Raw genomic sequence first — 576,716 nt, forward strand, 5'->3', positions numbered from 1 at the left:
ATTTTTGAATTGTATACTACTGGCTAAATCAGCGTGGTATTTTGGCTAAGCACTGGCCTTTTTATGTCGTATTCCTTATTTATTTACTTTTAAATTATTACCTTGTTATACATGCATTATTTTGTAACGGTGCAAATAATCTGTTTTTCTTTCTTTTCATATTAGAAACAGATTCAATGATATTGAGATTAATTTTGATAGGAATATCCACGCGTAGGCAAAAGGAATGGTGCCTGTTCCTGGGACGTACACGAGTAGCGGTGTAACTCCAACGACACCAAAAGAAAATTACCATAATTATGAAGCTTTAATAAAAGTACGCAGACGTCTCAATTTTGATATGTAAAAAGATTGAGATGATGAATTTAAAAAAAACTTTAAATTTAATCGGTGGCGGTTTCGATCTTCACCATTTTCCTAAGTTATCGCCTCCGGCGGAAAATAACAATATCGACGGTTGCTGGTGTCTCGAGCAACGAGCGATATATGTAAGATGATGAATATGAGAAAGATTGTACAGCTACCACCCATGGCCAATACTTTGCCTACTTGTCTAGTGTTGCAAGTTCCCAGAGAGGCAGCCAGGGAGTGGGAGTTATTCTCTCTGAAATAATGAATCAATGTGAAAGGATATGAACGTGTGAACCCCAGAATACTTTAGATCTGCCTCAAAATTGGCTTGACCAGATTATTTGTAGTCAGTGTTTACGCCCAGAGTTACAGAAGAATTCTGGGATAACTTGAGAGATATACAACTGTATACTGATTTTGTGATTGTTGATGAACGCTTGAGGACAAAAATTGAGGATACCAGGGTTTACGGGACACGAATGTCGGAAGCGATCACTTCCTCGTAGTTGCTCGCTTCGAGAAAAGGTAGGTAGTGCCCTTGCGCTTCGCTTGGCTCGCCTACGCCCAAGACATGTCAAAGCCCAGTGGGGTGACAGAAGAATACTGGGATAACTTGAGAGATATACAACTGTATATCTGAGTGCTGACGAATTCACTTGTGATTTTTCTGCTGATAATCCCTTTGCTAGAGCTCGGAAACAGTTAAGACTGAAATGACAGCGTAAATTGAACTATTATTATAATGATCAAGACGTTAAATTGTACTGGTAACTAAGAGGACTTTGTTAAAAAAAGACTCGACGCATATTCAATTTGTAGTTCGTTAAAATAGCTACCCATTTAAGGTTTTAAGTTTATCTTAATGTTGTAAATACAAGTTATAGAGCTGTTTTCCCTTAAGGGGATCATTTTGTACCACCTTCCCCTAATGATGTGGTTTCTTGGTTTCTTGGAATCAATTGTAGGGTTAATTAACGACATTAGTTATGTGTAGTATAAGTAGCGTCAAAGTTAAAATCATTTCCATAAGCTCTTTGATCGTGAGACAGAAAGCATCTAAAAATGGAAATCGCGTACTACCTCACTGTTGAGACGGAAGAAACTATTGAAGAAGTAGTAGAGATACAACATATGAAGGAAAATCCCAAAACGACGTCATGTGCAACAATGGCGCTTGCTGCTGAGGCTGCTAGTTGTGATCCCGGCAATATCATCATAGAGAAGCCAATACGGACGACGCCCAAAATACGCCACAAGAACGGAGTTACATTAAGGTGTGTAAGCGTATCAACTTGATGCGCCAGAAAATTAAAAGGACAGACAAACAAGAGAATTTGTTACAAACAATATAACAATGGGAAGTACGGTATGCGGAAGGGGTTATAATATATTTTATTTACCTTCCAAGTACGTTGGGACTAACTTCTAATAGTCCCACTGCACGAGTGGAGTCAGAGAATAGCGAAGAATTAATGGAAACCAGCGACAGTGAGCAGGACTGTGTCGATAACAACAACGAGTGCGACAGCAATGATAATGAAGATGTTGGTGACTCCGACGCCGAGACTGCGATAGTCGAAACACTAGATGAAGTAGAAGACTGCGAGAACATTGAACATGCCTCTGCCATGTACGCATGTGGATCTTCCACATGCGTACATGGCTGAGGCATACAGAAAGGAGTATGGTTGATTTTGTGATTGTTGATGAACGCTTGAGGACAAAAATTGAGGATACCAGGGTTTACGGGACACGAATGTCGGAAGCGATCACTTCCTCGTAGTTGCTACAACAGCAGGACTGGCGATGTACTGGAGACATCGGCCACGGATTGACTGAGAAAAGACATTTTTATTTATTTATTTAATATTTGAAGGACTAACAGCATTAACATTAAATAATTATAAAACGACTTATGTAACATGCAGCCAATTATAGGTCCCCACTTTTAAGCTATTGTATATAATCCAATTATTCCAATTTTCATCAATATTTAGTATGATGACCAAAGCAAAGTGAACTCAATGCAAATTGAGAGCAGCACTGAAGGAGTTGAAGTCATCCATGCAGCTGTACAACCAACTGCTGCAGGAACGAGACGATAGTGAAGTAGAAGTGACAAACATTATTAATAAAAACACAAAACTGAAAATTGAATTGTCTGAACTTCATGTGTCACACGGACCTACTGCAACATGATACATTAATAAAAAAGGTTACTACCTTCCAGCGGTGTACCGACACTCACGAACATGCTTTAACACACGTATCACAACTGGAACTAGACAATAGTAATACACAATACTAATTCAAAGAAACGATCTGACGACTGATAAGCTAATTATGTAGAACCTTTCTTCTCCATTTTCCATTGTTCATACTTAACCATGAGAAAATAAATACTGATGACTTCTTGGTATTCATTATAGGGTTAATTAACGACAGCAGTTGTGTAGTATAAGTAGCGTCAAAGTTAAATCCTTTTTCATAAGCTCTTTGATCGTGAGACAGAAAGCATCTAAAATGGAAGTTGCATACTATGTCACTGTCGAGACTGAAGCGACCATCGAAGAAGAAATGGAACATAATATGGAGGAGAGTCCCAATGCAGCGTCATGTGCAATAATGGCGCCTGTGGTTGAGGCTTCTAACTGCGATACCGGCAATGTCATCATAGAGAAGCCAATTCGGACGACACCCAAAATACGCCACAAGAACGGAGCGGGGTACATCAAGGCGTGTAGGCGCATCAATTTTGAGACGCCAGAAAATTAAAAGAACGGAGTGAAAACAAAATCAGTGGCAAATAATAAAACAATGGGAAGTACGGTATACAGAAGGGAAGATTATTATATTTACCTTCCAAGTACGTTGGGACTAACTTCTAATAGTCCCACTGCACGAGTGGAGTCAGAAAACAGCGAAGAATTAATGGAAACCAGCGACAGTGAGCAGGACTGTGACGATAACAACAACGAGTGCGACAGCAATGATAATGAAGATGTTGCTGACTCCGACGCCGAGACTGCGGTAGTCGAAACACTAGATGAAGTGGAAGACTGCGAGAACATACTACCCACGGTGATAACGCCGTTAAAAGCCTGAGGATTATTATTAATGTAATTCGTGTTCACATATAGCTTAGGTAAGTACACACTTACCTTGTGCTTTAGGTATATCTGTAATGAAGTTTATGTAATTGGTTCAAGAATTCAATCTAAGTTTATTCTAACAAATATAATTTCATTCCAGATTTAACTGCGACGCAATATGTGGGAATGGTGCCTGTTCCTGTGACGTAGAGCTGTGATACTCCACCAACGCCAAAAATACAATACGAGAATTATGCAGCTTTCGTCCAGCTACGTCTTAATTTTGATGTGAAAACAAGTTGAGATAACGTATTTAAAAAAAAATTGGAAAATTGAATAAATATTTTGGTTGAAGAAAATTGATTTGTTTCTTTTATACGTGAAAACGTCCATAAGTATTTTAACATATTTAGGCACTGCTATTAAATCTTCATCGTTACGGCAGCATAGCTCCATTGCGTGTGTCCAGACATTACACACATCCACAAACATACAATACAAAACATGCGTTTAGGTATTAATTTCTATTTTCACACATATTTATTTTACCAACAGTTTTTATTGGAACTTACAGAAAATAAAATATAAAAAATTGTCAAGAGTAAAATATCTGTCAATTAGGTCAGCTAGAGATTTGTATAAGGGTGAGAGATTCTTGATAAGGCATTTGATTTTAAAATGATTAATCAAGATCACTGTACAGAAAATTTAGCTGCAGCGAGCGAAGAGATGCCGTACCCGCAAAATTTCGTTGTGGAGCAACCCTATATTTAAGGAATTCGAATCATTCCAGACTTAGTAACTATGCCAAAAATAAATGGACGCAGTAATAAAATTTTAAGTCTGGCACTTAAGAATAAAGAAAATGAAGTTGCAAATTATAAAACTAAGTGGGTACCACATCCAGAAGTACCTCTTCGCCTAAGCTGATAATACCATTAAAAATAAAAAAAAAACTTGTTGTGACCAACACAAAATTTAGTCACAAGAAGATCCACATGCGTACATGGCAGAGGCATACAGAAAGGAATATGGTTGATTTTGTGATTGTTGATGCACGCTTGAGGACAAAAATTAAGAATACCAGGGTTTACCGGACCACGAATGCCGGAAACGATCACTTCCTTGTAGTTGCTACAACAGCAGGACTGGCGATGACTGGAGACATCGGCCACGGATTGACTGAGAAGAGACATTTTTTCATCAATATTTAGTATGATGACGAGAACAAAGTAAACTGAATGCAAATTGAGGGCAGCACTGAAGTTTCCAAGTACCTGAGTTGGAGTTATCCAAGTACCTGTGTAACTAACTGCTGCAGGAACGAGATGATAGTGAAGTACAAGTGACAAACATTATTAATAAAAACACCAAACTGAAAACTGAATTGACTGAACTTCATATTATGTATCACACGGACCTACTGCAACATGATACATTAATATATAGCCGTGCACCGACACTCACGAACATGCTTTAACACACGTATCACAACACAATGGAACTGGATAATACACAATACTAATTCAAAGAAATGATCGTATCCGACGACTGATAAGCTAATTATGTAGAACCTTTCTTCTCCATTTTCCATTGTTCGTACCTAACTATCAGGAAATAGGTAATGATGGTTTCTTGGAATCAATTGTAGGTTTAAATAACGACAGTGGTTATGTGTGCTATAAATAGCGCCAAAAGTAAATCCATTTTCATTAGCTCTTTGATCGTGAGACAGAAAGCATCTAAAAATGGAAGTTGCGTACTACGTTACTGTCGAGTCGGAAGAAACCATTGAAGAAGTAGTACATGTACAACTTATGGAGGAAAGTCCCAATGCGACGTCATGTATAACAACGGTGCCTGTTGCTGAGGCTTCCAGTCGTGATCCCAGCAATGTCATCATAGAGAAGCCAATTCGGACGACACCCAAAATACGCCACAAGAACGGAGCGGGGTACATCAAGGCGTGTAGGCGCATCAATTTTGAGACGCCAGAAAATTAAAAGAAAGCTTAGAGAACTAAATCAGTGGCAAATAAATGAACAATGAAAAGTACGGTAAATGGAAGGAAATATTATTATGTATTTACCTTCCAAGTGCATTGGGATTAAAAAGGTTGAACTGATAAATTTAAAAAAAACTTAAAATTGAATTGGTGGCGGTTTCGCGTAAACAAAAGCCCTTTTCAGGGCTACAATTATATGGCAGTTTCTGTTTAACAGATAGTCAAAAAACGTTAACCTAACCCCCTAATCCTAACACCACGTAAGATGTATTTTAGGACAACGTTCACATTTATACTATTTCTAAGACTGGAACATAAGCGTTAAGGCATCAGGCCCTTGACCCAACCATGTAACGTTAGCGTACTCAGGTGTTGATCGAGGCTTTTTGGCTATGAGACCATTGGCAGATACGACTATTATTATTATTTTCTTAAACATTTCATTCTTTTTTTCTCAACACTGTACAGCATCACAGTGGTAGAATTATTATGATTTTTGATTTGTATACTACTGGCTAAATCAGCGTGGTATTTTAGCTAAGCACTGGCCTTTTTATGTCGTATTCCTTATTTATTTACTTTTAAATTATTACCTTGTTATACATGCATTATTTTGTAACGGTGCAAATAAACTGTTTTTCTTTCTTTTCTAGGAATATCCACGCGTAGGCCTACAATTACCATGGCACGTATGAGAAAATACCAGCAGGAAAAAAGTCCCATTACAAATAACAAGTTTTCTTTTCGCTTTGATTTTTCCCTTTTCTTTATCAAACTCAAAACTCGAGCGGTGATTGGTTGTCTACATTTTTGTTATCTTCTTACTGATAAAACTCTGGTCTTGTTTACCACGCTAATAAAGCATTAACCCTCTATTGTTCGAGCAATATTTTCTATGTAATTGGTGAGTATTATCTTAACTATAACCTATTGTCACCACTACACGAACATCTAGTTTAGGTAGCATACTTATTATAATGGGCGACTAGATATAGATATCGTAAAACAGTTATACGGTTGTAGAATATCAATTTCAGTTGTCAAATATAAAGATCTCATAAATCTCTGTGAAAATGGAAGTATACCTAAGAGATGCCATGGCGAATATAGAAATCATCCATGTAGCTCTAAGATTCACGATACTTTAAATGAACCCGACAGAGAGCAGCAGTGCACCGACACTCATGAACATGCTTAAACACACGTATCACAATAATTGGAACTCGACAATAGTAATACACAATACTAATTCAAAGAAACGATCAACTGATAAGCAAGTATGTAGAACCTTTCTTCTCCATTTTCCATTGTTCATACCTAACTATCAGGAAATAGATAATGATGGTTTCTTGGGAGAAAGAGAGAGAAGAGAGGTTATGTGATATGTGTGCTTAAGTAGCGCCAAAAGTAAATCCATTTTCATTAGCTCTTTGATCGCGAGACCGAAAGCATCTCAAAATGGAAGTTGCGTATTATGTCACCGTCGAGACGGAAAACGTTGAAGAAGTGGAAGTAGAGGAAAGATGCCAAGGTACGTTTGTTTTCCAATTATTCATGTGATTTGTGTACACATATACCTTAGTAAGTACATACTTACCTTGTGCTTTATGTATATCTGTAATGGAGTTCATGTAATTTGCCCTTTCAAGCATTCGGTCCAAGTATATTCTAACAAATACTCTTTTATTCCAGATTTGAATGCGACGCCATATGTGGGAATGGTGCCTGTTCCTGGGACGTACACGAGTAGCGGTGTAACTCCAACGACACCAAAAGAAAAATACCATAATTTTTAAAAGTACGCAGACGTCTCAATTTTGATATGTAAAAAAGTAAAAATGATGGATTTAAAATAACACTTAAAATTGAATCGGTGGCGAATTCGCAAAAACAAAAGCCCTTTTCAGGGCTACAATTATGTGACAGTTTCTATTTAACAGATAGTCAAAAAACGTTAACCTAACCCCTAATCCTAACACCACGTAAGATGTATTTTAGGACAACTTTCACATTTATACTTTTTCTAAAATGGAAGATTAGCGTTAAGGCATCAGGTCTTTGACCCTACCATCTAACGTTAGCCTACTCAGGTGTTGATTGAGGCTTTTTGGCTATGAGACCATTGACAGATACGACTATTATTATTATTTTCTTTAACATTTCATTCTTTTTTTCTCAACACTGTGCAGCATCACTGTGGTAGAATTATTATAACTTTGATTTGTATACTACTGGCTAAATCAGCGTGGCATTTTAGCTGAGTACTGGCCTTTTTGTGCCGTATAAGGAATACGGCACAAACAACAATTTATTTACTTTCAAATTATTACCTTGTTTTGCATGCATTATTTTGTAACGGTGCAAATAAACTGTTTTTCTTTCTTTCTTGTCATATTAGAAACAGATTCAATGATATTGAGATTAATTTTGATAGGAATATCCACGCGTAGGCAAAAGGAATGGTGCCTGTTCCTGAGACGTACACGAGTAGCGGTGTAACTCCAACGACACCAAAAGAAAATTACCATAATTATGAAGCTTTAATAAAAGTACGCAGATGTCTCAATTTTCAAAGAGTTCTAGGGCAATTTGGAGATGAAAGAGTGAACAAGAATGGGGTATGTCACCTGGATACATGTGTCGAAAAGAAACTTGTTGTGACCAACACAACACTTAGTTACAAGAAGATCCACATGTGTACATGGCAGAGGCATACAGAAAGGAATATGATTGATTTCGTGATTGTTGATGAATGCTTGAAGATGGAAACACTAGATGAAGTAGAAAACTGCGAGAACATACTACCCGCGGTGATAACGCCGTTAAAAGCCTGAGGATTACCTCAAATCATCTAATACCTACATTTAATTTATTATAATAAAATTATGTTTTAAAACAATTTTTTTGTCGAAATAGAAAATATTGAAGAAGTACAAAATATGAAGGAAAGAAGCGAAGGTACGTTGGTTTTTATATTATCAATGTAATTAATTATGTTCACATATAGTTTAGGTAAGTACACACTTACCTTGTGCTTTAGGTATATCTGTAATGAAGTTTATGTAATTGGTTCAAGAATTCAATCTAAGTTTATTCTAACAAATATATTTTCATTTCAGATTTAGCTGCGACGCCATATGTGGGACATATATGGTGTCTGTTCCTGTGAAGTAGAGCTGTGATACTCCACCAACGCCAAAAATACAATACGAGAATTATGCAGCTTTCGTCCAGCTACATCTCAATTTTGATGTGAAAACAAGTTGAGATAATGTATTTAAAAAAAAATTGGAAAAATTTAATAAATATTTTGGTTGAAGAAAATTGATTTGTTTCTGTTACATTTCAAAACGTCCATAGGTATTTTAACACATTTAGACACTATTAAATCTTGATCCCTGATACGTTCGGTTACGGCAGCATAGCTCCATTGCGTGTGTGCGTGGTTTTAGGTATTAATTTTTATTTTCACACACATATTTATTTTACCAACAACGTTTAGTGGAACTTACAGAAAATAAAATATAGAAAATTCTCAAGAGTAAATCTGTCAATTAGGTCAGCTAGAGATTTGTGTAAGGTTGAGTGATTCTTAATAAGGCATTTAATTTTAAAATTAATCAAAATCACTGTACAGAAAATCTAGCTGCAGCGAGCGAAGAGATGCCGTACCCCCAAAATTTCGTTGTGGAGCAATCCTATATTTAAGGAAATTCTAATCATACCAGACTTAGTAACTATGCCAAAAATAAATGGACGCAGTAATAGAATTTTAGGTCTGGCACTTAATAATAGAGAAAATGAAGTTGCAAATTATGAAACTAAGTAGGTACCACATCCAGAAGTACCTCTTCACCTAAGCTGATAATACCATTACAAGATAATACTGAAGATCAGGCAGGGCCATCTAAGGGATACAGGCGATCTTCATCTTCTAGTTCTAATTCAAGTTCCTCTAGTACCAGTTCAAGTTCTTCATCGTCTAATGCGAATACTGTGTGAAACAAGGTACTCAGCAACGTGAAGTGGTTTCTTCTCAAGATGAGCACAGATTAACTGACACGGTGTTACTATCTTCCGAGTCAATTATTTGAAATTAATTTGAATTACCCTATGAAAGAATATACACATTTTACAAGATCGCGATCCTTTTTATTGTCTGGTGATTTTTCTCCAGACGACAATGATCCTGATTATCAGCGGCAATTGGGTAGAACTATTCCAGAGAGTTCCGACAGCGATTCGATTACTTCTAATCGTGAAGATAATACTGCTACTTCACAAAAGAAACGACGTTAAGGAGTTGTAAATTCTAAAAATAGGCGAGTCGTCCCGGCAAAACAGATAACGTGATTTTATAGCAAACAGTATGACAGTAGTTTAACCTGACTATCAATACAAACATATTAACGATCGAAATTCTAAAGACAATACTAGATAATAGATTTATACAGATAAAACAATACAAAGCACAGTGATAAGAAAACCCATTAGCTAATTAGGTAAGGACTTTCTTTTGCATTGTTATAGTTATAGGTAACAATTAATTCATACTCGAATAGATAATTAGGATTTCTGAGTATCATCTCATTACTTAATTAATGCAGTAATTAAGTGACGTATAAGTAGCGTCCCAATTTAATTTATTTTTCATAAACTCATTGTTCGTGAACAACTACGCATCAAAATGGAAGTTGCCTATTACGTTACGGTCGAGACGGAAAATATTGAAGAAGCCGGAGAACTACAGGTGACGGCTACAGTGGACGATTCTCCTGAATCCCCCGAAAGCTGTGATTCTGGTAGCACCAATGCTGGCGATGAGGAAGACATCAGAGGAGATAGTGGAAATTGTCCCGCAGAGAAGCCTATAACTGCGACACCAAAGAAGCGTGTGAAATATATCAGAGGGCGACGTATCAACTTCGATTTGCCCGAGGAACAAGATAACAAGCATTTAAATATGGAAGTGGCGTGCTACGTCACTGTCGAGACTGAAGAAAACATTGAAGAAGAAAATATGGAGGAGAGTCTCAATGCGACTGCATGTGCAACAATGGCGCCTGTTGCTGAGGCTTCCTGCGGTGATACTGGCAATGTCATCGTAGAGAAGCCAATTAGGACTACACCCAAAATACGCTACAAGAACGGTGCGGGTTTGATTAAAGTGTGTAGGCGTATCAATTTTGATATGCCAGACAATTAAAAGAACAGACGAAAAAAAGAATTCGTAATAAACAATGTAATAAAGGGAAGTAAGGTGTACAGAAGGGAATATTATAATATATTATATTTACCTTCCAAGTACGTTGGGACTAACATCTGGGTCCACTGCACGAGCGTGGTCTGAGAATAGCGAAGACTATAAATAAATGGAAACCAGCGACAGTGAGCAGGACTGTGTCGATAACAACAACGAGTGCGACAGCAATGATAATGAAGATGTTGCTGACTCCGACGCCGAGACTGTGGTAGTCGAAACACTAGATGAAGTAGAAGACTGCGAGAACATTCTACCCACCGTGATAACGACATACCGCCGTTGGAAGCCTGAGGATTACCTGAAATCATCTAATACCTACATAGTTGTAATCTTATTAATTTATTATAATAAAATTATGTTTTAAAACTATTCGTTTGTCTAATTTTGAAAATCTTCTTATTTGTGTTTCTTTTGCCTCACATATTTTGGTTTTGGTAAAACATATCTATAAACTATGCACATAGATAACACAATGGCTACTTAGTACTTACATGTAGGTAAACACATGTGCCAATAGTATCAAAATATGACCAAAATGGACGACCTTCAGTCTGAATAACAACATTAAATGAAATCTTTGCTTAAATACAAGACTGCAATGACTTTACTAACCAAAACACAGGCTAAAGATGGCAGCAAATTAAAAAAAAAACTGAAAACAGCTAGACAAACTTTAAAATAATTTAATTCCGGAACTTTAGTCGGAATAAATAACATTAAATGAAATCTTTGCTTAACCCTATACTTGGCAAGATTTTTTTTTTACAGACTGCAATGAGTTTACTTACCAAAACACAGGCTAAATATAACAGAATATACTTAGTAAAATTACTTGGTTGTGAGACCCACAGCACAAAATACCTACACAATACTATTTGAAACATTAGGAGATTAATGCATAGTTTTGCAATTTTTTCTCCCTTGAGCTAGGTGACGGTATGCATTACGCTGACTTCCTCGTAGTGATCCTCGGACAACGTCGTGTCTAACCACCGTGACGGAGTGGCAAACCGGCGGATACCGAGCGCTTTCATTCGTACGTCTTAAATTGCGGTTGCGTGCAAATTGTCTTCTTCGATGCCGAAGCCTTTGTGGGACGTCTCCAGGCGCTTCTTTACAAAACGCCTTCTCAGGGCGAACCCAACGACCCTTCTCAGGGCCGACCTGACCATGTTTCGTTGTCGGAAGCTAGCCAAGGCCAAATCGAGTTCCCACGAAGCATTCGTAGAGACTCAACGCCAATAAAGGGCGTCTCTAGCGCAAGCCAGACGGGGCGGATGGCCAAATAGACCTGAAAGGGTAAGTCGCCGCCAAGGAGCGCGCTACCAGCACCGCAAGGTCAAGGGTTGCAAGTTCCCAGAGAGGCAGCCAGGCAGTGGGAGTTATTCTATCGGAAAGAATGAATGAATGTCAAAGGGTATGAATGTGTAAGTCCCAGAATACTTCGGATCCGCCTTAAAATTGGCTCCATCAGATTATTTATAGTCAATGCTTACACCCCAGACATGTAAAAGCCAATTTGGTGAGGAAAGAATTCTGGGATAACTTACGGAGATATATATGAAAGAATAAGCATGCTTGAGGATTTTAATGCATGGGTTAGGGTGGTACGCAATGGAAAAGAAAATAAAATCCTAGGGCGATTTGGAGATGAAAGAGTCAACGAGAATGGGGCATGTCTCCTGGATACGTGTATCGAAATCGAAAAGAAACTTGTTGTGACCAACACAACATTTAGTCACAAGAAGATTCACATGCGAACATGGCAGAGGCATACAGAAAGGAGTATGGTTGATTTTGTGATTGTTGATGAACGCTTGAGGACAAAAATTTAAGATACCAGGGTTTACCCGACCACGAATGCCGGAAACGATCACTTCCTTGTAGTTGCTACAACAGCAGGACTGGCGATGACTGGAGACATCGGCCACGGATTGACTGAGAAGAGACAGTTTTTCATCAACTGAATTGGCTGAACTTCATATTATGTGTCACACGGACCTACTGCAACATGATACATTAATAAAAAAGGTTACTACCTTCCAGCCGTGTACCGACACTCGCGAACATGTTTTAACACACGTATCACAACACAATGGAACTGGATAAAACACAATACTAATTCAAAGAAATGATCGTATCCGACGACTGATAAGCTAATTATGTAGAACCTTTCTTCTCCATTTTCCATTGTTTATCCATTCATCCATTTATCCATTGTAATGATGGTTTCTTGGAATCAATTGTAGGGTTAAATAACGACAATGGTTTGTGTGCTATAAATAGCGCCAAAAGTAAATCCATTTTCATAAGCTCTTTGACCGTGAGACAGAAAGCATCTAAAAATGGAAGTAGCGTACTACGTGACTGTCGAGTCGGAAGAAACCATTGAAGAAGTAGTACATGTACAACTTATGGAGGAAAGTCCCAATGCGACGTCATGTGTAACAATGGCGCCTGTTGCTGAGGCTTCCTGCGGTGATACCGGCAATATCATTGTAGAGAAGCCAATTCGGCCGACACCAAAAATACGCCACAAGAACGGAGCGGGGTACATCAAGGCGTGTAGGCGCATCAATTTTGAGACGCCAGAAAATTAAAAGAAAGCTTAGAAAACTAAATCAGTGGCAAATAAGTGAACAATGGAAAGTACAGTAAATGGAAGGAAATATTATTATGTATTTACCTTCCAAGTGCATTGGGATTAAAAAGGTTGAAATGATAAATTTAAAAAAAAACTTAGAATTGAATCGGTGGCGGTTTCGCAAAAACAAAAGCCCTTTTCAGGGCTACAATTATATGACAGTTTCTATTTAACAGATAGTCAAAAAACGTTAACCTAACCCCCTAATCCTAACACCACGTAAGATGTATTTTAGGACAACTTTCACATTTATAAGACTGCAACATAAGCGTTGAGACATCAGGCCCTCGAAGCAACCATGTAACATTAGCCTACTCAGGTGTTGATCGAGGCTCTTTGGCTATGAGACCATTGGCAGATACGACTACTATAATTATTTTCTTAAACATTTTTTTTTCTCAACACTGTACAGCCTCAGTGTGGTAGAATTATTATGATTTTTGATTTGTATACTACTGGCTAAATCAGCGTGGCATTTTAGCTGAGTACTGGCCTTTTTGTGCCGTATAAGGAATACGGCACAAACAACAATTTATTTACTTTCAAATTATTACCTTGTTTTGCATGCATTATTTTGTAACGGTGCAAATAAACTGTTTTTCTTTCTTTCTTGTCATATTAGAAACAGATTCAATAATATTGAGATTAATTTTGATAGGAATATCCACGCGTAGGCAAAAGGAATGGTGCCTGTTCCTGGGACGTACACGAGTAGCGGTGTAACTCCAACGACACCAAAAGAAAATTACCATAATTATGAAGCTTTAATAAAAGTACGCAGACGTCTCAAATTTCAAAGAGTTCTAGGGCAATCTGGAGATGAAAGAGTGAACAAGAATGGGGTATGTCACCTGGATACATGTGTCGAAAAAGAACTTGTTGTGACCAACACAACACTTAGTCACAAGAAGATCCACATGTGTACTTGGCAGAGGCATACAGAAAGGAATATGATTGATTTCGTGATTGTTGATGAACGCTTGAGGACAAAAATTAAGAATACCAGTGTTTACTTCCTCGTAGTTGCTACAATAGCAGGACTGGCGATGACTGGAGACATCGGCAACTGATAAGAGTGCCTGGAACCGAGAGTGAAAGTTGAACGGTTGAGGGAAGAGAAGTCTCTTTATCCATATTCAGTATGATGACCAGAGCTAAGGAAACTCAATGCAAATTGAGAGCAGCACTGAAGGAGTTGAAGTCATCCAAGCACCTGTGTAACCAACTGCTGCAGGAACGAGACGATAGTGAAGTACAAGTGACAAACATTATTAATAAAAACACCAAACTGAAAATTGAATTGTCTGAACTTCATATGTGTCACACGGACCTACTGCAACATGATATATTAATAAAAAAGGTTACTACCTTCCAGCGGTGTACCGACACTCACGAACATGCTTTAACACACGTATCACAACACAATGGAACTGGATAATACACAATACTAATTCAAAGAAACGATCGGACGACTGATAAGCTAATTATGTAGAACCTTTCTTCTCCATTTTCCATTGTTCATACGTAACTGTTAGGAAACAGGTAATGATGAAATGTTTCTTGGAATCAGTTTGTACCTTTCTTCTCCATTTTCCATTGTTCATACGTAACTGTTAGGAAATGGTTTCTTGAAATCAATTGTAGGAGTAATTAACGACGCTAGTAGTGTGTAGTATAAGTAGCGTCAAAGTTAAATCCATTTCCATAAGCTCTTTGATCGTGAGACAGAAAGCATCTAAAATGGAAGTTGCATACTACGTCACTGTCGAGACAGACAACATTGAAGAAGAAGTAGCAGAACAAAATATGGAGGAAAGTCCCAAAGCGACGTCATGTGCAACAATGGCGCCTGTTGCTGAGGCTTCCTGCGGTGATACCGGCAATATCATCATAGAGAAGCCAATTCGGACGACACCCAAAACACGTCACAAAAACGGTGTGGGTTACATTAAGGTGTGTAGGCGCATCAACTTCGATATGCCAGAAAATTAAAAGAACGAACAGAAAAATCAGTGGCAAAAAATATAACATTGAAAAACATAGTTAACGGAAGGGTAAGATTATTATGAATTTACCTTCTAAGTACGTTGGGACCAACTTCTAAAGGTCCCACTACACGAGTGGAGTCAGAAAACAGCGAAGAATTAATGGAAACCAGCGACAGTAAGCAGGAATGTGACGATAACAACGAGTGCGACAGCGATGATAATGAAGATAATATTTCTTAAAATCATACATAACTGTCCATGGTTTGAATGACAATTTGTTAAACACGAGGACGAGAACTTTCACCACAAACAAAGAATCTTCTAAAAATGGAAGTTGCGTACTACGTCACTGTCGAGACGGAAAACACTGAAGAAGTGGAACAAAATATGGAGGAAAGATGCCAAGGTACGTTTATTTTCTAATTATTCATGTGATTTGTGTACACATATACCTTAGTAAGTACACACTTACATTTTGCTTACTTTCATATATTAGTCCTTGCAAGTATTCAGTCCAAGTATATTCTAACAAATACTCTTTTATTCCAGATTTGAATGCGACGCCATATGTGGGAATGGTGCCTGTTCCTGCGACGTATACGAGTAGCTGTGTAATGGTGCTCCCACACAGCGGTTATATAACGTTATACAACATTGTGTAACATTTATAACAGCATGTAACATACTCTACAACCACTGTTACAATTTGTTTAAACACAAATGTTATTGTTACACATTGTTGTATAACGTTATATAACCGCTGCGTGGAAGCGCCATAACTCCAACGACACCAAAAATACAATACGAGAAGTATGCAGCTTTTTTAAAAGTCCGCAGACGTCTCAACTTTGATTCAGAAAAATGTTGAGATGATTTCATAAAACTTGTGGAAAGTTTAATAAATATTTTAATTGAATAAAATTGATTTGTGTCTTTATACATACGTGAAAACGTCCATAGGTATTTTAAAAACACATTTAGACAACACAGAAAATAATTTAAACACATTAAAATAATTTAACACATTTTAGAATTTTGCAGAAGCCGCCCACACATCTTGTAACATTTTTTGTAGAGACAATAGCTGCCCTTTGACATCTCCAATTGCGTCCACGTCTTTTAGCATGAAAAGCTTGGGTTCCCACAGTGATTCTTACAAGCACGCCTTATAAAAGTTTCTTAGAAGAATAAATAACAAAAAAAAAATAAGAAGATATGCAAGAAAAACAATCGCAACTACAACAAGAAAACAACTAAATTAAATTCTTATAGAACAAATGCAACAGTTTCTTTAACCTTTTAAAGAAACTTTTGCAAAAGGAAAGGAAAATTTGTCAAAAAAATATTAGGTAAGGGATGAAAACCTAAAAAAAGAGGAGTGCAATAAATGAATCATCTTCAGAAGATGAAGACGATGCAGAATTTGCAACATTCAACGCTCGGTGATAACGACATACCGCCGTTGGAAGCCTGAGGATTACCTGAAATCATCCAATACCTACATAGTTGTAATCTTATTAATTTGTTATAATAAAATTATGTTTTAAAACTATTCGTTTGTCTATTTTGAAAATCTCCTTGTTTGTGTTTCTTTTGCCTCATACATTTTGGTTTTGGTAAAACATGTCTATACCTACACATGGCAATGACTACTTAGTACTTACATATAGGTAAACACATGTGCCAATAGTATCAAAATATGACCAAAATGGACGACCTTCAGTCTGAATAACAACATTAAATGAAATATTTGCTAAATACAAGACTACAATGTCTTAACTTACCAAAACGACCAAGCAGCACCAACTGGTGTTTAACCCTTCAATTGATTTAATAAAGATTAAAAAAAAATTAAACAATGAACACAAAACAATTGTATATGTATTAAAATAAATAAATAAAAAGGTATTGTAATATAACATTTTATATGTTTAAATTTTATATTTAATATAAATAAATATTATGTTTATTTTAATATATAAATATAAATAAAGAGATAAATAATAATATAACAAATACTATCTAAAACTAATAGACCTCTCATTTTTCTAAGTTAAAAGATCACAAAACTACCCACAATGTATAAAGTATAAAGTTCTACAGAGTTTATTTGACCACGACCAAGCAGCGCCAACTGTGCCACACCACAACTCAGAACTAATTATTAATCTCAAAACTCAATAAACTTAGCCCGCAGATACACAGTTTACATAGAAATCCTAGAGCAAACTCCTTTTTAAAAGGTTGGCAACGCACCTGTGGCTACTCTGGTGTTCCATAAAAAAATGATTAGATTTAATTATGCAGATAAGCAAGTTGGAAGCAAACTTTAATTTGCAGGCCACGCTGATTGACAAGCATGCAATATGGAAAATACAAAAAGCTAATATGCAAAACACACTGAAAGTCATAAGTTATTATAACAGCATGTTCATCTTTCTACATCTTCAGGGTGTTTTCCACCAGAGAGACATGCTACGTTGCTGTGGATGCATTTGGCTTCCACCAATCATATTCATTGGTACACATAACATAGCACTGGTGGAAACAGACTAAGCTAAGCGATGATTTTTAATTGGTAAGATTCATGCTATGGAAGCCTTCCCTACTGTTCATATGTTGCTTCAGCTGCGCATCGTCCTTGCACAGCTACATAGCTTAACATCAATGGAAATGGTCACATTATTTCAGCTTAGTTATTACATCTTTGTAGCATAGCTACCTAGCACATCTCCGGTGGAAATCCACCCTCAATCTAGCAAGGAAGCTAATCTCGGTTAAATTAGTGTCACTGATTCACTTTGGAAGATTTTACTCATCTCATCAAGCATCAAGCTGCTTTCAGGAAGGCTCATCAACATAGGTTACGCTTTTGTTGAAACTTGATATCATGATAGGCTTATATGGCAGCCAATATAAATTTATTTCTGAAGAAAAACAAAATTCTTCTCTGATGCTGTATCCCATAGCGGTGAGTCAATAATGTGAAGAAGACAAAATCAACAATCTGAAACAAAGTGACAATGAAACAAAAAGGATATAGGTATTAATCATGAATGTTTTTTTTTAATGTTGGTGGCATAAGAATAAAGATTTCACAGCAAAGAAAAAAGAAAAAAGCTCGCATTTGCTACATTTACACAAGTCTTTACTTTTTATGATGTTTTCCCATCTATATTCTCTTCATTTCACTTTAAGTCTTCACAATTTATTCCCCTTATATTGTCAACATACCCACTATTTAATGAAACACATTAACTATTGCCAACTATACGAGAAACTTTCAAGAAACAACGAAACATGACGAAACTTTAGAGTTGGCAAGTATTTTAGGGAGCCTAAGAATATTCACTGAACACTTCTATAGTTAGTTTTTTTTTTATTGTTTATTTAACTAGCTATTTACTTACACATGAAGATTAAATTCTAAATACATACATCCTTTACTCTTTCTTCAGCATGCGTCAGACACTTTATCTTTACTTCGTTTTTTGTAATTTAAATCTCATTTGATTTGATATTAAACTTCAAAACTTATATTTAAAATAAAATAGAATAGAAGTAAAGTAATTTAACTAATTCGAAAGTTACAACGGTAGACAACCAATAAAGTTGCTGACAAAATTGACAAGTTGACAATGACAAATGCAATGTTACCAACGCTCATCAAAATTAATCCCAAAGTTTTTTAAGCACACCTAAAATCTCATAATATTTTATAATCGACTTAAAAATAAGAAGTTTTAGTTTGACCTGACGTTTGACCCCGATGATTGTGCGCAATTGGCAGAACCAATTTTATGCGCTTTTTGGGTAAGTATTTGTCACACTTAGGAACAGGTACACTTAGGTTTTACAATATGTACTGACTTCCATTGTTAACCGGTCCGATAGTTATTCGCGCTTGGCACTCCGATACTTTCTCGATAGTTTTCGTGCTTAGCACTCGAAATAAAGTTTGAAGTCATTTGTTTTAAACGCAGTTTATTGAATACCTATTGATTTACATTATTTTATAGATTATGTTGTGATGGCGCGAAGATTATAAGCGCTCGCTTAAATGAGGGTGTGGGTTCTAATCTTAGAAAGTACCTTTTACTTTGTAAGATTATTTAGACAGAAATGTATGAAACCTGGGTTAAATAATTATTTAACCCAGGTTTCACTCACTCAAACTTATAATGTAATTACATTATAATGTAATGTACTTATAATGTAATTACATTATAAGTTTGAAATCGCCAACACGTATGTATTGAGCAAAAGGTGGTGATCAAACTTACAAATCTTCTTCGTGGGAGAAGAAGCCACTTTATAGGGTGTTCATGTGTTTGAAAATTACAATAAAGAATTAAAACATTATAAAAATGGAGATTTACTTTTCCAAAAAGTTTTTTTTTTTACTTGGTATTTATCCATTTTAAGTATTTGTTTGAAGAAAATCCTAAAGACTACAGATGGACACAGTGTTTGTAATAATCCGAAGTCACGTGGGAATTTGCTGACTTTGATTGGATTGATTGAGAATTGATACATCGTCGCTCTTTTTATAGGTAATTCCAAAAAGCTGGTCAGTGGTCACACTCAAATCAGACGATATAACAAAACTATCAAAAAGTTAGATTGTCAGTTGTCACAAAATTTTTTGGCGGGTATCTCATTCATATGTTGATTGTTGTTGTTTTCAACTGAATAAACCGACATCATGAATCTGTGTTGTGGGATTGAACCAGACCACTGTGATGGGATTAGAAAATTTAAATTAGAAGACGATTTCATATTTTCTATGGGTCGCACCTTAAACGGTAAGCCGATAATTTTATTTAAGTAACTTTTTAAAAGTACCCTCCGTGTTGCTCAATGCCTTTAGAATTCTCTCGTCGTGTGCCGAAACGCAGATCTACGTGACACACAATGTATTTTCTATTGTGTATAATATATTTAAGCAGTTAAGCAAACTATTTTATAAAGTGGGTTGCTTATGCGACATTCATAATGAGTTATGAGGCCCAAGAGATTAAAATCCTCAACCCATTACTAAATTTGTAAATGCTTATTGAGTTATTGTACAATATAAAAAGTGCAAATTGTTTGTGTTTGGAACTTTGAGGCATAGATAAAGGAACAGGCTCATAGGTAATAAATGATATAATTGAATTGTAAAATTATATTTTCAATTGTAGGTAAGTACTACAACTTTTAAGTCTATTCTAATGTTACATTTTTGTTTCAGGTAACTAAAAGCAACTTGATATACCTTGCTGGAATGTAGCCTATGCCAATTTAGAGAATAAACAAGCAAGAAGTGAAGAGACTTGTATAGTATTTAAAAAAGTGTGTGTTTACTGTGGATGCTCCCTTCAAAGCAAAAAAGCTAATCCTCATAAAGTTAATAATTACACTGCACATGACCACAGAATACAAGAAGTTATAAAATAATGGATATCACCTCACAGGTTAGTATAATTAAAATTATTATGAAAAAATATGATTAGTATGTAAAATTATAATACCAATTACTATTATAAGATAGGCTTTAGGTGGTGTTGCAGAAGGGCTGGCTGTAACATCATTAGGTCTCCTTTAAAGGGAGTTTTTGAGTGCAGCAAAGATTAGATTTTGACGAAGCAAAGATATGTAACTACTGGTTGGTGCGAATCCAGAACACAATCTCAAAATAATGTGTATATATTATGTATATGTATACTTACTACATATATAATTGATATATAATTGAATAATTAATAAGTACATAGTATTATAAACATATATAATTTGAAATACCTACAGCTAAACAAATACATATACTACATAAATATTACAATACAATTTGGAAAACTTTGTCAAACTAATCATCTCATGTAGCTGAGCTGATGATGGAAGGTATAACTCTTCAAAAGTAAGGAGTTACTTGAAGAGGTATTGATAGTAAATTATGCTTTTGTTTGAAAAGAGGAGCATTTGCCATTAAGTTTCATGGTCTCAAGTCAGGATCTGATGGTGGAATAGCTATAACCGATAGAAATCCTCATAAAACAATGGCATGTATCTCGTGATTTCTATAATCATTAGTTTATGTATAGTTTACGCCATTCCTTATCGGTAAACAATGTGAACATAATTTTTACCAGTTAAATAGATAACAATGAAGAAAGTCGGCGTTAGTTAAACACACAATAAAACATGTTTTAAAATTATATTGACTATCGATTGAAAATAAAACAAAATAATAAATGAGCCTTTATTACTGAAGTTACAACTTTACGTTTCATTTACTATTATTATGCATCGGTACTTTAATGTCCAGCTTGATCTTCGACATTGGCTTCATCGAAAGATTTCCACTTTTCTCTATCCCTCGCAATTCTCATATGTTCTGGTCCAGCAGTTCTCCTTAGGTCATCTTCCCAACGCTTTGGTTGTCGCCCTTTGCTCCTTTTTCCATCTGTGGCAATATCATTCTGATATTGTTTTCGATGATTTCATATTTTTCTGTTTAATCATTTGCTGGCCCTGCCACATGTTCGCCAACTTAATGTACTTAATATGATATTGAGTAAACATTCCATTAGATAGTATGTGTAATTGTGTATCTATCTACTTATCAAGACCCCATGAAATGTGTAAAAATTAAAAATGGAAATCCAATACAGGTGGCGACGAACGCATTCCTGGCGATGGGTGCAAGCGTTACGTGCGCACGTGTGTGGCCTACGTGACCTACCGCGTGTGTGGCGACAAAGCTCTCGAACTCCGGTCTCCTTCGAAAGCCGTCGACAGGTCGAAATACTTTTACTTAATGTTGTTAATTTTCAAAGATATTACAAAAGACACAAACTAGCGGCGACGGTAGCCGAAATTTTAAAAGTTCTACGTCTGAATCGGAATGGATGTCAGAAATATCAGAGAAACCGTTCGATACTTGGTTGAAGTTGTATTTTTATTCGTGTTAACTATTCTCTTCTGAAACACCTCTTACGTGGTGTGGGGTTACGTTTTTTTGACGATCCGTTAAATAGAAACTGTCATATAAATTGACGAATCATATTGTAGCCCTGAAAAGGGCTTTTTGTTTTGAGTGATCGATGCGATCAGACTCGAAGAACCGGTCACTGGGAGAGGCGTACGTTGTGGAGTACAAGTCTTCCCACATCACCATCATAGTATGACGATGAATCGGCAGGCTCCCAATGTATGGGCGAATATGTGGAAGGACTGTCCTCCCAATCGTCCACCTCGTCCAGTGCCTCGACTATCACGGTCTCGGCATCGGAGTCAACGGCATCATCGTCGTCGTGGTCGTCGTCGTCTTCATCGACATCGCTGCCGCAGACTTCAGAGTCAGAGTCCTGCTCGGTGTCGCTGGTCTCCATATGTTCGGAGTCTTCGCTGTGGTCGGACTCCGCGCGCACAACGGGACCGTTGTACGTCAATCCCAACGTAGTTAGGAAGTAAGCGAAAAACTCTTCCCTTGTGTAGTTCATGTTGATCACACGAGTTCTGGAGAGATAATGAGAAAAATTTTTTTAGCGGGCCGCTTTTATACCGATTCCGCCATCACAATAAACGGGGGACGGAGGGGGCGGGGGGGCGCTACCTTATCGGTAAACAATGTGAACATAATTTTTACCAGTTAAATAGATAACAATGAAGAAAGTCGGCGTTAGTTAAACACACAATAAAACATGTTTTAAAATTATATTGACTATCGATTGAAAATAAAACAAAATAATAAATGAGCCTTTATTACTGAAGTTACAACTTTACGTTTCATTTACTATTATTATGCATCGGTACTTTAATGTCCAGCTTGATCTTCGACATTGGCTTCATCGAAAGATTTCCACTTTTCTCTATCCCTCGCAATTCTCATATGTTCTGGTCCAGCAGTTCTCCTTAGGTCATCTTCCCAACGCTTTGGTTGTCGCCCTTTGCTCCTTTTTCCATCTGTGGCAATATCATTCTGATATTGTTTTCGATGATTTCATATTTTTCTGTTTAATCATTTGCTGGCCCTGCCACATGTTCGCCAACTTAATGTACTTAATATGATATTGAGTAAACATTCCATTAGATAGTATGTGTAATTGTGTATCTATCTACTTATCAAGACCCCATGAAATGTGTAAAAATTAAAAATGGAAATCCAATACAGGTGGCGACGAACGCATTCCTGGCGATGGGTGCAAGCGTTACGTGCGCACGTGTGTGGCCTACGTGACCTACCGCGTGTGTGGCGACAAAGCTCTCGAACTCCGGTCTCCTTCGAAAGCCGTCGACAGGTCGAAATACTTTTACTTAATGTTGTTAATTTTCAAAGATATTACAAAAGACACAAACTAGCGGCGACGGTAGCCGAAATTTTAAAAGTTCTACGTCTGAATCGGAATGGATGTCAGAAATATCAGAGAAACCGTTCGATACTTGGTTGAAGTTGTATTTTTATTCGTGTTAACTATTCTCTTCTGAAACACCTCTTACGTGGTGTGGGGTTACGTTTTTTTGACGATCCGTTAAATAGAAACTGTCATATAAATTGACGAATCATATTGTAGCCCTGAAAAGGGCTTTTTGTTTTGAGTGATCGATGCGATCAGACTCGAAGAACCGGTCACTGGGAGAGGCGTACGTTGTGGAGTACAAGTCTTCCCACATCACCATCATAGTATGACGATGAATCGGCAGGCTCCCAATGTATGGGCGAATATGTGGAAGGACTGTCCTCCCAATCGTCCACCTCGTCCAGTGCCTCGACTATCACGGTCTCGGCATCGGAGTCAACGGCATCATCGTCGTCGTGGTCGTCGTCGTCTTCATCGACATCGCTGCCGCAGACTTCAGAGTCAGAGTCCTGCTCGGTGTCGCTGGTCTCCATATGTTCGGAGTCTTCGCTGTGGTCGGACTCCGCGCGCACAACGGGACCGTTGTACGTCAATCCCAACGTAGTTAGGAAGTAAGCGAAAAACTCTTCCCTTGTGTAGTTCATGTTGATCACACGAGTTCTGGAGAGATAATGAGAAAAATTTTTTTAGCGGGCCGCTTTTATACCGATTCCGCCATCACAATAAACGGGGGACGGAGGGGGCGCTACCTTATCGGTAAACAATGTGAACATAATTTTTACCAGTTAAATAGATAACAATGAAGAAAGTCGGCTCTAGTTAAACACACAATAAAACATGTTTTAAAATTATATTGACTATCGATTGAAATTAAAACAAAATAATAAATGAGCCTTTATTACTGAAGTTACAACTTTACGTTTCATTTACTATTATTATGCATCGGTACTTTAATGTCCAGCTTGATCTTCGACATTGGCTTCATCGAAAGATTTCCACTTTTCTCTATCCCTCGCAATTCTCATATGTTCTGGTCCAGCAGTTCTCCTTAGGTCATCTTCCCAACGCTTTGGTTGTCGCCCTTTGCTCCTTTTTCCATCTGTGGCAATATCATTCTGATATTGTTTTCGATGATTTCATATTTTTCTGTTTAATCATTTGCTGGCCCTGCCACATGTTCGCCAACTTAATGTACTTAATATGATATTGAGTAAACATTCCATTAGATAGTATGTGTAATTGTGTATCTATCTACTTATCAAGACCCCATGAAATGTGTAAAAATTAAAAATGGAAATCCAATACAGGTGGCGACGAACGCATTCCTGGCGATGGGTGCAAGCGTTACGTGCGCACGTGTGTGGCCTACGTGACCTACCGCGTGTGTGGCGACAAAGCTCTCGAACTCCGGTCTCCTTCGAAAGCCGTCGACAGGTCGAAATACTTTTACTTAATGTTGTTAATTTTCAAAGATATTACAAAAGACACAAACTAGCGGCGACGGTAGCCGAAATTTTAAAAGTTCTACGTCTGAATCGGAATGGATGTCAGAAATATCAGAGAAACCGTTCGATACTTGGTTGAAGTTGTATTTTTATTCGTGTTAATCATTCTCTTCTGAAACACCTCTTACGTGGTGTGGGGTTACGTTTTTTTGACGATCCGTTAAATAGAAACTGTCATATAAATTGACGAATCATATTGTAGCCCTGAAAAGGGCTTTTTGTTTTGAGTGATCGATGCGATCAGGCTCGAAGAACCAGTCACTGGGAGAGGCGTACGTTGTGGAGTACAAGTCTTCCCACATCACCATCATAGTATGACGATGAATCGGCAGGCTCCCAATGTATGGGCGAATATGTGGAAGGACTGTCCTCCCAATCGTCCACCTCGTCCAGTGCCTCGACTATCACGGTCTCGGCATCGGAGTCAACGGCATCATCGTCGTCGTGGTCGTCGTCGTCTTCATCGACATCGCTGCCGCAGACTTCAGAGTCAGAGTCCTGCTCGGTGTCGCTGGTCTCCATATGTTCGGAGTCTTCGCTGTGGTCGGACTCCGCGCGCACAACGGGACCGTTGTACGTCAATCCCAACGTAGTTAGGAAGTAAGCGAAAAACTCTTCCCTTGTGTAGTTCATGTTGATCACACGAGTTCTGGAGAGATAATGAGAAAAATTTTTTTAGCGGGCCGCTTTTATACCGATTCCGCCATCACAATAAACGGGGGACGGAGGGGGCGGGGGGGCGCTACCTTATCGGTAAACAATGTGAACATAATTTTTACCAGTTAAATAGAACAATGAAGAAAGTCGGCTCTAGTTAAACACACAATAAAACAACATGTTTTAAAATTATATTGACTATCGATTGAAATTAAAACAAAATAATAAATGAGCCTTTATTACTGAAGTTACAACTTTACGTTTCATTTACTATTATTATGCATCGGTACTTTAATGTCCAGCTTGATCTTCGACATTGGCTTCATCGAAAGATTTCCACTTTTCTCTATCCCTCGCAATTCTCATATGTTCTGGTCCAGCAGTTCTCCTTAGGTCATCTTCCCAACGCTTTGGTTGTCGCCCTTTGCTCCTTTTTCCATCTGTGGCAATATCATTCTGATATTGTTTTCGATGATTTCATATTTTTCTGTTTAATCATTTGCTGGCCCTGCCACATGTTCGCCAACTTAATGTACTTAATATGATATTGAGTAAACATTCCATTAGATAGTATGTGTAATTGTGTATCTATCTACTTATCAAGACCCCATGAAATGTGTAAAAATTAAAAATGGAAATCCAATACAGGTGGCGACGAACGCATTCCTGGCGATGGGTGCAAGCGTTACGTGCGCACGTGTGTGGCCTACGTGACCTACCGCGTGTGTGGCGACAAAGCTCTCGAACTCCGGTCTCCTTCGAAAGCCGTCGACAGGTCGAAATACTTTTACTTAATGTTGTTAATTTTCAAAGATATTACAAAAGACACAAACTAGCGGCGACGGTAGCCGAAATTTTAAAAGTTCTACGTCTGAATCGGAATGGAGGTCAGAAATATCAGAGAAACCGTTCGATACTTGGTTGAAGTTGTATTTTTATTCGTGTTAATCATTCTCTTCTGAAACACCTCTTACGTGGTGTGGGGTTACGTTTTTTTGACGATCCGTTAAATAGAAACTGTCATATAAATTGACGAATCATATTGTAGCCCTGAAAAGGGCTTTTTGTTTTGAGTGATCGATGCGATCAGGCTCGAAGAACCAGTCACTGGGAGAGGCGTACGTTGTGGAGTACAAGTCTTCCCACATCACCATCATAGTATGACGATGAATCGGCAGGCTCCCAATGTATGGGCGAATATGTGGAAGGACTGTCCTCCCAATCGTCCACCTCGTCCAGTGCCTCGACTATCACGGTCTCGGCATCGGAGTCAACGGCATCATCGTCGTCGTGGTCGTCGTCGTCTTCATCGACATCGCTGCCGCAGACTTCAGAGTCAGAGTCCTGCTCGGTGTCGCTGGTCTCCATATGTTCGGAGTCTTCGCTGTGGTCGGACTCGGCGCGCACAACGGGACCGTTGTACGTCAATCCCAACGTAGTTAGGAAGTAAGCGAAAAACTCTTCCCTTGTGTAGTTCATGTTGATCACACGAGTTCTGGAGAGATAATGAGAAAAATTTTTTTAGCGGGCCGCTTTTATACCGATTCCGCCATCACAATAAACGGGGGACGGAGGGGGCGGGGGGGCGCTACCTTATCGGTAAACAATGTGAACATAATTTTTACCAGTTAAATAGATAACAATGAAGAAAGTCGGCTCTAGTTAAACACACAATAAAACAACATGTTTTAAAATTATATTGACTATCGATTGAAATTAAAACAAAATAATAAATGAGCCTTTATTACTGAAGTTACAACTTTACGTTTCATTTACTATTATTATGCATCGGTACTTTAATGTCCAGCTTGATCTTCGACATTGGCTTCATCGAAAGATTTCCACTTTTCTCTATCCCTCGCAATTCTCATATGTTCTGGTCCAGCAGTTCTCCTTAGGTCATCTTCCCAACGCTTTGGTTGTCGCCCTTTGCTCCTTTTTCCATCTGTGGCAATATCATTCTGATATTGTTTTCGATGATTTCATATTTTTCTGTTTAATCATTTGCTGGCCCTGCCACATGTTCGCCAACTTAATGTACTTAATATGATATTGAGTAAACATTCCATTAGATAGTATGTGTAATTGTGTATCTATCTACTTATCAAGACCCCATGAAATGTGTAAAAATTAAAAATGGAAATCCAATACAGGTGGCGACGAACGCATTCCTGGCGATGGGTGCAAGCGTTACGTGCGCACGTGTGTGGCCTACGTGACCTACCGCGTGTGTGGCGACAAAGCTCTCGAACTCCGGTCTCCTTCGAAAGCCGTCGACAGGTCGAAATACTTTTACTTAATGTTGTTCATTTTCAAAGATATTACAAAAGACACAAACTAGCGGCGACGGTAGCCGAAATTTTAAAAGTTCTACGTCTGAATCGGAATGGATGTCAGAAATATCAGAGAAACCGTTCGATACTTGGTTGAAGTTGTATTTTTATTCGTGTTAACTATTCTCTTCTGAAACACCTCTTACGTGGTGTGGGGTTACGTTTTTTTGACGATCCGTTAAATAGAAACTGTCATATAAATTGACGAATCATATTGTAGCCCTGAAAAGGGCTTTTTGTTTTGAGTGATCGATGCGATCAGGCTCGAAGAACCAGTCACTGGGAGAAGCGTACGTTGTGGAGTACAAGTCTTCCCACATCACCATCATAGTATGACGATGAATCGGCAGGCTCCCAATGTATGGGCGAATATGTGGAAGGACTGTCCTCCCAATCGTCCACCTCGTCCAGTGCCTCGACTATCACGGTCTCGGCATCGGAGTCAACGGCATCATCGTCGTCGTGGTCGTCTTCATCGACATCGCACACACATCAATGCAAATTGAGAGCAGCACTAAAGGAGTTTGACCGCCAAAAGTAAATCCATTTTCATTAGCTCATTGATCCTGAGACAGAAAGCATCTAAAAATGGAAGTTGCGTATTATGTCACCGTCGAGACGGAAAACGTTGAAGAAGTGGAAGTAGAGGAAAGATGCCAAGGTACGTTTGTTTTCCAATTATTCATGTGATTTGTGTACACATATACCTTAGTAAGTACACACCTACCTTGTGCTTTATGTATATCTGTAATGGAGTTCATGTAATTTGCCCTTTCAAGCATTCGGTCCAAGTATATTCTAACAAATTCTCTTTTATTCCAGATCCGCATGCGACGCCATATATGGGAATGGTGCTTGTTCCTGGGACGTGTAGCGGTGTAACTCCAACAACACCAAAAGAAAATTATCATCATTATGAAGCTCTTTTAAAAGTACGCAGACGTCTCAATTTTGATACGTAAAAAACTTAAAATTGAATAAATATCTTTTTATTATAAATAAAATGGTTTTATTTATTTTTTATACGTAAACACGTACTAAGGTATTTTAACATATTATATATACACTATTATGTCTTTATTTGATTTGAAAATACCCATTCCCAGATCATTTGATAAATTCCATTTAAAGGTTGTCTGGAAGAAATTGCCGTGAGAGATAAGACCGCCCGTTGTACTCTAATTACTATTACAATGTAAATGTGTTTTATGTAATACAATACTTATCATAATACCTGCAGTTACACAGTATTTTTTGGAAGATGAATGTAACATATCTCACTGTGATTAATTCAAATTTTATCAATAGTTTTAAGTAATATAATAGTTTTGCATACATAAAATATATTAAACTACGTATGCACTAGAGGCAGACAGTGATATTGACAAGATAACATCCAAACAATCGAAAAGTTCCTGCGAGCTGTCAACGGTCAACGGACGGAGCAAATATTTCATTAAAATCACAAAACAAGGGAGTATCACCTAGATAATTCTTGTGATATCATTACACAACAATAAAAACACCGTAATAATTCGTAAAATCATACACGACTATTCTCAGCTTGCATGACAATTTGATTGGAGTCCAGAAGAACTGCGTTCAGCATCAGGCCCTCGACCCAACCATCTAACGTTAGTCTACTCAGGTGTTGATCGAGGCTTTTTGGCTATGAGACCATTGGCAGATACGACTACTATTATTATTTTCTTAAATATTTCATTGTTTTTTTTCTCAACACTGTACAGCACCACTGTGGTAGAATTATTATGATTTTTGAATTGTATACTACTGGCTAAATCAGCGTGGTATTTTAACTGAGCACTGACCCTTGTGCCGTGTTCCTTATTTATTTAGTGTTAAATATCTATAAAAAAATGCATGCATTATTTTGTAACGGTGCAAATAATCTGCTTTTGCTTTCTTTCTTTTCATATTAAAAACGGATTCAATGATGTTGAGATTATTTTTGATAGATGCATTGAGCATACGACATATTTTATGGGAAAATACTAGCAGGATAAATGTCCCATTAAAAAAATAACACAAAATGAAAAAGTAACACAAATGTGTTATTTTTTTTCTCTTTAATTTTTCTCCTTATCATTGTCAAACTCAAAACTCAGGCGGTGATTGGTTGTCTACATTTTTGTTATCTACTTACTGATAACACTCTGGTCTTATATACCACGCTAACAAAGCATTAACCCTCTATTGTCCGAACAATACTTGCTTTATATTTTTTATGTAAATGTAAATGGTGAGTATTAACTTAACTATATGACCTATTATCAAGATTATACTAACATCTAGTTTAGGTAGCATACTTATTATAATGGGCGACCTCATTGCTTTAGCACCACCCTAAGAACTTTTGACAGCCAGTTTGTGTGACATCCACTAGCTAAGAAGATACGAACAATGCGAATATGCTACGTATGTTGCCCAGGTTTCCAATGGGTAAAATAATCTTTAATTGAATCTATACCGGCTATGGGATATTGATAAACTATACAATGTAATAGGGGTGCGACTTCTAACCCGTTAAGGCTGATTATTACATCTAATTTTATCGACAAAAAAGAATAATATGGGGGGATGAACCCCTAAAAATTATGGCTATTTTAGTATTTTTTTACTTTATGCGATTTCAAAGGTTGTGTGCGTCGTAGAAACAATAAAAAAACGACAAACGGTAGCTAATAAATAACCTTGGCTAACTTATTCATTACTTTTTTCATATGTTTGATAATGTTTTGGTGAGAAAAAAAAACATTTCTGAATTATTTTTACCGAAAAAATTACTATTTTTCAATATTTTCAATTGGGGGTTCAACGCCCCATATTATTTTTTTGTCAATAAAATTAGATGTTGTACTCAGTCTTAACGTTAAAGCCAGGTTAAATTATTGAATAAGTTAATATCTATCTATCCCAGAATTCTTCCCTCACCCCAATTGGCTTTTACATGTCAACATTTCGTTTTATTAAATAGTTATATTATAAATGTGAAAGTTGTCCTAAAACCACCGTGTATCATAATCACCAAAACCACGTGGTACTTGGATAAAGGGGTTAGGTTAACGTTTTTTGACTATCTGTTAAATAGAAACTGTCATATAATTGTAGCCCTGAAAAGGGCTTTTGTTCTGAAATATCGATGCGGTCAGGCTCAATTCGACCACAAAATTCATCATTTCAACCTTTTTACGTATCAAAATTGAGACGTCTGCGTACTTTTAAAAGAGCTGCGTAATGTTGATAATTTTCTTTTGGTGTCGGTGGAGTTACACCGCTACACGTCCCAGGAACAAGCACCATTCCCATATATGGCGTCGCATGCGGATCTGGAATAAAAGAGAATTTGTTAGAATATACTTGGACCGAATGCTTGAAAGGGCAAATTACATGAACTCCATTACAAATATACATAAAGCACAAAGTAAGTGTGTACTTACTAAGGTATATGTGTACACAAATCACATGAATAATTGGAAAACAAACGTACCTTGGCATCTTTCCTCTACTTCCACTTCTTCAACGTTTTCCGTCTCGACGGTGACATAATACGCAACTTCCATTTTTAGGTGCTTTCGGTCTCGCGATCAAAGAGCTAATGAAAATGGATTTACTTTTGCCGCTATTCGCTGGGTGCGAAGTATGAGGTGGGGGAAACACGAAACGATCGCAGCGCGCGGCACGGCCAAAAAAGGAACTATCGGTGGCGGACGCTGTCACTTTTTGCTAGCGAGATTTAATTTTTAGTAAACAAAGATGAGTCACGAAGCTTGCTGCGTAGTTTATTACAAAAACAATGGCAGAAATAGTGAAAAAATATTCCTAAAACTAATTGTTTTCCTTTCAATGTTGTTTGTGGTTGGAAAATGATGTCGTGTGTGATTGGTCGGAATCCAGTTTTTATGATTAATTTAGCCATGTTTAACTGAAAATACGTAAAAGAATGGATTATTGAGAGCACAAGCACTCATAAATAATCGTCTGCTATTTATATGAAATGCATTATTCTATGAAATTTGCTTATTTCTTTACTTACTGATATTGTTTTCGATGATTTCATATTTTTCTGTTTAATCATTTGCTCGCCCCGCCTTTGACTTTCCGTTAGTTTGTTAGGGCTTTCGCTGCCCTGGCGTGGGACCATATATCGTCGAGGCCATATATCCAGCATTGCTTTCTCGTGGGCTGTTACGTTGCCACATGTTCGCCAACTTAATGTACTTAATATGATATTGAGTAAACATTCCATTAGATAGTATGTGTAATTGTGTATCTATCTACTTATCAAGACCCCATGAAATGTGTAAAAATTAAAAATGGAAATCCAATACAGGTGGCGACGAACGCATTCCTGGCGATGGGTGCAAGCGTTACGTGCGCACGTGTGTGGCCTACGTGACCTACCGCGTGTGTGGCGACAAAGCTCTCGAACTCCGGTCTCCTTCGAAAGCCGTCGACAGGTCGAAATACTTTTACTTAATGTTGTTAATTTTCAAAGATATTACAAAAGACACAAACTAGCGGCGACGGTAGCCGAAATTTTAAAAGTTCTACGTCTGAATCGGAATGGAGGTCAGAAATATCAGAGAAACCGTTCGATACTTGGTTGAAGTTGTATTTTTATTCGTGTTAATCATTCTCTTCTGAAACACCTCTTACGTGGTGTGGGGTTACGTTTTTTTGACGATCCGTTAAATAGAAACTGTCATATAAATTGACGAATCATATTGTAGCCCTGAAAAGGGCTTTTTGTTTTGAGTGATCGATGCGATCAGGCTCGAAGAACCAGTCACTGGGAGAGGCGTACGTTGTGGAGTACAAGTCTTCCCACATCACCATCATAGTATGACGATGAATCGGCAGGCTCCCAATGTATGGGCGAATATGTGGAAGGACTGTCCTCCCAATCGTCCACCTCGTCCAGTGCCTCGACTATCACGGTCTCGGCATCGGAGTCAACGGCATCATCGTCGTCGTGGTCGTCGTCGTCTTCATCGACATCGCTGCCGCAGACTTCAGAGTCAGAGTCCTGCTCGGTGTCGCTGGTCTCCATATGTTCGGAGTCTTCGCTGTGGTCGGACTCCGCGCGCACAACGGGACCGTTGTACGTCAATCCCAACGTAGTTAGGAAGTAAGCGAAAAACTCTTCCCTTGTGTAGTTCATGTTGATCACACGAGTTCTGGAGAGATAATGAGAAAAATTTTTTTAGCGGGCCGCTTTTATACCGATTCCGCCATCACAATAAACGGGGGACGGAGGGGGGGGGGGCGCTACCTTATCGGTAAACAATGTGAACATAATTTTTACCAGTTAAATAGATAACAATGAAGAAAGTCGGCGTTAGTTAAACACACAATAAAACATGTTTTAAAATTATATTGACTATCGATTGAAAATAAAACAAAATAATAAATGAGCCTTTATTACTGAAGTTACAACTTTACGTTTCATTTACTATTATTATGCATCGGTACTTTAATGTCCAGCTTGATCTCCGACATTGGCTTCATCGAAAGATTTCCACTTTTCTCTATCCCTCGCAATTCTCATATGTTCTGGTCCAGCAGTTCTCCTTAGGTCATCTTCCCAACGCTTTGGTTGTCGCCCTTTGCTCCTTTTTCCATCTGTGGCAATATCATTCTGATATTGTTTTTAATGATTTCATATTTTTCTGTTTAATAATTTGCTGGCCCTGACATTTTTCTTGCTAGTATTTTCCCCTAGAATATGTCGTATGGTCAATGCATCGAATTTCCTATCCTAAATAATCTCAGCATCACTGAATCCGTTTCTAATATGAAAATAAATATAGCAAAAACAGTTATTTGCACCGTTACAAAATAATGCATGCAAAACAAGGTAATTATTTAGTGTAAATAAATAAGGAATAAAGAAGCACACAAAATCCAGTGCTCAGCTAAAATGCCACGCTGATTTAGCCAGTAGTATACAATTCAAAAATCACAATAATTCTACCACACTGAGGCTGTACAGTGTTGAGAAAAAAATAATGAAATGTTTAAGAAAATAATAATAATAGTCGTATCTGCCAATGGTCTCATAGCCAAAAAGCCTCGATCAACACCTGAGTAGGCTAACGTTAGATGGTTGGGTCAAGGGCCTGATGCCTTAACGCTAATGTTCCAGTCTTAGAAATAGTATAAATGTGAAAGTTGTCCTAAAATACATCTTACGTGGTTTTAGGATAAAGGGGTTAGGTTAACGTTTTTTGACTATCTGTTAAATAGAAACTGTCACATAATTGTAGCCCTGAAAAGGGCTTTTGTTTTTGCGAAATCGCCACCGATTCAATTTTAAGTTTTTTTTAAATTCATCATTTCAACCTTTTTACGTATCAAAATTGAGACGTCTGCGTACTTTTAAAAGAGCTTGATAATGATGATAATTTTCTTTTGGTGTCGGTGGAGTTACACCGCTACACGTCCCAGGAACAAGCACCATTCCCATATATGGCGTCGCATGCGGATCTGGAATAAAAGAGAATTTGTTAGAATATACTTGGACCGAATGCTTGAAAGGGCAAATTACATGAACTCCATTACAAATATACATAAAGCACTAGGTAAGTGTGTACATACTAAGGTATATGTGTACACAAATCACATGAATAATTGGAAAACAAACGTACCTTGGCATCTTTCCTCTACTTCCACTTCTTCAACGTTTTCCGTCTCGACGGTGACATAATACGCAACTTCCATTTTTAGGTGCTTTCGGTCTCGCGATCAAAGAGCTAATGAAAATGGATTTACTTTTGGCGCTACTTATAGCACACATAACGGCCAAAAAAGGAACTATCGGTGGCGGACTCTCTCTCTCTCTCTAGCGAGATTTTTTTTAGTCTCTCTCTCTCTCTCTCTCTCTCTCTCTCTCTCTCTCTCTTTTTGTCTCTCTCTCTCTCTGAAGAAACCATCTTTATCTATTTCTGGACAGTTAAGTATGAACAATGGAAAATGGAGAACAAAGGTTCTACATAATTGATTATCAGTCGTCTGAGTTGATCGTTTCTTAGAATTAGTATTGTCTATTACTATTGTCGAGTTTCAGTTGTGATACGTGTGTTAAAGCATGTTCGTGAGTGTCGGTGCACCGCTGGAAGGTAGTATTAACCTTTTTTATTAATGTATCATGTTGCAGTAGGTCCGTGTGACACATATGAAGTTCAGACAATTCAATTTTCAGTTTTGTGTTTTTATTAATAATGTTTGTCACTTGTACTTCACTATCGTCTCGTTCCTGCAGCAGTTGGTTACACAGGTGCTTGGATGACTTCAACTCCTTCAGTGCTGCTCTCAATTTGCATTGAGTTTCCTTAGCTCTGGTCATCATACTGAATATGAATAAAGAGACTTCTCTTCCCTCAACCGTTCAACTTTCACTCTCGGTTCCAGGCACTCTTATCAGTAGCCGATGTCTCCAGTCATCGCCAGTCCTGCTATTGTAGCAACTACGAGGAGGTGATCGCTTCCGACATTCGTGGTCCGGTATACCCTGGTATTCTTAATTTTTGTCTTCAAGCGTTCATCAACAATCACAAAATCAATCATATTCCTTTCTGTATGCCTCTGCCAAGTACACATGTGGATCTTTTTGTGACTAAATGTTGTGTTGGTCACAACAAGTTTCTTTCCGACACATGTATCCAGAATGAGTTAAATCTCCATCCATAGGAGACCTACCCCATTCTCGTTCACTCTTTTAATCTCGAAATTGCCCTAGAACTCTTTCGCACCCATCGCGTAATTATTCTTCCATTGAGAATATACCTCAAGTTATCCCAGATTTCTTCCCTCACCCCAATGGGCTTTTTCAATGTATATATTTCTAATATTCATCATCTTACCTATCTAGCATCTTATCTTCTACGCTTCCAAAAAAACGGCTATCTCCAGCCCGCTTTCTGCCTACGCACGGGGAAACAAATTCTTTGTTTGTGCTGTAATAGTACTTTGTATGCGGTGAACGTTCCTCGTAAATACGAAGAACTTGCGAAATGTTTTATTAAATTTTAAATCCACGTCAATTTACTTCATAGATTAATTCTTACAGTCACGACTAATGTGCTGTCTACACTTCTAATCAAACAAAATCCGAAACCATTGGAGGTATAAGTGCATTACTCGGAAAGCCATTTATTAAAAAAAAAAAAAAACTAGAAAATAGACAATTAAATGTAGCGATCTAAATCATTAGCTTGACCGGACCGTGTGGCCATGGCAGACTTAAGAGCCGATCTGCTCACCTTAACGTTAATCTTCTAATCTTAGTAATGTATATCTGTCGTTGCCGTCTGAGTTGTCCTAATTAATACCTCTTACCTGGTATTAGGATAAAGGGGTTAGGATAACGTTTTTTGACTATCTGTTAAATAGAAACTGTCATATAATTGTAGCCCTGAAAAGGGCTTTTGAGACAAAGGTCCACAAAGACCACAAGAACAAGTTTCAATTAATCTAACATAATGTTATTAAATCTTATGAATTTACTTTTAGGAATAATTTTGATCTTATTTTACTTTTAAGCATCTTTCTTCTGACTTTTCAAAAAAATATTCTTCTCTCTTTTTAAAATCATTTATGTACATATCTTCTTTGTCGCTATTGTCCTCATCATTCTCTCCGTCGGGTTCATTTCAAGTATCTTGAATCTTAGAGTTAAATGGAAGATTTCTATATTCGCCATTGAATCTCCTAGGAATAGTTCCATTTTCACAAAGATTTATGAGATCTTTATATTTGACAACTGAAATTGATATTTTGCAATCGTATAACTATTTTACGATATCCATATCTAGTCGCCCATTATAATAAGTATGCTACTTAAACTAAATGTTAGTATAATCGTGATAATAGGTCATACAGTTAAGTTAATACTCACCATTTACATAAAAAATATAAAGCAAGTATTGTTCGGACAATAGAGGGTTAATGCTATGTTAGCGTGGGATATAAGACCACAGTGTTATCAGTAAGTAGATAACAAAAATGTAGGCAACCAATCACCGCTCGAGTTTTGAGTTTGACAATGATTAGGAAAAAAATTAAAGAGAAAAGAAAAATAACACATTTTGTGTTATTTTTTTAATGGGACATGTTTTATCCTGCTAGTATTTTCCCATAGAATATGTCGTATGCTCAATGCATCGATTTTCCTATCCTAAATAATCTCAGCATCATTGAATCCGTTTCTAATATGAAAAGAAATATAGCAAAAACAGTTTATTTGCACCGTTACAAAATAATGCATGCAAAACAAGGTAATTATTTAGTGTAAATAAATAAGGAATAAAGAAGCACACAAAGGCCAGTACTCAGCTAAAATACCACGCTGATTCAGCCAGTAGTATACAACTCAAAAATCACAATAACTCTACCACAGTGAGGCTGTACAATGTTGAGAAAAAGGAATGAAATGTTTAAGAAAATAATAATAATAGTCGTATCTGCCAATGGTCTCATAGCCAAAAAGCCTCGATCAACACCTGAGTAGGCTAACGTTAGATAGTTGGGTCAAGGGCCTGATGCCTTAAAATTAATTAGAAATATTATAAATGTGAAAGTTGTCCTAAAATACATCCTACGTGGTGTTAGGATAAAGGGGTTAGGTTAACGTTTTTTGACTATTTGTTAAATAGAAACTGTTATATAATTGTAGCCCTGAAAAGGGCTTTTGTTCTGAAATATCGATGCGGTCAGGCTCAGTTCAACCACGCAGCGTTGCTCGAGACACCAGGAACCGTCGATATTTCAGTAGCTCTGAAATTCATGATACTTAAATTAACCCGACGAAGAGAATGAAGACAATAGCGACTAAGAAGATAATAAGTATTTTTTTTTGTATAGATGATTGATTACATACATACATGTATTTTTTATAACACAGAAAGAATATTTTTGAAATCAAGTCTGAAGGAAGATGCTTAAAAGTAAAATAAGCGCAAACTAATTTCTGAAAGACTGCCATAAAGTACTAATAAATTGAGTTCTTAAAAGTAAATTATATTAAAAATAAAATATTTTTTTATAAACAATTAAAACAATGGTATCGCTAGACATAAAAACAATTGAAACTTTGCCCTGAGTTCCCACGGTAGTTCACTGCCATTGAACCTGTCTCGCTCGGTATAACGGGAACCTCCCCCCACTCCAACGATTGTCTTTATCTAAGTCGGCAAGTCAGGATTCAGATATCTGTAGTCAGTGTTTGACTCGACGTTGACACGAACAGTCGTCCTTCAGTGATCGGTCATTCTCGTGTGTACGAAATAATCTACTTCATCCAAATATCAAGATGGTCAACCAAATTTCAATGGGTCGCGGTGCTGGGCGTAAATTCAATACGTCTAAGATACCTGGTGGTGGCCGTGGCAAAGCTGATAGTGGAGTCGTGAGGACCATTCTACGAGGAAAACAACGTGGAGTTATTTCTAAATCAGCAAGATTAGCCGCTAAGAAGGAGACGCATATATATGCTGTGCCTTCAGAATGTGTCGCAACCATTCCTACTAAACTATTGGTCTCAAATTTAGACATTCGAGTCTCATGTTTCGACATTCAGGAGCTGTTCTCGGAATTTGGCACTATTATGGGAATAAAGTTGAATGATGACACTACTCTAAGGTCCACAAGAACCGCTGAAATAACTTTTGAAAGGCATGCCGATGCATTGAAGGCTTATGACGAATATAATGGGAGAACATTAGATGAGAGACCAATGGAAATAAGTTTTGAGAATCCCAACATTCAAACCGAAGAAACAAATGATGAAAACGAATGTGGCGGCGGCGAACCAGCTGGGGAAGATATATCAATAGTAGATGTTACCAAATTGCATATCTTAAATTTGGATAACAAAGTCACCGATTCTGACATAAAAGAGTTATTTTCAGAATTTAACAGTTTCATAAGTGCAGCGGTTAATTACGATGAAACTGGAAGATCCTTAGGCACTGCAGAAGTTGTTTACCAAATGAAAGCAGATGCATTAAAAGCATACGACGAGTATCACGGTAGGACATTGGACGGAAGAACGATGTTCATTGAAATTAGTGAAATGACCAATTTTGATCTTGGGAAAAGCCGCGGTTACAATGGTGGCGGTTTCGATCTTCACAAGTTATATACAGTTCACATATCGACGGTTGCTGGTGTCTTGAGCAACGCTACGTGGTCGAACTGAGCCTGACCGCATCGATATTTCAGAACAAAAGCCCTTTTCAGGGCTACAATTATATAACAGTTTCTATTTAACAAATAGTCAAAAAACGTTAACCTAACCCCTTTATCCTAACATTACGTAAGATATATTTTAGGACAACTTTCACATTTATACTATTTCTAAGACTGGAACATTAGCGTTAAGGCATCAGGCCCTTGGCCCTACCATCTAACGTTAGCCTACTCAGGTGTTGATCGAGGCTTTTTGGCTATGAGACCATTGGCAGATACGACTATTATTATTATTTTCTTAAACATTTCATTCTTTTTTTCTCAACACTGTACAGCCTCAGTGTGGTAGAATTATTGTGATTTTTGAATTGTATACTACTGGCTGAATCAGCGTGGTATTTTAGCTGAGCACTGGCCTTTGTGTGCTTTTTTATTCCTTATTTATTTACACTAAATAATTACCTTGTTTTGCATGCATTATTTTGTAACGGTGCAAATAAACTGTTTTTGCTATATTTCTTTTCATATTAGGATAAAACATGTCCCATTAAAAAAATAACACAAAATGTGTTATTTTTCTTTTCTCTTTAATTTTTCTCCTTATCATTGTCAAACTCAAAACTCAGGCGGTGATTGGTTGTCTGCATTTTTGTTATCTACTTACTGATAACACTCTGGTCTTATATCCCACGCTAACAAAGCATTAACCCTCTATTGTTCGAGCAATACTTGTTTTATATTTTCTATGTAAGTGATGAGTATTATCTTAACTATGACCTATTGTCACCATTACACAAACATCTAGTTTAGGTAGCATACTTATTATAATGGGCGACCTCATTGCTTTAGCACCACCTTAAGAACTATTGACAGCCAGTTTGTGTGACATCCACTTGCTAAGAAGATACGAACAATGCGAATATGCTACGTTTGTTGCCCAGGTTGCCAATGGGTAAAATAATCTTTAATTGAATATATACCAGCTATGGGATATTGATAACAATGTGATAGGGGTGAGACTTCTAACCCGTTAAGGCTGAGTACTACATCTAATTTTATCGACAAAAAAATATATGGGGGGTTGAACCCCTAAAAGTTATGGCTATTTTATTATTTTTTTACTTTATGCTGTATCAAAGGTTGTATGCGTCGTAGAAACAAAAAAAAAACGACAAACGGTAGCTAATAAATAACCTTGGCTAACTTATTCATTACTTTTTTCATATGTTTGATAATGTTTTGGTGAGAAAAAAAACATTTCTGAATTATTTTTACCGAAAAAATTACTATTTTTCAATATTTTCAATTGGGGGTTCAACGCCCCATATTATTTTTTTGTCAATAAAATTAGATGTAGTACTCAGCCTTAACGTTAAAGCCAGGTTAAATTATTTTATAAGTTAATATCTTATGCCAGTAATGTGACTCTTTTGTATTGAAATATCCAAGACAATATTAGCAGGATAAACGATGTTCCTAAAACATACTGCTCTTGAAATTTCTAATTTCGGTGTCCTAACATATCGCGTAATTATTCTTCCATTGAGAATATATCTCAAGTTATCCCAGAATTCTTCCCTCACCCCAATTGGCTTTTACATGTCAACATTTCGTTTTATTAAATAGTAATATTATAAATGTGAAAGTTGTCCTAAAACCACCGTGTATCATAACCACCAAACCACGTGGTATTTGGATAAAGGGGTTAGGTTAACGTTTTTTGACTATCTGTTAAATAGAAACTGTCATATAATTGTAGCCCTGAAAAGGGCTTTTGTTCTGAAATATCGATGTGGTCAGGCTCAGTTCGACCACAAAATTCATCATTTCAACCTTTTTACGTATCAAAATTGAGACGTCTGCGTACTTTTAAAAGAGCTTCATAATGATGATAATTTTCTTTTGGTGTCGGTGGAGTTACGCTACACGTCCCAGGAACAGGCACCATTCCCATATATGGCGTCGCATGCGGATCTGGAATAAAAGAGAATTTGTTAGAATGTAACTACTTGGACCGAATACTTGAAAGGGCAAATTACATGAACTCCATCACAAATATACATAAAGCACTAGGTAAGTGTGTACTTACTAAGGTATATGTGTACACAAATCACATGAATAATTGGAAAACAAACGTACCTTGGCATGTTTCCTCTACTTCCACTTCTTCAACGTTTTCCGTCTCGACGGTGACATAATACGCAACTTCCATTTTGAGATGCTTTCGGTCTCGCGATCAAAGAGCTAATGAAAATGGATTTACTTTTGGCGCTACTTAACACACATAACTCTCTCTCTCTCTCTCTCTCTCTCTTTTTGTCTCTCTCTCTCTCAAGAAACCATCATTATCTATATCCAGATAGTTAAGTATGAACAATGGAAAATGGAGAACAAAGGTTCTACATAATTGATTATCAGTCGTCTGAGTTGATCGTTTCTTAGAATTAGTATTGTCTATTACTATTGTCGAGTTTCAGTTGTGATACGTGTGTTAAAGCATGTTCATGAGTGTCGGTACACCGCTGGAAGGTAGTAACCTTTTTTATTAATGTATCATGTTGCAGTAGGTCCGTGTGACACATATGAAGTTCAGACAATTCAATTTTCAGTTTTGTGTTTTTATTAATAATGTTTGTCACTTGTACTTCACTATCGTCTCGTTCCTGCAGCAGTTGGTTACACAGGTGCTTGGATGACTTCAACTCTGCTGAAGTGCTGCTCTCAATTTGCCTTAGCTCTGGTCATCATACTGAATATGGATAAAGAGACTTCTCTTCTCTCAACCGTTCAACTTTCACTCTCGGTTCCAGGCACTCTTATCAGTAGCCGATGTCTCCAGTCATCGCCAGTCCTGCTATTGTAGCAACTACGAGGAAGTGATCGCTTCCGACATTCGTGGTCCGGTAAACCCTGGTATTCTTAATTTTTGTCCTCAAGCGTTCATCAACAATCACGAAATCAATCATATTCCTTTCTGTATGCCTCTGCCATGTACACATGTGGATCTTCTTGTAACTAAGTGTTGTGTTGGTCACAACAAGTTTCTTTTCGACACATTATATCCAGTAGACCTACCCCATTCTCGTTCACTCTTTCTCGAAATTGCCCTAGAACTCTTTCGTACCCATCGCGTAATTATTCTTCCATTGAGAATATATCTCAAGTTATCCCAGAATTCTTCCCTCACCCTAATGGGCTTTTACATGTCTATATTTCTCATATTCATCATCTTACCTATCTAGCATCTTATCTTCTACGCTTCCACACACATTCAGTGTGCCAAAACGGCTATCCCCAGCCCGCTTTCTGCCTACACACGGGGAGACAAATTTCTTTGTTTGTACTGGAATATTACTTTGTATGCGGTGAACGTTTCTCGTAAATACGAGGAACGTCCGAAATGTTTTATTAAATTTTAAATACGCGTCAATTTACTTCATAGATTAATTCTTACTATCACTACTAATGTGCTGTCTACACTTCTGATCAAACAAAGCCCGGAACCATTGGAGGTATGAGTGACATTACTCGGAAACCTATTTATTAAAAAAAAACTATGAAATAGACAATTAAATGTAGCGATCTAAATCATTAGCTTGACCGGACCGTGTGGCCGCGGCAGACTGAGAGCCGAGCCGATCCGCTCACCTTAACGTTAATCTTCTAATTTTAGTAATGTATATCTGTCGTTGCCGTCTGAGTTGTCCTAATTAATACCTCTTACGTGGTATTAGGATAAAGGGGTTAGGACAACGATTTTTGACTATCTGTTAAATAGAAACTGTTATATAGTTATAACAGTTTCTTGTAATATAGCCCTGAAAAGGGCTTTTGAGACAAAGGTCCACAAGGACCACAAGAACAAGTTTCAATTGGTTTTACGTTTTGTGCCCGTGAATATTGTCCTTTACTACCGCAGACGAAAACCTTTAAAAATTGGTCTTCCCTTTATAGAGCAAAAATATTGTATACATGTACCACTGTCGTAATTGTTTATTAAACACTAATATTTAAAAGTAAAAATCTAACGAAATGTTATTAAATCTTATGAATTTACTTTTAGGAACTCAATTTATTAGTACTTTGACAGTCTTTTAGGAATAAGTCTGACCTTATTTTACTTTTAAGTATCTTCCTTCAGACTTTACTTGTATTTATACAAAACATATTCTTCTTTTTTAAAATTATTTATGTCTGTACATGTCTTCGCCGTCGAATGGCACAATACTTCCGTCTAGGAATGATGCCATCGGCACCATTGCTGATCCGTCGTTCGTAGTCATCGTGAGGCGACTCTCGTAGCTCTCGTCGTCGTAGATACGTCTTACGTCGTTTAAATTTCGCTTACGTCTTGTAGTTGCCGAAATGTCGTCTTATCGTCGTTTTATCACCGTCTCAACCCAGCATATCCCGGACGAGCCCCCCAAATTGTGGGAATAAGGCTGCAGAAGAGAACGCGTGATAATTTTAAGAAATCTTTATTAGTTCAACCAAAACGTCTTATATAAAAATCGTCTTAACAACTCTCTATCTGACACAAACACCGGTTGCTAGGTAAACTTTTCACGTTCTAAATATAAATAATTAAATACTCTAAAACGTTCTAAAACGTTCCTATACCTACATATATGTATGTATCTTCTTAGTCGTTATTGTCCTCATCCTCTCCGTCGGGTTCATTTAAAGTATCCTGAATCTTAGAGCTACATGGAAGATTTCTATATTCGCCATGGAATGTCTTAGGTATAGTTCCATTTTCACAAAGATTTATGAGATCTTTATATTTGACAACTGGTATTGATATTCTGCAATCGTATAACTGATTTATTTTACTATGGGCAACTGCCCATTGTAATAAGTATGCTACCTAAACTAAATGTTAGTATAATCGTGATAATAGGTCATAGTTAAGTTAATACTCACCATTTACATAAAAAAATATAAAGCAAGTATTGATCGAACAATAGAGGGTTAATGCTTTGATTGCGTGGTATATAAGACCAGAGTGTTATCAGTAAGTAGATAACAAAAATGTAGACAGCCAATCACCGCTCGAGTTTTGAGTTTGACAATGATTAGGAAAAAAATTAAAGAGAAAAGAAAAATAACACATTTTGTGTAATTTTTTTCATTTTGTGTTATTTTTTTAATGGGACATTTTTCTTGCTAGTATTTTCCCCTAGAATATGTCGTATGCTCAATGCATCGATTTTCCTATCCTAAATAATCTCAGCATCATTGAATCCGTTTCTAATATGAAAAGAAATATAGCAAAAACAGTTTATTTGCACCGTTACAAAATAATGCATGCAAAACAAGGTAATTATTTAAGTGTGGGAGAGCCATGCTTCGGCACGAATGGGCCGGCTCGACCGGAGTAATACGGCCTCACAGAAAACCGACGTGAAACAACGCTTGCGTTGTGTTTCGTTGTGTGAGTGAGGTTACCGGAGGTCCATTCCCCCTTCCCAATCTTCCCCATCCCCATTCCCGAACAACAACCCTTAAATTCCTAACTCCCAAAAAGCCGGTAACGCACTTGTAAAGCCTCTGGTGTTTCAAGTGTCCATGGGCGGCGGCGATTGCTTACCATCAGGTAATACGTCTGCTCGATTACCGGCAAGTCCCATAAATAAAAAAAATATAAGGGAAGCACACAAAGGCCAGTGCTCAGCTAAAATGCCACGCTGATTTAGCCAGTAGTATACAATTCAAAAATCACACTAATTCTACCACACTGAGGCTGTACAGTGTTGAGAAAAAAATAATGAAATGTTTAAGAAAATAATAATAATAGTCGTGTCTGCCAATGGTCTCATAGCCAAAAAGCCTCGATCAACACCTGAGTAGGCTAACGTTAGATGGTTGGGTCAAGGGCCTGATGCCTTAACGCTAATGTTCCAGTCTTAGAAATAGTATAAATGTGAAAGTTGTCCTAAAATACATCTTACGTGGTGATAAAGGGGTTAGGTTAACGTTTTTGACTATTTGTTAAATAGAAACTGTTATATAATTGTAGCCCTGAAAAGGGCTTTTGTTCTGAAATATCGATGCGGTCAGGCTCAGTTCGACCACGCAGCGTTGCTCGAGACACCAGCAACCGTCGATATTTCAGTAGCTCTGAAATTCATGATACTTAATGAACTTTCCATGTAGCTCTGAAATTCATGATACTTAAATTAACCCGACGAAGAGAATGAAGACAATAGTGACTAAGAAGATAATAAGTATTTTTTTTTTTTGTATAGATGATTGATTACATACATACATGTATTTTTTATAAGACAGAAATAATATTTTTGAAATCAAGTCTGAAGGAAGATGCTTAAAAGTAAAATAAACGCAAACTAATTTCTAAAAGACTGCCATAAAGTACTAATAAATTGAGTTCTTAAAAGTAAATAATATTAAAAATTAAATATTTTTCTATAAACAATCAAAACAATGGTATCGATAGACATAAAAACAATTGAAACTTTGCCCTGAGTTCCCATGGTAGTTCACCGCCATTGAACCTGTCTCGCTCGGTATAACGGGAACCTCCCCCACTCCAACGATTGTCTTTATCTAAGTCGGCAGTAGCGGCAGGATTCAGATATCTGTAGTCAGTGTTGACTCGACGTTGACACGAACAGTCGTCCTTCAGTGATCGGTCCTTCTCGTGTGTACGAAATAATCTACTTCATCCAAATATCAAGATGGTCAACCAAATTTCAATGGGTCGCGGTGCTGGGCGTAGATTCAATACGTCTAAGATACCTGGTGGTGGCTGTGGCAAAGCTGATAGTGGAGTCGTGAGGACCATTCTACGAGGAAAACAACGTGGAGGTATTTCTAAATCAGCAAGATTAGCCGCTAAAAACGAGACGCATATAAATGCTGTGCCTTCAGAATATGTCGCAACCATTCCTACTAAACTATTGGTCTCAAATTTAGACATTCGAGTCTCATGTTTCGACATTCAGGAGCTGTTTTCAGAATTTGGCACTATTATGGGAATAAAGTTGAATGATGACACTACTCAAAGGTCCACAAGAACCGCTGAAATAACTTTTGAAAGGCATGCCGATGCATTGAAGGCTTATGACGAATATAATGGGAGAACATTAGATGAGAGACCAATGGAAATAAGTTTTGAGAATCCCAACATTCAGACCGAAGAAACAAATGATGAAAACGAATGTGGCGGCGGCGAACCAGCTGGGGAAGATATATCAATAGTAGATGTGTGCAAATTGCATATCTTAAATTTGGATAACAAAGTCACCGATTCTGACATAAAAGAGTTATTTTCAGAATTTAACAGTTTCATAAGTGCAGCGGTTAATTACGATGAAACTGGAAGATCCTTAGGCACTGCAGAAGTTGTTTACCAAATGAAAGCAGAGGCATTAAAAGCTTACGACGAGTATCACGGTAGGACATTGGACGGAAGAACGATGTTCATTGAAATTAGTGAAATGACCAATTTTGATCTTGGGAAAAGCCGCGGTTACAATGGTGGCGGTTTCGATCTTCACAAGTTATATACAGTTATCGCCTCGGGCGAAAAATAAAAATTTCGACGGTTGCTGGTGTCTCGAGCAACGCTGCGTGGTCGAACTGAGCCTGACTGTATCGATATTTCAGAACAAAAGCCCTTTTCAGGGCTACAATTATATAACAGTTTCTATTTAACAGATAGTCAAAAAACATTAACCTAACCCCTTTATCCTAACACCACGTAAGATGTATTTTAGGACAACTTTCACATTTATACTATTTCTAAGATGTAACATTAGCGTTCAGGCATCAGGCCCTTGACCCAACCATCTAACGTTAGCCTACTCAGGTGTTGATCGAGGCTTTTTAGCTTTCTCTCTCACGATCTCTTTCAAGGCTGCAAGCCTCTTAGCTGGATCTCCACCCTGGGACTTGGAAGCATTTAAAGCCCTCGCATCGCTATACAGGTGGCGCGGGGAGCTGGCTGCCCGGGGCGAGCGATATCCACCTCGAGTTCTTGAGGCACGAAGGACTGAATTCCGTCGTGACACAATGACGGAGTGGAAAATACGACTTGCGCAACCTAGTGCAGGGCACGCCATTATAGCGGCTGTAAGTCCCGTTATTGAGGCGTGGATCGGCAGAGGGCATGGTGTCCTAACCTTCCGGATAACGCAGGTACTTTCCGGACATGGCTGCTTTGGAAAGTACTTGTGTCGCATAGGCCGGGAGCAGACATCGGTGTGTCATCACTGCGATGGTGGTTTAGAGAATACGGCGCGGCATACACTCGAAGAATGTTCTGCAAGGGCAAAGCCGCGCCGTGAACTCATCGCAGTACTTGGTGGGACAGACCTCTCACTGTCGACTGTTGTACAAGCTATGGTCGACAGTGAGAGTGCATGGGACGGAGTCGCTTCCTTCTGTGAACAAGTCATGTTGACAAAGGAAGCGGCTGAAAGGGAGAGGGAGTTAACATCTTTTCCCTCCCGCCGTAGACGCGCCGATCGTCAGCGCCGTGAGGCGGCAGCCGATCTACGACCTCCATAGGAAAGGCCTGCGGGCGACTGACTGGGGGAGTCAGACGTCCGCTGTATAGGCGAGAGTAGGTGTTAGCGTAGTGTTCCACGCGCGCTACTCGAGGAAGGGAAGCAGCCCCCCAGGGCTACTAACGTGGCGGGACCTGCCGCAAAAGTAGCGGTAGGTCGAAGCCTGCCGGGTGCGGTGAATCCGCGAGGGCAGCCCGGATCACGGCCACAGGCAGTGGAGGAACACCGCGGTGGTTTTAGCCGGTAAGAGTCCAACACGCCCCCCGTCGTCCCCACGACGGCGACGTCGGAAGTCCAAGAGGATTTCCATCGCGTTACAAAAAAAAAAAAAAAAAAAAGGCTTTTTAGCTATCAGACTATTGGCAGATACTTTTACTATTATTTTATTAAACATTTAATTATTTTTTTCTCAACACTGTACAGCCTCAGTGTGGTAGAATTATTGTGATTTTTGAATTGTATACTACTGGCTGAATCAGCGTGGTATTTTAGCTGAGCACTGGCCTTTGTGTGCTTCTTTATTCCTTATTTATTTACACTAAATAATTACCTTGTTTTGCATGCATTATTTTGTAACGGTGCAAATAAACTGCTTTTGCTTTATTTTTTTGTCATATTAGAAACGGATTCAATGATCCTGAGATTATTTAGGATAGGAAAATCGATGCATTGAGCATACAACATATTCTAGGGGAAAATACTAGCAAGAACAATGTCCCATTAAAAAAATAACACAAAATGAAAAAAATAACACAAAATGTGTTATTTTTCTTTTCTCTTTAATTTTTTTCCTAATCATTGTCAAACTCAAAACTCGAGCGGTGATTGGCTGTCTACATTTTTGTTATCTACTTACTGATAACACTCTGGTCTTATATACCACGCTAACAAAGCATTAATCCTCTATTGTCCGAACAATACTTGCTTTATATTTTTTACTACTTCCGCGCGGTTTCACCCGCACTGCTCGGTTCCTATTGATCGTGGCGTGATGATTTATAGCCTATAACCTTCCTTGATAAATGCGCTATCGAACACTAAAAGAATTATTCAGTATCCTGAATCTTACGTAGCTCGTAAGATTCAGGATACTTTCCTTTTTCCTATTTCCTTAGATGGAAGATTTCTATATTCGCCATGGAATCTCTTAGGTATAGTTCCATTTTCACAATGATTTATGAGATCTTTATATTTGACAACTGAAATTGATATTCTGCAATCGTATAACTGATTTATTTTACTATGTGCAACTGCCCATTATAATAAATATGCTACCTAAACTAAATGTTAGTATAATCTTGATAATAGGTCATATAGTTAAGTTAATACTCACCATTTACATCTATACATATAATAAAATCGTAGAAAAGTGCTGTCTGTACATTGAAAATAAAAATAAAAAAAATAGCAGGGGTTATTGTTATGTCGATGTCGAACCCAAAAATGTAATTAACTTTTTTTTGTCTGTTTGTCTGTTTGTCTGTTTGTCTGTTCGTCTGTGCGCGCTAATCTCAGAAACGGCTGATCCGAGTTGGATGCGGTTTTCACGAATATATTGTGGGATGCTTAAATTTACATTTAGTGTTTGTTTCATGTCAATCGGTTCATAAATAAAAAAGTTATGTCAAATTAAAGAATCACGTCGAACATTCTATGCTTATACCATTAATCTCCGCAACTATTTGACGGATTTGGTTGAAATTTGGTACAGATATAGTTTAGAACCTTAGAAAGGACATAGATATATTATTATTTCAAAAATCAAAAAATAAAAATAAGAAATAATAAATTATTTATAAATAATTCTATGTCGATCGTTACACGACTTCGGTTCATGTTATTGTTTTAATTTATCGAAAAAAAGTAAATAAATAGTAAAAAGGTATGAAAAAAATAATATCAATATAATAAAACATTTAGTACAAAGAAAATGCTCTAACGGAGTATAGATAATTCTATGTCGATCGTTACACGACTTCGGTTCATGTTATTGTTTTAAGGAAAAAAAAGTAAATAAATAGTAAAAAGGTATGAAAAAAATAATATCAATATAATAAAACATTTAGTACAAAGAAAATGCTCTAACGGAGTATAAATAATTCTATGTCGATCGTTACACGACTTCGGTTCATGTTATTGTTTTAATTCATCGAAAAAAAGTAAATAAATAGTAAAAAGGTATGAAAAAAATAATATCAATATAATTAAACTTTTAGTACAAAGAAAATGCCCGAACGGAGTATAAATAAATAATCCAAGTTGTCTTTATCCTCGATAGATGGCGTTGGGATCGAAATAGATCGCGCTATGGTTTCGTTACATTCATTTGGTTGGGTATCGGCCGAGCGCTTCGGTACTATCGTAGAAAAAGTGTATTATCAGTCGTATGATTATTTATTTGTCTGTAGTGGTCCTGCTGTTTCGTATATTCTACTATAGGTCAATTCTGTACATTGAAAATATTGAAAGAATAAATAGCAGGGGGTGTTACTGGATCGATACCAAAACCAAATATGTGATTAATTTTTTTTTGTCTGTCTGTCTGTATGTTCAGGCATCACGTGAAAATTAACTAACGATTCGAAAAGTAACGGTTCGATTTCGATGAAACTTGGTATAATTATACCATACATTTTATCCTGGAAAAATACGTAGAAAAAAAAACTTTATTTTTCAGTTTTATTCTACAGAACGCGAGCTCAACAGCAGTAGCTCAATAGAGGGATCTCCTTAATTATTATGGGCCTCGCCGTATTTGGGTCTAATAAATATTTATAAGATATTGTCAAAGTTACTCAAAATGGAGAAATAAAACTACCACGCGAAGACCGACATCCACGCGGACGGAGTCGCGGGCGGAAGCTAGTAAAAAATATAAAGCAAGTATTGTTCGGACAATAGAGGGTTAATGCTTTGTTAGCGTGGTATATAAGACCAGAGTGTAATCAGTAAGTAGATAACAAAAATGTAGGCAGCCAATCACCGCTCGAGTTTTGAGTTTGACAATGATTAGGAAAAAAAATAAAGAGAAAAGAAAAATAAAGAGAAAAGAAAAATAACACATTTTGTGTAATTTTTTTCATTTTGTGTTATTTTTTAATGGGACATTTTTCTTGCTAGTATCTTCCCCTAGAATATGTCGTATGCTCAATGCATCGATTTTCCTATCCTAAATAATCTCAGCATCATTGAATCCGTTTCTAATATGAAAAGAAATATAGCAAAAACAGTTTATTTGCACCGTTACAAAATAATGCATGCAAAACAAGGTAATTATTTTGTGTAAATAAATAAGGAATAAAGAAGCACACAAAGGCCAGTGCTCAGCTAAAATACCACGCTGATTCAGCCAGTAGTATACAATTCAAAAATCACAATAATTCTACCACATTGAGGCTGTACAGAGTTGAGAAAAAAAGAATGAAATGTTTAAGAAAATAATAATAATAGTCGTATCTGCCAATGGTCTCATAGCCAAAAAGCCTCGATCAACACCTGAGTAGGCTAACGTTAGATAGTTGGGTCAAGGGCCTGATGCCTTAACGCTAATGTTCCAGTCTTAGAAATAGTATAAATGTGAAAGTTGTCCTAAAATATATCTTACGTAATGTTAGGATAAAGGGGTTAGGTTAACGTTTTTTGACTACATATTTGTTAAATAGAAACTGTTATATTATAATTGTACCCCTGAAAAGGGCTTTTGTTCTGAAATATCGATGCGGTCAGACTTCTAACCCGTTAAGGCTGAGTACTACATATAATTGTATCGACAAAAAAGAATAATATGGGGGGTTGAACCCCTAAAAATTATGGCTACTTTAGTATTTTTTTACTTTATGCGATATCAAAGGTTTTATGCGTCGTAGAAAAAAACAACGACAAACGGTAGCTAATAACCTTGGCTAACTAATTCATTACTTTTTTTATATGTTTGATAATGTATTGGTGAGAAAAAAAAAACATTTCTGAATTAATTTTACCAAAAAATTTACTGTTTTTCAATTGGGGGTTCAACGCCCCATATTATTTTTTTTGTCGATAAAATTAGATGTAGTACTCAGCCTTAACGGGTTAGAAGTCCAACCCCTATCACATTGTATAAACTATACGAAATTATTTTATAAGTTAATATCTTATGCCAGTAATGTGACTCTTTTGTATTGAAATATCCAAGACAAAATTAGCAGGATAAACGATGTTTCTAAAACATACTGCTCTTGTAATTCTTAACTTCGGTGTCCTAACACATCGCGTAATTATTCTTCCATTGAGAATATATCTCAAGTTATCCCAGAATTCTTCCCTCACCCCAATGGGCTTTTACATGTCAAAATTTCGTTTTATTAAATAGTAATATTATAAATGTGAAAGTTGTCCTAAAACCACCGTGTATCATAACCACCAAACCACGTGGTATTTGGATAAAGGGGTTAGGTTAACGTTTTTTGACTATCTGTTAAATAGAAACTGTCATATAATTGTAGCCCTGAAAAGGGCTTTTGTTTTTGCGAAATCGCCACCGATTCAATTTTAAGTTTTTTTGAAATTCATCATTTCAACCTTTTTACGTATCAAAATTGAGACGTCTGCGTACTTTTAAAAGAGCTGCGTAATGATGATAATTTTCTTTTGGTGTCGGTGGAGTTACACCGCTACACGTCCCAGGAACAAGCACCATTCCCATATATGGCGTCGCATGCGGATCTGGAATAAAAGAGAATTTGTTAGAATATACTTGGACCGAATGCTTGAAAGGGCAAATTACATGAACTCCATTACAAATATACATAAAGCACAAAGTAAGTGTGTACTTACTAAGGTATATGTGTACACAAATCACATGAATAATTGGAAAACAAACGTACCTTGGTATCTTTCCTCTACTTCCACTTCTTCAACGTTTTCCGTCTCGACGGTGACATAATACGCAACTTCCATTTTGAGATGCTTTCGGTCTCGCGATCAAAGAGCTAATGAAAATGGATTTTTTGGTGCTACTTATAGCACACATAACCTCTCTCTCTCTCTCTCTTTCTGTCTCTCTCTCTCTCTCTCTCTTTTTGTCTCTCTCTCTCTCAAGAAACCATCATTATCTATATCCAGATAGTTAGGTATGAACAATGGAAAATGGAGAACAAAGGTTCTACATAATCGCTTATCAGTCGTCTGAGTTGATCGTTTCTTTGAATTAGTATTGTGTATTACTATTGTCGAGTTCCAGTTGTGATACGTGTGTTTAAGCATGTTCGTGAGTGTCGGTACACCGCAGGAAGGAGTAACCTTTTTTATTAATGTATCATGTTGCAGTAGGTCCGTGTGACACATATGAAGTTCAGACAATTCAGTTTTCAGTTTTGTGTTTTTATTAATAATGTTTGTCACTTGTACTTCACTATCGTCTCGTTCCTGCAGCAGTTGGTTACACAGGTGCTTGGATGACTTCAACTCCTTCAGTGCTGCTCTCAATTTGCATTGAGTTTCCTTAGCTCTGGTCATCATACTGAATATGGATATAGAGAGTTCTCTTCTCTCAACCGTTCATTTTTCACTCTCGGTTCCAGGCACTCTTATCAGTAGCCGATGTCTCCAGTACATCGCCAGTCCTGCTGTTGTAGCAACTACGAGGAAGTAAACACTGGCCAGTCAGCTAATCACTGATCTGGATGAATTTTCTGTGTCTGAAGCCAATACCTGTAATGTAGAAGATTGTAAACTTCTTCTTCCTTCTGGGGAAAATACGCTTACGCTACTAACTCAAAATATTCGCAGTATTAATCGCAACATGGATGGCTTTGAAGTTCTATTAGAAAGTCTTGACATTAACTGTGATGTTATTGTCCTAACAGAATGTTGGCTATCTTCTCAGACAGCCAATCTACCTTCTCTCGACGGCTACTGCACTCACAAAACAAATTCAAACATGAATCAGAATGATGGTGTAGTGGTGTACATCAAAAACAACTTAAAAGTTCTAGTGGAAGAGCCCAGAGTTCAAAATAGTAACTGTTTAGTAATTAAAATTATTCCGGATACTGTAATTATGGCCATTTATAGGCCACCGTCTCAAAACATTGACAGCTTTTTGGACTCACTTGATGTAAACTTAAAACATTTATCTGCTTTTAAGAACATTATATTAATGGGTGACATAAATATTAATATTGCTTCTGAGAGAGCAGATACACATGTACATAACTACCTAAATATTTGTTCATTTCATGGTCTTTTACCAACCCATTATTATCCCACGCACCAGTCTGGGTCATGTTTGGATCATTTCATCATAAAAACCCGACATCCGAACAAAACATTAGTCACCAATTCATCGCTTACGGACCATCAAGCTATTTTGCTAACAATACAAAAATCCTCACCTAGAAAAAACTGCATGCGTAGCTTTTTAAAAATTGATATGACTAATCTTGCACGTGCCATTCGCGACATCGACTTTGACCCTGTTTACGATACTAATGACGCAAATATTTCATTACAGTATTTTATAAATGCGCTACAACATGCGATAAACAAAAATACAATTACCAAAATAACGTCTAGAAGGTATAAATCGATCAAACCGTGGATCACTCCAGGTCTCGTTCGTTGTATACGGCATAGGGACAAACTACACCAAAAGTCAAAACTTGCACCTGATAATGAAATACTTTCTATTTCATATAAAAGGTATAGAAACTTTTGTAACAACCTTTTAAAAAAAGTTAAATATCAACACGAGAAGAATGAGTTACAGAAGGCAGGAAAAAACAGTAAACTCGTTTGGAAATTTATTAAAACAAATACTTTTCGATCGAAAAATCCTGAACCCCCACTCGAATTACTGTCTTCAGAAATAAACCCATTAGTAGCCGCAAATAAAGTAAATAGTTTTTTTGCTAACATTGGCAAAACCTTAGCTGAAAAATCCTTGAACCATAGTACTTATCCCCACCAACCATTGTCGGCTGTAAATACCCCTACGAAAACATCAAAATCTTTTGTTTTATTAAACACTGACGTCAATGAAATTTTAAGGATAATTACAGGGTTAAAGGACGATTGCGCTGTTGGGTGGGATGGCATTCCTAATAACATACTGAAAAGGTTTAAACACCTTCTTGCTCCTCCATTGACCCATATTTTTCAGTCATGTTTGTCTAAAGGAATCTTTCCCAAACCGCTTAAAAAAGCAGTAGTTACGCCAGTTTTCAAAGCGGGAGATAAAAACTGTGTTAACAACTATAGACCCATTTCAGTATTAACAGGTCTCTCAAAAATTTTAGAAAAAATTATAAATAGTAGATTAATAGATTATCTTGAAATTAACAATTTGCTTTCAAATAACCAATTTGGGTTTAGACCAAAAAGATCGACTAACCAAGCAGTTCACAGACTGTCCGAATACATTAGTACTAACCTTGACAAGGGTATGCATACCATTGGGATTTTCCTGGACCTCGCTAAAGCGTTTGACACAATTTCTTGTTCTATGTTACTACACAAGCTTGAAAAACTTGGAATAAGAGGCGAACAACTTCAGTTGTTCACCGATTATCTTAGAGATCGTCAACAATGCGTTAAAATAGGTCAGTACACAAGTTCTGAGATGGAAAATAGTGGTTTCGGAATACCTCAAGGAAGTATTTTGGGACCTACATTGTTTTTAATTTACATTAATGATTTATGTAGTTTGGTCCTTCGTAATGGGCTAATATTATCATATGCGGATGACACAGCCCTATTGTTTTCCGCTGAATCTCAAAGTGAAACATATGAATATGCCCAAAACGGTTTTAATGTTGTGTCAAATTGGCTTCATCAAAATCTTCTAACATTAAATATAGATAAAACTAAATATATTTCATTCTCAATTAGAAACATTAATCCACCGCTTACTAACCAAGATATATTTGCACATAATTGCAATTCTGCTAATATTGCTTGTACTTGTCCCACTTTAGTTAAAGCTGACCACATAAAATATCTAGGTGTTACGATTGACACGAATCTAAATTTCCGTAAACACATCGAGTTACTATGCAAAAGAGTGCGTAAATTAATGTACATTTTTAAGAACCTACGCCACATAGCCGACTATAAGTTAATTAAACAGGTTTATTTGGCTCTGTGTCAGTCTGTTCTCACCTATTGTATTACATCATGGGGTGGAACTGCAAAGTCTATCTTGCTTCCTCTGGAACGCGCTCAAAGAGCAATTCTAAAGGTTGCTACCTTCCGCCCTTTTAGGTTTCCCACACACCAACTATACACTGCATGTAAAATACTAACAGTGCGCCAACTATTTATATTGCAAACCATACTTTATCAGCACTCTGAGCTTCCTTTCGACCCAGTATCCCAAACCAGGAGGAGGAAAGATTTGGTTTGCTTTGAACCACAGACAAGACATGCATTTGCACATAGATTTTACGTATTTTTAGGACCATTTTTGTACAACAAGGTCAACAAGATACTAAATATATATAGTGTAAATTATTATAAATGTAGTACATTGTTATCAGAGTATCTACTAAATCTTGATTACACAGACACAGAAAAACTATTGGAAGTTTTAGTATGAATGTAAGATTAGTTTGTAAGTTGTTATTCTATTTCTGTACACATGCACCTAAATTGATAGTCTTGTAAGTGATGACCCGAAACACAGGTTTTTATAAACCTAGCTCGGGCAAGTCGCTAATTATACATAAGTCTAGGTTAAAAAGTAAATTTTCCTATAGTTCCTAAATATTGGTAAGTTACTTATTAAGTTATTCCTAGTGCACTAGCATAATTATTGATTAATACTTATTTGTGGCTGTTTCATGTAAATTATTTTGTGAAATAATGAAATAAAGGATTATTTATTTATTTATTTATTTACTGGTATTCTTAATTTCTGTCCTCAAGCGTTCATAAACAATCACGAAATCAATCATATTCCTTTCTGTATGCCTCTGCCAAGTACACATGTGGATCTTCTTGTGACTAAGTGTTGTGTTGGTCACAACAAGTTTCTTTTCGACACATTATATCCAGGAGATATACCCCATTTTCGTTCTTTCATCTCTAAATTGCCCTAGAACTCTTTCGTACCTATCGCGTAATTATTCTTCCATTGAGAATATATCTCAGGTTATCCCAGAATTCTTCCCTCATCCCAATGGCCTTTTACATGTCTATATTTCTCATATTTATCATCTTACATATCTAGCATGTTATCTTCTACGCTTCCACACACATTCATTGTACCAAAACGGCTATCCCCAGCCCGCTTTCTGCCTACGCACGGGGAGACAGATTTCTTTGTTTGTGCTGGAATATTACTTTGTATGCGGTGAACGTTTCTCGTAAATACGAGGAACGTCCGAAATGTTTTATTAAATTTTAAATCCGCGTCAATTTACTTCATAGATTAATAATTCTTACTGTCACTACTAATGTGCTGTCTACACTTCTAACCAAACAAAACCCGAAACCATTGGAGGTATAAGTGCACTACTCGGAAAGCCATTTATAAAAAAAAAATTGACAATTAGATATAGCGATCTAAATCATTAGCTTGACCGGACCGTGTGGGCGCGGCAGAACTGAGAGCCGCGTGTGATTTTTCACAGATCCGCAAAAATTGGTCTTCCCCTTATAGAGCAAAAATATTGTATACATGTACCACTGTCGTAATTGTTTATTATACACTAATATTTAAGTAAAAATCTAACAAAATGTTATTAAATCTTATGAATTTACTTTAAGGAACTCAATTTATTTCTAATTTATGACAGTCTTTTAGGATTAATGTTGACGTTATTTTACTTTTAAGCATCTTCCTAAATTTATTTATGTATGTATCTTCTTTGTCGCTATTGTCCTCATCCTCTCCGTCGGATTCATTTAAAGTATCCTGAATCTTAGAGCTACATGGAAGATTTCTATATTCGCCATGGAATGTCTTAGGTATAGTTCCATTTTCACAAAGATTTATGAGATCTTTATATTTGACAACTGGAATTGATATTCTGCAATCGTATAACTGATTTATTTTACTATGTGCAACTGCCCATTATAATAAGTATGCTACCTAAACTAAATGTTAGTATAATCGTGATAATAGGTCATACTTAAGTTAATACTCAACATTTACATAAAAAATATAAAGCAAGTATTGTTCGGACAATAGAGGGTTAATGCTTTGTTAGCGTGGTATATAAGACCAGAGTGTAATCAGTAAGTAGATAACAAAAATGTAGACAACCAATCACCGCTCGAGTTTTGAGTTTGACAATGATTAGGAAAAAAATTAAAGAGAAAAAAAAATACCACATTTTGTGTATTTTTTTTCATTTTGTGTTATTTTTTTAATGGGACATTTTTCTTGCTAGTATTTTCCCCTAGAATATGTCGTATGCTCAATGCATCGATTTTCCTATCCTAAATAATCTCAGCATCATTGAATCCGTTTCTAATATGAAAAGAAATATAGCAAAAACAGTTTATTTGCACCGTTACAAAATAATGCATGCAAAACAAGGTAATTATTTTGTGTAAATAAATAAGGAATAAAGAAGCACACAAAGGCCAGTGCTCAGCTAAAATACCACGCTGATTCAGCCAGTAGTATACAATTCAAAAATCACAATAATTCTACCACACTGAGGCTGTACAGTGTTGAGAAAAAAAGAATGAAATGTTTAAGAAAATAATTATAATCGTCGTATCTGCCAATGGTCTCATAGCCAAAGAGCCTCGATCAACACCTGAGTAGGCTAACGTTAGATGGTTGGGTCAAGGGCCTGATGCCTTAACGCTAATGTTCCAGTCTTAGAAATATTATAAATGTGAAAGTTGTCCTAAAATACATCTTACGTGGTGTTAGGATAAAGGGGTTAGGTTAACGTTTTTTGACTATTTGTTAAATAGAAACTGTTATATAATTGTAGCCCTGAAAAGGGCTTTTGTTCTGAAATATCGATGCGGTCAGGCTCAATTCGACCAGCCAGCGTTGCTCGAGACACCAGCAACCCTCGATATTGTTATTTTCCGACGAAGGGTATAATTTTACAAAAATGGTGAAGATCGAAACCACCACCATTATTATCGCAGCTATTGCCAAGATCAAAATTGGTCGTCTCAGTAATTACAATGAACATCGTTCTTCCGTCCAATGCCCTACCGTGGTACTCGTCGTATGCTTTTAATGCATCTGCTTTGCTTTGGTAAGCAATTACTGCAGTGCCCAAGGATCTTCCACTTTCATCATAATGAACTACTGCACTTATAAAACTGTCAAATTCTGAAAACAGCTCTTTCAGGTCAGAATCGGTGACTTTGTTATCCAAATTTAAGATATACAATTTGGTAACATCTACTGTTTGTATATCTTTTCCACCTGGTTCGCCGCCACAACATTTATGTTCATCACTTGTTACGTCGTTTTGGAAGTTGGGATTCTCAAAATTTACTTCCATTGGTCTCTCACCTAATGATCTCCCATTATATTGGTTATAAGCGTTCAATGCATCGGCAAACCTTTCAAAACTTATTTCAGCGGTTCTTGTGGACCTTTGAGTAGTGTCATAATTCATCTTAATTGCCTTAATAGTGCCAAATTCGGAAAACAGTTCCAGAATGTCGAAACCTGAGGCTCTTGCATCTAAATTCGAGATCAATAGTTTAGTATGACCGGCTGCGACACATTCTGATAGCAGCGCATTTACATGCTTTTTGATAAGTCCATTGCGTCTTGGAATTCTTGCTGGTTTACAAATATCTCCACGTTGTTTTCCTCGTAGAATGGTCCTCACAACTCCACTATCAGCTTTGCCACAGCCACCACCAGGTATCTTAGACGTATTGAATTTACGCCCAGCACCGCGACCCATTGAAATTTGGTTGACCATCTTGATATTTGGATGAAGTAGATTATTTCGTACACACGAGAATGACCGATCACTGAAGGACGACTGTTCGTGTCAACGTCGAGTCAAACACTGACTACAGATATCTGAATCCTGCCGCTACTGCCGACTTAGATAAAGACAATCGTTGGAGTGGGGGGAGGTTCCCGTTATACCGAGCGAGACAGGTTCAATGGCGGTGAACTACCGTGGGAACTCAGGGCAAAGTTTCAATTGTTTTTATGTCTATCGATACCATTGTTTTAATTGTTTATTAAAAAATATTTAATTTTTAATATTATTTACTTTTAAGAACTCAATTTATTAGTACTTTATGGCAGTCTTTTAGAAATTAGTTTACTTTTAAGTATCTTCCTTCAGACTTTATTTCAAAAATATTATTTCTGTCTTATAAAAATATATAATACATGTATGTATGTAATCAATCATCTATACAAAAAAAAATACTTATTATCTTCTTAGTCGCTATTGACTTCATTCTCTTCGTCGGGTTAATTTAAAGTATCGTGAATTTCAGAGCTTCATGGAATCTCTTAGGTTTAGTTCCATTTTCACAATGATTTATGAGATCCTTATATTTGACAACTGTATAACAGTTTTGATATCCATATCTACCATTGATATTCTGCAGTCGTATAACAGTTTTTCTCTTTCCCTTTCCTTTCTCTGAAGTCTTTTCCTGTAAACTCATAGTGGTGTCTGCCGTATAAAACTTGATAAATATTAGATCGTTTTATATTATTTAATATAAAGGTCCCATCTCAGAAATCTCAATATCGAATGTTTTTGTTTGACATAGCCAATTGACTAAAGTTTAATAACTCAGAATAGTCCAATACAATAACATTATAAGGTCTAATAACATTATTAGGTTTTGCGAGCTGACTCAAAATACAAAGTCCATCACAAAGGTAAGCCTTTGTGATGGACTCCATACAATAAATGTTTGCACTTCCCTTTCGATAACTGCTTGAACAGTATCGACAGGCATGTATGGAGACATAATTATTTTGATGTATTCTAAATCTTTCGTATGTAGCTTTCTTATCTATATAATGTGCCTTCAGTTGTTGTCTTTCTTTTACCTTGTCACTCATTCCATCTTTATTATTTTCTGGATTTTATTCTTTGTTTTATTTTTCTTCCTTAGTCATTAGATAGATAGTTTTGGATAGGTTCCTTAGTCAATATATGAATATAATTTCGAAACATTTTTATCGGTCCAGGCTTTTACCTGTTTTGTTTTTTTTATTGCTCAAGTGTTTAACTAAGACTGACTTAATTTAATGTTATCTATTAATAAAACTACTAATTATAAAATACCCTCGGTGTAGTGATCGTGGATTTGGTAAAAAAATATTCGGTTTTAATTTTTCCTTCGTATCACTGGAGAACTCGTCAATATGGACAGCGCAAGGGAAGAGTTTTTCACTTACTTCCTGACTACATTGTGATTAACGTACAACGGTCCCATTGTACGAGCGGAGTCCGAGAAGCTTGAAGACGATGTGCAAGATGCTGTTGGCTCCGATGCCCAGACCGTGATAGTCCAGACACTAGACAAGGTAGAGGATTGTGAGAACAGTCCTTCCACATATTCGCCCATACATTGAACCTCAATTCATCATCCAAATATTATAATACTCACCTCTTACATTGAAAATATTAAACGAGTATTGCACGAACAATAGAGGGTTAATGCTTTGTTAGCGTGGGATATAAGACCTGTGTGTTATCAGTAAGTAGATAACAAAAATGTAGACAACCAATCACCGCTCGGCTTTGATTTTGACAATGATAAGGAAAAATAGTCAAAGACAAAAGAAAAATGTGTTATTTTTTAATGGGACAACCACGAAAACTCTGAAGATCCACGAGACACTGTGCTCCGAATAAAACGTGTCTTGTCGATCTTTCTTGTTATTTATCTGAATTCCATTGCTCTCGCATCTAAACTTCTTCTTTTAATATAAAATTATGCGTTATATGCCTTTAATGCATCGGCATTTCTTTCAAAGATTATTTCAGCAGTTCTTGTGGACCTTTGTGTTCACTCCTACAATAGTGCCAAATTCTGAAAAGTTGGGATTTGTTGCTGGTATCATAACCGGTCCAATGCCTCCACCATAGTAGCTGCCTTCACTTGTTTTTTTATATATGTACACTTCTAATTGTACCATTGGCTGAGAACAGCTCTTGTTTACCTAATCCGGAAAAGTGGTCTTCCACATTTTCCAAAAATATAATTATATCAAGAACATTGTATATCGGACGATGTTCAATGGATTTGATATATCACCACGGGGTGTTCCTCGTATGCTCCCCATAACTCAATTATTTGTTTTACATAATAATGACCGATCACCGATAGACGACAGTTCGTGGTTCTGGCAATAAATTAAATACTCAGGAAGTAAGGAGTGCACTCTATGAAAGTACAGGTAAGTATGGCATCGCCGATTAGAGCGAGACGAAAATACTCGTTCGTGATTGGTGGTTATCCTTTTTACATTTGTGTTAGGCCACCCGCTACTTGTGATACCGTAGAGCAGTACGTAAGCGACGCAGGCGCATTACTACGGACGCTTGTACTGTACCAGTAATTCAAGATATCAATATGGATATTGTTTCCGACGATTATATTATTGATATGCTTGTACTGGCGTACGAGTACCTCATAGCGGAGTCAGACGATGAGGACGATGAAGAAGTTGCGCCAGCGGCGGCGCCGGCGGGATGACGGATTTCTCCGTCAGATACTCCCGGTAGCCTCAGCCTCGAAGTTTTTCGAGATGCTACATATGTTGGATATGACGGTGGGCAGTTTGGCTTCAGGGCCGGACTATCAACCGACCAGTAAATAGCGAGAACATCACATCGATTTCTCAAAAAAGGCCCTTTTCAGGGCCACCTAAACATTTTAGACAGTTTCTTTTTAACAGATCGTCAAAAAACGTAACCCTCTAACTTTAACACCACGAAAGAGGTGTTTAGGAAGAAAATGGTAATAAAAATAGAATACGCTACGATTTCACCAACACAAAATATCTAATATGATGTATGAGTAAACATTCCATTAGATAGTATATGTCGAATTGTGTATCTACTTATCAAAACTTAAAAAATATGGAAATCCAACCAAGGAGACGACGTGCGCGTTCCTGATGACGGGTTTAAGCGTTACGTGATCTACGTCACCGTGGGTGCGTGGCCTATATGACCTACCGCACGTACGCAACACTACGTTGTGGATGCGACGGTGGCTACAAGTCAGTCAACATATAAATTTCTAGTTTTATTAATGTTAATATTATTACTTTATTTCCCATATATACAGTTAACACTTACATTTATAACAACTAAGCAGTCGAGAGTTTTATTAACATAATCCTTCGAGGCTTTTAAGAATTCAAAATTTTTAACGTTTCTTTCGAAGCTAGGAAGGGGTACCTCAAGGACGTCTAAAGTCGACAATAGAGGGATATAATCATTGGTATCGTTCCAATTTATCCTTCATATTTCCTTTGTTTGCCATATATTTCAAATTTAGCTCATATTTGTTTTAAGTGCTAAATGAAATTAATCTTGCACTCATTTGCTTATTTTAAAACTTGCTAGTAACTTATATTTTGTCCTTATCTTTCCCATGCATTCCATGGTATGTCGTATGCTTATGCATCGATTTTCCTATCAAAAATAATCTTAGCATCATTGAATTTCTTCTAATTTTTTTTTTTTAAGTAATAAAAGATACTAGAAAGTAGCCATTAAAATATAGTGATCCAAATAGTTAACTTGACCGGACGGTGTGGCCGCGGTGGCGACTGAGACCCCTCAGCGGCCACGTCGTCCGATCTGTGAAAAAGGCGCACAAAGCCTAGTGCGCCTTCGATCCGATCGCTTTAACGTTCATCTTCTATCCTTAGTAATACATATTATAAATGGAAAAAAAATGTTAATCTTAGGTATAGGGGAGTTAGGGTTACGTTTTTTGACTATCCGTTAAATAGAAACTGTCATATAATTGTAGTCCTGAAAAGGACTTTTTGTTCTGAGAAATTGGTGCAATCAGTGTTGAATAGGCGGAAGGAATGTAACCACCTATGATTGCCTTCAAAGCTGCCAACTATTCCACCAACGTCGACTGCGCCACGTAACTTGAGAAGTTTGGTGAACATCGTAGCCGCCGCATTGATAGCCTCCGCTTTCACCAACACCGAAGTTGGGAATTTCAGGGGCAGTATATGTTAGGAACATCGTCTTTCCTGCCAATGTTTTCCCGTGGAATGCGTCGTATGCTTTTAACGCATCGATTTGCCTATCAAAAATAACTTCGGCCGTACACGTGGATCTTCCACTATCATCATAAATTATCCCTGAACTAACAAAACTGTCGAATATGGAGAACAGTTCTTGCACGTTAGAATCGGAGACTTGGACATTCAGATTTGTCACGGTTAATTTGGTGGTACTGGTTGATCTTTCTGTCATAGCCGGTTCACTGCCTCCACAGTAGTAGCTGCCTTCACTTGTTTCTTTTATAGTTGCAAGTTGTATATGCATGGTTCTTCCATCTAATGCTTTTCCATTATATTCACTACATGCTTTTAATGCGTCGGCTTCTCTTTCATACACTACCTCAGCAGTTCCTGTGGATCTACCGTTACTGTAACACATAACTACACTTGTGGTTTTGCCAAATGCTGAGAACAGCTCTTGGATATCTAATCCGGATATGTGATCGTCCAGATTTGATATCAAAATTTTAGCAGGGCCGGATGACGGGGCAATTTTGTGATCTTGTCCATTCAGTTTCGATGGATTTGATATGTCCTCACAGGGTCTTCCTTGTGGCATGCTCTCCATAACTCCATCGTTTGTTTCTTCACAGCTATCACTAGGCACTGTAGACGAATTGAATTTACATCCTACACCGGCACCCACTTCTATTTGGTTGACCATCTTGGTATCTTGTAATATTGTATTTGTTCGCACAACAATGACTGACCAGTGAGAGACGACTGTTCGAGTCAACGTCAAGTCAAATACTAACTACTGGACACCGGAGTCTTGGCTTGCTGACTTTGAAGAAGATAAATGTTGGAGTGGGGATTTTCTCGGTATTCCGATAACACTGGAACGAGTCGGGTTCAGTGGTTACGAATTAGGTACCGTGGGATTTTAATTGGTTACTTAAAATAAACAAGGTATGAAAGTTCGCGGAACCAAACAATGGCGGTAGGCCTTTGTCTATATTTTTGTTATCTAGTTACTGATAACGATCTGGTTTTATATCCCACGTGTCGCTAACAAGGCGTTGCTTCCATCTAGCTGCTTTTGCACTCTGGAAAGGTCTATGTTGTGCAGAAAGTTGATATAATGATGTTGAAATTAAAACGACCATAACTATCATTAGATGGTTTGCGGTAATCCTCAGGCATCCATCGCTGGAATAATGTTATCACCGGCATAGGCGCATTAATTAAAATTGAAATAAATTACTTAATCATGTTATTAATTAGGGTAAATTAATTTAAATTATAAGAAATGAGTTAATCACATCGTTATAAATTTCCTTTGTATCTATTATTACAACTGCACCACTAATCACCGTCCCTAATGATTCTTTATTTGGCATATAAAAAGGGTTCTGATTTTTTTACTTATAACCTCTTAAGTCGTCACCATGGAAATAGCACGGGAAGATTATTACATTTACTTCTTAAGTACGGTGGGAATAACTTATAATGGACCTACTGGCAGACAGGAAGCAGAGAACAGTGAAGAATTAATAGAATTAATGGATACCAGTGACATCGAGGAGGATGGCGACGAGAACATGAGTGAAAACGACAGCAATGACGATGAGGATAAAGAAAATTATAACGATGATGTCATGGAAGAAGATACAGACTCCGATGACGAGACGATAATAATCGATACATTAGATGACGAAGAGGACCGTGAAAACAATCGCCCTGCTGATTCGCCCTTGACCGTGATGATGCCGTCCCGCCATTGGCAGCCTGGAGATTACCTGAAACCATCTAATAGGCAGTTCTGATTTTGTGTAATAAAATTGTTTTTAAAATCTTCTTTATATACATATTTTATTTGCTTCAGACATCTTAGTCTTGGTTAAAAATGTTCTGTAAAACGACTACTTAGTACATTACCTATGTGTACCTCATAGCGGAGTCCGATGATGAGGACGGCGAAGACGTTGCGCCAGCGGCGGCGCCGGCGGGATGACGGATTTCTCCGTAAGATACTCCCGGTAACCTCGGCTTCGAAGATTTTCGAGATGCTACATATGTTGCATATGACGGTGGGCAGTTTGGCTTCAGGGCCAGACACCTAACCATAACCACCCAGCGATTAGCGAGAACATCACATCGATTTCTTAAAAAAGGCCCTTTTCGGGGCCACAAAAACATTCTAAACAGTTTCTATTTAACGAATCGTCAAAAAAAACGTCAATCCGTACAACAGTAATCCCCTAACTTTAACACCACGAAAGAGGTGTTTTGGAATAAAATAGTAATAAAAATAGAATACGCTACGATTTCACCAACACAAAATATCTAATATGATGTCGAATTATGTATCTACTTATGAAAACTCAAAAAAATATGGAAATCCAACCAAGGAGACGACGTGCGCGTTCCTGACGACGGGTTTAAGCGTTACGTGATCTACGTCACCGTGGGTGCGTGGCCTATATGACCTACCGCACGTACGCAACACTACGTTTTGGGTGCGACGGTGGCTACAAGTCAGTCAACGTGTCAAATTATTTTTTATTAATGTTAATATTATTTACTTTATTTACCATATATACAGTTAACGCTTACATTTATAACAACTAAGCTGTCGAGAGTTTTATTAACATAATCCTTCGAGGCTTTTAAGAATTCAAAAATATGTTTAATGTTTCGGCCGACCGTCTACGAACATTGGACTTTGGTTCACGTCATTTTTGCAAGCTAAGGACCAACCCACGGGATAACCATCCGGAGCTGCGGACTACCTAGCGGGTTTACCAGGGCTCTGGCTGGAAAAGCAAGGAATGGTTTTTAGTCAGTAAGAGTCTGACACTCCCTCTCGCCTCGCCCAAGGCGGAGAAGTCATTGGATGATTTTCCCCCCTCAAAAAAAAAAAAAAAGGACCTACCATAAGGACGACTGAAGTCGACAATGGAGGAATAAAATGATTAACTGTTCTCTTAATCTTGCACTCATTTGCTTATTTTAAAACTTGCTAGTAACTTACAGTGTATTAACCGTAATCAGCGCGTAAGTTCGTTACAAATACCAAAATTAAATAATATATTTTGTGCTTATCTTTCCCATGCATTCCATAGGTAGGTATGTCGTTTGCTTAAGCTTACGCCAATCACCGCTCGAGTTTTGAGTTTGATAAAGATAAGGGAAAAATCAAAAGGAAATGTGTTATTTGGGACCTGCTGGTATTTGCCCATACATTCCATGGTAATTGTAGGCATACGCATGGATATTCCTATCAAAAATAATCTCAATATCATTGAATCTGTTTCTAATATGAAAAGAAAGAAAGAAAAACAGTTTATTTGCACTGTTACAAAATAATGCATGCAAAACAGGGTATCATTTGAAAGTATTTACTTTCAAAATAAGGAATACGGCACAAAAAGGCCAGTACTCAGCTAAAATGCCACACTGATTTAGCCAGTAGTATACGAATAAAAAATCATAATAATTCTACCACAGTGAAGCTGTACAGTGTTGAGAAAAAAAATGAAATGTTTAAGAAAATAATTATAATAGTCGTATCTGCCAATGGTCTCATAGCCAAAGAGCCTCGATCAACACCTGAGTAGGCTAACGTTAGATGGTAGGGCCAAGGGCCTGATGCCTTAAAGCTAATGTTCCAGTCTTAGAAATAGTATAAATGTGAACGTTGTCCTAAAATACATCTTACGTGGTGTTAGGATTAAGGGGTTAGGTTAACGTTTTTGACTATCTGTTAAATAGAAACTGTTATATATTTGTAGCCCTGAAAAGGGCTTTTGTTCTGAAATATCGATGCGGTCAGGCTCAATTCGACCAGCCAGCGTTGCTCGAGACACCAGCAACCGTCGATATTGTTATTTTCCGACGAAGGGTATAATTTTACAAAAATGGTGAAGATCGAAACCACCACCATTATTATCGCAGCTATTGCCAAGATCAAAATTGGTCGTCTCAGTAATTGCAATGAACATCGTTCTTCCGTCCAATGCCCTACCGTGGTACTCGTCGTATGCTTTTAATGCATCTGCTTTGCTTTGGTAAGCAATTACTGCAGTGCCCAAGGATCTTCCACTTTCATCATAATGAACTACTGCACTTATAAAACTGTCAAATTCTGAAAACAGCTCTTTCAGGTCAGAATCGGTGATTTTATTATCCAAATTTAAGATATACAATTTGGTAACATCTACTGTTTGTATATCTTTTCCAGCTGGTTCGCCGCCACAACAGTTATGTTCATCACTTGTTACGTCGTTTTGGAAGTTGGGATTCTCAAAACTTACTTCCATTGGTCTCTCATCGAATGATCTCCCATTATATTCGTTATAAGCATTCAATGCATCGGCATACCTTTCAAAACTTATTTCAGCAGTTCTTGTGGACCTTTGAGTAGTGTCATAATTCATCTTAATTGCCTTAATAGTGCCAAATTCGGAAAACAGTTCCAGAATGTCGAAACCTGAGGCTCTTGCATCTAAATTCGAGATCAATAGTTTAGTATGACCGGCTGCGACACATTCTGATAGCAAAGCATTTACATGCTTTTTGATAAGTCCATTGCGTCTTGGGATTCTTGCTGATTTACAAATATCTCCACGTTGTTTTCCTCGTAGAATGGTCCTCACGACTCCACTATCAGCTTTGCCACGGCCACCACCAGGTATCTTAGACGTATTGAATTTACGCCCAGCACCGCGACCCATTGAAATTTGGTTGACCATCTTGGTATTTGGATGAAGTAGATTATTTCGTACACACGAGAATGACCGATCACTGAAGGACGACTGTTCGTGTCAACGTCGAGTCAAACACTGACTACAGATATCTGAATCCTGCCGCTACTGCCGACTTAGATAAAGACAATCGTTGGAGTGGGGGGAGGTTCCCGTTATACCGAGCGAGACAGGTTCAATGGCGGTGAACTACCGTGGGAACTCAGGGCAAAGTTTCAATTGTTTTTATGTCTATCGATACCATTGTTTTAATTGTTTATTAAAAAATATTTAATTTTTAATATAATTTACTTTTAAGAACTCAATTTATTACTTTATGGCAGTCTTTTAGAAATTAGTTTGCGCTTATTTTACTGACTTCAGACTTTATTTCAAAAATATTATTTCTGTCTTATAAAAAATACATGTATGTATGTAATCAATCATCTATACAAAAAAAATACTTATTATCTTCTTAGTCGCTATTGTCTTCATTCTCTTCGTCGGGTTAATTTAAAGTATCATGAATTTCAGAGCTACATGGAAAGTCTCTATATTCGCCATGGAATCTCTTAGGTTTAGTTCCATTTTCACAAAGATTTATGAGATCTTTATATTTGACAACTGAAATTGATATTCTGCAGTCGTATAACAGTTTTAAGATATCCATATCTGCCACGGTTTCGTTGTTAGTTTCTTCTTAATTTTTTTTATCGGTAGTTATTTCCCTTTCCTTTTCCTTTCTCTGAGGTCTCTTCCTGTAAACTCATAGTGTATGTTGTTTCCGTAGAAAACTTGATAAATTTTGATCGTTTTATATTTTTTAATATAAAAGTCGCATCTCAGATATCTCAATATCGAATGTTTTTGTTTGACATAGCCAATTGACTAAAGTTTAATAACTCAGAATTTGTGATGGACTACATACAATAAATGTTTGCACTTCCCTTTCGATAACTGCGTGAACAGTATCGACAGGCATGTATGGAAACCTTATATTTTGATGTATTTTAAATCTTTCGTATGTAGCTTTCTTTTCTATATCATGTGCCTTCAGTTGTTGTCTTTCTTTTACCTTGTCACTCATTCCATCTTTATTATTTTCTGGATTTTATTCTTTGTTTTATTTTTCTTCCTTAGTCATTAGATAGATAGTTTTGGATAGGTTCCTTAGTCAATATATGAATATAATTTTCCTGTTTAGTTTTTTCATTGCTAAGACTGACTTAATTTAATGTTATCTATTAAATGGTAAAATGCATGTTCACATTGTTTACTGACACAAAATACCCCCGGTGTTGTGATTGTGGATTTGGTAAAAAAATTAATCGGTTTTAATTTTTCCTTCGTATCACTGGAGAACTCGTCAACATGGACAGCGCAAGGGAAGAGTATTTTATTTACTTCCTGACTACATTGTGATTAACGTACAACGGTCCCATTGTACGAGCAGAGTCCGAGAAGCTTGAAGACGATGTGCAAGATGCTGTTGGCTCCGATGCCCAGACCGTGATAGTCCAGACACTAGACAAGGTAGAGGATTGTGAGAACAGTCCTTCCACATATTCGCCCATACATTGAACCTCAATTCATCATCCAAATATTATAATACTCACCTCTTACATAGAAAATATTAAACGAGTATTGCACGAACAATAGAGGGTTAATGCTTTGTTAGCGTGGGATATAAGACCTGTGTGTTATCAGTAAGTAGATAACAAAAATGTAGACAACCAATCACCGCTCGGCTTTGAGTTTGACAATGATAAGGAAAAATAGTCAAAGACAAAAGAAAAATGTGTTATTTTTTAATGGGACAACCACGAAAACACTGGAACTCTGAAGATCGCTGTGCTCCGAATAAAACGTGTCTTGTCGATCTTTCTTGTTATTTATCTGAATTCCACTAGATGTCTAACAAAAGACATGTAATTTGGTAATACCTATTGATATATCTTTCCCAGCTCGTCCGCCGCCGCCACAGTTGTTTTCATCCCTTGTTTCTTCGTTTTGAAAGTAGGGATTCTCAAAACTTATTTCCATTGCTCTCTCATCTAAACTTCTCCTATTATATGCGTTATATGCCTTAAATGCATCGGCATTTCTTTCAAAGATTATTTCAGCAGTTCTTGTGGACCTTTGTGTTCACTCTTAAGAACATTGTACATCGGACGATGTTCCATGGATTTGATATATCCCCACGGGGTGTTCCTCGTATGCTCCCCATAACTCAATTATTTGTTTTACATAATAATGACCGATCACTGATAGACGACAGTTCGTGCACTCTATTTTCATACAGTACAGGTAAGTATGGTATCGCCGATGGTAACAAAAATGTAGACAGCCAATCGCTCGGCTTTGAGTTTGACAATGATGAGGATAAATAATCAAAGAGAAAAAAATGCGTTATTTTGTTAATGGGACAAGCCTGCTGCATCTCTTGTATGTTAAGTTCTACAATACAGCCATGAAGACACTGAAGATTGCTGTGCGCCGAATAAAACGTGTCTTAAGTTTGGCGTAATATATTGTTAAAAGTTCCTATAGAATATTACAAAAAGATATCAAAATGTTAGTAGGATCGGATGACATGGCAATTTTCTGATCTCGTCCATTGATGTTCAATGGATTTGATATATCCCCACAGGTGTTCCTCGTATGCTTCCCATAACTTGAGTTATGGGAAGCATACGATTATTTGTTTTATATAACAGTGGCCGATCACCGATACTCAGGAAGTAAGTAGTGCACTCTATGAAAGTAAGTAGTGTACAGGTAAGTATGGCGTCGCCGATTAGAGCGAGACGGAAATACTCGATCGTGATTGGTGGTTATCCTTTTTACATTTGTGTTAGGCCACCCGCTACTTGTGATACCGTAGAGCAGTACCTAAGCGACGCAGGCGCATTACTACGGACGATTGTACTGTACCAGTAATTCAAGATATCAATATGGATATTGTTTCCGACGATTATATTATTGATATGCTTGTACTGGCGTACGAGTACCTCATAGCGGAGTCAGACGATGAGGACGACGAAGAAGTTGCGCCAGCGGCGGCGCCGGCGGGGTGATGGATTTCTCCGTAAGATACTCCTGTTAACCTCAGCCTCGAAGTTTTTCGAGATGCTACATATGTTTCATATGACGGTGGGCAGTTTGGCTTCAGGGCCGGACTATCAACCGACCAGTAAATAGCGAGAACATCACATCGATTTCTCAAAAAAGGCCCTTTTCAGGGCCACCTAAACATTTTAGACAGTTTCTTTTTAACAGATCGTCAAAAAACGTAATCCCCTTAACTTTAACACCACGAAATATGTATTTTGGAAGAGAATTGTAATAAAAATAGAATACGCTACGATTTCACCAACACAAAATTTCTAATATGATGTATGAGTAAACATTCCGTTAGATAGTATATGTCGAATTGTGTATCTACTTATCAAAACTTTAAAAAATATGGAAATCCAACCAAGGAAACGACGTGCGCGTTCCTGATGACGGGTTTAAGCGTTACGTGATCTACGTCACCGTGGGTGCGTGGCCTATATGACCTACCGCACGTACGCAACACTACGTTGTGGGTGCGACGGTGGCTACAAGTCAGTCAACGTGTCAATTTCTATTTTTATTAATGTTAATATTATTACTTTATTTACCATATATACATATATGGCACTTACATTTATTACAACTAAGCTGTCGAGAGTTTTATTAACATAATCCTTCGAGGCTTTTAAGAATTCAAAATTTTTAACGTTTCTTTCGAAGCTAGGAAGGGGTACCTCAAGGACGTCTAAAGTCGACAATAGAGGGCTATAATCATTGGTATTGTTCCAATTTATCCTTCATATTTCCTTTGTTTGCCGTATATTTCAAATTTAGCTTATATTTGTTTTAAGTGCTAAATGAAATGAATCTTGCTCTCATTTGCTTATTTTAAAACTTCCTAGTAACTTATATTTTGTGCTTATCTTTCCCATGCATTCCATGGTATGTCGTATGCTTATGCATCGATTTTCCTATCAAAAATAAACTCAGCATCATTGAATTTGTTTCTAATATAGATTTTTAATACGAGTTGTATTATAAACACGTTTCAATTTACTTCAAAAATTTATTCTTACTGTGACTACTATTTTGCTGTCTATATCTCTAACTAAACGAAGGCAGGAGCCATTTGTGGTATGAGTGACTAATACTCGCGAACCTATTTTTGTAATAAAAGATATTAAGATATAGCGATCCAAATCATTAACTTGACCGGACGGTGTGGCCGCGGCGACGACTGAGACCCCTCAGCGGCCACGTCGTCCGATCTGTGAAAAAGGCGCACAAAGCCTAGTGCGCCTTTTTCACAGATCCGATCGCTTTAACGTTCATCTTCTGTCCTTAGTAATACATATTATAAATGTGAAAATCGTTCTAAAATACTTCTTAGGTAGGTTTAGGGTTAGGGGAGTTAGGGTTACGTTTTTGAACTATCCATTAAATAGAAACTGTCAAATAATTGTAGCCCTGAAAAGGGCTTTTTGTTTGCAAAAATTGATGCAATCAGGGTCGAATAGGTGGAAGGAATGTAACCACCTATGATTGCCTTCAAAGCTGCCAACTATTCCACCAACGTCGACTGCGCCACGTAACTTGAGAAGTTTGGTGAACATCGTAGCCGCCGCATTGATAGCCTCCGCTTTCACCAACACCAAAGTTGGGAATTTCCGGGGCGGTATATGTTAGGAACATCGTCTTTCCTCCCAATGTTTTCCCGTGAAATGCGTCGTATGCTTTTAACGCATCGATTTGCCTATCAAAAATAACTTCGGCCGTACACGTGGATCTTCCACTCTCATCATAGATTATCCCTGCACTAACAAAACTGTCGAATATGGAGAACAGTTCTTGCACGTTAGAATCGGAGACTTGAACATTCAAATTTGTCACGGTTAATTTGGTGGTACTGGTTGATCCTTCTGTCATAGCCGGTTCACTGCCTCCACGGTAGTAGCTGCCTTCACTTGTTTCTTTTATAGTTGCAAGTTGTATATGCATTGATCTTCCATCTAATACTTTTCCATTATATTCGTCGCATGCTTTTAATGCATCGGCTTCTCTTTCATACACTACCTCAGCAGTTCCTATGGATCTACCATTACTGTAACACATAACTACACTTGTGGTTTTGCCAAATGCTGAGAACAGCTCTTGGATATCTAATCCGGATATGTGATCGTCCAAATTTGATATCAAAATTTTAGCAGGGCCGGATGACGGGGCAATTTTGTGATCTTGTCCATTCAGTTTCGATGGATTTGATATGTCCTCACAGGGTCTTCTTTGTAGCATGCTCTCCATAACTCCATCGTTTGTTTCTTCACAGCTACCACTAGGCACTCTAGACGAATTGAATTTACATTCTGCGCCAGCACCCATTTCTATTTGGTTGACCATCTTGGTATCTTGAAATATTGTATTTGTTCGCACAACAATGACTGACCAGTGAGAGACGACTGTTCGAGTCAACGTCAAGTCAAATACTAACTACTGGACACCGGAGACTTGGCTTGCTGACTTTGAAGAAGATAAATGTTGGAGTGGGGATTTTCTCGGTATTCCGATAACACGAACGAATCAGGTACAATGGTTACGCATTACCGTGGGATTTTAATTGGTTACTTAAAATAAACAGGATTTGAAAGTTCGCGGACCCGAACAATGGCGTACTTAGGCCTTTGTCTATATTTTTGTTATCTAGTTACTGATAACGGTTTGGTCTTAAATCCCACGTATCACTAATAAGGCTTTGGTTTTATCTAGCCATACTTGCAGTCACAGGGAAGATCTATGTTGTGTAGTTGATATAATGATGATGAAATTAAAACGACCATAACTATCATTAGATGGTTTGCTTTTGATGGATGGTTTGGTACTCCTAAGGCATCCATTCCTGGAATAACGTTATCACTGGCATAGGCGCATTAATTAAAATTATAATTAAGTACTTAATCATGTTATAAATTAGAGTAAATTAATTTAAATTAAAAGAAATGAGTTAATCACATCGTAATAAATTTCCTTTGTATGTATTATTGCAACTGCACCACTAATCACCGTCCCTAATGATTCTTGATTTGGCATATAAAAAGGGTTCTGTTTTTTTCTACTTATAACCTCTTAAGTCGTCACCATGGAAATAGCACGGGAAGATTATTATATTTACTTCTTAAGTACGGTTGGAATAACTTATAATGGACCTACTGGCAGACAGGAAGCAGAGAACAGTGAAGAATTAATAGAATTAATGGATACCAGTGACATAGAGGAGGATGGCGACGAGAACATGAGTGAAAACGACAGCAATGACGATGAGGATAAAGACAATTATAATGATGATGCCATGGAAGAAGATACCGACACCGATGACGAGACGATAATAATCGATACATTAGATGACGACGAGGACCGTGAAAACAATCGCCCTGCTGATTCGCCCATGCCCGTGATGATGCCGTACCGCCATTGGCAGCCTGGAGATTACCTGAAACCATCTAATAGGCAGTTCTGATTTTGATTAATAAAATTATTTTTAAAATACTCTTTTCTATAATTTCGAAAATCTTCTTTATATATTTTATTTGCTTCAGACATCTTAGTCTTGGTTAAAAATGTTCTGTAAAACGACTACTTAGTACATTACCTATCTGTACCTCATTGCGGAGTCCGATGATGAGGACGACGAAGACGTTGCGCCAGCGGCGGCGCCGGCGGGATAACGGATTTCTCCGTAAGATACTCCAGTTAACCTCGGCCTCGAAGTTTTTCGAGATGCTACATATGTTGCGTATGACGGTGGGCAGTTTGGCTTCAGGGCCAGACACCTAACCATAACCACCGAGCGATTAGCGAGAACATCATATCGATTTCTCAAAAAAGGCCCTTTTCGGGGCCACAAAAACGTTCTAAACAGTTTCTATTTAACGAATCGTCAAAAAGACGTTATCCCCTAACTTTAACACCACGAAAGAGGTGTTTTGGAATAAAATAGTAATAAAAATAGAATACGCTACGATTTCACCTACACAAAATATCTAATATGATGTCGAATTATGTATCTACTTATGAAAACTTTAAAAAATATGGAAATCCAACCAAAGAGACGACGAGAGTTTTATTAACATAATCTTTCGAGGCTTTTAAGAATTCAAAAATATGTTTAATGTTTCGGCCGACCGTCTACGAACATTGGACTTTGGTTCACGTCATTTTTGCAAGCTAAGGACCAACCTAAGCTACCATAAGGACGTCTGAAGTCGACAATGGAGGAATAAAATGATTAGGATTGTTCCAATTAATCCTTCATATTTCCTTTCTTTGCTATATATTCCAAATTTAGCTTATATTTGTTTTAAGTGCCAAATGAATTTAATCTTGCACTCATTTGCTTATTTTAAAACTTGCTAGTAACTTACAGTGTATTAACCGTAGTCAGCGCGTAAGTTCGTTACAAATACCAAAATTAAATCATATATTTTGTGCTTATCTTTCCCATGCATTGTATGTAGGTATGTCGTATGCTTAAGCATACGCCAATCACCACTCGAGTTTTAAGTTTGATAAAGATAAGGGAAAAATCAAAACGAAAAGGAAATGTGTTATTTGGGACCTGCTGGTATTTGCCCATACATTCCATGGTAATCGTAGGCCTACGCATATTCCTATCAAAATTAATCTTAATATCATTGAATCTGTTTCTAATATGAAAAGAAAGAAAGAAAAACAGTTTATTTGCACTGTTACAAAATAATGCATGCAAAACCGGGTATAATTTGAAAGTAAATAAATAAGGAATACGGCTCAAAAAGGCCTGTTCTCAAAGATAAGGTGTTTAGTGTAAATAAATAAGGAATAAAGAAGCACACAAAGGCCAGTGCTCAGCTAAAATACCACGCTGTTTCAGCCAGTAGTATACAATTCAAAAATCACAATAATTCTACCACACTGAGGCTGTACAGTGTTGAGAAAAAAAGAATGAAATGTTTAAGAAAATAATAATAATAGTCGTATCTGCCAATGGTCTCATAGCCAAAAAGCCTCGATCAACACCTGAGTAGGCTAACGTTACATGGTTGGGTCAAGGGCCTGATGCCTTAACGCTAATGTTGCAGTCTGAGAAATATTATAAATGTGAAAGTTGTCCTAAAATACATCTTACGTGGTGTTAGGATAAAGGGGTTAGGTTAACGTTTTTTGACTATTTGTTAAATAGAAACTGTTATATAATTGTAGCCCTGAAAAGGGCTTTTGTTCCGAAATATCGATCAATAGTCAGGCTCAGTTCGACCACGCAGCGTTGCTCGAGACACCAGCAACCGTCGATATTGTTATTTTTCGCCGGAGGCGATAACTGTAGATAACTTGTGAAGATCGAAACCGCCACCATTGTAACCGCGGCTTTTTCCAAGATCAAAATTGGTCATTTCACTAATTTCAATGAACATCGTTCTTCCGTCCAATGTCCTCATGTGGTACTCGTCGTATGCTTTTAATGCATCTGCTTTCATTTGGTAAACAACTTCTGCAGTGCCTAAGGATCTTCCAGTTTCATCGTAATTAACCGCTGCACTTATGAAACTGTTAAATTCTGAAAATAACTCTTTTATGTCAGAATCGGTGACTTTGTTATCCAAATTTAAGATATGCAATTTGGTAACATCTACTATTGATATATCTTCCCCAGCTGGTTCGCCGCCGCCACATTCGTTTTCATCATTTGTTTCTTCGGTTTGAATGTTGGGATTTTCAAAACTTATTTCCATTGGTCTCTCATCTAATGTTCTCCCATTATATTCGTCATAAGCCTTCAATGCATCGGCATGCCTTTCAAAAGTTACTTCAGCGGTTCTTGTGGACCTTTGAGTAGTGTCATCATTCAACTTTATTCCCATAATAGTGCCAAATTCTGAGAACAGCTCCTGAATGTCGAAACCTGAGACTCGAATGTCTAAATTTGAGACCAATAGTTTAGTAGGAATGGTTGCGACACATTCTGTAGGCACAGCATTTATATGCGTCTCCTTCTTAGCGGCTAATCTTGCTGATTTAGAAATAACTCCACGTTGTTTTCCTCGTAGAATGGTCCTCACAACTCCACTATCAGCTTTGCCACAGCCACCACCAGGTATCTTAGACGTATTGAATTTACGCCCAGCACCGCGACCCATTGAAATTTGGTTGACCATCTTGATATTTGGATGAAGTAGATTATTTCGTACACACGAGAATGACCGATCACTGAAGGACGACTGTTCGTGTCAACGTCGAGTCAAACACTGACTACAGATATCTGAATCCTGCCGCTACTGCCGACTTAGATAAAGACAATCGTTGGAGTGGGGGGAGGTTCCCGTCATACCGAGCGAGACAGGTTCAATGGCGGTGAACTACCGTGGGAACTCAGGGCAAAGTTTCAATTGTTTTTATGTCTATCGATACCATTGTTTTAATTGTTTATTAAAAAATATTTAATTTTTAATATAATTTACTTTTAAGAACTCAATTTATTAGTACTTTATGGCAGTGTTTTAGAAATTAGTTTTCGCTTATTTTACTTTTAAGCATCTTCCTTCAGACTTTATTTCAAAAATATTCTTTCTGTCTTATAAAAAATACATGCATGTATGTAATCAATCATCTATACAAAAAAAAAACTTATTATCTTCTTAGTCGCTATTGTCTTCATTCTCTTCGTCGAGTTAATTTAAAGTATCGTGAATTTCAGAGCTACATGGAAGGTCTCTATATTCGCCGTGGAATCTCTTAGGTATAGTTCCATTTTCACAAAGTTTTATGAGATCTTTATATTTGACAACTGAAATTGATATTCTGCAGTCGTATAACAGTTTTATGATATCCATATCTACCACGGTTTCGTTGTTAGTTTCTTCTTAATTTTTTTATCGGTAATTATTTCCCTTTCCTATTCTTTTCCCTGGGGTACATATTACTTTCCTGTAAACTTTACTTTCCTTGATAAATATTAGATCGTTTTATGTTTTTTTAAATAAAGATACAAAAAGATATCAAAATTGTAGTAGAATCGGATGACATGGTAATTTGGTGATCTCGTCCATTCGCCGATTAGAGCGAGACGGAAATACTCGATCGTTATTGGTGGTTATCCTTTGAACATTTGTGTGTGCCACCTGCTACTTGTGATACCGTAGAGCAGTACCTAAGCCACGCAGGCGCATTACTACGGACGATTGTACTGTACCAGTAATTCAAGCTATCAATATGGATATTGTTTCCGACGATTATATTATTGATATGCTTGTACTGGCGTACGAGTACCTCATAGCGGAGTCAGACGATGAGGACGATGAAGAAGTTGCGCCAGCGGCAGCGCCGGCGGGATGACGGATTTCTCCGAAAGATACTCCCGGTAGCCTCAGCCTCGAAGTTTTTCGAGATGCTACATATGTTGCATATGACGCTGGGCAGTTTGGCTTCAGAGCCGGACTTTCAACCGACCAGTAAATAGCGAGAACATCACATCGATTTCTCAAAAAAGGCCCTTTTCAGGGCCACAAAAACATTTTAGACAGTTTCTATTTAACGGATCGTCAAAAAACGTAATCCCCTAACTTTAACACCACGAAATAGGTATTTTGGAATAAAATGGTAATAAAATAGAATACGCTACGATTTCACCAACACAAAATATCTAATATGATGTATGAGTAAACATTCCATTAGATAGTATATGTCGAATTGTGTATCTACTTATCAAAACTTTAAAAAATATGGAAATCCAACCAAGGAGACGACGTGCGCGTTCCTGATGACGGGTTTAAGCGTTACGTGATCTACGTCACCGTGGGTGCGTGGCCTATATGACCTACCGCACGTACGCAAGACTACGTTTTGGGTGCGACGGTGGGTACAAGTCAGTCAACGTGTCAAATTCTATTTTTATTAATGTTAATATTATTACTTTATTTACCATATATACAGTTAACGCTTACATTTATAACAACTAAGCTGTCGAGAGTTTTATTAACATAATCCTTCGAGGCTTTTAAGAATTCAAAATTTTTAACGTTTCTTTCGAAGCTAGGAAGGGGTACCTCAAGGACGTCTAAAGTCGACAATAGAGGGATATAATCATTGGTATCGTTCCAATTTATCCTTCATATTTCCTTTGTTTGCCATATATTTCAAATTTAGCTCATATTTGTTTTAAGTGCTAAATGAAATTAATCTTGCACTCATTTGCTTATTTTAAAACTTCCTAGTAACTTATATTTTGTGCTTATCTTTCCCATGCATTCCATGGTATGTCGTATGCTTATGCATCGATTTTCCTATCAAAAATAATCTCAGCATCATGGAATTTCTTCTAATCTATTTTTTTTAAGTAATAAAAGAAACTAGAAAGTAGCCATTAAAATATAGTGATCCAAATAGTTAACTTGACCGGACGGTGTGGCCGCGGTGGCGACTGAGACCCCTCAGCGGCCACGTCGTCCGATCTGTGAAAAAGGCGCACAAAGCCTAGTGCGCCTTTTTTCAGATCCGATCGCTTTAACGTTCATCTTCTATCCTTAGTAATACATATTATAAATGGAAAAAATGTTAATCTTAGGTATAGGGGAGTTAGGGTTACGTTTTTTGACTATCCGTTAAATAGAAACTGTCATATAATTGTAGTCCTGAAAAGGACTTTTTGTTCTGAGAAATTGATGCAATCACAGTTGAATAGGCGGAAAGAATGTAACCACCTATGATTGCCTTCAAAGCTGCCAACTATTCCACCAACGTCGACTGCGCCACGTAACTTGAGAAGTTTGGTGAACATCGTAGCCGCCGCATTGATAGCCTCCGCTTTCACCAACACCGAAGTTGGGAATTTCAGGGGCAGTATATGTTAGGAACATCGTCTTTCCTCCCAATGTTTTCCCGTGAAATGCGTCGTATGCTTTTAACGCATCGATTTGCCTATCAAAAATAACTTCGGCCGTACACGTGGATCTTCCACTCTCATCATAGATTATCCCTGCACTAACAAAACTGTCGAATATGGAGAACAGTTCTTGCACGTTGGAATCGGAGACTTGAACATTCAAATTTGTCACGGTTAATTTGGTGGTACTGGTTGATACTTCTGTCATAGCCGGTTCACTGCCTCCACAGTAGTAGCTGCCTTCACTTGTTTCTTTTATAGTTGCAAGTTGTATATGCATGGTTCTTCCATCTAATACTTTTCCATTATATTCGTCGCATGCTTTTAATGCGTCGGCTTCTCTTTCATACACTACCTCAGCAGTTCCTATGGATCTACCATTACTGTAACACATAACTACACTTGTGGTTTTGCCAAATGCTGAGAATAGCTCTTGGATATCTAATCCCGATATGTGATCGTCCAGATTTGATATCAAAATTTTAGCAGGGCCGGATGACGGGGCAATTTTCTGATCTTGTCCATTCAGTTTCGATGGATTGGATATGTCCTCACAGGGTCTTTCTTGTAGCATGCTCTCCATAACTCCATCGTTTGTTTCTTCACAGCTACCACTAGGCACTCTAGACGAATTGAATTTACATCCTGCGCCGGCACCCATTTCTATTTGGTTGACCATCTTGATATCTTGAAATATTGTATTTGTTCGCACAACAATAACTGACCAGTGAGAGACGACTGTTCGAGTCAACGTCAAGTCAAATACTAACTACTGGACACCGGGGTCTTGGCTTGCTGACTTTGAAGAAGATAAATGTTGGAGTGGGGATTTTCTCGGTATTCCGATAACACTGGAACGAGTCGGGTTCAGTGGTTATGCATTACCGTGGGATTTTAATTGGTTACTTACAGTAAACAAGGTTTGAAAGTTCGCGGAACGAAACAATGGCGTACTTAGGCCTTTGTCTATATTTTTGTTATCTAGTTACTGATAACGATCCGGTCTTATATCCCACGTGTCGGTAACAAGGCGTTGCTTCTATCTTATTTTATGTTATTCATAATATAATGATGATGAAATTAAAACGACCATTACTATCATTAGATGGTTTGCGGTAATCTTCAGGCATCCATCGCTGGAATAATGTTATTACCGGCATAGGCGCATTAATTAAAATTGAAATAAATTACTTAATCATGTTATTAATTAGGCTAAATTAAAAGAAATGAGTTAATCACATCGTTATAAATTTCCTTTATATCTATTATTACAACTGCACCACTAATCACCGTCCCTAATGATTCTTTATTTGACATATAAAAAGGGATCTGATTTTTCTTTACTTATAACCTCTTAAGTCGTCACCATGGAAATAGCACGGGAAGATTATTACATTTACTTCTTAAGTACAGTGGGAATAACTTATAATGGACCTACTGGCAGACAGGAGACGGAGGACAGTGAAGAATTAATAGAATTAATGGAAACCAGTGACATCGAGGAGGATTGCGACGAGAGTATGAGTGAAAACGACAGCAATGATGATGAGGATAAAGAAAATTATAATGATGATGCAATGGAAGAAGATACCGACACCGATGACGAGACGATAATAATCGATACATTAGATGACGACGAGGACCGTGAAAACAATCGCCCTGCTGATTCGCCCATGCCCGTGATGATGCCGTACCGCCATTGGCAGCCTGGAGATTACCTGAAACCATCTAATAGGCAGTTCTGATTTTGAGTAATAAAATTGTTTTTAAAATACTCTTTTCTATAATTTCTAAAATCTTCTTTATATATTTTATTTGCTTCAGACATCTTAGTCTTGGTTAAAAATGTTCTGTAAAACGACTACTTAGTACATTACCTATCTGTACCTCATAGCGGAGTCCGATGATGAGGACGGCGAAGACGTTGCGCCAGCGGCGGCGCCGGCGGGATGACGGATTTCTCCGTAAGATACTCCTGTTAACCTCGGCCTCGAAGTTTTTCGAGATGCTACATATGTTGCATATGACGGTGGGCAGTTTGGCTTCAGGGCCACACACCTAACCATAACCACTCAGCAATTAGCGAGAACATCATATCGATTTCTCAAAAAAGGCCCTTTTCGGGGCCACAAAAACATTCTAAACAGTTTCTTTTCAACGAATCGTCAAAAAAACGTAATCCCCTAATTTTAACACCACGAAAGAGGTGTTTTGGAATAAAATAGTAATAAAAATAGAATACGCTACGATTTCACCAACACAAAATATCTAATATGATGTCGAATTATGTTTCTACTTATGAAAACTCAAAAAATATGAAATCCAACCAAGGAGACGACGTGCGCGTTCCTGACAACGGGTTTAAGCGTTACGTGATCTACGTCACCGTGGGTGCGTGGCCTATATGACCTACCGCACGTACGCAAGACTACGTTTTGGGTGCGACGGTGGCTACAAGTCAGTCAACGTGTCAAATTCTTTTTTATTAAAGTTTATGTTATTCGGCCGACCGTCTACAAACATTGGACTTTGGTTCACGTCATTTTTGCAAGCTGAGGACCAACCTAAACTACCATAAGGACGTCTGAAGTCGACAAAGGAGGAATAAAATGATTAGGATTGTTCCAATTTATCCTTCATATTTCCTTTCTTTGCTATATATTCCAAATTTAGCTTATATTTGTTTTAAGTGCTAAATGAATTTAATCTTGCACTCATTTGCTTATTTTAAAACTTGCTAGTAACTTACAGTGTATTAACCGTAGTCAGCGCGTAAGTTCGTTACAAATACCAAAATTAAATAATATATTTTGTGCTTATCTTTCCAATGCATTCCATAGGTAGGTATGTCGTATGCTTAAGCACATGCCAATCATCGCTCGAGTTTTGAGTTTGATAAAGATAAGGGAAAAATCAAAACGTAAAGGAAATGTGTTATTTGGGACCTGCTGGTATTTGCCCATACATTCCATGGTAATCGTAGGCCTAGGCATGGATATTCCTATCAAAATTAATCTCAATATCATTGAATCTGTTTCTAATATGAAAAGAAAGAAAGAAAAACAGTTTATTTGCGCTGTTACAAAATAATGCATGCAAAACCGGGTATAATTTGAAAGTAAATAAATAAAGAATACGGCACAAAAAGGCCAGTACTCAGCTAAAATGCCACGCTGATTTAGCCAGTAGTATACAATTCAAAAATCATAATAATTCTACCACAGTGAAGCTGTACAGTGTTGAGAAAAAAAAATGAAATGTTTAAGAAAATAATTATAATAGTCGTATCTGCCAATGGTCTCATAGCCAAAGAGCCTCGATCAACACCTGAGTAGGCTAACGTTAGATGGTAGGGCCAAGGGCCTGATGCCTTAAAGCTAATGTTCCAGTCTTAGAAATATTATAAATGTGAATGTTGTCCTAAAATACATCTTACGTGGTGTTAGGATTAAGGGGTTAGGTTAACGTTTTTGACTATCTGTTAAATAGAAACTGTTATATATTTGTAGCCCTGAAAAGGGCTTTTGTTCTGAAATATCGATGCGGTCAGGCTCAATTCGACCAGCCAGCGTTGCTCGAGACACCAGCAACCGTCGATATTGTTATTTTCCGACGAAGGGTATAATTTTACAAAAATGGTGAAGATCGAAACCACCACCATTATTATCGCAGCTATTGCCAAGATCAAAATTGGTCGTCTCAGTAATTGCAATGAACATCGTTCTTCCGTCCAATGCCCTACCGTGGTACTCGTCGTATGCTTTTAATGCATCTGCTCTGCTTTGGTAAGCAATTACTGCAGTGCCCAAGGATCTTCCACTTTCATCATAATGAACTACTGCACTTATAAAACTGTCAAATTCTGAAAACAGCTCTTTCAGGTCAGAATCGGTGATTTTATTATCCAAATTTAAGATATACAATTTGGTAACATCTACTGTTTGTATATATTTTCCAGCTGGTTCGCCGCCACTACAGTTATGTTCATCACTTGTTACGTCGTTTTGGAAGTTGGGATTCTCAAAACTTACTTCCATTGGTCTCTCATCTAATGATCTCCCACTATATTCGTTATAAGCATTCAATGCATCGGCATACCTTTCAAAACTTATTTCAGCGGTTCTTGTGGACCTTTGAGTAGTGTCATAATTCATCTTAATTGCCTTAATAGTGCCAAATTCGGAAAACAGTTCCAGAATGTCGAAACCTGAGGCTCTTGCATCTAAATTCGAGATCAATAGTTTAGTATGACCGGCTGCGACACATTCTGATAGCAAAGCATTTACATGCTTTTTGATAAGTCCATTGCGTCTTGGAATTCTTGCTGGTTTACAAATATCTCCACGTTGTTTTCCTCGTAGAATGGTCCTCACAACTCCACTATCAGCTTTGCCACAGCCACCACCAGGTATCTTAGACGTATTGAATTTACGCCCAGCACCGCGACCCATTGAAATTTGGTTGACCATCTTGATATTTGGATGAAGTAGATTATTTCGTACACACGAGAATGACCGATCACTGAAGGACGACTGTTCGTGTCAACGTCGAGTCAAACACTGACTACAGATATCTGAATCCTGCCGCTACTGCCGACTTAGATAAAGACAATCGTTGGAGTGGGGGGAGGTTCCCGTTATACCGAGCGAGACAGGTTCAATGGCGGTGAACTACCGTGGGAACTCAGGGCAAAGTTTCAATTGTTTTTATGTCTATCGATACCATTGTTTTAATTGTTTATTAAAAAATATTTAATTTTTAATATTATTTACTTTTAAGAACTCAATTTATTAGTACTTTATGGCAGTCTTTTAGAAATTAGTTTACTTTTAAGCATCTTCCTTCAGACTTTATTTCAAAAATATTATTTCTGTCTTATAAAAAATACATGTATGTATGTAATCAATCATCTATACAAAAAAAAAATACTTATTATCTTCTTAGTAAGAAAGATAAGTATCGTGAATTTCAGAGCTACATGGAAGGTCTCTATATTCGCCATGGCATCTCTTAGGTTTAGTTCCATTTTCACAATGATTTATGAGACTTTGACAACTGAAATTGATATTCTGCAGTCGTATAACAGTTTTACGATATCCATGTCTACCACGGTTTCGTTGTTAGTTTCTTCTTAATTTTTTTTATCGGTAGTTATTTCCCTTTCCCTTTTCTTTCTCTGAGGTCTTTTCCTGTAAACTCATAGTGGTGTCTGCCGTATAAAATCGTTTTATATTATTTAATATAAAGGTCCCATCTCAGAAATCTCAATATCGAATGTTTTTGTTTGACATAGCCAATTGACTAAAGTTTAATAACTCAGAATAGTCCAATACAATAACATTATAAGGTCTAATAACATTATTAGGTGTTTGCGAGCTGACTCAAAATACGTAAGCCTTTGTGATGGACTCCATACAATAAATTTTTACACTTCCCTTTCGATAACTGCGTGAACAGTATCGACAGGCATGTATGGAGACATAATTATTTTGATGTATTCTAAATCTTTCGTATGTAGCTTTCTTATCTATATAATGTGCCTTCAGTTGTTGTCTTTCTTTTACCTTGTCACTCATTCCATCTTTATTATTTTCTGGATTTTATTCTTTGTTTTATTTTTCTTCCTTAGTCATTAGATAGATAGTTTTGGATAGGTTCCTTAGTCAATATATGAATATAATTTTGAAAATTTTTTTATCGGTCCAGGCTTTTAACTGTTTTGTTTTTTTATTGCTCAAGTGTTTAACTAAGACTGACTTAATTTAATGTTATCTATTAATAAAACTACTAATTATAAAATACCCTCGGTGTAGTGATTGTGGATTTGGTAAAAAAAATATTCGGTTTTAATTTTTCCTTCGTATCACTGGAGAACTCGTCAACATGGACAGCGCAAGGGAAGAGTTTTTCGCTTACTTCCTGACTACATTGTGATTAACGTACAACGGTCCCATTGTACGAGCGGAGTCCGAGCAGCGTGAAGACGATGTTCAAGATGCTGTTGGCTCCGATGCCCAGACCGTGATAGTCCAGACACTAGACAAGGTAGAGGATTGTGAGAACAGTCCTTCCACATATTCGCCCATACATTGAACCTCAATTCATCATCCAAATATTATAATACTCACCTCTTACATAGAAAATATTAAACGAGTATTGCACGAACAATAGAGGGTTAATGCTTTGTTAGCGTGGGATATAAGACCTGTGTGTTATCAGTAAGTAGATAACAAAAATGTAGACAACCAATCACCGCTCGGCTTTGATTTTGACAATGATAAGGAAAAATAGTCAAAGACAAAAGAAAAATGTGTTATTTTTTAATGGGACAACCACGAAAACTCTGAAGATCCACGAGACACTGTGCTCCGAATAAAACGTGTCTTGTCGATCTTTCTTGTTATTTATCTGAATTCCATTGCTCTCGCATCTAAACTTCTTCTTTTAATATAAAATTATGCGTTATATGCCTTTAATGCATCGGCATTTCTTTCAAAGATTATTTCAGCAGTTCTTGTGGACCTTTGTGTTCACTCCTACAATAGTGCCAAATTCTGAAAAGTTGGGATTTGTTGCTGGTATCATAACCGGTCCAATGCCTCCACCGTAGTAGCTGCCTTCACTTGTTTTTTTATATATGTACACTTCTAATTGTACCATTGGCTGAGAACAGCTCTTGTTTACCTAATCCGGAAAAGTGGTCTTCCAGATTTTGCCAAAAATATAATTATATCAAGAACATTGTATATCGGACGATGTTCAATGGATTTGATATATCACCACGGGGTGTTCCTCGTATGCTCCCCATAACTCAATTATTTGTTTTACATAATAATGACCGATCACCGATAGACGACAGTTCGTGGTTCTGGCAATAAATTAAATACTCAGGAAGTAAGGAGTGCACTCTATGAAAGTACAGGTAAGTATGGCATCGCCGATTAGAGCGAGACGAAAATACTCGTTCGTGATTGGTGGTTATCCTTTTTACATTTGTGTTAGGCCACCCGCTACTTGTGATACCGTAGAGCAGTACGTAAGCGACGCAGGCGCATTACTACGGACGCTTGTACTGTACCAGTAATTCAAGATATCAATATGGATATTGTTTCCGACGATTATATTATTGATATGCTTGTACTGGCGTACGAGTACCTCATAGCGGAGTCAGACGATGAGGACGACGAAGAAGTTGCGCCAGCGGCGGCGCCGGCGGGATGACGGATTTCTCCGAAAGATACTCCCGGTAGCCTCAGCCTCGAAGTTTTTCGAGATGCTACATATGTTGCATATGACGCTGGGCAGTTTGGCTTCAGAGCCGGACTTTCAACCGACCAGTAAATAGCGAGAACATCACATCGATTTCTCAAAAAAGGCCCTTTTCAGGGCCACAAAAACATTTTAGACAGTTTCTATTTAACGGATCGTCAAAAAACGTAATCCCCTAACTTTAACACCACGAAATAGGTATTTTGGAAGAGAATGGTAATAAAAATAGAATACGCTACGATTTCACCAACACAAAATATCTAATATGATGTATGAGTAAACATTCCATTAGATAGTATATGTCGAATTGTGTATCTACTTATCAAAACTTAAAAAATATGGAAATCCAACCAAGGAGACGACGTGCGCGTTCCTGATGACGGGTTTAAGCGTTACGTGATCTACGTCACCGTGGGTGCGTGGCCTATATGACCTACCGCACGTACGCAAGACTACGTTTTAGGTGCGACTATTTTTATTAATGTTAATATTATTACTTTATTTACCATATATACAGTTAACGCTTACATTTATAACAACTAAGCTGTCGAGAGTTTTATTAACATAATCCTTCGAGGCTTTTAAGAATTCAAAATTTTTAACGTTTCTTTCGAAGCTAGGAACGTCCTTGAGGGGTACCTCAAGGACGTCTAAAGTCGACAATAGAGGGATATAATCATTGGTATCGTTCCAATTTATCCTTCATATTTCCTTTGTTTGCCATATATTTCAAATTTAGCTCATATTTGTTTTAAGTGCTAAATGAAATTAATCTTGCACTCATTTGCTTATTTTAAAACTTACTAGTAACTTATATTTTGTCCTTATCTTTCCCATGCATTCCATGGTATGTCGTATGCTTATGCATCGATTTTCCTATCAAAATTAATCTCAGCATCATTGAATTTCTTCTAATCTATTTTTTTTAAGTAATAAAAGATACTAGAAAGTATCTATTAAAATATAGTGATCCAAATAGTTAACTTGACCGGACGGTGTGGCCGCGGTGGCGACTGAGACCCCTCAGCGGCCACGTCGTCCGATCTGTGAAAAAGGCGCACAAAGCCTAGTGCGCCTTCGATCCGATCGCTTTAAGGTTCATCTTATATCCTTAGTATTAAATATTATAAATGGAAAAAATGTTAATCTTAGGTATAGGGGAGTTAGGGTTACGTTTTTTGACTATCCGTTAAATAGAAACTGTCATATAATTGTAGTCCTGAAAAGGACTTTTTGTTCTGAGAAATTGGTGCAATCAGTGTTGAATAGGCGGAAGGAATGTAACCACCTATGATTGCCTTCAAAGCTGCCAACTATTCCACCAACGTCGACTGCGCCACGTAACTTTAGAAGTTTGGTGAACATCGTAGCCGCCGCATTGATAGCCTCCGCTTTCACCAACACCGAAGTTGGGAATTTCAGGAGCAGTATATGTTAGGAACATCGTCTTTCCTGCCAATGTTTTCCCGTGGAATGCGTCGTATGCTTTTAACGCATCGATTTGCCTATCAAAAATAACTTCGGCAGTACACGTGGATCTTCCACTCTCATCATAAATTATCCCTGAACTAACAAAACTGTCGAATATGGAGAACAGTTCTTGCACGTTAGAATCGGAGACTTGACCATTCAGATTTGTCACGGTTAATTTGGTGGTACTGGTTGATCTTTCTGTCATAGCCGGTTCACTGCCTCCACAGTAGTGGCTGCCTTCACTTGTTTCTTTTATAGTTGCAAGTTGTATATGCATGGTTCTTCCATCTAATGCTTTTCCATTATATTCACTACATGCTTTTAATGCGTCGGCTACTCTTACATACACTACCTCAGCAGTTCCTGTGGATCTACCGTTACTGTAACACATAACTACACTTGTGGTTTTGCCAAATGCTGAGAACAGCTCTTGGATATCTAATCCGGATATGTGATCGTCCAGATTTGATATCAAAATTTTAGCAGGGCCGGATGACGGGGCAATTTTGTGATCTTGTCCATTCAGTTTCGATGGATTTGATATGTCCTCACAGGGTCTTCCTTGTGGCATGCTCTCCATAACTCCATCGTTGGTTTCTTCACAGCTACCACTAGGCACTCTAGACGAATTGAATTTACATCCTGCGCCGGCACCCATTTCTATTTGGTTGACCATCTTGATATCTTGCAATATTTTATTTGTTCGCACAACTATGATTGACCAGTGAGAGACGACTGTTCGAGTCAACGTCAAGTCAAATACTAACGGTATTCCGATAACACTGGAACGAGTCGGGTTCAGTGGTTATGAATTACCGTGGGATTTTATTGGTTACTTAAAATAAACAGGATTTGAAAGTTCACGGAACCGAACAATGGCGTACTTAGGCCTTTGTCTACGTTTTTGTTATCTAGTTACTGATAACGGTTTGGTCTTAAATCCCACGTATCGCTAATAAGGCTTTGGTTTTAACTAGCCATACTTGCAGTCACAGGGAAGATCTATGTTGTGTAGTAAAGTTGATATAATGATGATGAAATTAAAACGACCATAACTATCATTAGATGGCTTGCGGTAATCCTCAGGCATCCATCGCTGGAATAATGTTATCACTGGCATAGGCGCATTAATTAAAGTCAAAGTCAAAGTCAAAGCATTTATTTCAATTAATCCTAAATTAGGCACTTTTGAAACGTCAAATTGAATCGTCCGTTAGTCTGTCTATCAGTGAAGCTAGGCGCTCGTTCCAAAGTGTTGCTTCGAATGGAGAAGAACGAGCAAGAAGCTCCATCGTCACTCTTTTTAAAAAATGTTTTTTACAATATCTCTGATACATTATTTGATCATTTATGTATATATATGTAGGAACAATGTAACGACAATACGACGTCAAAACTATGGGACAATAAAACCAATATAATTATAATTAAGTACTTAATCATGTTATAAATTAGAGTAAATTAATTAGGCTAAATTAAAAGAAATGAGTTAATCACATCGTTATAAATTTCCTTTGTATGTATTATTACAACTGCACCACTAATCACCGACCTTAATGATTCTTTATTTGGCATATAAAAAGGATTCTGATTTAATTTTTTACTTATAACCTCTTAAGTCGTCACCATGGAAATAGCACGGGAAGATTATTATATTTACTTCTTAAGTACGGTTGGAATAACTTATAATGGACCTACTGGCAGACAGGAAGCAGAGAACAGTGAAGAATTAATGGAAACCAGTGACATCGAGGAGGATTGCGACGAGAGTATGAGTGAAAACGACAGCAATGACGATGAGGATAAAGAAAATTATAATGATGATGCAATGGAAGAAGATACCGACACCGATGACGAGACGATAATAATCGATGACGAAGATGACGAAGAGGACCGTGAAAACAATCGCCCTGCTGATTCGCCCATGCCCGTGATGATGCCGTACCGCCATTGGCAGCCCGGAGATTACCTTAAACCGTCTAATAGACAGTTCTGATTGTTATTAATAAAATTGTTTTTAAAATACTCTTTTCTATAATTTCTAAAATCTCCTTGTTTATATTTTGTTTGCTTCAGACATCTTAGTCTTGGTTAAAAATGTTCTGTAAAACGACTACTTAGTACATTACCTATCTGTACCTCATAGCAGAGTCCGATGATGAGGACGGCGAAGACGTTGCGCCAGCGGCGGCGTCGGCGGGATGACGGATTTCTCCGTAAGATACTCCTGTTAACCTCGGCCGCGAAGTTTTTCGAGATGCTACATATGTTGCGTATGACGGTGGGCAGTTTGGCTTCAGGGCCAGACACGAAACCATAACCACCCAGCGATTAGCGAGAATATCACATCGATTTTCAAAAAAGGCCCTTATCAGGGCCACAAAAACATTTTTAGACAGTTTTATTTAACAGATCGTCAAAAAACGTAACCCCCTAACTTTCACACTACGAAAGAGGTGTTTTGGAATAAAATGGTAATAAAAATAGAATACGCTACGATTTCACCAACATAATATATCTAATATGATGTCGAATTATGTATCTACTTATCAAAATTTAAAAAAATATGAAAATACAACCAAAAAGACGACGTGCGCGTTCCTGATGACGGGTTTAAGCGTTACGTGATCTACGTCACCGTGGGTGCGTGGCCTATATGACCTACCGCACGTACGCAACACTACGTTTTGGGTGCGACGGTGGCTACAAGGCTAATATTATTACTTTATTTACTATATATACCGTTAACGCTTACATTTGTAACAAATAAGCTGTCGAGAGTTTAATGAACACAATCCTTAGAGGCTTTTAAGAATTAAAAATGTTTAATGTTTTATTGAATTCGTTTCTAATATCGACTTTTATTTCGAGTTGTTTTATAAACACGTGTCAATTTACTTCAAAGGTAATCCTTACTGTGACTACTATTTTACTGTCTAAACTGCTAACCGAAGAAAGGCCGGTACCATTTAAGGTACGAGTGACTATTACTCGCAAACCTATTATTTTAACAAAAGAAACTGGAAATAGAAAATAAACTAGATATAGCAATCCAAATCGTTAACTTGACCGGACGGCGTGACCGCAGCTGAGAGCAAAGTGCGCCTTTTTCACTGGTCGGATCGCCTTAACGTTCATCTTTTAATCTTAGTAATACATATTATAAATGGGAAATTTGTTCTAATATACTTCTTACGTAATCTTAGGTATAGGGGAGTTAGGGTTACGTTTTTGGACTATCCATTAAATAGAAACTGTCAAATAATTGTAGCCCTGAAAAGGGCTTTTTGTTTGCAAAAATTGATGCAATCAGGGTCGAATAGGTGGAAGGAATGTAACCACCTATGATTGCCTTCAAAGCTGCCAACTATTCCACCAACGTCGACTGCGCCACGTAACTTGAGAAGTTTGGTGAACATCGTAGCCGCCGCATTGATAGCCTCCGCTTTCACCAACACCGAAGTTGGGAATATCAGGAGCAGTATATGTTAGGAACATCGTCTTTCCTGCCAATGTTTTCCCGTGAAATGCGTCGTATGCTTTTAACGCATCGATTTGCCTATCAAAAATAACTTCGGCTGTACACGTGGATCTTCCACTCTCATCATAGATTATCCCTGCACTAACAAAACTGTCGAATATGGAGAACAGTTCTTGCACGTTAGAATCGGAGACTTGAACATTCAAATTTGTCACGGTTAATTTGGTGGTACTGGTTGATCCTTCTGTCATAGCCGGTTCACTGCCTCCACGGTAGTAGCTGCCTTCACTTGTTTCTTTTATAGTTGCAAGTTGTATATGCATGGTTCTTCCATCTAATACTTTTCCATTATATTCGTCGCATGCTTTTAATGCATCGGCTTCTCTTTCATACACTACCTCAGCAGTTCCTGTGGATCTACCATTACTGTAACACATAACTACACTTGTGGTTTTGCCAAATGCTGAGAACAGCTCTTGGATATCTAATCCGGATATGTGATCGTCCAGATTTGATATCAAAATTTTAGCAGGGCCGGATGACGGGGCAATTTTCTGATCTTGTCCATTCAGTTTCGATGGATTTGATATGTCCTCACAGGGTCTTCCTTGTAGCATGCTCTCCATAACTCCATCGTTTGTTTCTTCACAGCTATCACAAGGCACTCTAGACGAATTGAATTTACATCCTACACCGGCACCCATTTCTATTTGGTTGACCATCTTGATATCTTGAAATATTATATTTGTTCGCACAACAATGACTGACCAGTGAGAGACGAGTGTTCGAGTCAACGTCAAATCAAATACTAACTACTGGACACCGGAGTCTTGGCTTGCTGACTTTGAAGAAGATAAATGTTGGAGTGGGGATTTTCTCGGTATTCCGATAACACTGGAACGAGTCGGGTCGTGGTTACGAATTAGGTACCGTGGGATTTTAATTGGTTACTTAAAATAAACAAGGTATGAAAGTTCGCGGAACGAAACAATGGCAGTAGGCCTTTGTCTATATTTTTGTTATCTCGTTACTGATAACGATCCGGTCTTATATCCCACGTGTCGGTAACAAGGCGTTGCTTCCATCTAGCTGCTCTTGGAGTCACTGGGAAGGTATATGTTATTCATAATATACAGCCTTGGCCAAAAGTATTGAGCACCTTACAAATTTCGCTCGATCACGGTAAGTATGGCAGAAAACTAAATCTACTGTTGAAGTATTTGTTTGTCGGCTATCTACAAAGATTTAAAAACAATGATTTATGCCGTAGCTAGGAATAAAACACCTAGGTGTAATAAAATGTGATTTTTGCAATGTTTGTATTTATTTATCAGTTCGCTACCATCGCTCGTTTTGACAACATCCCGTGATCCAGGTGCGTTTTTGGTATTTTATCTCAAAGTTATAAGTATTATCGTTGTAATATGCCAAAACAAAACAAACTTTCTTCAGAAAAACGAGTGGAGGTACAGCTTCTGCATGAGCAAGGGAAATCACAAGTAGAGATTTCCAAAACTGTGAAATGTTCGCGCCGATCCTTGCAATTTGTTATTCAGCGATTCTATGCTATCTGATCACATCAAAATATACCAAAAACAGGGCGCAAACGCATCACCACAGACCGTCAGGATCATCAGTTACCGAGAGAGTCGTTAAAAAATAGGAAAAAATTATCTTCAGAGCTCGCTGCTGAGTTGTCAGAACAAAATAAGGTATCAATTTCTGCTCGAACTACTTGTAGAAGACTTTAGGAAGCTGATCCAAAAGGTTGTGACGCTAGGAAGAAACCATGGCTCCCGACAAAAACAAAAAAAAACTCGGTATAAATGGGCCTTACAACATCGAACTTTCACCAATTCAGAGTGGTCAAATTTTGTGTGGTCAGACGAATCTAACTTAGAGGTAAGTAACTATATTTAATGCCCTAATAAAATAATATAAAATGGTTTAAAATCCAAACGCATAGATGAAGTTCTTTTGTTTTCTGGAACTCAATATTTGTCTCTTTATAGCAGATTTTTGGTACCCCTGTTGTGACCTTTGTACGTCGCCGGGTGGGCGAAGATTTTAATCCAGAGTGTGTGGTACCAACCGTAAAACATGGTGGCGGTAGCATAATGGTCTGGGGTTGCATGACCGATTCTGGAGTTGGCGAATTGTTCGTGTGAAAGGGCCGCATGGACTCTTCTAAGTACATAAATTTACTAGAAACTGCGTTCCTGCCTTCATTCACGAAACTTTTCGGCAACAGGAACATGGATATTGGTAAATTCCAGCAGGATAACGCATATTGCCACAAATCTGCCCGCACTATGGCATGATTCCGGGAAAATAACGTAGAGCTTCTTGACTGGCCTGCCTAGTCGCCAGATCTAAACCCCATAGAATATTTATGGGTTTTAGTAAAGCGCAGAGGTAGGCGCCACACAATTAACAACAGAGAAGATTTGAAACGCCACCTATGCCTAGAATAGAACGCGATTACTGCTAAAAACTGTAAAAATCTTGTTTACCATAAGTTTTTTGGTATCTTGTATACCAAAAAAAAAATTCTGCCGTAATTAAGGCAAAGGGTGGACTTACAAAATATTCATTTTGAATTAGTAAATAGTAAAATAAACATATAAAAAACATTTTGTTTTGTTTCTATTTGATATTTCGCATAAAACTCAAAGATTTCATGGGTGCTCAATACTTTTGGCCAAGGCTGTAATGATGATGAAATTAAAACGACCATAACTATCATTAGATGGTTAGCGGTACTCCTCAGGCATCCATTGAATAACGTTATCACTGGCATAGGCGCATTAATTAAAATTATAATTAATTACTTAATCATATTATAAATTAGGATAAATTAATTTAAATTAAAAGAAATTAGTAAATCACATCGTTATAAATTTCCTTTGCATCTATTATTACAACTGCACCACTAATCACCGCCGTCCCTAATGATTCTTTATTTGGCATATAAAAAGGATTCTGTTTTTTGTACTTATAACCTCTTAAGTCGTCACCATGGAAATAGCACGGGAAGATTATTACATTTACTTCTTAAGTACAGTGGGAGTAACTTATAATGGACCTACTGGCAGACAGGAGACGGAGAACAGTGAAGAATTAATGGAAACCAGTGACATCGAGGAGGATGGCGACGAGAACATGAGTGAAAACGACAGCAATGACGATGAGGATAAAGAAAATTATAATGATGATGTCATGGAAGAAGATACCGACACCGATGACGAGACGATAATAATCGATGACGAAGATGACGACGAGGACCGTGAAAACAATCGCCCTGCTGATTCGCCCATGCCCGTGATGATGCCGTACCGCCATTGGCAGCCTGGAGATTACCTGAAACCATCTAATAGACAGTTCTGATTTTGATTAATAAAATTGTTTTTAAAATACTCTTTTCTATAATTTCTAAAATCTTCTTTATATATTTTATTTGCTTCAGACATCTAAGTCTTGTTTAAAAATGTTCGAAGACGTTGCGCCAGCGGCGGCGCCGGCGGGATGACGGATTTCTCCGTAAGATACTCCTGTTAACCTCGGCCGCGAAGTTTTTTGAGATGCTACATATGTTGCATATGACGGTGGGCAGTTTGGACACAGCGATTAGCGAGAACTTCATATCGATTTCTCAAAAAAGGGGCCACAAAAACATTCTAAACAGTTTCTATTTAACGAATCGTCAAAAAAAAAACGTAATCCCCTAACTTGAACACCACGAAAGATGAGAAGAGGTGTTTTGGAATAAAATGGTAATAAAAATAGAATACGCTACGATTTCACCAACACAAAATATCTAATATGATGTCGAATTATGTATCTACTTATGAAAACTCAAAAAAATATGGAAATCCAACCAAGGAGACGACGTGCGCGTTCCTGACGACGGGTTTAAGCGTTACGTGATCTACGTCACCGTGGGTGCGTGGCCTATATGACCTATCGCACGTACGCAAGACTACGTTTTGGGTGCGACGGTGGCTACAAGTCAGTCAACGTGTCAAATTTTTTTTTTAATGTTGATATTATAACTTTATTTCCCATATATACAGTTAACGCTTACATTTATAACAACTAAGCTGTCGAGAGTGTTATTAACATAATCCTTCGAGACTTTTAAGAATTCAAAAATATGTTTAATGTTTCGGCCGACCGTCTACGAACATTGGACTTTGGTTCACGTCATTTTTGCAAGCTAAGGACCAACCTAAGCTACCGTAAGGACGTCTGAAGTCGACAATGGAGGAATAAAATGATTAGGACTGTTCCAATTTATCCTTCATATTTCCTTTCTTAGCTATATATTCCAAATTTAGCTTATATTTGTTTTAAGTGCCAAATTAATTTAATCTTGCACTCATTTGCTTATTTTAAAACTTGCTAGTAACTTAGAGTGTATTAACCGTAGTCAGCGCGTAAGTTCGTTACAAATACCAAAATTAAATCATATATTTTGTGCTTATCTTTCCCATGCATTCCATAGGTAGGTATGTCGTATGCTTAAGCATACGCCAATCACCGCTCGAGTTTTGAGTTTGATAAAGATAAGGGAAAAATCAAAACGAAAAGGAAATGTGTTATTTGGGACCTGCTGGTATTTGCCCATACATTCCATGGTAATCGTAGGCCTACGCATGGATATTCCTATCAAAACTAATCTCAATATCATTGAATCTGTTTCTAATATGAAAAGAAAGAAAGAAAAACAGTTTATTTGCACTGTTACAAAATAATACATGCAAAACCGGGTATAATTTGAAAGTAAATAAATAAGGAATACGGCACAAAGTACTCAGCTAAAATGCCACGCTGATTTAGCCACTAGTATACAAATCAAAAATCATAATAATTCTACCACAGTGAAGCTGTACAGTGTTTTATTTTACTATGTGCAACTGCCCATTATAATAAGTATGCTACCTAAGCTAAATGTTAGTATAATCGTGTTAATAGGTCATATAGTTAAGTTAATACTCACCATTTACATTTACATAAAAAATATAAAGCAAGTATTGCTCGAACAATAGAGGGTTAATGCTTTGTTAACGTGGTATATAAGACCAGAGTGTTATCAGTAAGTAGATAACAAAAATGTAGGCAGCCAATCACCGCTCGAGTTTTGAGTTTGACAATGATTAGGAAAAAAAATTAAGAGAAAAGAAAAATAACACATTTTGTGTAATTTTTTTCATTTTGTGTTATTTTTTAATGGGACATTTTTCTTGCTAGTATTTTCCCCTAGAATATGTCGTATGCTCAATGCATCGATTTTCCTATCCTAAATAATCTCAGCATCATTGAATCCGTTTCTAATATGAAAAGAAATATAGCAAAAACAGGTTATTTGCACCGTTACAAAATAATGCATGCAAAACAAGGTAAGGTGTTTAGTGTAAATAAATAAGGAATAAAGAAGCACACAAAGGCCAGTGCTCAGCTAAAATACCACTCTGATTCAGCCAGTAGTATACAATTCAAAAATCACAATAATTCTACCACACTGAGGCTGTACAGTGTTGAGAAAAAAAGAATGAAATGTTTAAGAAAATAATAATAATAGTCGTATCTGCCAATGGTCTCATAGCCAAAGAGCCTCGATCAACACCTGAGTAGGCTAACGATACATGGTTGGGTCAAGGGCCTGATGCCTTAAAGCTAATGTTCCAGTCTTAGAAATAGTATAAATGTGAAAGTTGTCCTAAAATACATCTTACGTGGTGTTAGGATTAAGGGGTTAGGTTAACGTTTTTGACTATCTGTTAAATAGAAACTGTTATATAATTGTAGCCCTGAAAAGGGCTTTTGTTCTGAAATATCGATGCGGTCAGGCTCAGTTCGACCAGCCAGCGTTGCTCGAGACACCAGCAACCGTCGATATTGTTATTTTCCGACGAAGGGTATAATTTTACAAAAATGGTGAAGATCGAAACCACCACCATTATTATCGCAGCTATTGCCAAGATCAAAATTGGTCGTCTCAGTAATTGCAATGAACATCGTTCTTCCGTCCAATGCCCTACCGTGGTACTCGTCGTATGCTTTTAATGCATCTGCTCTGCTTTGGTAAGCAATTACTGCAGTGCCCAAGGATCTTCCACTTTCATCATAATGAACTACTGCACTTATAAAACTGTCAAATTCTGAAAACAGCTCTTTCAGGTCAGAATCGGTGATTTTATTATCCAAATTTAAGATATACAATTTGGTAACATCTACTGTTTGTATATCTTTTCCAGCTTCATCACTGGTTACGTCGTTTTGGAAGTTGGGATCCGCAAATCTTACTTCCATTGGTCTCTCATCTGATGATCTCCCATTACATTCGTTATAAGCATTCAATGCATCGGCATACCTTTCAAAACTTATTTCAGCGGTTCTTGTGGACCTTTGAGTAGTGTCATAATTCATTTTAATTGCCTTAATAGTGCCAAATTCGGAAAACAGTTCCAGAATGTCGAAACCTGAGGCTCTTGCATCTAAATTCGAGATCAATAGTTTAGTATGACCGGCTGCGACACACTCTGATAGCAAAGCATTTACATGCTTTTTGATAAGTCCATTGCGTCTTGGGATTCTTTCTGATTTACAAATATCTCCACGTTGTTTTCCTCGTAGAATGGTCCTCACAACTCCACTATCAGCTTTGCCACAGCCACCACCAGGTATCTTAGACGTATTGAATTTACGCCCAGCACCGCGACCCATTGAAATTTGGTTGACCATCTTGATGAAGTAGATTATTTCGTACACACGAGAATGACCGATCACTGAAGGACGACTGTTCGTGTCAACGTCGAGTCTAACACTGACTACAGATATCTGAATCCTGCCGCTACTGCCGACTTAGATAAAGACAATCGTTGGAGTGGGGGGAGGTTCCCGTTATACCGAGCGAGACAGGTTCAATGGCGGTGAACTACCGTGGGAACTCAGGGCAAAGTTTCAATTGTTTTTATGTCTAGCGATACCATTGTTTTAATTGTTTATTAAAAAATATTTAATTTTTAATATAATTTACTTTTAAGAACTCAATTTATTAGTACTTTATGGCAGTCTTTTAGAAATTAGTTTGCGCTTATTTTACTTTTAAGCATCTTCCTTCAGACTTCATTTCAAAAATATTCTTTCTGTCTTATAAAAAATACATGTATGTATGTAATCAATCATCTATACAAAAAAATACTTATTATCTTCTTAGTCGTTATTGTCTTCATTCTCTACGTCGGGTTAATTTAAAGTATCGTGAATTTCAGAGCTACATGGAAGGTCTCTATATTTGCCATGGAATCTCTTAGGTATAGTTCCATTTTCACAAAGATTTATGAGATCTTTATATTTGACAACTGAAATTGATATTCTGCAGTCGTATAATAGTTTTAAGATATCCATATCTGCCACGGTTGCGTTGTTAGTTTCTTCTTAATTTTTTTATCGGTAGTTATTTCCCTTTCCTTTCTCTGTGGTCTCTTCCTGTAAACTCATAGTGTATGTTTTTTCCGTAAAATACTTGATAAATTTTGATCGTTTTATGTTTTTTAATATAAAAGTCGCATCTCAGATATCGCGAACTTGCATAATTTTTGATCTTATCGGAGTGAACACATTTGTAGCCAATTGAATAAAGTTCAAGAACTATAGAATAGTCCACTACAATAACTTTTTAAGGTCTTAGGTTTTTGCGAGCTGATTCAAAATATGTAAGCCATTGTGATGGACTCCATACAATAACTTTTTGCTCATCCCTTTCGATAACCGATGAACTGTATCGACAGGCATGTATGGAGACCTTATATTTTGATGTATTCTAAATCTTTCGTATGTAGCTTTCTTTTCTGTATCATGTATGTACCTTAATTTGTACTGTTAAAATGCATACATTGCTTACTGATACAAACTAGCCCCCGGTGTTGTGATGTTGGATTTGGTAAAAAATTGATCGGGTTTTATTTTTCCTCATTATCTCTGGAGAACTCGTTTGGTCCATATGGACAGCGCAAGGGAAGAGTATTTTATTTACTTCCTAACTACATTGTGATTAACGTACAACGGTCCCATTGTACGAGCAGAGTCCGAGAAGCTTGAAGACGATGTGCAAGATGCTGTTGGCTCCGATGCCCAGACCGTGATAGTCCAGACACTAGACAAGGTAGAGGATTGTGAGAACAGTCCTTCCACATATTCGCCCATACATTGAACCTCAATTCATCATCCAAATATTATAATACTCACCTCTTACATTGAAAATATTAAACGAGTATTGCACGAACAATAGAGGGTTAATGCTTTGTTAGCGTGGGATATAAGACCTGTGTGTTATCAGTAAGTAGATAACAAAAATGTAGACAACCACTCACCGCTCGGCTTTGATTTTGACAATGATAAGGAAAAATAGTCAAAGACAAAAGAAAAATGTGTTATTTTTTAATGGGACAACCATGAAAACACTGGAACTCTGAAGATCGCTGTGCTCCGAATAAAACGTGTCTTGTCGATCTTTCTTGTTATTTATCTGAATTCCATTGCTCTCGCATCTAAACTTCTTCTATTATATGCGATATATGCCTTTAATGCATCGGCATTTCTTTCAAAGATTATTTCAGCAGTTCTTGTGGATCCTTGTGTTCACTCCTACAATAGTGCCAAATTCTGAAAAGTTGGGATTTGTTGCTGGTATCATAACCGGTCCAATGCCTCCACCATAGTAGCTGCCTTCACTTGTTTTTTTATATATGTACACTTCTAATTGTACCATTGGCTGAGAACAGCTCTTGTTTACCTAATCCGGAAAAGTGGTCTTCCAGATTTTGCCAAAAATATAATTATATCAAGAACATTGTATATCGGACGATGTTCAATGGATTTGATATATCACCACGGGGTGTTCCTCGTATGCTCCCCATAACTCAATTATTTGTTTTACATAATAATGACCGATCACCGATACACGACAGTTCGACGACGGGGCCGTCTCTACGTCCCCGACTGGGGGCGTGAGGACGCGCGATCCAGGCCGAGGCCTGTTTCGGCGGTTTCATGTCGCTGCCCGCGACTGCGGGCGAGGGGTTGGAGTAGTCGGGCCCCTCGCGGGGCCCGATGCGATGTCAAGTCAGTGTAGTCGCGCCGCTAGCGGCCGCGCTCAAGCCGGGCTGGCCCGGCGAGCAGCAGGCGGGTAGCGGCGCGTGGTCAAGTCCGGTGGTGGAGCCTCTACCGCCCCGCCCTAGCTAGGGCGGGCGGGAGGCTCATGTGGCTGCGTCAGGTGGGTCGGTCGGGGCGACCAGGTCTCGCGGCAGACCGTATCCGTCGGGGGGGCGCCGATGGTATGGCGCCAGCGCCCGAAGGTGGTCGTGCTGCGATTTGCTGGCGCGCTCGAACATATTAGTGCTCAGGCGCTGCACGAAGTCGTCGACGCTCTCTACGCCGAGGTCTCTCGAAATGGTCGCGTTCCGTACGAAGCGCGGGGCCTTGACTATGGTGCGCAGCGTGAGAGACTGCTGCGCACGGAGGCGTTTCTTGTTGGATTCGGACACGAGCGCGTACCAGGCCGGGGCGGCGTAGGTAAGCCGTGTCCGAATGTAGGCCTTGTAGATGCCGAGCTTCGCACGGAGCGGCAGCGACGAGTCGAGGACCGGGCGCAGGAGGTGACGGGCGGCGCGCGCCTGAGCAACAGCCTGCTGCACGTGGGGCGTCATGGACAGGGAGCGGTCGATGGTCACGCCGAGGTATTTAACTCTCGGCGCCCACCGTATTGGCTCACCCATCAGAGTCATAGGTTCCGGCTTCATGATCCCCACGGCGAGTGCTTGGGTCTTGGCCACGTTGACGGCCAACCTCCACTTCTCCAGCCAATCAGGGAGTGCATCTAGGGCGCGCTGTAGTTTGACTACTGCGTGCCGGGCGTTCAGCGACGTCGTGTAGAGCGCCGCGTCGTCCGCGTAGAGGGCGAGCTTGGCGCCGTCCACGACGGGGATGTCGTCCGTGTACACGCAGTAGCACACGGGTGAGATGCAGCTTCCCTGGGGCACGCCGGCTTGGATGCCGCGCTCAGTCGACAGAACGCCTTCCACTGCCACTTGGAAGGTTCTGCCGTGCAGGAAGGTGGCCACGATCTTAACTAGTCGACGAGGAGTAGTAGATGTGGCCAGCTTGCTGAGCAGGCCGGCGTGCCAGACGCGGTCGAACGCCTTCTCCATGTCGAGGAATACTGCAGCGGCCCGCTCGCGCTTGTTACGCGCGGCGGCCAGGTCGTGCAGTACCCTCGCGACTTGCTGGGTCGTGGAGTGTTCGGCCCTAAAGCCGAACTGTTCGCCGCGTGGCTGGAGGTGTGGGCGCAGGTGCAACAGCAGCAGCTTCTCGAAGAGCTTCGAGACGGTGTCCAGGAGCGTGATGGGGCGATAGCTCCCCGGCAGCAGCGTGTTCTTCCCCTGTTTGGGCAGCATGATAACTCTGCCGAGCTTCCACTTAGCCGGGAAGTGTCCGGTGCGGAGGATCCCGTTGAACAGCCGCGTCAGCGTCGCGATTCCTCGCGGCGGCAGGCGGCGGAGGGCCTCATTGGGGATGCCGTCCGGACCGGGTGCCTTGCGTAGTGGGGCTCGGAGAGCCATACGCCGCACCAGGCCAGGGGAGAACACGATGGGGTCCTCATCGGGGAGGATCGGCTGCTCCAGGTACCGTTCGACCTGTTCTTCGATGGCTGCCGTGTGTTGCACGTTGCGGGCTGGGTTCGGCTGGAACGAAGCCTCTAGGGAGTCGGCGAAGAGCTCCGCGCGGTCCTCGGCACGGTAACGGGGGTTCCGTCGCCGGCCAGTAGGGGCCTAATCGGAGCCGGCTTCCTGCGAGGCTGCGGCACAATCGGTGTATGCCCGACCAATCGTCTGTCGCTCGCTCGATGGCGCGTTGCCACGACTCGCCCGCGTGGTTTGCCACAGCGGACGAGATCTTCGCAGCCAGAGCGTTGAGCGAACTCTTCATGGTCGGGCAGCGGGTCCTTTGCCACGACCTGCGAAGTCTCCTCTTCCTCTCGATCATGGCGAGTATGGAGGCCGGGAGTGGTGTCGGCCTCCTAGGCGTCGCGGTGCTCGCCGTCTGGGCCTCGTCGAGTGCGGCCTGTGTGGCCGCGGCGAAGTCGTCGGCGAGGCGGTCCACGTCCGCGGGCGTGTCGACGCGGTAGGACGGCGAGTTCCGCGCCATGTGCGCGGCGAAGGTGCGCCAGTCCCGCCGTGGGCGAGGAGGAAGAGGTCGCAGGTGCTGCGGGATGTCCTCGAGAGTCAGACACACCGGTTGGTGGTCTGACAGGAGATGGTCGTCCAGGACGTCACAGTTGACCGTCGCGGTGATGCCGCGCATGACGGCCAGGTCTATGACGTCGGGTAGCTGCAGCACACGACAGTTCGTTGTTCTGGCAATAAATTAAATACTCAGGAAGTAAGGAGTGTACTCTATGAAAGTACAGGTAAGTATGGCATCGCGGATTAGAGCGAGACGAAAATACTCGTTCGTGATTGGTGGTTATCCTTTTTACATTTGTGTTAGGCCACCCGCTACTTGTGATAACGTAGAGCAGTACGTAAGCGACGCAGGCGCATTACTACGGACGATTGTACTGTACCAGTAATTCAAGATATCAATATGGATATTGTTTCCGACGATTATATTATTGATATGCTTGTACTGGCGTACGAGTACCTCATAGCGGAGTCAGACGATGAGGACGACGAAGAAGTTGCGCCAGCGGCGGCGCCGGCGGGATGACGGATTTCTCCGAAAGATATTCCCGGTAACCTCGGCTTCGAAGATTTTCGAGATGCTACATATGTTGCATATGACGGTGGGCAGTTTGGCTTCAGGGCCAGACATCTAACCATAACCACCCAGTGAATAGCAAAACATCACATCGATTTCTCAAAAAAGGCCCTTTTCAGGGCCACAAAAACATTTTAGACAGTTTCTATTTAACAGATCGTCAAAAAACGTAATCCCCTAACTTTAACACCACGAAATAGGTGTTTTGGAATAAAATGGTAATAAAAATAGAATACGCCACGATTTCACCAACACAAAATATCTAATTTGATGTCGAATTGTGTATCTACTTATGAACACTCAAAAAAATATGGAAATCCAACCAAGGAGACGACGTGCGCGTTCCTGATGACGGGTTTAAGCGTTACGTGATCTACGTCACCGTGGGTGCGTGGCCTATATGACCTACCGCACGTACGCAACACTACGTTTTGGGTGCGACGGTGGCTACAAGTCAGTCAACGTGTCAAATTATTTTTACAGTACCATATATACAGTTAACGCTTACATTTATAACAACTAAGCTGTCGAGAGTTTTATTAACATAATCCTTCGAGGCTTTTAAGAATTCAAAAATATGTTTAATGTTTCGGCCGACCGTCTACGAACATTGGACTTTGGTTTACGTCATTTTTGCAAGCTAAGGACCAACCCACGGGATAACCATCCGGAGCTGCGGACTACCTAGCGGGTTTACCGGGGCTCCGGCTCGAAAAGCAGGAGAAGGAACGGTTTTTAGTCAGTAAGAGTCTGACACTCCCTCTCGCCTCGCCCAAGGCGGGAGAAGTCATTGGATGATTTTCCTCCCTCAAAAAAAAAAGGACCTACAATAAGGACGACTGAAGTCGACAATGGAGGAATAAAATGATTAGGACTGTTCCAATTTATCCTTCATATTTCCTTTCTTTGCTATATATTCCAAATTTAGCTTATATTTGTTTTAAGTGCTAAATGAATTTAATCTTGCACTCATTTGCTTATTTTAAAACTTGCTAGTAACTTACAGTGTATTAACCGTAGTCAGCGCGTTAGTTCGTTACAAATACCAAAATTAAATAATATATTTTGTGCTTATCTTTCCCATGCATTCCATAGGTAGGTATGTCGTTTGCTTAAGCTTACGCCAATCACCGCTCGAGTTTTGAGTTTGATAAAGATAAGGGAAAAATCAAAACGAAAAGGAAATGTGTTATTTGGGACCTGCTGTTATTTGCCCATACATTCCACGGTAATCGTAGGCCTACGCATGGATATTCCTATCTAAATTAATCTCAATATCATTGAATCTGTTTCTAATATGAAAAGAAAGAAAGAAAAACAGTTTATTTGCACTGTTACAAAATAATGCATGCAAAACCGGGTATCATTTAAAAGTATTTACTTTCAAAATAAGGAATACGGCACAAAAAGGCCAGTACTTAGCTAAAATACCACGCTGATTTAGCCAGTAGTATACGAATAAAAAATCACAATAATTCTACCACAGTGAAGCTGTACAGTGTTGAGTAAAAAAAAATGAAATGTTTAAGACAATAATTATAATAGTCGTATCTGCCAATGGTCGCATAGCCAAAGAGCCTCGATCAACACCTGAGTGGGCTAACGTTAGATGGTAGGGCCAAGGGCCTGATGCCTTAAAGCTAATGTTCCAGTCTTAGAAATAAAAATGTGAACGTTGTCCTAAAATACATCTTACGTGGTGTTAGGATTAAGGGGTTAGGTTAACGTTTTTGACTATCTGTTAAATAGAAACTGTTATATATTTGTAGCCCTGAAAAGGGCTTTTGTTCTGAAATATCGATGCGGTCAGGCTCAATTCGACCAGCCAGTGTTGCTCGAGACACCAGCAACCGTCGATATTGTTATTTTCCGACGAAGGGTATAATTTTACAAAAATGGTGAAGATCGAAACCACCACCATTATTATCGCAGCTATTGCCAAGATCAAAATTGGTCGTCTCAGTAATTGCAATGAACATCGTTCTTCCGTCCAATGCCCTACCGTGGTACTCGTCGTATGCTTTTAATGCATCTGCTCTGCTTTGGTAAGCAATTACTGCAGTGCCCAAGGATCTTCCACTTTCATCATAATGAACTACTGCACTTATAAAACTGTCAAATTCTGAAAACAGCTCTTTCAGGTCAGAATCGGTGATTTTATTATCCAAATTTAAGATATACAATTTGGTAACATCTACTGTTTGTATATCTTTTCCAGCTTCATCACTGGTTACGTCGTTTTGGAAGTTGGGATCCGCAAATCTTACTTCCATTGGTCTCTCATCTAATGATCTCCCACTATATTCGTTATAAGCATTCAATGCATCGGCATACCTTTCAAAACTTATTTCAGCGGTTCTTGTGGACCTTTGAGTAGTGTCATAATTCATTTTAATTGCCTTAATAGTGCCAAATTCGGAAAACAGTTCCAGAATGTCGAAACCTGAGGCTCTTGCATCTAAATTCGAGATCAATAGTTTAGTATGACCGGCTGCGACACATTCTGATAGCAAAGCATTTACATGCTTTTTGATAAGTCCATTGCGTCTTGGGATTCTTGCTGATTTACAAATATCTCCACGTTGTTTTCCTCGTAGAATGGTCCTCACGACTCCACTATCAGCTTTGCCACGGCCACCACCAGGTATCTTAGACGTATTGAATTTACGCCCAGCACCGCGACCCATTGAAATTTGGTTGACCATCTTGGTATTTGGATGAAGTAGATTATTCCGTACACACGAGAATGACCGATCACTGAAGGACGACTGTTCGTGTCAACGTCGAGTCAAACACTGACTACAGATATCTGAATCCTGACTTGCCGACTTAGATAAAGACAATCGTTGGAGTGGGGGGAGGTTCCCGTTATACCGAGCGAGACAGGTTCAATGGCGGTGAACTACCGTGGGAACTCAGGGCAAAGTTTCAATTGTTTTTATGTCTATCGATACCATTGTTTTAATTGTTTATTAAAAAATATTTAATTTTTAATATAATTTACTTTTAAGAACTCAATTTATTACTTTATGGCAGTCTTTTAGAAATTAGTTTGCGCTTATTTTACTGACTTCAGACTTTATTTCAAAAATATTATTTCTGTCTTATAAAAAATACATGTATGTATGTAATCAATCATCTATACAAAAAAAAATACTTATTATCTTCTTAGTCGCTATTGTCTTCATTCTCTTCGTCGGGTTAATTTAAAGTATCGTGAATTTCAGAGCTTCATGGAATCTCTTAGGTTTAGTTCCATTTTCACAATGATTTATGAGATCCTTATATTTGACAACTGAAATTGATATTCTGCAGTCGTATAACAGTTTTAAGATATCCATATCTACCACGGTTTCGTTGTTAGTTTCTTCTTAATTTTTTTTATCGGTAGTTATTTCTCTTTCCCTTTCCTTTCTCTGAGGTCTTTTCCTGTAAACTCATAGTGGTGTCTGCCGTATAAAATCGTTTTATATTATTTAATATAAAGGTCCCATCTCAGAAATCTCAATATCGAATGTTTTTGTTTGACATAGCCAATTGACTAAAGTTTAATAACTCAGAATAGTCCAATACAATAACATTATAAGGTCTAATAACATTATTAGGTATTTGCGAGCTGACTCAAAATACGTAAGCCTTTGTGATGGACTCCATACAATAAATTTTTACACTTCCCTTTCGATAACTGCGTGAACAGTATCGACAGGCATGTATGGAGACATCATTATTTTGATGTATTCTAAATCTTTCGTATGTAGCTTTCTTATCTATATAATGTGCCTTCAGTTGTTGTCTTTCTTTTACCTTGTCACTCATTCCATCTTTACTATTTTCTGGATTTTATTCTTTGTTTTATTTTTCTTCCTTAGTCATTAGATAGATAGTTTTGGATAGGTTCCTTAGTCAATATATGAATATAATAAAAATTTTTATCGGTCCAGGCTTTTAACTGTTTTGTTTTTTTATTGCTCAAGTGTTTAACTAAGACTGACTTAATTTAATGTTATCTATTAATAAAACTACTAATTATAAAATACCCTCGGTGTAGTGATCGTGGATTTGGTAAAAAAATATTCGGTTTTAATTTTTCCTTCGTATCACTGGAGAACTCGTCAATATGGACAGCGCAAGGGAAGAGTTTTTCACTTACTTCCTGACTACATTGTGATTAACGTACGGTCCCATTGTACGAGCGGAGTCCGAGAAGCTTGAAGACGATGTTCAAGATGCTGTTGGCTCCGATGCCCAGACCGTGATAGTCCAGACACTAGACAAGGTAGAGGATTGTGAGAACAGTCCTTCCACATATTCGCCCATACATTGAACCTCAATTCATCATCCAAATATTATAATACTCACCTCTTACATTGAAAATATTAAACGAGTATTGCACGAACAATAGAGGGTTAATGCTTTGTTAGCGTGGGATATAAGACCTGTGTGTTATCAGTAAGTAGATAACAAAAATGTAGACAACCAATCACCGCTCGGCTTTGAGTTTGACAATGATAAGGAAAAATAGTCAAGGACAAAAGAAAAATGTGTTATTTTTTAATGGGACAACCACGAAAACTCTGAAGATCCACGAGACACTGTGCTCCGAATAAAACGTGTCTTGTCGATCTTTCTTGTTATTTATCTGAATTCCATTGCTCTCGCATCTAAACTTCTTCTTTTAATATAAAATTATGCGTTATATGCCTTTAATGCATCGGCATTTCTTTCAAAGATTATTTCAGCAGTTCTTGTGGACCTTTGTGTTCACTCCTACAATAGTGCCAAATTCTGAAAAGTTGGGATTTGTTGCTGGTATCATAACCGGTCCAATGCCTCCACCATAGTAGCTGCCTTCACTTGTTTTTTTATATATGTACACTTCTAATTGTACCATTGGCTGAGAACAGCTCTTGTTTACCTAATCCGGAAAAGTGGTCTTCCAGATTTTGCCAAAAATATAATTATATCAAGAACATTGTATATCGGACGATGTTCAATGGATTTGATATATCACCACGGGGTGTTCCTCGTATGCTCCCCATAACTCAATTATTTGTTTTACATAATAATGACCGATCACCGATAGACGACAGTTCGTGGTTCTGGCAATAAATTAAATACTCAGGAAGTAAGGAGTGCACTCTATGAAAGTACAGGTAAGTATGGCATCGCCGATTAGAGCGAGACGAAAATACTCGTTCGTGATTGGTGGTTATCCTTTTTACATTTGTGTTAGGCCACCCGCTACTTGTGATACCGTAGAGCAGTACGTAAGCGACGCAGGCGCATTACTACGGACGATTGTACTGTACCAGTAATTCAAGATATCAATATGGATATTGTTTCCGACGATTATATTATTGATATGCTTGTACTGGCGTACGAGTACCTCATAGCGGAGTCAGACGATGAGGACGATGAAGAAGTTGCGCCAGCGGCGGCGCCGGCGGGATGACGGATTTCTCCGTAAGATACTCCCGGTAACCTCGGCCTCGAAGATTTTCGAGATGCTACATATGTTGCATATGACGGTGGGCAGTTTGGCTTCAGGGCCAGACACCTAACCATAAAACCATAACCACCCAGTGAATAGCAAAACATCACATCGATTTCTCAAAACAGGCCCTTTTCAGGGCCACAAAAACATTTTAGACAGTTTCTATTTAACAGATCGTCAAAAAACGTAACTCCTTAACTTTAACACCACGAAATAGGTGTTTTGGAAGAGAATTGTAATAAAAATAGAATACGCTACGATTTCACCAACACAAAATTTCTAATATGATGTATGAGTAAACATTCACTACTTACTACGTACTTATCAAAACTTTAAAAAATATGGAAATCCAACCAAGGAGACGACGTGCGCGTTCCTGATGACGGGTTTAAGCGTTACGTGATCTACGTCACCGTGGGTGCGTGGCCTATATGACCTACCGCACGTACGCAAAACTACGTTTTGGGTGCGACGGTGGCTACAAGTCAGTCAACGTGTCAATTTCTATTTTTATTAATGTTAATATTATTACTTTATTTACCATATACAACGTGTAACAAAATACCCATATACATCAAGAAGCCCTGATGAATACAGGTTGCATAGAATCTCTACACAAAGTATCAGTTTAAAATACGTTTAAAAAAAATTAGTCGGTACCAAATACTTGGTATCGCATAGTTCTTGATTTCAAATCATATAAACGTTTCACAACACTACAGGGATCACTCGCTAATATTACGAAATATTTTTTCTGTCAACCTGATCGCCTATTACCTGTCTACCTAATTTCGAATCGTGGTACCATGAAAACATGAGTTTAAAAACCCTTCCTGTATCGTTTGTCATATTATCTAGAAACCGTGTAATTGATATGTATACCCCCTTTTTGTTACACGTTGTATACAGTTAACGCTTACATTAGTAACAACTAAGCTGTCGAGAGTTTTATTAACATAATCCTTCGAGGCTTTTAAGAATTCAAAATGTTTAACGTCTACGTACATTGGAGTTGGGTGCATGTCATTTTTGCAAGCTAAGAAGAGGACGTCTGAAGTCATATTATATTCTTTGCCATATATTCCAAATTTAGTTTATATTTGTTTTGAGTGTTAAATGAAATTAATCTTGCACTCATTTACTTATTTTAAAACTTCCTAGTAACTTATATTTTGTGCTTATCTTTCCCATGCATTCCATGGTATGTCGTATGCTTATGCATCGATTTTCCTATCAAAAATAAAATTTGTTTCTAATATAGATTTTTAATACGAGTTGTATTATATACACGTTTCAATTTACTTCAAAAATTAATTCTTACTGTGACTACTATTTTGCTGTCTATATCTCTAACTAAACGAAGGCAGGAGCCATTTGTGGTATGAGTGACTAATACTCGCGAACCTATTTTTTTAATAAAAGGTACTAAAAAGTAGCTATAAAGATATAGCGATCCAAATCATTAACTTGACCGGACGGTGTGGCCGCGGCGGCGACTGAGACCCCTCAGCGGCCACGTCGTCCGATCTGTGAAAAAGGTGCACAAAGCCTAGTGCGCCTTCGATCCGATCGCTTTAAGGTTCATCTTATATCCTTAGTATTAAATATTATAAATGGAAAAAATGTTAATCTTAGGTATAGGGGAGTTAGGGTTACGTTTTTTGACTATCCGTTAAATAGAAACTGTCATATAATTGTAGTCCTGAAAAGGACTTTTTGTTCTGAGAAATTGGTGCAATCAGTGTTGAATAGGCGGAAGGAATGTAACCACCTATGATTGCCTTCAAAGCTGCCAACTATTCCACCAACGTCGACTGCGCCACGTAACTTGAGAAGTTTGGTGAACATCGTAGCCGCCGCATTGATGGCCTCCGCTTTCACCAACACCGAAGTTGGGAATTTCAGGAGCAGTATATGTTAGGAACATCGTCTTTCCTGCCAATGTTTTCCCGTGGAATGCGTCGTATGCTTTTAACGCATCGATTTGCCTATCAAAAATAACTTCGGCCGTACACGTGGATCTTCCACTATCATCATAAATTATCCCTGCACTAACAAAACTGTCGAATATGGAGAACAGTTCTTGCACGTTAGAATCGGAGACTTGAACATTCAAATTTGTCACGGTTAATTTGGTGGTACTGGTTGATCTTTCTGTCATAGCCGGTTCACTGCCTCCACAGTAGTAGCTGCCTTCACTTGTTTCTTTTATAGTTGCAAGTTGTATATGCATAGTTCTTCCATCTAATGCTTTTCCATTATATTCACTACATGCTTTTAATGCGTCGGCTTCTCTTTCATACACTACCTCAGCAGTTCCTGTGGATCTACCGTTACTGTAACACATAACTACACTTGTGGTTTTGCCAAATGCTGAGAACAGCTCTTGGATATCTAATCCGGATATGTGATCGTCCAGATTTGATATCAAAATTTTAGCAGGGCCGGATGACGGGGCAATTTTGTGATCTTGTCCATTCAGTTTCGATGGATTTGATATGTCCTCACAGGGTCTTCCTTGTAGCATGCTCTCCATAACTCCATCGTTTGTTTCTTCACAGCTACCACTAGGCACTCTAGACGAATTGAATTTACATCCTGCGCCGGCACCCATTTCTATTTGGTTGACCATCTTGGTATCTTGTAATATTGTATTTGTTCGCACAACAATGACTGACCAGTGAGAGACGACTGTTCGAGTCAACGTCAAGTCAAATACTAACTACTGGACACCGGAGTCTTGGCTTGCTGACTTTGAAGAAGATAAATGTTGGAGTGGGGATTTTCTCGGTATTCCGATAACACTGGAACGAGTCGGGTTCAGTGGTTATGAATTACCGTGGGATTTTAATTGGTTACTTAAAATAAACAGGGTTTGAAAGTTCGCGGAACCAAACAATGGCGTACTTAGGCCTTTGTCTACATTTTTATCTAGTTACTGATAACGATCTGGTTTTATATCCCTCGTGTCGCTAACAAGGCGTTGCTTCCATCTAGCTGCTCTTGCACTCTGGAAAGGTCTATGTTGTGCAGTAAAGTTGATATAATGATGTTGAAATTAAAACGACCATAACTATCATTAGATGGTTTGCGGTAATCCTCAGGCATCCATCGCTGGAATAATGTTATCACCGGCATAGGCGCATTAATTAAAATTGAAATAAATTACTTAATCATGTTATTAATTAGGCTAAATTAAAAGAAATGAGTTAATCACATCGTTATAAATTTCCTTTGTATCTATTATTACAACTGCACCACTAATCACCGTCCCTAATGATTCTTTATTTGGCATATAAAAAGGGTTTTGATTTTTTTGTACTTATAACCTCTTAAGTCGTCACCATGGAAATAGCACGGGAAGATTATTACATTTACTTCTTAAGTACGGTGGGAATAACTTATAATGGACCTACCGGCAGAGAGGAAGGAGAGAACAGTGAAGAATTAATGGATACCAGTGACATCGAGGAGGATGGCGACGAGAACATGAGTGAAAACGACAGCAATGACGATGAGGATAAAGAAAATTATAACGATGATGACATGGAAGAAGATACCGACTCCGATGACGAGACGATAATAATCGATGACGAAGATGACGAAGAGGACCGTGAAAACAATCGCCCTGCTGATTCGCCCATGCCCGTGATGATGCCGTACCGCCATTGGCAGCCTGGAGATTACCTGAAACCATCTAATAGGCAGTTCTGATTTTGAGTAATAAAATTGTTTTTAAAATACTCTTTTCTATAATTTCTAAAATCTTCTTTATATATTTTATTTGCTTCAGACATCTTAGTCTTGGTTAAAAATGTTCTGTAAAACGACTACTTAGTACATTACCTATCTGTACCTCATAGCGGAGTCCGATGATGAGGACGGCGAAGACGTTGCGCCAGCGGCGGCGCCGGCGGGATGACGGATTTCTCCGTAAGATACTCCTGTTAACCTCGGCCTCGAAGTTTTTCGAGATGCTACATATGTTGCGTATGACGGTGGGCAGTTTGGCTTCAGGGCCAGACACCTAACCATAACCACCCAGCGATTAGCGAGAACATCACATCGATTTCTTAAAAAAGGCCCTTTTCGGGGCCACAAAAACATTCTAAACAGTTTCTATTTAACGAATCGTCAAAAAAAAAACGTCAATCCGTACAACCCCTAACTTTAACACCACGAAAGAGGTGTTTTGGAATAAAATGGTAATAAAAATAGAATACGCTACGATTTCACCAACACAATTTTTTAAATGTTGATATTATAACTTTATTTCCCATATATACAGTTAACGCTTTATATAGCACACTATTTATAACAACTAAGCTGTCGAGAGTTTTATTAACATAATCCTTCGAGGCTTTTAAGAATTCAAAAATATGTTTAATGTTTCGGCCGACCGTCTACGAACATTGGACTTTGGTTCACGTCATTTTTGCAAGCTAAGGACCAACCTAAGCTACCATAAGGACGTCTGAAGTCGACAATGGAGGAATAAAATGATTAGGATTGTTCCAATTGATCCTTCATATTTCCTTTCTTTGCTATATATTCCAAATTTAGCTTATATTTGTTTTAAGTGCTAAATGAATTTAATCTTGCACTCATTTGCTTATTTTAAAACTTGCTAGTAACTTACAGTGTATTAACCGTAGTCAGCGCGTAAGTTCGTTACAAATACCAAAATTAAATCATATATTTTGTGCTTATCTTTCCAATGCATTCCATAGGTAGGTATGTCGTATGCTTAAGCATACGCCAATCACCGCTCGAGTTTTGAGTTTGATAAAGATAAGGGAAAAATCAAAACGAAAAGGAAATGTGTTATTTGGGACCTGCTGGTATTTGCCCATACATTCCATGGTAATCGTAGGCCTACGCATGGATATTCCTATCAAAATTAATCTCAATATCATTGAATCTGTTTCTAATATGAAAAGAAAGAAAGAAAAACAGTTTATTTGCACTGTTACAAAATAATGCATGCAAAACCGGGTATAATTTGAAAGTAAATAAATAAGGAATACGGCTCAAAAAGGCCAGTACTCAGCTAAAATGCCACACTGATTTAGCCAGTAGTATACGAATAAAAAATCATAATAATTCTACCACAGTGAAGCTGTACAGTGTTGAGTAAAAAAAAATGAAATGTTTAAGAAAATAATTATAATAGTCGTATCTGTCAATGGTCTCATAGCCAAAGAGCCTCGATCAACACCTGAGTAGGCTAACGTTAGATGGTAGGGCCAAGGGCCTTACGGGTTAACGTTTTTGACTATCTGTTAAATAGAAACTGTTATATAATTGTAGCCCTGAAAAGGGCTTTTGTTCTGAAATATCGATGCGGTCAGGCTCAATTCGACCAGCCAGCGTTGCTCGAGACACCAGCAACCGTCGATATTGTTATTTTCCGACGAAGGGTATAATTTTACAAAAATGGTGAAGATCGAAACCACCACCATTATTATCGCAGCTATTGCCAAGATCAAAATTGGTCGTCTCAGTAATTGCAATGAACATCGTTCTTCCGTCCAATGCCCTACCGTGGTACTCGTCGTATGCTTTTAATGCATCTGCTTTGCTTTGGTAAGCAATTACTGCAGTGCCCAAGGATCTTCCACTTTCATCATAATGAACTACTGCACTTATAAAACTGTCAAATTCTGAAAACAGCTCTTTCAGGTCAGAATCGGTGATTTTATTATCCAAATTTAAGATATACAATTTGGTAACATCTACTGTTTGTATATCTTTTCCAGCTGGTTCGCCGCCACAACAGTTATGTTCATCACATGTTACGTCGTTTTGGAAGTTGGGATTCTCAAAATTTACTTCCATTGGTCTCTCATCTAATGATCTCCCATTATATTCGTTATAAGCGTTCAATGCATCGGCATACCTTTCAAAACTTATTTCAGCGGTTCTTGTGGACCTTTGAGTAGTGTCATAATTCATCTTAATTGCCTTAATAGTGCCAAATTCGGAAAACAGTTCCAGAATGTCGAAACCTGAGGCTCTTGCATCTAAATTCGAGATCAATAGTTTAGTATGACCGGCTGCGACACATTCTGATAGCAAAGCATTTACATGCTTTTTGATAAGTCCATTGCGTCTTGGAATTCTTGCTGGTTTACAAATATCTCCACGTTGTTTTCCTCGTAGAATGGTCCTCACAACTCCACTATCAGCTTTGCCACAGCCACCACCAGGTATCTTAGACGTATTGAATTTACGCCCAGCACCGCGACCCATTGAAATTTGGTTGACCATCTTGATATTTGGATGAAGTAGATTATTTCGTACACACGAGAATGACCGATCACTGAAGGACGACTGTTCGTGTCAACGTCGAGTCAAACACTGACTACAGATATCTGAATCCTGCCGCTACTGCCGACTTAGATAAAGACAATCGTTGGAGTGGGGGGAGGTTCCCGTTATACCGAGCGAGACAGGTTCAATGGCGGTGAACTACCGTGGGAACTCAGGGCAAAGTTTCAATTGTTTTTATGTCTATCGATACCATTGTTTTAATTGTTTATTAAAAAATATTTAATTTTTAATATTATTTACTTTTAAGAACTCAATTTATTAGTACTTTATGGCAGTCTTTTAGAAATTAGTTTACTTTTAAGCATCTTCCTTCAGACTTTATTTCAAAAATATTATTTCTGTCTTATAAAAAATACATGTATGAATGTAATCAATCATCTATACAAAAAAATACTTATTATCTTTTTAGTCGCTATTGTCTTCATTCTCTTCGTCGGGTTAATTTAAAGTATCGTGAATTTCAGAGCTACATGGAAGGTCTCTATATTCGCCATGGAATCTCTTAGGTATAGTTCCATTTTCACTAAGATTTATGAGATCTTTATATTTGACAACTGAAATTGATATTCTGCAGTCCTATAACAGTTTTACGATATCCATGTCTACCACGGTTTCGTTGTTAGTTTCTTCTTAATTTTTTTATCGTTAGTTATTTCTCTTTCCCTTTCCTTTCTCTGAGGTCTTTTCCTGTAAACTCATAGTGGTGTCTGCCGTATAAAACTTGATAAATATTAGATCGTTTTATATTATTTAATATAAAGGTCCCATCTCAGATAACTCAATATCGAATGTTTTTGTTTGCCGATTGACTAAAGTTTAATAACTCAGAATAGTCCAATACAATAACATTGTAAGGTCTAATAACATTATTAGGTGTTTGCGAGCTGACTCAAAATACGTAAGCCTTTGTGATGGACTACATACAATAAATGTTTGCACTTCCCTTTCGATAACTGCGTGAACAGTATCGACAGGCATGTATGGAAACCTTATATTTTGATGTATTTTAAATCTTTCGTATGTAGCTTTCTTTTCTATATAATGTGCCTTCAGTTGTTGTCTTTTTTTAACTAGTCATTGATTCCATCTTTATTATTTTCTGGATTTCATTCTTTGTTTTATTGTTCTTCCTTAGTCATTAGATAGATAGTTTTGGATAGGTTCCTTAGTGAATATATGAATATAATTTTGAAAAATTTTTTATCGGTCCAGGCTTTTAACTGTTTTGTTTTTTTATTGCTCAAGTGTTTAACTAAGACTGACTTAATTTATTGTTATCTATTAATAAAACTACTAATTATAAAATACCCTCGGTGTAGTGATCGTGAATTTGGTAAAAAAATATTCGGTTTTAATTTTTCCTTCGTATCACTGGAGAACTCGTCAATATGGACAGCGCAAGGGAAGAGTTTTTCACTTACTTCCTGACTACATTGTGATTAACGTACAACGGTCCCATTGTACGAGCAGAGTACGAGAAGCTTGAAGACGATGTGCAAGATGCTGTTGGCTCCGATGCCCAGACCGTGATAGTCCAGACACTAGACAAGGTAGAGGATTGTGAGAACAGTCCTTCCACATATTCGCCCATACATTGAACCTCAATTCATCATCCAAATATTATAATACTCACCTCTTACATAGAAAATATTAAACGAGTATTGCACGAACAATAGAGGGTTAATGCTTTGTTAGCGTGGGATATAAGACCTGTATGTTATCAGTAAGTAGATAACAAAAATGTAGACAACCAATCACCTTTGAGTTTGACAATGATAAGGAAAAATAGTCAAAGACAAAAGAAAAATGTGTTATTTTTTTAATGGGACAACCACGAAAACACTGGAACTCTGAAGATCGCTGTGCTCCGAATAAAACGTGTCTTGTCGATCTTTCTTGTTATTTATCTGAATTCCACTAGATGTCTAACAAAAGACATGTAATTTGGTAATACCTATTGATATATCTTTCCCAGCTGGACCGCCGCCGCCACAGTTGTTTTTATCCCTTGTTTCTTCGTTTTGAAAGTTGGGATTCTCAAATCTGAATTCCATTGCTCTCGCATCTAAACTTCTCTTATTATATGCGTTATATGCCTTTAATGCATCGGCATTTCTTTCAAAGATTATTTCAGCAGTTCTTGTGGACCTTTGTGTTCACTCCTACAATAGTGCCAAATTCTGAAAAGTTGGGATTTGTTGCTGGTATCATAACCGGTCCAATGCCTCCACCATAGTAGCTGCCTTCACTTTTTTGTTATATATATGTACACTTCTAATTGTACCATTGGCTGAGAACAGCTCTTGTTTACCTAATCCGGAAAAGTGGTCTTCCACATTTTCCAAAAATATAATTATATCAAGAACATTGTATATCGGACGATGTTCAATGGATTTGATATATCACCACGGGGTGTTCCTCGTATGCTCCCCATCACTCAATTGTTTGTTTTACATAATAATGACCGATCACCGATAGACGACAGTTCGTGGTTCTGGCAATAAATTAAATACTCAGGAAGTAAGTAATGCACTCTATGAAAGTACAGGTAAGTATGGCATCGCGGATTAGAGTGAGACGGAAATACTCGATCGTGATTGGTGGTTATCCTTTTAACGCTTGTGTTAGGCCACCCGCTACTTGTGATACCGTAGAGCAGTACCTAAGCGACACAGGCGCATTACTACGGACGCTTGTACTGTACCAGTAATTCAAGATATCAATATGGATATTGTTTCCGACGATTATATTATTGATATGCTTGTACTGGCGTACGAGTACCTCATAGCGGAGTCAGACGATGAGGACGACGAAGAAGTTGCGCCAGCGGCAGCGCCGGCGGGATGACGGATTTCTCCGAAAGATACTCCCGGTAACCTCGGCCTCGAAGATTTTCGAGATGCTACATATGTTGCATATGACGGTGGGCAGTTTGGCTTCAGGGCCAGACATCTAACCATAACCACCCAGTGAATAGCAAAACATCACATCGATTTCTCAAAAAAGGCCCTTTTCAGGGCCACAAAAACATTCTAAACAGTTTCTATTTAACGGATCGTCAAAAAACGTAACCCTCTAACTTTAACACCACGAAAGAGGTGTTTTGGAATAAAATGGTAATAAAAATAGAATACGCTACGATTTCACCAACACAAAATATCTAATATGATGTCGAATTATGTATCTACTTATGAAAACTCAAAAAAATATGGAAATCCAACCAAGGAGACGACGTGCGCGTTCCTGACGACGGGTTTAAGCGTTACGTGATCTACGTCACCGTGGGTGCGTGGCCTATATGACCTACCGCACGTACGCAAGACGTTTTGGGTGCGACGTCAACGTGTCAAATTCTTTTTTATTAATGTTAATATTATTTACTTTATTTACCATATATACAGTTAACGCTTACATTTATAACAACTAAGCTGTCGAGAGTTTTAGTAACATAATCCTTCGAGGCTTTTAAGAATTCAAAAATATGTTTAATGTTTCGGCCGACCGTCTACGAACATTGGACTTTGGTTCACGTCATTTTTGCAAGCTTTGGACCAACCTAAGCTACCATAAGGACGTCTGAAGTCGACAATGGAGGAATAAAATGATTAGGATTGTTCCAATTTATCCTTCATATTTCCTTTCTTTGCTATATATCCCAAATTTAGCTTATATTTGTTTTAAGTGCTAAATGAATTTAATCTTGCACTCATTTGCTTATTTTAAAACTTGCTAGTAACTTACAGTGTATTAACCGTAGTCAGCGCGTAAGTTCGTTACAAATACCAAAATTAATTCATATATTTTGAGCTTATCTTTTCCATGCATTCCATAGGTAGGTATGTCGTATGTTTGAGCATACGCCAATCCCCGCTCGAGTTTTGAGTTTGATAAAGATAAGGGAAAAATCAAAACGAAAAGGAAATGTGTTATTTGGGACCTGCTGGTATTTGCCCATACGTTCCATGGTAATCGTAGGCCTACGCGTGGATATTCCTATCAAAATTAATCTCAATATCATTGAATCTGTTTCTAATATGAAAAGAAAGAAAGAAAAACAGTTTATTTGCACCGTTACAAAATAATGCATGCAAAACAAGGTAATAATTTGAAAGTAAATAAATAAGGAATACGGCACAAAAAGGCCAGTACTCAGCTAAAATACCACGCTGATTTAGCCAGTAGTATACAATTCAAAAATCATAGAATTTCTACCACAGTGAAGCTGTACAGAGTTGAGAAAAAAAAATGAAATGTTTAAGAAAATAATTATAATAGTCGTATCTGCCAATGGTCTCATAGCCAAAGAGCCTCGATCAACACCTGAGTAGGCTAACGTTAGATGGTAGGGCCAAGGGCCTGATGCCTTAAAGCTAATGTTCCAGTCTTAGAAATAGTATAAATGTGAACGTTGTCCTATAATACATCTTACGTGGTGTTGGGATTTAGGGTTTTTAGGGTTAGGTTAACGTTTTTGACTATCTGTTAAATAGAAACTGTTATATAATTGTAGCCCTGAAAAGGGCTTTTGTTCTGAAATATCGATGCGGTCAGGCTCAGTTCGACCAGCCAGCGTTGCTCGAGACACCAGCAACCGTCGATATTGTTATTTTCCGACGAAGGGTATAATTTTACAAAAATGGTGAAGATCGAAACCACCACCATTATTATCGCAGCTATTGCCAAGATCAAAATTGGTCGTCTCAGTAATTGCAATGAACATCGTTCTTCCGTCCAATGTCCTACCGTGGTACTCGTCGTATGCTTTTAATGCATCTGCTTTGCTTTGGTAAGCAATTACTGCAGTGCCCAAGGATCTTCCACTTTCATCATAATGAACTACTGCACTTATAAAACTGTCAAATTCTGAAAACAGCTCTTTCAGGTCAGAATCGGTGATTTTATTATCCAAATTTAAGATATACAATTTGGTAACATCTCTATCTACTGTTTGTATATCTTTTCCAGCTTCATCACTGGTTACGTCGTTTTGGAAGTTGGGATCCGCAAATCTTACTTCCATTGGTCTCTCATCTAATGATCTCCCACTATATTCGTTATAAGCATTCAATGCATCGGCATACCTTTCAAAACTTATTTCAGCGGTTCTTGTGGACCTTTGAGTAGTGTCATAATTCATCTTAATTGCCTTAATGGTGCCAAATTCGGAAAACAGTTCCAGAATGTCGAAACCTGAGGCTCTTGCATCTAAATTCGAGATCAATAGTTTAGTATGACCGGCTGCGACACATTCTGATAGCAAAGCATTTACATGCTTTTTGATAAGTCCATTGCGTTTTGGGATTCTTGCTGATTTACAAATATCTCCACGTTGTTTTCCTCGTAGAATGGTCCTCACAACTCCACTATCAGCTTTGCCACGGCTATCACCAGGTATCTTAGACGCATTGAATTTACGCCCAGCACCGCGACCCATTGAAATTTGGTTGACCATCTTGATATTCGGATGAAGTAGATTATTTCGTACACACGAGAATGACCGATCACTGAAGGACGACTGTTCGTGTCAACGTCGAGTCAAACACTGACTACAGATATCTGAATCCTGCCGCTACTGCCGACTTAGATAAAGACAATCGTTGGAGTGGGGGGAGGTTCCCGTTATACCGAGCGAGACAGGTTCAATGGCGGTGAACTACCGTGGGAACTCAGGGCAAAGTTTCAATTGTTTTTATGTCTATCGATACCATTGTTTTAATTGTTTATTAAAAAATATTTAATTTTTAATATAATTTACTTTATGGCAGTCTTTTAGAAATTAGTTTGCGCTTATTTTACTTTTAAGCATCTTCCTTCAGACTTTATTTCAAAAATATTATTTCTGTCTAAAAAAACATGAATGTATGTAATCAATCATCTATACAAAAAAAAAATACTTATTATCTTCTTAGTCGCTATTGTCTTCATTCTCTTCGTCGGGTTAATTTCTTTCATTTCGGCATTTCTTTCAAAGATTATTTCAGCAGTTCTTGTGGACCTTTGTGTTCACTCTTAAGAACATTGTATATCGGACGATGTTCAATGGATTTGATATATCACCACGGGGTGTTCCTCGTATGCTCCCCATAACTCAATTATTTGTTTTACATAATAATGACCGATCACCGATAGACGACAGTTCGTGGTTCTGGCAATAAGTTAAATACTCAGGAAGTAAGGAGTGCACTCTATGAAAGTACAGGTAAGTGTGGTATCGCCGATTAGAGCGAGACGGGAATACTCGATCGTGATTGGTGGTTATCCTTTGAACACTATTGTTAGGCCACCCGCTACTTGTGATACCGCTGAGCAGTACCTAAGCGACGCAGGCGCATTACTACGGACGATTGTACTGTACCAGTAATTCAAGATATCAATATGGATATTGTTTCCGACGATTATATTATTGATATGCTTGTACTGGCGTACGAGTACCTCATAGCGGAGTCAGACGATGAGGACGATGAAGAAGTTGCGCCAGCGGCGGCGCCGGCGGGGTGATGGATTTCTCCGTAAGATACTCCTGTTAACCTCAGCCTCGAAGTTTTTCGAGATGCTACATATGTTTCATATGACGGTGGGCAGTTTGGCTTCAGAGCCGGACTATCAACCGACCATTAAATAGCGAGAACATCACATCGATTTCTCAAAAAAGGCCCTTTTCAGGGCCACCTAAACATTTTAGACAGTTTCTTTTTAACAGATCGTCAAAAAACGTAATCCCCTAACTTTAACACCACGAAATAGGTGTTTTGGAATAAAATGGTAATAAAATAGAATACGCTACGATTTCACCAACACAAAATTTCTAATATGATGTATGAGTAAACATTCCGTTAGATAGTATATGTCGAATTGTGTATTTACTTATCAAAACTTAAAAAATATGGAAATCCAACCAAGGAGACGACGTGCGCGTTCCTGACGACGGGTTTAAGCGTTACGTGATCTACGTCACCGTGGGTGCGTGGCCTATATGACCTACCGCACGTACGCAACACTACGTTTTGGGTGCGACGGTGGGTACAAGTCAGTCAACGTGTCAAATTCTATTTTTATTAATGTTAATATTATTACTTTATTTCCCATATATACAGTTAACGCTTACATTTATAACAACTAAGCTGTCGAGAGTTTTATTAACATAATCCTTCGAGGCTTTTAAGAATTCAAAATTTTTAACGTTTCTTTCGAAGCTAGGAAGGGGTACCTCAAGGACGTCTAAAGTCGACAATAGAGGAATATAATCATTGGTATCGTTCCAATTTATCCTTCATATTTCCTTTGTTTGCCATATATTTCAAATTTAGCTCATATTTGTTTTAAGTGCTAAATGAAATTAATCTTGCACTCATTTGCTTATTTTAAAACTTGCTAGTAACTTATATTTTGTCCTTATCTTTCCCATGCATTCCATGGTATGTCGTATACTTATGCATCGATTTTCCTATCAAAAATAATCTCAGCATCATTGAATTTCTTCTAATCTATTTTTTTTTTTAAGTAAGAAAAGATACTAGAAAGTATCTATTAAAATATTGTGATCCAAATTGTTAACTTGACCGGACGGTGTGGCCGCGGTGGCGAAACCCCTCAGCGGCCACGTCGTCCGATGAAAAAGGCGCACAAAGCCTAGATCCGATCGCTTTAAGGTTCATCTTATATCCTTAGTAATACATATTATAAATGGAAAAAATGTTAATCTTAGGTATAGGGGAGTTAGGGTTACGTTTTTTGACTATCCGTTAAATAGAAACTGTCATATAATTGTAGTCCTGAAAAGGACTTTTTGTTCTGAGAAATTGGTGCAATCAGTGTTGAATAGGCGGAAGGAATGTAACCACCTATGATTGCCTTCAAAGCTGCCAACTATTCCACCAACGTCGACTGCGCCACGTAACTTGAGAAGTTTGGTGAACATCGTAGCCGCCGCATTGATAGCCTCCGCTTTCACCAACACCGAAGTTGGGAATTTCAGGGGCAGTATATGTTATGAACATCGTCTTTCCTGCCAATGTTTTCCCGTGAAATACATCGTATGCTTTTAACGCATCGATTTGCCTATCAAAAATAACTTCGGCCGTACACGTGGATCTTCCACTATCATCATAAATTATCCCTGCACTAACAAAACTGTCGAATATGGAGAACAGTTCTTGCACGTTGCAATCGGAGACTTGGACATTCAGATTTGTCACGGTTAATTTGGTGGTACTGGTTGATACTTCTGTCATAGCCGGTTCACTGCCTCCATAGTAGTGGCTGCCTTCACTTGTTTCTTTTATAGTTGCAAGTTGTATATGCATGGTCCTTCCATCTAATGCTTTTCCATTATATTCACTACATGCTTTTAATGCGTCGGCTACTCTTTCATACACTACCTCAGCAGTTCCTATGGATCTACCATTACTGTAACACATAACTACACTTGTGGTTTTGCCAAATGCTGAGAACAGCTCTTGGATATCTAATCCGGATATGTGATCGTCCAGATTTGATATCAAAATTTTAGCAGGGCCGGATGACGGGGCAATTTTCTGATCTTGTCCATTCAGTTTCGATGGATTTGATATGTCCTCACAGGGTCTTCCTTGTAGCATGCTCTCCATAACTCCATCGTTTGTTTCTTCACAGCTACCACTAGGCACTCTAGACGAATTGAATTTACATCCTGCGCCGGCACCCATTTCTATTTGGTTGACCATCTTGATATCTTGAAATATTGTATTTGTTCGCACAACAATGACTGACCAGTGAGAGACGACTGTTCGAGTCAACGTCAAGTCAAATACTAACTACTGGACACCGGGGTCTTGGCTTGCTGACTTTGAAGAAGATAAATGTTGGAGTGGGGATTTTCTCGGTATTCCGATAACACTGGAACGAGTCGGGTTCAATGGTTATGAATTATCGTGGGATTTTAATTGGTTACTTACAATAAACAAGGTTTGAAAGTTCGCGGAACGACACAATGGCGTACTTAGGCCTTTGTCTATATTTTTGTTATCTAGTTACTGATAACGATCCGGTCTTATATCCCACGTGTCGGTAACAAGGCGTTGCTTCCATCTTATTTTATGTTATTCATAATATAATGATGATGAAATTAAAACGACCATAACTATCATTAGATGGTTTGCGGTAATCCTCAGGCATCCATCGCTGGAATAATGTTATCACCGGCATAGGCGCATTAATTAAAATTGAAATAAATTACTTAATCATGTTATTAATTAGGCTAAATTAAAAGAAATGAGTTAATCACATCGTTATAAATTTCCTTTATATCTATTATTACAACTGCACCACTAATCACCGTCTCTAATGATTCTTTATTTGGCATATAAAAAGGGTTCTGATTTTTTTTACTTATAACCTCTTAAGTCGTCACCATGGAAATAGCACGGGAAGATTATTACATTTACTTCTTAAGTACAGTGGGAATAACTTATAATGGACCTACTGGCAGACAGGAAGCAGAGAACAGTGAAGAATTAATGGATACCAGTGACATCGAGGAGGATTGCGACGAGAGCATGAGTGAAGATGACAGCAATGATGATGAGGATAAAGACAATTATAATGATGATGACATGGAAGAAGATACCGACTCCGATGACGAGACGATAATAATCGATGACGAAGATGACGAAGAGGACCGTGAAAACAATCGCCCTGCTGATTCGCCCATGCCCGTGATGATGCCGTACCGCCATTGGCAGCCTGGAGATTACCTGAAACCATCTAATAGGCAGTTCTGATTTTGATTAATAAAATTGTTTTTAAAATACTCTTTTCTATAATTTCTAAAATCTTCTTTATATATTTTATTTGCTTCAGACATCTTAGTCTTGGTTAAAAATGTTCTGTAAAACGACTACTTAGTACATTACCTATCTGTACCTCATAGCGGAGTCCGATGATGAGGACGGCGAAGACGTTGCGCCAGCGGCGGCGCCGGCGGGATGACGGATTTCTCCGTAAGATACTCCTGTTAACCTCGGCCTCGAAGTTTTTCGAGATGCTACATATGTTGCATATGACGGTGGGCAGTTTGGCTTCAGGGCCAGACACCTAACCATAACCACTCAGCGATTAGCGAGAACATCATATCGATTTCTCAAAAAAGGCCCTTTTCGGGGCCACAAAAACATTCTAAACAGTTTCTATTCAACGGTTCGTCAAAAAACGTAATCCCCTAACTTTCACACTACGAAAGAGGTGTTTTGGAATAAAATGGTAATAAAAATAGAATACGCTACGATTTCACCAACACAAAATATCTAATTTGATGTCGAATTATGTATCTACTTATGAAAACTCAAAAAAATATGGAAATCCAACCAAGGAGACGACGTGCGCGTTCCTGATGACGGGTTTAAGCGTTACGTGATCTACGTCACCGTGGGTGCGTGGCCTATATGACCTACCGCACGTACGCAAGACTACGTTTTGGATGCGACGGTGGCTACAAGTCAGTCAACGTGTCAAATTATTTTTTATTAATGTTAATATTATTTACTTTATTTACCATTATAGTTAACGTTAGTATATACAGTTAACGCTTACATTTATAACAACTAAGCTGTCGAGAGTTTTATTAACATAATCCTTCGAGGCTTTTAAGAATTCAAAAATATGTTTAATGTTTCGGCCGACCGTCTACGAACATTGGACTTTGGTTCACGTCATTTTTGCAAGCTAAAGACCAACCTAAGCTACAATAAGGACGTCTGAAGTCGACAATGGAGGAATAAAATGATTAGGATTGTTCCAATTTATCCTTCATATTTCCTTTCTTTGCTATACAATGTGATAGGGTTGGGACTTCTAACCCGTTAAGACTGAGTACTACATCTAATTTTATCGCCAAAAAAAATAATATAGGTGGTTGAACCCCTAATTGAAAATATTGAAAAATAGTGATTTTTTCGGTAAAAATAATTCACAAATGATTTTTTTCTCACCAAAACATTATCAAACATATGAAAAAAGTAATGAATTAGTTAGCCAAGGTTATTAACTACCGTTTGTCGTTTTTTTTTGTTTCTATGACGCATACAACCTTTGATATCAAAAAAAGTTAAAAAAAAATTAAAATAGCCATAATTTTTAGGGGGAGGGGTTTCGACCCATTCGACCCCGACTTTTGTTCATAAAATTAGGTGTAGAACTCAGCCTTAACGGGTTAGAAGTCTCACACCTATCACATTGTATATTCCAAATTTAGCTTTTATATTTGTTTTAAGTGCTAAATGAATTTAATCTTGCACTCATTTGCTTATTTTAAAACTTGCTAGTAACTTACAGTGTATTAACCGTAGTCAGCGCGTAAGTTCGTTACAAATACCAAAATTAAATCATATATTTTGTGCTTATCTTTCCCATGCATTCCATAGGTAGGTATGTCGTTTGCTTAAGCACATGCCAATCACCGCTCGAGTTTTGAGTTTGATAAAGATAAGGGAAAAATCAAAACGAAAAGGAAATGTGTTATTTGGGACCTGCTGGTATTTGCTCATACATTCCATGGTAATCGTAGGCCTACGCATGGATATGCCTATCAAAATTAATCTCAATATCATTGAATCTGTTTCTTATATGAAAAGAAAGAAAGACAAACAGTTTATTTGCACTGTTACAAAATAATGCATGCAAAACAAGGTAATAATTTGAAAGTAAATAAATTAGGAATACGGCATAAAAATACCAGTTTACTTGCCAGCTAAAATACCACGCTGATTTAGCCAGTAGTATACAATTCAAAAATCATAATAATTCTACAACAGTGAAGCTGTACAGTGTTGAGAAAAAAAAAAAATAATGTTTAAGAAAATAATAATAATAGTCGTATCTACAAATGGTCTCATAGCCAAACGTTAGATGGTAGGGCCAAGGGCCTGATGCCTTAAAGCTAATGTTCCAGTCTTAGAAATATTATAAATGTGAAAGTTGTCCTAAAATACATCTTACGTGGTGTTAGGATAAAGGGGTTAGGTTAACGTTTTTTGACTATCTGTTAAATAGAAACTGTTATATAATTGTAGCCCTGAAAAGGGCTTTTGTTCTGAAATATCGATGCGGTCAGGCTCAATTCGACCAGCCAGCGTTGCTCGAGACACCAGCAACCGTCGATATTGTTATTTTCCGACGAAGGGTATAATTTTACAAAAATGGTGAAGATCGAAACCACCACCATTATTATCGCAGCTATTGCCAAGATCAAAATTGGTCGTCTCAGTAATTGCAATGAACATCGTTCTTCCGTCCAATGCCCTACCGTGGTACTCGTCGTATGCTTTTAATGCATCTGCTTTGCTTTGGTAAGCAATTACTGCAGTGCCCAAGGATCTTCCACTTTCATCATAATGAACTACTGCACTTATAAAACTGTCAAATTCTGAAAACAGCTCTTTCAGGTCAGAATCGGTGATTTTATTATCCAAATTTAAGATATACAATTTGGTAACATCTACTGTTTGTATATCTTTTCCAGCTGGTTCGCCGCCACAACAGTTATGTTCATCACTTGTTACGTCGTTTTGGAAGTTGGGATTCTCAAAACTTACTTCCATTGGTCTCTCATCTAATGATCTCCCATTATATTCGTTATAAGCATTCAATGCATCGGCATACCTTTCAAAACTTATTTCAGCAGTTCTTGTGGACCTTTGAGTAGTGTCATAATTCATCTTAATTGCCTTAATAGTGCCAAATTCGGAAAACAGTTCCAGAATGTCGAAACCTGAGGCTCTTGCATCTAAATTCGAGATCAATAGTTTAGTATGACCGGCTGCGACACATTCTGATAGCAAAGCATTTACATGCTTTTTAATAAGTCCATTGCGTCTTGGGATTCTTGCTGATTTACAAATATCTCCACGTTGTTTTCCTCGTAGAATGGTCCTCACAACTCCACTATCAGCTTTGCCACGGCCACCACCAGGTATCTTAGACGTATTGAATTTACGCCCAGCACCGCGACCCATTGAAATTTGGTTGACCATCTTGATATTTGGATGAAGTAGATTATTTCGTACACACGAGAATGACCGATCACTGAAGGACGACTGTTCGTGTCAACGTCGAGTCAAACACTGACTACAGATATCTGAATCCTGCCGCTACTGCCGACTTAGATAAAGACAATCGTTGGAGTGGGGGGAGGTTCCCGTTATACCGAGCGAGACAGATTCAATGGCGGTGAACTACCGTGGGAACTCGGGCAAAGGTTCAATTGTTTTATGTCTATCGATACCATTGTTTTAATTGTTTATTAAAAAATATTTAATTTTTAATATAATTTACTTTTAAGCATCTTCCTTCAGACTTCATTTCAAAAATATTCTTTCTGTCTTATAAAAAATACATGTATGTATGTAATCAATCATCTATACAAAAAAAAAACTTATTATCTTCTTAGTCGCTATTGTCTTCATTATCTTCGTCAGGTTAATTTAAAGTATCGTGAATTTCAGAGCTACATGGAAGGTCTCTATATTCGCCATGGAATCTCTTAGGTATAGTTCCATTTTCACAAAGATTTATGAGATCTTTATATTTGACAACTGAAATTGATATTCTGCAGTCCTATAACAGTTTTAAGATATCCATATCTACCACGGTTTCGTTGTTAGTTTCTTCTTATTTTTTTTTTATCGGTAGTTATTTCCCTTTCCTTTTCCTTTCTCTGAGGTCTTTTCCTGTAAACTCATAGTGCATGTTTCTGCCGTATAAAACTTGATAAATATTAGATCTTTTTATGTTTTTTAATATAAAGGTCCCATCTCAGATAACTTAATATCGAATGTTTTTGTTTGCCGATTGACTAAAGTTTAATAACTCAGAATAGTCCAATACAATAACATTGTAAGGTCTAATAACATTATTAGGTGTTTGCGAGCTGACTCAAAATACGTAAGCCTTTGTGATGGACTACATACAATAAATGTTTGCACTTCCCTTTCGATAACTGCGTGAACAGTATCGACAGGCATGTATGGAAACCTTATATTTTGATGTATTTTAAATCTTTCGTATGTAGCTTTCTTTTCTATATCATGTGCCTTCAGTTGTTCTCTTTCTTTTAACTAGTCATTGATTCCATCTTTATTATTTTCTGGATTTCATTCTTTGTTTTATTGTTCTTCCTTAGTGATTAGATAGATAGTTTTGGATAGGTTCCTTAGTCAATATATGAATATAATTTTGAAACATTTTTTATCGGTCCAGGCTTTTAACTGTTTTGTTTTTTTATTGCTCAAGGGTTTAACTAAGACTGACTTAATTTAATGTTATCTATTAATAAAACTACTTATTATAAAATACCCTCGGTGTAGTGATCGTGGATTTGGTAAAAAAAATATTCGGTTTTAATTTTTCCTTCGTATCACTGGAGAACTCGTCAATATGGACAGCGCAAGGGAAGAGTTTTTCACTTACTTCCTGACTACATTGTGATTAACGTACAACGGTCCCATTGTGCGAGCGGAGTCCGAGCAGCTTGAAGATGATGTTCAAGTTGCCGTTGACTCCGATGCCCAGACCGTGATAGTCCAGACACTAGACAAGGTAGAGGATTGTGAGAACAGTCCTTCCACATATTCGCCCATACATTGAACCTCAATTCATCATCCAAATATTATAATACTCACCTCTTACATTGAAAATATTAAACGAGTATTGCACGAACAATAGAGGGTTAATGCTTTGTTAGCGTGGGATATAAGACCTGTATGTTATCAGTAAGTAGATAACAAAAATGTAGACAATCAATCACCGCTCGGCTTTGAGTTTGACAATGATAAGGAAAAATAATCAAAGACAAAAGAAAAATGTGTTATTTTTTAATGGGACGACCACGAAAACTCTGAAGATCACTGTGCTCCGAATAAAACGTGTCTTGTCGATCTTTCTTGTTATTTATCTGAATTCCATTGCTCTCGCATCTAAACTTCTTCTTTTATATGCGTTATACTACTCTGTCAAGAAAGTAGCGGGAAAAGATCAATAATACACAAACCGTTTGTTATTCAGTCAAATTTATTTTATCACCTTCAAAATATGATCCTTTAGAAACGATACACTTACGCCAACGAATAATCCAATCATTGAAACATTTTTTAAACGCTGTTTCCGGAATTGAGGTCAGTTCTCGCCGCGAATTCTCATTTATGTCTTCTACCGATTGAAAACGGGTGCCACGAAGTGGTAATTTGAGTTTAGGAAAAAGAAAAAAGTCGGCTGGAGCCATATCTGGTGAATATGGTGGTTGCTCGATGGTATTTGTTGAGTGTTTGGTTAAAAATTCGTTCACAATGATGGCCTTGTGCGAAGGTGCATTATCATGGTGCAAAATCCAAGAATTTTCTTTCCACAAATCTGGCCCTTATCGTCGGATTATCTCTCTTTAACGCCGCATAACACTCAAATAATATTCCTTATTTACCGTTTGACCTTCCGGCAAGAATTCCGAGTGCACAACACCGCGATAGTCAAAGAAAATAGTCAACATGACTTTGACTTTTGAACGACTTTGGCGTGGTTTTTTCGGTTTCGGTTCAGTTGGAAGGCGCCACTCCGAAGCTTGTTGACTAGTTTGCATGTCAAACTCATAAACCCACGTCTCGTCACCAGTAACAATGCGTTTCATGAATGTTGGGTCGGAATTTACTCGTTCTAGCATGTCCTCAGCGACTCTCATGCGATTGAGTTTTTGGAAAAAATTCAGGTCTTTTGGGACTAGCCGAGCGGCAACATGTTTCATACCCAAATTATTAGTTAAAATGGTACGAATCGACTCGTGAGATACAGAAAGTTCGGTGGCTATCTCTCTCAAAGTTGAATGAGGATTTTCAGTCACTATTTCCTTCACTTTTGCGATGTTAACTTCAGTTGCAGACGTTGATGGCCTACCAGAGCGAGGCAAATCTTCTATCACATCTCGACCGCTTTTGAACGCTTTGTACCACTTATAAGCACGAGTTTTTGATAAAGTCGATTCACCGTTAGCCTTCTGTAACATTTATAGTGACTCCGAACACGAAATTCCATTGGCAATGCAAAATTTAAGACAAACTCTTTGTTCGATGTTTTTGTCCATTATGAAATTAGCAATACACACTTAATATGATATAACTAAAAATAGCACTGTATTTAATGTAAACAACAGATGCAACTCAAACTCCGCGCCAAAATGGAAAACAGTTGTGCCAATCTAACAACAACAAAAAAAAACAAAAATTTCAATTTGGAACCATAAATAAATAATCCATTCCCGATACTTTTCTGACTGAATGTATGCCTTTAATGCATCGGCATTTCTTTCAAAGATTATTTCAGCAGTTCTTGTGGACCTTTGTGTTCACTCCTACAATAGTGCCAAATTCTGAAAAGTTGGGATTTGTTGCTGGTATCATAACCGGTCCAATGCCTCCACCATAGTAGCTGCCTCCACTTGTTTTTTTATATATGTACACTTCTAATTGTACCATTGGCTGAGAACAGCTCTTGTTTACCTAATCCGGAAAAGTGGTCTTCCAGATTTTGCCAAAAATATAATTATATCAAGAACATTGTATATCGGACGATGTTCAATGGATTTGATATATCACCACGGGGTGTTCCTCGTATGCTCCCCATAACTCAATTATTTGTTTTACATAATAATGACCGATCACCGATAGACGACAGTTCGTGGTTCTGGCAATAAATTAAATACTCAGGAAGTAAGGAGTGCACTCTATTTTCATACAGTACAGGTAAGTATGGCATCGCCGATTAGAGCGAGACGGAAATACTCGATCGTGATTGGTGGTTATCCTTTTTACATTTGTGTTAGGCCACCCGCTACTTGTGATACCGTAGAGCAGTACCTAAGCGACGCAGGCGCATTACTACGGACGATTGTACTGTACCAGTAATTCAAGATATCAATATGGATATTGTTTCCGACGATTATATTATTGATATGCTTGTACTGGCGTACGAGTACCTCATAGCGGAGTCAGACGATGAGGACGACGAAGAAGTTGCGCCAGCGGCGGCGCCGGCGGGATGACGGATTTCTCCGAAAGATATTCCCGGTAACCTCAGCCTCGAAGATTTTCGAGATGCTACATATGTTGCTAATGACGGTGGGCAGTTTGGCTTCAGGGCCGGACTATCAACCGACCAGTAAATAGCGAGAACATCACATCGATTTCTCAAAAAAGGCCCTTTTCAGGGCCACCTAAACATTTTAGACAGTTTCTTTTTAACAAATCGTCAAAAAACGTAACCTTCTAACTTTAACACCACGAAATAGGTATTTTGGAAGATAATTGTAATAAAAATAGAATACGCTACGATTTCACCAACACAAAATATCTAATATGATGTATGAGTAAACATTCCGTTAGATAGTATATGTCGAATTGTGTATCTACTTATCAAAACTTTAAAAAATATGGAAATCCAACCAAGGAGACGACGTGCGCGTTCCTGATGACGGGTTTAAGCGTTACGTGATCTACGTCACCGTGGGTGCGTGGCCTATATGACCTACCGCACGTACGCAACACTACGTTTTGGGTGCGACGGTGGCTACAAGCCAATCAACATATAAATTTCTAGTTTTATTAATGTTAATATTATTACTTTATTTACCATATATACATATATGGCACTTACATTTATAACAACTAAGCTGTCGAGAGTTTTATTAACATAATCCTTCGAGGCTTTTAAGAATTCAAAATTTTTAACGTTTCTTTCGAAGCTAGGAAGGGGTGCCTCAAGGACGTCTAAAGTCGACAATAGAGGAATATAATCATTGGTATCGTTCCAATTTATCCTTCATATTTCATATTTCAAATTTAGCTCATATTTGTTTTAAGTGCTAAATGAAATTAATCTTGCACTCATTTGCTTATTTTAAAACTTGCTAGTAACTTATATTTTGTCCTTATCTTTCCCATGCATCCAGGTATGTCGTATGCTTATGCATCGATTTTCCTATCAAAATTAATCTCAGCATCATTGAATTTCTTCTAATCTATTTTTTTTAAGTAATAAAAGATACTAGAAAGTATCTATTAAAATATTGTGATCCAAATTGTTAACTTGACCGGACGGTGTGGCCGCGGTGGCGACTGAGACCCCTCAGCGGCCACGTCGTCCGATCTGTGAAAAAGGCGCACAAAGCCTAGTGCGCCTTCGATCCGATCGCTTTAAGGTTCATCTTATATCCTTAGTAATACATATTATAAATGGAAAAAATGTTAATCTTAGGTATAGGGGAGTTAGGGTTACGTTTTTTGACTATCCGTTAAATAGAAACTGTCATATAATTGTAGTCCTGAAAAGGACTTTTTGTTCTGATAAATTGGTGCAATCACAGTTGAATAGGCGGAAAGAATGTAACCACCTATGATTGCCTTCAAAGCTGCCAACTATTCCACCAACGTCGACTGCGCCACGTAACTTGAGAAGTTTGGTGAACATCGTAGCCGCCGCATTGATAGCCTCCGCTTTCACCAACACCGAAGTTGGGAATTTCAGGGGCAGTATATGTTAGGAACATCGTCTTTCCTGCCAATGTTTTCCCGTGGAATGCGTCGTATGCTTTTAACGCATCGATTTGCCTATCAAAAATAACTTCGGCCGTACACGTGGATCTTCCACTATCATCATAAATTATCCCTGCACTAACAAAACTGTCGAATATGGAGAACAGTTCTTGCACGTTGCAATCGGAGACTTGGACATTCAGATTTGTCACGGTTAATTTGGTGGTACTGGTTGATCTTTCTGTCATAGCCGGTTCACTGCCTCCACAGTAGTGGCTGCCTTCACTTGTTTCTTTTATAGTTGCAAGTTGTATATGCATTGTTCTTCCATCTAATACTTTTCCATTATATTCGTCGCATGCTTTTAATGCGTCGGCTTCTCTTTCATACACTACCTCAGCAGTTCCTATGGATCTACCATTACTGTAACACATAACTACACTTGTGGTTTTGCCAAATGCTGAGAACAGCTCTTGGATATCTAATCCGGATATGTGATCGTCCAGATTTGATATCAAAATTTTAGCAGGGCCGGATGACGGGGCAATTTTCTGATCTTGTCCATTCAGTTTCGATGGATTTGATATGTCCTCACAGGGTCTTCCTTGTAGCATGCTCTCCATAACTCCATCGTTTGTTTCTTCACAGCTACCACTAGGCACTCTAGACGAATTGAATTTACATCCTGCGCCGGCACCCATTTCTATTTGGTTGACCATCTTGATATCTTGCAATATTGTATTTGTTCGTACAACTATGATTGACCAGTGAGAGACGACTGTTCGAGTCAACGTCAAGTCAAATACTAACTACTGGACACCGGAGTCTTGGCTTGCTGACTTTGAAGAAGATAAATGTTGGAGTGGGAATTTTCTCGGTATTCCGATAACACTGGAACGAGTCGGGTTCAGTGGTTACGAATTAGGTACCGTGGGATTTTAATTGGTTGCTTAAAATAAACAAGGTTTGAAAGTTCGCGGAACGATACAATGGCGTACTTAGGCCTTTGTCTACATTTTTGTTATCTAGTTACTGATAATGATCCGGTCTTATATCCCACGTGTCGGTAACAAGGCGTTGCTTCTATCTAGCTGCTCTTGCAGTCACTGGGAAGGTATATGTTGTTAATAATATAATGATGATGAAATTAAAACGACCATAACTATCATTAGATGGTTTGCGGTAATCCTCAGGCATCCATCGCTGGCATTAATAATGAAATAAATTACTTATCACCGGCATAGGCGCATTAATTAAAATTGAAAAAAATTACTTAATCATGTTATTAAATTAGAGTTAATCATGTTGTTAATTAAGCTAAATTAAAAGAAATGAGTTAATCACATCGTTATAAATTTCCTTTGTATCTATTATTACAACTGCACCACTAATCACCGTCCCTAATGATTCTTTATTTGGCATATAAAAAGGGTTCTGATTTTTTTTACTTATAACCTCTTAAGTCGTCACCATGGAAATAGCACGGGAAGATTATTATATTTACTTCTTAAGTACGGTTGGAATAACTTATAATGGACCTGGCAGACAGGAAGGAGAGAACAGTGAAGAATTAATGGATACCAGTGACATCGAGGAGGATTGCGACGAGAGCATGAGTGAAGATGACAGCAATGACGATGAGGATAAAGAAAATTATAATGATGATGCAATGGAAGAAGATACCGACACCGATGACGAGACGATAATAATCGATACATTAGATGACGAAGAGGACCGTGAAAACAATCGCCCTGCTGATTCGCCCTTGACCGTGATGATGCCGTCCCGCCATTGGCAGCCTGGAGATTACCTGAAACCATCTAATAGGCAGTTCTGATTTTGTATTAATAAAATGTTTTTAAAATACTCTTTCTATAATTTCTAAAATCTTTTTTGAACCGAACGCCGATATATTTTATTTGCTTGAAAGATTAACATCTTAGTTTTAATTTTTAAAAACGTTTATAACAAATAGATAGGTAGTTAGTTATTAGAAGTTAAGTTATGTTTGTAAACTTAAACAGGAATAAAGGCTGATTTTAGGATTTTATTTTATTTTACTTCATAGCGGAGTCCGATGATGATTTCTCCGTAAGATACTCCTGTTAACCTCGGCCTCGAAGTTTTTCGAGATGCTACATATGTTGCATATGACGGTGGGCAGTTTGGCTTCAGGGCCAGACACCTAACCATAACCACCCAGCGATTAGCGAGAACATCACATCGATTTCTTAAAAAAAGGCCCTTTTCGGGGCCACAAAAACATTCTAAACAGTTTCTATTCAACGGTTCGTCAAAAAACGTAACCCCCTAACTTTAACACCACGAAAGAGGTGTTTTGGAATAAAATGGTAATAAAAATAGAATACGCTATGATTTCACCAACACAAAATATCTAATATGATGTCGAATTATGTATCTACTTATGAAAACTCAAAAAAATATGGAAATCCAACCAAGGAGACGACGTGCGCGTTCCTGACGACGGGTTTAAGCGTTACGTGATCTACGTCACCGTGGGTGCGTGGCCTATATGACCTACCGCACGTACGCAACACTACGTTTTGGGTGCGACGGTGGCTACAAGTCAGTCAACGTGTCAAATTATTTTTTATTAATATTAATATTATTACTTTTCAAATTCAAATTCAAGCGCTTACATTTATAATAACTAAGCTGTCGAGAGTTTTATTAACATAATCCTTAGAGGCATTTAAGAATTCAAAATGTTTCACGTTTCGGCGACCGTCTACGAACATTAGACTTGAGTGCATGTCATTTTTGCAAGCTAAGGACCAACCTAAGCTACCATAAGGACGTCTGAAGTCGACAATGGAGGAATAAAATGATTAGGATTGTCCAATTTATCCTTCAAATTTCCTTTCTTTGCTATATATTCCAAATTTAGTTTATATTTGTCTTAAGTGCTAAATGAATTTAATCTTGCACTCATTTGCTTATTTTAAAACTTGCTAGTAACTTAGAGTGTATTAACCGTAGTCAGCGCGTAAGTTCGTTACAAATACCAAAATTAAATCATATATTTTGTGCTTATCTTTCCTATGCACTACATAGGTAGGTATGTCGTATGCTTAAGCATACGCCAATCACCGCTCGAGTTTTGAGTTTGATAAAGATAAGGGAAAAATCAAAACGAAAAGGAAATGTGTTATTTGGGACCTGCTGGTATTTGCCCATACATTCCATGGTAATCGTAGGCCTACGCATGGATATTCCTATCAAAATTAATCTCAATATCATTGAATCTGTTTCTAATATGAAAAGAAAAAAGAAAGAAAAACAGTTTATTTGCACTGTTACAAAATAATGCATGCAAAACAGGGTATCATTTGAAAGTATTTACTTTCAAAATAAGGAATATGGCACAAAAAGGCCAGCACTCAGCTAAAATACCACGCTGATTTAGCCAGTAGTATACAAATCAAAAATCATAATAATTCTACCACTGTGAAGCTGTACAGTGTTGAGAAAAAAAAATGAAATGAAAATAATTATAATAGTCGTATCTGCCAATGGTCTCATAGCCAAAGAGCCTCGATCAACACCTGAGTAGACTAATGTTAGATGGTAGGGCCAAGGGCCTTACGGGTTAACGTTTTTGACTATCTGTTAAATAGAAACTGTTATATAATTGTAGCCCTGAAAAGGGCTTTTGTTCTGAAATATCGATGCGGTCAGGCTCAATTCGACTAGCCAGCGTTGTTCGAGACACCAGCAACCGTCGATATTGTTATTTTCCGACGAAGGGTATAATTTTACAAAAATGGTGAAGATCGAAACCACCACCATTATTATCGCAGCTATTGCCAAGATCAAAATTGGTCGTCTCAGTAATTGCAATGAACATCGTTCTTCCGTCCAATGCCCTACCGTGGTACTCGTCGTATGCTTTTAATGCATCTGCTCTGCTTTGGTAAGCAATTACTGCAGTGCCCAAGGATCTTCCACTTTCATCATAATGAACTACTGCACTTATAAAACTGTCAAATTCTGAAAACAGCTCTTTCAGGTCAGAATCGGTGATTTTATTATCCAAATTTAAGATATACAATTTGGTAACATCTCTATCTACTGTTTGTATATCTTTTCCAGCTTCATCACTGGTTACGTCGTTTTGTAAGTTGGGATTCTCAAAGCTTACTTCCATTGGTCTCTCATCGAATGATCTCCCATTATATTCGTTATAAGCATTCAATGCATCGGCATACCTTTCAAAACTTATTTCAGCGGTTCTTGTGGACCTTTGAGTAGTGTCATAATTCATCTTAATTGCCTTAATAGTGCCAAATTCGGAAAACAGTTCCAGAATGTCGAAACCTGAGGCTCTTGCATCTAAATTCGAGATCAATAGTTTAGTATGACCGGCTGCGACACATTCTGATAGCAAAGCATTTACATGCTTTTTGATAAGTCCATTGCGTCTTGGGATTCTTGCTGATTTACAAATATCTCCACGTTGTTTTCCTCGTAGAATGGTCCTCACAACTCCACTATCAGCTTTGCCACAGCCACCACCAGGTATCTTAGACGTATTGAATTTACGCCCAGCACCGCGACCCATTGAAATTTGGTTGACCATCTTGATATTTGGATGAAGTAGATTATTTCGTACACACGAGAATGACCGATCACTGAAGGACGACTGTTCGTGTCAACGTCGAGTCAAACACTGACTACAGATATCTGAATCCTGACTTGCCGACTTAGATAAAGACAATCGTTGGAGTGGGGGGAGGTTCCCGTTATACCGAGCGAGACAGGTTCAATGGCGGTGAACTACCGTGGGAACTCAGGGCAAAGTTTCAATTGTTTTTATGTCTATCGATACCATTGTTTTAATTGTTTATTAAAAAATATTTAATTTTTAATATAATTTACTTTATGGCAGTCTTTTAGAAATTAGTTTGCGCTTATTTTACTTTTAAGCATCTTCCTTCAGACTTGATTTCAAAAATATTCTTTCCGTCTTATAAAAAATACATGTATGAATGTAATCAATCATCTATACAAAAAAATACTTATTATCTTTTTAGTCGCTATTGTCTTCATTCTCTTCGTCGGGTTAATTTAAAGTATCGTGAATTTCAGAGCTACATGGAAGGTCTCTATATTCGCCATGGAATCTCTTAGGTATAGTTCCATTTTCACTAAGATTTATGAGATCTTTATATTTGACAACTGAAATTGATATTCTGCAGTCGTATAACAGTTTTAAGATATCCATATCTACCACGGTTTCGTTGTTAGTTTCTTCTTTTTTTTTATCAGTAGTTATTTCCCTTTCCTTTTCTTTTCTCTGAGGTATTACTTTCCTGTAAACTCATAGTGCATGTTTCTGCCGTAGAAAACTTGATAAATCTTAGATCGTTTTATGTTTTTTAATATAAAAGTCGCATCTCTCAGATATCTCAATATCGAATGATTTTGTTTGACATAGCCAATTGACTAAAGTTTAATATCTCAGAATAGTCCAATACAATAACATTATAAGGTCTAATAACATTATTAGGTTTTTGCGACCTGACTCAAAATATGTAAGCCTTTGTGATGGACTACATACAACAACTTTTTGCTCATCCCTTTCGATAGCCGCGTAAACTGTATCGACGGGCATGTATGGAGACCTTATATTTTGATGTATTCTAAATCTTTCGTATGTAGCTTTCTTTTCTATATCATGTATGTACCTTAAGTTGTCCTGTTAAAATGCATACATTGCTTACTGATACAAACTAGCCCCCGGTGTTGTGATGTTGGATTTGGTAAAAAATTGATCGGGTTTTATTTTTCCTCATTATCTCTGGAGAACTCGTTTGGTCCATATGGACATCACAAGAAAAGAGTATTTTATTTACTTCCTGACTACGTTGTGATTAACGTAGAACGGTCCCATTGTACGAGCAGAGTCCGAGCAGCGTGAAGATGATGTTCAAGATGCTGTTGACTCCGATGCCCAGACCTTGATAGTCCAGACACTAGACAAGGTAGAGGATTGTGAGAACAGTCCTTCCACATATTCGCCCATACATTGAACCTCAATTCATCATCCAAATATTATAATACTCACCTCTTACATAGAAAATATGAAACGAGTATTGCACGAACAATAGAGGGTTAATGCTTTGTTAGCGTGGGATATAAGACCTGTGTGTTATCAGTAAGTAGATAACAAAAATGTAGACAACCAATCACCGCTCGGCTTTGAGTTTGACAATGATGAGGAAAAATAATCAAAGACAAAAGAAAAATGTGTTATTTTTTTAATGGGACAACCACGAAAACACTGGAACTCTGAAGATCGCTGTGATCCGAATAAAGCGTGTCTTGTGGATCTTTCTTGTTATTTATTTGACTTCCACTAGATAGATGTCTAACAAAAGACATGTAATTTGGTAATACCTATTGATATATCTTTCCCAGCTCGTCCGCCGCCGCCACAGTTGTTTTCATCCCTTGTTTCTTCGTTTTGAAAGTTGGGATTCTCAAATCTTATTTCCATTGCTCTCTCATCTAAACTTCTCCTATTATATGCGTTATATGCCTTTAATGCATCGGCATTTCTTTCAAAGATTATTTCAGCAGTTCTTGTGGACCTTTGTGTTCACTCTTAAGAACAATGTACACCGGACGATGTTCCATGGATTTGATATATCCCCACGGGGTGTTCCTCGTATGTTCCCCATAACTCAATTATTTGTTTTACATAATAATGTTCGATCACCGATAGACGACAGTTCGTGGTTCTGGCAATAAATTAAATACTCAGGAAGTAAGGAGTGCACTCTATGAAAGTACAGGTAAGTATGGCATCGCGGATTAGAGTGAGACGGAAATACTCGATCGTGATTGGTGGTTATCCTTTTAACGCTTGTGTTAGGCCACCCGCTACTTGTGATACCGTAGAGCAGTACCTAAGCGACGCAGGCGCATTACTACGGACGATTGTACTGTACCAGTAATTCAAGATATCAATATGGATATTGTTTCTGACGATTATATTATTGATATGCTTGTACTGGCGTACGAGTACCTCATAGCGGAGTCAGACGATGAGGACGATGAAGAAGTTGCGCCAGCGGCGGCGCCGGCGGGATGATGGATTTCTCCGTAAGATACTCCCGGTAGCCTCAGCCTCGAAGTTTTTCGAGATGCTACATATGTTGGATATGACGGTGGGCAGTTTGGCTTCAGGGCCGGACTATCAACCGACCAGTAAATAGCGAGAACATCACATCGATTTCTCAAAAAAGGCCCTTTTCAGGGCCACCTAAACATTTATGACAGTTTCTTTTTAACGGATCGTCAAAAAACGTAACCCCCTAACTTTCACACTACGAAAGAGGTGTTTTGGAATAAAATGGTAATAAAAATAGAATACGCTACGATTTCACCAACATAATATATATCTAATATGATGTATGAGTAAACATTCCATTAGATAGAATGTCTAATTGTGTTTCTACTTATGAAAACTCAAAAAATATGGAAATCCAACCAAGGAGACGACGTGCGCGTTCCTGATGACGGGTTTAAGCGTTACGTGATCTACGTCACCGTGGGTGCGTGGCCTATATGACCTACCGCACGTACGCAACACTACGTTGTGGATGCGACGGTGGATACAAGTCAGTCAACATATAAATTTCTAGTTTTATTAATGTTAATATTATTACTTTATTTCCCATATATACAGTTAACATTTATAACAACTAAGCAGTCGAGAGTTTTATTAACATAATCCTTCGAGGCTTTTAAGAATTCAAAATTTTTAACGTTTCTTTCGAAGCTAGGAAGCGGTACCTCAAGGACGTCTAAAGTCGACAATAGAGGGATATAATCATTGGTATCGTTCCAATTTATCCTTCATATTTCCTTTGTTTGCCATATATTTCAAATTTAGCTCATATTTGTTTTAAGTGCTAAATGAAATTAATCTTGCACTCATTTGCTTATTTTAAAACTTACTAGTAACTTATATTTTGTCCTTATCTTTCCCATGCATTCCATGGTATGTCGTATGCTTATGCATCGATTTTCCTATCAAAAATAATCTCAGCATCATTGAATTTCTTCTAATCTATTTTTTTTTAAGTAATAAAAGATACTAGAATGTATCTATTAAAATATTGTGATCCAAATTGTTAACTTGACCGGACGGTGTGGCCGCGGCGGCGACTGAGACCCCTCAGCGGCCACGTCGTCCGATCTGTGAAAAAGGCGCACAAAGCCTAGTGCGCCTTCGATCCGATCGCTTTAAGGTTCATCTTATATCCTTAGTAATACATATTATAAATGGAAAAAATGTTAATCTTAGGTATAGGGGAGTTAGGGTTACGTTTTTTGACTATCCGTTAAATAGAAACTGCCATATAATTGTAGTCCTGAAAAGGACTTTTTGTTCTGAGAAATTGATGCAATCACAGTTGAATAGGTGGAAGGAATGTAACCACCTATGATTGCCTTCAAAGCTGCCAACTATTCCACCAACGTCGACTGCGCCACGTAACTTTAGAAGTTTGGTGAACATCGTAGCCGCCGCATTGATAGGCTCCGCTTTCACCAACACCGAAGTTGGGAATTTCAGGGGCAGTATATGTTAGGAACATCGTCTTTCCTGCCAATGTTTTCCCGTGAAATGCGTCGTATGCTTTTAACGCATCGATTTGTCTATCAAAAATAACTTCGGCTGTACACGTGGATCTTCCACTCTCATCATAAATTATTCCTGCACTAAGAAAACTGTCGAATATGGAGAACAGTTCTTGCACGTTAGAATCGGAGACTTGAACATTCAAATTTGTCACGGTTAATTTGGTGGTACTGGTTGATCCTTCTGTCATAGCCGGTTCACTGCCTCCACGGTAGTAGCTGCTTTCACTTGCTTCTTTTACAGTTGCAAGTTGTATATGCATTGTTCTTCCATCTAATACTTTTCCATTATATTCGTCGCATGCTTTTAATGCGTCGGCTTCTCTTTCATACACTACCTCAGCAGTTCCTATGGATCTACCATTACTGTAACACATAACTACACTTGTGGTTTTGCCAAATGCTGAGAACAGCTCTTGGATATCTAATCCGGATATGTGATCGTCCAGATTTGATATCAAAATTTTAGCAGGGCCAGATGACGGGGCAATTTTCTGATCTTGTCCATTCAGTTTCGATGGATTTGCTATGTCCTCACAGGGTCTTCCTTGTAGCATGCTCTCCATAACTCCATCGTTTGTTTCTTCACAGCTACCACTAGGCACTCTAGACGAATTGAATTTACATCCTACACCGGCACCCATTTCTATTTGGTTGACCATCTTGATATCTTGAAATATTATATTTGTTCGCACAACAATGACTGACCAGTGAGAGACGACTGTTCGAGTCAACGTCAAGTCAAATACTATAATACTGGACACCGGAGTCTTGGCTTGCTAAATTTGAAGAAGTTAAATGTTGGAGTGGGGATTTTCTCGGTATTCCGATAACACTGGAACGAGTCGGGTTCAGTGGTTATGAATTACCGTGGGATTTTAATTGGTTACTTAAAATAAACAAGGTATGAAAGTTCGTGGAACCAAACAATGGCGTTTTAGGGAACAGAGAGTAAAGTTCCCTAAGAAAAGGAGGATCCTCCGACCAGGCGAGGTGATCAGCCTGGCGGGCTTTCTGCCCAACTGTTGTTCGTTGGGATTTTCTATCCGTGTTAATTCGCATGCAAACTTCATATGTGCGATGAAGGATATTTGTGACGTCATCCATTGATTTGCTCGTAGATAGTCTATGTGCGACTTCTGTCATCTGTCATCTGTCACTTGTCAGTGTCGCCACATCACTCCCCCCCAAGACCGGAGGTCGATCCTGTTGAGACGGCTGTCGATGCTTGAGATGAGCGGTGCCAGAGCCAGTGTAGAAATTCCCTAGTTCCAGTGAGTCGGAACTGTGCCGCTGAATGCCCAGTGAGTCGGGTGAGCGGTGCAGGGTGATACTCCAGTGAGTCGGAGTAGTGAAGCTCGCAGTGTCCCCGGGTGAGTCGGGGAATAGATGCTGCGAGGGTAGGTGCGTAGTGGCTGGCGTCTGCGTTGACGGGAGGAAGACGTCCTCAGACCGTGTGCAGAGTGCTGTGCCTAGACGCTGATGAGGCCGTAGGGAAGAACCAGGCTGCATATCTTCGATGTAGCGTGTGGTGGTCCCTGGTGAGGCCGAGGATGCTGGTTGGCTGCGACTTGATTACCGCTCAGCGGAGAAGTGATGGGTGAGGGATATGGCGATGAGGATGACGGTGCTGATCTGCTCCGTGAAGGTTGCTTTCAATCACGTCGGGGTCACCACTTTAGGGAACAGCGAGTAAAGTTCCCTAAGAAAAGGAGGATCCTCCGACCAGGCGAGGTGATCAGCCTGGCGGGCGTTCTGCCCAACTGTTGTTCGTTGGGATTTTCTATCCGTGTTAATTCGCATGCAAACTTCATATGTGCGATGAAGGATATTTGTGACGTCATCCATTGATTTGCTCGTAGATAGTCTATGTGCGACTTCTGTCATCTGTCATCTGTCACTTGTCAGTGTCGCCACAGCGTACTTAGGCCTTTGTCTACATTTTTGTTATCTAGTTACTGATAACGATCCGGTCTTATATCCCACGTGTCGGTAACAAGGCGTTGCTTCCATCTAGCTGCTCTTGGAGTCACTGGGAAGGTATATGTTATTCATAATATAATGATGATGAAATTAAAACGACCATAACTATCATTAGATGGTTTGCGGTAATCCTCAGGCATCCATCGCTGGAATAATGTTATCACTGGCATAGGTGCATTAATTAAAATTGAAATGAATTACTAATCATGTTATTAATTAGGCTAAATTAAAAGAAATGAGTTAATCACATCGTTATAAATTTCCTTTGCATGTATTATTACAACTGCACCTCTAATCACCGTCCCTAATGATTCTTTATTTGACATATAAAAAGGGATCTGATTTTTCTTTACTTATAACCTCTTAAGTCGTCACCATGGAAATAGCACGGGAAGATTATTATATTTACTTCTTAAGTACGGTTGGAATAACTTATAATGGACCTACTGGCAGACAGGAAACGGAGAACAGTGAAGAATTAAGAGAATTAATGGAAACCAGTGACATCGAGGAGGATTGCGACGAGAGTATGAGTGAAAACGACAGCAATGATGATGAGGATAAAGAAAATTATAACGATGATGACATGGAAGAAGATACCGACTCCGATGACGAGACGATAATAATCGATGACGAAGATGACGAAGAGGATCGTGAAAACAATCGCCCTGCTGATTCGCCCATGCCCGTGATGATGCCGTACCGCCATTGGCAGCCCGGAGATTACCTTAAACCGTCTAATAGACAGTTCTGATTGTTATTAATAAAATTGTTTTTAAAATACTCTTTTCTATAATTTCTAAAATCTTCTTTATATATTTTATTTGCTACAGACATCTTAGTCTTGGTTAAAAATGTTCTGTAAAACGACTACTTAGTACATTACCTATCTGTACCTCATAGCGGACTCAGATGATGAGGACGGCGAAGACGTTGCGCCAGCGGCGGCGCCGGCGGGATAACGGATTTCTCCGTAAGATACTCCTGTTAACCTCGGCCGCGAAGTTTTTCGAGATGCTACATATGTTGCGTATGACGGTGGGCAGTTTGGCTTCAGGGCCAGACACCTAACCATAACCACCCAGCGATTAGCGAGAATATCACATCGATTTCTCAAAAAAGGCCCTTATCAGGGCCACAAAAACATTTTTAGACAGTTTTTATTTAACAGATCGTCAAAAAACGTAACCCCCTAACTTTCACACTACGAAAGAGGTGTTTTGGAATAAAATGGTAATAAAAATAGAATACGCTACGATTTCACCAACATAATATATCTAATATGATGTCGAATTGTGTATCTACTTATCAAAATTTTAAAAAATATGGAAATCCAACCAAGGAGACGACGTGCGCGTTCCTGACGACGGGTTTAAGCGTTACGTGATCTACGTCACCGTGGGTGCGTGGCCTATATGACCTACCGCACGTACGCAAGACTACGTTGTGGATGCGACGGTGGCTACAAGTCAGTCAACGTATCAAATTCTTTTTTTATTAATGTTAATATTATTACTTTATTTACAATATATACAGTTAACGCTTACATTTATAACAACTATGCTGTCGAGAGTTTTATTAACATAATCCTTCGAGGCTTTTAAGAATTCAAAATGTTTAATGTTTTATTGAATTCGTTTCTAATATCGACTTTTATTTCGAGTTGTTTTATAAACACGTGTCAATTTACTTCAAAGGTAATCCTTACTGTGACTACTATTTTACTGTCTAAATGCTAACCGAAAAAAGGCCGGTACCATTTAAGGTACGAGTGATTATTACTCGCAAACCTATTATTTTAACAAAAGAAACTGGAAATAGAAAATAAACTAGATATAGCAATCCAAATCGTTAACTTGACCGGACGGCGTGACCGCAGCTGAGAGCAAAGTGCGCCTTTTTAACAAATCCGATCGCCTTAACGTTCATCTTCCAATCTTAGTAATACATATTATAAATTGGAAATTTGTTCTAAAATACTTCTTACATTATCTTAGGTATAGGAGAGTTAGGGTTACGTTTTTTGACTATCCGTTAAATAGAAACTGTCATATAATTGTAGTCCTGAAAAGGACTTTTTGTTCTGAGAAATTGGTGCAATCACAGTTGAATAGGCGGAAGGAATGTAACCACCTATGATTGCCTTCAAAGCTGCCAACTATTCCACCAACGTCGACTGCGCCACGTAACTTGAGAAGTTTGGTGAACATCGTAGCCGCCGCATTGATAGCCTCCGCTTTCACCAACACCGAAGTTGGGAATTTCAGGGGCGGTATATGTTAGGAACATCGTCTTTCCTGCCAATGTTTTCCCGTGGAATGCGTCGTATGCTTTTAACGCATCGATTTGCCTATCAAAAATAACTTCGGCAGTACACGTGGATCTTCCACTCTCATCATAGATTATCCCTGCACTAACAAAACTGTCGAATATGGAGAACAGTTCTTGCACGTTAGAATCGGAGACATGAACATTCAAATTTGTCACGGTTAATTTGGTGGTACTGGTTGATCCTTCTGTCATAGCCGGTTCACTGCCTCCACGATAGTAGCTGCCTTCACTTGTTTCTTTTATAGTAGCAAGTTGTATATGCATGGTTCTTCCATCTAATGCTTTTCCATTATATTCACTACATGCTTTTAATGCGTCGGCTAATCTTTCATACACTACCTCAGCAGTTCCTGTGGATTTACCGTTACTGTAACACATAACTACACTTGTGGTTTTGCCAAATGCTGAGAACAGCTCTTGGATATCTAATCCGGATATGTGATCGTCTAGATTTGATATCAAAATTTTAGCAGCGCCGGATGACGGGGCAATTTTCTGATCTTGTCCATCCAGTTTCGATGGATGTGATATGTCCTCACAGGGTCTTCCTTGTAGCATGCTCTCCATAACTCCATCGTTTGTTTCTTCACAGCTACCACTAGGCACTGTAGACGAATTAAATTCACATCCTGCGCCGGCACCCATTTCTATTTGGTTGACCATCTTGATATCTTGAAATATTGTATTTGTTCGCACAACAATGACTGACCAGTGAGGGACGACTGTTCGAGTCAACGTCAAGTCAAATACTAACGGTATTCCGATACACTGGAACGAGTCGGGTTCAGTGGTTATGAATTACCGTGGGATTTTAATTGGTTACTTAAAATAAACAAGGTATGAAAGTTCGCGGAACCAAACAATGGCGGTAGGCCTTTGTCTATATTTTTGTTATCTAGTTACTGATAACGATCTGGTTTTATATCCCTCGTGTCGCTAACAAGGCGTTGTTTCCATCTAGCTGCTCTTGGATGCACTGGGAAGGTATATGTTGTTAATAATATAATGATGTTGAAATTAAAACGACCATAACTATCATTAGATGGTTTGCGGTAATCCTCAGGCATCCATCGCTGGAATAACGTTATCACCGGCATAGGCGCATTAATTAAAATTGAAATAAATTACTTAATCATGTTATTAATTAGGCTAAATTAAAAGAAATGAGTTAATCACATCGTTATAAATTTCCTTTGTATCTATTATTACAACTGCACCACTAATCACCGTCCCTAATGATTATTTATTTGGCATATAAAAAGGGTTCTGATTTCTTTTACTCATAACCTCTTAAGTCGTCACCATGGAAATAGCACGGGAAGATTATTACATTTACTTCTTAAGTACGGTGGGAATAACTTATAATGGACCTACCGGCAGAGAGGAAGCAGAGAATAGTGAAGAATTAATAGAATTAATGGATACCAGTGACATCGAGGAGGATTGCGACGAGAGCATGAGTGAAAATGACAGCAATGATGATGAGGATAAAGAAAATTATAATGATGATGCCATGGAAGAAGATACCGACTCCGATGACGAGACGATAATAATCGATACATTAGATGACGACGAGGACCGTGAAAACAATCGCCCTGCTGATTCGCCCATGCCCGTGATGATGCCGTACCGCCATTGGCAGCCTGGAGATTACCTTAAACCGTCTAATAGACAGTTCTAATTTTTATTAATAAAATTGTGTTCTTAATTTTACTAATAAAATGTTATTATACATAATTTATAAAATCTCCTTGTTTATATTTTGTTTGATTCAGACATCTTAGTCTTGTATTTTATTTATTAATAAAATTATGTTTTTAAAATATTCCTTTCTATGATTTCTAAAATCTTCTTTTTTATATTTTATTTTTTTCAGATATCTTAGTCTTGTATTTTTATAATAACTATCGTAATATATACTAAGTTGACTTAAAATCACGGTATACTCACGTAAATGAATGGAGAAAAGCTCTACTAGTTTCGAGTCACAGAGGGGCTCTTCATCATGAGCAGCGTGTGTCTGCTTTTCTCCATTATTCAACGTGAGTAAATGATGATTTTTAGTCATCTTAGTCTTGGTTAAAAATGTCTATAAACTCTGTACTTACCTATACGTAAACAAATCTTGGACAAAAATAATATAATAAGAGACAAAAACAATTGAATCATGCATAATATAGGTTCGAAATTAATACCTACCTTATTGGACAGCTAAACCCATCACCCAGTCTTCATTATATTACGGACTATTTATCAGAGTCGGTCAACAAAATAAAGAAATCCATTATTATTTGTTTACCAAAATGTTATTCAGTCTTAAATATCTTGGACCAAAGTCACGAATTGTCTTATGAGTGTCATGTAAGGGTAAGCTTAGTCATATTTCGAAGACATCTCTTAACTTCGTGTAATTATTGTATTTTCACCACCTGTGTACATTAATAATATTTGAATACTTAATTACTGTCACTAAAAAATGGTCTGGAAAATGCCACGTTTATTTTAACGTATAACAGTAGTATCGCGCCATCTAGCGGTCAATGTTGTGCACTCGATATTATTATTACTTACTATACTTTTTATGGTATTAAAATATCATGCTTTAACACTATTTTACCACTGCAGAATACCACAGGCCCAACAAGGCTGATGCCTGATCCGGAGCTGCGGACTACCTAGCGGGTTTACCGGGGCTCCGACTAGAAAAGCAGGGGTAGGAACGGGGTGGTTTTTAGTCAGTATTAGTCTGACACTCCCTTTCGCATCGCCCAAGGTGGGAGAAATCATTCAGAATATCAAATCACGTCAGAATAAAATAAAACAGGAAACAGTTATAAAATAGGAACGAACATTTTTGTTAAAATATTCGTCGCATAGTTTACTCAAAGATATAAAATAGTTTTACGATTTTTGAATTCGAAATAATTATCTCATAGTCGCATAGCGAGCACCCACTCCTAAACTTAAATTCTTTTTATCTAAGCACTAACTACAATATATTCCTGTTTCGATAAAACGACAAAAATGTTTTTTAATATTTTTTGTTATCTAATTGGCGGGCTAAATACCTAGATTTCTGCCGTTATTCCTATTCGCGTTATTATAATACATATTATGTTTATTAATTTAGTGTCCTCAAGCTGAAATGTTCAATAAAATTTAATAATTTCTACGGGTAAAAGAAATGACAAAAAGCTTATGTGAGCCTTTCGTTTTGTCTAAATACGTTATTCATAGAGATCTGGAAAAAAATTACATGCCACAAATATGTATAATCCGTATACTTGTGAATCAAATTTTGAATTGCAATCTAACTAATGGAACACCTCTTTGGCTGAGCGAACGTTAGTGCGACTGCCAAGTAAGAGTATCGGGATTGATTCGGGTGGATATAACATTATTAGGAGTTAAGCGGGTTTAGGCACGGGGTATGAAAGTCACGATATGTGGCGATAGACTCTCCCTGGTGAAAAGAGGGTGTAACATTGTATCTATGTACCTATGTGTTAAAAATATTTTACTAGCTACTCCTGCGTGATTTCACCCGCTGTTCAGCTACTATTCATCATAATGTTATGTTTTATAATCTTCCTCGATAATGCGCTATGCAACACAAAAATAAAATAAAATTGGACCAGTAGTTCCGGAGATTAGCGCGTCCAAACAAACTCTACAGCTTTAATACGTATGTTATAAAAAATATATAGAAGATAAAGATTACAAACTGATACTTCAAACTATTGTCGTACATTTCATTCGTTGGTAGATAAGGCCTACGAAATAAATTAGTATTAAAATACCATTAAGCTTTTATATTAGGACTTAGAACACAACCTACTTAACTAATAAAGATTGAGGCTCCTAACAAGAAAAACAAACACAAATTTGATTACCATGAAAATATATGTGACGAACAACGACTCAGCAAAAAATTTACATTCGACTTTTTTTGTTAAAGGTTTGTCCTAAACAGCTGATTTAACATTTTTATTGAAACAGTACTTTAAACCAAAGAAATGAAAATTTTTAAATAAACTGTGACGAATGGATGTACACGAGTACTCCTTATGTACATTGTAGGCCAGTGAGGCAGTGTTGAGCGATTTAGAAGCGGCTCAAACGGCTGTCATTCGCGCGAGTAGAGTGAACGCAAGAAGACATGTCGAAAATAGAGTTTACTGTGAACGGGAAAAAGTGTACAGGTATGCATTGTTTTTGTTATTTGATTACAGATTAAATATTAGGCTATAATAACAAACAACTATTTATTTTATTCTTATCTACCTTATGTATAAACTTAAATAAGTAATAAATTATATGTGCAAGTTACTATAAATTAAAACTAAACTTTAAAAATGGTAATATTAGGTATATTTTAGTAATATTTGCTGAATAGCGAAGGGTATGAAGTATAATTATTAAAACAATTATAACGAGTAATAGTCAAAAGTGAAGGGAATAATTATGAAAAAATATACAACGATTTTGAGTAAATAATATTTCTAAGCAGCTTAGAAATATAGGTACGCATTTGATTTAAGAAAATTAATGTTTTGGTTTTTATAAATTTATATCTAATATACAAACCATGTCACAATGTTAGTTACCGTATTTCTCCGAAACGGCTTTACCGATTTTTACCAAATTTTATATGCGTATTCAGTTGGTCTGGGAATCGCAAAACAACGTTTGCCGGGTCAGCTAGTAGTATATAAAAATCAATTGCTGTTCGTCTATTTAGTTTCTCTAAAACTCTAGAACTGCGGGACCAATTTGGTGAATTTTAGTCTAGAATTATTTGTGGAAGTCAGGGGGAAAAAGAAGGGTTTGAGGCGTTACGAAGAATAACCTACATAGAAATTAATCAATACTCGTAAAACATGAGATTTTACTTTCAATCTTAATTTACTTGTTGCATTACAAATTTGAATAAAAACTTTACGCTTGTCTATTTACCAAGTGGTAGACAGAAGTGCACGTCAGCTTGACAGATTTAAGTATATTAATTATAAAATTGTTCATGGTAAATAAATAAGTGATTATCACGCGTAAAGATAACAATAGGTTGTTATTCTGATTTTGTTTATGCGAATATGTTTTTCAATATATCATTTGTTATATATTATATGATCATTAATCTATATTACCAAGTTAATTAATAATTTAATATAATAATCCCTAATTAGGTACATGGGGCTCATAATAAACTGGTGTGACAAGTTAATGTTACAGGTGATACAGGAAAAATGTTTTAGGTGTGGCAAAATTTTAGTATGGTATTCATCAAGTACGTATATTATATTAAACACGTTTTTATTGTTACGTTCAGTAGGTACTAAAATCTAAAGTTATGATCGATGAAAAAAAAAAATCCAATTAAAAATACTTTTTATAGCGCCCTATGAGTGATAGAAATTATGTTTTTCATTCGGTGAAAACGTATTCCATTGCCATTATAGAACAAGAAAAAAATGTCCTGTATATGCACACCTCTGCTTATCCCTTCGAGGGTTCAAACTCTTTGCATAAATATCAAAAACCGGAAAATAATGAGATCATATATTTAACATTTTCAACAATAACTAGGGTTTAAAATGTACCATTTTTTTTTTTTGTAAATATACTAATGCCATATTACAATTGGGTTAAATGGTGTACGCTGTACGTAGATAGTAAAAAGTGATTAATAACTCGGTCCTTACACATGGCTAACGCATTTATTACTTATGACCGATAACATAAGTTTTTCTGTCATAAATAAAACATAGCGACACGATTACAACAATGCATAGACGGACATGTAAAAAAAATATTCATGATTAATGAATTACGCTTAATGAATTAATTAGTATTTAATAATTTCTATTATATTAGTATTTAAAAACTCCGTTTCGCCACCAAAGACTTTCCCTATTTTCCTGCTTTTCTTAAATTTTCTTTGCTATCCTCAAACCTCATGTAACCCGAGACCTTTTCGACGAATGTAAACCGTGGAAATCGGTTCGTGCGTTCTGGAGTTATTGCCGCAGGAAGGAAACCCCGATTTATTTTTATATTATAGAATAGATAGATCTAAATCACACTAATATGGAGCAGCTGAGACCTTTGAAAGTTGAAAACGACAATAACTAATCACGTCTTAAGTATCAAACCTCTTATTCGGTAGTCGAGATTGCAAAAATCCAACCAACTGTATAATGCATTATTGATTGAGGAAAAAAAAAGTTAGAAAACTGTCGTGAACAACATTAATATGCAGTACCAAGCTGTTATCATTTTTACATAATACAATGTACTAGAACACATTAAATACGTGTTTATACCTATCACACTTCACACTAATAATATAAATGTGAAAGTTTGTTTGGATGTTTATCCATAAATCATTCTGAAATTACTGAACAGATTCTGAGGATCTTTGGTGTACAGACAGGGTATGAGCTGACTTGGGTGATAGGATATTTTATTTTTATCCCACGGGAAAGCGGGCGAAGCTAGTACATAATAACATATAGTATACTTGAAGAGATCTATTTAATAATATAATTGACAAGTTCAATGCCACATACTCGCCAAGCTAGTTTTTTTAAATGATTATCTTATGCAAGTGACCCGTATGGCAAGTATTTTGCAATATTTCCTTGTATAAGTATTTTTTTCTTTAATTTCGCCCGTGTTTTTTATGCAATACATAAAGATAAAAGTGTTAGAGTAGGTAAAGAATAATATCTACGTTTTTTAAGATAATATTACTAGTACAAACATATTATATAACCTCACGCCTGTCGCCCACAGGGGTAGGCAAAGAAAATGCAACGCCAACGCCGTACTGTTCGTCTATTTAGTTTCTCTACAACTCTAGAACTGCGGGACCTATTTAGTGAATTTTAGTCTAGAATTATTTGTGCAAGTCCAGAGAGAAAAAGAAAGGTTTGAGGCGCTACGAAGAATAACCTACATAGAAATTAATCAATATTCGTAAAACATTAGATTTTACTTTCAATCTTAATTTACTTGTTGCATTACAAATTTGAATAAAAACGTTACGCTTGTCTATTTACAAAGTGGTAGACAGAGGTGCACTTCTGCTTGACAGATTTATATTAATTATAAAATTGTTCATGGTAAATAAATAAGTAATTATCACGCGTAAAGAAACAATAGGTTGTTATTCTGATTTTGTTTATGCGAATATACTATGTTTTTCAATATATCATTTGTTATATATTATATGATCATTAATCTATATTACCAAGTTAATTAATAATTTAATATAATAATCCCTAATTAGGTACATGGGGCTCATAATAAACTGGTGTGACAAGTTAATGTTACAGGTGATACAGGAAAAATGTTTTAGGTGTGGCAAAATTGTAATATGGTATTCATCAAGTACGTATATTATATTAAACATTTTTTTATTGTTACGTTCAGTACTAAAATCTCAAGTTATGACTGATGAAAAAAAAATCTATTCACAATATTTTTATAGCGCCCTATGATTGAAACAAATTATGTTTTTCATTCGGTGAAAACGTATTCTATTGCCATTATAGAACAAGAATAAAATGTCCTGTATATGCACACCTCTGCTTATCCCTTCGGGGGTTAAAAATAGTGATATATAATTATGTCAAGTTATTCACTGTTTATCAAAAACCGGAAAATAATGAGATCATATATTTAACATTTTCAATAATAAAATCGGGTTCAAAATGTACCATTTTTTTTTGTAAATAATCTAATGTCATATTACAATTGGGTTAAATGGTGTACGTAGATAGTAAAAAGTGATTAATGACTCGGTCCTTACACATGGCTGCCGCATTTATTGCTTCTGACCGATAACATAAGTTTTTCTGTCATAAATAGAACATAGCGACACGATTCCAACAATGCATAGACGGACATTTAAAAAAATATTCATGATTAATGAATTACGCTTAATGAATTAATTAGTATTTAATAATTTCTATTATATTAGTATTTAAAAACTCCGTTTCGCCACCAAAGACTTTCCCTATTTTCCTGCTTTTCTTAAATTTTCTTTGCTATCCTCAAACCTCATGTAACCCGAGACCTTTTCGACGAATGTAAACCGTGGAAATCGGTTCGTGCGTTCTGGAGTTATTGCCGCAGGAAGGAAACCCCGATTTATTTTTATATTATAGAATAGATAGATCTAAATCACACTAATATGGAACAGCTGAGAATTTTGATAGTCGAAAACGACAATCACGTCTTAAGTATCAAACCTCTTATTCGGTAGTCGAGATTGCAAAAATCCGACCAACTGTATAACGCATTATTGATTGAGGAAAAAAAAGTTGGAAAACTGTCGTGAACAACATTAATATGCAGTACCAAGCTGTTATCATTTTTACATAATACAATGTACTAGAACACATTAAATACGTGTTTTTACCTATCACACTTCACACTAATATTATAAATGAGAAAGTTTGTTTGGTTGGATGTCAATCACGCTGAAAGTACCGAACAGTTTTTGATGAAATTTGGTGTACAGACAGGTCATGAACTGACTTGGGTGATAGGATATTTTATTTTTATCCCACGGGAAAGCGGGCGAAGCTAGTACATAATAACATATAATATACTTGAAAAGATCAATTTAATAATATAATTGACAAGTTCAATGCCACATACTCGCCTAGCTAGTTTTTTTAAATGATTATCTGTAAGTGACCCGTATGGCATGTTTTTTTGCATTATTTCCTTGTATAAGTATTTTTCTTTTTAATTTCGCCCGTGTTTTTTATGCAATACATAAAGATAAAAGTGTTGGAGTAGGTAAAGAATAATATCTACGTTTTTTAAGATAATATTACTAGTACAAACATATTATATAACCTCACGCCTGTCGCCCATGGGGGTAGGCAGAGAAAATGCAACGCCAACGCCGTACTGCCAGCCAAAAGTTTGCCGTTTCTTGGAGTAAAAAGCAGTTTTAATGCTAGAAAAAATACAATTATTGACAACTAGCTTCTGCCAGCAGCATCGCCGTCGTTCCCATGGCATAAACAATAACTTATGTGTTATTCCAGATCACAATCTACCCCTGTTCCAAATTTCATCCCGATCCCTTCAGTCGTTGTGACGTGGTTGAGTAACAAACATGCACACAGACAAACACTTAAACTCACAAACATTAGCATTTATAATACGAATATGTCCAGAGTGAAGCCAGATCGAATTGCTAGTGAAAAATAAAATATTGTCAGAGTTTATTGACATAATAACTTTGGGAAATATTGTAACAACCTCCAGAAGTACAATGCTACCAGCAGATCAACCTACAATCTGTCAACTTTATTCATTGGAATTTTAACTTTATACCAATACAATAAAGTAGCAAATGTCGTTAGGTGAAAAGGGATAGGTTGATATGCTGGTGACCATACATTGTACTTCTTGAGGTCAACCTTAGCCTCATTACGCGTGATGACGAAACTATGAGAATATTACTGTAATCTGCCCGTTATTATCTAAGTACCAAGATAATGGTCGACCATAAAACTATATCTTACGGTGTAAGGGAACTTTTCCACCAGAGATGTGCTATGTATGCATGCCACGATGGTGTAATAGCTAAGCTGTGAAAGTATGTGACCATTTTCACTGATACTCAGCTTTGTAAATGTGCGAGTAAGATGTGTTATGAAAATGCGCCGCCAAAAAGCAGCTGTGCGAGGAAGATGCGCAGCACGAGTATGCGATGTAGTAGGGAAACCATTCAGAGCATGCACCTATAGCACGCATCTTTCCATATAAAAACATAGCTTAGCTGTGTCAGTTTCTAGCAGTGTTATGCTACCAATGAATATGATTGGTGGAAGCCAAACGCATCCACAGCAACGTAGCATAGCACATCTCTTGTGGAAAAGCACCCTAAGACTTAATGTATAGCAGTTTCCTTTCTAGTTACTATAGTATCGTAAATAACTGTTTTCCGTACAGCACGCATCACGAATGTCTCTTGTATGTTACAATAATATTATGTTAATACAAGCTATTCAGGTATAACAAACAATATTTGTTGATAGGGCCTTTATGTTGTAATAAAGACATGCGTGATATTATGATTGAATGTAACAAATATACCTACAATTAATAGAAATCATGCCAAGATATTCCTACTCTTATAAACGGCATTTCCTTATTTTCCATCTATTTTTGTTTTTATATATCTACGTCGTTTCTTGTATCACTTTTTTCCTGGAACAGTACATAGGCAATGATGTTTACCACTTTTAAACGCCATGGGGGTCACCAGTGACCGTCGTAAGCAGAGGATTTGCCTTCAATAGTTTTCTATTGGCAGCCAAAGACTTACTTAAAAAATATATTAAATATAGCTTAACCTATTCTAAATCTCAAGTCCTAATTTTTGATTTTTGACTGCACGGTTGGCGCGGTGGCTGGACAACTGGCTGCCGTGCAACGTGTCGCGGGTTCGATTCCCGCACGGAACAACTCTTTGTGTGATCCACAGATTGTTGTTTCGGGTCTGGGTGTCATGTGCATGTGAACTTGTATGTTTGTAAACGCACCCACGACACAGGAGAAAATCCTAATGTGGGGCAACGTTAAAAAAAAAAATAGAGAAAAAAGAAAACGGAATCTAATACTTACAACATTTTGTTTAGTAAACGAATGTACACCCCGAGAGACGACGTTGAACGCGTACCTGCGGTATGTGCTGGCGCTGCCGGGCACGAAGGCGATGTGTCACGAGGGCGGCTGCGGCTCCTGCATCGTCATGGTGCGCGCCAAGAGGTACCCCAGCGGCATCGTCGAGACCTTCTCTGTTAACTCCGTAAGTATACAAACCTGCTAAAATATTAAAACCCATTGTACGAACCTATTATCAATGCAAGATGGTCTTGTAGCAATACGCTTCGTGTGAGAAAAAAATATTGAGTAGGTACCTGTATCACCAGTAAAATCTGAATTAGCAGGTATTGAGTCCCATGTAATGGGGGATGAGCCCAGTGTATTGTTTTATACCGCGTATAATTTCAGACTCCGTGTTGCTACTGAGAAATTTTCTACGAAAATCTAAAAGTGCTTTAATAACGCTTTGCTCGGCCTGGATCTCAATTAAACATTGAACTGATAATCTTTTCAAGAAGCCACGTTCTTTTTGGAGACAGTATATTAAAACTATAAAATCTGTCTAGTGTCTGGTTCTGGTGCTATCCTGCAATGGTTGGGAGATCACAACTGTCGAAGGCGTCGGCAACCGTTTGGACGGCTACAGTGATGTCCAGAAGCGACTGGCGGCTTTCAACGGTTCCCAGTGTGGGTACTGTACTCCTGGATGGATCATGCATTTGACCAGGTAAGTATCCTATTGATGACAAGCCATTGGATGGTCTCCAAAAACTTCTTGTCTTGTCATCACGGATGAGAATTACAATAACTAATTTTTATTCCAGTTTAGTCGACAAAAACCTATCAATGTCCGAATTGGAGGAGTCTTTTGGCAGTAATACATGCAGATGTACTGGTTTCCGACCAATCTTGGACACTATCAAATCCTTTGCTATAGACGCTTCTCCAGAAATATGTCAGAAAGTGAGGGATATTGAGGAACTAAATGGGTGTTCCAAAAATCCTAGAAATTGCCAAAGAAAATGTTCTTCGAACAGTGACTGCAGTGACTGGAGCCTTGTAGCTGATGTCAAAAAAGGGAGCCCAATGCGTTTTGATTATGGAAAATACAAGTTCTTCAAGGTCTATGAGATTCAAGACATTTTTGACATCTTCCGCAAATATGGCGTCGATTCCTATATGCTTGTGGATGGGAATACTGCCAAGGGTGAGTTTTATTCTACAATATTTAACCAGCATACATATTATATGTTTTGTCTTCTCAAAGATTAATACTATGTTGCTTATCCAAAAAGTTATTAATTCAGGTGTATTGATTTAAGAGCGTGTATTTAAATATGTTATGCGTCAAGTAGTAGCTTTGAGTTTGGCCCAGAAACCATACTCAGGACGTTGTGCAGGGCAAAGAGTCGTTCCTATAGTGGTAGTGATAGTAGACGTGTTAGGAGCCAAAAGGAAGAATCAGTTCTCAATTTTGGTTCATTTTGTATAAAAACAATAGCCGATATTGATAATACTTCTCTCTAGACACACTACTTTAGATACACATTTCTAGAGACACTACTTTGATAATCGGAAGGGCGGAAAATTATGCATTGAGTTCTCCCGCCTTGGATAAGGCGAGAGGGGGTATCAGACACTTACTGACTAAAAACCACTCCGTTCCTTCTCCTGTTTCTCGAGCCGGAGCCCCGGTTACCCGCTAGGTAGTCCACAGCTCAGCTGTGGCTATGTCATGATCATGTATACCGGAAAGGTCACTTTAAAACTGCTAACTAATTTTGGTAACAAAATAGAACTAAACCTAGACATTAAAATGGTGCCTACGTATAAATATATGTATAATAATTATCTGCAGATCTAATGCACGTATTCTGAACAAAAACATGTCAGTCTACTAGTCATAGCAAATTGCTAGCACTTTGACCTTTTCTACCTTTTTTGCCAATTAAAACTCGAAACTCGGTTGATGTTTTGTTTTATTTTAGAAAGGAATAGTTGTTAGTGGCGATAAAAAAGTGAATGTACTCGTACCAACCAAATAATAAATTGAAGGACTCATTTACTGTCTATTCATTGTATGAACTATTTCTTCATACCTAAGGCCCCTCGGTCACGGCGATTTCTTTTTGTAGCAATGCTGTCGCGTTTCTGCATCGATACAGTCGCAAAGTGCACATAATGGTCCATCTCATATACTTTTTCGTAATCTTCACGCAAGCGGATTGTAGATCGTAATTAGCCAAACTTTAAGCTCTAGACAGACTCTAGTCTCAGTTGAAATCTAGTCCGTCTATTAAGTCTTCAGTTTTATCTAAAAATCGATGTAACCCAAAGTACTGCTTCTTCTATCTGTCAAAAGTGCAGACTTCGTCGGCGCTTAGAATACCTGCGAGTGCAGTAGTAGTACGATAAAACGTATTCCACTAAACCGTTACCACATATTTTTAGAAAATACGCTCATTTCTATAATACCCGATGTTACTATTCTTAATGTGAGTAGAACACTAAAATCAAGAGGTTATGTTAAGCAACCGCAGATATGATGTACTTATTTCAAAGTAATAATTGTTTTAGGTATCCTCGAGACATTTGAGTACCCAAATAATTTGATCGACATCAGCGAAGTGATGGCGTTGAAGACCTTTGATTACGACCAAAACCTGGTCCTCGGAGCGAACGTATCCTTAGAAGATTGTATCAAGATCTTCAAGGAGGCTTCTGCTAAAAAGAGCGAGTTCGCATATTTAGCTGAATTGGTGAAACATCTTAAGCTGGTCGCTCATATACCAGTCAGGAAGGTAAGCAAGCATTTAAGAATTTACATGTCAAAATCTATACTATAATATTTTAAAGCTGAAGTGTGGTTTGAACGCCCTAATCTCCGTAACTACTGGTTCCAATTGAATATATATATTTTTTATAATTTTACGTTAGGTAGTCCATTCATATTCTATAAAGCTTTACGTTACGATCATTAGGAGCAGGGGGGAAACTGTGCGGGAGTAGCTAGTATTTCTATAATAGTATAGTTTGTTTATTTTACTCCTACTCTACCGAAATTATTTTATAGAGATTTAGTTTAGAAATATTGGGAGATTATCATGAGTATTCTTTATGTGGCCAAAAGTTCTATAAACACGAGAACAGAGAAGTATTTAATAGATTTTAATAATTAAAAGGTCGTCACGCCTTTTATCCCCGAAGGGATCGGCAGAGGTGCACATAATGACGACACATAATGCCACTGTACAATGTATACTAACTTTCCACAATTTGTGGTATACGTAAGTCCTATGTAATAGGGGGTGAGCCTATTGCCATATATACTGGGCACTCTTGCCATTCCAGACTCTGTTCTACTACTGAGTAATTTTCGAAAAGCCGGAAAAGGCCTAGCAATGCTTTGCCCGACCCCTCGAACAACGAGGCAGTTTTATTATTTACTTGTATATTTTTAGATTGGTTCCATAGCTGGCAATTTGATGTATAAGCACAAACTGCCGAGATATAAATCTGACCTGTTCTTACTCTTCGCGTGCATTGGAGCAACAGTCACTGTCCGTAAGTATTTGACACTTTTCATAAATAACTTCTGCACATGTTTAGTAACTAAAACGAAATGTTTTAATGCAATACCCAACGTCTCGCCTTTTTATCCTTGAAGGGTTAGGCAGAGGTGAATATTACGGCACGTAATGCCGCTATACAATGTACACCCACTTTTCACCATTTGTGTTATAAGTCCTATGGGGTGAGCCTATTGCCATATGCTGGGCACAATTCCAGACTCCGTGCTACTGAGAAATTATCGGAAACCTGAAAAAATCCCGGTAATAATTTGCCCGACCCGGGAATCTAACCCGAGACCCCTAATCCGGCAGTCTGCACTCACTCGTCTGCACGTTTCTAGAAACACGAAAGAAACTGCAATAATAAATATCTTTCATGTAGTATGATCATGCAATGGTAAAACACTTGATAAAAATTAAACAATTTGTATTTGTTTTATTTTAACGTAATGTTTACCGTTTACCATTCGCTTTTATTTTATGTAAATTTGCATAAAATGTGTTGGAAAACTTTCGTCTCATCGTCTCGTTTGTTAATACACTGTACATTGCTACTAATACGAGAATCAAAATAGCAAAACAAAACAGAAAACAGTATTACATGTCCTGTGACCTTCCTGTGGTCGTTTTCAAAATAGTTCATGGGGTCCGCACTAAATTAACTAGATTTAGCTTTAGCTGGTGATTTTTATGTGACTAGATTAAGGCGTTGTTTTGACAATAATTATGGTTACGCGTTTTGGGAGAGACATCTTTCGGCACAAGACCGGAGTGATACCACGGCCTCACAGAAAACCGACGTGGAACAACGCTTGCGCTGTGTTTCGTTATGAGAGTGAGGTTACCGGAAGCCCACTTACTCCCCTTCGCAATCTTACCAATCCTCGTTTCCATAACAGCGCTTAAATTCCTAACCCCCAAAAGGCCAACAGCGCATTTGTAATGCTTCTGGTGTTTCGAGTGTCAATGGGTGACAGTGATTGCTTACCATCAGGTGATCCGCACGTTCACCGGCTTATAACATAACATGAAAAGAATCCACTGGGAGGCCTACAATTTCCTTGGCCTCGCTGGGCAAGGCACATGGCACACATTAAACAAAGCTAGTTTACCTAATGATTTCTGTCTAAGGTTACTCTAATGGCGACACTAAGACATTGAAGATGAAGAAGTTCTTGAAGACAGACATGGAAGGAGCTCTGTTGGTCAACGTGGAAATACCGCCCCTTAGTAGCTCACACGTTTTCAGGAGTTATAAGGTAACTCTTAGATATTCACGTTCCTAATCCGTGCAGCCAGGGATTAGAACAATCTGCCTGCTTCTATCTTTCCTGAGAAATACAACCCGGGTCTTTTCAAGGTCAGAGTAAATAGGTACTTTCTAAGTCTGTATGTTCCATCTTCGGCCACATCTTCGCTTCGCCGTCCTGGCAGTAAGCGGGTTGGTGGCCAAACACAGACTTATCAACGATAACATAAATAAACATGGAAACTCATAGACATAAATAAACATAGTAAATATACTGTCTTAAGTTCTAATGTTAGTGTTAGTGACTATGTAAGTTTAAAAGCGTATATATTATAAGGGACACTCATTAGACCTTCCTCTTTGTCATTACCCAGTGGTTTAAGGTATCTGATTCCATGGTAAAGAACCTATCAATTGTGTTATTTAATACCATAAACATCTATGACTAAGCGGTAGGCACATTGGGTGATCTGATGCGCATCTTATCGCGGTTTCGATCTCCGCACGGAAAATCTAATTTGTGAAATTGTTGTTTTATGTTTGAGTGTCATGTGTACATTTGTAAATGCACCCACGACACAAAAGAAACTTGCTGTTGCACTTTAAACTATGAACTTAGGTAAGAATAAAAACAATTTTTTTTGCCACATTATCAGCTAGTTTAATGCATCAGTGCCTATATTTATAGGTATCCTACAATAAAACTTTATCTTTGAAGAAAGTGAATGAAATGTAATAAATAACATCGCCTGATTAAAAGAAATAATGTTTTAAAACTTGTTCTTGTGCAAAAATTTTTTCACAATATCTTTAAATGTCTGTAAATTAAATTAATTTAAATTTATTCACAATATCGACTAAAAGAACACTGAATAAATATTTGTGACAATTAAAACGTAAATGTAAAATGCAATGTCATGCCTTTTACCCTGGGGTAGGCAGAGGTGCACATTACGGCACGTAATGCCGCTATACAATGTACACCCACTTTTGACCATTTGTGTTACAAGTCCCGTGCAATGGGGGGTGAGCCTATTGCCATAATTATACTGGGCTCAATTCCAGGCTCCGTGCTACTGCTGAGAACTTTTCGAAAAACCGAAAAATGCCCAATAATACCTTCCCTGACCCGGGAATCGAATCCGAGACCCCTTGTCCGACAGTCAGTTGTAAAATATTATTGTCAATTTTCAGATCATGCCAAGAAACCAGAATGCTTTAGCCCATGTAAACGCAGCGTTTCTTTTGAAACTGGGCCGTAAGAAAGTGATAGAGTCGGCAAGCATAGTGATTGGTAATATTGATCCAGAATTTATTAACGCGAGTAAAACTGAAGCCTTTTTGGTTGGAAAGAACATATTCAATGATGCGAACTTGCAAGCTGCTATACAGGTTCTGAGCAAAGAGTTGAAACCTATTGAAATCCCTGGTGAACCGTCTCCTCAGAGCCGAAAGAAATTGGCTTTGGGACTGTTTTATAAGGTTAGTACAGTAAAGGGTTACTATTTTTCGTCGCGTCTTTGTTTAGGACAGTTTACCTATTTTCATGGAGGTAAACACAGGTACTTGAAAAAATATAAATGAAAGTGAAAATTCTAATTGCTTTTTGTTGATCGTCTTATTATTCTGAACAGTAGGTGCCTGTTACTACCAAGAGCAATTTTCTTGAATATTACAGTCAAAATACTATTATACCCTTAAGTATATCATTTTACAGTCTGAGGAGGAAATGTGTATTATTAATCAACTATGATAAATTTTATTCTTGGTTATATAATGAAAATATGTATTATTCAATGTTTAATGTAAAATTTTTAGTTTTGTATTCAATGTACTGTCTGATCTTGGTAGTCTGAACTATTGAAGATGCGCAATAAGTGTTAATAGTAAATATATTAAGTCTAAATAGTATATTAGTAATAATAATAAGTTAAATAGTCGCAATAAAATAATAAGAACCAAAAAGATTCAAAAACTAGTAAAATACCTCATCTCATCTAACAGCATATCTCATTCACAGTTCATCCTCAACATCAGTCCAGCTGGAACAGCGCTTTCCAAATACATATCTGGAGGAGAACTTCTTCAAAGACCGGTGTCTTCTGGCAAAGAAGATTACCAGACTGACTCCTCATTGTATCCGTTGAACAAACCAGTAGATAAGCTTGAAGCGAATATACAAGTGGGGGGTGAAGCGAGGTTCGCGAACGATATCCCTCCGTTACCGAGGGAAGTTTTTGGAGCATTCGTGCTTTCCACCACGCATAGCGGAGAAGTGGATACGATCGATGTCGATGATGTCATGGTAAGCAACCTTTGTTTAAAGACTTGACTACATTACGTATGTTATTGAGATTTCCTATTTCCGAAATTGTAATAACGTTTTAGTTTTGGACCATTACGTAGTAAAATAAAAAAGTAAAATCTCCCGACCGATTTCGATCTCGGTGGCCAGTCTGTCTAACTAGCTTAGCCCACTATGGAGGAGATATTATAGTGCATAAGTGTGTGCGCAAACACAGGTGTACTCTCTGTTCTCTCATTCTCGAAACCTGATGACCTATGACCAACTGGGCTGGAGGGAGGTGAGGCGCAGCACCAACGGCACGAGGGTGAAACACCGCCGAACTTCCTGACTCTGGGCTAATATAATGCTCATTTTACTCAGAAAATCCCATTAGCACTTTTTGGATAGCGCGGGAATCGAACCCGTGACACGTTGCATAGCAACCATTCACCCAACCACTGCGCCAACCGTACAGCCATCATTACACAGTACAAAAATGCTGTACCTACTTGGTTATTTTCCTTAAAAAATAAGAGTGAATATTGAATGTTATTTATTTTAATACAAACAGTTAACGTTTGCTAAGCAAACATCTGCAAGAGCTAATTCAAACAAAAACTTCAGAGTCATACCTAATTATTCTTTTCCTTAATTTCGACATACATAATAAACAACTTGAACTATATTATGTTATGGAATATTTTGACACCTGTATCAATATCCTATAATCGACATTGACGCCCCGAAACACGTGTTGAGGCGTCATACGTATACGGTACTTTCAATTGTTGGGTCTTATCTCCTAATGTTCCTTTATACGTATGTACTTTATTCATATTTATATTTATTGTGTACAGATCAATTATCTGTAAATAACGTAACAAAATAAATCAAGGCTCATTGACTGCACGGTTGGCGGTTGGCGCGATGATGGCTGAGCAACTGGCTGCCGTACAACGTGTAGCGTGTAGCGGGTTTAATTTCACGGGGCAACTCTTTGTGTTTGTAAACGCACCCACAACACAGGAGAAAAGATTAGTGTGGGGCAACGTTTAAAATTTAATAAAAGGATTTTTTATAGTAATAGTTCTATTCGTTCATTAATGATAATCATTAAACGCAATCATGGCTTCCCTTTCTTTTCCTTTCCTTTCAATCATTTATCATACAATCCAGCTCTTTCTCTAAGATGTTATAGACAAAATCTTAAATAAAACATTTGCTTTATTCTAGTCTAAAGACGGAGTGCTCGCCTTCTATACTGCCAAGGATATTCCCGGCGTGAATTCCTTTGGATTCCCTGGTATCCAATTACAAACTGAAGAAGAAGAAATTCTTGCAACTAAAATCAAATTCTATGGCCAACCTATAGCCGTAGTAGTAGCAACGACCGAAAAAATAGCAGAAAAAGTAGCTAAACAAGTAAAAGTGACATATAAAAATGTAGGCACAAAGCCACCTGTACTAACAATTGATGAAGCAAAGAAAGATAGTAAAAGATACGTGGCTGGTACTCCATCTATAGAACCAAGTGGAAAGGGGGATAATGTAACTAAAGTCATTAAGGGGGTTCTAGATTTGGAAGCTCAGTACCATTATTATATTGAACCTATTACTTGTGTAGTAGTCCCAGTTGATAAAGGCCTAGAGGTGTACGATTCGTCGCAATGGATGGACTTGTCGCAGATTGCTATTGCAAGGTCTTTGGGCATCCAGGAAAGCGAGTAAGTTGTGAAAGTGTTTATGCTGGTAGTAAGCTAATAAGTAAGATGATTATGGCAAATAAAAATATTTTTTACAAAACAAGGTACAAAATTTTGGTGTGCATATTTTTATACGTATCACTTTTTAATCGTATCAAACGCTTTACTTTAAACTGTATTATCTAATAGCTTTTTGAATGGTCGAATATCTATTATTCAATTCTGTTCATAGAAGTTTCTAAAAAACAGGGAATTGTTATCGAATTCTATGTTTAACGTTTCGAAATTCTAGAATATTGCTTACCACGTTAACCATCACGTCGGTTACTGTGACTGATGCTTAGAGGAGGATTTTCCTTCAAAAGTTTTCTTTGGGCAGTTAATGCTTTTAACAGAACACTATCTAAATATTTATTTGTTGATTATTTTAGAGTCGTTGTCAAAGTTCGTCGTGTTGGTGGCGGTTTCGGAGGTAAGATCAGTCGCAACGTGCAGGCTTCGGCAGCGTGCGCATTGGTTGCCAAGAAACTTGACCGACCCTGCAGATTTATCCTGCCAATGCAAACGAATATGGCCATAGCAGGCAAAAGACTGCCGAATCAATGTGATTATGAGGTAATTCTAATTCTTAGTTATTTTGTAATAATATAGAAATAACAATAGTAAAAACTAATACTAATGCTTTAAAAGCGGGAGAACCATGCTTCGGCACGAATAGGTATATTCCCAATCTTTCCAATTCCCGATTCCCCAACAACCCCTTAATTCCTAACCCCCAAAAGGCCGGTAGCGCACTTGTAACGTTTCGGGTGTCTATGGGCGGCGGTAATTAGCATGATGTGATCTGTCTTCTTGTTTACTCGCTTATACCATATAAAACTAAGCCAATGGTTTTCCGTCTGTGGCTTCAATTGTAAATCATAAAAAAAAATCAAGTTACTCTTCTAGGAAAATAGAGGAAAAGCTAAACTGTGGCTTCGAATACTTTTAACGTAGGTAAGAGTATGATGAAATAGTTTTTCAAATTGGTCCGTTAGGTTTATTCTTTATTTATATGCAAACGAACAATCAAATATTTTATTATAAGCATATATTATTTGCAGTTATGATAGTAAAAAATAGTAAATGACTAATAATAATTACGTTTGTGAATGACCCTGATAACGAATTCACCGTATGCTTGTCATTGAAAATACGCCTAACATTTACTAATTACCAAATTGCATTGTTCATATAGTAATAATAATAATTTTGGCTAGTACAAATAGCTTATTAATGGATGCAAATTTAGTCACAATTGTCAATTTCCTATAGTCACGATGATTTATTAGATAATGATACATATTTAGGCCTTAACTACTACTAACATGGGATTTTTTATTTTTGGAAATTTTTGAACGGCGTTCCGTAGCATGGTCGCGATCTGTTTGGTGGAGGCGAACAGGTGAATTTACCCTAATACATAAATACCATTACCAATTGTAAAATAAATAAATACCATCGATGTCTGCGAAAGAAAACTAGGTACTATTTTATTTTATCTTTCATAAGGTCGGCGTTGACAACAATGGTAAAATCCAGTATCTGAATGCGACGATAGTAGAAGACATGGGTTGTTCCAACAATGAGAATATTCTGGACTTCGTCGTGGGTGGGTTCCCGAACTGCTATAACACTGAGTACTGGTCCTTGAAGACTGCTACCGTCACCACTGACACACCTTCCAATTCCTTCGCAAGAGCTCCAGGTTTGTTGCGATTCTTATTTTCAAAGTCATTATTTATTTATTTAAGCTTTATGCACAGAACAACTTAAATGCCATTGCTTCCAGTCTCACCTTTTTATCTGCGTCTTCTCTGGTTCCATTGCCTACTTTCTTAATCCATAAATAGTTTAGTATTAATATGGCCAGTTTTTGGTAATGGTATTTTTGCCTCTAGGGTAAATAACAACACAATAATTTGCAGGCGATCAGTAATTTTTATAGGTACTGTATAATTGTATATATGATAGGACGTAGGTGATAGGTACATTATCAGGTATGTTCTGCATTTTTTTGTACAACACTTTAATCTATCTAGTATTCTATAATGTTGTGTAATTAGGTATGCTAATCACTAAGCAATGCCCGATTAGCTGGTGCAGTATGACGCAAACACTCTCTAAATTATTCATGTATCTTTACAAAACAATCTATTCCGAATGTAAATATTTTGTTTTATGTCTTTTACAACAAGAGATACCGATGCAGTTTTAATTAGCCAATTGAAATTGATTAAATGATTTTATGTATATTTTTTACGGTCGATAAATTAACTGCAACAAAATAAAGCAATATATTTTTACTGATCTTTAATCTCACAGGTACATGTGAAGGCATCACCAGTATAGAACATATAATGCAGCACATTGCTTTTGCCGTACAAAAGGACCCAACTGAAGTCCGTAAAGCAAACATGAGGACAGAGGACAATGACCTTCCAGAGATGATAGAAACTCTCAAAAAAGACGCAGACTACGACAGACGACTTAAAGAAGTAGAACAGTTCAATAAAACAAACAGGTGGATGAAAAAATCTATTTCGGTCAACGTTATGTGCTTCCCAGTAATCTTCTACGGTAACTACTCAGCTCTCGTCTCCATCTACAGAGGTGATGGTACCGTCACAGTCTCCACAGGAGGTATAGAGATGGGACAAGGCATCAACACCAAGTGCGCTCAAGTTTGCGCCTACGAACTTGGCATACCCCTTGAATACGTCAAAATTGTTCCCAATCAAACATTCATTGCTGCAAACAACGTTTTCTCTGGATCCAGTATCACTACTGAAAGTTGCGTCTATGCTATTATTAAGGCTTGTGAGGTTTTGAAAGAAAGATTGGCTCCAATAAAACAGAGTATGCCTGATGCTACATGGAAAGAAGTTATCCAGAAGGCAGGCGAAGAGCAAGTAGACTTAACTTCTCTGTATATGATGAAGGACTCTGATGAGAATCTGAAGGGTTACAGCGCGTTCGCTGTGTCTATTATTGAGGTGCTACTGGACGTGACCACTGGCAGGTTCCAGATTGTTCGAGCTGATGTTTTGGAAGATGTTGGTGTTAGTGCTAACCCTAAATTGGATGTGGGTCAGGTGAGTAGATAGATAGAGAATGACTTGTAATTCGACGTATTCCTTTCGGTAGATGATAGTACAACTAATTTCCTACAAAATTAGTCCTGAAGTCCCTGGTCCGAAAGTGGCATTTTCTGAGATATTTAACATATTTAGTTTCGTCAAAAATTCCGGAACTAAGTACAAAATATGAATAAATAAAAAAGTAATGCTATGATTTAAATTGTTTTAGCTTTTATCAGTAGCCAATATATATAAACAGCGATTAATACTTTAATCTGAGTATGGGCCTTAGATGCCTGAAGTAAATAAATAAATAAATAAAAATAGACTTTTCTATTTCACTACCATTTCTGTAATTTGTGGTAAGCCTTTTTAATTCCTAAGTTCTTTACATGCTATGAAATCGTAATTGTGTTTGTTTCTTCTAGGTGCAAGGCGCATACATTCAAGGTATCGGCTACTTCACCTGTGAGAAATTGATTTATGATCAAACCACGGGCAAGTTGGAAACCAATCGTTCCCTGACCTACCACGTACCGCTCGCTCTGGACATACCGGTAGAGTACAACGTCAAGTTGAGGTATAACCATAAGAATCCAAACGGAGTTCTTGGATCAAAGAGTAAGTATTATTCTTTTCTACTTTACTTCACGTCTTTTACTACCAAAAGAGATAAATAAAAGTATACATAAGTATTAAATGGCAAAAAAAAATTCGCCTGTACTGAAATTAATATTGTCTGCACGGTTGGTGCGGTAGCTGAGCAACTGGCTACCGCGCAATTGATTCCCACATGGAGCAACTCTGTGTGATCCACAAATTGTTGTTTAGGGTCTGGGTGATCACACCGTTTATAAACATACAAGTTCACATACACTGATGTGTATGTTTATAAACGCATCTACGACACAGGTGAAAATCCTAGTGTGGCACAACGTTTAAAAAAGTCCCATGTAACGTTACGGATGCTTCTTGCAAATTTCCAGACCCCGTGCTATAATTAGAATATTCTATACAACTGCTTGCTTATTTGCTTATTAAGTTTTAGCTCAAATTAGTTAGGTTACATAACCTTATGAAAATGTTGATCTTCCAGCATGTGGAGAGATGGGCATCTGTTCAGCTCATGGTGTAACTCACGCGCTGCGCCAGTGCATCATGGAGTCCCGCAAGGACTCAGGCTACGATCCCAACGAATGGATTTATATACGTAAGTATATGCTTGTATGTTGATTTTTGTAAATTATTGAACCAAGGAAGAATCCTTCTCCAATCCTTCGAGATCCAAAAATTAATGGACAAGATCCTCATCAATAATTGTGTCTCGTCGTTTCATTTTGTCCAAAGCACAACCTCCCACTCCCGTTAATTATTCATAGATCCTTTAGCAGAGCTAGATATAATTTGTTTTGTTTTATTAATTTGATTAGTCAAACATACAAATATATTTATGTATGAATGCCTAGTGTTATCTTAAGGCTCAACAATGAATGTAACAGTGGAGCATGATACTCTAAATATAATTTAATAGTGGTATATAGCAAAAGGCTGATGGTAAACCCTCTTATGTAAAGGAGGTCCATAGTCTCGTGATTAATTTTCACGAACTGTTGATGATTATATGTACTTGATGACTGCACGATTGGTGCGGCTGCCGTGCAACGTGTAGCGGGTTTGATTTCCGCACGGAGCAACTCTTTGTGTGATCCACAAATGTTTGTTTCGGGTTTGGATGGAATGTGTATATACATGTGAACTTGTATGTTTGTAAATGCACCCACGACACATGAGAAAATCCTAGTGTGGGGTAATGTTTTTTGAAAGAAAAAGAAGAAGATTTAGACCACATAAATAGATTTTTAATGAAGTAATGTGTTTCCTTTGTTTCCAGCGGTGCCGTACGAGACCGAGGTAATATTGAAGGCGTTGGACGTGAAACCTGAAGAATTTCGTCTAAATGCTTAAAGGACCTCCCTTTTTTAACTTGTAACATGTTTGCCAAATAGTTTTCCTAATACAGTCGATTGTAACTTGCCATATTGTTAGTGTTTGTTAAGTTTTCCTATTCTTTGAGATCTGATTTATTTTATTTTACAAAAATGGTGTTTGGTTATTGCTTTTTTTTATTTTATTTCTGTTGAGTGTTAGTTAAAAGGTTTTTATATCACTGTCCATTGTTTGGCCTCCTAAATATCTCCATTAACATAAAATTATACAATGAGAAATGACCTCTGAGTTGTATTTCGGAATTTCATACTCAGGGCAGTCCGTTACATAAATGTCACGGTCATCATAGTTTTTTTTTAATAATAATTTTAGTGTGTTAAGTCCGTCTATTGTTTGTCCTATGTACATAAATTCATCTTCCATTGTTATAGAATTATGTTTGTGATGTGAAGTACAAACAAACAAACCATTACACTTTTGCATTTATTAGTAACGATGGCTAAATATTAAATGCTGTACCAAGAATAACATGAAAATGTAAAATAAAGCAAGAATTGTGAATTGATTGTTGGTACGAGAGCTAGCAACCGAAAAAACAACAATTTCGCCTATGGTATGTCTCTCACTCTCCCAGACATCATACGGGCTATCTGGCACCTGGTAGTGGTTGCGTTCACCAGTGCGCACATTTGTACAGGCAAAATTTCAATTTTTCAAACCATTTTAAGAAGTTACGTTTTATTATTATTATGTTTTATTGAACTATAGTAGCATGAATCTATTATTGCCAGGCTTTTTTATTGTTGTTTAAGCTATGCCAAGCGCCAAATTTTTTTTATTATTACTTTAGTATCTGAAATTTTTGTATAATGTTATTTAATTAATTAAACCGGCCAAATGCGAGTCGGACTCGCTCGTGAAGGGTTCCGTAACAGTAAATTGACATAATATTTTTTTGGTTTTTATTTTGTATGAACGACAAAGTTATATTTGCGGTTTTTAAAAGTTTTATGTTCTTTAATAATAATATCTGGTTCAAACCAATTGTTGTTAGTTTCTATTGAAATCTACCATATTTTTTTTTAGTTTTCTCACTCTCTTATTTTAAAATAGAGGGGGAGGACACTCATTTTTCCACTTTGGAAGCGTCTAAAAACGATTGATTTTGACGAAAAACGGCTTTAGGAACCTTAACATCTTTTTTAAAGATCTATCCATAGACACCAACCAATCACGGCATTGTAAGCTGAAAAAAATATTTTTGTGATTCAGTTCCATGTATGGAGTGGCCCCCTTTAATTATTAAATTTATTAATTTTCATTCAAAATTCGAATAGCAATTACCAGAATACATCAACCTACAAAGTTTCAACTATGTTAACCCAACAGTTTCGGAAATATAATGAAAATGGTTTGAAAAGTTGAAATGTTACCTGTACAAATGCGATGCGCACTGGTGAACGCAACCACTACCAGGTGCCAGATAGCCCGTATGATGTCTGGGAGAGTGAGAGACATAATATATCTAAAAACTGGCCTTCTTGAAATGCTCTCTCAAAAACGTTGCCAGCTCTTATACGATAATACCTAATTAGTGTTGTCTCTTGTCGCTCTTCTAGTGTTTCAAGTAACTAAGGCTGCTATGCTACGTTGCTGTGGATACATTTGGCATCCACCAATCATATCCTTTGGTACACATAGCATAGCACTGGTAGAAACGGACTCAGCTAAGCTGTATTTTTATATGGAAAGATGCGTGCGTGGGATATGTGCTATGCATGGCTTTCGTACTAACGATACATACTCGAGCTGCGCATCTTCCTCGCACAGGTACATAACTTAGTATCAGTGGAAACAGTCACATAGTTTCACAGCTTAGCTATTACATTTTCGTAGCATAGCTACATAGCACATCTCTGGTTGAAAAGCACCCTAAGGCTAAAAATTGTAATGTGTTAGGTACTAAAACCGTTTCTGATACTTACCGGTTTTTAATGAAATTCAATTAATTTATCAATGTAATCTTCTTAAAATTAATCATTTACATTTTATATCTAAATGAAATAATAATTTATAATTCCAATTAAAGGAAATAATTAATTATTAATACTGGATAGTGGTGCCTTTTACAAAATTTTTTATGTTTTATTCTCTTTTATAAAAAAAAATCTTAAACAGTTTTTGTCTTTTTACATATATTTTTAAGTATTGAAATGTGATTTATAGAGTAAAACTATTCCTGTTATGTTTTATTATTTTAATAAAGTTTATTACTAAAATAATAAGTGTTTTATTTTTAGTTAAAAACAACGATTTCTACACGTAAATGTATTGAGAAAAGCTCTACTAGTTTCGAGACACAGAGGGACGTGATTCAACTGTTGTATTCAGTGTTATTATAAAAATGTCTTATTATTGTTTTTATTTTCCATATTCTCATAGAAAGGTCCTTTTAAGTTTCAGGTATTTAAAAAATCTATCAAGGTATCTAGGTCGCAAGTGCGATTATTGGACAAAGGGTTTTGGGTTTGATTCCCGTATCGGGCGAAATATTACTGGGTTTTTTATTCGGATTTTCGAAAATTTCTCAGTAGTGGCTTGGAGTATGGAAATGTGCCCGGTATATGGCAATAGGTTATTACATGGGACTTATAACACAAATGTTGAAAAGTGAGTGTACATTGTACAGCGGTATTACGTGCCGTCTCTGTCTACCCTTTCAGGGATAAAAGGCGTGACTTTACAAAGTACACTTTGGACAGTACACTTTGGACATCTTTTTTAAAATTTTCTAAAATTATTAAATGTACTAATAATTCTAAAAAAAAAATATGTCGCGTTGGGGGACCGCTCCGCTCCGTTATAGTTAAGTATTTAAACATCAATTTACTTTAATGTTAACACCAAGCATGTAACACTTATTAAAAAATCGTAGATAAGTAAGAAATAATTAGGAGCGGTCCCCCAACGCGACGTATTTATACGTATACGTATTTATTTTTTAGAATTATTAGTACATTCTTAGGTACTTTAAGATTAAGTTTCTTTTATTATTTTTTACTTTTTAAAGGTAAATTAAGTTTTTGTGTCGGGGGTTTTTTAAATTTTTAATTTAATTTTTTATTAACGTTGATAAGTCTGCGTTTGACCACCAACCCGCTTATTGCCAGACTTAGAAAGTACCTATTTACTCTGACCTTGAAAAGAGCCGGGTTGTATTTCTCAGGAAAGATAGAAAGAATGCTTTAAAGAATTCTCATTTTATTTTAAAACAATAACACATAAAGGTTGCAAAATCAATCGCGTAGCCAGCCTTATTTACAGACATTGGACCAATGATACAGGAAACAGGATGCTATGTTCCTTAAATTTTAGAAAAGAGATTATCCCCCATACGATACAGTAGCCGGCTATTGGTCAATCGTTTGCCGTTTCACTACTGGAGGATGCGAGGATGCGCTATGCTGCCTGTGGTACTGCATGGAATAAGCCAGCAAACGAGCAGTGGGATCACCTGATGGTAAGCAATAGCTGCCGCCCATGGACACTTGAAACACCAGAGGCGTTACAAATGCGTTGTCGGTCTTTTGATGGTCAGGAATTTAAGGGTTGAGTCATGCTTCGGCACGAATGGGCCGGCTCGACCGGAGTGATACCACGGCCTCACAGAAAACCGACGTAAAACAACGCTTGCGTCGTATTTCGTTGTGTGAGTGAGGTTACCGGAGGCCCAATTCCCCCTTCCCAATCTTCCCCATTTCCGATTCCCGAACAACAACCCTTAAATTTTTAACTCCCAAAAAGCCGGCAACGCACTTGCAATGCCTCTGGTGTTTCAAGTGTCAATGGGCGGCGGTGATTGCTTACCATCAAATAATACGTCTGCAGGATAACAGGCGAGTGTCCCAAAAAAAAAAACGTTCTCTAAACTATTTATTTTTCCAAAATGTGAAAAAAACAATACAACTTATTAATTACATGATATTCTAGTAAAACAATTTATAAAAATGTACTTCGGTAGCCTTTGTTTTCTCTTCAGATGTTGGATAATTGTACACCATGGTTTTTTTTTTCAATTATATCTAACCTTTACCAATTAGACATATCTGAGGTATGACATGTATGTATACGGGTGCTGTTCAAGGATTACTTAGTTAAGTGCAAAATCGTGAAAATCTGTTCAAGCGTGCATGAGTCATATTTTATGTCGTGTTAAACTTACTTTGTTGTTACGTATTTATTTAATTACTATCCGTATTTTAAGTAAATTCATAATTTTGACTATATTGACGGGCTTCTAGAAAGTAACTTCCAATAAAATATCGATGCATATGTAGATCAACTATCTGCGTAATATTTATTTTTGGTATATTTACTTTTCATTTGCATTTTAAGTATTGCAAGATAAAAGAGAAGACTTCCGTTACACATTGTGAAGTAGGTACCTACCAGTAGACACTTGTGTACTTATATTTTTTCTTGTAATTTTTCCAAAAACAGTCTTTATCGCGTGTCGCAAAAGAAAAGATGTCTAAGAAAATTGAATTCACTGTCAATGGAAAAAAATGTACAGGTATGTGTAATCCATTGTTTTTTTTATTTTATTTTATTTATGTTATTGTTCGAAGTTCTAGATTATTCTAAATTTAAAATGTGACTGTTTATCTTACTTCTTATTTATATTATAAATGCGAATGTTTGTGAGTTTGTATGTATGTTTGTTTGTTACTCAATCACATCAAAATGACTGAAGGGATCGGGATGAAATTTGGAACAGGTGTAGATTATGGTCTGGAATAATACATAGGACAATTTTTATCCCACGGGATTCCGGGCGAAGCCGCTGGCAGAAGCTAGTTTACTATATACAGTGGACCTCCGGTAATCCGACAATCATTATGCAGGGCAGTGTCGGACTATTGAATTTGTCGGATTATAGAGCACTGCCTAAAACCCCCTATAGTCCGGATTTTTTTACAAAAGAGTACCTTGTAATCCGGCCAATTAAATATCCAATGATAAGTTTCTATATGTTATATGACATATTGAAGTACAAAATCATACTTAACTTATGTATATCGAATTAAGTAAATAAAATAACAATAAAGAGCTTACGTTTTATTTATAAAACTAAGCATAAATGCACATACATGCTACACACCAAAATAATCAAACATTATTAATCAAAATCATGTAATGAATTTATCAAATTATGAAGCTTGGAAATATTCATCAATATTTTTTTGTTTTAGATTTTCAAATATGTACTTATCAAAGTCATGTCCGATTACAGGGGGCGCCGGATTAGACAGAGGCCAGATTATCGGGGGTGCACTGTATTGACTTATTATATGTATTTTAATTTTACCTAGCCGATGAACGTTTAGTGGTTTATTTATACGTAGATAGGCTGTAATTTATTTTTGCGAGTCGATAAGTCGGTTTTCAATAAAGTTATTTGTATATTTTTGTAACACAGTGGACGAGAATCTCCGTCGGGAGACGACGTTGAACGCGTACCTGCGGTATGTGTTGGCGCTGCCGGGCACGAAGGCGATGTGTCACGAGGGCGGCTGCGGCTCCTGCATCGTCATGGTGCGCGCCAAGAGGTACCCCAGCGGCATCGTCGAGACCTTCTCTGTTAACTCCGTAAGTTATACTTTCCTATTTATTCTGATTCGCACCTTATTGTATGTTATGATTATCTTAACCTCGTGTAGGTATATTCCTATTTACAAACCATGTGGGTCTATATAATAACCTGAACAAATGCGTTCTTACGTACTACTAACTCGTACTCTATTACCTACATGGTAACACATTTCTATATGAGGCACATACACACATACGAGAAATTAATAAAATACCATTTGATAACAAACACTGCCCTAAAACAGCAACAAGCTAAAGTAAACCTTATTCTCTTTCACCCAGTGTCTGGTTCTGGTGTTCTCCTGCAACGGTTGGGAGATCACGACTGTCGAAGGTATTGGCAATGCTTTGGATGGGTACAGCGAGGTCCAGAAGCGGCTGGTGGAGTTCAATGGCACCCAGTGCGGGTACTGCTCTCCAGGTTGGGTGATGCAGATGTCCAGGTAAGTGGCCTGAATAAAATTATATCGACGGTTAAAAGGAAATAGGGTATAAGCGACAAAAAATGAAATGTTCAGGAGAGCCGTTTAAACTCGTCGGTTACGAAAAAGAATACTAGGAAAATGTTTTTTTTTGCTAGGGTATAAACGCCAAAAATGTCATCGTAGAGCCATGAGAGTAAGCGCATTCGAAAGAGCGGAAAATTTTACGTAGGATAGCATAATAAACTCATTTTTGACCAAAATGTCGCTTATACCCTATTTCCTTTTAACCGTCTATATACATTCCAGAGAAGAATGAGAAAGTACTCTATAGATTACTCCTTTTCAACCAATTACTTTAATGCCATTTCTCCTGTTTTCTCTTTTAGTCTCTTAGACAAGAACCTGACCATGGCAGAACTAGAAAAGTCCTTTGGCAGTAATACCTGCAGATGTACCGGGTTTAGACCAATCATGGACACGATGACCTCATTCGCTGTGGATGCCTCTCCAGAATTATGTCAGAGAGTGAGGGATATTGAGGAGGCAAACCCTTGCTCCAAAAACCCTAGGACCTGCCAGAGGAAATGTTCAGAGACCAGTGACTGCAGTGACTGGAGTCTCGTGACTGTAGAGGAGAACCTGACAAGAGACGTCATCTCTTTGGACTTCGGTAAATCGAAGTTCTTCAAAGTGTACCAACAGGACGACATTTTTGATATCCTAAGCAAGTATGGCGTGGATTCCTATATGCTCGCTGACGGGAATACTGGAAAAGGTTTGTTTAGTTTGGTTATTATTTTACTTTTGCCTACTTTGTCCTGATTTGACAGTTTTTCAGAGAGTTAAAAGCGGTAACGATTAAATCTCGTCAAACATAAAACAAACTCGTACTAGATCTTTGCGAAATCTGTCGATTGTTTCGTCTCTTGTAATGAAAATTTTTAGCAAACTGACTAAGTAGTAGTTATCACAACTTACTATAACTATTTGTAATGTAAAGTCTATGTGAACGACTTTATTACTAAAACACGTTGGAAGCAAAAGTATTGTGCCTAATTTATTACATACAAAGTCAAATGATAACAAAACAATTGAATTATAAGAAATTCTGAATATAAGTACCTAGATCAACACCAATTCACTCAAGCATGAAAAAAATTATTAGAAAAAAATGTAAAATATTCAGTCAATGATAGGCATTTAGGACGTAGAATACAAATAAACTACGTTGTAAGTACAGCATAAATAAAATAAACGGTACAGTTAAAACTAGAAGTGATGTTAGGTATTATGTTTATCACTTAAGCCAAGGTCATTGTGAAATGTTTGTAAACAAACCACAAAGATCTTTGAACTAACCAAACAGTAGGTATCTTTCCGTGTTTTTATTCATCTGCTGTCACTTAAATAGATTTGAATAGGAAGGGGTACCCCCACCCAAAATGGCAACGCACTTGTAACGCCTCTGGTGATTCGGGTGTCCAAACGAGCAGACGGATCGCCTGATGGTAAGCAATCGCTGCCGCCTATGAACACCAGAGGCGTTACAAGTGCGTTACCGGCCTTTTGGGGGTTAGGAATTTAAGGGTTGTTGGGGAATCGGGGATTGGGAAGGAGATTAATTGGGCTTCGGTTTATTCGGTTATTATTTAAACAGACGTGCAAAATTAAAATAATGCTTCTTTACAGGTATCGTTGAATCATTTGAATATCCCAGAATCATAATTGACATAAGCGAAGTTGCTTCGCTGAAGAAATATGAATATGGTCAGAATTTGATTCTTGGGGCAAACGTTTCTATTGAAGACTGCATTAGAATATTCAAAGAAGCTTCGTCTAAGAAGAGCGAGTTCGCTTACCTATCTGAAGTCGTGAAGCATTTGGAACTGATTGCTCATATACCTGTGAGAAAGGTAAGAATAATCACACATATAAATATGATAGTTTTTTTGGATGTATGTCCGTCAATCACGCTGAAACTACTGAATGAATTTTGATGGGGTGATAGTTTTTATTTCATACAAACGCGGGCGAAGCCGCTGGCAGAAGCTAATATAGAAATAAGTAGTAAGTATTAAAATAAGGTTCCTACAGTAAAGTTCAAATGTAGGAGAATTTGTTTTTTTTTCATGATGTTATCTGCATATATTTAGACTTGCTTATTTCAAGAGGACTTATGTTTTGATTGTAATACTTAAAATTATATTTTTTAATTGGTTAATTATCGAAACCTTCTCAACGCTGGAACCTTATACATTAGAAAAGGACTCGCCTATTGCATAATACATATGTGTATTAGTTAAGAACAAAATACCACCATCACTATCTTTGCTTACTGCAAACTACTCATTGATTTATTTTACCTTTTGTTTTAGATTGGCTCCATTGCCGGTAACTTGATGTACAGGCGCGCAGTACCGACGTACCAGTCTGATCTGTTCGTCATCTTCACTTGCCTTGACGCCAGGATCACTGTTCGTGAGTACTTTAATCTGTTTATAGAAATTATGAGTTTAATGTCTATTTAATCTCTAAAAACTTGAACAGCCCTCTATTGGGTAATGAGCTTCCTCTACATCAAAGAAAGAAAGAAAGAAAGAAGAATCATTTATTTGGCACCGGCCACGATGCACCAAAAACAAAACACAAATTATAAAAAAAAACATACAAACACACAACAGGTAAAATCAAGGTGGCAACGTGCCCAAGCCACAAGGGTTGCCACCTCAGTATGAGCTGGGCACCGAAAGTACCCAGCACTGGTTTTCAGTTGCCACCCTTTGCAGTGACCCACGGACGGAGACAACGCACAAAACAAAACACAAAAGTAATATAGTAAAATAAAAATTTACAGAATAAATAAACATAAAAAGGAGAATATTAAAATAAACATACATACATATATTTTAAAATACATTACAATACATACATCAGGTGATTTGACTCCACTTTTGGCAGGTTTTATCCTTACACTTGGCAGGAGAGATGGAGATCAGCTAGTCTATTCTGTAATTGTTCATTCGAAACATTCGAAGTAAGGTCGATCACATCCACACCCATCATTGGTCGAGATGAGTGTACTAGTGCCTAGTCTCTGTCAAATATATAATCTTTTGTTAACTCTAAGATTAATGTTTTTTGTTAATAGGCAACGCTCGCGGTAAAACGAAGACGTTGAAAACGGTCGAGTTCCTGAAGTTTGACATGGAAGGATGGTTGATGACTAGTGTCGCGCTGCCTCCCCTGAGCGACCGACATATCTATAGAAGTTACAAGGTATTTAAACACACCGGTACCCTTAGTATGATTTTGCTTTACGATTAAAGAAATCAAAATGAGAGTGCGTTCGGCGCTCTGATTGGGTGGTTCATTCGAGCCGGCCAATCAGAGCGCCGAAGCGCAAACTCGTACTAAGAGTGAAAGAGAAAGAGAGCAATGTCACGTCAAGTGATTTTAAGTTAAGTAACAGTTTAGGGGTGATCAAATGAATGATTTTTTTTTATAACAGTCAAATTAGTTTTGAATTTTACTTTCTTATAGTCAGAAACTGCTTAGATATCGGAAAACATTATTGTTCTAGATTATGCCAAGAAACCAGAATGCTTTAGCCATCGTCAATGCGGCATATCTCATAGAATTAGGAAGGAAGAACACGGTGGAATCTGCCAGCATAGTCTACGGTAACATAGATCCAGACTTCGCCCATGCTACTGATACCGAGAATTACCTGATCGGGAAGAATATATTTACCAATGAAACTCTACAAGAAGCCATTGATCTGCTTGATTGTGAATTACTACCGAAGGATATTCCTGGAGAACCGTCTCCTGAATGCAGGAAGAAATTGGCGCTCGGACTGTTTTATAAGGTAAGTCAACTTTTTAGGGTTTCCCTAGCCAAATGGCAAAAAACGGGACCCTTATAGATTCATCGTGTCTGTCTGTCTGTCTGTCTGTCTGTCCGTCCGTCCGTCCGTATGTCACGGTCATTTTTTAAAATTTTATTGGGTAGAATTGTGACCGAAGTGATTCGGGATGCCGTTGTAATAGAATTACCTCTTTCAAGCTTATTAATTAGTTATTTGGTTGCTCTTAGTCCTGCATAACTTTGGCAACCTTTAGAAAATACGTGACTGTAATTTCGAGGAGCATTTTTTTAATATATTTTACTTTACTTCTACTATTGATATTCCATATATTTAATTTAAATCCTCTAAAATTACATTATTAAATACTATTAATAATATACAACATAGAATAATATCTTACAATATAAAAATAGGAGCCGACCGATAGCGGGAACAGGGTCCAAGCTACCGGTAGTTAGGGCTCCAGAGAAATAAAACCGCGTCACAATACGTACCGTTTCGAGGAGCACTGCCTTCTGCATGAGGCACTTGATCCATATAAATATCTATATCAATTATTATCACTTTTAAGTCTTTTTTTTGAGGGGGAACATCATCCAATGACTTCTCCCGCCTTGGGTGAGGCGGGAGGGAGTATCAGACTCTTACTGACGTAAAACCATCCCGTTCCTTCTCCCGCTTTGAGCCAGAGTCCCGGTAACCATTTACGTTGGGCGCAGCTTTACATTTAAGTCTGCTATACTATTATCATACCAGTTTCGTTTACATGTCCAGGAGACCACTCTTTCTTCTTACACAAACCATTTTTAACATCATCCTTGTCTTTACAGTTCGTCCTAAACATAGCTCCTGCTGGCAGAGCAAACTCAAGATTCACATCTGGCGGATCACTCTTTAGAAGAGCGGTCTCCCGAGGCAAAGAAGATTATCAAACGGATAAGTCAGTGTTCCCTCTGAACCAACCAATAAACAAGATGGAAGGCCTCATACAAGCCAGTGGGGAGGCTACTTACACCAATGATATACCTCCGATTCCTCGGCAAGTGTTCGGTGCCTTTGTCCTGTCTACTATCCACAAAGGGACTGTTGATACTATTGATATTGAAGGCGCTTTGGTGAGTCTTTTCTTCTACTTTACTTCTACGAATTGTTATTAGATTTAGTTTTCGAAACGTTAATCGCATTTGTTCTTGTATTATCTTCACACTTTTATACTTCGTTGTTGACCTCGTTGATCTAATGGTCACAAGTGCGACTGACGCGCATTGACGGGTTCGATTCCCGGGTCGGGCAAAGTAATGCTGGGTTTTTTTCGGTTTTTCGAAAATTTCTCAGTAGTAGCACGTATTCTGGATTGGTGCCCAGTATATGGCAACAGGCTCACCACCTACTGCATGTGACTTATAACGCAAATGGTAAAAAGTGGGTGTAGATTACAGTGGCATGCGTTACATGCCGTAATGTGCACCTCTGCCTACCCCTTCGGAGATAAAAGGCGTGAGGTTGAGGAATAAAAAAAAACTGCGTCATAAAACCACAAATGCAGGAAATTCTTTCAATAATATTTGAAAATGTTGAGTCAATTGAAATTGAAATAAAAAGATAAGAATAACTGTTGACTGTCAAAACTTGTTTAATTTTTTTTTTGATAAGTAAATTTTGGAACACGAAAGATGTGGCGATGTTATTTCACCGAGTATGCTAATATTGTTTATTATAATTGGCAGCGAGTAAAACACTTGTGAAAACTTATTTTAACACTAATTACGTATGTACCATAATTTTTTTATTGACATAGTTACATTGGTACCTACTTTTATATAATTATAATAATATATGGCTAGTCATGCTTGTTTGGGTAGCATGTTTACTAACAGTTACCTATTTTTTATGTATTTATTAACAATTTTTATGAATGCTAAACACTGAAAAAAAATGCAAACTGCAATACAAAATTTAAAACAAATAAAAATAAAACGGTGCAGTGGACGTCCTTGCCAGTTGTTACGTAATGTCAATTTCGATTACTATGCATCAAATTGTTACTCAGAACCTGGGCGTGATGTGTATGTCAAACTTTTTTAAGGGGGAATTTATTCAGTGCCGTAGTCGACCACATCCCTGTGGACACGGTGGTGATTAACCTATGTAGGGCATATCGCCACCGTATGCTCCACCGTGCCCTCGGGATGTATGTCAACTTAACATAACTTGGGAGAAACATCTATTGCGGAGTAACATTTAAAAAACTACCACAAGTATCTAGGTAGCGATACCTACTTACTGAAGTACATTTTTCTCATTTTCATCACTTATTTGCAATACAAAAGTGGTTCTAAATAGAATTAAATTTTGACAGAAAATGGATGGCGTAGTCGCAATATTTACCCCCAAGGACATTCCCGGCATCAATTCCTTTACTGTCCCTGGCTTGCCTCTACAAACTGAAGATGAAGAGATTATTGCTGATGAAGTCAAATTCTACGGCCAACCTATAGCTATCCTAGTAGCAGAAACTGAGAAATTAGCTGAAACTTTGGCTAAGAAAGTCAAAGTTACTTACAAAAATGTTAGCTCAGCTCCACCAGTGCTTACCATCGATGATGCAAAGAAGGATAGCAAGAGATATGTCGGAGGAGGACCGTCCATAGAAAGAGTTACTAGAGGAAATAAAACTACGAAGATTATAAAGGGTATTTATAATATAGAAGCTCAGTATCCATACTATATTGAGCCTATAACATGTGTTGTAGTACCAGTAGATGACAAACTGGAGGTGTTTGATTCGACGCAGTGGATGGATCTGACGCAAAATGCAATTGCTCGGTCTTTGGGGATTAAAGAGAGCGAGTAAGTTTTAAGTTTACATTTAGCACAAATTATACACATCACCAATACCCTTAGTATCAGTTTGCTTTACGTTCAAAGTAAGAGCGCGCTCGAGGCCTTGATTGGTTGGTTCATTTGCCGCCGACCGATCAGAGCGACGACCGACCACGCTCGCCTTTTGTTTTCGTTTAACGTACAGCAAACTCATAACTTAAAGTACCGTACTGATATTTTTATGAGAAATATAAAAAACTTATTCTGTACGTTTCCAAGTACTTATTTTTGACATGGCTTTATTACGTCCAGCAGATCTTGCTTTAAGATCGTGTTCAAAAGTTAATAACTGTTTCAACTTTACAATCTTCGTTGCAGCAATGTGGTTCTCAAAGATGGATACTAAAATTCACGTTTTTTTTCTAGTATCGTAGTACAAGTACGTCGCGTGGGCGGTGGTTTCGGGGGCAAAGTGAGTCGTAATGCGCTAGCTGCTACAGCATGTGCGTTAGTTGCTAAGAAGCTGGACCGACCCTGCAGATTCATACTGCCGCTGCAAACTAACTTGACCGCCACTGGCAGGAGATTGCCTTGCCAGTGTGATTATGAGGTAAGTGATTTCTGTCAGACATACGTGTAGGCAAACAGTTGTTAGATACGGAAGATTGTGATAAATATTATAAGAATATATAATCATATATTCAGAGATTGGATTTTTAGTTTGATATTTGCCCAGATTTTTTGACTCCAGAGTCTTATATGACAGGATATTGGAAGTATAATATGTTTTATAAGCCACTTCAAAATATTGTGCAGTATAAACTAGATTTCCTTTGTTATAAAGATGTATGAGGGGAGGCGTTTATTCAGCAGTGGACGTCTCTCGGCTGATGATGACGATGATGAAAAATATATGTCTCCTTACTCTTAGGTTGGAGTCGACGATGACGGGAAAATCCAGTACTTGAACGCCACCATCATTGAAGACAATGGTTGCTCCAACAACGAAGATATGTTGGAGTATAGTGTGGGTGCTTTCGCGAACTGCTACAACAAAGACACTTGGTCTGTCAAATCTGCCACGGTCACCACTGACACTCCCTCTAACACTTGGGTTAGAGGTCCAGGTAAGTGTTCTGATTATATTGGTACCTTTTTTAACCTGACTATTTTTGGGAACTTGAAGGTGCAATTATCATTAGGCGTTCCTTACTATCAATACGTTGTCATGTCATCATGTCTCAAAATGCATGATGATATTGTCAATTTCTTATTTCACCTTCGTAAGAGTTCAATAAATAAGATGGCGATTAACTCTTTGTCAACGATAACTAGGTACGACGACTTTAAATATTTATGTATATCCAAAAAATTAAAATGTTTATTTGTCTTTAGGCACAGTCGAAGGCATCACTTGCATAGAACACATCATGCAGCACATTGCCTACGTTGTGAACAAGGACCCTACCGATGTCCGCGAAATAAACATGAGAACAGAAGATAATGATCTTCCAGAATTGATTGCATCCTTTAAAAAGGAAGTCGACTATGACAGACGAGTTAAAGAGATTGAACAATTCAACCAAACTAACAGATGGATGAAAAAAGCCATATCCTGCAACGTCATGAGCTGGCCAGTAATCTTCTATGGAAATTATTCCGCCATGGTGTCAATATACAGAGGTGACGGTACAGTCACTGTTACCACTGGGGGCGTGGAGATGGGACAAGGAATCAACACCAAGTGCGCTCAAGTTTGCGCTTACGAACTTGGCGTACCTCTTGAATACGTCAAAATTGTTCCCAATTACTCATTCGTCGCCGCAAACAACGTATTCTCTGGATCTAGTATCACTACTGAAAGTTGTGCCTATTCTATTATAAGAGCCTGTGAAAAGTTAAAGGCGAACTTGGCTCCTATAAGGGAAAGCATGCCAGGAGCTACGTGGAAGGAAATTATTCAGAAAGCAGGCGAAGAGCAAGTTGAACTGACCTCCTTGTTCATGATGAAGGATACTGATGAGAACTTGAAACCCTACAGTGCATTCGCTGTAGCCATCACGGAGGTGCAGATGGATGTGATAACTGGGCGATATCAAATCGATCGTGTAGATATTCTGGAAGATGTCGGTATGAGCATAAATCAAAAATTGGATTGTGGACAGGTGAGATTGCCATTTTTTAATCGTTTTGCACTACAGGTGGATTAGTCACTTTTGAAGTTGATGCTTATTGCTATTATTTAGATTTGCGTCTGGATTGCACTCACCAGGTGCTTTAAGAGTTATTTTATTAACTAATGGACTGGTGATCATCAATTTTCCCAATCTTTCCAATCCCTGATTTTCCATCAACCCTTATATTGCTGTTTATTTTATTAAGTTACATATTATACTTCGTATTTTTACAGGTGCAAGGTGCATACGTCCAGGGTATGGGCTACTACACGTGTGAGAAGATAGCTTATGACAAGAAGACTGGCAAGATGGAGACCAATCGGTCCCTCAAGTACCATGTCCCTCTTGCCTTAGACACGCCTGTCGAGTACAATGTCAAATTGAGGTACAACAGCAAGAACCCGAAGGGCGTCCTTGGATCTAAAAGTAAGTTTTTGGAAAAATATTCTTTATTATCTACCTCTTTGAATCGCATTTTGTTTATCGTCGAGATTACCAATAAGCAGAAAGAAAATGGCTACGGTAATAGCTGGGAGTGGACCGGTATCGACACTATTGAACAATTTTGCCGCCTGGCTAATGACAAGGACCAATTTAAGAAGTTGACGACCAACCTTCAGGAATGTAGTGGCACCATAAGAAGAAGACTAATAAGCAACTTTTTTGAAAACATATTTTATATCCATGCCTTGGTTTTTTTGAAGAATAAGAGGGATTTGTGAAGTTATGGCAACCCATGATTCTAATTACAATTATTCAGATGTGTTTTTGGTGCCAGTTCTTCAATATTCATATCCAACAAGGCTTTTTAATTGTTATTGTGTCAAATTTGTTTAAAAATGTACTTAACTTATTGTGGTATTCCAGCTTGCGGTGAGATGGGTGTCGGTATAGCTCATGGAATAACTCACGCGCTGCGCCAGTGCATCATGGAGTCAAGAAAGGATTCTGGATACGATCCCAACGAATTCATTTATATACGTGAGTGATTTTTAATGTCCTTACCGATATTATACTCTGCTAGACAAGGGTGTTATCATAATTATGATAATCTCCATGTGTTTTTTGAGGGTAAATCATTCAATGACTTGTCCCGCCTTAAGCAAGGCGAGAGACAGTGTCAGTCTTTACTGACTGAAAACAACCCTGTCCCTACTCCTGCTTTTGGGCAAGCAGATTAGAGATATATTTAGTTGAAATAGTAGATTTGGGTTTGAAATTTAGAATATTTACGTGGTTATTTCTTAAATTATTCTTGATTGGGATTATTATAGCCATCGTAATTATCATAAATTAAATAATTTAAAATAAGATTAATCCTTAAAACAAGTTTAATACTTCATTTTACAGCGGTGCCCTACGATACTGAAACAATACTGAAGGCTTTGGATGTGAAACGCGAAGAATTTGTCCTTAACCCATAAGTTTAAATTACTTATAGAGATTGTTTTTTTTTTTTTATATTTGTTCTTGTTGTTTTTTACCTTGCTCTTAGTCATATAGATACAATACTGTACCGTTATTTTTTGATAATTATATTTTGCTGCATATAATATTCCTTAATTTTTACCCGCATTTTATTATAAACAATTTTAAAAGGTTTCTGGGGAATTTACTGGTGTAAAAGGTTTTATTAATTAAGAATTAAAAAGTACCCTTAGTACGAGTTTGCTTTACGTTGAACGAAAACGAAACGAAAGCGCGTTCGGCGTTCTGATTGGCCGGCGCGAATGAACCAACCAATCAGAATGCTGAACGCGCTCTCGTTTCGATTTCGTTAAACGTAAAACAAACTCGTACTAAGGGTAGAGATACTTAAACTCATGTTCATACTGCAATATACAATGTGATAGGGGTGAGACTTCTAACCCGTTAAGGCTGAGTACTAAATCTAATTTTATCGACAAAAGTCGGGGGTCGAAGGGGTCGAATCCCCTCCCCTTAAAAATTATGGCTATTTTAATATTTTTTTTACTTTTTTTGATATCAAAGGTTGTATGCGTCGTAGAAACAAAAAAAAAACGACAAACGGTAGCTAATAACCTTGGCTAACTAATTCATTACCTTTTTCATATGTTTGATAATGTTTTGGTGAGAAAAAATCATTTGTGAATTATTTTTACCGAAAAAATCACTATTTTCCAATATTTTCAATTAGGGGTTCAAGCCCCAATATTTTTTTTTGTCGATAAAATTAGATGTAGTACTCAGCCTTAACGGGTTAGAAGTCCCACGCCTATCACACTGTATATTAGTTAACAAACGATTTTACTATTATTGTCTGTGATTTTTTATATCTGTTTTGAATAAATATGATTTTACGTTAATATGTTGTTTATTATTTTTATGTACCTAATGTATTTAACCCGTTGTGTACCGCAACACAGATCTACGCGAGACACGGCGACAGAGTTTTTTTATGGTATAAGACGGTAAACGAGGAGACGTATCACCCTGATGGTAAGCAACCACCCAAAACACCTGAGGCGTGTGCGTGACCGGCCCTTTGGGGGTAAGGTTTGTTGAAGAAACGGGCATTGAAGGGAGGTAATTGGGCCTCCGGTAACCTCACTCAACAACGAAAGCGATATTTCACATAGGTTTTCTGTGAGGCCGTGGTATCACTTTGGTCGAGGCATCCCATTCGTGCCGAAGCATGGCTCTCCCACACTTATCAGAGTACCATTAAGTCCTATGAGGGATCCAAACGAGTACCTAAATACACGCATGAGTGCCTATAACTGTATGCTACTGTATACTATTATTCAATTTCATTTTCCATTATTAAAATTATTCGTGTGTATGACGCCAACGCGAAGTATTGTCTTTTTGTTTAGCACATAATATAAGTTACCAGAGTGGTATATTTTTGGGTATTTTAGGGAGTAATTAAATAAATAAAATGTCAATTCAGTAATACAAGTTTATTCTCGCATCATCAAACAAAAAAGTCGTCTAAATACATTCAAAATATAAATCTACAAATAATCCAATTTTAGGCCTCGAATGGTTAGTCTTTAGTTAGGCCATCGTTAACAAAAAAAAAGAGGATTCGTCAAACATATTCATATTCCAAAAAGAACAATCAACCAATTAAAAAAAAAACAAAATACAATAAATACTTACAGAATAAATTATGGATCCTTAATACGATAATTATAATAAAATTAATTTCGGTCCTAATGTAAAATATACATTATGATAATATTTCTATACATAATTATATCAACAGTTAAGTGTTATGCAAAAAGTGCAATCGAAATGATGGTTTAATTCAATTATTTACTAAAATTGCAGACTGAAACACGCGATTTTAGCCTTTATTTATACCCTTATATGATTTAAATTCTAGCTTCGGACTTTACTTTAAGAGCTAGAATCGCGTGTGACAAGGATGAGAAAACTCGATCTTTCATTTCTTTCAAATTTACAAAAAAGTTGTCTTTTCATATTTTCTTTTATAGTTTTCTCTCTCTTGGCTTTCCAGTCTGCTCGGATAGATTGGCCATGGAAGCGAATTGGTCATAATTAGATTACCGTTTCATTTAGCTTCTATGGTCTATATCTACGAATTATAAAACTACCTCTATTTAGTCGCCATTTTAGTTGCCTTTTACAATTAGCCCGTCTTTTACTAATATCTATGCAATAAAGAAGATTAATTTAATTCAAAGCCAAATAAACTTACTAAGTATCTACAATACGGAACGAAAATACTCTTTTAATCTTAAAACCTTCTTTATTGCAAGATATATTTAAATAGAAATAAGATGGTAACGAAATCTTTGAATTATTATTATTAATAATACAAAAAAATGGTAGAAATTTCTTTGAAAGCTAATTGAATATAAATTATATTGCTTTCAGAGTTCCGTGGTAGACTAGATGGGGTAAACTAGTAGAGCGTTTCTCCATTTATTTACTGAGTAAACTGTGATTTAGTTAATTTAGTATGTCTCACGATAGTTTTTATATAAAAAAAACTATATGTGGTGTTCATTATACGTTTTTATATACAAAATGTTTGTATATAATCTGTCTAATGGAGTTTTTAAGACTCCAGTTAGAAATCCTAACAGTGATTTGAGTGCATATCAGTTGCTAAGTCGAGTTTATTAGATTTTTACCCTTATACAATCGTTATAAAGCCGATTCTCCAATGCCAGCTAAAATAAGTTAGCTTGCCATGTATGAAAAACTGACACAATTATGTGAGCTAAACTGTTTTTAGCTGGCGATTGATATTCAGCTTTATAACCAAAAGCATTATTAGGTTGACAATCAATAATCTGACTCAGAAATTCGTGTTTATCACTAGGGGCCATCTAATTTCCAGTTCTTCTATGTGATGTCTAAATTATAATGTATATTAAGCTGTTTACAGAATTGCACTAATATGTTCTGGCATTCACACGGAACCCTGATTAAATAGATGCCAAAAATATACAAAATATACCCTATGTATATTACAATACAGATCATTATTAAAAAATGCCCACAAAATGTAAATCATACGACATTATGCATGTCAAAATACTTATAATTACTTTACTATACTGATAAAAATACATAGAAATATTCATTCTTGCAATTTTCAAGTTTGTACCTTTGTATTTAAGATTCATTTTCAAATGACATTCCTATCAGTATAATAAAGTAATGTATTAATAATAATATCAGCAAAATTCGAAATATATTCCAATTTTAAAAGATCACAAATAAAAAAGGCCCTCTTCAATAAACAGAGCACCTTATACATATCGAAATAAGGTTTAAAATGAAGAAATATTGAGATTCTAAGACTTATTAGAGTAAAAATGTTTCACCTCGGTTTCATTGGTCGTTTAGACGTTAACAATAAGTGTTAAGATTCGTTGAAAGATCTTTAAATATATCAGTCCATAAGTATATCACCTTTACAGACATACAGATTTACCAAATACGACTTTATAACGTGTGTCTCAAGGTTGAATTTAGAATAAAGTTGTTCTGAAAATGTATGTACTAGATTTTTGATATTGTTGTTAGATTTATCGTACACAATGCCTTTTGGCACTTAATAGAGACTAAGTTTAGTACATTGAGAATGTCATACACGGGAATCAAACCCAAGACATTGCTCGGCAGTCAAAAATCTAATACATACATCAATTCCACAAATTAATATTTTAACTAATTTTTAATATCATGGGCACTATTCCAAATGTGATTTATGTGATAGTAAATTATATAAAAGTATATGAAAAATAAGTAAAGCCAAGTCTACATACGTTCTACATTGAGATTCACACGAGCACGTGTCCACACCTTTATATATTAGGCCGCGGTCACACTGGCGGTCAATACCTTTTCTTTTAATCTTATTTGCTTTTTACAAATGCATGAAGAAGAACTGGGGCCTGCTCAATGATCGACCATTCTAAAACAATTGTAATAGCAGACTAAGGTCCCTGCACTTTTTATTATACAAAAATGCAGTGCGACTTATTTAAAAAATACTTTATTTAATTAATAAATCTTTTCTTTTAAACAAGTCAAATGAGATTCAAGAAAAAAAATATTCTAATGTTATTACAGATCGTCTTTATCATGTTTTTGATGATTGAATTAATCACTATTACATCTAACCAAATACATTTTACAAATTAATCGACTAAGTCACTTCAGTCGCATTAAACGCCAGTGTAACCTCTCCCATGTCAGTCGAATGAAAGGACAGATCTACCCGAACTAGCACAGTTAGTAGAAAAGATTAGAATCATACGCCATACGGGACACCCCGTATATTATGCTAAATGGACTCCGATCTAAACAGTACAGGGGTGGATAAACGTATCACTATTTACACCATTTGTGCAATATCCAAGTTGTATAAAAAGCTATAAAACCAGAATTAAATCAAAAGTAATATCTGACTAACTAACATGTAACTCCAAGCATGTATAGAAGAATTTCGTCCAAAAAATATTCAGAAAATTTCGCTAAGAATAACTTCTAGGTACAATTTATCGCGCCCTGTACACGTACATATACAACTACATGTATAAAATTGGCATTTAAACTGCGTATAAACATCGACACATCCATACGAATCATACATTATACACTTCAAGCCGAAACCACTATCGTACGGTAGCAAAACTTCAAACAATTATTTAAAAATTACGCTGAAAAAATAAATTATAAACTATGTTTTAATCTATCATTAAAAAGCCAATAAAAATAGGCTGAATCGTTCGCTACAAAATATGAGGTATATTATTATTTCGTTTATTTCCCATTTGTCCTATATATTTGGTGGAATGCTATCTTAGTTCGCGGGCCATTTCCTATCCTCGAATAAAGTGATGAGGCGACCGCTTTGAGAATGTTACATAATAATAATAATTACACTGTACAAGGAAGTTGAGTGTGATGACAGTAAGATCAACATGTTGGACTACGATATGAAAGAAATCATAGTTTTTCTTGGGCAAGAATACACACAAGGTTTTAGAAAATAACTGGCGCACTCAGAGACATTTAATGATTACTTAAACTATTCCTTAGTAACGATTTTGTATCGAAAACGATTGCTAAGAACTGGGTTAAGTAATAATTAAATGTGTCTGAGTGCGGCGGTTTGTTACCTTAGCAGGGTAGGTTCCCAAAGCGGTGGCGTCAGTGGGGGGGCTAGTGGTGTCGTCACGCGAGGCCGGGGTCGTGCGCGAGGGCGCGCTTCTTGTCTGCGCGGTGGTCGGGCGTGGCCTTGAGGATGTCGGGCTGGCCGTGGTGCGCGTGCGAGTAGTCGTGCGAGCTCAGCGTCAGCGTGTTGTTGCGGTCCGACAGCGTGCCGGCGTGCGAGGGGAGTGTACCATGGCCGTGCGTACCGTGGGGGGCGTGGGCCCCGTGCTGCAGCGTGCAGGGGGAGGAGTGCGGCAGCGAGGAGGCGGCCTTGGTCCGCACGGAGCGGTGGCTGCCGTTGCGCGTGAGGGAGTTCATCTGCGGCGTGCCCGGCCCGCCCGCGCGGAGCAACGCGTTCTTGTAGTCCGCTATTAGATGGGTCAGCTCTGCCATCTGGAAGGAACGAGTTTAGGGTTCGTTGATATATCTATTCAATTATTAAATTACACTTGGAAACTCGAACTCAACATAGGAATACTTATATGATTCGTATCAACATTATATTACTACGTTAAATTCTCTTTGTAAAATGAACAAAGTTAAAAAGGTCCCTAAGTATATTATAAAAATGCACGTGAAGCCCCAGAAATGACATTTTACTTACTTTTGGCTTGTTGAGACTAATCAACATCTTGTGTACTGGACTCGCTGCGTCTTCAGCGTCGATTAGCATCATTAGGTCATCCTGGAACGAAAAATTTATTAAATTAATTTCCTTAGTATTGAAGAGAGAGAAAATAGTCTTCAGAAGTAATCTATTATATAAAAATAAGTCAGATTTTCCTTCCTAACGCTATAAATCGCACGCACGCACGAACTGATTTCCACGGTTTCTAGTATACCAAAATAAAGTTAATTTAAATTTACCTGTAGTCCACCGAAGAGTCCGATGGAGCTGAGCGCGTACCGTCCTATGACGGCCATGGACGCCAGCTCTAGCACCGTCACGCCATCTTCCGACACCGCCAGCCAAACCATCGACAGGTCCGGCTGCTTTATCTACAAGTACGTAAAAACAAGTTTGTTTATAGCAGGTCTGGTGTAGGTAGGGGTATCATGTTATAGAATGTGTGTGAATGGCTAATTGCAGACTCCCTGTTATTTCAGTGTGGTTATAACTGAAAATTTTCGAAAATTCAAAGAATACTCAATAATATTTTACTACTACTGACTTACGACCAGTCGATTGCAGAGAGATATCATATTATCGAAGTCATGATTATTATTTATCATCAAAAGTTTTTATTTTTAAACATTGCCCCTTAATAGGATTTTATCCTGTCGTGCTGGGTTCCAGGGCTGGGTGTCATGTTTACTGAAATTTAAGACACCCCGACTTAACCGACCAAAACACTACGCTGGAAACAGCATCAAAATCAGTTCAGCCAATAGTGAGAAAATCGCGCACAAACATACTTACATACATACATACAGGTCAAACTGAGAACCTCCTTTTTTGAAGTCCGTTAAAAAGACGCTAAGTCTACTCACCCTAGCCTGGAACAGCGTAGCACCAAAGAATGGCCATTTCCTCGTACAGTTGAGGTAGATCCTCACACAGTCTGCACTACTCCTGCCTTTCAGCGCCACCCATTTTGATCGCAACTTTTCTTCCACGTCCCTATAAAACAAGGATACAGATATTAAAGTATTTAAATAGATGGAATGATAACTTCCTATATTTTTAACTACCTATGTTAAAAGACATTTTACATTTGCAGCTAAGTAAATACGTGAATATGAAAAAATAGACGTAGTATGTTTGCCGCTAGACAACACATTAAAGAAAATATGTTAGCAGGTGCAATATGCTATTACCTACAAAACGGGATATCACTAAGAGCTACTGTTTTGTTGCTCACCAGATGCCACTATTATAGCGTGAGGTCTGATTGTATAATAGAGAATTTGTTAGGGCTAAACGATTGAATGTTAAATTTAAGCCCCTAGTGAGTCACAAACACTGAAGGAAATCAACCTAAAACAAGTGTGGGAGAGCCATGCTTCGTCACAAATGGGTCGGTTCGACCAGAGCGATACTACGGCCTCACAGAAAACCGCCGTAAAACAACGCTTACGTGATGTGAGTGAGGTTATTGGTGGCCCGATTACCCCCTTTCCTAATCTTTCCAATCTTCGATTCTCCAACAACCCTTAAATTCCAAAACCCCAAAAAACCCGCAAAGCACTTGCAACGCAACTGGTGTTTCGGGTGTCCATGGGCGGCGGCGATTGCTTACCATCGGGTAATCCGTCTGCTCATTTACCGGCTTATACCATAAAAAACAAACCCTATATCCTCATAATAAAACACAATATTCCTTGACTCACCTTAACTCATCATTACTAAGGCCGGCCCTGTACCTATACGGATAGAACCGATGCGCCAGAGGCTGGTTGTGTTGCGTGTTGGCGGCGGAGTAGTCGCCCATGTCCAGTTGCGCCATCAACGCGCCCAGTTCCGCTGCCAATTCTCTGGTCACTGGGAAACGACCTGCTACCACTGAAACAAATGTTTTTGGGATTAGTTTTACTATTCAAAGTCAAAGTCAAAGCATTTATTTCAATTAATCCTAAATAAGGCACTTTTGAAACGTCAAATTGAATTGTCCGTCAGTCTGTCTGTCAGTGAAGCTAGGCGCTCGATCCAAAGTGTAGCTTCGAACGGAGAAGAATGAGCAAGAAACTCCATCGTTACTCTTTATAACAGTTTTGTACAATATCTCTGATACATTATTATATTGAGATGGAGCGGATAGTGTACATTTCGTTCTGTACCTCTACCATGACTTTGCAGCAATCGTATTTTAGTTCCACAACTGACGGGTAGAGGTGTTGTAAAATTTGACTCGTACAAAAAAATTACATAGTCGCTAGCGACTATCGACTAATACTTCTAGAGGTAACTCCTAGCTTCAAACTCCTAGAGGTACTGAAAGGCAATCTTTGTGTAAACAATGTTTACCAAAAGGAAATAATTTGGGATACATAATAAGGCCGTCAAAATATATATGCCCAGCCAAGATATAGACATCAAGAGGATCACTATATTATCTAATTCAGTTTCGTTTTGGACTTTTGTGTTTTGATTTGGAATTTTGGTTAACAGAAGTGGTAGAGATAGGAAATATGTAACATATTTGTCCTAAGTAACAGAAGCATGTACAACAAACAAATGTAATAATTATTTATTTATTTATTTATTTAGAAAAACATGCATAATTTTACAGCTTAAGCCAATACATTATACAGTTAAAATGTTGAATTAAATTATGAAACATGATAGAACGTACATCAAATAAAAAAAAACATACTGAGAGTTTTCTAAGTATTATTAAAGAACTTACCTTGTTGATTAACCTGGTAGCATTGTAATAACCGCTCCTTGTCAGTCTCTGTCCTTATCGAGTTCTTGAAGTAGAGCCTATTTCTATACGTAAGTCGGATCACTCGAGAGTTTTCGAACTTCCCGGAGCCCTTCTCTCTGAGCGCTGTCTCCCATTTTGATATTACGTCACATAGCTGGAAAGACAAATATAATTTGTATTACAAAATTGTGTGACTTTTCCAAGGGTAGTGGTTTGATATAAGACACATTTTTGCTTGTTAAATCTTGTGCTGTTATGTAGTTGTTGTAAGCTGTTTAATAGGGTACTATTATTGAATATGGTCAGTTTATTATCGAAGCTCTTTCTCTCTGTTCGAGCTCCATTTCTTGTTCCTTACACTGAAAGGCATTAGTCTCCACAACACCCAACCTTAAAGTGTTACGATACACAATTTGTACCTGAATCAAGGATTTTACTAAGAATTAAATAAGCTGGATACAGGTCGCTTCGAATCAGCTTATCTGCATGTCATTGGGAGAGGCCTATGTTCAGCAATGGACGTATTATAGCTGATATGATAATAAAGTAAGTGATAATTTTGTTATAACTTTCGTGAGACATACTAAATTATGCTATTATCGCGAGTAGCAGCGCGGCAATCGCCGCGTCGCAGAATGCTGCTTATGAATATGAGCCTCTAGCATGGCTTGAAATTAGTCGAGTTCCTCGTCAAACAGTTACGTGAGTAAGCCGATAACATAATAATTAATAAAGTAAGCGATTCTAATAATTATTTGGCTAGGAATCACCCGAGCGAGACCAGAGATACCAAATAATAGGCAATCCAAACATTATTACATACCTTTTTATCAGGTTTAATGTGATGTTCCAAGTCCTTCTCGATAGGGTCGTCGCTGAACAGCGCGAACCCTGACGCCGCTGACTCCCTGCATCCAAGCTCTGTACTTAATGTAGACAGGAACTCTTCCACAGTCGTCGAGCCGTCAAAGCTTATCACCTGTGGAAAATTTATTTGGGTTAGTATTGGTATTAAATGGACAATAGTCATACTGAGTTTTATAGTTTAAGTGGATAATTTATTGCTAAAAAATTAAGTACAACGCCGAAATCAAATCATGCCTCTTGATTTTATAAGTGATTGCCATTGCAACATGGAAGCATAATTTGAATGTAGCTCCCATTTTTCACTAGGTATGTTATCAGGAGCTTATTTATACCCTGGATATCATTTCAGAGTTCGTCCTTTTACAAAAATAATGTTTTGTCGTACCCGAAAAATAAAACCTCAGTCCCCATACTTGATACGCACATTTGTATATATAACACTCTTTATCAAAGTAATTAAACACATTATCATTCACAATTTTAACCCATTAATGGTCACATAGAGAAAAAAAATGTCTTTAAATGTGTTTATTTGAGTATTTATAATGTAGAAATCAACGTTTTTACCTTAAATTATTAGGTGTTCCCAAATTGGCACAGCGACCAAGAATGGGTTAAGCAATATTTCAGCAAACAGAACCCAATTATTAAGACCACAACAAATACTTAAAATTCAACATACTCAAGAGGTTAAGGTTTAAAATAAAGGGAGGTACATACCTGGTAAGTATTATTGAGCATATGGACAGGTATGGCGTGGGGTAGGCAGTGGTGGTAGGGGTTCTTCAATAGAATAGATAGCACCTCCATGCGGGACGGCTTGTCTTCGCGCCCGCCGTTGCGGATGGTACGTTCTAACGCACGCGCGCAGTACGCCGCGTATTTACCGCACTCCGTTCTAGGAAAGATGGACATTTTAATGGTCATTGTCAATAGCTCGTGACAATACTACTTCTGGATTATGGAGCTCCTTTACATTAGAGACTTAATAATTTACTTCCAAGTTAATTAGTAATTATGTTTACTTTAATGGGACAGACGTAAAATATTTTAGTTAATGGTTAATTAACGAGAACCTAGCTTCACCGACGGATAGTTTGGTAGACTGTTTATTAGTTTATTTTTCAACTTTATTAACTTTGACTTTAATATTTAATTTTGTTTATTTTTATTTGGATTGTGGCAAACAAACAATAATGAGAGTAAATTAAATGTAATTGAAACTAGTTAGTACAACAGCAACACAGTGATTGTTACTTTTACACCAAAACAACATGATCAACTTTATACTTAAAAAACATACAAACAAATACACTTACTTAGAATCCGCATGCCTACTCAAATGTAGCTTCAGATACCACAGTAGCCTGTTATTCCGTGGCACAAAGAGACTGACGGCCAGAGCCAGGAGTTGCCATCCTTGTACAAAGCTGTACGTGGGAGGGTTGCTCTTGCAGTCCACCGACAACAGCGGCGCCTGGAAACATTCCTTGGATGGTAGAAAACGATAAAAAAATGCGTTAAAATCGTGTACATTTCGTACAATGCTAGGGGAGACGGGTAGATGTGACTATGTGACTTGTAATCTTTGTCTATTATAGCAACAAGTAAAAATAAAACAATCATTCGAACATAGATTCTAATCCTTTTTTTTTTGAAGTCGGTTAAAAACAAATTATCGATAGTAGCATACTAAGGACGACGAGGTGTGAGTTTTTTTAACGTTGACATGGTCGATGCGCTACTTCGTTTTGCCCTCTGATTGGTTAGTTAATTTGGGTCAGCCAATCAGAGCGCCGAACGTTAAAAACGATTGTGTTGGCGTAAAACATACTCGCATTAGGTCTTCGAACTACAAGACAAAAAAATGCCCAATAAAATGACAAAGAGGAATAAATTATGTTATTTTATTAGTTTGTTTGTAAAAAATATAGATAAATTCTGGTATATTTCTGTCACATAAAAAAGGATTGCAGTAAATTAGGCATGTAATTCAACACAGGAAGGTATCCAATCAAAGATCTTTGTAAGGAATTGAACACAAGTCACATCTAACCGTAGTTACGTCTTTTGGGGGCTAGCTTTAAGGATCGTTTTTCCACTGTGAGCTTTTACTAGTACTTTTGTTGTTACATAAGATTTTGACAATAAATAGGATTGTAGTAAAATCTCCGCAGCGTAAAATCGTCCATATTTGAATTAAACCTTCTTTGGTATTACTCAAAACAAGTTATTTAAAAGAAAATGTTATCACATGAAGTATTATTATAACATTATTTCAATTTGTTCAGTTCAGTTCAAATTCAACCTTTATATCAATAGACTTACGGTTTCTTTTACATTGCTTTTCTCATATGATTCCCTAGAAAGACTAGAAAAGAAAGGACAAACACGTCTACTGATTGTGAACATTAGTATTGGCTTCAAGAAATATTTATTTATTTAACAATTTATGTACAAAACGAATATAGGCGGCCTTAATGCCGGCATTCTCTACCAGCCAACCACAGGGGTGGATCAGAGATGTTTTACTTAGTATATTTTAGTTGTAGAATGATTTAGTTACTTTTCTTTTTGAAGTGAAATTCGAGTTTTTTTAGTGAAGACAAAACATTACAAATTACTAGTTACCGGGTAAGTTCGAATTATTTAGATTGTTTGACTTACTGGGGTAACTTTGATCCAAATTCTATAATCAATAGGAATGTAGAACAAAGCGTATTGATTGGTCTCAAAGTTTGGGTCAAAATTACCCCCTGAGGTCAAACAAATCCGACTTTAACGGTAGTTATTAATAACAAACAAAAACTATTATTTTATACAATTGTAGTGTGTACAGTAAAAGTCTTTTTACACATTTGATTTTTTCATGTTCCAATTCAAAATTAGTCATTTTTTGTAAATATTTTAATAACACCGATTAAGCACGACCAATAACTATACTTTAATCTATGTTTTAATCATACAATCATACTTTAAAAATAGTACTTTTTCGAGTTCGAGGCAATTTATACTCTAACTGCTACAACATAAAGTATATTCTTAAATAACCCGTACATCTACCGCGTTCCTAGCCATCGTTTACCTGTATAGAGCTAGGTGAGCCGGCGGCATGCGTGGGGACGTCGCTCTTGCTGTCCGAGCCCACCGACGCGGCGCCAGTGTCGCACGTGAACAGCGACTGAGTCGCGCACAGTAGCAGTTGCTGAACAAATGAAATGTTGGCGGTTGTTGGACCAAATACTTGGCGAAACTAACTTGCTTGGAAATGTGCACTTTATGTAGTACAGAATATGATTGCTTTTTGATAGACTGTGTCTGGTTTTTGGGGAGGTCTATGTGAGGTTTTATTGAGTGATTTATTTATATAGGTTGTGTTTTTGGTGTGTTGTGTGTATAGTATACAGTACATACATAATTATGTATTAGTATATAAGTTACATAAATATGAATACTAATATCAAGAATATACAAGAAAAAAATCTTTTTTCTTAATACATATCATTATTATAAATTGAAAGCTAGTGTCATACATTAACCCATCCGTAACCAATAAATAAGGCACTGCGGTGAAACTCCAATACATGGCATATACAAAAATCCCATAAATAAGTGATGATAAGTGGGTTTAGAATTAAATAATATGTGCACCTCTGTTTGTACCCCCTTTGGAAAAGAAAATTATGTGCTCTTATATTTGTTACAAACATTTGATTTTTAAAGAAAACTGTTCACAACATCTTTATAAAAATCTTTTTGGTAATTATTATTATTTCTTTATCCAATTATAGTGCTTAAGAACAAAATGAGTTATCTTAAAGTTAGTGCGAGTGCTGTATGCCATTGCATTGTGCCTTTAAGTACCAAAATCCCATGAAATTATTTTACCCACTATATGTATGTACAGTAGTTATAGTTTTGTGATTAAAATGTACAGTGTGTTTCTAATAATTGCATAATATGTCATAGAATATTTATTTTTTAATTCTGATATAGAAAATATTTCTTATTTATCTTCTAAATTACATGTTATTCGTTTTAGAATTCATAAGAATTTATTATTCTGTATATTTTTATTTGAATTATAAATTAAATAGCTCGAGATTCAAATGTTTAACTGCTGTTATCAGTCATCTAATGGTAACTTAACTCAGTCCTTAGCAATTCATTTCGGAACAAAATCGTTACTAAGGAATAGTTGAAACTACACAAACGATATATAGTTACTTTGACTGACAATAGAAAATCTCAAAATATAACAATTGGAATAAAATGGTTAGCAAATATGTAATAATCAAACCAATTCAGTAGTCCATATAAAGATATTATAGAGAGACATATTATGCAATTTCATTAAAAATACTTAATCCTACTTACTCCTAAATACTTACCAAGACTATATATGTGTACTATACTTATATAAATATATAAGGGCTATAAGGTAACAGTCTAAAAAACTTGCAACATCAACCTTTCAATACAAAGGAGATCGAACAGTGCGAAGGGTAACACTAGCTATGAAGTATGAATGACAGATAAACGAAAAAAAAAACATTCCCTAAATCTATGGGGCCAAGGGAGAAACATTCTTGGAAGAAAAAAAAAAGAAAATCGGGGAAAAATTTACACCAACATTCCATTTGAAATTTTGCAACGTAATCGTTTTTTTTTAGGTTATGGCAACACTTTTACCGTTTCAAAATTAGAACGCGCCGTTCGAAAATGTTGCCAGAACTAGGACGGATCAAGTTGGAATAGAAACTTTAAGTTTTATTCCTTGTTAGTAATTTTGTCGTTGTATGCTTATTATTATTAATTAGCATATTTTATACGGTATTCTAATGAAGCCAATATGATTGTATTCACAATACAATTCCAAATTGATCAACCACGAGACGAAGCCTTCAATACAGCGACACACAAAGCCCATACTATAGTAATGGTTTGTTAGTGTATATTTACAGTTTTACGCAAATTAAATAATAGTTTCGAAGCATTTTAGAAAATCATATTGTGCTCTCTTTCGAACAAGCATTGAAAAAGATTCATATCTTTGCTTGCAAATAGAAAAAGGTGCCGAGTGAAGTCACATGTAAAAGAACTATAAATATGGCTCTTTTACAAAATAAACTACATTTTTACATACTTTAGTTATTTCCACCTTAAAATAAAGTTTACAGAGCACAATATTCTAGAAATATCTACATACAAAGTATAGTATATTTAAGCGACAAGTTTATTTATATTTTATAATTACTGTATAATATTAATTATTGTATATGATGATTACATATGAGAAAAGCATCAAAGCGTTTGCCCGTAAGCTAAGCCGTTGCGAATATAAAGCTGTATGTATAGTATACCTACCACTTCTCGTATTGGAATTCATTTTGACATTTAGCTAAGATGGCGGCGTTCAAATGACAGATGAAACTTTCTTGACAGTTTCAATTAGGGCTAAGGAATCTATTAAAAAATTACATAGCTATAATTTAAATACCATTACATTTTAAATATTTGATTATTCTAATTAAATTCTGTTTGAAAAATATTAATGTATTTTTAGTCATTACATATTTTCCATCGCCACATATAAAATTTAAAAATTGATAAAAAAAACCTTTTATAAAATCTAATTCGTTTCATGTTACATTTTATAATTTAAGGAAAAAAATAATAAATGTCAAAATGAATGCCAATACACTTTGTATTGATAAAAGACTAGTATTCAAGTAATATGTTTTGTACCTAGCCTAGCCGTAACACCTAAAGCCATGCTAGTATCAGTCATTTTATTAGGAGTAATAACATCCATTATTGACAATGGAACATATTACAGCAAAACCAAAAATAAAGAACTGTTTGGTGTACTCTTATATTTATTCAAAAACATAATTAAAAAGTTTTTAATGAAATTTGACTATTAACCTCTTGTTTGCCGGTATATGAGACACAATAGAAAACAGATTGTGTCGTGGGTAAATTAATGACAAAATTATTTGATATTAAGTAAGTAAGAGTACACCAAAACATTGAAGAATTGAAAACAACAATTGAATTTTTATTTGAAAACACTCATAGAAACTTCTGTTGTTTAAAAGCCAAATTCGTAAGTCATAGTTCCTTATTACTATTACTATATATTTAAATATATTGAAATTCAATTGTTGTTAAAGAAAAGGCAAAATTCAAACAGATGGGTATTAGAAATATCTGTTATGAATTTACCGTTAGTTTTTGGTCTACAGTTTGATCTTGAACCTAAATGTCATTTATATAAGTAACATTGTTATTTATCCGTGGAATAACAGGTAGATTTAAGTATTTTTGTACTGTATACCTGTTTATCACTCGATTTTACTTTGATACTAGTATAAGATTGAATAAGACTGAAATGTTTTGTTATTTTAAAGCATTATAATCAGTAATACACTTTCAATAAAGTTTTACTTTGCGACCTTGATAAATACTGAAGTTGTCTGAAAGTACTATTGATTATTTAACATTAATTAAAAATGATGTACAAAATTATAACTTCAAACAAACAGTTAAATTGAAAACGGTATATAAGTCACTATTATCAAACAAGGACTGTTGCTACGTTGGTTTTAAGTATCATTTTACTTTATTAACCTCATTTTAACCCATTGCTTTTACTTAATCACTTTCAAAACCACAAAACACGTCCCTAACGAAATCAAAATGTAGACCAAACGAATAGCAAGAACTAAGTATAAGTGAGCAACTTACATTCTTAAGCTTGGTGGGCTTAACGTGTAGTTTGTGGCGTCTTGCGGGCGTTACCTGTACGCCGAGCTTGGAGGGCTGGTGCGGCGTGACCTGGCGGGCCAGCACGGAGCACAGCTCGTCCTGCAGCTCGCCCACGTCCAGGCACTGCGCCAGCGCGTTCTGCGCCAGCACCACGTGGTAGTCGATGCCCGCCTGCTCCACCGCCACCGACATGAACAGCTGCACGCACTGCAACACGCAAAGCATTTATTTCAATTAATCCTAAATTAGGCACTTTTGAAACGTCAAATTGAATTTTCCTTCAGTCTGTCCGTTAGTGAAATTAGACGCTCGTTCCAAAGTGTTGCTTCGAATGGAGAAGAACGAGCAAGAAACTCCATATTTTGCGGAATAGTGAGTTCTTGAGTTCGTGAGTGAGAAACTTCCCTAAATAAAAAAGGTAATTTACAAACACAAAAACCCGACTGCGTTTCTTTATAATATTAAAATGAAAAACCCTAAAACAAGAAAGTCATCGTAAAATGTAAGCAGTCGGGACCCATTCTTAATATAAAGACTTTGTGAAGGCACATACGGCTGGCTTTCTTGAATGGGTCCCGACTGCTTAAATTTTACGATGACTTTCTTGTTTTAGGGTTTTTCATTTTAATATTATAAAGAAACGCAGTCGTTTTTTAGTTCAAACAAACAAATTACCTTTTTTATTTTTTTAGTTTTATGTTTTTTTTTATTTTGATATATCCAGTGTCACTCCCACAGTAAATACGAATCCAACGACACCTCTCAAGTCAAAATCCATCAAGCCGTTTAGGCTAGAAAGTGAGAAATATTCGAATTTAGCGCCAAAAATCCGCCACTTTGTTTTTTTATTATTTTGATATATCCAGTGTCACTCTCACAGTAAATACGAATCTAACGACACTTCTCAAGTCAAAATCCATCAAGCCGTTTAGGCTAGAGAGTGAGAAATATTCGAATTTGGCGATAAAAATCCGCCATTTTGTTTTTTTTATTATTTTGATATATCCAGTGTCACTCTCACAGTAAATACGAATCTAACGACACCTCTCAAGTCAAAATCCATCAAGCCGTTTAGGCTGCAGAGCGTGCCAAACAATTATACATACATACATACATACATACATACACTCGAAAAACATAACCCTCCTTCTGGCGCAGTCGGGTAAAAAGGAGGATTTTTGACCAAGCGAAGTGATCATGCGGGGTTTCTGCCCAACTGTTATTCGTTGGGATTTTCTAGCCATGCTTATTCGCATATAAACTTCATATGTACGACCTAGGATTTTTATGACGTCATCAGTTGATTTGATCACCGATCGTCTATGTGCGACTTCTGTCACTGTTACTTGTCAATTGTCATGTGTCGCTACAATGTTATCATTTTACACTCATTGATCTTATTATGACATTGATTACTGATCAAACGCCTATTCTTCCTTACCTTGAATAGTTTTAATGCTTCTGCTTGTAACGCTTCGGAGTTGAGCGATGTGAGTGGAGACGTCAGATTTTCTTTAGAATACAGTAACGTTGGATGCCTCCATAGAACACAATCTGGAAAATAACAAATACATCTATAGTCTTACTTAACGGCTCAATCTTCATTAGTGCGACAGACTGCAAAAAATTTCGGGTTTACATCTAATGTATAGTGGCATTATGTGCCGTAAAGTGCTCCTCTACCTACCCCTTCGGGCGTAAAAGGCGTGACGTTGAATTGATTTAGCTAATAATGAATTTTATTTACTTGAAGTAGACAAAGTTGCACAAAAACCAACTTTCATAACAATCTCTCTACTTAGATACTCAAAATATTTGAACAATATAAAACAGATTAATTATAACATAACACACAATCTTAAATCAACACTTACTAGGATCCCCATCAGTCTCCATGAGCTTCTGTATGAGCTGTTCGAAGTGGGTGCCCTGGCTCAGTCCGCCGCCGCTGACCACCGTCAGGTGGTACAGCCAGGAGTCCTTGTCTGCTTTACTCTCGAACAGAAGGTATGTTGGACCCTGTGATACGAGAAACGGATCACTAGTATTTATGTTGGTAGAGGTATGTGGATTTTTGTGAACTAGACATTATAGATAAAAATAGGGGCTTTCCAAGGTCTAAGCAAAGTTTTTTTTGTATAGAGAAAAATGTATGTTATAAAGTTACGTATCGGATTCAATATTACTGAATTAAACTTACATACAAACATTAAACAGTTTTGCTACACGACTGCAGTAAGAGATAGGACAATAAGTCAGTTATGCTAGGAGTAGATTTTAATTTCATGATAATTAAATACTTTTACAAAGTACAACACTCACAACGATTTATGATAGCGATTCAAAAGTGTAATAAAAGAAACAGTAAAATCTACTTTATAACATCGCTACCAAAATTGCGATGAGCGCCATCTACATCTAAGACGAATCACTACACCAATATAATATATGAATTTGTCACTGACCCCAGTTACCTGGTGTTGCGGATAGATGGCGACGGTGAGGTGGTTGCGAGTGTCATCGTTCTTCTCTTCTGAGTCGGAGTCTGATACGTGTTCCACGTCTTCTACTCGCGCGTCTCGCATGTTGATCTGGCCGGTTGGGTTCTGTGAAGAAAGTAATCATTTTAGAGCAATTATTTTGAGACAAGTATCAATTTACATGAAACCATAAACTTTAAGATTATGGATATAAAACTACACTTTGGACATTTGCTGGTGGAGTACTATACATCTATAGTACGCCGCTGGCTCATCGGCCATTACAAACGTACAAACTGTCATAAGTAATTTTTATCTGATCTCTCGCTCACACTTAGGTGAGTTGTGCGTCACATTCCCTTGACGGGACAATTCGCACTCTTGTACTGGCCTACGTACATGTAATAATATTTTTGTAAGAACTAAAGTAGCGTTACGTCACACGTCTCCTAAGTACATGTCTGAGTTCACTGTAAAAATCTGAAGTATTATTTACTTGAGATAATTATTTACAGAAACTGAAGCAGTGTGATACAGATAGACCCAATCATTTCATATAGGAAAGACATAGTTTACAGATTAAATCTTAATCAATACTATCTATTCCCTTCACACATATTTTACAAATATTCATAATCCTACACATAGCTACTAAACTGGCTTAAAATATCCCAAAGTAAAATAAGTGAATAGAGCTCCCAACATCACCACATACCTGGTCTCCAGGCGACTTGAAGTACAGGAACATCTTCCCAATGAGCACGCACCAGCTCTTCTTGGCGTGGCCATTCTTGACCTTGGTGAGCCAGCCCTGGATCGTAGGCTTATTGTCTTCTTTGCTCAGCAGGAGTTTCGTCGCGTTTCTTCTTTGGACGTTCTAGAATAATACGAGGTGGTTAGTGGTAATGGTAGACAATTGTTTTAGAGGTGACATTTAAAGTTTTTACGGGTCTTATTACATATTAAATACATATATGACTGTACGGTTGGCGCGGTGGCTCGATTCCCGCACGGAGCAACTCTTTGTGTGATCCACAATTTGTTATTTCGGGTCTGGGTGTCATGTGTAAGTAAACTTGTATGTTTGTAACTGCACCCACGACACAGGAGAAAAACCAACCGTTTCATGGAAAAAACATCCTTTAATTGAGCGATGTTACTGTTTGAATTTAAAATACGGTTAAAGGTATAATAATTCTATTCTTATCTAGTATTAAGATCCGCTTTCCCGCGTACCTAGAATTGAATATGCATATTTTGTGACACGTGTAATGTCAAAACATATTAAGACAGCTTAAAACACTGAAAATAGGTACTTCAAAATAAACAGTTAATATTAATATTGCCTCCAGTAGGAGATCTACCTACTCTTTAATTAATAACATGTGTGACCTTCCACGCGTCACTTGATCATGGAAACTAATCAGTTAAAGTAATAAGTAAAATTGCTACTCAAACATTAAATAATTTGTGTACAAAATATTTATGTAATCCCTTTAATAAATTAAACAACACGGAAGTACCAATCTCAACAAACCGTAAGTACTTAATTGAATTTAAATAATAATCATGGGTACACAGTAATGACGTTATTTTTGATAAAAGAAATTGATTAAACAGTGTGCACATTAAGATTATTTCACCGTTTCCTTCACTACTGTGAAGTTTAATTACCTACAATTAAAACGGTAAAAGTTTGTTTTTACTTCTCAGTCTACCTAGAGGTAATTTTATGTTGTAATGCATAAAATTATAATTTTACCTAATACCTATATAGATTCCCAAAATTATTAACAAAACTAAACAGTAGCACGGTGCAACTCTTTGTGTGATCCACATTCAGGCTTATATCCTGTGAGTGGATAACACCGCTCAAGTCCAACCTTTAAATATAATCCGTCGGCTTCTAAATAGAAGATTAAATAATCTTCTTAACTTTTTACCACTCTAAACTAAATGTATGAACAGTTCTTTACATACCTGTAGAACTCTAATCCAGTCCTCCATAGTGGCGATGCTGTCAGCGGTCAAGTAGTACGTCCTACTGCCGGTGAATATCTCGAATGTCGCCGCGCCCTCATTCCGCGATATCTTGCAGGCTTCGCCGAGACCGATCTGACCTTGAGGCTTCCTGTTCACCTCCGATTGCGACTTCCAATATGAAAGCGTCCCGTTTTTGAGGACGAACCTATTTTGTGAGGAAATAATAAAAATATAAGTTTTAGTGAAAAATATTTTGTACTAGTGCATGCGCGCGGGTGCGTTCGCGTAGATTTTGGGCTTTGTGTACCTAACCTGCAATAAATGTCCCATCAAAATCGGTGAAGGTGGAAATTGGTAAGATCAAGAAGCAATTTAATATGCCTACATTTTAAATATGATAATACCTAAGCGATAGACTCATCACTGGCGCCAATTGAAAAATAACATTCATTAACTATAAGATATGTACCTACTCAATTGTTTTTACGCTCCACAGGAACATTCGTGAAATAAACGAATACCTAAGTACAAGTACCGTATTTTCATTCAGATCGCAAAATCTATTCATATAAGTAGGTACTTTTTATGTATAAGGCGGTAAACGAGCTGAGGAATCACCTGACGTTAAGCAATCGCTGTCGACCATGGACACCAGAGGCGTTACAAGTGCGTAGCCGCCCTTTTGGGGGTTAGGAATTTAAGGGTTGTTGGGGAATTGGGGATTGAGAAGATCAGGAATGGAGGTAAGTGAGCCCCGGTAACCTCACTTACACAACGAAACGCAAGCGTTGTTTCACGTCCGTTTTCTGTGAGGTCGTGATATCACTACGGTCGAGCCAGCCCATTAGTGCTAAAGTATGACTCTCCCACACACTTATAAAGTAAAACTTTCGTTTTTTAAACCAAACTTGATCAGAACTCACCATCGTTTCCTCCAGGTCTTGAGTTTGCCACCTAACTTGGCAAGATGGCCGCTCTTCTCCAAGGCGTCGTGTCGCCGCGGCGAGTCGGTGGTGGGCGGCGCGCGACACAGGGACGCTAGCGACGGTGACGCCGTGCTGTCGCAGGACACCGCGTCCGGCGGTATCGCGTAGTCGTCCGACATGCCTGACTCGAATGATGTGTCTGGAATACAGAGAAGAATTTAGAACCATTATATTAGAAGATGAGCGGGGTAAAGTTCGTGAGTTAAGATGATTCAGATATAGACATTGACGAAAGCTTTAGGTACATATTATACTTTGTACAAATGAAAATTTACAAAATGTTTATCGTTCATTAAAGTTATGGAACATAACGTCATATCCTTTAACCCTTGGTGGGACAGAACGCAGATCTACGCGAGACACAATGTGTTTTCTATTGTATCTTATATACAAGCGGTTAATCCCCGAAGGAGTAAGCAGAAGTGTGTAAATACGTCTTATTTATGAGTCTTTTGAAATACTTATTGAGTATAGAATAAAGAAAAAGAATAATGAAATATCTTTATAAATATCAACACTTAACACAACAAAAATAAAATAGAAAGTAAATAAGTATTTAAGTTATTAATGTTAAACTCGACTCACTCTTTAAACAGACTAACTAACTAAGAGTCAAAGATTTTCATTAATATTTTGATCACTTATCCCCACAACAAATTAAAATCACTAGCACTAGAACTAACTCGCGTCACGTTACATTAGTTTGTCCGTATGTAATAGGACAAGGATGTTTTCGAATCATACACAATGGACTATAATAATCACACGATAAGTATTGTAGCATGTCCTCATCGGTTTATAGGTGACGGGGTCATTTCAAATTATAAACGATGTTTTTTTACAAAGTTAAAAACCCGTCGTGATAGCTGCTAAGCGTAAGTGTTTGAAAACAGTGTGGGGCTGCGGACTTTAAAGAGAAAAAGCCTAGCAATACTTTGCCCGACATGGGAATCGAACGAGTCCCAGCATCCACTTGACCAACGTGAGGAGACCCATAATTTCAAATTGTATAACTTGTAAACTGTCAATCTACCTTGAGCAAGCAACAAGGTGATTTCTTAGATTTCCTATAATTTAACTATAGATTTGCCTACCAGAGGTAGAATTTTGACACATTTTGTATGGAGCTTATGTCAAAATTCCGCCTTGAACAAGCGTAAGCGAGGTAATTGATGCCTCATTACTGAGCATTGTGACAGTGACAGTTACAGACTGATAGTTAATAGTAACTGATGCAAATTTTGTAACAGTTGCAAACTAATAGTAATAGTGACAGAAATGATATGTCCGAAATGTTTACATAATTAACAATTACACTGTACATAAGAGGCTTAAGGAATTGTCTTAATTAATAAAAGTACATAAGCGGATCTTTGTCTACTGTTTTTAGGGTAATTACTCAACGAATTATAAAAACAAAAGTAACTAGTACCGAGCCACGAAAAAATAAACATAAATGAAAACTTTGTAGGTAATAATTTGTAGCGTTCGTGTCTAAGTTTCTTCTGGAAGTTTCTACTAAATAATTATTCAGCTATCTACCTAATTGAAAAGCCTTATTAAATATCTAAACGTCTGAAAAGTTCAAGGTGAGAGTCGTTAAGTCACCTTCAAATATTCTCTAAATAAAATATTAGTACTAAAGCACTAACACTGGCCAGGTGTCCAAAGTTAGGTAAAGTCATTTTGGACATTATACAGACTACTTTCATTAATTAAATACTAAGTATATACCACGATGAGACACGTCACATTAAAAATGTATGTAATTATAGAGTCCAAAGGTCATATTTAAGTATATTTGTAGAAGAAAATCATATAAAAAAGGGGAAAGGAAACATTTTTGCTTCAGTCTAAGCAAAGACTTCAGCTCGCATACATCAACCAATCACAATGAGTTTTGCAAACAAAGTAGTGTTGGTTACTGGAGGAAGCTCTGGGATAGGAGCAGCTACTGCTATCCTTTTCTCTCGAGAAGGCGCTAATGTGGTTATAGTGGGAAGGAACGAGACAAAACTATCTGAGACAGCCAAAAAGTGCTCGGATCCTTTGGTCATTAAAGCTGATATCACCAACATGGAAGACGCTAAGAGAATAATTGACGAGACGATTCAAGCGTATGGGAAGATCGACGTCCTAGTAAACAACGCAGGAATCGTGAGAGACGGCAACATACTGGATGAGAACATTCTAGAAACCTTCGATGAATTGATGGAGACGAACCTACGAGCGTTATTCCACATGACCCACTTAGCTGTCCCACACATTATTGAGACAAAAGGAAATATAGTGAACATATCAAGTATTGCTGGGAAAATATACCCTGATGCCTGTCTAATGGCCTATGGAGTGTCGAAGGCCGCAGTGGACCATTTAACAAGAGGACTCGCTCTACAGCTAGCAAAGTATGGAGTGAGGGTGAACAATATAAGTCCTGGGCCGACTGTATCTGATGTCTTGATAAATGCCGGCAATGATACACCTTGGGAAGCTTTAGCACCTACTTTGCCGCTTGGTAAAGTCTCTGACGCTGAAGAGATTGCCGATGTCATACTGTTTTTGGCTAGTGATAAAGCTAGGAGCATTACCGGTGTTGATTATGTGGTTGATAACGGAAAGATGCTGACTAAGTAACTTTTTAATTGTATATATAAGGTGTTCTAAAATTATCTGCCACGGCTTTAATGATAGGGGTAGTGTTGTATTTGAAGATTACAATAGTGAAGAAATTTCGTACCCGTATAAATTAAATAAACTTCGACACTACTCTGCATAAATTGGTCACAAATACGCACGACGCGTCGCTTCGTCAATGATAGCAATTGTTGACAGAGACAGTGAAAGAGACAGCTCTATCGTAACAAACTCATACATAGTTTTTTTTTTTTAATAAAATAAATACTCCTAATTAATAATTTATATTTTACTATTCTATTCTGATCTTCAAACACAGTACTACCTCCCATTAAAGCCGTGGTAGATAAAGCTCCTTATATAAGGCAAAGTTATTATTTGTGTGTAGCTTTATTGAATTTAAATTAAGTTATAACATTACAATGAAATAATGTTTAAACTTGTAGTGAATCTGTAGTTTGAGTTTAGATGTATTGCACTTTATTGATGTCTTTCAATTAAATGATCACATATTGCGTTTGTTTTTTATTACTAAAATATTATGAAGTTTAAATTATTATGTTGTATGTACATAACACAAGCATAACGTGGATTTATTTTCTTTTATAAACGGATCGCCTGATGTGCGCGTAAGTAAGCAATGGTAGGTTTTTTGTCTTTGTAGCATTTTATTTTTTCTACTATTTGCCAGTTATGTAATGAGCCCTATTTTACTATACATTGTACCGACACGTCTCAAGTGACGGATGACAGAAATCACACATAGACGATCGACGAGCAAATCAACGGATGACGTCATAAATTCTACATCGCACCTACCGTTAAACCTAACAAGGCCTAATTAAAAAAACCAAAAGGAACGGAATGTGCACTAGTACGTTTGTTAATGCACCCACGACAGAGGAGAAATTCTTAGTATGGCGCTGTGGCGACACTGACAAGTGACAGATGACAGAAGTCGCACATAGACTATCGACGAGCAAATCAACGGATGACGTCACAATTATCCTGCATCGCACATACGAAGTTTACACGCGAATTAACACGGATAGAAAATCCCAACGAACAACAGTTGGGCAGAAAGCCCGCCAGGCATGATCACCTCGCCTGGTCGGAGGATCCTCCTTTTCTTAGGGAACTTTACTCTCTGTTCCCTAAAGTGGTGACCCCGACGTGATTGAAACCAACCTTCACGGAGCAGATCAGCACCGTCATCCTTATCGCCATCTCCCTCACCCATCACTTCTCCGCTGAGCGGTAATCAAGTCGCAGCCAACCAGCATCCTCGGCCTCATCAGGGACCACCACACGCTACATCGAAGATATGCAGCCTGGTTCTTCCCTACGGCCTCATCAGCGTCTAGGCACAGCACTTTCTGCACACGGTCTGAGGACGTCTTCCTCCCGTCAACGCAGACGCCAGCCACTACGCACCTAAGCATCTATTCCCCGAACCGTGGGAACTGCGAGCTTCACTACTCCGATTGGAGTATCGCCCTGCACCGCTCACCCGAACTGGGCATTCAGCGGCACAACACTGGAACTAATTCTAACTGGCTCTGCTCATCTCAAGCATCGACAGCCGTCTCAACAGGATCGACCTGTCTTGGGGGAGTGATGTGGCGACACTGACAAGTGACAGATGACAGAAGTCGCACATAGACTATCGACGAGCAAATCAACGGATGACGTCACAATTAACCTGCATCGCACATACGAAGTTTACATGCGAATCAAGACGGATAGAAAATCCCAATGAACAACAGTTGGGCAGAAAGCCCGCCAGGTTCGGAGGATCCTCCTTTTCTTAGGGAACTTTACTCTCTGCTAAAGCGCGTTTATTTAAAAAAAAATCAACATACCTCGAGTCTTACTCTGCTTGCTAGGCGAGCCAGAACTGGATCGTTTAGCAGGACTTAGACTGGAGCTGGTCTTCACACTCTTGGACGGGCTGCTGGCGCTGAGGCTGGTGTCGGACGAGCTGCACTGGCCGTTGCTGGCCAGTACCAGCGCGCCCGTCGCCTGCTGCAGGGCTGCTGGTAGTGTACTTGTCAGGTTCACGTTGTTTATCGGCATTTGGGTTGAGGTTTGGCCGCCTAGGAAATAAAGATAAAGTTATTAAGTTGCTTATATTTGTAGGTACATGCGCTCTATTGTCACTTTTTACCAGGTGAAGTGCTGGTTCAGTATAAAGAGGTTCAGCATTTGTAAGATTTTGGTGAGCTTCAACAAAAAAATTCAGTGTAACATACACGACCTCAGAATTGAATCGTATTAGGATGTTACATTTTCAAGTTATATACTAATACATAGTAGATCATGATAAAATTTGTTAACGGATTCAAATTTTTAAATAACAAAATATGATAAGAATAAAAATTTACCAAAGTTCCATACAAGAGTGTCAAAATACTATCTCTAGAATGTATTAAAATTGAATCTCTAGAAAACAAATCAACGCCTAGATAAGTAATAAAACTGGCCTTATCAAATGCAAAAAGCCAAGTATTACTTTGCCCGACCCGGGAATCGAAGCCGAGACCTTTTGACCGGCAGTCGCACCAACGAGGCTGTCTTACAACAATAGGGTAAAAAACAAATAACTTACTAAACATAGGGTTGACGTTGACAAGCTGATGATGCGGGGTGTTATGTACGGTGACGCCCATGGACTCCTCTCCATCTGACGAGTCGTCCGAGGAGTCGCCCGTGAAAGGCATCGACCTTATCTGACTGGCACGCTGGAACAATGAAACGAATATTAGTCGGGAATACAACAAAATATCATCATCATAATGTGTTTTAGAGATGTGCGGTATGGTACGTTGCTGTAGATGCGTTTGGCTTCCACCGATTATATTCATTGGTACACATAGCTTAGCACTGGTGGAAACGGATTCAACTAAGACCTGTTTTTATATAGAAAGATGCGTGCTATGCATGGCTTCTTACTATCGATACATCGCATACTCGCGCTGCGCATTTTCCTCGTACAGTTACTTTGCGATGACGTCTTTCGATCTTTATAGCACATCTTCCTCGCACCGCTAAATAGCTTAGAATCGGTAGAAACGGTCACACAGTTTCACAGCATAGCTCCTAAAAATAAGTTGTATATGTGTTATAATGGCTAACTCCAGAACGGCTGCACCGAATTGGATAATTCTTCTGTGTGTCTTCATTAACCTCTAATCTGTCAGTATATGAGAACACAACACAACACAACGGGTTAAACATGTACGTTAACTTACCCCTTTAACAGTGGCGTAGACTGGGACGGATATATCATTAAACATGCACATAAACTTACCCCTTTAACAGTGGCGTAGACTGGGACGGATATATCATTAAACATACACTTACCCCTTTAACAGTGGCGTAGACTGGGACGGATATATCATTAAACATGTACGTTAACTTACCCCTTTAACAGTGGCGTAGACTGGGACGGATATATCATTAAACATGTACGTTAACTTACCCCTTTAACAGTGGCGTAGACTGGGACGGATATATCATTAAACATGCACATACACTTACCCCTTTAACAGTGGCGTAGACTGGGACAAATATATCATTAAACATGTACGTTAGCTTACCCCTTTAACAGTGGCGTAGACTGGGACGGATATATCATTAAACATACACATAAACTTACCCCTTTAACAGTAGCGTAGACTGGGACGGATATATCATTAAACATGTACGTTAACTTACCCCTTTAACAGTGGCGTAGACTGGGACGGATATATCATTAAACATGTACGTTAACTTACCCCTTTAACAGTGGCGTAGACTGGGACGGATATATCATTAAACATGTACGTTAACTTACCCCTTTAACAGTGGCGTAGACTAGGACGGATATATCATTAAACATGCACATGAGCTTACCCCTTTAACAGTGGCGTAGACTGGGACGGATATATCATTAAACATGTACATGAACTTACCCCTTTAACAGTGGCGTAGACTGGGACGGATATATCATTAAACATTCAGATTAACTTACCCCTTTAACAGTGGCGTAGACTGGGACGGATATATCATTAAACATACACTTACCCCTTTAACAGTGGCGTAGACTGGGACGGATATATCATTAAACATACACTTACCCCTTTAACAGTGGCGTAGACTGGGACGGATATATCCTGGTAGCTGGTGGACTCGTGCATGGGCCGCGGACACGGCGGCGGGGACAGTTCCTCCTCCACTGATTGTTGGAGTCCGTCGTCTGCCACCTGGGGTGCGGAGAGAATATGGTTTAGGTGAATGAGTCTTATTATATACTGGGAGAGCTCTTTTTGAGGATTTTGTTAGTACTTTTAAAAGAACTAAAAATCGCGCACGCGGCGACGTCGCGATTTCTGCGCACGCTGCTCATGATAAAGTCCTATTTGTGGTTATATACGTGAGAGCAAACTGTGATTTTTAGTTAATTAAGTATGTATCACGACAGTTATTACAAAAATATACTTTTAAATTTTGAGCATTTATGACGTGAGTTTGATAAATTAAAGAGTCATCGCTGAGGGTGGGTAAACAGACGTGGTAGCTTGTCTTGATTTGCATATTTCATTTGTTAGACAAAGTAGACTACATTCCTTGACTGACACTGTGATCATGAAGATCACATTCAATCAATGTTAAAATCAAGAGCTTATTCGTAAAACACTGACGTTTGATTACCAATTCGCTTGGTATTAAACGATAAACAGTACATTACCATCGTCAAAACGTAGACAAAATTCAATAAGCTTTACAATAAAACATTACCTGATAAATCTTAGCCTCCCAACTAGGGAACCGATGTAGCGGCGGGGTGGGGGGCCGCGGTTGCTCCGAGGTGGAACTGTCGCCGGTGGAGGACCCGCCGCGGCTGTTGCCCTGCACTATCACGTTCACGTTGCCTTGCCACGCCGGGGTGCGCTCTGGAACGAAATATATGTAGTTTTATGAAGATTGGTTCTGAAAGTTCGCTTTAACTAGAGCCCGGGCTATACTTTTTCTTTCATGGTATAAGCCGGTGAATAAGCAGACGGATCACCTGATGGTAAGTAATCGTCGCCGCCCGAAACAACAGAGGTGTTACAAGTGCGTTGCCAGCCTTTTGGTTAGGGATTTTAGGGTTGTTGGGAAATTGGGAAAGCAATTGGGCCTCTATTAACCTCGGTTTTCTGTGAGGTATCACTCCGGTCGAGCTACATGGCTCTACCACACTTGCGGTCCGAATTTTAACGTCAAGGAATATAGAGAAAGAATAATACCTAATTGGAACTGTTAACCTACATTTTGTTGGCTGTACTCTAATTTTGTCAATAAAATACTTAGGTAAAAATGTGAGAAGAAATGTCAAAATTAATTACAACATATCAATATAAGTACATACCTCTGCTGGGTGTATAAATCTCAGCGTAGTCGTGCGTGGTGTCACCGTCAGTTGAAGTATTAGGCGTTGTCGGTAGCACCACTAAGTTCTCTACGGCCGCCTGGAATTCGAATTAAAATATAATTAATACACAATATTTGTTTTTATTTTTATCAATTCAATCTGAAAACTTAATCTATAAAAACTTTACATGGTGAGATAAATCCTTACATAGTGGGATTAATTTTTTATGCCGTTAAATAATAAGTTTGAGATATTTTTGAGAGGAAAAATCATCCAATGGCTTCTTTGGCCTTTGGCGAAAGGGGGTGTCAGACTCTTACTGACTAAAAACCACCCCGTTCCTACTCCTGCTTTTCGAGCTGGAGCCCCGGTAAACTCGCTAGGTAGTCCGCACTAAACTAAGAAACAGCTGCGCCAATAACCTGAATCTATGACAAGATTATTTTTTGTATAGAGAAGCCATACATATCGTCACGCCTTTAATCCCCGAAGGGGTAGGCAGAGGTGCACATTACGGCACGTAAGGCCACTGTACAATGCACACCCACTTTTCACAATTTATGTTGTAAGTCCCATGTAATAGGTGGTGAGCCTATTGCCATATACCGGGCACATTTCCAGACTCCGTGCTACCACTGAGAAATTTTCGAAACACCGAAAAAAGCCCAGTAATATACAGAAGCCACTTACCGCTAAATCATCAGCCAATAAGCTGGCAGTAGTCTTTTCATCCATAGTCCTATTCATGGTGTTCAGGCCGGGAGGGTTGGCAGCATTGACGGTATTCGCTATGTTGGTAGTACCGATGGACAGGTTCCGTCTGTGTCGCACCGGCGTACTGTAGTGGGGCTCCGATGAATTTATTGGTAACTGTGGAGTTTGAAAATGGAATTGAGTTTTATTTTCTTTTTTTTTGAGCCTAGTATTTGGCTTGTGAGAATTTGGATAGTTTGGTAAACATTACGACATTTAAAGCATGTAAAACATTTAAGGCTTTTCCCTAGCATTTTTTTTATTTTATTTTATACCTGATTTATAATTGTATATTTTACATAAAATTGTTTATTAGATAGTAAGTATAATTTTAATACCTGTAGTTACAACAGCTGAATATATTCAGATTTCTTTGCCTTTCATTATTTTATCAAATGTAAATGATTGGAGGTAATAAAAGATAAGGGAAATAGTTGTGAAACATCTAAAATTGTGCGAGAAATAAAAACTTTAATGTAGCCTTGCATAGTGACAGTTAGCAAATTAATTTAATATTCATGTTCATAGAAACAAAAGTAATGGAAATGATCTTTTGGAAATAAACTGACAGCACAATGAACTTAAAATATTCATATTTACAGCTAAAGAAAAAAAAAGTAGAAGATAATAATGGAGTGGATTTTTAATTTGATATTCTCTTGTTTTTTCTACATCTTTAAACCTTTAATAATTAAACTCATCACTCTTTTACCGCCATACTCAGAGTCATTTAAAGATTACTTAACCCAGTCCTTAGCAATTGTATTCAGAACAAAATCGTTACTAAGGAATAGTTTATGTAATCATTAAATGTCTCTGAGTACAGCCGCAACTTACACCAAGACATCACAATAAAGACAAATATACACATAAAAAAGTCTGTTCTCATAAGACATTTTAATATAACAGTGCAACAATAAAAAAATAATAAGAATAACATCAGCGGTGATTGGTCGCAAACTAAAGATGGCTAGCGCCCTACAGGCAACATAGAACTACCTGGGGACCCTCTAGGCTCTCTGAGCGTCGACGATTTGAGGCCAATAGACTGGATGTGGCTCGGGGTGAACCGTCATCTGTTCGCACCTCAAGCGATAGGCTCGCTCGAGTTGGTAAAAACTGGAGAAGTTTTAAGTTATGTATTTTGTGTCAATAATTGTACTAGCTATATGGGAGGATTTAAATTGGGTTAAATATTCTATTGTAATTTATAGAAAGGAGTTTTTAGCTAAGTTGGAATACTTTTAGAGGCAATATTTTTGATGCCAAATCGAAATGTGAATTTGTGTAACGGAGCATAGTTTTCATGTCAAATAGAACTTTTTGTAGTTATATGGTAGTGAGATAGTACCTAGTCAGAATAAATTAAATTATTCTATGTAACTCTGCCATTGGGCTAGTCGACAAAACTTTTTTTTCTGAAGAATGTAATGAATAAAGCTTCAAGCCTCATGTAACATTTACTAAGCTTAATTAGTTTGTAAAGCTTTAGTATAATAGTGAAATGTATCATGACCAGTTCAGAACATTCTGTTAATGAAAATAACTACTGTGTGTAGTAACATAGTGTAACTACATTATGTTATGAAATCGCCATACTCAGAGTTATTTAAAAGTTACTTATCCCAGTCCTTAGCAATTGTTTATGTAACAAAATCGTTACTAAGGAATAGTTTAACTTATCATTATATGGCTCTGAGTGCAGTTGTTAATCATTTATATCCTACTAATGTATTAGCAGTTAAAATATATCAATTAATAATGATTAGTAGGTAAATACCACAATTTAGAACCAATAAAATATATAATAATATGAGACACAAGTAACATCACTCTGAAAAGCTATTAAAAAAGATTAGTTTCAAAGATTTTAATGATAGCCTATACTTACAGTGCAATTCCGACTACCCGAAGCCGCTATATGGTTCCGGAGTAACTCAAGTTGCTGGTTACAGCGGTCGTTCTGTTCCCTAAGCAGTTGGTTCTGTTGTTCCAGCTCCCGCAACTTGTTGGTCACCCACTCCTTGATGCGGGCTGCCTTCGCTTCCACCTGCTTCGCGTCCTGGAGTCTTAGCTGCTTCTGTCAACAGGATGCTTCAGTTGTAGCAATATGTTGTTTTTATTGCTTAGTAGTAAGGTAATGATATTATTATGAAAGAGAGAGGATATATAAATATTATGATAAATTATTCAGACCCCACAGACAAACCGTTACAATGGTTTTGTGTGATTAACCATCATACTCAGAGTAATTTAATGGTGACTTCACCAAGTCGTTAACAATTGTTTTCAGAACTAAGGAATAATTCAAGTAACCATTAAATGTCAGTGAGTACAGCATTTTGAATGTAGTAATTATTATACATTATGTTTTATTTGTAGTAAATAAGTTAAAATATAAAAGACATTCCTTTCTCTTTGCTTTTGGTAATTTGTTTGGTAAGAATAATAGAAACAAAGATATTGAATCAACTTCATGTATCCAGTATGGGATTAAACAGAAAGATCATAACAGTATTGTAATGGTACTTATTGAACTCTACAATAATAGCCATGTAATTTACAAATTGACTATCTACGTTTTAGTAAAATAATAAACTAAATTGTAATTTATTTAAATGTCTATCAGTAAAATCAAAGTTTAAATTGTATTAAACAAAAACTTGCACTGTTTTATCGTAACTGCAACATAAATATACGTTTAACATTATTTAAAACAAAATTATGAGCTACTTAACATAAAACAATTCCAATAAACTTACATTATCTAAGTTAAAAATCTTAATAGAACGTTATAACTGTAAAAAAGTCAAAACTAATCATAAAATTAACTGAAAAGCTTATTATAAATTCTAGAATGTAACCTAAATCTTAGTCGAAGGTAGTTCAAATAAAGTTATTCATATCAGAACGAGTTTTAATCTCTATTTACCTGCATTTTGCTTTGTATTAGCACTTTCTAAGTTCATAGTTTTTGTCACAACATTTTACCGATTGAGAAACACTTAAACTATTTAATTGTGAGCACAAAAGAAAGTTTGTATCCATTATATTGGAATAACATCATAATAACACACTGTTTTATTCATTATTTTAGTTATTTACGAAAAATAAATATGTTGTAAAGTAAACATTGAACTTGAGCTTTGTGTTTTACGTCACAATGACGTTCCGTTTCGTTTCTGAGTTCAAACTCTGTGGTTACGTTTGGTTTCTCTTTGATTCTACTTGGAAAACCGGTTATGACGACACGGCTTTTTTTTTGGAAACGTTCATAACTTTTGTTGAAATATTTAATTTTAAAAAGAACCTTGTAGGTACGCAAATCTAAGTTAAAAATGTATTAACTTTCGTTATAATGTAATTCGGAAATATTTTAGAGCTTTCAGATTAAAATAATACAATACTACATTTACAATTCAAGTTTCATTACGTACACGAATATTTTAAACGAGCACGCAAAGCCTGTTTAAAATTAAAAAGGTTAAGTTTTATTTTCCTTCAAAATAATATTTAATAATTATTAATGTAAAAGTCATACCTGTTCTTCAATTTGGCCTTCTAGCCGCGTAATGGCTCGGGGTGCACCATCAGTGCCCGCTGGCCAATCGCACAGCCGCTGCTCCATGGCGCGGACCTGTAACAAAAGGAAACAATAGGTATTATTAAAGATGTATCTATTTTTTATCATTGCATTACGATTTATTGGTGTTGTTCTGAGTTAATTTGTTTTTAGTTTGGACTTAATAAATAGTAAATAAACGTCCAAATGAAAAACCGCAGCCCAAAATAGTCTGCAATACAAGCAGCTTATGTTTAAGCTGTCGTAATAAAACCGACCGCACATACCGCAATAGGGCCGGGACAAAATCAAGAGATTTAAAACCAAGCCACGATGTTGCAACTGCTGTGTTGGGATAGTTAAGTATCAAAACATTGTGGTTACTAGTTTGAAGTGAGGCTAACCGCATTATACGGGTTAGTATTTTTAGTAGGATAATGTTGCACATCTTGGTGGACTAGATTTAAATTTTATTGATGTTTTATTAAAACATCTTTTAATTAAGTGACAACTAGAAAACCTACACTTACTTAAGATCTTTAATTTGTATCAAGTCTTTGTTATTTCAACTCTACCATATCCCCATATTTGTTTTCACATTCCCTAACAAAGAATCACAAATCCAATCAAAATGAAACAAATATTGATACTATCAATTCAAACAATGTAGAACTGGTTTTGTTTGTATTAATAAAATGTATAGGAAACACGCGCATTCGGGCATGTTGAGTAGATTAATCCAATCACGAAGTGGGGATTAACAAGTATTACTTTGAATTGAAACAACAGTTATCCGATGCGGATAGGATTACCGTCACTTCAACCTTATTTGACTTGCTACCGATATGGATATTGATCAGGATCCGGAAATAAGCTTTCTGCTTTGCCAAGAAGCTTTCAATGTTAATGGAATGAAATTAGCGAAGCATCTTAGAGCTTATTACGTCACCGCTCTCGAGCAAATAAATCAATAGGAAACGAAATCTATCAAAGCTAGTTTTATTTTTTTTTACAAAAGTATACTTTATTTCTTTGGTATAAAGAGGAATACTTGTTGACCGCCTACATTTTTTTGAAGCTACTAAAGTACTAGGAATGTCTACATCGAAATCTAAGACCTGAATATAAAGCCTTTTGCATACTTAGACATTATGTGAAACATTTGAGCATAATACTGAATAATAAGTACTTAAAGAGCATATGCAGGTCGTATGGTCTATATGTAGATAGTTAGTACTCTCAAAATCATTGAACCATATTAGTAAGCAGCATTCCATTGGCTTCACGTCTCATTCGACACTGAATCATCGAAGTAACTACACTTCATAGTCTATAGTTCCTTACCCCTTTATAACCAAACACATTAGCATTGTATACCTACATGGACATTAGTATGAGTCTGGAAAAGTCTTTTGTAGCCCTAACGTCAGTATTTTATGATTGCCGGCAAGTAGGTGATTGTACACCATTTCCGCTGTTATAAAACACGACGTGAGACGATTTTTACTACTCGCCCTAAAAAGTAAATTAGTTTTTTGACCCCGATACACACGATTTTTTTTTTGTTCTGATGCGCTTTTGGTGCAATTTTATCACAGAAACTGTAAGTTTCGAGTACATAACATCTAGTTCTATACATTATTCGTGCCTAGTATTACAATAGGCGTTTGAAGAACAAAGAAAGGTGAATCGTCGGGTGAAGGATACACCCAGGAATAGCTCGCATTAATCACAAATGCTATAATTTGCCTGACTCACGACAAGAGGGGACGCTACGAGTATCGGGAACTTTCTAAATCGGGTAACACTCAGACAGGCGGCACGATGAAAAATAAGCAATAGTTAGCACTTGTTTGGAAAGATAATTGCAAGTGACGATGAATATGTTTTATCAAAATAAGCAATGTAAAAATACAGTAGTTATAGTCCCAGCAGGCAGGATTTTTATATTGTGTAATGGTCAAAGGCATAGTAGTGAAATAAAAATTGAATGGGTGCAAACATACGTTTAGTTCATTGCTACGCGCTGTCTAATTAAACTTGGCAGCGATTAATTGTACGCTACAAACTTCCTTGTTTATTCAGCATCAACCAGTAGTTAATTTTGTAATGACTGTTAGGAAACTCCTAATAAAAAGGAGGTGTTTAAAATTAGTGTTAATTGCTGTGTATTAACATTTTTGTCATTGCATTTATTGTACCAACAATAAATAAATATACCTAATATTTTCTATTTTGAGCGTTAAAATAAGTTCGATGTCACCACTCGAGATTTATGGTTCAAAATAAATAAGCTGCTGAACGCATCGGTAAGCGCCACCGGATGTACTGGAAACGGTTATTTATTTATTTTTATAATTATAATTATGCGGCGACAAATTCATTCTGCCTACTGCCTGTATTAACCTCGTATATTTCGTCTATAAAGTTCAGGTAAGACGCTAGTATATTATTATTATTTAGGTGTCTAGAGACCTTTGATTTAAGCTAGTTATCTAAGTGAGTGCTAGCAGTTATTAGTTTTCGTAAATTGGACATAAATTGAATAAATTTCCGATAGGATGTCATTGCTAACTTGCGCAAATTATGATCGAGAATATAAATTGCCATCAGGACACGACAGGATTTAGATAGTTATTTATTAGATTATAAATTACTAGCGGACCCGACAGACGTTGTCCTGTCTACACGTCTTTAATTTGAAAATTTGTCGGATCCAATGTAAAACATTCCAAAATCAACAACTATGTACTAATAAATTAAAAATAATTAAAAATACATTTTCCAGTGGACCAAATTGTGAATCTAAACCATTCTCAGATCCCTTGAACACACACAAAAAATTTCATTAAAATCGGTCCAGTCGTTTAAGAGAAGTTCAGTGACATACACACTTACAGAAGAATTATATATATAAAGATTGGTAGTAACTTTCTAGGTAGACTACTTCTCCCTAGAATTTATGATAGTTAAAATTTTAAAAAGTCTTTTCTCTCTCGATCCTAATACCAATTAGCTATGTACGGATATAAGAATTATTGGTCCAGTAGTCACATAACCATTTACTAAGATACATCTAACACCCCAATAGATATCTAACATCTCAAAGCTTATCGTTGCTCATAAACAGCCACTCGAGCAACTAGCAATAGACAATGATTGACGATAGAGTAACGTTTTTTTCTTCACTACCGCAATCAATCGGTACTTACGTAGGTAGCTCTGACGCGATCCATTTGGATCCAAGAATAGATCAAAAGTTGTCTCAAATACTTGGATACGTATCGTAATCGGTTTCAACTCGGATGTGAGACATCCGAACTTCTTCGTATTTGAATTTGGAAGCTAAGTGGGTGGCTGGTTTTATTTTACAATGAAAATGTTTATTTTTTTTATCTGTGCTGTGTTATGGCGGGTTAAGTCAGCTGTTCATGAATTGACGATGAAAGAAAAAAATGTTTCAAATTAAGTTGTAGAGATTTTTAAACAATCAGGATTTTTTTTAAGTGTGAATAAGACGATTCAACCAACTAAACGTCTAGAATAATACACCTGATAACATAGGTATTTTCAAGAATATAAGCGAGTAAATATTTTTTTCCCCAATCTAACAACATAGGACGCCTTACAGACGTGTAGAAAATCTAAGCAAACATTTGTTTCACTAAAGTTAAATGGAAGTAGCTAAATAGATTCTAGATTGGTTTAACAAGTTCAACTTGTACGGAGCTTCTGAAACTAGATCTAATCTAACTTTGTTACTTTACATTTTCTTGGATAAGTAGGTACATTTTTTCTGCGAATAGTAGGTAACTCTGTAAAAGAACCTAGGTACATTTAAATGTTTCTAAGTTGTATACCTACCTATGCAGTACTCAATTTGTGGATAGTGCTATGGGTTAGGCACACACAAATAATGTACCTACTTTATTTTGAAACACTAGTTTACAAGTTTTCATTATGTTAGGTACCTACCTACTGTTTACTTTACCAATTTTTAAAATGGAAACAAAACTATATTTGATATGTTTTTTTTTATGGTATAAGCCGGTAAACGAGCAGACGAATCACCTGATGATAAAATTTAATTTCACGCGGGCAAAGCTACGGGCGGAAAGCTAGTAGGTACCTAAATAAGTTAAAAAGGGATTACTTAATATTAACTTTTAAAGACAAGCATTCACCGTATATAAACTTAACACAATATAAACCGTATCTAAATACATACAAAGTCTAACTTTAAATGGTCGTTGGTTAGTTACATTTTATTACAAGTTTGAAGACTTGCCAACCGTGAAAGTGGATTGGTCCCTCTTCAATTCCTGAATTTGGACAATCTGTCTCTGATTGGCATTTAGGATAAATACATTTAATTCGGTTTGAACAGTTTAGGATTGTATTTGCAAAGGGAAATGTGAACTTTGAGGTTAGGTTGGGTTATGTTGACATCGTTAAAGTTAATAATTTAATTAGGTGCTAGCTACTTGCCGGCGATTTTTCATTCAAGAATAAAGAGAAATGGATTGGAATCCGTTATTAATTTCGACTATACCAAAATTAAATCTATACTATACTAATATTATAAAGCTAAAGAGTTTCTTTGTTTGTTTGAACGCGCTAATCTCAGGAACCACTGGTCTGATTTGAATAATTATTTTTGTGTTGGATAGCGAATTTATCGAGGAAGGTTATAGGCTATAAATCATCACGCCACGATCAATAGGAACTGAGCAGTGCGGGTGAAACCGCGCGGAAGTAGCTAGTTAATTTATAAAACTACGCGAAATGTCACAAAACAGTGCCAATCTTTTCTTATTTTTATACTTATTCCCATTTACTTATATAAAAAAATATCTTTCCTTTCTGTAGCACCTACACCCGGCTCTATTGTTAAGGCAGGTCATAAATTAGCATTAAGTTACCTTACTTAAGCACAGAGTACCTACGTGGGTAAGATCCTAGGGCCAAGTTTATAATGCCAAGATATTTGGAAGAAGAGCAACCACGGAATATTGAATTAAATAGGTATGTTATGAGAATGTGTACAATGATAAGGTATTCGCATTTGTAGATAAAGATACAATCACACAGATAAATAAAATAATAATAATAAATCCGCTTTGGTTTATCACTACAGAATTCCAATTTATTCGAATCTATGATCATACTCATACCTTTTTTTACTAAACTTTTTAGGGGAGAAATCATCCTATGACTTCTCCCGCCATGGGCGAGGCGAGAAGGAGTATCAGACTCTTACCTACTGACTAAAAAACTTATTAAGTACTACTGCTTTTCCAGCCAGAGTCCCAGTAACCTGCTAGGCAGTCCGCAGCTCCGGGTATGGACGGCAATAGGATTGATTAGAAGATTTCAATAAAAAAAATATATTACCTATACATAATTATATGGAACGTTTTGTTTCAAAATGGCTACTATCTCCAGCAATATAACCCACTGACAGATAGTCTATTGAGAACTTAATAAACACCCCTAATGGTAAAGTAAACTTAACAAAAACACGTTGCCCTACACACTTCCTCTCACATCTAGGGTGCGTTTACAATAACCGATAGTAAAACTCATCCCTAAATAGAGGGTGTCTACATATCTACATAAAATGTTAGAATAGGTTCACTCAAACTTGTGTGGTTCTTTCTTTAAAAGAACACTACAGAATAATCTTGTACGGTTTTCTCATTTTATTTTACTTTGGACTTTGTAAAGAGAGACTCATCTCTGAATTTCTTACCAAAGTACTCACGAAAGGAGTTACCGGGACTCATCTAGCTAGCAGTAATAAGTTTTGGAACTATATAAAAGGGATAATTTATAGTGCATTTACAAAATTAAATTATCATTTTTCGACCACTTTAAATACAAAAACAACATAAAAGAATTAATTATTATACTAATGTCTATGGTCAGTAGCAGTACGAAGATCGTCGCGGAATGCTGCTCATGAATATGAGCCTCTAGTATGTCTTGAAACTAGTCGAGGTACTCGTCAAACAGTTACGTGAGTAAGCCAGTAACATAGGTAATGATTAGTTCGTTTAGTCCACCCTCGAGACCCTCGGCCCTCGATAATTTATGTTTCTGTGTCAATAACATAATGATTCGTTTAGTATGTCTCACGTAAGTTATAACATAAGAGAAATTAATTACAATAACGTAATATAAACTACAGTACTCTTGGGATTTGCCTTTCAAAATCCCCTAGCTCTATAGTTCAAAAAGTTTGCACAAAGATAATACACACTCAGCGCTCTGCACATCTCCTAAGCATGGCTAATTGGCTCCGTAATACGTGTGGTGTACACGACACTGCACTGCAGTCTTCTAATTATAAATTAGTAATATACACACATAAATCTTAGGTATACAGTTGACAACGTTCCTACATTAGGACGCATAGAGAAATGACTTGTAAAATTAAATACGTTGCGTTAGAACTTAATTAGAGTTGCAAAAGTACGGTTAGGATGTGAAAAATATGTATTTTTTTTAAAGGTAAAAATAATTACGTTTGTTTATTAACAAAGGAAATATAAATTTAAGTGTAGAAGACCCATGCTTCGGCACAAATGGGCCAGCTCGACTGGAGTGATATCACGGTCTCATAGAAAACCGACGTGAAACAACGCTTGCGTTGTGTGAATGACGCTTGCGTTGTTCCAATTACCCCAATTGGCAATTACCAATTATTACTAAAGTGTTAAACACGTAATGCAGTTGTCAATCCAATAAACGACTAAATGTTTATTGTTTATATTTATTATATTATTTATTTGCAATTAAACAATACATACAACGGGTGGGTGTAGTTCAGAATAATAAACTTGCAAAATTATGTGCCGATTTCAAACTAGATTTTTTGTTACAGTATCGAAATTTAAACTATTTTGAATGTTGTGTACTTTACTTTACTACTTAAGTATTGAATGATCTAAACTTAAAAACTTATCCCAAGTTCATAAAAGACAAAGAAAAGTTACAATCAGACGAACGGCTAAAAATTCACCTCTATAACTTTTTGTTTGAAAAATATTTTTACGTAAAAGTCAAAATTTACCAATAAACAAAATATACATACCCCAAACCATAATGAATGCACCGAACAACATTCCAACAATAAAATACTCCATTTTATAAATTCCACTCAAAAACAAAACAACAACAAAAAATATAATTTTATCACACACAGAATTCACAAAGAATGCTCAATTAAAGGTAAGTCCACACTAGCGGTGCACAGAGCAACGGTCATTTACGGGTATATTTTATAATTGGTATTTGGAACGCGACGTGTGCGCTCCATGCGGCACGGAAGAGAACTAACTGAGCCGAGGATGTCCTACAGGACGTGCGGCGCTTACGTTATGAGGATCGATATTTACATAGTGCTTTTAATATTCAAATGTCAAGCTGTAAACTAACTAATAATTATTGGATGTACCTACTCTGTGTGCGGTGTAGTGTGATTGTAATTTAATTATGATTTAAAAAAAATAAAGGCAAATGAAATGAATAAGAACAAAAATCGACAAAAATTATAAACTTGATAGGTAATAATAATAATATTTTCTGTACTTTATTTTTGCTTCAGACTAACAAGTTGTAATAAATAAAAGTAAAGGAAACAAGAGTTAGACAGAAAAGAAAAATTAAACTTGTGTGTTTTGTTTTCAACAAAAAACAACAGTATCCTATCACTATTTCCCGTTTCCACGACACCCAGTATCAAAAATGTCAAGCATCAATGTCCCGGTTTATTTTTACGCCATTTATAAATACACGCCTGAATCAAGTGAGTAAGCCCGTCAAAGAAGTCCAAAGTTAGACGCTGAGCGAGCGAACTTGCATACCAATACCTCCCCACAGAGAATCGTAGGTAATCCACGTCCTATGAATTTCTAATTTCGAATAATATTCCCGGTATATCGGTATCGAACGAAATAGTGTACCGTCTTCGCAATTTACAAAAGAGATTGTGTATACACGGGTTATAAATCTCAAGTGTTACGTGTTACGGATCATAGATCAGAGAGCTTCGATTTTACATTGGATCCCGATTGCGTTCGCTCCGTAACACCGTATATTCATAGGTGCCTACTTTGTTTTATCGTTCACGTTTATAAGCAACGGTAAATCAAGCTTGTAGCAGCAAAAATCTCAAAGCGTTTGCCTTTTTAATACTAAAATATAAAGTAAAACTATCATTAGTATTTAGTCTATGAGTTTCTGATATTTCGGCACTGTTGCAAGCGCCATGATCACGGATGAACTAAGTTCATGGTAAATATCCCGTCTCAAGTTCTAATGATAGTGTTACTGACCATCAGTTTAAAAACTTATATAAAATAAAATATAGATATGATCTGGATAATCCCAAAAATATACTTTCAAGACCAATTACTGAGACATAATTACAATCCTTATAAGTAATTGGGGACCGACAATCATCCAAATTGGCTGACGTTGAAACAATAAATGAAATTGGTAAGGTTACGTGAACCATGGGCAATTGAGTTCAAATGTTATCGATGGGAACTAAATTGATCATGAACTGTATAAGGACGAAGTATTTGATAAATAAAAAGTAAGACATAATTTTCAATTTACTGAGAATGTTTATGACAATCAAAATGCAGTAAGCAAACCAATATAAATATGTTTACGACAATATTTATGGGATGTTTTGTTAATGTGGTAGATGATCGAAATGAAGTGAGAAAAATCTGTTTGAATACGAAGAAATCGATCAAAACAGGACGTGAGAATATTAGAAGGCTTACGGTAGCAGGAATAGGTGTGAAGTACCTTTCCTTTACATTCTTCCTCTCTCCATAATTGGAGATTCATAGCATTGAATTAATTCAAAAACAAAACGCGATATAAATGCAAAGCAGTACTCGTAAAGTCCCAAAGCCTTGATCAACTTCGTTGAAACTCATATCTCATTTCCATTCGCCTTTGATTATACACCAACAATGTCCCAATTACCTCACATGGGCTTATTAACATTAACAAAGCGTTATCATTTCATCACAGTTAATAACATCATAAATTATTTAGTACATGCTGTATCGCGGCTACTAACATTCCCTCAAATGTTTTATGTAAAACACCTTATTACGTATGTCAAATAAACAACTCCTTTAACTTAATCGTCGTTTTGGTACTTATATGAGGACATGATTCATCGCTTGTGTCTACACTTAATTGGAATCAAATTTCATGAGTGGTGGGAGACCATTATTAGGGAGACAGATAACTAAATATTATGGCGTGGATAACGTATGAATTATCTTATAGCTACTGATAATTTTGTTCACTATAAGATTATTATAAAATAAACAACTTTGGTACAGTATAAGTTATTATATAATCATTATTTTATTGGAAAAACTTAATGTTGTTTTGAATCTGAAATCGAAAACACGATGCATCGTAATCATCTATCAGGAGTTGCATCTAAAATACTACAAAAGAAAAGATTTAAAACTTAATGAAAATTTGACTGTCTGGACAACATTATAAAGAAAAACTCAATAACTTAAACGTGCAGAAACTATAAATCAACGAAGATTAAAAAAGGACAACACGAGAATGGGCAAAACAAAAGAATCTTTCAGCTTTATTGCGCTGCGTCGCGCCGGAATATATCCGTATATAAACCCTAGACTGGTATAAGATAGCACAGAGGTTATAGATGCTAGAATATGTGGGAACACCATGACGAATTTTGGACGAGATCCAGAAACTGGAGGACAAGTCTTCAAGGCTAAACTCGCCTTGAAAACATCAATTCCGTGCCAAAAACGAGATTCGGAAGTATTTGTTGTTCTTTTTGAGATATAACGGTAGATGGGATTGGGGTCTTTATGTTTCCATCGAGACAGATCAGCGATCTATCAGAATTTGTTGGGAAACGAGACGGAGAATTATTCTGCTGTTGAGGTATTTTTCTCTACAAGAGAATAGAGTAGATCTTTACTGTGCTAACTTATCAGAAAAGGTAGTAACTAGTTAGCTGGAGCTAGTATGGAAAATCTAACTAATATTATAAATGTGAATGTTCTTGTGTGTTTGTTACTCAATCATGTCAAAGTGTCTGAAGGAATCGGGATGAAATTTAGAACAGGGGTAGGTCGTGTTTTGGAATAACACATAAGTCACTTTTTAATCTACGGAACCGCGGGCAAACCCGCTGGCAGAAGATAGTATTGAAATAAAACCTGCGTATATAAAACGGTGCAGACAAATGATCGTATAGATGGCACGAGAAAATTTCACAACTTTTGAGAACCTCAAATAGAAAACTTGATAAGTTTCTTCTAACTGACAATCGTGTATATTAGATAGATCAAAGACACTGTCAATCCATTTCAATGAATTCCTTGTCTTGCATAACTACCACAAAAACATCCGTTTACGAAAGATTTCAATTGAAAGCATTACAAATTGAAAATATTGAGCACGGAGTTATGTAGATTAAAGAAAATGTCTGAGTAAGGTGTATTTTAGAGTTCCAGTCGATATCAATCGCTTGTTGGAAAGTTTCCAGAATGGGTAATCTGGAGCACGTCGTCATTGCGACAGTTTCCTTCGATGCGAGATGTAGTGCTGTTTACATGGACTTTGGGATTACCAGTTTTATTTTTATGTCCGCTGTAAAGTTCTTGTTTGGGCATCATTTTTGAACTGTGTGAGTTATGTTGCTTGCAGATGATCGTTATGTTTGTTTGGGTTACTGCATTTTTTTATGTTAAAAGTAACGTCAAGTTTCTTTTAAAACAGTTGGTGAGATGTATGTATAGCTCAGTAATCAATCTTAAAATCAGATGTTGAAATTAGTTTTACGCCACTTTCTTTACAGTGAACATGTAGTTTTAGCTCTCAATGATAACCTATAAGCAAAAATAATACATGTAAACACAATAACCATTAATAATAATGACTTACTTAATAATGAACTACGAAATACATTAAATGACGCATGAAACCCCATAAACAATAATAAAACCAGATATTTTAATAGGGACACACGACATGTCATTTGAATGAACATTTTGAACGAGTAAAGGGTTGAAGGATTAGTCCAAATGAATGGGCAATGGTCGTGGCCAGTTGAGTGATTTGAGGATAAAAGGATTCTATGGTAGACGTAGAACAAAGAGGGGTTTAATGGGTCATGCTACGGGTGGTAATGGACAGAGTATTTTGCATATAGGTGCGAAATAATTAAGAGCAGATTATGAGTCATTTTCATCTTCCAGAATTTAGATAGTATGAAATCAAAAACTGGGTAAAGCAGTATGTTTTAAATTAGACTTTCGTCGATATCCAACAATATTAATTGAACCAAAAACTTAGTCGTGTTTATAAAATTTCAAGACAAAACAAAAATGGAGAGGATTATTCGTAGAAATGAAATCAAATCGAACATGAGCCTCTGGCATGAAACTAGTCAAGTCCCTAGTCAAACGTCACGTGAGTAAATCGATAACATAATAATTAGTATGTCTCACGAAATTTAGAATATTGTAAGGAATTAAAACGTATTTAATATGCTGTTAATCAACTTGGCAAGGAAGAGTGGTACACAGCTTCTACTTGTCGACAGTGTAAGGACTAGGACCCATGTGTTTGAGGACGATTCTATTACCATTTCCATTTGCTACTAATGGAATTGGAAACGAGATTTGCACTGCCACACATACTTAAATGAATATAGATTTTGTAAAAAATACAATTAAGTTGCTGATGAGTTTTTTTATGAGTATTTTGAGTGGTATTTTAGTAAGCAGTTTTAAAACATTTAGATAATGAATACGTATGTGTCGATTGAAACATACTAAATTACAAAGAAAAACGACCGAACCGTTACCTTAAACAAGTTATTTAGTGAAATCTTCCAACACAGACTGCTCCATATTTCAGGAACAACAGCAATGCACTGATTTCTCCTACGAATACGGTGGCAACATTCCCATAAAACTGAGGTCAGGGTTGCTCTGGACTATTTCCAAAACCGTATTTGGCTTTGGTTTCTGTCCACGACCCACATCGAATCAACTCATTTTAATATTTGGGGCAAAAATATCGATTAATGAGTCAAAGTCAACCCTAAAACTAGGGTAGATGTTGCACCCTCCGATACTGCGCTGACTCATGTGGAGGGATCATAATAAACTTGACAGTGTTACAGAAATATCAACTTTATGTCCTGGTCATAAAATTTTTGCGAATGCTTGCTGTTTTATTGTTATAGATAAGGTAGCCAAATATTTGGCCATTAGCTTGATGAAATAAAATGTTCATGTGATTTTATTAACGCCGTGTCGCGTCGCGTCGGCTGAGTAATTAATGTGTGAGGAGAATGTCCAGGTTAATGAAATGAGGAAAGTAAACGTGTCACGTTTGCTTATGTTTATGTAGGCATAGGAAGTAATAGGAACCTTCCAAACAATGTTCCAGAAAAATAAAAGTACGCAATTAAACATAAAAGTAAGATTTTAGACTTTTCGATTAGACTTTTCAAAACAAAATATTCTTGCATTTCTAAATAACAGGTAGAGTGGTCAAGTTTCACAAAGAGTTCGTTTGCAAGGTTTAAGTAAACAAGCCTGGGGCGGCTGGGGCCTGGGGCGACCACCGTAGAAATTTAATTAAAACTACTGCCTTAGAAGCACTTGCAACGCGTGCTAACTTGTGGCTACGAAACGTTAAAGGGAAGGCCACACTGACAGAAAATAAGCGAGTGAGCGAGCATAGTTTCACAGCCTCATTTGAAGTGTGAATAGAGTTTCAAACAAATGCAGTGAAAAAGAAGTGAGATGACGAACGCTCTTGGCCGCCCGCTCGCTTTCCAGCAGTGTGGCCTCAGCTTAAAACGTTAGAAAATGTAAAAGAGAACAAGGGAAACTGGAGGATGGTTCTTGAACGTCTTTTGTGAGAAAATTGAAAATTATTTTCACGCTTAACAAAATAGAGGAGCTACGTCATTATTGTAAGTGGTTCGCTTACAGAGACCGCAACGTGCGAGCGCGCTGCTGTTGGCAGATAATATTTTGTTGTTTGCTTGCTAAAATTATTTCGTCAATTTTGTTAATACGATATTGGAGGTCTGGCTTTGTTTATTGTTGTTTTGAGCTAGACTTATCTCAGAGTTAATTAGTTCAGAGTCGAATGCTGTTCATCAATATAAGCTTCTAACATGGTTTGGTAACTAGTCGAGTTCCACGTCAAACAGTTACGTGGGTGAGCCGGTTATATGTTAATTAATTTAGTATGTCTCACGAAAGTTATAATAAAATTAACTCAAAGTTGTCTAATTTATGTGACTTCTTTGTTTAAACTTAATTAACTAGTCTCTTTTTAGTCAAAGTACTAGATCAACACTTAACCGACGAGCATTCATGAAAAGACTGATGACTGTTGATGAAGCGAAAGAGGTGTGTAAGATTTGTAGCAATTAGCGTTCCATTGTCTCTGCCTATACCCATGGGAGACAGGCATGAGGTAATGTAAGTATATGTATGCGTGTACTAGATAAAAATAATAGATGATTCATTTTTCTCTTTATCTTAGAAATCCGCTCATTTCATAGCCTCGTAGATCGTATCCGGTAGCCGATTAATCTAGACTACTAACGTCATCTCATGGAGATGCATAAAGGTCACGAGGGAAAATAGGTTAGAGGTTATTAGGGGAGTTATTGAATATAATTTTCCTGGCTAACATTATTAACCACGTCATTATATATATATATATATATATATATATATATATATATATATATATATATACAGTCTGTATTTTTTATCACCAGTCTTCTGAGAGTTTGAAATAAAAAACTAAATTTGGCTGGTGATAAAAGAATCAGAGAATGTGACATCGCAACATAGACTATCTAGCTTCCATGTTATCACTTGCGTAACCAACTTTTACATGGTTTTACGTCCCTCGTGTAAAGATAAGACTTTGATAAAGTATTATGTAATGTACCTAGGTCATTAAAAAAGAAAACGTATGTAGATTTAGCCCTCCATTGAATACCACAGTCTTCAAACTAAACAAATAGTAAATTTCATCACAATCAACGCAGTTTTTTAGTAATAAAAAGGTTAATTAATTTTATAAGTAAACCGTGAAAATTCCAACCGAAAAAGACAAGTGAAGTAATTTTCCTTAACCCCTATTTTCACTGTCAAAGTAAAGGTAAAGTATAACCTAATCGATACAAAATTGACGACCGAAATATACGAACGATCGTGACACATAGGTACCATGCGAAATGGTCACCTGTTCATAAATTATGGAAGGAAATTACACGCAAGGGAAGATCCCCCACCATAATCACAAAGTAGGTTGTACCATGGAGTATTTATTAAGAAATGTGTTCGTGTGTGTTTTAGTTTTTTTATTAAAAGGCGTCTAATCGGTAATCTTGACGCTGGAGTCAAAGGAACCGTATTAAGACAAACTGCTGTACGGCGACGCCCAGCCAATGCTCAGGGATGGTAGTATCGAGTTTTATGAGAGTATTGCACAAGTACTAAGTTGCTATGGTAAAATATTATTTTATCGTGTATGGTGGCAAATTATCAGTACTCTTAGTATGAGTTTGGTTTACGTTTAAAGTAATCGAAACTAGAGTGCGTTCGGCGCTCTGATTGGTTGGTTTATTCGAGCCGGCCAATTAGATCGCGCGGAACGCGGAACTTAAGGGTACAATTTTGTACCCTTTGTGTTTGTGTAAAGTATCAAAAATATAACCTTTGATTGAATCACACCATGCCACGAGACCAGAGAGTCATCCAATCTGGTCCATTGTTTTACTCATATAAAAAGATCCCAAAAATCCACACAAAATTAATTCCAGAAAAGGGTTTCGAAACGCTCACACAAGAATTTTAAAACACCCACTCAAAATGTGTCGACACAAAACCTCATTGTGTCCTACCGACAAAGGGAGATTAAACAAAAGACATCAGTGTTTAACTGACAGCCCTAGCTGCACGCATGAGCAGCATTGGCGAAGACATTACGCGTCCCTTAACCCACGCGTCTCCGGCGCCGGCTAGGCGAACAGCTTTTAATATTAGAAAGAGTTTAATGTGTTATGTTACGCTTTCCTTTTATAGTCCATCTTTGATATTAAGCACACGTTTATCTCGGTTTCAAATCGCGGAGATGACGGTCTTTTATGGGACATTTTCTTCAGGCGAAACTAATCTTCTAGCGTTCGTTTATGTCACGTCTTGCGTGTTTCGTGATATTCATTTTTAGTAGAGTACAATAAAAGAACATAGGTCTGACTGCACGGTTGATGCGCTGACTAGGCAACTGCAACTGCAACTACCGTGCAACGTGTGGAGGGTTCGATTCCCGCACGGACCAACTCTTTGTGTGATCTACAAATTGTTGTTTCGGGTCTGGGTGTCATGTATTTGTAAATGCACCCACGATACAGGAGAAAATACTAGTGTGGGGCAAAGTTTTTTTAAAAGGTATTCATTAGTCGAAACAAATAAAAATCCGCATTTCTACCAACTGGATTAACCCAATCAATATGGGGTTTTTCAGTAAAGTGCACTTGTTTTATTCGCTACTATTTGGAATTGTTTAACGCATTATACTTCTAACTACAAAACTCCAATTGAACGAAAATACAGTTCCTATTCCTATACTAACTTATCTTCCGCAAAAATACACACAATGTTACATCAAAAAATATCTTAAATCCAAAAGCACTTTGCTAGGTTTTAATACCAGCCTTTTAGAGCGTGAACATGGTGTCAGTTCATTCAGCGTGACTGCAAAGCCAAGAGCCTTCCATTCAATGTTCAGAGCTGCGGAGCTGAATCGGTGCTTAACAATTGTCTGACAGCTTTGAAATCAATTTTAAAGACCTTTTATATCTGTACCCTTAGTATGAGTTTGCTTTACGTTGAACGAAAAGGAAACGAGAGCGCGTTCGGCGCTCTGATTGGTTGAACGCGTTCTTAAAGCAAACTTGTACTAAGACAGACTGCACGGTTGGTGCGCACGTGTAGCGGATTCGATTCCCGCACGGAGCAACTCTTGGTGTGATCCACAAATTGTTGTTTCGGATCTGGGTGTCATGTGTATGTAAACTTGTATGTTTAAACGGGTTAAAAAAAACTAAGGGTAAGTACAGTTATTTTATGCTCTTCACGTTTATTGGCATTTTTTATATATTGCTCGTATTTGTCATGCCCGATAGTCAATCAGTTCTCAAGAAATGAGTACCTATACTCTTATTGTCATGTGAAGTTATCAGAGCGTGTCATATCATAAAGGACAACTGCAGTTCATACTTGTATTGTTCTTTCGAAATATTTAATGATGGGAAATAATTTATGATGATATATATGGTATTGTCAAAAACTCTTTTTGAAAACCCAAATTAAATGCACTTAGATGCTTGTCTTTATTTCAGATACCTTTCTTCGTTTTTTGAAAACACAAATTTATTGCACTTAGATGCTTGTGTTTATTTCAGATACCAATCTTCGTTATTCCAAGAAATAATCGGATTTCGTATTTTTATTTATGTAACCGTTTTTTTTTTTACAGACGTTGACACTAGGATTTTCTTCTGTGTCGAAATGCCATAATACTTTGTTTTTGACTTTGCTTACAAAACTACAATCTTCACCCACGTCCTTTATTATAATTTAAAATAAACAACAAATAAAATAAGCCCTATATAATTAGGTATCAAATCATAAATGAACCATTCACTTTATTTAAAACCTCAAACTAAAACTAAAAAGCCCTGAACAGAACCAGACCAATACATGGCTAAATTAGCGAGTGGCGTCGGCCATTTTAAGCAGTCATAAATAATATCACTGGCAGGGATAACAAATGGTGACTAACTGGGGATAAACACGATGCTACAGTTTTAGACATATGACTAGTTCCTAAGTATATTGGAAAGTAGCAGGTGACTATAGGTATGACAATGTAGTTTAGGAGAGACGGTTATCGGAAATCTTCGGTACCAACACCTGGGTATCTGCTGTCCACTTGAGTGTACCAATGGGGGGGGGGTGATTAAAGGTATTTGGTAAATTTAGCAGAAGTATATAGGAGTGCACGTATTATATTATTACTTATATGTTGGGTACTATAATACCATGTCGAATCCGTGAATCGAATTTTCAGCTATCCCAGGTCGTGTTTGCGAACACTCGAGCAACTAGGCAGTTTTGTTTAAGTTGTTGGAGATATCTACTATCTAGCTACGCCAATTAGTTAACACAGAATTATTTTACTAATAAAAACAGGAATTGTGGTTCCTATTCATTAATCGTAAATCTATTGACATAGATACGTTTAGCTTTTCAATGCCCGCTGTTAAAGCTAAAAATCAGTACCCTTAGTACGAGTTTGCTTTACGTTTAAAGTAATCGAAACGAGAGCGCGTTCGGCGGTCTGATTGGCCGGCTCGAATAAACCAACCAATCAGAACGCCAAACGCGCTCTCGTTTCGTTTTCGTTCAACGTAAAGCAAACTCATACTAAGGATACTGAACCCAAACAGTTAATTCTATTAACAACGCTCGCTCATTAAGCTTTAACTGACGAATAAAACTATCAACAAGAGCCTCAACAACTGGACAACATGTATTAAATACCGTTCAAACAACTCAAATGAGAACAAAATGCCCATTGGCAACTGGCCAAGACTTATATCACTTCGCTTTGAACTAAAAATGCTGTTAAAACTCCATCTTGTGGTTAATTTAAATGAACAACGGGAATATTAAAATTGTGAAGAGCAATTTCGCTTTTTTAAAAGTTGTTGTTTCAAATTTGCACATAAGTATGTCTAAATCTATACTAATATCTATACTAATATTATAAAGCTGAAGAGTTTGTTTGTTTGTTTGAACGCGCTAATCTCCGGAACTACTGGTCCGAATTGAATAATTCTTTTTGTGTTGTATAGTGCATTTATCGACGAAGGCTATAGGCTATAAAACATCACGCTATGACCAATAGGAGCCAAGCAGAGCGGGTGAAACCGCGCGGAAGTAGCTAGTAATACATAAAATGTCTAATATTTCAACAACTTTTTAGTAGATCAGAAATTAGACATTTTTAAATAACCGTAACGCCACACACATACTTAATTGCCTCTTTCCAAAACTCGATACGCAATATTTATTGAATAGAATCTACATGGTTTTATGAATCACACGAAGAGTTGTTCTGTGAAGGAATCGGAAACGCACTGTGAGCAAAGCGTTGCCAGACAAAAAACATAGGTAGATATAAAAAGAAAACTATTCAGTACTTATGATTACACTGAGTTTTCTTTCATGAAATACTATCGTAAATACAATTGTCCCAATATCAAGCACAATTTGAGAAGGTGCGCGAAATCGGTTGGTTTACGATTACGATTTAGTCGTAAGATAAGTCTATACACACCCAACTAGCACTTAAGAGTTAAAATAAGCTATATAGAACCTGTATAGAGACTATAGCCGAAGTTAATAGTGTTAATGCAGTCCTGTAGTAATGAGTTACAGCATTCTCTAACACACTTGTAACCTCAAAAGAGGCCCACGATTTTACAGGCAAGAGTAATATAAAGTGTATAGAATGGTGTTATACTAGCAGCAGTGTGCCTGCAATTAAGAGTCGAATATAGTCAATAACATACATAAGAGTGTTATTATGGTTATTTAAAACAGTTAGTTAACACCTTGGGTTATAAAAAGGATTTATAATGCTTTCAGATAAAGCTGTCACTGCTTTATTGATACTTTGTTAACTCCAGTGTATAGTTTTTAGTGTACGACACAAAGAAGAATGTTAAATTTTTATAGGTTAAATACTTATATCCACGTAAAGTATAGATATCGAAATATTATGGTGTCCATTTTATTAAGTATACCTAAATATAAATTTTATTTAAAATTACGTCTGCGTCTTTTGTGTATTGTGAATTATTCCTGCCCTTGTGAATTTACGGTAAGTGTATACCATATTTCTCATCTCATTTTTCACGCGCCTGGGATTTATCAACTATTTTAAAGAAATGTGACAAAAAATAATAAAAATTGCTTTAAATTTTTTAACCGAACATGATAAAGTATGTGAGATTCGTAAGTATTGAAATGTATTATGAGAGTATCATTCATTTTACCACCTTTAAAATATATATTATTTAGTATTTGGATGATAAATTTTGTATATACCTATTTGTTTGTAATGTTATGTTTACAAAAAAAATGGCGAGCCCGCTTTAATGTTAAAATACTCTATTAACTCATTTATAGCACTCGTTGCGACACAATATCTGTAGTCAAGAATATTGTGCAGGCTTTGGTAGATATACCAGTGTAACAATACTCTTAGTCAATGAGATTTATTAGAATTAAGACATTATTAGTAGCTATAACGTACAAACCACATTAGGGTTCTTTGACAAATTATTGAAAACCATTTAAATATAAAATGAATAAGCAGTTTCCAGCTTTACTATGTAGATTGTTATTTATTTAGTAGTTTAATATTTAACTAAGAAAATTATGATCGAAAATGCTATGTTGCAAAACATTACTAAACAATCACTCCAACCTTTGACAAGGTCAATTACACACTATCAATTTTTTCTTCTTGTGTCTTCACTTTTACATCCATTGAAAACAGCTTGAGTTTGTTTGTTGCTGATGCAATTAAGAATCTATGTATCGTAATACCGATTTACGAGTATTATTATTCATTTGATGAAATTTTTATTTCAGAATGCCATTTAAAATAATTCAAACGATTGAAGGGAATAAAAAGAAATTATTTACTGTTCCATCGGGATGGGAGATCGATAATATTCTAAGATACCCTTACAAGGCTCCATCGAAGTACAATTCAAAACCTACGCCTGAGTGGGAGATTATGAAATGTACAGTAAAACGTATAAATATTTCAAGCTACGAAGCGGGTGATGAACAAATTTCTGAAATGATGAAATACAGCGATACGGATGAAACCGATGATGATATTCGACTACAGCCACAACGTCCACATTTCAGTTTCCTCAATATGTTGCTCAACGGAACCCTGTTGTGTACAGCTCACTCTTTCTTGAGCAAACCATGTAAAATTATTCATTATATCTTGATTATGTGACAAATCATGTGTATTTTTTATGAAATCATCGGTATTTCTACCAACAGAACCCTGACGAATATAGCTTATAGTGTTCATAACGCCCTAGAACAGTTTTTAATAAAATTGGTATGACACCATAACCCTTAAGCAAGGCTAAAAAGAGTTATTAGATACTTTAAATATTTCGTGTTACTACATTCTCCAATAACTCTACCATAGAACCATTTGCTGCACTTATAGCCGATATAGAACCTATACACGTACAAGACACTTTTTTGTGATAAATAAATAACAATAGAAGTTAATAGGTGTCAGTGAACACCGTTGTAAAACTTGAAGTGCTACCGACAGAGTAAAGCTTTAATATTTTAAGAGTATTAGTTTCCAATACCACTATTCGGAGTTTTAAAGTTGTTTTGCATCGTTTACTGAAGTTATAGTATCACTGTTGGTGTTTAATTTATTTCTTATCTCTTCTAATAGATTAAAATCTACTACTGAAAGCCTTCTAAGCCTGTTATACCTCTTGAAGTTACTTAATTACCTGTAACCAACGCTTAAATGTTAGTTGGGCAGTGTCTAGCTATTCTAGATTAGGTGTACTTAAAGCAAGGTACCAAGTTTTACAGCCGGCACTAACTTTAACACCGTGCGACACTAAGCAAGTTACAGCGAGTCGTTTTGTTCCCTAGTTACCGTGCTACTTCTTACTTACTTTTTTGTTGTAAAGTTTTACTACTGTATGTACCAATATGGGATTTTTTAAAGTTTGTTCTAAGGTAATAGAGTTTTTTACAAGGTTCAGAAGTGTTTCATATTATCTACTAGCTTCCACCAGCGGCTTCACCCGCGTTCTCATGGGATAAGTATATCCTATCACCCTAGTCAGCTCATACCCTGTATGTATACCAAATTTTATCAAAATCCGTTCAGTAGTTTCAGTGTGATTGACGGACTCACATCCAAACAAACTGACTAAAGCTTAGCTTTCTTTCTTATCAAGGTTTTTGACAAAGGTTTAGTTAAGTTTTTTTAAGTTTACACAATAATGAGTGTTTTTAATAGATAATTAATTTGTTCGAAATGCAGCTATGCAGTTAGTTAAGCCCAATGACAGTAAAAAACAACTGGAGTTTTTAGGCCTGCAAAATATAACATTCAATTGAAGGAATCAAAATTCCCCACACAGTATTACAATCCCCGTAAAAATTCAATACGTGCCTACATCAATATCTTGAGAAAACACCGACAATTACTAACAACATACACACGAAACAAACCACACAGTTTATCCGAAAGCTAAAACGTACAAAAACGCAAGTGGCGGCCGGCGCCACGGTCTGGCGGGTTTCCAAATACAGTCATAGTTCACACGCAGATACTGGACGAGATGTATGTATGTAACGTGCATTGCTGGTATTGTATTTTGTAGAATTAAGATAACTTGAGGTCTTGAAAGAAATTGTTATTTTCCGAGGGATATGCACCCTTAGTACTACGTACTTAACTTCATAGTAATCAAACTCGTAGAGAAGCCATCTATAGCACACTTCTTTCCTTTAAAAAAACATAGCATAGTTGAGTCAGTTTCCACCAGTGCTAAGGTATGTGTACCAATGAATATGATTGGTGGAAGCCAAACGCATCAACAAAAACGTAGGCACATCTCTGGTGGAAAAGTACCCTTAGGAACGTACTTGACAGTTGCAAATCCGACCACATATCTTAATGCAAATCATTATTTCTTATAATCTTTCTAGTACTTCATTAAAGTCGCTATTATTGCCTTCATAATATTTCATTACAAGACAAAGACAAGTCAAATGTGAACGATGTATGAACAAAGAATCGCTGGAATACAACCGAACTCTGTCTAATTTTACAAAGCTGTGCTCTAACCTAAAATAAAAAAAACACTCATCGATACATTTACCTTCATCATTTGTATCCTCACCTGGTTTTTGAAGCATATTGCTAAATTAAAAGCACTATAAACCATTTTGGACACACAATAACCCAACTGACACGTTACAACCACTTCATTATCAAGGAACCAAATGGTCTTTCGTAGAATACCAATAAGCGTTGTCCAGATAGAACAGATCACAAAACGAGAATGGTAGAGGAAGCTGATACAATAGAACTAGACAATACAATTGTTTACAAACAAGTTATATAACAAACACAGCCTGTATGTTTCGACGGTAAACGTAAGGTAAGTAAATATTTAGACTACATGAAGACGTAAACAAATAATTGCATAATAACAACGTCAGGTTATGACGATAGTGAATTTACAAATAAATTGACGGAACGGGAACTAGGCGTTTAAATCTTGGAGTTTTCTATCTTCTAAACGACTGTACCTATTTGAAATTGATTGAAATGCGGTATTATGATGGTTGAGGTTGCGGTACAACCCGGGTAAGGACATAGGATATTTTTTATCTAATAGGAACGGGCACAGTACTACAAGCATAAGCCCCTGTGGGATTGTCGAATTTTTATATTCGCGTAACTAAACTAAGGAAGTAAATTAAATTCACAGTAATCATAACACACAGTAAACATAAAATATCGTTTGCTACCACGGTTTGCTACAGTCGTAGAATAGTATGTTCGATGTTAATTATGAAAACTTAGCATCATTACAAAAAGTTGGGACCATTTAGAAAATATAAGTCAACTTATTCAGGAGTAATTTCCTAAACAAACGAATAAACAGGACTACGATCATTTATACTTTGTTAAACATGTCTGACACGACAAGATGACAGTTACATGATTTACATGTAATTTACGATATGTCCAATTAGTATTGTGCTGAAAATGGACGTGTCGTATCCAATTCTACCCAATCATATTCTCAATAAGGACTTTGGATATCCAATCGGCTGTTTGTCAAACAAGGTCAGCAATAAGTAAAGGTGTAGTCATGCTAGAGTGATAAAATGACGCATTTATTTTTTCAAATCATCTTGTTTGGATTGTTGTTGTTATTGTGCATGAATTAAATTAAAATCAGTTAGGTACTTAATAGTGTATTAGCACAGAATAATAAGTAGTTTTTTTCAAATACAAGCAAAGTAGGACAGAAAAATTCTCAATAATTTGTCAACAGACTTTAAAGACGAACTTTGTCAAATAGTAAGACTTTTTTCCAAAAAATTCAAACAATACATTTTAAAGTTTCAATGTAAACAAGCCCTACTCCACAATATTTGGACAGGACAAGACGTGCTGTCTATTACGGCGGTATCTAAACGTCTCGAGTGATGGACAGACGGGCAGCGCATAATAAAATATCGTTACCACAATTCACTAGAGGAAACCATACGATACCAATTTCCTGCGACATTTTTGGACGTGATTTCCTGTAGTATAGTTGCGTAACTCTTAGCTGGAATAGTCCAAATGGAAATTAGAAACATATGGTTTGTAAATGAAATGGAAACGATTGTTGATTTCGTTTTATAGGTCGATGGCGATGACAAAAAAATTGAGAGTCACAAAGTAAAGTAAGTACGACTTTAAAAAACACATGGTAATCTACAAGATAAATGAATAAATACAGGATTAGGATAAGAAAGAAATAGTGAATTATAATATATTGGTTTATTATAATTCACTATTTCAAAAAGGTTCCTAAAGGTAAAAAACAATATAATTAGAGTAACGATGGAGTGTCTTGCTCGCTTTTCTCTATTCGAAGCTACACTTTGGAACGAGCACCTAGCTTTACTGACAGACAGACTGACGGACAATTCAATTTGACGTTTCAAAAGTACCTAATTAAGGATTAATTGAAATAAATGCTTTGATTTTGACTTTGAATTTAACACAAGATGAAAATTATTATTTGTTTAAAAATCTTCTATTTTTCAAAAGCCAGATATCCACCCACGATCTTGTAGATCAAATTGTTAGAGATAATCCTATAGGAAAATCCTCAAAAGACCCGTACAGACAAGGAAACATCCCAATCGGGGTTTAATATAGAGGTAAACATATCGTTGAGGTATTTGTTTCCATCTGTCAAGCTATCATCACAACTTTGTCGGAACCTGGCTCAACCCTTGTCAACGAAACCCGGGGATTGAATAACACTGAATTCGATACGGATGGAGGAAGAATGTGTATATTCGTATGTGAAAATTTTGTTACCGTTTTTGTTTGAAACGAAGCTTAAATTTTATTCTTTACAATAGCATTACGTCGTGATTAAAAGATGATACCTACTATTATCGAGTAAGGGGATGAAAATGGTTCAAGTTTTGAGTTGAAGCCATTAGAGGCATTGTGCACAGGGTGTGCTGAACTGAAGATTTAGGTACTTCGGATACAATACTAGTGAGAAATCCTTTCGAACACGCATCGTTTGAAAACGCGAAGAGAATTTTCTATTCCATTTTCAGATATTCAAATAAGGAACAAAAGAGTACTTGGATATCGGTTTACAACCTCCTTTTAATGCAAAAACTATTTTCAGTAAAAGAGAAAATAATAAAAAATGTATTACAGAAGCAGCTGCGGCCAATGGGCGGGTTGTGTTTGGGAATATATGTAAATGCGCAATGCGTCATACTATGCAGACTCATGAATTATGGAGATTCCACCTTAGGGCTGCAGATCCTCGACACAATAGGAATTTTCATATAAATATTCTACGTCTGTATCGATATGGCGATAAATATGGCGCTATAAGAAATACTGCTGGAGACAGATTCGTTTATGTGCCGAGAATATTTTGCTAAGCGGTGGAAAATAAAAATCTTCTGTATGACGTTGGCTCTTAACACACGTCCCATGCTTTGATAACTGACAGATTTTGTATTGGGTTGTTGTTATTATTTTAATTTGATAGTTAATTACGATATGATTTTCTTTACCTGGAGCATTTGATTTAAATATTAAGCTTATAACTCAGAAACTACACCTACAGCACAATATTCTGTTACCACATGTTATTTCATTATGTTTAATGCATAATGCATTTCAAACGATACGAATTTATCATTTATGTCAAATAAATCTTCAATATAATTTTCTTCACTTGCAAAATATTGTTCTGATCAGTTCCAGATCCGGATCCAGATTTTTAGCAATACCTATAAAATATTCTTTAGTGTAAAGTCCAGTTGACAACCCTAGCTTTTAGAAGGCTCTGTCCGAGACACAGTTACGGCTATCTCTGTGCTTGCTCATCACGTGATTATGTAAAACAAAATAGGCTACCAATTTATAGCCTGTAACTTGACCTTTATTCTTCGGTCCAATACCAATAAGCTCTTCTGCTGAATACAGATCCTAAATCTTTAATTTCTTAAAGGTATGTATATACTGTAAGTATTATTTTAATTTGACATTTTGTTTTTGCTAGTTTTAACAAAACGTTACTACTTTGAAGTCCAGAATCCCAGAATCTCCTCTTCATCAATTATATAGGTTATGAGTTCCGTTGTTTTTTTAAGGAATATGTGGCAAACATGCAGATTTATGTCACCTGATGGTAAGCGATCAACTGCTCATGGACACCCGCAACACTAGAGCAAAACACAGGTGCGTTGCCGGCTTTTTAAAAAGAGAGTCTTTTTTGTATCTACCATTGTACCAATCCCGTCATCGCAAAAGTGAGTGAACCTTTTGCCACCTATCAGGAACAATCCCAGCTATTACTAAGAATTCCCAAAAAAATCCAAAAATACTTAATTGTATTCCATGTATAGTACCAGCCCCTTTTTCTAACTAAATGGTGTATTTTAATTTGTTGAATTTCTGTCATTCCCAGGGGAAAACTATACCTAGGTGACACAAACTTATGATTCACAAATTTTCCATACCTGGCTCATGGGATTTTAATAGAGTCACCATTAGGACACCATTACCGCTTCATAAATTATCATAGAAGTTGGGCATTAAACCGCTGGTGTAGGCCATTTGGGTGCCATTTCGAATGCATTACTACTGCATGGAGTATACGCGGATAATTACGGAACTCTAATACTGGCGATAATGTTATTTACGCATCAACAATTTTGGATTTAGATAAAGGTATAAAACAAATACTAATAGTAGTTTTAAACGTTTGAATAAACAGTCGGTATAACATGTTATTCTGACGTGTGCATCTAAAGGTCTGCAGCTTATAAACTGCTATACTTTGTTGTTTTTACGATTTATAGGTCGATGTTAGGCCGCTATCTCGCCTGATGGTAAGTGATGACGCGGTCTACGATGGAGCACGTCTATAAGCAACCTATTCACTCGGGCTTTGAAGACTCCCATCAGGAAATATAGACTCCGGCAAAGAATTCCAATCCCTAGCATTTCGCAAAAGAAGCGAAGCGCTTATTGAAGTTTTTTTTGTATATATCGTCTAATTCCCACAATTACTATCTATACTTCCATTCATTCCGTCTAATTTCTAGTCATCATTAAAATTCATCACACTCCCGACTTTAACCTTAGCCTCTTCTCATTTCACCTTATCTATTACCTACCTACACAATAACACTTTAACTACCACAGTTAAAATAAACTGTAACTCATGTGATATCAGTACTAACAATAACTTTAAACTAAGTTAGTGCTTGTAACAAAATTTAACTCTGTAACGCTTTGTGTGGTTTATCAGCTCAACTTTGTGCCTCGTGGATGGTATAATGCAATTTCCCCGCTCATGTATTGTGTATACTGTTTTATGGGGGACACGGTTCGTGCATTGCTGCATTAGTTATTCATACGTGGAATATGTTCTGTGGTATATGAATTAAATGAGGATTTTTCTGTGTGTTCTTATTGGCAAATGCTGTAAGAGTTGTTTTGGTGAGAAAAAATATTTTAATCATGAGAAATTTAAATGGACCTATTATTATTATTTCTTTTGTATGGGATAGGAGGCAAACGAGCAGATGGATCACCTGATGGTAAGCGATCAGCGCCGCCTATGCGGGTGTCCAACACCAGAGGTATCACAGGTGCTGGTTTCCAGGTTATATCCTGTACATCTTTTTGGAAAATATCCTGAAGATAAAAATATTAATGCTAAAATAACAGTTTTACGTCTCCAAATAAAAAGGGGGAATATGTTTAACTAAGAAATGTAACACCATAATTGTTACAATGCACATTCCATTAAAGAAACAAACGATAATATGGAGCAGTTATGAAAGAGTTGACCTACTGACCTGGTCACATGTCGAGCATGCGTCTTAGCAAACTTACAGTTCTCCAAGGAGTATTTTAAGCTTTGTTCCAATTTGTCACACTTATGGCCCGTTTGACATAATATTTTGGATAGCCAGTTTCTTCCCACATAAAATACAAAATGTTAATTATACATTTTAACTATCTGTAAGATAAAATTTGGTTAATTTTATTTGAATGTGGTGCACCGGATCTTTAACATATACAGCACCACATGCGGACTACCTAGCGAGTTTACCGGGGCTCCGGTTCGAAGAGCAGGAGTAGGAACGGGGTGGTTTTTAGTCAGTAAGAGTCTGACACTTCCTCTCGCCTCGCCCAAGGCGGGAGAAGTCATTAGATGATTTTCTCCCCTAAAAAAAGGCTTTGACCATGTTATGCAACATGACACGCGTCAAGTTGCCAAGTATAAACCAGGCTTTAGTGTTTTCCGTGTAGAGTCTTAAATAATTAAGTCGCAAGGGATCACTTCTTCCAAACTACATCAGGCCTAGTGCTTAACGTCGCTTATGGGAACGCTTATAGCTTGGATCGCAATCATTATGTTAAATTAACGTAAAACAAAACGGCGATTGTGTTTATGAAACTGCCATTTATAAATGATTTATGAGTTCGTTGATATAAGTAATTACTGTCTTACATACTTAAATCTTAGTGAGTATGTATGTGGAATGGATAGCACTTTGTAAGACGGTAGATATCTAAAGAAATAATACATTATTGTAAAGACAAAGCTACAAAGAGATTTGTACCGATATGTCTTAAAAGCAGAAACTAATCCACTTAGGGATTGGGTGTGAAAGTTAAAGATATTTCTTCGACAATCCATACAAAACTTCTCCAATTAAACCGACCTTTGAAAATTTAAGCCGAGTTCGCCACGAACAATGCCATTTCATCGCACCAATCGTTTGAAACCAACAATAAAATCAGAGAGCACCGGCTTCCATTACCTAGATTTGTGGCTTAAAACGCTAAGTAAAATTCTTTTATCGTTTCCTTCAGTATTTACTTTAAGGCTGCGATCTGCAGACTAATCCAGCGACTGATCCACAATAGTCTAGCTAAGGTTATTGCTCTCTGTGACTCATGGCCGTTTGCCACTACTCAGTGTTCAAATCATCATTTCCACGAATGTGATTTGCTTGCGAGTTCTTGAGTGAGGTGATGAGAACTCACTTACGTTTTGGTCTCAACGTAGCATCCGTGTTTTTTATACTAATCAATGGATATATCAAATCTGTGAAAGTTAATGATGACATAAAAAATTACGCTAACTCTGTGTCCCACAAACTAGCAACATATCAAAATTATTGGAATCTAGCTTCAGCCAGCGGCTTCACCCGCGTTCCCGTGGGATAAAAAGAATCTTATCGCCCAAGTTTATACCCTGTCTGTATACCAAAGTTCATCAAAATCCATTTCAGCCCGATTGACGGACAAACATTCAAACAAACAAACTTTCACATAATTATTAGTGTGTACTACTTTGAGCTAAGAAGAATAGAAACTAAGAGAAATATTTTACTTAAGGACAAACTTCCTATATCACTCAAAACTCGAAATTTTGTCGTCCAAATAACATTAAATAAGATAGCAAAATAAATAGTACTTAATAGTTCCGAAACATAAAGTTGACCAAACAATAACAAACTTTATTATACACACTCGAGAACTTCGCAACTAAAATTTGATTTACTGGCAGAATACAGAAAGAAACAGAAAAAAAAAGAAAAATAAGAGGCAAATGGGTGTCTCTGTGATTCTCGTTCGAGTTTTTCCAATATCACTTACGAGTTGCGTTGCGTGGGTAGCTACTGTTTTCATTGTTTAGTACGATAGATTGGTCTGAGTCTGGCATAGATGGATTGCCTATAATTTCTAGCAGTAATGTTTGTATATTCATCGTAAGCGCTAAGGTAGAACATATTAGTATTGCTTTTTTTGTATAACGTGTAAGGTAATTTTAGGCTGATTTTTCTGTAGGTATAATTTACAAGTCAGCAGGTATGCTCTGAATAGTTTAGGAGTCTTGATTTTAGTATTAAGACCAGTTATGGAGTTTGTGAAATTTAATCGTCTTTGTAAACATTTTATATGTTTTATTATACACACTTAATGCCGTAATCAGAGATAAATTTAAGTCTTTGAGTGCCAATAGAAAACTATTGAAGGCAAATCCTCCGCTAACGTCGGTCACCGGTGACCGTCACGGCGTTCAATGTGTTAATGATGACTTTAACTATTCCTTAGTAACGATTTTGTTCCAAAAATAATTACTAAGGACTGGGTAAGGTTACTATTAATTGACTGTAAATACGTAAGCAGTGATGACGCAATGTCACATAATTTTAAAAGAAAAGAAAGAAATTATCAAAATTAAATACAGCCGTGAAAAACTGTGGGCTATAAAATGTTTCATCGGAAGGCCCAATTATCCTGTCATACAGTAGCTAATTATTATTATTTACATATCGCATTCATTAACGTTAACAACTGTTTTGTTGAACATAAAAGGGGTAACATTTTGGTAAAAATCCTTGAAAAACTGGGTGACATTGCGTGATTAAAATTCTGCGTGTTTAAACCATAAATTAGCATATCTGCTTAGTTATGGCTGGCAACACGGTTATGTACGTAATTAATTTTAATTATTCGAATAAGTAAAGCAAAGATAATCCAAAGTAACGGTGAAACATTTTTTACACTATATTTTTTATTTTTAAAAGCATCTAAGTAAAAATATTAGGCTTTAAAATTAAAACTGAATTCTAAACCTTTAGAAATATTCAAATGAAAATTCCGCACTAAAACTTTACCGGTCTTTTAGATTAAACATAGTTTTGATTAAGTTAAATTTATCAGGCAGTTAAACATTCTCATTACGTCCACATTCGCGTGCTAAAACCCAATAACTTACATACAAGAGTGCTGGTATTCTCGTTTAAATAGCTAACATATACACATTATACATTATACACGTTTTACAATTACCCCATTCTCAGGAAATTCAACCGATTTTTATTACATTCCTAAAGCAGCATTTTACTGCCATGGCGTCCATAGTAGGGCAAAGTTCAAAGATGGCGGGAAACCCATCGCGCATGCGCACCGTACCGAACAGCTGAGTGACGGCCATATTGAATCGTAGACATCATGTGCTTGGCATACTATCGCTTACAACCGACCTTTTCATTTTACGTTTCTACTCTTTTTATTCACAATTCAAAGAAAAATAAACACACTACATACATTTTTGCAAAACAAAAATTACTCTTGTATTATTTCTAATACCAATTTTAGTACGAAGATCAAATAAATATTTGTTTCTTTATGACTGAAGTAATAAGAAACTGTGAAGCATTGATGTAAAATGTAAATAAAATAGTATGGCGAATGTATTTAGCGAAACAAATGAACGTCTGAACGTTTCAAATGATAGTAATCTAATCGGCTAATTGACCGGAATGTAGGCAAGGCTCTCCTCATTATAAATTGAAGAACAATCGATTTTCGATTTCTAATTTGTTTAAGTGGCTGGACTATCTACCTGAGCGTAGTTGTATTAAGGTTATAATTTGCGTAACCTATACTACTTAAGATTCTATAGATAAGCATGGACTGTGGACTACATCAAATTACCTAAAGGACAACAGTCAATATCCCCATTGCTTAGTACTCAGGGAAATGCAATTTAGTGCTTATGTAGACATAGATAGGGTGCTTATTTTAATGTTTTGTCCAGGATACTAGGATCGATGGCAGCGACAATAACACAGGGTACTCACGGGTGGTTGCTATGAGTTCGAAGGATCAGTTTTCTTCACGGTCTGTGCTCGTTTCTCCGCGAACTCCGCACTCAGTCTGTGAGCCTTCAACGTATTAGGTTTCGACATATTAACACTAGCACTAACTCGACAAAACACACGAGTTACTATCAAAATTGACGCTTGACTTCAAAAATAAACACTTTTATTAAAAAATTCACAGTTTTTCACACGTTCGTTGTAACCCTAGGCTTGATTACGTATTTATCACAATTAATACGATATACTAGAACACATTGTAGCAGCCAAAAGCGATGCTTTCTTATCTAGAACACAAATAAATTAATAAAGAGCTCCTATTGATCAAAAGTATTTTCTATACGCAATCGTAACGTTAACGCGCGCGTTACTGAAAGGCGATCACCGTGTCTTACAAATAAGACGTAGACTAACAAGTCGCGGTTTCAAGACGGATTTAATTTACGTTTAGTGTTGTATTTAACTGTTAAATAATAAGGAGAAATGTTATGATGTATATACAGGTATCGGGACGAAGTTGTGGAGTACCGTGGCTTGGTGTATTGTAGTGAAGTTGGTTGCTTATAGCACGCATGCGCGGAAGGGTCGCCATTGAAGACTTTTCTATTGTTGCCATAGCCAGACTTTCGATATAAAAAAGTTCTATTGAATAGACATACATGTATGATTTTGTATAAATTTGTATTTTATAGCTTTGGTATAAAGTTTATTTTGATTCGTTAGAGGGGTGGTAGTTAAAAAGCTAATGTTATTGGGGTGCGGGCCGCGTGGGGTGGCTATCGGTAGGGTTATTATGTCACAGCTTACGAGTTTATGCGTGTAAGTATAGAGATTCGTATCGAACTCATTTGATGATTCTTTCGATAAGCTGTTGATGGATTGGTGGTTAAATTGCATAACGGCAAAATCCTGCTGCAAAAGCGAGAAGTTCCCAGGATTAAAGGACCACAACAATTATTTAAATAATAATCTTATTTTTAAATGCTTTTGGATTCTTTATGATATAATCTCTGTGAGCAAGACGAACTGGATTCGTATTTTAGGAGAACATCCCGGAGCTGCGGACTACATAGGTATCTACGTACTCCTGCGAGTAGGAGCAGGAACGGGGTGATTTTAAGTCAGTAAAAATCTGACAATACCCTCGCCTCGCCCAAGGCGGGAGAAGTCATTGGATGATTTCCCCCCTCAAAAAAGGAGAATATCAACAACCCTTTACTATCCACTGGACTACCTCTACTTCCTCAACATTTGGATACTTTGTACATCTTCACGAATGGCAGACGGATTGGAGATTGCAGTTTAAAAAGTCCAACTTTATCAAAAGCGCAGTTTCTCAGTCTCTATGAAATATACAATTACCTAGTTCTTAACTCGGCTGATCCGTACCAGTACAGTACACAAAGCATATCCATCAATTCCAGTCCGCTTTAGAGAGGACTTCCTTCAATTCAATACAAACTGCACGATGCTGTATCGACTAGTAATTCAAGTAATTGAGTTCGTCTCCGAGACTTGCTTCAGCATTTCCTACAAATCGATTGGAGAGAGACAAGAAACAAGACAACAAGAATAGTGCAAGAACACGCTTTCTAACACGTACAGGAAGATCTTTGTTAGGAAATGTCTAAAATGCTGCTGAGTAACGTAGTAGTAATGTTATGGTGTGCTGTTAAAATTGTTTGACGGATTGACAAACATTTGAAAGGTGTTGACCAGTCTTGTAAGGTGGCAAATAATCAACACCCTTAGTATGAGTTTGCTTTACGGTTGAAGTAATCGTAACGGGAACGCGATCGGTGCTTTGATCGGTTGGTTTATTCAAGCCGGCCAATCAGAGCACTGAACGCGTTCTACTTTTCGCGTAACTTTAAACGTTAAGCAAACTTGTACTAAGGATACAGGTAATTTAAGGTAAGTTCCAATTTTTATAAGACGTATAGCTTTGACATTCAGTTTTTGCTGTTTAGTTACTTGATCTAATATTGTAAATTATGGCGGCAATTTCTGAGACATGCAAGTTAGTATAATAGCCTGTTAGCTAGTATTACACTATTTAATTTAAAAAAAGCAAAGTATTCACGTAAACAAAATTAAAAGCTTGCAACTTCCCACATATTTTCTCCCACACATAAACACTGGAAAGAAATAAAAGGTCCCAGGGCACTCCATTTGAAGTCAATCGAAATAAACCAGTATGGGGCCATCAAAGGAAAATACGTTGTCTTCCATCCACCACGTGCGACTATGCAATCCTACGATAGAGCGATAAAATGCCGCTGCGAGCCATTCTGAACGTAGCACAGTCCCTTAGGCATTGTCATTCGGCAAATTCTCCAACCAAATTGTGATCACGTTTTTGCTGTAAGCTTGAGCTGTTGACACGGTTTTACGTTGATATAAATTGTTGAGCAGCATTTTAGGGCTGTTATATGACTTCGTGATGAAAGGGTTGGCGTGGTGTTATTACTCAATATAGTTTAATGGTTTAGGAATTGATATGATGAATGGTTTGCTAATAGTTTTCGTTAAAAAATATAAAATTGTTATTAATCTTTCCCCCTTTATTTTCTGGCTCATTCTAACCCTCACATGAAGAGTTCAATCAGTCTGTCAAGTGCATGATCAATCAAAAAGGTTTAGGAGTGTTCATAACATCTGTCTTTTTCATTAAAACTAAGAATAGAAGAGTGTGTTTTGTTGTAACTGCCCCGATATACAGCAGAAGTAAAATATTATAAAGGAACAATTATTTAAAAGAAATTTTAAATGATACAGAATCTATTCGCAAAGAAATTAAAACACAAAAAAGCTAACGAAACGAAACAGCTTGAAGCAGAACGCGCATTAAACCATTTCTTTTATTACAGTTTTAGAACGAAAAACAAAAATGGCGGCGGTGTAATAAAGGCGGGAAACTGTTGTCTGTGGTAATGGAAAGTCAGATGTAAAGTGTGAATTTAATCCCGTTTGGAATTTAGTTACATTCGGGTTTCGGGTATGAGGATGTATTCAAATTGAATGAAAATATTATTTTTGTTTGATCATTACCTACCTTATATACTCTTGAGAAGCTGCCTCATAGATACCTAGCACATGTGGTGAAATCGGAATCACGCAAATCAGTCCATAAATGTCGACGTAATCAGTGTACATACATACATAGTAAAAGAAACATACCGGTCGAATTGAGAACCTCTTCCTTTTGAGGAAGTCGGTTATAAATGTAAAGGGTAACTTTTTGATTTAAAATATTATTAATCTTCTCTTGAATCTCAGACTTACAAGCTCCAATCAAATGGCAATGAGTCATAATCATATCATACTGTATTGAATTGTATTGAAAGAAACATATACATACAGTATACAATGGATTTACTTACACATACGAACAAAAAGGTAGGCATTATAGGTAATATATATCAGAAATAAAAGGTATTAAACAAAATATATTTTATAACCCACTTCATTATAAAAGGATATTCGTTTCCAGCATTTTAATCCAGAATTAATTAAAAGCGAAGCGCACACATTGTAAAACAAACAATGCCGGGAGGCGGAGTGAGTCATAATCCTGCAATTGTGAAAATCAATAGCGTCCATCCCCCACGCGATCTGTACTCGCTTGTGTACAAAGCTCTCAGTTTTGAAGTAGCGTCAGACCGTCAAGCGTAAATAGTTTTGCTATTTGATTTTTTTCGTGTGTTATTTTTCGGTTATTTTTATGATTTTATTTTTATTTTTGTTATTTCTTAATATCTCTGTAAAGTATACTTTTTTCTCGTCCGTATAAAGATGTTAATGATCAGTCGTTGTGATCAAGTCAAACAGTCTTTTTATGGTATAGTCTGTAAACGAATGACCTGATGTTAAGCAAACGCGGTCGCCCATGGACATCTGAAACACCAGAGGCGTTACAAGTGCGTTGCCGGTCTTTTGGAGGTTAGGAATTTAAGGGTTGTTGGGGAATCGGGAATTTGAAAGGGGAGAAGGGGGGTAACAAATATTACAGAGTTAAATCTAATAAATAAATACTTAGTTGAAGTCCTGTAACGAATATTTTTATCACAAGTAAAAAAATAATAATAAATACATCCGTGGTAAAAAAAAAGTGACATACAATTTTTTAACATTTAATAATGCTTATTTTTATTTAACGTACCTAAATATTACTAACACGGCTCAAATAAAATTTTTAACGTAATAACTTATCATGCTCACAGTACATTTCCCCTTCATAATCCCAGGATACGTATTTCCCAGTTGTCAGCGTGTATCCCGACAAATGTTCCAAACGACGGGTTTATTTTATGTCATGCTCGTTCGCTTGATACATTGAATGACGTCATTTCGGCCATATCTTATTAGCCCTAGGAAAAAAGGACGAAAACTAAGTGGTTTAAAAAGAAATATGTACTTTATGTCACGGTCCAATGACCTATTTTAGGAAAATATTGTTTGAAAGCTTATAGGTTAAGATTGGGGTACGTTTATTTTTATGTTATGTGTGATATAAAATCGCCTTAAGGCAATAAGTTTGAGCTGCGGACTGCCTAGCGGGTTTACCGGGGCTTCGGCTCGAAAAGCAGAAGTAGGAACGGGGTGGTTTTTAGTCAGTAAGAGTCTGATACTCCTCGCTTTGTCCAAGACGGGAGAAGTCATTGGATGAGTTTTACCCCACAAAAAAAGGAAGTAGGTTTAGTAATTTTCTGTCCTTTACTTTTTCACATTTACACAAAGAGCTACATACATATTTTAGTACAGTTAATGCACTAGAGATTTCAAACTTACAAGGCTCATAAAACATTACCAGAAACATTTATTTTAATACAAATAAATATTAATAAAGATAACGCAATCCATTTAACCAACGGCACGCACTCGCAACATGGACGAGACCTCCCTTAACTTGGTTGGCCTATAAATTAATTAATATCAGCCGCATTAATTAATTTATCGAGTTCCTGCGACATTTAATTAAATCTTCCACACTTTTGCCGACGTGAAATAATTTTATAACGATGATATAATGACATTATAATACTTGTTCGTTGTAGTTAGATGTTTTACGCATAATAATTGTATTGTATGTACTCCTGGAGCTGCGGACTGCCTAGCGGGTTACCCGGAGCTTCGGACTGCCTAACAGGTTACCGGGGCTCGCCTCACCCAAGGCGGGAGAAGTCATTGGATGGTTTTCCCCCCTCAAAAAGAAGGATGTACTAGAGGGAGCTACGTAGCGATTGAGGTAGCTGCTAGATTTAGATCAACAAGGAAAATTATGGAAAAATGGACTTTAATTCAATGAATTTATAGGGACGCCATTGATGAAAGTTAGTTAATACGAGTATAATTTGGAACCGATCACTTCTAAGGCTTCTGCTTTCATCGAAATTCAATCTCCAGCTGCTATTGTAATGGATATAGCTGAGTAAATAGTCTAATACATCATTATTTCATTTGACATACATAATGACTGATTTATTGGAGTAATGTGATACTAATGTGGAAAGGTATTTACTTTTAGTAGTAAATAATTGCAGGTATCTACAGCAATACATACATTTTCATTGTAATTTTGATTTACGTTTTAAAGAGACATTTATTGTGTCGTTTGTCACCTCATCGACTACTACAAAGCATTTATAATTGCTATCAAATTATTTTATCAGTTTCCCCAAGGAAATAATTAGAAATCGCAACTAAATTTTATCAGCAATCGTTTACTTTTCTGATGATACAAAAATAAATATATCAACCACATATGACAGAAGATAGTGAGATATAGTAAATGAACTAATCACGGTTTACTCACGTAAATTAATAAAGAAAAGCTCTACTAGTTTCGAGTCACAGAGGGACTCTTCATTAATTTACGAGAGCAAACCGAGATTTTTAGTTAATTATATTTATTTTCCTAGCTAAGAAAAAATAGTTGCGGCAAACTTTATTAATCCGAAGACCCTAATGGCATCGAAAACAGTGACGAAGGTTCTGTCAAACAAAAGCTGCCAGTGTCGGTACTTAAGGGGATAAATGAAACTGTTTTTGCCGACCCTACTGACTTGCACTTTGTAGGCGCGCGGGGAATCTATTGGCGGGAAAAAATGCGAGTCATATTGGAAAATCTGAGTTAGGATTTGAAAAGGCTTTGCTTTTATGCCAGTAAATGTGTTTTGTTCGTTGATTTTGTGTAGTACTTGCAAAATATTTATTATTCAATATCAGAACTAGTTCTTGTTGTAAAAATATAGATAGTAATAGATTATACTGTGTGAAACGGTATTTAAGTGAAATAAACGAAAAAAAGTTAATATGAATAATACTTTACCTTGTCTTCCGCTTCTTCCGCCCTGCCCTCGGCTTCCAGGACTCGCTGCTCGAGCTCCGAGAGCTGAAACAAAGAAAAACATCACATTACATACATCTCACAGTGAAACACATTGCACTGAACCAAGTACACAAAAGTAACTCGTAACGCCATCTCTCGGCAAACGCGCCGCAACTCTCCATGAAACAGCGCTGTGTGAACCCCGAACAACGCGCCCGACCCATTTTAGAGAACTGTTTCTCCTAGTAATGCCAGCGCCACCCGCTAGATGGCGTTATTGCATCGAAAATAATTTTATTGAACCACGTGGTTGTAGGTTACGAAATATAAGTTCGTATAGCCAGCTATTTATCAGGGAGGCTGTAGAAAAGGTATTATTGTTATGTAAGAGCGAGTATTCGTGCGGTTTCTGAGGCGGGGGGGCGGAATCGGCTCGTGAAAGGGTGTATGTTACTTGCAAAATGTTATAGCTGTGATATATGTCTGTAAGACACGAGTTAGATTGTATTTGAAAGGTTTATTTCGGTGTGACGACGGGCAATCCCTTTTATGTGTACTGGGATTTGGATATAAATTTTAGTATCGAATTCCGATAATTATAATCTGGGCCTGGCGTTTTTTATGAGGGACTATCTTTTTTTTATCCTTACAGCAGTTTTTGTATTATCTAAGTTATTTTAGCAATATTTTAAAAGAACATATCGTTACGCCTTTAATCCCCGAAGGGGTAGGCAGAGGTGCACATTATGGCACGTAATGCCACTGTTTACACCCACTTTTCACAATTTATGTTATAAGTCCCATGTAATAGGTGGTGAATATTATTTTAAAAATAGTATTTTAAAAGAAAACTGTAGTAAAGCATTTATTGGTCTTGCAACTTTTTATGACGACATGGATCGCTGTATATATCTGTTAGTCTAGTCTAACTGGACTCCACTGCATATGGCGATTCATTGACAAAAAGCGATGTTTAATAAATTTCGTAGCTTTCGTTCATTGTTTTTTAATGAAAAATGTCTAAATACAAGGTTTAGGGAGCTCTTAATAGTATATAACGACGGTTAATTGAAATAAGCGATGCATGCTATGCATATGTGCTATCCCTATTATATGGATACAACGATTACTCGAGCTGCGCATCTTCCTCGCACAACTACATAGCTTAGTATCACTGAAAACGGTCACATAATTTCACAGCTTAGCTATTACAACCTCACAACATATCTACATAGCACATCTGATGGAAAATCACCGTACATCTTAAACATCCAATCAGAGGAAAAAATCTATACATCTATCTGTGGAAATAAACAAAAATTTGAGTTTGCAAGTAACGAGGGGGTAAATAAAAGTGTGTGTGCATCGAGATTGCGAGCAGCGCCACTGTCAAAGGCGGAGAGAACGGGAATATGCAATAAATCACATTCAGACCGAACTTTTAGCTTTCCAAAGGAATTTCTACGCCACCACATTATTTCGTATTTGGAAAATATTGTCGCGATAACTTTACTTTTGATGTATTCATGTTTGTGTTCTATGTGATGGGTCTCATTCTTTTAATGGGTAAAGCTATTCATAATTTTGGTTTTGCAATACAGGAGGTAGGTTCTAAGTTCTTGTTTGTTTATGAGTAAGTAATTGTAGTTGTAGTGGTATTGTATCTATGTATCTGTAGATGAATTTTAATAAGACAGAGCCTACCGAAATACTCCTTTATGGGATAAAGGTTAAAGTACGCCGGGAGCGCAGATCTACGCGAGACACAATGTGTTTTCTATTTTGTCTCATATACGGCGTAGGTTAATAGTTGCACAATCCAGAATCTTTCAGTAGTAACCACAATAAGTACCTTATCACCAAAAACATTTATTTTTAACTTTAGGTATCGTACCTAACGGTTTACCGGGGCTCCGGCTCGAAAAGCAGGAGTAGGAACGGGGTGGTTTTTAGTCAGTAAGAGTCTAAAGTTCCCTCTCACCTCAACCTAGACGGGAGAAAACAGGATTGTTTTTGCTCTAAAAAAAGACCTTTACGAAAAATGAGCTTTATATGTATTTTCTAGCCTATTCATCATCTAATCTCTAATTAATGAGATAAGACTAAATATAATTACAATATATATTATTAATTGGTATTAGCTTAACTGAAGATAATTATCTCATTAGATATTAATTGCTTTCATAGATCAGACGAATATGAACTCTATTTACTACTAAATCGACGGAATCCCAGCCGTAGTTTTAAAAACCTGTGCGCCTGAGTTGTCTCCAGTCCTGACACGTCTGTTTCGCCTTTCCTTGGAGACGGGTCAAGTGCCGGTTGCATGGAAGCTGGCCAACGTGCAGCCTGTGCCCAAAAAAGGTAGTCGTGCCGACCCTAATAATTACCGACCTATCTCGGTCACGTCCATACTCTGCAAGAGTATGGAACGTGTACTTAACAACAGGCTCCTGGCATACCTTGAAGGTAACGACCTCCTCAGCGATCGGCAATATGGGTTTCGCCGCAACCGATCTACTGGGGACCTTCTTGCGTATGCCACTCACATCTGGAGCGAGGCCATCGAGAAGCACGGGGAGGCATTAGCGGTCTCGCTCGATATATCAAAGGCCTTTGATAGGGTGTGGCACGACAGCCTTATCGGCAAGCTTCCTGCATATGGACTTCCCGCTGATCTGTGCAAATGGATTGCAGACTTCCTGAGGGATCGGTCAATTCGAGTAGTCATCGATGGCTGCTCGTCTGACCAATTTGGCATCAACGCCGGAGTTCCTCAGGGGTCAGTACTTTCAGCAACGCTCTTTTTGCTGCACATCAACGACCTGCTTAAGCCCGGTATCTTTGGGTATGCAGATGACAGCACAGTTGTTGAAAGGTATGTGTCCGATGCGCGGACTAGCGGAACACAGATCCAGTCTCTAAGAGAATCCATGGTCGAACGGTTGAACTCGTCCTTGAAGGCGGTCTCCGATTGGGGAGACGCCAACTTGGTCAAGTTCAACGCTACCAAAACCCAGGCGTGTCTATTCTCCGCCAAACGGAGTCAATTTCCGCTGGCTCCTACTTTCCGAAATGTATCTGTTCCAGTATCGGATCATCTAGAGCTTCTTGGCGTAACTCTATCGCCAACGCTAAACTTCGGCTCATATATAGAGTCGAAGGCGCATCTGGCTGGTAGGAAATTGGGTATCCTCTCGAAGGTGAGACGGTACTTCACACCAGAACAACTGCTGAGCCTGTACCAAGCGCAGGTTCGGTCATGTATGGAGTACTGTTCTCACCTTTGGGACGGCTCGGCTAAATGCCGGCTGGATGCGCTCGAACACATTGAAAGGCGTGCCAAGAAGCTCATCAACGATGATGCGCTTGTGGAGGCCCGGCTTCAAAGCCTTGAACACAGGCGCAAGGTCGCAAGCCTTTCCGTTTTTTACCGGATACATTTCGGAGAGTGTGCGGGGGAATTGCACAACTTGATTCCTCCTAGTCCTTTCCATCATCGAACCACAAGACAATCGGCGAGGCGTCACCGATTCATGGTGGATATCCCACCCACACGCACGAAGCGCTTCGCTTCAAGCTTCCTTGTGCGAACTGCTAGGGAGTGGAACTCCTTGCCGGAGTCTGTGTTTCCTGATGGGTATAACCTGGGTGTCTTCAAAGCCCGAGTGAATAGGTTGCTAATGGGCAGACGTGCTCCATCGTAGGCCACATCATCACTTACCATCAGGTGAGATAGCGGCCAAACGTCGTCCCATTTAACAATAAAAAAAAAAAAAAAAAAAAACTAAATTGTAACGATAGAAATATCAAATTCATTGAAGTCTAACTACATGTCTTTAAGGTTCGATTTCGATAATTAAAGTTTAATTTGATATAATCAACATAGATCAGACGAATATGAACTTTATTTACTTCTAAATTGTAACGATAGAAATATCTAATTCATTGAAGTCTAACTGTAACATGTCTTTAAGGTTCGATTTCGAACATCAAAGTTTAATTTGATGCAATCAACAGAGCAAATGAATATAAACTTTATTTACATCCAAAATTCGAGTATCAAAAACGTATCTAATTTATCGAAGATTAACTACATGTCTTTAAGGTTCGATTTCGAACATCAAAGTTTAATTTGATGCAATCAACAGAGCAAATGAATATGAACTTTATTCACGTCTAAATTTGGAATAAAAAACATATCTAATTCATCGAAGTCTAACTACATGTCTTTAAGGTTCGATTTCGAACATCAAACTTTAATTTGATGCAATCAACAGAGCAAATGAATATGAACTTTATTCACATCTGAAATCCGAGTAACAAAAACGTATCTAATTCATCGAAGGTTAACTACATGCCTTTAAGGTTCGGATTCCAACTGTACACTTTGATTTGATGCATCAGTGGTCGCCTTAACATGCCATTTGTTGTCAAAGCTCATAAGTTTCCAAGCAGGAGTTCCTTTTGAGCGCCTTGAAGCAAGAAATTGCTTGGTATCAAAACCATATTTTGTGAAATATCAAATTGGAGGATGTTTTCTTGTTTGTATTGAAGCTTGGCGAGTTTGAAGATATATTAATGTTATTTAGGATTTTCACCCTTAAAGTAATCTTTATAAAGAATATTTTACTGTTTATCTATCTGTTAAATAAACATGGCACGCTATTACGCAGAAGGTTGTTTAGGCGTACTTATTAAAAAAGGGATTAATATATTCTGTGTGTCTAATAAAAGTAGCAAATATTTGCTCTAGAGTTATAATTTTATAACCGATTTATGAAAATGTGAAGATAAATATTCATTATTCTCACATTGGAGTTACTCATCGAAATTGTTCGGAAAGTGAATATAAACCGATTTTTTTATCAGTATTATATATTTTATCTGTGATGTTAAGCTGGCCACTAATAAGAGTGGAAACTGTTTTATGATCTTCTTTTGTTTTGATGATACATATTCAGTGTGCTTCTGACTATTTGTTTAATTCACATGAAAAATTATTTCGACAATATATATTTTAAACTAGCTAACCTGGCGAACTTCGTACTGCCTGCAATATGTAGGTACTTTTTCTCACCTTTTAAACCTTCCCTGGACTTCCACAAATAATCCAAGACCAAAATTAGCCAAATCGGTTCAGTCATTTTCGAGTTATAGCGAGACTAACGAACAGCATAAAATTTTTGTATATTTGAAATACATATATTACAAACAGGAACCTTTTTTCGTTCAGCAGATAACGAGTCATTAAATAATATACACGACAATGCACACAAACAATCGAACATACATACAAATAAACATACACAAAGTAAAGACTTCATTAACAAAATCAATTAGCTACACCCCCAAGTCATCGAGCCACAATCACATTTCCAAGATGGCAGCTAAGATGACAAGCCAGGACTCATAAACACCCAGTTAACGAGAGATAGGACCATACGTCAATAAAATTGACATTACTCTTCAAGAGGACTTGCACAAGTCTGACCCAAATGTGTCATATTATTGAGCCATAAATACACAATGTCCAATTTAACAAGACCTCTGAACATCTTTGAAGCCCAATTATGAGATAAGGCAGTAGAGGGTCTTGGTATATGGTTTGTGTAAGCACGGTAGTACTATTATGTCGATTTAGTGGTGATATGTGACTCGAGGCAGCGTCACGCGTTGTGCCTAGCGTTTGAAGTCATAAAGCTTATAGACATTACGTTGATTGATGTTGTAGCATAGTCATTGTGAGAATCAGTGTTTAACACCTACGTTTTGTCTGCTATGTTAGGTAATTCACGTTGGGGGCGAGCCTACACTTTTGTAGTCTAAGAATTATTATGATTACAGCACTATTTTACTATTTTTAGACTACCACACATTTAGTTGCAGTTTAGTCTAGTACTAAAAATAGATCTTCGTGATTGTTTCTTTGTTTGTTTTTACATATTCATGTACATTGTACATACAAAACCGTTAACTCTTTAAGCGCCCAGTAAAATATCAAGTAACTTTAACCGACGAGCATGCATGAAAAGACTGTTGATGAAGCGAAAGAGGTGTGTAAGAATCGTAGCAATTGGCGTTGCATTATCTCTGCCTACCTCCATAGTAGACAGGCGTGAGGTTATGTTTGTATGTATGTATGTATAAAATATCAATTATCGAGCCTAAAAATCGAAAAAGAACATCTACACTAAATAAGGAGGAGCAATCGTGTGAATAGAACGAAAATATATCTCGTAAATATGCGACACAGGCGGTTAAAGGGATCATGTTCATCACTAAACCAACGACGAAATCATCGCAAAATTGAACCGTAACTAATTCATATTAAACTTGTATCATCTATCCAGTTATTTCGGTTAAGACGTTGCCTGTAGGTACTTGTAGCCAAACATCCGAAATTGTTTGAAGTACAAGTGCTTCGCGCCCGGGGTCCCGTACCAATTTTCTGCATCGCATCACTTACTAAAGATTTCAACTGTGAATTGTGAAATTTTCCGCTGGACTAGAGAGACCTTTGATGTTGTACTGTGGCTCGGAACGAACGGTTTCTGAGCGATCCTTGGTAAATTTGAGAGCGTTGAGTGATCATGAACTGTATTACGTTGCTTTAGTTCGAATAGGTTTGAAGTTTGTTGGTTTAGAGGTAGTATTTATGACTTACGAAGCTGATATATACAATAGGTTAACCTATCAAATCAAATAATGTATTACAAAGGTAAAATATTTTTTTTAGAAATATGTTTTCCATTCCAAGCTACACTTTAGAACGAGTATCTAGCTTTACTGACGGACAGATTGACGTACTGAGAGACAATTAAGGATTAATTGAACTAAGTGTTTTGACTTTTACTTTGATGTCGTTGTCTATAGCATGGACAAGGTATTTGGCTAAATAATGGCATTATTTGGCTAAATAATGCCAGGCAAATCCGCATGCAAAGTTTATGTCCGAAATTATGTAAACCACCTATTTTATCGTGACATTTAACCGAAAGATGACGAAGTATTTTTTTAATTTCTTTGACGCCCTTTCAAGGTCTTATCATCTTACTTAGAAAAGGTCAAGTCGATATAAATATACATTTCAATTCTTGAAAATTTTCAAGTAAAAACAAGTTATTTCTTTATTTATTTAGAACTTCATGAAAGAATTAGCTAAATATAGTTTTTTTTGGAAATTTGTATCTTAAACCCGCTTACCTGCGCGGTATGTTTTTTTTTTTAAGTTTTTTAAGTGGTCGATATAAAAAGGCACGGTTTCTGATCATATTGTTTAACTACACGGTTGGCGCGGTAACTGGACAACTGATTGCGGTGTAACGTGTAACGGGTTTGATTCTTACACGGAGCAACTCTTTGTGTGATCTACAAATTGTTGTTTCGGGTCTGAGTGTCGTATACATGTAAACTTGTATATTTGTCATCACCCATGACACAGGAGAAAACTCTAGAGTGGAGCGACGTTTTTAAAAAATAAAAATAAAAATAAAACAGTTCTAAATAAGAAGTCAAAGTGTACACTTAAAAGAACCCCTTTCTTGATAGGTTCCTTGAATTGATTCGAATAAGACAGTGCTATTCGATTAAAACAACATTTCGTGAAATTCAGGCCTTTCATTTTATAAAGCAAACATAAGATAATAAAGTTACCGAAGTTATAGGTAAGTAACAGTTCTATCTCCAACCAATATTAAATTATCAATTATTATTTCAAACTAATAAGTCCAGGTTTTGATGACGATGTTTTTCTTCACTTTTGACCGTAGTGTCTAAATATGCTTACCATGTGAACATAATATAATTGTATTAATCCATTTTCAAGTACTATGAATTCTAAATTTAAGTTGTCTACGTAACTCTAATGAGTTTCCCTTCAAATAGGATTTATTACGCAAAGCTCTTGCGCAACTAATTAAAAAGTTGCGTTATTTTTTTAAAGTTTTATATAACTTTTATAAGCTTTTTCAGTGTTTACGTAAGTCGTATAAAAGATACTTTAGTGTTATAAAAAAATAAGATTTTTATGCTGGCTTAATTAAATTAGTTATTAATTGATGCAAGAATCATCTACGGATCTGCACAAACAAATTCACAGAAATATTCTATAGTAGAGATTTCTTGACATTTATTTTAAAGTAAAAAGGTTCGGCGCTCTGATTGGCCGGCTCGAATAAACCAACCAATCAGAGCGCCGAACGCACTCTCATTTCGATTACTTTAAACGCAAAGTAAACTCGTACTAAGGGTACAGAATTTGATTCTGTATTTAATCCTAGCCAGACAGATAATACATAAATACCAACTTCATCCATATTAAAATATTCACGAGAAACCGTGTTATTCAATAGTTTACGAGTAATCATTGAATAAATATCATTTATCACTTAACCAGCAAATATCATTATGCAGCACATTTATTTTCATTACCGAACCATACCTATATTTTACTGGGCTCCCATAAATCGTAGTTTACTAATAATATTCAATAGTTACCTGTCATTAAATGTTATTTTAATCTCATTAAGCAGTTAAATTCGGCCGCGTGGTGCGGTAGAACAGTGATAAAGTAATTATCGCTTTGTGCACAGCAATTAAGGCGTGTGCATCAATCATAATACCTATCAGACCGTCTAATTACTGTCCCGAGTGATTGCAGTCAGCTATGTGTAGGTTTGTGATGTGATGAGGAAACTTTTGCTGATAAACTAAGGAATTATTTGGTTAAATACTTACTATTGTTGCTCTTGTGCTTTTGTGTAGAAGATATAAAGATTAAAGGTGCTTTTTCTACCAGAGATGTGCTATGTAGCTATGCTACGAAGATGCGTAAAAGTTAAACTGTGAAACTATGTGACTGTTTCCACGGATACTAAGCTGTCTATAGCTGTGCGAAGCTCGAGTATATATATCGATAGTACGCATCCGTAGCACGCATCTTTTCATATATTAAAATATCATAGCTTAGCTGAGTTCGTTTTCACCAGTACAAAGTTATGTGTACCAATAAATATGATTGGTTGAAGCCAAACGTAGCATAGCACATTTCTGATGGAAAAGCACCCAAAGCCGTTTATTATATTCAGTCTCCAAAATCTAATACCAAAACATTTCCAAGCCAACCCAATTGCTAATTCAATAAAACAATCTCAACCGTAAAGCTAAATAGCCACTCTCAACAATTTACCTTCAAACATCTTAGTGTCCGCAATAAACGCTTACTACGGCCACAAGACGTCCGCCCGGCGCGGCGGCCGAGCGATAAATGATCCCCGCGGTGCAACGGGACACGGGCCGATCAAATATTAACAAACTACCCTACCTCACGGCGATTCAAATGTACTCGTTTATTGCTACTATTGCAAGATTCAACTGAGTTATTGCACTATTTCGAAATAGCGCTTCAGATTCAATTTTAGGTAATATTAAGTGAATTGTAAATGGTCTTGTAGGTTTTGATTTACAGAAAGTTTTATCAGAAGAGAATTTTATTTACTAGAAGTAAACAGTGACAACGATTTTTATACGACGTTTTAAAAAGCCACTAAAACTTGATGTCTGATATCTACAAAGTGCAAACGAAAGATATAATAAAAGTTTTGTGACAAAATGTCTTTAAATGAGCTCCAGATCGATATTATACTATTATTCTCGTATAAAGTACGAGTAGTATGGTCTTCCGAGCAAGTTCTGCTAAAACGATGTTTGAACGAAGCGCAACTTTATATTTTAAAGTCCATCTAAATCTTAGTGACTTGAAAGTTTTGATGGGAATAGACTTGCTCAAAGTTCGCCCTTCTCTTTTCTATAATGCTCTCTATGAAAGTTGGAACACACCATGTATTGCCGCCAAGTTTTGGAAGCCAATATCGTGTTTCAAAACGCGGTTTATACCCAATAAACAAGTATTGTTTGAACAAAAATAAACCGAACATTTCCATACTGTTACAATATTGCCGGCCAAATAACAAAACAGGGATTTCACGCTACAAAATAAAGTTCCAAGTCTATGAAACTAGAATACACATATTTTCCCCGGACCGTTTAGATCTCAAAACTAGATTTTGGAAGTTAGGGGCTTTGCGAAACTAATCCTAGTCACAAAGCGCGGAATATTCTAGAAAAAAATGCTAGTTGGGTATTTAAACAAGGGTCTCGGGAGCAAAACTTTTTATATAGTGTCTCAGAAACGATTTTATTTTTATTTTACGCGTACACCGAGACCAAGTTGCGGAAAACTTTTTAAAGTTGGCAAACTTCTTTGTGATTAAGTTACAAAAAGAAATGGATCTATTTCCTAAGTTGGAACTTGCGAGCGGAATTCCTGGATTTTCGACGGGTTTTTTTTCTTCAGCTGGTTATTCGACGATTTTAAAAGAGCAATTTGTGACGAAACGGTTTTCGCTAACTTTGTACAGTTTGGTAATAGAATTTAATTTATGGTTTGCCTCGGGCTCCTTCGTGACACCGTGTACCTGCTGATGCCGTAACAATTTGTAAAATAAATTGCTCTTTCTGTGTTTGTTTTTACTGTTTATTCTTTATGTTGAAGTTTTAAATTAGATGACTGAAGGTCTTTGACCGCTGTTGCGATCTTTGTTCTTTCGGTAAGGATTAAATTCTGAATTGTTAGCTTGGGTTTTTGACATCGGGGAACACACCTGGTGTTTCACATCGTGAGCAAGAGTTGGAGGGCTTTTGTTACTCGTATTGAATTGAAACACGAACGTTATATTTTTAGACTATTCCAGTAAATTCAAGTTTACTTTGAACTTGTATTTCTAGTTACTAACAGTTTACATAATCTATTTTACTTAACTTATCGACATGTTTACTCGTAATTCACACAACAATTTTTCGCGCCACCAATTAAAACTAAACAGTCACAAGAGACGTGTATTTTACAAAACTACTTTAGATTAAATTCAACTACACAACCGCCACGTTGAACTTCAAATGAGTTACATCTGCTGTTCAGCTAAATGCAGCTAAGCATGCTACCATTGGGGAAATGAAGCTCAATTCAGAGTCGTCACTGTACATATAACGTATGTAATTAGACGTAACAAAGAGAGCTCCCCCCCTCCTTCCATACCCTACCTCGCCCCTCGAGTGTTGGACTCCGCTAAATGGAATTTACTTTTTGAATTTATAAAGTTGGAATTTCAAGAGTGGAACTGGAATATACGTATTGTGTTACACTGGGTAATTGAAACGTCGTGTTTATTTGGAATTGTGTTTTTGGTGCAGGCTTTTTGTTATTTTTTTTGTGTGTTTATTTATGTGTTCTTTGCATGGTAAACAGGTTTTAAGCGGTGTTGTTGGAGGAAACATGTTTTTTATAGGATTGAGGAGGAAATTCAGAGTTCGTAGTAGAGTTGTTGTATTTTTAATATTTAATTAATAGTATGAATTTGTGCCGAGTGTATTGCAACAGGATCAACTCATCATAACATGAGACATAGAGAGTTATACCAATTTAATAATGGAGGAAAAGTTGTTGATATATTTACTTATTTTTACCGACTTCAAAAAAGGAGGTACTATGTTCGGATGTTTTGTTTTATTGGTTCATCGATTACTGTGCCAAATGTGGGCCGATTTTCAATGGCACCTATCAGTGGGTGGATAACCTGTCAGTACTAATAGTATTTTTTTGCATTTTAGTTTTTGCTTATTTTGTTTTAGTTGTTTTCGGTTTTTAAACGCAGTTTTTCATATATCTCTTTTAAAATCTTAACCTACTTCATTCGCAAAATAAAAATCATGTCTTATCGTGAGGCACTGTCCTATTTTCGGTATGAGAACCAATACTTATATCTGTAAGTAACCCTCAAATATCGATGACGGCACAGGTTCGAAAGATCCCTTAAAACTGTATAAGTTTATTGTAAGAGGGCCGTAATGAAACTTGTCCCAGTTTTACCCCTAGAAGGGGTTGATTACAAAGGAACTTTGTGAAGTGAAACGTCGGTGGTTGGGTTGACAAGTAACGCCCTCTGTAGGGAGATATGTTACCTAATTAATTTTGGAAATAAATTGATATATGTGGTTATTAGCGTGATAGGTTTCAAAATAATTTATTTATAGATTAATAATCGAAAATAAAATACATAAAATATAATTCGTTTGCAATTAACATTTATTCTATCACTAAATATATTATATAAAATAAGTAAATAATATAATCAAAATACATTTCGGCATCGAATAGATCGGCTTGACCGAAGTGATACCACGGCCTCACAGAAAACCGTTGTAAGGTCAAGTTGTTTGCTAATATTTATCTGAAGTATTCGGTAGTGCATGGGTGGCGGTTAATACTCACGATCAGGTGATCCATCTGCTTGTTTACAGCCTATTTCCCACTGCTGAAAAAGAGATATCTTGTTCAATAAAAGCACAAGACAATGTATTAGTAATCAATTCAATACAGACAGACACAGCAATTACACAACTACACTTCGTAATACGCAAAACTTTCAAAAATATCAACACCATTATATATGGTGTCTTTTGTAAACAAAGCCACGAACCCAAACGTATCCTAAACTTGCTACCCAATTCCACTATCGTATGTACCTGACACTACCCAACTTACCCAAACTTATATGAAAGTGCAACTGGAAACGATGCAACTGACATTATAAGCCAACAAAGTTCAAAACCCGAGATTATATTAGAACTTGTATTAACGGCGAGTACAACTAGGTTAAACGGAGATCAGAAGGTTAATCCCAGATTAACCTACGACTTTTGTGTTGTGGTTTTGTAACGTTGTTTATGTTTACAATTTATGTTATAAATATAGGTTTTGTTATTGTTTTCTTTGTGATTTTATATAGTACCTTCCTTTCTTACAGGGATAAGCAGAAGTGTTCCTATAAGAGCGGGTTTCCCAAATCGTTCCAAAACTAATTTTTAGTCTACTTTGTCTGTAGAAATACGCATTAACCATTTGTTCTTAAGGTATTTTATTTTTCATATTGGTAACGGTTTAATTCCCTTGAAGTATGTTTTGGAATTTATAATAAGTCGTAGTCCAGACAACTAAGGGAATCACTGTTGTAAGACAATGGCTATTCATTTTGTATAGACATGACTACAAGATAAGGTGTAAATATTGAGTCCATATCCATCTTTCAATGCCACTATTGAGATTTTTTAAATCGAATGCTCCACGCAGGAAATGGTAAACTGAAAGTATCGCCTTATTAAGACCAATTCAGGCAGTCAAAATAAAACGATACAAACTACTAAACATTTGATCAGAATCAACTTTCTGTATCCATTCACATACTGACACTGGGTGGGTTGCACCACGAAGTATATAAAATCAGTTTAGTTCTATTTACACCTGTGTCGTAGTAAAGTAGCGCATGTAATATTCGTTCAAAGACTGCTCTGTTAATGCCCATATTCAAGTTGAACGAGGTTCAGTTTAACTATAGTTAAAATGGTAATGGTGCCATCGAGCACGTTTTCTCGGCTGGATGTATATATACAATGTGATAGGGGCGAGACTTCTAACCCGTTAAGGCTGAATACTACATCTAATTTTAACGACAAAAGTCCTGGGTCGAAGGGGTCGAATCCCCTCCCCCTAAAAATTATGGCCATTTTAATATTTTTTTTAATTTTTTTTGATATCAAAGGTTGTATGCGTCGTAGAAACAAAAAAAAAACGACAAACGGTAGCTAATAACCTTGGCTAACTAATTCATTACTTTTTTCATATGTTTGATAATGTTTTTGTGAGTTTAAAAAATAATTTGTGAATTATTCTTAGCGAAAAAATCACTATTTTCCTATATTTTCAATTATGAAAAGGGTTCAACCCCCATATTACTGGTTTTTTTGTCGATAAAATTAGATGTAGTACTCAGCCTTAACGGGTTAGAAGTCCCACGCCTATCACATTGTATAGAGTAAATAGGTAATTAGTATTTATCGTAGCTTAAGAAATATTATTTATTGTGGCTTTTTTATGGAATAGAAGGCAAACGAGCATACAGATCACCTGATGGTAAGCGATCAGCGCCGCCCATGGACACCCGCAACACCAGATGAGTCACAGGTGCGTTACCAGCCTTTTAAAAAGGAATACGCTCTTTTCTTGAAGGTCGTATTGTTGAAGCTTGTTCTAACCATTTAAAGTTTTTGTTAATAAATTAATGAATAAGGAAAGCCATTATTTTCTCGTCCTTGAGCCGACAAAGATAGCACCGCCTACAGTTTTGTTAGGCCGATGACCTGAAAAACTGAAAGCTTGTACATTGAAAACTATATTTTATAAGCTACTAGCTTCTGGCAGTGGCTTCGCGTCTGTTTGTTATTCAACCACGTTAAAATGACTGGAGTAAAATTCGGAACAGGGGTAGATTATAGTCATATAGGAATGACCTATATAACTTATACTTAGAACACTTTTTGACCCACGGGACCGCAGGCGAAGTCGCGCCGGAAGAAGCTAGTTTTATATATTTGTTTAACCCATTTAAGCACATTTATTTATTTTTATGACAATCACAATTCATTTTTTTAAAACATTGTAACAGATCTTATTGTCCAGAGTGAACTTGTCACTTACAGTTAGTTGTTTCAAGTTTACAAGTTAAATAATGATAGGTACAAAATATATATAAAGCAAAGACGAAAACATAGTGTGATTATATTGCAACATGTTACATAACACGAATACACAAAGCCACTCCTACAGGATGTCCCAAGTAATGAGAAAAGGGTGATCATGATGATACTATGTCATGGCCTCGTGCTGCGGGCATGTGTCGTCGCAGCCACAGTCGCCATCTTTGCATGATTGATGCTGCGTGACACGCCGGCCAGGCAGGGCTGCTTGCTAATCAATTTTGGTCTTTAATTATATTTGTTTAAAATATGAATTCTATTTTTAATTGTGCTATGTAGTATTTTGTGATGTGTTACAGTATGTTTATATATAAAGACTAGCTGACCCGGCAAACGTTGTTTTGCCTTATACATTATTTCTAGAAAATAGATAGTAGCCGATTTTCAGACCTACTGAATAATAAAATTTGGTAAAAATCGGTAAAGCCGTTTCGGAGGAGTATGGTAACTAACATTGTGACATGGGAATTTTATATATTAGATTAATCTCATTTGATATCTTTTTTATGCCAAACAATTTTATTATTATTCGCCTACCTATTCACACTTGCACATAATAAACATTTACTCTGCTACGTTGACAGCAGTTGCGTAAAAATATGTATTCTCAGTTAACCCAAAAATATTTATTTAGCAGATTAAATTGTACGCTATAAAAATAGTATCACGAAAAATCCTATAAATAAACGAGTGTACTGCAAATAAACATTTTCACGAACAACAAACAGTACACACAATGCGAACGGAAAATCCGTATCTCTGCAGAGGCAACCCTGAGTAGGCGGCGCTCAACAAAAGCAGGAACGGGCTTTTAATAAATTATTCTACGGAACCCACTGCAGCTTTCAGAGCGGGTTTCAGCGAATTTAGCTCCCAGTAACCATTTATTACGGGACCCCAACGAGATTCATCGTGTACAACTGATTTTTGACGAAAATACTAAAGTTGATCGCTTTGACGTTTCACCAAAAGTTGATTAAACGAATTTGTTGATCGTACCACGGCCACGTTGAGAAAAGTCAATTGTTTCCGATTTTTCGGTATTTCGCCGATATTTTAAATTGCCGGTTTGCGGAATTGCCGGTTTTCGGGGTTCGCGATAATGGATATAATTTTTTTATAGGGTGATTTTTAAATTATGAACGTATTTTTCCCATGATTTTTATAGGGAGTTTGGAAATTGATTGATGCGTGTCTGTCTGTCTGAATGTTTGCGGTACTTTATCATATTACTGTGTCGATATATCTAGCAAGCGTTAATAGGGATAATAAACATAAGATTTATTTATCGAATAGAACAGAGTTATTGTAGTTTTTCTTTTTTTTTGTACGTTGCCCCACACTAGGATTTTCTCCTGTAACGTGGGTGCGTTTACAAACATACAATTTCACATGCACTTGCACAAGACACCCAGACCCGAAATAACTATTTGTGGAACACATAAGAGTTGCTCCGTACGCAAATCGAACCTGCTACACATGGTACGGTTTCCAGTTGCCCAACAACAGTGCCAACCGTGCAGTCAACCTACAGTTCATCGTACGCAAATGTTATTGCAGAACTTGTATTTCATTTTTCATCTTTTACCAACTGGTTGTTTCCTTATAAAACCTTTAAAATACAAGTAGGTACGTTTATAAAAACGTAGGTAAAACAGAACCTTCCCACATCCATTTTAAAAAGCAATCTACTCAACAGAATTTCCAAGCACATTATCTTGAAGTAATATTCAATATTGCATCGCAGGCTATCCTGAAAATATTGCACATTATTACAGCCACTTCCCGCAGCTCCCGTTAGCGGAAATGTTGGGAAAAAACGCAGCCTCCTTGCCAACAGCGCGTACGAAGCCTCGATGCAGCCGTAACGACATTGCTCGATCTTTCTAGTACGGTACAATTTTATTGTTTACTGTTGATGTTGATATTACATTGTGTAAGTGTTAGTGTGATGTAGATTATCATGTGTGTTTGAGATAAGCGCTTGCGTTTATTTTTGGTATTATTGTTGGACTTTAGCATATTGACCATCTTGTTGGTCAAGCGATAACAATTTTGTTAGAATTTGAGGTTTTAGGTTAAGTCTATTTTTAGAGAGTTACGGTAATGATGCTGTTCGGTCCTTACATCTGACTAATTATTATCATTGGGAGTTTCTATATTTTTAATTAGTGTTTTTTATATCAATAGTTTTTTTTAATTTTTTGGCAGTAAGATAATTATCTAGATTTTAAAAAGGTGTTTAAAGAAAGTCTTTACTTTAGATTACACCGTCATCCAAAGTGTACCATCTATCTAACAAAACTAAAAACACCCAACTCCCATCTAACTAAACCTACTCTAATATCAAACGTAGCCTTTGATTGGAACTTCGCATTCAATCCATTGAGCATTTCAAACTCCATTTCATCGTTCTGACCACTTTTCTAAAAAATATGCTCGAATGGCTGACCGCCAATCAGCAGTATGACGGCCGCCCATCCATCACGACCACCGCCTCCAATTTTCAACAGGACTCTATGCGCTCGACATTTTTTTTCTAGCAATTAAAAATGGCCGCTTCAAACATTTATCATCTGTTCGTTTTGTGTTTTTGAGATAGTATGCCGAAAGGTTTGAAGATTTTAAGGGTTGGTGGTATTTATTTTGATGTTATTGGTGTGGAGAGGAAAACACTGATACTAAGGTATGTAGCTGTGCGAGGAGGATGCGCAGCTAGGAGAACACATCAATAGTACGCATCCGTAGCATGCATCTTTCAATACAAAAACATAGTTTAGCTGAATCCGTTTCCAGCAGTGCAAAGCTGTGCGTAACAATAAATATGATTTGTGGATACGATATATCGATAGCAGGGGAGCACGCATCTTTCCATATAAAAAACATAGCTGAGTCCGTTTTTACCAGTGCTAAGCTATGTATACCAATGAATATGATTGGTGGATGCCAAACGCATCCACAGCAACGTAGCATAGCACATTTGTGGTGGAAAACCACCCTAATATTACTCTCAACTAAACGGCAAGTACACTTTATTGCACATCATTAGCAACTTTTCATTGACAAACTGTCCAAAAGTAAAGGGGATTACACAACATACGAGGCGGAACACACCATCATTACGTCTAAACGCGAAACAAGAACAATAATTTTCTACAGGGGGCTTTAAAATTCTTCTTGTAACCAACATTGCCATATATCCCGGTCCCATGGGCGTAGTGGGGCAATTCTCAAGAAATACTGATAAGTGTCGCTTTATCTTGAAAGTTAAACGATTTAAAACGTTTGTGTGCAGTCTGTAGAACGATAAGAAGGCACACTTAGTACTACAGGATGTCTAGATTGGGAATGTGAGAGGAGATTCGTTTTTGTGGCCTTTTTTATTGAGATGATGTTGGTGATGACCATTATAACAAAGTAACACATATTTTTTATGTTAAATTTGACCCAAAACACAAACGGAAGTAATTTTTACTAACGTATTAAGCTGTATAATTGGTATTTTAACAATATGTAAAGATGAACGAGTCTTATTCGACAACCAATCTGGAAATAATTCAGGATACCTAAGTAGACCTCTTGTGACCGCAAATCTTTAAATTATCTTCCTTGTAATCACATTAATAATTTAAGGATTTTAAATGGTTTAAGTCATCTTTTAATCACAATTCAAAAGTAATTCTTACTTTTAGTCTCTTCAAACTTTCCTCCATAGAAAAAACAAGACAATTTCATTTAACATCTAAGACAATGCAGATGTGTCTAGAAGCTAATGTACCTTCTACAAGTAATATGTCCCATAGCGTTAGAACGGTCGGCTCATTCAGAAGATATACAGCGGAGTAATGATGCTTGAAGTTAAGCAAGCGAACGAACCACTAGTTTTGACGCTAGCTTCGTGTACTTTGTTCGTGTTTGGTGCAAGTTATAGGACTAAGCGTTTTGACTTTAGTAAATATTTTAAAAGAAACTGTGTTTAGAACTTTTTGAGTGTATCGTCACGCCTTTTATCCCCGATGAGGTTAGCAGAGGTGCACATTACAGCACTTACGCCCGAATACTCAAATGCTACTCAATTTTAAGTTGTACTTAAATATCGTGCTATCTCGTGCATTTTACAAAGAATTGATAGTGGCAGAACTACATTTGAGAGCGTCTTAAAGTTGAGTAGCGTTAGAGTATTCGGGCATTAATGCCGCTATACAATGTACACCCATTTTTTGTGTTGTAACTGAAAACCTAAAACGTGTTTGTACTAACCAAAAGTAGAATTTATGTGATTGTATTAGAAGCGTTTTAAATAGATACATTGTAGTAGCATGATATCACGTATTTAATTAGTTAAGCGTGTATATAAAACTTAACCAACTATTTTAATAGTTTTGACAATCAAACGCTTTCCATTACTTACACACGCAAATCATCGCGACTCTGCAGTGTACTCGACAGTCATAATTAGCCAATTTTTTGTTTTATATTTTCTATTCGCTTAGAATAAGTCTCGTGTGTTTACTTAATGTAAAGTACGCTATCGCTTATAACTTAACTACTTAGATCGAACTTATTCATCTGGATTCCAGGATCTGGAAGGAAAATATTTTCCGAGAGAAAGAGCATTTTTTTACAATATTATGACGTCGTAAGTTTAGTTATATGTATATACTTATATATATTATGTAACAGTATTAGTAGTATAGGAGGAAATGCGAGACCGAGTGCAGTTATTCAGAATGGAATGTCGATATGAGAGAAGAAGAATGGCCGGCAGTGACACGGAATTTGTAATAGCTTTGTAAAATATATACGATGACCCAGTGCCATTTCCGTACTAGATTATTATTCTTTTTTTATATTATAAGTCGGTAAACGAACTGATGGTTCACTTGATGGTAAGCAATCGCCGTCGCACGTGGACACTCGAAACACCAAACACCTTATAAGTCCGTTGCCGGCTTTTGGGGGTTAGGAATTTAAGAGTTGTAGGGGAATCGGATATTAGTAAAATCGGGCACCCGGTAACCTCACTCACACAACGAATCCCAACACAAGCGTGGTAAGCCGTGGTATCACTCCGGTCGAGCCGGCCCATGAAACATGAAAACACAACGACATAAATTATCATAGTTTTTTATAACTTATTCGATAATTTTGCATTACAAAAACTAAAAAAAAAATTACAATTCAAATAAAATTCTCTTCAAAATATTTCAAAATTTTTAAACAAAACAAAATTCTAATCCTAATCCTCTTACTGAATAAGCCTTTACTTATTGAAAGAGAAACACTTCAAAGCTCTTAATAACGTGCTCAGCTGTTCTCAGAAGACAAAAGATAAACGTTAACTAATCCAGTAACTGTATGAACATACGAACACTTTGGTTTTAACTATATCGCGCGCTACAGCCCATAAAATCTTGCTACGTCGTAGACTTCGTAGCCGGCTACGAGATTTCGTAGCACACTATATGTTAATGTTGAAACTGTTTCATTTTAATACTGTTATGAAGGAGGATATCAAATATCATGGTTTTGGCTTTAGACAATTTGTTATTTGTATTAATGAGGGTCTGTAATACGTAATAGGTAAGATTTGATGGAGTTTGTCGTCACTTTAATGACTATTTCACTAGTTAAAGGTTATTTTTTTGCAATTAAATATTTATTATTTTTCTTTCAATCGTTTAGAAAATTATCGTGTGACTAATCTTGTAATTACTTTATGTCTAGGCTTGAAAAAACATTTTTAATACCATATATCACCGAAAGGGTGCTCACATTAGGACATAATGCCACATACACGATACACTTTTACTAGTAATAATTTTTCACATAAATACCAAACCTAGAAATAAAATTCAACTAAAAAATGTATACCCATTTACGTAACACAGAAGAGAGAGAGCCTGTAAGAAAATATACAGGGACGCATATTAAACCACAATTAGGCTGAAAAAAACATTTCACGTTTAGTGCGGTGCGAACACGTTTTGCACTTATTTTAATCTGCAACAACAATGCGCGCTTAAATAACAGGAGGGTGGAATGTACTGTCACACTGTGTGAGGGAGATAGAAGGTTAAGAAAAAAAATCTTTTAAAGTAAGTACAGCTTACGTCACCTGCTAAATGCTACTGGTATCTTTGCATTGCCTTCAAGTGTGATTGAGAATAGTTAAAGCGTCAAGTTCAATTGTTCAAGTGTATGTATGAAGTTATAAATTAATAAAAAGGACTTTGTATGTATTGATAAAGGTCAAAAGTTGTGATGCATGTTGAACTTTTGAAAACTATATTATTTGCACTAATAATATTTAAAACAACCTTTTAAGTTAACAAGCTATTTAAATATCTCCGTTTTTACCCATTAAAATATTTTTCAAGTTACCATTCACTTTTTGGGTTATAGAAAAATTGAATTCACTCCTAGATCACTAAACACGGCTTTACTATTATGTAATCCTGGAACTTCTGCATATAGTTATTTGGCGTCACTCCTGTGCAAATACCAAAATTTAACACGGAAATTCAGTGGAGCGAGGAATCTGCCCTAGCGTCTATTGTAGCTACGAGCCGGCTTATCTTTACTTACTATTGAGTGTTATAACATCTGTGCATTGCCACGACAAATTACTATTGGCATATATTTCTAGATACTATGGTTTGCCTCGATACAAGCGCAATACATATACATACAAGCCTTTCTTGATAGTTCGTTACAATAGTGATTCAATACAGTATCATGTTGTATAGTAAACATTATAACTGTTACTAGTAACGAATAGAACTGTTAAAAAATTTAGTCAGAATCATAATTTCAAATCAGCTCGTAGCTTCGTAGCAGATGCTACGAAACTTCGTAGTAGCTACGGCTACGCCATTTTTATGTCCAATTTTTATCGCCTGAATCCAATTGCCAGACCATAACGTTAACTAATAAATCCATTGACCAAAAACGGACAGAAAAGCCTTTGTCCAATATGTTATTTGCTGTGGCCAGTGATGCTCTAACTGAATAAAGCCACCTCGTATCCCAAAAAATCCACAAAAAGTTACCAACGAATACAATCCATCTCGGGGTTTTAAAATTCCGTTTTTTAATCTAGACACAAATGGGTTTTTAACCAGTCGGTGCGCAAACACCAGACAATCGCATACGTTATGTGTCCGGACATTTTTGAATGCCATTTCTGTGCCGGGCTCATATGGTGCGATTTTTTTTGCGACATTTTTTCCCCGTTCGCGGCTACCACGACAATTTATTCACTGAGACGTATCTTCCCTCGGCCCGGCTCGCCCTAAAGCTGTGTTTAAATAATCGTTTGTTCTTTGTTTTTCGTATATCGTTGCACATTTGTCGGGTGATCTGTCGACGTTTTTTAGACGCGCAGTTTTTAGTTTCATCAACGATGTAGTTTGTTTAGGGGGACATCAAAAGGACTGTTGAATATTTATTAGGGACGTAGTGAATGCGAAACTAATTATTTTATTTCATATTCAAAATATCACTAGCAACGTTCGTCTAATGGACATTTAATATTCTGTTTGTATTTTTTTGTGAACATAAACAAAATTTCTTATTGCGAATAACTGCTAAAAGAAATGTTCATTTGTGGAAATACTATTGAGTTTCGACTAATTTGTCAACTATCTTATTGTGGGAAGTCACGCCATGGCGTTCGATACTTTCTAAGGCCGAACAAACTTTATTTCCTCGATTTACGAACCTAGGTCCGAAAACGGAGCCTACATCTCATAAAGGACCCATTACGGCTGAAACAAGGCGTGGGGTGGGGCGGTCACAAATTATCCTTAATGCAGTACCGTCAACTGCGAACATAACACACAGAGAGACGCTTATTTTTCAAAAAAGTTACCTTCAACAAAATGAATTAGTTGAAAAGTGGGTCACAATGTCGTTTCCCCGTGTTAGCCTAAATATTTTTGGCATAACGTAATTTTTATCATGAAGTTTGAAGACGATATTATGCTTTCGAGGTTATCCTCGTTTGTGTTTTTTGATGTTCGCAAGCTGTTTTCTCAACGTTTTATTTCGGGATGGTATAAGTAATTTTGTAAACAGTATGTGTGTTTATTGGGTGCAGTGTTTGAATGGGAAGTGGTTATTGACTTGCTTATCAAATAGAAAGTTTGGTTAGCACAATATTTCTGCAATCTCTGTAAGACAAAAGTCATAAAACGTTTTGTGAAAAATAGAACCAAAACAAAGAAGAAATACGAAAACAAATATAAACAATCTTTACCGGCAACCAATTCGAAAAACGTCACACTTTTTACCGAAAACCTCCTCGGCGGGCGGATTATTCAAAAAACTTCTCACAAAATCCGCCCGAAAGCGGTTTAATCCGGTCGAATCCAGAAAGTGCGGACATGGCAGAGGCGTGGCGACCGCCGGTGACAAATGGTCAAACGGAATGATGGTATTGGCAGTAATAGGCGCTTAATGGCACGTTACGTACTGGCAGGATCCGATAGTTTTCGGTCACAAGTTATTGGCTAGTATTTGTGGACAATCTTGATATGTCACGCTTTATTGAGCTAGTGTTTTGCACCATTTGAGCTGTTCAAATGGAACAATTGAAGACTTGTTTATCTTAACTTATACTAAGTTCTTCAAGAAGAAAAATAGTCGTAACTTGTAAAAAGAATATTGTACTCTTGAAACTATTGGATAACATACTACACTAGAAGCGCATAAATAGTTCTACTTTACGATAATAACTATTAAAAAGTAACTAAAAACTTCAGTCACTTTTTAGTTCGACACCAAGCGCCACCTGCGCCCGAGTTTCTTAGCTATTAGTTTCTTAAAGAAAATAACATGAAAACTATGAGATATTGTTCTACACGACATTTTTTTTTCTTATTCTAAATCAAATGTTTTTTACACCGACTTAAAAAAGAGGTTCTGAGTTTGATCTGCATATATGTTTGTGTGCGATTATCTCACGATTGGCTGAACCGATTTGGATGCGGTTTTCAGCATAGTATTTTGCAGACTTAGGAGAAGGTTTTAGGATAAAGTTAGGTTAGGTTTAAGGTTTTAGGTCAAGATTTATAGGTTTTTTTTCCTGACTTAAAATAATGTAGGCAGTAAAGAAAATTGAAGGCGGTTCTTTTTTAAAACAAAGTCCTTATTACATCAAAGAATTGATATCTCCATAACATTCTATAAAGAGATATAAAATAAATATTTAACGAAATTGATTTTTCTTCGAGGGTGAGTTACCCTCCTGCTGCATGATTGAGTTTATTTTGTTGGATCATAACAAAAATATGTTTTTCTAAAAGAGGAGGCTCGAAGGGTACTTCAGCGTTTTGTCAGTGATTGTACAAAGTGCTAGGGTGCTAATAATTATGAATGGAAATTCAGTAAAGATCTTTGAAGTGAATCAGGGTTAGAGGTCTTTTGATGTCCCTTCGAGGTTTTCGAGTTTGTTCTATTTTGAGTTTTTTTTTTGTTTAGTCGATTGATAGGTTAAATTAAAGAAAAGGGAAGCCATAGAAGTAGTATAGGGGGTACGCGTAGCCCCTGATAAGGACATTCACGGCTAGATAGTCGTTTATGTTATGAAATGTGTCAAAATTTTTAAATAAACAATGATGTACCTAAGGTTTTGTAGTATTATTTTTCAGTTTTATAATTATGTCTACTTAGCGCCTGTTTCATATAAGTGCCTGATAAACTTATGAGGCAGATAGTGCATAAAATTACTGTCTTAATTCAAAGTTATATGATACATGGCGGCTATACAGACATTGCGGAACAAGTTCTTAGTCAAATAGCTATAATAATATAACAAGCGTGGTGACACATACCACCAGCACCAATTGAAAAAAAGCATAGCAAAACGAACCTTAAAAACTTCTACAGAAATCAAATCCACGACCTCCAAAAGCCTAAACGGCTGAGTATCATTAATCCTAGCACAGCACGGCCTTTGATACCATACCATAAACTTTAATTAATCAATACTAAACCAGGGATCAGCAGAATACATGCAAATAGCTAACGGTTCCGTACGTAATCTCTGATTTAAATTTACAACGATCGCTAGTACGATAGGCTCGACAAATCCTACGTTGGATACGTTTTTAATCTGTGGTTAATTGATTGTACAGGTTATGTGTGTTTGGTCTTGTATTAATATTTTTATGTATAGTTGAAACTGTGATACAGTAAGAATAAAAGTATTTTAAATAGAAAAAATAAACATTACTGTATTTTAAAAAGTGTCTACTTTTAAAATTTAATAGAATAGTATCATCGAGATAATCGAGGGTAATTGGGCCTACGCTAACCTGTCTCATACAACGGAACACGATGCAAGCGTTGTTTCACTTCGGTTTTTTGTGAGGCCGTGGTATAACTACGGTCGCACCGGCCCATTCGTGCCGAAGCATAGCTTTCCCACATACATAACTATAGGTAGTAATAAACACTCCAAATTAAATAGAGAGAAATAAAAAGAGTTCCAAATATCCACACTTATATCACAAAAAAGAAGTAGGTACTCTCTATTTTTCATATAAAACTAAAATCTCTCGACTATAACACGACTACCACATAATTTCTCGCATAAATGTTCACGGAACACAACCGATTCATCTAATTTTCACCGTTACAAATCTTTCGTGGAAATGGTGGTACATTCTATGTGCCTGCTGTAAGAATTAGAGTTGCTTAGATTTATATGGAAAACGTGGTCGCACGGCTTGGAATAGGATATGCATTTTAATAACATCTTAGCTGTGCTTTTATTGCGGACATATTTTTAATGCATAGGTGTCATGAGTTATATGAGCCGTGTGAAAATGATTGCTTTAGTGTAGTGCTTGAGTTTTGAATTTGGATTTTTGGGTTTTGTTTTCTGTTACTTATAGTTTGGTTTCTGGGTTGAGTATTCTATAATTTTATTGGGTTTTAGGGATGGACCGGGATCTATAGTTCTTTAAGTATGTAGAGCTATATGTTTATTCCAGTTTACAAGCTGGACAACTGGCTGTCGAACAACGTGTAGTAGGTCCGATTCCCGCACGGAACAACACTGTATATGATGCAAAATTTATGTGTCGGTTCTGGGTGTCGTGTATATGTGAATTTGTATATTTGTAAATGCACCTAAGATCCAGAAGAAAATTCTAGTATGGGGTAACGTTTAAAAAATTAAGAAGAAAGTTATATAAGTATGACATACATTAAAAAAAACAGATATTTAAAAATACTTTATGTATTTAGATGGGTGACCTAAATACATAACATGTTTACGTAGGTACGTACGGTACGAACGGTACGTACGTTTTTCATAGTAAACGACTTACATTCATACAATTAAAGATTACAAAAATAATACATTAAAACAAAATTGAAGGCAAATCATAATTTAACAATCGTATTCGTTAAAAACGAAAACTTTATAACTCATAAAATACACACAATTTTTACACCACCCAATACAATACAAAAATCAGCAATAACAATAGAAAATCTACCATTAAAAAAGCTGAGATAGAAATCTGCGAACAGATTATAATCCTCAGAGAGCTTGCATCGGTACAAGAGCGGGCGTTCTCTAGATTATTCATCTATGAATTTTTCATCTCAACTCAGTCGGGACATGTAAACCTTTTATATACATTTGCTTCAGCAATGCTTTTATAAAAAGGCTCTTTGAATTTATTTACTTGAATTCATATTATTAATAGCTGTTAACTTTGATTTTTTTACGCGTGATTCCACGGATTAGGCGGGTTAAAGCGGTTTAACCGTAAATGACAATGCCAGATCCTGCCCCACTCAATTTCATAAATGTACAAGAAAAGTAAATTAATCAAAATGAATGCTATGAAAATAGGACCCTTGGTTACTTAATCATTATTCTGATAAAGTTGCGGATAAAAAGTAGGAAATAAAAAGAATTTAAAAAACCCAAGGCCTATTTTCTGTTCCTATGGCGACCATCTGCGTTACTTAGTACGCATACACGAGGAAAAAAACGATTTATTCAATAAAAAAAAAAATTATTAATGTAACGTGTACGGATTTTAATATGAATTTGGTTTTAATACATACTGTTAGTTATTTTTTTTTATAATATATATAATATATATTATAATGAATGCATATTCTAATTATTATTTCGTGTTTGAACGTTAGTGATTAAATGTAACGAAACGTCATTGGCGTGCGTGCGCCAGTTATGTCCAAAAAGTCATTATTTGACATTCGCTCTGTCTGTTCTGTTTACATTGTTGTTTCGTTATGACTATGAATTAAAAGTAGGATTACTAAAGGTGATATTGGTGATAACATTCCTGCCTTGCATAGCTAAACACCCTATGATAGCATTGTAATAATATAAAGCACTTAATTTAATTATTTCTACCATTATAACTGCAATTAACCTAAATTGTTACTTAACCCAAAAGTGGTATTTTTTCTTAGATTTACATAAAAACCGCAACTTCTAAAGGCTTTTAAACATGTTTTTAGTTATCACTAATAGAGCAGCAATAGAATGCTACATTTGGCATGCCTGTACAATATAGTTTTTTAGTGGGGCAAAGCTCTATAGAGATTCTGGCATTGTCATTTACCGAAAAATATTGCTACGTTATTACGGTTCTGATTTCTGTTAAGTATGCGTATAGAGGCAATATGTTCTTGATTTTTTTATGGTATAAGCGGGTAAACTAGCTGAAAGATCATATGATGGTAAGCAATCGCCGCCGCCCATTGACACTTGAAACACCAGAGGCGTTACAATTGCTTTTGGGGGTTAGGAATTTAAAGGTTGTTAGAGAATCGGGGATTGGGAAGAGGGGTAATTGGGCTTCCGGTAACCTCACTCACATAATGAAACACAACGCAAGCGTTGTTTCACGTCGGTTTTCTGTGAGGCCGTGGTATCACTTCGGTCGAGCCGGCCCATTCGTGCCGAAGCATGGCTCTCCCACTCTTTGATGATTCTCCCAAGTTATCGTAATGGAATTCTATTCATTGTAATTAAGAATCCAAACCACAATAATTACAAAACACAATTAATTACCAAATTCCAAACTAATCTCAACCCCCGAAGGTGCTTAAAAATCGCGTAAAAAAGCATCTAGGATAAAAATCATAAGAGGCATTTACCGGCACGCGATATGAGGGTTTTAACTGCACTTTTTATTATAGCTCGTTTATTATAAACTTTACGATCATATAAAGTATAGAATTATGGCGTATTTTTATAACCAGATGCAATAAAACACCTTTTATGTCGGTGATAACATCGGTATTGAGCATTCGGCATGGGTATTGCATTAGTGACCGGATCACGGCTCAATTGCCTAGGATTTATAAAATGGTTTTAAAACGAAATCGTTCTTTCGTTCTTTTTAAACGAAGGTTTTAATCTGGGCTTTTTAGTTAGGATTTTATGTTAGTGATTACTTCAGAAATTGAAATGCTGTGAACAACTTGATTTGAATATCGAGTGTTCTACGTAGTAGTCGTAAAAATATTACCGTTAATAAATTTAAATATATTATAATATAAAATAGGACTGCATAGTTGGCCGAGTGGTTGTAATTGTTGTGCGACTACCAGGCAAGGGGTCTCTGGTTCAATTCCTAGGTTGGGCAAAGTATTACTGGACTTTTTTCGGATTTTCGATAATTTCTCAGTAGTAGCACGGAGTCTGGAATTGTGCCCAGTATATGGCAATAGGCTCACCCTCTATTAAATGGGACTTATAAAACAAATGGTGAAAATTAGGTGTAAATTGTATAGTGACATTACATACAGTAATGTGCACCTCTGCCTACGCCTTCGGGGATAAAAAGGCGTGACGTTGTGTGTGATGTACATGAGAACTATAGCTACGAAATACAATCGCCTCATCGTATTTAACGCAATAAACTCTTAATTTAACACAGAGCGGGTTCGAGACTGATTCGAAGCACTAATGCACTTTTATTAAACCTGAGATAGCCACTTAGTCTCAGTCTAGTCTGAACTAGTCTTAGACCAATTTGAACTAAGTTATAAGTTCTAGTCTCTAAAGGCTGCGTTCGATACGTTCATATGTTTGACGGTGAACTCTCAAGGGCTTCAAGTTTTCAAGTGATGACTGAGTACACTAGAAATTTGCTTGGAAGTAATTTTAAAACTGTTCTTCAGAAACTTGATGTATCAAGAGGTTTTTCAAAGTGTTCAGTTTGAGTGGTTTGAAGGTAAAGAGTTTAGGGTTTTCATTGAAAATTTGGACATTTGTATTTGTGTTTGCTTAGATGACCTAGTCATTAAAAATGTGATTTCTGTGAATACAGATCTAGATATTCTGTATTCGCTATGTATAATATTAATTTATCAATATGTTTTTTTAAAGATTTTACGACAAAGGCACATTGTATTATTTGTAACCAATATGCACTAGGAGGGAGGCCTTCATTCAGCAGTGGATGTCTTCCGGCTGATGATGATGATAATAGTGAATTCAACAGTGGACGTCCTTCGACTGATGATGATGATAGTGATGATGCCAACTTGCCTGACTTACTTATACTTGTATGAAAAGGGATCTAATTATACATACAACCATATCTCATTACAGTACACAAAAACAAAACACCATCTATCATTAAACAGATCAACACACATGACCAATCAAAAACAATATTCCTTCCTAAAAATCACGTTTCGACAATAGGAACAAAGTCACAGTAAATCGAATAGAACAGTTCACAAAAAGACGGTATCAAATAATTCTAGAAAATGTGGAACTTAAAAAGCCCTCAGGTCCGGCAACTTTGCTAATAAACAAACCTCAGGCGCTTGTGAATTCAAAGCACACCCGATGCGCTTGAAAATTTTCACCCATTTTCTAGAAAATAGATTTTCAGCGGGAGTCCTGAAGACAAACAACGGTGCCTTACTTATTCTTACATTTGGGGATTAGTTTATGTTTAATGATTGGGAGGTTCTTTGTTATGTAGGTGAGTAAGTGCTTTTAAGCGTGTGTTTGAAAATATTGAATTTGATTATGTATATCAGAATGTGGTGTAGGTAATGATGAAAAAAGTTTTTATTGATATGTTTGTATAGTGAAACTAGGTAAATAGCTACAGAAGAGGGTTGCATAAATATTGGGAAAATATTCTAACATCTCTTTACTACTTTCCTATATCTATTCACCCTTTAAATTCTATTCACCACGTTTTGCGGTACAGAGGTGCGGTGAGAAAGAAGTTCATTTTTAAATTTTGTTTAAGAGCAACTATCATATTATAATTCTTTCTTGAGACATATTCATTAAAATATCAGACCCAAAACAAAAAAATAATCCTTAACTAAAACGAAACCTCATTAAAAACAGCCAAAAACATAAAACACATCGATACCTAACTGACTTATCTCCAAACCCCATTCCTCAACCCTCACAAAACCTGCTGATAAAACCCATAAAAGCGGAGGAAATGACATAAGAGAGTGAATTGAGGCACTCAATGAAACGTGTGTTAAGCCTGAATTCAATAATAACTCAATACAACACTTGTCTTTCCTGAAAAAGTGGCTCTAAAGTGTCCTTAATTAAATAACCGAATAACGTGCTCGAGTTAGGGTTGGCGCGGTCTGTATGTGCATTTTGCTCTTTATAACCGTGTGGTAAAATTGTTTATTGTTTGTGAAGTCTGAATGTGTAATTGTTTTTTATTTTAAGTTATATTTATCTATTAAAGTTCATTAAATAAAAAGTTTTATCAGACAATTTAAGTGAATTACATAACATCCTATAACTACTTTTTGGTAAGGATTTACATTTGTGTTTGTCATATTTATGTAAGCTAATGGTTAGATCTTACCAACAGAAGCCACACTGCCATATTGTTCGTACCTGTAAATTAAGAAAGAAGTAATTAGTAATTAATACAATATTGCAAATAAACTAACAAAAAAAAAACATAACACAATAAGTTTTGTGAACTAAAACCAAAATCATCAAACGGACAGCCCTGTAATTGAATGTGTTCTGATTGGCTAGTTCATATCACGTTCGATGACGCCATGTCCGGTCGTGTCACGTGGTCAATTTCCGTTCCAATATCCCATGCAGTCAGTTTCATTTGAAATATAGCGAGCGACCGGCGCGGACGTCTAGTCGAAATGTAATTTATTTATGTAATAAATTCTAATGTCCTTTGTTTAAACGAAAACCATATTTATATTGGAAATCGATATCAGAGAAGGCTTTTTATATGAGGTGTCTGAAAGATAAGGTAAATCCATAGCCATGTTTTGATTATAGTAAGCTGAAAAGTTGGTTTTCTTAGTAGAGCGTACGGAATGTGAAACTGTTTAAAAGGAGAATCACTTTCGAAAGTTAAAGTGCAAAACCCTATTTTTTAAATCGGGCAATATAACAAAAAAATTCTCCTTAGTCAAGTCAAATATACTATGCTTCAAACAGCATCAAAATCGATGCAGTCAAATGCATGGGACTGAGAACCTCCTTATTTTTAAAGTTGATGTAAGAATAATTTTACGCACCTGCGGAGTCGTGGGCAAAACTCAGTATATGACATAGGTAGATACTTTATAACATTAACAAAGAACCCTACAACAACCACTCATAGCAGAGAATACAAAATTACTATCAGCCATCAAACAATTTACAGCGATAGCGATTACATCACACGTAATACAGGCACGATAGCATAATGGAGGCTATTCCGTTATAACACGTAATTGGACACAAAGAACTTAGAACGCGTTTGGAAAATGATGTAAGCTTTCATTTTGGAGTATTGAGAACTGTAATTTAATGTGTTTATTTGCTAGCAGAGTATTCAATTTTATCGCCATTAATATGTTAAAGCTGGACTGGTCATACAGAATTTCGTTCAGGGTATGAAACACCCGTTATATCTCGTTTCCTATTACAGGACACTTGTACATAACTTAACTAGCAATAAGAATCGTAAGCAGTTCTTTTTTTACGGCATATTTAAGGTAAACGAGTAGACGGATCACCTGATGGTACGCAATCACCGCCGCCCATGGACACCCGAATCACCAGAGGCGTTACAAGTGCGTTGCCGGTTAGAAATTTAAAGGTGGTCGAGGAATTAGGGATTGGGAACATCGGACTTAAATGAATAATACCTAAGTGTTAAAATCGTAAGTTTAACCACAAAGAAGTACTAGCCACAGATAATTTACTACGAAGTCTAAAAACATTCATATCTTCATATGTTTGTTAAAGTTTAAGCGCAAAACTTTTCTCCCAACTTTGGAAGCAGTCAGGGAAAGCCATAATTTTTATTCTTTTGGTCAGCTAAAAACTTTCAGTATATGGGTCGCGGAGACACTTTCTTCATTTTTATGAGAAATCTGGAGACAGAAACTTTTTTCTGAGTGGAAAAAAATGTTTAAGCAAAAGAATATACCTATTTGTCTTCTTACAGCTTATCATAATCGCAGTTTTTTGGGTGTCTCAAGTTCTATTCCCGAGTCGGGCAAAGCACTGCTGAGCGTTTTTCGGTCCACGGCAGAGTCTTTAATTAAGTCCGGTATATGGCAATAGCCTACCCTGTATTCCACGGGACTTATAAAGCAAATGGTGAAAAGTGAGTGTACATTGTACAATGGCATTAAGTGCCGTAATGTACACCTCTGCCTACCACTTCGGGGATAAAAAGGCGTGACGATACGATACAGAAAAAAAATCGCTAATGAACCTATCACAACACATGCCCCCTATTTTCAATAACCATCAACTGTGGTGGCCATTAAAAACTTTATTTAAGCCCCATTATTCGTTCAGTGTGGATAAATTAATTGAATTTTCCGACGACAAACTTCGTTATAAAGTAAGGCAGAAGTTTCATAACTTTCTTATTTGAAAGTCGACAATCTTGTACGTAAATCGATTGATTGTATTGTTTAGTCGATGGTCGAGAGTTTATTAGTCTGTAGATGGGTAGGTAATGATCTGTGACGCTGTGAATGGTTGTAGTAAATCCTTATTGTGTTGGTGTAATTTGATTATGTTGGATGAGTGGTGGGTGGCTTTGAGAAAAGATGTCTGTTGTGGACGTGGATGGGATGGTAAATTGCGTGGATGATTTATTTAGGCTAAGGTTAAAATTCAAATAGTCAGTTTGTATATTCTAACTACCATACTCAGAGACATTATTTAATAACGATTTTTATCTAAAAAAAATGCTGAGAACAGGGTAAAGTAACGATTTAATGACTCCAAGTACGGTAGTTAAATACAGTGAAACTTGGTTAAGTGGGACCTGGATAAGTGAGAAACCTCCACAAATGGAACTCATACTGAGGTCCCTACCCATTGGCACTGAATTACCTCTATTAGTGGGACAAACAAACCTCTTTATCTGGGATTCGTTCTTTTGATTTATCATCTTAGTTACCTCTATAACTGAGACAGCAAGTGAATTTTAATGCATAAACCTCAGTAACTGAGACAACATCGTTTTGTTTGTATTTACTTATTCTTATTCATTTATAATGTGCACATAACACATTGTTTTATTTCAGAATTACACCTCTTTATCTGAAATAACCCGTATGTTCACCTCCATTAATGAAACCCTCTGTAAATGAGACAAATGTTTATTTATACCTGGTTATCTGAGACACTGGGTTAGTGGAATACCTCTATAAGTGATACCAATTTGAAGGTCCCTTGATGGTCTCACTTAACGAGGTTTCACTGTAATTGAATATGATAACATCCTATACACATATGTACAAGATAATACTATCTAATAAAACACATACACCATATAAATATAATATAAACTCTTAATTAAAATAACACGAAATAGAAGAGGTCAACAATAGCATTAATTATCAACAAATCAGATTTAATTTAAATCCGTTATTAATGAAATACGTCTTTTAATTTTAAAAAGTACCTTAAACACTCCTTACAAAATTCCATTTTAAAACCATTTTTAAAGCCTAACACAGACTGTTCCTAAATCCAGATATTAATATTCTCCATAATTAGTTTGAAAATTAAGTTTAGAAGCACTATCCACTTCCCAGTAACTAGTTCTTCTCTAGCACCTGAGGCCAGGGTGCGATCCATCATCATAACTACGTTAGGAACTGTTCTGCCTGATACTGTAATTACGATATTGACGTTAATATGAAGTAAATTAATTAAGATTGTTGATAAAAGCCTTGCTTTATCATTATTAGAGAATGAAGTGCTTTTATGGAGGTTTGACTGCCAATAGAAAACTGTTGAAGGGAAATCCTTCGCTAACGTCGGTCACCGGTGACCACCACGGCGTTCAATGCGTTAAGGTTTTTTTGGTCTTATGGAACACTGGCTTCTGCTTGCGACTAAGCCCGCGTTTCCATAAGATAATTAGTCTATGTGTTATTACTGTGACTGGTTATTACAGACCATAATTTACCTCTGTTTCCATCTCGATTCCAACAACAGTTTTGATATGATTAAGTAACAAACATACATATATATACTTAAAAACATTCGCATTTATAATATTAGTAACACAAATCAAAATATTATTAATAAAAATAATATGCCCCCTAAACAACCACACGTCCGGATCGACCATCTGATCACGTGGGGGGCGGACACACGACTACGAAATTACTGGCGTGGCTAACGTGGCTCTGGAAACCCATTCAAAATGGAGACTCGTTCTAAAAGAAAACGTATAGGACCGCTGCCCGGGGGCGATCGCCGGGGCACACCTGGAGCTGACGCTGGGTGTTTCAGCATGCGAACCGTCAGTGGTGCGGAGTTGAGCAGGCGGGCTCCCACCAACAAAGATACTACAGCCGACATCAGTGACGACGGCGACACACAAACAAACAGATCAAACACACCACTGGAGCCATATAGCCCCAGCACCATATCATACACACCATCTAGATCCACATCACCATCCATACCGTCGTCACCAGTTTTACACACCGTTTCACCCACTCCGACCTTGGATGTTGCGCGGGGGGCAAATGCCTTTCTACCCGCGTCCACCAAGGCCGGAAAACCTAGAGTTCGCATGAAGTGGAGTAAAGAAGTAAACATATTCATCATGCGAACTTACTTCTACATCACGAAATTAGAAACTGACATGACCATTTACAGAAAAGTCTTGCATGAACTCTTCTGCCGACAATATCCTGATGTTAATGTATCCGAACAGCGAATTTCAGACCAAAGAAGAACAATAGTTAGAAATAAACTCTTATCCCCAGAAATTATAGACCAAATAAAAGAAGAAATACGGCAACAACTAGAAGCAGAATCAGAAAATAGTAATAACACAGCATTGAGTCCGCAAAACATACAAACAAACGATCCACAAACACATCCGCTCACTCAAACACAACCTCTTAACACGCAATCACTACCATACGACTATACACAAACAACACACTCATCTACACAAACAGAATCTATCACATTAACCCTAGAAAATGATATCGACACCTTAGCCCCAGCAGAACAAACGACAATCACAGAAGAATACACACAACAAATATACGATAAATTCAAAACGACACTCACACAATATTCAGGTATGGATCCCGCATCACGACCAAGATTACCGAAGCTCCCGTATAATCGTAACCTTTTTCGGTTAGTCAATTTGTTTAATGAAAAGATTATCGCTCATTTTATCTCACAAGAAAACCAACTTACAGACTTACACACTATTATATATTGTACAGCTTTAGTCATATCAGAAGAACTAAATTTTAAAATAACAGGAGAAACAGGAAACAGAAGGCCAAGGACCAGCATTAAGCCACCATGGCAACAAAGATTAGAAAAAGGTATAGAAAAATTAAGAGCAGATTGTGGTAGACTTACACAATACATTAATAACAATAGATCACATAAAGTAGTCAGAAAAGTAGAGGCCATTTTTAAAAACACACGCATACACACCAGACACGAAAATGACAACCGTACACCAGAGGAATTCTTAGACACACTGAAACAAAAACTAGCACTAAAAGTACACAGACTTAGAAGATACAAAAAAGCACAACAACGCAGAAATGATAACGCCATATTTACAACGAATGAAAAAATATTCTATAGAAAACTAAACACACCACACACCAACATAACAGACAACCAGAACACGACACCAACTAAAGAACAACTAGAAGCATTTTGGGCGGGTATTTGGGAAGAATCTGTTAATCATAATGACAGAGCTGCTTGGGTAACAGAGGAAGAAAGAAAGTGGATAGGTATAGATGAAATGGAATTTATAGAAATCACAGAATCAGATATTGCAAACGTAACAGCTAGAATACATAACTGGAAATCCCCTGGAATAGACAAAGTACATAATTTTTGGTATAAGAAATTAACTATACTACATAAACACATAGCTAAAAATTTAACTGAAATAGTCTTAGGAAAGCAAAGAATACCGGAATTTATAGCAACAGGAATAACGTACATGTTACCCAAAGTTAAACACTCACCACAGCCTTCACAGTACAGACCTATCACCTGTTTACCCACCATTTACAAAATACTCACATCAGCTATTACAATCAAAATTAATTCACACATAGAACGACATAAAATAATGGCAGAGGAACAGAAGGGATGCAGGCGAGGCCACATGGGGTGCAAAGAACAATTAATCATCGATTCCACTATACACAAACATGCCACATCCAAAAATAGAAATTTACACTGTACTTACATTGACTATAAAAAAGCCTTTGATAGTGTCCCACATTCTTGGTTGATACAAATATTAGAAATATATAAAATAAATAATAAAATTATAGATTTTCTTCGTAACATAATGCCTCACTGGAAAACTACACTACTGATTAATACTACCAACAATAACATCATTACACGACAGATAAGTATCAAGAAAGGTATCTACCAAGGAGACTCCCTAAGCCCCTTGTGGTTCTGCCTTGCCCTGAATCCTCTCTCTCATTTGCTGCAGAGTTGCCACGCCGGATATTGCCTCAAACATAACTCTGAAGAAACAATAGTCTCACATCTAGTATATATGGATGACATTAAACTGTACGCTAAATCAGAAAAAGAAATGAAAAATCTAATAGACATAACAACAACTTTCAGTAAAGATATAAATATGCAATTCGGTTTAGACAAATGTAAGACTCTACACATTATACGAGGCAAAATACGACCTGGCGACTATGTAGTTAATGAGAGAGATACTATAACTGCAATGGAACAGACCGACTTATATAAGTATTTAGGCTACACACAACTTAAAGGATTAGACCACGTAAAAATAAAAAATAACCTCACTGCCGAATACAAAAGACGATTAAACGCCGTATGTAAAACACAACTTTCTGGAAAGCATCTTATTAAAGCCATCAACACTTTCGCTGTTCCGGTGTTAACTTATTCTTTCGGTGTCATAAAATGGACAAAAACCGACGCAGAACAACTAGAACGCACAACACGCACTACACTCACCAAACATAATAATTTACATCCAAAATCGGCAATAGAGAGGCTCACCATTAAAAGACAAAATGGTGGGAGAGGCTTAATAGATATCTATCAGCTTTGGCAAAAGCAAGTCCGCAAATTAAAATCATTTTTCCACATGAAATCTCAAACTAGTGATATCCATAAAGCTGTAGTCAATAACGATTTCAATTACACACCCCTCAACCTAAATGAACCAATAGATGCAGAAAACGCCAACGAAATTGATCCGCAGAAAGAAAAGATAGAAGCCTGGAAAAGAAAAGTCCTCCATGGCCGACATCCGCATGACTTAGAACAAGCCCACGTAAACACCATCGCCTCGAATAAGTGGCTAAAAATAGGAAATTTATTCCCAGAAACTGAAGGATTTATTATAGCTATTCAGGATCAAATTATTAATACTAAAAACTACAGGAAATTCATTATTAAAGACCCTACAGTAACTAACGATAAATGTCGCAAATGTCACAATCAGCCAGAAACTATTCAACATATAACAGGAGCATGCACAACACTTACACAAACCGATTACACACACAGACACAACCAGATAGTAAACGTCATTCACCAAAAACTTGCACTCAAATACACACTCATACAAAACACAAACACACCATACTACAAATACACGCCAGAAACGGTTCTAGAAAACAACACACACAAACTCTACTACGATCGCGCCATACTTACCGATAGGACAATACATTACAATAGACCGGACATAACACTACAGGACAAAATCAATAAAATAACTTACTTAATAGATATCGCTGTACCAAATACCCACAACATACAAAAAACAATCACCGAAAAAATAACAAAATATGCAGAACTCAAAGATGAAGTCACAAGAATCTGGAAACAAAATAAAGTTTATGTAATCCCCATAGTTCTCTCCACCACAGGTGTAATACCAAACCATCTCCTACATAGCCTCAAATTATTAGATCTAAAAGAAACACTGTATATAACCCTCCAAAAAGCAGCAATTCTAAATACCTGTAGAATAGTCAGAAAGTTCATGCAAATAGAAGACAACGAAATTAATCACCAAACGACACCCACTAACACCTAACCCTACTCACCACACCTGTATTTACTTGGCCTCGGCCCGTAAATACGGATGAAACTAGCTTGATAGCTAAGAAAAGAGATACTTTCTCAAAAAATGTAACGGTATATTAGAATAATACGGTGTGTATTTTATATTTCAGTCAAATACTATATTATTATAACAATACAATTTACTATTTACATAATGGAGTTGTGCATTCATTAATACAAATTAAATGAACAAAAGCGAGCCAAACGCAAATAAATTGAAATCATGTTTAAATTCATGCAATTATTGTTTTAATGTAAATAAATAAATATATTTTGTTAGCTCCGGAAGTAATAATAAAATACGAATTGTGTGAAGGTAACGTTGGTTATAGAGACACAGACAAATTGTTAGTAAGAAATAAATTTCTAGTTAAAGTGTAATTAATGTATGACAAGGGCACGGACTCGACTCAGTTAAAAACCAACTTTAAAAATATAACTATAACTACAAAATTATAATTATAACTATAATATAAAAAACCCAAACACAGTACAGACAATAAAAACATGAATATAGAAGAAAACTGCAACTTGACAACAGCATACGTAGTTAATTAGTGCTGTCACTACACTGGGACATACGTACCCCGTGCAATTTCCGACATAATCTCCGCGGAGTTAGACGTTCCTAGGGTTGCCTTTATAATTATTTAAATGTTCTTCACATTACAGTGCTACCAAGTGGAGACCATCGGCGCCCGAGTCTCCCACATGGAGGGCGCGCAGGCCGAGCGGGAGTCTTTTAAACTTTATTTTTCTTTATATACCTATATACATATAATTGTCATGAATTTGTTGGGTAGTAATCACACTATAATATTATAAATGTGAAAGTTTGTTTACCTGGATGTTTGTCCGTCAATCACGCTGAAACTACTGAACGGATTTTGATGTAATTTGGTATACATATAGAGTATGAGCTGACTTACTAAGGGAACGCGGTCTAAGCCGCTGGCAGAAGCTAGGGACCGAAATAAATTTAAATTCACAAGAAGGCAATTTTGGTGAAAGTAAGTTTGAACAAACTCTTCACGATTAATTATCACCATCACTCACTCAAGCTAGTCAAAATCAAAGCTGCTACATGCATAGGATATTAACACAATTAATATTTAAAACATAAGACTCTAGTTAAATTCCAACCGACTGTCTACAGGCATGAGAACCTCATAGACATAAAAAAAAAATTAAGAAGGAAAGAGGAAAAGCCGAATAAAATAGAAAAAAATACTGGTTTTTTAAATAAAAATCGTAGCAAAGCAACCCTAGACCGTCCAGCACGCTGATTACATACGTGTAGCGGGATTCGTTTGAATAAAGGATTAAATTAATGAAAGTTTCAGATAAATTACGTGTCGAAGTTTTTCCTTCGCCGTTTTTGGGTTAATTGAACATTTTAATTTGAGATTCCGATACTAGAAGGATTGAGTAAATACCTTTTACGTTAAAAAGGATTTTTTAGAATTCGAAATCTAAATACGTTTATAGAAACGTAGACTGTAAAGACTATTCATTGTTTATTTACTTTTAAAAAACGTATTTTAATGAACACAGTTGAATTAATTAAATTGTTAGATCAAAGAACAAAGTCGCTTTATGCTCTGACGAAAATCCAATGTCCAAAGCAAATATAATTATGAACGCGGAGAATTGAAAATGAACTTTTTTAAACATAAACCAATTCCGTGATCAAAGAAACTGGAAGAGTCGAAATTGAATCCCGTTGCTTGCAGGCGAGAACTTTAAATAATCTTATTTTTCTTTTTACTTCATTATGTTTTATTCCATTTGCGTCCTCAAAGCTTTAATAAAGTGTATCTCTTCCAGGAAATTGTTTACTTTGACTGATGTTCCCTGATCCGGTTCGCAACCAGTTAAATCTGGTTAGAAACAAGTCGTAACTTGTTAAATTGGTCAAAAGTAATTTTCGGGCGCGGGAATTTGCGCTTAATCCATTTATTTTTTTGTTACAACTTTCTTCATGGGTATTATAACGTCATTAAGTTCAGTTATGTTGTGGATTAACACGAATAAGTCAGTTTAACATAAAAATAAATAGCTTTGCCTTAATTTCCATTTGTTTTTGTCAGTGAGCTGTGACCCAATTCCAGGGGGCTTATGTGTAGTCATGCGAAATGTCACAAATAGGACAATGGGAATAAATATTATGGAGTTAATGGAGGGTGAACCGACTGGTTTATGGGCTGCACTAATTTTTATTCGTTTGATTTCGATATTGGCTCCGATAAAGGTCCAATCACACGTGATTTTAAGGGTGATGCAAATTGGAATTGATATTATTTATGAGGTTATAGTATATTTAAATTACAACGCTTGTGTTGTGTTTCATTGTGGAGTGATTCCCGGAGACCTAATTATCCCCCTTCCCAATCTTCCCAATCCCCGATTCCCCAACAACTCTTAAATTCCTAACCCCCAAAAGGGCGGCAACGCACTTGTAACGCCTCTGGTGTTTTGGGTGTCCATTGGCAGCGGCGATTGCTTACTTGCGGTGATCCGTCTGCTCGTTAACCGGCATAAGATCGACGTAAAGTGAATACTTTTATGGTATAAACCATAAAAAGTATTCACTTTTCTTTAGTAACTTTTTTAGTTTTGCAATATAAAACAACATGTTATTTATTTGTTATGAATAACTATCGGAATTAAAAAACAGTATATATCCAGGTCGACAATTAAACCTAACCAAAAATAAACTCAAAGGGACCTAACTACCTCATAATTTCCCAGAAAACACCATCTTTCATAAGTGTCCATTCAAAACAGTTATTGTATCAACACCACGAACTATATATTTTTACAGGTCCCTTTTAAATTGCTTCCTAAGCCCATTATCCCATCCGTTAATAGATTTAAGTCCCGGTTTAGGCACACAAGGATGTCCCTGAAGACCGTTGTAATGTCCAAAGCTTCCGCTAGTGCCTGTATGGCGCTAGTGTTGTTTTGGGTCTATGTGGATAGCCTACAATATTATGAGCTTTAAAATGGGTATAAGTAGTTTACAAAGATAGTCTATGTGACTGGATAATTAACAGATGTTCATGTCATTTACTGCGGTTTCTACTTTCATCATCTTATTAGTATCTCATACTTATTTAAGAACATTATTTACAAAATAAAATAAAAAATCTAATAATCTTCCTCAAGGATTGCAAAAGAACACAAAACCAAGTGATCGCGAATACGTCAGGCACGTTAGGTTTGACTACACGATAGGCGCGGTCGCTGGACAAGCGGCTGCTGTGTAACATGTAGCAGGTTCCATTCCCACACAGAACAACTCTTTGTGTGATCAACGAATTGTTGTTTCGGGTACGGATGTGGATTCTATGTAAACGTACCCACAATACAAGAGAAAAACCTAGTGTGGGGCAATGTTTTCAAAAAATGTGATAAATAAAATTCAACACAGGTTTAAATTCACAAAACTCTCATTGAAGACCCAAAAATAAACTGTACACCCCAAATTCTTAACCCCATTGCACATTAACCACCACAAACACAAGTTAAACTTGACGACGACAAATAATACAACGAGAACAGCACTGGAAATCGTTGGATAAGTCTTTAATCCTAATCCGCGTATAGCTAATATTATGCGTGGCACGCCGGCGACCCGGTTCGCCGTTACCCGGGTTACCCGGCTTACCTTGTAACCGGTTAAGCTTTGCATCTTGCGTTTGATGTTTTACCCGGTATTCTGATGGCGAACGACGTATTGGTTTTGTGAATTAATTCGGTATATATCTTCTTGGAATATCGTGGGAATTGTCAGGTGTTTGATCAAGAAATGAATTATGTTTTTGATCTTATGATTCAGTTAGATATACATATTATTATTATATACTTATAGAGACATAGACGCGTATAACTAATGGAGGTAAATACGTATCATAATCACTACGCATAGCTCTCATTTTGATCATACAGTTACGTGGATTGTGTTGTAATAAACTAAATCTATAAAATTGCCTTCGCATCAATCCGCTTCATTTCACTGCACTACCCTATGGTTGACTGTTAGAGAATGCCTAAAGGCATTAAGACCGCCATTCACTATTTTGTGATGAAGATTAAATAAATAAATTAAATCTGCATAACATTACGAGCTAAGCCCAATAAGGCCTATCTAAAAACTCCAACGATCATTCAGTAACATAATTGAGTTAACTGGATCCCTATAAATTCCCATCAAACAAACTAAAAACAAAACTGGTGAAAACCAGATCGATACCCGCCTACCTAAAAACCGCCATGATGGTTTATATGAAAAAGGTTCCCACAAAAACACACCATACCTAATCTTGATGGTATTTAGCGCACCGCATCAGTTTGAGCGCTGACTGGCAACAAAGATAAATGGCGAGCCGCTAATACGAGCTAAACGCCAATAAATCAATACTCCCGGTCATTACGGCACCCGGATCACACCCGGGTATGTCCTGATGTATGGAATACCGCGGATGGTGATAAAATACTCTTTTCCAGAATTTCATATACTAATTTTGGGAATTTATTTGTGTTTGTTTTGAAAATTCTGTGTTGTGTGTGTGTGTGTGTGTGTGTGTGTGTGTGTGTGTAATTTGTGTGTGTGTGTGTGTGTGTGTGTGTGTGTGTGTGTGTGTGTGTGTGTGTGTGTGTGTGTGTGTGTGTGTGTGTGTGTGTGTGTGTGTGACATGACGTATTGTTACATTTATTAATGTTGTTTTGAGAGAACCAAAGAATTAAAGTTAAAATTTACAATTCTTTTCAATAGACAGTTTCGATGTCAAGTAGCTGCAGATTATAATCTATATCTATTCTTATATATAAATCTGAAGATTTTATTTGTTTGTTTGAAACGTAACGGAACTACTGCTCCGATTTGAATAATTCTTGTGTGTTGGATAGTGCATTTATCGAAGAAGGCTATAAAATAGGCGATAAAACATCACGCTATAACCAATAAAAGCCGAGCGGTGGGTGACAAATTAAATATAAATACAAAAGTGACTTCCGTCTCTGTGTCTTCTTTTCGCCTAAACCACTGTACCGATTTGAATAATTATTTTTGTGTTGAATAGTACATTTGATTCGATGTATATAAAATATCTATATCCGATGTATATCCGGATGAAACCGCTCGTAAGTAGCAAGTAGCTAAATAAATCTAAAAGGACTACAAATCTAACACAGCATTACCTATTATTCCTTAAACAATAACAGAATCATAAACCATACTCAAACACACCGTAAAACATGTCACAGTCCCTAATTGCAATATGCAAAACAGGGCCGTACTTGGTGACGTGACGCGAGGCGGGACCTGTCAGGACTCAGGCCACGAAAAGTAGGCCAAAGCGAGGCCAAAGTCATCGGATTGGGGGCTCAACATGTGTTATTTTGTTTACAACTATCTTTCAAGCGTATTTTGATTCCGTTTAGTCAATATTCAGTTGGATCGGGTTGAAAGGAAAATATTTGCTGTGGTATGCTTACATGTTTTAGTGTATTTGTAAAGGATTGCCTATGTTTGTGTATATGTTTAATAATGGTTAATAAATAACAATATATAAAAATATAATTCCGGAAATATAGTTTATGTGTAGGAGAAGTGCAGAACGCTAAATTTTTCAGATGCACAATGTTGTCACAGTTAGGTTTATTTATTAATGTAGATAATAAATTAAATACTCAAATTAATAGTAATACGACTAATACTAACTTCTTTCTTTCTTTTACTTTACTCGAATATTAAACCCAAGTAAATGATTAATTGTGTTTATAATATGTTGTGTTTTTTATCAAATAAAATTGTATAATGTTTAATTATAATTAAACAATGTTGCTAATGAAACAACATGCACGAAACAAGAACACAAAACAACGTATCTTATTACCAAAATTATAATACATATCTGTACAAGACAAGACAATGAATATATGCTATGTGTATAAACATATATATACCTATTACCTATATATACTCACACAAAAACTTCCAAAGTACGAGTATAAACTCATAAATCCTTAATTAGCCTTCAATACAAATTGCGAAAATTAATTAAAACAGTCAGATGTGACGGGATTAAATTACGCAGCTTCCGTTAAACGAAGCCTCCAGATCAATGAGAGATGTTACTCACGTTTTAATTTTACACAAAAATGATTAATTACCTGAATTTATTAATTACATCAACACCCTATAAGTGCTTACTGTTGAGCAAAGCCTTTTCTCAAATGGAAAAGCCTTCTCGAACCTTTAGAAGAGAAGGTTCAACCATGCTTTGCACTTTTTTTAAGGGGGAAAATCATCCAATGAATTCTCTCGCCTTAGGTGAGGGAGTGTCAGACTCTTATCGACTAAAAACCTAAACCCGTTCCTACTCCTGCTTTTCGAGCCGGAGACCCGGTTGACCCCTGAGGTAGTAGGATTTACTCCTGTGTTGTGGGTGCGTATACAAACATACAATATCACATGTACATGATATCCAGATCAAAAAACAACAAATCGTGGATCACACAGAGTTGATCCGTGCGGGAATCGCACTCAATACACGTTGCACGGCAGCCAGTTGTTCAGCCACCGCGCCAACATGTAGTCAAATGCACCGCGCAAACCGTGAAGGTTGATGATTAGAAATTAGAAATAATAAGCCCAGGTTTCCTCCCGATGTTTTCCTTCACCGTATATCATTGGTGCCTAAATAATCTTAGGAAGTTCATAGTTCTTGAAAAAGGTCAGTCACATTGATGCTTGCCAGGTTTCGAACCCTTGTGCATGACAAGCGGGCGTCTTAGACCTCCACAATAACTCACGATTTAATTATTACCATTCTCAAAAATAACAAAAGAATATCACGGTCATAAATTAAACCATGGAAAGATTAACCCGGGCATATCTTCACCTTAACCGGGTTTAACCGGGTGTCATTCGACGTGCGACGAATACATTAACGGCTGTTTCCGCTTCCGGGCCCAGTTTCATCCGGATATCCGGGCGCATGATCATCCGCGTTTGACGGTTACTTCGTAATTTGATCGTATAATGTTTTTTAATCTTTTCGATTGATCAATCGGTTTGGTTACGGAGGAATTTGAAACAAGACGAATGGGGTATGCATTATTTAAAATGACACGATTTGAAAGTTTTCGCGCTGTCTGATAGCATTAGGTATACAATACTTGAAAAGCATCTTAGTACAATAGAATAAGATTGCTCTTTGATAGTTTTATAGCGGCCGGGGTGTCGTGGTGGCCCGGAGGTTTAGGATACCGCTTCTCATGCATGAAAGTGTGGGTTCGAAACCTACCAACGGCAAGTAAGTACCAATGTGATGATTTTCGATTCATAATTATGTACTTTCTAGGATTATTCAGACATCACTGACAATCGGTGAAGGAAAATATCGTGAGGGGTTTCCTCACGATATTTTGGGCTTATAATTACTAATTGTAAGTTTGAAATCACCAACCCACATTCAGCAAGCTTGGTGATTAACCTTCTGTGTGTAAGAAGAGACCTTTTGTTAGCAGTGGCCACTCATAGGCTGTTGATGCTGTATGATATAATAAAAATGAATATTTAAGCGTTCATCAGCAAAATTCAGGCAATATTTTATTTAAGTAGTAATAAGTTTGTCATCTAAACTAAGATATAATAAAATAATACTATTTTCATGGTCCCATAGTTTACCACTTACAAAAACCCAGTACAGCTAAGTCCATGACAAACAGACGGACAGACAGACAGTGACGTAAACACGTCGGAAAAACTAGTAAAACCTGGTGTTAATTGGACACTTCCCGGGCAGTTAGATGTCGTTAAAATTTCACCAGAATGTACCCTCACGGTTTGCTTTGAATCCTCGCTGTGGGTGGTTTACTGACATTTGTGGTTGAGGTCTCTTGGACCAGATTTTTAGATACTTACCATCAAAAAATTGCTATGACTAGCTGCAAAATAAAAGGGTTTCAGTTTAATAATGATGAAAACTATTGAGAATTGATTAAACAGTTTTTGTTAAGTTTACTCTAGGATTTTCTCCTGTAAGGGTGCGCTTCAAACATACAAGAACAATCTTTGCATCACACAAAGAATAGCTCCGTGCGGAAATCGAATCTGTTACACGTTGCACGGCAGCCGGTTAACCAACCACAGGACCAACCCTGCAGTCAATACAAAACTGTCATGCAGAGAGAAAACTCATGTGTTTTCACACAAATGGTTCAACCTCTGCCTACCCCTTTCCCGAACAAAATTACCCCTTACATTCAAAACAACACTATAGAGAAGTGTTTTAAAAACTATCCAAAGGTATCACACCGTACACAAAGTAAACACCATATACATCAAAAACCAATTTATCTTGGTCTCGCTTTGTATCATCTTTCCGTACATTCAAAGACCAGGTTATACTGGTTCTGCATAGCTCTATGTGTGCGACACAAGTACACTTGAACACAAAATCAGCAACTCAACGTACACTCACGAACACAAGTGTCGTCAGTATACAGGTACAGTCACGTACAGTTTTGCGTAACGCAGTATCGATGGGGTGTACTGAACCAACCAGTATAAACAGACCTTTGAAATTGTGGAATGTTCATATAAAGTGAGACCAAGGTAAACTGGTCTGTATAGTTTGATGTAGCGTACATAATATATGACTTGTTACATATATACAGGTTGATTCGAGTTTGTTTTCTGCGGATTGTGTTTGGTTAAAGCCATTGAATTGATCTATTATGCACGCGGTACTCGTAATCGGTTTTTCTGTGTCAAATATTTGATTGTACCTAGATATTATATTATATGGAAATGGAATATTTTTTGTTATATATTTCTTGTGTTGTTGATGTTCCAAATATTTCAAGCAAAGGTTCATTCACTGCTATAATTTCTTTTTTTTATACTTTGCCTCACACTAGGATTTTCTCTCGTGTCATGGATACGTTTACAAGTTTAAACATACAAGTTCACATACACATAACACTCAGACCCAGAACCACAATTTGTGGATCATACAAAGAGCTGCTCCGTACGGGAACCCGCTACACGTTGTGCGGATACCGTTCGCCCAGCCACCGCATCTACCGTGCAGTCATAATGTACTATTTGATTAGCAGTAATAAAATACAATCGGGAATAATATCACCATTTTGTCTATTATTATCACGGATACAAAACAGTCAATTGATATGCATTAGTATTGACATTATTGTACAAAATGTACATTATTATTGATATGTATACTACGTAACAAATGTATAACCTATTGAATTCCTGCTTTAAACTCCCCGAAGAGCTGAAGACGAAACAAATAATTTAATCACCACTCCCAACTAATCCGTTCATTAGTAAAGACTAAAGTCCAGAGCAGCTTTATTCAGACAAAATATATAATAATAATCCTTTTCCATTCAACCTAAAGTAAAGCAGAACTGAAAGTCTTTAATCCCAGTATTCTTCCATCTAAACGATTGGTTTTAAAGCCAGCAATCAGGGCTTCCTTGGGGCCAACGTTTCAGTTCTCAGGTACTGAGTAAAATATAGTTGGGGATGCCTGGACTCGTCTGGGTGTGGGGTCCAAGGTGTAAACTTACCGGGTTACCGGGGCTCCGGCTCGAAAAGCAGGAGTAGGAACGGGGTGGTTTTTAGTCAGTGAAAGTTTGATACTTCTACTCGCCTCGCCCAAGGCGGGAGAGTCATTAGATATTTTTTTCCTTTAAAAAGGGTGTAAACTAGCATAGGAGATACTGGAGATGATTATTATTTTTAGTGGTGAAGATGAAGATTAACATAACTTTTATCTTACTATTGGTTGATTTGAACGAACGTAATATTAAGATAATCGTCCTGACATCCAATCCCTTTAATAAATTAGACACACTAATGGATGATCAAAAGTATTAATACCTTTACAATTTAAACCATATTTGGATGATCAAAAGTATTAAAACCTTTATTTACTAATTTAAAAAACCTTTACAATGGTATAATTTAAAATGTAGAAATTATACCGTTATAAACGAATAATATGATTTAAAAAGTGCAATAAATAAAAAGTAAAAAGTTTCATTCAAACGTAGAACACCAAACAGATACTAAAAAAAAAACAAAACACAAACGTTCCATTTTTTAAAACCCGCTATTCTTTCATACGCCACACCACGTCCCAAGGTACGCCTTTCGTCGGCTAGCGGTGCACAGACTAGGGTGTCTAAATCGGCCGATTTATATGTGTTCCTTCGCCGACAAGTGTAAAATTTAACTCGAAAACGTTTTACTGCCCCATCGGAAGTAGATAAAATAGTTTGGTATGGTAAATACTTTGGTGCACTGCGATTGGTTGAACGTTGAAAGTTGAAGTGTGAACTGATTCCGTGGTTCGCTTTTGTACGTGCAGATTTTGTTCTATGTTACGTGGCTGAATGTTTTGAGTGCGAGGACATTTTGCTGAATAAGTATATTCTTTGACATACAGAGATTGTTCAAAGAGATTGCAGAGAGGTAAAAAAAGGTTTCATTTTGTGCATTTTGCGCAGTCGTCTATGAATCAAATCATCCTTTGCAACGATGATTGTAGAAATTACATAATGAATTAGATTCATTACCAATTGGAGTGATCAGAATTACAACAAAAAGCTAAATAAAATCGATACTTTTCTTTCTGATTATGCATGGGACAAACAAGCAGACAGATCCACGCCCGCTGGGGCAGAAAAGTTCTCGACTGGAGGCCGTGTACCGGCAAACGTAACATAGGACGTCCACCCGTAAGATGGACAGTGACCGCTGCAAGCCAGGTCGCTTCCAACCGGTCTATCTGGAAGTCATTGGGGGAGGTCTATATCAGCATTGCCCAAAAACATCCAAGAAAACCAGAGGAAGTAATTCAAACAAATAAAAGGAGAAGATACACTCTTTTCTTTAATGATTTACGTCACAACATTAATTGATACTCAAGCTGTACTAAGCTACCAGGGCAGCAGTGCCATATAAAAGTTAATCCTAAGCTATAGACATTTAAGAGATATAATTCATTAAACGTACCGTACACAGCTATTGCTGTTGTCGTTAATCCTAGATTAAGATCTTAGCTTTCAGTCCGCCATAATGTTTCATTAGGTACCTACGTAAGTTTACCGTCTTTTGTTTTAAGTAGCACGATATATTGACACGGAGATCATTAGAAGTCTAGATAATTTATTGGCACTCCTCTTTTCCAGTACGGTATCTAAAGATTTTTAGATTGAAGTTTGATGTAGCCCGTTTTGGGCGAATATGAATATGAATACTATTTAGTTTATATGGATATTTTGTGACGGATTTGAAGACCACTACCATAAAACTACTTTTTGAGAACTTAACTGACAAAGTTATGAATTCGGTCAATTTAATAAATAAAAATAACGTCGTGAGACAGTTACGTCGCGCAGCTTACACAACGACGTCGCCGCGTCTGCGCACGCTCCTCACGATGAAGGAAGAGTCCCTCGGTGACTCGAAACTAGAAGACCTTTTTTCCATTAATTTGCGTGAGCAAATAATTTGATTATTCATATTTTATTTGCTCACGCAAATTAATAAAGACATAATAAGAGTGTAAGATATTTTCACAATATGTGGTTTAACATTTGTAAACTTGTTATATACTCCTTGGTCTACCCCTATGTCTAATGTACCTAGAGATTTATACCAACCATAAAACATACACACTAAAAGCGCGATGACTTCTTTTCTGACAGATCTAGATTAATATTCGCAAATATTCATCTCAGGACAGTGAGATAAATTGGAACGCGTGTAATGGCGGTCTGGATCCAAGTGATTAATCAGACTAGCACATGTTTTCAGACCTTTATTACTTTTTAAGTACGAGTTGTACCTACAAGGATTAATTTTGTTTGTCAATTTTTTGGGTTATGTCGATGGATAAGAGTGATTATCAATTTTAATTCCAATAAAAAATATGCAGTAAGTAAATGCATCTGGAGCTGCAGATATTCTATCGGGTTACCGGGGCTCCGGCTCAAAAGCAGGAGTAGGAACGGGTGCTTTTAATCAGTAAGTGTCTGACGCCTCGTCCCGAGACGGGAGAAGTCATTGGATGATTTAAAAAAGGAGTCTATAAATGTGGCTGAATACATTAATATTATAAATGTGAAAGTTTCTTTGATGTTAATTCTTTAAATGACAAAAATTTTAATGTAATGTCTGAAATGTGTCGCAAGTAAGAAGTAACTCAAATAATCTTCTCTAGTAATCTTCAAACACCACACTACGTTCCATTAAAGCAGCATGGTAGATAATTTTCGAACACCTTATACATCAATGCACATCAGCTTATCCTTTCAGAAATTAAAATTACCTACATAGTGCTAAGTAAAGACTAAATATAATAACATTACTTCAAGCCTCTTTCCCAATGTCTCCAGTCAGCTCTGAGTCTAAAGTAATAGAAACCTGAGAATATCTTGAACGTTAAGAATACAATTTCAAGGAATCCAGGCAGAAAATCAGGAAATTGGGTTAGTCTGAAACTAGATTTAGATTTTATAATAGAAGTTGGAAATACCTAGTGGTCCCGATTGAAACTGTTTCAGGCACTTTCCTAAGAATAGTTCAATTTAATAAAATTTTATAACTTAGTTAAAGGTTAGGTGCGGTTAAAGTTAGTATTGGTTAGAAATTATATGTATAGTATGTATTACTCCTCTTATAACCATCTCTCGACTTAGATTCTGCTCGAAATCGAGTACTTAAATTTTGCCACTTATACACCCATTTTTCTCAGGTCTTAGTAAACCAAAGTAAGGCAGTTGTCCCACCAACGGCGAGTGAACGACTAACTATCGGCTATTTTCTCGCTCAAGAAACGTACAATAGATATACTTTCCGTGTAAACAAAAGAGATGCATATACAAATAGTTGATCGCTGACTGTTCACACTGCCGGCGAGTGCTCGCTTCACTTGTTTGTTTTTGTTTTCACTCGTTTTCACTCGTTTCTAGTTCTAGCTCTACTCGTTACTCGTTCATCGTTGCCGGTGGGACAACTGCCTTACTGATACTTTTCTTACTTTTGAAAAGAAGAAATAAAAGTTCTCGATTAATTTTAATTGTGATAAACTCGATTATACTGTGACATCAAAACTTACCTAGCGACGACTCGATTAAATTTCGAAATAAAAAAAATCGAGTCGTAACTCGGTCCCTTTTTGAATTTCACTGGATTGTTTTGTTTTTAATTGAAATATGTAAACAAGATTTTAACTTAAACCAACTGTTAAAACATTTTCTTACCTACAATCTTAAGTGAAGGCCCAAATCGATGTGTCTATTAAATGTTTACGAGTGAAACTCATTGGTTACGACATGTGGGAGCAATTCGAGCCGCAATCATTCCGCGCCATATACACGGTGATAAAATGTTAGATTGTACATGCAGTTTTTATTTTCATAGGGGCCAATGACCTGCCAAATAGGTTTTAAACAAATATAGGACTGGAATACGTTGAAGGTTGTTATTTGATTTTTTTTTATAATTTTGAGGAGTTCCTTAAGAGATATAAAACATATATGGGGTTAGGAATGTAAGGGTTGTTGTGCCTCCGGTAACCTCACTCACACAACGCAAGCATTGTTTCACGTCGGTTTTCTGTGAGGCCATGGTATCACTGCTGTCGAGCCGGCCCATTCGTGCCGAAGCATGGCTCTTCCACACTTATACTGTACTGTAGTTAATGGTGACTATTTTACTTGTAAGTGTTAACTCCTTCCAAAGACAAATGTAATTTAAGAACATAACTACACATTACTCATTAACTTTACCCATTGATTTGCCAGCCAGTAAGCAGCAATTTGCCATAACTCACTCCTTGAACAAATATGTCCCTATACAACAACCTAACAAAAATACCCAATGCAACACCAACCCAACTACTAAATACTATTCATTACCAATTCACCTACAACAGCCACAACTCATATTTACCCCATCACCATTTACCACCATGACATTTACCCCGAATTTATTTACCCCACTCATTTAAACAATGATTAGTGAGCGAATCGTTAACGTAAATAGTACTTATCAATGCAGTTTTGATGTTCAGTGTACAATATCGAATTGTCGGTTTGGATTCGGTCCAAATGTTTAGTGACTGTGCCATGTAGCTATATTTTGGTACAACGGGACTATGTTGCATATGGTGACAATATTTACTTATATATAGTGGGAGGTGATAACATGTTACGTGCCTTTTTTAAACGGGTTTGAAGAGAAAGAGATTCTTTACCCATAGTATGCCGGGTGCGCAGATCTACGCGAGGCACAATGTGTTTTCTATTATGTCTCATGTACCGACTACAAGAGGTTACAAGGTAACACGCTTCAACATTAACTCTTCAAAATTATTTCATGAGAGTTATCCCCATGTTATGGAGTTATAGGCATAGAACAGAACCAATTTCAGTCTCTATCATAATATTTTTTTAAAACATAATTATTTTCAGGAATCGATCTCGAAATCCCTTGCTCGGCAGTCCATTTGCAACCATTTCACTAAGGAGGTAGTTTGATTAGTACTACGAATTAACCATTAGACATAGTAGACATAGTGTGAACTCAGAATTATCATCAGTCATGACAAGTAACAAGATTAATAGGGAAAATTAAAAATGTATTAAGTCCGACAGTTAGGTAATGTTTTAAATTAATCTATAAGACGGAGATTAAAATAGAAATTAGTCATCTACTCCATTATCATCGGTCCTGACAAGTAACAGAATCATTCCTAGCGACACCCATCCAGACACTAACGACATCTAAGGGTAAGCACCCAGGAAAACCGATCGATCCCCACTATTACTTAACTACAAGCTCCTTGTGTAATTTACCTATTTATAGCTATGCTACCTATATATTTTTTCCTTCTAACTGCAATGTTGCGTGTGGTGAAAACATTAATCGGTTTTAACGCCAGTCGCGCATTTCAACCGATTTATAAAACCCCCCCTGTAAGTAAGAACTGCATTGCAGGCCACTATATCACACAATTTAAGGTCCACCGGATGCGGGGCCTGTCCGAATATAGCCTGCTTGCACGCTGTATCAAAGTATATTATAGTAAATTTTATAAAATGGTGAAAACTTGACCATCACGAAACGATATTAAAGTTATATTTTTTCGAGTTGGTAAGAAAATAAGCAATTATTTTCATTACCTACTTTAACGAATTTAAATTGTAAAATATAATCTAGGTACATTTTGGGTTGAAAGTTTTTGTACTGTGACTACACATGACAAGTGACAGAAAACAGAAGTCACATGCGAATAAACATGGATCGAAACATAAGTTGGGCAGAAAGTCACGTCAAGTCACAATCACCTCACCTGGTTGGAGCATCCTCCTTTTCTTAGGGTACTCACTGTTCGCTAAAGTACTAAACCAGCAGATTTTCTTTCCTATCACGAATGTCTATGACACACAAATATAAGAAAAGTTGTGGAGATTTTTTACGTCATATTTATTATACTTCATCCCAACTTAAGACGTTATAAGACATAATATAATACGATTTACTCAAACAACCCTTAAACAGTAAACCCACTTCCACCCCTTTACAGTAAGCTATTTAAAAACAAAATCTACGATCCTATCAAGTAAGCATGGAAAGTAATGTTTAATACTAAGCCCAACTTTCAGCTCTGAGCTTAAAGTTAAGCCCCGAAGTGGCTCTGAAGGCATTGTCTTAAGTTTTTACAACCTACCAGCTTAAAATCTTCGTTAGTCGTGTAAAAACGGGGAGAAGTTAGTTTTCGTACAGTCACCGGCAAAAAGATGGAGTTATTACTTTGTTTCTTAAGTCTTATAGTCAAGGAATTCCTTTCTATTACTTTTGTTTTAAGTGAATATAATTTAACCAATTACACTAGCGTATTTATATTGTGGTACACAATATTTTGTTTAATTATTACACCACAATTATTATGATAAATATCTTCTCCTTGCTTGCCTTGCTTTAGTTTCGGTTATTAACTAATAAATTTGTCAGTAAATTATTTACGTTAGTCCGGACATACGCTGTACCCGTTTGACGATTCGTTTCAGCCAGTAGAGGCTCATGTTCATGATAGCAACTTATAACACGAATGCGGTGACTATCACGCTGCTACTGTCGAGTAGCCCATCGAAAATGCATAATAAAACTATTTTAAATATTTAATTTTAAAAAAATATATTATTAAAAAATAGTATTTTTGCACGCCACTGTACTTTCCGTTTTAACTCACCCGTCAAAGTCAATTAAAAAGTTGTTTTTATTAGGTTCTAAAACAAAATTGATTGTTGTGATTACGTTGGTTGTGTATGTATGTGTGCACGTATGTATGTATGTATGTGTGTAGCAATGTAGGGAACGGAATTCCCTTTTATGGGTAGAGTTAAATGGTGCTTGAAAATGTTTTAGATTGTATTGAATTACGGAATTGAGTGTCTCAGAGTGTGTAGGAGTACGTTTGTATCGGTTGTTGTTTTGTTTTTCTTAGTAGATATATGTATTTTATATGTTTTTGTTGAGGTGCTATGAGTTTATTTTCTTTGGTGTCTTTGAAACCAATAAACATGATCATGTTTATTGTTTAAGCAGTATGTAGTGCCTCTTTGGTCGAGTGGTCGCAAGTGCGATTGTCGGACAAGGCGTCTCGGGTTCGATTTCCGAAAGTATTGCTGGGCATATTTGGTTTTTCGAAAAATATCTCAATAGTAGCAATCTGGAATTATGTTCAGTAAGTATATGGCAATAGACTCACCCCTTATTACATGGGAATTATAACACAAACGGTAAAAAGTGGGTGCACTGTATTGTAAAGCGGCAATACGTGCCGTATTGTGTGTGGCGTGACGTTACATGCATGATCAGTCCATAGTGATTCATTTTGCTAAGTTTATCATTAGCGTCATACTCTCTCTGGTATTAAATCTAAATGTGTCTTACAGCAAAAAAACACGATGGATGCGACTATGCTTTAATAAAATTAGTACAGGAAACACTTCATCATTAAAACCTTTCATATTTATAATTTCATTCCCCGATAAAATAACATGAATAAACAATTTCAATATCCACATACACCCACCATGTCAATAAAGGTACCTCTTTAAACAAAAGATAAAGTCAATCCATCAGGTACAATGCTCGCAACGACCGCTACATCAAACCTCCTTTAAAAATTCAAAGTCAACCCCAAAACGCCACCGAACAGGTGACGTTTAACATAACAGTCGTACAACATAAATGAATAAATAATACACTTTTCGAATTTCGCCGAAAATCTTTGTCGTAACGAGTTGAGAGAACAAATAAAGGCCGCTCGGTAAAACTTATTATTCTGGCAATAAATAATAAAGCGGGTTTACTCCTGGGGTTGCCAACTTTTAATACAAATGTGCTGGTTGGTAAGGTACTGTAGGTTCTGTAGAAGAACGCGTGCTGTTTAGGGTTAAAATGTGTAATTTGCGTAATCTCTTCAATGAAGGTGTTGTTTGTTTTGTTTACATTTTTTGATGTGTTGTTGTGAGTTGTTGTGTGGGTCACAAGACTACTGTGTTTGTACTGTGTCCTACTTCATATTGTATATGTGTGAGTTATATTTATGTAAATGTTTTACTCGTAAGTTAGTTTATGATCATGGGAACGTCCTGAATCTGAAACTAGATATGAAAAAAACATTTAAGTGTAAGATTGCTTTACCACCAGCGATATGCTATGGAGCTATGCTACGAAGTAATAAATAAGTTGTGAAACTATGTGACCATTTCCACTGATACTAAGCTATGTAGCTGTGCGAGTAAGATGTGCTGTTGTTGTAAAAGTAAACAGTTACATAATAAAAATGTATAGACTTATACAACTTATAAACTAGTGTTTCAAAATAAAACACATTATTTGTGTATGCCTAACCCATAGCACTATCCACATAATAGAGTACTGCATATAAAACTTAGATCATAACGCGATAACATTCAAAATTCGAAATTTCACATTCAACGCACAAACAGTGTTACCAGCTCACAAAATAGTTTGACAATACCAATGTTGCCAACCAAAAATTAATTAGCCAATGACATTATTAATGACGCGACAATCCAACCGAACCGATTTAAATTATTAATTAACAAAGAATTAATAGGTTTTGCCCAACGAATAAATTGAATATTTAAATCAGAGGCCATTTTGTATAGTTAGTTTCGGTAGCAATTAATTAGTAGCTACAAGTGATTTATTTTAATTTTATTTAATAGTATTCTATGGACCCTCGAGTTCGGATCGATAATACTTCAGGTCTGCCAAAGTAGATACATGTGTGGTCGGAACCAAAAGACACTTTAAGCATTTAGTGTGTGTATAAGAGAAAATATTTTATTTAAAACACATCACCTGATGGTAAGCAATCGCCCATTGACACCCGAAACACCACAGGCGTTACAAGTGCGTTACTGGCTTTTTGGAGTTAAAAATTTAAGAATTATTGGGGAATCTTAGATTGGGAAGATGGGGAAAGGGACTAATTGGGCCTCCGGTAACATCACTCACACAACGTAACATAACACACGCGTTGTTTCAAGTCGGTTTTCTGTGAGATCGAGGTATCACTCCAGTCTACATCACTTAAATAAACACAGGAACTCATTTTCCCTGACTCACATAACACAGAAACTTCTGAAATGTAAAAGTAATCACTCATACACACCTGATTCTGCCTAAAACACGCGTGACTGCCCGTTTTTCACGAACCCGTCTCTAGTCCCCAAAACCCCCCATCGCAAGTCCCATAGCCAACACACGTTAAAACACTTCGCCATTAATTTTTAATTTCTCTTTTACGACTTTTTTTTAATGGCGTCCGCCATTTTGTTTAAATTTTTATACGATCCGGATTTGCTTTTAGTAATTTCTGGATTGATGAGATGGAGTTTTGTTTAGGTGTATTTATGTTTAAGTGTTGGGCAGTTTCTTATAGCTAAAGATTGGTTGGTTCTAAAGATTTAACTATATTTTCGTTTTTTTTTTGAGTGGGAAAATCTTCCATTGACTTCCTCGCATTGGGCGAGGCGAGAGGGAGTGTCAGGCTTTTACTCTGACTGACTGAAAACCACCCCGTTCCTACTACTGCTTTTCGAGCCGGAGCCCCGGTAACCCGCTAGGCAGTCCGCACCTCTAGTGAATAATTTTTCTTAGGTTTTAAACATCTTCAAACTATCTGAACAAAAATTTACATTGAAATTTATAAACATTAAAATCGTCTCTAGGCAAGTTTTTGGATTTGGAGCCAATAATAATACAATAGAAAACAAATTGCAATTTAACAGGAAAAAAGATAAGATAATCCATATACCAAGAATATATTAACTTAGTTCAAACAAATATAAACTCTAAACATATTAAAATAAGTGCCTCGCAGTATGCAAATTAAGGTTGTTTAGTAACAAAGTTTATGAAGAAAGCTGCAGCTAAAGAAAAAAGGCGATGTAAACTCATCAGCTAAGAGGTTGGTGCATTCATTAAATTAATAATTAAATTAAACTAGCTTCTAGATGCACGTTGTCTTAACTAGTCTTATAGTACCCAAGTTGGTAATCTCTAGTTAGCTATCTGTTTTTAATAAAGAAGCTGGGAAATCAAGGCAGTACTGTTTTTCTTAAAGGCGTGACGATTTGTTAAAAGAGTTCTCAGAGGGCGATTCTTCAAAAAAGATCATCAACCAAAAGTTAACAATTCTGCCGATGGAAACAGAAAATTTGGTTTCAATAAATTAAGCCGTGTCACTGCTTTCAAACAATCCGATAAAAATAAGGATGATAATAAGGTACCACGATGCTTAAGGACGCTTAATATATAATTAAAAATTAAATTTTTGAAGAAACACCCTGAAAGTAATTAGTCATTAATGACATTTTACAACAGTTATAATATTATGTTCATTGTGTATTAACATAAATAACTATTCTTGTAACGCACATTATATTCCATAGAGTAGGCTACTCAGTCTTCCTACGTTCTATTCGAATTTCAAACGTCAATAGCAGACGTTGCTGAGCTATGGTTAAACTTTTCAAAAAAAGAATAATCCGTCTACGAGTGCACCAGACAGTGCATGGCGACATGATTTTATAGACAAAAAATAAAAAAAAAGAAAATACGCGACCCGACGCCTACAGCGCTTTTCGTCACTACGATGGTACGATATTTTTCCATTTACAATCGTACAGTTCAGTTTTTCATTCCGTCGAAGTTTCGCGAAGGATTTATTGATAGATATGTACAAGTCCAGATTGTCCAGCCCCAGTTTTCGGGGTAAAATATTCGGGAAGTTTGGATGTACGTACGGCCGAATTTCGAAATTAACAAAAAAGGAACACAGCTTTTTGCGTCTGTGGGTTTCGAATAAATTGAAAATGGAAATGGTTGTACATTACTGGCCGCTTGTTTTCGGTGAAATTTCTGGTCCCGCGTTATTATGTAATGGACACGATGCTCAATTCTGGGATAATTTGTTACGTTTTCATCTTCATTAATCGTTTTCATACGTTGTTTTGTTTACGCAAATTTAGAGGCTATGTCATATTTTTTATGGTATAAGCCGGTAATCGAGCCGACGTATCACCTGATGGTATGCAATCGCCGCCGCCCATGGACACCCGAAACACCAGAGGCGTTATAAGTGCGTTGCCGGCATTTTGGGGGTTAGTAATTTAAGGGTTGTTGGGGAATCGGGGATTGTTGAGATTGGGAAGGTGGGTGTAATTGGTCCTCGTCGGTTTTCTGTGAGGCCGTGGTATAACTCCGGTCGAGCCGGTCCATTCTTACCGAGGCATTGCTCTCCCACACTAAAAATGATATATCTGTTTTTAGTATTTAGTTTATTCAAATGATATTTGGTGTTGTTTTATAACCAACTTATAACCCATTCACAAAACAAATGCTTATTAAAATTCCGAATTCCGCCCAATCAATAAACACCACTTGTACGAAATGCACCACTTATTAGGTTAGGTTAGGTTACCTAGCGTGCTCTATCGACCTCGCAGCCAAGACCTAGGTAAATAACTCAAGGTTAGGTTGAACGGCAGCGCAAACACTCGGCGTTGGCGTGTCGCTAATTAATAAGCGTGCAAATACACCGGCTTAATTAATTCGACGTAGCTAGACGTCACTGAAGGAAGGAGATTCGTGATTTTTATTGTTTTAGGGGTAATGACACTGCTTTTTTGTTTGTTGAGGTTATAAATGTATATAGTGATGTGGTTTTTTTGTTTTGTTTTAAGAAACGTTGCCTCACACTAGGATTTTCTACAGTGTCGTGAGTACAAGTTCACATACATTTTACATCCAGACAGTAACAACAATTTGTGGATCACACAAAGAGTTGCTCCGTACGGAAATCGAACCCGCTACAAGTTGCATGGCAGCCGGTTGCCCAGCCACCACGCTAACTGTGCAGTCGGTTGTGGGAATAAAATCAAAAGAATTAAAAATAAGATAATTACTTTATTAGAACGTTATAAGTTTGAAAATCGATAACTGCTAATAAACGGATGACTTTATGTGCCGGTGCCTGTGTTTATATTTTCACGGTTATCTATCCTGTTGGATTATGTTACGAAGCTATGAATGTAAATCAAACTCAATCAACACGTGAATAATTCACCAACGAAGCAAAGAACAAAGAAATATTGTTCACATTTTATAAAATACGGGTCTTATATCAAAAACAATAACTCCTTCGAAAATTCTAGCAAATAAATACTTTGGACAAAAAGCGAAAACAGTAAGAAACTGTAACATTATGTAACTACGAGTCCGAATGAAAAAAAAACCTCCTCCACTATTTTAAGTCTAAAACATTTTAGAGGCATAAACCTTTCCCGTTCCCCGGCGTTCACCGAAATGTTCACGTAATATCTGAAGTAGGAAATTTCCAAATATACTGAAACGGAAAACATTGTGAGCTGTGCAGTTAACATAAGTATTTCACTTAGAAGAGCCATGCAAGGCATGAAATGGCCAGCTCGAGTAATACCACAACCTTACGTTATTTCACGTCGTATAAGTAAGGTTACTAAAGGCTGTATTTCTAAACCTTCAATCCTCAATCTCCAAATTCTTGATACTAAAATGCTGACTATCTAGCTGTTGTCCATGGTTGATTGTTTACCATCATGTGATCCTCCAGCTGGTTTGCCGATTTTTTGGGGATTTTTGGGGCAAACCCAAAAAAAAACCACAGTGCGTGTGTCTCGATGATTACGCGGTTAAAACGGTTAATTGTACAAAATACTGTGATGTGTCCAGAGATATCTAAAAATCCGAATGTGCTGAAACGGATAAGACTGTAAGTTGTGCAGTGAACATAATTTGGCTTACCTTACGAAGCATTTCCTCGAGCGACTCCATGTCGAGGGCGGCGGGCTCGCCGGCCGCGCTGCCGTTCACACCGTTATTGTTGTTCGTCATAGGTGAGCCGCACCCCACCGCACAACACACCACATGTGAATTACACACACCGCCACTTTCACACCCGAATTTCTGTCACCACTCTTTTTATTTTTATTCTTATATTCGTCACATATAGGCCGCACTTTTTGTTCGTTTTACTTTTGACCGTTATGTTTAAATGTTATGCTATGCTATGCTATGTATATTGCACTAGGTTTTAGACTAGAATTGTTAAGGAAGACTGTTTTTGCTGGAACAATAATGTAAGATTCATTCAAGTGGGTTTGACAGTCGTCTGCAGTTGACATTATGTTGAGATATGACAACATTCTTACAATATTTAAATGTAGTAGAGATTTCTAGTAGATTTATAACAAATATTATTACAACAACATATCTAACACATTGAACGTCGTAGTGGTCACCGGTGACCAACGTTAGTGAGAGGATTTGCCTTCAACAGTTTTCTATTTGCAGTCAAAGACCTAAGCATATTTGACGTTATTTAATTTTAACCCAAACCCTCCGCACAAGACGCAACGTGTTTTCTTTTGTTGTTTTATATACAAGAGGTTAATGAGACTCCGTCTACGCATAACCAATTAAAATTACTCATCCACAATACAGCTTACTACAAAATGATAAGTACACATACAGTCAGCAAATTTTAAAGACCCTTTTGACAGACTAAGCACAAACCAATCCCCCAAGTAAATACAATATATCTCGTATCTTTATACGGAACAATTTATCCACTTCATTACAAAATCCACAAGAGCAAATGAGAATCAAACAAGAATCCTATCTCCCCCGACGGCTAACACTGTGTCAACACTGATAGAAGCCCAGAATCCCACTAGTGGGGGGTGGGACTATGTGACAACGCATACATTTAGGGCATCACTCCTCCCCCCTCTTTAAGCCCTTTCCCATCAAATTAAACAAAAATTAGCCGCAGGGTGCAAGTTTTAATTACGGTTTTAGATGAAGCCCCATTCTCCCCCTCTCTTTTAAATGATTGGTCAATATTGAACTTCAAAGGTATGAGAGTTATTGGTGTGTATGTGCGTTTATGTGGATGAAAGGATTGTATTTTTTGTGTATTGTTTATTTTATTTTGTTGGTGGTTCGTTTGTTTAATTGTTGTATTTTATTTAGTATGTGCACTTAGAAGCATTTTCAAACCCTGTAACCTGTTTGTGAAAGACCAAAAAATGTTGATATATAATTTATTATTGCATTCATTTTATTAACCACTTTTCACCATAATATGTATAGTTGAGCCTATACTGGGTGAAATTCTAGACTCCGTGCTATAACTGAGAAATTTTTGTAAAACCGAAAAAAACCTGCTTAGTAATACTTTGCTCGACCAGGGAATCGAACATTATATCGAGCATTATGAGCCTAGCCTTTTGACGTATCAATCTAATTCGTATATTAAGAGTCGAATGTTAAACAATTTCTATCTATAGCAAATATCACTTCAGCACTACAATTCAAAATACATTAAATTAAAAATGAGAGCTCGCGAGACGAAGATTGATGCTTTAATATATAATCTTATGTACTCGTACCAACGTACCTATATACCTATTTACATAGTCTAGACGTATTAATGACTTAGGAGATCGTATCTATTGAAAGCACAGAGGAATACCTAAAGAGAATTATCGTTAAAGTAATTCTAGACACTTAAGTAAAGTAACATACCTACTTAGTTTAATATTCGTTGAAATGCCTCGTTGATCGAGTTGCCTAAAGAGTGAGTTTCATTTTATTCAAATTTATTACGTTTTAAATTTAAATTTCTAAGTACCGATTCAGTTCAGACCTTTTTTAAACGTTACCCCACGCTAGGATTTTCTCCTGTGTCGTGGGTGCGTTTACAAACATACACATGACACCCAGATCCGGAACAACAATTTGTGGATCACACAAAGGGTTGTTCCTTGGGAGAATCGAATAAGGTTTAAGGTTATAAGCCCAGGTTTCCTCTCGATGTTTTCCTTCACCGTTTGTCAGTGGTGTCTAAATAATCTTAGAAAGTACATACATATAACTCGAAAAACGTCACATTGGTAGTTTGCTGTTGATAGGTTTCAACCCCCGCCCGCTTGAGAAGCGGGCGTCTTAAACCTCCGGGCCCCCACGACAGTCCAAAATTACTTAATCCCTAAACGACACTACTAAAGTGCTAAGCCGTAGATTTCACCAATGTATCACATTCGCCTAATGAAGTGAGCTAAGCTAAACCCGAGCTAATTGCCAGCGTAAATAAGCTGTTAACCTAACGTGCTCAGCAGCTTAGCTTGAAATATTGCTGGAGATATATTTCCAGCTAATGGGGGTCAGTTGGTCTTACAGCTTCATTATAAAAGAAGATAAATAAGAAAGAATTAAGAATTTTATAAGTTTTTAGAATAGAGAATTTTGTCGTCACATAGTAAAGGTTTTATTTCGATATGAAAACTATCATAAATAATAATATTAAATTTCACACATATAATTATCTAATTATTACAAGTACCATACTTGTATTTCTTGCATTGTTTTGAATTCTCAATTTTTTTTATTAAAATTATATGTGACCAATATTAGTCGAAATAACAAAAGGAAATCTGAAGGGAAATTTGAATTCAGATTGGCGACTAGAACTCCTAATTTACCCATTAGTGATTATTAATTTTTTACGCCTGTACCAAATTAAAATTGAAAAGGAACTACGAAAATCAATCCTCATCAGTTTACAAATAAAGTCCACTACATGATTCCTACCATTCATAGAAATAACAATGTACCTACTTCAAAAAGTACCAAATGGTAGACAAAAGATAAAAATGTCACGTTCTATTGTTATTTGACACTATAGCGGTATGGTGCAGGAATGTGGATATACAGGTTTGTTTAAATATGTAGTACAATGGGTACAATATGTAGTATAATGCCTACACGGTTGACGTGGTGGCTGGGCAACTGGCTGCCGTGCAACGGGAAGCGGGTGCGATTCCCGCACGGAACAGCTCTTTGTGTAATCCATAAATGCTTTCTTTGGGTCTGGGTGTCACGTGTATGTGAAATTGTATGTTTGTAAACGCACCCATGAGACAGGAGAAAGTCGCAAGTGTGATGCAACGTATTAAAAAATACAATATGTAGAAAAATGCGTAACACAAAGTTTAAGCTATATGCGTCAGAACCTACCACATTTCTCATATATCTTAGTAGTACGCTTTATTTGAATATTTGTCTACTTAATAAGAACTTAGATCTAATCCTACAAAGTTTCTTCAAGATTTGAAATAAATCCAAAACAATTTCATTTCAACAAATTCGTTTACACGTCTCAAAGTAACAATATTCCCTTCAATCCTTTATACCCACACATTTACACGCCAAACTCATCACAGAACACAAACAATCCCTTCCATTCCCACACGACAATATCACACAAAATAACTGCATGATATCAGCAAATTCCTTAAATTATAAAATCCACACATTCACGCGAATGGCTTCAATATAAACAGCAGGAGCGAGGTCATTGACACTTGGCACTAGATTGCAGCCCAGCGGGACTCGCACCGAACTAATACGTAGAAGTATAGAGCATTATATAACAACTCTTGTACGAACATGCCGCCCTGGTACTTACGGGGAATATGTCCTTTGTAAATTAGTTTCTGTGGCACGTCATTAGAAATTTAACAAGTATAGTAGTATTCTGCCCGTTATAACTGGATGAAATTAAATTTAATAATAACAAATATTGCACTTTTAGTTGTTGCGGATAGATGTCATTAGTGATCTTATGTACAGTAACACAAATGTTAGGGTATTAGTCCAATTTGGCTTCTAAGCGTGTAAAATTGAGTAGTATGATATTTTCCAGATCAAAGTGCTTACAAACATACTTTGTTCAGCCTGATTGACGAATTTTCCTATTAACATATTTATACTTTACAGTTTATATACGTATAGTCTTATGTAAAACGGTACAATAAAGTAATTTTTTTGTTATCTATAAATAAGTTCCAGTACATTTTGTTTTCAAAATTAAAACACTCCTAGAAGACAGGGTACAACATGTCTAACATTTTATTACAATCTTCCTACATATACTATAAGCTCAAATAGGTGATATTGAAAGTTAATAAAGGCATTTTAAACTTAATCTATTTATTTTCAGACTAGGATCAAGACGTAGACGTACCTAATTGTTTAGTTTTTCCTCGCTACAACAATGTTTTATTAATTTTGCACTCAATGTTAATAGTTTTAGGAGTTAGTTTAGATTATAGACATTTGTTTTAATATTGTTTGTGTGCTATCTCGGAGCTCAATGATAGGTATTTATAAAGTACATTGTAGGCAAGGCAGTGGTACACAATTTAGCATCATAATATAATGTATAATGTAACATCCAGCTTTCAGCAAATATGTAATAAGTCTCATGTAAAATTTTATTAATTGTTAGAATCCCTAAAATTAAGTTTCTTTCACTCAAACATTCTATAAATAAAATCCAAGAAACTAACTAACTGTCCTACTCAGGGACATTTATGATAACTAAAACTATTCCTTAGTAACATGATTCTGATTGCGGCGGTTAGTATTATAAGGCCCAAGATTATATTACGAAAACAACTCATTACATACCCATCCCAAACAAACCATCACTCAATTTATAATAAAATACATATTTATTTAGTACATAAACCTAAAACAATGGCCGAATCCTTTACCCAAAATCAAATATTCGTCGATACAATATTACAATATTTGTGCTCAGCAAACATCGATCTATGTCGTTGGAGAGCAAACACAATTATCCTAGGTAAACACCTGGGCTTCTGGCTAACTTCTGCGATGTATGCTAATGCACCTCTCGTCAATTTACATATATTATAAGTTATTCTATATTCTGTGTTTACATCTTGATATTATGAGAATGATTGGAGACATGTTGCACGTGTAGTATTTTTTATCTACCTTATTTTAACTCACTCGAATACAAGTGTGGGAGAGCCTTGTTTTGGCATTAATAGGCCGGCTCGACCGGAGTGATACCACGACCTCGAACCGACGTGAAAAAACGCTTGCGTTGTGTGAGTGAGGTTACCGGAGGCTCAATTATCCTCATTCCCAATCTTCTGAATCCTCAATTCCCCAACAACCCTTAAATTCCTAACCCCCAAAAGGCCGGCAACGCACTTGTAATGTATCTGGTGCATCCGGTGTCCATGGGCGGGTGTGATTGCTTACCATCACCACTTTCCTCAAAATTTGTAGCAAACAAAATTAATCACCTCAACTCACCTCCTACCGAAATTAAGTACGGCCCTAATATCAGCCACTGGGACAAGGTTCAAACCACGCATTATGTTAAGCAGTTATTGCTAACTATTAGTCAACTATTGAAGCAGACGGCCATTCAAAGAGTACGGTTCATTCATCAACGCCTACGGCACTAAAGTGATTTAAAGTACGCGGTGTTTTGAATGCTAAGCGAAGGCTATTAATATCTCACTCGCTCACGTATTAAAACATATCAAAACTTAAAATTAAAATAAAATATGTGATTAAAAGACATATAAAATATCACGAATTGGGAGTAAGCAGAGATCAGAGGTAACGTTACGCCTTTCTATTCTCGAAGGAGAAAATATGTAGAGATGAACACGCACTAAAATCAAAATCATTAAAATCTTTAAATCCCACCAATCGTCAGTTCTGTTATGAGTTCCATATAATTTAATAGTTTTTCTACCAGAGGTGGGCTATGTAGCTCTGCTACAGAGATGTAATAACTAAACTGTAAAATTATGTGACCGTTTCGAGGAAGATGCGCAGCTAGAGTATGTGATGTATCTATAGTAGGGAATTCATCCATAGCACGCATTTTTCGTATAGAAATACTGGGTACAAAGTTATAAAGCTTTAAAGATATATCTGTCAGTAAAAGTATAGCTTGCAGTGGAAGACTACAATGTCGTAGTGTCGAGGCCGTCACGCCTGGGCATCGAACGCACTTTCAATTGACATTCTATAAACACACTAGTGTCTGGTAGTATTAAGTAATCATGTTTTATGTATGTTTTTGATTTAAAATTACGTGCTAACGTGATCATAACATGTGCTTACTACAGTTTAATAGAAGAAGGTTTGGATCGAGGTTTCTGGTTTCATTTAATTTTATACATAATTATAATCATGTATATGGATTATATTTATCTGATAGCTATTGTTATCCGAAAAATCTTGGATGAGGTGGGATTTGTCGAGTGGGTCTGATATCTTATTAGAAAATAATTCATCCTTATCATACTGAGAAACTAATAAATAAAAATAAATTAAATCGATATCCCTATGTTTATACTATAACGATAACACTCAATATTATAACGTAATGTCGCAAGCGTCAATTGCCGCGTCGTATGTCGCGGAATGCTATTCATGACTTTAAGCCTCTAGCATGGCTTCAAACTAGTCGACTTCCTCGTCAAATAATTATGTGAGTAAACCGAAAATCCCACATAATAACCAATGATGAGTGTTATTGTTCATCTCGGATACTCTCCGTTGACTCTGTTTTAAAACCATTAGAATAGTTACACAAACTTATTAATTTTAATATTTTTTGCATATTGCCAAAACTATACCTTCTGTCACACACTTACACAGTGGCAATCGTTTAGCAGTCCGAACGGACGCAGGATATTATCTGACCATTTCCGTTGCAACGTGTTAGAATTATTCATTGATCGCTCCGGTGTGAGTGGCAGCTTATACACGTACTACATTATTATCTCATAGCGATCTGATTATATTAAGGAGTTAGGTATGCATTTTGGGACCGTGATTTATTCATATGTGTTTAGTTTGGCAGTGGACTATCATAGGCTGTTGATGATGATAAGTATTCGCACTATTGTTTAGAGAGGGTAAAGTCATCCAATGACTCTTGTCTTGGGCGAGGCGAGAGTAAGTGTCAGACTTTTACTGACTAATAACCCGGTTCTTTCTTTTGCTTTTTGAGCCGGAGCCCGGTAAAACTGTTAGGTAGTCCGTAGCTCCGGATCAGGCATCAGCCCTACTGGGTTCTCTGTTTGGGTTATCTGTAGTTTACCTGGTATCTGGGTTATCTGTAATGACTGTTTATTATGTGTTCATCACTAATTAAAATAAATCGTAAATCCATCTCACAAAACTGGTAATATTTTAATTAAATAGACAAACGAATCTCCTGATTTTTCTCTATCTTTTACCAATAACTCTAGACAGACTAAACAAATATTTAACCTAAGTCTAAGCATTTCGAAAATCACCAAAATATTCAATTTTAAACGAGCCATAGTTAATATAAAAGCGAACACAACTTACTCTTAGTTTAACAAACTATACAGCAGTAATTGACTTGAGCGAGCACCGCTATACAGGATGTGTAGGAAACCGCCGCGAAACTTCCACTGAAGACGCCTTTAAATATTAAATACAAACACAAATAACGCTTGTTTTAAACTGTGAGATTTGTTTTCTTTGCATGTGTGTGTGATTCCGTAGTAATTCCATATATGTATGTTTAGAGAGAAGTTAAGAAGTAATATTGTCTGTACCCTTAGTACAAGTTTGCTTTACGTTTAAAGTAATCGAAACGAGAGCGCGTTTGACGCTCTGATTGGCCGGCTCGAATAAACTAACCAGTCAGAGCTAAGGGTACCGAACATGGACGTAATTAAGACAATATTGATAATATTCTTAACTCAACAGAGAGAACCAACTCGACTTGATCTCACTTCACTTAACTTCCACCAATCCATATCATACTAAGATAATTTTGTTATGTTTGTCCGTCAATAACGATGAAACTACTGAATAGATTTTGGTGAAATTTGGTATACAGATAGGATATGAGCTGATTTAGGCGATAGGATATTATATTTTATCTCACAGAAACGCGGGCGGAGCCGCAGACAGAAGTTAGTTATTCACTAAAATCCCCACTAACATTTCTTAACACCAAAACGCAGTAAGAAATAAGTTTAAAACACAATAAAATCGTCAGCGACTAACAATAAATAGGCGAGTAGCGAAGCGAAGTTGCAGCAATTAATGTAGGAACAACTTTGTACCAGGTAACTGGGTAGCTACCCGGGTATACCCGGGTACTTTGGAAATAATACAACCTGTACATAAGTTCACTTGTACGCCTCACTGCGGATGCATCTCGGGAATTTTCTGCTACCTATTTAACGTTTACTGAGAAGCGAAGTTAAATATTTGTGTAAAGTTAACAAGTATGTATGTATTTATATTTACATATGTATTATACTTTTTATTCTATGTACATGTTCTTTTTGTATAAGATACAGATTGGCAATACATTAAAGAAAGGCCAAATTATAAGTACCCTTAACCGACGAGCATGCATGAAAAGACTGTTGATGAAGCGAAAGAGGTATGTAAGCTTCGTAGCAATTGGCGGTCCATTGTCTCTGCCTACCCCCATGGGAGAGAGGCATTAAGTTAGCAGGCAGCACCGAAGTTAAAATTCATGTGGTGCTATTATGACATATTATGTACAAAATGCTAAAAAATAATCCAATCACTTAAAACAAAATTCAAGAATACAAAATTCAATTACTTATATTTATTACAAACTTTTTAATTTACAAAAGTATGTAATGTAATGAATATGCAACTAAATGAAATGGAATGAAATGAAAGAGAAACATTGTTTTTGAAATGAACCGTGTAGATTGATATAATATTGTTTCTAGAGTAAATTAACTTCGTTCAAGATGTTCTTGGATTTATTCATGAACTCGAAATTTACTATGTTTAATGAAATGAAGTATGAATTTTAGTTTGGGTAATGTACTATAGATGTACTACGTTTATATTGTTGTATTAATTATTGATATAGACTGGCGTATTTATGTAAATGAGAACGTAAATAATTTAATTAGATAAATAAGTGTAAGAGAGCCTTGCTTCTGCACGAATGGGTCGGCTACACCAGGAGCATTTACCACGTGCGTTACGCAGAAATTAGGACGTGAAACAACGCTTGCGTTGTTGGCGATTCTTGTGTGAGTGAGGTTACCGGAGGCCCACCCTTCCCAATCTTCCCAATCTCCGATTCCCCAACAACCCTTAAATTCCTAACCCCCAAAAGGCCAGCAACGCACTTGTAATACCTTTGCTATTGCGCGTGTCCATTGGCAGCGGCGATTGCTTGCCAGATTGTGATCAGGTGACTCCGTCAGCTCGTTTATTCGCTTATACCATAAAAAAATCTCTCCTACGACGTGGAATATCAATCAAGCGAGAGTGAGTATAGGTTAAAAATTATCTTGATGTTTCTGATGATTTGTAAAACTAGTACCAACTTTACTTAATTATTGTCAAAACAGTAACTACGTATGGTATCAATACGCATTCACCACCAACAACACACACTAAAGTCAACAAAATCTTTATTCACAATTTTTATTTCACCACATTTCATAATACCATTTCACTTTGACAGTCCAGAGATTCGGTGCGACGTAAAACAAAAGGCGATCGTCACAATGGCGGCCAACGTTCTAGAAAGTTCGAGCACCAATCGTCGACGGTTATTTTCAAGGAATTCGAAATTCGAACAAAGCTTCTGTGTAGCCAGTGCCTATATAATAGTCCGGGTAATCATTTTAATTCTGCGCCACATTTCATTTAGTAAATGTGACTTTAATAAATTAGTGGGATTGCTTTCAATGGGAACGTTTGATTGATTCGGTTTAGTATGGATTATTTTTGTTTGTGAATTGTTGAGTCATTGGTTACATTGATATTGTTAGAAAGTGCTTAGTAATTTGTACAAAGTTACGAACTGATCAAAAGTAGTTGGATTTAGCAAAGAAACGTATGGTATGCGTCTAGATTTAAGTTAGTTCAAAGTAAAAATTGACTTTAAGAATTATGAATTAGAGTTGCTTTTGCAATATTTTAGTATAACTCATATTGTTCATTCATATCTCAAGCTCTACAATATTCATAGTTTCATAACAAAATGTTCTTTAGATAAATATAAACGTAATAACAAAGAGAGAACTATCCTCCCACACAGCAAACTGACGTCAATACCACGTAGGAAGGGAATAATTTAGCTAAAACTTATAAAAAATTGAGAAAACTGTCTAAGAAATGACGATAAGCAAACGTTGAACCAACGCAAAAGAAATAACTCTGATAATATAAAAAAGAAACTTTGAAAAAGGTCACCTTTTATTTTCGTGTATTAAAATGAAATAGGATTTATATTGTCATTGGGCAATCGTAGTGTTATAATAGGTCATTAAAACAATGAAAGCTAGAGCTAGTACTGTTAGCTGTTTCAATAAAAAAAAAATCCAATGACTTATCCCGCCTTGGACGAGGCGAGAGGGAGTGTCAGACTCTTACTGAAAAAAAACCACCCCATTCCAACTCTTGATTTTAAGATGGAGCCCCGAACACACACACACGTGTGTGTGCTAGGCAGTCCACAGCTCCGGGTCGGATCCGCAAAGTAGTTGGAATTAGGATGCGAAGAGCTGAAGATTGAGCTCAGAAATATCTAATTGGAGATGCTCCAGGTCAGATGTGAATCATTTTCATTCATCTATCACGAAGATCCTTTCAAACTGGGTTTTAACGAAGTTTTAATAAGGTACGTATTAGAATAACAGTTATAGAAACAGAAAAAAAAAGTAAAAGGATTTGTTCAATACTGTACCTATTGTATTTTATTATTGTAGACGTTAACATCAAGCATAGTCTTGTTTATCGATTTAAAACATTATAAATAAAATAATAAGGTTCAAAATCTATTGAAGCTAACAAAGTAAATAAAATAAAAAAGAATTTAATTTAATTTGAATGAAGATAATAGAACGTTTCTGTTATTTTTGAATTTCGTACTCTGACATTGATATGGCCAGCGGCTACTTACATTGTCCGCTGTTTTATTTGAACATTTGAAAAGAGAACGTTTGTAATTAAAATTCATACATTTTTTTTTTAGCAATGTCTAAATAGTCTAGCATTTTATTTCAACTTTTTAATATGAAATGAACTGAATTTATTTCGTAAATAGGCATATTACAGAAATAAATATTATTATATAGGTAATATTATAGTTGGATTAGTATGAAAACTAAAACATTAAAAATGCTTATAAAAGAGAAAAAAAAACTAAATTAGAATAGATGAACTTAGTTAAATAAATTAGCTTAGATATGAGACTCAAATATGTCAATAACAGAAACAAACATGTGATAAGATATATTTTATTATAGAGAAAGAATACACAAACATGACATCATTCTACATTACCAAATGACTTTCCAAACCACAATCCATCATTAAAATTTACAGCCATTTTATTTCGTCATTTCGTCACAAAACAAATAGGTCACGTCTCATTAGGTAATAAAAAATAAGCAATTGAATAGAAAATGACGTCACGTGCCACAGAAACAATATAAACTCAGTAAGGAGCTGATTAATTACTTTAAACTTAACGAGCGTCCTTAGTCTAGGCCGTTTGTTTAAAATGCGCTCTTATTATTATGTTTGTAGTGTTGATATTGTGTTGTAATGGGTATTTTAAATTACTGTAGATTTCTAGATAAAAGGTTTTAATATTTAAAGTACCTATAATAAAAAATATTTTAAACACATTTGTTAAATAAATTAGACTTGGAAATACTGAGTAAGATATAAATTTACTATGCCTATTTATTTGACTGGCAAATTAAATTATGCACTCGATATTATTCTTTAATAAAAAACAACTTTGCTTCTCACTAGGATTTTCTCCTTGTGTTCTGAGTGCGTTTACAAACATACAATTTCATGTACACATGATACATGGATTACACCAGTTGTTTCGTGTGGGAATCGATCCCGCTACAGTCATTAATCAATAATATTCGATAAGAACCTGTATCAATAAAAAATGCGTTGATATGTTGCGAGCGCCGTAAACATTAGTTACAATTTTACACGTTTTTAAAACTCATTAACCTGTTCCGTATTAAAATTACCTAAGAAACAAGTAAATATAGTGACCAAACGATCTTTACCGGAATAGAAATGCCTAACTTCTGTATAACAACCTTTACCCTGGAGTAGCTGCAGGCTATCCGGCACACACGGTCCGGTACGACGAGACCCGGTTCACTGCCCATTGGATAACGCATCACCGGCCTTTGATTACCTAAACCCGGTTATAGGCATTTATGACCCCTGAAATTTCAAGGGAAATTTTGCTTCCTCGATTGCTGTGGCGTAATGTTGATGAGCAATAAAAAATAGTAAAGTAATATTAGCGTAAATTATTTTACTGAGTGTTAATTTTTTTTTTTAACCCAAGCACACATCGTGCCTTTCATAACTGGTATACTCGAGGCAGTTGGTTTCAAATTCTATCGTTTTTATATAATACTAGTTGACCCGACAAACTTCGTACCATTTCAAAAAAATTTTTTTTCACCTTTTAAATCTTTTCAGACAAAAGTCAGGAATTAGACAAATCGGTCCAGCTGTTTTCGAGTTTTAGTGAGACTAATGAGACTAACAAACATAAAATGATTAAGATTTATTAATAAGATTTACTAGCACAGCTCATAGACTGCAGCACTAGAGGAGATACAAATGTGTTGCCAGCTTTTTAAAAAGTATTTTAGTTTAGTAGTTACGTATACATGTTATGCATTCTGTTAGCCTTATGTACCACTATTTCATTGAATTGTGTACTTTAAAGTCTAATTAAATAATGCGTGACAGAGTACATACTACTTAACACTGTATCAATTATTAATATTAATCAATTAGCTAAACGCGTAAAGGCGTTCAACCATCGTAATGGCGAGTTATTCAGAATCAAACCACTGATCCGGATTATCGAATCAGTGTTAATTATCATACCGATCAGTGCTACTGGGTGACTGATACAGTGTTATCTACATGTAAACATATGTTGTTGATTACGGTTTGTAAACAGGTGTATCTACAGCTTTAACGTAAAATGTATTCACCTAATGTAAGACGACGGATTAAATAAAATGAACAAAACATTTCAAGGGTTTTTTTAATTACTATGTAATTTTCTATCATCATAAAATATAATGTTTTGTATGTATCACGTAAATGTAATTTACTTTTGGCATAGTGTACCTAATTAATGCTTTTAGAATAGAATCTAGAATACTTTATCAAAGACTTTCAAATTTCATTATAATAATGTTCAATCTCTGTGTCTCAAAATACATCTCACTTGTATTAAAAGGATCGGACATTACCCGGCGATACTTTGTCAAAAATGTTTGCCAAAAACAATGCTTGTTTCTAGGACAAAAAGAATGATCGATGGTAACTCAGAATTGTTTGTTTTTAATCTTCTGACCAGGGATATATATTATGTTGAAGTGACGATGGGATTTAAAAATATAGGACTACGAATGAGCTTACTGCCATAATCAGAGTCATTTAATGGTTACTTAACCCCGTCATTAGCATTTGTTTTCGGCACAAAATCGTTATTATGGAATAGTTTAAGTTATCATTAAATGTCGTTAAGTACGGCAGTTAGCTATTTTATTTTAAAGTTGCATAGTAGGTATGACTATGAACATATATTTTTTTTTCTTATTTGATCGTTTTTTATCAGTGATTAGAGTCTATCGTCGCAAATGTATGTCCATAACGTAGGTACTAACTTTGTCATGATTGTTAAACAATTAAATCAATATGTAATCACTAGAAAATTCACAGAATTCGAGAGTGTAGACGTAATTTTTTTATACAGAGTTGTTTAAACACACAAAACTTACTTCAAGATTAATCCTTGACATTTGAAATCTTGTGGTTATTCCTTGCGCTTAATTATTGACGTAAACATTGTAGCGTCATGATATTTAAAGAAGAACAAAATAAAATACATTCTTAAAGCATTTTTACCTCAAACTTTCGTCTACTCTATCCAGAAAACACAACCATTACATACAACTTTTTTTTTCTTTCAACGTCACGCCTTTCATCCTGGAAGGGGTAGGCAGAGGGACACATCACAGCACTTAATGACGATATACAATGTACACACTTTTCACCTTTTGATACAACTCACTATTATAAATACACCACTACATACAACTGATACAAATAAAGGCTACATCTCGTACAAATAAAGCCAAGAACACATCGATGGGAGGAAATTAATTCAAAACAAAAGGGCAATCAATTGCTGGCGCGCGTGTACTGGCACATTCATGCAAGTGACACGATAAACCCATGAGCAGGTAGGTAGCGGCATTGTGTGGAGGTTGCCGGTGTCAAAGCCAGCCGGTATGTACTCGGCTTTATGTGAAGATCGAAGTGGTGATACTACATGTGTGTCTAGTGATCGATTTGGTGTCTCATTTTGGTTGTATGTTTGTCTGATATAGGATTTAAACATATATGTATTAATATGACGCCTACTTACACTGTGATATAAACTTTTCACTAGTCCTGTTTAATATAATGAAAGCCTATTGCCCTATACAGGGCACAATTCTAAACTTCGGAATTTTATAATAACTCGATAATATTTTACTCGGTCCGGGTGTCAAAATTACTGAATAACAATAGTTTAATAGAAATCAAAGTACCAATAATCATTATTTCTACAAAACCATTCGTACATCGAATTCAACAATACTTTTCTTTGTATGAAATCTTATTATCCTTGGGAAAAGCTGGTATTATTAGTTAATGATAATAAACAATCATATAACTCAATGCGAAAGAAAACATGACTGTTTAGATAGCTCTTATATTCGCTACAACGAAAACGTTTGAAAATACTACTTTAATCTCAATTCGATAAATGTTATTTAAAGTAAAAAAACGACATTATCACAATAACATCCTAAATTACACTTATGTATTCAAAACAACCCACCTTTGTAAATATACGCAGAAGAAAAACATTTTAAATATAAGACAGTGATAAATACTAATAAAGTTTAAGTTAGAAATATGTATATTTCAAAGATTAGCGAAACTTTCATTAGACAATAATAACACTTATGAGATATTCCTATAATGTTAAATGTCCATAACATAACGATTCATATTATGCAAAATATTATATTACAACTGCTACAGGCCATTTTTGTAAAAAATCTAATTTTTTTTTCAAATAATGTAAAAAACCTAGTTCAAACTTTAAACAAAAGTAAATAAAAGTCTAAAGACCTATACAACACATATGGAAGAAGATTGAGGGACAGAAGTACATGGGTGTTCAACTTGTACTTAGAAATCATAGTAGACATAGTAAATACATTAATAAAAACAAGTATAAATACACTACTAATACCTATAAATTCTATATCTATCTATAAAACCACAGTTCCATGAGAAAGGATTGCAAGGAATCATCTGGAAGGTACTCGAATGCAGTACCAACATCCTTGTAAAAGAGAATTCGTTTTTGTTTTTCTGTGTTTACCATGTAAATATTAGGTAAATATATGTGTTTGTATTTGCATATCTTTGTCTGAATAAAAACAGCATCAGTAATAATTTTTGGCTTCAATAGAATATGTTCTCAATTGTAAGCTCTATAAATAGTCTAGTAAAGACTTCTAATTGATTGATTGATTTTCAATTTTCCTTAATAATTTCCACAAAAATATTTGTTCAGTCCAAACTACTCAACCCCACTTCACAATTGCAATGAAGACAATTTCTATAACGCTTTAATTTAGTTTTTATTTATTTTCCTATTTTGTTTGTTATGTCCAAACTTACAAAGACAATATACTAGTATTGTTTTTAGTAACTAATAAAATATTATGATATTCTCATTCATTGTTTTGCTTTCAATTTATTTATGGTTTTCAATTTTATGGGGAAATCGAAAATATCCTGAAAGATTTATCACCAGTCACTGTGAGATACTTAATGTCACATCCCACATTTCATTGTTGAAAATCTTTTCAAAACATTGGCTTAATTTCCTACTGCAGCTGGTAAATTACCAGCTAAATTATTAAATTACTCGACGTATTCGTGTAATAATATCAAAAATCACTGTTTAATAGTTTACGTCAAAAACAACGATTAATAGTTTCAACTGCAGACGAATGTCAGGGAAATGCCTCCAGTATAATTAATGATCCTCTCTCATACAGCCTACAACACAACACTACGGAACTACGATCACTAGAGATACGTAACATAGACCACAGAGGTCGTAAAACAATTACTCTGAAGGACGACTACTCCGAATTTTTGCATACACCCGAAACGACGTGTTTCACAACGAACCCTACAACTGTACATACTCACATCTCAGTTACACTAACATAATTACACTACGCGTAAACACACGAAAATACCGTCGAAATAAAAACCGTTGACACTCAAATATTCACACCTTACACCAGCACAAGAATCACATCCGAGCCAAAACACGACACCATTAATTAAAATCCACCTTTGAATTTTCAGAAAAAGGGGGAAAAACTTGCGAAAAAAAATTTGCACCCCGAGTCGTGAAACCCCTGTAGTTTCGTAGCACGCGACGCGCGACTACGCGGTCCGCGGCCGCGACGCAAACTGAACCTCTCGTAGTCCGTTACTATAGCACCCGCCGGCTACGGCCCGTAGCCAGGCGCTACGTCTGTAGCTACGCCGTGCCTATATGATTGTTGCGAGCGTACAAAGTCATGTTCGTTTACAATGCACGGTTTATGCTAAAAGTTGATACATTGTCCGTTATTATGCATATTGCTGGCTTAAGATATTTGCATTTCGCAAATTGAATACTCAATTGGGAGGGTTAACTTACTGTTGTGCTCGTAATTCATTCATACTTACTTAATATTAGCTATCCGTCTTTTTGTATGAAACAATTTCAGTCAGACTATTCTCTTGTTTAAAATCACATTTACAACCGAAACACATTTCCAAAATACGTGTTTGTAATTTTAAAGATAACAAATGCTGTGAAACCTGAATAAATTCACTGCGGCTAAATTCAACAAAGCAAATTAGTATTTGGCCTGGATCTAGACTCAAATAGAAAGGTAAGTTTAGGCATATTCAATGAACATTCAGAATATATGGAACGTTCTAGAAATGTTTGGTTATGTAAGCTGTAACTTTCAGTATGTGTTTGTGTATTACATACATACATATATACATCACACATCAACAGCCTATAAGTGGCCACTGCTGACCAAAGGCCTCTTCAGACACGGAGAAGGTTTGAGCATTAATCACCACGCTTACTCAATACGGATTGGCGATTACAGACTTCAATTATAAGCCAAGGTTTTCTCACGATGTTTTCCTTAAGCGTTTGTCAGTGATGTCTAAATGATCTTAGAAAGTACGTATAATTCGGAAAAAGTCACATTGCTACTTGCTGTTGGTAGGTTTCGAACTCTGTATTAAAGGGTAATTACTATTAGCAGCGGTTATTCATATTTTCATGAGTTTATGTTTAACAAAATAATGAAAAATTTTATAATAATATCACGAAGAATTGTATTTGTGAGTGTCAAATATACCATGGTGTGAGTGAATGATTTTCTACAGAAGTCCTCGCCTATTTGGGATCAAATTTATTTTAAATTAGCGATACCGTATAAAGAAAAACTTTTCCTATCAAGGGTCGTACCACTGTATTTGCCAATTTTAATCGATTTAAGGATACCCTCTGGTTATTTCCATTAAATTCAAAACTGCCTGCATATTGGATGTTTACACTTAATAATAGTAACTGTAAGTTATCAATCACAATAAGTAAGTTTGATGTTTGGTTCAGTAAAAATTGCACTTCGTAATTCGATAAAAATTAGGATCAGTTATATTTTAACTCATTGAACGCCGTGGTAATCACCGGTGACCGACGTTAGTGGAGGATTTGCCTTTAACAGATTCCTATTGGCAGTCAAAGACTTACAAAAATTAACACAATCTGATATAATTAAATTCATAGCTATTTTCTTATAAAACCACTTCACCATACAGGACATTGCACTGTAAATTATATGAATATATTATTATAAGATAAGCATCAACTACCGATTCACAAATCAGGCAGAAAACCTTCAATCTTGGGGCGATACGCTCAGATGTGACAAATTGGCTCTGCATTAATCATGAGAGCCTGGTACTTTGAGAGCAACAGAAGATTCATTTTGTACAGATATTTTAAGTTTTATATAATATAAATTAATGACATTAACTTCTAAAATAGTTATCTTATTGAAAAATAACTTGGTCACATTCAGACTTATTAAAAAATGTATGTATGAAACCAATTTTTTTTATATAATTTTTACACTATTGGAGATGTCAAGCTAGTAAGCTGTAACTTTCAGTATGTGTTTGTGTATTACATACATACATCTCACATCAACAGCCCATAAGTGGCCACTGCTGAACAAAGGTCTCTTCTCACACGGAGAAGGATTGAGCATTAATCACCGCGCTTGCTCAATAATTACAAATTATAAGCCTATATTTCCTTACGATGTTTTCCTTCACCATTTGTCAGTAGTGTCTAAATAATCTTAGAAAGTACGTGTAACTCGGATAAAGAAAACCTTACCATACGGTAAGGTTTATAGACTACCTAACATATCATTATACCAGAAAGCAACATCGTTCATACCATAAAAATATACCTTTAACAATCTAAGCCAGTGATGCACAGACTTATTAATACTAGGGGCCACTCGAACAAATTATGAACGGATTTCGGGTCGCCAGAAGTATAGGAGATGCAAATTACTTTTTGAACATATATTTTTTTGGTTTTATTCTGGAATAGAATTCAATATTTTTCGAATGTACGAGAGTATTATTTTTGCTGTCGGCGGGCCACCAGGATTCGACCGGCGGGCCGCGGTCTGTGCATCCATGATCTAAGCTAAACTTCTGCCACGTTCCTGTCAAATATCCTAAGACACACATAAAATCAACTTTAAGCCATCATACACTAATAGTACCAGTACAACAGCGTCCAATCAAAGGATTTTGTCACCAAATTCATTAGTGAGGCGAAAGGGTTGAGATGAATAGTTAAGTGAAGGGATTTCTTAATGATGTTCGGCCGGCCAATATTGGGGGCAACGTTTGGTCAAAGGTTGGTTGTTGATCTTGTAATGACGTCGGGTTTATGTGTTGGTGATTAGTAATTACGTATTTTGTAAATGGGACTAATGTGAATGATTTGGTAAGTGCCATGTTTAAGCGAACTCATGAGGTATCCTGTTTTTTTTAGGTACACGGATGATGTCTTAATTAGATAAAGTGCTATTTAATTTGCTGTGCCCGACAGGGTCCATAATTGTTACCTACCAATTGTTTACCACCTAAGTCTACATTGTGGAATGCAATAAAGAATTGAGTATTGAGTAATTGATGAGTGGATTATACTCATTCATATTACGTTCGAAAATAAAAAAAAACCAATAATACTTAACCCGACCTGGGAACCTAACCCAAGTCCGCTAAGCTGCCGAGCTTACGAGTCGCAGTACTTGCAAAAAGTCGACCAACGAGGCAGTCATAAACAAAAACATAGGCTGAAAAACTCAGTCACTAACTTACCACGTGCAATCCGGAGCTGCGGATTATATAGCCGGTTACCGGGAATCCCGGCTCGAAAAGGTGTAGTGGTAGGAACGCGGTGGTTTTTAGTTAGTTAGGATCTGACACTCCCTCTCGCCTCGCTTAAGGCAGGAGAAGTCATTGGATGATTATCCTCCCTCAAAAAAAAAAAACCATCGTGCAATCGTATAAAAACTATAGGTATAAATACTATACTTATATATAACTAAAACATGTATTCAATAATCGTCATCAGTCTTATCACAAAGCTTATCCTACCTTATCACTCGTATCATTACTATGACAACATAATCCAAAGATTATGTAAGCGAAAACATTCCCACGTAAACACAGACACGCAATTTTTTCATTGTCATTCTGACTCACAAAATAATGCAAGTGTCATGCGCCTACGTCGAAAATTATCCAATAACCGCATTGGCATATTAACCTCTAAACTTTGCCAAACGGAATTAAACCCTATCATCTTTGGTATTAGATCAAAATTAGCATGTAAGTGAAATGAAAATAAGACGTTAACCTCTAAAGTAGTTTAAAGGAAATTGAACTTTAGTGTTTTTGGTATAAGACATAGTTTTCTTTGGACAAGTGTGAAGAGAGTAAAGTATGAATGAATGTTAGTTGCGCCTACACATTCCGGTCGATAGGTGGAGGCCTTGAGTAGCGCACGCTTTGCAATAGACCGTATTTGGGTCTGTGTGATAGTTTATTGTAGGTTAGTAGGTACCTATCTATATTTAATTCAAATCAAAATCAAAACCAACAATCTTTCCTCAATAAATATCGTTATAGATAAAAAAACCCCTGAGGGTTTTTACAAAAAGAAGATAAAATGTAGTTAGCTTTGGAGTACCTACAGAAAAATACTCAAAGTAAAAAAAAAACCCAAAAAAATTATTCGTACCAAATGAAAACATAGTTTGTTTTCGATGATTTTATATCTACTGTCTACTCCTGTAATTGTCTGCATAAAGTACCTGAAACAATTCAAATAAAATACCATTAAAAACATTATCAAAGCAATAAATTTTACGCTGACACTTTAATTAACCACTTCAAATCACTATCTTTAACACTAGGTACAGAATATAATAAATTATTCCGACTCAACTTAAAATTACTCATATAACAGTATAAATAGAACTACATTATAGTGATTGTAATTATTCTACTTAGTTTAAAAAACTAAAAGCTTCCTCTTAATCAAATTAATTATCCGGTAACCTCACTCACACAACGAAACACAACGCAAGCGTTGTTTCACGTCAGTTTTCTGTGAGGCCGTGGTATCACACTCACTCCGGTCGAGCCAGCTCAGCCGTGCCGAAGCATGACTCTCCTACACTTAGTTTCATGATGATACAAACATTCGAAGTTTTTATGAAAAAGCATGTTAAATATAAATTAATATCTCTCCTCTTAAATAAATATTTTTCGAAACAACACCTATCCGAAAATACAAACAGGATACCGTCGACCACTCATACACGATCCATTAATTTAATTAATAACGTCTACCATTTTATTTACACTATCATACATAAAGAGTTTACAAACTTAACCATCCAACAAACAGACTAAAATAAACCTTATCTGTTTGGGAATAAAGATGATACAAAATGCAAAAGTGCGGTTTTTATTAACATTGGTTGGCTAGCCACCAAACCAGTTGCAATGAGCTAGGTTTGCCCATTAGAAAAATAGGATACATTGCGACATGGTGGTAGTTTCAACTATATGTTTAGTGTTTATGAAATTCAATAAAAATTTACTATAATATACTTAGACGAAATTAACAAGTTCTAGAAACATTTTACATCTTGATGTTCTACTGCATAATGCTAAGTGCTGACAAGTGCTTCAAGTGCGGACGAAGCCGCTGGCTGAAGCTACTGTTCAATATTTTAACCAAATATCAAACGAAAAGTATCCATATTTAAATAATAAAAAAAAAACATAAAAGAAAACAAACTGTCAAATATTGTACTCAAATTAATATCTTTTTCGTAACTCCTCGTCACCCCTATACAGAAATAAGTGGGTACTTCTGTCATTTTATCTTCGGAAAGTTCGTTTTTATTAATAGGTACCCAAATTTCGAAAATATTTTCCAAGTACAAAGGTTTTTTGGTACTCAAATAACCTGGTTGCTACGCAACGGCACGTTTAACCAAAATCCTAATGTTACCCCTTGAAAAAGATTTCGTAAATAAATCAGTTGCTATAGTAACCGACTTTAATAAGGGTTATTAGAGAAAAAGGCGTATTTCTGTAATTATTCATTAATTAGATTGTAAGAGGTTTTGGTTTAAAGTAATTAAATATTTATTCTGAAGACGAGATTAATCCTTTTAAGTATTATCCTTTTATTTATAATCCTAAAATTTAAGGAGTGAGAATAAAATAAAAATGTTGTTATAACTTTCGTGAGGACATACTAAATGTATTACGTTATGCCGATAACATAATACATTTAGTATATATAGCAACGTAACTGTTTGATGAAGAACTCGACTAATTTCAAGCCATGCTAGAGGTTCATACATTCATGAGTCAAGTTCCTCGTCAAACAGTTACGAGAGTAAGCCGATAACATAATAATTAAAAATAAAAATATATTGTAAAATGTTAATAAGGCAGGCCCGATGTGTGTAACTTTATGGAAAACAATACCTATGGCGGTTTTTACTTACATAGACATGTAGTAAATTACAAATCTTTATATATATAATTCTTCTGTACGTGTGTATGTCACTGAACTCCTCTTAAACGACTAGACGGATTTTGATGAAACTTTTTGTGTGTGTTCAAGAGGATCTGAGAATGGTTTAGATTCACAATTTTGTCCGCTGGACAATGTTTTTTTAATTAATTTTTAATTTATTAGTAGTTGTTGATTTTGGAATGTTTTACATCGGATCCGACGGACGGCGCTACCATCGCAGTGTCAAATATTAATGACGTTAGATATTGTCATAACATTTGAATAATAATTTTCATCAAAAAGGTCCAGAATGTTTTAGGTTATTAAAAAAAGAATAAAATTTTCAAATTAACGTGTAGACAGGACAACGTCTGTCGGGTCCGCTAGTATGTATTTAAATTACATATGTATATATGTATGAACATATATGTATCGCCCAACACACACTAATAAATTACTAGATTCAATGTAAAAACAACTTTAATACAAGGCCATAAATCACAAATAACATATAATCATAAAAACAAAATAATTTTAAATTTCCTTCTACCGTATCTCAAGTAGCGGGTACCCTAGCACGGCTAACATTTTAAGCTGCCTAACTAACTAACAGGTTGTACAGCCAATTAGCAGCTATCAAACAGTTTACTTGCTTCATTTTCTATACACAGATTAAACTACCAGTGATGAACTTTTAATTGGCAGTTTTTACTTTTAATTTTTTAATTGGATTATGACGATGGGAATAAAATGTATTGGAGTTTCTCAGTTTTGAGATATATATTTATGAGAATGTTTTTTTGTATGTAATAATATTATGCATGTAATAATATGAGGTATGACGTTGACTTCATTGTAGGTACTATAACATTTTTTATTGAAACACTAAAAAATAAATATAAAAATTTGCAAAAAAAATGCCCAAAACAATACAAAAAGTAAAATTCAACCAAAAAGGATTTCTAGCAGAGCGTGGTTTCGATCCACGGACCTCTGGGTTATGGGCCCAGCACGCTTCCACTGCGCCACTCTGCTCTTGTACTAGCTTGACGAAATTACCGTTCACTAGTCGCTACTAACGCTTCGAGTGCGCATGCGGGTGACGTCACGTGACGACGCGTCTATTGCGTCAGCCGACAAGCGATAATGAACTTTACGACATACCAGTTTAGCACGTTTATTATTAGAATTTGCTTTGTAATAGTAATATCCTTACCGTGGTTCCGTTTCATACCTTTTCTATTTTTAGACGTTACATGTATTGTATGAAAATACGGTTTTATATTATGTAATGTAACCTTTTTGTAATTGTTTTCTGTGTTTTATTGTAATTAACAAAACATACAATTTGTATTTATTTGAATAGATTAGTTTGTGCCAAGCAAATTTGAGCGTTATGTTAATACACAGAGGATTGAAATTGAAAATTAATAATTTCAAGTGTTGTCAAAGACGCTTTCTTCCTAGGGTAAATGACGCAACTTATGGATCGGGTTATGCAATAAGGAAATGTCAAGGTTGCTAGTTACATGTCGAACATAACATTTCCATTCATGTGAATGTTTAATCTGAATTAAAGTATGTATTTATTTATGAATTTAATAGCATCGAGTACAGGAACTAGCACTTAATAGGAAAAAAAGATCGTATTGTATACAACTTCTAAGTAATTTTTAAAATAACTGTCGAGTGGTCACAAACATGACTGACAAGGGGTTCGATTCACGGGTCGGGCAAAGAATTACTGGGATTTTATCGGTTTTTTCAAAACTATTCAGTAGCACGAAGCCTGGAATTGTGCCCGGTATATGGCAATAGGCTCACCCCCCATTACATGGGGCTTATAACACAAACGGTGAAGAGTGTGTATACATTGTACCGTAGCATCATGTGCCGCAATATGCACCTCTGTCTACCCCTTCGGGCATATAAGGCGTGACGTAACTAGCCATAGTTGTTTACTCTTTGATCTCATTTAATATTTTTTCAACTCAGTTTTATCCTTCTTAGGAAATACTTTTATACCTATTACATGCCATTAAAGTATCATAAACAATACCATCTTCAAAACTCCAATGAACACAGAACACCGACCAACATAACACAGCAAAATAACACACGAAACACAATATGTTGTGTTAGCCGGTCTAAACAACCCATAGCCGGTGTAGCCGTAAACACGAGCAAGTGAGGGTTAAGTAGAGAGCGTGACATGTCGTTTTGTTACCGGACCTTGCTACCGTCATTTTTAACGGGTTAGCTTGGTACATGTCACATGTAACCATCTGGAATTTTTGAGGGTTATGTAGTTTTTTGATGGGTATTTTTTGTTGAATGTTTTTTTTTTGGCAGCATGGGAGTTTGTGGAATTATAGGATTATTATGAGATGATTGGAAGTTAAATGCAAAATTGATATAAGTACATAGAAAAAGTTGAATACAAAGTCACACGTTTATGTTATTTTTGTTTCAAATTATAGTTCTATTCGTTTGTCGTCTGCTTCTGATAACGTGTAATAGATTAAGGAAAAAATGTGTAACAAATATAACTAATCAGATCGCAAAATCAACATAATTAATAACCTACCTAAATTAGAAAGTAATCTAATGCTACGTAAACAAGTGTTTACATACCATACACCTCTAGATTCAAGAACAAAAAATCAAGAAATACACTCAAAAAAGGACGACTCAAAAAAGCAAAGTCACATTATTAAGGTTTAAAATTCCATCCAACCTTGGTTCCCTTCACAATACCATCATCCAAATCCCAGGATGCATGCATCAAAGTAATGTATCCAAAATTAAAGTAGCCCTCCAATTTCCGGCTAAAAATAACAACACCTGTCCCATAAGCGCCCCCTGGCGGGTAATAGCGTGAAGATTTATCTTCTGATACATGGAATTTTAATGTCACAGAAGGACACGAGAAGAAATGCCGCAATAATGGGGTTTTGTCGTACTTTTCATTAGGTGTCTGTTTTGCAAATGCTAGAAAAAGGTTTTGTGGTTGGTTGAGTTTGGTAATGATGATTTGGATTTATGGGTATGCAGTTAATGCAGTGTAATGTTTTTTTGAATTTTAAATCTCCTTTTCGTCTCAGTACTGTGAACTCATTTTCTGTTTTTCAGATCTGTGAGATAAAAAATATCTCTAATGAAATAACAAATATATACAATAGTAACAATAACACAACTAACAGTCCACTAAAATATTCCTCAGTAATAATTGCACCAACACAGCTTAAATTCGCGTAACAGCAAAACGTACATTCGGTAGAAAATAACTCGCAGAATTCCGAACGCCAAAAGCAATTTAGACTTAATGCAACAGAATTATTAATTACCTGTGTCTGTCATATTCACCTTTATGGCCATTACTGCATGTACCTGCTGAACCGTTACTAATGTCCAACAGAATGACCATTGCAGACACACAACGGATCCATCGGACGTCCCATCAATTCCACTTCATTTCTCATGTCATTTTCAACATAACCAACGTAATATGAACTCCCATCCTCTTTTCCCCAACAAAATACACTCTTATTTAAGCTTTTATTTAGGGTCATTAAAGATCTATACATTTTGGATACTAAGAATAAAGGACCGATTTATCTTGAACTATGTACAAGTTGTCTTTGTTAAGAATAGAAGGAGGTAAAGAGAACGCTGAAGTTCTATTTAAATTGGCCATGGTGGCCAGCCATTCGGAAACTCACGATAATGTAACTGAATTATGGATTTCAGATCTCGAAGTTAATTTCTTCCAGTTTGATATTTCATTACATGGTTTGCAAGGAGAAATGAAATTCACTGTTTCATATAAAATGGATGGACTGCACAATTCATTGGATTTTATGCGAAGTGTTCGCTCATTGAATTTTCCACTTATTCATAATGTACTTATAGCTCATTATCGAGATTCGGTTGACTGTATCCGTTACACAACGAATTTCTCTTTAATTCACGACGTGTTTGATTTAAAATTAAATGTTGTTTCGATATGTTTTATTTTTCGTCACCATTGAAACTGAAAACTTCTGTATTACGTTAACAACTTTTGTACATAAATGTATTTCGAACGTTTTACACTGCCAATAAATTATTACTTAATTGACAAAAAGTATATATTTTGATACATTTCATTTGGCCAATAGTTAAATTATCCATCAGCAACACTAACAGAAACTAAGCTAGAAGTTATAAAACAAAGCCTTATTATTACAAACCCATTCAGAAACCACAAACTCAAATACGAAACACTACCAAAAATAAACACCAATTCCAACTAAATCCCTAATCATTTAAGCATTGTCTTAAGCATACAAGATCATGGTAAGCCCTAGGCTAGTCTAGCAGGAGAGGGGTGAACTGAGGGTGACCGCCAACACGTATGTAAACAATCAATATGCTAATTTAGTTAACCAGCCCTCAGGTGGCCACCGTACCATACTACATACAAATTTCACCGTTTCCAACCATTGTATTACGAACCTGATTTAGTGACTATTCAGTCCTCACATTGGTAAATACTAGTGGAAAACCTATAGGCGAAATGGATGTAAATAAAGAGACAATATTTGATGATGGAATAACTGGTGGATTTATCGTCAATGGTAGTGTTATGTGAATAGTTGATGATTATTCTGATGTGGATCTGTTTTGGTGAGAGACAGTTGTTGTAAAGGTAATAGAGAATCGTTTTAAATTTGAATGCTAGCTTAGTAACAATTGTTTATAATGAAATTTCCAACTAGCAGAAAAAGCAAAGGTTTTGCAAATGATCGATAAACATCACAATGTGCGTAAACACAAAGGAATTAATTGGAACCTAACATTTGACAATTAGACTTTAGTGTCAATTTTCGTAAAACACGTCGCGGAACATAAAAAGTTCTCTAACATCGTACAAAAGGCCATCATCAACGGGCACTGTTCAATTCACAATACTGCTAACTGCGTTACCAGGAATGCACAAAAATCATAAAACTTTATATCTTGTGTGGTCGTTCCGTGCACGCATCGCGCCAATATTTTTTTTATTTCTATTTCACGCACGTGGCGGCCATTTTAAATCCAAATGTAATTGAGAGTTATGTAAATGCGGCTCGGTCAGCCTGTTTACCATTTGCGCAGAATTTCGGGATTTGGTATTTTGTGAAAAAGGAATAAATGGGCGATCGGTAGCAGAGGCAGACGAAATGTGGGTTTAAGGCTGGTATTTGGAAGATTGGATGAATTTGTCTAAAAATATGCCTTCTTGTTATTCCTTAGATATTTTTGGACGGTTTAATTTGAGTGGGATGGACGGGAATGTAACTTCCTTTATCTAGTACCAAAATCTATAACTTCGTAACAATTAGGGGATCAAAGCTTTCTTTTGTGTTCTTAATGACCGGACTTTATAACATGAATCCATTATAAGCCAGAATTTTCTTTATATTTTTTCAAACCTCCATATTTATAATATTTTGGTCAAAAGAATATCGTTTCCCATGATCCCATTGTCCTGATCAATTTTTCCAGCGAACACTCGAGAAGTCGGCGCCATTATCTCGTCAGTGGCGTTTTAAGCGCCATCTATAACAAGTTGCCTCTAATGGAGGTGTCATGTTACTTTCTCGAATAATGTCGTCCCACTTACTTTCGATGTTCGAAACTTCATGTTCAAGGCCTTTCTAGTAAATAATACCTTTTTTATAGGGGGAAATTTTCATGTTGGATGAATTTTCCTTTTTTTGTTGTTTGGAAAGGACTTGAAAGAAAATACTTGTGACGGCCGAGAGTAATTGTAATTAGTGAAGAGACCTTCAGACAGCGATCAGATTATAACCAATAGGTATAGTTGCTTTGTGTCATCAACGTCTTAAAAGGTAAGAAAGACGTCGAGACTCTAAGGTTTGAGGGTAGTATGATGAAAACAGCAATTCCTGATCAAAAATTAACAATGAGGCATCCCAGCCTCTGCCATTTTTGCTAAAGAACGTCCCTAATTTAAACACAGACATAAAAGAAGAAAAAACCCTTCACAACAAACAAATGCAGACAGTTTGCGTACATGCAACAAAACGTTCAGATAAAATAAATCATTCATTAATTACAAACTAGTAGAGGTTTTATTCAGAAGGTGATATACGATGGAGGTGTTATCACCTAACTCGCTAATTGCGTTTCTACGGTTGAGTTATTGCCCATCCTGGGGCCAGTCCAGACGCAATAACCACAACACATGTGGAAATATGCAGAAGGTTTTTATTTAAATGGTTCAGAAAAAATACGAAAAAATGTCAATGACACTGCCCTTTGAAAAACTTAAAAGCATTTTGTCCGTCTTGTCACTTGCTATTTTTTATTGATATAAATCTTTAACTTAGTCGCAGTGTAAAAGACTATACAAATCTCGATATTAAATCGATATCTGATGTCCGTAACGCTTTAAGAATCGATTACAATTACGATTTAAAAGGCAAAAAAAGTATGTTAATGATCAATGGACTTAATATTTTTTCAAATTTCTGAAACCCAGAACCAGACTTTACAATCCTAGCGTGACCAACCAACCAATAACTTCTGAATTCACCCTTCTGCCATTTTATTTATTTCATCCACCAACCGCGGAGGCGTCGAGACGCACCGATGGTTTATTCACAACTATTTTAATGTGGACACTGCACAATCTGTACGTTCGATTGATGACGTCACACTTGCTTTTTTTCTGACTACCCTCATATGATGTAAAAAGTTTTAATGAGTTACGGCTTGTCTGTATTGCTTGTTTTATTTTTAATAGAGTTTTGTATTGGGTGAATAAATAACGGACTCATTGTACACAATCGGGTGTGACTTTGTTTATATGGCCAAAAATGATTTACTACTCCATTTTTGGAGCTTATCTTGTTGATCAATGGCAAGTGTGATTGTGGAAAATGAAGTTTTTGGGTTCGAATATCGGGTCAGACAAAGAGTTATTGCGAACTGAAATATAGTGTCAGTGTGTGGCTAATCCCTAGTATCTAATAATGACCAGTAACCAAAGTTAAGCCTAAATCCAGTGATAGGCAGTCAATTGTCATTCTAATGTCTTTATGAAATGTAGTCAAAATCAGTAATGTTAGCCTTTTGTCTGCCAATATATGAGACACAATAGAAAACACATTGTGTCTCGCGTAGATCTGCGTCATACCACGGGTTAATGCTAAACTAAACAATAACCAATCAAGGCCCGATAAAATCTATAATAGACTTCGGAAACTAACAACTGCCCAAAAAAGTTTTCAATGGAAATCAGGTGGGAGAGGGAATGGGAACGAATAAAATATTTCACGACATTCGCCACTAGAGACGTGGTCGGTCAGCAATTGTGGAGTAAAGGAATATTCAAGAATGTTTGCCTTTTAAGGACATTTTCTATCAGTTGCACTCTTGGGTTAGATAAATGATTATTAATAATATTGATAATAGTTTCCTACTTGTCAAATTCAATACTTCTTTAACGACATCTTACTGAGTAATTTTGTATTAAATAGTGCGTTATGACGTCATCAAATTGTTACATCAAATAACAGACTTTTTTATAGAAAATTAACTAGAAAAATTCGAATATTAAGTAGTTCATCAAATCAGTATTTATTTTAAAGTAGAATTAATTTATTTTTGACTCAGGAAACTACCCAATTATATATCCAATCATAATAAAAAAGCAAAGAAGTTTTTTTATACTAGTATTCCGAATGGATTGCTGCATTAATTGAGTGGTCTCAAGCATGATTCGGTTAAGAAAACAATGATTGAGAATTTCTCGATTTAAAAAAAAACCATCTCAGTAACAGCAGAGTTAAACGAAGTTGTGACATTACACAATTTTTGGTAAAATTCAAAGAAACACTCCTTCACAATAAATACAAACAAAATACGTCCTTATTGCACTCACATACATGTGCATCTGCAATGAATGTCTGCGATAAAGGTGTGCACAAATTGCAGTTTTATCTAGCGTCGTGATCAGTGCGGTGCAGTGATCTATTGTACCATTTTGTATTTAACGAGTTTGTAGAGCGGTGATTTGCTTTTGGTAATAGAGAAATGTATATGAAACCATGAAACTATGTATACCGTGAATTATTTTTTAATAGATTTTAACATTTATCTTGTTTTGCTTCTGTGACCGTCAAGCGTTTTATTCCGAAGAGGCAGGTATTGGCGCACATTACGGCACGTAATGCCGCTATAATAATGTACAATTGCACACCCATTTTTCACCATTAAGTCAAATCCCATGTAATAAAGGGTGAGCCTATTGTCATATATTGGGCAAGATTCCGTGGTATTTTCGAAAAACCGAAAAAATCCTAGTAATACTTTACCCGACCCGGGAATCGAACCCGAAACCCCTTGTCCGGCAGTCGCACTTACAACCACTCGACCAACGAGGTAGTCAAACCAAATAAATACCAAATTTGATATTAAAACAATTCAGCCAACCATATTCAAAGCAAGTTACCTGAAAACGTAGTACATAACAAGTTTACCGTCCATTGGAATATTATGCCAGCGTCAGGTAGGAAATAATTTAGGCTAAGTCGCAGTTTGTGGGTAGTTTATGAACGTTAATACTCTACAACCAAAATGTCAAGGACTACAGCGATTTTATCTTCTATAATCAGTTTTCTTTTTTGGTACTGAATTAATGAGGTTTATTTCTAAGTTATTTTGTATCGAGCCTGTTATTTCAGGTAGAATTTTGGGGTGCGAAAAGTGAAGATCTGTTTTGAATAATCTATTTTGAAAAGGTAGTTTTGAACTAATTTTTATTTTAATGTGCGTCTTGTAAATTATTTTAAAATATTATAAGTACACGTATTTTTTATTTTCTTACGGAAACAATTACTTTCGCAGATATATCGATTAGAAATATTGCGTGACTTTACTTCTAGGATGTACATATTTTTATACGTAGAAATGACGTATTTGCTCCTAAACTTTGATTCGTTTTATCTAAGTATTTTTATCTTATATGACAAAATAAAAAAAAATGTGTCTAATATATTTTCATTACCTAACTGACAGACAAAATAGATTTTTAATTTTCATACTCCGTCATCATCCCTATAGATACATACAGTTGTATAGAAATCATGTTTTCATGATAGTAGTACATACGGCAAGACATCATCTATACAAAACCAGTTTAACATGGTCTCGCTTTGTATGATATTTCCATACATTCATCGGTCAGCTTTTGCTGGTTATGCATAGGTTGATGTGTAACCAGCCCTTTGTACCTGAAACAGTGATCACAGAATTGCAGGAATCCTGAATGCAAGGATCGTTCAGCTTTCCTCTGTAATTGGGGCTCAGTGCAACGTTCTTGTATTTGCAAATAGCTGTGATTACATGCTAGGTGTACTGGACAGCACCGCTCTCTGATAAACCTAAACGTTTTAGACTGTGATCTGAAGCCTGACTGCTGAGCGTGGCAATTGTAGCAACAAGACCTTTTACGTAGACTAGGTTAATACTCTGACAGTGGAATGCGACGAGTTGGTAAAGATAATTATGACATGTTAGTTGGAATTGTGACTTAGGTTTTAAAGTAACCGGAGCTGCGGACTATCTAGCGGGTTTACCGGGGCTCCGGCTCGAAAACCAGGAGTAGGAACGGGGTCGTTTTTAGTCAGTAAAAGTCTGATACCCTCCTCATCTCGCCCTATGCGGGAGAATACATTAGTTGATTATTCCCCCTCAAAAAAGGTTTCAAAGTAAAAGAGTATTCCAACGAGAAAGTATAGGATTTCTGTAATATCAAGTCTAAAATTCGTCATTTTAAAACAAAATACCGTAACATACACTACAAACGCGTAAAGTACAAATTCCCATACTCATATTAATAAACTAACTTCACAAGACATTAATACATTCCTCTACTCATAAGGTATATTTCAGTCTGAATTACCGCCGCTCTCAGCGCTGCAGCCCTTGCAATATTGCACACTACCTACAATACAATACAATGTAATATACAATAAAGCATAAACAGCGCTGCAAAGCGATAGCTAATACGCTGCATTATTACACTGCAGTGCTTTATGCTACCCACACTTATGATAATATCTATGACTTAGCGGGAACTAGAGAGCCTAAGTTGTGTACAGAAAGATAATTATATATTTTCGGGATAGTTTAAAAGTAATCAATGATATTTTATGTTTTATGTTCGAATGTTCTAAAGCGACGATTATCTTTTGTTTGTTAGTTTTTTAATTCAATTAAGCCACGTTTTTATTCCGTGTTGACTGATTACAAATAAACTAAAGTGTAAACCATTGGTTACTATAACGTGAACGATTCTTAGGGTGAAGAGCAGGTGTAGAAACGAGCTGGTTTTTGGTCATTAAGTAGTTATTAGGGCTTAAATTAGTATTGTATTCTATTCACGTGAATTAGCTCTTACACTAGTGACATCTTACATAGTATGACGTAATAAACCGTCTGTCATTGCTAGAGAGAATTAGCATCCAACAGCAATTCACGTATGCAGACGCAGAGTATGTTAAATGTTAATGCGATGCTATTCTATTTAAGTTAAAATTATTTATTTAACAGAACTAAGCGTGGTGGTAACTAAGGTTTAAGACGCCCGCTTCTAAGCGTGGTTAAGCATTAGGGTGCAGGTTCAAATTAGGATTTGACAGCCGGTGGTAGGTCACCGGCTAGTAACAATGTGACATTCTCGAACTATGATTCTATGTACTTTTTAAGATTATTTAGGCACCACTGACAGCCGGTGAAAGAAAAAACATCGCGAGGATACCTTTTAAATTATATAACGACTTCTCTCGCCATGAACGAGAGGGAGTGTCAGACTCTTACTGACTAAAAACCACCCCGTTCCTACTTCTGCTTTTCGAGCCGAAGCCCCGGTAAACCCGCTAGGTAGTCCGCAGCTCTGGACTTGATATGTGTGAGTACCTACACACTACACACGGCTTAACTTGATGTGTAACCACGTGTACCACTACAATCACATTCAAAGCTACTTAAAACTGAAACCCACACCCTCAAATTAATACAAAATCCTCTTAACAATAAATAAATCCTCATCGCTCAGATACCCAATCACACAGCTTCAGTACGGTACAAGATATTTTCAAAGCACTTCATTCAATACAATTAATAACGAAACAACGAACTAACGAACCAAACAACTGAACGTTGCAAACTATCACATATTACAACCAAAACGACATATCTCATTACCATCAAACAATTGAAAATCAACTTTATTTTACCTGTTTATAAAGTTGCTTCTTCATTGCTTGTGAAGAGGTGTTTATAGTAGTATTATGAAGAAAGGGTATGGAGAAATCACGGGTGGATAGCTTTCAATTGATAGTATAGTTTGTGGATGAGTTGTACTGGGTTCGATGTCTGAGTTAAGTATAAGTCGACTGTGTAGTGTTTTGAATGGATGTTTGTTAAATGTTTCGAGTTTGTTTGTTGTAGTTGTTGAGATAGATTATGCCATTTGAAACAGTGTATAGAGAGGTGTTAAATTGCATGGTATTATGCACTTTATTATCTGAGGAATAAGATATGATATTCCTTAATGTAAATCCTATGAGTTCCATGCGATCGACATCTTGGTACTAAGGACACACGATTCTAAACTCCAAATAGTGTTAAAGAGCTATCGTTAGCGGTATTTCCGAACCGATACGACCTTCAAACCTTCAAGAAAAGAACGCACTCCTTTTTAAAAGGACGGCCGGCAACGTATCTGTAACTCCTCTAGAGTTACGGGTGTCTATGGGCGGCGCTGATCGCTTACCATCAGGTGACGCGTCTGCTTTTTTGCCCCCTATTCCATAAAAAAAGGAAATCGAAAAAAACATACAAGCGAATTGTTATAACCGTGTCATTTCGGGAAGACGGTTACAAATCCTAACCGCCTTTCAAAGTACCAATTAGACATTACATCGAAGAGAATCGAAGTATTCGCCCAGCAATTGCATTCGCAACCAATTTAATAACAAGGCAGTCGAGATGAAATGCCATAGTTAATATGCAAATTGTGAGCTGTTACGTGCCATTCAAATTATATCACGAACCGTGTATTCCCAAGTGGTGGTAGACAGAGGTGGTGGTCCCAACGTCATAGGTTTGTAGTGTAGATTGAAACATAGGGATAATAACATCTATAGAGCAGATCGTTGTATTTATCTGTCTAGTGGTCTATGAATTTTATAAATTCTAAACGGAATATTATTGGCACAAAATTACTTACTAAATCAGTTTTTTTTGCGAGATATCGGTATAAAACAAATTAAAATATAGCCTAGAATGGTCCGGAGCTGCGAACTATCTAGCGGGGTTACCGGGGTTCCGGCTACAAAAGCAGGAGAAGGAACGGGGTGGTTTCAGTAAGAGTCTGACACTCCCTCTCGACTCGCCCGGGGAGAAAGAAGTCAATTGATGATTTTCCTCCTCAAAAAAGCCTAGAATAGTAAACTTGCTAAACCAAATAACCATTGATAGTCTTGCTTTACTCTTCTTCAGAAAATAACACTTTGGCACGAGCAAAGACGGACAGACGGATATTTCTAGTTTTAGATTATTGTACTGTCAAAGGTTTACGTTAACTTTAGATAACCGTTGGTGAAGAATTCTCTGATATTATAACTCATTCTTTGTCATGTCGTGTTAAATAGAATTTTCTATTCCCAAAACAAAAACAATGTACGGAACATAATCGATAATCCCCAACAAAGTTGCAAGCTTAGTCTTAATCCCATTTAAAATTGCTTAAGCTTACCATCCCCGTCTTTTGTCGTTCACTCAATCTAACTTCCTTAGTGCATTAACTTAGTCTTTGAGTACCTCACTGCATAGACAAAAGCACAAGAAACTATACTAAAACGTCCAATTACTACAAGCAATTTTCAACCTTAATTATTTGAGTGATAAAGGTGAAAATCTTTTGAGGATTTTTTGACATTTGTAGTAGGTTGATATGCAGGTGTTTGAAGTAACTAGGTTGGCGCACCTGCTTCGAAATATGAGTGTCATTTTGTGAAGCGCTACGGTGTATGTCACGGTATAGAGTAAGCATCGAATTCAGAGATTACAGTAAAACAATGTCAAATAAAAAATGGGATAGATCAAGCAAAGCATATGCATCGAATGATGGTAATTAATGCCGCCAATGGACACCCACATCACCAGAGGAATTATAAATGCGTTGCCGGCGTTTAGGAAGGCCCAATCGATTTGGATTCGATCAGCAATTATATAGTAATTACTTTTAATTTTAATAATAAAATAAAAAAACAAGTTTTTACATTGAGCTCCACATAATTGCTAGGTTTAATAATAGTTTCAGAACAATTTCATGTTACATGTAATTTATTACCAAATCGAATATATAAAACTTAATTGAAATTATTACGGTCACGTCTTTGTAATCCACTTAACTTAGTCCCTTTATAAGTTAAGTCCAAGAACTAAAAAAGTTATGATTAATGATCGTTCTAATAACTAAAATCTAGATCGCATTAATTTCTACATCAATCCTTATTATAATTTCATTTTCTTACTACATTTAAGTAAATGGACTTTAATTAGTGACGTCGAGACATTATTGCTTAGAACAAATCGAGTTTAATTTAATTCCAATAAAGAAAATAGTATTTCACTAGCTGGCCCGGTAAACTTCGTACTGCGTCAATATTTTTTTCTCACCTTTTAAACCTACCCTGGACCTGCACAAATAATTCAAGACCAAAATTTGCCAAATCGGACCTGCAGTTCTCGAGTTTTAGCGAGACTAACGAAAAACAATTGATTTTATTAAATAGATTACTAGTTTCTCACTTTTTAGAGGAATACTTAGTTTCTGTTACGCGACTCCGGTACTCTCAAAAGTTGTCCAAAACTCCTCAAACGGCAACCATATCAATAAGTAATCAGTGGAACCCCACAATTCACATTCGGCACCTCGCCCCTTCAATCAATCATGCGCAAATCTCCCGACACTAGCGCCTAAATAAAGTATTAAAAAGACATTAGGAAACAAAAAGTTTCGGCAAAACTCTCTGACACTGTCGACTGCTCTGTGCGACGCACTTCTTGAGATAAGCTGTGCGTTGCCTAAACCTCTGAATAGAACTAACGATCCGTGTACCAGAGTATTGAAAATTTATTCTAAGTACGCGAGGGCGTTTGATGGTTAGTTATGTTACTGCTTTTGAGGAAACACCACCAGACTACGAAGACCTATACACACCTTAACAAAACCCCTTTTTTAAACACAGGTGTTGAGCCTTTAGAAGGGCAGGGGAGGTCTCAATAAATTTGTCACGTCTACCGTTGCTTCTTCGTGTAAATGGTGTACAAGATATGTGTTGTGTACAATGTTATTTTTTGGACTGTAAACGAGAGTTTATTTTATGACGGTGTTAACATAAGATGTTGGTGGAATTTTTGAATGTTCCTGAATTGTGAGGAGATTGTGAGCGCAATTCATTTTGAATGGCGCGCCAAAACTATGGGGGTGTAACGCGGATTTATAAACGGCATGTTGAATGAATTTTATGGGTAAGCTTTGGGATTTTTTATGGAGTTTACAAGTGGTTTACTTACTTATAAAAGTATCTTTTTTACAGAGTAATTTGGCGTAAAAATACCCGATGTATTACTTTTTTAACTTATCTTGTTTACTACGAAAAAACCTTATCGAAAGAAAATTAAGCTTAACTTTTCAATCTAGAAGACATGATTTATTTGATTGAAAGCAGCAATGTTTATAAGAGACTTTTCCTGGAACCAATTTCTATTACTTTACTAAATATGCTTAGTGTCAAGCTTCCATCATACAAATCCGTTAAAAGCCATTAAATATCACTCACCACTCAAGGGATCTTAAGCAAAAACACCAAATATTTTACATCAAATCATTAGAAAAATATTGAAAGGCCAAATCTGAGTAAAATAATATTCGATCAATATTATATCGTAAGGTCACACCATTAGGCTTAAAATTTAGTAACGTCAATGCTATATCCTTAGAATCTCATTAGAGCAAAGTAAGAGACTGACAATATCCAATAATCGAAAAGGTTTTTCAAATTCTCACGAGATTTTGCGTTCAGCAATGTTTATTTCTACGATATTTCCTAATATTTTCTGAAATTAACATTAAAATATCGTGACATAGATATCAGGCTAAACGTCTATCTCAGTTCCATACCCATTAATGATTTATCAGTATAAAAGGATTTATACTTTTGATGTATTTCACCTAGCAACCACGAAAGTACTTAGGCACAAGTGAAATTTCGACAATGACTGTAAACCACTACTCTACTATCATTAAATAATAATTAATGTTAATAGAACATTATGAAGTGAAAACTCATTAAATCAGCGCACTAGTTGGTGAAAGTTAATAAAAAAATAAGGCGAGTCAGGGACGGATTAAGTGTTGGTCAGTGGGCCCATTGTCCATTATGACTTGGTCATGATTTATCGCCGCGAGGCCATGAGCCCTTGGATTTCAACACATTTTACACATTAGTCCCATAAACCTTTTGCAGTTTCATGGGATCGCGAAACCTTTGTATGGTGTAATGTTTTCTTTAATATGGGACTGGGTATATTATAAATATATTTAAAAAAATGGTTAAAGATATTTTTTAACATAAACCTTAATTTAATTACGTGATTACCCTTCTTAATGCATTTTGGTTTACTGTTTAATCAACACAAACATATAAAATACATAATCTCAAAATCGCAAACTTAATTAATCAACAAAATAATTAATATTTCATTACAAACCTTTTCTCAAACTAATTTAGGACTCACGTCACATCAAATGAGCCTGACGTTGCCACAAGTTCAACAAAAGTACTTAATTACTAGGCTTTCAAACTTCACCGCTTGTTACACTCAAAATCTGAACATTCAAAACAGAATCCTAAAACCTGCAAAGCCCTCGCACTCACCCATAAAGTCCAATCTAGTGTACATAGTAACTACAAAGCACAATGACTCGGCTTCTACAGGGCTGGATTAAGGGTGGGCCGCTGGGCGCATTGCAAGCCGGCCCGTGATTTATGACGAATGCCAACCGGCTTGGACTTCGACATATTTTTCGCATTACTCGAGCGAAAGAAAAAGTGATGGCTATGCAGCGACGCGTGTTGATTTCCAGATTTGAAGCGGTTTGGAATGTGTGGAATGGAAGGTGGGATGGTAATGGTTTTTCGGTAAATATTTCGGATCGGCAAATTGTTTTTAAGCGATTTTTAAATGGAAAAGAAATCAGAAGTGTAAGTCTTCTTAGAACAGTATCAACTTATACATATGATATACAGACATTACTCGTATTTAACTTCAGCGTTTTCTTTCTTCTTCTAATCAATTTCTCAATTGTATTTTTAACCGACTTCCCAAAAAGGAGGAGGTTCTCAATTCGGCCTCCTCTAAAAATCTCTTCACAATTGTTGATTTTAAAGTTATTTGATTTAAACCCTCCTTTTTACACTAAGAATTTGGCACCCAGTTTTGTCTGTCTCTTAACAAATTTCATTTCATTCCTGATAATTAAATTGGTGACATTTCATTGTATACCTTTGGAATGAAATTAGAAAACTTGAATTGCTATTGGGAATTCTCTACGCCTAAAACATCTGTAGAATTTTTGTAATAACTAGAGTAAGTATAATGATATTTTCTGAATAACTTTAAGAAAACTTTTCGGGTTTTCGATTTCGCGTCAAATAACGATAATATTTTTGGAACGGATTAAAATTAATTTCTGTTACAGAGGTTGGGAACAAGATTACTTTTTGTGACAAGAAAAAATGCTTATGATTTTCTCGAAATAAATCTGTAATCTTAATGTACAGATGGAAATTGGATCAGAGAAAATCCTGAATCCGTATTACTGCTGACATTGTTGAGATACACAAGGTGATAAGAAAATCGGAAAAATAGAACAGAAAACGACAAAATACTCTTTAATATTAAACTTTGACGATACTCTTTGATGATAGACTTGACACTTTTGATCAACTCTTACTTTTGATTTACGAAACCAAAAAAAAAGAAATAAATGAGAAGGTTTAAATCTGACGTCTAGAAAAATTCTAGCCAAAAATCTAAGTAGCACCACCAGGCTAAATAAACAGACACACATCATAACAACATACACTTATTTCAAAACAGTTTCATTCCGTACCATACATACAGGGGAAAGCTTCTTGGAAACTACAGGGTGTGTATATTTCGGAGAGAGAGCCGAGGATTGCATGAAATAATCCGACCATCCCCCTTTTAGCACCGGACGTTGCTACGAGGCCTGGACTTCGTCTGACGGTGTATATTGGGCTAGCTATGTATTTCATATGTGGATGGTAAGTCAGTTTCTGTTTTGTACTGAGAATTCTGGAATTTTAAATATTTTTATACCTAAGTTAATAAAGATCTAGAATGACTTTATTTTTTCTATATTATTTCTATACTTGCTTCTGCCAGTGGATTCGCACGTGGTCGATATATGGTCGGTGGTCGGTATATGGCAATAGACTCATCCCCTTTAAATGGTGTACAAAGTACGGTAGCATTATGTGCCGTAATGAGCACCTCGTCACGAAAGGCCTTCGGGGATAAAAGGGATAAAAGACGATATGAAATAATAATTATAGAAGTATTTTTTAACAATAGAAAAAAAATAAACATTACAATTGAATTGATTGCCAGCTATTTTAAAACAAAACAGTTACACTATTAACCATTTCTTTCTTTCTTTCTAATGAGAATTTATTCAAACGACTGGCCCAGGGTCAGATTTCAAAGTTTGTCCAACATTGTCTTTGTAAAACTGGAAACTTGTTTAGCATAAAAACGTAACTTTGTAACTGTTTTTCTTACTTTAAATATGCAACCGTTTAACTTGCTAAATGTTTTAAACCAACTTTATGTTAATCTTTTCAAAATTTAGGTAATAGTCGGTTAAGTTTTTAGTACAGAAGTCATATTTTCTTTAGCAAAATTTTGTAGTGTCAATTTGCCGTTGGTGTGTATAAAGTTTTGTCGCAGTTTGTTTAAAGCTGTTATAACTGTTATTTTTTCAAAAATTTTCTCACAATACGAACGTATAAATACAAGACTACTCTCACGTTTTTATTCAGTAATAGTCTAACACTCCTCTCACCCGTCTCACCTCATCTAAGGCTAGAAAAGGCATTGGATGATTTTTTTCCTCAAAAATAAAAATAATTAACCACCTAATGTGAACTGAAACTCGTTACCAAGACTAAATCAGTATTCTATTCTTTCTTAATACTTCTTTACCATCCAATACAATACAAAACCTGAGACGCAGCAGTCACACCGCCATCCAAATGAAACAGTAAGGGTAGTCCAAAGTAATTTTATTTAAGCGTCCATTTTTTATACAATACCGACCGTACTTATTAGTTCCATTTCCCCTTGCAACAATACAAAAACAGATACCTAAGATACAATACACAACACAGGGAAAACAGACGAAAACAGCGCACTGAGCAAAAATATAAATGGCGCGCAACAAAAGTTCATATAAGCATGAGACGAACTCATATTCAACAATACATTACTGGAATACTCTCATTCCAACTCCGGGAATAACGACACAAACGACTGTCAAAACGCATTCAATTTCCAACCGTGACTAAACGAGATAGAGTTTGAATTTGGCTGGTGGCTGTCGAATTTTAAGGCCTGTTATCAGTTGCAGGTTAGTTGCCCACGGTCAGTTTTCAATGGCTCGCGTGTAGTTCCTGCGCTTAATGAAAACGGTGGAGTTTCTATAGACCTTTGGTTTGTACCTGTTGCCATACGTTAACTGCGTCCAAAGCAATTGTTATTGTTTCAAACTATTAGCTTTGTGATGAGATTTTGTATGGATCGTCTGCTGAATGGCAATCGAGAACGTTCTGCTGTTATGGTTACTGTGTTCTCAAACGTAGTTCCGTGACCGATAGTGATGAAGGAAATGTGTAAACCACATTATATATTTGAAAGTCTAAGAATTACGTTTAGACTTCCATCTGTTAATAAATAAGAAAAAATAAAATAATTCTTTTATTTTTTCTTATTTATGTAGGACAAGGACACGGATCAAGAGTCCGTGGAGAACTAATATAAATAGAATTAAAAAAATAAACGATAAAACCAATCAGATACCTTGGTTATCAGGTGACCACTGACTAAAAGACCAAGCCTTGGCAATAAAAACCCATCAAAACGAAAATAACACTATTGAACATGCTCCAACTTCACACCAAAAGGTACATCAAAAAGCAGACTCCCCAAACAAAACCATCCGAATTAAGACAGAACAACTAACATATATAAAAATATGTTGTTCACAAGTAACCGAAGTTACGAGTAAATAGGTAAACTTATAACAAGGGGGTAACAGAAAGTCTTTAACTGGTCAGCGTAACAAAAACTTGGTAATGAGATATCCCCTCAAGGCCTTAAGCAAAGGGATTTACTAGCCAATGTTTGTAAATAAACTCCATGTATAGTTATTGTGTAGTGTGTGATTTGGGGGAGAGCTTCGTGGGTTATTCGGAATCACCATGTGTATAATTAAGGGTTTACTGCATTCATGGGAAGATTTTAATAAAATACATGACTAATTTTTACATGACGGCTTTGTAGATTATTTTAAAATATTAGACACATATTTTTTTTTCTTACCGTACTAAATACTTTCGAACATATTATGTCGATTTAAAATATCACGTGACGTCACTTCTAGTTACGTTTTATACGTATAAATGACCCGCGTGAGCGACACCGCGGTATGTTTTAGTCAGTAATGTCGTGGTTTTTAGTGGTATTCTATACAGCTCATTTAGATTTTTTGTGTTGTCTACAAAAACAATAATTAATATGTAAAATTTTATCTATTTATCCTCAATAATTACTGAACCCAACTTTACAATTTGTTTCATTATAATGCAACTAAATCAAACTCACAACTTCACTACACATACCCCTGTTCAAAACATTCAATGAATAAAGTCATACACATTATAACGTAGGCAAATAAACAAACTAGTATTTATGGACTCAAATTGCATTACAAACAAATAGCCAGGTGCATTCCAAAACGGATGGCAACTAACATCAGTTTGAAATCACATTACAGTAACTGCATAAACAAACAAACTCACACAAAATTAACATGAAATCCTATTTAGATCTAAATTATACTGAATAGTGCCATCTATTGAATCTTTAATGAGTTATTATTGTATTTTGTTTATGATATGATAGCGAGCGGTTTTAGAGTTAATTTTGAAATGACATAAAATATTACGAGCCTAATACCTGGGCTAGTCGTTGTAGTTATTATTTCTTAACACAAAGTTCAATTCTTGATCTCAGATAAGTTATAGTAGGTTCTTATTTGTGTCAAACAGGAGATTCAGCGTCGAATCTTGTGTTGCTTATTATAAAATCAGAGAATGTAAAAATCTGAGATTATACCCAGTGAAAAGAGCATGCATTTAGTGCACCTTCCCTATTTTGTTACAGAAATTTTAGATACAATATTGCCCAGGTTAATATTAAACAAAATAACCCGAAAATAGTACCTAATGCTTCAATACATGACAAGGGCTTTCAAATCTTCAACGCATGATAAAATCCCTTCAAAAATGAGTCACAGCCTGTATACAGTCCCCTATCGAGGTAAATCAGGGTTCTGATTGAGTATTTCTGAAGACGCATTACAGAGGGGCGGCTTGAGAGGCTCTATACTTATATTGGTAGACATGTAAGTATAATGTGTACCACTGGACAATGGGAATGGAAGGGAGATCGCTTCAATGTAGGTACGATATTCTACGAAGCATGTGAACCCCTCCCTTTAAAAGACCAGTGACGCTATTTGTTTTTTTTTTTTCTGTTATAAGCCGGTAAATGAGTTGACGGATCACCTGATGGTAAGCAATCGTCGCTGCCCTTGGACACCCGAAACCCTACAGACGTTACAAATTGGCCGTGGTATCACTCCAGTCGAGCTGGCCCATTGGTCCGAATCATACCGAATCATGGTTCTCCCAGACTTTATAGAACTAACTACATATTAACTCCTCTGGTGCTGCGAGCGTTAATACAACTGCGCGTTTGGCCTATATTCCATAAACAATCAATATTTCTTAATTATTTAATTATAAAAATAAAAAAGAGTCGCCCAATAATAATGATTAAATCATATAATAATTTGCTTTGTTCAATTTTTTTTAATTCAAATCCAATATACGTAACATACTCGTACCATAAGTCGAGTGTTTGACTGTAAATATAATAAAATTCAGCAAATAACGCTGCTCCTCAATATGCTCTAAATTCTGAAACTGTCAACTATCCTGCATGTATTTGGCGACAACCATATCTGTGATGTTGGCCCAAACGTTGGTTTTAATGACATTAGTCCAACGTGTGTTGGAATAGCTAATGGGCAATGGCTAATGGACATACTATAACTAAAAATCTTTTGTCATACGTCATCTCATTTTCATCATCACATCTACTACTGAACAAAGGCCATTCCCAAACGCTACTTGACCTACCTATAACATAGCACTTTACCAAATATTAGGTGCGGTAACTTTAGTTTTTAAGGTGACATGACACTAGTAATATCATTAGAACTCAGAACGGGATATTTACCATGTTTATCCAATATTTCGGCACTGTTGCAAGCGCCATGATCACGGATAAACTGGTTGGCGAATAAACTTGGTAAATATCCCGTTCTAAGTTCTAATGATATTACGGTAACTATTATTTTAGCTTCACACGTTGCAGTTGGGCGATGTTAGCGCCAACATTTGCGCCAATGTGTGGAGCTGTGTGAACCATAACTGTGACTATAAAAATAATAAAATTTATGTTCGTATTCAAATTGCATTTGTTTTATGATGTTATGCTTTTCATGTTAGTCCGCATAGCTCGTCGGAGTATAAACGTGATACTTGGAAATACAGTTCCGAGCTGCAGGTCAAACGAAGTCATCGTCATCGACTGTGCTTGTCCACTGCTGCTAGGCTATGTTGTGAACTAATTCGCGATCCACTATGTTATTAGTAGTGAGAATTATCTCGATCAATGACGGGCGAGAATACGGTCGAGCTTACTTCGAATCTTGTGCGAGGTGAAGGGACTGTAGACTAACTAAAACCACACCGTACCTATTCCTGCTTTTCGAGTCTCCGGAACCCATGAGAAACCCGCTAGGCAGTCCGTAGTCAGAATAGGCTGGCTGTACTGCCTTTTTAACGTAATCTACAAATACACTTTGCTGATTTAAAACCATGGTATTCTATAGTAAAAATGGTTGACATGACTATTAATCAGTATCAAAACGAACTCTTTCATAAACACCATAGGACCAGTAACTCGTATCAATACAAAGACCAACTTTAATGCGACGCAGATAATATAAACATGTTATGTCCACTCCAACAACGCAATATTCAGAAACGCATCTAAAGTTCATCACAATCGGACGCAACAAACACAATTTCCATGTCATCAAAATTATTTCATTTGTTTTGCATGAGTTCGAGGAATGGAAGAAAATTTTGATTCTATCAACTAATATAATAAACATCAATGGCATAGTAAATAGTTATCCATTGTTGATCTATTGGTTTTCTCATGAAGCAAGTATATAGAGAAGATGCTATAATGTAGTTGTGCACTGTGACACAAAAATTCGGCCCTGTTCAATGATATTATAAGTAAAAAGTATAAGCGCTCAGAAAGTGACACATTAAAATGTGGATAAATGGCAACAATGGTTTGTAGTATCGGACCGCTAAATAGAAATTAGAAAGCGCATAGTTTGTAACGTTTCGCGCTCCCTGTCAAGTGTCACACATTGTATTAAAGGGAAATCCAGTTATGAAATCTCATATTTGTATTTGTTTCATTGGTTTTATCTACATATCAAAATCGCACGCTGACAACAGTTTAAAAAATCTCAGTACTTAAACGAACTTCAACTAAGTATCATCTCAATTTTTTATACTTAATCACAAAATTATACGCTGTGTAAAATAAAAAATAACACAGACTATAATAATAGCATTAAACAGTTTATAAAAATCTACAGTTAAACATTAATGCCTTCACAGCGACAGCCTCTTAGAGGCACACAGACGCCATTATACAAAATGGCGTATAATGAACTACTTAACCTGTCAAAGGGTGAAGAGGATATCCAATTACAAAGTGGCAACTGTAAAGTGCCGCTCAAGGTGTTACGAGTTATGTCTACAGATTATTTTACCGGAATAGTTTGAGATTGTGTGTAAAGATTTTATATTAATTTACAATGTCTTATCTTTTTGTTTCAGAGGCAGTTTTCTACGCTGCTGATAACTTGCGCTATTTCTTAAGCACTGATATATTAAGATTTCCAACTTTTTCAAGTCATTCAAAAGTACATGTTACGCTGTCTCGTGATTTAATATGTTGTTTAAAATGTATCCTAACATTGTTGTAAAATTATTGACATTGGCATAACGACATTGAAATATAATACAAACTAACGCCCCCAAAAGACGTTTACCTGTTATTTTTGTACAAAAGAAGCGCCAGAAATAACACCTCAATTTCTATCAATAACCCGACCCAGATACAATAAAATAAATATAATAGATTATAGAAAGTTTCGCTATGTCAAAGCTGTTTACAAGACCGTCGATATTTTAGCAATGTCCGCACAAACACGTGTTTGTAAGACCATTTATCATAGCACAAATATCAATAACTCGGTCGCGGACGAGGCCGACAGTAACTAATGGCGTCGCCCGTACTTCGTGATGACGTAGGCGCGGCATTAGGCAGAATACTCCCAGTTTTATAAGCTTTTTGCACATGTCATATTTATTATTATTAAGTAATATGATGGTCTTATGCTGCTTATGTTACTTTGAAGCTTTGAAAGATAACTTTGAAGGCTTTTAAGGTGTTTGACGTGGAGATGTATTGTATTGTAATAAACATTATTATCAAATCGTTTCTCTTCTTCGATGTATGTTTTGAAATGAGCAATAATCACATAGTGAATACAATATTACATCAAGATTTAAATAATATGCAACAAGAAATATGAAAACTCTTTAAGAATTCATCACTGTTCTATTGCTGACAATTGGAATTAAGACTAAGGCACGACCAATTCTTATTGCAAACAAGTATTATTGCATAGTTTAAGTGTGGAAACTGTTTTGGATTAAGTGTTGGCTATGTTTTTATAATTAGATGTTAGATAATATCTGTTTGTTTCCCAAATGAAATAAAAATAATGAAATAAACAATACCTACCAAGATTTCATCAGCAGTTTCTACCTACATTAAACATTACCCCTCTGCGATTAACATAATCATTGGCTGACCACGTTACTGTTATCTCCGCGATATGGATATGAAGTTTTGTTTCGACACTTCCTCAGATGAAACTTTGAATGATTTACGAGTGAAAACTTTGACTAAACCGGGTACTGCGGAAGATTTTAGATGTAGATTGCCGGTATTAGGTTGAAGGATTTAGCTTTAAAGCGCTTTATCTCGGCTGACTTGTCGTTAATCATTGTAATTCATCATTATATTATTATAGCTAGCTTTCTTTTATGGTTATATTAATTCATAATTTTGTACTAGACTGGTAAAAATTACAGATTGTTTAAACACATATCTTTTTTTATGTAGTTCCCACACACATTTTCTCTTGTGTCATGAGTGCGTTCACGACGCTACGCGTGTGCGGCAGCCAGTTGCCCAGCTGCAGCGCGAAAAGTTTAGTCTTTTAATTATTTAATCTTTATTGCTCTTAAACTATGGATTGGAGACTAATGTACCATATATATAATTATATTCTCTTACATTTATCATAGGTGGTGCGGATAGGTAAAGCTTCTGCTTTACCTTTCTTTCTAGGAGTAAATAGAATGGTTTGAGACAAGTTAAATTAAAATGGCTACTAATCAACAGAATTAGACTGTTCATGTGAACAAGAGAAATAAAATTGCGACATTTTGCACAAATGACGTCTAAATAAATCTTATCACATTTTATTTTGTATGTATTTTAACATTCCCTTCCAAAGTTTGCATGCTACACGCTATATCTCCGGTTTTTAATGGTCAACCGTGTTTACATTCTTATTTCTTAATTTTATTTGGATATTTTTAATAAGCGACGTTTTTGTAGTTTTCTTAATTTCTAGCATTTTCTTTAATGATTATGGCTAGAATTGAGACATTGTAGACATTGTTTATACACACTTTACATTTGGTCAATGAAAGTCAGACTGTGCATCTGGTTAACAAAAATCATAATGTAGGCTGCAAATAATTTTATAAAAAACAAATTGTACACGCTTGTGCTGAGCAGCACAAGCGTGTACAGACGATAACTAGACAATAAATAAAGATAAAACATCAGTAAGTCTAAAAAAACTAAACTTCCTGATAAAGAGGTTCTTTAACTCGAAACTACTTGCTTGTTCCAAGTACAGAAATTAAACAAAACAAATGATGTAAGTTAAGTTAGTAAGTTTTTTTGTTTAAACTCTTCACAACACTCTCAAACCAATCTTGTTAACTTCAAATTACCCCAAACACCTCTTCAAACACTAATTTCCTTCAACACATAAAAATAAAAAATAAAAAACATCAGAAAATCACAGCGAACCGTACGGAACACACCACGCTACAGGGTGCTCTATTCTTGCGAGACGACAATAATTGGAGCATGATGTATAATAACAGGCACGGCGAGCCTTTGTTGAACGAAATTAAAGGCAAGACTGCGTTACCATGGCAACGGACGGGGAGACCGAGTTTCTTCAAAGAAGACGTTTTTGAAGCGACTGTACTCCGTGTATTGTACGGGCTATATATGTAGAAATATATTTGTGGGCTGATGTAAAAATAGCGTGCTAAAATTGTGGCGAAAAGAAAGAGTTATTTTTAATTTCTTTTGGGGGAGGAGGTTGGGCATTTAAGGCTAAACAGTATACATATATAAGCTTTTAAACTGACGGATGAACTGATCGTTTCGGACGGAGTTCACAATTATCTACAAAAACTAATAAACATGATAAATACACCGTCTTATGTTCTAATGATATTAAACAGTAGATATGATCATCTAGTGCTGTTCATCATTAGTATATAGGTCAGGTCTTCACTGAGAAAACACGGAATACCCAATAAATTGAGACGTTTTCTTAAGGTAAAAGCCGATAAACGAGCAGACAGATCAACCGATGCTAAGCAATCGCCGCCGTTCATAAACACCCGAAACACCAGAGGCATTACAAGTGCGTTACCAGCCGATTGTGACATTGAAAAATGATTACAAATATCTTCAAACACAGTAATTATGTTAATACTATGCTTCTGTTAGCAGGAATTCTTTTTTAAAACTCTTAAGAAAAAGATCCTTTGTTTCAACAGAATCGCGCTCTGAGATAGAGTTACCTGTTTTAAGCAAGAACAAAACTTAATACCTTACTTACTTATTCCGCTGGAACTATTTTTACCTGAAACAAAAATTTACAATGTTTACTCAGGTGTTGAAAAACTGAAGGAAAATGGAATAGAAAACTTTAACTATGTATTTTCCTTTTTTTTTTTAATATAAGAGACTGGTTTGGATACTGTGCAAATGCGGGACGGAATTAAAAATTTTGAATATTGTTAAAATTAAGACCAATCTTATTCCATTTATACAATTATGCCGAATGCCAAGCTTTTAACGAATTTAGGTAGGTTTTCTTAAAAACAAGTTGCTGCAATTATCAGATTATTTTCTTGTTTATAAAGTAGTATTATTTAAACATGGATTTATTGGATGTACATATTTTAATCATCTACCAACGCATTAAATCCTAGTGTTGAAAGTACCTAGAATTATTATTTTTCCATCATTTATGAGGTAATGGGCCAATCCAACGCATCTTTCAAGACAACGCCATTAGTCTCAAATACAATCAAACATTACGGTAAAATATTGACCAAATCAACTCCAATATAGAAGCCTTAACACAACACAAATCACACAATAACAAAGCGACCACAACCAAAAACACCACAAAATATTACTCCATTACCACATTACTCCCCAAAAGACTATAACAGATAAATAAATAGACCTTCAAAGAATACAAAAATTATGATAAGTTAGCACGAACAGTTCCAATAAGTACCGAAGTTGCCGTCTCTCCCCTCAATGATTCTTAATTAAAAAGACTATTGTTGCACCTTGCAAGCAATTCATAACAAATGTCAGGCGTTAATAGCACAACTTGTGAGCAAAGTGTGGTCCTACTGAGGCGAGCTTCCCCGGATAATTGGTTTTCTCCTAGATTATGTTCGCGTGGACAGTCGAGAACTTTCTTTATGGGGAAGAAGGTGTGTTAATTAATATTGCTTGTTTTAATATGTATTTAATGTTATATGTAGATTTGACGTTTTAACCATAACGTAAAATAATGCCCAAGGATTTTACGAATAAACAAATAGTTCTGAAAACTGATTTTTTATAAATTTTGAACTAAATATAACTTAAAATGATTATGATATAGCCAATTATGTTACAAGTGCCTACAACAACTTACAACACAAACATTTATCAACAGGTTACTAAGGATAAAATAATCAGATGGGGCCCAGTAGGGCTGATGCCTGATCCGGAGCTGCGGACACCAGCTGCAGCAACCACCACAGAAGTAGGAACGGAGTGGTTTTTAGTCAGTAAGTGTCTCGTCTCGCACAAGGTGGGAGAAGTCATTGGATGATTTTCCCCACTTAAAACAAAAAAAGATGAAATAATGCCAGTTTTTCAAAACACTACACTCTTATAATTGAAGAACCATATTTATAATAAAGTGCTGCTTAAATAAAATAGCCAAAGGGTACAAAATATAATTAAAGTATAAATAACCATATTTATAATAAAATGCTGCATACACAACGTAAAATACTTCATTAACGATAAAATAAAAGGGTACAAAATATAATTAAAGTAAAACAAACAAAAGTGAACCGAAAACACTAGTTAAAGTAATCGAGTTAATTTAATTATTCGATGCATACACAACGTAATTACATACTTCGGTTATTATTAACGATAAAATAAATAGGTGTAATTAATCATTATTCTGATGTTAGCTTACTGGTCATGAAAATTTTAATTAACTATAGTTTCGTGTGTTTCATACATCATGAGAGGTGACTTTTACCTTTATTAATGCAGCCTTGCAAAGTGACTGTGATCTATATAGGATAGATAAGATCAAAATGTTGTGTTTTCATACAAAAAATCTACGTATGAGTTAGTCATGAAAGAGCTACGTATCTCTTTCACTGTGTCTGTCGCTTCGTCAATCGTGGAACTACTAACGTAACTACTACGTGGAAAAAATAGTGGTACATAAGGTGAACTCGCCCTAGGCGGGAGAGTAAAAAAAACATCATATGGCATTCTCTACTAGTCAACCTTAGGGTTTACGTTTAAAAAATTGAATTAACTGGTCCGATTTACAAATTTTCTTCACTATTGCAATCTTCATACACAACACTACCTCCTATTAAAGCCGTGGCAGATAATTTTAGAACATCTTTTATACTTAACATTTACATTTAATTAAATTCTACATTATCTAAACTATTAATCATTTCATATCCAACGTTATAAAGTCTAAGAACAAATTGAATGTCTTTGAGGTGCAGACTTAGTGCTAATTGAATGCATCGATGACGTTCCTTCATTTGAGCGAGCAGTTATTATAGCAGGCACTTCGTTATGAGAATAAAATTAATTAATGTTCGCTTCGCTGATATTATGAAACTAAACAGTAAAAGAGGAGAATATAACTATAATATAATTTGAAATGTATTGCATACATTGCATTTAAAATGTATACATTACTTAACTGATGGTCTAAATACCTAGATTTTATCTTGCATTGGTACTAGTGAACACAATTTGATGATCCATAAAATTAGTGGAATTTTTCAAATTTTCAAAGCAAAAATTTAAATAAAAAGTCTGTTTGTCTATCACCCTCTGATGAAGCTATTTGCTCGTTTCAAAGAGTACAATCCTATGGAGAAGAACGAGCATGAAACTCCATAGGTTACTCTTTTTCAGTCAAGTTCACAAGTTCACCACCTTAAAACATAGCTACATACATACTTAAATATGGAAAAAGGCAACCAAAAATAAACGCAACACGAAGTATAAAACGTTTATGAACATTGAAATATTTCTGGTGTACTTTCGCCCAACTTTTCTCGTTAAATAATGTTTGCGTGTTCAACATATCGCCTCATGTTAACAGTTCAACGAGGTGTCTATAGAAATATTGTGAACTGAAAAAAATACTGAAAATACAGTAAAAAACACGATTCATACGAACATTTACAAGTCTCCAAGGTATCGGTGAATGTTTATGCTTTTATATTTCCAAAGCTGGGAATGAATGTAGATACGACTGGGGTTTTCATCAAGTGATTTTATAGGTATTGCTGAGGTTTTATGTTTATGTGTGGATCGAGCGATGTTTGTCAGTGTTTAACACTAATGATACAATTCAAACTTACGTATTTATATTGGTGATGGTCATTTCAAAATAAAAGACGGAGTAAATGTAAAGAATGACTTGGTATGTAAGGGTTTATTAACGGCTAGATCGCTAAATCTAATCAAAGGCAAAGACATGAAATGCTTCTTTTGTGACATGAGACAAAAAACTGTCACATGACCTCCGACCGACCAGAGGTTTTCTATGTATCTATGCTAAGAGATGTAACAATAAAGCTGTGAAACTATGTGACTATTTCCATTGATACTAAGCTGTGCGAAGAAGATGCGCAGCTCGAGAATGCGATGTATCGATAGTAGGGAAAATCACTTATTGTTGAATAACCGTAAATTAATGTCGATATCAGCTCTGTTCTACATGCTATTAATGGTAATTAATATGTAATTAATCCACTTACTACATCTTCCTACATCCTGTACTATCTCATTACACGAACAGAAAATCAATTACACGCTGTCATCATCTTCAATTTCCGTCACATCTATGACATTAAACTTTCATCTCATTTAACTATTCAAAGTTTAACTTGAACCCTCTATAGCATTGTAACCTATTAATATTAGTAAATACGAAAGTTTGTAAGGATGTATATTAGGGTGGAGTGAAAAAATTTTTTCTTAATCTTGAAGTTTCCTGTGTTTTCAAACATTGACCCTGGATAGAAATGTTCATGCAAAATTACAGCTTTCTAACTCAACATCTTGAGGTGGAAAATTAGGTAATGAAATTTGAAAAAAATAACAAAAGTAGAGTTACAAGCAAATATTGATTTCTAACTATATTACGATACTAAATGAATTTAAACTTTAAACCACTGAATAATTACTATATGAAATTACCATAAAACCAACTTATGTCCAGTACAGGTTCCACTGTCTTCATTTTGGCAAAAATACTGAGATAATCTCAGTATTTTTGACACTAAATTGTAGTGTCAAAAATAGGTATTTCTTGCTGGATTTTATTTTAGTTAAATTTCTATCATCAGTCCAAAACAGATCCTAAGCCTCCGTTATACGTTTGACACACCTTTCTGTGCTTTAGTAGACTCGACTAATTATTATGAATTGATAGAAAGATAACAAAACGTCCTCTCAATGAAATACAGCGACTCGGAAATCACTACAATTATTGCATCAGTTAAATTGTTTGAAATTGAAAAGTCCATATCCTTACCACACTCAAGCAGTAGAAAGGTATTCAAACGTCTAGCAGAGGTTTCGGCATCTGTTTGTGGACCCGTTATATTTTGCAGCAAACTCGCTTCTTAACATGACATCGCATAGATTGAATCTTATCTACAGAACCAATGCACATTTTGCGCTTATTTCGTTGACCTTTTATTTTCCTACAGGTGCTTTAGTCAAATTTGCATACTTTCGGGATAATTTACGTGGTACGATACAAAAAAAAAAATTGTATATCGGCTAATTTTGGGGCATTGCGTAACATTTTACATATTTGATACTTTAACCGTACAAAATTAGACAACTAGAGACGACTTTTAGATAATTGTAGAGATAGATGCCTTATTCTATTCGCTTTAATAGAAAGTCAAAGTCAAAATTATTTATTACAAATAGACCGGGAAGGCACTTTTGAACGTCAAAGCAAATATGAAATACAAAGAAAACAAATTGTCTGTCTGTCGGTCAGTCCTCTAGTTGATTTGCTCGAAAGTGTAGATTCGTATGGAGAAGAACGTCACTCCATAGGTCTTTTACAGTCAGGACAATACAATAGTTGGCTAAAAGCAATCATTTCCACTCCTAAGGATCCTTTCCATCATTCAACTCTAACATATTGTTTTTTATCTAAGTAGTGTTTTATCTTATCAAAATATATAGGTAACATAAATTATCATTTAATTTGATTGGATCGCCAAGTAAAGTACATCGCAAGTCTTTGCCCGTTTTAGGTATTTTTTAATAAAATTTACTTAACTTTGGCACTATTTTACAACTATATAATAAAGTTTTATAAGAAAATACTGAATTTGCATACGAGACACACTTCTAGAAGTTAAAAACAATACATTTGTAAGCAAAACATATAAGCACAATTCTTTTTTGTTAGTCTTATTAAAAATATGAATTTTCTAAAAACTATTTCCTCGATGCGCCACCTTAGTAGAGCTTTGATTTTTTGCATAAACAAAGCTTTTACATATGGTCATCAATTAATAATACAGGACAAATAATAGAGTCTTTTTTTGTATGTTTCACTCCACCCATATGTAATGTATGTGGCATATGTCTGTTTATCTTTAACGCAATAACTACTGCACGGATTTAGATAAAACTTTTTTAAAGGGGGAAAATCATCTAAAGACTTTTTCCGCCTTAGGCGAGACAGAAGGGAGTGTCAGATGCTTACTGACTAAAAACCACCCCACTCCTACTCCTTCTTATCGAGCCGCAGCACCGGTAACTCACTAGGCAGTCTACAGCTCCATGTAATTATTTAGATAAAACTTAGCTTAGAAATAAATTATAATCTAAGATCATGCAGTGTAGCTTTCACTTTTTATTTATTAGCTCTTCATGCACATGGTTGTGTTCATAGGTAGGCTTAATGCCGTAAGCAAAAGCCAAACCTTTAAATCCAGTAATTCGTTCTTTCGTCTACAAAAGACGGGAGAAGTCATTTAGTGACTATTTCCTCTCAAAAATGTCTAGTAATGCGGGCGAAAGTTGACCAAAGCCAGTTATAATTACAATTACAAAACACAAAGTTTGTAGCACTATTAAACTCATTTGTAGCAGTTCCGTGCCACCGGAAACTGGTGTAGTGACGTGAACGGAAGTGACGCATGGAAATGCATCGGACGAGAGCGGCCATTTTGTGTTTGCAGCGATATTATCTACACTTTATTGTAAATTATAATAATTAGATAATCTGGTCTACTGACAAAATATAAATACATTTATATAATTTTGGTATTACTAAAGATATAGCTAAATGAAACTTCTACGTGAAGAATTAAAACAAGAATGTGTATTTTATAACAAGACATAGGGTAGAATAATCTATTTAAATGTCTGTCTTATGGATTGTTTTAAACAGACACGTATACGGATTATTTGCGTACGGTAAACAAATACTTTCGAACCCGAATATATTGATTTGAAATATCGCGTTACGCCACTTCAAGACGTACGTTTTATACACAGAAATTACGTATTTGCTCCCACTCCTAACTTAATTCGTTTTATCTAAGTTACAAAACACAACGTCACGCTTTTTCATCCCCAAAGGGGTAAGCAGAGGCGCACGTTTTATTAACTATCTATAATGTACCTAATCACCTATATTTGATAGACGAAGACACATGACTTGATCGAACACAGTTCTACATATTAATAAAGCCTACATTCGCCTCAAACATTATCACCCTCCATTACCTTCCCTCATTACAAGGTTGTGTCATTCGTTCCCGCCTCCTTAGAATTTGAATTAACCGTCGCTTTTTCATCACTGGCAATACTAGCTAATGTGTCTTGAATATGTATGTGTACCTACATAAGTAAGGTGATGTGTGGCAATGTTTTTTGGTAGGGAAAAAGCTATGGGGATAGCACGGTTCGACATTTGTTGGTATTGCGTAGACAAGAAACAAGTTTTTAGCACATTGGAAATGGAATGGAGAATGGAAAGATGTGGGCTATGGATGGCTTCCCTAATATTGATACATCACATACTCAAGCTACGCATCTTCTTCGCAATATCAGTGAAAACGGTCACATAGTTTCACAGCTTAGCTATTACATCTTCGTAGGATAGAGAGAGCACATCTCTGGTAGAAAAGTACACTTATGCTAAATTGTTACAACATTTTCAGGTCATTGCCCTCAAATAATATCTAACAAAGTTCATTAATCTAGAAGCTTAGGTATAAAATATCCTGTTAGCTTGTCTCGTCCCAAAAGGATATTGAAATTACAAGCAGGAGATTTTCTCAGCTTAAATATATATAGTGCTTTTATCTAAGAATCCTTTATGAACTAAATAGTAAAGGGAAATTTAATGAAAGTTGTCGAGTAAATTGAAACTATCTCGTGCTAGGAAGCGAGGGCTTTGGTGCTGTATTATATCCGTAAGCATCTTACAGATAATCTATTCAGGTATTTTTACGTTATAAACCAGTAAATACGGATCACCTGATGGTAAACATTCACCGCTGCCCATGGATACCCGAAACATCAGAAGCGTTTCTAGTGCGTTACCGGCCTTTTTGGGTGTTAAGTTAAAACGGATATTGGAAAAATTGGAAAGGGCCTCCGGTAACCTAACTGACACAACGCAAGCGTTATTTCACGTTGGATTTTTGAGACGTAGTAGTATCACTCCGGTCGAGACGGCCTAATCGTGCCAAAGCATGGCTCTCTCACACTTAAAAATCACCCATAAGTGGTCTTACGGACCTTCATTCATGTGGCATAGCCATAAGCATTATAATTCTCTGTTCAAAAATAATTAAATTAAATAAATTAAAAATAATTATAACTTAAATTTCAAATATTTTCATCACCACGAAGAACCATCGAAGAACAAATGAACTCAATTCTTATCACCCTTATTGACACAACCAATCACCAATACCTACACGCCTGCTACAGAATCCTATCTCACCGTCAATCAAAAACGCGACTTGCCTTTGTAAAAAGACTATTGTCTAGAAAGAGAAGTAAAAAGGCCGACCTAAATGCAAAGAATGGCGTACAATCATCTGAAGTAGCACTCGGATGGAGTCTGCCCCAGTTTGCTGGTACCCGATACCGTATTCCAGATTTGGAGACTAAAACATCTGGTATTGCGGAGTAAAAAGTGATATGTCGAGTTTGGAGGCCCGTACTATAGTTTTGTTTGTGGTGTTATGATGTTTTTCATAAACTATATGTTCTTACATATAGTTTACGTTATTTACGTTTATTGTAAGTATATCTTACAATACAATACATTTTTAGTTTTAATTCCGCTTATAAATAGATACCTGCTCACAATTAAATGCTCACGCAGCAGAGGTGCAACACAAAGACACATGACATACGACACTCGTCATAATAATATGTTTCGCTCCTCCACGGAGCATCTTCAGGAGTTGTTGATGTCGTTTCTGAGTCGACAACTTCTCTCCGTGCGGCATGGAGTTCCAAACAAACGCCTGATTCTATTCTATGTATTCTGTAGGATTCTATTCCATGTATTCTGTAGGAATGTAAAAAAAAAATACGCAGAGCAACTGTTCTCAGCTCCTTAACACATTGAACGCCGTGGTGGTGACCGGTGACCGACGTTAGCGGAGGATTTGCCTTCAACAGTTTTCTATTGGCAGTCAAAGACTTAATTAGATAATTTTAAATTAAGCTATACATTTTGTATAATGCATTGGAATAACAATCATCAATCAACCTATAACTAAATAATCACTTGATAAACCAAATCTAACACTTCGATAAAAGTATACCATCGACCTATACGCTAGCTATATTTAGAACTCCCAAAAGTACTTAACTCTAACAATCTAAGATCCAACAATAGCATTTCCTAAATTCATAGTCCATAAACTTTGCGAGCTTGTTAAAAACTCAATGGCCGGGTCCCAGGCTCCCGAGGCTCAACAAAGAAGTCCCCTTTAAATCTGGACTCTGGATTTTCACTAGCCAGACGTGCTTTTTCCAGAATTTACTGCCAGACTGCCGTATTCTGAGAAGACATTGTTATTTTACTTATTGGACAAAGAAATGTCCATGAAAGACGAATTACATTGTTAAATGTCACAAGTATTCGAGGTATGTTGTCGTCCTTTGAAGATAGTTGTGATTCTGTAGAAAGGAATGTCTTTTATTTTGATTGTCATTTACGAAATTAGTTCTTTAAGTATCTACTAGGAAAACTGGGTATAGTGTTAAAAAATTAATACTTTTTTAATGAATAATTTAGTTAATATGTTGTTCGCGATTTCTCTGATAAAACTGAGAAGAGGGGTCGATACCTTGACATAAGTACAATACCATTTAAATTATCGAATATTAATCGACTGCACGGTTTTGCTCGCTTCGTGTTTGGGTATCATGTGCATGTATGTCTGTAAACGCGCTCACGACACACGACAAAATCCTAGTGCGAGGCATACATTTTTATAAAAAAAAATAGAATACAAATTTAAAATCGAAACAAAACCAAGTGAATATCGTATGAGAACCACAAGTAAAGCCTGGCTCAGTCTCAAAAGTAGCTGCGAATTTTATCTAGGTTACGTTCACGTACTTTAAGTAATATGAGAAGTTTGAAAGAAACTAATACGGACCGAGATCCGAGATCCGAGTGATATGTCTTAGTTTACGTTTTGTATTCATTTCCAACTTGTAGGATTTAGATAGATTGATGTTTGCGTACGTATTTTGACATAGCCGTTTCGTTATATTTAAAGGAACGGTTTTATTTTTGGCCGTGTTCGTTTAAGCGACGATTATAGACTACGGCAATACAATTTCTATTTGGATGATGTGATTGGATGAAGTGTGGCAAAAGACCGCCAACGCAACCGAGTTTTTCAAGTATTCATAGGCGGCGATTGCTTACCATCAGGTGATTCGTCTGTTCGTTTAACGGCTTATTCCATAAAAAGATCTTTTGCCCAACAGTCGCACTTGCGACCATTCGACTAACGAGGCAGTCAATAATATGATTAATCAATAAAAAATTAAGATCGATCTGGTGGTGAACTCATCACGATCGTTTCAGCAGAGTGTGAATGTATCTTGAATGAAAGTTTTGAAAGTCGTGAGCCACAAATGTGAATATTAATGGTTCTCTGTGAGTCTTGAGACTCCGTCCTTGGGTCCTGAGATTACATAAGGCCAGGCCATGTGGTTCAATGTACTAGATTATGGTGACTGAGAAGGGATCTTACTGTACTGTGCTTAGTTACTTACTCTTTTGTACGTTAAGAGATCTTAAGTTTACCTAAGTAAATAAATTAGGTTAACGGTACTTCAAAATGTTTCTTTTTAACAAGGAAACAACCTTCTAGACTTTAGTGTGTGAACCTCCATTTTTAAAATCATCTACTACATCTTAACTAAGAAAAATACTGTGCTGAAAACCACATCAAATAAATTAATAATTTCAGGTAAGTACATTTCATTTACTAATAAAAAATAAAATAAAAATCTACTTGTAGATTTAAGAATCTATCTTACAACCATATCACATTAAAATATCGTCACAACTAACTCATTATTAACACTACCAAATAAAGCCCACCTTACAATATTCCTAATTGTTAACACTAAATAATCACCCAAATAAGGCCCAACGTACAATACCTAATTGAACACAAACACATAGCATTTAAACAAAAAATGTCGCCTATTTACAACTCCAGCGCTCTCGACATCTCGACAACAGCCGTCTTGGTCTAGACAAGACAAAAAATAAAAAAAGAAGTAGTCGTCTGCCAAATTCTAGGACTCTTAGCTTTAATGACACTATAATGCCAGCAATTTGAACAAGACTGCCTAAGACTCTTGTTATTGCCGTTAAATGTTTGAGTAGTAATAGGACAAGCTTTTCTTTTTTTCTTGTAGTTCTTGACATTGGTTCATAATTTGTTATGGGTGTACATGTGGCTGTGTCACATCACACGCACTAGTTCACACTACCTGTCAAGTCGATTTAATAATTAAAATTGAAGTCTTATAACACAATTTAAAAAAAGTTTTATCACTGATGAGTAACTAGTCTAACGAGTAACTAGTTGACTAGTTACTAAAATTGCGTTACTTTTAACATGTCTGTAATTTATTTATTTATTAAGGTTTAACAACAGCTTATGTATAAAGTATAATAAGTACAGTAAATACATATCAGTATTGGGCTTATACAGTCGCCATAGAAAATCTGTACAATTTTATAATCCTTCATCTGTTTTTCTCATCATAGCAATGGAGAATTTTCTTACATCAACTCGTTGCAATTCACATGATATACCGTTGTTGGTCTATTTCATACGCAAAGGTTAGATACAAAACCTAGTATTGTTAGTAAAGTAAACATTTTTATTTCGTGTGTGGCATCTAAGATTAAATAAACGATGTTATTTACTTTTTATTAGACATACGACTCTGAGTGCTTCTACTTAAGGTTGAAAAATGGTTTTGTGTAGGCGTTTTTTTCTTAAGGACTCACTTAATATGAAGAAAGCCTTTAATTAAAGAAGGTATAAAGGTTAGTTTTATAGTTTAATAGGAATTTCCGCGCGGTTTCCTTTTAATCGCAGTGTGATTTTTAAAGCCTATAACCATCTCCGATAAAATGGCCTATCCAACACAACTATAATTGTTCAAATCGAACCAGTAGTTCCGCAGATTAAGGCGTTAAAACAAACAAACAAACTACAGTTGTATCTACAATAATTTTTCTGACAAATAAATCTTACGTTCACACCTAACCATTCACAGACACGAATAAAACGCACCCACACACACATAGACACAATATGCTTCTAAATCAACAAGTAACATTTGACGGATTTCGTCGAAAGATAAAGGAGGACTATATTGACACTAGCTAAGATAGAGTTAATCCGTTTAGGGTCCCAATCACGAGCGAGAAAGGTCCAACCTTAGAGGGAAGCCTCATGAAAATGTATCAGAAAAATCAAGAAACCGCTTCCACGTTTCTTGTTATGGTGTGTGGTCTAATGTGGGAGAGATTAGCTTGAGTTGATATAAATATATGGTTTGATGATTAAAATTAGTATGTTTTATGGAAAAAATATATGTGTTGTATTCTTGTCTACACAATAACTGTTTTCTTTATATCTATAATTAAAATTCAGTCTGTCAGAGTTGCGGACAACGTAACAAGTTACCCGGGCTCAAAGCAGGAGTAGGAACGCGGTGGTTTTTAATCAGTAAGAGTCTGACACTCGCTCTCGCCTCACTTAAGACAGGAAAAGTCATTGGATGATTTTACTCCCACAAAAAATGGTGTCGTGTCCAATGACATACAGACTAGTAAGATTTTTAAACAGCATATTCTTCTATCTTTCGTACCCTAAAGATGTTAACTGGATTGCACATATTAAACTAAATACTCGGAATAGTTACCAAATTAAAGATACACGTAACTGTGCATAAAAAAAAGATTAGTCAACCTATTTCCAAATACTATTCACAAAATCCAAAAACCCACGCTTGCACCACACACGCTAAGCATAAATATTCAGTGTGAGGACCAAGATCTCCTATTAATGAAAAAGGGTCACAAGGTATTTTAATTTAACTACGTGCAAAGGATTTCGGCGGGCACTTACGATAGGGTTGTCTAACGCCCTGTATTGCACTAAGTTTCTTAGTACCTTGTTCTTGGTATTTACACGGACATTCACAACCCTATTTGTGTTTACACGAAGATTTTGAACGTTGCTTGTCTATTTTACCGATGTATTCTGTGAAGATGTTTTTGTAGTGTGATCATTTTGGAGATACTTAAGTAAGTTTTTTAGATTTTTTTTTTTTTGCTATTATTCGAGTGATTATAATGATGACACTAGGTATAATGAAGATCGTAATGATGACGCATATTCGTAAGTATGTTATTTTAATATCGTTGATATTTAGTACCCAATGGAAAACAGTATTTATTTTCTTGCTTCATACAATCAACAAAAATTTTATACTAAAGACGTCCTTTAGTAAATAAGAGCTACATAAATACAACAGCTTAAAACTCAGAACTTAAACATTCAGAATATTTTTCATTCCAAAAGACTTTTCTCACTTCATTTAATTTTCCACCGAATGGCTCCAAATTCTAATGGAGGTTTCTAATTCAGTAACAAAAGAATACACTTAAGGAGGGGATGGAATTAAATAGAAATAGAATTTGTCGGTAATCTTAGGACGATTGTTGGAGAAACAATATAAACAGGCCGTAAGCCTGCAATCCGCTTAGTGATACTGAGATACAGCGAGTGTTTTCATCAAGGGAAATATTGAATTTTGTTACATATAAATAAACAAACTAGCTTCTGCCAGCAGCTTCGCCCGGATTTCTGTTGGAAAAAACGTAGCCGATGTGTTATTCCAGAACATAATCTACCTCTATTCCAAATTTTATCTCGATCCTGCCAGCCATTTTAACGTGATTGAGTAACAAACTCACCAACTCACAAGATCTGGCCTTTTTTAATATTAGTTAAATAAGATTAGGTAAAGAATATATGATCGTAGGTAAAGTGCAAACTTCAAGGCTAATGGCCAATTAAGCAATATTCGTCGAATTTCCGTATAAGAGTAGCCTTGAAAAACGAAAGCAGACAGATGTATATTAACTTGATCAACAAAATACGACGGAATTATTGTAAAGCTATTTTCTTTGAGTAAAAGCCCAAAAATAATAGATTTTGGATTTTTTTCTGGAATAGACTGAATAAAAAACTGCTTTTTGTTACAGGGCCGAACTTGGTCGTTCATTTCCCATAAAAAAAAAATCAGCTGTGTACAAAACATTTTCTCTCACTGTACAACAAGCTTACAAAATGTTTCGGAAACAAATAAATGAACTCGAATCTCACTAAACAGCTCACAATTCATTTTGTGTTACAATTGACAGTTAAGTCCTTACGCTTTTCGCTTCGAAGGATGAAGATCTTTCCTAATATTGTTGGTATAAACAATAAAACATTAATTTGAGCAGTTATTTAAATTACGTTTTACTAAATGTTTAATATTATTATGATTATTATAAATTGATTGAGTTACTGAACGACAAATTAATGATTGTAATTTTAAACTCATTTCTTTTTTTTTTAAACCATTCTTGTTATTTTTTTTTCGTAACCTGTTAGCAGCGTTTGGGAGCGTTCCGTTTACAATCTGAAAATGGTATATAGATACTTAAGTATAATCCAAAAGTAAACATCTGTGTTAAAAGATCACTTCATCAGCACAGAATCAGCACGCACATTTTATCTCTCTTTTTGTAAACCAAAACACTAATGCCATAACATTTAAACCAATCAATTCCACCTCTACTCTGGGCAAGAATCTTTACCCTGGCCATAGCCAATAAGTCTTAACGACCACCATCTAAATAATGTCTGTCCTAAGCCAACTGTCTATCTACATGGCGCCCCGTATCAACACATACCCAAACAATTACTAGGTTTAAGTGTAAAGGCCGAAATACCGTGTTAAATGTCCTATAGGGATTCACTGGTCATATAATACCCACCCATCAATGTTGACCCTTCCAACTCAAAGTAAATGTCCACCAAAATACACCATTCTTAGCTCAACTTATACTAGTCTTTGGAATCTCCTTACAAAATCTTACGGATCCTATAAAGTGCTTTGCGAATGTGGTTTATTATGCAATTATGTATTCTGTGTTGTAGACTTTATGAGCTGTTTTAGATTGATAGTTACGGAGGTGGGAGTCGGTAAATCAAAGTAGGTAGTAGTCGATTAAAACTGGGTTTTAAAGCAGTATTAATGTAAGCTAGTTATTTAGTGTTCAGGATTAGGTAGCACGAATATCTAAAATAATAATTTGGCTGGTAGAAAATGCCTACGGCATTAAGCCTACTTTGTGTACACATTTATGGGTATAAAGAGTTAAATAAATAAAATAAATATCAGTTATATCAAGGCATCATTTCATACAAAACTTCATCAATTTTCAAATACATACCTAAATGTATTGACAATAGTGACATTATTGTTTTTAAATATATTTTTTCTTGAAAATCGCCGTGTAAACTTTTGAGCTTTTTTGGTGCATAAAGTTTGATTACTCATATAGAAATACATAATCAAAATCACTGAAGACATTCTTCTATAAATAAACAACATATGCTGATACATTATAAAGAATTCTATCATATACCAACACCACCAGAACCCCCGAAACTACAAATCGAAAACCTCGCCGTCCAAAACCCGAATCCGCTGCAACCCGACTCAAATTCCTGCTCTAAGTGCACAGATGATATCGCCAATAATTTCCGTTCCATTGCCGAAATACCTAAATTAACCTCTACGAATCTCCTTCAGATTTCCCCCGGTAAATTTCAGCCAGGACAATAATCTAGTAGATTGCATACTCAGCAATATGAGCAATGACCACTGAACCAGACACCTAGACCCCTCAACCGCACTAACACTCCCTACTTCGCATGTCAAGTTACATTGGACAGTTTGGAGTTCCAAATCCTCTATTAATATAGATTTCCGATCGGTCTGTCAATATGTAACGATGTTTTGAGAATTTCTGCCTTTGAATGTGATTTCTCATTGTTTAGGGATTTAATGGAATTAGAGTTGATTGGAATCGATACGACAAAAAGATATGTTTCTGATTGAGCCCTGAAAAGAAATAAGGGATGGTTTTAAGCTAATAGGCCATTATTTTGTTTGTTTCTTTCATGTATCCCTAAAGCAATTTGTGTAAGTAATTGTCAACGCGTTATCGGCTCGTTCAGAATAAATTCTGATTAATTGGAGAAATATACAATATATATGTGGAATTGATTTCAGTGTCCTCTTAAGCTTCTTTTTTCGTAAAAACATCATGCCTCTATTCTATGGAATAACAATCGCATCGAAATAATACTAATTTTATCAGTTACAAATCACACTAATATTATAAATGAGAAAGTTTAGATGTTTTTCCATCAATCACGCTGAAACTACTGTATACAGACAAGGTATGAGCTGACTTGGGTGATAGGACTTTTTATCCCACAGAAAACCGAGCAAAGCTGCTGGTAGACGCTAGTATCAAATAAAAAGGCTGTGAGCCCATCATCACCCTTATCCAATTCATAATTTAAACATAACAACCATAAAATAAACCTTAATTTCTAATCCTTCCTACTAAATTATTTCTCCTTGTACAAGTCCATTGGACAAGACAATTTAATTAAAACGAATATCTTCGAGTGAGATTCGCAGGCTCCATGTGAGCAGAAGAAATCTACCTCTGACCATATATTTAAGCTTTCACTGAGCGGCAATAACAGTAAAGCGTCTTGAGGGAACACTCGCCAGAGACGGACTCGGGGCTTGAGACTGGTGGAAAACGTGTGGTAATTTTGTATGGATTCTAATGCTTTTTGGTGTTATGAATTATTTACTAAGTCAGTTTTAAATTTCGACGAAAATTATATGTATACAGAATTTCGATTGGGTGTAACATTTTTTATTTAAATCGCAAAATCACAAAATCCTTAAATACGCGCACGAGTAGGTACGATAAATAAACAAATAAAAAATTGCCATAGAAAATACGTTATATAAATAATAACAAGTTTATCTAAAAATAACGGTTTACTCATGTAGTCACAAAACGACTCTTCATCATTCTTTGCGTGAGTAAACCGTGATTTTCAGTTAATTTGGTATATCTCACAACAGTTATTATAAAAAAACAACAAGTTTACCACCCAAACATTCACCTCCAAATCCCTCCCTGTCCTCACTTCGGTCGAGATTTAAGAAGATAGGTATTACCTCCTCGAGTACTCACAGTAGAGTGTCTCTCTTTATGGACACCTTAATGGTCTGATGGTGTAGATGCGAAATGTTAATGAAAAGTTCTTGTCGGGCGGGCGATGAGGTGGAAAATAGAAGCGAGTGCATCTCCCGATGTGTGAACTGTGAACCAATTTATTTAGGTCATACGATTTGTTCGATGGTCTTGGTTTTCTTCTTGTATGTATATTTATTTAAGTCTTTCTGATTCGGACTTTCGTTTCTATGTTTTTCTTATACAATGCAGTGGAGTGTCATTTTTGAGAGTGGTTTATTTTAATTTTGATCTATCTTATCTAATTACCTTTTATTCTTGAAGGGGTAGGCAGATGTGCACATTATGGCACGAAATGCCACTGTACAATATACACCCATTTTTCACAATAAAATTAATGTTGTATATATCCCATGTAATAAGAGATGAGTTTTATCTTTAGTAGATAAATAGTATAATTCGAAGATTTTCAAAAGCGCCCATTTAGAGGATTAAGATGTCGTTGTTGAGATTGTTTTTCAATAACTAATTAAACTCAGAATTACAGAGGTGAGTTCTATTTATATGTGGCTCTAGGCTCTAGGATAACAACCTATATCGAAAACTGGAAATAACTTAACATTTTGAGTGTATAAATTTGAAAACAGGTCATGATAACAATGAACTTAATAACTAAAGTCTATTTCTATTCTACAGTCTTTTTCGCCTTATACATATACACAATATTCTTCCAGTCATCTTTCTGCATAAAAATAAATAACATAACCCTGTCACAATCAGATAAGTGGGGGCTTACGGCTCGGACACACGAGGACATTTGTATCAGCATTTTGTAACGCCAATGATGTGGAACGTACTTTATGTGCCGATGTATCGGGAGTGAGACGCACTTAATTGACATTGTGATAGGTACACAACGCCGGACGCGCGCGGTGTTCTTTTTATAAAATTTGAATTTTCCGTGTTTAGAATTAATTTTTGTATTTTAATTTAATTCTGGTGTTTAAATGCGACTCTGTATAGTTTGTATATTTATTTAATAATTAATTGAACTTAGTTTTTCTAATTTGTTACCATTATCATGTTTGTAGAATGCAATTCGTATACATATAAAAGGTATACGATAGAAATAATAAAGAAAAAACATATACATATTTCACACACACTAAAAAAAAACAAATGTCAAGTATGTACTCGTCCAGTTTATGAAAAGCTTAGATAATAATAATTATGTATTGTATGTATTTTATACGTATGCCCCAAGTCTGGGGTGAAATGGGACCAGTTTAGCATGTGCAAGACGGAGCCTTGGGCTGGATTTGCTATTCTACACACTATCGTAACTCATCTTACTATCATAAACGATTGTCTTAAAACAACAAATAAAGAGTCCCTCAAACTGATTTTGTCTTAAAACAACAAATCAAAATTCCCTCAAACTATTTTCCAAAACGATAAAAACAAACAAACACACCAAATCCCCCTCACCCCTCACCTACCCTAAGTCTACCTCCCAACAGCTACCATCACTAAAAGCTTCTAAAATCCCGACTAGCCACAATCCTACCAATATTTATGTCACCGCGAACGAAGTAGTCGCAAGCTAGGCGCATTACCCCGGCTTCTGCTAAGAAAATCTTTATTAATAGAGAGGACGACTGTGCGACAAGAACAAGGATTTCGGACTAGGATTGAGTGACAGAGATAAAAGATATTTTAATCCTGTTTGATGAAAAAAGCTGTCTGTTCGTGTCTTACATAATAATATATAGTGAGTGAGGTTTCATATGATGTTTGAGGGAGGGAGGTAAAGAGTAATATTTGAGGGTAATGGGAGGAGTATTTCTTGGGATTTTCGTCTGAAGAAGTGGTTGAGGATTGCTTGAAGAGATGTTTATGGTTGAGAAAAATGTGGAGAGTGGTTTTGAAGAGTTTATCAAGTTGAAACATTACTTAGATATTTGAGATATTGTATTGAAGTCAGTAAAGACGATTGAAACAAACTTTACTGTAACGATCGAATTGATTTTTCTTTTATACCACGACGGCGGTGGCAAGAACGCACACGGCTCACCTGATGGTAAGTGGTTACCGTAGCCTATGAACGCTTGCTAACACTTGGGGCATTACATGCGCTTTGCCAACCCTTAAGAAACCTATTTACTCCGAATAACCGGTCTTTATCCAAAATCTTTTGATTGATCTAAGTTTTTGACAAAAACTCTAGAGAACTAATGTCAATAATCGATTTATAACCTATCATTTTTGGGAATAGCTCCCGTAGGTCAACACTCTCTATATAAAAACAATAAAACAAAATTAACCCACTGCACACCTTTACACTACACCACAAAAAAAACCACTTCAAGCAATTACAAACCTTATATACGTGATCTAAATACCACACATACCACATTTCCCGTGGCACGCCCAAAAATAAATAACATAGCCGTGTAAGTTATAATCGCAGAGAATTCAACACACAAATAACATAATATTGAACAAGTTGTAGCCGGCGGTTTTACCTAAAAATGACAAACAGTATAAAATCACACAAATGCGTGTAAATACGTAATAAATTCGAAAGTAGAAAAAAAAATTGCGGAGTATATTGTAACAGAAAATACCGCGAGCTAAGCCCGAGAGTAACACATCAAGTTATATAAAACCAGTTTATCGTGGACTCGCTTTTGTATAATCTTTCCACAGTTACGGCGGTCAGGTTATACTAGGTATGCGTAGCTTGATGTGTGTATATGAAAGTTTTCCCCATTACTGAATTCGATAGTACCCTACCTTAAAAATGTAATTGTGTTAGAAACAGCGCCTGCCCATAAATACTCGTGAATTTATTTTTCTTGACAACTTTGCTATGGAAGTTATTGTACATGTTGTATTGAGGTTTGTCGTATGTTGTAAGTCGTTTTATGTCTAGTACGAGTAAGTTCATACAATTAGGACGTCTTTGTACGGTGGGTAAATGAAACGCAATGATAATATATAAACCTGAAAATTTTGTTTATTTGAACGCATTAATCTCCGGAACTACTGATTCGCTTTGAACAATTCTTTTTGTGTTGGATATTCGGTCCATTTATTGAGAAGGTCGTGGTTATGAGTGAAGGTTAAACTATACAACATAACGCTACGATCAATAGGACTCAAGTAGAGCGGTTGAAACCGCGAGGAAGTAGCTAATAATTATGTATAAACTTCTAATTCAATAAAAAAATGTGTAGTCCAAAGATCTCAGCAGTACCGGTTCAACTTTAATTAAATAAAATAAAAATATAGTTATACATTTTTTTTTACTGAAGTGAATAATCACTTCTGCTTTAGTACTTTATACTTTCGGTTAAAAACAAAAGCGTGATATTATTTGAAGAATACAAATACATGACTCCCATATAATTTTGATACCAAGTCAATAACATATTGTAAACACGCAAGGCGCCTCGTCTAGACGCCATACAATTTATTAGTGTTACTTCAATAACACAAGACAAAAGCAAGCACATAAAACTCTTAATATCAAACAAATAACCTCCGTTCAGAATATTTTCATTTCGTATAAAATTTTAATTTTGAAATATTTAAACTGTTTACTTGTCTGCCAAATGTCTGCATCGCTTCAATTTCAAAGATTGGGCGAATACCTATGTAATTTTCTCAAAGACCGTCGAAAAGAATCTGTATTTTCGATAAATATCTCTAATGTGTGCATGTTATAATCATGCTGGTTGATAAACTTTATCACGTTTTTTTTTTGAGTTTGGGATCGAATTTTCCAATGACTTTTCCTACCTTGGGTGAGGCGAGAAGATGTATCAGACTTTACTGACTAAAAATCACCCCGTTTCTACACCAGTTCTTCAAGCCAGAGTCCAAGTATCGCATTAGGTCTTCCGCAGCTCAGTATCGGGCATTATCTCTACTGGGCCCTGTCTGTGGTGATCTGTGGCTTTTTGACGCGCGCGCGAAACGCGACGCGCCTTACGCTCGGGTTTAGTTCTGGTCGGAGTGCGAGCTAACCTTGCTCTTAGCACTGTGACTATAAATATTGGCTTTACTGTATGTAACTCCCCTCTAACACTAATTACAGCAAACTAACTTTAACAGAATCAAGACACGAATTAAAAATTGCACAAGTCAATTACAATTCCCACTCCCACTCAAAACACAACAGGTATAATCCCCAAAATCACCAATTATGCCCCTGTAAGTCATCCCCGAAATTCTGGGTAAAGTCAAAAATCAGTAGCGATCAGTAACAGACCGGGGGAGGATGAAATCGAACCCCCTATTAGCATAATGAAGTCCGATGCTATAAAACAGGATCGCTACACGGAATTAAAATATGCAAAAGAGCTTAAAGAAGTTTAAAATAAATATTCAGTGTAAATTTTTTAAAGTGTATTGGGTCTGCGAATTTTTTTCGTTTTCGAAAAATGCAGATCAAATGTTCAGTTCGTTAGTATTACACCAATTGGTGAATTAATGTACCGCGTTGTATGTTATTGAAACTGAAGAAGTATGTAATGATATACTAAATGACTGTAGTTTATGCCTACCCGTACTTATGGGACAATGGAGTTAGTATATAAAAACTAAAGAGACGACTTTAGATACTTATATACACTGTTTATTTATTTATTATTCATGTACACACATACACCACAAGGGGAGGAATGCTCTGGTTCGAAAAGCAGGAGTAGGAATGTGGTTTTTAGTCAGTAAGAGTCTGATACTCCCTCTCGCCCAACCCCAGGTGAGAAAAGAAATTGGATGATAGTCCCCCTCAAAAAGAAACTCTTAGTGACAATCTCTTCTAGCCCACATGCAACTAATTCCATGTAAAATGTTCAGCACAAGTGATCGCCGGTGATGTACGCGAGCCACTCAAGTGCCAACCTAATGGGATTTTTTAATGGCATCCCTATGTAAGTGGGACGGGATTGTTTAGGAAATTTCCTAAAAAATAAATAAGAAAATACCTTAGTTCCCGTTTTCCCAAGAGTTCTGTTGAATGAGATCAATTTTCTTTAGATAGGTCTATTGTTAAAATTTTACAGCAAATAAGAAAGCAGCAGCCTTAAACTGTAAGTATTTTATTTTTAAATTGAAGTAGTCGTATCAGGGCTTTTCTAATTGTGGCCTAGATTAAGCACATCACACTTCAGGGTGTTTCAGGAGTATCCACAAATTTCCAAATTTCCAAATGTGCGACATTTCTCATCTCAACTGCGCGTGTTGCGATGCTACTCTAGCATGGCTTATAACTAGTCGAGTTCCTCGTCAAACAATTACATGAGTAAGCCGATACTATAATAATAAATTTAGTATGTCTCTTGAAATACTGATAAAATATTTAATTCATCAAAACAAAAATTGTCAACTACGAACAAAACTGGTAACAAACAAAGAACTAATTCAATCAATATCAATAGGTCGTTGAACTTTTGACATTTTGCTATTGAAAGAAATTTATTTAATTTTGTACTTTAACGACATGTCATAAGAGATAAAATGCCTTTGTAGTCATCTAATGACTTGTGACGTTTTTATGCTATCAGTTGCTTGCAGACTTCTTTGATCAAAAGTTGTGTTTGAACGTTTGAGAGCTGAAAAGTCGTCATGGTTCACAAGGCTTTCAAATGAATTTGAAATGCTTATACACAGATTAAGGACATTAAACTTAGAAACCATTTTATTCAACACTAGCTTCTGCCAGCGGCTTCCCCCGCGGTCCCGTGGCATAATAAAGTATCCTATGTGTTATTCCAGACTATAATCTACCCCTGTTAAAAATTTCGTGCCAATCCTTTCATTCCAATTAGACGTGATTAAATGAAAACATACACACAAACATTCGCAATTATAATATTAGTAAGATTTAAACATTGTTTTAAATACATACATACACAACGTCACGCCTATTAAACCCAAAAGGACAGAAGAAGTAGGCAAAAGTATGTACGTACAATGTAGCACCAACTTTTCTAAGCAATAGAGAGTGAATTACCCTTTACCGACTACAATCTTAGGCTCCATGCTTATTACAGATTCTTGTAAAACCTGAAAAAGCCCTATTATAATTAGCCCGACAATTGCAGTAACGAACTAGCGACCATTGAACCAACGAGCCAAAAAATACTTCTAAGACAACAAACATTACACTAAGACACTTTACAAAAAGAAAAAAAAAAACTGTCCAACTAATACAAAACTTTACGTAACCAACTTAAGATAGCATTTAGGTTCACAGCTCAGCAATCTGTATTAATATATGGGCGATAAAGTGCAGAACACATTATGTGCAGGCCCCATTCGTTGGTCCATTACAACGGAGATGTTTTGTGTGATCCCGCCTTTATATCACTTTTTCTATTCAAATAGAAATGTTGTCTCATATTTTTAGTTTATTACGTGAATTTATTTGTTATGGGGACGTTTCAAATGTTAGGTTGTAGTTTTTGTAAGACATTAAGTAAGTTTTGTGTGTGGAAAATAGAAATTTATAATATTTTTTATGTTGATTTACGCCAGAACATTATACATATGTGTGTTAACGGAACACTCCCGAAAAACGATACCCATATTTTTTTTTTGTTTCTATAATTCAACATCAGCCGTACACAGTTGTTTACAACTACTATTACATAAAATAACATTTAATTCCTTACTTCCTTAATATTTTGAAAATAAATATTGTATTTGGGAGCAATTCGTTTACATCCTGTATATTATGAACTCAGCTTCCAATTAGAATGTACTTAAGATGTTCAGTAACAATGTAGCACACATGAAAGACGACTTTATCATCTACATGTACATGATAGACACGCTTCACTAGCGCCAATCAGTCATTAAATAAATTAAACACGTCCAGACAATTTTTCTTAGCAATTGCCTTGTAATAGGGTAGGTACAATTGTAAAAACATCTACTTATATTTTCTTTCTATACTGCCAATTAATATTCAATCCTATTGCCCACAACATAAAAGTGCTCCACCGAAAAGTTGTCAACAACAAAATAAACTACAAGAATTTGTTATTGTAATAATATCTCCAGTGATTTATTTACAGACGATGAGTCAAGAGCAGCGCCGGCGCCACATTTGTTAAAGGTTCAGACCAAAACCTAGACACAGTCTAGAAATGCCAACAATGTTTTGGTAGATCTAGACTTCATGATAAACTAGATAAAAATATGGAACACGACTAGGGGTGAAATGGTAGGATAGTTTTTAATCAGTAAGAGTCTGACATTCGCCTCGCCTAAGGTGGAAGAAGTCATTAACTGATATTACCCCCACTAAAAAAAAACTTAATAGAGCAACATCTTTTAATAGTTAAGTCAATTGGTAAAATGAATAAACAATTAGCAGGATCGGTTTCCAAATGAAAAAAATATTTCCACCATCCTCCACGCAAGTATCCAATTTGTGGTACCATTCGAGTGTGTTTGTAAAAGCTCTCAACGTGTCGTGTATCGTCAAACCATTTTAATTGAACTCACGGACTTTTTATATCAATTGATAATAGGGGATGCAATCTCGATTATAATGTCTGAGATTAATTTATTATGCTATCGGCTTACTCACGTAACAGTTATACGAGGAACTCGACTAGTTTCAAGCCATGCTAGAGACTCATATAGTAGCAACGCAACAGTCACCGCGTCGTGGAATGCTGCTCATGAATTTGAGCCTCTAGTATGGTATTCGATAACATAATAATTAATTTAGTATGTCTCACCAAAGTTATAATAAAAAAGACTTCCAAAACGTACTTACGTAAAGCCTTGTTAACATGTTATTTACCTGAAACAAATACAATACACAATTAATTTACAACAAATATAATACAAAGTTTTTGATATTCATCTCGAAACAATCTCTCTTTCGTCTATATTCACTTTATTATTTACCTTTGATAGACATGTCTACTTGAAACTTCGTGACGAGTTAATAAACCACACAAAACAAGTAAATAATAAACCTTCGAGATTTGTTACAATATGACCGTTCTGTATTTATTTGTAAGGAAGATTATATTTATTAATTTACGTTTATTACGTAGAGTTTCTATTAAGAGCTCATAAATGTTATAAAAGTAAGAGTATCATGGAAGTGTGGGAGAGCCATGCGTCGGCGAATGGGCCGGCTCGACCGGAGTGATAACGGCCTCACCGAAAACCGACGTGAAACAACGCTTGCGTTGTGTTTCGTTGTGTGAGTGAGGTTCCGGAGGCTCAATTACCCCCTTCCTAATCCCCGATTCCACAACAACCTTTAAATTTCTAACCCCCAAAAGGCCAGTAACGCACTTGTAATGCCTCTGGATAGCCATGGGCGGCGGCGATTGCTTACTATCCCCCTGTTCGTTAACTAGCTTATAATAAAATAATAAAAAGAACATAATCCATGATTTCATCAATGAGATGGTCAATTTTAATAAAAATACCTTAAAAACCTTATCCTATGAAAACCACTTAAATAAACAACATAGAAAACAAACAACAACTTCACTATGAAAAAAAAGCATCCCTAAACTAAACGCATCTAAAGCGAGGTACACACGAACGGCAAATTACTTTCAAAACCGCCACTTCGCATCTTATACACAAAAATATCCACGTAATCAAAATAAAAGTATAATATAATGGCATAACAGTGTAATAGTGGATGTAAGGCGTAACTCCACCGACTCCATAAAGTAGATTAAATTTAAATTGTCAATTCGGTTTTACGAGCAACAGCGGGCGAGCCGGGTATGTGTCCCTACTAGGTATGAGACATTCCCGGTATTTGTCAAGCGTATAGTGTGCTCCTAGCTTTATGAAATTAGCTTGGAACAGCGAAATTTGGTGTAGATTAATTGACTGCGCTTTTATGGCTTTACCTATATAACGTTGTATGGGACAGTCTTGTGAGTAAACTGTTAGAATGTGAAAGGAAAATTGTCGTACAGTGAAACACAGCACTTATTTTTCTATTTTTGTATCTTTATGCTCGGCTGAACCGACTAGACTTCCACTCCTAAACTTTGATCCGTTTTATCTAAGTATTCTATAAGATAAAATAAAAAAATACGTATCTAATATTTTTTATTACCTAACTCAATATATTTTTAATTGTCATACCCCGTCATCATCCCTATAGGAAACAAGAGCAAAATGAACTCTCTACTGCTCATTTACAATACAATAGATTAACAGTACAACACACGGCACTAAGCGACAATAAAGTCACAAAGCCCAAGCTCACAATTCGCTCTTCATCACAAGAACCACGTAGCCATTAGCGACAGTGCTGCCAAAATTTAATTCGCACTAATTATACGAATTCGTCGGCGAAAACGGCAGAATAGCCGTCGTGTCCTGACGTATGTTGGGCGCGACAGCCCTCATTACTCACAATTGTGCCGCATTGCATAACGCCGTCCGCACAATGTTACAGCGAAAATTGTAGATTTCCCCTCCACCCCCGTTTATGTTGAAATTATTAAGGGCTATAACTCTGAAGCGCTAAGTGAAATAAAGCGTGTGTTTAAATATTCCAGTTGGGCGACACTTTAAGAAATATTGTTGCGATAACATGGGGGCTACTTATAATAACTAGCGCATAACGGATTTTGGAATGATTTGAAGGAGGGGGAGGGGTGCTGTTTTGTGCAATTTTCTTTTATTTTGTTACCGCGAATGATGGTGATATACTGCCATATGTATGAAATTATATTTCTTTGGATCTGGAGGCCTAGTTAATTTTCTACATAATAAGAATCTAAAATGTAATCAGAAAGCTTAACTTTTAAAACGTTTACTATCTATAATATATCGTGAAGACCAAGCAAACGTTTAGTGTAAGATTTTGTCATGAATTTTTAAACCTTATCCTTTTTATACGTACAAGTATTTATTTAATGCTCTCGCCTTGAGTGAGACCAGAGGGGAAAACAACCTCGATCCGAATCCTGATTTTCGACCCGGAGCCTCGGTAAATCCGTTAGATAGTCCGCATCAGGCATCAGCCCTACTCGGCCCCTTCTACGTACAAGTACTTACTGAATGTGGTAAGACCACGCCATAGGGAATACTTACCGTAATAATTCAACAATACATTCTCATTGTCATTTTCAACTTAAAAAAATACCAAATTAAAATTCCTTTACACGAACAATGTAATACATCAAACCATGGTTGTCCGACATGTCTATTTATTATTGTACAACTAAACATGTTGACGTATTGGTCCCACGAGACACGGCAATGGACACAACTTGTTGATAGAACGTGCATTTGTTATTACTTATTTTTAGTTGTAGTAGTTGTCCCACCCACAATAGGTAATGTTCAAATGACTATAAAACAATATAAATTATTATGTTATTGACTTACTCAAATAACTGTTTACAATCACCGCGTCGTGTATCGCGGAATGCTGCTCATGAATATGAGCCTCTATCATGGCTCGAAACTAATCGAGTTCCTCGGCAAACAGTTACGTGATACGTGAACTATACATAAATTTTACTGATATCTAAGTTAATGACTAAGGTCGTTATTAATACGAGAATGGCGCCCCTCTAAAATTTTTTGTAGAAAATTGTGTTTGGATACGTAGAAGATTGAAGTCGGTAGCCATGACAAGTGACAGATGACAGAAGACGCACATAGACAATCGACGGACAAATCAACGGATGGCGTCATAAATCCTATATCGCAAATGAGAAGTTTACATACGAATAGACATGGATAGAAAATCCTAACGAACAACAATTGGACAGAAAGCCCACCAGACACGATCCTACCAGGTACGATCACCTTGCCTAGTCGGAGTCGGAGGATGCTTCTTTTCTTAGGGAACTTTACTCTCTGTTCCCTAAAAATTTCAAAGTTTCAATTTTCTCCTTCATACTCCAAACTAAATAATTTACATAATACGCCTGCAGTTCTTTAGTAAAACAACAATGTAATGAGAACGACATGAAACACATTATAAATTAATAGGACGCCATTATGCGTGCTCATAAACCCGTAAACCACTTAGTGACATCATAATACATGGTTTTAAGTAAATGTTTAATGACTTTCAACACACGAAACAAGTACACTACATACTTTTACTTTCATTAGAGATTCAGAGCGGTTCTTAAATAGAATGGGAGTACTTTATTTAGTTACTTACTGTTAAGTTGGTCTACTCACCTTGCTAATACCAAACTATAATGTATCTTAATTATATTTTAAGTTTGTATACTTCAAAAGGGAAAGTAGAGAGAATCAGATCAGCGATCAAGTCAAATCGGCTAACTGAATCAGATTGCGCCAGACAGACCACAAATAGGGAGAGATGACAGGAGAACTTGAAGAAAGCAGCATCAACCTCCAATACAAATTCGGCCGCGTCAAGGTGACCAAAACAGAGAAGAATACTTCAAAAATCTTAAACCATAGTTTAGGTTTGCTAACATAAACTATTTGAAGATTCTCGATCACTTTCGAGCCAAGTCAGGATTCATAATCATATCAAAATGCGAGCGATATCATGCAGTGAACTCCTAATGAAAAATATGTGTTACTACCTAATAGTGCTTTTGATTACAAAAAAGTATACTTACCCTAAAAAATAAAAAGAAATAAATAAAAGAAGGAGACATGAGTGACGTCACTGCAACATAGTTAATGTCGCCCCGGACGCTCATTAGTAAGACCGCTGCTGCCTACATATTTGATAATGCGCGCGTTTTTTCAACAGCCCTTTTGGGACGAGGACAATGGGCGACGCCTGCTCTATATTAATGATGTGATTCTGGTAATAGGCTTGTATTACGCACTATTTAGGCAGGACTGTTGAGTAGTTGGGACTGTTGATCATGAGAATACTTATACCTAACGTCACGCCTTTTACCGCCGAAGAGGGAAATAGATGCACACTACGGTACATAACACACATTTTTGTTTTAAGTTCCATGTAATAGTGGATGAGCCTATTGCCATATACTGAGCACAATTCTAGACTCTGTGCTACTACTGAGAAATTTTTGTTAAACAGAAAAATGCCCAGCAATACTTTGTCAAATTATTTAAATAGATCTAATTAATGGTTACAAGAACAATTCCTGAATTCAACGTGCCTTCAATGACTTTGACAAACTTTGTTCCACACCAGACCTACATTTCACCACGACTTGAACTATCAAACTGATAAGGACCTCACTATCACTACTCAAGTTATACTCACTCACAAAGGACATCAACCACTTTGTATGGCGTTTGGGCTTGAACATGAACATGAAAATATTGTACTATTTTTTACTTTATTGAGCGGCTTACAGTACAAAGAAAACGTATAGATAAGAAACTTTGTATCAAATTAATAATTAAACATAATATATGAAAAAACTTCAACACTTTAAAATAAATCGTTTATTTGTGAAACTATTCATTTTCATAATGTTAACAAAACATTTTCAAGAAATTGAGCTGGTGGAGTTACATTTTCATGCCTTGCCCAACTTAAATACCATATCAAAGACATGATATGAGCGCAGCAACCACTTACACTTACTTACTTAATGACTTACCACTTGTGGTGCGATCCATTGCAGTATAACTCGCTGCACTTCCACAAGATTAACATTGTGTCTTCTCCTGTGAGTGATTTCAGCTCCACAATTGACACAATATATAGATTCACTAGGCAAAATCGGAAAGTCCAAGTTTACGGGGTCGTCGTCATGTAAAGCGGCTTCGTTGCCAGGGTTAACGTTTGAGCGGGTACTACTGAGTCTAAGAGTGAACCGGGGTCATCGGATAGAAAATCACCAGAATCCATTTTGAATAGCACAGTCGTCAAAAATAGCCAAAATCGAAATAATATTCACAATATAATACGAAAAAGAACTGTCACAAAACTGTTGTCATGGCAGTGTCACCAATAATAACAATAATCAATTACAAAACTGTTTTTATTCTTATTTAATATTATTTATATTTACACTCCCGAATAGAAATCAAAATTCATTAAATATTATTATTAAATTATTTGTGAACTTCTTTTTTCTCAATACAGCTGTTCAAAACTCTAGCCCATTTTGGTTGATGTCCTTTACGATATATTTTTACTCACGACTCGCACTTTGCCAGTTTATTTCAGTCGTAACGTTGGTACGCTACCGAACTGTCTACAGGAGGGGACAAAATCATATTACGGGGAGAGGGGGGTCATTCCGATCCATTACCCAATTAATAGGGGTCGAATTTTGTTCACACCCCAAAAAACTGGCTGAAACTATAAAGTATCGGCTGAATTGGATTTTTTATTCATTAATGAACTTCGTGGTGTTAGATGAGGAATTTTGAAATAGAAAATCGCCATAAGCATTTTTATCGACTTGTATATCAAGCCTTTGACTTCATTTTGTGTAAACAGTACCCTTAGTACGAGTTGCTTTATGTTTATAGTAATCGAAACGAGAGCGCGTTCGGTGCTCTGATTGGCCGGCTCGAATAAATCAACCATTTAGGGCGCCCAATACGCTATCGTTTCGATTACTTTAAACGTAAAGCAAACTCGTACTAAGGGTACAGGTGTCATGGCCGCTTTTAAGAAGAGGGCTGTTGTTTAGTCCAAGTTTCCTTTCTATAAAATAAGAGAGTGTTATTTCAAAATATTATCGTTGTAAACTTTGCACAAAAATTATTAGTTTACAAAACTTTCCACTAACATGAGCAAAAAATACAAGTTTCCTTAGAAAATCACGAACACACGTCTTGGAAAATCAACACGCTGTTATCCTAGCTTAGGCCACTAAATATACGGAGTATACCCTACATTTTAAAAGGCATGTTCCTCCTTACTATGCGTATTAAAAGACAACTAGTCTTTATTAACAAAAAAAATATGTTGGAATATTTTTGTCCTCTGCAAACAAAGTAAAATATGTCATTTGTCCAAATATTCGTTCTGCTCCTATATCTACTACATTGTGTTTTTACTGCATACACTATAAAATTTGAGACTAAGTTGCTGCAGAGTTAAATATGATAATGATATAGCTTTGCTATGAAATAGCCTCATTCCTCAATAATGAAAAATAAAAAGAGGAATGTTTCCAATTATATTTTACCCTGTCTATAATTTTCAGAAAGGTTTCAATGTATGACAAACCTGTTCTCTGGTCTCTAAATTGTCAATATTAATAATTCTAATGGACTGGCATGAAATTTTAACACATCAAACGTCATGGGGCACAAAAGTGACCGGCGTTAGCGCAGGATTTACCGTTAACAGATTTTTGTTAGTCAAAGTCTTAAGATAATCTACTTCTCTATTTTCTTCTAAAATAATTATCTATAAACATAACTATGTAATAATAAAACAATTAATAAACAAAACTCCCGATTTTCCTAAAACACGATCAACCCTCTTAAGACAACCTCGCGAACTTAGCGACCCCCTACAAAAAAAAACCCGTGAACTAAAGAATAACGCTCCTATCCCCTGTTTAATGGTATTTGCTTTCAATAAGAACGGCCATGTTTGAGGCCCGTGGGAAACTGCACCAGTCACTAGTGTTGTTACGCATAAGCCGGGATTGGGATTTTCAAAAAATATGGAATTTATTATCACAACTAAAATATCGGTAGGTAAGGATAGGTAAGGGATAAGCTTTTTCGCACTAATGGTTAGAAGCCAGTTTTTAAGGGTTGTTTTTCTAGAAATATACTGAAAATAATTTTCTAAAAAAATACAAAATTCTTGGACATTAAATAAAACTCCAAATAGGACGGAGAACCCTTCAACGCAACCCTTGTTGCTGCTAGGATTATCGCTGACTTTGGACGTTGTTATTTGTATTTTCTACCGTAAAACAAACATCATTAGGTATATATTTATTTAATAAAAACAAATGTTAAAATATCACAAGAATAAATCCGAAATTTACTTTAAATGTAACAAAAGATAGTAAACAAATTCAAACTAATTTATAGTGCTGCTCATTCTAAAACATCCACATCACATTAATATTATAAATGTGAAAGTTTATTATTTGGATGTTTGTTCGCCAATCATGCTGAAACTACTGAACTGATTTTGATGAAATTTGATATACAGACAGGTTACGACCTGATTTGGGCGATATGATACTTTTTTATCCCACGAAAACGCGAGCAAAGCCACTAACAGAATAAAGTACTGCAATAACTAATTATTATCATAATAACGGCAATAATAACATAATTATTTTAACACGTAGGTACAAAATGTTACCCAATACATAATCCCAATTTCCATCTGCTGCGAATCCCGATACTGTGCACAACACTAGCGATGTTATTTCATATCTTCCTTTGTTTTTCGAGCGCATATGCTGCGTATCAAATTATTGCAAATGGATCTCAAATGTGCTTTGAAAACGGACAAATATTTGCATTGTCGCTAATTTCATTGGTGATGGAACAGTTAGTATGAAAAATTAAACACACGTGTAAAGTTATATGTTTCTCTATTTATACTTGGGAGCAAAAAGAGCCAATAGCGTTATTTTTTTTTTCATTTCTTGATAAATATTTTCAGATACAAGTATTTTATTAATAGGTAGCGTATGTCATATGAAAGTCAATCTAACCTTTAAAATGAGACAATTTTGTTGTTAAACGAATATACTTTAAAGTTACAGGGTGTTCTTTTAAAATAAAATAAAAAACGCTAGTGGCTCCGTTTCTTTGCTCCCAAGTGTATTTAATTTAATTGAGTCATTAATCTTATCATACTTGTCTTTACAAATTAATTCAAGATATAATAAGTAAATTCTATAATAAAACCCAGTCCTTGAACCCTAATATCAAATTCGACGCAAACGTAACACCTTAATAATACGCTAAAATCGCGAAATCCGAGTAAGATTTAACAATAAAACAGAAATAAACGGTAACAACTTAACCTACAATAAACATAAGGAGTTTAAATTAATCAAGTTAGAAATCACGTCGAAACGTAGGCAGTAACAAACATATCCAAACTTGAAGAATTATTAGCTTGCGCTGAGTTTAAATCGGAATTGCCGAAGGGCCGAGTTATAGGGCCCTGAGGATTTGAAAATTTGCAGCTACCCTTACCCCTTAGTGAGGCATTGCTACCCACCTGCTGTAGTTTTAAGTTTAATTGTGACTAATGTCTGTTTGATGGGTTAATTTAAATGTGTTGGTCTTTGTTGGGAAAGAGGTTAAAGTTTTGATATTTGTTGGGAAAGAAAAGTGTAATGGGAATTAGATATTAGGTAGGTTAGGTTATACCTAAAAATTTATCAATTTTCTCGTTTTTTTCCCGAAGTGTTAAAACACATAATTTTTTTATGGTATGGGTGCAAACGAGCCGACGGATGACCTGATGGTGAGCGATCAGCGTCGTCCAGACACCCGCAACACCATAGGAGTCACATTATCGTTGCTGGCCATTACATTATTACGTTGAGATCACTTTTTAACACAATTTCAAACTCTATATGATTTATATATCCAAGACCGTATTTTTAAACCGAAGCCCATACTTTCGGCGATTTCACCACCCAACTTACAAATCGCTCCAAAATCCACCACAAACAATTTTCCCAAAACACCTTCTAAGCCGTAAAAAATTCAATTAACCCTTTCAACATGTTGAGAGGGGAGACAGTAATAAATCTACAAAGTCTGCCACTGCCACTCTAAAGCACAAAGGGTGGCTGAATCAAAATTTTACATGCAATCCACTATGCAGTATGCACCTTTCATGCATCTTCGTTGAATTTCCATAGCAAAAGATCCCGACTCTTTTAACCTAAGTTGGATGCGGCACTTATATGACCCAGTTTATAATTTAGTATTATGAAGTTGGGGATTGTTGAGTAACTTAGTCATAAACTCATAATATTCCTTAAATCTCTTTGGTAGAAGTTTTCCTTTTCTATGCGGTTGGATTGCTGTAGCTGCTGTAGATGGCAGAAAACATGGCTGTTGTATTTCGTGCGTGTAATTAAATTAGAATGGTTTGTGATTAAATAATGTTTGTGAAATATCACTTAACTACAGTACCTTTTAGTAGTGTTTTATATTGTCTGAGTTTCAAACGAATCCGCATTAGGCGCTCTGATTAGCCAGCTCCAGTGAACCAACCAATCAGTACCCTTAGTATGAGGTTGGTTTATTCGACCCAGCTAATCAGAACCCCGAACGGGCTCTCGTTTCGATCTCGTTCAATTTAAAACAAACTCGTACTAAGGGTACAAATAGACAAAAACATATATCGAATGTAACACCCAAATAGGCATAAATACGCCACAAATACTACTTGTGTATACAATCCGTAATTAACCGTTCTGGAAGTGATTGGGAGAGGTGTATATTCAAGCAGTGGACGTCTTGTGGCCGATATTGATAATATTGATGAAGAATGAAACGCAAATAATGATTTACTAACCAAAATTATTTGCCAGTTATATTTCCTAGCGAACACGACATAAAGCTATTAAACAAACACATAATAATTTAAATCCACTAATACCATCTCCATCATTCGCACATCAGAGCCCCCGCTGTCGCCTTGTAAAAACACACTTTGGCTTTGAAGCACATGTGATTGCAGCTTTATTGCAATTTGAAAGCATGCTTGTGACGTCACGCCTTCCGGAAGATAAACCCCCCTTTGAAGGCACCAGTCCTGATTCAATACAGTGGCTTTTAGCCTTTTTCGTGTGGTTATTGGTTTTGAAAGCAACTTGATAGAACAAAGTGGAATTATGTGAAGAGAAATGATAATATTTTTATGTGGTCTCGTATGTTTTTCTTGGTAGAAGGTTCCTTTTTTTGTGGTGTTGAGAGTTTAATGGGAGTTGTGTGATGAATTGACTTTATTCGGTCGTGGTTTTGAGACGTATTTGTAAGTATTTTTATTCAGTCGTTGTTTTGAGCTGTATTCGTAGGTACGAGTATTTGATGTCGGAATAAAATATTGAGTTCAAATTCTTCAAGGATCGATGTGCTCGCATAGAAGGAAAATTACGACTCTCTAATTGGTATTCGAATACATTTTTTCAAATTTTTATCTAGATCTAAATAATATTTATCGATAATAAAAGGTGGATATACACCATAGTCAGCAGTGATTGCAAATCACAATCAAAAGCTATGGTTGACTTTCAGAGAATGCCTTAAGACATTAAGTCCGCAATTCACTGTTATTTGATGAAGATTAATTAAATAAATAAATAAAAACCCTTAACTTACAGCGACAGGATTTAAAAAAAAAGAAACAAATCTTGAGTGATTCGCAAACACTGCTGACTATGGCATAGGTGTTTCATCTCATATTATTTCCCAATCCATCATTAAATAATCTCATCTTATCACAAGAAAATTTCCTTTCGCCAAACCAACAAGAATGAGAAAACAAATCCTATAATATAAAACAAAGTTCCACGTACGAAATCAGGATTTGGTTGGTAACGAAATTTTCTGCACTAACGTCCTAACGTTTCCAGAGGAATCACCTTGATAGTGGGTGACGTAAATGCGATTTGTTGAGGCAGCACGTGGGGAACGAACCGCCTGCTACAATCTCTGACTTCTGAATTCCTGATATTATTGTTCCGAGCGCTGTTTTGTACGGAAGATGGTTTTTCTTAAGTTAAAATTTTGCGTTTGTGTTGTTTTTCTTTTTGGTTTTGGTTGTGATTTGTATCGTGTTAATAATGTTATTGATCTTAAATTTGTTTACTGACATAGCCAAATTTTACTAAGAATTCTTGTTATTAACATTATTGCCATTATTGATAGAACCTCCTATAAATTTAATTTAAAACATTCAAAATAAGACGATAACTATTACAAATCTCTTATGTATCCTTAGCTTCACCATCTGATTTTAATACATAACGAACGTCACGCCTTTTTATACCCGAAAAGGTTAGGCAGAGGAGCACATTACGGCACGTAATGCCACTATACAATGTACACCTTCCAGACTCCGTACTACTACTGAGAAATTATAAGCCGAAAAAACTTCAGCAGCAGTTATAATACAAAATTATTAATAATCAAAACAGCCTGGCTGGCTAGCTTTAAAACCAACAAGCTAAAGAATCCAAAATCTTCCAAAATAAATGAAACCATTTAAAAAACTACAACCAAATAAGCGACCACTTCAACCAACAAAAACAACATCACATCACATCACACTACACACTCTCCCCCACATCGTTACGCACTACGTCATCTAAACAAATGACGTCATCATTCCCTAACACACCTGCATCCTCTATCGGGCCTCTCTCCTCAAGGAACACATCGTGATTACCATTATGTTCCACGTCACCTGGTGCTGCTTCTTTGACAACTTGTTTCGTTAAAATTACTTGACTGATGCCACTTATCTTAGCTGAAAGTGGGTTTCTGAAAAGGGTCTTTGGTTTATTTATTTGTTGGTTTATTAACTGAGCGATTGGTTGAGATATTTTAGCATACGAGATTCCTGAGTATGAGGTTCTAAACTTCATACTTGGGAGAACAAAATAATACAATTATGGTTTAAAAGTTCTTCAGTAGAATTGCCTCTCAAACCGCCGTACTCAAAGATATTTAAAGATTACTTAAACTATTTCTTAGTATCAATTTTATTTCGAAAACAATAGTTAAAGACTGGTTTAAATAACTATTGAATGACTCTGAGTGCGGTCAAAAGTATGCTTAATTAATGGTAATAGGTTTCATTTAATATTACGTTAATAAACCAGAAAAGTAAGACATAGTAGAAGGTTTCAATTTACGAAAACAGCTCAGGTATGTGTAGTAGGTAAGTAAGGTTATAAAATTTAGGCACTATGCAAAACCATCACTTCAACATTAAGAGCATCTGACAGCAACAGTAAAATCTTTCGAAAACCAATCAAAGTAAAATCAATACACGTAAACGATGTTTGTTTCCCTTTTCCATAGCCACATCTATCTTATACACGAGTGTACCAACAGCGCATTTTTCCAAAGTTTCCCGTCATATATCAGGAGTGAACGATTTTGCCCATCAGCCGTTTTAAAGGTAGGCAACACCTATATTGGACTATATTTCATGGGGCAAGGGGTTTGGTACTTTGTTGGTTTCGAAGGTCTATGGTGGAGTAATGTTATTTTTCTAAACTTCATGATGATGAATCTGTCTGTAAACAGGTATTTCAAATCTTTATATGTATAATTCTTCTGTAAGTGTGTATGTCACTGAACTTCTCTTAAACGACTGGACCGATTTTGATGAAATTTTTTGTGTGTGTTCAAGGTGATCTGAGAATGGTTTAGATTCACAATTTTGTCCGCTGGACAATGTTTTTTTAATAATTTTTTAATTTATTACTTAGTAGTTGTTGATTTTGGAATGTTTTACATTGGATCCGACAAATTTTCAAATTAAAGACGTGTAGACAGAACAACGTCTGTCGGGTCCGCTAGTATCTATGTATAATGTTCGCAATGAACGATAATAGCGCACACTAATTTTATAATATTCACTTTTACGAAATAAGACTAATATACATTATTGGATTTCAGCATAAATTCAAAATCAAAATCTCCTCGAACGGGCAACAAGCTATCTCTGTTAATAAAACTTTCTTGCAACCAAAAGTACGTAAGTAGTAGTAAACAAATTGGAACTGTACAATATTTGTTTAGTCACCTTTACAAACTACTTTTACCAACAAGCAAGACTTATAATACAGACACTTTCAAATCCAGAACTGAATTGAAATTATTTATTTACACATTCATGATCAATGCACGTAGCAAGATCATCTATCAGAACCCTCACTGGCTGGTGCACGCACCATACATCAACGTTCCTCATAATTACGGGAACCATCCATACATTGCTGAGGGCATCTGATTCTCACCCCGTATTGAGACATGTTTATCTGGAGAGAAATGGAGAAGTAATTGGCCTTTGTCGTTGGGGCCATTTTCAATGAAATTCTGTTTTTACTGATCTTACTAAAGCACATTGTTAAAAACAGTAAAATATTATAATATGTCACGCCTCTTAACATCTGATTTCATCAGTCATAAAGTCATAAAGGCATACAAGCGTATGGCATAAAATACCAGACTCAAAATACAGAAAAGTCAATGATACTAAAAACTAAATAGGCAAAAGTTTAATTGGCAATACATATACATATGGTGTATGGCATAAAGGCACATGACATAAAGGTGTACGATATAAAATACCAGAAAAATCAGAATACAGAAAAATCAAAGGTCCTACTAAAAACTAAATAGATAAAATAAAAATGACGGTATTAACATTAGACATTAGTGTCTCCTATAAAAATGGAGACAGATAAAATACAAATCCTTCCATTAAACATGTGATAATCAAACAAAAACAAAATCCCCCAGAAGACACACTACCAAAAACTGCCAATACAAACGACCGTATGCCCTAAAATCGCAAAGCATGCTCGTCACAGCTGATAACTGAGAGCTCATGTCCCGTCAGTAAATAAACAGTCGTATTACATTAGTTTATTAGGTGTGCAAGCGTCCGTACATCCGTCAAAGTCGGTGCAGTGGGAGGGCTACAACCCATTTTACCGCAATTTGCAGTCGTCCCCTAATGCTGGTGGTAAAAGTTAGGAGAGGTGAGCGATTATGTGGAAAATGTAACGTATTTTGTCGGTAGTATGTTAGTTTTTTTTTCTTTTAAACGCATTAACTGCAGAAAGAAATCTGTTGAAGGCAAATCCTCTGTTAAGTGTGGCGGTTAACGTGTTTTGTACTTTTAGGAAAGTGAAGGACAATTTAAATTATCAAGCTGTTTTAAAACGCAATATTTTATTAGCAGCGTACTTGATTGAAGTTCTTCATAGATTTCATTCTTTGTTATGACTTTCTACTCTGAACTGTGTGTAGTGAGTCATTTCATCGTATTTTTTTTTTTACTTTTTATGAAGCTAATGGATCACCCTTTTTACTTGTTATCTTACGAATATAAGTTGAATATGAGTTGAAACCTGTGTGATGTATATATATGTTAATCCTATATGATTGCGCACATACTCCTTGATTCTTGAAAATCGTTTTAAATCTTCAGCCAACCGCTCTTCTCTCAACCCTTACCCCACCTCAATTGCAGTGTAGGGCCGTGTCTCCCTCGGGATTCGAACCGCAACTCAGTGCAGCGTTGCCGGTGATTTGTCTGTACCCCCGACGATTAAGAAATTGTCCTGCAGTCTTAAGGTAAGGGTGAACGACGGTTAGATGTGCATTAGGATATTGGAGTGATCGATTCCGTGGTGCAGGAGTGATGTATTGGTCGTGGACTTTTTATTGGTGATTTGGTAGAAGATTAAGAAATAAGGTGTGTTAGGGTGCTAGGGAAAAAGTTGTGGTTTTGTTTGTGTATAAGATTTTTGCTGTTTTACCCGATTGGTAAATTCTCGTGTATGCAATATTTTGCGAGTGTTTGTCTTTGATGGTAGAATTCATTAAAAAAAAAAAAAGGTTTAAAAGAGTCCCAACAATTTTGAAATTATAGAATTTCCTAATGAAAAGGTTAAAAACTGTAAAAGACCATTCTAAAATTTACATTCAACCATAAACACCTCACTTAAAGTAACTAAAATTACCATAATATTTCCACCAAACTTGACAACTAGCCCAAAACATTCCCTGGTCCCCCTGCATTCCTCCACAAATTACCTCCAGGCAGTTGATACAAAACGGTGGGGAATCACGCTCACATTATTATCGGAGTACTGCAATGTACTTTTATCAGTTTCAATAAATCCGAGTCAGTCACCAATTGCGTCAGCTATCAATCTAAACGGTGTTATGCTGTTACGAACCCCACTGTGAAATTGGGTGTGGTTGCTATTGCAGCGGGTGAAGGAGTGATGGACAACACATGACTTTTGTTTATCTTTTTGTATTATTTTGTGGTATTTTATAAGGTGGCTGATTTTGCATCAAGGATTTAGTCATGAAAGACTAAAAACTAATTGCCTGATTTGCGAGTCTACAGAGATCTACAAGAATTAGTCGAATTAATTGTTTCTGATATTTTCTCGTATTTTTGTTGTTTTCCATATTTTCAGTACTAAAAATACTAATTATGAAATGTATCGGGCCCAAAAAAAACAAATTGTTCATTACGCGTCTTTAATTTATTATTTCATGATTATAGGCTCCATTTTGAGCGTCGTAAAGTAAGGCTATGGAGCCTACAACCACAAAATGTGAACGTATGACCCTAGTGTTTTTACTCTGTCACAAGATTGAGATTATTATAAGAAAAAATCGCTCAAACTAGCACTCGACCTCAAACTCCCCTACAGCAAAAGACACAGAATAAACATAGTTATTTCTCTTCGTTAGGCAACAATTTGTCATGAATACTTAACAGATATTGTTTTTAGAGTGAGCGGTGTCTGCTAGGGCGCCAGATATAAGGGCGGATTGATTGCCGTAATTAATAATGTGGACATTAAAGTGAATTCAAAATATATTTGGGAGTTTAGTGTGAGGGATGATCATTTTTGGGGAGCCCTCCTCCCCAAAATAAAGGCGCAATTAAACAGTTTCTTACATGGTTCGCAAAGCTTTGGTGTTCTAGGAGTATTGGAGTGATGCTGACCATCTAAGAATTGGATTATAAGCTTAATAATTGCTACCATAAAGTAGTATAACAAAAATCGTTGATCCTGATCATTGAGGTTGGAATTCCATGATAAACACGAGGTGCGATAGTGCAAGGTCCACTAACAAAATAAAATATAAAAGTTATTTTTCTATTTATGTCAAAAGTGACAGTTTTAATGTAGCAGCTACACTGTAATAGATGATAAACAAGAAAACAGTTTTAGCACTACTCAAGTGGATTTTTTCAACACGTCCCTCACTCACAATCCAGCACTAAATATCGGCAGACCACGTTGTGTTATTCAATTAGGGAACCTCCTTATTGCGAGTGGTTAGGGCACGCAATGGGGTGCTAACTAGGGTTCTTGTTTCAGCTCCATTTAGGAACCAATTCATGGTTAATAAAAAGGATCGGCGTTCCCTTGGAATTAACCGCAAATAGCTTTATTTAGTTCTGAGATAGAAAAGCCACTTACTCAATGGCTTTATGGTAGGATATTTGGTTGCGGTTACCTAAATGTCCTTTAATGTGCATGGGTGAACTGACAATATTTATTTAAAAAAAAAATTGACAAATAAATTCATTTTCTTGGAAAATTATTCTCCTCGGGAGATAAAGGTTAAAATTATTTTCTTTCAGTAAAACAAGACTTTTTTAAGTGTGGGAGAGCTGTGTTTCGGCACGAATGGGCCGGCTCAACCGGAGTGATACCATGGCCTGACAAAACACTGACGTGAAACAACGCTTGCGTTGTGTTTCGTTGTGTGAATTTTCCAACCTTTTCCATTTGACCTTCCCAATCTACGATTTCCCAACAACCCTTAAATTCCTAACCCCCAAAACCTTACATATCACCAGATGATTCATTTGCTCGTTTACCGGCTTAAAGAAGTTTATAGAAGAAGACAAAAAAATCTAGAGCAAAAATAACAATTTATTCCAAACATTAAATTCATTTACACTACATAATTCAAATATTCATACAACTTCTCTAATAATAGTAGCTCGGTTGTGAACGCGTGAACTTTCCCGTGTCCCGCGGGAACGGAGCGCACTTTCTGACCCACATTTTGTTAGGAAACTACCTCGTGCTTTAAAGGTTACAACGTTAATGCAATAGTGAATAACCTTCTTTGGAATAAAACAGGCTAATAAGTCCAGCTACCGCACTCAGAGGCTTTTAATGATTACTTAAACTATTCCTTAATAACAATTTTATATCGAAAATAAGTGCTTAGGGCTGGATTAAGTAATCATTAAATAACTCTGAAGACAGCAGTTAAACCAGAACTAAAGCATTGTGACATCATAAGTTTTTAATCGAAATGTCGTATTTTTATCGCTCAAAGGTTATTTTTATTCCGACCGGAGCTGCGGACTGTCCAGCGGGTTTACTGAAGCTCCGGTTCAAAGAGCAGGAGTAGGAACGGGGTGTTTTTAGTCAGTAAGTGTGAAACTCCCTCGCCTCGCCAAAAGCGAAAGAACACATTGGATAATTTTCCCCATCAAAAAAAAACATTATATGGTTGATATAACATTACTTTATTCATATTTAGCATAAATAAAAAAAAACTCCAGTAATAACAAAAAACTGACAAAAAAAACAAACATCCTAAATCAACAACAAAATGAAAAACAGCCCTATTCTATTCAAGATCAGGACTCGATAGAGCTGCACCAAGATGCATCTTTGTCGATAAATAATTCAGGCAACGGGAGATGGATGCCGTTAATAGGGGCTATCGTTCAATGTGTGCCGCGTAAATCGTCTGGGACTTTCGAATGCACTCACGGAATACGGATGCGAGGTTTTATAAAGCGTTACAGGTGAGATTATAGTACGTAGTGATTGAGATATATTGTGTGAGGGTGCTCTCATACAGGGGGTGTTTGTTTGTTTGCTGTTCAAAATGCGATTGAGTGTTTTTAGTAGAGATTGTTTTGTTTTTGTGTGTGTGTGTGTTGAAGTGACTTTTTGTTTGTAATATGTTTATCGTGCAATATAATGATGGTAAGGTTGACAGTATAATGTATTTGCCAGTATTCATGATTATCTTTTACTATTCTTGTTGATGTTAAGTAAGGATATTAAAGAGAAACCAGGCAGCAATATTCTCTGATAAACTTGAACCTTTTAAACTTCAACCACAAAAATTTACTGCACGGTTGGCACAGTGGCTGAACAACTAGCTGACGTGCCACATATAGCGGGTTCGATTCTCGTACAGGGCAACTCTTTGTGTGATCCACAAATTCTTGTTTCAGGTTTGGGTGTCATGTACACGTGAAATAGTAGATTTGTAAATGCACCCACGACGCAGTGACAGTTAGTAAAATCAATGTGTTTTTTTATTCCATTAGGTACTTTATTCTTCATATAATAAAGTTCTTAGTTGTAAATTAAAGTTGAACAAAAACAAAACACCGATCGGTTTATCCGTACGTCCGTCTATAATCCTTTCTTTATTGAATTCCTGGTCGTCTGGCGGTGGTATGCGGTGCATTCGAGCTGGACTCCTGCGAGGACCCAACTATTGCAGCGCACGCTAATACCGCGTATATTGCATAGTGTGATATTGAATTCGGGAAATGTGGTTCTCTTGTTTTTATTTATTTATTTAGAGTTTGGTGTGGTTTGGTGTAAATTAATTCTTAGATGCATAGTGATTGGAAGTAAATTAAATAATACAGATATTTACAAAATGATACTTAAGAATATTTCGAAAAGAAAGTTTGAGGTAGTATTATTAGTTTGAAGTAGTATATTCGTATATTTGACTGCACGGTTGATGCGGTGGCTGGGCAACTGGCTGCCGCTTTGTGTGATCCACAAATTGTTGTTTCGGGTCTGGTTGTCATGTGCATGTGAACTTGTATGTTTGTAAACGCACCCACGACACAGGAGGAAAACCTAATGTGGGGCAACGCTTTTTTTTAAATAAAAAAAAAAATTGGATTACATTAAGGATTTAAACCCTTAAATCCTAGATTGATATAAAATTAATACATTGTTTGATGCTTTATCCTTGGAACCTAATTGATATATCATGGTAATTTCGCCGGATACTCCGCAGCGTAACCACTTTAAATCGAATTAAAGTTTACGTCGAATCAAGACATATAGACTTATTTAATACTAAAATTTTATAGATATTCCATAGAATTATTTACGGTTTGCCAGGGAGCATGACGGCAAACGGCAAAATAAGGACAATAAACTGCAAACGAAATTAAACATCAACAAATCAAATTCATTGAGACTGTTAATGACAATAAAACCAATTAAACTTTATCATGCCCCCTATAAAGTCTAAATTCCATCAAAAAATTTAAACTTCCTTCCTCTCTCTCTAAAACACAAAATAATTTAAATAATAATTCATAATCCTGCATAAGGGCGCGCACACACGTGCCGACAGCTCATTATGCGTGGTCACACACGAGCGATTTAACATCGCGCGACCGAACGATACGCGTGATGGTATGCACCATTGTATATTGGTAATGGTAATGACATTTGAATTTGGTCGTATTATTTAATAGACTTTACAATAGTCGTATATTTGGACTTGTTGTGAATTTTAAATAGTCTCATCATTCGTTTTCGTTAAAGGGGCAACCCTTTAACACTTTTGCACTAAGCATACCTATTTAGTTTTGTAATACGATGTAACAAAATTTTTATTTACTATTTTGTATGAGAATTACAAATGTCGGCAAAGAATATGAAAGATGAACGCACATGCACTGTATTTTTTTGGGGAGGATTTTAATTACTTACGCCTTTCATGCTCTCTACATGAATAGAGTATCAAACTTTTAAATTATAATAAAAATTGTAAAAGTTTAAAGCTCATATTATATCCAAGAGAGAGAAAGAGAGATTTAGGTGTACTAAATCAAACTCAAAATCATTTATTTCAAATAGATCAGGAAAGCACTTTTAAACTTCTACCAAAAACTTAGTGAAACATTCATCCAGGCTCATTCCAGGGTTTAGACTCCTAAGTATATTCATATGTATTGTAGATACTTAGGTACTAGTTTAGTCTATGTGTATGGTCTAGCCTTGCGGTCTAAGCCTGGACGCCTACCATACGATTACCTACCTACCTCTCATGCTACGCTCGGTATACATAATGCATACTACATACAAACATGTCTTTGAACCTACAAATATCACCCTTATTGCTACGTAATAAAAGTGCTTAAATGTATTTTGATATTTAACACCATACATACACATACGCTGTGTAATTCAATGCTATTTTTTCTCCATTTCAATAGTTTACACAAAGTTTCTATAGAAAACTTAACTTCTTACAAACAGGCAACTTTTGAACAGATTTCGGCAGCGAGTTAAAAATGTTGAATATGTTTAGAAAACTCGAAACTTTCCAACGAGTTTGATATTTCTCACAAAGTTATGCATAGCGTAAAATTTATTGAATAATAATCGACATTTTGATCTACAAACCCGCTATTCAATTTACCTGGTATCAGATTCCTTCGATGAAAAACATAACCCCAGCAAGTTAAACAAAACCCGATCTATTTTGCTCAAACAAGGTAAAAAACGCGATAACAAGAAAATGTTCTCTGAAAACACCTAGCCTGAACCTTAAGCGGAGTTCACACCCCATCGCCCTGAGGGCGTTTAGCTTACAAAATTGAATTCCCCGCAAACGTTCGCAGCGTAAACTATCCGACAAGACGGGGTGGTTATGCAAAGATCGCATAAGGCCGGTGCGGTAATGACACGCGCGGTTTGAAATGGTAATGAGCGGCGCCGCGCCGTCTGTGTGAAACGGCCCTTATGTCATTGTAATTGCATTGATTAAATCGGCGCGCATTGAGGTGATAATTTTATTCAATAACCATTGTTTGTGAAAGTTCTGTGTGATAATGTGCATTATGGAGATAAGCTGAAAGTGTGGGTGAGCGACGTTTCGGTACGAATGGGCCGGCTCGACCGGAGTGATACCACAGGCTCACAGAAATCTAACGTAAAACAACTCTTGCCTTGTGTTTCGTTGTGGGAGTGAAGTTACCGTAGGACTAATTGGCTCCCTTTCTAATCTTCAGGAATCAAAACTGCAGAGAGCCACTGGATGCAGGTCACATTTAACTGGTAGATTTGGAGGTAGGTAATTAGGGAAGGCCTATCTTCAGCAGTGGACCTCCTATGATGATGATAAAAGGTTAAATAAAGGATACCAATACCGTGCCGTATGTGTTTAATTTTAGGTTCCTACGGCAATATGATATTTCAAACACCGAAATTAAAAAATCCGATACTTCAAAGCGCTCTCTCCTCGCAAACACACTTCCATTCCATTCGAATGAAATCTGAATATTTTCCTATTTCGATACGAGAATCACCTGAATATGTGAGCTCTTAGTAATTCGAAACGTTAGGAATATTGCATAGCGCAATAGAACGCGAAAAAATTCGAATGAAAATGTAGTCTCTTTATTGATTAAATGATGTCTATTTTATATAATTAGGTGAATTCCAAATATGTAATTATGTTGTTTTAGCAAAACTACAGTCAATGGAAGATGATGTCCCATGAAAAGAAAAATACTTTTTCTTAGTATAAGCCGGTAAACGCGCCGACAGATCTCCTGATGTTAAGTAATCGACGCCACCAATGAAAACCAGTAACACCAGAGAGTTACAAGTTCGTTGCAAGCCTTTTAGGGGTTAGGAATTTAATGTTTGTTGGGGAATCAGGTAACGTTTCACGTCAGTTTTCTATGAGGCCGTGGTATCATCCAAGTCAAGCCGGCCCATTCGTGCCGAGGCGTGGCTCACATTAAACTTCATATTACCGCCAATGAAAAAACAAACACAAGAGCTGAACTTATAAATTCACAACACGAGCAGAAAAAACATATTGAGAACCACACTTATTGTTCGCTAATAACAAAATACCAATAATAAACACTATAGCATAGCATTTTAACAATTGTTGAATCTTGATAAAAATTTAATAAAACGCCAACTCGCTAGCGGCTGCTCACATTGAATTCTATCGGAGCATTGAATACAATGGCCACCGATTTGTATTCCACTGGGTGAAATGAAAACGCAATTGTTGCACTCATCTCTTCTAATAAATAAATAAAAAAAAAATACTTTTCTATATTCGTAACTGCTTGTTTAGGAACGTGCGGATTGTTTGAAACTTTTGGCGGGTGATGTTTCGTTTCTAGTTCTTTTTTTGAGGTTATGTTGGCGCGGTTGTCGTTTATCAAAATGGATGCTACGCGCTTCTTTTGTTTGAAAATTCATTTGTGAATCTATAGAAACGAGTTTTTGACGATTCATACATACATAACCTCACGCTTGTCTCCTATGGGGTAGGCAGAGATAATGGATCGCCAATTGCTACTATACTTACCCACCTCGTTTGCTTCATCAACAGTCATCAGCATTTTCGTGCATGCTCATCGGTTAAAGGTACTTTTAATTTGGCCTTTCTTTAATATATCGCCAATCTAGTCGCCATTTGTCCGTCTAAGGCGCCCTCTACCGGCCCCATTCATATCCGCCTTGTATATTTCTTTCGTAAATCTGCTTTCATCCATCCTTTCTACATGTCCAAACCATCGTAACATTCCTTTTTCAATCCTTGTCACTACCTACATGTCCAAACCATGTTAAACATTCCTTTTTCAATCCTAGTCACTACATTGTCTTTCAAGCCAGACTTTTCTCTAACAACAATCACAACTCACAACTTTCCAATCAATTCCAACCTTAAAACGTCATCATCAATAGCTTCATTGTCATGTCAGATGAGACAGCCCTTCGAAGCCATTCTCAATAATAACAATGCCACGTCTGCACAGACGTCTGTCAAGTTGTCAAACATTTAAGTCGAGCCCTGAGGCAACACAGATTACTGACAACTTTGCCCTTTGACTACAGACTAACACCCGTATTCACAAACGATACTATGCGGTCTCTTAGTGCGCGCGAGCGCACAGGGCCCCTAAATCTAATTCATAAACAATACTTGAGTGACAGCTGGTACTATGCGTCCTTCAAAATGAACGCACAGCTAAAGTAGCCTGCCAGCTGTTTTAAGCAACGCATAGCCATTGTCAATGGCAATAGATGTCACAAGGTTTATTTCTTGTTAGAGAAATATAAGTATTTTTCGGACAGACAGTTGTGTTTAGGGATCCCGATTTTGTTATTGTATCCATATTTGTGAATATAAAACCAACACAAATATTAACAAAATTGTTCTTGGATACCGGTAACTGTTTATGTTTTGACGTTGTTGTATGACAACTCAAAATTGTTCTTGGATACCGGTAACTATTAATATTTTGACGTTGTTGTATGACAACTCAAAATTGTTCTTGGTTACCGGTAACTGTTTATGTTTTGACGTTGTTGTATGACATCTGATATGAACGTCAAGCAGCGACGTGAAATACGCAACATACGAGAACCAATCACAGAGCTCTATTCAACGCTACGGGTTTGCTTAGACAAGGGTCGCTTAAATATCGTTTATGAATTGAAAGGCTTGCCAGATGTTACGCAGTGAGAAATGCCTTACTTCGCAGAGCGTTGCTACTTCCCTGAGGAAAGTATCGTTTGTGAATACGGGTGTAAGCTGCTACTGTCGTGAGTGTTCATTAAAGACTGTTTTACTTGTATTTGCTTAGTGTGTCTCTTTAAATAAAGTTATCTGTTTTCCGCGTAAGATATTATTGCTACTTCTATTACATAGAATAAACACTAAAGAATTTTTTTTTGAAGAGAAAACCATCCAATGACTTCTCCCGCCTTGGGCGAGGCAACAGGGAATGTCAGACTCTTACTGACTAAAAATCAACCTGTTCCTACTTCTACATTTAGAGCCGGAGCCTCGATAACCTGCTAGCTAGGCAGTCCGCAGCTCCAGAAACACTAAGAATATAAAGAATATAATAGAATAGAATATAATATATAGAATAGAATAAAAGAATATAAAGTACTAAGAGTACTTATGCTTACTATTAATTCAAAAATCCTGATCTTTTTGTGTTCCGATTTATTTTCGTTCAGAGTCAAAATTCAAGCCTCTCGTACTTACATGAGGACAGCTGTTGGTCCTTTCAAATCCATAGGAAACAAAAAAGTTCGTTTTGATATTGGCAAATTAGACAACAAAGAAAGAAAAGTCAAAATATCTCACCAGGTTATTCAACCCTATTTGAAATGAAACTGCACAATTACACTAAAATAATAGTCATTAACTATCTCAAATTTTCGTATCTAAGTACAAAATACAAGTTCAAAAGTTGTTAATATTTAAAGTGCTTTGTGTGTGTCAAGTTGTCACTGCGACGACACAGCCTGCGGCCTGCGAGGTAACAAAGACTTTATTACACACAGGCTGTTAGCAAACAAGGATATTTAATATTGACTCGTATTCACCCTTATGACGGTTTAATTTTACTTTATTCTGCTCCTATCATCCCTTTATATGTTTGGCTCAAGATTTCTTCATAATGATAATTCATTGTTAGACAGTAGACCTATCAAAGAGTCGTCGAAACGTCTTTGAGCTGACTTCCGATCTTCAGCTCATTACATCAAACCATAACCAGCCCAGGGTTAAGTCGATCAGGAGAAGGAACGGGGCGGTTTTTAGTCAGTAAAAATCGAACACTCCTCTCGCCTCGCCCAAGGCGAGAGAAGTCATTGGATGATTTTTTCCCCTTAAAAAAAGGGGCTAGATCAGATCACCTATATAAGTTTATTCTGCAATTAATCGAATCTAGTTCTATTTAAGTTTCTATTTCATATTTACATTGCAACAAACCTAAATTATTGCGTTGCATTATGGCAACGCTCGGCACTCATATTCAAACACTCTGTACACATAAACACCGCACCACGTGACTTGCAAAATATGGATAACATTTTATGAGGGGAGAATACGTCTTATACTTATTAATAAATTGTTCTACAGGTGGGCTGTGAGTTGCGAATTTTCACGCATAATGAAATATAATGAATATAATTGTGAATGATTTGACATGTTGTTGCTGTTATGGAAAAGATGGATTACGTTTTGCAGAAGATGGTAAAATTAAAGCAAAGTGATGATACAAAGCGTAACAAGTGTAAGCGTAACTTCTAACAACGATTATTTGTTTGATAATAATATAATTTACTAATAAAAAAGAAATAATAAAAACCAATTTAAAGCGTCGAAAAAAATTGTCCTCATCGGAGTCATGAGGTATAGCGCCCAAAAGGCTGGTAGCATTGCTACGTTGAATGGCAATGCTTAACCTTTGGCCAAGGTTTGGTCACCTGAAATGTCATTATCGCATCCTAACAACAGCAACCAAAATCCTCACTCAAAGAAACCATCATCTATACTTAAGTCACAACAAACATTTTATTTCTACATATCAAACCCAACTCATCATTAAGGGGCCTCAGTATGAACAATGGCGTCTATACATCTATACGAAGCTAGAAATCCAGTGAATAGCACTAATCTCCAACATTAGGAGTCCGTCTGTCAAGTTGACAGACTCAGCCTCGAGGCCACAGATAACAGAAAGTTTTGGAACGGTAGTTTAAACTATAGACTATAGAGAGGGGTGAATAATCGAGATGCGTTTTGGGGTACACTATATAAGTCTTTGACTGATAAGGGGGGGTTAGATATGCTAGGGATATTTCTATCTATAGGTAAGGTAAAATAATGAGATACTAAAACAGCGTCGGAGTATTTAGTAAGAGACTAAACGGATTTAATGTCAGTCCTTTTGGTGTTATAAGTAAGTGAGTTAGATTTGAGTCCCAGGTCAGGTTAGACATAATACAGACACTGTCTAGACAGTTATATTCAATACCTTTAGTGTGTATCCAATAGTATCCAATGTTTCATAAAGAATTAACCTATACTATTAACATAACATAAAACAATTAGATACACTATACTTTTAGATATATAGTACCCTAACCAAATAAGGCCTATGCCCCAATAAAGCCTATTTTGAAAATTTCCCTCTTCCCGATGTCAAATGGTCGCCAAAGTTTGTAGAAGTGTGCATGCACATTACTTAACTAATTTGAGCACAGCAAGCAACCCGTGCCGCGATTATGTTGGAACCTACAGACGAAAACAATCACGACGTGGAGCGCACTTTAGTTTTTATAAAATTCGAGTAGCGTAAACTGTTAGTATTTTTATATTTATCAGTATACGACGTGCCGTGTTTTGTCTGTATGACAATTATACATTTACCCATCTCCTCACATAAGTGAAATACCTATAATATCGGTGTATTTCATATAATCGTTGTTTTGTTTACCTATGTGCCATGCCCTAATAAAGCCTACAAAAAAAACGTGTAGGCCTTATTACGGCATAGTTGTTTTTCAGTAATTTCATAGAAAACGGATCACCAGCTTCTGTCAAAAAGAACGCCAATGGATTTTGCAAAAGATGGAAAACGCTGTTAAAATGGTAGAAAGGGGTAAACGGGGTGAATAGATACAGAAAAGGGGTGAATGGATATCGGGAAATTCTTCATAGTATCTATTCACCCTTTGAATTTTATGCACCCTGTTTTACCCGGTAGGCTGCTGCAGCCAGATTTAACTTCCAAAGAAGTACGCACCATCTAAAGAGTGGTTTGACTACACGAAAGCTAGGTCGGTCGCTGAATTGGCTACAGAACAAGAAGTTATTCTCATTCGTTTGACTGATGTTGGGGTACCGATGACTTCAAAGATGTTACTTGGGTATTACATGATGAGAAACTCGTTTAGCCTGATGTATAATGACCAAAATTAATTAATAAGATCTCATTACATTTATTATAAGCATTGACAAAGTTTTATTATAATTAAGAAGTTGAATACTTACTAGGTTTTATTGAGGCCTTATTAAGACATAGGGTTCCCAATAAGGCCAAACTGGCACTTTAGTTTTTTGTGTTTACAAAATTGTAATTTTTGTTTCTAAAGCCATTTTGATTCCATTATTACAAAGTTTAATAAATAAATATAAGATTTTGAAATTATCAGCCCATTGTCATTTTAAACCTACGAGCTAGGCGGTAATAAAAATAAGGTAGGCCTTATTTGGTTAGGTTACCTTATATCCCTAAGCAATATTCCAAGAAAAAAGCCAACAGCAAACATAAAAAGCCCCATAGGCCCAAAAACTCAGTCTCCACATCAATACCTTCAACAATCGAATACAGAGGGAAAATATGATAGCATGTCAGCCGTACAAACTGGCAACTGCAGTAGCATTAACAGATACGTCCCCCGAACACTTAGGGCCGTTCGTGTCGGAATTTTTAATTCAATTATGATAGCGATCATGTTTAATGACCGTCTCCTAACAGCCAGGAACGCTTTTGCCCCTCCATTCGACCGAACATTTCTTTTTTTTTCTCCTTTTTCTAAATGAAAAAATTGTGATTCCACGTTTTAATGTCTTGGAAAGATTGATAAATTTTCATAATTGTTTACGTGGAGATATTTGGGGAGATCTTTTGTGAGGTAAGCGCTCTTTTTTTTTGGATTATACTCGGTGTTATGTATATAAACTGTGAGGAAAGAAGAATATTATATTCAAAATACAATTGAAGTCTTAGAATAAGAAACAATGATTCAGCTCGCTCGTGTGTATATTCCCAGAAAAACCAGGGAATGTGAGACATTGGATAAGCATGTGATACAAAATACTCCCCAAATATAGGGGGAAATATGACATAACAGAGTGAATGACCGTTACTAAAATCAAAACAATTCAATCGAAATAATCTGCTACCAAACCCTTATAATACTATAATGGAGTAATACCATAATGGCTTTCGAATCCATCAAAAACAAAAAATGCAAAAACAAAGATAATACACATTTTATGGCGGTAATAATAGACCGAGATCATCTGCAAATATCAAAATGGAAGCCCATAAACGCTGTCAGTACTCCAAATGAAATAAAAATGTAATTCCAACCCTGTTTTTCACAGTCTGGCCGCAAAATCCTATGGCGATAAATTTGTCAAACGGGACCAAAAACTTTCATGTTAATTCAATCAAACGCTCTGGTTGCCTCAAATTTGATGAAGGGAAACCTCCTTAATGCCAGTTTTTTTTAATTTCACTGGCACAAAATAATTTCGCGTTCCAATTTCGATTTTCGGCAGCCATTTTATTTGATAACGGTCGGTTTCAATTGACAAACGAAATTAAATGTTTGTTAATTCTATGAGTAATTTGCTGTGTTGTATTTTAATTTATTTTTCTGTTTCTGTGATAGTAATTAAAGCATTTATCCTACATTATTGGAATTAAATAATAAAAAGTTGCAGCATCCTAATTTAAATAAAATTAAAAATGCAAAAAAAAACGATTCGCAAACAACGTGACTTTTCTTTTGCATCCAAATTCAAATTAAACTTTTAATGATTTTGGGACACCATCAGCAGATATTTAGCCGACAAAATAAAGAGAAATGCTGATTACCTTCCATTGTGTCCTGCCCCCTCAAAGTAAACACCATGGAGGATATACATTTAAAAAAGTCCCGTAGACTTTCAATGGTTAATTTGCACATCAAAAGTCGCAAGATTTCTTCTAACAAAACATATTTTTGACAAAGATTCTGGGTAGCAAGAGGTCAATGAACGGGGCTTGATGACTTTAATCAATGTTTTCTTGAGTTAGAATGTTTATAAATAGGAAATATATGGCGAATATTTAATTGAATGCTACAGATTTACCAAATGTAAAGGAAACATTGTAAAATTGAGATTTTTTCCTTTCGGAATTATCAGCAAACGCACAAAGCTAAGTAAAAGGAGTATACTACATTTATTTATTTATTTACTAACAAACCTCGTAAACCCAAGTTGCTTAAGTCACTCTACCAGGCAACAGGCCCCGTCAACTGGGACTGGTCAACTCCAGACTGTATTATTTTAATGGCCTCAAGGTTATTATCTTTTTCGAGCTCTTTGACTGAATATTGTGTTACATTGTTCTCACATAACCAACGAAACAATGTAACCAAGAATTGTATTGTGAACCTGATTGAAAAGAGTAACCTATGGAGTTTGCTGCTCATTCTTTTTCATGGGAATCTACAATTTGGAATTTGCAAATAGCTTTACTAGAGGACTGACTGACACCCAGACATTTTTTTTTATATTGTAATATTTACTTTGACTTCAAAAGTGCGTTGAAATAAATAATTTTTAGTATGACTTTGACTTTGACGATCGAAACACGAAAGCTCTCGTGCAGCAACCAAAGCAATAAACAATTCCAAAGAAAAAAAACTTCCTTCCTAAATACAAACAACTCTATATCATTCCTATAAATTAAAAAGTAAAGTAAAAGCCATAAAAATAGTTGAAACAACATAATTGAAGCAAGTTAATAAATTACAAGTAAAATTCACAGTAGAACGTTCCACGCGACATCACTGTGATGATTTATAGAGGTAGGCGCAGAATATAAGTTGAACACTAATTAGTATGCAGGGGCCCACCATGGAATATTTAAAGGGAACGTCATGTTAGAATTTCGTGAAATCCTATGCGAGACTTATGGGTGGAAAGATTAGGCAACTTATGTTTAGACATGTTGTGTGTGACACTTATTGTGTGAATTTGTATCCCACCCAAAACATAAATGTGAAAGGCTGCCAAGTTCGATAATATTGGAATGCTTCGCCTATAAAAGAAGTGAGATCTAAATAAGTACCAAGTTCCATACACAGATCTCATTTAAAAATGATATAACAAGTTGGCAAGTTTTCACACACTTTGTTATAAACCTACTAAACGCAATGAGTCAAGTATATAATTTTCTATTAAAACTTGCCAAGTTATATCATTTTTAAATGAGTTCTGTGTATGGAACTTGGTACTTATTTAGATCTCACTTCTTTTATAGGCGAAGCATTCCAATATTATCGAACTTGGCAGCCTTTCACATTTATGTTTTGGGTGGGATTTCATTTATTTTTGTAAGGTTTGTTTTCTTTTTTTCTTATTTTACTTTACTTTGACTAAATACAAACCTTCGTAACGAATTTTAGGTCGGTACGACCATTGGAAGATATAGATAAATTTTTTGTTTTAGTTCCTTAGGGGTATGAATTTACACCTTCATTATTTTTTAAACCGACTCACACTTGGCCATTTTCAGATTTTTTCCTTTACCTTGACCCAAAGACCTACCTCCATGCCAAATTTCAAGTCAATACGACCATTGGAAGTGGTCTAGGTTTTTGATGAGTGAGTCAGTCAGTGAGTGTATAGTAAAAATAGCGATTTTCTGACGTCAATATCTCAAGACCTACAATAGGTACATTAATGAAATTTTGTATTTTAGATAAGTAAGTAGGTCTCGACAGATACTAGAAATTTCATATGCGTAGATAAAATAGATTTTGAGTTATAGGTGGGTCGAACTTGGCCCGAAATGGTTCGTGTAATATAACCCACGGCCGGTGTGTCGGTTTTTTTGCTCGAACTTGGCGGACACACTGCCGTGTGTCTAGATTACAACCGTACGCAGAGTCATTTAATGGCTAATTAACCCAGTCCTCAGCATTTGTTTTCGATACAAAATCTACTAAGAAATAGTTTAAGTTATCGTTAAATGTCTCTGAGTGCGGCAGTAAAATCTTTTCTACATATGAGACCAATATCATTGAGTTTCAATCATCTTTACATTAACAGTTTAGCTATCTCAGGTGTTATCAAATATAAATGAACTAATTATACATTTTATAATGTGTAGTTTATAATTAAGAAAAGCTAGTAGCAGCCCTAACCGCAAATAGTTTTACTACCTTAATATCCAAGGACAGGCATCTAACTTTATAAAGTCTACTAGCAACTTCCGCGCGGTTTCACCCGCTCTGCTTGGCTCCTATTGGTCATAGCATGATGTTATATAGCCTATAGCCTTCCTCGATAAATACACTATTCAATACAAAAAGAATTATTCAAATCGGACCAGTAGTTCTGGAGATTAGCGCGTTCAAACAAACAAACAAACTCTTCAGCTTTATAATATTAGTATAGATAAAGCTTATTCAGATACATTTGGTATATTGATCTTTTATTAAATAAAGAAAGATTAAGATTATCAGGTGCACTACAAACTTTACTGCAGTGTGTCAGATGTCATGATCATTACTTGATTACATTACGCAATCGCGACAGGACACGACGTCACGACACGATTACAGCGACCACGACCAGCATTACTACTTTTTTTTTTAAATATATATATTTTTTATTTCCACTCGATTCAGTTTTCAAACTTGCTAATAATAAACCAATGAGATGGCTTTATCTAAAGAGCCAAACATTCCTAACTTAACCTAACCTACCTATAAAAAGTATAAAATAAAAAATTAAATTAAAAATTTAAAAAACCCCCGACATAAAAACTTAGTTTCCCTTTAAAAAGTAAAAAATAATAAAAGAAACTTAATCTTAAAGTACCTAAGAATGTACTAATAATTCTAAAAAATAAATACGTCACGTTGGGGGACCGCTCCTAATTATTTCTTACTTATCTACGATTTGTTCGTAAGTATCACATGCTTGGTGTTAACATTAAAGTAGATTGATGTTTAAGGACTTAACTATAACACAGAAAATAGAAATATAGCGGTCCCCCAACGAGACGTATTTTTTTTTTAGAATTATTAGTACATTCTTAGGTACTTTAAGATTAAGTTTCTTTTATTATTTTTTACTTTTTAAAGGGAAACTAAGTTTTTATGTCGGGGGTTTTTTAAATTTTTAATTTAATTTTTTATTTTATACTTTTTATAGGTAGGTTAGGTTAAGTTAGGCTTAGTACTTACATATACTTACTATAATTTCAATTCTTGTTAAGGTAACGATTACATCTAAAGTCAAGCTCGTTCGCTTTTATTTATTTTTTTGACTTATTAATTACTAGTTTTTGTTTCTATAAGTAGGCTAAAGATTACATTGGTGCAAGATTTTTTGTTTATAATAAAAAGTTAAATTAAAAATTTTATATTTTTGTTATTAAATTATTATTTTTTTAATATTATTTAATTTTTTATTCTTGTTAATACGAAAAAATAATATCATTCAATATCTTCTTTCAGCGCGGTTTAATTTGAGACCCCATCCCAGTATATTTGCAGACCTTCGGCTAATCTCCCCATTTTCACCGCTCATAACTTTAAAACGGCTCAACCGATTTTCATCAAATATGTCTAAGAACACTCGCACATAAGTCCCCTTTCATACGAAAAAAACTAAATTGAAATCACTGCATCCGTTCGGGAGTTATGATGCCACAGACAGACAGACAGACAGACACGTCAAACTTATAACACCCCTCTTTTTGCGTCGGGGGTTAATTAGTATAGATAAAGCTTATTCAGATACATTTGGTATATTGATCTTTTATTAAATAAAGAAAGATTAAGATTATCAGGTGCACTACAAACTTTACTGCAGTGTGTCAGAAGTCATGATCACTGTTTGATTACATGACGCAATCGCGACAGGACACGACGTCACGACACGATTATAGCGACCACGACCAGTATTACTACTTTTTTTTAATTATATTATTTTTTATTTCCACTCGATTCAGTTTTCAAACTTGCTAATAATAAACCAATGAGATGGCTTTATCTAAATGTCAGACATTGGATAATACGCGACTCATGTCCTTTAATATTGCTAGAAGTATAACGTTCACTGCATCCAACATATTATCACAATATATAGGGTGGTAATAAGTCAATAGTCATGAGTACAATCACGTATGTATGTTATGTTTTTTTAATAAAAATTGTACCTATAAATGTTATAATTATAATTATTTTAATACTATTTAAAACAATGTTACCAATTACTATGTAGAGTAGATTAAGTACTTTTGCGCCTGTGCCTAAAATGGCCTATAATTGAAACATATTACTGTATAAAATTGTACACTGTACACTATGGACGCATTAAAGTGATTTGATTTGATTTAATTAAATATCCTTTACTAGTTACCAGTCACCCTATAATAGCTACGAGACACCCACTGCAGAACATAGGCCTCTCCCAACAACATTTAGATCAAACTTACTACTTAAACCGTATCTCTATCCTTTTCTACCAACCCCTTAACACATGGATCAATACAGCATGATCAAACACAAGATCACTCTCACACCTATCCCACTTCACTCCGATCCTATTTTCCGATCGCAAAATAATCCCTGTGAACGTAATTGCTTCGGGATGAATGAGACACCTCAATCTGAACTGATGACCTAGTAGTTCAGTCCTTGGCTCTTTTGATCAGGTTCTCTCTTAGAGTTCAATGGAAAGTTCGTTCATTATGATTGTGTCTGTGTGTGAAAAGTAATCTTTTGATTTTGGCGGAGTTTGGAATGTGAAGAACATTTGCCATGCGAGGTTACGTTTGCAACCATGTTGTTATGTTGAGTTGTATATTATAAATCACTAGCAAACCCGGCGAACTTCGTTTCGCCACCAATGATTTCCCTGTTTTCCTGGTTTTTTTTCTTGTATTTTTCCTGAATTTTTTTGCTATAAACCTCACGGAGCCTGAGATCTTTCCAACGAATGCAAAACCGTGGAAATCGGTTCGTGCGTACTGAAGTTATAGCGTCAGAAACCCGACTTATAATATAGGTTACAAATGTGTAACTAAATACTCTTAAAACCTTTCAGAATAGCTATATTGTGTTTTTTAATACCTATGCAGGTTCGGCATCCGTGAGATCTTTCGTAATTCTTTTACATTATGTATTTCTGGCAATCACTTATCAAAAAACCAAACATGACTCCATTACATTTATTAAACTAATCAAAATAAATCCACATACAAATTCGCGTGAAGCAGTACAAGCTAGAACTGGGCACGTATACAACTGGCCACAAATACAAGCACACAGAAACAGTTGAAAAAAAAAGTAAAAATTAACATAATAAAACAATCTAATCGTGGAATGTATAAAAACGCTCGGTGTAACGGTCGGATAGTGTAACATTAATTACAAAAATACCACTTACGAGTAAATTAGTGTTATCAGTGACACGTCTGCGTTATTTATTGTGGCCGACACTGTACGACAGGCGAGTACACAGGGTTTACTTTGTTTTTTTTTTCTATTTAATTTAGATTTTTTTTTTACTGTTGGTGGAAAGTCTTGAAGTGGTTTGGTGTTGATTTAAGATGGCGAGTTTACAATCATACAGTTCTTTCTTTATTCATTCTTAGTACTGAAATCTTAATAACAAAGACAAACGGTAGCTAACAAAGACTGAAGATAAAAGGTGTACTTACAGCAGGAGAATTCAGGTTTTAACGCTAGAATATTCCCACTGTATAATAATAGACAACTTCTTTTACCTCAGATTGACGATATATTATAGGGCCAAATCAAATTAAAAGCTAACCGACGAGCATGCATGAAAAAACTGACTGTTGATGTCGTGTCGTTTTGAGTCAATAAGAGTCTAAGGCAGGAGAAGTCATAATATTCGTAGCAATTAGCGTTCCAATGTCTCTGCCTACCCCCACAACCGTTCTGTATGTATATAAGTCTTTAACTACGCAACACAAGTAAAATCACACACAATAACAGAAACCGACAACCATATAAAACACTAAATAACTATCATCTACCATCCTATAGACACAAGCATTTCTCAAGACGAGATCGTAATTCACATCACACGCCTTCGACCTAGCAACCCAAATTCCTTAATCGCCTTGAGGACCAAAACACTAATAGTTTAAACCCCGACTAAACCCGTAATCAAGTGAGCATGTCGATTACCTGGTCGGTAATCGAAAAAGCATTAGATTGTGATTAAGAGAGCATGCTCGCTCGACCTATAAATTTGCATCCCTTGCGGTCAGAGCACCGTGTGTGCAAGTTACGGGTGGGTTGGGTTTGATAATAAACTATTTTTGTGTAGATAGCTATAATTATGTTCTGTGTTATGTTTTGTTGGAGTATTAAGGCGTTTCTGGTGTAGTTTAGTTTAAGTAAATGGATAATAACTAAACAAAAAGCTCATGATCAATCGTGTTTTGAAACTTATGTAAACGTATGTAACTTAGTTTTTTTTTAATAACGTAGTCACCCACTAGGATTTTGTGTCGTGGGTGCGTTTACAAACATACAATTTCACATGCACATGACACCCAGACCGGAAACAACAATTTATGGATCACACACAGAGTTGCTTCGTGCGGGCATCGAAGAGCTACACGTTACACGATAGCCCACCGCATATATACCATAGTTTTAATAAATATATTAATAAGACTTACCTAGTATCCTTGACAACAAAAAACTCACATCCACATTCGCAACCATTCCCCTTAAAAAGTAACTCATAAACGGCTAAAAATAAGTACCACATCAGCCAAACTTCATTCAAACACAAACGTGAGCAATAAAATTCCAATTTCCATAATTAAAACTTTTCATAGCAGGTAACTAGTAACAGACATACGTGGCGTAAAGATTGTGCTCAAATAAAATTATTATCCTCTGTAATTAACAGAGCATGCTCAGCGAATAAATTTGCATGCCCTGCGGTCAGAGAACAGACTGCACTCATAATGCCGGTACAAGGTATAAGAGAAAGCGGAGAAGTCAATTTCTTTAAATCTATTAGGAATATTTCCCCAATATAGAGATTTAATCCACTTGCATCTCTTAGAATTAGGAATCTTCACTGACGGATACTATTTGATTTTCCATACGGTATTATTAATCAATTGATTAGGTATAAATGCAGCAAATTATATATCGGTACGAAATAATTGCGTACTGGCAAACGCAGCTTAGGACGTCCACCGACAAGGTGGAAAAACGGCCTGATTAAGGTAGCAGGGAGCCGCTGGAAGGGCTATGTTCAGCAGTAGACGTCATGTGGCTGATATGATGATGATGATGATGATGACACCTAGTCATAATAAATCATTCTATACCAATTATAAGCTAGTTTGGAACAGTTAGAAAGAAGTGCCTATTCTACGATTAGTACCAGAATATTTCTCGCAGTTCTAATAATTTCGAAGAAATAAAATCGCTTTCTGAATGTCCATGGACCACACATAGTATTTACTTACTACCGTACTTCGAATTATTTTACAGGCACTAAAAGCACAAGAGAATTTAAGATTTAACACTCAAATTAATTCGTACATTACATTTATCCCTGTTTTTGTCATGTAATTTATTATTATTATGTACCATTTTTGCTTAAATAAGTATGTGAAATGATTTATTAAACCGTCATTCACAGTCTATTTATAAAGAACTCTACTCGCCTGCTTAGAGTGAAAATTATTGAAAAGCTTATTTTGTAAAGAAGGCCCAACGTTATAGGTTAATGATAGTTGAAACTAATTTAAACAAACTCTTTTTTGGGTGTAACGCCTTGTACTTATTATTCTGTGGTAATGCTAATACTGAAACTACCATCTGGAAGAACGTTAGAACATCTATGACACTTAGGTACAGAAAACCACACTTAAATCTAAATCCTAGTACGATATTGAAATAAAGCGATGCAGTTATCGAGATGGATAGCAAACGAGTCGCCAAGTTAGCCGACATCAACCCATAAACTTAATGTTCCGAATCTTTTTATGTTATTATCTTTCTTTGCTTTAAAATAACGTCTCGTGCTAGTCGTTAAAAAACTAGGTTCGGAGAGTTTTAATGGCAAACTGTTCACCATCTGCTTTATAAGTACAATATTCTATCACTTTAAATCTGCTGAGATAAATGCCTTTGAAACTCTAGTCGAATTAATGTGATATGAAAGTCAATGTAAGGGTAAAAACTGTATTTTTATAATAACTATCGTGAGATGTACTAAATTAACTAAAAATCACGGTTTACTCACGTAAGTTAATAAAGAAAAGCTCTACTAGTTTCGAGTCACAGAGGGTCTCTCCATCATATGCAGCGACGTCGCGAGAGTAGACTACAGGACATCACTCAGCTTTTCTCCATTAATTTACGTGAGCAAACCATGATTTTTATGCTTTTTAGGCTTAACTGTGTACTTTACGACATAATAATATATGTTGACTTTCAGTGTCAATCACATAAATAAGCCATTTGTCTACGAGGCTGTTCATAAAAACTGTGTTCATTACAATAATATAACATACGAAACACAAGAGAAAATTACTAAACTTCTTCTTTAGATAGGTAACCAGAAACTATTCCTTTTTTACAAGAACTTCAAAACAAACTCATGTATGTATGAATGTATTCAATAATATAATGGATAATGTCTCCCCACATTGGCGCGATACTAAAACTTTCAAGAAACGTAGACAAAAATTATCTATGTCGGTAGTAGGTAGTGTGACAATAATATCGGGACCAGACGTACGTGCGAAATGCTGGTTGCAACACTGTGCGACGGTACGGTACTGTGACCATGTATGATTCGTGGATTTTAGGATAAGTTGGACTATGGAGCGACGGTTTAAAAATTTTGATACCAGAAACGATAGTTTGATAGTTTGGATGTAACTGATTTTAGGTGTACTTATTACAAATTACTGCATATTGCGATTATTTTACAGTTTAAATATATATACCTACTTGGGTGGGTTACAGCCTTGATAAGGTTTCAAGTATGCATAGAAATATCCTTTTTATTGTAGAACACAAGTGGTGGTTATTTTGTCATATAAAATAATAATACTAAGATAAAACTAATCAAAGTTTAGGAATGGGGGCAAATAACTTATTCCAACGTATTAAACGTATCTAAAAGTGACGTCAAGCGATATTTCAAATCGATATATTATCTTCGAAACTATTTGTTACCGAAAGAAAATAAAAAATACGTGTCTAATATTTTAAAACAATCTACAAGACAGACATTAAAATAAAAATGAGTCATCTACCCTGTTTATGCAAACCAATACATAAAAGTTAGCAAAGGGGAACACCATTTTTAAAACCATTTTCTCCAACATGTCCTCAGCAAATACTAGTCACCGTAGTTCAGTGAAACGCTATTGCTACGATATCTACTCCATTTGCAGTATCTTCAGTATATTGGTGGAGATTTGATAGCCCTGCCGAGGTGGGTTTTGAGTGAGCACCGTAGTGCCGAGCCGTCCGTGCTATGCATGGCTATCGTGTTAGACTCCTACATCGTTATGCCGCCCTGGTACTTGCGTTGTAATATCGGTTACTTTATAATGGTTTTTGTAAGGAAATAATATCTGAGTTTCTGTTTTCTTTGACGATACAGATGTATTCGTAGTTATGATTGTTTAGGAAACAGGGGGTCTACTCTAATTCAACGAAACTTCGCAAATACAACAACAATACTTACTACAATTCCATTTATTGCGAGCCTTTGTGAAAAACATGAACGAATGAAATGAAGATAAATAAATAGGTTTTGATTTGAAATTAAAAATAAACGTTATTGTAAGTAATTTCTCTTCGGATTCTCGTCATCCGTTGATTTGGTCGTCGATAGTCTATGTGCGACTTCTGTCATCTGTCACTTGTCACATGTCGGAACAATTCGATTAAAATTGTTTAAGTGCTTAAAATATAGAGCAACTAGAAGTAGATGAGCAAGTGTGGTGATTAGTACTAACTTCTTCTCCATATGAATAGAGAACAGAGGTATTTAACCACTAACGGGATACGTGTATACTGATAATGATGGTGACAATAAGAGGCATAAGCAGTACTACACGGTGGATGCGATGGCTGGGCAACCGGCTGCCGCGTAACGCGTAACAGGTTCGATTCCCGCACGAAGCAACTCTTTACGTGATGTATTACAGACATGCGACGCGGCTGTTATAATGCCGTATTTAAAAAAAGTGTCCAAATTAACTAAAAGACAATAATGTACTTCTTGGCTAACCTACTGGGCCTATTCCGCTTATTTTTCGTATATTGTCAGCCAAGATCATAACAAACATGTGGTTTAAATTAAGTCATGAGAGGTTTCCCCATACGGTATTTCTTGTTGTACATACGCTTATGTGACACTAACCAAGTATCGACATTTCTCACCCACTTTCTCTTAAACAAAACAAAAGCAACATTACACATTCCTCATACAGCCTTCGATATATCAAATAAGACAAGCAATACGGACGGGATATGGTCATCGTCTTTTACGTAAAATATCTGTTTTAGTCGGCAACAGTTTGCCGATTGATTTATCGCGACCTAAGAGAGATCGTGATGAATTACTCTATAGAGATTTGCACAGAGCAATTTCGGGACAGGAGCGTCTGAAGTTCGTAAATCAAATGCGGTTCGCCCCCTTTTTTTGCGAATGAATGATAATATTCGGTTAATTTTTTTGGCTTGGTTGTTAAAAATAAGAATTTTGAAGTAGTATCTTTTTCTTACGGCGCATTCCAATAAACTACGGATCGGTAGATGTGCCTACGAGCCGTAGAATTTTGACACATTTTGTATGGAGCTTATGTCAAAATTCTACGGCTCGTAAGCAAATTTACCGATCGGTAGTTTATTGGAACGCGCCGTTAGTCTATTTGCTTATATTTAGCATAGATAGACTTGATTAAATTCTCGTATATAAGACACGATAGAAAACACAATGTCTCTCGCGTGGATCTATGTACATATGAACGCGCATAGAAAACACATTGTTTCGCTGTCTATGGACATATTTACAAAGCTATTGTGTAATTGGTTGGCAAAAGTGAGCACTAGTTCTTCCAAATTGGCCTGTTAGAAAGCAACTACAGAAAGTACATATTTTACTCCAAATATATTCTCATGCAAGAAAAGCAAAGACAAAACGTGGATAATTTTCTACAGTTTTCTGAATTAAGTAACCAAGCGTTATTATCAACTATCAAGTGCAGCCTCTGTCACGCACTACTCTGTACCACACACGGTACGTGCATAGGCGCAGAGCGTACGATATGTAAAACAAATGCAACTCACGAAATATTCACATGGGAAAACTTTGTTCGCATGGTTCCAAGGAAATGCATTACTTTTTTCACATCTCAGATACCTAGAAGACGGGCAAAAATCAACAGTATATGTTTAAACTAGCGATCCACCCCAGCTTTGCATGGTTGCAGTGGTGATATATTAAACATGTATAATACATATAAACCTCCCGCTTGAATCAATCTATCTATTAAAAAAAAAACGCATCAAAATCCGTTGCGTAATTTACATACAAAGCGACATAGGGATAGGGAAAGCGACTTTGTTTTATACTATGTAGTGATAGTATGTGTACTCATAGCCAGACTGTTTATATGGTATATCTAACACGACTAACTAAAATGGAAAGCGATTTGCTTCATAAAATTAATTAAGTCATCTACAATAATCAATTGGGACTGATTATAATAAATCGCGTATATATAACTGATTTACTCTCGATACTAACTAATAAACCAATGCGGAAACTAAAATGTTGAAAACACAAAAGTACCACAACACACAGCAAGCGACACCCGAAGAACTTTTCCGAAAAACTTCAACCAACACCGAACGAAGCGACGTCATTCGCGAAAATCTGAGCGAAACATGTCCCAGCACTAAGTGGTTGCTTCGCGATAAACTATGCACCACGGAGATGTATGGCAGTTTCTTGCGAACACTCCCGGGATTTCACCGACAAGTATGCACCGTGTACCAGGGATCTTGCACCGATATCAGATTTAAAGTGAAGGATTCGGGTAGGTGAGAACTTATCTTCAGACTTCGGAGTGCAAGTTCCGTCGAAATGTACAAGTTTTAGAGGTGTTTTGGGAGACATTTGTACTGTGTTTGCTTAAGTACCTAGTATGTTTTATTGATGTGTAGTTTTTCTACGTTAGCTTGTAGCAGGCAGATTTGGAACTTACGAGGATTTGAAATTTACCGGGGCTCCGGATCGAAAAGCAGGAGTAGGGACGGGGTGGTTTTTAGTCAGTAAGAGACACTCACTCCCGCCTGGCCCAAGGCGGGAGAAGACATTGGATGATTTTCCCCCCTCAAAAAAAAGAGGATTTGAAATGTGGGTGTCAATGATAGTGTGGGTGGACTCAAAAATTTCAATTAACTGCGAAAATAAGTATCGCTCTCGGGAATATCAAATATTTTCCTGCTTTAATCTGCATTATAAACATTAAAGATTCTGGCCAAAGAATCACAATTTCCTTAGGCCGATCTTGTATTTACGCAGTCCGATATTTTTAATCGAAAGCCATTTCCTATTACGTCACAGACGCTCGAGCCGCCATTTTTTCAGTGTTGCCACTTCTAAATCGATCACCGTCGACTTTAAATCGGTCCCAAGCCATTCAGTGTTGACAGTCGTTAAAACTTTCACAAATTGGCTGAAACGTCGTTTACTGAAATTCCCTTTACTTAATTAAAACTTTTGAGTCTGAAGTCCATAAGTTTACAAGTCGCCCAACAAATTTGAATTGTTTGATTGTCATTTTGTTGCAAATAATTGTTTGTTTTGTTCGGTGGAGCTAAATGCAAATTGGTTCTTGGGGACATCTGTTACGAAAAATGTCGGTAGGAAAGTTGGGTAACGAGTTCAATGATTGGATTATGATTAAATAATTTCAAATGGGATTAATGAAAGCTTTGACGGTTTGGTTCAAAATACGTATTGAATGGATTTTACGGATTTCATATCCGACGTTGGCACGCAATGAAAAAGGTAGAAAAAATGTCACAACGTCCTAACGTTACTGTCCCAACAATATTCCGGTAAAAAACTAATTTGCCCGGGAGTTATGACAAAAATCCAGGGTATCGGGTTTTTTATCCCGGCTTAGTGATTTCATAAATGGCGTACCTATGGCGTATAAAGGTGCGTTCACACTTGTCACAATCGATTCGGTATTGGCAAATACTTTTGTCACAATAATATTTTAAATCAATTAATTTGCTTTCTACAAAACGTTGTGATCGTTAGCGGATTTTTTTTAGAGTATCCACTATAATGGGACTACATTATTTGCTTAAATAATAACCGCTAAAAAATAGCAAACCACATTCCATTATATTTTAAAATTTGTTGACTTTACTGTACATATTAAACGCAGATTTTAATGACAGCTCTGTACACAATGTAGTAAACCACAAACTGACACGTGTCAGCACTATTGAAATGTTTTGCTAAAATTCCGAAAATATGAAATATTTTAATGTTAGATTTATTTATTTTTTTGTAAAGGGAGAATATTATCCACTGGCATCTCCAGTCTTGGGCGAGGCGATAGTGAGTGTCAGACTCTTACCGACTAAAAACCACACCGTTCCTACTCCTGCTTTTCGAGCCGGAGCCCCTGTAAACACGTTAGACAGTCCGCAGTTGTGTGTTTATGTGTTAGTGTGTATGTTTGTTACTCAATCACGTCAAATTAGCTGATGAGATCGGGATGAAATTTGGAACAGGGGTGGGTTATGGTCTGGAATGACACATAGAAATATTTTTTATTTAAGATCACGGGCAAAGCCGCTTGCTCAAGCACTCTAGTAGAAGCTAGAAGTACTATAAAATACTATATAGTTAACCAAAACTTTCAAAAAGGTACTAAAATACCATCCTATCTACAAACATCCTTAGAAAATTTAACACCAATACACACACATACACACATGGCCATCGATGTAAATCCCCCTTGTTTCACGTCAGTACCGGTATCAGTATACATAGGCGAGTGATTTTATGGCATTTCATACCATGGCCAGTGACGTATGAAGGACTTCGCAAGTCACTGAGCTGATGTGAGCTTGGCATTTACTGGGGAGTATATGTAAGATCGGTGATTCAGATCGTCTATGGATTTTTGTTATGTTGCAAGTGCGACTACCGGGCAAGGGGTCTCGGGTTCGGTTTTTCGAAAATTTCACAGTAGGTCGGTAGCACGGAGTCTGGAAATGTGCCCGGTATATGGCAATAGGTTCACCACCTATTACATGGGACTTACAACATAAATTGTGAAACGTGGGTGTACATTGGCATTATGTGCCATAATGTGCACCTCTGCCTAACCCTTCGGGGATAAAAGGCGTGATGTTATAAAAAAAATTGAAAAGAGAAACACACACACATGCCTACATTATACATTGAGATAACTCTCTGTTCTCCTAACATTAGTGTGTTTTATAAGAGTATTCCTGTATTTTAGCTAGTAACTGTTAAATAGCTTATTGAAACTGATAATAGAAAACTCAGCTCACTTCGGTACTTGCCAGTGGTAGGTTTCGTACCCGTATCCTCATGCATGAAGAGTGAGCTTCTAAAAATCTTCGGACCACCAAGACATTCATACCTTATATGTATGTAACTGTTTTAATAAAGGACGAGGCTTAATTCGATCTGTGTGAAGTTTTCGTGTTAGAACTTCAATCTCGCAATAGAATTGCTTTTTTATTGTTTGAAATTTCCTTTTTATTGTTTTATTATAGAGTAATATGAAAGCTCAAACTTATACGAATAAATTAGAATATACTTTATACTGTAGACTTAATACAATAATTGAGTATGTTCTCAATAAAATTATCTCGACTACCTCGTTGGTCAGTTACTCGCAAGTGCGACTACCGGGCAAGGGGTCACGGTTTAGATTCCCGGGTCAGGCAATGTTTTATAAGGAAAGATGTGTGCTATGGATAACTTTCCTACTATCGATATATCGCATACTCGAGCTGCGCATCTTTCTCGCACAGCTACATAGCTTAGTATCAGTGGAAAAGGTTTCACAGCTTAGCTATTCCATCTTCGTAGCATAGCTACATATCACAAGGATGTGCTATGTTGCCCATCTCTGGTAGAAAAGCATTCCTATACTATCCAGAACCAATAAAAGAATCAGGTAAGAAATCCAATACCAATACTTCACCAAATACTTTATGAACCAAAAAATAAAAACTACAAAAAACACCAATGAAAAATGTATAAGCCATTTATCATAAATTCCATAGGACAGTCAGCAGCAGAAAAAGCCAAGGGGATCGTGAGTAACGTCGTACCAAATTAAATCTGTGGGCTATAAAGAACAGATGTCGGGGCAACTTCTACCTACTGCTGTATTATGGGAGCCTGGTACTTGTTAGCCTATTTGTCGATGTGTTTTACTACAAATCGTTGTACTAAAAACATAATTATTAACATAGATTTGTGCTGAGTTTTTGGAAAGAGAAACTTATACACATAGAGATAACTCTCTGTATAACTTCTACCTACTGCTGTATTATGGGAGCCTGGTATTTGGTCTTAAATGTATTTAAAAACAAGATTAAAAGAGACTTACAAATGGACTTAAACAATCACACTAATATTATAAATGTACAAGTTTGTTTGTTTGGATGTTTGTCCGTCAATCACGCTGAAACTACTGAACGGATTTTGATGAAATTTTGTATACAAAGAATTCAGTAGTTCCGACAGGGTTGTCGGAATGTATGTAGTACTATGAGCAAATTTAGGTGGTAAGATACTTTTTATCCCCCGAGAACGGAACGGAAAGCCATACCGCTAGAAGAAGCAAGTTTTTATTATTCGTTAAAATTGTACTAAATGTCGCATTTAGTACAATGTATGTATCTACAAACAAAAGTATTATTTAGTTACTATTTTATCTTTTTTCGATAAATTTTTGCTAAAATCACTTTAGTATACGAGCACAGTACTTAGTATACGCAAAAGGTATAAAATGTCGAAATTAGAAACGTTGTTTGTGTAAAATAGATATTTTGTAAATTAAGTACATTTCTTCTCTCCGAAAATTTGTAAACGTACCTACGTTGTACGTTTATAATCTAACTAAATAATCGGGTACTACTTAACCATTCCATACTGTGTAGACAAACCTCAATACCAATGTTACCATAACTCAAACGCACGTCCGCACACCTGACTACGTCACCATAAGCCGCACGGCCCATGTACCTGATGTACCATCTAATTGTGACGTATGACAACACACGTCGACGTCACGGCCATGACGTCATCGATATCTCCTTGTTAACGCGATATTAATTACGTACGGTAATTAGAATATATTGGTGCTATCGCCAATTTGTCGTGAATAGGGGTTTAATATGGGCGGTATAATTTATGAGTAACTGCCGAACGATCGGATGTCGATAAGTGAATGGGCGTGTGATAAGAGATTGAGAAAACTCAAGTAATGTTTAAGTATAAAATGGAAATAAGAAAAACCTATACTAACCTATCGAATAGAGGCGGATACTCCACGCATATGATATTCCAGACTAATTAGTGTTATCGACGCCACTCACAGTTTTAAAAAAATACTTATGTATATCTTAAACCTATAATTAAAGAAACAAGTAAACATAAATTTTCCAACAGCACTCCACTAACCTAAAACAAACTTTAGACTCCTCAAAACAGAATTCAAAATTGCTTATATATAATATAATCCTACCTTATCTCTCAGCATGTCTCGAACCCTGGTAGCCTGGTGTCTGCTGCGGTGAAGCTCCAGCTGCAACTCCAAGCATCGCTCCTGCCAGTTGATGGAGCCGACTTCTGCCGCCGCCAGCTCATACTCTAGAGGGTCCAGGCGAGACGTGTGGGCTATTGGCCTGGAGGAAATAGGGTGGGTTAGTGTTTTTTTTATAATATATGGGGTGACCGGTAATTAGTAAACGATATTTAAACAAGTGATTGTACTCATGATTACAAACAACTTTCCTAAAGGAACTTTTTTTGCTATATTAATTAGTTTTATTTTTATCACAATAACAAAACAACTAAATTTCAATCAGAATACCAAATAATCTTCTGATAACGCGGGCGCGGGCGGTTTGTTGCTAACAACTGATCATGCGAAAACACGTGCGAAAGAAATTTTGTTGTTTTGTTATTGTGATGGGAGCATATGGTTCACCTGTGGTAAGCGTTCGGTGCTGCCCAGAACACCAGAAAAATTACAATGTTCGTATAAAAAGGAGTATGCAAATTATACATTTTCGTTATCGTAGCACACATTATAGTTAAAGCTACAGGTGAAACTAAGACTGCCGAGGTAAAAGATAACATGATAAGTACTTACTTTTCAATATAAATCGAATCCGCTCTAACTTATACATATACTAGGTATTAAATTCATTATCTACCAGTCACTAGTTGAAATCTAAACGTCCAATATTACTTGGCCTGAGTTTGAAATTAATCATTAATTTATTAATGAGCTTCACAATCTTAGTCATAATACTATATCACAATTTATTTAGTTATAGTGTTATCATTAATTGAATCGTTAGTTCCCAAACTAGGATAAACCTTTATATTAGCAACAAAACAACAACTAACATGTATATCAAACCAAAATTTCCAAATGCGATTCACGTAAGCAATCTTCACCCAAAAATGTGCAGAGCGTGTCATAAATATTCCACTGAGCTCATTAATTTAAATGCACAATATTTCGCCCCCACTATAAATACTTGAACGGCCGGGAACGAGCTCCATAGGATTAATACTAACAAATGAGATATTATTAATATTGAACGACTAGTTTGGACATGCGGTAGTCGCCTGTTTCAAAGCTGACCAATTCTGGTGACCAAAAGGATTGGAGATGAAACAGAATTCAAATTGCTTTGCATCTTAATGTTTTGAGACCTCAGAGATGTTTGTTGAAGTTACTATTTATTTATTTAATATCTAGGTGGCTGTTGATTATTTATTACTAGGTTCTTGGTCAAGCAAGGTCTAAATGTGGGAGAGCCATGCTTCGGCACGAATGGGTCGGCTCGACCGGAGTGATACCGTGGTATAACTGAAAACCGATGTGAAACGCTGGCGTTGTCTTTCGTTGTGTGTGTGGGGTTACTGGAGGCCCAATAACCCTCCCTTTCCAGATTTCCCCGATTCCCCAGCAACCCTTAAATTCCTAACCCCTAAAAGGCCGGCAACGCACTCGTAATGCCTCTGGTGTTTCGGGTGTCCATGGGCGGTGGCGATTGCTTATCATCAGGTGATCCGTCTGCTCATTTACCCAATATACCGTATACCATAATTCGATACTCAGAAGGCTTTTAAATACTGATATATACGGACAGACAGACACTTCCACAATAATTATAACATTAGTATGGATTATACGCTAGGGTTGAAACGGGCCGGATTATCCAGTGGAGATCAATTGAATTGATGGAATTCACTTAATTGAAATGTTTACTGGCTTTGCCCAATTATTTGTTATTGTTGCATCTAGATAACTAATATGTAGATAGGTATTTGGTAGATGAGTCTTTAGTATATAGTGTGGAGACTGTTTTCAAAGATTTCTTAGTACAATAAATAAATAAAATAGATTATTTCAATATCTTATACATCTACTACAATTTATCTTACATAGCGGTCTCCAATTATGTAGGTATATGAGATACACGTGTTAGGAGTTCTCTTCACGGACCAACTCTTTGTGGTGATCCACAAATTGTTATTTCAGGGTCAGAAAATGAGAGAGCGTCGCAACGTTTTAAAAAAAAAGTTAATCATAAGATCATATGATGCTTGAAGAATATAAAACAAAGATGGAAAAACTTCAAGAAGACTTTTTATGGGCATTCCTTTTGCTTTTCAGTCGGACTTGTAACCAATCATCGAACTGAGTAGATGTTAAATACAATTTTATATTCCATAATCAAAGGATGGGCATATTATTGTATGTACAAAGTAGTACATAATTATGTATGTATGTCAACAAATATAGAAACAAACAAACACAATTACATATATTTACCAAGCTACCGTAACAATTAACCAACTGATTCTTATCTTACAATTACAAATGTGATTTCATCCAATCGTGTTTAGCAATTTAGTATCTAATGCCTGACGCCCACGTCGCGAAGGTAGGGTACCTACAATAACTTTAATCATTATCTGATTAAAATATGCTAATCCGTTTAGTAAAGCAGACATGTTAAACCTTTGGATACACTTCACTTGATTGGATGTGGTAGACGAAAACTGTTAATTTTTCACACTTAGGTTGACTTGTATTAAGCCTGTATTTTGAGGAGTGAATATCATCCAATGACTTCTGCCGCCTTGGATGAGGCTTAATCGGCGTCTAATCGAGAGAAATTGTCTAAACATGGGCACGCAGTCCCAGACAGAATCTTCACAGTAATAAAACCTTAACCAGTACGAGTTTGCTTTACGTTTAAAGTAATCGAAACGAGAGTGCGTTCGTTGCTCGAATAAAGCAATAAAGCAACTAATCAACGCGCTCTCTTTTCCATTACTTTAAACGTAATTTAAAATTATACTGAGGGTACTGATCTGCCTATAAGAGACTGATCAGATTTACAATATCAAATCATAAATCATGCCAAGAAGGTGCAACATCTCTGTCCTACCTATAACTAATTAAAGGGCCGATTCTATTGATAGGGTCATTATTTCTTGCTATGTAGAATATAGGCATCGGTATCCATATAAGGCTGTTTCCAATTTCATAGCATTACTAAATGAATTAATAAAATAATGTATGGTATAGTAATATTGGTGGTAATTTTCTGATAATGTTGTAACACTAGTGTTCCGTATAATAGGTTTCAATAAACTTATTTAGTTGTGAAATTTAATTAAAATATTGCGTCTATTTCTTGTAATAGTCAGATATAGGTAATGAATATGATTGGTGGAAGTCAATCGCATTCACAACAACGTAGCATAGCACATCTCTGGTAGAAGAGCAATCTTGAGCTAACTAATGCCAATCCGTAGCTGCGGACTACCTAGCTTATTACCTACCGGGGTTCCAACTCGTAAATCAGTAGGAACCGGATAGTTTTTAGTCAGTAAGAGTATGACACTCCCTATTACCTCGCCCAAGGCGAGAGTAGCCATTGGATGATTTAGTTGTAAGTCTATATATTTATACCGCTAACCGATAGACATAGCGAACTATACTTTACCAATGACTATGTATACCTTTTTGTACCTATGTTCTACAAATAAACAGTTTGATATTCCTACCTCAAAAAGAAAATTACTACAAGTCTTTGCCTAGCCCTATCTAGAAATTAAACACTAATGACAATTATGCTGTGTTTATGAAAACATAACGTTATATGTTATAATATAAATAATTATGACCATGGACATTCTCGAATACACAATGTGTGTCAAACATTAACTACCAAGGATTTATAATTATAAACATGTAATATTATTAAACTTTATGACTTTCTTCCAGTATTAAAAGCGTTATGTTTCTGTTTATTCATTTTAGTTAACATTGACCCAAAAACGATATTACTCGTATATAAAAACATCATTCAATATATTACGTTTAGCTCATTATTATAAAAATCAATTGCTGTTCGTTAGTCTCGCCAAAACTCGAGAACGGCTGGACCGATTTGGAAAATTTTGGTCTTAAATAATATTTTTTAATTTCAGAGAAAGTTTAAAAGGTGAGAAAAAACTGTTTGAGGCGGAACGAATTTTGCTGTGTTAGCTAGTTTCTAATGAAATTGTGGAATAATCAGTCTCTGTCACCATAATTACAGTATTTGTAAATGTTACTTTCGTTAATTTTATTTATACTATATAATGTAGCCTTCAACTCTCAGTCTCAAGAACCTCAGTATCAGTACATAATTGTGAATTTAGGATTGAGTATGCAACTAAATAAAATATCTTATTATTATGCTAAGCAGAGTACATGAATAGATAGTCTTAATAGCAGTCACTAATTAAAACAACTATCCAATATTAACATTCACTACCTACAAACAGAACAATCATACAAAAACCAGCTTTATACAGAACCAAATAGAGTGGCTTTTCGAATACAACTGTAACAGTTTAAATAACAAGCACAAAGCCTTTTGTATGTGTAATCTGCGCACGAGTGTCTGCGCCAGAAATAGTTCAACAAACGTAATCAGGTGACAGAAAATAAACATTAGTCATCGATTCGTCATAGTAAGGGTTGCCTCTAGAGATAAACAATCTATTCTAAAGTATTGAGAAACGTTTATCTTATATCTATGCTTTTACTGTTATATGAAATGCTAAAATAATAATAAAGTTATATCATCAAATAACATAATATGTATGGAGCAGAAAAGTCTAGCGTGACAACCCTATTGTTAGTACCTACTTAATTTTTTTTTCAACTACCCTCAAACTATTGTATGACCATATTTTTATTAATTATGTGAAGCATGTTTATTATATAAGTATAAATATAATTGTATAAAGATAAAGTTTTTTTATGACTTACCTAGGTGGCGGGGGCGGCGGATCTCGCGACCTCCTCGGCAACAGTCGGGGACTGTTCGGAGTACTGGCAGAGTGGCCAGCCCCGCTGTGGTCGGTAAACCGGGCCAGAGGGTCGAAGATCTGCGACAACCGCCGCGACCTCTCCTCCGACATTTTAAACACACAAACACAACACAACACTAAAATTAAATAATATTATATCACATTACGACCCCGCACTGTCCGCACTGTCACAGTTAAATCACAAATGACTATTTCGAACGGTCCGAATGATTCAAACTACGGAAGTGGTTGTCTCCCGCCGCTAGCAGATGGCGCTGCCAGTGACGCGGGATTTGGCGCGCAAACGCCGCCGCCATGTTGTCCGTCTGATCTTTTTCACAGTTTAATTTGCCTTTGCGCCGTCGCCGCCGTATTTAGAACGCTGGAAAATAAATAATAAGTATCAGTTGACGTGTCATCGTTAGGTGGACAGGGGGGAATTAGGGAAGCCAATGCAATTAGCGATTGGTTATGGGGGGACATTTTGGAGCGCTATCAAAATAAAGACGACAGGTCGTCGTTAACTAAACGAGTTGAGGTCGAAATCGTTTTTCAACACTTAATTTATTACGTTTCCAATTACATGGCTAGACAAATACACGTAGTTGATAGAAGTGCTATTTTTATTCGAAGTTGCTATGAGGAAATTCGAAAACATCTTTCAAGAACAGAAATTAAAACACAAATAAAACTATCTGCCACAACACGTGTAACAAAAATGCAACAGAATACGCAATAAGTTGTTAAACAAACCGTTTACAACATCGTTGTAGCCGAGCCGTAGACTAAAAAAAAAATACGAAAAAAGAAACATTAAAATCACAGATCACTGGTTTTTAACGATTACTATAAAACTATTTCAGACTCCATTAACAACCTCGCGTAAAAACGGTACATAATAAATGACAGTGTATTTTTATTTTTTAACTTCTTTAATGTAATCTCGTAAATTACAATTTGTAGCTAACGTTACGTAATTAAGAAAACATAAGGTTTCTTTGAATAAGACTTGGAGGAAAACCTTTGATATGTTGATTTAGAAAATCGCGTTTATGAAGACCGTGGCTCCGGTGTAAAATATTAATATTTTGCTTTAATTTTCTATGCATGACATTATGTGTAATTATGCTAATTACTAAAATATCTACCTAGTAAATAGGAGCACATACCTACAGAAATCTATTCGTACCGTCCTGTCTAATTTTCGAAATACTTTCGGTCCAATAAGATGATGGGACACCAAGACAACTCTAACCCAACATTTCCTTGGAGCTGCGGACTATATAGCGGGTTACCAGGGCTCTTAGTGACAAAAACGGGGTGGTTTTTACTCAGTAAGAGTCTGACACTGAGAAGTTATTGGATGATTTTCCCCCTCATAAAATAACCAAACATTTAAAATAGTTTTTTGCTACACAACTCATAAAATGAATTTATAATGAAATCAGTTAACAATATAAGTAAATCCTACCTCATTCATCCATGAATAAGTAGCGTATAACCAAATCAATGATTTCCACTACACCTCAGCTCAAGTAAACAAAAACAACATCTTGATACAAGTCACTAAACTCAACTCATTCAATAATTCAACAGCATCACACGAATCAACACATAAAACACAAAAATTGCACTTTTAATCTCCTCCCAACACAGAACTATGAATACTAAATAAACAATTTTGCATTAAAAACAATATTTCGTTGCATAGACTAAAGTATTCGTCTAATTCACGCAAGCCAAGATGGTTGACTGACGATGAATAACAGCACCAAACTCTTTGATATTCAATTAGTTTGTCTCACCTCAGAAAAGTGATTCCCAATGAATAAACTTAAAGGTTTACTTTGAATAAATTTGAAATGATAAATATGTAAGACTGTTGTGATTGCGCCTTTAGTATGGTTGTAAAGGAATAATTTATGTCTAACGTTAAAGTTTTAATCCCTAAAGGAATCGATTATAAATGGGATTTTAACAGAACAAAGGTGCTATACTTTACACTCCTACTTTTACAAGATAGGTGTATAAGTTTCATCTTTTATTGTGGTGTGAGTGAGTATTACTTGGAGGCCCAATTACCTGCTTCCCAATCTTTCCAATTCCCCAACAACCCTTAAGTTCCTAACCCGGCAGGCCGGCAACGTAGTTGTACCGCCGGTGGTGTTTCGGGTATCCATGGGCGGCGACGATTACTTGCTATCATGTGATCCGGCTCATGTACCGACGACTTGCCATAAAAAACTATTCTTAAACATCTAATAAAAACTAAAAATACTAACAATCCTGACTTTAATAGACCTATATAGACTCGAGACACCCCGAAATTAATTATGTCCGATTAACGGCAATAGGTTACGTCGCGAAAACCAGCTCCAATTTCTCAAATCAAGGTATAAAACTAAAAACCTCGCGATTGAAGTGAAAAAATAAAATGAAATAGTGCCCGTATGTATGTAATATCAAGACAAATAGCAGACAATTGTGTTTCGCAGACGGTAATTTGTCTAATACTAGCTAGAACATTAAATCTTCCAATGTCGGTCTTTAAGAAAGATTTTGCAAGATTGCGTTATAGGGTGTTAAAAATCCGAGTAATCCATTATTACTCTCCAAACTATCCTATGTATTTTCTATTGGTGACTTATAAATCGGCATACGAAAGATTAAAAATCTCGTTGGTCTTGTGGTTGCAAGTGCGACTACCGGGCAAGTGGTCTCGGGTTCGATTGCCGGGTCGGGCAAAGAACGCTTAATACAAGAAAAAAATTTATTACACTAGATCACATTTTATCCAAATTCGTCAAAAGAAACTAGTTTTAACACTGTTTTACCTAATTTTTTGGCTAACAGTAATTAATTCGTGTTGTAATTACAACGAATTCAATTTCGCTTCATTTTATCCGATTATGATACCCGATTAAATCGGAACCGAATCGATTAATTTTGTAAATACAAGCAACGCTTGTTTAAGTAATTAACTTCGTCCGGAACGCTTGATGATCGAAACGATAAGGTTATTTATTTTTATAGCGAAAAATCCTAATTTAACTGTAACACAAATTTTAAAAGAGCTTACTAGTTACTCTTTAAACCAAATGGCATTAAGCTGTAGTCGCGGAGAGAATAAAAAACTCAAAACCAAAAAAAAATAATCTTGTATAACAAAATCAGTACCCTTGGTATTAGTTTTTTTACTTTGAACGAAAACGAAACAAGATCTCGTTCGGCGCTCTGATTGGCCAGCGCAAAGGACCAATCAATCAGAAAGTCAGACGCGTTTTCGTTTCGATCTCGTTAGGCGTAAAGCAAACTCGTACTAAGGGTACAGAAATAATGTGGGGACCATATTTCTTACCACAAAATGAATTAGCCATTTCATCATGTCATTTTTAATCAATTTTAAATTCAATTATCATTAATACGTAAACTACACACATATTTACTTACGTATTTTGTTTATACAACACCAATTTTACTCAAATACACAACACGAAACGAAACGCTTTGACATCGAAATTTCAACACTACTGATAAAAATCTCGCTAAAAGCCAACAAATCTACGTTCTCTCATGAAATCTATTCAAATAAAATGAGAGCCACTCAACCGTAGTTTAAATTTTAAACTCTATTCACTAAAATATACATATTTTATTCAAGAGTGTTAAGGCTTTGCGAAGCTGTGCCCGTAGGTGCTGCCATCTCATTTGAATGAAAGAGCAATTCTATACAGCGTGTTTTGGATTTTTTGTTTTTCTTTTGCGCTTAAGCTATGTTGGTTGCATAGGTGTTTATGTGATTACTGTTTATTATAGAATCGTTGATAATAAGTATGTGAGATGATAATTAATGATGACTTTGCAACAAATGCATCTTTATCAATAATCTGTAAAAATGCATCTTTATCAATAATCTGTGCCTTTTGAGACAGGTGACAGCGGCTTTGACGTTTACAACGAAATGTCAAGTCTCAATAGATTTTGTAAACAAACGGATTATCTTTTGGTTTCGCCCTTTTTCTCCCATACCTCCAACATTGAGTGGATGTAAGAATTGGTAAAGAAGAATAAAACTATTTAAATCTACAAAGACTTTTTATTTATACATAAGATGTATAACATGGTATTCTCATTATCATTAGAATGCCCTCTGGCATTGAGCCCACCAATGTACACTGTACATAATGTTAAATAACACTAATATTATAAAATATGTGAAAGTTTGTTTATTTGGATTTATGTCAGTCAATCACACTGAAACTACTGAACGGATTTTACACACACTGTATAGTCCAACAGCTGTACAGTCACCCATACAGTCAACACTACTAAATGTGTATTGAATTAATTTACACAAAAGAATTTTATTCAAAGTAAATTATTTGAGGGGTCCTTTTGAATGAAGTGTCCTTCGCATCTTATGAACGATCTTCATCTTATAGGTACTTATACCTACTTGTACATAAAGGTTAATTCATCAACATTTGACCCCGTTTGAGTTCATCTTTTCATTGACTTTGGTGTGAGAGCCATGCTTCGGCACGAATGGGCCGGCTCGACCGGAGTAATACCACGGCCTCAGAGAAAACCGACGTGAAACAACGCTTGCGTGTTGTTTCCTGGAGTAAGTGAGTTCATAAGCCCAATTACCCTCTTCCCAATCTTCCCAATCCCTGATTCCCCAACAAACTTTGCATCAACACAAAATTGCAACCAATAAAAAAATATATACCAGCCGAATTGAGAACCATCTCCTTTTTGGGAAGTCGGTTAAAAATGCCTGTAACAGACGTGCTACGTTATTCTACCAAATAATTTTATATTCATTGGAAGTCTACAAAAAAAACCTTTAACACACACAACCTGCAACTACTCCTGAAGAAACACCAAGATGTTTTCAGTAAACAAGTGACCTGAAAAATTGCCAAGGAAACTGAAATTACAGGGGTCAATGACCAGAAAATTGACGACGGAACCCAAATACTGTACAGTTATGTCCTTTGATTAATGTTATCAAGCCTGTTATCTGGGGACAGCCCTTAAATTGGGGTCAACCCTTTTTTGGGGCCAGTCGCGGAAATTTTTATCTTCGTTGTTATTTTCGGCTAACGATTGTTTTAATTCTAAACGCTTTTTGTTTCTGTAGATATTAATGAGGATTGAAGTAAAAAGTTTTCTATTGGGTAATTGTCTTTTGGTTTTTTCTCTATCTTCGAGTTGATTAGTTAGTGGGTGTAAGGAATAATAAATTAAGCGGAAAAGGATAAAGTCAGAGTCAAAATAATTTGTTACAAAAAGACTGGGAAGGCACTCATAGCGAATATTATATATTAAAAATACTTAAAGTGTATCTATCGGCCAGTCATCTAGTGAAGCTATAAGTTACTAAGATAAAAGTATTTTTTTTGTATTGTAACTCTAGTACGTGACAACTATGACTATGGGCCCTCAGCGTAGCTTGAAACTAGTCGAGAAAGTTACGTGAGTAATTAAAAAAACTTCGTTATGTTATTTACCGAATCCAAATGAGACCTTTCAAAGAGTATTCAACAATTCTAGTTCAACAGTTCACAACAATTCTAGTTCTCAATCCCAGAACGAAACAACAACTTTTTGCCCTAAGTCTGAGCTAGGAACTGCTAAGAAAGACACCTAAGCTCGGAGCACTGACTGCTGCAAGTGTTTCGGTTCGAAACTAACACTACACCGGGATACTGAGATTAATTTATTAGCTACACTGCAGGGCTGCCACGGAGCTGGTACATCGTATTGACTTAAGATTCACAAGATGAAATGTTTTATTAAAGGTACAGATTGTATTTTCAACCTCGTTGGTCGAGTGGTCGCAAGTGAGACTGTCGAACAAGGGGTCTCGGGTTCGATTGCCGGGTCGAGCAAAGTATTACTGGGCACTTTTCAGTTTTTCGAAAATTTCTCAGTAATAGTCTGGAATTGTGTCCAGTATATGGCAATAGGCTCGCTTCCTATTACATGGGACTTATAACACAAATGGTGAAAAGTGAGTGTACATTGTATAGCGGTATTAAGTGTCGTAATGAATGCCTCTGTGCCTACCCCTTCGGGGATAACAGGCGTGACGTTGACGTTGTTGATTGTATTTTCACAATTTTGTCACGTAAAATATTTAATGTTTTATCTCTTTTTACTTCTAATAACTTTTCACCATTTGACGAGCAATCCTTTACATGATACAAACTCGAAATTATTCTTTAATTGTCCTGTCAGTACAATAACTGCTTTAGGCTTTGTTCAATGTTATAAGTCTGGAAAGTTAGTCCGAAATGTTTGCTGACCTGGGAATTTGCTGACAAGCTGACATTTGGAATACAAAACTAATTACATTGTCAGATCTATTTCAAGAAGGTCAGGTTTAAATGAGAAAATCTAGAGAATTTGGGTCTAGATTGTGTTTAGTTGTGTAATGCCTAGCAATAGACTGAACAATGATTGATGTAATATAAAGCTAGGTATTGGGAACTGTTGTCCTGTTTTAAATTTTGAAATAGAATTAAGTTGTTTGTTATTTTGTCTTTTTTGGAGAACTTACAATCAAAACGGGAGGTATTGGAAGATCTAATTAACCGACTTCAAAAAGTATGTAGGTATGTTTATACGCGATTATCTTGCGTTTGCCTGAACCGATTTTGATGCGGTTTTCAGCATAGTATTTTTCAGACTTAGGAGATGGTTTTAGGTATAATATCCGAACACGTGTTTTACGTATTGTCTGCGAATTGTTTGTAATTTTAGACTAACAATTGCAGCATTGATTAAATATATTCTTATTTACTCCATTCTCCTCTAAACCCTACGATCTTGTCTCGGCAAGACTGAGACGTAGCATGGTGTACTTTGCCAAGAAATGCCAATAGCAACCGGCGCCTTAGCTTATGGCAGCATGGTAGATTACACGGGATTTGTCGTGTAGCTTGCAAAGCGTTTGACTGCGAAACAAGCGTTCTGCATATTTGTTATAATTAAATAGTCAAACGAACTTACCTGTAAGTGAAGTTCGACTGTAATTATTCTTGTTGTTGCATTGTCCGAAGATGATTAGGAAAACAGTTGTAGTCTCGGCGTTAGTCCGTGGCGTCACACATAATTTTAAAGATTAAAAGCTTAAATTTCTGAACGCAGCCATGCACATTGGCAACACTGCGTCTGCAACACTAATTTCATTAAGTTCATAGCCATTTATTGGTTTTACAACATAGGGTTCATGTTTATATTTATATAACATGAAGGATCTGGGTAGGGTGGGACTAATCATCTTCGGACAATGCAACAACAAGAATAATTACAGTCGAACTTCACTTACAGGTAAGTTCGTTTGACTATTTAATTATACTTGTTGTTGCATTGTCCTCTATGATTAGGAAAACAGTTGTAGATGTTCAAAGACTAGTTGTAAAAACAATAAACATTTGTTTAAAAATAACAATCAACAGAGTTATTTTTTAAAAAATATACACTTCTTAATTAAATATATAACTGAACAGTTATATATCTATTAACTGCGTAATTCAAACTAATTCCAAATATCATTCACATTGTTGAAGAAAAGGTTCTAAGAAAACTTTTATTAATTATTGGTCTGTTATGAAAAAACTTGCAAAAAATTGAAGACTCTCCAATCCAAGCAGCCGTTCGTCGTATATCATCAATACTTCCCCACTTGCTGAAAAAACTGCTAATGTTGTTGCATGTCGGGTACTGTGTGTTGAAAATACACTAGTGTCAATTCCACTCTCTTCCATGGCTCTTTTGACCCAACGGCTGATTGTACTGAAGCACACAGCTTTATATGGCTCCTTTGTAGATACAAATAAGCTAGTACTTTTAAAATCACGTAAACCCTTTGTAACTTTTAAATTGTTGACCACCGCAGTGGCTGGACATACTCCTTTCCTAGCATTAAAGAAAAGGATCAGTTATAAAAAGTTGACCCTGTTTTGTCCTAAAGTCTTGATCAATCTATCTTATACAAATAGATTGATGAATTGATTAATACAGTCTTGTTTAATCATTATATTAATAATATTAATCATGGCTACTGTTTGAGCCCTTTAACCAGTGGCCAACGTTAATAAGGTTTTCTTGGTAACAATCTGCAGATAATTCTTTCTCTAGAGTATAATTCTTTTCAATATAATCAAGTACAAAGACATATCCCAAGTATTATTATATTTGGGTTTGGGGGTCTTAATTTAAAAAATCCCTTGAACAATCTTTTGATCTAATGATCGGTATCCAAATGTGGTCCTATAACTAATGATAGAGCTAATCTTACGGAATTCAAATTACCATATGTTACTAACTGTAACTCTTTCATTGAATCACAAAGTACGGTACTGAATAACTTCAGTAATGGTAAGCTTAGTAATGTTTATATTTATGGATTTAAATACTTAGCCTATGATACTAATGCACATGCATGCATGATTTGCATGATTCAAAGTATCTTTAGATATTGAATTCATCAAGACAAGAACTGCTTCATCATAAATTCCTAACTCTATGTTTTCCTGATAATGCTTCTACCATCAATACCACTTTCTTATAAAAGGGGTGTAACAATCTGGAATTATGCAAGATAAGGACTTAGAAGGTAAAAATATAACAGGTTCCTTTAACAATAATCTATTAACATTAACAATAACCACTGAGTGACCCAATGGGGCACAACTATTATACCTGTTGCTTTGTCTGTAATTTATTTTCTAGGGTTTTAAGAACCATAGAGAATGGAGGAGAAATAATAAATAAAATAAGCTGTATTTAGTCCAAGGAATGGTGAAAGCATCAACTGCAACAGCTCCTAGGTCTGGTTGCCATGACATATAAGTGCAACACCTTGCATTAGTATGTGATGCAAATAAATCAATTAAAGATTTACCAAATTCATCAATACCCTTTGGATTGTTTATATTGCTCAGTTCCCATTTTGTAATGTCTATCTTCCTATCTTCCTTCTAGACTCAAAAAAGCTATCACACTATCTTTAGTGTTTATGTAATTAGCATCAAACAATAGTCTTTTAAAATTCACACCATTGCCAAATATTCTTAGAAATCCTATGTAAAAAATTATATTAAATTCCTCCTAATCTATTTATACATATAGGTTACTGCAGTAATATTATCACTATTTCTTCATTTATAAGCAAACATTTTTAAAACAAAAAAGGCAGCTATTCATTCCAGTGAATTTATGTGAGCCCTAGACTCTTTAATTAGCCTAAATTCTAACTTTGATCATAATTTTATACAGTAATTCTTTTATAAGCTTGGAAAAAACAATAAAAGAATATATTTCTTTCCTTTTCAGTAATGTTAAGAGTCATATCTATAGTATTGAATAGTAACAATAAAAGTTACAGTTGTAACATCACACTTAACTATTCTCTTTGCTCGGCTAACTATAAATCCTAATGTTTTTAGTAAATTCACAGTTGCTTGTATGTTTTGTATACACTGTTGTTATAACAATTTTGTTTATGTAACATAATAATATAGTTGTTTCATATACTTAAAAAACAAAAAGTCATCTAAATAGATAACTGATATACAACCTCTTTCTCTTAAGAAAACCATCATTGGTTCATGATTTTTGTGAATGTTGATGGAGCCGTACAAAGGCCCAAGAATAAAACATAAGTATTTAACTGATAGTGTTTTCCTTGAAAAATAAATCTTAAATATTTCTCACTATCCTTGTTGATACTTATCATATAACAAGTATATTTCAGATATAAGATGACAAGAACATCATCTTTTTGTAAAAACTTGCACACTGTTCGGTATTTTCCAATTTGAAATACTCAGTTTCAACAAAATTATTTAAATTCTTTAAACTTAGAACAAAACGAAAAGTTCCATTGCTCTTTTTAACAAGGAAAATAGGTGAACACAATGAATCTTTTTACAGGTTTGCAAGTTTGTATTGCTTTCATAGCAAGTACTTAACTGGTTAATTTCTGCGGTGATCTGTAAAGATTCTAGTTCAGAAAACCTATCATTTTGAGTACAACTCTGGTATGGTTTACTATGCAAAAGGATTGAATATCCTGCAACCCAACCGAGAATAATTGGATCTTGAGTTAAACTCTGGTGTGGTTTATCACACAAAGGGGTTGAGTATCCCGCAACCCAACTGAGAATAATTGGATCCTGAGTTATCAAGTTTTCAATTATTTAAGTGGTAGTTAAGTCTACTCACCTGTTGGTTCATTTGCGTTGAGGTTGACTCCTCTTGCTCTCCCTGGTCCTGACTGCTGCTGGTGTTCTGGGTGACGGCCCCCCCTCTTTTTAGCATCTGCCTGAGGAGGACCCCGCCAGTTTAAAGCTTTATTATTATTTATTTTAGGAGTACCTGTCTGAGTCACCCATGTACTTCGCTTTGTAGTGAACCTTTTTGTTTCAGCCACCTCAGTTCTTGACCAGATCTCTTGACTGATCTTGCTGTTCTGATCTCTTCTCCTAGATCTTCACCAAATAGATAGATTTCTGTTCCAGATTGCAATAGAAAATCTTTCACATTTTTATTTATAACTGATAACAGGAGGGACTTACGTCTCTTTCTATCTAAATTTATAGTCACAGAGTAGGATTGGAGCATCATTCAGTATTCTAATGATATCCATCTATGTCCTTAATTATCTCTCATGCACATTTGAAGACATGAACCCAGACATGCCAAGGCTGTTGAGGTTTGTTTCTGTTTTGTTTGTATCATTTGGTCACACTTCTGGGATTATTAATCATTGATTGTAGTGCTTACCTCCGGGTTTAACAAAAGATGCACCATTAATTTCATGTTGGAGAACGGTGAATTTTCATCAGTATGCCATTCCCCCAATCACCTTTGTGCTATTTGTTTGTGTAACTCTCCTCCTACTCTCACCAGCTGTGACTTCACACCTTATATGTCTATTACCTGAGGATCCAACATCTCTTCATGTGGTAAGGCTTCAGGTAATTCTCATAAAGATTCTATATTTTCCACATTTACATCTTGTTGTACAATGTACATATGTATCATTTTGTTGAGCATTGCTCAATTCTATGCATTCATTATCCGGAGGGACATTTTCAATGTCTTCCTCCATGTAATGTGATAATGTTAATGGTGTCTTTCCAGTTTCTGGAAGTAAAACACAATGCAAGCTGTGCTTATGGTACAGCATGTGACTTATGGTACAGCATGTGGCGTATGGTACAGCATGTGGCTTTCGCCACATCACAATATAACCATGTAAGTTCCCGCAGAACTTCCCTTGAAGGTTATATAAGACTCAACCGCGTGTGCTCCCACAGAACACCCCAGAGGTTGATTATTTGATAGCTTAGCAAGACTCAACCGCGTGTGCTCCCACAGAACACCCCAGAGGTTGATTATTTGATAGCTTAGCAAGACTCAACCGCGTGTGCTCCCACAGAACACCCCAGAGGTTGATTATTTGATAACTTAGCCATTGTAGACCACGTACGCCCCCGCAGGACGTCCCACAGGTCAGGCCAGTTCTTGCTAGAAAATAACCGGCCTTGTAAATGCTCGTGCGATTCCTTGTACATAAGTATCTATCGCGCATGAAATAGCAAAATGTCGCCGCGTCCTTTACATACACATGCAAAGCGCAAGACGCCCAGGCACAAAAGTAAAAACACACGTTCTTTAAACGGTGTAGCGTTAAATGTTTTGCTGCATAGCGAAGCTATAAACTTTGTTGCAAACTTGCAAAAGATGAAAGGCCGGCCATTTTCGTACCATCATCGCTCGAATCGGAGCTCAAAAGTTCCTTTTCAAGTTTCTTCAATTTCTTCAGCAGTTTAGATCTTGACTCCGACTTTATCTTTCCCATATTACAGTTTTAGAAACACTTATTTTAACTAAAAATTGGTAAAAAGGTGGGAAAACGTGACGCCGTTACGTGACATAAAATCCGAATGAAATTAGTGTTGCAGACGCAGTGTTGCCAATGTGCATGGCTGCGTTCAGAAATTTAAGCTTTTAATCTTTAAAATTATGTGTGACGCCACGGACTAACGCCGAGACTACAACTGTTTTCCTAATCATAGAGGACAATGCAACAACAAGTATAATTAATATTGAGTCAAGGAACATTCTGAATTGAATTAAGGGTTCAGTTTTTGCTGTGTACAAGTCTATAAAAGTATTATAGCTTTTACGCAACGAAGTAAAAAGGTACAATAAGCTTGTTGAAAATATCGCAACATTAAATCTTTTATTATTTTTTCTCTACTATAAAAACTTATAGGGATTTTTTAAATACCCGTCCAATTTATTATGTTAAAACATTAGAAACGATTTTTCTTTTCATACAAAATTAAATACTTACGATGTTACATTGATTTGAAATATCGTGTGACTTTTAACTCTGTTTAACTAAGTATGTATTGTAATCTTATACCACGAGATATACGTGTTAAATATTAATCCCACCCAAAACATAAATGTGAAAGGCTGCCAAGTTCGATAATATTGGAATGCTTCGCCTATAAAAGAAGTGAGATCTAAATAAGTACCAAGTTCCATACACAGACCTCTGTTAAAAATGATATAACAAGTTGGCAAGTTTTCACACACTTTGTTATAAACCTACTAAACGCAATGAGTCAAGTATATAATTTTCTATTAAAACTTGCCAAGTTATATCATTTTTAAATGAGGTCTGTGTATGGAACTTGGTACTTATTTAGATCTCACTTCTTTTATAGGCGAAGCATTCCAATATTATCGAACTTGGCAGCCTTTCACATTTATGTTTTGGGTGGGATTTCATTTATTTTTGTAAGGTTTATTTTCTTTTTTTCTTATTTTACTTTACTTTGACTAAATACAAACCTTCGTAACGAATTTTAGGTCGGTACGACCATTGGAAGATATAGATATTTTTTTTGTTTTAGTTCCTTAGGGGTATGAATTTACAACTTCATTATTTTTAAAACCGACTCACACTTGGCCATTTTCAGATTTTTTCCTTTACCTTGACCTAAAGACCTACCTCCATGCCAAATTTCAAGTCAATACGACCATTGGAAGTGGTCTAGATTTTTGATGAGTGAGTGAGTCAGTCAGTCAGTCAGTCAGTGGGTGTATAGTAAAAATAGCGATTTTCTGACGTCAATATCTCAAGACCTACAATAGGTACATTAATGAAATTTTGTATTTTAGATAAGTAAGTAGACCTCGAGAGATACTAGAAATTTCAAATGCGTAGATAAAATAGATTTTGAGTTATAGGTGGGTCGAACTTGGCCCGAAATGGTTCGTGTAATATAACCCACGGCCGGTGTGTCGGTTTTTTTGCTCGAACTTGGCGGACACACTGCCGTGTGTCTAGATTAATTATCTAACTGATGGACGATTAGATTTTTAATTTTCAAACCCTGCCTGCTACCCTATTATCTTAATTAGCAGAATTAAGTGATAACTTCAACAACGTAAACCCATTCACATTCGAATTAAAACAAAAAACAATCACAACACACACTCACCTATCACCGTTCTACACCTAAAAACCCTACACACTACCCACCAAACATCTCCCAAAGTACAGTCGCAAACAAAACAACATAATACAAGGTACAGTCGCGGACTGCTACTACATAATACAAGGTACAGTCGCGGACTGCTACTAATGACTGATGGTAGGGCCGCGTCTCATTAGTGACACAGTTTATGGCGCTCCGTTGAGGAAAAATCGTGAAAGAATGTTTGCCAAAGTTCTTGTGTGATGGCGGAGGCCGGCTTTTGTTTACTGTGTGAGTTGGAAAAGGTTTTATAACAATATCTGATAGTTTTTCTTCGGTTAAGGGTTAGATGGAGTGGAGGTGTATTGTTGAAATGAGAGTTAACCTTAACTATACCTACATTAGACATATTTTCATATGAAACGAATTATTTATTAAAGGCCAGAAATCGTTAATAGTCTCACCAATTCAGTAGTTGGATAATATATCTCACCCCCCAATACATGGGACTTATAACACAAATGGTGAAAAGTGGGTGTACATTGTACAGCGGCATTACGTGCCGTAATGTGCATCTCTGCCTACCCCTTCGGGGATAAAAGGCGTGACGTTAAAATTATAAACGTTAAAGGCGTAATATGGATCCATTCTAAACTATTCCCCTAAAAAAATGCAGAATGAAAATTACCCCACTTTTAATTACACCTAATAATTCAAATGCAGCATCAGACAAGTAAACAGAGCATCATTTGAAACCACCAAAAAGAGCCACAACAGCGTACAACGTACTAGAACCAGACAAAGCCGTAATAGCTACTAATAACACACAATTATGACAGACTAGGTACCATGGATGCGTAAAAAATGGAGGTGACACCACGTCTACATTCCCATTGTCGGATTTCGTCCAACAACGGAGTTTTTGTCGGCGCTAACAGCTCTCATTAGTGAGGTCCTGAACGCTACTGCCATAGCTCCACATCAAGCTAACATAACCAGTTTATCATGATCTCCCTTTGTATAATCTTTCCGCACATTCGAAGGTCAGTTTATACTGGTTAGGTGTAGGTTGACGTGCAACCGTGTATACTATTACTTGTCTTTGTGTCTGTAATAGCGGACGTCGGGTTTTTATGCAGAGAAACGTTACAGATGGATTGTTCAGGTAGCAATAGCGAATTTGTTACGTTTTGTTCGGGAAAATTCTTTTTTGTTTCTGCGTTTTTTTTTTTCGGTGGGAAATGTTTTGTAAGGGGAATGGTTATGGTTGAGTGATTGTGGTTTTGTTTTAGTGTGTTTTCTGGTTTGGTTTTTTTGTTTTTGAATATCGTTAGTGGTTGGTAATTTACTAATGTGTAGGTAATGTGTAGGTCCTACCGTGTAACCAACACGATAGGTTTTTGTTTAAGGGGAGAAAATCATCCGATGACTTTTCCTGCTTTGTGCGATGCGAGAGGGAGTGCAGACTTTTACTGACTATAAACTACTCCGTTCCTACTTCTACCTTCTTAGATTTCTGTTAGAATTTTTCGGGTGCTGGCAATAAAGTTGTAAATGTTTATAGCAATAAATACCAAACATATGAAGAATTACGCGGGGAAAGCAAGTGTGAAACTCATATACAACTTTATGATATCTTAAAGTTTATGATATCTAGCAATGAACATCAAATATTACCTCCGTCATCATTTCTATCTGCGTTGAAAATTACTTTAAACAAAAATATATTATTATTATTATCACGTAATGTTCATAACACGTTCAATAGTTTACGACCTCGTTGGAAGAGCTATGGCATCGACAATCAAATACAGGCGTTATGTCCACTCAATAGATCTTATAGCACAATTTCGAAAAATAATCTCATAGATTAGAAACTAAAATTGTGTGCTGAAATTGATAAAAATCTCCTACAGTAACAATTTGTAGAAAAAAATTGTGTATGTACACTAAATACACACGACTTTCGATAGTTCGAACCTCTCTATAATTCGAAGTTATCACGAGGTCCCTAAAAATCTCTTTATATTTCGAAATAAATCAATACATTTTTATACACTTGATAATTCGAACGAAAAAAACAATTCGACGTAACCAAATGACTCGATAAACCTAACTTATCGGCATCAAACTCTAGACAATTCATAGTAGGAGAAAGAAAAGGACAGAAAGATATCAAAACTTATACAGGTCAATTAGTACCTACATTTTGAGGCTAGTTAAATCTTCGAACCATTTGCAAATTCAAACATTTGGTAATTCAAAATGTTTGAAGAGTCCCTCCAGTTTTGAAGTAACGTGAGTTCACCTTTCAGAAAACAAAACCGTCTTCCAATAAATAATTTCAAACAAAATTATTCCTTAAAATAGTCCTCATAACGAAGTCTTCTATCAATAATTACAACACTTACTTCTGACACCACTCCTTGATCAATATCCAGTCGAGCGATCAAACGACCGAGCTGAACGTTTTGTTCCTGGCGTCGCGCCAACTCCTGGCAATCAGGACGCCTATCAGTTCCAAAGATCAGCCTTCATTTCAACCCCGATCCAACTTTCAGTTACAATCCTGCCAAATTAATACCATTTGTAGATGGTATTCATATTTTTTGAATGTTGATAATAAGAATGTTGTTTGTGTATTGGGTTTTCGAAAGTAGGACTATTAGGGGTTCTTATTTATGCTATGCTTTTAAACAACTTTAACCTTAAATATATTTAAGACAAGGGTGGCTGACTGACTGACATAGTAATCTATCAACGCACAGCCTAAACCACTGTTTGCTTTTTTCATATCCGTCTCGTGACCTAGAATCGATATAAATATTCAAATAGGTACTACTAGTAGCGTTTTGAAACTGACATAATTCTAACTTAATTCCTGATATTTTTCAACAATAATAATTACAAAGAGGAATAAGAACTCTTTAGAATAAAAAAATTCATAAGAAAATTCTCACATCTGGGAATTACCTAAAAAACTTGAAACGAAAAGCAAACTTAAAAAAGAGGCGAATCGACCATTTATTTCTAAGGTCAATCTCGTTATCGTGAACATACTTAAAGGTAAATGAGACCCAAGGGTGGCAGAGATACGGCCAAATAAATAGGCTAACCGTATCGTCTGATATTAGGCACCCCCTAAAATTAGGGTAATCGATCCTCCTTGGGCAAATGAGGAACAATATTAGGGGGGCGCTGATAGCTTTATCGGGGTTTTTAAGCCGTTCCAAGAGTTCATAATGGTGCACCACATTGCCGTAAGTGCGGAACAGAGGTTTTTTATAGAAATAGATGGTGATTAGGTAGGAGTGAAGGTAATGATAATCTGTTATTAAAAGAGTTTTATCGTGCTAATAGAATTTCTTTATCGTTGTTTAGAAGAGGATTTTTTTTCATTTTTGATGTGGCAGATAAGCGTTGGGTTTGGGTTAGTAATAATGTTTATCATTCATATCATAACTTACGAGTGAAATTTAAAACTGCATGGAAAAATGGAAAATAGAAGATTTATTTTATTGTGTAACAGATTACAGGCTACAATAAAAATGACCGTTTTATGAATAAATAGAAATAGAGGTAGAAACAACGCTTGCGTTGTGTTTCGCCTAATTACCCACTTCCTAATCTTCCCAATACGCGATTCAACAATCTTTAAATTCCTAACCCCCAAAAGGCCGGTAACACACTTGTAACGCCTCTGCTATTTCGGGTGTCCAAGGGTGGCGGCGATTATTTACCATCATGTGATCCGTCTGCACGTTTACCGGCTTATACTATTTAAAATATATTTGAATAATCTTTATTTGAATATTTTATCGCCATTTTCGTCTCATTTTAAAACCTATTCACTCTAAAACAAAAACAAACACTTAGATGAGAGAGAAAAAATGCCAAATCGTTTAGAAAAAAAGGGGAAATGAAAATACCGAAACAAGATTGACGAGTTTCCGATGTCTGTAGCTGACGTAAGCAATTTAAACGGTTCCCTATCGGAAACCGGCTATCATTCAAACAATAAATGCGATAAATTCCACCTTTTTTGGCATCCATTGAGTGAAACAAAAAAAAATTAGGGAAATTTCTTTATTTGCCACTTCGTTTTAATATTTCGAGTATCACCGTAACCTAGAACGTGACACAGTTATCACCGTGTTTCCAATGTTATTATTTATAACATTCTAACTGTGTTACTACTGTGATTGTGGTACATTTCTATAATTAGTATAAGCACATGACATTGTGTCTTCATCTTGTTTTTCATTAAAGTTCTTGTTTATTCTGTTGACGTGCCTTAAATGCGCCTGTCGGACAAGGGTCTGCGGTTTGATTCACGGGTTGGGCAAAGTACAAAGGAGTTATTTTTTTCGGTTTTTAGTAAATTCTGATGGCATCACAGAGTCAGGAATTTTGCACTAGGATCAGCCGTGATAGGTTATGCTATATTAAAAAATATGTATCTCCTAGCTCCATAGACTCCACATAGCTCTTAAAAAGCGTTGTTTTGATACAAAAATAAACAAAAACACTCTCAATTATAGAAAACCTTAAGGAATGCCATAGAAACCATGGCAGGTATGCATTAAACGTAACAAATCCGATGCCCCCTACCGAATAACTGGGGTCAAGAATCTTTCTGTTTGACCCTTAATTAAATATTTGGAAGGGTCAGAATGTAAGGTGAATTAAACATTAGTGAATGTGTGGATTTAAGGCCACAAGAAAGGGGGACGTGTGGTTTGGATACACATTGTATTGTACAGTTGCGAATATTGGCACTTCTGTAAATGTAAAGAATGCTACTTTTATTCTCCAACTAGCTTCTGCCATTTTTCGTGCCTATTCCTGTGGAATAAAAAGTATCCTATCACATAAGTCAGCTCATATCATACCCTGTCCATATACTAAATTTCATTAAAATCTGTTCAGTAGTTTCACCGTGACGAAGATCCAAACATACAAACAAACAAACTTTCACATTTATAATATTAAGTGAGAAGAGCTAGAAGTACACATATTTCAATTTTATGCATATAAGTACTACATTATGCTGGACCCGAGAAGTACCCAAAACCTCGAACTTGACAGTTCCTCTTGACCAAGGAAGCATTTAAGAGCCAATATGTACAAGTAAAATCTACTTCATTTATGTGGAAAAATGTCTTTGAAAGGAAGAACCTCCAACTGACATTTCCTCTCTGTAGACAAAAGAACGTTACATTTCACATTGTACCCTCTTTTTATCAGTTGTCACTTGTCTGTCCTCTTCTTAAGGGGAGCGAATTGCGCTAAACACCGTGCAAAATTACAAAAACCCCTCCTTTGATAGAGCAAAATTAAAAGTATTTTTGACCAAAAAACAGTTTAAGTAAAATTGTAATATAACTTTTGTGAGACATATTAAATTAAATATGTATTATGTTATCAGCTTCGACACACGACGCGGAAATTGCGATTACAGTGCAGTCATAAAATCGTTTACCTTATTGAATAAGGTTTTTATTTTTTCTTTTACAACACAGCACTAAATAAGTAATAGTATCAACTTAACTATAAACATTATAGTACCTAATTTTCTACACTCAAACACAATCATGAAAAAGAAAGAATATTTCCTAAAACTTTAAAAACGTACTACAAATAAAACGTAAACTCTACAAAGCGTTCTCATCAAACCTATCGTAACAGCAGTTCCTAATTTACTGTTTCTCGTCAAAATCTTAATCCAAGAGCTGATAAATGGCATGGCGTTAAGTGATCAATTTGGCACGGAGCCCAACACCGGCCACTTTAGCACACACTTCCTTAGCGTAATCTTATATCCAGTCGACTATGACATATCTAATGAATATTGATGTTTAGCTCCGTATTTATAAAGGTAAACAGTTTTATAGAGGTATTCCTCGAAGCGCAACTGTTTTGAAAACCTCTCCAAGCGCACCTATTTTATTCCTCGAAGCGCACCCGTTAGTTGCGCTTCAAGGAACTATTAAAAATATTAATTTTTATTTCCTCGAAGAGAGGGGATGCTAACTGAAACTATGTTCTTAGATTCAATTTAAGATTGTTTGAACTCTTAAGAATTCTGACATTCTTACATTATATCAATACTGTACTAAATAACGAAAACTGGTGAAATAATTATATTAAAAGTACCTTTAACCGACAAGCATGCATAAAAAGACATGATTGATGAAGCGAAAAAGATGTGTAAGAATCGTAGCAATTGGCGTTCCATTGTCTCTGCTTACCCCCATGGGAGACAGGCGTGAGGTTATGTATGTATAACGAGAACTGGTACTATTTGGGGGGGGGGGAATCATCCAATGACTTCTCTTGTCTAAGGTGAGGTGAAAGGGAGTGTAAGACTCTAACTGACTAATAACCACCCCATTTCTACTCCTGCTTTTCTATATCTAGTTTTGCATCATCATCAACAGTCTATGACAATCTACTGCAGGACTATGAGCCTTGTCTACATAAGTAACATTTATCATCTTCGCCAAACAGAAGCGTTGAAGATCGTAACCACAATCGAAAACAGCAAATACAACTTAATTTGCATCAAAAACAACACCAACCATTATGTATATCTCCGATCTCAATACACATGCATTCTATGTAAACGAGATATTCTCGTTCGCACTTATAACGAGGTAATAATACGAGTAGAACCAGGTCATATCGCATACCGATGCATTATTACGTGCAATTAATATTTCAAGACAACCTTAACCCACTTTCCAGTTATTTGTTTCATACTGATTTATATCGTGGGGCTAGTTGTAAGTATGTAAAACACGATTTTTAAGAATAAGAAGATGCATGCTATAGTCTACTATTTATTTTCATGGTATAAGCCGGTAAATGAGCAGACGGATCTCCCGATGGTATACAATCACCGCCGCCCATGGACACCGGGAACACCAGAGGCGTTACAAGTGCGTTGCCAGCCAGCAGTTTAAGGATTGTTGGGGATTCGGAATTGGGGAGATTGGGAAAGGATAGTAATTGGACCTCCAGCCTCCTAATTTAGAAAATAACGTATCCACATAGAAAAACACAAGACCTCTGAACATATTTTACACCCCCAAAACAAAAACCATTACCAACCTTAATGCTAAAAATTCCATAACCACTAAAATGATTACAACCGCCTTGTAGACACAACTAGACTTCAAAATCCAAAAGGCAGATTTTAATTACGGGAACTGCCTCCGGGCTTGAAAGTCCCATTGTGCCTTTGTGCCCGTATGCAACTGTTTGTGCTTCACTATCTGACACACACAGCTCTGTTTGTGGCGAAACAACTGAATTTTGTGCACACTACCGAATTTGTACTACACAGTCATAAAGTCATGGGTGGATGAAAAAATAGTAACACCCTTTAAAAATAAGCTTTACACTAGAGTAGGATTTTTCCTGTGTTGTAGTGTGCGTTTTACATAAAAACGCTTGTTTGAACATTGGTTTGTTTGTAAACCAGAGGTTGGCATACATAAATATCGTATCAAATCACATAGCCAAACTCGAAGTGACAGTTTTTGGATCACACAAACAGTTGTTCGGTGTGAAATATGTTTGGTTACGTGTTGTACCTAGTGATACCAAATTGAAAGACAGAGAGAGTCCATTATCTTTTAGATTTTCTAATTAGTGATGTGACCTACGAAGTCTAACATCAAATCCTAATTAGTAGATCTACAGCATTTTATATTAAACTAGCTACTTCCGCGCGGTCTTACCCGTTCTGCTCGGTTGCTATGACTTTTGACCAAAATAAATCTTAATTTGTAGACCTACAGCAATTAATATTTAAAAAAAACCTAAAATGTTGTCGTGGATACTTTAACAAACATATAAAATCACTTGGATAAGAAATATACTAGGGTAAGTGCACCTATACTCGTACCACATGTAGCCAACAAATACGCACTCATTTACTGATGCTAATGCAAGCATAGCGATTATTGTTTTGTTATTTTCACAATGCATGTACAAATAACGGGACTTTTACCCTACCAGAACAATACAGTGTAAATGACACACACTCAGTAATTACATGTCAAAAGCTTTTGTTCAAAACTGTTCGTAAAATGCCGATGGCAGGAAACCAGATGAGACTGAATTGAATTCCTGCGGTTTTGTTTGTGATGTGGATTTTGTTGAATCAATGTTACGCTGAATTGTATGAAAATGGGTCTTCTATTTTTTGGAAGTTTTGTTAAATATGTCTATGTCGTGGTGGCCCGGTGGGTTTAAGACCGCTTCTTATGCATGCATGAGAATGCGAATTCGAAACCTACCAACAGCAAGTACCAATGTGACTTTTTCTGAGATATATACATTGTAAGATTATTTAGACACCACTGACAAACGGTGAAGGAAAAACATCGTGAGGAAATCTGGGCTTATAACTTCTAATTATAAGTTTGAAATCGCCAACCCGCATTGAGCAAGCGTGGTGATTTATGCATATGCATCCATGTAAGAAATAGCCTTTGGTCAGCAGTGGCCACTTATAGGATGATGATGTGCGTGTGTGTTAAAATATTAGTCATTATCCAAAACTATGTCGCTCGACCTGCAGGCAGAAGCAAATTGTTTATCAATATGCTACTGAGAATTTCTGATAATACACCAACTTAACACTTCCGACTTTCTGACCAAAGGCACAGAATCCAAAGGATTTAAAATCGATAAGTATCGTCCTAGATTTCATGCCAACTAAAACTCACCTAAACAATATTACACCTAATTAGATACAAAACTCATAATGAACATATCAGCTTCACTATTCAGGACTGCAATTGAAAATAGCAATTAACGGCCGACATATTACGTAATATAATAATGACATATCATTAACTTGTTCAATAAAACAATGCTACCAATTTACATTGACGGTTTCAATTCCGCTGCTTTCATGGAAATGACTGTTTTCAATTAATTTTCCAGGTATACACATTATTTCAATGTTTTGGTTATTATATGCTGTATTGCCAGTTATAATAGTAGGTTTAAAGTTATCGTAGAGAATAGTATTTTAAACTAACAGTACAATACTTGTTATAATTAGTAAACCTGTCGCTACTTAAGTCACATACTGGATGTTAGTCACTTCCAATCGGCTGATGTAGAAGTCACTAGGGAAGGGAGACCTATGTTTGACAGTGGACGTCTTGTGGCTAATATGATAAAGTTTTATATCAATGTTTATTTTATGGTATAAGCCGGTAAACGAGCAGACGGATCACCTGATGGGAAGCAATCGCCGCCGTCCACGGACACCCGAAACACCAGAGGCGTTACAAGTGCGTTGCCGGCCTTTTGGGTGTGAGGAATTTAAGGGTTGTTGGGGAATCGGGGATTGGCAATTGGGGAGTAATTGGGTCTCTGGTAACTTCACGCACCTTAAAAAACCTTCAAAAACTACAGACCAGAAACTCACGGTGGGCTCAAGCACTACCTATTCTATCTGCGAAACAAACAATGTACATTTTTTTTTTTTGTTTATTTAATTGGGACAAGCCCGCCACAACCTCCCATACCGCTGCAACTCCTGCAAGCTAGGATCTACAGTATCTATCTAACACTGAAGTCCGGCGCGTCCCAGGGAAATGAATGACTGTCTTGGATCCCGCAACGAAACAAATCAGAAGATGTTATTAGAGGAGAATAAAAAGAAAACGATAGTTTCCTCTTCCTTCGGTGAATTTAATGCATGAGACAGGATCTCCCACACTTAAAAATTTTCTAAAATATTAAATGCTAATACTAAACTAGAGAAGTTATTGTTGGCTCAAGCAGAATTCTATCCACGAAACAAACCATTTACCCATGTACAGTTAGCAACTTTTCCCACTATTCACACGATTGAAAAACACGGCGAATTCCAGAACATTCCTGTGAGTAAACATAAACATATATACACACTACACACAAACAAAACAATGAACTATATCTATATATATAGCTGCCAAACTGTACAGGATGTATAGTGGCTGTCGTCACCGCAGCGCCCCCTGGCGGCCATTTTAATTGCGCTTGTATTTATCTTTCATTTGGCAGGAACAACGTACGTTTCCATTTGTAGTTCCCAGCAAAGCGTTGTTTGATTTTCACTTATTGATGTGATTTCAGCTTGTATGGTATTTACATTTATATGTTACGCTTTTGAGGGTAAGCAGAGATGTACCTGTATACAGACATATAAAATACAATACTCACTTTTTATCGAGTATGGCCCATTAAATAATGAGCAAATCTATTAAAACTCTGAAATACACTACTTAGCTCTGTAATAACAATTAGCTTTTGTCGACAGCATCACCCGCGTTCCCGTGGGATAAAAAGTATCTTATCACCCAAGTCAACTCATACTCTGTCTGTATACCAAATTTCATCAAAATTAGTTTCGAGTACTTTTCATAATGAGCTGTAACAGTCAGTAGGCTGCGCGCGCTGCTCATGATGAAGAGACCTCAGTATGTCTCACGATAGTTATTATGAAAATACTCAGTAGTTTAATACTTTCTCTATACCCTCTGATTGAACGTGGTTGAATTTAAATTCGAGCAATATCAAGTAGGTACACTACAAGCTGAAATAGAAAACCAATTTTCTTAATAGAAAAAAAAAAACCTCATAAATAATTTAATGTCACACAATCAAGTTTGCTCGATTTATATTCATGAACAAATTATATTTTGGATAAAACCCAATAAAATGGTCTAAAGGAGGTTACACATCAGTTTGTCGAATCTGCAGACTGAAAGTTAATTTGGAGAGAGGAATTAAGCACCGTTTACAATGTCCGTGGCGCCATGATTTATTACGGTGCTTGCTATCAGGGGCCACTGAGTAGGAGAATAAGTAAAACTGTCTTACGTATCAATTAGAGGTTATTCTCCTAAAGACTAGATTTTTTTAAATAACTAAAAGAAAGAATGATGGTAGCCATCTACATTCAATGAATATCTTGTTGAAGTGGGTTATTATCCCCCCTTAAAAAAGGCCCAATGACTTCTCCCGCCTTGGACGAGGCGAGAGGGAGTGTCAGACTCTTACTGACTAAAATCCACCCCGTTCCTACTCCTGCTATTCGGGCCGGAGCCCAGGTAACCCGCTTGGCAGTCCGCAACCACTGACTACCTGCAAGCTTTATTTTGGGCATAGCCTAGATAAATAAAACGCCAGTTAAATAGTCCCTCAAAAACACTTAAACCAATTCACTACTCATACACACCAACTTCGAACCATCATTCATCATAACAACACAATCTGACACAACATAACACACAAAACAGATAAAAACTTAAAGAGAAACATTCCCCCCACCCCTTGCATCGCACTAAATTAGTTACAAAACTTTTACCGGCAAACAGCCCTTAGCTCGCAGATTTCATGGCCTCGGGCTAAAACGGGCGATAAACGTTCACATTAAAGTTTACGACATCAGCATTTGACAGGCTGTCTGCAGACGTAGCGATCATAAATACATATAAACAGAATTCGCGATGTTTGACTGTATACGTCTCGAAGACGTAGTGTATCCAGCCTGTTGTGGGGGATACTAAATAGGTGTTTTATTACGGATCTCAGTGTAAATAATAAAATTGGTGGTGATGTTCTTCGTTGGAGGCTGCGAAATGAAGGTCTGTGATTTTGTTCGTCTGTTAAAGTTTAGAGAATGAAGGTGACTGACTGCCATACTCAGAGACGACGATTTGGGTCATTCTCCAAAACGGGCGTACTCGTGTGAGCACTCTGGCAAATACTGATATTCACATATTTTTTTTTTTTTTGTTATTTTCAATGAAATACATAATTACCATTAAATATCTTTATCTGAAAAGCGCCAGAGCGATTACATGAATACGCCAGTTTTAGAGGTTGACCCATTTCTTAAACTATTATTTTGTAACGATTTTGTATCGAAAACAATTGCTGAGTACTGGGTAAGTAAGCATTAAATGACTCTGAGTATGGCGGTAAGTACACTAAGTTTAGTAGTAACTAAGACTAAAAAGTCTTATATTGTAACCTTGACCAAGTTTTAAAGAGTGTTAACAAAGAGTCTGTGTCAAACAACAGACAAAGGGTGTCCCAAAATTAACGCAAGATTTGAATTAAATAGAAAACGCCGTTTTTATTCTTTTGATAGTTATATTTTTATTGATTCGTAAAGTACATAGGATAGGGTTATATGTGGAATAACAGATCGGACAAATGGCCTCCACGGCTTTGTTGAAATTTGGCATGACCATTCTGCATAAATGTGGCTGAATTTCGTTGATGCAGCGTTGAATCTCCTCCTTTAATGCACGGGTGGTTGTGGGCTTGTTGACATACTTGTGATTTCAAATAACCCCATAAAAAGAAGTCTAATGATGTTAAATCACACGATCTAAGAGGCCAATTTTGATCACCGAAACGAGAGAGTACACGACCTGGAAATGTCTTTAAAATATTCTTTAATAATGAAGACACGTTGTTCTATCGTGTAACGCTCCATTTTTAATAACCCTATACTGTTAGCTGTCAAATTGCTTTCAGGGTTGCCAACACTTCACTGCACAAATGGGGGCAAATTCAAATCTTGCGTTAATTTTGGGACACCCGTTATAATAGGATTAAAAGATTGATACAGGTTTCTGCATGCTTTTACATAATACTCGTACAAAATGAATTGAATTTCATTGCAATGAATTGGATATTCTTTGCATTCTACTTATTAATAGTAATTGATGGCTTTTAACAGACTTGAAAAAAGGAAGTTCTCTGCTTGACCAGTATGTTTGTATGTATGTGGGCGATTATCTCATGTTTGGCTGAACTGATTTTTAAATGGTTTTCAGTATAGTATTTTCCAAACTTGAGAAGTTTTAGGGATATTACGTGTTTTAAAAAAATGGAGGTGATAAAGAACTTATTTTTAAGTTTTATTGTATTTTTCTGCTACATAAACGAATTAATATTATTGCTACTGTTTCTACTAGATTAAAAACTTTTAATAATACTATAATATGTCAAACACATACTTAGGCGTATGTATACTACCAAGACTTTATCGGAAAATTTTATGAAAATCTCAATGAAAAAATACAAACTAAACAAACGATCCAATCAATTAGCAAACCAAATCTCGATGGTGTACAGACACACCATCAAAACGTCCAGACAATAATAAACGCTAATAACATTAGAAAATAGACTAAAATTAACTGCAGTTTATTTACCGCCGGATACAGAATTGGGTTAGCTCTGAACGGAAGCGAGCGATCTTTTATTGTGACAGATATTTCGCAATAAGATTTAAAATACGACCGACAGTTGTGTGACTTGTGTCATGTGGATGCGACGTAATGGCGTCCTATGATTTGTTAGACTGACAGACAAACTGTTTTAGATTGGTTATTGAACAGTAAAATTTAATATAATGAGTCGTTAGAGCTAGTACTGGGTGTTGCCTTATCTAGTTTTGGGTTAAATAATTTGTCTGCCAAGATATTACTGATTGGAAGCCATTATCGTAACTAGCTAATATTAGTGTGTTCTTGGACAGATAATGTCTCTCGTAGCGTATCACTTTCTAGTAGATACAATTAGATCCTTTATTGAGCGAGGAAAATCATCCGTTGACTTCTCCCGCCTTGGGCGAGGCGAGAGGAAATATCAGACTCTTACTGACTAAAAACCACGCCGTTCCTACTCCTGCTTTTCGAGCCGGAACCCCGAGTGCACAGCTCCAGGTCAACATCAGCCCTATTGGGCCCATCTGTGGTTGTCTGATGCGTCTTTGAGACGCGCGCGGAACGTAATGCACCGCAAAATTGGCTCCTAAATTACTGTATTGATATTGATATAGTTGATACAACTGAATAGAATAATTTACAAGTCAAAATCACAAGTAACCATAATTTCAGATGAAACTTTTATTATCATAATATTTCTAAGTCTGGAACAACTAGTTCTGCAAAAGCAATGGAGACAATAACTTAAATATATAAATACGAGTGCTAATAGTAACTTGTGTTTTGAATGCAGACTCAATCTCATAAGTATTATAAAGGAGATGTTATAAATATCGCCATCTCAAGAGTAATTGTGAATGTTTCGAAGCTCATTTTATTATTTCGTAAAGATATAACTGAATATTTTATATATAAACCCATGCTTATCAGACAAAAGCGAAGCATTTTAATATAATTGAGCTTAACACAAGAGACAAAATCGATGCGTAGCTTTTCACTCGATTACAAGCTAGTCCATATCCCAAAATTAACTTCAACCCCTGTCGACAGAAACGTATAAAAAAAGTTACAAAAATTTTTCATCAACGTTTTAATGGTATAAAAATCATTAAAATTGCAGCTACTGGGCACTACACTACAGGGGCAACAGGGTGTATGAAAGTCAGTTCAACCACAAGTTATAGTAGGTGTGTGAAAAATTAAACGATCTTTCATCGCTCCATCGCGCCCTGTATACGCAACGTTCGTTTTAAATCAATATGCCCGTACAGCCTTCAGGCTTATTCCGTTTATATGAACCCCCTTTGTTACTGAAAAAATCTTTTGTTACTACGAATACATGAAATGTTTTGTGCATTTTTTGTCGATTTTCCGTAGTTATTTCAGGAATATTCGGCCTATTAAAATTGCTGGCTGGTATTCCGTGAATGTAAACAAAACTCCGGTTCGTTTTCATGGCAATTATTTTTTTATCGGTGTTTGATTTCTGTTTTAATTGAGATTTAGCCTTAAATCAGTTTTGGATTGTTTTTTCTATTCACGTTATGTGGCACTCTCTATATTGATTGCACTTTTAGAAGCGAAAATAAACGGAAAATATGTAAAACATATTTAGTTTGCTTCCCAATCTTCATCCAGTCTTTAAAGCAAACTTTGAATGAATAAGAGATTTTCGTATTAGCAAATAGATAGGCATGTTTACTTACTAAACCAACTGAAGTAAGTAACGAATAAATATTTTATAAACTAAGTATCAAGTCAATTGATGGCGTTCATACTAGAAGTTAAGCACTTAAAATTCCGTCTGAGCTCGACTTAAAACTTGGAGTCTCTTCTCTCAATTAGATACGTTTTTTTATTTCATTTTCGCAATATTGAGTGTTCGGTTATCGGCGTTGGGTTTCTTTTATTAATTACACTAATTAATGTCTGATCTGGGATTTGATAGACAGACAAGAAATCTATGATAAGAGGTAGACTAGGTTCTTATGTTTAATATATTAGATTTTATATAAATTGAGAGTATATTTTGACGAGATTTTAGCTGTCACAACAACGTGGCCAATTAGTGTTTTATACTATTTGGATCTGAAAATCTAGAAATTGGTCTTACTTAGGTTAGTCTTCACTGCCAAAGGCTTTTATGAAAACATACTCCTATAAAATTTTCACATTGTGTAACAAGTTTATTTTATGAAAAAAAAGCCATTTTTTTTAAAAGAGTAACGATGGAGTTTCTTGCTCGTTCTTCTCCATTCGAAACTACAGTTTGGAACGAGCACCTAGTTTCACTGACAGACTGACGCACAATTCAATTTGACGTTTCAAAAGTGCCTAATTAAGGATTAATTCAAATAAATGCTTTGACTTTCATCCGAATCCGAGTTGCATAAAATTATATTCTATTAAAAGTATTTTACTTACAATCACTGCCCTAATTTGGCTAGCGAAGTCAAAGTCCTTACCAAAATTGCCGCCAAAACGTTACCAATACAACACAATAGACATTAGTGATTAGAACCGATACACCAATTCACTGCACATCGCACATCGCACACAGGTACGGGCGGACAAACAAACAAACACGTCTACTAAGTAATTACGGACAGCCAACAGTTAAGCCCCACTCAGACAGGATTACCGTGCGTTTTAAATGGCGGACAATGTTTTATATTAGCTCATTTTTATTGGTTTCTAGCTGATACTAATAGCGTCCTATTGGTATGAATGAAATCAGAGATATTGTTAACTGATAAATTATTTTTTAAAGAGTAAAGAACGTAGTTTCTTGTTCGTTCTTCTCCATTTTCAGCCATACATTGGAACGAGCACCTAACATTTATTTCATTGTTTGTCACGGTCACGGTTTTTTCATGGTCTCGGATTTTCTGTTAATATATTATCTAATCATCACAGCATTCATTTCGCCCGCTTGGGATGTAGAAGTGTTATTATTTATAGTTACACCAATCAAATAGAAACGTATCTACGCAATTAGATCATAAAATATGATTAAATAATCAACCCTAATAAACCCATGATCAGATTGGGCCCAGAAGGGCTGATGCCTGATTCGGAGCTGCAGACTACCTAGTGGGTTTACTGGAGCTGCAGCTCGAAAAGCAGGAGTAGAAACGGGGTGGTATTTAGTCAGTAAGAGTCTGACACTCCCTCTCGCCTCGCCCAAGGCGGGAGAAGTCATTGGATGATATTTCCCCCACAAAAAATAAATAAACCAATGATAACATATTTATTACCCTTACCAAACTATTTATTTTCAATCCAAACACATTTTAAACAGATTTATGAAAATATCACATTGCGATGGCAAAAGATATGACACCCTATCACATAAACTATACTTTTGGACATAAATCATCTTCAACGGTGACAAAGTAAAAGAATACTTAATACCTATAACAAACAATAGAAATTAGCATGTCTATTTAGGGGTACAGTTTAATTTATTAAGGCGGGGTGGGAGGGGGGTTAACGTGGATCGTAAAACGGCTTTTAGGGGATATTGCGGAACTCTGGATGTGGTTATGCAAGAATGTCTAATCGTTTAATGTAGTATGTGTTCTTTGCAATGTATAATTGTAACTGACATCAGATTCTTTATAATCACTGAGATAAAGATAAATACATCGCATATCTCGGGAATCGAACCTAAGGCTCCTTGCTCGACAGTCGTACTTGCAATGACACATTAAAGACAGCACATTAAGTCAAATGTTTCCATTTACACAAAATTTTGGAAACACAACTACAGTGCAAGCGAAAACCTACTTTGACATTACAAAAATAAAACTCAATTTACCCTAATCATGATTAGTTCAAATAGGCGTTATGAGAAATCTAAAAGGTCACATTTTCATTCATATTCCACGGCCATAATGTCGGTCTAGACGCACTAAATCTTGCCACATACATGGGCACAGAGATTTACTTCAAACACGCAAATACAGGCTTTGAGTACCTTATTATGAGGGTGCCTTGAAATTGTGTCAATGATTTTTCGTTTTAGGTATATATAAGACCTAAGGAAACTTTAACTGCCGTGCTCAAGACACATTTAATGAGTATTCAAACTATTTCTTAGTAACGATTTTGTTCCAAAAATAATTGCTAAGGACTGGGTTAAGTAACTATTAACTCTGAGTCCGACGGTATGAATTTAAACAAAGTGATAAAAGAGACAACCATTTTTGTAAATTACCAAATTTAATAACAATAAAATTTATCTATAGACCGGCCGATAATAATTAATATTTTCCCTTTTTTTGTACTACTTAATGTCAGTAAATTCTTGTGTCAGTAAATAAAAAAATAAATAGTATGGTAAAACTGGAAAATCAAGCTCAATGTTCATCGAGATAAAAAATAAAAATAAAACACAACATGTTAATTTCACGCCCTTAAAAATGAATTGCACTATTGGTGCACTCTCGCATACAGTCATCCAATTAATTAGTGTCATCTCACAGTTAACAAGGTAAGCCAGCCGCTGCGTATTGTTGGGACGTTTTTTCGTGACGGCTCTTGACCTATATTTGTATGTAATTACCACGATTTTCCCACTGAAGAGATGATAGAAGGATGTGTAGGTTTTGTTTAGATTTATTTGTAGTGAAAGTAGAAATGTAGTATGGAGGTTTTCTATACTGGTCCCTTAGTACGAGTTTGGTTTAGGTTGAACGAAATCGAAAGGAGAGCGCGTTCGATGCTCTGTGCTTTTAGTATGAATTTGCGTTTAAAGTAATCGAAAAGAGAGCGTGTTCTGAGCGTATTCCTTTTTTAAAGTTGGCAACACAACTGTGACTCCTCTGGTGTTGCGAGTTTCCATGGTTGATCGCTTACCATCAGGCGATACGTCAGCTCTTTTGCCTCCTCACATCAACAGCCTATAAGTGGCCACTGCTGATCAAAGGCCTCTTCTCACACGGAGAAGGTTTGAGCATTAATCACCACGCTTGCTCAATGCGGGTTGGCGATTGCCTCCTATTCCTTAAAAAACTTGTTTTGTTTATTTTATTCGTTTCTACTTCATCACTGATCATGCCCTACGGCTCCCATAAAAACAATAACAATCACTACAAAAGCACTTTCACCACTACAACCATTTTAAAAGACTACACAACAAAATCTATGAACATTTGTTTAGTAAAACCTTTCGGTTTCCCTTTTAAACGGGAACAACTATCAGGCGAACAGTAAGGACGTAATAAATAACTGTTTCACAACCCACTTAACGAATGTACTGAAAAACTTATCTAATTCTTTGGAGGAGTAGGTACAGTTTTGTTCAAAGGTGATAGCAAGGATTAAATATAGGAGACACTAGTCCAATACTGGAGCGATTAAGTAAAGATTTATTGCAGAAAAAACGATGTCCTTTTGAGATAGTTCGATACGGTTTGGTGTAGAATTGTAAGGAAGGGAATTAAATTACGTTTTTTAGGGGAAAGGGTTAGTTGAGTAACAAAATAGGAGGCACGATTTTTTCATGAAATAGGTGGCAAAAGACCAGACGTGTCACCTGATGGTAAGCGACCAGCTCCGATGGTGTCTTCAGTGGCGTCATCGCTGACATTTTACCATCATATCATAGATCACAGTTTTTATAATAATATAAATTATTATATTCTATTAAGAACACTCAATGGGATATGTAGGTAACTACTAGGTTTTAAGAGAATATTCGCCCCATATAAAATTTTCCTAAAAGCAAAACATGAAACACATCAAATTGCTTAACGCACATACACTTCCACAAAATGAAAACATTACCATATTAACAAAAAAACAACCTACCCACAATCTACGTAGTAAATAATAAAACTTTAACCATAATACCACTATAACGAACCACTGTTGTGGTCACCAGTACCCCAGCCGCATATAAAGAGCCATATCGATGGGGTTAGTTCCCCTAATGTTCACATAAATAATCATGTCCAGATCTTATCAAGTGAAAATACGACGCCAACCTGGAAAATAGTTTCCTTCAGCCCCATTCCCCCTAGTGGGAGAAAACGGGAATTTTAATTAGGAAGCCTTTCATACACTTATATACAAGGAGAAAAATGCACTTCGGTTTTTACGGTCAATTAAAAAAAGGGGGGTCATATTCAAAGCAGATTAAAATGGAGGTGGGAATGAGTTGAAGCAGACTGTTCTTGTGAATGAATTTGCATTTAAAGTGATTGTAAGTTCACTTTTCGGCGGGTTGAGAGTACGGAAAAATAATCTATTAGGCCCTTTATAAATTGCGCTTACGTCTTTTGTTGAGCGTTTTAAATGTGGAGTTAAATAGTAGAGGTGGCTGGCTTTTTAGCAGTTGATGAGAACTAAAGCGATTGTTTTTTTAATCGTATTTTAACTTCATATAAAGTGTGGGAGAACCATGCTTCGGCACGAATAGGCCGGTTCGACCGGAGTGATACCACGGCCTCATAGAACACTGATGTGAAACAACGCTTGCCTTGTGTTTCGTTGCGTGAATGAGATTGCCGGAGCGGAGGCCCAATTATTGAACATTTTTATACTAAAACTCTGATCAACGTAAGGGACCAAGACGATAATAAAACTATACCCAAGGTTTCCAGGCCTAGGAGATCACATTACTAGTTTAAATATTGCCAAGAACCAACAAGGATTAACGAGGTATCCTTTAAGCAGACTAATCATAGTCTGCGTAAACTTTGGATATCAATCCAAAGTATTAAAATTTTTCTGCTATCATAATCATTATGGCGTCATTTTAACAATTCAATTTCAATATTCAATCAACATGATCCGTTGATGTAGAAACTGTAGCAACGCTCCATATAAATTGTTGAATAACAGGCGATGTCAACCCGTCACTGACGATGCGGGTACAATGTGAAAATATGATCGTCATAAGCGGTTATAAGCGGTCATACATCGCGGAACGCTGGACGCTTATTATGACGTCACAAAGTAGTGTGAAAACAGTGTGAAAAGTGTAAAAAGAATGCTTGTTGAATTTTAAAAAAAGTCTAAAATAGTCCTCTATATTAGGACATTGTAATGAAGGTTATTTTAGTGTGAACACATTTTTTTTACAAAAACGTTGCGGCGTTCTAGGATTTTCTCCAGTATCGTGGGTGCGTTTACAAACATACAAGTTCACATATACATTACACCCAGACCCGAAACAACAATTTGTGGATCACACAAAGAGTTGCTCCGTCCGATTGCACGGCAGTCGGATGCTCAGCACCAGTCGTGCAGTCTAGTGGCATAAGATAGTACTATATCTTACGCCAATAACAGATAATAATGTAAGGTATAGGTACATAATTCATTTTTATAAACATTTCTTCGTACATTATTTTTGTAAACTTGTACAAAACAAGAACAAACATCGATCCACAAACCGAAACGCAAATAAAAAGAAACCTCCAGACTATTTTGATAGTAAAATTATGCACTATTCAATCTCTATACACAAACTAACCTATATCTTAACACTACAACAGACGCGGGGGTCGGCTAGACCCGTGCAAATGAGCGCGCGCCTGACGAATGCACGACATTTGTTCCGTCCGCGTTTGTTAACCCGCCGCGCGCGGAATTACCTACATTACGGCTCGCGCGATCAACTCTATTAAATTGGTCATTCAGACCCCCTATGTGGGTATTTTTTGTTCAGATAAGCTTTAGGCTTGTTTATAGTGTCAATAAAATTTAATTGTTCAGCCGTAACGAGGTATTTTAATGTTTAAATTATGAATATTGTAGAGCAACACTACTAACTAGAAAGTACAGGAAAGTACAAGGTTTTCGATAAAATGTCGGTGTTCTACTGATTTCCTTTGGGTTACGGGTTTTACGTAATAGTTACTCAAGAAAATACGAAAAAAGTTTTGTAAAATATTTTTTATGGATTTTTACAGTTTTTTTTAATTAGTGTTTTTCATGTGCTACTTTATTTGATGATTATGCTGCCATAAAACATGAAAACGTTTGTATATTACTACATAATATTTACAACTAAACTAGAAAACTTATATCTGCAAACGCCTGGTCGACGTATCTCGTAACCGGAGAGCTGGTCTGTTCCTCAGTCAGAGGATAAGCATCGCCATACAACTTGGCAATGCTGCCAGCCTGCAAATGCCTGTAAATATTTTTTGATTTCCAATTAGTTGATTTTCTTTAAAAGTTTATAATATTTATATAGCAAACAAAGTTAAGACCATCACTAAACTCCTAATACATTTAAAGTGAAATAAACGTTTAAAGAAAATATTTTCTAAGAGAATTGTTTGCGCGCTATGAACAATGGCGACGGTGGCAGGTGCAATGTGAATTGCAGGCAATTTCCTAAGAGTCTGCGCTGGAAATTATTACATATTACCTTAGGGATAAATTTGAAGAACTAAGCACTAAACTGGAGAAGCAATTTAAAATTGTTTATTTGAAAAACACACACACGTACATAGTTAGTGCCAATGTCGTCGTTTTGACAAGATATATCATTGTCAACTTTTTACATAGTTTAAGGAATAACTGATTAACTTTAGGAAACAGAGAGTTTTCCATAAGAAAAGGAGGATCCTCCGACCAGGCGAGGTGATCATGGCTGGCAGGCTTTCTGCCCAACTGTTGTTTGTTGGGATTTTCTATCAATGTTTATTCGCATGTAAACTTCATATGTATGTGCGATGTAGGATTTATGACGTCATCCGATGATTTGATCGTCGCGTCGATCGTCTAATGTGCGACTTGCATCTGTCACTTGTCATGTGTCACCACAAAACCCAATTCATTTGGCTCCAGTCACACATCACATTGCCGAACATAACTGACCAAGGTGCTGGCTAGCTATACTTGTCTAAGAATAAAAGGCCCCTAAACACATTCAAATCTGTCTCAAAACTAAAACAAAACATTAAAAAAACATAAAACAAGTAAAAAAAAAGAAAAAAATGCTTAGCCATTACATAAAAAGAAAAACATAATTCAAAAGAAGAATGTGCGGTGAATCCAATTTAAGCAATTGAATAGGAACAAGAGTGTTTTAAAGAACAAAACATCAGAGATTCATTACGACGGCGCGTATCTAATCGGCAGTCAGACGCAGGCTGCGCTTCCTAATAGAAAATACACGCAGGCAGTAAGGAATTGATGCGGCATATTCATTACCATTTAAAATTTGTCATTTCCAGGAATATATTGTCATCACAATATCATACTGATATGTTAAATGTGAAAGTTTGTTTGTTTTGATTTTATGAACGGATTTTTATGAAATTTGGTGTATATTATCTATAATTATTACAGACAGGGTATGAGCTGACTTGGGTGACAGGAGACTTATCCCACGGAAACGCAGGCGAAGCCACCGGCAGAAGCTCGTAGGAAAGATAATTATAAATTATCACACTTAAGGAAATAGCGAGATTTGAAAAAAAATAGTTTTGAGTTGATAGTGGAAGGATAAAGAGTCTTATGTAAATGGAAATAGCTGATATTCAAGTAAATGTTTAATACTCGTATTCGGTTATATCAACATAATTACAGAAAAAAAAACATTATACATATAAAAAAACTAGACAACTAAAACAACTCCGAAAACTAGACAACAACATTCGGACATCCGTCCCTCCTTAATTAGCCTCACAATCTCTGCCACATCCATCCTTTTCATCCTCCGTTTAAAAGAAACAAAAGGAGCATTCAAGCGAGCACTAGGGACTTGAACGAATTGAAATATCAACGCACAATGCTCCTGATTTCGAGATTTGCGGCAAACGCTACGCCAGAGTGCCACTCGCGATGAGAGGGTTAAACTGAATTATTTAAATGTGGTAATGTAAAATGTATTATGTCAAAATGGTGCTCATGAATCGTGGCCCGTCTTTGTGTACGAAAATCATATTTTATTTTTATTTTATCCTTTTTTTGGAAAAGCCGGTAAATGAGCAGAGGGATCACCTGATGGTAAGCAATCACAGCTGGACACCCGAAACACCAGAGGCGTTACAAGTGCGTTGCCGGCTTTTTGGGGGCTGGAAATCTAAGGGTTGTTGCGTAATCAGGGATTGGGAAGATTGGGTAGGAGGGTAATTAGGCCTCCGGTAACCTCACTCACACAACGCGTTGTTTCACATCGGATTTCTGTGAGGTCGTGATATCACTTCGGTTAAACCAGCCCATTCGTGCTGAAGCATGACTGTCCCACGCTATTTCCATTAATACTGAAATGTCATCTAAGGTTTTTTTATTTACATTTTTATTGCTTCTAGATGAGTTCGCCTATACACAAATGATCATTCAAACCTTTACAGTTACTAAACTAATACAGACTAAGCTAGGCTTGATTCTGAAACCGATCAAAGGCATTATTGCTTTAAAATTCTTAAAATTATACTCAATTCGTAGGTAGGTATATCTCTGTCTATTGTCAAATTAATTATACCTAATGCGCTCTAACAAGGTGCGGCTGACAGATTCAGTAACGTTTCGTATCACTCTTGAAAGTTGCTGCGATTTAAAAATTATGCCTTAATATTTTAGCTGTATCACATTCGTATTATGTTAAATCATTCGGATGCGTAGTTAATTAAATTAAAACCAACCGGAATGTTCTAGTATTCAATTAAAATTTAATGAAATGAAAAATAAAGTAAAGTGTTATGCGTATAACGTAAAGCCATAGTCGTGTTTAGTGATGGGATGTACGGCTACGATGGATGGTAGAGTAGTCGAGGTAGTCGATGTTTTTTTAGAATAAAAAACGAAAATCGTGCGTCGTTCAATTATCATTCTTAAAAAACCTTTAATTATGTGGGTAAATCCACTGTAGACGCGGCTCTCTCTGCTCAAACCACAGTGACATTATCTGAGCAGAAATATGTAGTAGGCATTTTTCTAGACATTTCCGGCGCCATTGATAATGCGTGGTGGTACTATTCCAACATATACAAACTAATATATCCTGGTTTTCTTCACGGTTCTGTAAAACTGTAACTCTGAAACACCTCAGGGCTCGGTCATAAAATATTTATTTTGACAAGTATATACACGTAGTTAGACTGCACAACTAAATAACACACACATTTAATAAAAAAATTCAAGAGAATTAAATGTATGCTGCGAGTATCGATAGCGATAAAAAAAGATTTTTCTAATGTCCATCCCTAAAGAGAGACGTCAACGTCATACTGGCATCTGTCAGCCGCACCTTGTTAGAGCGCATTAGGTATAATTTCATACAACTACCCCAATTTAGATAAACCTAGAAGCACTTATATTACATTTTCAAAATGAAATAATAGAAATCTTTTTCGGTATATTACCAAAAACAAACGATAGCAGCCAATCTTTTACTCTCATATTTTCTAAATAAACTTTTCAGTTCATCTTTCTCTCGATTCTCAACTCGAGTATTTGGTTTCATAATAAATCTAAGAAATCTCTGGGAGAATTGCAAGAACAAATATCAGTGAAAAATAAATTCTTGGCGATCCTCTACTTATTGTTTCTTTTAGTAGAAATTGTAGAGTAGAGAATTATTGTTGTATATATAGTTAGTAACCATGACTACTAATCACGAAAGATCAAGCCATCCTTAGCACGCATCTTTACATAGCTCAAAAACGTATCTTAGCTAAGACCGTTCCACTAGTGCTAAGCTATGTGTACCAATGAATATGATTGGTGGAAACCAAACGCATCCACAGCAACGTAGCAAAGCACATCTCTGGTGGAAAAGCACCCTAAGACTCAATATCAAAACTATACAACCCTAATCGTAGTAGTTAAAATAGCATTCCGAGTACGGAATATAAAACCAAACTCAATACCATTTAGTTCATTCAATATCCACGCAATACGGATGCAATGGGCAATAGTTTTGCAACTCAAAAGTAAGGAATTTCACAATAGCTATCAATGTCGATCGATCGGAATTGTATTCAAGAGTAAACCCCCAGATATTTTAAGAGAAAAATAACGTAAAATTGCTAAAAGAATAGCCATTAGGTACTATCACTTTATCTCAATTGAACCAAACCTTATTTATAACAACCTAACAAAAACAAAATGACTAACTAACCGATCACTAATCAGGGTACAAAAAACACCAGCCAGCATAAATTTAGATCTCCAGACCGTGGCATGTCACAGGGTTATTAGCTGAAAAACTATTACAGTAATTTGTGAGCCCCATCTAGATATGAAACGGAGTTTATCGGCGGTATGAGCGGAACATTGATATAATTAAATATTTTTTTCTGGTGTAGCGTGAGCCTAATAGACCATGGACTCGCTTAATTTTTATTGTATTACAATTTTTTTGGGTGTATTACGGAATTGATTGTGTTAATGTGTATTGAATTGGATGTAATGTTGCTTTTGGTATGTTATGCATTCAAACAGTATGCGAGGTATTGTATATACCTACCTACATATGTCACAAGTAACTTCCCTAGTTTTGTTGCTTTAAGTGTATTTTTGGCAACTACCAGCCTTAGTGTTAGACTACAATTTATTCAATTTGTACTAACTGATATTCATGATTAAATCCATGATATCAATGATAGCAATACCTTCCATGAAGCCTTAGTTCATACTCATAAAAGACTTACTCGCATAACCGAGTAAAAAAAAAATCTCTGAAAATAAGTAACATATACGTAAATACACACTTAGGTAGTGGAAAGTATTCAGACACGTCAAATTAACTGCAAACGGAAGTTTAATAAACTGCGATAATATTTATATTTTAGGGAGTCTTTGCAAGCGAAGTATGGACAATTAATTATATTCAAGACATGCCACTGAATCTAAATTGTCACGCGAGTCACAATCGTCACTAATTGTTCTCGAATGTAAGTCGAATGAAATTTCACTGATCCACTTTCGAGTTGATTTACACCCTTTCTTAAGTCCAGTATAAGAACTCATAACAACTATAATGTTATGAGTCCTTGGTATTTGAACGCTAAAGTTTTGTAACAAGTAACGTAATTGTGTATGAACTAAAATTACTAGTCACTGTTTAGTCTAAGAACAAATTACAAGTTGATTTTGTGAAACCCCGTGGTCATTATGTTATTACAATCGTGCGAAAATTTTAAGAGAAAGCCTGAAGGATAAATCTAGGTTGTAAAACTTCTCGATCAAAAATGCGGTCAACGTAGTTTTTATCACAAAAACTTAAACTAGCTCTCCAAATACCAGTTGATAGCGTCAAATAAATTAAGTTTCAAAAACTTTAAAAGTTGCCAAACTTATTTAATTTTCACTTTAGTTACTTGAACAACAAACATTAATCAAATATTCCTTTAGAAACTTGGAACAAGATAAGTATTTAAAATGACGTACATTAATCACTTTTTCTTTGGGAAAAAGTGTAGATATTTTGCGATCGAGTTTTGATCGAAAACCGTTAGTAGTGGCTTCTCAGATTAATTCAAAAAGTTTGTTACAACAATGCGATTTGTATGTCATGGCGGATAAAATTGTCATGAACAGACTCCGCGCTGAGATATTATAATTTATTTACACAAATCTAAAAACATTTGTGAACAATATTTTTTTACTCTAAAAAGGTAGGCAGCGGCTTTGAGCTTATGTCCTAGGCTAAATGTCAGACAAGGGTACAGTATTAAGCGGCTTTTCTATATCATAATTTTCAGATTTTTTTAATAATAGGATTTTTAATTCTCATATGAAAACTACCTAAAAGTTTGGAATAGTAACTGTTGAATCACGCTATAATTATATAATGTTATAAATGTGAAAGTTTGTTTGGATGTTTGTGTGTCGGACGGATTTTGATGAAACTTAGTATACAGACAGGGTATGAGCTGACTTAGGTGATAGGATACTTTTTATCCCACGAGAATACGGGCAAAGCCGCTGGCAGAAGCTAGTAATAAAATAAAAATGCTCTTGTATATTACAAACTCTCAACTTTAATATGAGCAGTGTGATTATACTTGTCTAATAGTTTATTCAGAACGCGATCGCTTTTGTTTTCATTGCACTTGAGATAACTCGACTGTTTGTCTCGTAATGCACGGGTGGAATACAAAGTGAGAACGTTTTATAGAAGACTTAAAAAAATGGTTTTAAAACGTAGGTACATATTTTATTAAACGGTTTTATTTACGACGTCCGATCGATCTGATATTTGGTACACACTCTTAATCTTGATGACCATACAACATAAGCCCATTAAAACCGTTTGACATAAAAAATATGTGTATGTTGTCTCGATTTTTTTTAAGGGAGAAACCCTATTTGCGTCATTCTAGGCGCAATTCTAGGCTCCCTGCTGTTATCGACATATTAAAAAAATCCTTAACTAATATTTAGACCAACCCGAAAGCCGAATCCAAGACCTCTTGCCACTCAGTCACACGACCATTCAACCAGTCAAATGCATAAAGGCTTGAAGAAAAACGTACGAACCAATATGCCCAAGGCTTTTACACGATACGCCTATTATGAATACTCTTACAATACCATATTATCACGACCAAAAGCCTAAAGGATTAAGCAGAAACATAAACACAGATGTAGACTGCATTGGAGCTCTGCATATAATCTCCTTCCTTGTGTGGCCAACTGCACACTAGTATTGTCTTAAAGGAATTATCACCTTAGTACTACTGTTTTTAGGGACTATAATTGCTTGTAGGTAGATAGTTCACATTGTACAAATGATAAAGTTAACTAGTTCTAACCTTTAGCTTGAACTATAGTCTGTGGTTTCAGCTGCGTACGCTGTTTCTGAGTGTCTAACTTATATGTATGACAGATTGTCCAAACAAATTTTGGTTAGATTTTAAATGTCTATTGTACCCGGAACTGCGGACTGCCCACCGGGTTCCCGGGGCTCCGGCTCGAAAAACAAAACGGAACGGGTTGGTTTTTAGTCAGTAAAAGTCTGACACTCCCTCTCGACACGCCTAATCTGGGAGAAGGCATTAGATGATTTTACAAGAATGAAATTACAAAGTTTTTAAACTGACATGGTCACTAACACTATTATTAGAACTTATTACGGGATATTTACCATGTTTATTAATTTTGTTGAGTTTCCGATATTGCAACAGTGCCCAAATATCGGAAACTCAACAAAATTAATAAACATGGTAAATATCCCGTAATAAGTTCTAATAATAGAAATTACAAAGGTTTCATTAAAAGCTTGATCTAGTATATTAGGTATTTTCTAATGGTTTACCATTAGAACATATGCTTCAACTTACTTGATACGTAAAGACCAATATCCAAAAAAACATTATGTTAAAAACTTTTCAATACACGGAAATACCATAACCTATACTACACACAAGTCATAACTTTTCGCTCTAAAACTTTAAACTACGCTATTTAATCATACAACATTAAGCTGCACAAGTTGCAAGGCGGGCCATTCACAGTGAGACGCGGTCGCAACTCAGTCGCAAGTCGCAAGACTTTCATTGTTGCCCACAAACTCCGGTGAAACTCGAAAACTATAGACTTGTCGACATGTTACAAGTGCGAGTCGACGCAGACTTTTTGATTTATGCATGTTGCGAACTTTGAATGGGCTTTATATTGCTTTTTTAATGAGCTGAAATGTGTTTTAAATGTTTGCTCAATAAGGTTGTATATGCAACGCATAACATCTTGTTCCTTGAATTTCTTTTTATATTTTTTTTCTGTTCAGTAATTTGATGTAAGAATTTTTAATTTTAATTAATTACCGGTATATTTTTATGCATCCTAATAATACAGTTTTTTCTCATCCACATTATTCTCAAATTGCCAGTTACTTGGTCATTTATAAATCCTGATGTCTACAATGTCCAAAGTTTAAGTGGTTGCTTGTCCAGTAGCAGAACTATTCGACTCTTAGCCGGCGAGGCAATATTGACTGTACACCAAGTTACTGACTCAAGTTAAATTTATGTATTTTAAGATAACTAACTTTATCGTACTTATTTTAAAGTTTATTTTTCAATAAGGAAGAATCACACTTATTAATTCTTTGGGCATCAGAATTATATTGAACTAACCCAGAGCATTGGACAACTTAACGGATTACCATGTGGCCTAAACGGCCATCAGACCACCATAGATGGGACCCAGTAAGGCTGATGCCTGATCCGGAGCTGCGGACTACCTAGCAGGTTTACCGGGGCTCCGGTTCGAAAACCAGTAGTAGGAACAGGGTGATTTTTAGTCAGTAAGAATCTCGACACTCCCTATATATATATATATATGATATCCCACACTTAAAATAGATAAAAACTTATTGAACTACGTATCATTTTATCATCTACGTATCATACGACTACTTAAATGTGTACAATAAAGCATAGATAAATAAATAAATAAATATCATTGTTCTACGCAACCGAAGCAAACAGCAATCTTAAAGAGTCGTAAAGATTCTGCAATTTAATTACACCAGACACTTTAAAGAAATCGAATAAAAACTGCCACCTTAATGAATCCAACTTGAACGAGTTAAGTAATTATTTACTTCAAACCACTTTCTCATACTTAGTTGCGGAGTTCAAGTTTCTTAACTAAATTGCGGAATACCATTAAAAAATTGCATTTAAATATTCAACAAACAAACGCAAAAAGGATTATTCTAATTAATCCGTAGACGAGTTTCAAGAATCTTTTGAGTTCGAAATTTTATTATTTCAATGCAGATATAATCTTTGGAAAGATAAAAGAAGACAAAGTTTTTTGTTTGAAAGATAGGGGTAACTGTCAACTTTTTTATCTTTTTTTTTGAGTCATAAATTTTAAAAGTATTTGCGATAATGGAGTTGGTACCGTAGGAAATCGATGATCTGTTCTGAAAAATCCGATGAGGTTTTTGTCAAGTTTTATGACTTCCAATTATTTATTTTAGTTCAAAGTCTGGTTGGCGAATATGACGTTTTCGAGTTCTCACATATATGTACAATTATTTCCATTATTCTCCATTCGAAGCTACACTTCGGAACGAGCACTTAGCTTCACTGACGGACGTTGACATTTCCAGTCGACGTCTATTCCTATTTATCCTAATTATGGTTTAATTGGAATAAATGATTTGATTTTGACTTTAACTCAGAATCAATGTTAGAAACTAATTTTGTTAACCTTTATTTTTTTTTCTCAAATCATGTTTTCCCTAATCATCGTGCACGTGTCAGTTGTCATTAAACTTGACACTCCTAACCTAATCCAAACACGTCCAATATTAAGGTAAAAGACACTATACACGTCCCACTAAAAAAAGTGAACAAAAATGTTATCATCCCACTTCTATAAAAAAAGAAAGGTAGAACTCGCCATCGTCGTTGCGATAAGGATTCAGGAGACAAAGATGGATGGTTTGCTGGAGACGCGTTATCACGACGATCCCTTCCTATCTGCAGGCTAGTGGAATATTTTGTTTAATTACATTTTTACGGCGGGAACGTGGGACGGTATTTGGGGCATTTACCCTTTCGTGGGTATGTTGTTGGTTGTTGCTTACACTGTACTGTAATTTGAGTGACCTATTAACATGGATAATTTAATTTTAGTGGGTTTTTTAGTTTATTATATGTGTGTCATGAGTTTTTTGTTGTACATAATTTAATAATAACCTGAATATATTTTTAAAACTTTGTACTAAATCAAAATATGAAGTAAATCGGCAAAAATCAAAAATATCGCAAGTTTGCATGTTGGTAGATGTTTGGTTAAATCTATTCAGAATCACTTTTTTAACTGAGCAAACTACTAAACTGATTTTGATGAAATTTGGTATAAAGCCAGGGTATAAGCTGACTTGGGTGAGAGGATGCTTTAAATACCACGGTTACGCGGGCGAAGCCGCTTACAGAAGCTAGTTGACCATAAAACTACGGGTAGCAATCAGTATACATCCATAACCGCAAAAACACAGTCACAAGCTCACAACAGAGCAATCAAAACATAGTTATACCCAAGTCACTCCCAAAAATATTCAAAAGATAAAATTCCACTCAAAATCGCAAAAATACAATGAACAACCCCATAAAATAGCGAAGCTATCTAACAAACAAATGTAACGATTATTTTTGGTCGGCTTTATCTTTGCATCCGTACCGGTCTTAATGACCCCCCATTACGTATGACTCGGACAAAATGACCCCCGTTAATTTATTTTATTCGAACGTTTTACAACGAATATTGTCGTTCGATTTTAATTTTCGCACCGTTTATTCGATTCGGTTAAATAAAATTTTATTAAGAGATAGTACTCGTAATGCTCAATCGTTAACGGTATTAACTAAATAAATTGGTAGCTATTGTGTTCAGTATAATGCTGTTTATTTTGTGTTTCATTTTTTAAATGTTATTTTTCAATAGCCAAACAGAAAACGTGTGCTTGGAAAAACTATATGCAAGGACCCCCTAATATAATATGGATAATGATCGGTTATAGCCAATCTCCACGATCAGAGTAGGTCAAACAGCATACCTACTAAGCTACTACTAGATAGATAGAATAACCTTGGATTGTGGTCTGCCAATATTAAAGAAAGATTACTAGATATTATTTCTTCATTCAGTAGCTATCCAACCCCAGCCTGCACCTAACTACTGCAACAGCAATACAAAAACACAAAAAAAAAACTTCCACAATTATTCAGAATCCACCGAACGAAGACAAAACAATGCCTTTCTTACTCCCGTTTATTAATATTCAAATGAAACAAAGAAAAAAAAAAGCATAAAATCTGAGAACACAAACGCGGACGGCAAACTTTAAAATATATAAAAACAGAAGCGAAGTTGCGGGCAGACGTATAGTCAAAGTTGTGAAGAAGTTGCGAGGAATGATAAATACTTCTTTGCCATAAAAACATGCATGAGTAACAGTAGAAGTGTTATTGTTGGCAAGGGGACACTTAAAGGAGAAAATATAACTAGTAGTGCAATTAAAAAAGAACACTAAATTCATGTAGTTGTAGTTTAATTTACTGGTGCTATGTTTAAGAAGTCGCCAGAGAATTGTGTGATTGAAGAGGTTCCACGACGTATCTTAAGAGTTCGTGAAATTGTTAAATCTGTGGTTCATCACGTTGCAACGTTGTAAGTAAACCACATGTCGAACTGACTGTTCCATGTCGTCAAATGTTCTAATCATTGTCCTGATATGTCTATGCGGCTATTAATAATGACTTAATGTCCATTTCCTAAACATAAATACAACGAAATTAATTATGATGTTATCAGCTTGCTGACGTAACTGTTTGACGAGGAACTTGACCAGTTTCAAGCCATGCTAGAGGGTCATATTCATGAGCAGCATTTCGCAACAAACGACGTGGCGAATGTCGCTACTCATGAATATGAGCCTCTAACATAATAATTAAATTTAGTATGTCTCACAAGAGCTATAATGAAATCAATATTGCAAAATACATTCAATAAATTTTCCAGTAATCAGACAATTAATAAATTAAACAATGAAAATGTTATACACCATAAGTAAATTATAAATGAATCATATCAAAACAGCGAATGCAGCTCATAACAAAGACAGAGCTCAATTTGTTGATATAACAAATTCAATTTTCTCACCAACGACCCGATTCCCAAGTAAACTGAAAGTGCAACAATCGTGTTACATTACTGAAACATCCACTAACACTACCACATCACGTTTCACGGACTGGGGAGGAGGGGGGAAGGGTAATAGTACATAAATCACAAAAACTACCACCTACACATGGAATGTATGAAAGTTTTCGCGCTAAACAAAACAAGAAAACTAATAATTGTTGCTATTTCCCACCAGTTTCGGCGGTTGTAAATAACGTTCAAGTGTTTGAAAGATTTAGTGCCGTTTGTGCCTTTGTTCCTTTTTGGATAGGCTCGTTTCTGATATACTGTAATGTATGGTGTAGACAGACCCGACTTTATTGACAATCATAAATATGCCTACGAAAATTCTGGGTTTTGCGTCACTTGATAGTATTTTCACGCATGGATCTGATATGTAGATCCTGTTCAAAATAATATTGGAGAACTACGTAATAGAAGCTGAGTATTTGGTCCTCATTAGAATTAGACAGTCTGCACATGTACACGATAGCTAAGCCATTTCATCAAAAACAGTCTACCAAGTAATAAAATTACAGTTAACTAAATCCCCATGCAAATTGTAACTTCGTTATGAACAACGACATCAAGATAACGTTAAATGTAAACAGTAAAACAAACAAACATAAAAGAACAAAAAGGGTTTCCGATTTTAATAAACGTGATTTCATATTTCCGCATACATAAATGATTGTGCCAACAGACGAATGAAACAAAACAGATTTACAAACAGAAACAGGAACTCCGCAGACTGAAACAAACTCTTTTATAGACGACAAAGGAATGTTAGGAGAACCTCTCAAAGAAATGGCTTCAACTATTCCCGGCGTTACAGTTACAAGCATTCTGAGACAAGGAACATTTCAAATTTCCCCGAATGAAGTAAACATAAAATGGTGTTTAGTTATGCAGATCCTGACTCAATTACAACCCCCCTATTAATTCCGAGGTCTTCAAATTTTACAACCGTCCTTAGCAATTCCGTTTTATTAAAATATACAAGCTTTATATGGTTCACAGCGGAACGTAAAATAAAATTTTAATTCTATCCATTTTACATTCGGGAACCGGGATTTTTTACGATTTTTCATTAAATGGACTATTTTTATCGAGTCGCCAATCAGCGCTCGAGTGTTTCGACTGAAATAAATGAAACAGGAGAGTTTATTAGTCGTAATTTTCGCAGTGAGCCCTTGTCCCATCTGATAGTTGAAAAATTTAATTAAACCTGTTTTTAGATAACGTAAGGAACCTCGGATTCGGGGGAAAAATATTATGGTCGGCTTTAAAAAGCGTTTCGTATTAAGTTCTCCCAGCGTCCGCTTATCTGTTTTTGCCAGATTTACTTCTTCTATGGACACCGGCGAAACTGTTTTTAATCTTGGATCCTTTTATTCCAAATCTTTGGGTCAAAGTAATTACTTGTTTGCAGTTTTATATCTACGAGATTTACGGCCTTTCTAATGATGTACCCTTTGGTAGAGGGGTCTTTTGATACGGGATATTTCGTAGGACCTTTAATGTTGTGCTCTTCATAAAGAGAATAACGATCTGAAGTTTACTCCGACAGTAAAGACTTTACTGTACAGACAACGAGATGAAGAATCCAAATGATCTCGTAAACAATTAAAGCTAGGTACACAACGAATTGTTTTGTCATTAATTAGAATTCACTAAAGCGAGTAATTTCAGCATCGTGGGATAATAATATTCTTCATTAATGTTATAACAATGAATTTTGATAACAAAAGCAATTTGAAGTTTGGAGAGAATTTTCATAGTAATATTAGACGAGTCGAAACAATATCTTTTATGGACACACTGTTCTTGTTTTAACCACAAAACAAATTGGTATTCAGTGATTACATTCATTAATTTGCTTTTACACCAATCTACACAATAATTAGTTCAATATTTTCATTTGCTTTGAATCACGAAACATTTTGCCAACCAGAGCCCCAATAACCCAGAACTCACTCACAACCATAACTCAAAAAGACATCAAAATGAAAAACAGTCACCAATTAGGGGTCTAAAACGTCTAAAACTTGAAGCATCCAACACTCTCTTGATTGAAGTTAGTGAGACAAGGAGCCAAGTGTAAATCCCTCAAAAGCCAAGTTAGCTGCATTAATCACAGAGAGTAGACGATAACCGCAAGGCGTGCAGAAATTGCCGCACTTAAAATAATTTAAGTCTTGCCCGCAAAAGTTGGGCCCATAAAGAACCGAGGACAAAGTCCCGGAAACATTTTTCATTACACCGGTTCAAATTTCTCGCCAATTTCTACTGTAAACAATTATAAGATGTGTCCGGTTGTGCTAATTGCTTTCTCCTTGCTTTTGTTTTTATTTTATTTATTGTCATTGTTTTAACTCGCGGCTGCTTGTTTTAGATTTTATTCAGCAATGATATTTATATTTGTACCTATACTGTTATTCTTGCCTTCCTTATCATCTATGTTACTGACTAACAGACTCCTAATATCAAGAATCAAAGGTTTTCCATCTACAATAGGTATAAAGTCTCGTTTGATTTTAAAAAAGAATCCTCACAATATGTACAACGAAGAAAAATATTGAAAAGGGAAAAGAAAATCTTTAACATTTTCATAATGATACGCGGAAACAAAAACAGAACTATACAAACGCCCCGAGGAATAACAAACACGTACAATTCTTAGTAATTAGATACAATAAGTGCAGACAGAGGAAAAAAGAAAATCACAATACAACGAACAATGCAACATTTATTAGAAAACATTAAAAACAAGGAAAGAATTGAAAAGCGAACGAAGAAACGCAGACAATAGGAAATGAGGGTTTAAAATGAAAAGGTTCATCAAAGGTACTGTGGAAGGCAGATAGTACTAAGTATTCAAATATGGACAACTTACCAACAACACATTCACTGCACTCATCTGAAAATAAAAGAAAATTATGTTAATTTTCGTAGGTAACGAAATAATTTACACAAAATTGAATCTTAATTGTTGTGAAGCAAGACAAATTATGTAGGTTTAGACGCTTTCTATTTGGATAGCAATGGAACTCACAAATTGTATCAGTATATGAAAATTTTTGGGGCCAAATATTGAATCTTCAGCTCAAAACCCTCAATCAAACTGCTAGAAAACGCCATAAAAATCACATCAACCGATACAATATCGAAATTAGAACCATTTTCAATAACAACCTGATTCTTAGGGAAGCAAATTTTATACAAATGTATACAATTTACCTTACAACTGAATCTGAGGACTCAATCTGTTACAATTATTTACATGTAAATTAGACAAGTTTATCATATTGTCGATGTCGGCCGATGTATAACGAGACCTCTTGTGATCGACAAAGTTAGGAAACGATGTTTTAATTGCTTTATAAAGGATGGAAATGTAAATGAACATTCGGATATTGAAACAGGAAATATGGATGTTGTTATTTGGATTGATTACACGAGAGCTGTCCATGTCTACTGGAAAGTTTGCTTTACAATATTTGATTGAAAAAAAAATTGTTTACATTGCTTTAAAGAGTTGCAGTAAGAGGGTAAATGATTTTGATCCAATTACCTTGGTCATAAAGAGAAGAGCCTACAATAAACCACGGTCTCAGTTGCACACAGAGCAAGAAGGAATAAAAATATTGACGAGAACATAACACCAAAGTTGAAAGCATAGGTGCAGAAAGCAGAAAATAAACAAAACAAAATCCAAGAAAGACCGTAGCTTAGCGAGACTAGGCAAGCAATTAACACAACATTCATCATTAAGCTAAATGTCGAAACAACACATTTCATTAAGAGCTGCAACCACACAAGTCTCAAAGGATTGTAATTTCTCAAATCTGGGACGGATCCTTCATCCTGTGCCATGAAATTTCGGCCTAACCCAGGCTTTGGCGAGCGTTCGCGAAGTGTCATTAGTTAAAATTACTGAACTCCAGCTATCGCTCCCAGGGAAGCAGTTGACAAAGTTTGCGAAAGGGCCCAGGATTACCCTTTGGGTTGTGGTCTGTTATAAAGGCGGGAGCGGTAATATATCCTATTAATCATTGACCAGTTAAAACGCTAAATAGCATAGGTTCTTTTATTCTTACTAGTTTTTGCTTATGGCATGGACTCAAAAGTAATTTATCAATAGAGGACTGCGTGCATTGTTTCTACATTGTGTATATCTGTAATAGTTATATTATGATAGTTTTAGTGCAAAGAAGAATTAATTCTGGAACAACTCCACGAGTCAGATTTTTAATTTTCTTTTTAAAATGATTTAGTTTAGTTACCTATTTTTTTTATTTGCTTATACGGTATACGCCATCACCCACACCTTGCACCACGCAATTATTCAGAGCAAGAAGCTGGTGTTTCCCTTCATATACAAGTATAATACAATATTTTAATTATTCTAGACTAACGTTGGTGAAGTTGCGCTGTTACTGTAATTATTAAGTTCTCGTGCGCCCTTGTGGATTTATATTATTATTCGGATATTTACATTTATTTCTGGTTTGTTAATGTTAGGACATGGTAATGTTGGGTTCTGATGTGGCATTAGAAGGGACAGAATGTTCTGGACCAATGTTCAAGGGTTAGTTCGACATGGAATTCCAAAATTTTGATATTTTATACTAACAAACTTGATCCACTACTGATTTCCTACATGAATGATTTTTGATGGAAGTTCAATGCATTCAGTTCGATTGGCTGGCAAATCTAGAATTATATCGTGCCTTTCAATGCCGTTATCATTTCATAAGTCGGTATGTTAAGTATTAATTTTTGTGCTTCGTTTTGTGTTTTTGTTAAAATAAACATACTTAATCTTATGATTTTAAGAGCTAAAATCACGAAAATATAACTTGGGAACCTTAAATCTCGAAATGGTTTTCGAATTAGCATAGTTTGATTTTTATTTAACGTACAGAATTGCCAATCGAATTGCAAGAGTTAGATTACCATAAATTAGTTTCCAAAACGATTATTTCTTTTACAATATGGTCATCATGGACTTTAATGTAAACTACAGGAACAAAATTCGATTCACAAAGTCTCTAAATGAATCTCAACATCGAATAGACCTCACAATCACCGCCACACAACACAACTCATAAAATAATGTAAATCGTTCATCAAAAGCATATCGCGAAACTTGTTTAGGGTCAAAATATCGGGGGCTGTAAAAACTAAAGGGTTCACGTAGGCTTGGGACGCATTTACGAGTTAGGGACACAATTTAAATTGTATATTAGGTTCCGTATACGCTTATTTCTTTGGAACGATGGACCAAAGGGGTCGCGGCAAATAAAAACTTTATACAGGGATCAGATTGCATTCGGAAGACGATTCTTATGGTGCGAGAAATGGAAGTGTGGAACTAAATATGGTATGTTTTTTTATATCGCTCGATGGTGGTAAGTTTTTCGCAGTTTGACCTTTTGCGGTTTTGTTATACGAAGACAATGTTCGCGTAGTTTTCGGATCGAAGTTTCCAGAATGTTTGTTGCGTGTTTGTGTTTTCCGGGCTTTTTGAAGAATTTTATCACGACTTTTATGCTAATAATAGAAAGCTTCCAATATTTCAACAAAATACAATTTCCTTAAGATTTAATTTCATAAGGTAAAAAATACCGTAACAGTTTCATTAAATACATATATTACTTATTGTAATAAAATGATCGAATTATGCAGATTTTTAATCAGCATTTGTAATTTTTTAAAGCTTCTTCATCAACACCAAGTAAATTATAAAGAGTAATTTAAGAAACGGATATGACGTCATAGTGCTTCCGCCGGAAGCACTCCGGGAGGGCCAAAACGCCGAAGGTCCTTAGCACAGCGGGGTTACTAATGCCCTCCAAGACCATTATACAACCTTTTGGTGGGAGTTAATAGCCCTCAGAAAGAGGACAAACGGGTGAGAGCCAAAAACTTTCCTAAGAATATAAAATATGTATGGGATTCATACATAAACATGTCGCGTGAGTGGAAGGATAGCATCTGTCCTTTGATGGAGGATTAAAAAATGAATTTTTTGGGACACCTATATATATACCTTCCAAAAGACAAATTCATTAATAATTAGGCGAAAAAAAAAATTGTTTTTGGTAAAACCACCTACGACTATAGAGAAAATCTTACAAGTAACTAAGTACCTTATATAAAGACATGTAATTCTAAGAAAACACAAGAAAGATCACATTCATGAATGGCTTCATCAAATCTCGTCTTACATTGAAGACAGCTAATTTTGCTACTCTGTCATTTTCTTGCATATTACAGTGTCTAGCCACTTCAGACGTAAATTAGATGGCACTGCAGTGCTCAATGGCAGCTTTGATTGCAATACAGGAGGTGGATAATCTAAGAATTTCATTAAATAAATCAACACTTTTTTAAGGAGACAGATAGTCCCAAACACCAGCAACAATCTCAACTTTCGGTCTGTCACCATTAGGGTTAGAGATGTGCTATGCTACATTGCTGTGGATGTGTTTGGCTTTCACCAATCATATTCATTGGTACACGTAGCTTAGCAATCGTGAAAATGGACTCAGCGAAGCTATGCTAAAGATACGTGCTATGGATGTGTGCTATGGATATGTGTTATGGATGGCTATCGATACATCGCATAATCTAACCGCGCGTCTTGATCGCACAGCTACATAGCTTAGTCCTCGCACAGCTACATAGCTTAGTATCAGTGGAGATGGTCACATAGTTTCACAGCTTAGCTATTACATCTTTGTATATTTAATCGAACGAAAGAGAGAGAGAGAAAATCTCCAATTAACTTATTGATATTGTAACCTACTTCATTTGGTATTTTTGTTACACAACAGTAAACCTTTGAGTTAACGTGTACTGTCAAAATAGAGGACACATACAAACAAAGTTAGGCAATGGAATAGTGAATATCGACACCGTTCCGCGGCGCGATCAATTTCAACGTGAAACAAATATTTGTATGACATACAGACAGCAGTTCTGTTTGTATTTATTTGTGTAAGCGACAACAACGTGTCTGTTTTAAAGGACAGCTAGGTATACAAGTATATAACTACAATATATTAGGTTTTTAATCAGAGATGTGCTATGCTACGTTGCTGTTTATGCGTTTGTCTTCCACCTATCTTAGCACTGGTGGAAGCATCCGCTTCACTCTGGTCTCAGCTGAACTCTGTGTTTTTATATAGAAATATACATGCTACGGATGCGTGTTATAGGTACATGCTAAGGATGGTTTCTCTACTACCGATAACATCGTATACTCGAGCTGCACATCTTCCTCGCACAGATACTTTACGGCGGTGCGTCTTTAGGCCGGGACTCCACCAAAGCGGAGACGAGACGAGCGGAGAGGAGATGTTTTTTAAACAACCAATAGAATTGAGTTATTGACACGTCTCCTCTCCGCTCAGCTTCAGTGGAGATTGCTGTGCGGAGATGTGTAATATTTGTATGTCGCGATGGAAGCGGAGATGTGAGCTGTGCGCGGACGACGCGCAGTGGGGACGAGAGATGTGAGCGGCGTGCAGTGAGCGATGTCACCCTCCCCCTCTCGCCCGCTAGCAACCCGCAGAACCCCGCGCGCGCCGGCCGGCCGTGTCAGAATGCGTACTGGAGCACTCAACGCCCCGCACCCGAGCTGAAAAACATCTCTTCTCGCACAGCACACATCTAGCTTTGGTGGAGTCCCGCGAGCTGAAAAACATCTCTTCTCGCACAGCACACAGCACACCGCACACATCTCTGCACATGCACATCTTATTTCAGTTACATAGCTTTGGTCACATAGTTTGACAACTTTGTAGAACAGCTACGCACCACATCTGGTGGAAAAGCATCCTAAGGTTACTGCAAACCCTCTTAACCACTCTAACGTCTATGAAAGCACGGTATCCAGGAGCTCGTACGTCCATGGATACTATAGTATCCACGACTAGTTTAATAGTTTAATACGGTTGTTTGGTGAGTTTTGAATGAAAATCTATACAGCATAAATTGTTCGACGAAAAAATAACCATGGCGTTGTAATATCTTTGACAAACATCTCGTTTAAAGTTAGTGGAGTCGTTTTTGAAGTGTTTTTGTGAGTTCCAACAATTATGTCGTAAATACTACAGTTATATGGAAGTGTTTACATCATAGAAGATTTATTCGCTTTACAGTATCAGTTTTATGATGCAAATCATAGTCAAATTTTAAATTATCGATTGTTTCTACAAAAAATGGCCGGTTGTATGGTGTTGGCCACTTTTAGTTTTGTTTATAATACTTTGCAACATTTCGTAATAAGCAAAATAATACATTTTTCAAAGAGAAATATACTAAATTCATTGAAGATTCCATAATAATGTCAATGTCTTCCTCAGGTTTTTTGATGGCTAAAATTAGAGTAGTGTCGATTTAATTACAATACTTAGAGTTAACCGAATATAATCTATATACACATGAGTCTAGTTTGTTGTAAAAATATTTTATTGTATGCAATAGTTGTGCCGTATATTCTAAAAAGGTAGAAATAATTCTGTTTTTTTTTCTGTGTTTCATGTTTAACCCGTTTTATTGTTAAAGATTAACTAAAGATTTTCGTTAAGATTGTAGAGTAATCTTTTTTTTGGTATTCTTTTCTTTATTCTAGGCATACGGTTCAGTAGCTATATAGGTTTTTTGTTACGACGAACTTGCGAGTCGCGCGCGGTTAGTGCGCGGCTGTTAGAGAGATAAACGGACGTTAGAGTGGTTAAGTGGAAGAGGTCCATGCTCGTAGTCCAAGAGATTCACGAGATATTAATGTTGTTATAATAAAATCTAACCATCTTTCTTAACCATGCTATCTCATCTCGTCTAGTCTAGTCTATCAGTTTTTTGCCAACAACGAGTTACACGTAATATATGGAATTCATTTTATTCGCAAACAGTATCAATAACGCAAATCATACCCAAACAAATTATCTTTTTCTATAAAATTCGGTGTAAACGAAACCACTGATATTGCTACCTATAATTTTCTTTCATGGCTAAATATAGAGCGTGTATGGAAAAATACTACGACACATAATATGTGTGTTTTGATACACAAATACACAAATAAACGCGCGGTCTATTTACGTACTTCCCTAAGCTGAAATTACATGATAGGTGAGGCGACAATCACTTAGTTGTTAAACGCTGTGAATGGCCATCGCTATATAGAAATATGCTGGACATTGTGTCTGTTTGTGTGGGAAATAATGAAGCAATTTTTTTACATTTAATGGGTCGACGTTTGGCCGCTATCTCACCTGATTTAATTTTGTTTTACAATCGCGTATAGCAAAGAAAATGTGGTTCTTCATCGGACTTTTTATGGTAAGCCGGTAAACGAGCAGTCGGATCACCTGATGGTAAGCAATCGCTGCCGCCCATGAACACCCGAAACACTTAATCAATTGTTGCGTTATTAACGCATCAATTGATTAAGTATTTCGTAAAGAAATTAATCTTAAAGAAATTGAGACTCGACTTCTATTCCCAGACCTGATACCTACAGCAATTTTGAATATTCCTATGATAAAACTTCCCTTACACCATGACATACGGGATCCAGGAAGTCCTAATTTCTTCGTGATATTGACTTACACATTCAGCAAGATAATAAAAGTAAAAATGATAATAAGATTCGAACGAAAATACTTCAAACAAATCCAAATACGAAGCCTAGTCAAATTATAATGTCCCTCAGTAAACATCGCTAGTCAAATACAAAACAACAATCATTACGCCATCATAATTTACTAAAAAAACATATGTGTGAGCATTTGTATATAAGCGGGGAGACCGGGTCACGTCTCAATTTGAAATAAACCCTTCGAAGTAAATAGTACTCGGTACATATCAAAATGTTCAAGAAATTATTCATCATCGTTTGTGTGGCGATTCTGGTTGAAAATGTAAGTTGATTATTATCATATTTTTTTCGTTCTTTATCTTCATTTTGCTTCTATTAATTTGTAAGTTTAATTTTCTTTGATGCACATTGGTTTTTATGTTTCTTACAACGTTGCCCCACACTAGGATTTTCCACTGTTTCGTGGGTGCGTTTACAAATAAACAAGTGCACATACACGTGACACCCAGACCCGAAACAACAATTTGTGGATCACACAAAGAGTTGCTCCGTGCGGTAATCGAACCCGCTACACACTGCACGGCAGCCAGTAAAGTTGCCCAGCCAGCCAGTCGTATTGTCGCAGTCGCAGGAATGAGAGCACATAGGTCATTTCTACATATGAAACGAACCAAGAAGTGACGTTACGCAATATTTTAAATCAATAAACCTATCTTCGAAAATATTTGTTTTCGTAAGAAAATAAAAAATATGTGTCTAATATTTTAAAATAATCTAAAAGACGGACATTAAAATAAAAATTAGTCATCTACCCTATTACAAAGTCAAAACTTGCAGGGATGTGCAATAAGTTCATTCCAAACTGCATTACATCTCTATATCCATTCGAAATGGAACTCATGACGTTACGTAATGTTCCTTTGTTCTAACATTGTGTAACTCACTTGAGAGATGAAAGCTCATATCCTGATGTCATATGTGTTAGTTCTGATCTGGATTAGAAGACAATGTAGCTCAAAATCATAGAAATAATTCCTACTCACTCCCTTACTAGATTTAGGCTGAGATTTTGGAAATTAAAGTTCAAAATTAATCATATAAGTGACCACTACTGACCAAAGCCTCTTCTCAATTGGAGAAGGTGCATTAATTACCACACTTGCTCAATGCAGATTGGCGATTTCACACTTACAATTACAAATCATAAGCCCAAGTTTCCTCACGATGTTTTCCTTTGTCACTGGTATCTAAATAATCTTAGAAAGTACATTTATAACACGGAATAAGTCACATTGGTGTTTGTCGTTGATAGGTTTCGAGCTATGGTTTCGAACCCGCACTCTCATGTATGAGAAGCAGACGCCTTAAATCCGGGCCACCACGACGTTATTAAAGACCTATATTTATTTTTTGTGGATATCCTACGATATCCACAAAAAATCATGAATACTCTTCTAAGCAAAATATTTAAATAGAAATATTTATCTTTACAGAGCCTGCAAGAATCTGCAGGAACGGGCGGCAACGCCGGTGCAGGTAACTATTTAAAATGACAATCAGAATAGTTTTATTCCAAGTAAATATTAAAAATTATTACAATTGCACATTATTTACAACTTAAAAGTAAAATAAAGAAAAATAGTTATTTAATAATACCAGAATACTTATTTTTGTAACAAAAATACACTTTCGTAAGACATCCTAAATTAATTATTATGTTATCGCCTTGCCTACAATGTTTCACGAGGAACAGTAGCAGCGCGACAATCACCGTCGTCGCGGAATGCTGCTCATGAATATAAGCCTCTAGAATGGCTCGAAACTAGTCAAGTTCCTCGTCAAATAGTTACGTGAATAGAACTATAACATAATATTTAAAAAATACTTTTTTCAGCCCTCTAGACAAATGGTATTTGAACGCTCAAACAGAACATAAGCTGGTTAATCTACACCTTTGTCTTACAGAAAAATAAATAGTCTAATAATATTGTATTCTTTCACAGGTTTTAGTGCAGGCGCCAGTGCCAATATGGGAGCTAACGGTGGAGGTAAATTTCCTTTTAAATATATTTTTTATAGAAAAAGAGGCAAGGTAGTCAGATCACCTGATGGTAATTAGTTAGTACTACCCATGGATCTGATGGTAATTAGTTAGTACTGCCCATGGATCTGATGGTAATTAGTTAGTACTGCCCATGGATCTGATGGTAATTAGTTAGTACTGCCCATGGATCTGATGGTAATTAGTTAGTACTGCCCATGGATCTGATGGTAATTAGTTAGTACTACCCATGGATCTGATGGTAATTAGTTAGTACTGCCCATAGACATCTATAACACCAGAGAAGTTACAAGCGCGTTGCCCGTTCTGCATAAATATAGTTAGGAATTGGAAGCAAGTATAACAGTTCACACATAGGACCCACTTAGTTTTAAATCTTTCCGTGGTACTTGGCGACTGAACTTCTCCTAGTTGAGCAGTATCTTTTGTGACTTTAGGCTAAAGTCATTCTGTCTCCTGCATTAAATTCACCGAAAGAAGTGGAAACTATGATTCTTTTTCTCGTCTCCTTTAATAATAATCATCTGATTTACTTCGTTGAGGCATCCAAGACTGACATCCAAGGTATCCAATTTATGTCCCTAGTACGCGCCGGACTTCAGTGTTCCGATGTTTTCATGGATGTATCTACTACAGTTCCTGGTGTACAGGAGCTGCAGTACAGGCACATAGGCTACCTAAGCTGGTGTTCATACGTTCAAAAATTTGTGTTACATAAAATATATGAATTCGTCCGTCCGAAATGTCCGTCACACAAACATGGGACAAAAGTGTAGGGTTATTTATAAGTATTAATTAATGTAATTCGATGTAATTAGCAGGGTCTTCAGGCAACGCAAGTGGTGGCGCTGGTGCCAGTGGAGGTGCAGGGTTCAATGCCGGCTTCGGAGCCAACGCAGGCGCAGGAGCTCAGGGACAGGGCAGTGGAAAGTGAACTATACAGCAAATTATTTTTATAACATTACTTTTACGTAACAGCTTCAGGTTTTATTAAACGCACTGTTTTTCTCGTTTATTTGATTTTTGTTTAAATTACGATAGTCTTTCTACTGTTTAATATACAACAAAAGTTTTCCAATATCAGTTATTCATTGGTTTAGTAGTTAGAAGTTCAAATTAATATGAAACAAAATTGCAAAAAAGTTAAATTATGACGACCTTCATTACAATACACTACGTCTATCCGATTTTTTAATGATACATTAAAAATTACTGATAAGGAAAAATCAAACATTTTTGTTAATGACTTGGAGAGAATCACCGTTGACAGTAACTAGATAAGGATTTTTTTAAAGAATAAATATTAAAAAAGCCAAATTAAAGTACCTTTAACCGACGAGCATGCATGATTAGACTGATGACTGTTGATGAAACGCATATGTATGTATGAGAGAATGAAAAGCTAGGAAGCACCAAAATATTAAACTGAGATACATTCATTACCAACTGCAATACCAAACATGGGGCCTTGTAAATCATAGCTCGATACAAAGTAGGTAGACATTAAACAACCTCTCCCCCCTCCTCCCCTGACCTCTGATCTCGTTACTATTACTACAATAGCGATATGAATCATGATATGTAATGACAATAGAGGTGAATGACCTCGTGCCGTGACGTCATTCCTATAAATGTACCATAACTAGAGAGAAAAAATAAAACCGTTATGATTAGCTTTGAACAGATTGTGAGGTGAGATGCAATGGTTACTTGTGAGTAATCAGCATTAAGGCGTTAGTGACAAACTAAGGGTACTTTCCACCAGAGATGTGCTATGCTACGTTGCTATGAATGCGTTTGGCTTTCACCAATCATATTTATTGGTACACATAGCTTAGCACTGGTGGAAACGGAATCAGCTAAGCTATGTTTTTTATATGGAAAGATGCGTACTACGAGTGGTTTCCCTACTATCGACACATCGCATACTTGAGCTACGCATCTTCCTCGTACAGATAATTGCGGCGGCGCATCTTCATAAAAAATATATAAAAAAACCCTACCTTTATTTTTATATGCAAGAAGTATAAGCTTTTTTAATTACATACGTGTCCATTCTTCTAGCCACGTTTAATCATTTCACATCACACATAAAACGATGTTACTATCAACATAAAACAAATTATTTTTACAAATAATCACAGCATTATTTATTTGTATTTACTTTATACAAACACTTATTAACACTACACTCACTACCAAAACCACAACACTCCTTTAACACTCCCACACATTTACACTAAAAAAAAAAATTCTCTCACACAATCGATTCAAATAATCGAGTCCACTATCGGTATCAAAGTGCACGTTACACACGGGAGGACATTTCAATAAAAACTTCGCCAATTGAGCTCCTCTCGACAATCACGGCGGTCACGTGGACACGTGGCTAGATGTCATATTGTGTACTGAACTGAACTATATAGAGAGATAATTATATATGTAATGTATACGGCTATGTATTAAATGTTTGTGTTTCGTTCTAAGATCAGTTTTAAACAGTTTAAAAATAATGTTGTTGTAGATCTTTAGTTGTATAAGGAAGATTCGCATCGCACGCTGTATGACTCATCGATACGCATAGGCAGCCAAACGGTCCGTACGATTCAGTGGACGCAGTTGTATGAGTTTCTATACAAGACAAACTAAAATCCGTTGCGTGGGATGCGTACGATGCGGGCCTGTGGACGCTTACCTTTAGCGTGCTTGCTTGATATTAGGATAAGCGTAGTCTGTACCATTAGTACGAGTTTGCTTTACGTTTAAGGAAATCGAAACGAGAACGTTTTTTTTCGCTCTGATTGGCCGGCTCGAATAAACCAACCAATCTGAGCGCCGAACACGCTCTCGTTAAACGTAAATCAAACTCGTACTAAGCTCTCAGTACTTCACCAGCAAGTCCTTGCACTCAGTAGTGACTCTAATGAGCTAATTTTGAGCACGAGAACAGCTTTAAATTTCTTGCTTACAGCAAGCTGTCTGGAAAAGCAAGTATTAACAATTGTTAGAAGTCTACGGGGAGTCTATTAACACCACAGCAAAAAAACGTAGTTATCACAAATCACATCTACAACTTCTATGTAATAAATAAGTAACAAAAAAATATTTTCCCTTTATTATTATATTCCCAACTTAAGAACCAGTTCACAACAAGACTCCCACACTTCATCTCCTAAACTCTCAAGTACTTTCAGGAGACTAACTCGTAACTTAGGAGATCCTTATAGCTCGGCTCACTTCAAATGGTTCCTATCTTTTACTACCCTATCCGCGACGGTTTACAGCAAATAAACGTGATAAGACAATGCACTAAAATCTAGACAACTCCCGACTCCATTTTGTTTTTATTAAATGTCTCCGTCTTTGGAATGGTTGATGGAATTGAAGACTTCAGTTGTTGGTGTTGAGTTGAGTTTTGATTGTGATTTATTTTTCGGGACGTGGAGAATTCGTTCGTTGGTAGCGTGTGATGATTTTGTTGATTTATCAAAGAGTGAGAACCTGAATTGGCGTGACGTCCCTGAACTCATGAGTTCTTATTTTGGAACGATTTTAGGGGTGAAGTTATTAATCACAAAGTAACAACTATTGACTACACGGTGGTTGGGCAACCGGCTGCCGCGTAACGCGTTCGATTCCCGCACGGAGCAACTCTTTGTGTCAGCAGTCGGCACGCACCCGCGACACAGAAGACAATCCTAGTGTGGGGTAACGTTTAAAGAAGAAAAGAAATAAAGAAAGAACTTCACAAGACAAAATAGGAAAAGCAAAACAATTACATCGGCAACTTAACTGACATAACAAATTCCTATCTCTCACTTCAAAACCACACACCTTTCAATACTCATCATCACTACTACCATGCAGCTATACCAACAAAGTCCTATCAGGAAGCAGAAAGTTCAAGTAACACGATTCTCCAGATGGAACCTCATTGGAGAACAAATTAGGTTGGACCCCGGCAGGGTCAGATAGTAAAATCATTTAGATAATCGCGCGCTCCTGCACGGATAACCTCTCGTCCTACTATTGATTGTGGGTGATTTACTATCTTTGCCACTGAGTATTGATAGGACAAGCTTCGGTAACCTAAGTATACAAAATGGTGTTATCAAAAATCGACATATTAATATAATTGTCGGGATAATTTATAGCGATGTGAAGTCCAGTATTTCCTAAATTATTTCTATGATAACTAGAACCGATTCATGATGAATAAAACTGTTCTTAAAGGCATACGATCCTGCTTTCAGTGATATTAAAAGTGGTCCATCGCCTGTAGACCTCAGCAAATGTTGCTTAACCACATTTATGTAAAAAAAGATCAGAAAGTTTAAGAACCTTATCGACAGCTACACAAGTAACTATACACATAAGTATTCACATTTTGAATTCCAATCAAAGAAAAAATAAAGGTACGTTAGTAAGTAATCGTTATAGCTTGTCTGATTACTACTGCGTATCCACAGAGTGGTCAGTAAATCAAGATACGGTGCGTTATTGTTTTCTATTGAATCTCATCAATTAGTTTTGTTTGTTATCTTAATGCTTTGTGTGGAGTTCGGCCAGGCAAGGGGGGGGGGTCTGATAACATTTCTATTAATGTGTGGCTACTGAAGATGTTTTGTAAGAAAGTATTTAACCTGTGTGTGTTTGTAGAATAAACTGTTCCATCATTTTGATATCTTAGTTTTACATCCAGCCACCTACACTGTTTTATTGTAACTATAACAGAGACTTTAAAAGCTTAAACATCCAATAACTCTTTCCTTGTCCTAATCCTATATCCCTATTCCTATTCCTATTCCTAAGCCAACTAATTTCTTGGAACTGCATCACATCAATGAGGTCAGAATTCAATAGGTAGGTAGGTGAAGAACTACTGAATCAAGAAAAGCAGTTTATAACTAGATCACACACAATAGAACCTAAAAAACTTACCTACAAACAACTAAAAGAAATGCTCAAACAACACTCTCACGAAACTAAACAACCAAATTAAATCGCAACACTATTTAAAACGCATTCAAGAAAGTAAGAAAAGCATCTTATTAAAAGCTAAAATAGATTTTAAATCTAATAGCAGTAAAGAGGAGATTTAATTAACATTATCTTCTGTCTAGATAACTTTATATTCAAATATTCACTTGGATAGTTTCTATGCAGAAATGAAACTAAGAAGGAAATCTCGCATCTACTAAAAAGTATTCCTGCAGCTTTATTTTAATCCCAGGAAAGTATAAAGGAGATAGCAGTGGATATTAAAGATGCTAACTTAATTGTATCTAATGAATGCTTTGCTTGCAATTATGAGATATTAAAAAAAGGCTTTATTAGTTTCTCTGAGATTATTACATTCCCGTATATTGAGGCAGGGTTATTAAAATCATGCATTTTTCCGTCTGCGCTTCCAATTAAAAGTTGAGTCGAATAAATAATGCAAAACTTTTATATAGTTTTTTTTTATATGTCACCAAGAACTTTCAAATAATTTTCAGTAAATTATATTTAAAAAAATAGACTTTAACCACCTCTTTCTGAATATACTAAAATCATAACAATCGTCGCTCGTAAATATAATAAACACTTTTCTGAAAACCGCATCAAAATTGGTTCGGCCAATCGTGATAATCGCGCACAAACATGGATACATACAGAGAAGGTTCAACAGAAAACCAAATTTTTTGAAGTCGCTAAAACATTTAACGATAAAGAAACCTCAAAAAGAAAAACCCAAATCATAAATCTTAGCAACCATTTTGCATAATAGACGCAGCAATTAATATACTAACTTAGTTTAGTTAGGAAGTTAGTTTTCGTAACTTGTAAGAAACTAAATCGCCAACACGAACACACACAAGAGGACTCGTAGTTAATCATAATAGTTTGTATTTGTGATTAAACGTTGTTGAAGAAACACCACAAGTTTCCTGGTTGCGATAAAACTTTTATAAATGCTCTATGAATAATGATTTTCAACTTTCCTGCGAGTTCAATGGAGAAGCGTGATAGTACTTTGTAGGGCGAAGTTTTAAATATAACATAACTTCACCATACGCTTTTATTTTGTCGGTTAAAGACTTTTTTAGAATACGTATCCCAAGAATATTGGGTCAAGAAGTTTTAAGTCCAATTGCAGAGTGACTAGCCAAACATTATAAGGTAATCCAAAAGTAGTATTTTTAGAAATTAGAAGATGTATGAAGTCTAAAAATCTTATCCTACCAATATAATAAATGCGAAAGTTTGTATGTCGGTTGAAGAGATCGAAATGAAATTTGGAACAGAGGTATCTTTTGGTCTGGAATAACACATAGGCTACTTATTCTCATCCCACGGAAAACTGGCAAAACCACTGGCAGAAAGCTTAACCCTTTTAGCAATTTCAAGGAGGAAAACATCAAGCAATGACAATGTACTACCAAAACCAAACCATTTTACCATCAGGCGAGATAACAGGCCACACGTCGACCCATCAAAATTAAAAAACCGGCCAAGTGCGAGTCGGACTCGCCCATGAAGGGTTCCGTAACAGCATGTAGCTGACATAATATAAAAGTTATAAAATAACGTGGTTTTACATAGTTTTAAGTGTGGGAGAGCCATGCTTCGGCACGAATGGGCCGGCTCGACCGGAGTGATACCACGGCCTCACAGAAAACCGACGTGAAACAACGCTTGCGTTGTGTTTCGTTGTGTGAGTGAGGTTACCGGAGGCCCAATTCCCCCTTCCCAATCTTCCCCATCCCCGATTCCCGAACATAAATTCCTAACTCCCAAAAAGCCGGCAACGCACTTGTAACGCCTTTGGTGTTTCAAGTGTCCATGGGCGGCGGCGATTGCTTACCATCAGGTAATACGTCTGCTCGATTGCCGGCTTGTTCCATAAAAAAAAAAAAAAAATAGTGTTTGTATGAACGACAAAGTTATATTTGCGGTTTTTGAAAATGGTTTATTTCTTAAAAACTAATAATGATATCTGGTTCAAACCAATTTTCGTTGTTAGTTTCTATTGAAATCTACAGCATATATTTTTTTTAGTTTTCTCACTCTCTTATTTTAAAAGTTAGAGGGGGGGGACCCTCATTTTTCCACTTTGGAAGCGTCTAACTTTCAAACGGTTGATTTTCACGAAAAATGGTTTTAGGAACCTTAATGTCTTTTTTAAAGACCTATCCATTGACACCCATGACGGATATGTGAGCTGAAAAAATTTTTTTTTTTAATCAATTCTATGTATGGAGTGCCCCCCTTTAATATTTAAATTTATTAATTTTTATTCAAAATTCGAATAGCGGTTACCGAAATACTTCAACCTACAAAGTTTCAACTATGTAGGCCCAACAGTTTCGGAAATAAATGGCTGTGACATACGGACGGACGGACGGACGGACGGACGGACGGACAGACAGACATGACGAATCTATAAGGGTTCCGTTTTTTGCCATTTGGCTACGGAACCCTAAAAAGACCTTTCTTGGTGTAACTAGTAATTATAATAACGTCATCGCTTACTCCTCATCCACAAATAGAAACAAACTATGTCTCCAAAACACGGACAAGTGTTCACCAGCCACCAGCCACCAGCAACATAAGGGCCACATTAAACTCGAGACAAGACTGACTGACAGTATTTGTATCCTCGTCCGTCCCAATGTTATCTAACCTGTCATGTGTGCTTACTCCCTGACAGGCCGCTGTTATGCAACACATTATATAGCTGTGCTGTAACCTTTTCATGTAGATATGTATTATTTTAGATAGAATATAAGAATTTGAGAAGAGATTGAAGAAAATACTCATTGGGCTTATAAATTTCAATCGTAATTATAAATTTAAAATCGCCAATTAACCTTCAACAAGCACGGCGACTAATACCTTCTCCGTGTGAGAAGATGACTTTACTCACACAGTGAGCACTTATAGGCTATTGATGAAGATGAATCCATGCTTACTTAGAAACTTGACAAAGCAAATCTGTGGCATTCTACAGTATCGGCATTGGCATTCCAATTTCCGAACCAATACCACCTTCAAACCCTTAGGAGAAGAGCTTATTCCTTCTTAAAAGTCCGACAACGCACGTCTGACAACTCTGGTGTTGCGAATGTCCATGGGCTGCTACGATCGCTTACCATCAAGTGACTCGTGTACTCTTTTGCTCCCTATTCCATAAAAAAACTGACTCAATATTGCATAAATTCCATAAAATTCAAGTCTCCATATGGACAAACACAATTCAAACCTTACACACATTCATTTCAACTCAACAACAAAAAAAAAATCCTATACACGAAACAACGACCTAATTCAAAATTTCACCAAGTACCGTACATTTTAAAACACATAGCAATCACTTTGCGAGGCCACTTTTTTAGAGTCCAAATATAATTAAAATCCCTCCTTTAATACGTGGACGTGGACCCCTTCTCCCTCGAATGGGGTGAGCGGAGTAATTTGAACGGATTTCAGGAAAAGGTCCCATTTAATATATTGTAGGGGAAAAAGGGAAAAAATGTTGACTAAATAAGTCTTGGCTTAGGCTATGTGAGGAATGGCTTTAAAATCCATCGATGTACAGGATTCAGACTAAGTACAGATGCTAATGAATTAGAGACTTTAAAGTTAATTATTTCATGGTACAAATTGCACTGGACTAGGAAATGTCTGCTTGATTATATGGTGATAAGCTCAACTGTCTTGGTCCGGGATAGTCGTATTCTGTTCAAGATTCTTTAGTTTCACAACTAAGATAGTAAAGAATTGTGTCTATTGTATGGTATTATGCCCGCTTTTTATAACATAACACTTGTAGCTAATACATCATCACGTCACATCAACTGCCTATAAGTACACGGAGAAGGTTTGAGCATTAATCACCACGCTTGCTCAATGCGGTTGGCGATTTCAAACTTATAATTAGAAATTATATAAGCCCAGGTTTCCTCACAATGTTTTCCTTCACCGTTTTTCGGCGGTGTCTAACAATAAGGCCATATTGCGATTAATATACTCAATTTACGAAGGTACCAATTGTAGTACAACAAATCTTGCGTCAAACAGCGAGGTGATGTACCATTGAAAACTAGGGCAAAAGTATTTTCATCCATCGTAAACCGGTCAGTCTCGGTTGTCATACAAACATCAACGGCATTGGTTACGGGTGGTCCCAATATCGGGCAACAAACCTATAGTGTTGGTTCTAGAGTCATTTTAAGACATCCTGTACTGGAAGCGGTGATGGAAATTGTTTTAGGTCATCTCAAGTTAAATTAGTGGAACGTGATGGCTTCGAGTGTTATATTGAGATACAGAAGCAGATCACCTGGTAAGCAATCGCATCCGCCCAATTGCGTTGCGGTGATAACAAGTGCGTTGCGGGCCCATGGGTTGACAATTTCAGGGTTGTTGAAGAATCGAAGGCTGGGAAGATTGGAAAGGGGTGTCCGGTAACCTCACACAACGCACGCGTTGGTCATTTCATGTCAGTTTTCTGTGAGGCCGTCATATGACTCCGGTCAAGCCAGCCCATTTGCGTCGAAGCATGACATGAATCTATTCGTACTTTTGGGAATGAAAAACGAGACGATATGGGCAGATGGAAAAATAAATCTATTAAGTTCAACATAGCTCAGCTACTGATAAAAAAAATATGTAAGAAAACAGTTCTGTGTATACCTAGTTACTTCTAAAAGGCGTTCGTGGTTTACTAACATAATAAGATTACAATATGTTAACATATATTCAGGCCTGATACATAGGATATCGAAAACCCGCTCCACATATTCTATCTACACCATATTTTCCAACGAACCACATTTTACGACTTTACTATTTTCAACACAAAATCATAAAAGTGAATCCATTCTTCGTCAAAGTCGAAATACGTCTTCGTTGTAACGTGACGAAAAGAACCACTTACAAGGGTTATCTATGAGACGCGTCACAATACCGGGTTCAGATGGGGGTGCCGGGTTTAGGGGCGACCCATCAAAAATAGCGAACGATGATAACATATCATCGAGACGACCAAACAACCAAACTAACACTCGTAAACTTGCTCTACATGAAGATGCAGTGGGCTTAGTCGTGGAGAGTACACTAGCGACTTATTTGTCGCTGCGGTTTGTCGCGCTAAGAAAATAGTTGGACGGGCTGACGCTTTGGTATGTGTTTGTTTTAAAATTGTGCCGACAGATGATTGGTATGTTGGATGTAGAAAAGTAAATGTGGTTAATTAAGCAATTTGTCTCAAAATACAATAAATGTAAACCATTGATCCAAACTTGGGAGCTGTTAAACTTATCATTGTTTGGAGTTTTGCTTCAGAGATTCTATAAAGTTACAATCCATCAGGACTCGACAGTCTTCAGAAAAAGTCGCAAGTCTGTGCAATTTTTTACAGCCTTTATCATTACACATTCTGACTCCTACCCATCAAATGGCCGAGACCCCTATAAATAAGCTACGGGGCCTCCAGATTGCCGGGATATAAATGAAAGGGTGCACGGAAATTAGGGTTTTTTACAACGGAACCCTAACTCGCGAGCGTGTCGCACTCGCCGTAAACAATTTTTCATACCGTGAAAAAGGCTACTTCTATCGCTATATTGAGTAAATACGCCTTATTTCAGATGATGGAATATTTTTTATGGGAGCCCATGGTAACTGATTATGCCGACATAAGGCTGGGGATATTTTTCCCGTAATAAGGAAGACAATCAGACGTAAATCCTGCTGAAGACGGATCATTTAATAGTTTGAAGGGGAAAGAATTGCTCTTTTTTGTGGATCAAGAAAATAGGCCAGTGGTTTTGGTAGTAAATTGGTGTTTTTGATGATGTTTTCATTCTAGGATTCCGTGACTTGATGTTGATGCGAGTTATTTTACTCATATGTAACATGAAACGCGATGGGTGTGATGTATTTATATTTTGGAAATGAACAGACGAGACGTTTTGTTCTATGTAAATTCTGAGATCTAAATATTGTACAATTTTCCTTATAGTCATGCAAAGACTAAGCGAACGATTATTGCGCAACGTGTCATGGATTCGGTTCCCGGATACAATACTTCTTTATGTGATACTTGCATACATTTTTGTTCCGGGTCTCAATATCGTAGTGTACAAGAAAAAGTTTATTGTCAACAAAAAAAAAACACTAGTCGACATAATATCTTAAACACTAACTGTTCCATACATTTCTATTCAATACACCTTTTTCTTAAACCTATTTTCCGATAACCTGGACAATTGTTGAGATGGGAAGCCATTTTGTCGGCAGTTGGAGTAAATGGGAGTTTCCACCTGCATGTCTGAGTCGATCTTGTTGAGAATTAATTTGCTAAGACAAATGCTGTGTGCTCCGTGTGTGCCTAATTCCAGCCTGTTGTGTTTGAGTTAGGAAATTCGGTAAATTCGATGCAGACGGGTCTCGTCTTGTCTTGAAGCTAATATTAGTGATGTATTGCTAAACGTATGTTGCAAGTTTGTTCGAATTAACGTCATGGGGTTTGCATGGTGTTTCTGTTAGGGATAGGTATGTATTAATGATGGAAACAAGGAAAGATGTAGTCGGAATAGTCTTATGATAAAATGTAGTGATTATTTGGAAGACCTTTGGTGTTGAATAAGATTTAAGTAGAAAGTTATTTGATTGTTCGAATATTGTTTATTGATTACAAAGTATGGATGATTGATACCTTAAAGGATGATTCATGATTGACGAAATTGTTATGAATCAAAAAAAAATTTCTTCAGCTAACCTATACGATGGGTGTCTATGGATAACGCTTTAAAAAAGACATTAAGGTTTCTAAAACCGTGCGCCGGCTGAAGCACGGTTAAACAATACCCCAATACCGACATTTCAACGCCGCCCATACCCTGACTAGCCCGCCCAGAGCACGGTACGGTCGTACAAAAGATATTTAATGAAACCCTTGCTTTTAACCATTAACTAACTGCTAATTCTGCTTTACTTTTCGGTTACTCAGTGTGGCAAAATTACAACTAGCATGTGCATAACTGTTTATGACCGCAGAACGATCAAACTTATTTGTCCTGTGTACCAAACAGAAAAACAAAAATAACAGCAACCGATACGATATGTTCGAACCGTTGCTAAGCACTTGAAAGTTTTGAAACAATACAAAAATTACTCAAATACATACAAGCATCATGTTTCTCAAACTCAGCTCCATGCAAGCTCACATAATGAAGCATGCATCGAGCTACTAAATACACAGTACACAATACACATGTACGGGGCCCCGGGTCCCGACGGAGCCAAGTTTGCAGGGGCCCGCCGTCTCGGAACTTACGAGCGATGCATTAATTAATTCATTATTAATACAAGTTTAGTTAAGAGCAAATAGAGAGATGTTAAGTTTTTATGTCTTCATTTTATAGATAACTTATTTGTTATGAATTGAAGACTGAGTTTAAAATTTTGTAATCTAAGTTACGCCTTACTTGATCGTTTGTGGAATGGGGTGCAAATGTTCAGACGGGTCACCTGATGGTAAGCGATCAGCGTCGCTCATGGACACCCGCAGCACCAGATAAGTAAGGAGCGCGTTGCCGACCTTTTAAAAAGGAATATAGTTACTCTTTTCTTAAAGGTTTGAAGGTCGTATCGTTTCGCAAATACCGCCGACGTTGTTAATTTTAGTTCATTTATGATACGATGACGATGACGAGATACGATGAAGGACAATACTGCGAAGATTTTTTTTAAGCGTTTATATGTGTTTGGCCACTAACCCTCACTGCCAGGACAGCAAAGTGAAGATGTGGCCAAACTAAGAGAAATTTTGTTTTGATCAAATTCAATGCATTTACTTGGCTAACTATAAAACCAATTTTCATTACATTGCTAGAAATGATACAAAAATCACCTACATTTAAACAAAAATCAGGCGTCATCTAACAGCTAAATAAAATCTGTCACATTCAAATGAACTTAATCAAAGTCCTCTACCACCCTCAGCAATGAAGCAAAGATGACAAAAATAAAAGCAACGATTAACACAGGTTGTCCATTTCGTGACGTGTCCAAATTAGGTCGGACGATGCAATTTAAACTTGTAGGGTCTACAGAATAGGACCAGGGGGCCATAGTTCATTATTAGAGAACATTCCACAATAGGGACTTAATTTTGGGGAAGTATGTCCATGCTTGACAAAAAACGGTCAGCCAATCAGAGATTCAACCTTAACTGAAAGAGAGAAGGTTGGTTTTTGGTTAGTAAGTTAAAGCTTTACGGGTCACAGTATTGTCTAACTTCTTCAGTTTGTTGTAGTTCCCTTAGTAAAACGTGTCGAGGGACAGAAAGATTGCCAATAACTTACTTACTTAGTTCTTGTAATGTATGCACGGCTGTGTTAAGCTGCGTTAAGTTGTACTTGTCAGCGGGAGTATTTAGGGTTGGGTTGTAAGTAAGCACTTAGCTTAAGAGACTGCTTCACAAGGGGTTGTAAGGACTGTGTTTGTTTTAATAAAAGAAACAAAGAAGGAAGGAAAATGTTACTATCTGGTACAAGAATACAATTAAGGGTATGTTTTTAAAAATATCTCTGATGATTGGACGATAAAACTGTGATTATCTAGTACGTCACAAAGGATGTTTTTCCACCAGAAATATTCTATGCTACGTTGCCGTAGATGCGTTTGGCTTCCACCAATCATATTCATTGGTACATATAGCTTAGCACTGGTGGAAACAGACTTAGCTAAGCATATGTTATATGGAAAGATGCGTGCTATGGATGGCTTCCCTAATATCGAAATATCGCAAACTCGAGCTGCGCATCTTCCTCACCCTTATACACAATTGTTCCTAAAAGTAACATTCATTAATGCAGACCTAAGAATCGCCAAATTGATTAATGATGCGATAATTTTCTTCTGAAATGACTCAAGCCACAAAAGAAGCTATAATAATAAAATCCCCGCTAAATCTAAATCAATACTTCAAAGGAACAAAGTAAAATGAAAAAGCCTAGAAAATTCAGTAATCCTGGTTTCACTGCGAAAGTTGAGTCTGCTCATTTTCTAGACGATTTGCGAAGACGAATAAAACTAATTAGCATAAACCGTCCTCCGTGACTACGGATTTTGATGGCTGAAGGAAACTTTCTGGATACCTTGGAAACTCAAAAAAATCTGACAAATCTTGAATAGCTTCAAACAATAAAGTGTTGCTAGAAAGACTTATTAGCATAACTATAAAGTGACTGTCTTTATTTCTTAAGCGACAGTTATTTAATAGTCCCAATTTTCTGTTTACTGCTAGGATTTATTTTTTATTATTCTTTTAAAAAAACGTTGCTCCACACTAGGGTTTAGTTTTGCATGACACCCAAAACCAAAATAACAATTTGTGGATCATACAAAGAGTTGTTTCGTGCGGGAATCGCCACTACATCGTTGCACGGCAGCCAGTTGCCCAACCACCAAGCCAACCGTACAGTCGAATTTACCATATACAGAATTATATTTCTTGATAGACTATCGTCATCAACGTTATTATTTTGGTCCACTGCTGGCCTGTCCAATAGCACGCCGCTGAGCTCGTAGATAGTAAAATCTAAAGCTACAATATGGGGTACTTCAAGAAGGGATTAAATAGATTCCTTGCCCCAAATGTTGCAAGCGTTCATAGGCCATGGTGACCACTTACCATCTGATGGGCCGTGTGATGTGATTTTTTGCCACCGTCGTAGTAAAAAAATCCTAGATAAATAAAAGCCACGAAACCATAATAATATAGGGGAATTTGGGAATCAAATCTAGGGTCGTTTAAAGTAAAAAGTACACGACTGCCCGATCGAGTCAAAGGACGACAACAATAGAGCGTCTATCAATAAATCTCCACCATAATGAGATTCTTTACCGAAACAAAGAAAGGAATTTCTCATTGTTTTCATTTCTGTGATAATTTAATTCAAAGACTATATTTTGGATTACTAAACAACCATTAATTTAACTAAGAATGTAAAACTAAACATTTGTAGACTGTCTTTATAAACTGACTCATCATTTTTGCATTCACATTCATATTGGTTTCTCCCAAGTTCAAATAAACATAAACATCAACGCATAACCCATTAAGGGTGCTTTTCATGCGTGATGCGTGCTATGGATGGCTTCCCTGCTATCGATACATCGCATACTAGATCATCTTCCTCGCACAGCTACTTTACGGCGACACAGCTACATACTCGTAGCTTAGTATCAGTGCAAACGGTCACGTTTCAGAGCTTAGCTATTACATCTTCGTAGCATAGCTACATAACACATCTTTGGTGGAAAAGCACCCTACAGTTCAACAAAACTACCAACAATAAAAACACACAGTACCTACCACAATTATACATCTGACAAATCTTTCAAGGCTGCAACCACAATAATATCTTTTGTAAACCACGCAACAGAGGCACGTGTTGAAATAAAGCCTTATCTGAAGGAGCCGGTGCGTTATATTTGGAACATGTCCTCATCAATATCAGCACCCGTGTCAATACTGCTCGACTCAGACCCAATTTCTCTCACTACATATTACATTACCTGTCAAAACATGTACAAACAACGTGCGCCATGTTGTAACGTGCCGCGAATTGAAACAACAATCTTGTTTTGTCACTTCAGCTTTTCAATTTAAATTATCACGTTTGGTGTTCAGTTTTTAGTTAAAATTTAATAGTTGCTAAGTTGAAGCAGTATTAATAAACTAAATTGGAATATTACAAAGTTTGTTTATTGTTTCTGATCAAGTTTTGACCTTCGGCATAAACCCAGTAATATCAATAATTTTATTTCTAGAAACCAAATTGTGAAAATAAAGTAAACCAACTGTCCTAAACTTATCTTTATTCATTAGAAACAGACCAAAGCGAGTTTGAGCAGGCCAAAATAAACACTATTTACTCGCAAAAAAGCAGAATAAAGTGAAACGAAGAAAATACTACATCAATATTCCTCAATTTCCACATCGGAACGTTTGAAATACGCCTCCAAGTATTTCTATCTATCATTCTCATGAACTCCGCGAAACAGGGACCGCGGGACCATCCATTACAGACAGTCTGCTGTGCAGTCGAGAGCCAATCGGAAATTCAATTTCCGATATGATACGATCCGCTAAGAGATTGCTGAAATACGATAGCACCGCTCACCGATACACGGTGAACATAAACGATCTCCACTCAAGCTGATAAACGAATCTTTGATCCGCAATTTATTAATAAAGAAACGTTTAGATAAACAAACTACAATGAATTTGAATGTTTCTAGCGATATTTATTTCTTTACTTGATTTAAGGACAAGGAAAGCCCAAATGAACAAACAAAAGTGAGAATTGTGTTTGACATAATTTAGTAAAAAGTGATAACAGATTCTACGTCCGACTCGCTTGCAGACTCCAGGTACCGCTTGAAGGGAACAACGTTAGATAATTTCCCGAGGTACATCGACTTAATGTTGGGCCTTTTGGCTTTAGAAGGGCCTGCTTTCGGTGGCCGCCCAGGTCTTTTTCGTCTGGTAGATTCACCAGAAGTTTTAGATGGTTTACGGGAACTCTTTGTAGGTTCTTTTTGAGGTTTCGGCAACATTTGCGAAGGTGTCACCGTTTCTGGTGTCGTGTTTTCTGGTAAAGACGTCACTTCAGCCGCAGTTTGTCTCTTATAGTTCCAAGCCGATGTAAACTTGTTGTGAATTAGACGAACGGGTCTCAACATGTTGTGGGTGCGTATAGATTTATTCGTTTCGTTGATTTTCACTGGGTCATTGTTACTTGGAAACGTATTGCTGTCCTCCGCGAATGACTGCGGAGGCATTTTCCCAGATAGCATCACCTTCATAGCTTGCCTAAAATGAATAGTGAATTGATATCTTAAAGTTCAAGTTATTAGTCAAATAAAACAATTTTATCTTGTTCTAATGTTCTTTTTTTTAATGGGACAAGTAAAGTATATCTTGAACTTACCTAACTTCGTCAGCAGAATTAAAATCTATAGTCCTTACCTAACTTCATCAGCGGAATTAAAATCTATAGCTTTGAAATCATTCATGTTGTGTGATATTTGTTCAGGGTTAAAGTTGTCTCCCCTCGACGTGGTCGGCACGTCATCGTCTCCTTGGTTCTCTCCTTCATCTCCAGAAGTATGATTTTGCACTGTATTGCTGTCTGATTTCTCCATTTAGTTATTTTTCCATTTAAATAAAAATACAAAAATATAATATCACTGAAAGTATTGAAGAATAATGTCATCTTGACATTGCTTTCATTTACTTCTTTTCAGCAGAATTAAGTTGAGAGCAAAAAGGTTTATTGTCTCCACGATTTAATATAAATTCACTAGATCCGTGGTATTCACCTTGAGAAGACGAAATGCTTTGGAATATATTAAGATTTTATTACAAATAAGACGAAATGAGTTTCAACTCTCACAGCTCCGTCCAGACGCAAACAAAGGCAAAGAAAAATGTCACATTCAGGATTTAATTAATCAAAATCTCCCAGGGTAGTTAGGAATCCAGTAATAATTCAAGTTAACAAGAAGCTTGGATGAAGTAACGCACCTACAGAGCAACGTTTCATTGCAGCGGGTTACGACACACAGGGGAACTATGGTTAATAAGCTTTATAATTTAACGCAAATTCAGCCCGCCTTGGAACAACACGAAGACTTATTAGTGGCAGAAATTCTGCAGTGCGAAATTAGTTGGAGGTTTACGACATTGCCGGCGAACCCCGGAGGAAGCGCTTTACCGGATTTCTCGATATTGACACGAATGTTCGTTTCCCAGAAGACGAAATTCAACCGAAAATCAACCTTAACTGTATACACAAAGATGATTATTGGAATCTTCTATAGATTTTAACAAATGGAAGAAATATTTTATATTGAATTGATAAAAGAATATAGGAAAGTCTCGGGTTTGTGAACTAGTACGGTAGCTGATTGAAGTATTTTCTCTAGTGAAACGGTCTACAGCGGCCCACATCTGTGCTGCCGTTTTCATAATGGAATCGCCTGTTTATCAGCATCCAGTCTACGTCACGGTCAACATGTTTAAAATGAAATGTAATGAAATATTGTATTGTTTTACTTTGATCTGTTATCGATATAATGTATATTACGTTCCGTTGAAACCAATTGTTTACCACCTAAGTCTACATTGTGGAATGCAATAAAGAATTGAGTATTGAGTATTGAAATAATCAGCGCGACTGTTGATTTCACTTGCATTTCATTGTTGCATTTTTTTATATGAAAAAAAATTCAGAATGTTTAAAGTTATTAGATTTTCTCTTACATAACACACAACCGATTTTCTAATTAAACGACTATTTAGAAACAATATTTTAACCCCGTACATACTATCAAGAAACAAGTAATATACTAATTTCATCTCATCATTGAAATAACTAGACAGGTGTGCTACAATCAACCAGCTTTCCACCTTACCCAAGACTTAAAACACGTGCCAATAGTAAATTGTAAAATTCCCCGTTCAATCCTTTACCGGATTAATCCGGTTCGCTCGGTTCCAATTTTTCCCCTGTACCATGTCACCGTTTCAATACGTCACTGCGATTTATGGCTCTTCTTACGTCTGTATCGGCCTTAAGTAGTGCCCGATAAATTTACGGAAGCAATCACCTACTGCACTTAGGCAAGACAACATACTATGCTGCAAGCTTTATTAGAAATGCCCCAATAAACCGAGATTTAGTGTGATGGTGTGTGCATTTATGATGTATAGAAGTTGTAGGGTCAGGCCTTAATACCCTGGTTGTATGTAGTAGCTCATTACCTTGTAACTGTGGTGGCTGCCATTAACTGGACCCAAATACTGGGCGTAAGTTTTATGGGTGCGGCAATAATACTCGTACTTTACCTGTATTCGTTATTCAAGTTATTTAGCTCCGCGTAGGGCAGTTTGGAGTATGAAATATCTACGAATATTGTATGTCTTAGGAAAATAAAAAAATAATGTTTATTTTTTTCCTATTACATGGGACTTAACAATAGGTGAAAAGTGGGTGTACTTTGTACAATGGCATTACGTGCCGTAATGTGCAGATGCACCTCTGCCTACCCCTTTGGGGATAAAAGGCGTGACGTTGTTGTTGTTGCTTGTTTATTTTTCCTTTATGAAAATAAATAAATTGGACGTCTTCGTTTGTGGTTGAAAACACTTTGGTTGGACAAACAAATGTAGTGTAAAAGTATAACCTTCACGAGACGAGCTAGCTACCTCGTCTAAGCTCTTAACTAATGAGAAACATCTTCAGAATACAAGTCTTCAACCATCTTGGAACTGAGAACAACTCTTCACAACAGACCACAACCTCGTCCCAGTTTATACGTTTCATATGCGAAAACTCAAGTGTGAAGTTTCTAAAAACGGCTTGCTTAGCCTTGACCGCCACGAACTAAAGGCGCTGGTTTCTAGGCTCAAGTTAGTATTCATATTTCTAGTGCTTGAATAACAGTGCTTAAGATTTCTCCTGGGTTTATTTTTGAGATGAGATTTGAAGTTTTTGAAGAAATCTAGTAGGTAGGTATGTTTTATTTTTAATTTGTAAGATATTTGCAATGATATTTATAGCTACCAAGCGTCGAGACTAGACTAATCTTGAGACAGCAGCGATTGCAAGACAAGGGGTCTCGGGTTCGATTCCCGGGTCGGGTAAAGTATCAGTGTGCTCTTTTCGAAAATTTCTCAGTAGTAGAACGGAGTCATTTATAATAAGATCACCCCTTATTACATGGGACTTATAACACAAATGATGAAAAGTGTGTGTACATTGTACAGCGGCATTACGCGCCGTCATGTGCACCTCTGCCTACCCCTTCAGCAATAAAAGGCGTGACATTACAGAAAAAACCTAAATACAAAACAATTCCTTATTCTTTTAAACGGCACTTTGATACTATAAGAAGAGAAAGATACAGCCATAAGCTTTTAAAGAGATCTCCGCGATGTAATAGACCACTTAAAGAAACGGGTTGCTATAGACTTGGGGAGATGAGACGGCTGTATAACGTACTATGTTACTGCTGTACAAATTGCTCGAGTGTTCTTCACATTGCTTCGTATTTTACTCTTTCTTTCAATTGGACTGTACACTTAGTACGAGTTTTACGTTCAACGAAATCGAAACGAGAGCGCGTTCGACGCTCCTATTGGTTGGTTCATTCGTGCCGGCCAATCAGAGCGAACGAACGAACGCAATAAAAATAAAATAAAGCCTCTTCTCGCATAGAGAAGGTTTGAAGCATTGATGACGCCTGCTCAATGTAGGTTTAACGATTTTAAAATTATAATTAGAAATTATATAGCCAGGTTTCCTCACGACGTTTTTCTTCACCGTTTGTCACGCGAAAAAACGCGCAGTAGATACACGCGGAAAAAGTCACATAGGTACCGTTGGTAGGTTTCAAACCATATATAAGGGCTTAAACCTCCGGACCACCACGACATTAATAGCGATATGGTAGATGCCTCAAAACATTTTTTCTAAGTAAACCAAAATACACATATTGCCCTACAATCAAGATAGCAACTAGACAACAAAGCAGTCAATATCACCCATTTCAAAAGGAAAAATATAAAACGAATACGAACAATAATAAGGGAATAAAATTGTCTGTCTGTTAGTCCTGGGCTCAGATGTTCAAGAAAATTGACCCGCACCGCTTGTCCGACCAACAGATTTATAGAACAAAGATTATACGGCGGGATCTTATATCTGTACTAGTTATATTGGCATCTGGAATCTGGGCAGTAAGTTAGCAGTATTGGCTACTTTTGAGTGCATTTTCTTTGTATGCCACATAAGACTTCATTTAAAAAATATAACTTAATGGTCACACAAATGTGCTTAATAAGCCTAATCTTATTCTTTTCCTTTCACGGGACCGCAGGGTTCCGGACCTTCGGAAGGCGTACGAGGAGCCTAAGCCAACTCGCAGAGGCCCGTTGAATAATTTTAATCTAAGTGAAATAGGATATCAGCTTGCGATTATCAATGTATGCATTGTGGAAGTACACCAAAGGACAATCCCCGGTTGATGCAGGACTATTGTACAATATGGAAGAAAATTAGGGTTTTATTGTATAATTTTGTTTACAACTTATCGAACCGACTACTAACCTATCAGTGGGTGGGTAACCTATCAGTACTAATAATATGTAGCTATTTAGTTTGTTTGTTATTAGTTTTGAAGTCGGTTTTTAAACGCAGTATTTTATTAGCAGCTACAATTGGAGTTGTATAGTTTTGACATTGAATAATTATTTAAATTGAATTGGATTAAATAACATCGTCATTGACATTCGTTTCAAGAGTTTACGCCCAGGTGTCACATAACATAAACATCGTCAAGATTGACAGACAACCGTTACTCGAGTTTAATATTCACTAATAATGTATTGAGTTCGAGGGGTCCTTTATGAACTGGACACCCTTTGACCAGGCCCCTGGACCCTTTCAAACGACTGACCTTCTTAGTATAATGAAGTAGGTACTTAGTGTAGTTCGTTAGTTAAAGGTGTTGTCGGTGGCAAAGAGAATTTTGAAGATAACCGCAAGACTATAGATAGAAGAGGTTTAACGTGTATCTCCTTACCTAAGGGGTGATTTTCAATAATAAGTATCAAAATTTCTATGGTAGTTGTAATAAATGTTTCTTATTAACAAGGCTCGGAACCGGTTTAAAAAATACCGGTTAATACCGGTTTATATCGGTTTTCCTCCGAACTTTTCTTAAGAACGTGAACATTAAAGAACTTTATTTTAAGCTAAATTAACCGGTTTATTCGACGAGGGGCATGTCGGTACACGCGTTGAAATATTATTATTGAAATAAGCTGAACAGCGCGCGGCGTTTCTTTGATGTGCGTCGTATTAACCGGTTTTTATTGCTCTAAACCGGTTAATCCGAAAAAACCTTTATGAAAATACTGTTCCAAATACCGGAAAAAACCGGTTTCGCGAACGAAACCCAATGTAAAGGTTTTGCGTACAAGTACATAATAACGGTTTAAAAATTTAACCGGTATCCGAGCCTTGCTTATTAATTTAAAGCAATATAACGTGTCTGGTAATTAGTAAACGATATTTAAACACGTGATTGTACTCATGATTACAAACAAAATAAAAATTAAAAATAAAATTAATGAGTATACAAAAAATGATTCTTTGGGAAAGTAGTTAGCAATCATCACGTGTTTAAATATCGGTCACTAATTACCAGTCACCCTATGTGTATACATGTTTAACAGTATTTTACCAAACACAATTTAAAACATTATCAATTGTCAACAATTTTTTTTTTTTTACAGAAGAAACATAATTTCTGCTATTCATATGCTGCATCTTAATTACGATCAAGGAAACCATTACTCTCCGCAGTCCTTGATGTAATTTTATCACCAAGATTAAAAAGTATTTCTTCATAATCTACCACAACTGTTTGCCTTGACATATGGACCACTGTAATCTTCATTTTCTTCCTATTGTTAAAACAATAATAAATATTGTTCTGTACCGATTTCATTTCAGATAATATCTGTTGGTGTTTAATTCTAGATTGTTGTCATTATAAACAGCCTTACTGCTAGACTAAAGTCTCCTCCTAGCTCCTACATAAGAGAGATTGCCTTAATCTCCACATTGATAGACGTACTAGAACAACAAAGAAAATGTTCTATAGTGTATCCGTTATTTGGCATTTAATGTATTTTTTATCTGCATACCTAGTGTCTATATGATTTTTAATTTTATTCTGTACTTTATATGTGAGGACTTGTTATTGGCTGACAGTCCAACTTTCTGTTCCTAATCTGTTGTATTTTAGTTATAAGTCCTCCGTGTAACTTAAATAAATAAATAAATTAGCCCACCAATTGATGCAGTATTATATCTACAGGTATTATGTCTTCTACATTTAATGCTAAAGCGTCCTTAAAATACAATAAAAGCAAACTCAAAAGACGGAACAAAACGTTCTTCAATAGAAAAGAATCAGCACAAAACAACTAACACAAGCGGTTAATACAAAATTGATTTTAAGTGAGACACCTAAAGTTTAAATTCCAATAAAAGCTGATGGTTATCAGATCATGGGAGGGGACTCCATCTTTGTATTTACTTTGGAGACAAAGATAAAAGCGTTCGTCCGAGGGATTTATACAATGGATGTTTGAAGCTCGTAAAGATCTCCAGAGCATTGGGAAATATGTATTAAAATGTGGTTCTAGGATTCATCTTGGGATTTTATTAAGTTTGCAGAGAGAAGATTTCATGTCTACCGACTTGAGGAGACGGATATTTTAACAAAAATCTGAACTGTAATTTATACTTTATTACTGTGAGAATATGGGACACAAAGTAAAATCAGAATTTGTATTTGGCTTCTCTGGGTTTCAACTGTAACTAAATTCTGTGTCACTAGTTTTGATGTCGGATAGTTCACTGATCTGTATATGCCCCTGTATCTAAACAGTCAACTCCATGATAGTACTTTTCTGTACCATCCTTAGAAAAATATGTCGAATCCAGATTACAGAATAAACATTGTCAAAATACCTTTATCATCAATCCTCGCTTTAAACGACTTAATTTTCCACTCTAATCTCAATAAATAACTTACATCAAGTTACGGCAACTTGTAACTTCATTAAGTAGCAGAAAACAAACAAATTAGTAAAATTAAGAACAGTTCCATCCAATGATACAGTCAAGGAGACCAGTAATCAGGCATAATTAGCAGTATCGTCAAACTTTCTGAATGACTTCTGTCTAAGTTTCGACGTAAAAACTTCACCATTGTTAACTGAGAAGTAATTGAGGCAGTAAGACCTGATCGAATTATAGAGGACCGAAGTGTTACACCACCTTCGGCAATTATCACTTCTACTGTTAACCCGTTTATGGAGTTAGGAGATAGTTGAAGATAGTTAAACTACATTTTATGGGTAAAATTACTATCCGTTCTACAAGTCTGTAGATACTTATATCATGGATTGTTTAATGGTTAGCATTTTAAACCCTGGATGAGTATAAAAGTATGAGAAAAGTGAGTATTTCTGGTTTGTTATACTATTTTTATACTAGTCAACACAGAGTTCAAACATAAAAAAATAGGAGAACACAATAACATTAGCTAGCATTGTACAAACAAATCATTTTTCTTTTTTTCCGGAAGAGAAAGGTACAGATGCGCAAAAGTCCAATACTGTAAACATGTTATTAGTAACTAACAACAATCGAAGAACTGGAGTTCCTTTAGTTTTCCTAATAACCAAACTATACTTATTTCAAGAACATTGTCACATAGTTACAAAAACCATATTATCACATCATACCATCAACAACCTACAAGTGGCCACTGTTGCCCAAAGGCCTCTTCTCGGACTATATTATAAACTGCTACAATTCTATGTCCACATCCGACAAGCAATGTAACGGTGATACCTGCCATAAGACAATGGGACTTTCTAATTATTCCAACAGCAGTAGAAGCCCCAAGCATATTGATACACTTCCCACAACTTCTATAACTGTAGATATACATTATACATAGCAGAACTTATAGCAATTAGCAATAACTAATGTGGGAGTTAGATACACCTTGAGAAATATAATCTCCCACAATATTTTCCGCTTCCAATTAGTCTTTATACAAGTCCCACACTTGTCCTAATAAACTGTAACGTTATATAAGTATCCAGAAATAGAAAAGACTTTTAGGTTCTTCAAATCAATTAGGAGCCAAATGTTTTGAAAACGCATCTATTTCATGAGGACATTACATACGCCATTCCTGGAACAATTTTATTAGTAGTAACTTCATTTTATATTCATAATACTTCAGTATAAATAGTAGTACCGTCATACTTATAACGGTAATACTTTTTACTGAACTAGTGGTTTTATTGAACCTTTGCATAATAGTCATGTTGAAACATAATAAAAATTAAGTACCTATATGCCGCATATGCTAAGCCTGAACGCCTAATACTTCGGGTTTAGCTTGTCGTAGATGCTACACTTGAATCTACGCAGCGATCATTAAAATTGTCTTACCAAGCTACCACCCACATATACAAACACATAGACAGAAAAATCTCTCAATCTTCTTCATAAATACATTTCAATTTTCAAATCCATCCCCATGGATTTAAAAATCCATTCAAACAGGTCTTTAACATAAACACGGCACAATGGCGGTGCCCTCAAATCCATTGACAATTTTCTATGGGAATCGTTTAAATCATATCGCACAAAGGTTTGGGGAATGCATTGTAAAGCCAACATGAGTCAGAAAGCGGTGTGGAATGGAATAAATGCTATTATGAATACCTACAGATGTGCGTTTTACAATTTATTCGATTATAATTTAAGTCTCTGTTCGAACAGATGATGGTGTGTTCACTTGTAAATATTTATCCATGTCAGAAGAACCGTACAGGTTGGGTACCAACTTTCGTAACGGAGTCGTTAATGCATACATAACCTTATGCCTGTCTCCCATGGGGGTAGGCAGAGTCAATGGTTCGCCAATTTCGCTTCATCAATAGTCATCAGTCTTGTCATGTATGCTCGTCCGTTAAGGGTACCTACTTTTTATTTGGCCCTTTAATATATCAAGATACTTATCCTACTTCCCAATTCCACAAATGATAGTTTTAACAGTAATTTTGTCGCTACATTAATACTTTACACAGACCCAGATATTTTTACAGACAGACAGATATTTTTGGTATAGTATACCAAAAACATACATAACGAAAATAACCAAATCCATAATTGATAAACACATAATTTCCAAAGGGGGGGAACCTTTTGAAAAACTTCTCATAATTTATACACAAACGCGAAGAAAGCATTCGACCTCTCGGAGTAAAGTGGGGCAAGATGAATAGAATCTCAACTTTAGTACGGCGTCGGTACTTAGAAATGATGTGATTTCGGTTGGCGTGAACGAGAAGCATTTTATTTTGATATGTGTACGTACTGAATGTACCTGAGAGGTCTTGAGCGAACAAATCGAGGCATAGAAGGGTCGCTGACAGACCATTTCCGTATTGCTGGAGAAATATGTCGTCAAAAGTTTCAAGTATTTTGGTTTGAAAAGGTTCTGCCTATGAGGGATAATTTGGTTTTTGAAGAGTGGTTACTTGAAGGTTTATTTTTGATACATAATTTACAAAACTCAGTGAATTTCGAATAAATATCACTACAAATGTATATGTATCTTTATATATATAATTCTTCTGTACGTGTGTATGTCACTGAACTCCTCTTAAACGACTAGACGGATTTTGATGAAACTTTTTGTGTGTGTTCAAGAGGATCTGAGAATGGTTTAGATTCACAATTTTGTCCGCTGGACAATGTTTTTTTAATTAATTTTTAATTTATTAGTAGTTGTTGATTTTGGAATGTTTTACATCGGATCCGACGGACGGCGCTACCATCGCAGTGTCAAATATTAATGACGTTAGATATTGTCATAACATTTGAATAATAATTTTCATCAAAAAGGTCCAGAATGTTTTAGCTTATTAAAAAAAGAATAAAATTTTCAAATTAACGTGTAGACAGGACAACGTCTGTCGGGTCCGCTAGTAGACATATATAACACTTAAAATGTTCGCTAGATGTTATCAAACGCAACGCAAGGGCAGGCTAGGGAGCACTAATCTCTACTCCCTACTGAGAATGTCACGATAAACCAAACAACGCTTTACCACTAAACCAACAAGGTTTTAGCAATTAAGGCTTTACTTATAAAACACGAGGGACTAGCTGACGCACTCAGACACATTTAATGATAAACTATTTCATAGTAACGATTTTGTTCCAAAAACAATTGCTAAGGACTGGGTTAAGTAATTATTAAATGACTCTGAGTACGGTGGTAAACTAGTTGCCCAAACCTAGATTCCTAAAATATAAACACGGTTGTGTTTACCCTTTCTGAGTACGAGTAATACACCTGTGACTTAAAACACAATAAAAGAAGATCCACAATAAATCTCATTAAAACAAAACAGAACAGACGAAGCTCTCACGACTCCAAATGGACACATGAATAAAACAAAAACAATTCTCGTTATTTACCTTAAAGAAGATACTCCCATCCGAGTGCTTACGGAAAAATTAAGACGAATGTTGAAAGAGGAAAACATTGTACAAATAAACAATAGAAACTAGTTAATAGTTACAGAGCTTGGGGAGTGTCCAGCTCAAAGAGACTAAATGGTTTTGTATAGGAGCAATTCAATAGACACCTGGGTCCCGTCGGGTACAAAAGGGACAACTAATACAGTTAAGATAGAATTACTGCTATAGACGATCTGTTGTATGACGGATAAAGTGCAGCTCAAACTGTTGAATGATGTTGTTGTATTGTGAAGTTTGTTTCGATTATTCTCAGAGAGGGAATGTGGACTTTGTGCTTATGTTAATTAAAGTCAGTATCGTTAATGTGTGGGAACGGAATAGTCGTTTCTGAACTGAAATCTGCTTTCTCGAAACCATTGAAAAATATGTCACAGATAATCGACGTGAAACAACGCTAACGTTTTGTTTCGTTGTGTGAGTAAAGTTACCAAAAGTCCAACAGCCTTCCTTCCCAATCTTCCCAATTCTCGATTTCCCTTAAATTTTCAACTCCCAAAAAGCCGGCAACGCACTTGTACCGCCTCTGGTGTTTCGGATGTCCATGGGCGGCGATTGCTTACCATCAGGTGTCCCGATTGCTCGTTTATCGGCTTATACCATAAAAAATGTCTTTATTTTACATATCCGTATCGCTATACATAAATAACAGCTCCAAACAAGTTCCAAGTTCTACAATTGCTAAAGAACCCCAATAATTACAGACCAGTCTTTAAGTAACGCCCACTCGACCAATCAAATATCAAGAAATTATTTGATTCCTTACAACACAGACTTATTCCAATTACACCAAGCAGAAGTCTTTGAATGTCAAAAAAATCGTTTATTGAGGTAGAAATTTCAGTCCCAAGATATTACTATCAATCAATTTAATGGCTCGCTAATACTGTCCCAACTTCCAGCTTATTAATTTTTCCACCCATTTTGCTTCGTTCTCATCAAGGAGACTTTCAATCTTTTTTTCCTTTTGGATGCCATGTCACGCCTTTTTATCCCCGAAGGGGTAGGCAGAGGTACACATTACAGCATCGTAATGCCGCTATACAATGTACACCCACTTTTCAGCATTTGTGTTATAAGTCCTATGTAATAGGGGGTGAGCCTATTGTCATATACTGGGTAAAACTCCAGACTCCATGTTACTACAGAGAAATTATAGAAAAACAGATAAAAGCCTAGTCGTACTTTGCCAGACCCGGGAATCGAACCCGAGACCCATTGTCCGGTAGTCGCACTTTCGACCAACGAGGTAGTCTTTTCCTTTTCTATCCAACTATTTATTTTCTTCCATAAAATGTTCTTATATCGAACATTTTGCCGATGTATCTCCTATAAGGAAGTTTCTCCCGAATTTACCATATTTTATATGGGGATAATCGCAGTCATTTCCATCTTTGATCATGTTTACTGCTAGTAAATTCGATTTAGCTTGTATTTAGATTTCAGATATACGAGTTTTCTCCGAATCGAGTTTGGTATGGAGTGTGTGGGTTGTTCATTTGCGTTTAATATTTGCTTTGATATTCTTAAGCATGTTTTTAGAAGGCTTCCTGATCATAACAATTTTATTTATTTATTTTTTGTTCATTACAATAATCTTTGTACAATATATTTTTTTCAGCTACTTCCCAAAAACTAACCAAGTTCTATCTTTGTTTTGTTCTCCAATTCATTACTGTTTCTCTTACGTGCATAAAACATCATAAACTTACCTTTACTTCCCAGCACTTCCCAATGTTTTCCTAGTAAAACACTTCCATAGCTACATGTATTCAATTATAATCACAACTGACATACTTCCATCTTGAAAACAAACATCCCGCACCCACGAGCCCACAAACAATCAGAACAAAAGGGGGCGTTAGTTAGCGAAACAGGTTACCCATCTAAACGGAGTGGGTAACAATAATTCATATCTGGGCACAAAGCAACCAGCTGAATTAATCTCGTAGATCCCCTGGGAAACCTACAGACGCTGCTGTTTCAATTTGAATAGAAAAAAAGCCTCTATAATAGAGAGTAATTTAATTCTAGTTGGTACAAAAGTTATCCCAGTTTTATTGAAAAGCGAATCTTTTGTGTTTTTTAGTTGGAAATTCTCAAAGGTTTTTGTTCTACGATGGAACTTGATGAATGTATTGTCGACTGAGTCTTTCGTTGGACGGCTGTGGATGGGCGTCGAGGAATAGTTTTCATTGTTTCATTACAAATGACTTGATTGAATTCTTGGCGCTGTGGGTGGCGTCGGATGAAAGGGAGTTGATAAAGAAAAAAAGCGACTACTAGATTAGATCCCAGACAAAGTCAAGATAAATAAAACAGTGGTCATAGCAGACAAAAGTTTTAATAAAAAATCTGCGATCACATAATTATGAAAGAAAATTAAACTATATAATATACCAAGATTTGACTAAATGATTTCTGATAACATTCGAAGGACCACTAGACGAAAACGTCAAACATTACAGCAGTAAAAATCACCTCACAGGACCGTAAGCAGACGAAGTGAAGCAAAATAAAAGTTCCACGCTACACGGTAACAGGGAAAGCCCCATGGGGTGCTCTTAATTAAATACAGCCGCGATTGAAACCTTGCCCAGAGAAATCCAATATTTCTTCAGATTTTTTTCCTCCCGCTGCAACGTGAGCGAATGAATGAATCGCAAATGAATCGGTCAACATAATTACTGACTTAACTTGGGACCTGATGAAGACTTTACTGGGAAAGTAATTAAGAACTCTGATGTAGTACCTATGTAATGCTTTAGTGACTGTGTGAATTGTGGGTTTTATTTAGTTGGGATAACCCATGAGTATAGACTTATGAGTATGTTGAATCAACTCAAGAGAATGGACTTATCAGTACCTATATCTATTCTATTATATTCAAGCTATTGAAGTTTCAGCGTTCACGAAAATCTACAAACACATTACATACAATATTCTAACCTAACTAAAGTCTTTTCACCCAAAATTAATGCAACGGTCAAATAAATCAACCCATCTTAAAAACTAGCTCTGATATTAAAATCTAGGGTAGCTATTATCAAGCAAACTTTGTTCTCTCCTACATTATTCACTATGAAAATTCCTAGCGAGCCACTTTGGAAGTGCTTCCAAAAACCAGGGTTAACTGACTAACGTCTTCAAACTAGACTGAACAAACTTACCATAATATTTTACATAGAAAAATATGTAAAGTAACTTCATCATCAAGCTATTACCTCCACGCAGAACGTTAGGCGTATATTTGATGACCATTTTTGCGTATAAAAAGCTGTGTTGACTTTTCTCTTTATTAAAAATTCAAATACTAAGATGAAGTTGGGTTCTCAGACGAGGCCGGTAAGTGATCTTCAAGATCATGATTGAACATTTTATATTCACTATAGGGCCCTGAAAACGGTAGAATATTATAGCGACGACGTAATTACGAGGACTCAGAGTTAATGAGGTGGACTATTTAGTCTTATGGAGGTTAAATTGTGGGTATTCGTTTTTGAAAAGGTAATGTTATTATGAAAGGAGAGTGGTAGTTAATTGAATAGTTTTAGGGGGTGTTTATAATAGTTGATTTTTATTTTTTGAGAGGTGGAAAATCATACAATGACTTCTCTTCGCCGGTGAGGCGAGAGGGAGTGTCAAATTCTAACTGACTAAAAACCACGCCGTTCCTATTCCTGGTTTTTGAACTGGAGTCCCGGTAACCCGCTAGGCAGTCCACAGCGTTTACAGTAGTTAGTTCTGTACTAATTAATGGTAAGAAGGTATACACAATTCTCAGGCTTTGAACTATCGAATGCCTAAATACGATTCAGGCTACCTAATGCAAAATATTTATATTTTATATTGTGTCTCACGGATTTTATTGTACAGCTTTTCAATCGCTTTTTATCAATTAACCTAAACGATTTTTTTACATTTAATGGGTCGACGTTTGACCGCTATCTCATTTGATGGTAAGTGATGATGCGGCCTACGGTGGAGCACGTCTGCCCATAAGCAACCTATTCAACGATTAAGAAAAATGTGGATATTGAAAATAATCTTTAACACGACATGTTTAAGCATGTATTCAGAAACAAAGTCACGATTAAAAGCAATCGAGAAACATAAAGCCAAGACGATATACATGAAGAGGTGTAAGAGAGAATTTTTCCAGAAATTGTAAATCTTTGATAATTAAAGATTCGTCTCAGAAAGAAATTGCCCGAAATTAATGGGGGAAGCGGTCTTTGGAACATTTTATTTAATAAGTCTCTGTGCAGCCCTTCGTACATAATTGTAAATTAATTGCGTTCTCAGGAAAAAGGGACCTTCTAATGGCTAATTAGGTAAACGATAAATATATTTTGAACGGAAAGCCTCCCAGTTTCTTTGCAGTGTGCCTTTTGAATTATAATATCGCCTTATTAATATACATCATACGTAATTAGGTGTTTCTAAACGCAGTTATTTATGTATCCTTTCTAGTTAGCTGACAAATTGACTTTACTACGTATTCTGATAAGAATAAAGACAAAAGAACTAACTAAACTAAAACTAAACTTAACTAAAAAGACAAACACTTGTCTTACTGCCGCACTCAGATTAATGATTACTTAAACTATTCCTTATAACGATTTTGTGAAACAGATATAAAATAATTGCTAAGGTAGCCCTTAGCAAGCCCCGCTCAAAAAATAACCCTAGTGGTATACCTTACGGCGCGTCGCGTTCCGCGCGCGCCTCAAAGAGCCAGACCACCACAGATGGGGCCCAGTTGGGCTGATGCCTGATCCGGAGCTGCGGACAACCTATGGAATTACCGGGGCTCCGGCTCAAAGCAGGGAAGGAACTGGTTTTAGTCAGTAAGAGTCTGACACTCCCTCCCGCCTCACCCAAGGCGGGAGAAGTCATTGGATGATTTTCCCCCCTCAAAAAAAAAAAAAAAAAAGTGGTATACGAACCAATGGCTTCTCCCACCTTGGGCGAGCCGAAAGGGAGTGTTAGACTCTTACTGACTAAAAACCACCCCCTTCCTACTCCTACTTTTCGAGCCAAAGCCCCGGTAACCAGCTGCGTAAAGACAAATTTAAGTAATCATTAAATGACTGTGAGTACAGCGATTAGTGTCTGTATTCAATGCACCATGTAAACAACAATTAATGAATGAAGTCGACCAGGCAACTGGATTTCACCAAATTCCACTGTAAAACTTTAATCACCGCTTAATTAAAGTCGAGTAACTCGTACGTGACCGGTATTTGGCTCTCCACATGCCCCGGATACTATCGCGGCGGGAGATCCGAGATAGCACAACACAAAAGTGGGCTATAAATTCTCTGTACCTAGTTATAAACCACCCTTATAAAACTTAATATCAAACATGTATAATTTACGACGGTTCCTTCAGGTAATATTAAAAAGGCTTCATCATAAACAACTTCCCTGTAAAAACCTGTAAAGTATTTTTAATGCAACGCGTAAAATGATATTAATAAAGTAGTCCCACGGTGGGCGCCAACAAGACGCGGTCCGCGAATGAATTTCGCTAAGTCCGGTGCAGAACTTTAATCGCCGCTTAATTAAACTGAAGTGTGTACGTGACCACCCTTCGGTGCAGTACATGCTTGAGATAGTGTCTCAGCAGGTTCCAGAATGCACTACAACACTCACGAGTTCCGACTCGACTTCCCAGTCAAGTTGCACCACTTACTCTATATTTACATAGTAAAGACTCCTTAAATTACTTTGTATACTTAGTTACTCAAGCACTTAGCCTTAACGATACCGTTTTTTTAAGTACAACGTTTGTTTTAAAGACTTAAAACTTTCATAACCTTTTATTTCAAGACATGAAAAATATTAAAACTTGAGAAGCGAAATTCTTACGGGTCTCTATTACGACTAAAACGGTATTTTGGCGTCACGAACACCCAAAAAAATATGTGCATCCCAAGAGTGATTTATGCACGTCTAAATAAATAATCGTATATCAGAAGGAGCGGTGTACGCGAAACATATGAAGATAGTTGAAGACAGTAATTTTACGCATTATATAACCCGTCCCAGGGCAAAGATGTGGACATTCGTCATCCGACTTCCGAGCGCGGCGGACCTGCGCCTGTACCCTTATTTTGAAAGGACGGATAAACTTGTATCCGCTTACAGATTTATTTTCCGCACATAAATTATACTGAGGGCCCCGATTTATCTGTTTTTGTCAAGTTATAAATTCTATGTATTTTGTATAACATCTGCCGAGTGGTACGTGTGACGCGAATACTACATGTTACATATTCAAAAGTAATATGTCTTTAAAATGTTGAATCATATTTCCATGTGGGACGTTGGGCGCCATTTGCAAGTAATACGTGAAAGCAATAAAGTCGACCAAGTCACATGTGAAAATGTGACTTGCATAATGTTACGTTCACTGCCTATAAATTCCATTTAATTAAAAACGTGACTGTACGAAAAAGTCCTACTAATCTACATTTATTTTAATGCCACCCTTGTTTGCATTCTCCCGCGTTTCATTTTGGCACATGTGGAAATAAAAGAAACATTTACTGTACAGAAATATACAATAATATTACTCAACGTGTTCTCAATACCTGTTATAACTCAAGCTGATGCGTGCGCGTGTCTCAAATATAGGATATATTATTTCAAAACAACACGTAATGACACATCGACACGTAACATAAAAGGCGAACGTTTCTTTGAAGGCACAAAGCTGAATCTGAAACCCCTTACTTGTAAGTCGAAACTATTTGAATTCCCGCCCCATTCCTCTGTATATCGAAAATTCTGAACGCCGCCATGACACGGGACAATGATACATATTTATATAATAATATTTATTGCCGCCATGAAAAAGTGGCGCGATTTTCTCGTCTCTCTTCCTATTTAAAGTTTGGATGGTTTATGGGTGACAGGCTTTCGCTCGGTGACTACACTAGCGAACCATATTGTTATGGAAAATAAATCGGTTGACATGGCGTGAGTTAAGGCTTTACAATGTCGAAGGAAGCTTTATTTTGGAAATGAAGGAAGAGAATAGTCTCAGAATGGTTTAAGGTTAAATCTGCAATTTTATCTAAAACTATTTACATAATCTTTCGAAGGGCATTTGGGTTTGTGCATCTTTATCACCAATCCGTCGTATCACCATACGTCTGCCTCTTCAAGCAAGGGGTTTATCGTGCAAAGGGACCAGTTAGGCCTACATCACATACAAATTTGTCTTGTGACGAGATATTATCAAAAAGAACCCTTCCACGGACAGAGGTTCGATCAAGCGTCTCGTTTATCAAAAAATGAGGAAGGGCAGTACCCGGATAAAATTGGTACGCCTTTTAAAGGCAGATCCTCCGATGAATTTATTATGCTACCTAAAAATGTCAGCTACACTTTACTCGAGCGGAATGATGCTGAAATAATGTGTGTACTGGTTAATCCTCGGTGTCCTTACATATGTGTGTTCTGGTTTATGTGTATACAAAATGAAATAGAAAGGTTTAACTAAGTCTAATATTGCAGGTTTGCAATACCACCAATATTGCCTTTTATCCCCGAAGGGGTAGGCCGAGGTGCACATTACAGCACTTAATGCCACTGTACAATGTACACCCACTTTTCACCATTTGCGTAATAAATCCCATGTAATAGAAGATATATAGCCTATTGCCCTATAATAGGTGACCAATATTTGATTTTCCAATTTAAACAACCATATCTGCCAAAACAACTCAAAAAACTCGATAAGTCATCCGAAAACGATGAAACAAATTTTCTGTGCGACATTAACAGGGTAGGTACATGGAACAATGGCTCATCCCATAAGGAAAGGTACGGTGGGGGGGAAGCAGGTGGACTGAGGGTCGATGTATTACCCGAGGACAGATGTTGGCTGCCACCGGCTTTTTAAGTACCCGAGCAACTTTTATACGTCATCCAATGAAGCTTCGTAAATTGTCTGTGTGTTATAGATGTACCTAGTTATATGCCTGTTTGTGTGTCGATGATAATAATGTAGTGCACTTATTTTATTCTTCTGTAATAAGTTGGTTTGATAACATCACTACATAGTTTAAAATAAAGTCGCTTTCTCTGTCCCTAACTATGTCCGTTTGTATGCTTAAATCTTTAAAACCACAGAGCGAATTTTGGTGCGGTTTTTAATAGATAGAGTGATTCAAGAAGAAGGTTTATGTGTATAATACATGCATGATATTGCACCCATGCGAAGCTGGAGCGGGTCGCTAGTTATAATAAATTATTTCTCTCAATACGTCTTTCAGCTCCAAACAGAAGTATTAATTATTATGTTATTGGCTTACTCACGTAACTGTTTGACGAGGAACTCGTCAAGTTTCAAGCTATGTCAGAGGCTCATATTCATAAGCAGCATTCCGCGACGCACGACGTTGCGATTGTGGCGCTGCTATTGGCGACTAGAGTTTCGCGCCCATGGCTTGAAACTAGTCGAGTTCCACGTCAAACAGTTACGTGTGTACAAGCCAATAACATAATAATTAATTTAGTATGTCTCACGACAGTTATAATAAAATTCTAAGTATTGTAAATAATGTCTATTTGACAATTAAAACATTTACTACAACAATATTTAGTTACTACCCACCCAAAACAACTACAAACATTTCTTCTCTCTCTCAACTATTCATAGCCATTTCAATAACACATCAATGTCTAACCCCAATTATATCTCCATCACTCAAACAACACCGCCCACTTAATAGACACCTGTACTTACCTCATCAAAAAACATAGCTTGGAAATCAGTCACCGTATTACTAAGGCTAAGGACACACTATAGCTTTTTTTCCCTTGAAATCACCTAGGGAACACGTTATTTTTCTAAGGGAGTAAATCATCCAATGACTTCTCCTGTCTTGTGCGAGGAACACGCACTACGGTTATGAACTGTAAAATTAGATTATCAACCTTAAGTCCTACTACTAAGTTTTCTATGAATTATAACTTTTATGCTGCTACTAGCTTCTGCCAGTAGCTTCACCCGCAATTCCGTGGGATAAAAATTACCCTATCTATTATGCTATAACTAATCTACCTCTGTCTTAAATTAGATCCCGTTTCCTTCAGCCGTTTTGACGTGATTGAGTAACAAACATGCACATAAACACTCGTCTTTCGTATTTAATATTACTAATATATGTAGATTATTCGCGACAATTTTGTAACACCGCTTTCCGGAGTTGCTGGTTTTCTGGGACTCCGGCTCGAAAATCAAGAGTAGGAACGGGATGTTTAGTCAGTAAGACTCTGACACTCCCTCTCGCCTACCCAAAGCGGGAGAAGTCATTAGATGACTTTCCCCCTTGCAAAAAAAAAATTAAGGCCACTTGTAATCCGTTTAAAAAATTTTTTGTTTCACAAGTTCACGCAGTTAAAAACCGCTGCAGTTTTGAGTTTACCCTCAGTGTGGTCCATGCCTTACACCAGTGATGCCGGAACCCGGGGGCACTAATATCCATTATAGTTGAATTAGTATCACCATTACACACAAAGGTGTCGCCACGGAGTCATTCAGTTGACGTACTTGTAATTGGATGGTTAAACAACATTACTTAATATGGGTTATAAAAATAAATTGCTGTCTATTTCGGATCATCGGTTTTAAATTGTTATGAATTTTAATTTATTAGTTAGTTATGTTGGTTGGTAGGTGTTTAAGTTGTTTCTTGTTAGGATGTTTTTAGTTCTATTTATGTAAGTTAGGTTTAGCTTAGAATTTGTGCCTAGATCTGTAGACAGATGTTGATTCATAGTGTAATTGTAGTTCGAATTGATTTATGATACATTTAATAAGTAACTTTTGATTTTGATTAGTTTTTGACTGATTTAATTATTTATGAGATTTATGAATTTTATAGATTTGCATACATATTGGGTAACACAAAAAAATCAGTTGTTAGAACACCTTTGTTCAGCAAATAAATTGATTTGAGTAGTTAACAAAATATTAAATAATATTTCCTTTAAAACCAATTTAGTTTTCTCAGTATTGCCTAAAAATAATCAGGTAAACTTAACTGCAAAATAAGCAGAAGCACCAACAAATGCATAACGAATTGCTCATTTGCATCAAAGGCCATCATTAATAAACAACATCTTCGTCATAATAATTTACGAGACCGTCGCCACTAAATCAGGACATTCACTCAGCCGCGAGATGGCGCACTGAATCACCATTTCTCCGCGTATTATTATTGCGTGAGCCCTAAATCTAAAGATAACGCGTTTCAACGACGTGGGAGGGCCATCAAAATCCCTTTCTATGTTTAAAATAAAAATTTAACCCTAAAAGCAGTTTCATTTTATGAAGGTTCTTTATGCCCTGCGGCATCGTAGATGCATTTATTTGTTCTTATAAAATTGTTATTACCTCGTTCCACAATTTCGTAGTTTCTCCTCAAGGCGCCGGTTTATATTAAGTCGGTGGGATGTTCAGTATTAAACTTTTCTGCTCCCTTTTAATACTGTACGAGTTCTTACATTTTTAAATTATACGCTGAACCTGTGCTTTGTCGTGCGCTGCATTTAATTTTTCTACAGCATGTTAACTATTTTAACGTACCCGACATTATTAATTGGTGTGAATGTTAATTAGGCACTATTTTTTCTCTGTTTTTTAAAATGAAACGTTATAAACTTGTTTAAGCATTTACTAGAAGATTGTCATGTAGGTTAAGAAAAACGATTAACACATTAAACGCAAAAATGACCGGTGCTACCGGAGGATTTGCCTTCAACAGTTTTTTGTTGGCAGTCAAAAGTAGTTATTAATTTTATTCATTATTGAAGTCTGTCAGTTTAAAATTGGATAAGGTTTATCTGTTAGCCATAATAAAAGATACCCAGAAACATATCAGCCACAATAATAACTTAACTACAGTTAGTTAAGTTATTATTGTGGCTGATAAATGTTTTAAGTTTTAGGTCAGTACCTAAAACTTAAAACATTTAATATTTGCACAAAGCATCTGAAATCTGAAACATACCTCACCATATTTTTTTTATCTCAAAATGGCGTCGAACAAAAGGCAAAACGTTTAAAAGATCATTACTCCTTGCAAAAGGGTAAGGAAGAATATAGAACTATAAGACGTATATCATTGGAACAGTGCATCATGTAACTGGAAGACGGGACTCGGCATTTGTACACACGAGTGCATATAAAGCTACACAAAACCAGTATAAACTGACCTTTGAATGTGGGGAAAGATCATACAAAGAGGGTTCATGATAAACTGGTGGTGTGTAGCTTGATCTGATGTGTACACGACAGTTGTGACGACACTCGCAAATGTAATATGTCGCTCTCGGGACCCAGTACCGTCTGAAGGAACGCTTTCAACAATTGCACACATTTCTCTGTTTACTTTCTTGACATTTTATTCCTGTGGCGAAATGTCAGGTAAATAATAATTGGGGATTGTTGAAGAGTATTTCTCTGTTTTTTGCTGTTGTCGTCTTATTTTTTTGTGGCTGAGATTGTCGTTTCGATGGGAGGGTTTAGTAGTTATGTTTTAAGTGTAATGGGAACGAGTGAATGGACTTGTAAGGGTTTAGTTTTACTACATAGCCGTTAGAGACAAGAGATTATTAAGCAATCAATCTATCAAACATCTTAATTCGTTAGTTGTATTAAATCATGATGACACTCATTTAACATGAAGCGAGTCTTTTTATATACACAGGACCTAACACCATGGTACTAATTACTCAATTTTGGAACACTGCCCCGCAAATAGAACCTGCTGTTCTAAGGCCGGCAATGATACCTGTTTTTCTCAGCGTTATTTAGGGAAAATAGTTACAAAGACTGCCTATCCCATCCTAGGGCATTAACTACAGCTGCGCTTTCATTCAATAAACTAACTTCACAGACCTTTTCCAAAACTCTACGAGTATAAGGTTCCATTTCCTAAATAAACAGCTCCAACATATTGGACTGAACACGGTTTCATAGAAAAAAGTCCAACACTTGCAAAAGATGGTGTCACACAAAATTCTGATGTAAATACAAATATTCAAAGTCGAAAATTCCTTTTCGTTTCCCCAAACTCGATTCTCGATAGCTGCAGAACATTTCATAAATATTGAGAACAAAGGATGCTTTTAAGATCTCTCCTTAACGGTTCGTTTGTCTCAAGTTCTAGTTCAAACGGTACAGAAGATGTTTATTGTGTTGGTTTTAGTTACAGCCGACATAAGTCGTCTCTTGCTCGGTAAAGGCCATAACTAGGATAGTGCTTATAAATTCCTTGTACTAAAAAAGGGAGAAATTGTTATACTTTGTTCATGATAGGTTTAACATGATTGCCAAGGTCTCTATTTATTTAATATTTGCTTACAAACTTACCTGAATGTTCTATGTGGGCAAATAGATACCATAGGTTTTTAAAAGTTGTACTTAATGCTTAGTATGGGTACACTTACTTACCTCAATGTTCTATGGGGGTAAATAGATATCATAGGTTATTAAAAGTGGTATTAGTTAATGTTTAATGGTGGTATGGTTATGATACGATAGTTGGTAGGTTTAGGGCTTCAAATCCTAAGTAACAAGAACCATAGTAGCAAGTGAATGTGCAAACATTTCCATGAAAACTGGTGTAATATTTACTATGGAACCTAAGTACTATCTATCTATAGGAGATAACATCTATCCCAAAGGCAATTTATGGCTCTTATGAATACATGATATAATATAAGAACAGGAATCAGATAAATCACACCACTATTACGCCAATTACGCAACGGTCAGGCTTCCCTTAATCCGTATGCTCGGTCCCAAGTTAGAAAAAGGGCTCAGAAGCGACCCAACTTATACTCAGCCTCCATGATTCAAATTGATTTATGTCCGCCGATAAGCAGATCGAAAACTTTCCCAACTAACCATTTTCAGAAGCTCACACGAAGTGGGAAAAACTATTGTTTCACTCTTCAGTTGCGTAACGCCGAGTGCTATTGTAATAAGTTATTGGCGGAAGGATTTGTGGCTATAAGTTAGCCCGCGCACGGTGCCCTGATTCCACAGATATTGATCTTTCCAAGTCGGACGCTCGCTCCGTCGACGAAAGAAAAACGATCACAGTTTAACGAAAGGGAACACCAGAATCTAATTACGTTTTCCTACTTTACTTTTTGGCGTCCTTCGTAAACAATTTAGCTTAACATATTCATTAATAGATCGATTAATTGCTGCACTGATCACCTACAAATACAATTGTTAAACGACACAGCATTTGTTTTGTTTGATTATAGGTATATTTCTGTAGTAACGAGGCACATTACATGGGTAAAAAGAAATGAATATCCGTCAAAATGTAGCCGTTTCACCACAAATGCGCCCTCATCCATCATAGGTAATCGGAAACGATCATTGCAAAAATGAGTATAATTTACTGTGAGCTTCGCATTTTACAGTCGACCCAAATTGCTGCCATTACATGCTACATGACACTGCGGTACACCATAACGACTGTCCATTTTGTTCAAAATGATTGTATACCCAATAATCCGGCAACTAGTGTAGTCTCTGCTATGTGACTTTTCTAGTCTTCTTAAATGGAGGTTCGACGAGAATTTTTTCATCCCTTCGGCGTTTTTTTATCATGGGAGTAACACATTTCATGGGGGTAACACATTTCATGGAGCTTCCGACAACAATCCTTTCGATCACGCGATACTGTTTATCGCAGAATGGCCTCAGGACGGCAAAACTTATACCCAACGCTTTGCCTTTCAGAAGATCCTCACGCAACATCGTGTTGTCACATAGGCGAGTCTTTACGTATTTTAGGAGATGGTCTAGTTCAAGGTTTGTCAGTTTTACTAAAGCTGCAATAGCTATTTTATCATGATCTTCAGAGTCTTTGAGTTCTACTTCCAGCTTAATGTCACTGCCGCCAGACGGGTAAATGACTTCTTGTAGCTGGAAGCGATTGGGGCCCGCTCCGACCATTAAAACGCATCTGAAGTTGTTCTGTCTACCGACTACCGTGTTCAGCCAATTTGAGTTCCGATCTAACGCTGCTAGCAAGAAGTTAATGAAATCGCCAACTTCCTTCTGCTTCTTGTAAGATGCGATAGCTGCTAGAGCCACCTCGGGCAGCTCCGCAGTCTTGTCAGGTAGTTCTCGTGGCTTTTTGACGGGGAGTCTCTTACTTGCCATCGTCACTGTCAGCCTTTTGAACAAACTCTTAACACTTCTAAAAATATTTCGAACACGTTTAGTCTGAAATTTTGCCGTTTTTAGAAAAATTGGACGAACAAAAATATTTTTGGTGTCTTTTTTACTGTTTGAATTTTGTTTGTCACTTTGAAGTTTACCTCAGCCATGCGTTACGTTTACTTTAACTCTTTGGTGTCGGCCAGTTTTTATTACTCCTAAAAAATATTGGTAAGAGGTTGAATACCTAGTCATTGGTTACCTAGGGCATGATTTAGGAAAAATATGGGGTTTGATAATTAGATTTTGGTTATGAATAATAAATCAGAATACTTATTACGAGCAATAATTTCGCCTACGCCGCCGCCTACTAGTCCTACAATAACGATAAGGCGCGTAGGTAGGGAGTAAACCTACATTATGTAGATAATTACTTTATTCCGACGGTGCGGTGCAGTAAAAACTTCGATCCAACAGCCATAAACGATGGTAAAGGTATTTGAAACAGTTAAATAGTGATCGTAAATGCAAAATGCTAGTTGGAATTCCAATAAACTCGTTTGGTCGAATGCAAGTCGCGATCAGATTTGTGGCATTTCCATATGAATTTGTTGTTGATATGGATTCAGAATTTTAATAGATATGTTAGTTTTAAGGTTGGTTTTACTAACTAGTCGTAATGCTAGTACTAAATAGTACTAATAGTCCAATAATTGGATTTATTACTTCTTCTATTGGTCTTAAAGTAGGTTAGTTAGTTTCTAATTGTTTATCTCATGACTACATACCTACTTTTTTAAAAGAATAGGTGGCAAACGAGCCTTCCCATCACCTGAAGGTACGCGATCAGCGCCGGCCATGGACACCTTAACACCCGAGGAGCCACTGGAACGTTGCCGGACTTGCCGGCTTTTAAAAAGGAATAGCCACGCTTGATTTTTTACGATTTTTTTCTTTTTCGATTCAATCATTTTCTCAAGTATCTTCTTCTAGCTAAACCTAACCTTAATCTAAACTACAGATTATAATACTAGATATAATATAATTCATCACTAAACATTAATTACTTGGTATTTTAACTTCAGATCCTTGCCAAAAATCTTTAAGACTAACTTAAAAAAATATTATTACCCACACATACCAAACTCACGATACACGATAACAATAATGAGACCAACGACTAGAACTAAAGACTATTATAATTAGGTTTATAATCCAATTAATTATTGTCTAGCAGCTAATACGAAAGCAGGTCTGAGAGCATTGACCTTTACTCATACATTAACAATTTAAAATGTTTATCGTTCGGCTGGCGATGAGAGAACATTGTAGAGGCAATTAAGAAGTAATTTGCTTACTATGTAAGACTACTTATGAGGTCAGCAGTGATGTAAAGTAGCCCTTTACCTAATATCAGTTATGATTAGTTAAGACTTAAATTAGTTTCGAATCAGTTGATCTGTGAAATAAACATTGTTACGATATACACATCTAATAGCTAGTTATATAAAATTTCCATGTCACAATGTTAGTTACCGTACTCATCCGAAACGGCTTTACTGATTTTTACCAAATTTTATATGTGTATTCAGTAGGTTTGAGAATCGGCTACTATCTATTTTCTAGAAATAATTTAGTTACAAGACAAAACAACGTTTGCCAGGTCAACTAGTAATCGTATAAAATCCAGTTCTAGAATTTGTCTCGAAAAGTGCCCTCAGTTTGGCAATAAATTAAGTCTTCTGTCTATGTATTTCTAGGACTTAAAACATTACATTTTACTTAGTTGTACACTAAGTAAAATGTAATAACGGTACGTAAAGTAATGTGTTCGCTGATATGATAGAAAAAAATAGTTAATAGATTCTCTTTAAATCGAGCAGAAGTAAAACACTTGTAACTAGCCTTTTTCACCATTTAGTTACTCCAAACTTGGCGTGAGGTGTCATTAGTGTCATTTAGTTATAGATTGTATTTTGATTGAGATTGTATTTATCTGTATCAATTGAACAGTTTTATGCACACATGCTGTTATTACATTTTTAGTTCCTTTAATCATAATTCTGCTCACTCTTGCTATTCCAATTTACTTTCGACATTGGCAGAATAGTCGACATCGGCTCAATTTGCTATTAAAAAAAAATATTTATAATGAAAACAAGTGACGTTAAATGTCACCTATCTTAGCTTAGGGGTTCCGTAAACTTAAAAAGAGTTTGAAGAAAACCGGATTTATTTATTACTAAGTAGATGCCTAATATACTAATCTCTCGCCACTTAATACGAAATACCTTTATAACATAAAGATAAACTAATGGGATAAGTACAAATGATTTGACATTTATTAATACCTTGTTAATAAAAAATAAAGCCAAGTCTGAATATTAGAGTGACGCAAATGAAACAGGTTCGAATCCAAGTGTAGTGCGATATGATCTAATATTTGAAATGCCATCGTCCAATCGTTGATCGTGCATCGAACCTGTTCTTAGTTTTTGCGTTAGTATTTACCTTTTCTATTAAGTAGTTATGTTATGGGTGACTTTGTCGTGAATTGTCAATCTTGTGGGTAATTTTAGATGAAATAATTTTGCGGTTGTTTGGTTTAAACATCGATTTTATTCTGTCTTATTCAAGTCTTGTTCATCTCTTAATATTAATACTGTATTTGTGTCAAAGGGTATATTAGACGTAGGGTCTATCTAGGTACATTTCCGAGCTAGATACGAGCTACGTTCTTTTGAAGGACGAAAATCATCGAATGACTTCTCTTGCCTTGGGTGAGACAAGAGGGAGTGTCAATCTCTTACTGACTAAAATACCACCTTTTCTACTACTGGTTCGATCCGAACTCCCGGTAAGGTCTTCCACAGCTCTGGTCAGGAAAATGTCATACTACGGACTTAGTACTCATCATAGTGAAAAAACTCAAACCTACTTTTTTATTATTTCATTATTATAAGTAGTTACCTCCCTGTGTAGGTTGTCTAACATTCAATTCAACGATGTTTAATTACCTGCTCGTCTAATATAAACGATTAGAAATAGGTTTAGATTTAAATTAGGTTAGAAAATAATTAGAATTAGGTTTAATAGTTGATACGTCACCTACTTCGTTTAAGTTTTGTATACCCGCATTATCACCTGATCAGGTAATATCATATTTATTTGTACCTACTTACGTTTGATATTTACAACTCAATATTTTCAAGTGTTTAGAGTGATTGACAAAATTATTCACTCAATTTTGTGGTGAAATTTCTTACGAGGTTTGTGTTAATTTCCTTACCTACATGCTTACTGACATAATTTCCATCAAAACTGCAGTGTCTGCAGTCTGCAGCTACATTCTAATTAATGTTAATTCAGATCTAATTAGTTGGACTCAGTTATAATTGTTCGATGCTAGCTCTCAATTAAGTGTACCTCGGTGCTTGTACAGTGCAACTGTGCAGGTGTTGCCTGCGGACGTAGGTACTACCGGGTTCGACAGACCGGCAAGTGTCGGAATATCAATTTTCAACATGTGGGGTCGATTGTCGATTCGATACGAACTACTGCACACCGCTAACACTTCGTCATAAACCACAGTACATATCTATTGAACTCAGTTATAGCTTCGATAAATCAATCTAAACAAAAATTTGTCAATCGACCCGCAACAAATAAAATCAGCTGTCAATAAAACTAATTACAACCTTACTCCACTAGACATAGGGGTGATAAGGCTCACAGACAACTTACTACCTGCAATTTATTATTTTATTTTTATATCGTTACCACCGTAACTATAAATTAGCTAATCAAACAGAACATTCGTGCGGAAACGCCGCGGTCGGTGCAGAAAAAATTACTAACGCGAGAAATTGCCTTTCAAAGGGAAATAGCGAACGAGATCGCGCCGCGTATCGAGGTCAAACAATATATACGTACTTATGTAGAGCGCCCCAGCGCAGGCATGAGCCAAATAGGTTAGGTCTAACATCGCCAAAACAATATAACTTACCTAAAACAGCATTCACATCCAATAGGTACTTATTCCGTTACAAGATTCGCTTCAACGGTCGTCGGCAATGCTGTCACTCACGCACACACACACAAATACACCGTAGTAAACGTCATAACCAACGTTTACATCGTTAATTACACTATTTCGCGTTGTTTTCCGACGCTGCCAACAATATATCACATGTAGAACAACTTTAACTTGCACATATAACGGTCACCAGTCACAAAATGTTAATGAATCATTGAAAAAACGTATTTTTTAGGCAAAGACAGACCTAATCACCACTCCTTTTCTCTCACGGATTTCTGTGATAGCGAACAGCTGCGGCGTGTGTTGTACCAAAACAAATACCCGTAACGCCATCTATTGACATTTTATGCGTAATTTATACATGTGGGGCTTGGTGTCAATGCACTCCGGTGAACTTCTCTACACTAATTGCTGTAGACGCGCCTAGATGGCGCTGCGTGCAAGTTGCGGTTGACTTGTGATAAACATGATGAATAATAAATGAACATAATTTTGATCAAGTTAACAATGCAAGGAAATGTTTTGTTTTTAATAAAAAATGTATTTGATAAGAATAATACCGCAACATTGTATAAATCAAAGTTAACTTTTATTAGTTTTCAAGCTTCGAAAAATATCAACGTTATTCTGTATAATAATTAGAAAAAAAGGCATAAAAAAGGCCAAAAACATTTAAAAAATAGTTAGAAAGTCAAAAAGAATACTCCGCCGTAACAGTGTATGACACTGCCGTGACCAGGATTCGAACCTGGGTTACTACGGCCACAACGTAGGGTCCTAACCACTAGACGATCACGGCTATCGGAGCAGATACTAATGCTGTCGAAATTAGTAGCCGCTATCGAAGTAATATTTTAGCACCCCAGTAATAGAATAATTTGTTAGGTAATTAATTCACATAAAAGAAAATGTTTGGAATCGCTAGTTGTTGCCTTAATATAAAATTCTACTTTAATGTTTCATTGCTGATTAAATTATGACACTTGGTACTAACTTCATATCCATGTTCATAATTATACCTTTCATCGAAATTGAAATGATATAGTTCCCTACTTTCTAAGTAGCTACATTTAAAGACATTTATAATGCTAATTATATTTAATTATTGCTTGCAAAAATAAAACAAGACAGTCATTCTTTGAAAAATCACTGACAGTCAAGTCAGTATTTTGTGACTAAGTATGTGTGAATAAGATGGAATAATTAATTAAATAAACTTACAAACAAGTTTAGTTTTCCACTTTTAATTACTCTCCTATAGTATCCAATCCCTATAGAATGTGTTTACATATTTTGTAATATTAATTTATTTATTGAGTTATATTGAGTGTGGGAGGTCATGCTTGAGCCAGCTCCACCAGAGTGATATCACGGCCTCACAGAAAACAGTTGGCGTTGTTTCACCGTGTAAGGTTATCGGAGGCAAAACCACCCATGACCTCCTCCTCTCCATTCCCTAAATCTCCAATTTTCAAATCCCTAATGCACTTGTAACTTGTCTAGTGTTTCAGGTGTCCTTTGCTGACCATTAAGTGATCCGTCTGCTCGCCTGCCGGCTTTACCTATAGAAGACCACATTTTTCTCCTCGTCAGTAGGTAATTATATTTTCTTAGTCTCTACTCGCCTACATAAATATACTAAATAAGCTGACCCGGCAAACTTCATACTGCCTCAAACATTTGGTTCTCATCTTTTAGACCTGCCCAGGACTTCCATAAATAATTTAAGACCAAAATTAGCCAAATCGGTGCAGCCGTTCTCGAATTTTAGTGACACTAATTAACAGCAATTGATATCTTTAGAAGCAAATTCTTTTTGTGTACCTATAAATAATTATGTAAATACACAGTGCAGTGTATTAGTCAAGGAACATCTTAACAAGCTGCGCTACATATCGCCATGTATTCTTTATTGCTGAGGTTCCACAGTACTTACTTATTAATTTATCGAACATGATAGTTCTCCATTAAGTATTATCTGTGGTACATACATACTTACCAACCTCACGCCTATCTCCCATCATCCCATGGGGTATGCAGTGTCTATGGAACGCCGATTGCTACGAATATTACATATTATCTGTGGTTTGTTTAGAATAGATGATAGTCCGAAAAAATAGAGGGCAATTGCAATAAACGCTAGGAACACATAATAACTGAAACACATTACGTAGTACATTGTATGCCTCTCTCTCTCTCTCATGTATCCCATTTCAACTTGTGAGATTTGACGTCATAGTGTGCTATTATTATTAATTTATTAGTTGTTATCATGATGCCATTTGTTATCATTTTTAATATCAACTACAAGCTAACGCAATGTGGTAAAAAATTATATGAACCTAGTTTGCAGACTGGGTTCATATAATTTTTTTATTTTTGCAAAAATACAATACCTATATTAAGAACAATTCGTAGATTACACAGAGTTGCTTCGTGCGGGAATCGAACCCGATACACGATGCGTGGCAGCTGGTTGCCCAGCCACACCGCTCCAACCGTGCAAGAAATGGGTATTTATAGGCAATAGGTAGTTTCTTCTTGTTAATCGATTTCAGAATTCTCATTACACACTGTAGTCAGTGTGAGTATAGTAGGCATGGGCATAACTGGACAAAACACTCTCAGGAAATAATAGACAAGAATGCATAATCAAACCTTTATTAATTGGAAAATATTCTGCCGATACTGCTCCTCCATAACAACACAGGGATAAATAAAAATAAATATATCAATTGCTATCGTTTATTGATTTAAAATACAAAACTTAGTGACATAAAGCTCTATCCTTTTATTGTTACAGTGCCTGCGAACTGACAATCCGATAGGAAATAAACACTTTAGCTCATCGCTTCGCGCACCACCACATGCCAACTCACACATTCCATATAACCCCATACTGTCACAGTACAAATAAATAGTATAGTATATTACATACTCAAGCGCAAACATCTAGGGCCATCCTTGAGTAATGGATTTAGTTAGAACTATATCAAAGGTTGGTGTTTTACGTGGTCGTTATCACTTAACATCCCGACTAGTTTGTCAATTATTAACATTTTCACGGCAGATTTCCCCCTCGACTTGGTACCATAACAAGGTAGCTATGTCACAAAATTAAATTAATCATTGTCTTAAGTTATACACAAGTGTTACACTGAGTAAATCATATAACTGTATATTATACGGTGGATACAGCATCTATTTTAGCATAGTTATCCAGTTAAAAGGAACTAAAATATTAAAACAATTATAATAATGTATATTACAATTAGGTACACTTGATAACATGTGCCGCTTCTGACTGTACAAATGTTGTAAATTCTGTTGTAACCTCTGTTTTGTTGATTTTGGCGTAATTTGTCTTTTGTCAATATAAATACCGACAGTTGGCGACTGTCTTCTTATGTGCTATATCCCTATTTACATTAGTGTACCTTGGTGCAGGCACTTACTGGCGACATCGCCAAACACAACGCTAATAAGCAATAATATCCAGCACATTGAGCAATAGCAGCAGACCGGCGAAGTAGTTCCACGGTGCCCGCGTCACAAAGTCCGTCGTGTCCAACGCGCGAGTCCATCGACATTTTAAATTTTGTCGTACCGCAATGCAGTTGCCACCTTTTTGTATGTAGGACCCCGTAATTTGGTTCTCGCATATATGTATCTCGTAATGCGGACATCATACAATGATGCGACCAAATAAATTACCTCATTGTATATCGAGAGCACCAATACTCTAAGCAAGTAATTTCTCCCCCTACCAAATAGTGAGTATGAGAAGCTCGAGCACGAGCTCATCTAAGAGGCTCGCCGCGTCACACGAAGGAGTGGAGCAGCTCCTCGCGTACGAGGATACCGGGAGACCGGGAACCTTCGCAGTTCAGTCAGAAATCTGAACTAGTATCCACTGCTATCCTTCCAAACCCTCCGCCTATCTCATCTCAGACTGTCCACCATTCCAAATCCTCAAACTATCTCTCCAACGTCTTTTATATGACATCATTTGACATGTTTCCGCAGTGGAATTTCCATCACTGCGCCTATAGCCAAGGCGTGAATATCGTTGGAACAAATAGTCCGAGGGTTGCCTGACCCTCACAACAACGCTCTCAGTGCTGGAGTGACCCTGGCCACATCTTCAGCGTCCACATAGAGCAGAGGTTCACACGAACAGTTACGCATTTGTACAGTCAGGAGTGACACGAACACAATTTAATATTTTACATACATTTGGAAACCTGCCTGTCGATAACATCGTTATTGCTCTAACATTATCAAATTAAACGTGTTTCCCATACTTATTCCTTAACTCTCTCTAACATCCCTATATCTCATGAAGCAGAAAAGTATTACAGTAAATATTATACAGATATTTGAAAAATTTATAATACAGAACAGCGAGATTAGAAATAGATTCAAATCTACAATTAAATGAAATAGATAGCACGTATTATTAGATAAATCAAATGTAGAAAAATACTTTAATGCTTCATGTAAACGAATAGCTGTACCATACATGTGTTTCGTTTAAAAATAAATCCATTTTAGGAAGGTTTATTTTATAAAAACTCGCAACAATACTTTGCGATATGAAATAATTTGCTATCAGTTGCAATTCGTCATAAGTAGCTGCTTTATTCTGAACAATTGTCATTTCAGTCAATTTCTTAACTAAAAATAATTGAACATAAAAATTTTACTATATCACGACATGGTCAGAATAAAGAAGCTACGCTCCAGGACCGCTACTAACAAGATCTTTCAAGTCTATGGACAACTGTACACGTTCTCGGCAGCATCTGCTACTCGAGACAATCCTCACTCAATCCCACAACTTCACATTTGCTAACCTTTATCTAGAATGTGTGCATCCACATTCTCGCCATCTTAAATGCAATTTAAGATCACCCACGAACAAAAGTCAACAAAACTCAATAACCAAATATTGACAATAATTTGATTACTTTACATCGAGCGACCAAAAAGTCGTTAATTAGTAGCGGGCCTTACACATAAAAAGTTCCGGCACAATAAGGCAGTGATTCAGTGTATGCTATACAAAATATCTCCGTTTACAAAGTTTCAACCAGTCTGTTGCAATGAGGTTAGTCTATTGTAGATTCAAATCCAAAAAGGTTGAACAAGTCAGTTTAATTCAATTTATTAACTCTTATCTGAAATACCCAAATTTTTATATATGTTTCAACATTTGTCATAACCTACAAGTACATTTTGTGTTTTATAGAATTACCTATACACTATTCTCTGTTTTACACATCGTCTGAATATTCCAATGGGTCAAAGTAACCTATACGCGTTAAATGGAACACTTGGGACCTTCATCACAAGCGTTATACATTCGAAATAAAACATTTTTACAATATACAACAACTCTGAAATGCGAGGGCATAGTTTTATTTAAATAATTTAAGTGTGTACGAGTGTGTGTCGAATCGAATCAATTTGTGCAATAACAAAAATACTTAATCTATTTCTTCGTTTGTATAAACAAATTCTCATTGGCCCTTTGAATTTCAGTCATCAGTTGCCGACACTTTAAGAATATAAAGCTTGCGATAATTAAAACCGAACGAAAGCCTAACTAGCATAGATCGTAACTAAACTATAGATTATCCAGTTTATGTCGCAGTCTGTATCGATTAGTCGGTTTCCTAAATTTTATATACAATATTTATTTTCTACCATATTGCGTCCTTGATATGCATCGCGTAACAATAAAAAAACCTAGCTCTCATGCCCTCGATGCGTCCGGATGCGATGAACGGGACCGTCGCCGTCGCGGTCGGCGATCTCTCGGAACGTTCTCTAAGTACTGTCGGTGAAGCGATCAAGAAACAAATAATACAAATACACGGTACACGGTACAACGTAACAAATCGTCACCATAATATTTCTTTACAGTCAGACTTATCGTATTAAATAAAAATATAGAATCATAAATATCGGATTCAGTCCAGGAGTGTGGCGGGGCGCTAGTGGATGGCCACGGGGCTGTGCGCCAGCGGACACACGGGCGCCAGCAGCTCGGCCGAGCGCCGCGCGCCCTCCACGTCCATGCGCTCGGCGCCGCCGCCGCCCACGCCGCCCCACACGCGCGCGCCCACTGCACACAACACGATCACTCTACCGGCTACTCATGTTACACGCCAACACTACAACTAACATTCACAGGAGTAGTCAAATTATATCAAAAAAATATTGGTGTTGCAATCAAATTAAAGTAAAATACGTAAACAAGTAAGAATTCTATAAATGGTAATAATAGTATTTGCTATACATACATAAATAGATAAAAATAGGAACACAGAAAATAAAAACATTAAAGTCTGCGGCTTGTGTTTGGTTTTATATTTAGTGTAACTTAACATTTATTCTTAGCATAGTTAAAAAAATTTAAATGACTCCATTTCATTAGAAATAGGATATTGGATTTTTTGACATTTGAAGTAACTAGAGTTGTTGTGGGGATAAAATCGTGACATAAATATGAAAGTACATATAATGTTATAATGATTAATTCAATCGACAATGTTATAACAACTCTAGCGACATCAAATACCGAAAACCTCAACAACCTTCTCAAATGAAACGGAGTACAGAGGTGGGTAAATAATAAGGTGGGGAACAAACTCAGGCCGCAGACGGCAGGTACACAGAAGCCATGCGTGAGCGACATGCTCGCATGCTACGGAGGGCGCATAACATTCCGAAGTGAGTAGAGTGAGGGCAGACCTGGCACGATATCGTTAGGCACTAGTGTGGCGGCGCTAGTGTCGCGGGCCGGGGCCGCCGGACCGCTCTAGTCATCGCGGGTCCGACGGGCCATCTGCCGCCACAACATATAGCCAACATTAAAAACGTACACACTGCATGGAAGTTACCGGACCAATATTGCCTTTAATGGGACGAACATTAAAAATTTTGATTGAATTAATTATGGTTAGAGAATATTTTTTTATCATTATTTTAATGTTAAAAATGTATAGAAAATTATTAATTACTTATCAAGGTGGGTTTTTATTCTTAACTAGATAGTTTACTTGTTGATATTGTAGCATTTTCTCAATGCTGTCTTATTTTACTTTAGTGCTTTACTAAGAAGTAACTTCCATAATTTCAAATGTTTGAGAATTACTTTCTTATTAAAATGATTATGAAGAAGCATTTATGTTAGCAAAGAACACGACACAAGCTTGAAATGATGATATTAGACTTATGTACTATATGGTTTTGTTAGAAATACTGCCTTTAGGAACAACAGTGACCTATTGCATTATTAAAAGAGCATTTATATAAAGCACCATTTCTAGAAGACAAGGGATTCCGAATTTGGTTTGTTTTTAGAAACCCGTTACATATATTGCACATTATTATAATAATTATTTATTTCTAAAGAGATTCATTTACTATTTAAAATTTTCTCCTTACATAATTTTATTCAATTTATTAATTAAGTATATACAATCACATTGTCAGATCAAAGAAAGAAACAGAGGTATTAGCGATACACCTGGTAGAAATTAGTAAGGTTATCCTTGGTGATGGGTAGGCAAATACAATTAGTTTGTTTTAGAACATTTGGTGAATATGAGAGAGGTGTTGAAGAGATTGGGGATTAGGACAAGTGTGATGGAAACTAACCGTGTTGGTGATGCGACTGTGCTTGTTGTGTGTTTGTGGACTCGTCTGCGGTCCGTTTAAAGAAATTATGTTGTAACGCGTAGTACGGCGTCACACGCTGTTTGGGGTCGTACTCCAACATGCGGAGGATTAGGTCCTGGAAATAGATACACGTGTTTTGTTACAAAACTGTTTAGATGACAGCAAAACATTGAGCAACTAACAAGTCACAAACTGTACCATATAATTCTTACACAAAAGAATACAAGAAGTGAATCTCCTTCATAAAAAGGTTCTTGTAATTAGTCTACCTACTGATAGAAATAAATATTCTCCTAGTACTTCCAATAAAAATCCTCCTAGTAACAAACCACTACCAGCTATTTTGCTGATATCGTCCCTTCACCTAGCTGAAGGGCACCCCGTACACTACGTTTCATCATCCTATCAGACAGAACCACTGCTGAAACATAGGCTTTCCCCATGACCTCCAGATCCAATCGGTATGCATCCAGCACGCATTAGACACTGATCCAGCAGTGGAAAGAAACTGATGTATGATGACCACAGAAGCTAGTAAAGAAAGTATATACAGTGTCATCTTGCCGTGACTATAAGAGAGGAGAGGAAAGTGTAACCTTACCTTGAACTTGAGATAGTCGGAGACGGAGTGCCCGGGCTCCCCGCGGCGGCGCGCGGCGGGCCCGCCGCCCTCCACGCCGAGGATGTCGTGCAGCCGCCGCGTGCCCGGCAGCCGGTACTTCCTGTAACCGCTGCACACATTAACACCACTTCGTATATTGTACTCACTCGCTACTAACGCTATAGAATGATGGACTGAATTTCAAACGCATTTTGTCTGCTTTGGAGTTTGAAAATTAACTACAATTGCAAAGCATGAAGCCAAAATGTAGTTAAAATGAAGTCTGTCTAACACAATGTGAAAAAGTTCCACCTTAGTGGAAAATTGGTGAGTGACAGCTTCAGTGCCGGATTCTATGGGTTCTTCACAACAAACGGCGTCATATAGGTTAACTGTATTGAGTTTCGCAAGTGACCATTAAAAGCGAACTTAATCCGGCACTGGATAGCGATATATTTCACAAACGCTATACCATACTTGTCATAGGTATTCATATTGTTAAGAAGTTTCCAATGTTTTAAAATTAGCAATATGTATGTGAAATGAGGACTCGAACAGCATCCACAATTTATTGAAACTCACCTTCCATCCTTTCCATTAACCTTCTTTAATACATAACCACCGCCTTCTGACGCTGGTAATTTGTCAAAGAATTTTCTTGTTTTGTGTGCCTGTGGATGAGAAAAGTACGATTTAGAAATTGATTCAAATTAACTCTGTGTAAATTAACACATTAAACGCCATGGGGGGCAAAAATGACCGGCGCTAACGGAGGATTTGGCTTCAACAGATTTTTGTTGGCAGTCAAAGTGTGAACCGCTAGGGAGTGGAACTCCTTGCCGGAGTCTGTGTTTCCTGATGGGTATAACCTGGGTGTCTTCAAAGCTCGAGTGAATAGGTTGCTTATGGGCAGACGTGCTCCATCGTAGGCAGCATCATTACTTACCATCAGGTGAAATAGCGGCCAAACGTCGACCATCGACATCTATACTGATATTATAAAGCTGAAGAGTTTGTTTGTTTGTTTGTTTGTTTGTTTGAACGCGCTAATCTCAGGAACTACTGGTCCGATTTGAATTATTATTTTTGTGTTGGATAGCGCATTTATCGAGGAAGGTTATAGGCTATAAAACATCACGCTACGACCAATAGGAGCCGAGCAGAGCGGGTGAAACCGCGCGAAAGTAGCTAGTATAAAAAAAGTCTTAAAGAACAAGGATATAAGGCAGACCTGGTCTAACAGATGATCAGGCGGCATGCCGAGCACTTCGACAATTTTGTTCATCTGATCGACCTCGTTGGCTCCACTGAACAACGGCTCGCCCGTGTGCATCTCGACGAGTATGCAGCCCAGCGACCACATGTCTATCGCGAGGTCGTACGGCACGCCGAGCAACACCTCCGGCGACCGGTAAAACCTCGATTGAATGTATTGATATATCTGTAATGAGAAAATTGTATTCTGTTAGCTTCATGTTAGGTAAGTGAGTTAGGTCAGGTTCAAGAAACGATAAAATTCTGTAGTTAACTAGTTGCAAATTTGACCAAGTCAAGTCAGAGGATTCGATTTCAGATTCTTGCTAACTATTGAGTATTTTGATTCCGTAATTCCAACTAACATCTCATGCAGTCTGAAATTGTACAACAGTGACACTGTCACTAAATAACTAGACCAATTTAATAGGCATAAGTTAATAATTTTAATCTATCTACAACGTACCTTTTCAAGGTAGAAACAACGTATTTAATACCTTGTCAAGAGAAATAACGGAAATCATAAAGAAATATACAGTTTACGACAATGCAATATTAATCTATAATCTAATTAGTAAGAACAATACTAAAGTAATTAAATCTAGAAGCTAATTACATTGACTTAGCTAAAGTCAGAGGTCTTTATGAATACAATGCAATAACTGTAACATTTGTAAAGGTGATTTTGAAACATCATTTCAAGACATTAGTTAGTACGCTGCTCATGATGAAGGGTCCCTCTGTGACTCAAAACTAGTAGAACTTTTCTCGATTAATGTACGTCAAAATACCGTGATGTTTTTAATTTAGTATGTCTCACGGTAGTTAGGTATTATGATCGAATATAAACGTGTTGCCACGTGTAACCGTCCTTTGTGACAAAGTAAGTAATAGAATGAATGTTTTAAGTAATAATATTAGGCTAGGCGGGGCTTAGGCTAATCCGTAATTTACTTCTCTATAGGCGTTGTTCGCGGACACATGTTCGCATTCACGACATTATGATATGATATTACCAACACAGATGTACATAATACACATTTAAATACATAGAAAGATTATATACGGATAACAATACATGTTATAAATAAACAAATCGCATCATTATCATAGTATTATTTTTTATCGGATGACCATTTTTTTAATTATTTGTACTGAATAGCAGTGAACGCACATGGACAAACGATGGACCAATTTCAAATACTAAATAGTAATTAGTTACTTATAAAAAATATTATTAAAGGCGAAGAACCATCTAGTTATTTGAATAGCATAGAGAGTCGCCACGCTAATACTGCTACTACGGTTCACTAGTGTAATAACCAAAGAAGTTGGTGAGGTTTTAGAGAGTGAAGCCGTCTGAGTGAATTAGTGAATTTTGAACTCAACCATTTAGGTTCTAATAAGATTAGTCTTGGAACAAATGCAACAGCAAAACTAGTGTTCTTCCGAAATAATAAAGTTAAATATCAATGTACCAAGTAGAAATGCACCGTAGCATTTGTCCAGTTGAAGGAAAACTGACAACTCTATCACCACAATGCGAAATGAGCCGGGACACTCAAGAAAATAAAGTTAAACTTCAACATTGTTGAGTTAAGAGTGAATATTAATATTATAATGAATCAATCTCAGTTGAAACTTACAAAGTAAGTAGCAATTAAGTTTACCACTTCCAACACAATTTGAATAAAGCAAAGAAAGATAACAAGAGGTCTGAAGCGGTCAAGTTCATACCATGACCTTAATTACTTCAGTCTTTACAATATTGAATCATTGCAAACATTGAGAAAACTGATGACAATATAGCTCTTATAATTAGTATATCAAGGTAGATATTCTGGTTTCCTAGTGTACAAGCAACGGTTTCAATTATGGATATAGCCTGATAACACTAGGATTCAAAACTAATAGTAGATTGTATAGTATTACTACTTCATTAAACCCTGATGTCCTGGTATTAACACGTGGAGAAGAATAGCAGTTTCATATAAAATACTGATATTCAGAAGACTCTGTTCTAATAACTGCTCTTAATGTATTGGAAAGGCATATAGGGAGTATCGGTTAAAAAAAGAGCGTTCAAAAATAGATTCATTCACAAAAATGTAAGGATAAAAAAGCGATATCGGAAAGCTATATATAAAATCTCAATTATGAATTAATTAATGGATGTTACGGTACAATGAATGGGTTTATCGTGTGCGTTGTATTACGTTTTAAGTACATGTGCGAAGTTGGCGATAACCTAGCCTCGTCTACGAATCACACGACCCCGTTGTGATTTATCTCAGCAATTAGCGTGTACGGGAATCGAGTCCATAAATCGAGTGACTCGCGTTAGGTGCACTCCGATAACTCACTGTGTTCCATTGAATTTCTTCGTGCTTACACTAATTCATATTTTAATGTTACTATTACGAACATTTAATTATATTAGAATTCTCGGTAATAATTAATCGTAGCTAGTTATTTCATACAGAATAATTAAATAGGTCGCTTTTAGCCTTTGTAATATTTTTAACGTGGCCTTTTTTAAAAATAAAATAAGAATTAATCTAACTTTTTTTGGTTTAGGGCTGTCTGTTGTTAAACAACTGACAACTAATTCGAATTAGTTCTGACTACTGAGAAGCAAAGGGTGACTACAAAGAACAAAGTTCTTTTTTTTCATAGTATTTATTTTAAAAAGGACGTCTAGAGTTTAGGCTATAACAACAGCGGTAGACTAAAGTGCCCCAGGCAGACTTACCCTTTGACCTAGTTGACACGAGCTCCCGAAATCCACAATTTTAATGGCTGACCTTTTCGGGTTGCATAGTAGTATATTCTCGGGTTTAAGATCACAGTGAATTATATTTAGTTCTGGAATACAAAAGAGAGAGGTATTAGTATTGTAGATAAGGGGTAATCTCATCAAGATTTGCTTGACAATAGAATTTCGGGACAGGCTTGTGATATTAAATGGACCTTCTATCAGTTCCGGGAATGTAGGTATAATTAATTCAGATTCAATCGTTCGCAGGTAACTACGCAATTCTTTTGTTAGCCAATAATGGAAGAGATCGTGGAATGATCGGACTATAATAACATAACTTATTTGGAATTAATTACCATCAGTCAACATTCTTCATTGTAGTTTTGTAGAAGATATCAACTGTTTTGTTGGTTAAGACTTTGAACCCGGCTCAGCTGAGTATTACTATTATTATACTTCGGTTTTAGAAAATTCTCAGTAATAGCACGGCGTCTGCAGTATAACCCAGTGAATTGTAAGAAGCTTCCAAATTGGACTTGACAACACAACCAGAGCAAACCTTTGCTCCAATCACTTCACCTCTTAAGACAACAAGGTGTCTCTCACTTCACAATTTATCATTAAAGGAGGCTACATAAAGTTACTAGAGTAAATAATACATAACAAAGAACTTACCAGGTTGACTAAGGAACAGTAACGCGGTGCACAACTGCTGCGCAAACTTGCGCGTTAGGTTGAGCGAGACGCCCCTGAAGTTGGTGTTGCGTAGCAGGTCATACAAGTTGTACGACAACAGCTCGAATACTAGGCACAGGTGGTTCCGCCACATAAAGTGACATTTCAGTTTCACTGTAAGTAAACAAACAATATATTGTTAAATCAGGGCTTATATGTAGTTGTATCCACTGTATTTACTGGCTTACAAGAGTTGCAGCAGTTTTGGGTGGTTGAGGCTTCTTAGTCTGTGATAAGATTATCATTAACTGACACCGATTCTGTTAATAGATATTACTGGACTATGAACCCCCTCTACATAAGAGGGTTTGCCATAATCTCCACCTCTGGACAGGTGGGTTGGAGATACATACTATGTATTTTAATATCAACTACTATGATAGTGACTCTCTGTGTAAATATGATAAAACAGGAAAACTACTAAATGGATTTTCATTAGAGTAGATTTGGCCCTACGACAGTTTTCAAAATCATATCTTCAGCAGATTAAGAAGCTGCTGAGACTGATCATTAAAGTACAGTGCAATACAGAAGTGGATAAGCACCTGTGTACCAAGTATTTATGAAGTTTATCCAATAAGACATTAATAAAACATAATACAATTTGAATTCTGATGTCCACAGTCCACAGTAAAAAGAAACCACAATGCGGTTGCGGTCGGAATAAAGTTACTTTTAAAAGTAACGCGCAATTAACTATTAAATAGTATTTATTTATATTTGATTGGTGAAAACAAGTCATTAGCTAATCACTGTAGCACGTGTTAGGTTAGTTTCCTCCGAGACTGGTCACGTGTTCGCATTGACATTGCAACTGTAAAAGTAAACATTGGATGTGATTCATGGTCTGTTTACTTTTGTTGCACACACATACCGCCATATAATTTGTTTGCACGTTAATAAATTATGTTATTCCATGTAAACGATGAGGATTGAAATCATTGTATTGTGAAAAGCAAAGAATCAATGTTCAGTTTTTGTTAAACAAGTGGAAACGCAAAGCAGTGCAATTATTTTGTATCTCCAAATCAATTGTCTCGTAACCAAGCTATAGATTAACAGGACCAACCGCATCACTAGCGCCAAACAGCAAGTGCAAAAAGCTTTCACAAAAAAGTATGAAAATAAAAACTCACCTATATAATACTTATTTTCAGGATCCGCTCTGTTCATCATTTTTAGTAACTTGACTTCTATTTGTGCCTGGTTTAGGAAGGGTTTCTTATTCTTAATTATTTTAATCGCTACTTGACACTGCTCCTCGTGGTCATACGCTTTCACAACCTGGAAATAGACAGACATACCATCATTAAATTAACCCTAGTTAAAAAGACCAACGGATTTATTTGGGCAATCAAATACCAACTTTATTCAAAGGTGTTAGAAAAGAGAATTGTAATATTACGTTTCATTGTAAGTTCAGCATGTTTCCACCATTTCACCATCGTGGCTCAGAAGCCAGAAAGCCCGGGAAAGGCCTGACAAGTGACCTCTTTCAAGTCTTGTCGGATTACTGACTCAGTCGACTGTGAGAATGTGACAAGAGCATGCATTGTGAAGCTTGCCCTTTGACTTAACTAATTGAGTCTTAGAGAAGGCTGAAGACGTGTTCATAGAAACGACACTTGGATAAACACGTTCAAGTTTAAACAAGGTAATAGTAAACATGTAGTTTTCAGAAGCATTCCTAATCTCTGTTTACTACAACTACGATGAGGAGAAACTCATTATGTTCTCAATAATCTGGCTGTAAGTAGCTTAGTGGCGATAACAGGATATCTATTACAATGTATTGTGTGAATCATGTACTTGACCACGAAGTGCAACCTTTACTCATATTATTTATTATTTTTCTCAGAACATGTGTAACACACCTGACATGACACATATTCTACTGGTTTCATTACCTTGCCATTTAATGTTGCTATGAGTAACTTAAATGAAAACGAAAATATCTAAAAAGAACTGTTGAAGAAGTTGCAAAAGTGTTTCTTGATTTATTTTCTTAGTATTTACTCTAAATGCTTTGAAGATCAATCGAGACATCGACTCAATCGAGATTTCAAAGGTAAGTTTTGTATATGGAGTATCTTAGTATGTTGTTACTAGGTGCGAGTCGTGATAATAAGAACCTGCAAGGTTATATCACAGCAAACCATAATACGAATGTACCTTCTATCTTGTATTGTATTCCCTCAGACAAAAATACATCAGCAGGATAAGTAAGGAAATGGAAGCTTACCTGTCCAAAAGATCCCTTCCCAATCGGCGAGGAGATCTCATACCGGTCGAGGAACTTCTCGCCCTGTTTGATTATGTAATCATGGTTATCATCATCATAGCCGTCGTTATATAACTTCCTCTCTTTTTTGTGCGAGCCATCCTCGCCCAGGTACTGTTGCGCTCTCCGTTTTTTCTTCGCGTAATACACCTGATGACAAAATAGATTAACATTAGTATACGTATTCTATTAACATAACGAAACCAAGGCATTTTGGTCAAAGAATAAAAGGTATATTTGAGTTTATTATCAGCCCTAACAGTGATTGTAAGACAGGATAAAAAATAAAAGAAATTACATGAATAATTGGACGCAAAGATCACCTCATTGTTATTCAACGTAGATTTTATATTGCCCAGTTTTTTTGGTGGATTTGTCAGCCCAATAGTATAATATAAAATCATTGGATGGATTTTTTTTGGTTATATTTTTTTTGTTATTTACCCATTGTGCCCATTTTGGTTTGTTAACATTGACAATGTAACATTGACAGTTATTACGACAACATTACCAACTTTTTAAATAAGACTGACAACAGTTTTCAAGCAGTTTTAGAACAGAAAAGTACGAATATGTTAAAAAGCTTTCTAGTTATTTCAGTAAACTGTTTTAAGAATTTTGTATTAATGATAAAGTACATTGTATTCATAAATCTGTATCTGTTAAAATAATATTTCGATGTTCTAAACAATGCACGATTGCTATATGTATATGCGTTATAGGAAATGAAGAGTAGCCGAACGCGGGAATTCTCGGTTGACGGACGTTGACCCAAATATGCGGTTGACATTGATCGACGACGGGCCGCGATATGCTTATATAAAACATTTGTACCGCCTGCCGACCTGCGACGTAGGTATCAACGCATGGATTTGGGACTAGGAAGTTCATTGCTACCAATTTTACGAGGTACCGCGAGACTCGCCCGAATATGACTCATTGTTTTGCGACTGGTTGCTAACTTCGGGAGCTTTATAAAAATATATATTTTGAAGTTTGCGAACTTTTGCTGTTCTGTGAATAGTTGTCGAATGCTTTTAGTTGGGAACGTGTTAGAGAGTCACACGAGAGGACCGTGAGAGTGCGTCACGTGACCAATAACATCTGGCATTTAGAAGCCGCTATTACGTAACACGGAAGCATGACATAGCAATAATATCGGCGAGTGCATAGCATTCGCATCGTGGTGGCACGGAAGTGTCGCATATCGACGCGGCCAAACGATAACCCAAATTTCTGACAGCGACCTACATATTACATTGTATGTTTTACAGGCGACCGAGCGCCCCCAACAACTGGCAAGGCTTCGTGCAACCGCACACTTATCTGTTGGACTAAACTGTTTGTTTGTTGACCGATGCCAGGCTATTTGCCGTGATTTGTGCCGGTCGCCCGAATACCACGTGTGTTGCGACAATTGACATTTTTTGGCGGTTGACAAAGTGGGGTTAGAAAAATATTTTTTTAAATGATCGTGTTAAACTTTTTTAAATGAGCATATATGTTTAACTGTGCAAGTGGCAACGCTGACGATGAGCGGAGACAAATGATGGTGGTTATGGTAGAGGATGGTGTGGTGAGCCAGGCCAGTGACCGCGGCACGTGGCCGCGAGATGAGCGCGTCGGGCCGGGGAGAGACGGCGCGCGGCGGCTGTCATTGATTTTCCCCGTTTCCCCCCTACCCCGAGGCTGGCTCCCTCCCCACCGCGTCTCACCCACTTCCAGCGCCCGATAACGAGGTTAACGGGCGACGTGAGCGTCTCCTAAACTTTAATTATACCCGTACACCCGTCGTGCATGTTTAACCCGGCCTCTATTGAGCGTTTTGTTTGCAGCGCACCTGATAGCGAGACGTGATCCACTATTCGGTCGACGGTTAACTATCTAATGAACATGGCCGGAGATGGAAACGTGAAGAGCGCTACTTGCACAACCTGTAGGTAGGAAGTTGTCGTTGCCAACCGAGCCCGATACAAATCTGTCGGGTCTTAACTCATAAGCGTGAAGCGACACAAACTTTACAAACAATACGGAACCACATCTGCTCGTGTTTCAATAGGTGAGTGTGGTACGAAAATAAATTATTAGTTAGTGGAAATGTGACAGGTTACGAGAGATATTATTGTATTAAAATAATATGCTTTGCTTCCTTTATCACAAGATTTATGTTTTAATGTTGACACGTGTGTTTTGTATACTTTCTTCGTTACTTTTCAACTTATTATTTTACTTTGCAGGAATAAAAAATTACGCCTACTCAACCAATAACAATACCTATTAAAATTACATAAAAGAAGAATTAATTAATCTTAAACTAAAAGCGCAAATATTTTTCCCATATTCGTAGTAATCCGTAGCACGACATCAAGTTGACGCGAAGCGGCGCGGCGTAGTCTGAAAAAATCCGTAGCACGGCGTAGCAACCGTAGCGCGTAGCTCTCGTAGCTTGACTACCACTCACCTAATGTCTATTTTTAACGTCAAATGTATCATGAACAATTTTAGGCTTGCTTGAATAATTTATAGTGTACATTGCAAATAAGCCAACGAGTTCCGGCGCAACCTCATCGGTTGGCTACGAGAACGAAGTGAGGGCGTAGCGCGCGAAACAATTTACCATGATCTAGTTTTGTACAAGAAATGCCTAGTGGTGGTATCCAGTAGGCATTAATTATTATCCTTAGCTTACAAAAAAAAAAAGTTTTGTTTTTAGATAATTTTATTAAGAAGGCTAATTTAATACGTATGATTTAATTATTAGATTATAGAAACAGTTTTTAACAGTAATTTAATTAGAAAACATCAAGAAAACAGAAAACAACGCAAAAAAAATACCCCAAAAATCATATCGCATCTAGTTGCCAATAATTCTGATGCATCGTCAATTATTTAATTAGGGGTGGACACCAATGAGAAGTAAGTGAGTGGGGTACATACTGTGTATCCTTTCCTAACGCTGGCATGTGAACATAGGCTAATTATTAACTGCGCCGTAATAGCATGCATTTCCTGGAGACCAAACGAGTCGAGGGTCGCGTTGATTTAAACCAATAAAACTTTTATAGCATGTCGATACTAAAACTAATGGGGTTTGTTCGTGGTGGTGATTCATTTATATCGTTTTTATAGGGGGGAAACAAGTTTGTTTATGAATTTATTGTTTGTTATTTTAATATTATAATTTATGATTTTATTATGCTACATGCTATTTGTTTCTTTTGAGTATTTTATTGTCACTTTAATCGTTCGAGTTTTTTAAAAGTTTAACGTTATCTGAATTGAGATGAGATCAGTATTAGTAAGTCGTTACTGTACACACAGCTAAGCACGAATATTTTTAAATAATGTGGTGTGGTGAGTTGTATATTTACCTAATCTGTGATATAGGTAAGGAGTGGCATACTTCATCAGACCTGTCATTAGTCTTTCTGACCCAAACCTAATGAAAATTAACAACTAATTGATATAAAGAAAACAATCGATTTCTTATTAATGGGAAGCAATATTGTTGCACTTAACAATAGTTATTGCCACTGAAGTTAGACATCAATTAAAACTTTGTTATTTTGCACTTGCAATTAGTAGTTGTTCGAAGTTTGGTCTCAAGGAGCAGATACCCAGTTTCTTGGTTTTAATAAGTTCTTTTTACGTTTTAACAATAAAATTAACATTTACTTTCGAGTTGAAATCTTTTTACTAACTATTTGGTGAATTCGCAATAATGCTCTTTCCGTCTGTAGAATTAAGGTATTCATTCATTTTTTAATACGCCACATTGTTGCCATGTGGAAAAGTTGAACGAAAATGTTCGTAATGAAAATCCCGCCGTAATTTAACGTACATTTTGTATAAATGTTTACTGATCAGCTTGTTCACTGTAAATACTTTCTTCGAACTTAAGAAAATCAGTTGTCACGTGACATAAACACTGTCGGTTTCCAAACAAGAATGCATTAGAATATTACATGGTATTCTCTCATTGTTGCTGAGTATTGCATGAATAAAAATGCTACTTTATCTCTCATTCGCAGATCTCCATAGAAACATAAAGTAAGCAATGTATCACACAATTGAATAGGTCAAGATGTTTAAAAGACCGCGTTGTGCGGCAATCATGCCAAAACGGGCGCGTTTATGATGGCATTGCAATTCTATGCGATTTTTATTGCATGTATTTATTGTTGGAGGGATGTTGGCATCACACGGACGCGTACAAATTTTATTTATACGCATTGCGCCGTGACGTCACCGTGATATCATCCAAATGCATTCGATGATGTAATGCTTGGATCACCCACAATTGATTGCGTTATCAAGTTATTCTGGTTCTATGACAAAACGCACAGCTGTCTATATTTTTCTTTCTCGCGTGCCTGCCTACTCGTAATAGATAGTCCGAAGCTTTTCTTCTGATTGTACCAGAGTTATGTAAACTCGTGCCAAGACGCCGATTGCTTTTGATCTTGCTAAATAAAAACTAATGAATGCTGAATAAAAGATTTCAATCGAACGATTTCATCGAAGGAAATAAAAAATGCAAAATCAACTTTGTAAAGTTAAGAGCTTCGAGGCCAGCTTACTATATTTAATTTTTCTGCGTACGTTTACTTTCGCTGGTTTGTTGAAAAATAACAAGGTTTTCTATAGTATTTAGTACTGGGGAAGCTCACAATAAAACACACAGCCCATTTGTAGCTCGGTATAATTAAAACTGCCCTTGACAATTCACGTTGACAACTGACATAGACAACTGATGTTGTACACAGATTATGCGCTTACACTACATCCCTCCCCACTTAATTAAGAATTACAACAATTACCCCTCTCTAACTTATTAACTACTTAATATCTAACAAATTATGATTAACTTAAGAATACTTATAGTTTATGGTTTTACCCACTCGACAACTCCGAACGGGACGTGGCTGGGTCGGTACTGGGGTGGTAGGAGGCGTGGTAAAGTCCTCACTGATTGGCATGCCTAAATCCTCAACGGACTCTGTATTGGTACCTATCTTACCCCCGGGCTCACCCAGCTGCTCGCCTCGAACTACGGTCCGCTCAGATGGGATCTCCGCCTGGATATCAGGCTCCAAAGTCTGAGGGTCCACGGAAGACGGTCTCGTACCTGTGGGGACTACAAGCGAACTCCTCGTTCTACGCTTTAGCTGGTCGAGATGTCTATGGTGAACGTTACCCTTATCGTCAAGAATTTTATAATCATTAGTTCCTGTTGACTTAATCACAGATCCTGGTTGCCATTTTTCTGCCTTTAGATACTGACGGTACCAAACATCGTCACCTACTCCTACTTCTCTACTCTCCCCACCTTTACCTCTAACCTGCCGCTGCTGCGACTCACGAACCTTGCCTTCCCTATCTGGTTTCAACGCGTCTAACCTAGTCCTTAAACGTCTGCCCATCAGTAATATCGCCGGACTTTCTCCCGTAGAACAATGTTCGGTATTACGGTAATGTAGTAAGAAATTATTCAAGGTCAATTCTATATTTTTGTTCTCAGCTATAGCCTTTTTAATAACCTTCTTTAGGGTCCTGACTGCGTTCTCCGCCGCCCCATTTGACGCGGGATGATAAGGGGCTGTAAATACGTGTTCCACCCCGTCACCCTGTAAAGAGGTGGCAAATTCACTACTTGTAAATGGTGGACCGTTATCTGTCACTATCTGCCTAGGAACGCCAAACCTACTCCATAGTTCACTAAGCTTAGAAATAGTACTTCGAGCTGACGTATTAGGAACCAAAAAAACTTCTAACCATTTTGACATGGAGTCTACTACGACCAAATACAATCTACCTCCGATGGGGCCCATAAAATCTAAATGGAGCCTAGTCCATGGGCGGTGAGGCCAGGGCCAGAGCCGTGGGGATGCGCTGGGGGCGCGTCCGCATGCTGGGCGCAGGTGGCGCACGCGCGGCACTCGCGCTCCACCGCCTCGTCGATGCCGGGCCACCACACGTAGCTACGTGCTATGGCTTTGGATTTAACTATCCCCATGTGCGGCTCATGTATTAATTTTAACACTTTATCTCGGCAACCATCAGGAATTACAACCCTATGCCCCCACATAACACATCCTAATTCCTCGTATAATTCCGACTTCCTATTAAAATAAGGTTGCATACCTACTATACTACACACTTCGGGCCAACCGTCCCGTATAAACGATAAAACCCTACTCAGAATGGCATCCTTCAATGTAAATGTTTTTATTTGTTTATTATCCAATAATAACGCTTCTTGTGCAAAGTGTAAATATGTCTGTTCCGGAATTACGTCACTTTCTTGTTTAGTAGTATTGATCGGCAACCGCGATAGGCCGTCCGCACAGTTTTCGTTAGTTTTAATGTATTCTATATCGTAGTCATAAGCAGACAAAATGACGGCCCACCTCTGCATCCTACTCGCGGTCATAGTCGGTATCCCGGCATTAGGGCCAAAGATAGAAACCAACGGTTTATGGTCAGTGCGTAATGTAAATTTTCGTCCGTATAAATATTGATGGAATTTCTTTACACAGAAAATAATAGCTAAAGCTTCGCGGTGTATTTGAGAATAATTTTTCTCCGCAGCAGTGAGGGCACGCGACGCATACGCCACTGGGCGCTCGCCCCGCACCCCGCGCTGCGCCAATACCCCTCCAATACCCCGCGCGCTCGCATCACACGTCACGATAACCGGTTTCCTAGGATCGTAGTGAGCTAACACCTCGCTACTGACTAACGCTCTTTTGACTTCTCCGAATGCGCGCTCGCACTCACTGTCCCATTTCCATGGAATCTCCTTCCGCAGTAAACTATGCAAAGGAGCTAGTAAGGAACTAAGATTTCTAGTAAATCTTGCGTAAAAGTTAATCATACCTAGGAACGAACGTAATTCTGTTACATTGGTAGGAGCTTCAATCTTAAGAATAGCATCAATCTTAGAAGTATCCGCTTTAATTCCATCTTTTGATATCACATACCCCAAATATTTAACATTGTCTACCAAGAAAACACATTTATCCTTCCTTAACTTTAATCCGTTGTCAGCTAAACGCTTCAAAACAGCCTCAAGGGCCTGTAAATGCTCCGTTCTAGTCTGACCTCCTATGATGATGTCATCAAGAAACGCTTGCACATGCGGAATGCCCTGTAATAAATTTGTCATAATGCGTTGGAAAATTCCTACGCTAGATGCTAAGCCAAATACTAACCTATTGTATCGAAATAACCCTCGGTGTGTGTTAATGACAGTAAACTTTTTGGAATCATCCAACACAATCTGATTGTAAGCATTAGATAAATCTATTTTGCTTAAATATTGAGCTCCATTTAACCCTACCAAAACATCATCAATTCTAGGAAGTGGGTAACGATCGACCAGCAAAACGGGGTTTAAAGTAGACTTGTAGTCCGCACAAATACGTAACGTACCGTCAGCCTTATTAACAGGCACCAGTGGAGAAGCCCAGTCCGAGCAGTCCACCGGCTCGATGACGCCGGCGCGCAGCATCGCATCGAGCTCAGCGTCGACGCGCTCACGGAGTGCATACGGCAGGGGCCGTGCTCGGTGAAATACGGGTTCCGCGCCCTCACGCACCCGCAGTGTTGCCTTGCCCCCCCTGTACCGTCCCAGCCCTCCACTGAACAGTTCTTTATACCTGTCAAGTAATTTACACAACACAATATCAATTTGTTTGTCATCCTTCCTGATAAAATTACACTGAAACTTTGGAATATCTATTTGTAATTCTGCCAACCACTGTCTCCCAATCAAAGATGTGGTACCATTCTCAATGACAAATAATTCTAATTGTTTTTCTATGGCATCATAACACACTGACGGTTTAATTATACCCAAGGGCTTTATTTTCGAGCCATCATAAAATTTTAGGATAGTATTATCATTTTTAATAGGCAAATGGTCAAAATACAAATCATATACATTTTTATTTATACACGAAATGGCTGTGCCAGTGTCTATCTCCATTACAATTGGAATGTTATCTATAAGAATGGGTAAACTCACCGCCTTATAATTATTTAATGCCATGAGATTTAGATCTTCGATAACCCCTTCTTCATCACTGGTCCCGTAGTCGAGATCTCCGAAATGAAATCCGCGCCTAATCGCTTTTTCTTGACCGTCATTGTTTTCCTGCGACCTTCGACCTTTCCACTCAGGACACACCCGCCGCAAGTGACCCACATTTTGACATTTGCTGCACACAAAGTTCCGATAGCGGCACCTGTCAAAATCGTGATTCGCCGCCCCGCATGCTGCGCAGCCTGCGTTCACCGACCCGGCTGAACCCGTCATCCTGACATTGACCGGCCGCGTGCGGCCTCTAGCTGTCGGTGCTACCGGTCCCGCTCCGCCAACTCTGCGCCCGCGTCCTTGTCCGACACGCCCCGCGCACTTTTCTAGCGCATGGACCGAGCACGTACTCCTCGCCTCTGATGCTCCTTTCCCCTCAACCACAGCTGCGTCCCTCTCCGCTGCTTCTAACGAACACGCCAACTTGACCGCCTCCGCAAAATTTATGGTGTCATTTTCAGCGAATAACCGCTGCCGAATGACGTCACTGCGCAGCCCGCAGATAAATTGGTCGCGTAAGTTTTCGTTCAAATTGGTGTTGAACTTACAATTCCGCGACAATTTCTTCAGTTCCGCTACGTATGTGGCCACATCCTCCGTAGCACCTTGCCGTTTCTGTCGAAATCGGTATCTTTCCGCTAACGAAGATGGCGGCGGTTGTAAGTGTTGTTGCATCAAATCACCAGCTTGTACGAAAGATAATTCCGAAGGCTTGTTTGGACTAGCGAGATTAACCAGCAACTCGTAAGCTTCATCCCCCATACTAGCAATCATCGTCGGTAACTTCATTTCGTCCGAGACCTTGTTCACCTTGAAGTACATCTCAAGTCTGTCCATATAAGACGTCCATAACCCCGACCGCATGTCGAACTCTTTGATTTTACCAATCGACATTGTGACACACTGTAGATTGAATGCGCACGCAAAACCGTAACTAATTGTCCTCGTCGCCACTATAGTATTTAGTACTGGGGAAGCTCACAATAAAACACACAGCCCATTTGTAGCTCGGTATAATTAAAACTGCCCTTGACAATTCACGTTGACAACTGACATAGACAACTGATGTTGTACACAGATTATGCGCTTACACTACACTTTCCATAGCAAATTGGAAAGCCAGAGATCGTAACGGAATCCCGAAAAACAAAATTCGCCGTATGCTAATTAATTTTTCATAGTCCCGTCGACGACACCGCGGTGATATGGAAATGAGAATTCGTCGCGCATTAGGTACTCTGGTTTACAACTTATCACGTCGTCGAGTATCAATTAAAGCGGCGGAACTGCGCAAGTTTACATCATTAACACCATAAAAAGACAGTTATTGCGAGAAAATTTGTGCAATCAATTAGGAGTTTTAAGAGGGGTCGGGGGTGTATGCGTGCAGAGTGCAGCGGCGACGACCGGGCAGGAGGGGGCGAGCGGGGCCGGCGCGCGCATCTGTGTGCATTCGGCATATTTACCCCGATAGTGGGCGGGCAGGTTCACTGACCCGACCCAATGCAAGGCCCGCGTACGTAGGCCGCCACGACGCACACGCCGGGACCCGTTTCATTAGTGCCACCGCACACCGCACACACACGTAAAAAAGCTAACACTGTGCGTCAAGTGGGCACGCACGCTTTTTTAATCATCTGTCGGATTACCCGACCCGGCGAAAAAATCCAACAGGTAGGTACTCGCCTAAGTTTTAAGATGTTGTAGTGATCTGCTCTAATGTACTACCTAATACATTTCAGGTGTAAACCTAAAATGTCGAGGGGCCCAAACAAAGTTTCGGCCGTCACCGGAGCAATATCGATCTCTGTTTATTTCCACCTCGGTACCAGTCTAGATAACTGATTTAAAATTTACAACTAACTAAAACGGCCGAGTGTTCGATAATAATTGAAAACAACGCCGTACAAATCTTGTATTTAAGAAGGCAGGAAGTACGGGCGCAGGTGTACATAAATCAGGTAAAATGTTTAAAGCACGTAATTCAAAACTTTGCATAGCAATCGGAACAGCGTAAACACACACACGCACACTAGTACGAAACGTCATAATTGCACCGCAGCATTCATAAATCCAGCGGTTAGACAGACACATTCAGGGCTGTAAACTATAAGCCGAGGTATACTTATGCAAAACCACCCTTGCAGTCGGCGGATCGGCGAGTGCAATACCATAACCTACCCCAAGCGTTCCCCTCGTTGAGGCAGGTCCGGGCAGACGCCTTTGATGGGGCATTACCATAATAACCAAGCTAACAGATACTATTCATTAATAAATAACATGTATCGAACATATCTATTATGTTTACATAGTTGATAAATAAATTGACAGTCGGAATTCTATGAGATACGTTTACGGCCATTTAAATCAATAACTGGCTTTCTGAATGATAATGTGACATTAATATTTTGATAAGAAGCAATGAAGATATTACTCTATGTAAACAAACAAACACTTAACCATTTTGATAGCGACTTCAAAAGCTCTTAAGTACGTCTAGATGTAACTCTCGCGAGAGTCATAAATCATAAACATAATGCAAGTTTATATTAACAAATATTTGATGTTCCTGTGCTCTGGGCGAAACTGGTTAGGTTTTAATTAAGCTTATGTGTAATATTGTTGGTGGTTCTTTTATGAAAACCAGAATAAGCTAAAGCAAGAAGTTTTATGGAAGTTTTTGTCCAATTTGCCACTGGAACTTTATAAGCATTATTATATCACAGTTAGAAAAGATGGTACATGTTTATCCACATATTGCACTTGCTTTCATGCACAATACTTTTTGATATTGATAAATGCATATCCACTAAGAAATGAAATATATTTACGTATACAGAATAACTTATCAACAGAGCTCAGGCTCAATCAAACAAATCTAAAAAAACAAATCTAAATATAGAAACGTAAAACATCTATCTATTTTCCCAAAATCTCTCTAAGGGATTGTGAAAGTTCTTAGTTTGCCGCTAAAGGCTCTTGTTGCCTCTCGAGGGATGTAAGCGTGGGTGTAAGAACATTATGATTGTAATAGCAAGCAATTACGTATACCTTAACACAACTCTTGTTAGACAAATTATACCTGTTAAATTGAAATCAAGTGGAATGTTTAGTTGGAACATTGGTATGAATAATTCTTGTTGTATTGAGAACACAGTAACAGTCGCTTTAAATACCATAGTTAGTAATAAAACTGTTACAGAATCGTTATTTCCAAATGCACTTTGGAAAGGAATGCATTCGATTCGGTGACGTAATTTTTATATTCGGATCCGACGCATAAACTGCGGCTCATGTGTTGTAAATCTGTTTTTGTACAGCCTTGGAAAACTGTTTGATCTCCCGCGATGAAAGTAATTTCGTGTCCGCGACGGGTTATTTTTTTTTTTAAGCTTTTTACAATGTTCGTATACTTCCTGAACGGTAGTGGAAAAACAGCGGTTTGATTGTTATGTTCTGTTGTGACTGTTTTATTATTTGACCAAGTCTCTTAAATACTAAAAGTAGGTTTTTAAGCCACTCGCGACTTAATGAAATATGTTAAAAATTTAATCCAACGAGAAAACCACTTACGGCTCTATTGAGATGCATGAAAAAGGAAAATGAAAAATGCTGCGCAGGAGTCGACATTCCACAAACAGCTGAACATCGAATAACTTTAAATAATACCTTCTATATTATCAAAATGATTCAATAAACCACGCATAAAACTTAACAACATCATTTCTTAAACGAAGTTATTTGCCCTGACAATTTTGTGCCATTCACTTATTCAATGACCAGATGCACCTTTGCGTTTAAGCAGTAATAAGCCATTTATATTGTCGTCTTGTATACCGTCAGTGTTAAACGGTGATTAGCTATGAAAACGATGCATAATCTCGGGACCTACCACAACTGGAGTACTGTTATCTTATAGATCAGAGATCAGTGAACTAAATATGCAGTAGGAATGTTGAATATATTTTTTTTATATATTTGCACAAATGTTTTAATGTGCACATCGCTGTATGTGGGCGGTCTACGTCAATAAAGGTTGCAAGTAACGCAAATAGGTAGTAATAATAGCTTGGACTAGAATAGAATGCATTTTTCTAGATTATTATGTTACGTAGTATTCCAGTGACATTGAGACACTTGGATATACAGATGTAAAGTTGTTATTATGGTATTTTATTGTTTGGTGCAAATGTTGGCTTAAACTCTGTCTCTATAATGTTATTGCATGATGTAATATTTAAATATTTGTTGTGGGTGTTTATTGTGATGTTTTCGTGTTCTGTATATAGTAAAGGTACAATGTCATTTTATGGAAATGTCTGCTATTATGTGGGATTAATGCAGTTATTATAAATCATACTATTTTAATTTGTTACCAAATACGAAGCTATCTATGATAAATGTTCAGAAGATTTCAGAATATAACCATTCGGTTGTGCCGCCAAGTTTGAACATCCGCGAGAGACTCCGTGTTCGGACTGCGCGATGGTAACAAACAGTTTCGGAGTAAATTTCAAGTCCGACTATCGAGGTATTGGAACTAATAATTAAATCACAAGTTGTCTGTTGTCGCATCGAAGTTTCGCATTCCTCATTAGATGACATTCTCGCGACAGTCCGACACACAACTATGCAAGAACAAGAGCGCCCATTAAAAATCATACGCGTTTAAAAAGCCCGCCCTCAGCGCGCGCCGCCACTTCAAAGTTTGACCTCGCAATTACTAAAATTGGTTTGATTTACCATTTTAATTGTAACAAAAAGCTTATTTTTTCCAACGGCGTGGAC

The 576,716-nt window shown here is 36.5% G+C and overlaps 28 protein-coding genes, 3 long non-coding RNA genes and 2 other non-coding genes across 62 annotated transcripts in view; 11 read left to right on the forward strand and 22 right to left on the reverse strand.

Annotated features, from left to right (window-relative positions):
- Window positions 1-10,821: 10,821 nt before the first annotated feature.
- Window positions 10,822-18,954, reverse strand: LOC126910747 (uncharacterized). The gene is made up of 3 exons (XR_007705356.1): window positions 18,754-18,954; window positions 16,842-18,350; window positions 10,822-11,026 (listed from the first exon to the last, which is right to left on the reverse strand). It is a non-coding gene; the product is annotated as an uncharacterized LOC126910747 (long non-coding RNA).
- A 978-nt stretch (window positions 18,955-19,932) lies between these two features.
- LOC126910748 (uncharacterized) lies at window positions 19,933-21,021 on the forward strand. The gene is made up of 3 exons (XR_007705357.1): window positions 19,933-20,148; window positions 20,577-20,799; window positions 20,877-21,021. It is a non-coding gene; the product is annotated as an uncharacterized LOC126910748 (long non-coding RNA).
- Window positions 21,022-22,005: 984 nt separating this feature from the next.
- On the forward strand, window positions 22,006-32,764 carry LOC118267699 (uncharacterized). 2 transcript variants are annotated; one of them, XR_007705354.1, is made up of 4 exons: window positions 24,541-25,119; window positions 26,496-26,622; window positions 28,001-28,127; window positions 32,532-32,764. It is a non-coding gene; the product is annotated as an uncharacterized LOC118267699 (long non-coding RNA). The 2 variants fall into 2 exon arrangements; XR_007705355.1 differs by lacking the exons at window positions 28,001-28,127; window positions 32,532-32,764 and adding an exon at window positions 22,006-22,123 and having other exon boundaries at window positions 24,993-25,119; window positions 26,496-26,728.
- Window positions 32,765-46,086: 13,322 nt separating this feature from the next.
- On the forward strand, window positions 46,087-46,944 carry LOC118267475 (THO complex subunit 4-like). Its single transcript, XM_035581499.2, has one exon. The coding sequence runs from the start codon at window positions 46,087-46,089 to the stop codon at window positions 46,942-46,944; it is 858 nt and encodes a 285-aa protein (XP_035437392.2).
- A 478-nt stretch (window positions 46,945-47,422) lies between these two features.
- On the forward strand, window positions 47,423-47,920 carry LOC126910808 (uncharacterized). The gene has a single exon (XM_050694515.1). The coding sequence runs from the start codon at window positions 47,423-47,425 to the stop codon at window positions 47,918-47,920; it is 498 nt and encodes a 165-aa protein (XP_050550472.1).
- Window positions 47,921-63,941: 16,021 nt separating this feature from the next.
- On the reverse strand, window positions 63,942-64,790 carry LOC118267970 (polyadenylate-binding protein 1-A-like). Its single transcript, XM_035582233.2, has one exon. The coding sequence runs from the start codon at window positions 64,788-64,790 to the stop codon at window positions 63,942-63,944; it is 849 nt and encodes a 282-aa protein (XP_035438126.2).
- Window positions 64,791-73,416: 8,626 nt separating this feature from the next.
- LOC118267478 (polyadenylate-binding protein 1-A-like) lies at window positions 73,417-74,265 on the reverse strand. The gene has a single exon (XM_035581501.2). It carries the CDS (start codon window positions 74,263-74,265, stop codon window positions 73,417-73,419), a length of 849 nt encoding a protein of 282 aa, XP_035437394.2.
- A 2,930-nt stretch (window positions 74,266-77,195) lies between these two features.
- On the reverse strand, window positions 77,196-78,053 carry LOC118267481 (THO complex subunit 4-like). Its single transcript, XM_035581505.2, has one exon. The coding sequence runs from the start codon at window positions 78,051-78,053 to the stop codon at window positions 77,196-77,198; it is 858 nt and encodes a 285-aa protein (XP_035437398.2).
- Window positions 78,054-80,606: 2,553 nt separating this feature from the next.
- LOC118267486 (polyadenylate-binding protein 1-A-like) lies at window positions 80,607-81,455 on the reverse strand. The gene has a single exon (XM_035581510.2). The coding sequence runs from the start codon at window positions 81,453-81,455 to the stop codon at window positions 80,607-80,609; it is 849 nt and encodes a 282-aa protein (XP_035437403.2).
- A 7,890-nt stretch (window positions 81,456-89,345) lies between these two features.
- Window positions 89,346-90,194, reverse strand: LOC118267977 (polyadenylate-binding protein 1-A-like). Its single transcript, XM_035582239.2, has one exon. The coding sequence runs from the start codon at window positions 90,192-90,194 to the stop codon at window positions 89,346-89,348; it is 849 nt and encodes a 282-aa protein (XP_035438132.2).
- Window positions 90,195-98,900: 8,706 nt separating this feature from the next.
- On the reverse strand, window positions 98,901-99,743 carry LOC118267972 (THO complex subunit 4-A-like). The gene has a single exon (XM_035582235.2). The coding sequence runs from the start codon at window positions 99,741-99,743 to the stop codon at window positions 98,901-98,903; it is 843 nt and encodes a 280-aa protein (XP_035438128.2).
- A 6,938-nt stretch (window positions 99,744-106,681) lies between these two features.
- On the reverse strand, window positions 106,682-107,524 carry LOC118267480 (THO complex subunit 4-like). The gene has a single exon (XM_035581504.2). It carries the CDS (start codon window positions 107,522-107,524, stop codon window positions 106,682-106,684), a length of 843 nt encoding a protein of 280 aa, XP_035437397.2.
- Window positions 107,525-112,096: 4,572 nt separating this feature from the next.
- Window positions 112,097-112,945, reverse strand: LOC126910809 (polyadenylate-binding protein 1-A-like). The gene has a single exon (XM_050694516.1). It carries the CDS (start codon window positions 112,943-112,945, stop codon window positions 112,097-112,099), a length of 849 nt encoding a protein of 282 aa, XP_050550473.1.
- A 713-nt stretch (window positions 112,946-113,658) lies between these two features.
- On the forward strand, window positions 113,659-114,027 carry LOC126910810 (trigger factor-like). Its single transcript, XM_050694517.1, has one exon. It carries the CDS (start codon window positions 113,659-113,661, stop codon window positions 114,025-114,027), a length of 369 nt encoding a protein of 122 aa, XP_050550474.1.
- Window positions 114,028-121,249: 7,222 nt separating this feature from the next.
- Window positions 121,250-122,098, reverse strand: LOC126910811 (THO complex subunit 4-like). Its single transcript, XM_050694518.1, has one exon. It carries the CDS (start codon window positions 122,096-122,098, stop codon window positions 121,250-121,252), a length of 849 nt encoding a protein of 282 aa, XP_050550475.1.
- Window positions 122,099-124,499: 2,401 nt separating this feature from the next.
- LOC118267968 (polyadenylate-binding protein 1-A-like) lies at window positions 124,500-125,348 on the reverse strand. Its single transcript, XM_035582230.2, has one exon. The coding sequence runs from the start codon at window positions 125,346-125,348 to the stop codon at window positions 124,500-124,502; it is 849 nt and encodes a 282-aa protein (XP_035438123.2).
- A 687-nt stretch (window positions 125,349-126,035) lies between these two features.
- LOC126910812 (uncharacterized) lies at window positions 126,036-126,404 on the forward strand. The gene has a single exon (XM_050694519.1). The coding sequence runs from the start codon at window positions 126,036-126,038 to the stop codon at window positions 126,402-126,404; it is 369 nt and encodes a 122-aa protein (XP_050550476.1).
- A 4,699-nt stretch (window positions 126,405-131,103) lies between these two features.
- LOC118267969 (uncharacterized) lies at window positions 131,104-132,667 on the reverse strand. The gene is made up of 2 exons (XM_050694520.1): window positions 132,092-132,667; window positions 131,104-131,205 (listed from the first exon to the last, which is right to left on the reverse strand). Exons 1-2 carry the CDS (start codon window positions 132,665-132,667, stop codon window positions 131,104-131,106), a joined length of 678 nt encoding a protein of 225 aa, XP_050550477.1.
- A 2,394-nt stretch (window positions 132,668-135,061) lies between these two features.
- On the reverse strand, window positions 135,062-135,910 carry LOC126910813 (polyadenylate-binding protein 1-A-like). The gene has a single exon (XM_050694521.1). It carries the CDS (start codon window positions 135,908-135,910, stop codon window positions 135,062-135,064), a length of 849 nt encoding a protein of 282 aa, XP_050550478.1.
- A 7,764-nt stretch (window positions 135,911-143,674) lies between these two features.
- Window positions 143,675-144,523, reverse strand: LOC118267973 (polyadenylate-binding protein 1-A-like). Its single transcript, XM_035582236.2, has one exon. The coding sequence runs from the start codon at window positions 144,521-144,523 to the stop codon at window positions 143,675-143,677; it is 849 nt and encodes a 282-aa protein (XP_035438129.2).
- Window positions 144,524-146,220: 1,697 nt separating this feature from the next.
- LOC126910814 (glutamic acid-rich protein-like) lies at window positions 146,221-146,598 on the forward strand. Its single transcript, XM_050694522.1, has one exon. It carries the CDS (start codon window positions 146,221-146,223, stop codon window positions 146,596-146,598), a length of 378 nt encoding a protein of 125 aa, XP_050550479.1.
- A 1,391-nt stretch (window positions 146,599-147,989) lies between these two features.
- LOC118267482 (polyadenylate-binding protein 1-A-like) lies at window positions 147,990-148,838 on the reverse strand. Its single transcript, XM_035581506.2, has one exon. The coding sequence runs from the start codon at window positions 148,836-148,838 to the stop codon at window positions 147,990-147,992; it is 849 nt and encodes a 282-aa protein (XP_035437399.2).
- Window positions 148,839-152,209: 3,371 nt separating this feature from the next.
- LOC118267674 (uncharacterized) lies at window positions 152,210-172,943 on the forward strand. The gene is made up of 16 exons (XM_035581786.2): window positions 152,210-152,377; window positions 158,843-159,012; window positions 159,377-159,537; window positions 159,635-160,017; window positions 161,388-161,611; window positions 162,272-162,374; window positions 163,514-163,641; window positions 164,826-165,113; window positions 165,652-165,936; window positions 167,152-167,642; window positions 168,053-168,236; window positions 169,173-169,368; window positions 169,986-170,755; window positions 171,169-171,361; window positions 171,837-171,950; window positions 172,632-172,943. Exons 1-16 carry the CDS (start codon window positions 152,335-152,337, stop codon window positions 172,703-172,705), a joined length of 3,807 nt encoding a protein of 1,268 aa, XP_035437679.2. The 5' UTR covers window positions 152,210-152,334; the 3' UTR covers window positions 172,706-172,943.
- Window positions 172,944-177,099: 4,156 nt separating this feature from the next.
- Window positions 177,100-189,959, forward strand: LOC118267487 (uncharacterized). Its single transcript, XM_050694202.1, has 16 exons — window positions 177,100-177,260; window positions 178,167-178,336; window positions 178,622-178,782; window positions 179,151-179,539; window positions 180,454-180,677; window positions 181,140-181,242; window positions 181,913-182,040; window positions 182,345-182,632; window positions 183,463-183,747; window positions 184,992-185,482; window positions 185,882-186,065; window positions 186,387-186,582; window positions 186,851-187,620; window positions 187,866-188,058; window positions 188,500-188,613; window positions 188,983-189,959. Exons 1-16 carry the CDS (start codon window positions 177,215-177,217, stop codon window positions 189,054-189,056), a joined length of 3,816 nt encoding a protein of 1,271 aa, XP_050550159.1. The 5' UTR covers window positions 177,100-177,214; the 3' UTR covers window positions 189,057-189,959.
- A 582-nt stretch (window positions 189,960-190,541) lies between these two features.
- Window positions 190,542-445,377, reverse strand: LOC118267395 (uncharacterized protein CG43867). Of its 21 annotated transcripts, none has more exons than XM_050694178.1 (29): window positions 444,959-445,377; window positions 440,132-440,291; window positions 260,598-260,660; window positions 223,074-223,169; window positions 221,424-221,609; window positions 220,532-220,651; window positions 219,470-219,649; window positions 218,777-218,876; window positions 218,164-218,318; window positions 217,503-217,628; window positions 215,993-216,125; window positions 215,247-215,480; window positions 210,688-210,889; window positions 209,762-209,969; window positions 208,497-208,658; window positions 207,767-207,907; window positions 207,176-207,320; window positions 206,743-206,855; window positions 205,281-205,508; window positions 201,616-201,735; window positions 199,850-200,007; window positions 199,251-199,428; window positions 198,487-198,642; window positions 197,643-197,817; window positions 196,627-196,798; window positions 195,787-195,916; window positions 195,163-195,294; window positions 194,900-194,980; window positions 190,542-194,688 (listed from the first exon to the last, which is right to left on the reverse strand). In XM_050694178.1, exons 1-29 carry the CDS (start codon window positions 445,108-445,110, stop codon window positions 194,317-194,319), a joined length of 4,578 nt encoding a protein of 1,525 aa, XP_050550135.1. In that variant the 5' UTR covers window positions 445,111-445,377; the 3' UTR covers window positions 190,542-194,316. The 21 variants fall into 21 exon arrangements, with proteins under 21 accessions (XP_050550135.1, XP_050550138.1, XP_050550136.1 ...); XM_050694181.1 differs by having other exon boundaries at window positions 205,335-205,508; window positions 207,776-207,907; window positions 221,424-221,612; XM_050694179.1 differs by having other exon boundaries at window positions 207,776-207,907; window positions 221,424-221,612.
- Window positions 212,598-213,899, forward strand: LOC118267808 (3-oxoacyl-[acyl-carrier-protein] reductase FabG-like). The gene has a single exon (XM_035582025.2). The coding sequence runs from the start codon at window positions 212,644-212,646 to the stop codon at window positions 213,382-213,384; it is 741 nt and encodes a 246-aa protein (XP_035437918.2). The 5' UTR covers window positions 212,598-212,643; the 3' UTR covers window positions 213,385-213,899.
- Window positions 344,712-344,783, reverse strand: Trnam-cau (transfer RNA methionine (anticodon CAU)). Its single transcript has one exon. It is a non-coding gene; the product is annotated as a tRNA-Met (tRNA).
- A 55,802-nt stretch (window positions 445,378-501,179) lies between the features above and the next one.
- LOC118267398 (uncharacterized) lies at window positions 501,180-504,073 on the forward strand. 2 transcript variants are annotated; one of them, XM_050694213.1, is made up of 4 exons: window positions 501,180-501,318; window positions 502,490-502,532; window positions 503,000-503,044; window positions 503,877-504,073. In XM_050694213.1, exons 1-4 carry the CDS (start codon window positions 501,268-501,270, stop codon window positions 503,990-503,992), a joined length of 255 nt encoding a protein of 84 aa, XP_050550170.1. In that variant the 5' UTR covers window positions 501,180-501,267; the 3' UTR covers window positions 503,993-504,073. The 2 variants fall into 2 exon arrangements, with proteins under 2 accessions (XP_050550170.1, XP_050550171.1); XM_050694214.1 differs by having other exon boundaries at window positions 503,880-504,073.
- Window positions 504,074-519,338: 15,265 nt separating this feature from the next.
- LOC118267809 (uncharacterized) lies at window positions 519,339-520,353 on the reverse strand. The gene is made up of 2 exons (XM_050694211.1): window positions 520,088-520,353; window positions 519,339-519,931 (listed from the first exon to the last, which is right to left on the reverse strand). The coding sequence occupies exons 1-2, from the start codon at window positions 520,261-520,263 to the stop codon at window positions 519,439-519,441; spliced, it is 669 nt and encodes a 222-aa protein (XP_050550168.1). The 5' UTR covers window positions 520,264-520,353; the 3' UTR covers window positions 519,339-519,438.
- Window positions 520,354-543,546: 23,193 nt separating this feature from the next.
- On the reverse strand, window positions 543,547-544,645 carry LOC126910749 (uncharacterized). Its single transcript, XM_050694212.1, has one exon. The coding sequence runs from the start codon at window positions 544,474-544,476 to the stop codon at window positions 543,844-543,846; it is 633 nt and encodes a 210-aa protein (XP_050550169.1). The 5' UTR covers window positions 544,477-544,645; the 3' UTR covers window positions 543,547-543,843.
- Window positions 544,646-549,239: 4,594 nt separating this feature from the next.
- On the reverse strand, window positions 549,240-549,311 carry Trnah-gug (transfer RNA histidin (anticodon GUG)). The gene has a single exon. It is a non-coding gene; the product is annotated as a tRNA-His (tRNA).
- Window positions 549,312-551,243: 1,932 nt separating this feature from the next.
- LOC118267806 (serine/threonine-protein kinase minibrain) overlaps window positions 551,244-576,716 on the reverse strand; it is a 35,846-nt gene continuing 10,373 nt past the window's right edge. For 4 of the 8 annotated variants that reach the window (XM_050694382.1, XM_035582006.2, XM_035582002.2 and 1 more), the window contains exons 2-10: window positions 563,792-563,980; window positions 562,686-562,833; window positions 561,490-561,663; window positions 560,809-560,921; window positions 558,034-558,243; window positions 557,385-557,473; window positions 556,803-556,932; window positions 556,181-556,316; window positions 551,244-554,642 (exon numbers count right to left, since the gene is read on the reverse strand). In XM_050694382.1, the coding sequence (XP_050550339.1) occupies window positions 554,512-554,642; window positions 556,181-556,316; window positions 556,803-556,932; window positions 557,385-557,473; window positions 558,034-558,243; window positions 560,809-560,921; window positions 561,490-561,663; window positions 562,686-562,833; window positions 563,792-563,980 (1,320 nt within the window). In that variant the 3' untranslated portion in view covers window positions 551,244-554,511. Of the gene's footprint in view, window positions 554,643-555,271; window positions 555,366-556,180; window positions 556,317-556,802; window positions 556,933-557,384; window positions 557,474-558,033; window positions 558,244-560,808; window positions 560,922-561,489; window positions 561,664-562,685; window positions 562,834-563,791; window positions 563,981-564,153; window positions 564,308-576,716 lie in introns of those variants that run through there. The other 4 variants (XM_035582005.2, XM_035582004.2, XM_050694383.1 and 1 more) reach the window with 4 other exon arrangements.
- Window positions 568,516-573,023, reverse strand: LOC118270349 (uncharacterized). The gene is made up of 2 exons (XM_050694384.1): window positions 571,860-573,023; window positions 568,516-571,491 (listed from the first exon to the last, which is right to left on the reverse strand). Exons 1-2 carry the CDS (start codon window positions 572,820-572,822, stop codon window positions 571,486-571,488), a joined length of 969 nt encoding a protein of 322 aa, XP_050550341.1. The 5' UTR covers window positions 572,823-573,023; the 3' UTR covers window positions 568,516-571,485.

This window comes from Spodoptera frugiperda, chromosome 6, assembly GCF_023101765.2.
Source record: "Spodoptera frugiperda isolate SF20-4 chromosome 6, AGI-APGP_CSIRO_Sfru_2.0, whole genome shotgun sequence".
NCBI lineage: Eukaryota > Metazoa > Arthropoda > Insecta > Lepidoptera > Noctuidae > Spodoptera > Spodoptera frugiperda.

Bases quoted from the DNA above. Each gene is read 5' to 3' on its own strand.
- LOC118267480 (XM_035581504.2), bottom strand. From the start codon at position 107,524: ATGGTCAACCAAATTTCAATGGGTCGCGGTGCTGGGCGTAAATTCAAT.
- LOC126910749 (XM_050694212.1), bottom strand. From the start codon at position 544,476: ATGGCAAGTAAGAGACTCCCCGTCAAAAAGCCACGAGAACTACCTGAC.
- LOC118267674 (XM_035581786.2), top strand. From the start codon at position 152,335: ATGTCGAAAATAGAGTTTACTGTGAACGGGAAAAAGTGTACAG. The intron at 152,378-158,842 runs GTATGCATTGTT...CATTTTGTTTAG, and splicing joins GAACGGGAAAAAGTGTACAG to TAAACGAATGTACACCCCGA. The intron at 168,237-169,172 runs GTAATTCTAATT...ATCTTTCATAAG, and splicing joins CGAATCAATGTGATTATGAG to GTCGGCGTTGACAACAATGG.
- LOC118267482 (XM_035581506.2), bottom strand. From the start codon at position 148,838: ATGGTCAACCAAATAGAAATGGGTGCCGGCGCAGGATGTGAATTTAAT.
- LOC118267398 (XM_050694213.1), top strand. From the start codon at position 501,268: ATGTTCAAGAAATTATTCATCATCGTTTGTGTGGCGATTCTGGTTGAA. The intron at 501,319-502,489 runs GTAAGTTGATTA...TTATCTTTACAG, and splicing joins TGGCGATTCTGGTTGAAAAT to AGCCTGCAAGAATCTGCAGG. The intron at 503,045-503,876 runs GTAAATTTCCTT...CGATGTAATTAG, and splicing joins TATGGGAGCTAACGGTGGAG to CAGGGTCTTCAGGCAACGCA.
- LOC118267478 (XM_035581501.2), bottom strand. From the start codon at position 74,265: ATGGTCAACCAAATAGAAATGGGTGCTGGCGCAGAATGTAAATTCAAT.
- LOC126910808 (XM_050694515.1), top strand. From the start codon at position 47,423: ATGACGGAGTGGAAAATACGACTTGCGCAACCTAGTGCAGGGCACGCC.
- LOC118267809 (XM_050694211.1), bottom strand. From the start codon at position 520,263: ATGGAGAAATCAGACAGCAATACAGTGCAAAATCATACTTCTGGAGAT. The intron at 519,932-520,087 runs GTAAGGACTATA...TATTCATTTTAG, and splicing joins AATTCCGCTGATGAAGTTAG to GCAAGCTATGAAGGTGATGC.
- LOC126910810 (XM_050694517.1), top strand. From the start codon at position 113,659: ATGGAAATAGCACGGGAAGATTATTACATTTACTTCTTAAGTACGGTG.
- LOC118267808 (XM_035582025.2), top strand. From the start codon at position 212,644: ATGAGTTTTGCAAACAAAGTAGTGTTGGTTACTGGAGGAAGCTCTGGG.
- LOC118267972 (XM_035582235.2), bottom strand. From the start codon at position 99,743: ATGGTCAACCAAATTTCAATGGGTCGCGGTGCTGGGCGTAAATTCAAT.
- LOC126910814 (XM_050694522.1), top strand. From the start codon at position 146,221: ATGGAAATAGCACGGGAAGATTATTATATTTACTTCTTAAGTACGGTT.
- LOC118267973 (XM_035582236.2), bottom strand. From the start codon at position 144,523: ATGGTCAACCAAATAGAAATGGGTGCCGGTGTAGGATGTAAATTCAAT.
- LOC118267970 (XM_035582233.2), bottom strand. From the start codon at position 64,790: ATGGTCAACCAAATAGAAGTGGGTGCCGGTGTAGGATGTAAATTCAAT.
- LOC118267977 (XM_035582239.2), bottom strand. From the start codon at position 90,194: ATGGTCAACCAAATAGAAATGGGTGCCGGCGCAGGATGTAAATTCAAT.
- LOC118267481 (XM_035581505.2), bottom strand. From the start codon at position 78,053: ATGGTCAACCAAATTTCAATGGGTCGCGGTGCTGGGCGTAAATTCAAT.
- LOC126910812 (XM_050694519.1), top strand. From the start codon at position 126,036: ATGGAAATAGCACGGGAAGATTATTACATTTACTTCTTAAGTACAGTG.
- LOC118267475 (XM_035581499.2), top strand. From the start codon at position 46,087: ATGGTCAACCAAATTTCAATGGGTCGCGGTGCTGGGCGTAGATTCAAT.
- LOC118267487 (XM_050694202.1), top strand. From the start codon at position 177,215: ATGTCTAAGAAAATTGAATTCACTGTCAATGGAAAAAAATGTACAG. The intron at 179,540-180,453 runs GTTTGTTTAGTT...GCTTCTTTACAG, and splicing joins TGACGGGAATACTGGAAAAG to GTATCGTTGAATCATTTGAA. The intron at 188,614-188,982 runs GTGAGTGATTTT...TTCATTTTACAG, and splicing joins CAACGAATTCATTTATATAC to CGGTGCCCTACGATACTGAA.
- LOC118267486 (XM_035581510.2), bottom strand. From the start codon at position 81,455: ATGGTCAACCAAATAGAAATGGGTGCCGGCGCAGGATGTAAATTCAAT.
- LOC126910811 (XM_050694518.1), bottom strand. From the start codon at position 122,098: ATGGTCAACCAAATTTCAATGGGTCGCGGTGCTGGGCGTAAATTCAAT.
- LOC126910813 (XM_050694521.1), bottom strand. From the start codon at position 135,910: ATGGTCAACCAAATAGAAATGGGTGCCGGCGCAGGATGTAAATTCAAT.
- LOC118267968 (XM_035582230.2), bottom strand. From the start codon at position 125,348: ATGGTCAACCAAATAGAAATGGGTGCCGGCGCAGGATGTAAATTCAAT.
- LOC126910809 (XM_050694516.1), bottom strand. From the start codon at position 112,945: ATGGTCAACCAAATAGAAATGGGTGCCGGCGCAGGATGTAAATTCAAT.
- LOC118267395 (XM_050694177.1), bottom strand. From the start codon at position 445,110: ATGTCGGAGGAGAGGTCGCGGCGGTTGTCGCAGATCTTCGACCCTCTG. The intron at 217,629-218,163 runs GTAATGTTTTAT...TCCGCACCCCAG, and splicing joins GGGAGGCTAAGATTTATCAG to GTGGCAGACGACGGACTCCA. The intron at 208,659-209,761 runs GTATGTAAAGAA...GTATTATTCTAG, and splicing joins ACTGGATTAGAGTTCTACAG to AACGTCCAAAGAAGAAACGC.
- LOC118270349 (XM_050694384.1), bottom strand. From the start codon at position 572,822: ATGTCGATTGGTAAAATCAAAGAGTTCGACATGCGGTCGGGGTTATGG.
- LOC118267969 (XM_050694520.1), bottom strand. From the start codon at position 132,667: ATGTTACAGAAGGCTAACGGTGAATCGACTTTATCAAAAACTCGTGCT. The intron at 131,206-132,091 runs GTAAATAAGGAA...TACCTTGTCTAG, and splicing joins TCTTGCCGGAAGGTCAAACG to TGTCTGGACTATCACGGTCT.